Source organism: Nycticebus coucang, chromosome 4 (genome assembly GCF_027406575.1).
Source record: "Nycticebus coucang isolate mNycCou1 chromosome 4, mNycCou1.pri, whole genome shotgun sequence".
Classification (NCBI taxonomy): Eukaryota; Metazoa; Chordata; class Mammalia; order Primates; family Lorisidae; genus Nycticebus; species Nycticebus coucang.
The window spans coordinates 117,298,529-117,868,323 of NC_069783.1; the positions used below are offsets into that span (position 1 = coordinate 117,298,529).

Here is a 569,795-nt window from a genome sequence, read left to right on the forward strand (position 1 = left end):
GGTACAATGGAATTTAGGACTCAAATCCCAGCTCTGCCACTTACTTTCTGTAGGAACTTGGGCGAGTCACTCAACCTCTCTAAGCTTCAGAGGTATTTTTTTCCATGTGTAAAATGAGGACAATATTACCTACCAGGTGAGGCAATTTGTGAAGAGTAGTATTATGTAAGTGCTTGGCACGTAATAGACACTCAATAAGCGACATCATATGTAATGAGTATCAGCCGCACCACACCAAGATAAACACAACCTAAGTCGCTGATCTCACGGGCGTCTCCCTCTAGCAGAGACAGGTTTCATTTAAGACGCTAATTGTGGTACAAGGTGTCATAGGCAAAGGAACACAGGAAGACTGAGTGAATTCTGGAGAGGCTTCCTGGAGGAGATGAAATTTAGACAGACTTCAAATAGCATTAGACAGGAAGTCCAGAGATTTAGATTCTTCTTTCCAATTTGCTGCTAAATGCCCAGGTGGCTTTATGCTAATCTCTTTCCCACTCTGGGGTCCCCAGATTCCTTTCTGTAACATTAAGTTGTTGAGCATTGGCTCTGAATCTTTGGGGTCATAACCTCCTTTGAAAAGAATCTGCTAAAATCCAGAGCCCTTCTTCCCAGAAAAATGGAGACATGCAAGTTTGCCTGTACTGGGGAAGAGGGCCTTTCATGGATCCCCACCCCAGAAAGCCACTGGTGAACCCTAAGCTAAAATCCCAGAGCTCAGTCATCTGTTGGAATATTATCACTGAAGACCCAGCCCTACCCTCACATAGAGTCTCTCTCTTTTTAGTCTTAAGGCAGCTGAAAATGAGCAGAATCATTGGCCAATCTGGGAAAGTTCAACCAGCACTGAGCTGAAGGATAGAGCAGGGGCCTGGGAGAGGAGGTCACTCCAGCTGACCAGAAAGCCAAAGTTCAGTTCTGGGACAGCACCCCCAAGTAGTCTGTCCCTGACCTCATCTGGCTTATCACCTCTGCCCTGAGAAGGAGTGTGGGGTGCTCTGGGCAGGCTCCCAAACAGGCCACTGATGCCCATGCTAGAGTTCCCTGACACATCCTTCATTGTCCCTAATCTGAACACCAGCAAGCCCCAGGTGGTCTACCCGTCAGCTGATCTGTGTCCTTAAGTAGTCAGAGAAGGGAAACACTTCAACTCCAATGGCAGCCCCTCCCATCCACTTATTGAGCACTTATTGAGCACCTATACCTTGCAGGTGGCTGTAAATAAGATAGTCATCTGCCCTTCCCTTACTCTAGGGTCTCTGCCTCCTGGCCCAGGTCCCCTCCCCGCAGGATACTGTTTCCATTTCTCTCACCTGGAGCAGGTGAGTGCTTTGGGGGATGTGGGGCCAGTATTGGCTAACTCAGTACTGGCAGGAGAATCAGATCTGGATTGGTGTCTGAGCCTGCAGGGATCCTGGGCCTGTTCCTTACTCTCTCTGGGCCTCAGTCTTCTCAGCTGTACACTTTAGATTCCAGAGTCTGATTCAGAATCGGCCTGTTAGCCCCTTCCCACCTGCACGAATACTGAGAGGGGGAAAAGGAGGCTAGCCCAGAATGCGTAAGATCTTTGGATCTTAGTCACTTAGCACTTATTGAGCACCTATTGGGTGCCAGGCCTTGGATTGGGGAAGGAATGCAGAGATGACATAAATTCGAGCAGGTGACCCCCAAACACCCTACTTCCTGCCTCACGCTCTGCTTGGGGTCAGGAGGCCTCTTGGGGTACCAGACGGGCCTAGCAAAGGGTTTGAGGCGCCCGGGGACTCGCGTGTCAGCTCCAGCGGCGCTCAGAGCCACGATCTGTCTCCTCCCCTTCCTCCTCCTCCTCCGCCCCCTCCCCTCTCCCTCCCCGAGCGCGCCGCAGCCGCCTCCCACCCGCGGGATCCCGGCGTCCGCCGGCTCCTGCGTCGTCCGTCCGCCGGGTAGTCTGTCGCGCGTGGAAAGCCCGGCGTGGTGGCCGAGGGGTCTGGGAGGGAAAGGGCGCGGAGGCGGGACCGCGGCTCCCTCCCACTCCGGGGGGAGCCCGGGAGGCGGCAGTGCTGGATAGCGAGCGGGAGAAGGAGCCACAGCAGAAGAGAGGCGGTGAGCGCGCAGGGTGCTTAGGGACCCCACCCACGGCTCCCGCCGGGGCTCGCGCGCGGCTCGGGAAGGTCTGGGCTGGAGAGGAGTGGCTGTTACCCCCAGGGTGGGAGGCGGTGACGATCGAGCTCCTGGCTTTGCCCCCATAGGTGGCGCGACCCCCTAGGGGCCCTGGGCCGCGCCCGCAGCGCCCGCAGCGCCCGCATCCCCGCATTTCTCCCGCACCCCGCATCCCGGGGCAGGGTGCGGGCCTGGGGGGAGAGGACGCTGGGGAGCTGAGGAGGGAGTCCTGCTGGCAGGGAGAGACGAAAACCGCGCTCCCAGCCCCAGTCCTCTCTTCGGGCCTGCCCCAAGGGAACACGGGCGGGGCGACCCCTGATGCCCCTTGCTGCCCCCATCGGGTTCCCCATTGTTCTCAACCAAGCTCTCCTGGGAAGGGGGGAGGGGGTGCTCCGCTCTCCTCTTAAAGGGCCCTCTCCCCTTCTTGTCTCCCGGCAGGTCGCAAGCACGAGTGGGGTGGGGCGTGCCCACGGGCCCCCGCCCCCCTCGTCCCCCTGGTCCCCGGGGCCCCAACCCAGGAGTACTGACTGGGTGTCCGTGCCGCACACCTCCCCCGTGCGTTCTGCGGCCACCCGGGCCTCTCAGGACAAGGTGGAGAGGGAGCAAGGGGGAACAAGGACGCCCCCTTCAGCAGGAGCTGCGGTGGGGTGGGGAGACCTGAACCCGCAGCAAGGCGAGCACCCCCAAACCCCCTCCACTGAAGCCCGGCGCAGGGTCTGGGACGCAGCTGGGAGCACAGAGCGCTGCAGGAGCAGCAGGCTGGGGACACGGGCCTCCTGGGTGACAGGCCCTGCCTGGCTGGGAAGAAGGACTAGAGACCAGCAGAGAAGAGGCTGAACCTAGAACAGGGGCAGCTGCTTCACTGGCTTATCTGAGCCTGCTGAGGGGGCCAAGAAATTTACACCTCTGTTTCCTCCATCATAAAAAAGACACCTGCTTCCCAGAGCACCACCCTTTTTCTCGGAGACAGCTTTCTGGGGAAGGGGTCCTTGGAGCTTGGAACCCCACCCCACATCCCTTTAACTGAGGCCTTTAGGCCTCAGAGAGGCCTCGGAGTTAGAAAAGAGGCCAGACAGTCCTCTCCTGGGGAGAGAGGAAGTTGTTGCCTGCTCCTGGGCCCAGGAGGAGCTGGGCCCTCAGTAGCAAAGGACCTGGCCCCCGAGGCAGTGGCGGCCATGTCACGGCCAGGCCAGGGTGGGATGGTGCCCATGAACGGTCTGGGCTTCCCACCACAGAACGTGGCCCGGGTGGTGGTGTGGGAGTGGCTGAATGAGCACAGCCGCTGGCGGCCCTACACAGCCACTGTGTGCCACCACATTGAGAATGTGCTCAAGGAGGACGCCCGAGGTTCCGTAGTCCTGGGACAGGTGGATGCACAGCTGGTGCCCTACATCATCGACCTGCAGTCCATGCACCAGTTTCGTCAGGACACAGGTGAGCACACTGCTCCCCTCCCCATCCTATCCACTGGGACCAGGCTGCAGCCGCTGCTGCTGCCACCACCTTTCATGGCAGGAGGCTGAAATCCCACCCTGAATCCGTAAGGAGGGAGCTGGGACATTTGGAAGGCCAAATCTTCTGGTCCAACACCCCTTTCCCACCCTCATACACCTTCCCCAAGAAAAAATGACAGTCTTTGCCAAGTCCGGTTTAAGACTTGGATTCCAACGTAGCCTCTTACGTTAGTTGTTGGACCTTGGGCAAGTTGAATCATCTGAGCCTCGCTTTCCTTATCTGCAAAATGGATCAATCTCTCACAGCAGTGTGAGGACTAAAATTGTGCTTGCTGAGCACAGAACCTAGAAGAGAATTAGCACTCAATGAATGTAGAATAAGGGTTTTCCATGCACATCTTCATTTGATTTTTTTCCAACGATCACAGGCAGTTAAGTCTTATTATTGTGTTATTATTATTATTAGTAGTCCCATTTTGCAGATGAAGCAACTGAATCTCACAGAAGCTGAATGATTTAAACTCAGAGCTGGGACTTGAATTGAGGCAACTGAATTCCAGAGCCTGAGCTTTTAACTGGTATCCTATACTTACCCCAAGTGTTGATGGTCTTGGGGTGAAAAAATAGCAGCGGTGATTATTAGGGGAAGGGGGTGTTGGTGGTTTTGATGGTGGGCGAAGGGTAATGATGGAGGAAATGATGGTGGTGGTTGTGCTGGTGGTAATGTCAGTGGTGGCATTGGTGGTGGGGTCATGGTAACTGTGGAGAGGATGACGGTGGCATGCCAGTGTTGGTGGTGGCGGTGGTATTGACCGTGGAATTCATTGGCGGTGGTGAGGTTGATGATTGTATTGGTGATGGTACTGGAAGTGGTGTGATGGGGGTGGTGATGATGGAGAGAATGATGTTGGTGGCAGTCGTGGTGGCCATATGGTGTGGGTAGGTAGTCCTGTGGCGGGGGAGGGGGGTGTTGCTTGGTGGTACTGGTGATTGTATCAGGGTACTATGATGCTGCTGTCGATGGCTGTGTTGGTGGCAGTGTAATAGGTGGCAATGGTGATAAAAATGTTAAGGTCCTACTCTCAGGCCCACTATTTTTTTTCTGGAGATTTGCCATTATTGTGGTGCTATCTGCCTGAGTCATTGCCCAATGGTCTCTGTGACAAGCCTGGTGGGCTCTGGGGAGTAGTGAGGTCCTGCCTCATGGAAGCTGCCAAGTTTGACCCCCCCCCCACAAACCAGCTGGTTGAGTTTGGGGAAGTTCCAGTGAATCTCTGGATGACAGAACTGCATGTAACAACCCTGGGGACAGTAGGATGCTTTCCTTCTCTCTAGAGCTGTGTCGTCCGGTAGAGTAGCCACTAACTGCGGGTGACTATTCAAATTTACGTCAATTCAGATTAAGCAAAATGTAAAATCCAGTTCTTCAGTCACACCAGCCACACTTCAAGTGCTCAATAGCTACATGTATCTTGTGGTTACCATGCGGGACAGCATAGATCCAGAATATTGCATCATGGCAACAAATTTCTATAGACTGTTCTAGAACATTGCTTGGTACCTACAGAGTGTTCACCAAATCTTGACACACGTAAGCAGGTTCATAATGAATGCCTTATTGATGTTACATTTTAGTACATCTGTTTCTATAACTCTAGGCATTGACCTAGAGTTATAGAAAGTCACTCGCCAGTGGTGATAGTCATTCATACATTGAATCCTGTGCTCACCTATTGATCTCCCGCTGTGTGTCAGATTCTGTGCTAAGCCCTAGAGTACAGCAGGGAGTAAGTAGCATCCTCAGGACAGGACTACACTGATGGTCCTGGTGTGGTCAGGGAGCAAGAAAACACACAGTCGTACAGATAATCATTGAAGATCTGAAAGCATGAAACAAGCCTGGTCTAGGAGTTCTCAGGAGGTGGGGCCAGCTGGAAGAAGTGATGTTTGAACAGAGCTAAATGAGTGAAGGGGCCAGTGTCCCAGGCAGAGAGAACAACCAGCAAAGACCCTGGGGTGGGGAGGAGCAGAGTACATTCAAGTCCATTGCATCTGGAGCATGGGGAACAAGGGTACAAGATAACATTGAAGCAAGAACCAGACATTCAAGCCTGGACAGCCATGAAAAAGACTTTGAATTTGATCCTGAGTGCAAGGGAAGACATTATCTTTTCCTTGTTCCTCTTCTTCCAGAGGGGCACTGAGGCCCTCATGGAAAGTGAGAAGTATTGGGCATCACCTGCCCCATTCTCTCTGTTTTATCCTGGAGATGTAGGCAGGGACCTGAGAGCAGTAGGTTTTCTCCTTGCTTAGTGGTTTGGTATTCTGTGGGTTCAGAGCTAATGCTGGGTGTGGGAATTTTTGAGGACACTTGAGAGGGGGCTAGGATGGTCCTTAAGAGCAGGGACAGACCTTCCTGAGGCTGCCAAGTTGACAACTTTGCCTTTGATCCTCCTCCCCTTTGGGAGCAGCCCTGCTTATGTTTCTGAGTCCCTTCCCTCCCCAAATCCCTCCATCCCCTTTTCAGCAGGCCACTTATCCTCATAGCACAATAGCACCACTTTTATGTTTCAGCCTCACTGGATCCCCCAGAAGTTCAGCTCCAGTCACTTCCCTACACCCCTCCCCTGAGCTGTTCACTCCACACCTGCCCCATGTTTGCCGGAAAAGGGAAAAAAAACACTCATTCCTCAATGGGTTCCTGGGACCCTGCCAAGACCCCCCGCCACACCAGCAAGGGAAGAAAGCCAAGGAATTGTTGGGGATGGCAGAGGACCTGGGATGCCCAGAAGTCTGCTAGAGGGAGGGGCAAGAAGCCTCCCTGCCAGATATGTTATAGTTTGCACTCTGACTTTACCCAGGAGCAAAACACTACCAAGAAAGTACATCTTGGGCAGCGCCTGTGGCTCAGTGAGTAAGGCGCCAGCCCCATACACCAAGGGTGGCAGGTTTGAACCCGGCCCCAGCCAAACTACAAAAAAAAAAGGGCAGCGCCTGTGGCTACGTCGGTAATACCGAGGGTGGCGGGTTCAAACCCAGCCCCGGCTGAACTGCAAACCAAAAAATAGCTGGGCGTTGTGGCAGGCGCCTGTAGTCCCAGCTACTCGGGAGGCTGAGGCAAGAGAATCGCTTCAGCTCAGGAGTTGGAGGTTGCTGTGAGCTGTGTGATGCCATGGCACTCTACCAAGGGCGATAAAATGAGACTCTGTCTCTACAAAAAAAAAAAGAAAGAAAGTACATCTTGTCCTCATTCTTAATGGTCTGGGGAAAAGCCTGGACCGGCAAGGAGCAGACCTGAGTGCCAGCTGTGTGTCTGCAGGCAGGTGTCTTCACCTTTGCAGGGCTCGGTTTCCACATCCATGAAATGGGTGAGAGCATCAAATCTCTAACAGCGTTATTAGATTAATAAAGAGAATTGAGCCAATTTTATCACCACAAATGTCAACTAATTAATCACCCCCTAGCATGTGCTCACCACTATGTACGCAACAGAGACAAGAGATTCTAAATCGCATAGATTTTCTTTCTCTCTCTCCCCATTCTCTTACCCAAACCAATATAAAATTGTAAAACCCAAAACTTGTATGTATGTGCTAAAATGAACACAATCTTTCACCCAGAATCTCTAGTAGTAAAATTCTTGATATTTTCATTGAAGCCAAATTTTAATTTGGGTGAAAGTTGCCCTGGCTTTGCTAGTGCCCTAACATAGGAGAAGCTGGCAGACTTTTTCTGACAGGGTTAGATAGTAAATATTTTAAGCTTTGTGGGACCTACAGTCTCTGTTGTAACTAGTCAACTCTTTCATAGTGTGAAAACAGCCACAATTTGTAAATGAATGAGTGTGGCTGTGCTCTAATCAAACTAGTTGTGAACACAGAAATTTGAATTTTATATCATTTTCACGGGTCATGAAATAGTCTTTTTTCAAAAAAAAATGTAAAAGTCATTCTTAGTTTCTGAGCTGCACAAAAGCAGGTGGTGGGTGAATTTGGCCTGTGGGCTGCAGTTCACTGACCCCTGCACACACATATTCTTAACCTGCCCATGGGGTAAGATGGTGCTGATGCCACAAAATGCCCAAAATATATGCTTTGTGCAATTATGTGCACACACACACTCAGCACCAGCCTGTTTGCACACCACTGACCCACAAGTGCCCCATCTACATGCCTCTCATGAAGTTAGTGGAAGAAAGCCCAGGTGTCAGGCTGAGCCACAGGGGAGAGGCCAGGCCCTGGCCCCGTGGGGGCTGCTGTTTGTTCAGCTGTTGAACTCTCGCCTTTTCCCTGCTGGGCTGTTTTCACTGCTCCCCATGGGGGGTGAGGTTCTCTCTCTGAAGCCCTCTAGATCCAAACCCAATAGTCTGGACTGGAAAGTGGAGCCCCCCTGCATGAAAGCTGAATGCTGTGATCCTGGAACAGATGATGTTAGATCATTAGAGCCCTAACAGTGGTGTCCCAGGCAGAGGGCTGGAGGGCAGAGCTAGAGGTAAGAATGGGTGGTTGACTCGATTGGCATGGAGAATATTTGCCCTGTTGGGACATATGCTAAGTTTCTCCCAAAGCTTTCCTCATCATCCCTTGTCTCCAGCTGGCTCTACCACAGATAAACCAAGATCCCACGAATGAAAAAGCCTGGGCTATGAATTTTGACCAGATGGGCCCTGCAGCTGGTGGCTGAGCTGGAGCCTGGGAGCCATCAGGGTCTTGGAGCGAGGGAGTTGGCTACCACCAGCAGTGGGGGAAAGGTTTGTGGATGGCTTTCTTCTCTGGGGATCATTTGCATCCCCCCTCCACCCGCAACTGGGGCAGTGGCTCCCAAGGGCCGCACCCAGACCATGGGCTTTCCACCAGGTCCACACAGCTGGACAGAAGTGTGACACTTCCCTGGCAATTCCCAAATTGCTTGCTGGCCTCATGTAGCTGGGATCAAGGAAGGGGCACTTACCTGACTGATGTCTCCCATGTTCCTCCCCATCTGTTGATGGAGGGATTTATGGTGGCCTTCTTCACACTCTGTAGATGGGACAGGTGAGGCCAAGAAGGCCAGACTTGGGACCATCCACAAATGCTGTGCCCAAGCCTCCAAGCATGGCTGTGTCTGGTGCTCCCAAGCTGTCGGTTTGGAGTGACAGGTGGTAGCTGGTTTCAGAGTTTCCCAGGCCTACATCCTTACTGAGAGAGCTTTGGCTTCACTCAGCCCTGGTCCCTTCCCTTAGGGGACGGTCCCATACAAAGACATTTAGGCTGTGGGAGACAGAGGGCCACCCAGAGTGGAGAAGCAGCCTCTAGAATTTAGGGAAAGCACTTCTGAAATGTGGAATCCAGATGAAGACACTTAAGCCCAGTGAGGGTGAGTGACTTGCCCAAGGTCATACCACCCATCAGTGCCAAGCTAGACCTAGGCCTCCCACACAGGCCTCAAGGATAGAAAACAATGTGACATTCATTGCCAGGGCTGAAAGCATTCCCTCCCCCTTCTCTTTCTCTGTTGTGGCTTGTTGCTAGGGTCTGGACCAACAAAAGGACAGCCTGTGCTACCCAGAAGGCCTCCAGAGCCCATCTCCCTGGTTGCAAAACCTCTTGGGACCCTCTCCCAACCAGTCTGGGGGATGGGGATCCCAGGGGCTGGGCCTGATGCCAGAGGCAAGGAGGACTATGCGTGTGGGGGTGGGGAATGGTCCAGCCAATCCATACATGAGCATCTCTCATGACCACCCATCACTGTGTTCCCACCACTGCAGATCCATGCCTTTGGCCTCAGGCTACTTGTCTAGCTCCAGGAGCCTCTTCTGATACCTTAGTACATCATATTTTTATTTGATGGTCATTGGTGTCTGCTCAGTATCAGACCTTGGGCTGGGTCTTAGGAACTCAGTAGAAGGACAAAATTAATCCAGAGTCTAATCAATCAATTTCAGAGTCTAGTGGAGATAAAGGCAAATAGATTTCATGGGAATATCATTTGAACCCTCTGACTCATGAGGCCAACAGATACAGACTGAATTCCAGTTTGGCCCTTTGCTGGCTGTGTGACTGTGGGCAAGCCCCTTAACCTCTCTGGGCTTCGGTTTCCACCTCTGTAAAATGGGGATAAGAATAGTTCTCACCTGAGAGGGTTGTCGTGAGGATTGAATGAGATAATGTGGGTAAAAGCACAGAGAATACTACTTTGCACATAGCAAGCACTCATGCACAAAGAGGAAAAGATTTAAATGCCTCACTGGAGAGGTGTAGGGTGCTTTTGGCCATGTGTCCTGGGGCCTTTGACAGGAGGACTTCCTGGAGGAGGAGTCCTGCAAGAGGGTCTGGTTTGGGTAAATAGAATGCTGGGAGGAACACTTCCAGCAAGGCCCTGCAGGAGAGCTCAGATGGGTGGCAGAGGGAGGCTGGGACCGAAGGGGGAGGGGCTGAAGGAGGCTTCTTGGGCCCCGAAGTGACCTGGCAGACTGGCCTGCCAGGTGCTGCCCTTTAGCGGCCAGGCCCTGGGGGACTGACAGCCACACTGCAGAACAGTCTCGTTAATCATGGGCCTTCACAGGCCAGAGGCAGAGCAGGTGGGACAGGAGCTGACCTGGTACTTCCTACACTCTAAGCTCCCTTCACCCAGGCAGAGGGTGTCACCCCATTTTACTAAAGCGGGAAGGTGAGAAGCCACCTGCCCCAGCTAGGAAGGGGTGGGCCTGAGATCAGACCCTGGCCTACAGCGGAGTGGGCAGGGCACCTCCCAAGCTTGCCCTGTGCCTCATCCTGGTTGCCCCAGGACCTTGGACAGCTCCACCTGTACCCTGCGCACCTGGACACAGGGGCCTTAGGGGAAACAGCCTCCTCACAACCCTTTCCCTTTCCTCCTGACCCCCTCCCTGTTTTTCCTGCTTTTTCCCATCCCCTAGCCTCAGCTTTCCCAGCAAGCTGTGGAGTCTAGAAATAGGGGACATGGTGGGACTTTGGGGTGGGGTGGTAAGGAGGGATCCCAATGAGAAGATGATAGAGAATGTGATGAGAGGCAGAAGGGGCCAGATGGGTAGGTAATGGGAGTTGAGTGTGGGACGGGACTGGGCACTTGTGCCTCCCTGTGCCATTCAGGTGAAAGGCAATGGGGTCCCTAATTCCCTCCCCAGGCTGCCATTCTTGGGTATATGCATGGTGCTCCAGGCCTCCCCATCCACCTCCGTGTCTCCTTGGGCCTCCCTCCTCTGCCCAGCTCCTGTGTCACACCAGTCCCCAGGACAGACTCTAAGCTACTAGACAATCACCCCACCATGAGCCTACCCAGCCTCCCAATTACACGACATCCCTGCTAGCCTCCAGCTATACCTGCCTGATATCAGCCAACACAGGGGGCCCAAAACCTGGAACTTGCTGCCTCAGGGAACCTTGTTGGTGAGGGCCAGGGTTATTGTCCCAGCAGCTTGCTAAGAATTGTGGAGGGTGGGGATACAGGTAAACCACACGCCTGAGCCTCAGTTTCCTCACCTATAATAAGGAACAACTGTACCTAATTCTTGTGATTGTGGTCAATAGTCATTCACTTGATAGGAATTTCATGAGCACCTACTATGTGCCAGGCATGGTCCCAGGCACAAACAATGCCACAATAAACAGGACAGACACAAATCTCTGTCCCCAAGGCCCGTCTGATATAGAAGGCCAGGCACCAAGGAAGTCCCAGGATATGGGACTATTCTTGACCTTGGGGTTCTAGGAGCTGCCAGGCTGGGGGCTGGGTCTCCCCTGGGTCCTGCACAGTTCTGTCCTTGCTCTCCTACCCTGCCAAGAGCCTTACTCTCTCTCGGCACCTCTGGTCCTCCCTCTGGAGCTATTCCAGGCTGCTACCTCTACCTGCCCAGACAGCAGTGGCAGCTGGTGACGGGGTGCAGGAAGGAGTCTGGCACCATGCCCTGGAGCCGAGCACCCTGAGATGCAGAACAAAGGGCAAGGCAATCAAAGGAGGCGGCCAGGACAGTCCTGACAGCAGCTGCAGCAAAGCCACCTCTTGTCCTGATGACAGGGCAGGCCCGCCGCCACTGAACCTTTGTCTCTTCTCCCTCCAACTGCAAGCAGAACATTGTCAGGGGAAGCACAGGGTTTACCCAAAATGGCACCATCATGGAGCCCCGCCCCTAGCTGGGGTAAGTAAGCATCCCAGCTTCCTCTGCTCTCGGAATGAGGGTTCATTCATGCCACCTGGTACCAGGGAAATGGCAGTCAGGGGGCCTGAGTTTGAGATCTGTCTCTAATTTGCTAGCTCATCTTGCTTGAGTTTCTCTCTCTGTGGCTCAGTTTGCCCAACTATGCAGAGGCTGCAAACTTAGATGCTTACAAATAATAGAAATATGTGCAGTGTCTCAGAAGGCAGAGATTTTTACCTATCTTGTTCTCCAGTGCCTGGTATACAGTAGGTGCTCAGTAAATATCCAAAGGCCTGAATAGGGCAAGCATAACTCAGCTTCTGCTAACTGCTGCCAAGGAGGACAATTTTTGTGGTCACATCCTTGGATAGTGTTGGAGTTTTAAAATCCAGACTTGTGGGAGTCTACTTTAATTTTTAAATGTTGGCCACTTTTTAAAAATGTAAATAGCACATGAACCAGAACTAAACCACATCCACACCAGCTTGCAACCTCCAGCCTAGTCATGTGTAGCATTCAATTAGGTTCATTTGTATGTGTCTGGTTATTCATTCATTCATCTAGCATTTTCTAAGTGCCTACCTTCCTATGTCCCTGGCTACAGCAGGATGGTAAGGAGGTTGAAAACCAGCCCAGCCTTGGATGGGCTGCCAGGCTGGAGGGAACAAGGATGCCTCAGCACCTAGGGAGCTGTGTGATTTAATGGGGGTAATGCAGGTACAAGGTGTTTCACAGGCCTCAAGGAGAAAGTGGTTATCTCCAAGGATGGCCCAGAACATTCCAAGAAGGCAGAGTGCTTGCACTGAGGCAAAAGAATTAAGAAAGAACTCAGCTGGGAGGGCAGTGATGTTGGGCAGGTGGAAGGTATTCTAGACAGAAGGAACAGCATGTGCAAATACACAGAGGCACAGCCACACAAGGCATGTTGAGAGAATGGCTGGAATTTTGGTGTGGTTAGAGTGTGAGGCTGTGCAGACAGCTTGTAATGGGCTTCAGAGGCTGAGCTAAGGTGCTTAGGCTGATTCCTAAGGGCACTAGGGAACTATTGATGGGTGTTAAGCAGAGAAGTGACATGGTCACACTTGAGTTTGTAAAAGCTCATCCGGCTGCCATGTGAGAATGCTCTTGGGCTGCAAAGAGTGGAAGCTGTGACACAGGGTGGAGGCTCCTGTAATGGTCCAGACAAACAGTGATGGTGGTATGGGCACAGCAGTGGTAGTGGGAGTGGGGAGAAGTTCCTGTCCTGGTGGGGTTCAGTCCTGCCTTGGTTGCTGTGTGACTTTGGGTAAGTCACTGCACCTCTCTGTGCTTCAGCAGTTGCATAAGGCAAATGATAACAGTGTTTTTCATTATCATTATTATCTTACATTTGTTAACACTATCATCATAAAAACCTGCCCCATAGAATTGTTTTGTGGATTAAGAGTTGACTTATATGAGCCCGGTGCCTGTGGCTCAAGTGGCTAAGGCGCCAGCCACATACACCTGAGCTGGGGGGTTCGTATCCACCCCGGGCCCACCACACAACAATGACTGCTGCAACCAAAAAATAGCTGGGCATTGTGGCGGGCACCTGTATCTCAGCTACTTGGGAGGTGGAGGCAGGAGAATCACTTGAGCCCAGGAGTTGGAGGTTGCTGTGAGCTGTGATGCGACAGCACTCTACCCAGGGTGACAGCTTGAGGCTCTGTCTCAAACAAACAAACAAACAAAAAGAGTTAATTTATATGAAGCACTCAGAACAGTGCCCAGCGCTCTGTGTTTACTGTTATCATTACTATTACACACATTTCACAGACCCCAAGGGACCAGCTCAGAGGGCTTGAGGTGGTGGAGGACCCTTCTGTTCCCTTCCCCTCCATTTCCTGCTCTCAGCTGGAGCTGACTGTGTGCAAAGCAGGTGACCAGAAAGCCACTCCACTGCGTGCGCACGCGCAGATACACACACACAGAGCCCATGGGGTGCCACAGCCTGCCACCTACTGCCAGCAGCCTCTGAGGTGGGGGCCTGTGTGAAGGCCACACAGCCTCTCAGCCTTCCCAAGGTGAGGCTGGAGACCCCATCTCCACATATCCTTGGAGTATGCGGCCAGCTTCAAACGTGCGGAAACCACTAATGGGCCACAGCTTAGCTTGACGAGTCCCAGAGGAGAGTTTGGAGGAAACAGAATCCTGCGGGGTTATTGATCGATTGCATGTAGGCAGCAGCCAGCAGGCGGCTGGGATCCACAGGCTGCAGCTCTAATCCCAGCCTGGCCAGTAAACACAGAGCGCTGGGCACTGTTCTGAGTGCTTCATATAAATTAACTCTGTTTGTTTGTTTGTTTGTTTGAGACAGAGCCCTCAGCGGAACTTCCGTATCTTCCCAAGGGGCCTCAGTCTCCCAGCTGCCAAATGGGGCTAATAATAATGTATACCCCTAGGGCTCTTGTGAGACTGGGAGATGAAGTGTGCAAGCCCTTAGCACAGTGGATGGACTCAGTAAAGCAGACCTTTTATACTCAACAATGCTGTGTTGTCCTCAGCATTGTTAGAGGGAGTCGACCAGCCATTTAGATAATCAGCAGGGAATTAAAGGACAGGCAGCTATTACAGAAGGTCATGCAGCAGCCTGGGTTGGAACCTCAGCTATGTCACTTATCATGGGGTAAGCTCCTGTGCCTCAGTTTCCTCCTCCAGAACATGGGCTCATGAGAATAGATCAGAGCAGTCAGGCATAGCCAAGTGACCTAGGTATGAGTCTGGCTGGACCGCTTAACTGCAGATCCCCCCGGGGATGTCCCTAACTGTTCCATGCCTGTTTCCTCACCTCTAAAAGGGGGTGATAGTGTCCCTACACCCTAGGGTTGTTAGGATCTAGAAAAATGAGAGTGACTATTATTGTTACTGCTTCTGTGTTGGTGGAGGATTCAGTGAAGTCTCTCACTGGGGCCGGATCCAGGAGTGGGTGCTCAATCATGCTCAACTCACCACCCAACCCCCAGTCACAGGCCTCAGCCCCCCACCTGACAGGATGTCCCATGACTGCCTCCGACGGGCCCCCCCTTCTAGGCCCCCTTTCACAGCAGGATCTGGGTGCCCCCATATGAGATCACTTCCCTCTAGGAAGCCACCCCCAAAGGGAGGGGTTCTCTGCTGGGCCTTGAGGCTGGCCCAGCTCAGGGAGGAACTATTTGGAGTCTGAGGGGCAGGCAAGAGGGCTCTGATCCTTCCCCCCTCCCTGGAGTCAGCTGCCTCTTATGGCTAAGAGGTGGGGGCTGAGACACCCACACACACACCCTCCAGGTAGGGACTTGGGAGGTCAGATCAGGACCATGCTCTCAGGGTACCAACCACACACAGCTAAGCAAGTAAGAGCAAAGCTGAGGTAGTGAGCTCCCTGTCACTGAGAGTATCCTAGACTAGGCTACCACTTGTCTAAGCTGAACCCCTTAGAACCAATCCAACCTGGGCCTTCTTTTACTCCACGAGTGGAGCATCATCCCAAGCCCTCTGCTCTCACCCTCCCAAGAGTTCCCCTCTCCAGGCCTCAGTTACCTCATCTGTAAAATAGAAATAATCCTGGTCCCTCCCTGGAAGAAGTGGTGTGTGGGTAAAATGAATGAGTGGTGGTCAACTGCTAAGCACAGCACCTGGCATGGTAGCAGGTGTCATTAAGTGTTAGTTAACTCTTGTTATTTTGATATTTTCTACCCCATTGCTCTTCACTACTCTCTCTCTTGCCCTGGGCTTCCTGATTGTCTCAGCTGCCAGTTTCGGCTTTCCTTTCTTTTTCTTTTTCTTTTTTTTTTTTTTTTTTTTGAGACAGAGTCTCACTATGTCACCCTCGGTAGAGTGCCGTGGTGTCACAGCTCACAGCAACCTCAAACTCTTGGGCTTAAGCGATTCTCTTGCCTTAGCCTCCCAAGTTACAGGCGCCTGCCACAATGCCCAGCTATGTTCTTGTTGTTGTTGTTACAGTTGTCATTGTTGCTTTAGCTGGCCCAGGCCAGGTTCATACCCACCAGCCTTTGGTGTATGTGGCTGGCGCCATAACCACTGTGCTACAGGCGCCAAGCCAGGCTTTCCTTTCTTTTTGTCTCTTCAGCCCCAGCTGTCCTTGTATCCACCTCAGTATTGTCCATTTTTGTCTTGGCCTGTTTCAGGCATTCTCTTTGGGTGTGTGTGTCTCTCTGTGCCTCTCTGTGCCTCTCTGTCCCTCTCTCTCACCAGGCACTAAGTGGTCACTGGCTGCTATGGATGTGGCCGCCCCCACACTCAATCTCAGGGGACCCAGCTCCTGCAACCCTCCTGCTAACATTGACCAAAGCCCTCTCCCCTTAGTTCAGCTGGAAGAAGATTAAACTTTTTCAGCCAAACATTGCTAAGAAACTGGGGAAGAGAGGGAAGGCGGGGATGCGACAGAAGCAGACACACAGACACCAGCCCAGAAAGGGCACTTGTGCTTGACATAGGTCTCTAACTGCCACAGAGATGCAGACCCTGGGGCAGACACAGCCAGATGCCTGGAGCCCAGGGAGAGGTGAGGTCTGCTCTCACCTCTAGGCCACCAACCTGAAACCCTGCCCATCTCCCAGGCTAAAGAACCTCCAGCCCCTTCTTAGACCCATTGTTCTGGCTAAAAATCTAGGCCAAGGCCACTGAGGAGAAGTAACATTTCCAACACTGCTCCCTTGGAAATCTTGAGATCGACATCCAAGCAGGTTGTCAGGGAACTGGCTGCCCCCCCCTTGGCCTGGTTCATGGCCAGCCTGGGCCCAAGAGGTAGATGGATGGGCAGCCGGGCAGCAGCGGGCACTGCAGGGTGCAGGGCCCAGTGGGAGGACAGCAGCTGCCCTAATTACTCCAGCTCTCCAGGTTCCAATCTCATTTCAAAAGGACTCCAGGGACACAGCCTTTAATAACTACCAGTAAACAGGCAGGAAAATCGATACCTGGTAAATAGAGCCCTGGAGAGAGGGAGGCCTGGGCTGGCTGGCCCTGATGAGCTCCCAGAGTCCTTTGCTGCAGAGCTGGCCAACGTTGACTTTGGAAACCCTCTGCCCCACGTGAGAGACCTCCCCACGGACCTCATGAAGCTTTGCCACTGCCCGCACAGGCTGCTCCTGCTCCAGCCTCCACTTCCACTCTATCAAACCCAACCCTCCCTTTCTCCACTCTCCCTGAGCCCTCACATGTGCCAAATAGGTTGCCCTGTCCAGTTGCAGATGCTTCTTTTGCACCAGGCTTTGTGCCTGGTGCTCTTGAAACAGAGTTGTGGATCTGGCCAGGTCCTTGTCCTCCAAAAAGTCATCAACCAGTGAGGATGATTAAGAACCAAAACAAATAATTTAATGACAGTACAAGGATAGACATACAATTAAAAGCCAACTATAGCACTAGTTGGAAGAAGTGTTGGGCATGTGAAGGGCTTTGTTGGATGAATAAGAGTTCATCAAGTGAACAAGAGCTAGAGGAGGGTGAAAGTGAGTAATATATGCAATAACAGCCATGGCACCTAGCATTCATTGAGTACTTACTATGTGCCAAGTGTTATGTCATGTTATTTTGTCCCCCCAGTAATTCTTTGCAGTAGGTATATCTCCATTTTACAGATAAGTACACTGAGGCTACGTATGGAGCCAGGATTCACAAAAGGCCTGCAAGACTTCTAAGTTTAACCACTTCACTCTGCACCTACCCTGGCTAGCTCAGGACACAGAGTTAGCTACACAGAGTTAGTTAAACAAGGCAAGTTCCCATCTCTGCCCTTCCCATCCAAGGAGTTACACTTCCCAGCACCTTCACCCTTGCCAGGAAGTTCGTAATAATATTTCAGATACATCAGACTTGAAGATTATCCATCACAATCCCTCATCTTGCAAGTGGGGAAACTGAGGCCCTGAGAGGGGAAGACAGCACACAGGAGCAAGTGGGAACAGGATCCAGGGATTTCTCTCTTACCAATCCCCTCCCTCTGAGGCCTGCCCTGGAAGAAGCACCATTGCTAGGGAAGAAATCAATATGTTCACATGTAATTGAAATGATAAATCAGACATTAGAATGAGGCTGACCCGGAGGCCCAAGGGAAGTTTTCAGATGATTGGCTGGGACATCCATCATAGGAGCCCAGGGACCTTATTTCCTGGGGCCGGGCACCTACACAGCCCCTCCACCCTGCCTCACTCATGTCGACAGCTCTGTGCCTCCATTTCCCCAGGTCTGTTCAGTTGGCAGGTGGTGGTCTGTAGCTCATGGGATTCTAATAGAGAAGAGGGCAGAGGACCAGCTCATTAGCCCTGAGTAGGGACACAAGTGAGGAGCAGTCAGTCTGGAGACTCCAGAGACTCACTCATGGCAGGAGAGAGAAGCCTGAGGAAGGGAGAAGGGGATCCTCGGGAGGACCATGGCTGCAGATCCATGGGCCAGGCACCTTGGAGAGATGCCAATTAACAATGGACATACCCTCCATGTAGTGAGGGCCTACTGTGTGCAGGCACTGGAGACACAGCAGTGAGCAAAACAGGCAAGATCCCTGAGCTCACAGCTGACAGCCTAGTAGGAAGAGACAGCATATAAAGAAAGCATGCGATTAAATAGATCATGTGAGCTAGTGCTAAGTGCCAGGAAGGAAAATGAAGCAAGCTAAGAGGGTAGCAATAGGAGGGCAGCCATTTTAGAGGGGTGGTGTGGGAAGGTCTTTCCAAAGAGGTGGTATTTGAACACGTGTCTGTAAGAAAGAAGGGAGGAAATTATGAGGACATCAGGGAATGGTGAGGCCATATGCTGGGCAGAGGGAACAGCGAGTGCAAAGGCCCTGAGGCTAAACAGTGGAAGAGCAAGTAGACTAGGGTGGCTGGTGTAGAGCAAGTGAGGGGAAAGGTAAGGAATAAGTCAGAAAGGAAGATGGGGCCTCACAATGTGGGGATTTCTAGGTCGTGATCAGGACTTTTGGTTTTTATAACAAGTGAATGGAGGCCCTGGAGGATTTTTGAGCAGAGGAAGGATGTGATCTGACTTGTGTTCCCCTGCTGTATGGGAAAAGATTATGAGGGCAAGGGTTGTATTAGAGACCAGTCATCAGTCTACTGCAATAGTCCAAGCAAGGAATACGGTGGCATGGACCAGGTAGTGTGAGTGCACTGGGGAGCCACAGTCAGATGCAGGTGTATTTGAAGGCGGAGATGACTGGACTTACCAACATACTAGATATGGGGTATGAGGTAGGAAATCAAGGATGAGTTGAGTCCAAGGTTTTGGGGTCCAAGGATGAGCAGCCAGAAGGCCAGAGCTGCCAGGAACTGTGATGGGAAGACTCCAGGAGGCGCAGGTTTGGGGCAGGGAGAACAGAGCTCCACTTTGGCCAAGCTGAGTTTGAGGTGCCTGTTAGAGCTCCCCCAGGGAGATGTCAAGCAGGTAGCTGGTTATGTGAACCTGGCTCTCAGGAGAGAAGATGAGGCTGGAGATTGCGGATTTTGCAATCCTCAGAGTAGAGACCATATTTATCTTTGTTGATACTCTTAGCAAATCCACAAGGAAAGTAAGTACTCAGGCCCATTTTCAGGATGAGATAACTAAGGCCTAAATATGTTGAGTCACCTGACCGCAATCACAGAGATAGAAAGTCAAGAAGTCAGGACTGGAAATGAGGTCTGTCGGCCTCCTACCCCTGGGGCCCCACACAGACCCTCTGTGGCTATTCTAACTGAATCCTACCAAAAGGTCTGTGTAACAGGGGAGAAATGGCTCATGATTAACACCATCCCGTTTTCAAGATGGGCCACTGAGGCCTGGGGAGTCCTAAGGGAACTTGCCCACAGTGGAGGAGCAGTCAAGTGTGCAGCCTTTCTGCAGGTGTGCTGAATGAACCCAGCAAAAGTCTTTCATTGCACCAGCCACAAGACACAGAGCACACCAAAGGCTCTGAGAAGTTCTACAGTCTAGAACTTAAGTTATCTCTGGTGAACCCAGAGTTTCTTGTCGAGCCTTGATCACAGGGAGCGCCTAGATCTTTGGTAAACATGGAGCAGTGGTTGGCAGTAAATCCTCAGTGCCCTCATTCTTGACAGGGGTGCATACATACCCACCTGGCTAGATTATCATGGCGTTCCTGAACGAACACTAAGTGTGGAGCCCTCCAAAGAGCAGACAGTCAGCAAATGTTTGAAGGAAGGAACAAATGAACAAACGAATGAAAAAAAGAAGTGGACAAAGGAATGGCCAATGCAGGGGTGAGCACAGTGAATGGAGGAATAAAAGAATCACTGAATGCCAAATGGATCGATTCATTAGCTTACACATTTCATTCATTAATTCAGTAAATATCTCTTGAGCACCTACTGAGTGCAAGTGCTCACAGCGCACTCAGATACAGCGGTAAATAAAACAGAATCCCTACCTCTGTGGCGATGACATTCTAGCAGGAGGCAGAAACCAAGAAAAATGGGTAAAATATAAAGTACATCTCATGGAGAAAATGGAGCAAGGAAGGAGGGAGGGGAAAGTCTGGGGGTGCACTTTTAAATAGGGTGGAGGTAAATGAAGGAGTGAGCTGAGGTTGCAGAATACCTGCAGGTATGAATAAAAAGCAGCATGAATGGCTGCAAACAGGATTGGGAGAACTAAGGAAAGAAGTATTGAATGAATGAAGGGAGAAACACGTGTATGTGTGACTAAGGCATGAATAAATGAATGAACTAATGAAACAATTATTGAATGAGTAAATGAACTAATAAACTATTGAATGATCAGACTGATGAATGAATCAGTGACCTAATGAAGGAAAGAAGCACTGCATGCCGCCCACCTCTCCACATGGCCTTGCTCTCCGTCTGTGCCTGCCCCCACCCTGTCTGAACAGTCCCCACCCCACCCCCGTCTTTCCCCAACCCTCCAGAGCCTGTGAAGCCCCTACCTCAGAGCCTGTCTTGACACCCCTCTCCTCTCTGGCTGTCCTCCCCTCCCCTTTCCGAGCGCAGGCACCATGCGACCGGTGCGACGCAACTTCTACGACCCGTCGTCGGCACCGGGCAAGGGCATCGTGTGGGAATGGGAGAACGACGGCGGTGCATGGACGGCCTACGACATGGACATCTGCATCACCATCCAGAACGCCTACGAGAAGCAGCACCCGTGGCTCGATCTCTCGTCGCTCGGCTTCTGCTACCTCATCTATTTCAACAGTATGTCGCAGATGAACCGCCAGACGCGCCGGCGTCGCCGCCTGCGCCGCCGCTTGGACCTGGCCTACCCGCTCACCGTCGGCTCCATTCCCAAGTCTCAGTCGTGGCCTGTGGGCGCCAGCTCTGGCCAGCCCTGCTCGTGCCAGCAGTGCCTGCTGGTCAACAGCACGCGTGCCGCCTCCAATGCCATCTTGGCCTCGCAGCGCCGCAAGGCGCCCCCTGCGCCGCCGCCGCCGCCGCCTCCACCTGGAGGGCCGCCGGGCGCGCTCGCCGTGCGCCCCAGCGCCACCTTCGCTGGCGCCGCTCTCTGGGCCGCGCCGGCTGCCGGCCCTACGGAGCCCGCACCGACCCCCGCGGCGCCCCCGCGGAGCCCGAGCGCCCCCAGCGGCGCGCCCACCCCGGGGCAGAACAACCTCAACCGGCCGGGACCCCAGCGCGCCACCAGCGTGAGCGGGCGCGCCTCCATCCCTCCGGGGTAAGATGGGACGGGGGTGGGGGGAGGAAGACTCTGTGTCTGTCGCCCGCAGGCAAGGACCAAACCCAGCGGCAGCTGCTCCCTAAGGCCAGAGCACAGAATTAGATCATAGCGATGATGACGAGTAATATAGAGCATCTATTAAGTATTCACTCTGTGCCAAGCATTAACTAAGCATCTTAACATGTTCCCACGCATTTATCTTGATGCTCAAGGACCCCATGAGGTCGGTGCCATTATGTCCAATTTACAGATAAGGACACTGCCAAGGGAGAGAGTAAGTCATTTTCCCAAGATCACACAATTCACAAGTGATGGGTCCATAATAACAACATCCACAACTGTGCCTATCCCATGTTTATTTGCTAAACTCTTATCTGCATCACCTCACTTATTCTCCCAATCAATTCTCTCATGCCCATATTACAGATGGGGAGGCTGAGGCTGGGAGAAGTATGGTACCTTCTCAGGGTCATCCCTGGGAAGAGGAGTAATTAGAGCTGAGACCTGTAGGACTGCAGAGTCTGTGTTGTGTTGTTTTAGGATTTTTAGATGACTTCAGAGTCAATCTGTCCTTGTCCCAGTCTATGCCTATCCCACATGTGGCTTAAGCAAGCATTAGCTGTTTGTCCAAAGTATTTCCCCTATAGGCCCCACCTGAACTATCACCATTACGTGGGTTAATACTCTGGTTTTTAAACTGGGCTCCAGGGACTCCTGGGGCAACCTGGAATAGTGAGGGCTGGAGAGATTGGAAATCAGGCAGGCAGGAGATTGGAAATCAGCCAGTCTCGCAGTTCTTGTTTTAGCCAAAGCAGCCCTCTTTGGAAAAATTTCTATGAACTGGCTTTACCAGCAGGAATTCATTGAAGAAGGGAACCCAGGTCCTACCAAGTTTGGAAATTCCTGGTTAAGGTGTCCTAAGCCTCAGGACACAGTGAGCAGCTATCAGCTGCCCACCCTGGAGCCCAGATTTAGTCAGTGTGAACAGAGGACCAGACCCTGAGGGAATTGAGTGGCCATGAGGGGGAAGAGCAAAGACCTCAAATTTGGGACAGATCAAAAGAGAAAAGACCAGGAGGTTGGGGGCTGTGGTCCCCAAAAGGAGGAAGAGGAGCATGGTGACAAAAGCCAACTCTGTATGAATCACCATGGCATGGCCTGGGGGATTGTTTAACAGGTCAGATATGGATATAACCTTTGGGTCACCCTATCCCCTTTTTATTAAGGAGCAACCAAGGCTTAGGAAAGGGAAGGATTGAGAGCCTAAACTAGACAGCTTTGTTCCCCTTTCCTTCCTTTGAGAGTTTGACTTCCTGAGTGCAAACCCCTCTTGGCCACTTCTGAGTTGTGAGATCTCTGGTGAGTGACTCCCCTTCACTGAGCCTCAGTTTCATCATCTGTCAATGGGTGCAGAATTCACCACTGTGTGGAAACTGTGTGTACCTGCAGCAGTGAAGCTTTGGCAGTTAGGACTACTTTTGATCCAGGAGGAAGGTTGGAATGGGGGCTGGGGGAACTGTAATTTTCCAGAGAAGGGCTGCAGCCACCACCACCTGCCTGCCTCCTCCCCTCTCTTCCCCTCCAGGTCATTCCTCTGTAGGAGAGGGTCATGGGGACAGAGGTGGCCCCCTGTGTGAGCCCAGATGAGGGCAGGCCCACTGTCAATGGAGAGGAGACCTGAGGGGGTCAGGGAAGGTTTCTCAGGGGAGTGTTGCCCAGAGCTGCAAGAGAGACTCACCATCTGATGATCCCTGGGGGGGGGGGGGCTATAGCACCAGTTATGACTCCTTGTAGATAGCAGCCTGGATGTCCCAAAATGACAAAAAGAGTGGGACAACAAGCCTATGTGGGTGTGGGAGGAGTCAAAACCAGGAAAGTTCCAGATACCTCTGTAGCACAAATTTGAGAACTTCTCTCTGGAGTAGTGTTGTGATCCACAAGTGGGTTAAGAAATCAGAAAGTTGTAACCAGAACAGAAAGAATAGGATAAAATAGAGTAGAATAGAATAGAAAATATTGGCAGGTATCATCCATAGTAAGGACAAGAACTGTTCCATGAACCTTGTGCATCATCTCTGCATGTTTACCAGGTTGCCAGGTGAAATGAATTTCATAGTCAATGATGAAATCTTTGAAGGCCATTGGCTCTAGAACAGTCTGAGAATTACTCAGCTTTTATTGCCTGGTGTTACTTCTCCAAATAGGCACTGTGGCTATGTAATTGAACAAGCTGAACAAGACAAACGAGGCCCATGTCCTGATGAGGCATTCAGATGGACAAGCATGTGGGAAGTATAGGAGTAAATGGACATGACCTCTGGAGCAAGAGGGAAGAGCTGTGGAAGCAGTGGATGGGGTAGGTAGTCAGGGAAGACCTCTGGGAGGAGGTAGCCAGTGTGGAGAAAGGCTGTGCAACTTTTTTTTTTATAGTAACATGTACTTTTTCTTATTATTATTAAATCATAGCTGTGTACATTAACGCAATCATGGGGCACCATACACTGGTTTTATAGACCATTTGACATATTTTCATCACACTGGTTAACCTAGCCTTCCCAGCATCTTCTTAGTTATTGTGTTAAGACATTTATATTCTACATTTACTAAGTTTCACATGCAGCATGTGCAACTATAAGGGAGGTGTGAGGTGCCAGTGAGAGGGGGGAGGGCATCCCACACAGGGCACTCCACATGCAAAGCAGTGGAGATAGGTTCTGGAGACGACAAACAGATAGAGGCTGCATTATAGAACAATGGGGCTGAGATTTTCTTTCCAAATGCTAGACTGTGTGGTGCTGCCAGCAATGGGGCAGCATGCTATACAGTGTGCTTGAGCTCAGGAGGGCTCTCAGGAGGAGAAAGGTTTCTTCTTGGAGTTGCCCCCCAATACTTAAACATCTCATCCCCAACAGTTGTCGTCATTTCTTCTGCCCCTCCCCTTGGGGATAGTTTCTGAGCCTCCCTGAGCTCAGACATTAGCCTAGAAAGTGGGAGATGGGGGAAAAAGAACTAGCAAGGGCTCCCTCACCTTCCTGACACACGAAGACCCTGCTCAGTCTCACCCAGCCCCTCTGGCAGACCCTCCCCAACTACACAAGCTGTGTCAAGGCTGCCACCCCTCCATCTCCAAGGAAGTCCAGAGCTAAAGACCCCCCAGCTTAGTGTTGGTTGAGGGGTAGGACCCATGCAAGCCTGATGCCAGGGGAGGGGAGGACAGGAAGGAGGAGGGGGTAGCAGACACTGGCTCCTCCAGGCTGAAGCTTCTCATTGCCAAGGCAACTGAGACCTAGGTGCAGCCTGGGAGGGGCAAGGCAGCCATGCCTCCGCACCCTGCCCTGGCCCCCAGGCCACTTCATGGCCCTGCTCCTCCCAATCTCTCTGTCTGTGTTTTTAAGTCTGTATCAGTTTGCTGGGGCTGCTGTGACAAAGTGGCCCAGACTGGGTGATTGAACAACAGAAACGTATTCTCTCACGGTTCTGGAGGCTCAGGTCTGAGATCAGGGTGTCAGCAGTGCTGGTTCCTTCCGAGGCCTCCCTCTGCAGCTTGTCATCTTCTCCTTGGGTCTTCACCTTGTCTTCCCTCTGCACCTGTCCGTATCCTAATCTCCTCTGCTTATGAGGACACCAGCCCTACTGGATTAGGGCCACTCTGATGGCCTCATTTTAACTTAATTAGTGCTTTGAAGACCTTATCTCTAAACACAGTCACAGCCTGAGGTCCTGAGGGTTAGAGGGGGACTCAATTCAGCCCTTAACAGTGTCTCTGATCTCTCCCTTTGTATCTCTCTGTGTCTCCCTGTCTCTCTGTCTCTGTCTCTTGCTCCTCCTCTCCCACCGTCCTGTCCTCTCAGCCTCTCCTCTTCCCCTCCTTCTCTCCTCCCTCCCTCTTCTCCTGCTGGACTCAAACAAACCCAGAGTCTTTTCCAGGTTGGGCGACTTTGGGCACACTTGGGGCTTCACCTCTCTAGCCGCAGTTTCTCCATCTGCCCAAAAGAGCTAAACCTATCACCTGTCACACGTGCAGGCTTAGCGGGCCTAATGGAGATGCAGAACCCCCTCAAAATCCTCTCTCGGCATCAGTGTGCAAGGGGGAAGTGAGCTCATTAGGGACCTCTGACCTCATTTTCTCACCTGCATCCTCACCTCAGCCTTGGTTGAGACGGGAAGGAAGCCCAGAGAGAGGGATTGATTTGCCTGGGGTCACATGGGGACACAGTATCCACCTGGCTGGGTTCTTTTTTTTTTTTTTTCCACTTGCCCCTGTGACAGGGGCAAAAAGCCAGCTGGCAGCCTCGGGGGGAGGGGGGCAGCCCTGTCTCCTGAGGGGGTCAATGTCCAGTGCAGAGGAACCACACTCAGAGTTTCCACACACGTGGTGGGCGGGGGGAGAGGGACAGCTGTGGGCCTGTTTCCAGTTTTTGAGCACTCACTGTGTCTCAGGCTCCATTTCACGGCTTTTCCGGGCATCATCTCTCTTAATTTTCACAGCAACTCGAAACTTGGTAAACGGTCTGTGAAGCTAGTAAATGATGTTCCATGAATATATCAATGTACACAGCTATGATTTAATAAAAAAAATAAAAAATTTAAAAAAATTTAAAAAAAAAATTTTTTTTCACAGCAACTCAAGGTGGCAGGTCCTTTTATCCCCCTGAAGATACTGAGGCTCTAAAGGCTAAGATGCTTGCTCAAGATCACGAAATTAGGATTTCAATTCAGAATCCCAGGTTGGCCGGGGTTTGAGGGGTGCCCCACCCCCAGCCCGCCCAGGCTGTTTTGGATCATGGTCCAAAAACCTCACTCTGATTCCTGTGTGACTCCAGCTGAGCTCTCTCTGGTCTTCAGTTTTCGTACCTGTGAAATGGAACTGGCAACAGGGCCATGTTAAATCCATCCCCGTCCCCCCGCCCCCGTCTCTATCAGAGTTGCACAGCACTGCCAACCTGATTGTTGCTAAAAATGTGTCATTTAAGTTTTCATGCCTTGAGTTGAGCCTAAACATTTTTCCTGCTTACTAACCATGAGTGTTGTCTTCTTTGGCCAAATTACTTGTTTATTTCCCTGGCTTATCCTTCTCTGTGCTGTTTATTCCTTCCTTATTGATTTGCAAGTGCACTCCCTGCATTAAGGGTGTTAACCCTTTGACCGTCATCATTTCCTTCGTTTGGAGTTTCTTTTTACTTTCTTCATGGCATATGTTTGTCTGGGTTTTAATTAATTAATCCATATTTATTAAGAACTGCTGTGTGCCAGGCCCTGTTGGGCGCTCTGGGGACACAGCAGTGAACTAAAACAGATGATCTCTGCTCTCTTGGAGCTCACATTCCTGGTAGGAGATAAACAATAAGCAAAATAAGACAATTCTAGAATATGGTGGAAAATAGTAACTGCTACAGAGGAAAAATAAAGAAGGGAAGGGTGTAGGAAGTGATATGAAGGATGTCATTTTAAATAAAGAGGTTAAGAAAGGTCTCACTGGGGAAATGACATTTGAGCAGAGAATGAGGGAGGTTAAGAAACAAACCACCCAGAGAACAAAGAAGGGAAGAGCATTCCAGACATCAGGGGCGGCTTGTGCAAAGGTCCTGAGGCAGGGGCAGTCCTGGTGTGTCTGAGAAGGCTATGTACATGGGTGGTGGGAGAGGAAATCAGAGAGGAAAGGGAGTCTGTCACATAGGGCCTGGCAGATTGTGGTAAGGACCTTGGCTTTGACTCTGCATGAGATCCAGGCCTTCAGAGCCTTAAGCTAAAGGGAGACTGGTGTGACTTTAACAAGCTAACTCTGAATGTTGAGAATAGATCACAGTCAGGGCTGAAGCAGGAGACAGAGGGGAGATGGACTTTGTTGTGGTGGGTGTGCTTTGGTGTTTTCCTTCCTTTTTCTTTTTTTTTTTTTTTCATTTCTTGCAGTGATTTCATGTTTTTATTTAAAAGAACCCCCACTTTATTTAAATGTACTGCACAGTACATTTAAATGGTTTGAAAATGTTAAAGAACTGCAAGGTACTCTGTGAAAAGTCATGGACCCCCAGGCCTCTGGCCTGCCACCCTCCCCCCTTTTCCTGCCCTGCTGGTGTGTGGTGGAGGTGGAGGCTGAAACTCTGCCTGCCACAAGGTCAAACCAAACACTCCCCCCACCCCAGCCCCCACCTGAAGCACTTCCTGCCCTGCTCCCTGGGAGGCCAAATCACACACTCCTATGTGCACGTGTCTGCCCCAGGCCGTGGGAACAGCCAGCCCTGCCTTCCCCTCCCCTACCTAGGCCCCCAACAGACAGAGCAACAGGCTGGCTGGGGGACCATGAAGGTGGAAGGGAGTGACCTCAAGCCTCCAGGCCTCTAGATAAATCTGAACCCCAAATGCCAAGCACATCACAATGTCCCTCTAGGGGATGTTTTTACTCTTTAATCCCTAGAAGGTGAATGGGGGCAGGGGTAAGGGGGGGTCTCATCTTACAGAGGGGAAACTGAGGCCCATAAAAGCTCAGACAGCGTGCCTGGGTGATCCCAGGGACACCCAGTCTTCCTGGGCTTGCTTTATCTTTTAAGACCCTGCAGAGGGGTTAGGGTAGGAACTTGGCCCCAGCATGGGTTCTCCAGGACCAGAGGGGACAGAGATTCAGCTACAAGGTAGAAGGAAGGCCATAGGATCAGACCTAGGCCCTGGCAGGGACCTCAGAGTATGAGGGTCCCCAAAGCATTCATCAACTTCCTTCTGTCCGTGACATGACAGTTTCACTTCTGCCCTTTCCTCACCCACTTGGACTCAAATGACTTAGCCGTGAGCCTCCCAGGGCTCCCCAAGGAGCTGCTGGTGAGGGCCTGGTATCCTGAGGGTGTCTGAAGCTCTGGAAACCATCATCAGAGAATGTGACAATTCTGGGCCCTGCTGAAGGCCAGAGGAAAGGAACGTGGACCAGACTTAGGTGGAAGGATGGAAAGTCAGCTGCCCTAGAGGGATATCAGAGTGGCCTCCTTCTTTTCTGGGGCCCTGAACCCCTCTCTGTAATAGCCAGAGAGAGATGACTAGAGCAGGCAAATGGACCTCCTCATAAAACTCTGATCCAGCATGCCCAGGACAGAGGCAGCTCCTGGGTCCAGTTCAAAGGCTTCAGCTCACGCCTAAAGCACAGAGACCAGCCTGCAAGGTAAGCTCTGGCCTCTGACTCAGAAAACCCAGGCCCCAGCTGCACCACTAACCAGCTGGGTGACCTTACTGAAGTCATTTCCCCTCTGGGCTTCAGTCCCATCATCTGCAAAGTAAATGACAAATAGATTTCATCTCTCAAATAGTTGTCATCTCTGCACCAATGGCAGTGACTTCTTGGAGCACTATATTGAGGAGGATTCTGAATTTGCATCTTGGCTTAGTGGTAAGGGGTGCTGTGATTGATTGGTGATGCCTGCCCTGGATGTGAGATCAGCAGTGTGGATATGCATGTCATCTATTTGACATCCCTGCTCTATCCTTGTCTAGGATAGGGGATTGACATTTGAAATTAGAACCACTGTTTCTAAGGACAGTAGGCCTCCCTCTGAAGAGACCACAGAGCTAGTAGACCCGTTTCTTATTTGGTTTAACTCCTCCATTCACTATTTACTGAGAATTCATTTCACACCAATCTTAGAGTTATGGGGCTGGGTCAGACACATTTCCAGAAGCTCACAGGGAAGGAATTACACAACTAGAAAGCAAGGCATAAAATGCTCGTGTTCACATAAAAAGACAAACATAGTCCCTTGGTGATAAAGGAAGGACTGGATGTGAATTCTCTTGCGGTAGATCAGAAAAGGCCTCATGGAGACGGTGCTCTTTGAGCCTCCCATCAAAGGGCAGATGTCACTCAGGGATAAGCAGTATGGGCAGGCAGGGGAAGGCACCCAGACCAAAGAGGGCATGGAACAGTGTCCGGAACAGCAAGCAGGAAAATCTGCCTGCATCATTTCATCCTGCCTGGGCACATTGCCTTGCAGCCAGTGCAGGTGTGATGCCTTTGCTCTTGTTCGGTGAGAAAGAGGGCCAAACAACCCCATCCCTCTTTCCCAGACTAATCCCGGGGAGATTTTTTTTCTAGCAGGGCTTCCTGCCTCTGCCTCTAAGCTATGGTGGCATAGCTTGATTTTCATGTAGCGTTGCCATCACATTCTGAGCACTCATCCTGGTTCCAGCACTAACCAGCAAGTCACTACTCTGTGGAAGACATAGGAAAGGAACTACACAACTAGAAAGCAAGGCAGTGCAAAGACATGTTCCTCTAGGTACTAGGAGCTGCAGAGGAAGTTTCCCTCGGACACCTGCTTCAAGGCTCACTTCAAATGTGTGCAGAGAACGCATGGGGAGAATGTGCCCCCAGCACGTGCCCATGAGTCAGCCACTCAGAACATGCCCACAAAATCCATTCCTTCCTTCTTTCATGCAACAAGTGTTTATTGAACATCTGTTGTGTGCTGGATACTAATGGTGGAGTCAAGTGGTCAGGAAGGTCTCTCTAGTGAGGTGACATTTCAGCAGGATGTGAGTGAGACAGCCATTCAGGATCTGGGGATAAGGCCTTCCAGGTGGGGACACAGCAGGTACAAAGACTGTTAAAGGATCATGCTCATTAGGGCAGCACCTGTGGCTCAAAGGAGTAGGGCGCTGGCCCCATATGCCAGAGGTGGCGGGTTCAATCCCAGTCCTGGCCAAAAACTGCAAAAAAAAAAGGACCATGCTCATGTGTTAGAGAAGCAGCTAGTATATCTGTCTGGAGTGGGGGATGAAGGAATGCGAGGTAAGGTCTCAGAGGCAGGGATGGGCCAGAACACGCAGGGCCTGGTATGCCTAAAGACTTTGTATATAACATCCCGTCATGATTGGTGCTATGAAAATATTAAGGTAAGGACAATGCAGGGGCCTGAAGGAGGGAGCATGAGGATATCAGGGGTCAGCATGTGCAAAAGCCCTGGAGTGGGAATGTGCCTGGCATGCTGAGGAGCCATGGAAAGACCATGGCAAGAGATGAATACATAGAAAGTGAGGCTCAGAAGGCAGGACCAGGTCAGGAGGTCAGATGAGCAAGAGGGGAGCCACAGGGGCATGGAGAGCAGAGGACAGACTTGATCTGATACAAGGCTGGAAAGGGCAGCAGAAACCAGCATGGCATCAGGGCCCAGGCCCACCTCCTGGTCAGAATAGATTTTAGGGGGACTTGAGGGGTTCCTCAGGTTCTCTGCCAGGCTGGGCCTCAAGAAGGTAGAGCAGAGGATGGCCAGTCCTCCCCTCTTCCGGGAGGCCTGCGGGCAGCAGTCACTTGTCCAAGCAGAAGGATGTTCTCACTGACTCGGAGGAAACAGCATGTCCCACATCAAAAGGGGGCTGGGCGGCTCCCACGCTTGGGCGTCATGGGAACTCTGCTACCCGGTGTTCTCGCAGGAGGCCCACAAATTGAGAGAGGCTGGAGGCTACCACAAGGTAAATAAAACAAAGCCTCATCACGACACCACACTCAGAACCTTCTTCCCAAGAGCAAGACTGACTTTGGTAACTCGGGGCTCTGTGGTTTTTAAGGAGTTCCAGAAATTTAGGGCAGCTTAGATCTAAATCAGTTGGATACCCCATGTCTGACTCTCAGACCAAAGGTTCAGCAAGGCCAGGGTCATCAGCTGGACCTTGGGCAATGTATAGATGTGCAGTAACAAACTGCTTTTACTGATTGATAGATACTGCCTGGAGAGCTACTTGGCTTGAGAGAGGGCTGGGATGGATTAGTGATGTTGGCCACAGGTTAGGCAACAAGACGGTGGTGTGCATGTTAAATATTTTTCTTTCCACCCATTTTATAGGTAGCCTTAGAGAGAAGGAGGGATGTTTTCTTCTCATGAGATGGAAAGAAAGGAAGAGGGGTTGGGGAGACCTATACTTAACTTGTGTGCCTGCATTGGAGGTGTTTGAAGGACCAGGCAGGGAAGAAAAGAAGCCTGAGGCAGGAAATGCCTTTATGCTTTCCTGTCAAAGATGGGAGGGATGAAGTTAGAGCGGTGATACTCACTTCCCTCCTAGAAGGTTTTGGAGAAGTGTGGCAGGCCCTTAGAAAACTCAGATAAATATTCAGTGCCTGTATCTCTTGGGTCCCAGCAGATTGCCAAAGCAGCCTCCACTGTCACACTGCACCAGACCATGAGCTTTGCATGTTTTTTTTTTTTTTCTTGAGACAGAGTCTCAAGCTGTCACCCTGGGTAGAGTGCCATGACGTCACAGCTCACAGAAACCACAAACTCTTGGGCTTAAGAGATCCTCTTGCCTCAGCCTCCCAAGTAGCTGGGATAACAGGCACCCGCCACAACACCAGGCTATTTTTTGGTTATAGTTGTCATTGTTGTTTGGCAGGCACAAGCTGGATTCAAACCCACCAGCTCTGGTGTATGTGGCTGGCACCCTAGCCGCTTGCGCTACAGGCACTGAGCCACGTTTGCATGTTTTAACTCATTTAACCCTCATGAGACTCTATTTCCATTACACATGGGTAAACTGAGGCACAGCACTTTCATCCCAACCTCAGCTTTTGGGGTGTTGGGGGACCCAGGGTACCTGTGGGACCTAGGGTACCTGTCCCCCCATTTTGCCTCCCTCAGGAGCTCAGTTCAGTGACCCCAAGTGACCCCAGCACCTCCTAAAAGGGTTTGCCTGCTGTGTCTGCTCCAGACCCCTCCACAGCCCTCTGAGGGGTGTGGGATGAGTGCCCTGCTCACCCAGTGCCAGCCTGTGTAACCGAGCAGCCAAAGAATGAGGGGCATGTGCTGTGCATGTATGTGTGTGTGCATGCTATCATGCAGCTGTGTGTGTGCATACAGAGCGTCTGTGCGTCAGGGAGTGTGGGTCAGAGCCTGTGCGCATGTAACCTTGTGCCCAGTGTGAGTCAGTGCTCTTGTGTTCCCATGTGTGATGAATTGGTGTGTCTGAGTGATTCCCCCTGTGCAATGTGGATTAGCGTGTCTGTGTGTCCCTGCAGGCAATGTGAGTCAGCATGTCCTCCTGGGTTCCCATGTGTGAGGTGAGTCAGTGTGTACAAGTGGTCCCCACGTGCTATGTGGATGAGGACGTCCGTGCTTTCCCGTGTATGGATGGCAGGTCCCTTTGCACACTGAAGAGCGCTAAGCACTAATGAGAGCTGAGCGCACACTCCCCAGTCTTCGCTGTCTGCCTTCCCAGCTCCGTGCGGCTGGGTAGACCCAGTGTGTGCGAGCATGCTTCTCTTGTCCAACTAAGTGTCCTCACAGTGTACCTGTGTGGATCTGTGTGTTCCCCAAATGAGTGTGGGTCTCTGTGTTGGTAGGCATGGGGAAGTGTTCCCTGCAGTATATGTTTTTGTGTGTGTGTGTATCTGAATCTGTATATGTTCAGGGAAAGCATCTTCCCTAGAGTGTGTCTGTGTGTATCTGTGCATATGTGTGCAGGGTATACATCCCCTGGCGTGTGTGGTGTGCTTCCTAAGTACATGTGTGTCTGGGGCTGTATATGTATGAAGGGGGGTGTCCTGGCATGTGTGTGCCCATGTGTGTTCCCTGGGGCTTGTGTATCGTGGGATTCTGCGTATGTACATGTGGATAGTGTGTTCTGGAGATGTATATGTTCGTATGTTCTTCTCCATGTACCTGTGTGTGTCTGTATCTGTGTATTTGTGTATGTGGCTTGTTCCCCATGGTGGCACTGCCCCAACCTGCCTTGGGACCATGTCCTTGAAGATGGTCCCCAGACAGTTCCCCTGAGCCAACTGTGCATGAGGGGCCAGGTGACCAGGCTGCACTGGATATGTCCAGACATGAGTAGCTCCTTCTTCAGCTGTCTCTGCTCCCAACCCTTCCTGCACCCCCTGGACACATTGCCTGAGCCCTTCTGGCTCCCCCCTGGATCTCAGAACATTCCTTCTGTTCCACAAAACTTACCCAGGCAGAATTCCACGCCCATCAACAGCAAGACACCAGATCCTGGGTGTAAACAAATGCTCCAGTCATGAGGACTCAGGCAGGAACACATCACTGCAACACTTTCATGGTTTCCTGTCTAACATGGAAAGAAGTTACACCAGGACTTAGTGGCTAACGTGCAGAGAGGTGAAATTATCCAGCTGGGATTACAAGGCTGATAGTGATGATGGTGATGCCTAATGCTTTTAGCATTTTTGTTAGGCACTTGGCCCTTAATATGTAGAATTCTATGGAACCCTCCAGAAGACAAAAGGAAGGTACTGCATCATGGGCATTTTACAGCCTCTTGCAAGAGGTGAGATGATGTGCTGCATGTTGCTCAGCTGATTAGTGGTTGAACTGTGATAATGAAAGCAGCCCTGGCAGACTCCAAAAGCCAGAGCTCTTTGAGGGGCTGGAGGAAGAGGGGAAGCAGGATACCAGGATACCTTTTCTCAGGGACTCCTCATTCGAAGGGAAGACAATGCTTTAGTCATGGGTACTGACATTACTAACTATTCCAGAAGGAAAAAAAATCGTCATTGTCAAATGTCTTTGGAAAACCTGGATTTGTTATTGGCTAACGTTTTGCAGGACTTATCAGAGCCTTGGATATGCTTAGATATGTCGTGAATCTCTGAGACAGTGAAGTATTTCCTAACTTCCTAACTTCTTTTTTCCCCAAAAATGTTTTATGGGGATTAGTGCTCTGTATAACAAATTTGAGAGATGCTAGAATAGCTAAATCACTAATAATTGGATTTCAGGCACAGAGGTTAATGAAAGGGAGCTGTTACAGCCAAAATGCTCTCACTAAGGAGGAGGCCGATTGTGGGGTAAGCGAGAGTCAGCACTAAGACTAAAGGTGCCCACACTAGACCCAGGCAGAGCTACACCTAGCTACACCTCATCTTCTAAAAGGATGTCAGAATAGGAAAGGAATTTCCTGGTTATCTTTTTTTTTTTTTTTAATTGTTGGGGATTCACTGAGGGTACCAGAAACCAGGTTACCCTGATTGCATTTGTTAGGAAAGTCCCTCTTACAATTGTATCTTGCCCCCAAAAGGTGTGTCACATGCTGCCTGGTTATCATTTTAGATGACAGAGGCGGGCACAAAGAGGTTAGGGTGTGACCAGGAACCAGAGACAGAGGGCAAACCAGAGTCATCTGCTGTGGTGTCAGGGGCTGGAGTCCAGTAGCAGCCTATTCTCTTTACCCCGCAGGGTCCCCGCGCTCCCGGTGAAGAACCTGAATGGTACTGGGCCGGTCCACCCGGCCCTGGCAGGTGAGGTCCAGCTCAGGATGGGAAAGAAGGGCGGGGCCCACCAACAGGCAGCCTCACCTGTAGCTGGTGACCCTGCCCCTTTGATAAGGTTGGTGGGCGGGGCACGGAGGGAACGCCCCTACCATTGGGCCCAGGCCACGGGGTGGGCGGGGCCTACAGCTGGCGCTCTGCTTGGCTTCAACCTGGGTGTGCACCCTACCCAGCCACCGATCTGGGACGCCAGGATGATCAGGTGGTCATAGTTTGGAGATGGCATCCGGCCCTTACATTCCCTTTAACAGATTGGGGGGAAGGGCAGGAGGTGAGGCCTGATGGCACCCCTCCCCTAACTGCCCCCTGCACTCCCCAGGCATGACAGGGATCCTACTGTGCGCGGCTGGGCTGCCCGTGTGCCTGACGCGGGCCCCCAAACCCATCCTGCACCCGCCGCCCGTGAGCAAGAGCGACGTCAAGCCCGTGCCCGGCGTGCCCGGTGTGTGCCGCAAGACTAAGAAGAAGCACCTCAAAAAGAGTACGCCTTCCATGCCCCACCCTGACCCTGGACTGAACGCCACTGAGCTTTGACCACATTGCTCTGACCTCTAGACTCCAGTTTGTTTTTACGACTTGGGACCTCACCGCCATCTCCTGATCTCATCTCCCCTTCCCCTACCCTATCCTTTATTGAACTATGACATTTAACCTCCAGCAACCTCTGACACCTGACTCCAGCCAACCCCAACAACCCTGACCCCAGTGGCCCGACCCCTGACCCTGTCCTAAGCCAAGCCCTCAGGAGTAGGCTGTGGGTGCCTTCAAACCCATCCCACTGTGTCCCTGCAGGTAAGAACCCAGAGGATGTGGTTAGAAGATACATGCAGAAGGTGAAAAACCCACCTGATGAGGTGAGCTCGAGGGGAGAGTGTGGGCCTGAGCAGAGGGCAGGAGCTTCTCCTCCAGAGTGGGAGCCCTCACCCCTCCTCCTGGGTTCAGCACGATCCAGATCTCTTATTTCTTCCAGTTTGTTATTTGCCATTCCACTTTCTTTACAAGGTCTTTTGACGAATAGAAATGCTTAAGTGTATAGAATCATATTTATCAATTTTTTTTGAGATAGCATCTCACTCACCCTGGGTAGAGTACTAATGGTGTCCTAGTTCACAGCAACCTCAAACTCTTGAGCTCAAGCACTCCTCTTGCCTCAGCCTCCCAAGTAGCTGGGCCTACAGGCGCCCACCACAACACCTGGCTTGTTTTTCTATATTTAGTAGAGATGGGGTCTGTCTTTTGCTCAGGCTGATCTCAAACTCCTGAGCTCAGGCAATCCACCCACCTCAGACTCGCAGCGTACTAGGATTACAGCTGTGAGCCACCTTGCCTGGCCTATCAGTCTTTTGATGATTGAGTTACTACGTCATATTTTCACCATCTTTTCCACTCATTGATTTTTAGTTGCCTTTTGATGGTTAAGCCTTTAGTCCATCTGGAGGAGGTGTGGGAGTGAAGGAGGCATCTCTTCCTCTGTGATAGTCCAAATCCAATATATGGGAGGGGGTGTCCTCTCTCCCTTTGCCAAATGGGGGCCAGAGAGGAGGGTGGTCTGCAGCCCATGGTGGCCAAGGGGCAGTGCTGACCCAGGAAGTACCCTGCCTCCCTCAATCCTCGGTCTCCCCTCCGGACCCACCCCCACAGGACTGCACCATTTGCATGGAGCGGCTGGTCACAGCATCCGGCTATGAGGGCGTGCTTCGGCACAAAGGTGTGAGGCCTGAACTTGTCGGCCGCCTGGGCCGCTGTGGCCACATGTACCACCTGCTGTGCCTCGTGGCCATGTACTCCAATGGCAACAAGGTGAGTTGGCCAGGACTACGGGTGGGGAGTGGGCAGGAGGCCAGGTGGGGTCAGGTTGCCTGGGAACTCATAGGCAGCCCCCCTTGCCCCAGGATGGCAGCCTGCAGTGCCCCACCTGCAAGGCCATCTATGGGGAGAAGACAGGGACGCAGCCACCTGGGAAGATGGAGTTTCACCTCATCCCCCACTCTCTGCCCGGCTTCGCCGACACCCAGACCATCCGCATTGTCTATGATATCCCCACAGGCATCCAGGTGAGCCTCCCTGCCGCCCCCTCATCCCTGACCCAAACTCTTCCTCTCTGACTCCTCCAGAATCCCCCCAACTGTTCATGGTTTAAGCTCCCATTGTCCCCCCCTCAACAGGGCCCTGAGCACCCCAACCCAGGGAAGAAGTTCACTGCAAGAGGTTTCCCGCGTCACTGCTATCTGCCCAACAATGAGAAGGGCAGGAAGGTGGGTGCCTGGCCCTGACAGCTTTGGGGATGGACCCAGCCAGAGGCCCCAGCCACTGTCAGCCTGGGCCCCTGGTTCCATTATCCCCATTCCCACACCAGCACCCAAACAGCCATGATGATAACCACCTGCTTCATATACCTCATCGCATCTACCATCCTGCTCAGGTCAAGATCCTGACCCCATTTTACAGATAAAGAAACAAAGCTTCAGAGAGGGCAAGTTACTTGCCCATAGTCACACAGGGACTAACTATGGGTTATCTGATTTTACTTTTTGCTTTTCAAGAAAAGCCAGAAATTCAGATTTTCATGTAAAATCTTCAGGCTTTTGAATCTTGACAACTCATTTGCAAGAGGTTGCTTAATACAATGTGGGGTCCAAACCAAATACAGCGCCAGTTTGAGACACTTTTAACATGGAAAGAACTTTTACTGGTGGAGCTGGGGATAAGGAGAGCCAGTCTGGGAAAAATGAATGGGAAGAAAATAGCCAAGCAGTGCACAGTAACTGTTAAATAGAGTCATAGTGTGACAGGAGAGGGTGGGAAGCCACTGCTGCCTGGCTCCGGGCACAGGAGTGGCGATGGGGTGGGGAAGTGGGGTGTCCCTATAACCTCCATTCCTCAGACTGACCCCGTCCTCCTCTACCCAGGTGCTGCGGCTGCTCATAACAGCCTGGGAGAGAAGACTCATCTTCACCATTGGCACCTCCAACACCACAGGCGAGTCGGACACCGTGGTATGGAATGAAATCCACCACAAGACCGAGTTTGGATCCAACCTCACGGGCCATGGCTACCCAGATGCTAGCTACCTAGACAACGTGCTGGCAGAGCTCACAGCCCAGGGTGTATCTGAGGCTGCTGCCAAGGCCTGAGCCCCGAGGCTACCCACCTTCCCTCCTGCTTTGCCCCTGGTCCGGCATACACCTTCTGCCAGGCATGTCCTGGTGGCCCAAGTTCAGGGCTGGGAAGGAGCCTGAGGAAGGAGCCAGCCAGAGATGTTCAGGGGATTTGTCTGGTGGTAGTTGGGATGATGGAAGATGTCATGTCAGTAAGCCAGCTCCAACCCGCAGCTCCCTAAGAGGGCCACAGAGAGAGTACTGGAAACCACAGCGACCTCCCTACCAAAAAGACAGAGACCCACCCCTGCACACACAAACACATGTGTCCTGTTGAACTCATGCACACACACCCACGTGCCTCTACTTGTCCCCAAGCTCGGGGAGAAGAAACAGAAAGACCCCCATGATACCCCATGTGGACCCGCACCTGTGTCTCTCTCATCTGTACAGGCTTGTCTGCAAACAGGAGGACTCAGGTCTAGCCTTTAGGGTCCTACCAGGGCTCCTGGTGGGGAAGAGGGACATGGGCAGCTCAGTCTACCCCCATGCCTCACCCACCACATGCCATCATCCATCTCTGCCACCCAGTGATTGGGCAAATTGTAGGCCTATGGGGTAGAAGCCTCCAGATTACTGAGTGGTTCTACAAAAGAATGGCCAGGGCACACGGGGGCTAGAAGGGTCTTATTTTGTGCTGTGTCTCTTCATCCTCCTGGAACCCGTCTGACCTCCTTCTCTTCTCTCCCACCTGCAGGCCTTATGTCTGTCCCAGATAAAGGCACTGCTCCCTTTCCTCCTTGCCCCATCCTTGCCACCAAATCGCTCCCAACTTTGAAATCCAAAGGCTGGAGATTCTGGCTTCAGGAATGAGAGGAGGAGGCCTAGTTCTAGGCCAGTATGTTCAAAAGGCAAAGGGGACAACAAAGAGTCAATTTCCCTTTCCTTGGGAGTGGGCAGTGGGGTGGCTAATAGTCTCCGGCCAACCAGGGGCCTGTTGCCCAGGCAACTCACCAGCTCCGCCTCTGTTGATTGGCTGCCATGGTGGAAGTCAGCCAAGATTTAAAGGGATGCCAGCGATTGCTCTTTTGAAAACCTACCAGTCCCACTGTGGGTGGAGAAATAAATGGTCTTTCTCCTCCTGGCCCAGTTGTTTCCTGCCAAGAGGGAGGTGGGGGGCTCTGTTCTTGGGGGCCTTCAGTCTGCCCCATTCCGGAGTGGTGGCTTGCAAGAGAATGGCAACCTCAGGGCCATTTCCTCCGGCAGCAGAAGGAGGAGAGGGTCCCCATAATTCTCTTGTCCTGGGGCAAAAAATTGGGGTGTAGTTGGGGCAGAGGCAGACCCTCCTTATCCTAATCTTCAAGAATGCAGGAGTGGGGCGGCGCCTGTGGCTCAAGGAGTAGGGCGCCAGTCCCATATGCCGGAGGTGGTGGGTTCAAACCCAGCCCCGGCCCAAAAAAAAAAAAAAAAAGAATGCAGGAGTGAAAGTGTCCTTCTCTTTCACAAGAGCACAAGGCAATACACACATTTGCTCTCTGGCACACTTACAAGAAACAAGGCACTTGGGTGGACAGCCAGAAGCCTCCAGGAAAATATGGATGAGCTGGGAGACACTGTGATTGGCTCATCGGGATCTCAAAGTTCCAGCCCCTGCCCTGGGGGAAGAGGAGCAGGTTCTGTCTAGGGGAAGACAGGGACAGACCTCAGGATTCTCTCGCCTCAAATCTGAGCCTCTGCCACACGCCAGGATGCCCCTGCTGCGGCGGTGGATGCTGCGGCTCGGGGCGACCCCTGCTGGCCATTCTCGGGCTAGCGCCATGTCTTTCTGGGTCCACCGGATCCCCTCCCAGGTAGGCTTGTTTTTGTCCCACACTCTAGTCACACAAAACTGGAAACCAGTTCTGCCAGTCGAATGTTTTCAAACATTTAATAATATTCTTGTCATACTCAGACAAAATTTCACCCTAACACTAATATGTAAAATTGCCCACTTTCCAGGTCCAGGGTCCTCAAACCTTATGTTCATCCAAATCAACTAAAGAGCCTATTCAAAACCCTGATTCCTGCCCCCACGTACCTTCAGTCAGATTCTGAGCCAGTGGCTGGATGGAACCCAGAAATATGCATTTCTAGCAGACACCCCCGGGGGGAAGGGGGCTTTGGACTACAGTCTGAGAAACCCCTCCCTGGCTCCTGAATGCCTCAATGGAATCCAATTTGAAAACCACACATCTAGTCTCACTCCTGCCTCATTTGATACAGGGTAAACTGAGGCTCCAAGCACATAGAGCTTGACCCAAGGTCTTTCAGTCTCCAAGAATCTGAGTCTGGCACACGGGGCTTGTAGACTCAGTTCTTCCTGAGAGTACCTAATTCTGGAAGGTTACGGTTGGGACAGTTGGCCAAGGGCAGGATACAGAAGGATCATTGAGGTTACAGGAATTAGCAGACATGAAAACAGAAAAGACTGAGCCCATTTTGTGCCTGTCTGGAGCAATGAGGCCATCAGGAATTCAGGTACAGCTGTATCCAGCAGCTCAGCACAAGTAGAGGCTAGTCTGGTGAAGCAGAAACCCCAAACTCAGCAAATAAGTCAGGTTCCTTATCCTATCCACTTCAGTCTGACTCAACCCTAGTAGTGAGATTCACTCAATACAAGGCTGGCCCCTGCCAAAAGGAATTCCATTCCCTAAGTTCTAGACTCAGGGCACACATGACTATGCATGTCTCAGGAGCCTACAGGACAGCCACACTGAGGAGGGTCCCATGGCTCCTGGCTCCTCCTTCCAAGCTGACTCTGGCATCTCCTCAGGGCCCGAGGTGGGGAGTAGCCTTCCCTTGCTCTCATAGCTGGCATTCTTCATGGGCTTGATCCAGGTCTGCGAGCACCTCCAGCAGATGGGTAGCTGCTGCTCTCTGCCGGGCCAGAGCATCAGGACAGACCACTAGGAGGGAGACAAGGGGACCACAGGGGCTCAGTCAGTTCACGGTGGGCTGCCATAACCTGGACCCAGTAGCTTTCTCAGGCTATAGATATGCCTTGTGCCCTGAGAGTCCTAAAATCTTCCAGAGCCCCCACAGTCCAGTGGTGGAATAGAAACAGAAGGGTGGGCTGGAGGACACAGGGGTATACTTGGCAAGCTGTAAGGGAAAATAAAAGCGACTTCCTTAACCCCTGACCTTCTGTGGCACTGGAGCCCTCCCCTGTGTCTGCCTCCAGAGTTGTATTCACACTGGAATCCTCCAGCAACTGCATCCTGGAAGTTAAGAAGGAGAAAGGCAAGGGTGATTCCTGGTTCCCAATCCTGCTCCCTACCCCAGAGATTCTCTGCAGGTTGCAGAAGAAATGACAGGCTCCCATGAATCATCATCACAGCAAACATTCCTAGAGTATCAGACACTATTTTAAGCCCTATGTTTTAATTCATTTAAGCATTATGACAAATTTACATAATGTAGGTATTACTATTAGCTCCATTATATAGGTGATCACTGAGACACAGAGAGGTAAAGTAAGTAGCCTAAGATCACACAGCATAATGATCATTACCACTTATTAAACGCTAAGGGGCTAAGCACCTACAAAGTGGTCTGCCAATATGCACTCATTTGATCTATAGGCCAACCCCATGAGGTAGGAAATATTATCCCCATTTTCAGATGAAGAAACTAAGGTACAGAGAAAAATCAACTTGCTCAAGATCACATAGATAGTAAGTAGCTAGATCAGGAATTGAACCCAGGCAGGTCAGCTTCAGAACCTACTCTGTAATGGGTTGGGACAATCTCTGTCACCAAGGCCAAGAAGAAGGGAGATATCTAAGGTCATCCAGCAAACTCAGGAGGGTGGGATTCTATGTGAATTGTGCCTGTGTCTCTAAGGCTCGAGGTATTAAAAGATCTGGTTCTGCATTAGGGGCCCCCGGAGTGTGTGTCCCAGGCCCTGACTGTGTCCCAGTTGTCACCCTGGCCCCCAGGAAACCCTGCCAATGGACATGGAAAGAATGAGTAAATGAACGTGGGAGGCCATGCAGGGGGGCGGCCCAGTGGGTCCTAGAGATGAAGTGGGATGGGTGAGGGCACCCACCTGAGCTGGTCCCGCCCCAGAAGCAGCTGCCGATACACCATCTGGGCCTCAGCATCCGGATCCAGTGGGTCACTCCAGTCCCCCAGGGTGACTGCCGAGTGTGTACGGCTGCAACCAGCAGCTGAAGGCACACAGCGTCATCAGTAACTCCTCCCTTGCCCTGGCAGTCTCCCAGCCCTGCTTCTTAAATCTCTCCTCAAACTTACTACTTCCTTCAGTCCCACTTCCTCCAGCCACGCCTGCACTCCAGCTCCATGGACTCCCTGGCCTCACCTCTTCTGACCCTCCTTCCATATTCCAGGTTCCAACCACCCAGGCCTTTCCCACCCATCAGCCCTCGTGGACTCACCTGCAGGCCTTTACTTATGCTGTTTGCTTGCCTGCCACACTCTTCCTCACCCCATCTCTGTCTCCAATTTCCCTGCTTAACTCCTACACTACCCTACACTACCCAGGTCACATGTAAACACCGCCAGGAAGCCCTCCTTGGATCCACCATCCTAGAGCTGGCAGGGATTCCAGATGTGCTCTGGAATCTCAAAAACCTCATCTTTCTACTTATAACATTGTTTTATAATTGTACTCATCTTCCATGACAGCAAGCACATGACGTCTGCGCACTACTAAACACGTAGAGGTACTTAACAATACCTCACATTTAATGAGCACTATGTGCCAGGCAGTGTGCCAAGTGTGCATACATCAACTCGTTGAATCCTCACAACTCCATTTCATAGATGAGAAGATTGAGGCATAGAGAGGTTAATTGCCCAAGGTTGCACAGCCAGCCCAGGCAGAGGTGGGACACATGCTAATTGACAGGTGGGGAGGGCAAGCCTGCAGTCCTCCCCTCCCCCCTCACCCGAGCGGTCAGCCTGGAGACAGCAGGTCCACCTGGCACTGCGGAAAGCACCAGGGTGGCAGGAACTCAGTTTGTCTGGGTTGGGAGCGCTGGCCTTACGCAGGGCTGACAGCCATTGGTTGAGTTCGTTCACATTCTGTAGGGGGTGGGAGGCGATCAGAAGGTGGGGTGGGAACCAAGGGATGCCCCCCGCCCGCATCCCTGCAACGCCTCACCTTGCACTGGAGGTAGGTGGTATGCAGTGCCCCTGTGCCGTCCTGCGTCACCACCTGCATCACGTGTGGCAGTTGGAAGGCGCCCTCGTCCACACGCTCCACAGCGCGGATGTGCGACACTGGGATGGATGAGCGCATCTAGGGTAAAGAATTTTCGCTGTGGAGTGGCCCGAAGGCCCAGGAACCAAGGGACAGCTTCTCTCCGGGTGTGTGTACACATATCAGGTGGGTCCCCAGAGGCAGAGACATTCAACCTTGTGCACCTGTGCTCTGTGCGCCGGTCAATTCGGCTGTTCTGTGAGTCCTGCTGCCTGCCCTATCACTCTCTCGGCCTCAGTTTCCTTCTTAATAATAGCAATAGCTACCATTTACATGGTACTTGTTATCTGTAAAGTTCTAAGCACTTTACAGATAACACTTTTTTTTGTTAATCCCATCTCCAGAATATCAACTTATTTAATCACCACAATAAACTCCGCAGGTTGAACCTAGTATTCTCCCCAATTTATGAATGAAAAAACCAAGACACAAGAAAATAAATGACCCTTCCAAGGTCACTCAGCTGGTGGACCCAGAACTGGAATCCAGGGAGTTAACTTCTAGAATCCACTCTCTGCTGATAAAATAGAAACTTTAAATGTAAGTGTGGGCACCCATCCCAGTGCTAGCTGTTCCTAGCTACAGTGTGCACACAGGAATGATAGATAGCAGTACGCGTCTCAGTTTCTGCTAGTGGTGAATGCAGTGCTGTGAGAACGGGCAATTCATCTGTCTTGTTCACTGCTGTATCCCCACCACCAAGAACATTGCCTGGCACATAGTAGGCACTCAGTAAACACTTGCTGAGTGAATGAGGTAGACCACTGCTGGAAACCCTTTTATCATGAGCTGGAGTCGCACCTGCCACTCAGGACCCTTGGAATAGGAGAGGGTCTCCCCGCTGAGCCAGAAGTAGCGCTTCTTGAAGGCAAAGCGTGTGGCCAGGCTGGCAGGCTCCTCCTTGCGCTTCAGCAGGTAGCCTTCTCGAACAGTCGCTGAGGGTGGGACCAGGCCCCTGGCTGGAGCAGCCTCTAGGAAATGGGAGAAGAGGAGACAGTATTCTGAGCCCTTCCTATCCTGGCTCAACCTATCATGCCACCATGCCCACAGCCTCTGTGCATAAGCATGATCCTCTGCTCCCCTTAGAGGCCAGGGAAGAACACAGTGACATCAGACTCCATTCCCTCAACAGGGAATGGTAGCATCAAGGCAGGGAGGAGCAGAGCAGGCATCACTGCCTGCGGTTTTCTCCAGTTAGAGAGGGATGTTCAACATTTTGACAGGTTCCTCCTATGTGACTTAAACCCAACTATGTCATGACCTGGGCCCCACATCGTGGTATGGACTCAACCCTAACTCCTCTGCTTAAAACCGTCCTGTGGCTGTTTCACTCCAAGTCAAAGCCAAAATTCTCCCCATAGCCTATGAAGCCCCACACGATCTAGGCCCCCACCTCTCCTTTGGCCCTCCACATTTACTATTCTTCACTGGCCTTCTTGTGGTTCCTTTCTGTTCATGCCACAGAGCCTTTGCACATGCTCTTGCCTGCCTGGAACACTCTCCCCCCCTCCACCCCCTGGCACCAGGATCCACCTGGCTGTCTCTCTGTCCCCTTCCAGGTCTTTTTTTTGTTATTATTATTAAATCATAGCTGTGTACATTAATGCGATCATGGGTGTCCCCTTCCAGGTCTTTATTCTAATGTCACCCAAGTGAGGCCACCCTATCTAAAAGTTCAACCTGCCATTCCCACCCTAACATTCCCTTCCCTCCTTTCGTTTTTCTCCTTCACAATTTAGAAGCCTAACACATCGTGTAATTTACTTATTCATCTTGTTAACAGCCTGTGATCCCCACTAGGATAAAACCTCAATGAAAGCAGATTTCCTTCTGTCTTATTCACTTGTGTCCTCAGCACCTTTTACATAATAGGCACTTTATAGATAGTCATCAATTGCACCTAGGTGTCACAAAATGTTAGTTGACTGACTAACTGACTCACAGGTCCACATTCTCAGTGCTGAGAAGCCAGTTGGGGAGGAGGGGGAGACCCTGAGTGCTTTCAGTGGGGTGACAAGCTAGTTGTGTGGCAAGACCACAGGAACTCACCCTCATTCTCATCCACGTCTACCAGCCGGTCCAGGAAATCTCTCACACGTGAGATACTCTGCAGCAGGAAGGGGTGCAGGGGGGCCATCCACAGTTCTTTGCCCTGGCCCAGCTGCTGGCCTAGGTTTCCAATGCTCTGTATAGCCTGGAGCAAAGGAGTAAAGGATGCCAAGGCCAAGGTCACTATAGAGGGAAGGAATTTCTGTGGACTCAGAACACAACCTCAATAGTCCTGGCTCCTAAATCAGTGCTAAATGAAAGAAGACTCATCCCATCCCTGCCTTGGGTAATATCTGTTCCTCCCTCCCCCTTTGAGAATCTACACCCACAGTGCCCTTATTCTCTTCCTTCCCAAGCCCAGACTCTCTCCCATCTAGGACAGCCCAATCCTATCATGTCTATCATCTCAGAGCCCATCAGAATCTCAAGTTGTTGCTGTTTTGCAAAGAATGGTCTAATTCATACTAGGTGTAAATGACTGTTAACCTGCTTTCCACTTTCCTCCTGGAAGGGTTGGGTTTTCATTTCAAAGAGGAAATTGGAGAACAAAAGAATGCTTTCACACTCAGAATAGAATGCTAATGGTGGTATAACTCCATTAACACATGAGTTTCTCTGGATGTCCTTTGGACCTATGTGGTCTGGCCTCCCAGCTCTGTTCCTACCATACTTTTTTTTTCTGGCAAAGAGCACCCAGGATGAGGAGGTCCCACTGCTGGCACCTTGGCAAGCAGCAGCAGTGAACGGCTGGTCTGAGGGTCCGCGTGCTGGTCCCGGAGGTCAAACAACTTCGGGGTGAGGATGGCAGGTGCGAAGAATCTCAAGAAGAGAAAGCCACTTATGGCCAGGTACTTCACGTCCTGCCGGGAGGAGTGCCAAGTGAAAGGGGCCCGCAAAACTTAGCTGGGGATACTGAGGCATCAAGGACTAGAAATTGGTGGTGCAAAAAGTGGAATGAGAGATGGGTCAAGAGGCCATGCTGGCCTGCCAAGGAGGCTTTTCCTCTCTGGGCCTCAGTTTTTCCACCTGGAAAACGGAGTAACAATACTAGTTCTGCAAAATCAGATTTAGCCAAATGTCCTCAGACTCTCTGTGCTAAGAACTGTGCTAAGGGCACAGCCCTATGAGGGAGATACCATCATTATTCCCACTTTATAGGTGAGGAAGCAGAAACTCAGAGACATCAAATGACTTGTCTAAGGTCACACAGCTAGCTGGTGAGTAGAGGAGACAGGATTCAAACCCAGATTTATGACTTACAGTAGTAACAGCAACAGGACAGATAATTCTCTAACCATTCATTTTATTTAATACTCACTCTAGGAGGGATTATATATTTATTTTACAGAGGGGACAACTGAGGCCCACAGGGGGAAGGTCACTTGCCCATGGCCACACACCTATAAGTGGCAGAGCCTGGTTTTGAACTCTGTTCTTCACCATACTCTCCTGCCATTCAACACCATCTGCCATGGAACATTCACTGTATGTCAGGAACTAAGCCTGAACTATCACTTTTCACCCTCAAACAACCTAATGGGGTAAGTACTATTATTCCCATTTTCCAGATGAGGAAAGTAAGGCACAGTAGTGAACCCAATTCAACATGCTCCAGGATCTGTCCAGTGTGTGACCCCTCCCCCAGCCTCTGCCCTCTACAAACTGTGGAATATGGTGCCCCACAGTGTGATTCTGGGACCTGCCCCACCTACAGGTAAGGCTGGCTGCCCCAGCCACAGCAGAGATGACTCAGGGAGAGGGTACACTTCCATTGTGGGTGCATTTTGCTCTCCCCTAACCAGTTCCCACCCACCTCTCACACTTGCCTGGCTATATTTAGACTGAAAATGCAGAATGCACTCTGCGTTTATTTAGGGGTTGTATTCACACATGAAACAATACCCACCCCTGGGTTTATGCCGACTTCCTGGGGGATCTCGGCCTTGACAATGAGCCCTGCAGGAGCTGGGTACCTGAAACTGCCCAGAGAGAGGGTCTCCAACTCCATCTGGATTCTCAAACTGCCTCCAAGGCCACCACACCCCCACTGGCTATAGTCCAGTGTAATTTTAGTCTGCACAGCAGCTCATTAACTTCCTCCTTTCTTGAGTGGGAGGAACAGGTGTCATAGCAGCAGAGAAGGGGGCTTCCCTGGGTTCCCCTGACCCCACCTACCCTTGTGGGCCTTAGAAAGTCCCTGTTCCTTTTTGCCCACATTGGGGGATGAGAGCTAGGAGACACTTGGGTGTCACCAATACTGGCTCCCCATACACGGGCCAGGCTGTCTGGAGAGCCAGCCTCCCCCTTTACTCCCTCCTCCCTGCCACAGCTGTGTCCCACTTAACACCTCTGCCAGCAGCCCAGGTGACAGCCCATCCAAGGGGGGTATAAACCAAGCCACATCCTAGTTTGGAGGCCCAGAGTTCACTCCTCTGCCAGGAAGAATAGGGGAGGGGAAAGACCCCAGCAGGGAGTCTGGAGGCCTAGGTTTTGAGTCCGCAGCCTTGACCAAGGTGTTTTACCTCCCTGGGCTTCAGTTTTCCCATCTGTAAATGGGACTGGAGAGAGAGATGGTACAAATCAAAAGCTCTTAACCCATGCTCTAGGAATTATGCCATTACACTCTAACATTAAGCAGGTCTTAGATATTTCTGCAAAGCAAACCCCAGGTCTGCATTTCTGTTATATCAGCGCTGCATAAGATTAGTCTCACCTGATGTCATTTGTGGGGACGATGACAGCCACCTAAGCAGGGGTGCCAAACAGTAAAACCCTGGTGGCCCACAGGCCAGTCCTACCAGAAAGCTGTAATGATTGGCCCAAATGTTTTTTGTTTAATTTTTAGGTGAATTTATTTATTTATTTATTTTTTAAACGTAGGGTCTTGCTTTGTAACCCAGGCTTGAGTATAACTTCAAAACCATAGCTGACTACAGCCTCCAAATCTTGGGCTCAAGTGATCTTCTTGCCTCAGCCTCCCAAGTAGCTGAGACTACAGGTGCATGTTACCATATCTGGCTAATTTTTTCATTTTTTTTTTTTTTCAGAGATGGGATCCCACTATGTTGCCAGACTTGTTTTGAATTCTTGGCCTTAAGTGATCCTCCTGCCTTGGCCTCTCTAATCACTGGATTATAGGTATGAGCCACTGTGCCTGGCCAGTGCTAACATTTTAAAAATGAGAGACCTGGTCTGGCATGATGGCCCATGCCTATAATCCTAGCACTCTGGGAGGCCAAGGCAGGAGGATCACTTGAGCTTAGGAGTTCGAGACCAGCCTGAACAAGAGCAAGACTCCATCTTTACTAAAAATAGAAAAACTAGCTGGGTGTTATGGCGGGTATCTGCAATCCCAGGAGGCTACTCAGAGCAGGAGGATTGTTTGAACTCAGGAGTATGAAGTTGCTGTGAACTAGCAATCAAGAATGGGCAACATAGTAAGACTCTGTCTCAAAAAATAATAATAATAAAATAAAAATGAGAGACCTAACATAAAATCCAGAATGTTGGCTTTAAAACAATCTGAAGATCTGGCAATACGGGTGACCCCATTCCTGGCAATACTGGTCAATAATCACCGGGAGCTTTCCTTTTAGACACAATGTGGGAGTTCCAATTTGCCACAATCTTCACTACTCCCTATTGCCCTGCACCTTGCCTACTTTGTTCATAAGTCTTAACTGCGTGAAACTCCCAGCATCTGAGTTTGCAACTTTTGCCTCAATGTTGGTAAAAGCGCTAACACATGCAGGGATTTGTTTTTAGACTATTGTGGGTGTTTCCTACTGAGTACCTACTTTGTACCAGATTGTGCTCCTGTGTGTCTCTCGCTCCCCTGTCCCTGACTCTCCCTCTCTGACAGGTGGAATTTAAGAAGCGCTTTCTTTGTGCCAGACACTATTATTTGGTTGTTACGAGCACAGACTCAGGTGCCAGGCTGTCTGGGTGAATTTCAATCCCAGCACGACCCCTTTCTAACTGTGTGACTTTACCTCTCTGGCCCTCAATTTCCTCCTCTGTGCAATGGGAATGATACTGGTATAGGTGTGAAGCTTAGATAAGGTTAAACACATAAATCATTTAAAACAATGTCTGGTCATGGTCAGGCAACATACAACATATAGTATTAGCTGCCATTATTATTATTACTACTATTATTACTACTACTACTACTACTACCCCTGGGTCCCAAACCCTGGTAGGAATGTGGTCCTCACTTCCGCCAGGACACAGAGTGTTTTTATATGGGCAGCTGGGTTCTGGTCCCCCTCTTTTAAGACTTTCCCTGACTCTCCATATGACCCTGGATAAGCTACTCCCTCAGCCTCTGCCACCCCACCTGCCCAGTGGGGGCCCTGCCCACCTCATGCTCCGCCTGGGGGAAGCGCTCCTCCACACACCGGCACAGCCTCTTGAAGGCGAGGCGCATAGCAAGTGGGCAGCGCCCCACGGAGCCCATGATGGCGTCCACGATGGGTCCCAGGTAGCCCGTCAGCAGCCCCACACTGGTCTCCCGCATCTGCTCCTCTGAGGGCGCACCCTTAAAGGAGATCCTCCTGGAGGGGCCAGGACAGTAGCTCAGATGACAGCCAGGACCCTCCACAATGGCACCTGCTGAGCTCAGAGAGGACCCTCCCCACCACCACTGCAGCCTCTTTCCTGACACCCCCACCAAGCTTCTAGCTGCCCTGAGCTCATGCCCAGCTCACAGCCTTTGCACTTGCTGGGCCCTTTGCCTGGGACACTCTTGCCCATTTCCAGCTTAAATGTCGCTGCCTCAAAGTGACTGTCCTCCTCATCCCTCGTATCTCAGGCCCTGGCTCAGTGCCAGACACACACTCCCACCTCGGGGCCTTTGCGCTTGTTGTTCCCCTGCCTGGAACACTCTCCCTCCAAATCTCCCCATGACCGACTCCCTCACCACCTTCAAATCTTTGCTTAAATATACCGTTCTCTAGGAGACAGTCCCTGTCACCACCCTGCGGAATACCACAAGCCCTCTCCTGCACTGTGTCCTGCATTGTGCTGGTCACCTTCGATAACCTTCTTCAGATTACTGTCATCTTCCCCAGCATATGGCTTGTGTGCATTTTTTCCCTGCTATATCCTCATGGGACAGCCTGAGGAGCCAGGGGCTCATGTTTGAGGCCTTGAGCTTCACCACCAGTGCCCTGGCCTGGACCCCAGGCTGGAATGGCAGTCAGCATGGATCCAGCCCAACAGGTTCCAGGTGGCAAGGGGGCCTTTTGGCTAACCTAGCTTTGCTAACCTAGCGCGACTCAGGTCCATCTTGCACGGGTCCAGCTCCATGTACTTCTTCTCCTCGAAGACCCGGCTGATCACAGGCTTTAGGACCTCGTGCAGGTAGGGCATGCCCACGAGCTGGGGGCAGGGGGCACCACACGAGGCAGGGCTGAAGGTGAGGCCGGGTGTGCCCATGAGCTGGGCGCAGGGGGGACCATGCAGGAAGAGGTTTGGAGAGAGGCTGGGGCTAGGGTAGGGGATGTCACCCTGGTGCAACTAAGGGCAAGGCCAGGCACCAGCCACCAGCACTGCAGATCAGCCAAGCACAGCTACCTGAAGCCAGCCGAGCATTGGCATCCAGAGATGTGCCAGGAAGACCCCTGAGGAAGCTGCACTCGGCCTCACCAGGCCTCCCCTACTCACCTTCATAAACTGCTCCATCGACTTGGATGCCAGGGAGTTAGAGCGGAAGAGGGTGTTGTGGTCAGCTGGGAGGACGGGGGAAGTGTTTGCTGGGATTCGAGGGGGCTGGACCCAGCTCCTCCCACTCACTTATGGTGAGGATCATGATTTTTCCAGCCTCAAGAATCAGGAAGACCCAAAATGTCACCCCCATCCACAGTACAGAGGCCCAGAGTGGTTAAGTGAACTGCCTGAGGTCACACAGCTCATGAGTAACAAAACCAGGGCCTGAACCCAAGACTATGTTCCCAGCTGTCTGGGGATACCCAGCACAGGGACCCATACCAAAAAGAAGCCTGTACCCTCTGTGTGAGACTTCGCCATTCCTCCCCCAGGGACCCTCCTGCAGGCCCACCCTTGGGGAGTGACATCAGGGGGCCATACAAGCAACTCACTGGTTCGAGCCACCTCACGCCGGGTGAGATAGTCCAGAAAGGGCCCAGCCAGGCCCCGGCCAAGGAAGAGTTTCACCAGCTTGGTGGCAAGGTCTTGGCGGCAGTCCCCCAAGGTCAACTCCTCCAGCAAAGCGAGGGGGCTAGCAGTGTCCTCCTGGACAGGGACATGAGGCTAAAAAGGTAACTTGGGGACCTGACACTCCAAAGCAGAAGAGCCCAGATGGGGTTCCCTAAGGCAGGAGAGGCGGGGATCCAGACTCACGGCATCCCCTGGCAGAACTGCTCGCCTGATACACCCACCTCTGCTGGCCCCAGCACAGAATTCATGAGTAGCTCCACGAGAGGCTGGTAGTACAGGGAGGGCAGGATGCGGTCTTCGGTCAGGCGCACCTTCAGCCGCAGGGCACCCAGGCTCCCTCTGACCAGGATCGGACCACAGGTGAAAGAGCATAAGTACTTACGGGGAGGTGTGGACATCCAAGAGAGGCAGTTGGGAACACAGGTAAAGAGTATGGATGTTTGCAAAGGAAGACAGGTGTGAACAGGTGTGGGCAGGTGTGAATATAGACAAGTGTGAACAGTTGTGAACAGATATTGACAGGTATAAATAGGAATGTACAAGCACAGACAGTGTAAACAGATGTGGACAGAGTAGAAAGCTGTGGCCAGTGTAAAAAATACGTACAGGACTAGTGGACAATTGTGAGTAGCATGAACAGGCCTGAACAGGTGTGGACAGTATAAATAGGTGTGAACCTATATTGACAGGGAAGGACAGCAGGGACAGGGTAAACAAGAGTGTAAAGAATGGACAGTGTGGATAGATGTGGATGGGTGCGGAAGGGCCCAAAATGCTGAACACACATCGGGTGTAAACTGTCATGTCTGCATGTGAACAGGTGAAAGGGCACAAGGCCAACTCATTCGGACATACGTAAACGCACCTTGGAGATGCTACACACACATTGATTGAAGGGTGCACAAATTCATGAAGTGGCATAGTGGTGGTGTGTGGCAGGCATGGGCACCCACGAAGACCCACCCACAAGCTGAGGATGGTACCCTACATGGCTCCAGCCTAGCCCCCTCCTTCCACACCCCTACTTACCCAGAATCCTCCTCAGCTCTGGGAAAGGGCAGGAGGCGGAACCAACCATTGGGTGGCTTCTGCTGCAGGGTCTTCGGGGAGAACTCCACCTGCAGGTAAAACACACAGACCCTAGCTGGGCCCCAGGGAGGGGGATTGTGGCCTTTTCCCCCACCCTGTCCCAAATTATCAGCTCCTGCCAGGACACTGAGGGCCTCCGGAGGGACTTAATTTATCGAAGAAACTGAGGCTCAGAGAGATGGAGTGACTTGTCCAAGGTCACACAGCTGCTGGAGACAGCATGCCTAGACTAATTGTATTTTCAGCTCTGTTTAGGAACATAAATTGCATCAATCAAAAAGCTTAAAGTCAGTCCAGAAGGGCCCTGAACATCACCCTCTCTTTTTATAAAACTTTATAGAGATCTAATTTATATACATGCAATTCACCTATTCAAAGTGTACAATGTATAGATTTTAGTATATCCACAGAGCTGGCACAATTAGTGGTGCCACTAATTTCAGAGTATTCTCTATCAGCCCCTAAAAAAGCCTATACTTCAACCTGGCATGGAGGCTCAAGCCTGTAATCCTAGCACTCTGGGAGGCTGAGGCGGGTAGATCACTTGAGCTCAGGAGTTCAAGACTAGCCTGAGCAAGAGCGAGATCCTATCTCTAAAAAAACTAGCCAGGCATTGTGTCAGGTACCTGTAGTCCCAGCTACATGGGAGGCTGAAGCAAGAGAATCACTTGAGCCCAAGAGTTTAAAGTTGCTGCATGATATGATGCCACAGCACTCTACCCAGGGCAACTAAGTGAGACTCTGTCTCTAAATAAATAAATAAATAAACAAAACAAACAAACAAATAATGCTTGTACTTACTAGCAGTCACTCCCTGTTCCCCACCCCATGACCAGGCAGCCACTAATCTACTTTCTGTGTCTACAGATTTGCCCATTCTAGACATTTCATACAAATGGAAACTCTTTCTCTAAAAGAGTTTTAGAGATACTGATTTGGTTGACTTAGCATGGCATTTTCCAAAGTTCATTGTAATATATGCCAGTACAGTAAGTCCTTGCTAAATGACCTATAAAGAAACCAATTTTACCATAGGCTAATTGATAGGAACAAACATTAAGTTCCTATGACATACAGTATCAGTACGTCATTTTGTTTAAAGTCACAGTTTCCAAGAACCTACCAATGACATTAAGTGAGGATTTACTGAACTGCATTTCTCTTTATGGGGGAACAATATTCCATTGTATTTTTTTTTAAAAACAGTCTCACTTTGTCACCTTCAGTAGAGTGTGTGGCATCATAGCTCACAGCAACCTCCAACTCTTGGGCTCAAGCGATCCTCTTGCCTCAACCTCCCCAGTAGCTGGGACTATAGGTGCCCACCACAATGCCTGGCCATTTTTAGAGACAGGGTCTGGCTCTTGTTTAGGCTGGTCTCAAACTCCTGAGCTCAAGTAGTTCACCCACTTAAGCCTCCCAGAGTCCTAGGATTACAGGCATTCCTCATTCCATTATATTGATAATTTTGTTAATCTGTTGGTAGATATTTGGGTTGTTTACACTTTGAGCTATTGTGACTAATCCTGCTATGAATACTGATGTCAAAGTTTTTGTGTGAACATAGGTTTTCATTTCTCTTGCATATATACCTAGGAGGAGAATTTCTGGGTCACGTGGAAACTATTTTTAATTATTTGAGGAAATGCCAGACTGTTTCCAAATGGCTGTATATTTTATATCACTGCCAGTAGTACATAACCAAGCCTCCCTCTTATTTACTTTTCTTTTGCCTCCCTTGAAAAACTCTCAGCTCTGAATATACAGCCACTTTCCACTACTACTGAGAGGGAGGAACAATCCTGCCTCTTTCTCCATTTTACAGATGGGGAAACCAAGAGAAAGAGCCCAGTGCTTCCAGAAGTAGGAGTTAAGGGTTTAGGTTCTGAAGTCGGAAAGACTCCAACTGAAATCCTGCCTCTTCCATTTCTTAGTCATATGACCTTGAGAAAGCCACTTAATCTCTCCGAACGTCGCTTTTCCATCCATAAAATGTGGATGGCAACAGTCTCAGCCTCATAGGGCAGCCATGAAGGCTAAGTAAACGGAGCTGTGCTAGAGGAACACTCAGCAAAGGCCAGCACACAGACATCTTGTGGAGTCTCATCCCAGAATGAGAATCTTGGCCCATCTTGTGATCTTGGTTCCCATACCTTTGAGGACCTCAATTTCCTCATCCATACAATGGACAATGGGTCCCCATCCCCAGGTCTGGCCAGGGGAATCCAACACCGCCTGCATGTCTGCCTTCTGAGCCCCAAGGCACTCAGCCCATCTCAGCTTCTTCCCCCTTGGAGGCACTGCGGAGCCACAGAGGTGTTGCAGGGAGTGACCCTCACCATGCCCAGGAAGTCATTCTTGCCCACCATGTCCCAGTCCCAGAGCTCCACCCTCAGTGGGGACGGGTCACCAGGCTTCTCCCGCAGCTCCAGCACCTCATCCCAGTGCGGGAAACGAGTCTTCTTGATGATCTGAGGGCAAGGGGAGTGGGCTGTGAGTGAGAGCCACCCCTGAATGCTTCCCTCCTTCCCAGCTCCCCTGCCCCCCACTCACCGAGGTCTCCAAGCTCTGGCTGCCCCAAAACACACGTGCAAATGGGTCAGATGTGCCAGAAATGTCTCGGGGGGCCAGGTCCCTGGGGAAAGGTGAAGAAAAGAATGAGGGTACACATAACCTTCAAAGACCAAGACCCAAGTTGGGCCTTGGAAAGGGGATTCTGGGGAGATCATTCAAATGCCACTGGTTTCCAAGACAATGAGATATTCCACCATAGGGTCCCAGTAAGGGGCACCCCTCCCCACAACTTTTGCCTCACACTGCCCTATGAGAAGGTACTCATATGCCCCTATTTTCCATATGAAGAAACTGAGGCACAGAAAGATCAAAGTCTCCATCGAAAAGCCCAACAAGTAAAGGCACAGTGGGGACGGGGGGAAGGGTGTCTCAGTTTCCCTGGAGGCCCTAGATGGGAGACTAGATGCAAAGGTTCAAAGCCTATCTCTGCACTCACTGACTGGGTGACACTAGGAAAAGTCACTTCACTTCTCTGAGCCTTAGTTTCCTCATCTGGAAAATGGGAGTAATAACAGACCAACTTCACAAGGCCAAGGGTTAAATGTGTGTAAAGGGCCTAACACAGCACAAGGCAAGTGGTGGGTGCCTCTACTCTGTCTGTGTGGCAATAGAAGGCATGGGGCAGGCACCCCCTGCCTCTGGTTTCCATGACAACCCAAAAGTCCTACCCCAGTCAGTTTCCCCATCCTTTCTTCTTGAGGTCCCCAAATTTAGGGATGCATCCCACCCGCACCTCTCCCTCTTCCTTTCTGCTTCCTCCTCCTGCTCCCTTCCCATCCCTGCCCAGCATCCAAAGCCTTCTTTGGTTTCCTAGGAGCCGACCCAGTTGCTAAGCGACAGCAATCAGTCCCGCTCATGCTTGCAAGGATCCTGCACAGCCTTGTGGCTGGGAAACGGGCCATAGGCACAAAGAAAACAGGGAAGGAGCCCCTGCCCCACGCTGAGTCTTTCAGCCTGTCCCCTGACTTCTTGGTTCTCCCTCATCCAGATCCCAAGGAGCCTCTGCTGACACATCTGGGATCAAAAATCCAGATGGTGAGAGAGGCCCAGAGAGGGCAAGTAAAAGAAAAGGCTTTATGGTCACACAGCAAGGTAGAAATAGGAGATCCTCCCCAGTCTGGGTGAGGATTGGCCTGGAAGTAAGGGTTGAAGGAGTGAAGTATGAAAAAAAGGCAGAAAGACAGGATGGGGGAAAGAAGGGGAAAGGATGGAGGTATTTAACAGAGCAAAATGATAGCAGGCTATGGAAGGAAGGGGATTGCAGTGATAAGTAGGCTAGAGAACTATGAACTGGTGCCCCTGGAGGGGCCACCTGTGGATTGCTCTGGTCTTACAACTGTCTTCCTTCTGATTTTCTTTGGGACAGGACAGAGCCCCAACTCACTCCCAGACCACATGAATGGACCTAGACTCAGGCCTAGACAGTCAGTCAGTGTCATTGATTCAGAGATAGGCATGTGCCCCAGATTGGGCCAATAAGAATTAATTTCAGGACATTGGTTGGAAATAGTGAGAAATATTAGCTCTTTTTCAGTTGAAGTGGCTAAGTTGATGGGATGCCAACCTGGAGTGGCTGCTAGGGGCATCTTTGTCCCCCCCTGAGGAGAGGCTGCCTAAGAATGATGCTAACACAGAGGACAGCAAGCCCAAAGACAGAGACAGATTCCTGACATCACTATTTGAGCATCTGGATCCAGCCACACCTGAAGCTACATGCTAGACATATGAGCCAATGAGCTAACTCTGCTGCTTAGGCCAGTATGATTTTAGTATGTCAGTTATGATTTAATTACTCTACCTCCATACTCATCTGCCTGGCTCTCCTGAGTATCTGGACTGTTGGTGCTGGTTACAAGGACTCCACCAATGATTTTGCCCCCAAGAACTTGCAACCCAGTGAAAATAGACTGTCTACACAAGGAACCTGGCTGTCAGTTTAGAAGTACCCCAGAAGTGAAGAGGTCCCAAAGGCCAGGCAGCAGAGGAGATGCAGGGAATTCCTGCTCATTTTCAGACCATCCTTTCCATACCACCTCGACCTTGCCCTTACCTGGCCTGGAGAACATGGCAGCGAAGGCAACGGCCTCGTCCATCCTCCAGCATCTGCACCGACAGGCAGATCTCACCCTGCACCTCTGCATCTGGGTCCACACGGCTCAGATTGATCCAGCTGTCAATCCCTGGAAGGCACAAGCACTAACATTTACAAAGCATCTACTGGGCATTATGTTAACTTAAAAATTCAATTAACACTAAACACATATTAAGTCACTGACTTCTGATGTAGTTGCTGAAATTATTCTCATTTTCAGATGAAGAAAATGAGGCCCAGGGAAAAAGAGCTCTGTCAGCGATCCCACAGCTAGTAGAGCTAGAGTTAGAGCACAGGCGTATAGTTCTAGGGCCAATGCTCTTAGCCATGTGCATGCATACTTTTCACCTATTATTTAATCCCAACATACCCTCCCTTCAACAAATCTTGTGCTCATGTACATGTGCACAGTCTCTCTCTCTCATTACTTTCAACATTTGAAGATATTGCTTCCTTTCTACCTCTTGGGAAGTCAGCTTTCAGCCTAATAATTACTGTTCTGTAAGTGGTCTACCTTTTCTAATTTTGAGGACTATTATCTTTGATGTTCTGCTGTTTCACAGAACATCATGTGCCTAGCTGGAATTTTTAAATTCTGTTGAGTGAAGATTGTGCTTTTTCTAATTATAAAGTCATGTCCTTTCTTCCAATCTGGAAAATTCTGGGCCATCAATTTTTTTAAATTATTTTCTCTCCCCAATTTTTTTTTAATTATTGTTTCCACTCCCTAATTTTTTCTATTCTTTCCTTTCTGGGACTCCAATTAAATAGATGTTAGACCGTCACAGGTTCCACAGATATGTCTCTGAACTTCTTATGTTTTCTTTCTCTTTTCTGTGAGATGATTCTGAATAATTTCTCTAGATCAGCGGTTCTCAACCTTTGGGTGGCGACCCCTTTTTAACAATGAAAATACGTTGCGGCATTAGGAAGGTTGAGAACCACTGCTCTAGATCTTTTCAAGTCTCACTTTAGTTATGAATGCTCCGATATTTAACTCAGCCACTAAGTCCTGAATTTCAACAATTGTACTTATCTCTAAAAGTTTTATTTGGTTCTTTTAAAAATCTGCCATTTTCAGCTCAATTTACCATTGCCAAAATGTGGAAACAGCCTAAATGCCCACCAACCCAGGAATGGATTAACAAGCTGTGGTATATGTATACCATGGAATACTATTCAGCTATTAAAAAAAATGGAGACTTTACATCCTTCGTATTAACCTGGATGGAAGTGGAAGACATTATTCTTAGTAAAGCATCACAAAAATGGAGAAGCATGAATCCTATGTACTCAATCTTGATATGAGGACAATTAATGACAATTAAGTTTATGGGGGGGGAAGCAGAAAGAGGGATGGAGGGAGGAAGGTGGGGCCTTAGTGTGTGTCACACTTTATGGGGGCAAGACATGATTGCAAGAGGGACTTTACCTAACAATTGCAATCAGTGTAACTGGCTTATTGTACCCTCAATGAATCCCCAACAATAAAAAAGAAAAAAAAAAAATCTGCCATTTTTTAATTTATTGCTGTCATTTCTGGCCTTTCTTGTGACTCCATCTTTAATTTCTTTAAATATTGGATTTTTTTATCCTGTATATCATAATTACAAAATCTAAAGTCATCATGGGTCTAAATCTAATGGCTATTGTTTCTGCTGACTATTCCTCATGGTCTTCCATTTCCTTGTGTGTTTGGTATTCTTTGATTGCGAAGTCATATTTCTTTGATCTTACTATTTAGGAAACCTAAGTAAGAATGCTTAGCCCTGGAAAGGAGTGGTAGTTGCTTATTGTGGGACTCTTTGTTAATGAGGAATTCTCATGTCCAGTAACATCTACCTTGCCCCAATCTAAGTTTTATTCCCTTTGATGAATTGATATGGACATTTGCTTTTGGGGAAATCCTTCATTATCTCCATGCTTACTGCTCACCACGTCCTGTTAGATTTTAGCTCTTGATTTGGCATAGGGAAAATATTGAGGGATTCACCCTTCTTTATAGCAAGTTTAATGATGCATTAGGAATCCTATTTTATTCAGGATATCACTGTTATGTGACAGGAGAGCACTTGTGAAGGTCTAGTCCCCTTATGCTGCTTAAAGTATAAATCCAATCTCACTTCTGTATTCACTGCTACCCCTAGTCCAGAATGACATCAGGTTTCTCTCACTTGATCACTGCAACAAATCCCAAACAGATCTCCTGTGTTGACTCTGGTCCCTCTGTGATCCAGCATCCACAGAGCAGCTATAGGGATCTTCTGAAAACGCATCCAATTTCTCCTATTGCACCACCTTCTGATAACATGGCCCCATTCTCTTCACCATCTTGCTCAAGGATCATCAACGGTTCCCTGTGCCTCTAGAAGAATGTCTAGAGTCTGACTCTGGCCTAGCACGCACAGTCCTTTCCATAACCCCTACCAAGAGTTCCACATGACCTGGCTTATGCCTGCCTGGAAGAGAACACATAGCAATGCACCTTAGCGTCTTTGCCAAATACCTTTAAAAGACCAAACTTGTGCCTATTCCTCCATGAATCTGTCCTTAACCACAATAGCCCTCACTATCCTCTCTTGTCATCCATGTCAATGAGCCAGTGATGTTCCACATACCTCCACCTCCACATTTGTTTTAAAAAGTAAAAAGCACCCACATGCAGACACATGGACACTTTTCTTTTTTCACTCGCTGTTCTGTGCCAATGTGTTTTGTTTTCCTATCTAGTCCATAAGCTCCTGAGAGGCAGACTTCATACTTCATTCAATTCCACCCCCCGTGAGTAGATGTTTGAGGCACAATGGTTACAGCTCCGTGGGCAGATTAAGAACACAGGCATGGTGGCTCACGACTATGATCCTAGCACTCTGAGAGGCCAAGGAGAGCAGATTTCTTGAACTCAGGAACTCAAGACCAGCCTGAGCAAGAGTAAAATCCTGTCTCTACTAAAAATAGAAAAACTAGCCAGGTGTTGTGGTGGGTGTCTGGAGTCCCAGCTGCTTGGGAGGCTGAGACAAGAGGATTGCGTAAGCCCAAGAGTTTGGGGTTGCTATGAGTTATGACACCATGACAGAGTGAGACTCTGCCTCAAAAAAAAAAAAAAGAAAAAGAGGCTTGGTGCCTGTGGCACAAGCGGCTAAGGCGCCAGCCACATACACCTGAACTGGTGGGTTCAAATCCAGCCCAGGCCCGCCAAACAACAATGATGGCTGCAACCAAAAAAAAAAAAAAATAGCTGGGCGTTGTGGCAGGCACCTGTAGTCCCAGCTACTTGGGAGGCAGAGACAGGAGACTCGCTTCAGCCCAGGAGTTTGAGGTTGCTGTGAGCTATGATGCCACAGCACTCTACCCAGGGCAATAGCTTGAGGCTCTGTCTCAAAAAAAAAAAAAAGAACACAGACTTTGGATTTGATTCTTACCTCTGCAACTTTTAGAAGGGGCAACTCACTTCACCTCTCCAAGCCTGTGTAAATGGGAGATCATTCTAGTGCTTAGCATCATGCCCAGCATATAGTAAACCCTCATTAGACAGAAACAATGATCTTAATGATGATTAGAACATAGGAAGTTCTCAACTAATTCCAACTGAGGAATATAATAAATTATCCAACGAATGGTACTGAGACAATTAACTGGACAAAAAGTAATACTTAATATCTGGATAAACTAGACAAAAAGTAATACTTAATATCTGGATAAATTGCAGATAGATTCAAGACGTTAAGTGCTTAAACAAAAAAGTGTCAGATTATTGCTAGGAGGAATTACATGAAAAAAACTTGGTCTTAACCTTATAGTTGAGAAGGTCTTTTTAGGTATAACAGAAAATCCAGAGCCAAAAGAAAAATATGAGGTTGGCTACAGAAAAAGAAACAAATTTTATACATGGAAACATTATAGTCCAAGTTAATATAAGCCACAAAGGGTGGCTCAGCATCCGTAGCTCAGGGAGTGGGGCACCAGTCACATACACCGAAACTGGTGAATTCAAGCCCACCCAGGCCTGCTAAACAAAAATGACAACTGCAACCAAAAAAAAAAAAATATATATATATATATATATATAGCCAGGTGTTGTGGCGGGCACCTGTAGTCCCAGCTACTTGGGAGTCTGAGGCAAGAGAATCGCTTAAGCCCAAGAGTTTGAGGTTGCTGTGAGCTGTGACACCACAGCACTCTACCCAGGGTGACATAGTGAGACTCTGTCTCAAAAAAAAAGACACAAAGCTCAAAAAAATAAGGCTATTCACTGCAGCATTGTTTGAACTAGGGAAAAAATTGTGAATAGCCCAGATGCCATCAAGAGGGATCTAACCAAATAAACAAAATAGTATATCCATACTATGGTGTGCCACAAAGTCATACAAAGAGCAAGGAATGCAGAAACTCTTAGAGTGCTGTTACAGAAAGGTCTCAAAGATATATGGGGAAACAGAAGGCAAAATACTGAACAGACAACATTCGTGTAAGCAGAGAAAAAACACATATAGTACAGTATAAAAAGCACAGACTCTACAACTAGACAACCTTGATTCAAATTCCGACCACTGGTGATCTCAAGCAAGTTATTTAACTCTCTGTGCCTCTGCTTATTCACCCAGAAAGTAGGCATACAAAGACCTACCTCACAGGGCTACCATGATGACTGAGCTGCTCCATGAAAAGCACTTAGAAAGCGTTCAGTACACAGTAAGCACTATTTAAGTGATGGCTGCTATCACTACTGCGACTTGCTTGTGTATGTTTAAAATATCTCAAGAAGGGAATAGAGAGAATTTCTCTGCTTATTATAAAATCTGAATATTGAACTAGCCAAATGAATTAACTGCTCAAAAAGACAAATCAACAACAAAAATAATGTTCCACTGAAGGCTCTGTGCTTCCCTGTGTCCCTTGCTATATGCCATTGCAAATCCCCCCTCCCTCTGCCCAGCTGTAGCTGGTGCCCTAACCCACCTCGAGGGTCAGCTGTTATCGCCTCCCTGCTCAGTGAGATCTTGCCAATGACATCATCGTGCCTGTGGAAAGGCAGGGGAGGGTCCAAGTCAGGGACCCAGCCCCTCCCATAGAGAAGAAGGAACACGTGTCAAGGACTAGGTGAGTGGACACTTTTAGCTGTGGGGTGTGACCCCACATCCCACCTCCCCTCAAGTGCCCAGGCTCAGGTCCCCAGCCACACACCCGACGGTGTCCTCGTCCAGCACATAGAAGGCCAGATGGTGGAAATCCAGGGGCAGGTGCACGGTGTACTCCTCACCCCAGAAGGGGCTCAGGCTTCGCCAGACGGTCGCTGTCCTACAAAAGCGGGTACAGGGGACTGGGATCCCTTAGGCTACACAGGTGGCAGACACCATGCACACACAGGCATCCAAACTCACATACTCAGAGACCTACACGTACGCACAGTGGGGGGTGGGGGGCTGGCACTCCACACACACACACACCTAGAAACTAGATACAGACCTGTCCAGGGACACGAACACTCCTGTGAACTCAGGTATAGTGACCCACATGGACCCTGACACACACCCAGAGACCTGGACACACACAGAGATCTCAACACACACACACAGGCACATACTCTGGTCAAAACATACACATGATCGTACACACATACACACCCCCAGGGGCCCCAGTATACACCTAAGGGCCCAGGTACCCACATAGAGTGACCAAAAGACACACACAGGGACCCATAGAAACAAACGTGCAGGCATACACACACAGACGCACCAAGGAAGCCCGAGACACATCACACATACATGGATACCTAGGTACGCCCTCAGAGATTTCTACAAAGCATACCCACGTTTGTAAATACAGACACATTCACACAGATAGACACACGCCCAGAAAATGGAGACACACAGACACACACATTCAACAAACACGCAGCAAGTGACTCGCAGCAGATACTTATCATCCACTCACAGACAGAGGCACACAACACCTGGTCACTGACACACACACACAATTCCATTCAGTCGGTCAGTCAGTCAGTCCACAAACATCTACCCAGACTATGGGCACAGCCTGTGCTGGCATCTGGGGAATCAAAAGAATGGTGCTAAGGCCATTTTTCCACAAATGACCCTGCAACGGGCAGGTGCTTTCTCCCAAGCTCTCAGGACATGGCAGGAGAAGTCCTATCATTGGGGTTAGTCCTGTGGTGCCTGGTTGGGTCTGGGAGGTGGAGATAGGGGGAGTCAGGGAAGGCTTCCTGAAAGAGCTCGTTAGGCAAAGGGGAGAGAGACAATGAGGGCATGTCTTCCAGAAAGCTGGAAGAGCATGTGCAAAGGCCCTGAGGCAGGAATGTGTTTGGTGAGGGTTTCACCACCCATAGTAAGCCAGGGGAAGCACGGGGGGCACCGGGGTAGAGACCAAGACAAGACCAGAAACATGCGCAGACACAGCATCTCTGCCCTGACACCCCTGCAGATGCACGTGTACCCAGGGAATGAAGAATATCCTTAACCTGGTGAAGACACACCCAAATTTATGGCTGCAAAATTTGGTTCTTGCTCCCTTCTTCATTCCTTTTGCCACATTCTTTCCCAACAGAGTACACACACGTGCACACGTATACACACACGCTCTGGGTCCCCTTCCTCCAGCCCAGGGGCACCATCATCAGAGAGACCCTCAGAGCTTCCTCCCAAACACCCTTCTACCCCTACCCCAGGCTTCTCCCAGCTTAGAGCCCCCCACTCCATGTCCCCCAACTCCTCACAGCCCAGAAAGGGAGAGATCGTGCCTAGGTTCAGACAGAACATCAATCTGTGGGCTTGGGGTGGTATCACAGAATGGAGCAAGGGGCAGGTTGAGAACAGGGAAAATGGAAGGGGTCAGCATGTTGCAGAGGGCCCCTCCCCAGTGCAGAATCCTGCCTCCAGCTCCCAGCCCATCTGGACCAGAATTGGTGCCAGGAGCATCCTGAATCCTGCTGTCTCCATAGGAACTAGCCACCCACCCACCTGCCCTCTCAGACCTGCGGGGGCTGAGAGCTATCCCTCGGCCTGCGGGGGTGAGAGCCAAGCACAGCCCAGCCTGAAGCCCCCTCCAAGACTCACGCACACCTCCTACATGTTCATACCAGTGCCTGTGTGCCCAAATAGACAGGCGTTGGTGCTTCAATGCGTGGACAGGGCAGCCCTATACATGTGCACACACATGCACACACCACACATGTGTGACATGAACACATGGTCACAGGTGTCCATAAAAACACACACACTCACACACTCACAAGCAGGCCCAGCTGGGCAGGCACATGCACACCCCTTGCCCACAGCACCCAGCGAGCCCAGAACCAGCCAAGCGTGAGATGCGAGATGCCCACCCCCAGGGAGGCCACTGTGGGAAGCACAGGCTGGCAGCGCTGAGTCAGCCCCAGGGAGCTGCAGGGACATCATCCAGTCCAGAGGGGGAGGGTGGCCAGCCGGGTGGGGCTGGATGGAGAGAGGAGCTGGCAGCTCCAGCCACCCATCCCCAGAAAGGCCAGGGCACAGAGCATCCATGAATCCTCCCTGGGGTAAGAATTGCCCTGCTCACTATTCCTCTCAGTGTTAATTCTGAACTCCCCTGGTCTACAAAGAGCCCATCCCCTGCTCCCCTGGCCCCAGGCCCGGCATCTCCACTCCTCACCTGGCCACCACCTCGTCATCCACCTTCATGAGGCAGTAGGGGTCACTGCTCCCAGACCTGCAGAAGAAGGAGGATTGGGGAGGAACTGGGTTAAGAGGGCAGTCATGGGGACAGGGTCCCAATGCACCTTTATTATACAGACAGGGGAAATCAAGGTCAAGGGGTGGGGGATGTGCCAAGGATCACACAGCTAAGAGGCAGGACCTCAGGGGAACAGGAGTCATCACAAGTGCCCGAATCCCCACCCAAGGTACCACCTCTGTGCACTCGAGGCTTGCGCACACAGGAATGGAACAGAAAGGTATGAGGCCAGGAAATTCCGAGTCCTGGCCCAGAAAACTCAAAGCTGTGGTTGAGAGCATGTGCTGGGGTGTCTTCAACACCTGCTTCACCAGCCCCTAGATGAGCAACCTGGATGAGCCCCCCCGCACCTCAGTTTCTTTGCTCTATAAATTGGGCTGATATTAACACTTCCTGGGGTTGCAGAAACTAAAGGAGATAGTACCTTGTGGATGCATCCCAGAGCCCTCCCCACATCCCACCTTCTAGGGTGAGCACTACCCTCCCCAGCTTCGCATTTCACTGGTGTGTCCCTGGGAAGGGACTCTCCTCCTCTCATGGGGCCCACAGCTTGGAGAGTTGGCACCTAGCTAAGCCTCATCCTTGACATAGGTGAAGTCTCCTTAACCATATTCCCTGGGAGGGGAACACCCCATTCCTCAGCCCTCAGCTGGGATGGAGCACAGCAGACTCTGCCTGCAGGCACAGACCAGGGGATCCAGACCTCAAAACTGAGCCAGTAAGAGATATGCTCACCACCTTGAGTGGCGGTGAGCCAACCAACCAAAGCCAGCTCCAGCCCCGCTCCATAGTAACAGTTACTAGTATCCCCTAGCATCTAGCAGGGCCCCTCAGTTCCCCCTTTGTCTTTTATCAAGCTCCTACCAGCCCCAGGGCCTTTGCACTTGCTGTTCCTGCTGCCTAAGACTCTATCCCTGATCTTGTCATGGTTGGCTTCCTCCTGTCATTCAAATCTCAGTCCAAATGTCATCTCAAAGACAAAGACTCCTGACTACCACTGTTCTATCTAAATTAAACCCCCCTCAGCACATGGAATCACCTTGCTCCCTTATTTCTCTATGTGCTTAATGTCTGTCTTCCCACCTCCCCACAACTTCTATACTGTGAGCTCCTTGGCAGAAAGTCTGTGTCCTCCTTCTCCCCACCCCAGACTCTCACCTGGCACATGCAGTCGGCCCTCCAGAGATGCTTGTGCTTGAGTGGGTTTCTGGAATGCCTTCTCTGAGGCAGGGAGGAATGGGGGTTTCTGGGCCTCACACACACACTCTCTTAACCAGTGCCTTTCTACCCCATCTAAAAGGCCTTCTCCCCCAGCCACCACCCTCTCTATCTCTGCTACCACGTCTCTGTTCATTTTGTCACAGATCCACAAAAGTCCCAGGGATTCCAGGGTAAAAGGATGTTGGCACTAAGAGTCAGCTCCAACCTTAGCTTTGTCTGGCTGGTGAACACTTCCCCATGCCTAAGTTTCTTTCTCTGCTCCTTCACATAGCCCCTCTGACTGGTGCTCATTTCCCTATCTGGTTTCTATCCCTGAACTTTAGACCAGGCAATGGTCCGTGTCTCCATGCTCCACTCTGGGCTCCACCTCTGAACCCCCTTCTGGGTAGTGCCTCAGGCCTCAGTCTCCCCTTCTGGCTCCATCCCAAACCACTGGACTGGACAATCCCAGGAGCCTCAGTCTCCCTGTATAGGCCCTATCCTTGGACACTTGAGGCTAGGTGATGCCCTCTGTGTATCTCAATTTCTCTCTGTGCTCTCTACCCCAGAGGTTCCTTTAGGAAGGCCCCCATTCCTCAGTCTCCCTCACTGCAGGGGTGGAGTCAGATTGGCTGGGATCCCACTAGCAAAGGACTGGAAGACACACCCCATCCTGTCCACCTAGCCTGGCTCCTATGGGAGCTGAGCTCAGCACTGGTCAGCTCCAGGGCTCTGACGCACAAGGGCCTTATCAGGTGCCCATCAAGTAGGGGTAATGGTGGCGGGAGGGGGTGGCCCCTTCCAGACCCTTGACATCTCCAGACTCTTGGCCTCTCCCACGGCCCCTGCCTCAGCTCAGGCATGTGAAAGCAAGCCCCCCCCCCTCAGCCATCACCTGCCCAGTCTGGTTTGTGCCTGAAAGTAGTCAGTGTTCAAATCCTTACTATGTGACCTTAGACAAGTGACTAAGCCTCTCCCATCCTCACAGTTTTCCCATTTGTAAAATGAAAATGCCAATAGGACCATATGAAGAGTTACGTACAGGCCCTGTCCATACTAAGCCCTCAATGCCTGACAGCTGCCATTATTAATAATAGTAATTTATCTGCTGAGGCCTCCCCCTGGACCAGAATGGACCCCTCTCAAACCTGACAATGCTTCAGGCAGTGTCTGGACCCTTTCCTTTAGGAAAGGGGAGAGAGAACACACCCCACCTAGGAGCATGAAAATCCCTGCATGCTCTGAGAAGAGCCATTTTGAAGAAGGGTGCCAATAACTGGGGAAACTGAGGCAGAATGGCTGGATCCCCAGCTGGGGCTCAGTGATTCCTCTCCACCCTTGCTCTAGAATGTGGCCCACCTCATAGCTCATCTTGGCCTGGGAACGGGGGAGAGAATGCAAAAATGAAGTATGACTCAACTCTCTTCTCAGGAGAAGCAAAAGGAGCCCTGTGAGCCAGTGTCAAGGTGCAGGGGTGATGCCAGCACCCTCTCTAAACCCTCTGCCAGAACTGAGACAGGAACCCAGTTTCTGGAAAGGACTCCTTCGGCCGTCCAGCTACTAAGCCCCCACCCCACCTGGATTTCTGGGACAGATACAGAATCTAATTCTCAGGGGCTACAGGGGGTGGGAGGACATCTCAAGAAGAAGGTGGCAGGGGACTTGTCGCTGTATTCACACAACAAGCTCTCTGCTTTGGTTTCAGGTGCATGTTTATTTGGGGTAGGTAATGAGGATGGCGGTGGCTAAAATTGCTCTAAACAGCTCCCCCTTTGACACAGCTGCAGTGTTGGGAAGGGGTGTTCACAAAACCAGAGGCAGGACTCTCCTCGCAGGGGGGCCACAGCTTGGAGAGTTGGCAGCTAGCTAAGCCTCATCCTTGACATAGGTGACGGCTCCTTGAGCATGTCCCTGCTCACCTTGGCCACAAGTAAATCTGAACAGATCCTCCCATCCTCACAGCTGGATGTGAGACCCCAGGGATTCAAGATGGAGACTCCTGTCTAGAGCTCCACTGCCCAAATGGGAAACCAAGGCTGGGAGAAAAGTAATGTCAAGGTCACACAGCAAATGTTCTCTCAAAGATTCCACACCTGTCTCAAGTGCTTACACCCTCAGAGTCCCTATCTGGGCACCAGGCCAAGCAAGATGGGAATCCACCCTCCATTCTGCTAATTCAGCAACTGTTGACTCAACCCTGGGAGAACCACAGCCATGGGTTGGTTGTGAGGAGAGCCCAAGGGTCCCCTTGTTCCATCACACCTGATTGGTGAGAGGAGAAGCTGGCTCTTCACTCAGCTCAGCATGCTGGAAAGATCCACACTAGGGTAGGAGCTCAGGGCTCTGAGTGAATAGGACCCAGAGGGCCACCTGGGTGACACTCTGCAAACCTAAACACCAGACGCACACAGAATGTTGGAGCCCATCTGGATCCCGGGCTCTCTGGGGCTCCTCCGTTGGAGTTTCCTTCATAGGGCCCCACACAGGCCTAGAGAAGCCTCCCCTTCAACACCTGCGTGGACTAAGGAAGACCCCCTCCTTAATCCCTCCCCAGTTCTGACAGAATCTGGCCCTCCAATCCCCTCTTCAGCCCTATTAAACCCCCCTTTAGTACAACCCGGGAACAAAGACACCTCCCTTCCCCGGGGGCGGGGCGCGGCATCTGCTAAATGTGGGAGCCCCTTCCCACGAGGACAGCAGTGAGCATGGTGCCTGTGGCCCCGTGACAGCGGACCTGCCCCAATACCGGTTTTAGGCAAGACCTCCCACCCTCCAGAGACCCGCACTGGCACGCGGAATGGGTGACTCCTGCCCAACCCCATGGCTGGTGCCCCTCTCCCGCAAGGCACCCCAGGAGTACTCACACGTCCCTGGCGGGCAGCGCCCGGCCTTCCACCACGCGGACATGCAGGGAGCTGCTCTTGGCCATGGCGCCCAGCCCCAAACTTTCCGGGCAGAAGAACGCCGGGTTTGCAAGCAAGACCAGGGCGGGAGGGTGCGTCTACATTTCACCGGCTTCGAGCCTGGAGCCCTTCCCTGGCGTCTTGGCGACACACCTGTCCGAGACGCGGGTAGCTGGACTGGAGGTTTCAGAAGAAAGAAAAAGAATAGGTGGGGGCGCCCGCCTGGACTCTACAGGTAGGAACCGCTCCCTGGCCCAGCAGACGGAGTGCTCAGGAGACACAGCGGGCTTTTGCCTCGGCGTCTGGCGGACAGGTTGGGCGGGCAGGGGCGGGAGGGGGAGGCCTAGGGCCCTCCCCCCAATCCCGCCTCCCGTGGGGTCCCGGCCCGCCCCCGACCCTCCTCGCGCGCCCTCTGCCGGCACCCCAATCTTGCGCACCAGAGCGCACGGGCAGTGGAAACCAGGGTACACCGAGGCGGGCACTGCCGAGTGGAAAGGGGCCCGCGGTCATGGTGGGCGTGGTTGCTGGCTCCTGGTGAGTTGGCACTGGGCTCAAAGACACAGTATGTCCTCCGCCGGTTCCCCCACCCAACACCTTCACACCTCTCCTGCCCCTCCCCTGCCTACCATCTAGGCACCGCCTCCTCGGTGCGACCTCCGCGCCCAATGCAGAAGTAGTATCCGCGGTGGCCGGGAGGCGTCGCTGGAGAAAGAGACGCACATTCCCTAGGGGTCTGTTGAGAATCAAGGGAGGGGCTTCGAACATCCCTTTCCATCTCGTTTTGGTTACCAGTGAAGCCCAGACAGTGCGAACGGTTGCACGAACGTCACGGGCTGGCACTGCGGGGGAGGAAGCCATCCTGGAGGGAGAGGGGAAGGCTTGCAGATAACAACCACTCCAGCAATGATGAAAAGTCATCTATAATTGTTGGAACACTTTCTGTGTCCCAGGCACTGTTCAAGGCGATTTGTGAGGATTAGCTCATTTGTGTCCTCACAATAACCCTCAGCGATGGGCATGCAGAATTAGCCCCATTCTATGGATGAAGAAACAGGTTCAGAGGGGTTCAATAACTTGGCGGAGTCTCACAGTAAGTAGTTTATTTGCCAACCTGGGTTTTAATCCTGGCTCTGCCATTTGGTACCCGTGAGGACTTGGGCATGTCACTAACCTCTCTGTGCCTTGGTTCGGTTTTCTCCTCTGTTCAGTGGGGATGACGTGGTATCTCCCTCTAGTGGTTTTGAAAGAATTAAATGAGATAATGAAGATAAAATTCTCAAAACAGTAACAGGCACCTAGTAAACTTTCAGAAAGTGTTTGATATGACTGTTGTCCTTCAAGGTGTGGCTCAAATGTCACCTCTCCTGGAAAGCCTTCCAGGATATACCCGCCACCCCGGGATTTTTCCTTTTTTTTTTTTTTTTGAGACAGAGTCTCACTATGTCACCCTCGGAGGAGTGCGGTGGCGTCACAGCTCACAGCAACCTCAAATTCCTGGGCTTAAGCAATTCTCTTGCCTCAGCCTCCCAAGTAGCTGGGAATACAGGCGCCTGCCACAATGCCTAGCTATTTTTGTTATTGTTGTTTTTGGGATTTTTTGCTTTTTTTTTGTAGTTTTTTTTTTTGGCCGGGGCTGGGTTTGAACCCGCCACTTCCAGCATATGGGGCCGGCACCTTACTCCTTTGAGCCACAGGTGCCGCCCTGTTTTTGTTATTGTTGTCATTGTTTAGCAGGATCAGGCTGGGTTCTAACCCACCAGCCCCAGTGCATGTGGCCAGCACCCTAACCACTGAGCTACAGGCACCAAGCCCAGAGATTTTTCTTTCTTTTTTTCTCTTGCATCACCAGGTTTATACATTTTTCAAGTTTTAAATGAGATAATGTGACAAGAAGGGCCTGTCCAGGGCAGACATTTATGCACACTTATTTCTCCTTGTGATATTTCTCCCTGTGAGTTTGATATTTACCTGCTTAAAAGCTCTTGGAAGAGCTGGCTCTGAGCCTGACTCACTGTGGCTGGCTCAGGGCACCAATCAGGAGGCCCCTGTAAAATGAGCACAGAGCTGACACCCAGACGGGCGAGACCGGGAGTGCCCTGCCCAGCCCTGCCCCACAGTCTGCTTCCCATTCTCCTTCCTGAACTCCCTACCCAGCACCCCAGCCACACTGATGATGGATTCAAAGCCCTAGAATTCTCTCCTCAGCTGATAGCTGACTAGTGAGACCTCTGACACCCCCCCCAGAGACTGGGCCTCAGTTAACCCCATCTGGGAAATGGGTCTAGCAGAACAGGCCTCAAGTCTTAGGCGTATTGCAACATCCTTAGGGTATGAGGGGCGATCCAGGGTTAGATCTGGAGCAGTGGTACCCCCAAAGCAGTTACACCCCCTCCACTGTGATCTTTATCAGTCACCCTAGCTCTTCCCCAAAGTAAAATGTACAATCTAAGGGGGAAATAGTACTTGCTATGTAACTGCAGCTGCAAGACAGTTTCCTGCACCCTGCACACACACCCCCTACTGAGTGAGGGGAGCTCCTACTTGAAATTTTTTTCTTTTAAAAAGCCTCCAGAGACCTCAGACCAGCCATCGAGACCCCTGGGACTGCTAATGGAACCTGAAGGGCCCAGCCCCGGAACTTTGTGGGATGCCAGCCAAACTGCCAACCAGCCCTCTTGGCCCATCCTCCAGAGCTAAGCAGGAAGTCACAGTCCCAGACACCCCTCCTTTGCCCCCCAGGGGAATTATGGAAACTATAAACTGTGCCAGTCCAGCCTCCAGGGAGCCAGCTCTGTCACCTGTCCAATATCTGATGTCTGACCCCACAATTCCCCTGAGGCAGTGGCCACACTCCTCAAACTTTCCACATGGCTCAGTCACTTCCTGTTGTTATGAGAAGCTTTGACCTGAAACTAGCAGGGGGTTGGAGGTCTCCTATGGTAGGCTCTGCCAAGGGACCAAAAGGGGAATGGCAGCCCAGAGAGGATGTGTGACCTGCTGAAGCCTGCTCATCTGGGAGGGGGCAGGCTCATCCTCCCAGCTTGTTATGAGAATGTATCACAACGGCAGTGTAAGACACCTGGCATCAGCATTGTTCCTGGCACATAGCAGGTGCTCAAGAATGATCAGCTCTCTACCCCTAAGCTCCTTAAAGGCAAGCCCATGATCATCTTCTTACAAACAGATATACTCTACATTTTCCCTGCATACCCCAGTGCCCTGGGATGCACACAGCAGGTGCTTCATTAAAGCCTTAAGTGAGAGGAAATGCTAAGCTCAGGGTGTACAAGCAGAGGTTTCAGAATCAGGCTGATGTGGGATTGAACCCTGGCACCTACACTTACAAGGCAGGTGCTCTTGGGGAAGTGAGTTATCCTCTGATGCCTCAGTTTCCTCTTCTATAACTTGGGGCTAATAATAGCACACATCTCATAGTATTGGTGTGAGGCTGGAAAAAAATAAACTTCAGACCTTTAACACAGCATGGCAAATAGCAAACACTCAGTAAGTGTCACAGCCATTGTGGGATGTCCTGGGCCTACACCTGTGCCTGATACTGAGCCCCATTTGGTGACTTAGCTCTGAGACTGGGTCCTGAGGACATAGCCAGGATGGAGTACCAGGCCCAGCCCCAAATTTCAGGGATCAGTGGTGAGCACACTTCATTGGCCAAGGGCAGTTCCAGATCGCTGAGCTGGGGGAATCCGGGGATTTTCATCCTGGTTGAGAAATCTGATAGAGAGATTCCAAGGCCAGGGCTCCCACTTCCCCAAGGGGCCCTTCTGCCCAATACTGGCTGAATGCCCCATTCATTTGAGATGCCAGACCTGGGGCCTAGGGAGAGCTCACAGACTCAGAGTAGAGAGTCCCTCATTCCGGAGCAGGGACCAGGCCTGACCTTAGGTATCAGCTGGAGCCTGCTTGTGACACCACCCTGCAGGTGCTGTTTAGCAACATCAAGGTTGAGAACTTGAAATTGACTAGGGTAGAATAATTTACACCATGGAAATTGGCAAATCCTACAATTATTGTTTTTGAGATTCAGTTTATTAACACCACTGGGCACAGAAATCCCTGGCCACATGTTTCTCCAGACACTGCTCCTGAATTCAAAACGTTTAAGACTTTTCTCACGTCACCTTCATGCCCCCCCACACACACACTGCCTTTGCTGGATCAGTTACTTCTATCAAGAAACACTTTACACTCTTTTTCTTCCCATTTACTTGTTTATGTCCTCCTGGTACAGTTGATTAAAGATGATGAGAGATTTGGTGCAATATAATACAGTTATCAATGTAACATCAATGTCATGGGATACTATGTGGCTGTTAAAAAGGTTGTTCTTGGAGAGGTAAGGTGGCTCACTCCTGTAATCCTAGCACTCTGGAGGCCAAGGCAAGAGGATTGATTGCTTGAGCTCAGGAGTTCTAGACCAGCATGAAGAAGAGCAAGCCTCTGTCTCTACTAAAAATACATAAATTAGCCGGGCATTGTGGCAGTGCCTGTAGTCCCAACTACTGGGGAGGCTGAGGCGGGAGGATCACTTGTGCCAAGGAGTCCGAGGTTGCTATGAGCTAGGTCGATGCCATGGTGGGCTCTAGCCTGGGTTACAGACTTTGACTCAAAAAAAAAAAGAAGAAAAAGAAAGAAAAAGCTTGTTCTCAAAGAAGATTAATGAAGGAATATATATATATGTAAAATATAAAATAAAAAAATATATATTTTTTAAGTGAGACAGAGTCTCACTTTGTCACATTCTATAGAGTGCCATGGTGTCATAGCTCACAGAAACCTCAAACTCCTGGGCTCGTGCGATTCTCTTGCCTCAGCCTCCCGAGTAGCTGGGACGACAGGTGCCCACCACAATGCTTGGCTATTTTTTTTTGCCATTTTTTTTTCTTTTTTTCAGTTTTTTGCCGGGGCTGGGTTTGAACCCACCACCTCCAGCATATGGGGCCGGTGCCCTACTCCTTTGAGCCACAGGTGCCGCCAGGCTATTTTTTTTTGGTTAGCAGGCCCGGGCCCAATTCAAACCCACCAGCTGTGGTGCATGTGTCTGACACCCTAACCACTCAGATACGGCACCCAGCCATGAGCCATATAAGTGGTAGTAGAGGGAAAACCATACATAACAACATACACAGTATGATCCTATTGCCATAAAGTATGTATGTATATATAATATTATTTTTTTTATTTAACAAATGTGGGTCAATCCTAGTGGCTCACATCTATAATCCCAGGACTTTGAGAGGCTGAGGCAGGAGAACCGCTTGAGGCCAGGAGTTCAACACCAGCCTGGGCACTATAGTGAGACCCAGGCTCCACAAGAAACAGAAAAATTAGCTGGGCATTGTGGTGGGTGCCTATCATCACAGCTACTGAGGAGGCCGAGCTAGGTGGATCACTTGAACCCAGGAAGAAGTTCCAGGCTGCAGTGAGCTGTGATCAGGCCACTCTACTCCAGCCTGGGTGACAGAGTGGGACTGTCTCTACAAAACTAAAAATAATAATATACACTCAGAGAGTAGAAAGTGATGTGAAGATGATAAATCAGGAAGGGGGGCACAGCTGGGGCTGGAAGGCTTTCTAATATGTATGTAACGGCTTGTGCTTCTTTTATAATCAGAACATAATTCTGCCTCCACTTTCTAAAAGCACGGCTGCCCTTCATTCGTAGCTCTGCATGCAACCTCCAGAAGCCCTCACAGAGCAGTAGTGAGGCAGCGGTCCCCCCACCCAGCCACCATGCCCCGTTGGCACCACTCTGTGACCTTGGTCTCATGTTCCCTTGTTTTGTGGTGATTTACATACGCATCTTATCTCCTAAATGTCAGGGACAATGTCTGATTCATGCCGCACCTCCCACACTGCTTGGCGCAAAAGACTCAAAACAACACACTTGTGGGGTTAAATAGAATTCACTTCCCCTTGAGGGCTGGAATCTGGCCTCTCTCATTGTGATAATAGACGTGTTAGTTCTTACCTCCTCTCTCCCCACTGTGCCCAGGATGGCGGCTCATTCAGGGGTAATTTACCACCTGCTCCTATACACCACCACCTCCTAACCAGGAGGCAGACCAGTCTGTCTCCAAACCTGTGTCCTCTCCTGACAAGTGGCACCATCTGAGGCCAAGATCAGGGTGAGGCAGACCAGGGCCCTGGCCCAGGTTGAGGGTGAGGCATGTGTTCTTTGTCAGGGGAACACAAAGCCCCGTTTGTGATTGCTGGGCACGATTCTGGGCAGGGAGCCACGTGGGACAGGAGGCAGCGGTGGGAGGAGTGGGCAGGATTTCCAAAACCCCCTCCTGCAGGCTGGCTGCCGAGGAAGCAGAGCCCAGAAAGTCCTCTCCTTCCAGGGCCTGAAAACAAAGTGTCTGTCTCTCAGCTGACACCCCGCACTTCCTCCTTCCTCAGTCCTGCTCTCTGAAGCGCACCCCACACCTTTCCTTGGAATGGAGAAGTGGGAAGGAGGAGGCCACGGAAGCGAAGCATGAGATGGGGGGAGAAGGGGGTGCGGGTTTCCAGAGCTTGTTGGTTTGTGACCAAAGAAGGGCAAGGTCAGCTGAGAAGTCATGTCCTGCTGTCACTCAGCATTCCCACCCTCCCGGAGGTAGGGAACAGACAGAGCAAGGAGGCTGAACTACTGGGAAACTGGGGCTCCCACCTTGCAGCATGTCAGGGAGCCCCAGGAAGACTTGAGAGCATCACCCCACTTTAACAGAGGGGAATGCCTCGGGGTGGTGGATTGGTTGGCTGCAGAGCTGAAGCCTTAGCCCCAGCCTTCTGAAGACAAGTGTTGTGTCAGAAGTTTCTCCTCCTTCAAGCCATGAGCAGTTCCTGAGCAAGAATTGATTGAGCGATCTCCATATAAAAAAGTCACCAGTCCTCAGAGGAGATGTTTAACTCCCCTGGGCCTTAGTTTCCTGTCTGTCACTTTGTAGCACAGATCTGGCCCTACCCAGCCCTGACTTACCCAACATCTTTGAATTCTACACACCAGCCTACCACCTGACCAACCACCATTCTCTTCTGGGTCTTTGTACATCACTTCCTCAAGACATCTCTGTCCCACCTCCTTCCTCTCCAGACCTTTTCTCCTAACCCTCTTCTCATATTTGCAGGGTTATTTCATTCCTTTGACCTCTCCATTGGCCTCTGCGAGGGCAGGTTTTGTCTTGTCCACCATTTTATCCTTGAATCTAGCACAGTGTCTGGCATATAGTAGATGCTCACTAAATGTAAAAACCACTTCTAAAATGATAGAAATTAAAGGGGGGGGTGATGAATGCCAGCTTCAAATGATGGCGTCTTCTGGGGATGGAAAGAAAGAAATGGGCCTGAGGAGGGAAAGATCCAAGAAGGGCTCAGCTGCATCTGGAATGTCATGGTTAAGAGGATGGACTCTACTCCAGATTGCCTGGCTTCAAATCCCATCTTGTAGTTGATACCAAAAACACAATCCATACAGGGAAAATACAAAAATTAAACATCATCAAAACTAAAAACTTTGTGTTGCAAAAGACCGTCTGCAGAGGATGAAAAGACAAGCCATAGACTGGAAGAAAACAATTGACAGAGAACTACCTAGACTATTTAGATGTATGTGTAGAATATACAAAGAATTCTCAAAACTCAACAGTTAAAATCAACCCAATTAGAACATAGGCAACAGGCATTTTGCTGAACAGAACAGATATTTTACTGAAAGGTTTATACAGATGGTAAATAAGTGCATGAAAAGTTGTTCAACATCATTAGCCATTAGAGAAATGCAAAGTAAAACCACACCGTGGTATCACTACACACCTATCAGAATGACTAAAATAATGGTCATAGCAAGGATGGAGAGAAACAGGATCATTTATATGTTGCTGGTGGGAATGTAAGATGTTAGAGCCTCTCTGCAAAGGAATGTGAAGTTTCTTTAAAAACTAAACAAATGCTGGGCAGCGCCTGTGGCTCAGTCGGTAAGGCGCCAGCCCCATATACCGAGGGTGGTGGGTTCAAACCTGGCTCCGGCCAAACTGCAACCAAAAAATAGCCGGGCGTTGTGGCGGGCGCCTGTAATCCCAGCTACTCGGGAGGCTGAGGCAAGAGAATCGCTTAAGCCCAGGAGATGGAGGTTGCTGTGAGCTGTGTGAGGCCACAGCACTGTACTGAGGGCCATAAAGTGAGACTCTGTCTCTACAAAAAAAAAAAAAAACTAAACAAATGCTTACTATATAACCCAAGAATTGCACTCTTGGCCAAGCATAGTGGCTCACGCCTGTGTTCCTAGTACTCTGGGAGGACAAGATGGGAAGACTGCTTGAGGTCAGGAGTTTGAGACCAGCACTAGCAGAGTGCCAGGATTAAAGGCATGAGCTATTTCCCTAGGCCTGAATGACTTTTTTTTTTGAGTTTCACTCTGTCACCCTGGGTAGAGTGCTGTGGCATCAAGCTCACAGCAACTTCAAACTCTTGGGTTCAAGAGATCCTCTCGCCTCAGCCTCCCTAGTAGCTGGGACTACAGGTGCCTGCCATGATGCCCAGCTAGTTTTTCTATTTTTAGTAGAGACGGGGTTTCGCTCTTGCTCAGACTGGTATCAAACTCCTAGAGCCAAGAAGACTTTTTTTTTTTGCAGTTTTGGCCAGGGCTGGGCTTGAACTCGCCACCCCTGGTATATAGGGTTGGTGCCTTACTCCTTGAGCCACAGGCGCCACCCCGACTATTTTATTTGTTTGTTTGTTTTGTTTGCAGTTTATGGCCAGGGCTGGGTTTGAACCTGCCACCTCCAGCATATGGGGCCGGCGCCCTACTCCTTTGAGCCACAGGCACCGCCCTGGTACCAAACTCCTAAACTCAGGCAATCCACCAGCCTTGGCCTCCCAAAGTGCTAGGATTATAGGCATGAGCCACCATGCCTGGCAGGACTGACTTTTTTTTTAAACCAACAATACCAACTGTTGTTGAGAATATGGAGCCACCAGAACTCTCACACATTGGTAGTGTGAACATAAAAATGATATAACCCACTTTGAAAAACATTTGCTGTTTTTTACACAGTTACACACTCGCCGTAAGTCCCAGCAATCCTATGTCCAGCAAGACATATTTACACAAGTGAAATGAAAACTGAAGGCCAGGTGTGGTGATACAAGCTTTTAATCACACGTTTTGGGAGGCCAAGGCAGGAAGATCGTTTGAGCCCAGGAGTTCAAGGTTGCGGTGGGCTATGATCAAACCACTGCTTGGGTGACAGAGCTGAACCTTACCCCAAAAAAGAAGAGAGGATAGGAGCCAAGGTGGGGGGGGAGAGAGACTGAGAAAGAAAGGAAGGAAGGGGAGGAGGAAGGGAGAGAGAGAACTTAAGTTCACATTAAATCTGTACATGGGCTTAGCGCCTATAGGTTATTGGTTAGGGCGCCAGGCACATAGACTGGGGCTAGGGAGTTTGAATCTGGCCGGACCTGCTAAACAACAATGACAACTACAACAAAAATTTAAAAAAAATAGCCAGTGTTATGGCGGGCACTTGTAGTCCCAGCTACTAGGGAGGCTGAGGCAAGAGGATCTCTTGAGCCCAAGAGTTTGAGGTTGCTGTGAGCTGTGATGCCACTGCATTCTACCAAGGGCGATATAGTGAGACTCTGTCTCAAAACAAAAACAAAAGAAAACAAAAACCTGTACATGAGGCGGTGCCTGTGGCTCAGTGGCTAGGGCGCTGGCCCCATATACCAAGGGTGGCGGGTTCAAACCCGGCCCCGGCCAAACTGCAACAAAAAAATAGCCAGGTGTTGTGGCAGATGTCTATAGTCCCAGCTACTCAGGAGGCTGAGGCAAGAGAGTCACCTAAGCCCAGGAGCTGGAGGCTGCTGTGAGCTGTATGACGCCACAGCACTCTACCGAGGGCGATAAAGTGAGACTCTGTCTCTACAAAAAAAAACAAACAAAACCCTGTACATGAATACAGCCTGTATTTGCAACTGCCCAGAACTAGAAGCAACCCAACTGTCTTTCATCTGGAGAATAACTAAACAAAGGATATAATATACAAAATATAAATACTACTCAACAATGAGTTGATACACATCAACATGAGCAAACCTCAAACAAATATTGCTAAGTGAAAGAAGACACTCAAAAGACTGTGAAGTGGACCGGGCGCCTGTAGCTTAGCTGCTAGGGCACCAGCCACATACACCAAAGATGGCAGGTTCGAATCCAGCCTGGACCTGCCAAACAACAATGACAACTACAACAAAAAAATAGCTGGGCATTGTGGCAGGCATCTGTAGTCCCAGCTACTTGGGAGGCTGAGGCAAGAGAATCGCTTAAGCCCAAGCATTTGAGGTTGCTGTGAACTGTGACGCTACAGCACTCTACCCAGGTGATGTAGTGAGACTCTGTCTCAAAAAAATAAAAAGACTGTGAAGTATATATTGTAATCTCACTGATGATATTCTGCAAAAGGTAAAAGTCTGAGAGAACAGGTCAGTCGTTGCCTGAGGCTGGGGTGGAGGCAAAGCTTGATTACAACAAGGACATGTTTCTGTATCTTGATAGTGGTGGTGGTTACATGACTTTACACATTTACCAAAACCTATAAGAGTGTATGTGAAAAAAGTGAATTTTACTAAGTATAAGTTGTACCTCCATTTTTTAAAAAGTTAAGAAAAACTGAGGCCAAGTGCAGTGGTTCATGTCTATAATCTCAGTAGTTTGGAAGGTTGAGGCAGAAAGACCACTTGAGGCCAGGAGTTCAAGACCAGAAAGGCCAGGAGTTCAAGACCAGAAAGGAAGGAAGGAAAGGGAGGGTAATATAGTGAGACCTCCATCTCCACCAGGCATGGTGGTGGGCGCCTATATATATCCCAGCTACTTGGGAGACAGAAGCAGGAGGATCGCTTGAGCCCCAGAGTTCAAGGAGGCAGTGAGCTATGATGGTGCCATTGCACTCCAGCCTTCTGTCTCTAAAAAGATTTCAATTTTTACAAAAATAGAAAAAAATGAGAACATATATCTGATTGTAATTTCACAATTTATGCAGAAAGTCAGTATGTACATTTAATGCAAAATGCTCAAAAACAAAATGTACATTATTTTAGTTCTATTTTTAAAAATATGTTCTAGCAAAAAATCCTTAGGAGTTGTTTAAAGCAACATAGGCATTACAAGTGACTATAGACTTTTGTTGTAGCATTACTTTACAAGAAGAAAATACATTCCTTTGAACAGAAAAATTAATTACTTTTTTTTTTCTTTGAGACCGAGTCTAAAGCTATTGCTCTGGGTAGAGTGCTATGGTGTCATAGCTCACAGCAACCTCCAAATCAGGCTCAAGGGATCCTCTTGCCTCAGTTTTTCTATTTTTTTAGTACAGACAGGGTCTTACTTTTGTTCAGGCTGGTTTCAAACTCATGAGCTCAAGCAATCCACCTGCCTTGGCCTCTCAGAGTGCTAGGATTACAGGCATGAGCCACTGTGCCCAGCCAAAAAATTAATTACTTAAAATGGAAAATAAAATGATCTGAAGCAAAGACCAAGATGCTAGTTTTTATAACTTCCAGTTGGAGTCCCCCTTGTACTTTTTTTTTTTTTCTTTTTGAGATAGAGATTTTGCTCTGTTGTCCAGGCTGGATTTGAACTCCTAGGCTCAAGTGATTGCTCTCCCTCCTGCCTTGACCTCCTGAGTAGCTGGGATTATAGGTGTGCACCACTACACCTGGTGTCCATAGGCACTTTTTATGTTACTCTGGCTATTTTTTCCTTAGTACCACCACCCACAGGGCTGTTTTAAGGATTAAATAAGGCTCAGCACCCGTAGCTTGGGAGTTGGGGTGCCGATCACATACACCAGGGCTGGCAGGTTCAAACCAGCCTGGGCCTGCTAAACAACAATGACAACTTCAACAACAACAACAACAAAATATAGCCAGGCATTGTGGTGGGTGCCTGTAGTCCCAGCTACTTGGGAGGATGAGGCAAGAGAATCATTTAAGCCCAAGAGTTTGAGGTTGCTGTGAGCTATGACGCCATAGCACTCTACCGAGGGCGACATAATGGGACTCTGTCTCAAAAAACAAAAAATGTTGATAAGAAAATAAAAGGATTAAATAAAATACTATATGTAAAGTGTGTAGCATGGTATCTGACCCACAGTAATTGCGCAAACTATGTCAGCTTCTCCCCTACTCCCAACCCTCAGGTCCAGACTATCAGTCCTTCCCCAGCTGGTCTCCTTGGGATGCTAGTCATGGTCTCTAGTTTCTAAATCTCAGGGTTTCTCTCCCTAACCAGGCTGGTGAGACATGGCAGCCCCATCACCAGCACTAGGAGTGGAGCCTCAAAGAGATGGGACATAGTAGGCCCTCAACACTTTTCACTGGAGTGAATTACTCTGCCCAGTGTTTGTCAAATAAGGGCTGCCAAATAATTATTCTTTTTAGTGTTTGGCTGAGCATACAGCCATATCATGAGGTGGAATCTCACCCAGCCAGTCAGTGGGTTGTCTGGACAAGGGACACCAAGAGAGGCAAATTCTTGGTTGAGGGACCTATGTTCTCTCCACTACACCCCAATTTAGGTCCAAGTTAAAGGCTTCCCTGAGAGAGGCATAGGCTGCTCTCTTCCTCTCCCTTGGAGGCAGGGGTGGATTCCCCAGGCTACAGCCAGGCAACGGAATGTTGTGTCGTTGGTTGCCCAGGCAACCAGGGCCTGCTTGGTGGCTGCCTTCTGCAAGTACTGAACACGCTTCTACACCACCCTCCATCAGAATCCCCAGAGCCTCCTAGTTTTGTGCAAAACTCTAGAAACTGCTGGAGAATGGAGGTGCCTTGGGAGGAATATTTCCGACTGGCCTTGCGAGAGAAACTACCTACGTGAGTGAGACATGATGTGGAGGCAGGGAGGGCTGGAAGGAGGCTGGGAATGGTGGGATGGCCCATCCCTTTTCCCTCACTCCCTGGCTTCCCGCTTCTCTGGGCAGTTCATGGTGGGGTATTATTGCTCCCACTTCACAGAGGAAGAAACTGAGGCTCTGGGAGAAATGGTGACTTCCCCAGGGGCTCAGGGATTATTAACCTGCTCCAATCCCCACCCCCCTGCCGCCAACTAACATCTAGCTGAGACTAAATTGTTGAAACTCTGGTGGGAACAGATTATTCTGGGAAGTCTTGCTCCCACCCCACCCCGCCCCAAACTGCATTTTTTTTTTTTTGAGACAGAAAAAAATCACCCTGGGTAGAGGGCCGTAGCGTCACAGCTCACAGCAACATCAAACTCTTGGGCTCAAGCGATTCTTTTGCGTCAGCCTCCCAAGTAGCTGGAACTATGCACCTGCCACAACTCCCCACTATTTGGTATTTTTAGAGATGGGGGTCTCACTCTAGTTCAGGCTGGTCTCGAACTCATGAGCTCAGGCAATCCACCTGCCTCCTCTTCCCAGAATGCCCAGCTTCCCAAACTACATTTTAAGGACAAGCAGAGGCAGCATGCTCTGTGCCTGCTTTGTGTCTCAGCTCGGCTGTAGCAGGGAGCTGGTCTGCCCGTCCCCTCCTGCTGCCTCCCAGGCTGTGGGGTCCCCTTTGACTCTTTTCTCACCCCCTTACCACTCTCATAGCTGCCCACTGTCAACCCTCCCAGGGCTCCACTCAGAGTGAAGGCCAAAGTCCTCCCTGCCCATGGGAGGGGTCTGTCCCTCTGCACCTCTCTGCCCTTTAACTGCACCTCTCCTCTATGTCCCCCTTCTCCAGCCACACTGGCCTCCTTTAGCACATTGGGGTTCTTGCCTGGGGACCTTGGCATTGCTGTTGTCCTGGCCTAGACTCTGTTCCCTGGAGATACCCATGTGGCTGGTTCCCTCCTCTCTCCCAGGTCTGTACTCAAATGCACCTCTTCAGAGACCCTTTCTGACTCCCTATTGAAAGATTCCTTTAGTCTGCTTACGTTTTCATCTTGGAGCCTGCTATGTCTTAATATTATTATTAGTTATTAGATTGATATGCGGTGGCCCCTTGGCAAATGCCAGCATTCCAGGGGCAGGGATTTTTGTCCCATTCACAGGTGTGCCTCCAGTACAGCACCCTGCTCAGGGTGATGCTCAGGATGATTTATTGAATGAGCAAAGAATTCTGCAGTCAGCAGGTGGTTAATGTGGGCACTCCAGGCCTAGTGGGGAATTCTGGGGACATGACTCTGGCTTCCTTCACTGTCACCTCCTCCTGTGTCTCTTCAGGAAGACACCAGAGCAGAATGTAGACCACTTCCCACCAGTGCTGCGTCTCCTGGAGAAGAGGCAAGAGCTGGCAGATGCAGACCAAGGCCTGAAGGCCCAGAGGGAGGTGAGCCCTGGCCACAGACTTTTCTTCGGGGTCCCAGCAGACAAACAATATGCTGAGCAGAAGGATGGGAAGTGATGGAGCCCACTTACTAGTGAAAAAGTGTGAGACAAGTCATTTCGCCACTGGGAGCCTTGAGTTCCTCATCTGTCAAATGGGTATGAGGTGAGACCAGTTGTTGGTGTAAATAAATTAGGGTACATCGAGGAGCACCTACTATGTTCTGGGAATTGCACTGAGAACAGGAGAGCTCACTATGGTCTCCATCATGTGGGGCACACAGTCTAGACAGGAAAACGGACAAGTGCCCAGGTGGTGGCTTCCATGGAGGAGAAGCCCAGGGACTATAGGAACCTAGAGGAAGCTCCTACATCCACATGGGGGTGGTCAAGAAGGGCTTCCTGGAGGCAGTGATGTCTTGGAGGCTGCTGGATGGCAAATTGGCTTATCCAGCAAAGGAAATGGGGTGAAGAGGCAAAAACAGGCAGATGTAAATACATGCAAAGTCTAGAAGGCAAGGACAAAACAGGTAGTCAAGTAGCTGAAAGACGGCAGGAGGAGAGAGGAAGATGAGGTAGGAAGAAAGGACAGGGACAGTGGCCTTCAGAACCTAAAGGAGGGCTTCTGGGCTTCACCCCTGGGCTATGTGAGCCATGAACGGTTTGAGCAAGGGAGCAGCCCCAGATCCAGCACAACAGACGGGATGTCTTGAACCCCCAAACACAGACAGCCCGCTTCTCATTCCCAGGTGTTCCACACCACGATGGCAGCCCTGAAACAGCGCTGGGAACAGCTGGACCGGAAGGAGCAGGAGCTAAAAGAGTCCTTTGTTCGTTTTGACAAGTTCTTTCAGGTAAGTGGAGACCGCTGGGAAGGCTGGTCGCCAGCTTACGCTCCTATAGGGGACAGAAGGGTCACATAAATAAAAGAAGTAGGTTTAGTAATACAAGAAAGGGTGGTGGGAAGGAAACTTGCCCTGCCTGAAGTACTTGAGTTTTAAAAGGCAGGAGAGGAGTAAGGGATTTTGGCTGAATCTGGCCCGCAGGCCGTCTGTGAACCTGCCGTGGCTCTGCGTGTGAATGTTAGAACGTGACGGTGGGAGGTGGCGAGTTCCGCCAGCTCATTAGCCCTGCGTGTCGTCCCCTCCTGGTCCTCACTCTCCAGGACGCGGAGGCCCGGCGCCGCTGCGCGCTGCAGAGGGCGGCGGAGGAGCGGCACCGGGCGAGCCGCCAAGAGGCGGAGGCTCTGCGGCTACAGGCCCAGCTCGAGGAGCTGCGCCGGGAGCGTGCGCGGCTGCAACGCCACCTGCAGCGTCTGGAGCCCTGCGCGCGCCTGCTGCAGCAAGCCCTGGCGCAGCTGCCCCAAGTGAGTCCCGAGCGGGAGGAAGCTGGGCCTGGGCGCCACCGTGCGGCGCTAGACCGCCTCAGGGACAGCTTGGGATGGGCACACTCCTAGAGCGCTGACTGTGTGCCGAGAACCATCACTTATTGAGTACTCCCTATATGCCCCTCTTTGTTATCGAATAACTCCCACACTTTACAGTGCAGAGAAATGGATCCTGTTATGGTCAGCCCCATTTGACTGGGGAAACGTGGAGAATTCAGAAAGCTAACTCTTACTCAAGATCATGCGCTTAGGCTAGTGTAGGGGAGGAGGGATCCAGACTACAGAGACCACGGGTAGACTGGGTTGGGGGACGAGAGGGCATCAGAATCCATAAGAAGGAGAGGAGTCCAGTCCAGCGATTGGAAAGACTTGATTAGAAGAGAAAAAGAGAAGAGTGGAGTCTGACCAGGAGCTGGCTCACTTTCACACAAGAGGTTTTCATTATCCCTTATCAGTAGGGTCGAATGTGAGAGGGGGTTCCCAGAGAGAGTCTCCCCTACTGCAGAGGGACTAATTTGTGCGCTCAGGGCAAATCCAAGAGTTACTCCTTTAATTGATCGCCAGCCCAGGCCAGAGTAAAAGTTACTGTTCTGTTGTTTTCTGGGAACAATGGCCTTTAAACATTCGGAGGGTTGGGAAGGAGGTTTGCTGTGATCCTACAGTTTAGTTCCTGGCCTGCTTTCCTCACCAGCTGTTTCCCAAAATGGCTGCGCTCTTGTCAGGGTTGTTAGGATTCCTTTCCCACACAGACAATAAATGCTAGCAGAATGATCACGGCATTAATAGAAATCACAGGTAGTGAAGCTAGGCTAGGCTTGGTGGTGGTTGGGTGGGGAGAGGTGAGAATAGAGTTCAGTTCAGGCTCTGTGACTCCATGGGTTCCCACTTCTGGGGCTGGTGAAGCCCCATTTTTCAGTTGGGCAACCTGAGTAGGTGCTGGAGGAGCGTTGGCGGGCCAGGTGGGGTGGGAAGAGGAGGGGACTGCAGGTCCACGCGCGCCTCCTCCCGGCTTCCACCCTAGTTCCAGGAGGTCCCTGAGCTGGTGGAGCGCTTCGACAGCCTGGCGGACACCCGGGCGGCGCTGAGGATAGCAGAGCGCGAGCGGGTGGCCGAGGTGGAAGCGGCGCGGGCTAGGCTGCAGCGGCTGAGGGACGCCTGGCAGGACGAGCTGCTTGCACTAGGTCAGCAGCGAGCGCAGCTGCGGGAGCGCCTGGAGGCAGCGCGGGAGCGCAAGCTGCAGTGGGTGCGGCCCGCGGTGGGGCAGGAGGGCGCCCCGGATGCCAGGCTCCCACTGCCGGGTGGGGAGGAGCGCCCAGGGGTGCAGAGAACAAACGGAGCAACGCTTATTCCAGAGGGGTGGCTGTGCTAATGAGGGGATTTCAGGCATTGGAGAGCGCTTTGGGAAAGAGGTGGCTGCCCTATTAGCCGGATACGGCTTGTGCATGCCTCTTCTTGAGATCGCCTAACTGCTCCAAACTGACAGAAGTGAGTGGGAAGCGGCCTCAGCCCGCTTTGGGCCAGCTCCTGCCTTAATCGGTAGTGGAGTGGGTTTTCTCCAGGAATCCAAGTGGATTCAGATCCAGAACACAGCAGCTGAGAAGACTCTGCTTCTGGGTCGAGCTAGCATGTCAGTGCTCCACCTGTTCCAGTTAGTGAGCCAGCATCAGAAGCAGACACCCGCCCTGGAAATTGAGGACACTGAGGGGCAGCTGGAGCAGGTGAGCTGCCCCCCTTTAATGCTTTTTAGCCCCCAAACCCTTCCTTCTTCAGAAATATGATGCTTAAAATCCCACCATTAGGGACACCTTCTTTGGGTTAAGCATGGGGCCTTTATGGTTAGGGTTAGAGTGTTACCACCTGACTGTTCTAGATGCTGCCACCTGCATATCATTCAATTAGTATTTTCATTGACATTAGGTTTATTTTTCTTTTAATTGAATCAGTCGTATTCATTGGTTTGTAACTTAGTCTCATCTTCTCCATGGGTGGCCCTCCCTTAGTTATATTTAACATATTTGTTAGAACTAGAATGCCAAGGAGGAAGTCTCAGTGGAGGGGTCCCGTTCATCTGGCTGTGCTGGTGATATGCTGTGATATGCCAGAAGAAAGGTTTCAGGGTGCTCTCTTGAGCAGGAAGGCCAATGTTTATGCCAAGAGTCCCTCCTTTCTCCCAATCAACCAGCATAAACAAGTAGCAAGATATATAAGCATCTAGGAGATTACATTAATCCTTGCTCCCTGCAGGCACCTTCCTGGAGGAAGCTGCCAGTGGGCCCAGTGGCTCAACCTGTAATCCTAGTACTCTAGAGGCTGAGGCAGGGAGATTGCTTGAGTTCCAGAGTTTGAAACCAGCCTGAGCAAGAGTGAGACCCCATCTCTACTAAAAATAGAAAAACTAGATGGGCATGGTGGTGTGCACCTATCATCCCAGCTACTCAGGAAGCTGAAGGCAGAAGGATTGCTTGAGCCCAAGAGTTTGAGGTTGCTGTGAACTATCATGATGCAATGCATCCTAGCTCAGGGGACAGACTGTCTCAAAAAAAAAAAAAAAAAAAAAAATGGAGAGGGAGGGGGTTTCAGACACTTTTTTTTTTTTTAAAGTCTCACTTTGTCACCCTGGCATCATACAGCAACCTCCCTCAAACTCTTGGGCTCAAGCAATTCTCTTGCCTCAGCCTCCCAAGTAGCTGGGACTTCCCTGGGAACCATCACCATTGTTGTGCCTTTGAAGAGGGTCTCCAGCCCTCATCTCTGCCTCACAGACTCCCCATACGGTGAAGGTTTGGGGGCTGGGCAATGACTAAGGGCTGGAATGTGACTTGGCTATGGCGGTCCGCTAGGTGAAACTGTTCATCCAGGACCTCTCTGCCATGCTGGTCAGCCTGGGTCAGGCCAAGCCTGAGGCCCCAGCCTCCTAGCTAGCTGTGATCCAGGTAAGCAACGGAAGAGAGGAGGTCCCACATTTCTTATGGGGTGGGGACTGAGTGGCTCTCCCTGAATCTGTTTCCTCATCAGAAAGATAGTGAGGGGGAAAAAAAAAAAAGATGGGAGGGCTGTGCCTGCACACATTACTGTAGGGCTTACATGAGGGGTACACAGCAGGCACTCAATAAATGCAGGGCCCGATGAGGTGATGGTTAGGACCAGTGGCTGAGGGGTCCACCCAGAGAATCTAGCCGCTGGGGGCACCCTTGACCTCAGAACCCCAAACAGAGTGGGGAGCAAGAGGGCATAGGGTGGACAGAGTCCACAACAAAAGACAGGACAGACCCTGACCTCTTGGTGTGTGGGCAGGGATGGGAAGGGTAGTGCTAACCTCTTCACAGCCAGAGAGAAACAGCTGTGCTGTTAAGTCCCAGCCCTGCCTCCTACCTCAAGCAACTGGCTTGTGCTCTGAGCCTCCTTTTCCTCATGTGCTAAATGAAGACACCAGCAGACCCACCCTCAGGGGACCCTGAGTGGCATCATGCAGGGAACACTCACCCACCAACCTAGCTGAGATTTTAGTCCCTATCTCTCCATTCCACTCCCCAAGTAAATTCTATACTTCTGGTCCAGCAGAGGTGCTCAGTAAAGATTTATTACATTAAAAAACTTCATCACTGGACCCTGAGGTACTCAGGGCTCAGGCCTGTGTAGCCACGATCTTTGAACCCAGAATACGTGGAAGCAGCAGCAGCTGAGTTGCCAACTCATGTCTTGGCCTGCCTGGCTTTGTTGGTGAATTCCTACACACCCTTCAAGACCCTGCTCAAATGTCTCTGTCTTAGGCAGAGGCAGCTGCTGCCCTTCTGTGGCCATACAGCACTCCTTTTCACAGATGCTGGCTCCTGCAGGGAGCTCTCCTGGTGCCAGGCACAGGCACGCAGTAGTGTGAGGAAACGTTTACTGATGTCCACACCAGGGCCCAGCAAATTACTGCAGGTCCTGGTCCTTACATCCTCTTCCTCATCTTGCCCTTCTTGGAGTGGGCACCCCGGCCAAAGGCGCCCTGCTGTAGTTCTTGGACACGGCGACGATTGCGTGCAGAGAGCTGCTGAAGGCCCCCACGCTGCAGGAAGCGCTGCTTCTGGGCTCGGCGCCGCTGCTTCAGGATCTGTTGTTTGGTCTTGAGCTCGGAGCGCACGTGGCCTGCAGGGGTGCCTGGGATGCGGGGCTGGGATGAACCTGCCAGAAGAGGGATTCAAGGACCACAGCCTGTGTGTCAACTGATGTTGTCTCCTACCAGATGCTCCCAGACTATTCCCCTGCTCCCATTCAATGCTCAATGCTTTGGCCCCAGCATCTGTACACAGTAGAGACTAATAAAGGTCTAGGAATGTACTGTAGTGGTCAACAGCATAGAAGTTCAGACCAGAAATGCTGGGGTTCAAATCCCAGCTGTGACTTAGATTTTGGGTATGTCACTCAATTGCCCAGGGCCTCAGTTTCCCCATCTGTGAATTATGACTAACGGCCTTAGGGGTCCTTGTAAAGACTTAATGAGTTTACATGTGTGAAGTGCTCAGAACAATGGCTGGCCCATAGTAAACTATTACTATTAAAATTATCCAACACACACTTATTGAGCACCTACTATATGCCAGGCACTGAGGCACCAGCAGTGACCAAGACAGACTTCAGTCTCTGCCTATAGGGACTGCAGGTCCTAGGCTTGACAGATGAAAAGGGCTGCAGCTTAATTCTCCTTTAGGCAGAAGAGAAACAGGCGGCTAGAGAGGGGAAGAGACTTGTCTGAGGACATAGAACAAAGTAGCAGCAGCAGAGGAAAACAGCTCTGCCCCAGCCAGATAACTGGGCAGTCTGTTCTTCTAGTTTTTTGGTAGGGTGAGTACCACCTGCCTCCCACTAAGCCTTGTGTCATCATCATCATCCTCCTCTTTGCCCACAACAGTGGCCTTCCCAGGTGCCCTGGCAGATGATCACTAAGGCAGTCCCAAATATTTCCATTGGTGCCACGGTGTCTAACAAAGGGCCATCAGCTCCAATAAGAACAGAGCACAGGGGAGAATGGACTGCTGCTTCCCCCAGCCCAGCCCAGCCCAGCCCAACCCACCCACTGCATGTCAGTGCCCACAGCAGTGCTGTTTTACCCAGGTAAAAATGGGGGCTGACAAGTGAAGTGTCAGAGGATCCGGGGGCAGGGACACACCCACAGAAAGAGAAGTGAAGTGTCAGAGGATCCGGGGGCAGGGACACACCTACCCTCTGTTCTCTGGGACAGAGATACTAAGAGGGAAACAGAGAGGGACAGGGACCAAGAAAGCAAGAAACGTCAAGGACAGAAAGAGCAAGAGAGGGAGGAACAGAGGAGACAGAGGGAAGGAGTGATGCTGACAGACAAGGAGACGTGTCCACAGATAAAAGAACTAGCTCAGAAAGGCCAAAGGGAAGTCACGGAAAGAGAACAGGCCCCAGGCCAAAGGTCACAAAGACACAGAAGAGGCAGAGCCTCCAGGAAGCGGGGGGCCTACATGCAGGGTCAGTCCAAGACATGCTGGGACATGGTCCCAACCTCCCCTCTCCTCAGGGAAGGCCGCAGGTGGGAGGGAGCAGGCACCTAGGTGACCCAGATTCCGTCACTGCACCTGCCACCTGGGTTTCCCTGCCTGTAAAGCATTTGCAGTCTTCTCGCCTCCCAGGCCACGTATGTCATGTCCAGGACATAAGCCTGTCACCATCCAGCAAGTGGGAGTCCCTCCCCGACAGCAAGCTTACAGTGGAAAGTAGTGGTGGGGATAAAAGGGGGCCTGGCTTCAGTCCCCTCTCTTCAGAGCATGTCAAAGACAGTGAGCTGGGAGGGCCACTGTGGGTGGAGTTGGCCAACCCACATTTTCAGAAAGCTCCTTCTTCAACCTCCCCAGCAATCACCTCCTCCTTGAGCCAGAGCTGCTTTCTGACTGGCACCTTATGCAACATGAACTTCCTATGGCCTTGTTAAAAAGAGCATCACCCTGAGTATGTCCACAGAGAATCTTTCCATGCTCAGTTCTTGTTAGGTTGAACCGCATGCCCCTGCCCATTTTGTAGGTGAGAAATGGCTAGATAGCAGCACTGGCACAAGGAACCCTCATGTGTTCCCTAGGCTTTTGGACAACTGGCTGAATTAGACAAACTGGTCAACTACCAACAGTTATCCCAGTTGCCTCATCTGTGAAGTGGGAAGGGGTCAGGATAATGCACCTGAGGCTTGGCTCTGCCCTGTCAGGTGGTACTAGTGACTATCTGTGCCACTGAGGGACAGGGGAAGGGGGAACATATGTGACATGGGGCCCATGAAGGGACCCAAGGCTTTGGCAGCGTCCAGCCCAAAAGACCCAGGTCTATATCCCTCTGCCTCAGTTGTTCTCTAACCAGACACGAACCCTGTCTACCTGCACACCCATACTGGCTACCCTGGCTCTCACCTTGGCCGCGGCCTCGCTTCCCACCTCTTCGCTCTGGGCCTCTCCGGTCAGATACCCCTTCCTCCTCCGAGTCACGATCATCAATTTTCTGTTTCTGTTTCCACTTCTGGTAGCTGGAAAGCCCGGTTAAGGAAGCTGCGTGTGGCGTCGCGAAGCCCCTGGGGCTGAGCAGGCTCCGCCTCCCCTCCCGCCCAAGCAGCTACAGGTCCCACCTACACAACAGAGGAAGGCGCTCAACCCCGCCCACCCAGCAGACACAGGTGCCTCCTATTAGTATTGCAGCTACTGGAGCAGCTCAGTCCCGCCCCTTCCCGCCCCCTAGCAGACTCGGCCCCGCGCCCTGGCTCCCGCCCCCCAGTAGACTCAAGTCCCATTTATTAGGATGGTTGGTGCTTCTGAAGCCTCTGGGCACCGTCTCTCTCTAACCCCTCCCCGCCCCCGCCCCCTTGCAGACTTAGGGCCCATTCATTGGAGCCACTGCTGAAGCCGCTCGACCCCGCCCCTCCCAGGCCCCGCCCCTCTGGATACAGGTCCCGCTTGTAGGAGCTGCTAATGAAGCTGCCACTCTCAGTCTTGATCTTCTTCTTGTCCTCTTGTCCCGATTGTCCCACAAACCGCTTCTTCTTCCGGTCCCTGCAGAAGAGGGAGTTAGGAGGGCTGTCGTGGAAGGAGATGGCCTGCGGTGCTCCTTGGGGCCTGTTTCCTCACCTGACTTCACTGGGTTGTTTGTGTTTTAAAGTGCAGCCATGTGTGGCATGCAGTTGGCACTCAATAAGGTCTGTTTCCTATCCCTCCTCACCTTTCCCTGGCAATCCAGGACTCAAAATAGAGTGTGGGTCAGGGGTTGGCACCAGCATTGAGACCCTAGCTCAAGGACAAGGGCCTGATGGAGGGTCTCCAATCAATCCCTTGCCACTTCCTGGCTCTGTGACCTTGGGTCCATCCAACTTTGCTAGACTGAGAGTCTTATGAGCAAAAGGGGTCATGAGGTTCAGTCATACAGTTGGGGGCACTGCCTCAGTTGTTCTACCTAGAAAGACCAACCAGCAAAAAGGACAGGCAGGATCAAGATCCCTGTGCTGTAAGATCAAATGAAGAGGCCAGGACAGGCAAGGTCATCACAATGGGAGTGGTAACATGGGAGTGAGAATATCAAGTGGTAACTCTGCCCACTGGGTGGGGCAGGAAGCAGGTGGTGGAAGGGGCCCAGACAAGGCTCACATGCTCACTCACCACTTGAGCTGCTGCCGACCCCTGGTCAGGTTCTGTGCTTCGTCCCCCATCAGGTCCAGGACAGCACCAGTCACCTGCTGCTCAAAGGTCCCCCCATCGCCACCGACACTCAGGCTGTTGGGAGGGATTTGATTGGGTTAATGGGGGACCCGGTTGGCCCTACCTGCCCCACCCAGAACCCAGCTAGCCACTCACCCCCGCTCACTGTCGAAGTCCTTGGGCCGGTAGGGGATATAGAATTCCTGGTCTCGCTGGCGAGCCTCCTCCCTCCGCCTCTTGGCTACTCTGTTGGGTCCTGGTTGCTGCCGCTTCCGGCCCAAGATCTCTGTGAAGACGTTCTGGTAGACCAAGCCCCAGCGTCATGCCTCCAGTCCCTGGGGTACCACCTGGCCTCCTTGCCCACGAGCCCAGCCACAGGACGCTGCCAGAGCTTCCCACACACACACAGCACAGCCCCTGCCTCAAGGGCCAGGAAAGGCAGGACAGGTGGCTGGAGGTGAGGTACTAACCACGGAGAGACCCATGTTCCAGTTCCAGCTCAGTGCCCCCAGCTGTATGACTGAGGCAAGGCCCTGCCCCTCTCTGGGCCTGGCCTACTCTATAAAACACAGACCAGTCTAAAGGGTCTTCAACTAGGCTTTTAGCTACTGAATCCTCTGTCCAAATGAAACACATACTGGGACATACGGGTGGACATGCAGGCCCAGGAATTACCTACCAGGTGGACAGGACACTTCATGGACCTCCAGCCCTGACTCCTGGCACAAAGGCCCAAGGTTTGACACTGCCCATTGCCAAAAGTCCCTCCTCTGCTCCTTTCTGCCCGGCCCAGTCTCAGGCTGGGACTGACATTGACACGCTGAAACTGCCAGGCACCTGTGGGCTCCTGCATGCACTGGGCACTGAATCTGCACAGCAGGCCCCAGAGGTAGGCTCCATAGCCTCTTGGCTGCAGTGCCCCAGTCCACAGCACCCGAGAAATGAATTTTCCTGAAATTCACTTGGTGGCAATAGCGGACCTCAGCCAACCAGAGGTTACCTAATTTGTGTGAGGGCCCTTGGTGTGGAGACTCACATGTCTTGCTGCAGAACCTTTGATGTGTCTGACAGCTCATGATGCCCCAGACTCTAATGATGGTATATCATAGTGTCTGTATGCTAAAGATCCCGAATGCCAAACTTATCGGCCTCAGGATTTTAGATGAGGGACAGTGGGTGTGTACCTACCACCCCCTGATTCTGCTGATGGAGAAACTGGGACTAAGTCACTGCATCCATCCCCACCCATTACTCAAAGCCCTGAGGACACCCATGGGCCACTAGGACTTAAACCACCTCCTTCTCTCTACCCTAGGTCCACGCTCCAGGGTCCCCAGGGTGGGGCCTGTACCTCAACACTCTCTCCTGGGTCCTCCTCTTCCTCCTTCTCAGGTTGCTCCTCCTGCAGTACAGAATGGCTCAGGACTGGGCCCACCAGACCCTTCTGCCGCACCTGCTGGAACCTGGCAATGGCCTTGCAGTCCTTCTGCCGCTTGGCACGCATCACCTGGCTGCTCAGGTCCCGGCTAGAGGTGTTGATCTCAAAGATGGTCTGTGGAGGAGACACCACAGTCCTCTGCTCACCGGTCTCCCACCTCACCCACCCTCCCCGTGTGGTACGCTCTCTATGGGCACTCTTCTTCATTATCTGCACTTCAGATAGAGAGATCCAGAGAAGGCGAATAATCTGCCTAAAGTCACACAGCTAGGATAAGCAAAGCTTATCAACCCTGGTCTATGTGACTCTGAAACTGCTGCTTTTAACCATGACACTCTCCCTCTCCTTTTTCTTGATCTTAGCTGCCTATACCTAATTAGGTCTTTCCTTCCTTTTATAAACCCCCTCCCACATGCACAAGATGGGGTGCTTAGTGTGAGCCAAAAGGTGGGACAGAGTAAAGAAAGCTCTGGAAAGCCAGCTCTTGAGGCCTCTAATAGGCCATGAGTATGTCACTTCCCTTGGTGAGCCATCTGTAAGTGGTAGGGAATAGCTGCCCCATAGAACCTGCCAGGGACCAGCAGGGATGGTTCCAGAAAAAGGGCATCTCTAGAGATGCTGTCAAAGCCAAGGCTGAGGTTAAGAAGCTATAAATTCCCTGTTATCCTAGGGCTGGGAACGGTGGCTCACGCCTGTAATCCTAGCACCCTGGGAGGCTGAGGCGGGTGAATTGCCTGAGCTCACAGGTTCAAGACCAGCCTGAGCAAGAGCAAGACCCCATCTCTAAAAACAGTTGGGTATGGCAGGCACCTGTATTCCCAGCTACTTGGGAGGCTGAGGCGAGAGAATCTCTTGAGCCCAAGAGTTTGAGGTTGCTGTGCGCTGTGATGCCACCGCGCTCTACCAAGGGTGACAAAGTGAGACTTTGTCTCAAAAAAAAAAAAAAAAAGGAGCTATATGCTCAGATGAAAATCTCTACCAGGGTCAGGAGGGCAATCCACATCTGGCACCACGACTGCCCCTATGTGACCCCTGACCTGCCACCTGCCAGCTCTAGGCTTTTACTGTCCCAAGCTCAGAGCACAGCTCCAGCCCGGCTCCCACTCACCGCCCGGGAGCGATAGTTCTTGATGCTGTCCACCAGCCTCAACCGCTGCAGCTCCTCCTCCTCGAAGCATGAGCCTGGAAGCATGGGAGGTGTAAGACTGGGGGATGGCTCTACACCAGGGGTGCTCAAACTGTGGCCCGTGGGTCACATGAGGAGGTGTGATTGTCTTTGTTCCCGTTTTGTTTTTTTACTTCAAAATAAGATATGTGCAGTGTGCATAGGAATTTGTTCATAGTTTTTTTTAAACTATAGTCCAGCCCTCCAATGGTCTGAGAGACAGTGAACTGGCCCCCTGTTTAAAAAGTTTGAGGACCCCTGCTCTACATAGTCTGCCTGCCACCCCAACAACCCCTTGCCCCGCATAGGGACTCACTGAAGAGAGGGTGCAGGCTCAGCCCCGCCAGGTCCAGCTCCTTGGCCCTCTTGATGGACTCGGGTGAGGGCGCTGGCCGGGATCGCACGTACTGCTGCTGCGCATTGTCAGCCACACGCCCCAGGCCCCGCAGCTCCAGCGACTTCTCAAGGGCACTCTGAAGGCCGCTGTCCTCCTCGTCCACCAAGCTCTGTGGCACCCGGCCCAGTACACCATCCACACCAACCAAACCTGTACCCCACACAGGGCCTGGTCAAGGGCCTCCCTGCCTGGCCCACCTGCCCACAACCTGACCCTGCCTGACCCCAGGTCCCAATCTGGCCTCCAAGCCATAGGATAACAGCTACAGAACAATCACTGCAAAAGCAACTGTCAGGGAGGATATGGTATTTGCCGGGACCTCACCTAATTTGCATGATGCAATGGTTCATTTCAAAACTATTAAGAATTGAGTATAATTGTGATGGATGTGTTACTAAGTTCAATGTAAACATTTCACATTGTATATTGAAGCAGTACCCTGAACCCCATAAATGCATCAATATACAAAGTTATGATTTAATAAAAAATAATTAAAAAAAAAGAAAAAAAGAAAGCAACTGTCACTTCCTAGGCAGATACTACACCCAGACACCTGAATGCATCAATCAGTCCCTGGGGTCGACAAACTACAGCCCAGGGCCTGGCCACCTGGTCTGTAAATAAAGCCCCACAGCCACATTATCTGTTTACGCTGCAGGGTCACATGCTCAGGGCAGAGTGCTGGTCCACTTCCTCCTGCTTCCTGCCTATCACCTGCCCCTGGGGCTGAAACAGGGCCCTCCTAGCAACCCCTGACTGGAGTTTGACACCAGCACTCTTCTTCATTCCCAGGGGAGCTCCTCCGACTTGCTCTTCAAGCCCCTACTTCCAGACTACCCGTGGAGCAGTTTGACTGAGGCTCCACTCCAGTGACCCCACAAGAGCCCCTCCTCACCACCCTCAGCCCCTTCCTGTGCCCTCGTTTCTGATCCAAAATAGTTCCTGCTGCAGCATGTGCTTTCAAAGTCCCTCCAGGCGTAGGGGTTCCCGGGCTGGGATACTATGGGGCCAAGTGGGCACCTTAGGGAGCTGTGGCCTGGACAGTGAATGCTGCTGGTAGCCAAGGTGGAGGGGAACCAGGTCTCTGAGGTGGGAAGGCTGGCCATGTTCTCTCTGAGCATGGATGTCAGGGCTCTGGACAGACCTGAATCTCAGTTCCCCCACCTCCTTCCTATATGGCACATGGCGGGGGCCTCTCTGAGCCTATTCCCTCATCTATAAAGCAGAGGGACGACAGCCCTCCCTCCATCACAAATGGACTGATGACAGGAGATGTTTTGGGTGCCTACTACCTAGCAGGCCCATGGGTGTGGCCCACAGTGGAGGTTCACGGACAGAGACAATCAGGACTGCTGTCACCTGTCCCAAGCATTCTCATTCTGGAGTTTGCGCATAGAGGAATCATCTGTGAGCTTGCTATGGATGAAACTCGAGTCTCTCCTTCCTCTGGCTCCCCTAAAAACTTAATCAAGTGCAAGGTCTCAAATCAGGTGCCTGTAGGGGCTGGGCAGGCCACACAGACAAGAGGAGTTGGCAGATGGTGTCTCCACATTTGAGGGATGTCATAGCTGAGCACTGCCTTTAAGAATAATCCCTGGAGGCGGCGCCTGTGGCTCAAGGAGTAGGGCGCCGGTCCCATATGCTGGAGGTGGCGGGTTCAAACCCAGCCCCGGCCAAAAAAACCAAAAAAAAAAGAATAATCCCTGGAAAAGGCAGACTTGGCCTGGCCAAATTAAACCATTTCCCAGTAGACACCACAATTCTGGATTGCTATATGAAATCCTAAGTTTAAAGTACAGGGATTTTCCCCTGGGATCAAAGCTGCCCTACCTCCTCCCAAACCCAGGATAGGGCTGAACCCCAGCTGGAGCAGATCCCTCAGCCCCAGCCCAGCCTCCACTCACCTGAGGGCTCCTTGTGGGGGCGGGCAAGAATGAGAGCACGGCCCAAGAACAGGTGCAGGTCTAGCAAGTAGGGGACTTCGTCCGGGGCCACCAAGGAGTAGGCAGTGCCACTTCGGCCAGCTCGGGCCACACGGCCTACAAGAAGTAGATGGTCAAGCTTAAGAAAAGGAAAAAACATTCACAATATATGGTAAAGTTAAAAAAAAAAAAAGCAGGCTATGAAAATAACAGCCAATGTGGTCCCAATTTTCTGAGTTTTTGTTTTTAGACAGAGTCTCACTCTGTTGCCCTTGGTAGAGCACTGTGGTGTCATAGCTCACAGCAACCTCAAACCCTTGGGCTTAAGTGATTCTCTTGCCTTAGCCTCCAAGCAGCTGGGACTACAGGCACCCACCATGATACCCGACTAGTTTTTCTATTTTTTTAGTAGAGCCAGGGTCTCGCTCTTGCTCAGGCTGGTCTCAAACTCCTGAGCTGAAGAAAGAAATCTATCTGCCTCAGCCTCCCAAAGTGCTAGGAATACAGGCATGAGTCACCACACCCTGGCTCTCTGATTTTCTGTTATGTAAATTCATACATATCGTTACATTTTGGTTTGTAACTGTATCTTGGGAAACAAAGTATTGCAACATTTGGAAATTTCACTTGAGGTTGTCTGATTCGCCCTGTTGGTCATGTGGCACATGAGAAATTCCCCTTGGGGGGCTCCTGAGGACCTCTCTGGGGACATGCAGAACTAGCCCTCCACAGAGTAACAAAGTAGGAGACAACGGATGGTACCCACAGGGAAATGTACTCCCCAAGGTCCGAGGCTGGAGACTCAGATGGAGACCACCATGAGCCCTGCCCAGAGGGTGGCAGGACAGAGAACTCTACTCTCCGCATGTTCTTCCACCTTGCCCTGGGCAGCCAGAATATTCGTATTCAATGATGCTCAATCATAGGCAGAGCAACTCAAAGAAACCTTGTCCACCAGTTTTTTCTCTCACACACCTACCCCATTTACCTATATTTATACATGTGATATACATACTTATGAGTTAGAAGTCAAAAAAAGTAGAACAGTGGTTATGGGCAGCTGAGGGAGATACTGTTTAATGAGGAGAGTTTGGATTAGGAATGATGAAAAAGTTCTGGGAAGGGATGGTGGTGACAGTTACACAGCAAAGTAAATATACTTAATGCCACTTAACTGTACACTTGAAAATGGCTAAAAATGGCAAACTGTATGTTATGTATGTTTTACCACAATGAAAAGAAAAAAGAAAAATTAGAAGGTGGAAAAGGACATACACCAAAATAAGGGTCATGTCATCAGAGAGCAATGGGAGACAGTGGTCTCCGAAATGAGATTATAGATGCTCCTCGACTTCCGATGGGCCTCACAGACTTACTATGAGACTATGTCTCAATAAACCCACCATAAGTACAAAACCCACTTAACGCACCTAAGCCTACTGCACACCATAGGTTAGCCATGCCTACCTTAAATGTGCTCAGCACACTTACACTAGCGTACAGCTGGGTAAAATCATCCACCACAACGCTTGTATTTATAATAAAGTACTGAATATCTTACGAAGCTTAATGAATGCTGTACTGAAAGTAAAAAACAGAGTGGTTGTGTGAGCACCATCATAAGTCAAAGTATCACAAATTGGACCATTAAGTCAGAGACCATCCGTGTTCAGGTTCCAATCCTGGCCTCCCCACTCAGCAACCTATATGTGACACCTGTCTAGTTAGTCAACCTCTCTGGCCTCAGTTTTCTCATCTGAAAAATGGAGCTGATGCTTGACAGTGCCCACTGCGCAGAGTGCTACAAGTAAACGCTTGGACCAGAGCCTGACACCAGAACCTGAGCTGTCCCAATCATCAGCGAAGGCTGGGTGACTCACTGTCCTCTGGGTGCTTCACTTGTCTTTCCTGTTTTCCTACAATGAATATGTTATGAGTTGATCTGTATCCCCCAAAGTTCATGTTAAAATCCTATTACCTTTGTAATAAAAAGAAAGTTAAAAGGCCAGGTGCAGTGGCTCACATCTGTAATCCCAGAACTCTGGGAGGCTGAGGTGGGAAAATCACTTCAAGTCAGGAGTTCAAGACTAATCTGACTGACACTGTGAGATCCCATCTCTAAAAAAAAAAAAAAAAAAAAAAAATTAGCCAGATAGGATGGTACACACCTCTAGTCCTAGCTACTTGGGAGGCTGAGGCAGGAGGATCACTTGAGCCCAGGAGTTCGGGGCCTCAGTGAACTATAATTGTACCAGCCTGGGCAACAAAGCAAGACTATGTCTCTAGAAATATAAAAAACTAAGCCTGTAGGGCGGCGCCTGTGGTTCAAAGGAGTAGGGCGCTGGCCCCATATATCGGAAGTAATGGGTTCAAACCCAGACCCGGCCAAAAACTGCAAAAAAAAAAATTAAGTCTGTAATCCTAGCATTCTGGGAGGCTGAGGGAAGTGGACTGCCTGAGCTCAGCGGTTCAAGACCAGCCTGAGCCACAGCAAGACACCATCTCTAAAAATAGCCAGGTGTTGTACCTATAGTTCCAGCTACTTGGGAGGCTGATACTCAAAGGAGCAGGGCACTGGCCCCATATACTGGAGGTGGTGGGTTCAAACCCGGCCCCAGCCAAAAACTATATATATATAAAAAAGAGAGAATCACTTAAGCCCAGGAGTTTGAGGTTGCCGTGAGCTATGATGCCACAGTACTCTACTAAGGGTGACAAAGCGAGACTCTGTCTCAAAAAATAAATTAAATAAATGGAGTATGTTGGCCTGTGAGTGCTGAGGGAAAGGCAGGGGCTCAACATCCTGATGTGACAAAGCAGGAAAGGCAGAGGGTGCCATCTGGAGCTGATGGAACAAGAGGCAGGAGGCAGGTACTTACAAGCTGCAAAGGTATCCAGGAGAAAAGCTAAAGAGAATTTCAGGGAGAGGACAGCAGGAAGGAGGAGGCTGAAGGCCCACTTTGTCAAGTATCACAGTGAGAAAGCGACAGATGAAACCCAGGACTGGGGAACACAGAAAGAGAGGGAAGATCACCTATGCAGCGCTGTAGGGCCACCATTAGGATCAAGCCCAGGGCACATCTCCCATGGATTTTAATTTATCAGTGCTTCCCTGGACCTTAGATTCCCCACGTATAGTAGCAAGAGTCAAGCCCTGTGCCCTTGGCTCCCACTGAGACCTGGAGCCCCAGCCCACATCCTGTCCAGCTCCAGGTCCTTACCCACACGGTGCAAGAAGAGCTTGCCCTTGGCAGGGAAGCTGTAGTTGATGACGTTATCCAGCAGTGGGATGTCCAGCCCCCGGGCAGCCAGGTCAGTCACAATGAGGGTGGAGCACTTGCCGTGTGTGAACTTGGCAAGGTTGATTTTGCGGGCTGTCTGGTCCAGGGCACTGTAGATGTGACTGCAGCTCACATGCTGGGCCATCAGCAGCTGCTCAGAGTAAAGATTGGAGGAAAAGGATGTGAGAAGACTCAGAGGAGGAAGAGAAGAGGCCAGGCCATGGCGGGGGGTGTGGGATGACATGATGCAGAGATGAGACAATTGGTTCTGGAGTCTGGCACTGGAATCCCAATCCCATTTTAGTATCTTCATTGATATAAGTGGGGCTTATATCACCTCCCACCTCTCTGTAGGGTTGTCTGAGTATCAAAGGAGGTGATAGGTGCTCAAGTGTCACCCCAGGATACAAACCTCATCCTGACTCTGTCACTAACAAGCTGTGTGACCTTGGGCAGGTTACCAAACCTCTCTGTGTACCTTGATTTCCTCATGTGTAGAATGAAGAGAATAACTGCTCCTTCTATGTAACTTTATTATGCAGATTAAATGAGTTAATATACTGGGAACACAGCCTGGAATATAGGAAGGGCTGTGAAAGGGTTAACTCTTCTTTAAAATTTACTATTTAAAAATTACTGTTTTGGTTTAATTCACCAGTGACCCCACCAGGTGTACAGAGGAAGCACTGTTAAGTATGTGTTCACTTAACAGTACATGATCCCAGTGAGTCACATCCTCAGGAGTGGCTCCTAGGACTCAGGGTTGCCAAGGCACTGGGCCCCATGCTTTGATCCAGCCAGGGGTCATGTTGCTCACATATAACAAGGGCATTTTATATAGCTTTTACTGAATGTAAGTTATGTCTCAATTTTAAAAATTCAAATACACTAGGCCGGATTCAGTGGCTCATACCTGTAATCCCGGCATCTCTGGGAGGCCAAGATGGGTGGATCCCCTGAGCTCAAGGAGTTTGAGATCAGATTGAGCAAGTGGTCTGATATACTAAAATAGAAAATGTAGCTAGGCATTGTGGCAGGCAGCTGTAGTCTCAGCTACTCAGGAGGCTGAGGCAAGAAGATTGATCCAGCCTAGTAGTTTGAGGTTGCTATGTGCTCTGATGCCAGGGCACTCTACTTAGGGCAACAGAGTGAGACTCTGTCTCAAAAAAAAAAAAAAAAATTCAAACACATTGAATACTGAGAATTTACAGGAAAATGATAGTGTGGCTAGGAAAGGTCTTCAGAAGACCTGGATAGAAGGGAAAATAATAGGTAATCAAGACTGGTCATAAGTTGGTAACAGTTACATGTAGATAACAAGTACTCAGGGGTTCATTATAACTATTCTCTAATGTTAATATGTGTCTTAAGTTTTTCCTAATAAAAAGTTGAAGGACTTGAGCCCTGCAGTTCCATGTTCTGCTCTAGTGCTGCGCTCTGGTGGCGGCAGACGGAACCACTTGGTCCCCACAGGAGAGGCCCCAGCCCTATGGACGTAGGGCCCTGCTCACCTCTGTGAGATACTCGGCGTGATGCTTTGTGGCCACAAACACCACGGTCTGGTCCTGGGGCCGCACCACATGGCGCAGCAGATAGAGCAGCACAGCACCCTTGGTGTCCTCGCGCACCAGGAAGAAGGAGGTCTATGGGGAGAGGGACACATGGGTTGGCTCACAGGGTCCCTGGCCAAGGGCCTGGAGGGCCCATCTGGACATATAGGCTAGGACAGAGTGACAGATGAAGCCTCACCTTGAGCTGCTCATTGAGCTTGGCATCCACGTCTAGCCGGATGAGCACGGGTTCCGTGAGGCCTGCGGAAGGTTGGGCGGGGTTACCGAGACGGGGACTGGGGAAGACACCACTGGGCCTCTCCTATGGGAACCAGCACTACCCACAGCGGATCTTGGAGCTGCAATTCCGTGTGCAGCCACCAGAGAGCAGCTCCACCCCACTAGGCCCTCCCCCACCCCCACTCACCAGCCCGGGCGAACTCCACCAGTAGTTTGGGCAGTGTGGCAGAGAACAGCACGGTCTGGTGGCCCTCTGGGAGGCGGGCGATAATTTCTTGCAGCTGCTCTGCAAACCCCATTTCAAAGAGTCTAGGAGGGCAGAAGGCAGGGGGCAGGATCTAATAAGAATGGGGGATCCACCCCAAGGAGCTCCAACCTCAGTTGTCCCTGATCACAAGATGCCTGCCACGTGCCTCATGTACTTCTTTCACTCCACTCGCTCACAACTTCATGAGTGACAATGATCTTGAAGTCAGGAATCTGTCCTCTCAGTTGTTTCTTACCAACTCATGTTGAAATAAAACCGTTACAGGCCTCACTCTGTGCTAAGCATGTTAAGTACTTCATAGGTCTTTGGTCCTCACAGATCCCATGTGGTTCATGCTATTTTATTCCTACTTTGTGGCCACGGCAACCAGTGCTCAACTACAGAGGAGCCCAGAGCACCTTGGTGGTTTGCCCAAGTTCATGGAGCTGAAGTAGCAGGGATAGAATTTGAGCCTACGCCTATCTGGCTGCTGAGTCCATGCTCTCAACTTCATGGTTTAAAAAAAAAAAACAAAAACAAATTAAGAAACCTCTTTGAAAAAAAAAATGAAAATTTTGGCTTGGCGCCCACAGCTCAGTGGTTGGGGCACTAGCCACATGCACCGGCGCTGGTGGGTTCCAACAGACCCAGCCTGCTAAACAACCAGAACTACAAGAAAAAAATAGCCGGGCTTGTGGCAGGCACCTGTAGTCCCAGCTACTTGGAAGGTTGGGGCAAGAGAATCGCTTAAGCCCAAGAGTTGGAGGTTGCTGTGAACTGTGATGCCACGGCATTCTACCAAGAGTAACATAGCGAGACTGTTTCAAAAACAAAGAAAAATTAAAAAAAAAAAATTTTTAATGAAAATTTAAAAAAAAACGTTGAAATCACATGCTAGTTGTTTTATTGCTGTTTGCAATACCCACGGGCAGTACCTGTGGCTCAGCAGGTAGGGTGCCCGCCCCATATACCGAGGGTGGCAGGTTCAAACCTGGCCCTGGTCAAACTGCAACAACGACAAGAAAAATAGCCGGGCGTTGTGGTGGGCGCCTGTAGTCCCAGCTGCTCAGGAGGCTGAGGCAAGAGAATCGCCTAAGCCCAGGAGTTGGAGGTTGCTGTGAGCTGTAACGCCATGGCATTCTACCAAGGGCAATAAAGTGAGACTCTGTCTCTAAAAAAAAATAAAAAATAAAAAAATACCCAGGTGAAGTCTCACACCTCATCCCCAAGAATAGAGACTATAACTGAGGAAAGGCTATTACAGAGATTGGAGGCAAAGGCATTGCCTTGACAAGAGCCTTAAGTTGAAACATACAAAAAAATTGTTACAACAAAGAATTCCCCAACCAGACAGGTTCAAACCACAGCACCTACCTTATTCCCTCTGTTGCTCCAGGTAACAGCAAAGCTGCCTTCCACCAACAGTGGAAATTAAAAATAGTAGTCAGGGAGCCTAAGAGAAGAGCTGCAGCATTGCTTGCGGTCTACAGTCCACACTTGGAACCTTCCCCTTGCTGGCTTTCCCTCCCTCAGCCCTCCCAGTCTTAGAGACACTGACATAAGTACTCAGAGCTGACTGCAGCCTTACCGGTCTGCTTCGTCGAATACCACGTATTCTACACTCTGCAGCTTCAGGTTCATCTCCACAGCAACATGCACCAACCGCCCAGGTGTGGCAATGATTCTGGAAGGGCATGCATAGGCTAGGTCACCTCAGGGCCAAGGCCACCACCATAGCCCCACAGCCTTCTCACCCTTCACCAGACAATAGGAAGGGACGCCAAAGCATCACCCCCAATGCACAAACTCACATGTCAGGATTTTCATGCAGGGCTGCAAACTGGTCTTCCATTCTAGGTAAGGAAGAAATAATTAGTTTAAACAGGTCTCTTTAGTTCTCTCCCTTCCCATAATCAAATGCCCAGATAAGGTCCCACACTTCATCTTCAAAAATACAGACCGTAACTGAGGAAAGGCTATTACTGAGATAGAAGGCAAAGGCATTGCTTTGACAAAACACTTAAATTGAAACATACAAAAAAATTGCTACAACAAAGAATTCCCCAAGCAGATAGGCTCAAACCACAAAAACCACCTTGTTTCCTTTGTTGTTCCAGGTAGCAATAAAGCTGCCTTCCACCAACAGTGCCAGCTAGCAATTAACCCTGGATCTGCCAGCTCCAAATAGAACCCAAGTTCCCTTGATCTCTGTGTTCTTGTCTTTAAAACTTTTGGGCATCCTCCCTAACTTTAGTCCTCTGAAACATACTTTGGACACCTGTAGGACCCAGAAGCATGGGCCAGGACTCCCTAGGGGGCTCTAACAATCCCAAACTATTGAGTTAATAAATTACAATGTAGATAAAAGCACTGAAAAGCAAACTCTGAGAATCAAGAGTGATTTTTGTTTGCTTTTGTTTTTGTTTACTTTGTTACCCTTGGTGCCATGGCGTCATAGCTCACAGCAACCTCAAACTCCTGGGCTCAAGCGATTCTCTTGTCTCAGTCTCCCAAGTAGTTGGGACTACAGATGTCTGCCACAAAGCCCAGCTATTTTCAGAGATGGAGTCTTGGTCTGGCACCAGCGGGTCTCGAACCTGTGAGCTCAGGCAATCCAACCATCTCGGCCTCCCAAGTGCTAATATTATAGATGTAAGCCACTGTGCCTGGGCTGGTGGGGTTTTTTTTTTTTGAGACAGAGTCTCAAGCTGTCACCCTGGATAGAATGCTGTGGGGTCACAGCTCACAGTAACCTCAAACTCTTGGGCTTAAGCGATTCTCTTGCCTCAACCTCCCAAGTAGCTGGGACTACAGGCAACCGCCACAACACCTGGCTATTTTTTGGTTGTTGCAGTTGTCATTGTTGTTTTAGCTGGTCCAGGCCAGGTTCGAACCTGCCAGCCTCAGTGTATGTGGCTGGTGCCCTACCCCCTGACCTATGGGCATCACCAGGGCTAGTTTTTTGTTTGTTTGGTTTTTGTTTTTTTGAGTCAGAGTCTCACTTTCTTGCTCCTGGTAGAGTGCTATGGTATCATACCTCACAGCAACCACAATCTCTTGGGCCCAGGTGATTCTCTTGCCTCAGCCTCACAAGTAGCTGGGACTTCAGGCGCTCACCACAATGCCCCGTTAGTTTTTTTTTTTTTTTTAAGAAATGGGGGTCTCACTTTTGCTTCGGCTGGTCTCGAACTCATGAGCTCAAGCAATCCCCAGCCATCTCAGCTTCCCAGAGTACTGGGATTATAGGCATGAGCTACCTTGCCCAGACTTAACGGTGGCACTGGGGCTTCCCTGTGACAGAAACTTTGAGATAGGGAATGGGGTCAGCCAGGAGACTAGATTCAATCCCAACTTGAATATGGAATCACTGCCTGGCTCTAAGCCTATCACTTCCTCAGTTTGCTCATCTGCAAAACAGATATGGCAAATGCTACCTGGGAGGATGGTGCGAACGTTTCAGGAAATAATACATCTTACAAATTTGAACTGAATACAAACTTTCCTTGATTTTTGCACATTCTACTTTTTTTTTTTTTGTAGAGACAGAGTCTCACTTTATGGCCCTTGGTAGAGTGCCGTGGCCTCACACAGCTCACAGCAACCTCCAACTCCTGGGCTTAAGCGATTCTCTTGCCTCAGCCTCCCGAGTAGCTGGGACTACAGGCGCCCGGCACAACGCCTGGCTATTTTTTGGGTGCAGTTTGGCTGGGGCGGGGTTTGAACCCGCCACCCTCGGTATATGGGGCCGGCACCTTACTGACTGAGCCACAGGTGCCGCCCTGCACATTCTACTTTTAAACAACCTGCAGTTAGGTATATTAAAACATATTCATCTATGCTACCCATTTAATTGACCCTATGAGACAACAGTTTTATTTCAGGAGTACAAGAATTTCTGTCTGAGGGACAATGCTTCTGTAGGCAATTTATTTCAATATTTTATTGCATGTTTCCACGTACTAGGTTTTTTTTTTTTTAATGTGCAAAGAAGTCACTTTGATTAATAATCAACCAGTCTAATATTTCTGGGACATGGAGGTATGGTAGTGACCATGGCATGAGGTAAGGGAGCCCTTACTTGTCCCCGCCCAGGATCAGGGCAGTCTTGAGGCCAGTGAACTTGCCCAGCTGTGGAGAGACAGAGAAACTGATTGAGACAGGGTGAGGGTGAAATGACTCAGCCCACTCACATCCTCCCTTCCTGGTACTGAAGCAGCCCCAGTGCCTGCCACCCCGGCCCAGACACACCTCTTTGGTGAACTTCATGGTCTGCAGGGCTAGTTCTCGGGTAGGTGAGAGGATGAGGGCACGGGCTCCAGTCTGGGCACTACGGGTCTTGAGCCGCTCAAACATGGGGAGGAGGAAGCAGGCTGTCTTGCCACTGCCCGTCCGGGCCATAGCTACCACGTCCTTGCCATCCAGGATCACTGGGATGGTCTGGAGAGGCACAAGCAGAGAGGCTGGGACTCAGCTCCAGCACCCAAACACCACGTGAGCCAGAGCTTCAAGGCCCTGGGAAGTGGGAATGCTAGGGGATCTCAGTGAATGTGCAGGGGCCTATCACCCAGCCCTGATCCCATTCTTGCCTATTCTCATAAGAGCCTGTTTGCATGCCTCTGGGGATGTACAGCTCACTACCCCCAACTCTGCAATATTGAAACATCTTTCTTCAGGGTGAACCAGATGCTACCTCCCTGTCTAATCCTTCTCCTTAGGACCTCAGAGACACACTGCCTCCCACTTGGCTAAACATCTGAGGACAATAACCAGGAGCCCCAAATGACAGGGTACCTGTGAGCTGCCTATGTGGAAACCCAGCAGTGGGCCCAACTCTTTCCACCTGTGAAATGGCACATGGCAGAAGACTTCAGCTAGTGTAAAAGGGGTGATGGGCAGGACAGCTGGGACAAGGGGGTTCCGTTCAGAACCAGACAGGAGGGCCAAGTCACCTCTCTTCCCCTCACCGCCCCCACCTTCCTCTGTTTTTTTTTTTTTTCGTGTGTGTGTGTTCATTTTTCTCTCACCTTCCTCTGGATGGGCGTGGGTATCTTGTAGCCCTTCTTCATGATGCCTTTGAACACTGGGTAGCTCAAGCCTGGGGGAGACATGGGAAGGGTCAGAGGCTGGGGACCCCTATAACACCACACCACAAAAAACTTCACAAGACAAATGACTGCTTTGTCAACAAATACATGGCGAGGAGAAAAAAGAAAATTGATAAAGCAGAAACTGAAAGTTCAAATGAGACTTAAGAGACAAGTGTATCAACTGCGTGAGTCCTATTTGGCTGCTGTTTTGTGCCCACTCATTTGTTTTTTGTTTGTTTTTTTTTTGAGACAGAGCCTCAAGCTGTCACCCTGGGTAGAGTGCCGTGGCATCATAGCTCACAGCAACCTCTAACTCCTGGGCTCAAGAGATTCTCCTGCCTCCGCCTCCTAAGTAACTGGGACTACAGGCACCTGCCACAGTGCCCGGTTATTTTTTGGTTGCAGCCGTCATTGTTGTTTGGCGGGCCTGGGCTGGATTTGAACCCACCAGCTCAGGTGTATGTGGCTGGCACCTTAGCTGCTTGAGCCACAGGCGCTGAGCCTGTGTCCATTCTTAATGTCATGAGACAATAGGGGACCGTTGAACACTGATGGGGCCTTCAATGACACTGAGAAGTTGTGTGTTAGTTTTAGGTGTGGTAGGGTTCTGCACCCCTTACAGGTATGTGAAGTATTTACAGACACAACAGGATGTCTGGGGTACTTCAGGATCAATCAGGACAGGAGTATGGCTAAATCAAGACTATTAAAGTCTGTTGGAGATAGGGGTTAGGTACGTGGAGACTCACTGTATTCTTTTCTGTATGTTCAAAATTCTCAATAATTTAAAAAAAAGAAGAAAAGGATGTTAAGTGACAAGGGCCTGTGACAGGTGCAGGTGTGGGTGTTGAAAAGTGACACACATGATTCTAAAAGGTGGGGGAGTGGCCTTTCAGGACTGAATATGATTTGGACGCCTAGAGATATAAGGGTAAGTAGAAGGCCTGGAGATAGAAAAGCACCAAGTTTCAGTTGCTTTTTGGTCAATCGTTTATCTTCCTGGTTCAGAAAGGCAAAAAATATTCACACAGAGACGTAGAGATGTTGTTACTTATTTTTCTTTGATGACTGATTAAGTTTCACACCTTGTTGATATTCTGCTTGTGAAAAGACTATTCATTTTCTTCCCCCAATTCTGTATCAAGGTGTCTGTCTTTTTCTTATAGATTTGGAAGAGCTCTTTGTATATTAGAAGTATTAATCCTTTATCTATCCCATAGGTTGCAAATATATTCCCAGCATTTACATTAGATTAACTTATATTGCTTTTGGGCATACACATGTCTAATTTTTTTTTGAGACAGAGTCTCACTATGTTGCCCTTGGTAGAATGCCATGGCATCACAGCTCACAGCAACCTCCGATTCTTGGACTTAAGCAATTCTCTTGCCTCAGCCTCCCAAGTAGCTGGGACTACAGGCGCTCACCACAATGCCTGGCTATTTTTTTGTGGCAGTTGTCATTGTTGTTTAGCTGGCCCAGGCCGGGTTTGAACCCACCAGCCTGGGTGTATGTGGCCAGCGCCCTATCCACTGAGCTACGGGTGCTGCCCCATGCACATGTCTAATAAAAAAAAATTTAAGGGCGGCACCTGTGGCTCAGTGAATAGGGCACCAGCCCCATATACTGAGGGTGGCGGTTTCGAACCCAGCCCTGGCCAAACTGCAATAAAAAAAAATAGCTGGGCATTGTGGCAAGCACCTATAGTCCCAGCTATTCGGGAGGCTGAGGCAAGAGAATGGCTAAGCCCAAGAGCTGGAGGACACCACGGCACTCTGCCGAGGGCAACGAAGTAAGACTCTGTCTCTAAAAAAAAAAAAATATTCAAATGAGGCCAAGCGTGGTGGCTCATATCTGTAATCCTAGCACTCTGAGAGGCCAGGCGGGTGGACTGCCTGAGCTCACAAGTTCAAGACCAGCCTGAGCAAGAGGGAAACTCCATCTCTAAAAACATCCAGGTGTTGCGGTGGGCGCCTATAGCCTTAGCTACTTGGGAGGTTTAGGCAAATGAATTGCTTAAGCCCGAGAGTTTGAGGTTGCTGTGAGCTGTGATGCCACAGCACTTTACCTAGGGCAACAAAGTAAGACTCTGCCTCAAAAAAAAAAAATTCAAATGGTGCTTAGGCCACACTTAAAAATGTCTTCTTTTCCTTTCTAAGATTATACAAATACTCATATAGATATTTACACTAAATCCTTGCTCCACCTGCTACCAATTTGTAAAGAGCAAGAGAGTTCAGCATTATTTCCGGCTAGCCAGGTGTCCCAATACCATTCACCATCCTATCTTTTCCCTCCCCTTGAAAAGTGAGCAGTAAATCCCTGACTGTCTTAGTCTATTCCTGCACCACCACTATCTTTCCCCAGGCTTGCACTAACTGTTCTCTCCTATGTCAAGCCTGGTGACCCCATGAGAAGGCCCTGAATACCCTAGAGACCCTGTCTGCTCCTCCTATCTACCTGATACCTGCCACAGTGCTGGGCCTAGAGGGGACATCTGTAACTGAGATCAGAGGGTGTGGTGATCCCCCGCTGCTCCCCAAAGTCTCTACATGCCCAGCTCGCTCACCCACCCATGGACTGGAAGCCTCCAGACTTCTTCTTCTTCTTATTCTGGGCTCGAACCATTTCCCGGGTGTCTGGCTCTATATCTGAGGTGCATTCTGAGGTGGGGAAGGTGGGCAGGGGTCTGCCAGGTCCCAGCTGCAAGGGGAGAAACACAGAGGCAACATCACTTCAGGCACAATCAAGACCACTATGCATAGGGAGGGGTCTATCCCGTTGCCTGCCCCACCTCCATTCAAGCCTATAATGCTCCTACCAGATCACACAACTTCTTTGCTAACAGGTTCTCTTTTTCCAGGGCTAGGACAGGAAGAAGTTTAGAGTGGGCTCCGCAGACAGACTGCCTTGGCTGGAATCTCGGCTCTGTCACTTACCAGCTGTGAGACCTCAGACAAGGGATTATCTCCCTAAGCCTGTGCTTCCACATCTGGAAGATAAGATGGCAACAGCACAGGCCTTAATTCCACAGGTTGTTGTGGAATTAAATGGGTAAGCCTAAAGCTTAGAAAGGTGCCTAGCACATAACTGGTGACATCATCACCACCACCATCACCATCATCATCATCCTGGCTTGTCATTAGAAACCCTTAAAAAGCTAATCAAAACACCTACTAAGTGTAAGGTACTAGACTTTTCCAAGCTGTCCTGCCACCCCCTCTCCCAGCCAATCTCCTTCCTGATCCATCACCCCAATTCCAGTCTCTCTCTCATGCCTGGCCTCCTTTTCTTTGCTCATCTGGGACCCAGATGTCCTAGCACAGCTAAACCAAACCTGGATCCATCCTGTGGGGAGTCTTCTCAGTCTACAGCTGTCCCTTTCCTCTCAGAAACAGCATTTGTGGACTATTAATTCATGAGAATGGCTAAAACTTACATGGCACAAAGCCAGGTGCTGCTCTGCACATTCATATAAATTAATCCACTTAATTCTCATAACAACCTTATGATGTGGGTATTATCATCATGTCTATTTTTTTTTTTTTTTTTTTTTTGTAGAGACAGAGTTTCACTTTATTGCCCTCGGTAGAGTGCCATGGCGTCACACAGCTCACAGCAACCTCCAACTCCTGGGCTTAGGCGATTCTCCTGCCTCAGCCTCCCGAGTAGCTGGGACTACAGGCGCCCACCACAACGCCCGGCTATTTTTTTGTTGCAGTTTGGCCGGGGCTGGGTTTGAACCCACCAACCTCAGCATACGGGGCCGGCGCCCTGCTCACTGAGCCACAGGCACTGCCCCATCATGTCTATTTTAACAGAAAAGGAAACCAAGGCACAGAGAAGTAAAGTGACCTGCCCAAGGTCACACAGTCAGCAAGGTGCTGACCAGAGATCTGAACACTGGCTTCAAAGTCTATGTTCTTCCCAGTCTGACCCTCTAGGCTTGACAATAAACCTCTAGGTCAAAGCCATAGCCTGTCTTATACAGTCTGTGGGCTAAAAGTGGTTTTTACATGTTAAAGGATTGTGTAAGAAACAAGGAAATAAACTGCCAAAGAAAACAGTGACCTTACATAGCCCCACAAAGCCTAAAAGATTTACCATCTGGGCTCAGTGCCTGTAGCTCAAGCAGCTAAGGCGTCAGCCACATACACCAGAGCTGGCGGGTTCGAATCCAGCCGGGGCCTGCCAAACAACGACAACTACAATCAAAAAATAGCCGTGCATTGTGGCGGGTGCCTGTAGTCCCAGCTACTTGGGAGGCTGAGGCAAGAGATTCGCTTAAGCCCAGGAGTTGGAGGTTGCTGCGAGCTGTGATGCCACAGTGCTCTACCCAGGGTGACAGCTTGAGGCTCTGTCTCAAAAAGAAAAAAAAAAATCACCATCTGGCTCTTTACAGGAAAAGTGCACCAACTCCTGCTCTAGGTACACAAAATCAAAATGCCTGAGACATACAGATGCCCCAGTGATTTGCTGAATAAGTAAGATGTATTAAATGTATGGCACTTAATCTTTCAACAATCTTTGAGACACATACAATCATTTGCCTTCCCCAGATAAGGAAACTAGGGCAAGAGAGGTTAAGCAATCTCTCCTTGGTCTGAACCACACATAAAGCCAAAGAGGAATCTGTAGAAGCCTAATCTGTGTCAGGCCCCACATGGGCCCAAGACTGTGGGGACCTGTGGGAAGTGATGGACTACAGCTCTTCTGCCCACTTGGTGCTCACACTGATCCCCTCCCCATGTGCCTTCATATGACACTCAGTAGTGGAAATGGCACAAGCCCTGGAACCAGACAGTCCCAGAACCCTGGCTCTCTAACTCACAAGCTGTGAGGTCTTGTTCAAGTTTCTTCACCCTCTAGGCCTCAGTTGCCTCCTCTGTAAAAACAGAGACGGCAGCACTTAGGTCCGGGTGAAGATTAAATGATAACGGTTGTAATCATTATCATGGAGCCTGACACATAGTAAACAATCAATAAATACAAGTTTAATTTACTATCATGTAGTTTCCAGAGGTTTGCCGTCACCGTCTCAAACCACCAGCTCAGATCTCCCGTTAACTCTACCTTCCAAGAATGTCCTAAACTCTCAAAGTCAGATCTTCTGCACCCGCACTTTTCATTGGACCAATGGAAACTAGGACCCGCCCCTTGGGCAGGAGGTAGCCAATGAGGGGCGCTCCACCAAAAGCCGGTAGGAAGGCCCGAAGACCCCAGGCCGCGGAATCGGAAGGCTCAGGCCGCGGAACCCTGGGGGCAAATGGCCCCGAGACTCATGCTCAGACTGGCGGTGCTGACCCCTGGCCTGCAGACTTCTTTCCTACCGTCTGCAGTACCCCTTCCTCAGCTGAGGAAACAGGCCGCGGGGCTGCCGAGAGCCGAGTCTTCGGCCCCGGAGTGTGTCCCGCGCTCGTACCTTCTGGACCCGGGCGTCATCTTCCGCCTGGATTTCAAACTCGCCATCCTCCGAGTCGCTGCTGCGGGTCTGTGAGGCCGCGCCCCGGCGCTTTCGGAGCCCCTTCTTCTTCTTCCACTGGGCCATAGCGTCTCGCGACCGAAGGCCGGCCGCCAGGCGCGTGCCGGCCGCCATGCGGGCTCTGGCGCTGGGAACCCAGGAGGGGCGGAGTCTGCGGGGACGCACCAACTGCGCGGCGGGGGCGGAGGGAGCGCCGAGTCTCCGCAGCCTTGGCTGCGCCCGGCTAATGCCCGCACCAGCAGGGGGCTTAATTGTCACTCCCGCGGCTGGTGCGAGAGGTCCCTCGCGGTGGCTTCGGGGAACTCGCGGGCGTCAGGAACGGAGCGCTCTCCCCCTACTTCCAGACACAAATGGACCGGGCCGCACTGCAGCGTACTGGTTGCTGTTTGCTAGATGCGCGCGCCGAGCACACGTCGCTAGGGCCTGGCTTCCGCGCTGAGCACGCCTTGCTCTGCACCCGGGGGGCGGCCTGGACTGCTGCGGGTCCTGGGTCCCCGGGATTCCAGACTGCAAGGTAACAGGAATCTCTGATGCACGCCTCCGCACAAACCGTGTGGAAGAGAGGCGCAGGGAGGCGTCGCCGAGGGTTGTATCTGACACCCATGAGCCAAGATGCGCAGGTAGGGGAATAGCTCAAGAATGCGGGGGCCGTGCGCGTTAACCAGGCCATTGATCTGGAAGTTACAGAATGTGGGGTGGTGGCGGGGAGGTTTGCAGACTAAAGTGCACAAGCTCTGGATTCCTACCCTAGCAGGTTCCAATTTCACTGTTTTAGCTTTGCAGGTGTGACCTATACGTGTGACTTCAGCCTTTGAAGCCTCGGTTTTATGATCCGTAAAATGGACAAAATCAAATTTACTTCGCAGCACTGTTAAAAGGATTAAATGAGACAATGCTTATAAAGCTCTTTGCACGAGGTAGGCATGAGATCAATTCTGGCTGTTAATGTCCCCACCCCCTATAAATCCCACATAATACACAAGATACAGGGAAATGTTTTGTCTTTCCCTTGCACCATAGTTTGTTTCTGGTTGGTGCCAAATGGGTACCGTCTCTCCTTCACCCCCATAGTCTATTCAATAAATATTTGTTCAGTACACTCTGGATGCTGGAAGTGCATTTTTATTTATTTATTTATTTATTGCCAGTAGCACACCTTTCCCCATCCTTAGACAACTTTAAAAAAAGGATCAAATTTCCTAAATGTCCACTGAGGTTGACAGCTCCCCTTTGAGGGGGATTGGTTGAGAGAGAACAAGACCCTTTTGCCCTTGGGATGCAGACTTCAGAGCCACTGCTGTTGGCTTAGGGGTGCCCCCTGACCCTCTTTCACAGGCAGCCTTGGAAGCAGGGCCTGGCAGGCAGAGCACACCTGCTGTCACCTGGAACCACAGGCAACATGAAGACGCCCATGGAGCTGGCCATCAACGGGATGCAGACCCTTCACCTTCAACACCGCTGCCGGGGTGGCTGCCGAGTCAAGGCCAGGGCATCGTACGTGGATGAGACTCTGTTTGGCAGCCCTGCGGGAACTCGGGCTGCCCCACCAGATTTTGACCCACCTTGGGTAGAGAAAGCTAATAGAACCAGAGGAGCAGGCACAGGGACATCGAAAGCCTTGGGGGCCAAGGAGAATGGTGAGACCTCTGTCTCCAGGGGCAGCACCCCAACCCTCACACCAAGGAAGAAGAACAAATACAGGTAACAGGGTGGGGAGATTCACTCCTGGGCTTGGTGTAGCCACATGGGTTCCTGTTACTGCCTCATTGTTTACCTTTGCTGTAATCCAGGGGAAGCACCCCCACCTCTCTGAGCTGCAGTTTTCATGTGGAAAACAAGACCAGTGATCCCTACCTAGTGGGACTGAGGCTGATATCCTTGGCTTGCAGATGGCCAATTTCTCACTATGACCTTGCGTGTGACTTTTTCTTTTTTTTGTAGAGACAAAGTGTCACTTTATCACCCTCAGTAGAGTGCTATGGCATCACAGCTCACAGCATCCTCCAACTCCTGGGTTTAGGCAGTTATTTTGCCTCAGTCTCCCGAGTAGCTGGGACTACAGGCGCCTGCCACAACGCCCAGCTATTTTTTTGTTGCAGTTTGGCCAAGGCTGGATGCGAACCCACCACCCTCGGTTATGGGGCCAGCACCCTACTCACTGAGCCACAGGCGCCGCCCATATGTGACCTTTTCTCTATGCATGCATATAGGCCTGGTGTCTCTTATTATTATTATAAGGACACTAGTTCTATTGGATTAGGGCTCTACCCTTATGATCTATTCAGCCTTAATTACCTAAAATTAATGTAAGTAATTAAGGCCAAATATAATCACATTTAGGGTTAGGCTCCATTATATGCATTTGGTGAAGGGGATTCAATTCAGTCCATAACAACTGGCCAACTAAATTTAGGGTCTATTGTGAACCAGGAGGGGACATATATCAGATGAGAGAAAAAGAATGGAAATAGTACCTATTAAAAGATAAAATTTGGGGCAGCACCTGTGGCTCAAAGGAGTAGGGCAACAGCCCCATATGTCAGAGGTGGCGGATTCAAACCCATCCCTAGCCAAAAACTGCAAAAAAATAAAAAAATAAAATTCGGCTGAAGCACAGTGGCTCACGCCTGTAATCCTAGCACTCTGGGAGGCCCAGGCAAGTGGACTGCCTTGAACTCATGACTTGGAGACCAGCCTGAGCAAAACCGAGACCCCATCTCTACTAAAAAGAAGAAAAGAAAAACTAAGGCAAGAGGAGGCAACTGTGCCCAAGTTGGAGCTTGCTGTGAGCTGTGATGCCATGGCACTCTACCCAGGGCAACAGCTTGAGACTCTGTCTCAAAAAATAAACAAACAAATAAATAAATAATAAAAAAAAAAGATAAAATTCAACAGAAGTAAAATCAAGAATCAGTTATTATATCAGGTTAAGGGCAATGTACTTGGATGATTTTGTAGACCACAAGGCAGGGTCAGGTTGAGACTAGCAACACTGACCACTTAACTCCCATGACATGCTGAAAACATTGATAGAAATGTAGGCCACAGAGGTGGTCAACTCCATGGTCACCAAGAGGACAGAATGTTCTTCTAGATCAGCAATTCTCAACCTGTGGGTCGCAACCTCTTTGTAACAATGAAAACACCTCACGGCATTAGGAAGGTTGAGAAACACTGTTCTAGATGCTGAGAAGTTGAGGGATGCACAAGAGATAGGGAAGTTCCTGAGGAAAAACCTTAACTCCAGACTTGGGGATGGAAACACAGTTCTGGCCCAGTACCACTGATGTGGCACCTTGTATGTAAGCCGTGAATGTTTGTTGAATTCATTTTAAAAAAAGTAGTTGGTGAATGAATCTAATTAAATGTAAGAGGCCTACGCAGCGCCTGTAGCTCAGTGGGTAAGGGCGCCGGCCACATAGACCAAGCCTGCGGGTTCAAACCCAGCTCTGGGCCAGCTAAAACAGCAATGACAACTGCAACAACAACAACAACAAAATAGCCAGGTGTTGTGGGTGCCTGTAGTCCCAGCTACTTGGGAGGCTGAGGCAAGAGAATTGCTTAAGCCCAGGAGTTGGAGGTTGCTGTGAGCTGTGATGCCATGGCACTCTACCCAGGGCAATAGCTTGAGACTCTGTCTCAAAAAAAAAAAAAAAAAGCTAAGAGGCCTAGAAAAGACTCACATCTATTTTACCAATTGACAGTTTAGATCCTTGAATCTTCTCTATACCACTTTCTTGCTGTGAGGCCTTACCCTACCTATCTTAGTTTCCTTATCTGTAAAATAAGGTTAATTTTGATATGTACCTGATGTGCATGTTGTAAGAAAATATGAGATAATGCATGTGACATGTTGAGCCTTTGGCCTGCAAATGAAAAGCCCTCAGTAAACATTTAGAACGTTAAAAAGCTGCTTTGGTGGTGAGGCCAGTTTGGCTTTATACCAGAAGATTAAGCTGCTCACCCTGTACGTGCCAGGCACTGTGTTCAGCCATTTATTTCATCTATAGTAGGTGGGGGGTCATAGGACTGCAGAGAATTCAGCTGACAAGGCCTTTAGGGAAAAGAAAAAGTGGTGGGTAAAAAAAAAATAAGTGAAGGCTGTGAAGAGTAAGGTTAGATTAATTAGAACTCTTGGTTGCAAGTGACAGAAAAGTTACTCAATCTGACTTTTCCAGAAAAAGGACATTTGGGGCTCATGCAGTGGGCTCAAACTGTCATTGGGATTGTCTCCATCTTAGTGCTGCTTTCCCTACATGTCCTTTACTCTAACAAGAGTGAGGTGGCTTTCAAGCTGCTTTGGGCTTACATCCTTAGCAAGGAGCAAGGCCAGTTGGCAGAAAAACATCTCTTTCCTAGTAGTTTCTGCTGAAGTCCTAAGGCAGACTCTGATTGGACAACCTTGGGCCATCTGACCATTCCTGAACCAGTCACTGTGGCCAAGAGAATAGTATAGGCAAATTGGCCAAGCCCTGGTTACATGCCAGGGAGTTGGGTCATGTACAGGGGAAAAACAACAAGGATGGGGCAGTGGTACATGAGAGGCAATCTCACCCTGGGTGCCCGTCCCAGAGGACAAGAACTCTTAGGATCTACAATAACCTATCTCTGCTGCTGTAGGTATCTGGTTGGGGGAGGGGTGAAGTTATTTAGGCCTTGCTCATCACCCAGCTCACTGTGTTTTCTTCTGTATGCCAGACTGATCAGCCACACTCCATCTTACTGTGATGAGTCATTGTTTGGCTTCCGATCTGAGGGTGCCAGCCGGAAGGCCCCGTGGATGACCAAGGGGGATGCTGCGAAACTCCATGCCCTCTTCTGGACGCCACCTGCGACCCCCAGGGGTAACCATTCACCCCGCTCCAGGGAGACCTCACTGCAAGCTGTTCACCCTGCTGGTCCCTCGAAGGCAGAACCCAGGGTATTGGTGGATTCCAGGAAGTTGTCTGTGGATGGTTTAGACTCTGCACATCCTCTGAGGCAGGGACGTTCCCCTTCTCTCACCCACCTGAATGTCCCCAGCACTGGTCACCCAGCCACCACTGCCCCCCATACAAATGGACCTCAGGATCCCAGGCCTTCCATGTCAGGAGTGACCTTACAGAGCCCTCTGCTAACTCCTAGGGCTCGCTCAGTCAGTGTTTCAGTGTCATCTACCCACCGGCAGGGTGCGGCTACCCAGAAACCAAAGCCACCTTGGAAATGAGGTTCTTTCATCAGGGTTGCCCATTGGGTCACACTGAGGGTGTAGCCCCTGGCTGGTGTCTTCTGGGGAGACCAGTTATCACCTGGGTAACCCCCAGGCAATGAAGAAGCTCCCATTAGGGCAGACAGCAGAGGTGGGCAGTGCTTCCTTCTATCCTGACAATCTCTGGTTGCTCCCTGCCTTTCCCCCCAGGATGTGGTTTGGGGACCTCCCTCTCTCCAGCTCTCAGTGCCAACCTATGGGCCCTCCACCTCCACCTCATATTGTCTTGCTACCAAGTATGGGAAATGGTGAGATTGCCAACCTGGAGGGGCCCTTCCCTCTCTTCAAGACAAGCTTTGAGCTCAGGATTAGTCTCCAGCTGAGTCTGGAGGCCTCAGAGAAGTTTTCCCAGGCTATGTGTGGCCCCTGGGGGGAATACAAGAGCATCTGGGTGAAGTATGGGTGAACATTTTTTCATTTTAATTGTCATGTATTTATTTTCATGTATTAAATATATCAGTAGCTCATCAAAGCCACAAGTGTTCCTAATTCCTTTTTCCTTAGGGTAAAGGCCATTGTTAGGCCCAAGTTGATTTAAATAATAAAGTTAAATAATACAACAGATAGTACAAGGGTGTGGCAGAGATCATGGCAGTGGCAACTGGGAGTTTGGGAACATGGGCCTAGAGCAATGCTGGGCTCCTCTTTCCTTTCCCATCAGTTTTCAGCTAATGTCCCAACTGATGGGTTGGGTGGCTCTTCCTGAACTCAGAATATGGACTGGACTGTAGCTTTTTTGTTTTCTTTTTAAGTTTTTACCCTTCTGAGAAGGCAAGACAGTGACAAGTGTATCTGGAGAGCACTTAGGATGGATCCCTGGGCTTATAAAAAATAGATTTGCCCAAGTGGCATTGTACCCAGAACACTGGCATCCTGCCCTGGTTTATATGGAGCGGGGTGGAAGCTGGGTTTCAGACTTCTTGCCCCATCTTCTCCTTGGGTACCTCAAGGGAGTACCGGGATTCCAGAAAGCCCAGTTGGAAGCCACATCCCTGGTTTGGTACCTCTGCCTTGGAGAAGGGTAGAGTGGACACTGTTGGGGAAGGAACCATGGTGGCAGGACCAGTGACACACATGCAAACACTTGCAGGGTCCCAATATGCGGTGAGGGAGGCAGCCCAGCTGCGCACTCATGCACAGACATGCTTTGTGTTTTAAACAGAATGTTTAAACTCCTAAAACACGGGAGTTGGTACCACCTGCCAACACACACACACTTGGTTTTTCTTCAAATAGCCACCTGTCATTGGCCTTCCCTCCCTTCCCCTGTGTTTTAATAGACATGGGCAAGCCAGCAGTAACTCACTTTCCTCTCAGCTATAGTAAAAGCTAGCAATAGCCTGCGTGTGATATGGGCTAACTGACACTAGGCTGTGTGTGGTGTCTGGGAGGTAGGTGGGAGCGGTGGGGACTGTGGCAACCTGCTGTCTCTGAACCACCTGCTGGGTATGCAGCTGCTGATCTTTGGAAGACATGTAGATGATGAGATTTTTCCAGAAAAGACAGAAAGCTGGATATGTGATAGCACCTGATTTTTTAAATATCAGTAACTAATTAAAATCCCTGGGCAACAAGTAAAGCCAGTGTGAGGCTGCTGACCCCCGTGACCTGGGAATGATTCCTGAGCGCTCACCATGCTGGAGGCGGGAAGAGCTCCTGGCAAGTTGATAATCCCAGAGCAGGGCAGTGGGCAGCCTCCTCCTCAGCTGTGACCCATACCTGCCACCCAGGTGGGTAGTGTGTCCGTCACAGCCATGGCTGATTCTGGGCTGGGATGGAGAGGGCTGCATCTGGGGTCTGGTTACCCCACAGAGGTGGAAGTAAGAAATGGTTATCTTGGGCTGACATCCTGGCCTGCACACTCTTTGTGGAAACAGGATCTACCCGAGTGGACACACACAGTCAACAGCCTTGGGTAAAGTGAGGTTTACTTGTAGGCTATTCCCTTTAATGTGATTTAAAATGTTTTCAAATTTAAAAAGATAGTTAAAGCCATGAATGGCAGGGCCATCCATTCTGGCCTGATCCCTGGGAGGATGAAGGCACAGTGAGTGCTGGGGTGAAGAGCAGGGCTCCAGGTGGAGGCTCATTTCTTGCCCTTCCCCTTCCCCTTCTCTTTGTCTTTCCCCTTCTCCTTGCCCTTGCCCTTGCCCTTCTCCTTGTCCTTCCCCTTCTCCTTGCCCTTGCCCTTCTCCTTGCCCTTGCCCTTCTCCTTGTCCTTCCCCTTCTCCTTGTCCTTCCCCTTGCCCTTGCCCCTCTTCTTCTTCTTGGATCTGAGCAGGGAGCGCACCAGGTAGCCCTTCCACACAGCCTGGATGAGAGTGGCAGCACGCACCATGCGCACCATCTCCTGCTCGGCCTCCATCCGTTTCTTGGAGTTGATCTCCCGCTCTTCCTGGATCTGCGCAAACTCTTCCACCAGCACATCGTGCCTCTGCTTCAGCTCCTCCAGCTGCACCTTCTCCTCCTTGTGGATGAGGTCCAGCTCCTCATACTCCTCCTGGGGGAGGGGTGGGGCTGGATTGCCAGGCACAGAGTGCACCCCCACCCATCCCAAATGCCCCAGCAATGCCCCGGAGCTAAACCTTTCCACAGTGTAACACCCTGACGAGATCGGAGAGGGGACAGGGTCCATCCTGGCTCTGGGTAGCATCCCAATGAAATAACTCCATGGACATGAAAAGAACATGGGCTTGTGAGTTGGGCAGTTTTAAATCCCATTTCCACCACACCTCAAGTGACATCAGCTTTCGGATCTTCTTTTCCCACATCTTAAATAGGAGAATTCCAAGCCTAAGGGCTATTTCCAGGATTGAATGACTTCATGGACACAATGTCCTGGACTTGGCGCCAGGCACCCAGTGGGGTCACAAGAAATGGAAGCTTCTGCCATGGAAACAGTTTCACAAAGATACCAAGAGTAGAAAGAATTTTCTCAGGTCCCACACCAAGTCCCAGAATTCTTCCTTATGCCTAACTGCTGTCTCTCCTGCTCTAATTTATACCTATTTTCTCTCCCTCCTCTAACATTTACCAAGCATCTACCATAAGCAGAGCACTTCCAGAGGACACAGAATGGTATGGACAGAGTCTCTGCCAGCAAGGAACCCACTGCTCTTTACAAGGGCCAGAGAATCAAGAGTGCCAGCCTGCAAATCTCCCCTTCCTGGGCCATTCAGGTCACACAGAGTAAGGCCCTGACTTGCTTCTATCTGAAAAGCACACCAGGCTTTGGATCACTCAGGCTGAGGTCACCTCTAGTACTTCCTGGGCCTCCCTAGCACCCAGGTCAGGGCCACAGGCCACCGATGTTATCCCAGAGGTGAATGACATGTTTGGGGGTACCGCTGTCACTCCCTGAGCACCTTTTTTTCCAGGTTAGACCCTGTACTGGACATAGACACTAGCAATAAGAGCACCTCACTGAATCCCCACCACGGTTGTAAGATGGATATTCCTGTTTGTGTTGATAGATGCAGAAACGGTCTCAGAAAGGTCAAGGTCCTTGCTGAAGGTCATGAAGCTGGTAAGTGACTAGAGTGGAAACTTCAAATGATAAGGGGGACTGTCCTTTCTTCACTGCTGTATCCCAGCCCCTTGTGTGTCCCAGGAACTCAGTAAAAACTGGCTGAGTGACCTGAGTGCAGGAGTGGCAACAGGTACGTGATGACAGGCCTGTAGGGTACAGGCAGGAGTTGAGTGTGGGATGTGGACACCGCATGTTAGGCTGAATGTCAGGCACTTGTTTTGGTGACTCACAGCTGTGGCACCTTCCTTCCCCATCTCTTGCCCTCTGCTCCTGGCTGGACAAATCCTGGATACCAAGGGAAGGGGCGGAAGGACCCTGCCACAGGCAGCTCTGGGGCCTCTCTGGGGAGGCTCAGAAGTTGGCCCAATCCGCTGGACCATCCTTGGGCTTCTCCCATTCCTCCCACTCCCTAGGATCTTGGGAAAATCACTTGAGACAGACTTACTCAGTGATACGTACCTGCTTTTCACCCATCTCCATATCATATTTCTGGATCCAGTTCTCGATCTCTGTCTCTACTTTGTATTTCTTCTAAAAAGATCCAATTAGGCATTGTTGGATGGAATGATATTAACAATCAATAGCACTGAGCATTTTACATCAGCTGGCCCAGGGGGTGGTGCTTTTTATGCTTTGCTATTGAAGCTACACAAGGAGACTCTTTTCCCCATTTCACAGGGAAACTGAGGCTCAGACATGCTAATTCACTTTCCCAAAGTGACAAGAGGTAATGGGTGGGTTCCAGCACATTCCAGGCAGGGTGAGCAGAAGATGCAAAGGTAGGAGTAAGCTTGTGGTGTTTGAAGGACAGAAATTGAACTAGTGTGGCTGGTACGGAGTGGCCAGAGAGGGGTGGTTTCTGACAAAGTCACAGTGGGAGGCTGTGTCACAGAGGGAGTGTCAGCAGGAGAAAGCTTTGGATTCTTTTTGTGTGTGTGTGGTTTTTGGCCAGGGCTGGGTTTGAACCCGCCACCTCTGGCATATGGGACCGGCACCCTACCCCTTTGAGCCACAGGCGCTGCCCAGAACGCTTTGGATTCTTATGAATCCAAAGGGAGACAACCCATGATCTAATTTAGCTTTTTTTTTTTTTTGAAACAGAGTCTCAGGCTGTTGCCCTGGGTAGAGTGCCACCTTGTCACAGCTCACAGCAACCTCTAACTCTTGGGCTTAAGTGATTCTCTTGCCTCAGCATCCCAAGAAACTGGGACTACAGGTGCCCACCACAACACCTAGCTTTTTTTTTTTTTTGTAGAGACAGAGTCTCACTTTATGGCCCTCGGTAGAGTGCCATGGCATCACACAGCTCACAGCAACCTCCAACTCCTGGGCTTAAGCGATTCTCTTGCCTCAGCCTCCCAAGTAGCTGGGACTACAGGCACCCGCCACAACGCCCAGCTATTTTTTGGTTGCAGTTCAGCCGGGGCCAGGTTTGAACCTGCCACCCTCGGTATATGGGGCCGGCGCCTTACCGACTGAGCCACAGGCACCGCCCAACACCTAGCTTTTTTTTTTTTTTTGGTTGTAGTTGTCGTTGTTTGGCAGGCCCAGGCTGGATTTGAACCTGCCAGCTCTGGTGTATGTGGCTGGCACCCTACTCACTGAGCTACAGTCGCCGGGCCTAATTTAGTTTTTAAAAGATCAGTTCTATTTGGGTGCAATGGTTCACACCTATAATCCTAGCACTTTGGGAGGGCAAAGAGGGAGGATCTCTTGAGCCCAGGAGTTCAATACCAGCCTGACCAAGATAGTGAGACTCGGTCTCTACAAAAATATATAATAATAATAATAATAAATTAGCTGGGTGTGGTGGCACAAGCCTGTAGTCCCAGCTACTTGGGAGTTTGAGGAGGGAAGATGGCTTGAGTCCACAAGTTCGAGGCTATCGTGATCTATGATTGCATCACTGAACTCCAGCCCGGGTGACAGAATGAGACACTACCTCCAAAAGAAAAAGCAGCTCCAATACATACAATAGAGGGGTTTTTGTGTGGTGTGCATTTTTTTTTTTTTTTTTGAGACAAAGTCTCAAGCTGTTGCCCTGGGTAGAGTGCCATGGCGTCATAGCTCACAGCAACCTCAAACTCTTGGGCTTAAGCGATTCTCTTGGCCTCAGCCTGCCAAGTAGCTGGGACTACAGGCACCTGCCACAACACCCAGCTATTTTTTGTTGTCATTGTTGCAGTTGTCACGTTGTTATAGCTGGCCTGGGGCCAGGTTCCAACCTGCCATCCTCGGTGTATGTGGCTGGCGCCCTACCCACTGAGATACGGGTGCTGCCATACAATAGAGTTTTATTCAGGCATAAAAAGTAATAAAGCGCATGTAGCTCAGCGGTTAGGGCACCAGCTACATACACGGGTTCTGGCGGGTTCGAACCCAGCCTGGGCCTGCCAAACGACAGTGACAACTATAACAAAAAAATAGCCGGGTATTGTGGTGGGCACCTGTAGTCCCAGCTTCTTGGGAGGCTGAGGCAAGAGAATCACTTAAGCCCAAGAATTTGAAGTTGCTGTGAGCTGTCACGCCACAGCACTCTACCAAGGGCGACATAAAAAGATTCTGTCTCAAAAAAAAAAAAGTAATAAAGCACTGATACATGCTATAAGATGCCATGTGAAAGAGTCAGACCACGAAAGGTCACACATAATTGTATGATTTCATTTATATGCAATGGCTGAAATAGGTAACTCCACAGAAACAGAAGGCAGATCAGTGATTGCTGGAAGCTGGAGGATGAAGGGAATGAGGAGTAACTTCTTAATGGGTACAGAGTTTGATTTTGAGAAGGTAATGATTTGGAAGTAGAAGGAAGTAGTGGTTGTACAACATTATGAATGTACCAAATGCCACTGAATTGTTCATTTTAAAATGGTTAATTTCATATTATGTAGATTTTAGATTTCACCTTACTTAAAAATAAATAAATCAGCTCCTTAATCCTATAGGAGAGTTCTTAACTTGGGCACCATGGGTGGGATGGCTTCAGGGGGGCTGTGATACCCCAAGAATTGTCTGCCAATGTATGTTCATCTGCACCTTTTTCTAGGGAGGGGGTCCAGTGGGTTTTTATCAGATGCTCAAGAGTTGCGACATTAAAAGAGATTGCAGAAAAGTATGAAAAACAGTGCTCTTTGTGAAGAAAGCAATTTGGTAGCTGGGTGCATGCTGGGCCAGCGTCTTGCTGACATGATGAAGGAGAAGAGAGAAGGTGAATAAAGAAAGGAGGTTATACATACATATATATGTGTATATATATAATTATATATATGTATATATCTTTTTTTTTTTTTTTTCTTTTTTTTTTTGTAGAGACAGAGTCTCACTTTATGGCCCTCGGTAGAGTGCTGTGGCCTCACACAGCTCACAGCAACCTCCAACTCCTGGGCTTAAGCGATTCTCTTGCCTCAGCCTCCCGAGTAGCTGGGACTACAGGCACCCGCCACAACGCCCGGCTATTTTTTGGTTTGCAGTTTGGCCGGGGCTGGGTTTGAACCCGCCACCCTCGGTATATGGGGCCGGCGCCTTACCGACTGAGCCACAGGCGCCGCCCTATATATCTTTTTTTTTTTTGAGACAGAATCTCACTCTATTGCCCCAGGCTAGAGTGCTGTGGCATCAGCGAAGCTCACAGTACCCTTGAACTCTTGCATTCAAGTGATCTTCCTGCCTCAGCCTCCCTAGTACCAGAGACTACAGGTGCCCTCCACAATGCCTGGCTATTTTCTATTTTTAGTAGAGATGGGGTCTTGCTCTTGCTCAGTCTGGTCTTGAACTTCAGAGCTCAAGCAATCTTCCCACCTCGGCCTCCTAGAGTGCTAAGATTATAGACGCAAGCCACCGCACCTGGCCAGGATATTTGGATATTTATAGAGCACCTATATGCACCAGCTTTCTACCTGTCAAACTTATGTAATTCTCTTAACAACCCATTAAGACCAATTTTATCATTTTCATTTTTGAGATGCAAAAAACAGAGGCTTACAGGGAGTTGAGCAATTTGCCTGAGGTTCATGAGCTACTTCATTTCCTTTGCACAACCTCTGTGGAGTCAGAGAAGTTGAGGAACTTGCCCAAGGTCACAAAGCTGGCATGCAGCAATGCTGGGACAGAGACCTAGTCTCTCCTTACCAGCTCCCAAGTCTGTGTGCTGCCCCCTCCTCCCTCCCAGGGGACATAGGCCTGGGTTCGGGCTTCCCCTGCTCCCTTCCCTGCCAACACCACTGGACATCCAGGAGTGATGGAACCGCCCCACCCCTTTCCTGGTTGGGGGTGCCTGGGGCCCTCCTGTCCCATCCTCCAGGCTCCCCAGGGCACCTTCCTCAGAGCCTGCTCCGCCTCCCGATTCTCTGTGACCAGGTTGTGGAACTGTGACCTCAACATCAGGATCTCCTTCTGGATCTTGGCAATCCTGGCTTGTGAGGCCCGGAAGTCTGCCTTCTGCTGCTTCTCAGCCTCCTGTTTGGTTCGGAGGACGCTGTTCTCTGAGAACTTGAGCACCTGATGCAGGTGGTTTTTCAGCTCTTGGATCACAAAATTCTCCTTCTTCAGCTGGGCCAGGAAGAGAAAAGGTTCCATTAACACCTAGGCTGATCATCCCAGGAGCAGCCAGCCCACTCCTGCATCCTTCCCATGGTTGGGCATACCACTTGTATTATATTTGCTGACTCCACCCCTAACCCCAGGACAAGCCCCAGGGACAGCGAAATTACAGATTAGGAAAAAGGCTCAGGAGTTGGAGTCAATTGTCTAGGACTACAGAGCTAAAACAAAATTTGAAGCCAGGTCTGTCTGCTTCAGAGCCTGTGTTCTTGGCTACAACCTTTTTTTTTGAGACAGTCTCACTCTTTTGCCCGGGTAGAGTGCCATGGCATCATCATAGCTCACAGCAACCTCAAACTCTTGGGTTTAAGTGATTCTCTTGCCTCAGCCTCCCAAATAGCTGGGACTACAGGCATGTACCACCATACCCGGCTAATGTTTTTTTTTATTTTTTAGTAGAGATAAGATCTCACTCTTGCTCAAGTTGGTTTGGAACTCCTGAGCTCAAGCAATTTGTCTGTCTTGGCCTCTCAGAGTGCTAGGATTACAGGTGTGAGCCACCGTGCCCAGTCACAACCTTCTCTCTCTTTTTTTTTTTTTTTTGGAGACAGAATAGAGTGTCTGTGGAGTTTGTCACCTTAATAGAGTGCTGTGGAGTTTGTGACTCGCCTGAGCGACAGTGAGACCCCGACTCATGAAAAAAATGGAAAAACCCAGCCGGGCACTGCGGCGAGCACCCGTAATCCCAGCGGCTTCCAGCTTCCGGAGGCTGAGGCAGCGGGGTGCCCGCAGCCCGAGTCTGAGGTTGTGGTGAGCTACCACGCCCACTGCACTCTGCTCAGGGGTATAGGGTGGGACCCTGTCTCAACAACAACAACAAAAAAAGTAAAGAAATAGAGTGCCGTGGTGTCAGAGCTCATAGCAACCTCAAACTCTTGGGCTCAAGTGATCCTCTTGCCTCAGCCTCCTAAGTAGATGGAACTACAGGTGCCTGCCCTAACACCCGGCTACTTTTAGAGATGAGGTCTTGCTCTGGCTCAGGCTGGTCTTGAACCTGTGAAGTCAGGCACCTGCCTCGACCTCCCTTAGTGCTAGGATTACAGGCGTGAGCCACCACATCCACCTCATAACCTTCTCATAATATTTCCCTACATAAGTGACAGGCACAAGCCACCAGGGCAAGGCCACACATGAGATCTGGAACAGTGATGCTCCCACAGGGGACTCAGCAAGGGAGGGCCCTTTTAGCAGAGATGAGACAGGAAGCACTCACATGCACCACTGCTGGAATTGTCACTGGCCCTCCATTAAGCTCCCATCCCTGGCTTGGCCTTTACTATGGGTCAATTCTAGAATAGGAATAGGGGTGGATAGTGGGACTGTTTTGTAAATAAGCTGTATTCTAAAGTCTTCCCACAAATACTAGGGTCTCCATCTGAATACAACAATGCCTAGACTGTTCTTGCCACAGCCCTGGGCTAGGGTCAGCTGGGGTTAGCTAGTGGCAGGACCACAGGGTATCTGCACTCACTTCCAGCACACAGCAAGCAGGAAGGGAGTTGTGCCTTTGGGGTAAACCTATCCCGCAGGCAAGGCTTCCTGCACTAGGGGTTAGGTTTTAGATCAGGTAGTGTCACTGGCAGTCAGAGCTTTCCTTGTAAAATCCTCACAACATGCCTGATTAGTGTCTCACTGTCATTTTATACTGAGGTTCAATGACATGAAAAAATTTGCCCATCTGGAAAAGATGGAACTTGACCCCAAAGCAGTCCAACTTGAAAGCTCCAAGCTGGTTCCACCACCCAAATGGGACCAGCAATGCCACTTGAGGCTCTCTAGCTATCCCTAGATGACTAAATGGTGTCCCCTTGCCTAAGCACATAGCAGCCTGTCACCTGTCCACTCAGCAAGCATACTGTGTGAGCCTCTTTGAGGCCAGGCTCACTGGGGACACAGAGGCAGACCAAAATAGACAAGGTCCCTGTTTTCTTGCAGGAGAGCCAGACTCCTATGAGATCACCCAAATCACACACAAACATTTATCAACAAAATCTGATGAATGCCTTAAAGGAAAAATTTTGTGAGAACTACCTGACCAAGTGCATGGGGGAGAGTGGGCAGCAGATAGCCTCATAGGGCCTTGGCTCTCCCATCAGTAATGATAGATAAAAATGGAAAAGCCTACAACAGCTCTGTGTCCCCATATCTGCTCTGTCCAGAGAGGCTATGGAATAGAATGTTAAGCCGGGAACTTGACCCCAATAATAGACTACTTTCCATAGCATCTCTAGTTGCTGGGCATAGCTAAGAGATGTGCATGGAAGCACCATGTGCTACTTCCAAGTGTATCCTTAAAGGGTAGGACCAAGCCCACTGCTCCCCTTCTGACATGTGGAGAAAGCTGGAGAGCCATCTTAGCCCACAGTTAGAAGTCCCATGTAGGCGACAGCAGAGAAGTCACATGGAAGAACCCAGGCCCCTGACAGTTTGGGTATCTCTGTTACAGCAGCTAAATCTATACTCACATACCACCACACAGGGATTCATAAAGCTTTGGAGGGAAAAATGCATGTAAACGCATAACGCATAGTATATGTCTATAATGGTGGTTTGGGATCATGCTATCATTTCCTTTCTTAAAAATTGCCCTGGGGCAGTGCCTATGGCTCAGTGGGTAGGGCGCCAGCCTCATATACCGAGGGTGGCGGGGTCGAGCCCAGCCCCGGCCAAACTACAGCAAAAAAATAGCAGGTGTTATGGTGGGCACCTGCAGTCCCAGCTACTTAGGAGGCTAAGGCAAGAGAATCGCCTTAGCGATTGGAGGTTGTTGGAGGTTGGAGGTTGTTGTAAGCTGTGATGCCACAGCACTCTACCAAGGGCAATAAAGAGTCTGTCTCTAAAAAAAAAAAAAAAAATTCTCCTAAGCCAGGCATGATGGTGCATGCCTATAGTCCTAGCTGGTGGAGGGGTTAAGGCAAGAGGATCCCTTAACACCCCAGGTGCTCAAGGCTGAAGTGAGCTATGATGATGTATTCTATCCTGGGTGATAGAGTAAGATCTGTCTCAAAACACACACAAACACACACAGCACCTTCTTTTAGAGCTTACTTGTACTTGCCTCTGCCCCTTGCTCTCAGGACAATGACCAAATTCCTAGATTAGGGCTCAAAGGCCCTCTGAGATCTGTCTCTGTTTCTAGTCCCCTCATTCCAGGGCTTTCTTTGTCCCTTCCCTCTAGCTCAGTGGCATTCTTTGGGTTTCTGAACTAGCCAAGCTTATTGCCATCTCAAGACCTGGGTGCACACTTCTCTCCACCCAGAACAGGGGTTAGCAAACTAAGGCCCACAGGCCAAATCTAGAAAGCCACCTGTGTTTGTAAATAAAGTTTTATTGAAACAAAGTCCATTTACATACTATTTATGGCTGCTTTCACTCTATGATAGCAGAATTGAGAAAAGTAATTGCAACATCTGGCCCACAAAGTCTAATGTATTTACTATCTGGCCCTTTGTAGAAAAAGTTTGCTGACCCCTGTCTTGGAAGGTTCTTCCTCACTTCCACTGCTTGGCTCACTCCCTCACATTTTTCATGTCTTGGCTTCAATATCCCTGACCCTTTTGTTCTAAGTTCAGTTCTCCTGTAACACTCTCTTACAGCACCTTGTATTATTATACTTCTCAAAACCATGACAAAATGAATTCTTTTTTTTTATTATTTTTTGAGACAGAGTCTCACTATGTCACCCTTGGTAGGGTGCCACGGAGTCACTGCTCACAGCAACCTCAAGCTCTTGGGCTTAAGTGATTCTCTTTTCTCAGCCTCCCAAGTAGCTAAGACAACAGGCACCCACCATAATGCCTGGCTATTCTTTGGTTGTAGTTGTCATTGTTGTTTGGCAGGCCCGGGCTGGATTCAAACCTGCCAGCTCTGGTGTATGTGGCCAGCACCCTAGCTGCTGAGCCACAGGCACAAGCCGACAAAATGAGTTCTTTAATACTGACTTTCCTTAGGGTGCCAGCCCCATATACCAGAGGTGGCGGGTTCAAACCAGGCCCTGGCAAACAACAAAAAAAAAATACTGACCTTCCTTACTGTGAACTCCCTGAGTCTGGGACCACATGGACTTGGCACCTAGTAAAGTGCCCAAATGAATTTTTAAAAGCTATTTAAATCACTGAGGAAAAACCCAACCACAAGAAGATTTGGGTTACTTGGTGTGGCTCCTTCCATAACTTGACTGGTACCATGGAACAATACCTCTGCATCCCTGTTCTTCATTCTTGCTGCCAATTCATTTTCAAGAGCACTGATGATTTCTTGGTTCCTCTGGTTTCGTCTGTTGATATCCTGTATGAACTGGGCCCTCTCCCGAGCTTCCATGGGGCTAGTGAGTAACTTCTCAAACAGGAAACACTGGAGTTCCATCAGGCTATCGATAAACTTCTTGGCTTCTGCGCTTCTGCCCAGTGCCTGCATCTGCAGGAATCTGGCAGCCTGGGGGTTACCGAGAAGGAGTCGCAGGATGTTCTTGGTGGAGTCCTTGATATTTTGTATAAGTGGCAGGAGGTTGGATTTCTGCAGCTCTATGGAGAGAAGACGGCTTCTGATCCATGCTTCCTCCTCCATATCTTCCTCCTCCTGCACCTTTCTTTCTTTCTCCTTTAGGCCCCTGACGTTTTCCAAAAGGTCCTGGCAGAGGTCCTCATGCTCTCTCACTGCCCTCAGGATGTCCTCCCCCAGAACTTTCTCCACATCCTCTGGGTTGGAGGCAACATATGACAGCATTGTCACCAACTCCACCTTGTAGATGGCCTCCTCCAGGACGGACATGATCCTCTTGGCCTCAATGGTGGTGAGTTTGGTCTTAGAGGGGACCAAGGGTTTTAGCAGGTCTTCTGGCTTTTTGAACAGGCCTGTCTTTAACCCCATTTTGTTTATGGCGGGGCTCTGGTAGAAAGGGGCCACAGCAAGAATGTCCAAAGCCATTTTGTGGCAGCCTTCTTTGCCTCTGTAGGCCCTTGAGATTGGGACTTTGATAGACTATCTGGGGATTGTCTTTTATTGTCTCAGCAACCCTGAAAAAGGAATGAGTAGGTGTTAGTAGAGCTATAGTGACATAGGTGTAGGTGTGGTTAGTGGCCACAGCAGCCACAACTGTGGACATGGAGAGTTCATCTTAGATGGCCCACTGCTTGCACACAGAAACTTTAAAGGAGAAGTTTTGGGGCTTGGCGCCTGTGGCTCAAGTGGCTAAGGCACCAGCCACATACACCTGAGCTAGCAAGTTCGAATCCAGCCCAGGCCCGCCAAATGACAATGATGGCTGCAACCAAAAAATAGCCTGGTGTTATGGCAGGCACCTGTAGTCCTAGCTACATGGGAGGCGGAGGCAGGAGAATCACTTGAGCCCAGGAGTTGGAGGTCACTGTGAGCTGTGATGCCACAGCACTCTACCCAGGATGACAGCTTGAGGCTCTGTCTCCAAAAAAGGGAAAAAAAAGAAAAAGAAAAGTTTTTGGTGTTGGGAGGGTGTTAGGACCACGACGGTAGGAGAACCACATATAGAGGCAATTCTCAAGCACTGTGGCCTGAGAAAACAGACACCATTCTAAGGGTTTAAATAAAGGAAACCCGTTGCACCAGTAATGGAGAGTTGAGAGGCCAACCAGGGGGAGGTAAAGCCATCAGCAGTTCTAAATAGCACTAAGCCATTACATATGGAGGAGGTGGTGAGCTTGGGGCCCGGGGTCACCCAGGCCAAACTAGAACTATAGTCATTACATCCCACATGAGCTAGAGCCACTGCCAGAAATGCAGCCCAACGAGAGGGCAGGGAAGGGAAGTGTGGATAGAGAAATACCTGGTTTCTCCCTTCCTCTCACTCCCTATCCCCACATCTGTAACCCCCATTGGCCAAAACCAACAAGAAACCAACTGATAAGGGAGGCTACATTGCTCAAGGCCCAGCAGCCCGAATCCCAGAGCAAGACAGGAACAGAATAAACTATGGAGCTAAAAGCAAACAGGATTCGGCTTAGCCTGTTTTCACTGATTTTTAAGCATTTGTTTTGTTTTGTATTGTATTGTATTATTTTATTGAGATAGAATTTCATTCTGTCACCCAGGCTAGCATACAATGGCACAATCATAGCTCACAGCAACCTCCAACTCCTGGGTTTAAGTGATAGTATACCTGGGACCACTACACCTGAGTAATTTTTTTATTTTTTGAGACAGTCTCATTCTGTTGCCAAGGCTAGAGTGCCCTGGCATCAGCCTAGCTCACAGCAACCTTAAGCTTCTGGATTCAAGCGATCTCTTTCCTCAGCCTCCTAAGTAGCTATGACCACAGGCACCTGCCACAACATCTGGCTAATTTTTCCCGTTTTAGTACAGACTGGTCTCAAACTCCTGACTGCAAGTGATCCTCCCAATTCACCCTCCTGGAGTGCTGGGATTATAGGCATGAGCACCCAGTCCCCCAGTAATTTTTTCATTTTTTGTGGAGATGGAGTCTTGCTGTGTTGCCCAGGCTGACCTTCAACAATTCACCTCAAGTGATTCTCTCACTTCAACCTCCCAAATTTAAGAATTGGTTTAAGAAATGGGGGGAGGGGTGTGGGGAGTAAACAATGACTTTGAAATATGAAATATAATTTAAAAAACTGTTCCACTAAATGCAATGTTGTATCCTGGATTCGACCTGGAATGAAAAAAAGGACATTATTGGAAGAACCCAGAGAGATTTAAATAAAGTCCAAATGCATGCAACATCTTTAACTTCTTAGTATTTTTTTTTTAAGACACATTTTGCAGTTGTGTAAATTTCTTAGTTTTGACAAACATGTCAATGTTATATAAGATGTGAACATTAGGGGGAGCTGAATGAAGGGGATATGGGAACTCCCTATTATCTTTGCAACTTTTCTGTAAATCTATAATTATTACAAAATAAAAGGCTTATTTAAAAGACTGCTTCAGTCAGATCAGAGTCTAGACTGGAGAAAAGGAAAATAAAAAGAATAAAAGACTGTGTCAGAAAAATCTACAGCAGCAATCAGAAATCAATCCTTCGTGTTTCCTTCCATTGCACAATGGCTAAAAGTACAAGGTTTGCACAGCCCCCTTGGATTCTTGGGCTTCTTTAGCTGTAAAACAGGAATCGTCAACATTAAAGGGAAGCTTCTAGCAGGGGGCCTGGATTCTGTACACGTTCAATAAATACTAATAGTATTAACCCAGGGAACCTGAAATCTCAGGTCCAGGACTTCAGTGATTTCTGATGGCTGGGCCACTCAACACAGCATCCCTACCCTCACCTCATCCTTCTTCCCCCATCCCCTTTATCCTGTTAACTTATTCTCCAGGTTAAGTGTTACCACCTGACATCTCTATATGGACTTATTTGTTGATTTTGTTTTTCCTATCCTGAGAAGGAAGCTCCAATAAAAGTAGAGGCTTTAACTACTTTGATCACTATTGTATACCCAGTACTGAGAAAAAAAAAAAAAAAAAGGACACCGACCATCATCTTGGGAAAAGATCTGTTGTTAGCACTTAAAGGTTACCTGTACTATTTTTGTTTCCATATTCTGTCTGTAGATGTGAGTCTGTAGATGTGAGTCATGCTTTGAAGAAAGGATCAGTAGGACTTGATGAGTGAAAGATAATTTGAGTTTGGGTGTCTGAGAAGGAATGGTGTGGCCTTTAGGAAACTAGGGAAACCAAGAGAAGTTCACAGGGGAGGACAAAGAGCCTCTGTTTTCCACTCATTGAGTTCCAGCTGCCACCCTGGAGTGGGCAGTAGACAATGATGTCTCAGCTTTCCCATGATACACTTTCTTTGTTGGTTTTTCTTCCAAGATGTGCACTCTTGGTGGGAATGTCAATTAAAAAGCCCTGCCCTCTCTCTCCTTGGAGTGTGAATCCAGAAAAGAGGGAGACATGGATGAGGAATGATGGGAGGTGATTCATGCTCCAAGCGCATTCTTGAAGGTCCCACTACTAAGATCCTCAGAACTTCCTTAGCTATTGTTCTTTCTGAGGCCTTGTTCATTTTGCTTAGCCAGGGTCAGTTTCTGTTGCTTGCCATCAAGGAACCCTAGCTGATAAAACACTGTAGGCAACAGACTAGATCAGAAGGCCTCCAGAGAGACGTTGGGGATAGAGATACAAATGCGATGTAGAAGGAAGTGATATTTGAAGTTACAAAAGATACTTTTTGTTCACTAAACCAAAGAGTAAATGAACAGAGGGGAGGGGATCAAAGGAATGCCTAAAACAACTCAGAACAAGGATGGCCAGATCAGGTGCTAAGCAGTCAGAATGGATCCAAAATCAGAAGCCTCTTTGGGGCTGAGAACTGAGGCTTAGAACAGCAGTATCTTATATCACTTTGATTCACACCCATGTCCTGCTCCCCAATCAATGTCATATGCTCCTTTGAGGCTTTTCCTGAAGATAAAGTTTTAGGGAGAGCCATGGAGCATCTTTAGCCTCTCTGAGGATGAAGGATCTTTGCCCCATGGCCACAGGATGAATGCGGACAAAATGGTTAATGAACATACCTCCCCCCATTGTCCCCCAAAGCTCTCAGGCATAAATCAAAATGCCTGAATTCTTCTGAGATTGCGACAGGAAATGCAATGTTACATGAAATGTTTCCAATTTGCTTTCAGCCAAATTACCTCTTTTGCTTTAAAGGGCAAACTTGTTTTCTTTGATTATGATGGCGCCCATCAGTTCTTGGCAGCTCATTTGGGTGAACAAGAAAAAGCCAGTGGAACTAGGATTGAGGGGAAATGCATCTGACTCTGATGACAAAAATCACTGGAGAATCTTTTTTCCTTGAATTCTAATATGATCATTTCATGTCCTTTTTAATGCCACCAACCTTAATGTTTAAATCATTTCCAACTTGAGCCTCTTTTTTTAAAATTCCTGCCCTGAGAGTGAAACAAGATTGTTAATGGATGGGGAACTTTAATCGGATCTTCCCTTTATTTGTCATTAATTCTGCTGATGAACTTTATAAATGGAAATATATCTTTATCATGCAAATTATACCTCATCTTCATTCAAATGGGCTTGTTGGATAGTTTATTCCGTTCACTCTCGGGACATTTTGAGAAAAAAAGGAAGATTTGAGCTAAATTATATCTTTCTTTCCCCTCGAGAGAAAAAGGAGAACACCCTACACCTACAACTATCCTACAAATCCAAAATGGTATCTGGCAGTGGTTCTCAGCCTTCCTAATGTTGCGGCCCTTTAATACAGTTCCTGTGGGTTGTGGACCCACAGGTTGAGAATCACTGGTGTATGGAGAAGTCAGAGGGTGTTAAAAAAAAATAAAACTGGAGACTGAGCTGGGTGTGGGGGCTCACACTTGTAACCTATCACTTTGGGAGGGGAGGCCAAGGTAGGAGGATAGCTTGAGGCCAAGAGTTTGAGAACAGCCTAGGCAACATAGAAGGACCTCATCTCTACAAGAAAACTTTAAAAATTTCCAGGCATAGGGGTAGGGCGCCAGCCCCATATGCCGGAGGTGGTGGGTTCAAACCCAGCCCTGGCCAAAAAACTGCAAAAAAAAAAGAAAAGTTTCCAGGCATGATGGTGCACATCTGTAGCCTTAGCTACTTGGGAGGCTGAGGCAGGAGGATAACTTGAGCCCAGGAGTTCAAGGCTGCGGTGAGCTATGACGAGGCCACTGCACTCCAGCCTGGGTGACAGAGCAAGATCCAGACTCCAAAGAAAAAGAAAAAAAAAAAAAAAGTGGCGCCTATAGGTCAAGCGGTTAAGGCGCCAGCCACATACACCAAAGCTGACGGGTTCAAATCCGGTCTGGGCCTGCCAAACAATGACAACTACAATCAAAAAATAGCCGGGTGTTGTGGCGGGCGCCTGTAGTCATAGCTACTCAGGAGGCTAAGGCAAGAAAATCGCTTAAGTCCAGGAGTTTGAGGTTGCTGTGAGTTGTGAGGCCATGGCACTCTACCCAGGGCGATAGCTTGAAGCTTTGTCCAAAAAAAAAGAAAAGAAAAAGAAAAAAAGTTGGGGGTCAGGTGTGGTGGTTCACACCTATAATCCTAGCACTCTGGGAGGCTGAGGTGGGTGGATTGCTTGAGCTTAGCGGTTCGAGACCAGCCTAAGCAAGAGTGAGACCCTGTCTCTACTAAAAATAGAAAAAAACTAGCAGGGTGCTATGTGCTATGGTAGGCACCTGTAGTCCCAGCTACTTGGGAGGCAAAAGGATCACTTGAGCCCAAGACTTTGAGGTTTCTGGGAGCTATGATACCATGACACTCTCCCCAGGGCAGCAGGGTGAGACTGTCTAAAAATAAAATTGTCTATTTTTTTTTTTTTAAGTTTGCAAAGAATTGTATCGTTAATTGTCCGATCAATGGCAAAGAGCAGGAGACAGCAGGTGACCTTCATATTCCATTTTCCCCAACTGGAGAAGTGATGGACTTGATATTTTCATAAAAGAATAAAATGAGGGAGGAGGGCTAGGTAGTGTAAAAGCGGCCGCTCTCCTTTTACATCTCAGTCCTGACCACGTCCTATTTTTCTCCTTTAAGCCCTTTTCCATACTTCTGAAAGAGGTTATTTCTCATTTTCATTAAGGGGCCTTTCCTGTTGCAACTCAGAGCAGAAGCTCCCATGTTCACCATACTCCATGACAAGCCACCAGTGACCCAGAGCCTCTATGTGGCTCCCGGGGAGGGAGGATCATCCTGCTGCTTTTGACCCCTACCTCTGACTGGGCAGAATAGGCAGCGTGCAGGGAGGTCACCGGCCCATGGAGACGCAAGTGGTGGGGGCTTCTGTGGCTTTCCCCCCAACTGGGGAATCCAGGAGCATCTGTGTTAATCACCCCTCTTCAATCAGGTGGGAAAGGAGGATTCCCACCTCAGGGGTAAGGGGATGGACAAACCCAGGACTCCAGCACTGGGTGCAGAAAATAGACAGAGTTCATTTGTCCTATTGTCTTCTATGGTAGACATAGTACGTTGATTCTTTCCTGGTCTGGTTCCAGTGAAGCCTGACAAGTAGAGACTTGGAGAACAGACCGGTACTAGATTCAGTTCCTAACATTCTGTCAACTTAACAACTACAAGTATGAATATATATTCATATTCATATATAGTCATAAGTATATATGTATATAACTAACAATAACAATAGATAGATGTATTTCACAACTGTGGTATATTTTACACACATACACCCATATACATATACAATGGCCTGAGCAGGAACACTGGGAGAGAATGAGGAAGTTAGTCACATTTCGGGCACTTCGATGGGGCAAGGGTCATCACCAGCCTTGGTGTCCCAGGAAATTACAGCATGGACAAAGTTCATGGGAAGGAGAGCAATTACTAGAATTTTGTAAGGAGCATACATAGAAATGGTAGAAACTAGCTACATTCTAATTTTATAACAACAGAAAAAAATAATAGAGAGGCCATTCTGGCTATGATAGCTTCCATATATTATTCCATTGTTCTTTACTATTAACATTTTAGCTTTTGTCCTGCTAGAGGGCGTTATGTCTTTTAATGCTCAAGATACCTTGTGTATTATTTTTTTCTTACATCTTTTTCTTTATTCTCAAAAAATTATGGTGTTAAATGAAGTCCGAGAGGCATGGGGCTAGTCCTTGATTGGTGTCTAGGGCTTTAGGCAAGGCAGACCTGAGCCCCAAGAACGTGAAAATATTATCTGCAAACCCTCAGCAGCAGCTACTGTGCAGAGTCTGAAGGCCCAAGTCAGATCCTGGGCATGTGTACGGATGTGTGGCAGGTCATGAGCTCCAAATAGAGGAGAAGAAAATGTGTGGAAACTACTTTTAAAAGGCAAATGAGCAAAAGACCTGGCACCAGAAGGGTCTAGTGGGAAAAAGTAGGAGAGGTGGAGGACAGGAATCACCTGTTCCTTTCTGTGACTACCTAAGGGCAGAGGCGCATAACCCCAGCAAGGGCCCAAAGTAGGCAGCAGCTTCTTGGACATCATATAGGAGATGCCCGAAGATGCCAGGGCTGGTCCACAGGCACCGTCAGGGAGTGCGGTGCTGGTCACAGGAATGGGGACAACCTGGTCCTATTTCTGGGCAGTTTGCTTCCCAGCCCACGATGGCCCTTCTAGTGACGAGGGAAAAGCCAAGGACTCAGTGTCCACAGTGCCATGCAACTACCACTTCTGCTTCTGTGCTGCTCCCGGCAGCATTGCCCCAGCTTCTGCACCCCATGAGACTCTGCCAGTCTCCAAGCTGGGGCCCACCATCATCACCTTCCTGTAGTCTTCCCTGCTCCCCCATTGGCTTCTAGGCACTGAGGCCCTTCTGGCTCCCAGTCTGGTCACAGGCATCAGACATGGCAGGGAAACCAGCCCTGAACCGTCCGTCACTTGGCTCTTTGAGAGGGTTCTGAGCACAAAAACCAGGCAGGTTGATGTGATCATGGATTAGAATGACATCTCCGACCTCAAACCTGGGGTTGAGCCCAGCTGCTGCTCTGGTGAACACCAGCATAACCACGCCCATAAATTTAAAAACCTCGCTGGGAATGTCACCTTCCAGGGAGGGTCCCCTTCATGCCTGTGGAACCTGCCCTGTATCATCACCCAGGCTCTGCCATTCAGGAACTCAAACACCAACTGAGCAGCATGACCTGCCCCTGTACTTAGGGGAAAATCTGATAACTCGCTGTATTCAAAGATCTGGGCCAGACCTCCTCATCCTAATCCAGAACCACAGATTACTGCCACTTGAGGTCAGTGGTGCAACACAGAAGCCATCGTGCAGTGGTCTGATAATCCTTGCATGGATATCTATTCTTAACAACTATCCATGCAGAGTCAATTTCTCAAACATGTGTCACACTTTAGAAATTCAGTTTCCTATGTCTGACAATATAGGACGCATGTCCCTGATGGTCCCGCCACCTCCCCAAGTCAGCATTCCCCTCCGGTACTACCCTCTGCTGTATCACCTTTCCTTTTTCCATGAACACACAGCAGGTGTCTGAAGGACTGGTTGATGCTCCGGTTATGAGGCACCCATGTCCTTCAGTTTGCAGGTCCACAGAAGAAAGCCTTTGATGTATCCATTCCACCAGGCTGGAGGTCAATGCCAGCACCCACTGGGATCTAGACCACAGGATCATCTTCAGTGCTGGACATAGTAAAGGCTGGAGTAGGACTGAACACAATCTTCCTGGGCTGCCTTATGCCCCTCAGTGTCTCCGTCAGCTCAACCTGAAACTGGACATACTTCCTGGAAATCGAAAACACCCTTGGCATCATAACTCTCCAGAGGGGCAGGGTAGACCTCCAGGCTTAACTTGCTCAGCCTGGTGGTGTGGCACAGCAGGTGCTTCAGGGTGGCCAGGGAGAGGAAGTTCCCATGGAAACTAAGGGTTGTGAGCTGGCAGCAGCGACTCAGGGCAGGCACAATGACATTGAACTGGGAGTCCCAATCCCATAGTTCTCTAGAACCAAGGACTGGACTGGACCAAGGACTGGACTGTGCCTGCAATTTTCTCTAGCAAAAGTTTAAGGGGCTCAGGACTGAAATGGGTCAGTTCGATGTCTTCCAGATGCAACTCCTTTAGCTGACTCATGCTTGGCCAAGAGGACAGGTTATCCCAGTCTGATGCGGATAGGTTACAGAAATAAAGTAAGAGGGTTTCCAAGGGGGCTTTAAAGCACCTCAGCACCTGCTGAAGACCTCGTCTGAGGAATCAAACATACACATGAAGCTTCCGGAGGTTGTTTAACTTGAGGAACTGAGAGGTGAACTGGGTGACAATCTCCTCATTCTGACTGGGGAATTGTTGCCATCTTCATAGACGTTTAAGAGATCTAGTTTGCTGATATCACTCATCTGGCCCAGATACAGGGCAAAGCCCGCAGTGGTGGACAGGTCTGAGCCACAGTTCAGTTGCACCTCCTGGATGCAGTCCAGCTCCACCATTTCCAGGACCTTCCTAATATTCTGGCACATCATCTCCTCTATCACCAGCTTCCTACAGCACAGGTGGAGGACATCTTTTCTCTTCCTGACCCACTGAATAAGGTAGGTGAGACAATGATCCAGAGAGCTTTCTGTCAAGGCCAAGTCTCCAGACACCATCATGGGTGTAGCCTTCCCATCCCTGCACAGGCCTTTGCTGTTGGTCTCTTCTTCGTGGCTTCTGAGGAGGACGCTGGGTCTCCACTCCATACTGTCCAAAAGTTTCCATTGACATCCCGCAATTCCAGCACTTGCAGGTTTCCCCTCCTGGGCCAATCCTTCTGGGTAAGCAGCACATCCAGCCCATCCAGCACAGCTTTTCCCGTCTTCAGGTCACGTCTCTTCATCAGGAACCCCAGATGGAGGCGGGTGAAGGGCCAAGCCTGGCTTCATATGAAATGAAATTCATATGAAATGGCCAAGGCTTCATTTCTCACCAGGGTCTGCACAGCCAGGTCCAGGAGTCTGGGTGGGGCCTTGAAGCTCATCCTGGGGAAAACCTTGCAGGAAGCAATCGGCCTTCCATTTCCAAGTAGCTGTTGATCTCTCCTGCCCTCTGTTCAACATTTGTCATCTGTACCTGCTGTCAGCATGGTCCACCCATACTCAAAAGTCTCCACAGCCTGCTGGCTCTCCCTGGCAAGGTGGCTCACACCTGTAATCCTAGCATTCTGGGAAGTCAAGGCATGTGGATTGGTTGAAGTCAAGAGTTGGAGACCAGCCTGAGCAAGATCAAGACCCCATCTCTACTAAAAATAGAAAAATCAGGCTGGTGTTGTGTATCCCAGCTACTTGGGAGGGTGAAGCAAGAGGATAGCTTGAGCCCAGGAGTTTGAGGATGCTGTGAGCTATGATGACCTCACTCTACCCAGGATGACAGAATGAGGCTCTGTCTCAAAAACAAACAAACAAACAAACAAAAAAAAAACAAAACAAGACTACCATAGGTTCCGGGTCTGTAGCTCAGTGTCTAGGGCACTAGCCATATGCACCTGGGCTGGTGGGTTCGAACCCAGCCCAGGCCTTGCAAACAACAGTGACAACCGCAACCAAAAACAAAACAAAACAAAAAAAACAATAACCGGGCACTGTGGCAGGCACCCACAGCCCTAGCCACCTGGGTGGCTGAGGCAAGAGAATCACCCAAGCCCAAGAGTTTGAGGCTACTGTAAGCCATGACATCACGGTACTCCACTGAGGGCAACATAATGAGATTCCGTCTCAAAAAAAAAAAAAAAAAAGGGCTGGGCACCTGTAGCTCAGTGGCTAGGGCACCAGCCACATACACCAGAGCTGGCAGGTTCAAACCCAGCCCAGGCCTGCCAAACAACAATGTCAACTGGCACCTTATGTATTATCATCCCCATTTTACAGATGGGGAAACTGAAGTTCTGAAAGGTTTTAAATGAAATGGAAGAATAATTTCTGAAGATAGCTATAACAATCTCATCCATGCCATATACTCTTTTGCAATGTGACTATGCCACTCCTCCATCAAGGTAGAATCTGACTTCCCCTTGAATGACCCCACAACCTGTTTTGACCTACAGAATGCAGAAGTGATATTGTGAAATTGTAAAGGCTTTCTCTTAAGACCTCTGTAGCTTCCTTCCATCTTCACTGCTTAGAATACTCCTGTCGAAAGGCAGATACCATGGAAGAAGTCCAACTGCCTTGAGACCACCATGCAGTGAAGAATCTCAAACTAGCCATCCAGAGAGAAAAGGCCATTTGGAGGAGGGATGAGGCATCAGACAGTGAGTAAAGCCTTCTTGGACCTTATATGCCAGACGCATTGCCAGATGAATATAGCTGAGTGACTGACTCCAGCCAACAACATATGGACCAGAAGAACTGCCTGGCCAAGCCCTTCCCAAATTCCTGACCCACAGAACCCTAAGCAATAAAATGGTTATTGTATTAAACTGCTATGTTTTGGAGTTGTTTGCTGCGTAGCAGTAGACACGTAAACCATATGCCTATAGAGTAGCAAGGATCGGAACTAAGCCAGATCTCTTTGAATGTGAGGCCGGGGTTTTTTTCACCCCCTTGGAACTAATCTACCTTTCTTTCTTTCTACACTGACCATCCACGATACTGGTGTCATGCTTCTGTAGGCACACCTAGGATGCTTATAAATTATTTTAGGAAAAGCCTTGAGTCATCTCTCATTGATTTTTATGCAGTTTTTTTGAGTCAATCATTTACATACTTTGGAACTTCTTTTTTTTTTTTTTTTTTGTAGAGACAGAGTTTCACTTTATTGCCCTCGGTAGAGTGCTGTGGCATCACACAGCTCACAACAACCTCCAACTCCTGGGCTTAGGCAATTCTCTTGCCTCAGCCTCCCGAGTAGCTGGGACTACAGGCGCCAGCCACAACGCCCGGCTATTTTTTTTTTTTTTTTTTGTTGCAGTTTGGCCGGGGCTGGGTTTGAACCCACCACCCTCGGCATATGGGGCCGGCGCCCTGCTCACTGAGCCACAGGCGCCACCCCATACTTTGGAACTTCTTATTAGCCAATTATAAAGACACACCTCATAACTCATAATCATAATCCTCATGATTACAACATGGGAATCCCTGGGCAGCGTGCACCTCCCTGAATGAAGAAGAACTGGTAGATCAGGGAAGAGGACTTCCTGTTTGTTTTAATTCAGTATTGCCCAGATTTCTCTCATTAGCATACTACATAGTGATTTTTGCCAAATCTATAGGCCAAGCTTATATCATTATTGACTCAATTTTTCCTTAAGTATACTTTCTTTCATTTTTTTTTTTTTTTTTTTTTTTAAACAGAGTCTTACTCTTTCATCCTGGGAAGAGTGCCATGGCATCATAGCTCACAGCAACCTCAAACTCTTGGACTCAGTGATCCTCTTGACTCAGCCTCCCAAGTAGCTGGGACTATAGGCATCCCACCATGATGCCCTGCTAGTTTTTTCTTTCCTTTTTTTTTATTTAGGAGGGGCTCACTTTTGCTCAGCCTGGTCTCAAACTCCCGAGATCAAGCAATCTACCTGCCTTGGCCTCCTAGAGTGCTAGGGGCAGAAGAATCACCTAAACCCCAGAGTTTGAGGTTGCTGTGAGTTAGGCCAACACTACAGTACTCTAGCCTGGGCAACACAGTGAGACTCTGTCTTAAAAAGAGAAAATAAACAAATAAATGGGATCTTGTTATGCTGCCTAGGCTCAAGTGATCTTCCCACTTCAGCCTCCAGAGTAGCTTGGACCACAAGCATGCACCACTGTGCCCAGTCTCAGCTCAGAAGTTGTCATTAGTAAGGGATTATCAGCCACTTAGTTCCAGTTCTACTACCTACTGGCTAGGTTAATAGGCCGAGATTTCGCCTTTGAAGCAGCAGGAATTTTCTTTTTAGCCACTGGAAGATTCCTTTAGTCTGCAAAGCATGTATCTAGCTTTGTTCAGAACTCTGTCTTCTTTATTTGAGTCTTTCAAGAAAGTCAGAGCTTGGAAAGGGGCAGCATATTCATGACAAAAGCTGCTATCCCAAGCAACTTTTGCATAGTAGGCACTCAATAAATAAATCGCTGTTGAAGGAAGAGATGGCAAATCCCAGATTTGCCAAGAGGCCTGTTTCCTCATGTGGGTAGGATAATATTATTTCACAAAATATGTTATGTCCCGAAGTAGAACCAGAAAATAGTGTCATATTTTAATTGTAAAAACTGTGGGCCAAGATCTAGCCTCTGGATTCTCATCCCTATACTCAGGGCTTGGAATTTTTTAATAAAAAATTTAAATCTAGACTCAGCGCCCCATAGCACAGTGGTTATGGCACCTGCTACATATACCAAGGCTGGTGAGTTTGAACCCAGCCAAGGCCAGCTAAGCAACAATGACAACAGCAACAAAAAAATAGCCAGGCATTGTGGCAGGCACCTGTAGTCCCAGCTACTAGGGAGGCTGAAGCAAGAGAATCGCTTAAGGCCTAGAGTTTGAGGTTGCTGTGAGCTGTGATGCCACAGCACTATACCAAGGGCGACATAGTGAGACTCTATCTCAAAAAAAAATAAATAAATAAACAAAATATAATTTTTTTTTCTTTTTCATAGTTTACTGGGTTTTTTTCCCCCCTTATCACCACTTTTGAACAATGCTCTTTTGTCCTTTTTTTTATTTTTAGAAACAGGGTTTCAAGTTCAGGGTTGCGATTTTAGTTCACTGTATCCTCAATCTTCTGGGTTCAAGTGATCCTCCTACCTGGCCTCCTTAGTAGCCAGCAGTGTAAGCATGACCCACTGCACCCAGCAAACTTCTGTCCCTTTTGAGAACTTATGTCTTGTGAATTATGCTGGGGTGCCAAAAAAATGTATATACATTTTAAGAGATTTGCTTTTAAAAAAGAGATCTTGTTGGAAGCAAAATGGATCATTCCCCAAACGTGTACAAATTACAGGCAAAATGGATGTTCCTAGCATGTCTAGGCACACTTGACCAGTAACAGTCAAGTTACCTTCCATCCAACTTTAAAAAGTAATATATGGATAACATTGCTTAAAATGTGTATACATTGTTTTGGTGCCTTCTGGAGGTTTGGTTTGCAAATGATTTCCAGGTGGTATCAACAGATGTGATCTTGTCTGTGGTGAGGCTCAGTGGCCTTGGCTCCAGTGTTAGCCAGTGCTTTGGAGATAGATGACACAGAATAGTGACTGAGGCTGGGAGGAAATGTGCTCCCAGGGATAGATTTCTGCATTGCTGGTTATGGTGAACAACTCTGCACTGGCCACTTGGCACTGTCTGCAGTTACAGCCCTGGGCACGTTCACCTGACATCTTTTGGGCCTTCATTTCCTCATCTCTGAAGCACAAAAGAAAAACAAGAAACTATTGTACAGAGATTAAGTTTAATTTGGATTTAATCCCAGTGTCTCACCACTACCAGCCATGTGGCTTTGGGTAAGTCACTTAAACTCTCTAAGCTTTGGTTTCCTCTTCTGTAAAATGGGGACATTAATGGAATCCCACTTCTTTTTTTATTTTTTAATATATATATTTTTGAGACAGAGTCTCAAGCTGTCACCCTCCGTGGAGTGCCGTGGCATCATAGCTCACAGCAACCTCAAACTCTTGGGCTTAAGTGATTCTCCTGCCTCAACCTCCCAAGTAGCTGAGACTATAGGCGCCCGCCACAACGCCTGGTTATTTTTTGTTTGTAGTTGTCATTGTTGCTTAGCAGACGTGAGCCAGGTTCAAATCTGCCACCCTAGGTGTATGTGGCCTGTGCTCTGCCGACTGAGCTAAGGGCGCCATCTGGAACCCCACTTTAATCCTGGCTCAAAAGTGTTAAGCTTTTATAACTTTTATTAGTGTTTAAAAAATAAGTTAATATTAACACTTGAATACTTCTTAAAATAGATGCACTTTTCCTCAAAAAGTGTTGAAGGGTTTATAAAGAGCCAAAACGGAACCAGGTTTTATTTCTTTTTACTATTTTTATGTTTAATTTTGCATTATTCATGTTTTTCTGTTAGTGACAGAGGAGAGCTGAGTTCCCTTAAATCACTCATCACTGTCCAGTCTCTCTTTACAAATTAGTTCATCAGCTATTATGATTTTAAATTCCTTTTAAATTCCTTTTTCAGTTACAAGGTAGCTTTAGAAAGTTTTATTTCTGATTATACCAACTGTATAGATAGTATCACTCTGCTAGTTTTAGACAGAAGGAAGAATTTCTTGGTAGTAAATTTAGATTCTTCTAAAATCAACTTGAAAAATAACCTAACCACTATGCCCCTATTAGAATGGCCAAAATCCAGAACAACGAATACTCCAAAAGTTGGTGATGATGTGGAGCAAAAGGAATTCTCATTCATTGCTAGTGGGAACAAGAAATGCCATGGCCACTTTGAAAGATAATTTGGAAGTTTCTTACAAAACTAAATACCCTCTTACCTGAAATTCAGCAATCATGATCCTTGGTATTTACCCAAAGTAGTTGAATACTCCTGGTCCTAGCTAGGTGCCATGGTTCACACCTGTAACCCTAGCACTTTGGGAGGCCAAGGAGGGATTGCTGGAGGTCAGGAGTTTGAGATCAGCCTTAGCCAAAGTGAGCCCCTGTCTGTACAAAAAAATAGAAAAGTTAGCCAGGGCTCAGCGCCCATAGCTGAGTGGTTAGGGCGCCAGCCACATACACTGGGGCTGGTGTATTTGAACCCAACCCGGGCCAGCTAAAACAATAATGGCAACTGCAACAAAAAAATAGCCGGGCGTTCTGGCAGGCGCCTGTAGTCCCAGCTACTTGGGAGGCTGAAGCAAGAGAATCGCTTAAGCCCAAGAGTTTGAGGTTGCTGTGAGCTGTGACAGCACAGCACAGCACTCTACTGAGGGTGACAAAGTGAGACTCTGTCTCAGAACAACAAAAAAAAAGAAAGTCCTCATGGTAAAGGCATTTAATTGGATTCGATTGGCCTTAGGATATAACCTGTTGCTATAATTTAAAAGCTAGGGTCAAAGAGATACTTTCCTCTGATGCTCTGTATTTCAAACATTCTTGATTTTTAATCACTTTTACTTTCAGTTCCACTAACTAGGGCCTGAAGGAAAAAGAAGTGGGGGTGGGGGGTGCGAGGAGAGAGTAGCATTTGCCTTGTATGAAAATCTCTCTAACCTCTGCACTATTGACATTTGGGGCTGGATAACTCTCTGTTGTAGGGGTTGTCCTCAGCATCGTAGGGCGTTTAGAAGCATCCCTGGCCAGTAGCATAATTCAGTTGTGACCAGTTGGAGACAACATGTCTCCTGACATTGCCAAATGTCCTGAGGTGTGGGAGAGGGGTGAATGGGAATTGTCCCATGTTGAGAACCACTGTTCTATAAACAATCGCCTTGCTCATTTATGAAACTCCCAGCTTCCCTACCCCCAAATCCGGTGCTACAACCTGGTTCAAAGGAAGCATACCCAGCCCTGCCAGGGAAGCTGATGTCTATGCCATCTAAAGTCACTATCATAGCTGGGTGTTGTGGCAGGAGCCTGTAGTCCCAGCTACTTGGGAGGTGGAGGCAGGAGACTCGCTTGAGCCCAGGAGTTGGAGGTTGTTATGAGCTGTGATGCCACAGCACTGTACCGAGGCCAACAGCTTGAAGCTCTGTCTCAAAACAAAAACAAAAACAAAATAAAATAAAGTAACTATCAGGTACAGAATCAAGAAGAGATTCACCAGGTAGGTGTCCAGAGACCTGGGTGCTGACTCTGTCCTGCTTGGCCCTCCCTCTTGGAGTAACTCTGGGCAGGTCCTTTATCTCTCTCTAGGAACTGTGGAGATGACATCTGTCCTAGCCACATTAAAAGGGAGCTGGGTGGAGGTGAATAGATAGGAAAGCCTTTTGAAGAGTTCAAAGCCCACTTCAAAGGTGAATGATTATTAACATATGTAGAGACACAACCCAGGTAGTGCTCCAGCCTCCTTGCACTGAGGGGAATGCATGGGAAATTAGCAACTAAGCAAGCAGGGAAGAATTGCCCATTTAATTTAATTTTCACTGTGACTGAGTATAAACCCCAAGCTAAAGCCATGGCATTTACAAAAACCTTGCATACCTGGAATGTGTTCTCAGGGGAATAACCCACCCAGAGGCAGGGCAGAGCTCTCCTAGGGTGCTCTGGGCAGTCTGGCTAGGGGGTTGTATGCTATGACCCTGCAACCTCTGTTACTGCTGTTTTCAATCAAAAGGCTGTTTTTCTGCTTTCTGGGTGGCAGGTGAAGTCTGGGAAAGGGGACAGTGGATTTCATTCTTGCCTCCTACTACTTTCTTTTTCATTTCAGACAAGACATACTAGAACAGTGACCTCAGAACACACCCACTCTCACTCTTGACTTCACCACCATTTTCACTACTTAGCCTTTTGGCCTGGCTTGGTTCTTCAGGTTATGATTCTCACTTCCTCCTGGTTATAATACAGGTGGCTCAGGTAATAGGGAGGCCCTCTGATTTGATTAAGGAAATTGAGCCGGGCGGCGCCTGTAGCTCAGTGAGTAGGGATCCGGACCCATATACTGAGGGTAGCAGGTTTGAACCCGGCCTGGCCAAACTGCAAACAAACAAACATAGCCGGGCGTTGTGACGGGTGCCTGTAGTCCCAGCTACTCGGGAGGCTGAGGCAAGAGAATCACCTAAGCCCAAGAGCTGGAAGTTGCTGTGAGCTGTGACACTACGGCACTCTACTGAGGGCGACAAGATGAAACTCTGTCTCTCAAAAAAAAAAAAAAAAAAAGCCTGAGCTGTGACAGCTTCCTTCACTGCTCAAAAGAAGGAAGAGAAGGATCCCAGGGGAGCTATAAGCAGGGAATGAATGACATGGCCAGATTTGTAGTTTGGGATTAAGTGTGGTGGAAGAGGAGGCAGGTGCAAGATGGCTGTTACTGTCCCTGGTCCCTGGAAAAGAGAAGGGTGTTCCTCAATAGGAACAAGGCAGTGATCAAGAAGATGTGGATGGGCTCCAGAGAGTGCAAAGGAAAAATCAGTGGGAAGGGGTGGAGGTGGGTAATAAGGGAGAGGACAGAGCTCAGCATGAGGCCCAACTTTTCTGGCTTGGGCTGCTAGTTGGATTATTGTGGTATTTAGCTGGGAGGGCGAAGGCTGGGAAGAAGCAGGAGGTGAGGAGTGATAAAAACAGCCTATCTCAAGGCCCTCCTGCTGGCTGGCTGTTACATATGATGTTCCTTTTGCCAGAAAGCAACCCCCAGCAAGTCCCCAGATTAGCTATTTCTTATCTTTTAGGTCTCAGACTAGGAGAGTGAATTATCAACTGTACACCTACCCTCTACCCTTCCTGAGTAGTACTGATCATAGATGTAACTTTTTTTTATAGCTCTATTGAGATATAATTTCTATTACCATAAAATTCACCCATTGTAAGTGTACAACTCAGTAAGTATTTTTGTAAATGTATATAAAGTTATGTCACATAACCACAATCCAATTTTAGAACATTTCTGTCACTCCCCAAAATTCTCATGAGCTAATTTGCAAACAATTTCTGTTGCCACCCACATTTAAATCCTCTAGGTAGTTCGTATAAATAGAATCATACAGTGTGTAATCTTTTGCACCTGACTTTTTGCTTAGCCCAGTGGTTTTCAACCAGGGGAAACTTTGCCTCTTCTGTTACCCAGGCTGGAGTGCAGTGGCCTGGTTATAGCTCATTGTCATCTTGAACTCTTGGGCTCAAGAGAGCCTCCAAGTAGTTGAGACTTACAGGTGCATACCACCATGCTTGGCTAATTTTTTTATTTTTGGTTTTTGTAAAGATGAGGTCTCACTATGTTTTTTGGGGGGAGTATTCTTTATTTTATACCTATTTATCTCTATCTACCTATCTATCTATATGTATTTATTTATTTATTTTAGTTTTTGGCAGTTTTTGGCCGGGGCTGCATCCGGCATATGGGGCCGGTGCCCTACTCCATTGAGCCACAGGCATCACCCTATTATATATATTTTTAATTTCAGATTAATATGAGGGTACAAATGATTAGGTTAAATGGTTTGGCTTTCTAAGGTAAAGTTCAAGTTGTAGTTGAGTCCTTCATTCAGGGAGTGTGCTGTATACCCTTACATTGGGCCCATTAGGTAAGAGTTTTTTTTTTTTCTATTTTTTTTTTTTTTTTTTGGCCAGGGCTGGGTTTGAACCCGCCACCTCCAGCATATGGGACCGGCGCCCTACTCCTTGAGCCACAGGCGCCGCCCCCATTAGGTAAGAGTTTACGATTCTCCCTTCCTCCTCCCCTTTCCTTTCTCCCCACCTCCCCACTTGAATATGGTTGTGTTTTTCTCTTGTGTGGGCAAGGTCTCACCACATTGCCCAAGATGGTCTGTAACTCCTGACCTCAAGGGATCTTCTGCCTCAGTCTTTCAAAATGATAGGATTACAGGGGTGAGCTACCATGCCTGGCCCCTTTAAGTTGTCTTATATTATATTTTGGCATAAAGTTGTTCATAATATTCTTTCATAATTCTTTTAATTTCTGTAATTGTGATTTGAGTAATTTGTGTTTTCCCTCTTTTTTATTTTTTTGTTTGTTTTGTCAGTCTAGCTATATCTTCTTATTATTATTATTGAGACAGGTCTCACTATGTTGCCCTTGGTAGAGTGGTGTCACAGCTCACAGCAACCTCAAACTCTTGGGCTTAAGCGATTCTCTTGCCTCAGCCTCCCAAGTAGCTGAGACTACAGGCACCCACCACAATGCCCAGCTATCTTTTTTGTTGCAGTTGTCATTGTTGTTCAGCAGACCCTTTCTGGGTTTGAACCCGCCAGACTTGGTGTATGTGGCCGGCGCCCTACCAACTAAACTACAGGCCCCGCCCTTATTTTATTTTATTTTTTTTGAGACAGAGTCTCACTTTGTTGCCGTCTGTAGAGTGCTGGGGCATTATAACTCACAGGAACCTCAAATTCTTGGACTCAAGTGATTCTCTTGCCTCAGCCTCCCGAGTAGTTGAGACCACAGATGCTTGTCACGACACCTGGCTATTTTTTAGAGACAGGGTCTTGCTCTTGCTCAGGCTGGTCTCGAACTCATGAGTTCAAGTGATCCACCCACCTCTGCCTCCAGAGTTCTAGGATTATAGGCACAAGCCGCTCCCAGCTAGCTGTATCTTTTTGATGTATTGCCCTTCCTATCACTTATCAATATGAAATGTTCCTCTTTTCTTGTCTGAAAGTCAATTTAGTCGAATACTAATATACTCACTTGAGCTCTCTTATGTTAGTTTGCATGAATTCCAGTTTTGTTTTTTGAGACAGAGTCTCACTATGTTGCCCTTGGTAGAGTGCAGTGGCGTCATTGGTCACAGCAACCTCAAACTCTTGGGCTTAAGTGATTCTCTTGCCTTAGTCTCCCAAGTAGTTGGGACCACCAGCGCCTGGGCAACAAAAAATGCCCAGCTATTTTTTGTTGCAGTTGGCATTGGCCGAGGCCGGGTTCTAACCCACCAGTCTTGGTATACGTGGCTGGTGCAATAACCACTGGTGCTAGGGGCGCCGAGCCATAAATTCCAATTTTTAACTTTCAATCTATGTATGTCTTTGAATCTAAAGTGTGTCTGTTGTAGACAGCATATTGTTGGATCTCACTTTTTAATCCACTCTGACAATCTCTGCTTTTTTATTAGTGTTTTTCCATTTACATTTATTTACCTATAATTATTCATATAGTTGAATCTACATCTTCTATTTCGTTATTTTTGTCTGATATCTTTTTCTGTGTCCCTGAAACTTTACTACCTTTTATTATGTTCAATACATTGTTTTTGAGATAGATTCTTACTTATTCTGTCACCCAGCCTAGAGGTCTGTGGAGTCAGCCTAGGTCACAGCAACCTCAAACTCATGGGTTCAAGTGATCCTCCCGCTGTAGCCTCCCAAGTTGCTGGGACTACAGGTGCCCAACAGGACACTTGGCTAATTTTTCTATTTTTAGTAGAGACAGAGTCTTGCTCAGGCTAGTTTTCAACTCCTGAGCTCAAGTGATCCTTCCGTTTTGGCCTCCTGGAGTGCCAGGATTACAGGTGTGAGCCACCGTGGCTGGCTTCTTTGAACATATTTATAATAGCTGCTTTGAAATCTTCATTAAGTTTAATATCTAGGAAAACATATAGACTATTTCTATTCACTCCTTTATTTCAATATGTTTACATTTTCTTATTTCTTTGCACATCTCACAATTTTTTGTTTTTTTTTTGAGACAGAGTCTCACCATGTTGCCCTCAGTAAGTGCCATGGTGTCTCAGCTCACAGTAACCTCAAACTTTTGGGCTTAAGTGATTCTCTTGCCCCAGCCTCCCAAGTAGCTGGGACTATAGGCACCTGCCATAATGCCAGGCTATTTTTGTTGTTGTTGTCATTGTTGTCTAGCAGGCCCAGGCTGGGTTCAAACCGGCCACCCCTGGTGTATGTGGCCAGTGCTGTAACCACTGAGCTACAGGCGCCAAGCCCACAATTTTTTGCTGAAAACTAGAAATTTTATTTTTTTAATTATTTATTTATTTAATTTATTATTATTATTACTATTTTATGAGACAGAGTCTTACTTTGTCGCCTTTGGTAGAGTGCCATGGTATCACGGCTCACAGCAACCTCATACTCTTGGGCTCAAGCAATTCTCTTACGTCAGCCTCACAAGTAGCTGGGACTGCAGATGCCTGACAACTAGAAATTTTAGACAAAAACTGTAGCAACTCTGTGGTCTCACTTTTTCTTCTTAATGATTGTTGTCCTCCTTGTTGTTTTGTTTGCATGTTTGTTTAGTGACTTCCTGGACTAAATCTGTCGAGTTGGTCTCCCCCATAATGTACAGCTACTGATGTTTCAGCTCAGTATATATATATTTTTGAGACAGAGTCTCACTTTGTTGCCCTCAGTAGAGTGCTATCACATCATAGCTCACAACAACCTTGAACTACTGGGCTCAAGCAATCCTCTTGCCTCAGGCTCCCAAGTAGCTGGAACTACAGGTGCCCTCCACAACACCCAGCAATTTTTTTTTAGAAACGGCATCTTGCTCTTGCTCAGGCTGGTCTCAAACTCCTGAGCTGAAGCAATCCACTCACCTTCGCCTTCCAGAATACTAGGATTACAGTTGTAATCTGCCATCATTGCTGGGCCCTATTTGCAAATGTTTGTTCATTCATTTAGCCGTCAGAACAACTCTGTGAAGGGGGCTCTGTTATTGTCTAATCTTCACTTGATCTTGGCCAAAAGGCTGAGAAGTGATGTTGTCTAATCTTACAATGAGGAAGCTGAGGCACAAGGAGGGAAAGTGACTTGCCCTATGTCTTGCAGTAAGTGGCAGAGCCAGGACCCAAACCCAGATTGTCTAGATCTATCCAGGGACAATCAACTAATGCTGGGTCTTAACTGGCACCAAAGGGAAGGCATGGATCCCCATTTCACCCCAGCCCCCATAACCCTTTTTAGCTGTTTTAAGCAGGAAGAGTCAAGGCCAAATGTGTTTTAGAAAAAAAGAAAACGTTCCCATTATTTACTGAGCACTTATTATGTTGCTGGGCTCCATGGTGACCTCTTCATAGCTTTGCCTCATTTAATCCTCATGAGAAGAAATCCTTTATCTTAAGTATGTACAATGAAATCCCATCCTATGGATGGAGATGGGAGTTATATTCAAAAGTTAGTACAAAAGGCAAAAATTACTGAATTTAAGCACTCAAATGAGATGCCTTCTAGCACATGCTCACCCAGGAACTTACAGCCATTGGGTGAAATGGTAGGGGACTTATAAACTGCCCTTTCCACCCCAATACCTATTTTTGGCTTGAAATAAGTTAACTATGGGCCCATGCAATGTGGTTCATGCCTGTAATACTAGCACTTAGGGAGACTGAGGCAGGGTGATCACTTGAGCCCATCTCTAAAAGAATGAAAAGCAAGTTAGCTGGGCATGTTGATGCATGCCTGTAGTTTCTGCTACTCGGGAGGCTGAGACAGGACTGCTTGAATTCACGAGTTCAAGGATGCAGGAAGCTACGATTGTGCTATTTGATTGCAGCCTGGGTGACAGAGCGAGACTCTGTCTCCCCCCCTCCCTCAAAAAAAAAGTTGAAAATAAGGTAACTACGATGCGACTCTACTTGACTGGTACCATTCTCGTTTTAGGGATGAGGAAGTGAGGCCATGAAGTGAACGAAAAGGGGCAGAATGGAGGCAGGGACCCTGGGATCCTTGCAGGAGGAGGGTCCTGAGAGTGGCCGGGCCTCTGAGACAGGATCCTGAAGCTGGAACGGGATCGCAGTGAGGATACTGATTCCTCAGGAAGGAGACGGGCTAGATCCCGTTCCACATTTCCTCCCCATGCCCAATCCTTCTCCACCTGGGTACTCACCTGTCCTGAGGGCTCCAGGTTTCTCTACCCGCAGTTACCTCAGCTGTCCCTGGTTGCTAGGTTACCCGCCAATCTCAGAAGGTGGGACTTGGTGTCTGACTGACTTTCTTTGTCACCATTCAATTCCCTATCCAGTCAGTGAGCCCCACCTCCTGAGGTCTGACCAATCAGAAGCACAGTCTCTCTGACTTCCACCAATTGAAGACCCGAGACTCCCTTTGGGTTGGGCTGAACGAGTAAGGTGGGGAGGGTGGGAGGAGAAAGGGGCGGAGCTTTCCCTGTCTTGTTTAAGGAGGCGGGTGGGGTTATTTGCAACAGGAGCGGGCGAGAATTAGAGAAGGACGTGAGGGTTGGCCAACCAGAGCTTATCCTGGCAGCCCAGTTAGCCAACAGACCTCAAGGAAGTGGTAGTGGGGCGGAGCCAGCAGGGTTGCGTGGACGGTAGGCGGCGGATGGGAGACCTGGCGCAGCTGCTGTGGTGCCAGCGGCTGAAGTGGCGGCAGCTGTGGCGGCTACAACAGCTTCGGGCTCCGGGTGTTGGCGGCAACGCCAGCGGGCTAGGCTGCGCGGTGCGGACCCAGGCAAGCGGTCCAGGTTGCTGGGGCGGCGCGTGTAAGAATCTGGGGAGTGCTTGGGCTTGGCCGGAGGGAGAGGGCAGGGATCAGGGGTCAGAGAGCGCGGAGTAAGAGATGGTGTCTGGGCACGCTGATGTGGGAGGTGGGTTGGGCGAACCTAGAGAGGTCACTGGCAACTCACCACTGTGTTTCTCTTCTTCCAGCCTAGGCCAGGGCTTTGCACCCCCTCCCCTCGACCCCGGCTTCCTGGGGCGACCCCCAAGTGGGCTCCCCGACTGGGGCTGAGAGCACATGGATCAGGAGTGGTCCCTTCTGACTCTTCTTTCTTCCTTCTGTCAGCTTGTCTCCCCGGCGCCCTCAGGTGACCCTGCAGGAGATTCTTGCCCGAGTCAGGTTGCCCCAGCAGACAGCGGGTGGCACTGGCCCTTGTTCCCTGGGATCTTTCCCCAGAAGTGACCTTCTAGGTCTTGTATAGAGAGAGAAGCAAAGCCTGCGAAGAAGCAATAGGCTAAAACTCAAGAGTCTGAAGTTTCAGCCCTGCACCTGTGCTGTGTGACCTTGGGCAAATCCCTTCCCCTCTCTGGGCCTCATTTTTCTCTGTAAAATGATGGGTTTGAATTCAAATTGGCGAACTGGTTCTAGGAGTAGTTGTAGGGTAATAGTTAAGCAAGGAGAGTCTTTGAATTCAGACTGCATGGGTTGAAATCTGGGCTGTACCACTTCCCTGCTGTTTACTTATAAGAGGCAAGTTAACCACTCCAAGCCTCAGTTTCTTCACGTGTGAAGTGGAGTTATTAGCTAAGATAGCAACAGCACTATTGACATCTTGAACCACATAATTCTTTGTTGTGGGAGGTTTCTCCTGTGCATTGTAAGATTTTTAGTGGCATCCTGGACTCTACCCACTAACAGTCCCCTCACTTCCAAGTTGTGACAATCAAAAAATCAAGATCACCCCAGTTGAGAGTCACTGAGCAAAGACAATGTGTACAAGCAAGTAGTCATATATTAGAGAGGCTAAGGTGGGCGGATTTCTTGAACTCACAGGTTCGAGACCAGCCTGAGTCAGAGCGAGACCCCATCTCTAAAAAAATAGGCGGGCATTGTGGCAGGCGCCTATAGTCCCAGCTATGTGGGAGGCTGAGGCAAGACAATCCCTTGAGCCCAAGAGTTTGAGGTTGATGTGAGCTATGATGCTATGACACTTTACCCAAGGTGACAAAGTGAGACTCTGTCTCAAAATATATATATATATAAAACAGTTAAATTTTAAAAAACACTAGCCATTATGATAGTAATGATAAGAAACCTTGGTGAATTAATAGATTCTCCTTCCTTTAGAATAAATACAGGAAGTAATTATCAAAGCAGAATAATGGATACAAGGATTCATTTGTATCTTCTCTGTTTTTGAGTGTCTTTGAAAATTTCTATGGGAAAAAGTTAAACCCCCCAAATAATAAAAAACATAATTCTTAAGACTGTCTAACAGTACCATCTCATCTGGGGTTTCCTCTTCTGCCTTCCTACTACTGAGATTTAAAAGGACAATAAATGCCCAAATGAGAAGGAAACTTTAAAAAATCTTCTCATTGGAAGTTTGCTCGGCACAGAGCTACAAGCTTAGGAGCAAATAGAAGTTCTTACTTTTGCTACCTTGTTTAAAAGATGTACTGTCCTTTATAGATGCACAGGCATTCCCTGTTTATGCACTGCAATCTGCTTGGAGTTATTTTGATGATTTGTGAAAAAAGTAAAGTGCTCAGTTGCCATTCATGGACTCAGAGGCAAAGTTGATTGAGCTTAGAGGCCACAGCTTGAAGAAGGAACCTGCTGGTGTTTTTAAGTTCAAAGGTCTGTGGTCAGATCTGCTGAGTTTTTGTTTTTCTTTTGGTCCTTCTGAGCGGAAATGGGAATGTCTATAAATAGGAACTAGTTATGAGTGTTGGAAATTGGGAGTTTAGGATGAGCACTTTTACTGTGTTACTCTGGTCATTATTTTAAAAAATGCTCTTGTTCTTTTTCTTTTCCTCAAATGCCTAAATCTAGGAACACACATAAGAATGATACATATTGTTTGCTAGTAAAGTCCAGAATGATCTTAAGAGTATGTGTCTAACTATTCCTGAGAGGCTGCTTAGTAAAGCTGAAGTGAAAGATGTACATATACAGTATATATAAAAATACATAAATATATATGGCCAAGTATAGATCACCTGGTATACTAACTCTTACTGGTCATTGAAGCTAGGTGCTGCCTAAATACAGGGCTTGGACTTCAAGGAATTGTAGTGTAATGACTAGGAACACAGATTGAGAGTCTTACTGCATATTACCAATTCTGGCTTTCAGGCTGTGGGCTTTTGGACTAGTTATTTAACCTGTATGTGCTTTAAGTTCCCCCTCTGTAACAGGGGGATAATAATCCTACCCATCTCATATGGGTATTCAGTTTCATGGCCTGGCACCTGTAGCTCAGTGGTTAGGGTGCTGGCCACATGCACAGGGACTAGTGGGTTTGAACCTGGCCAGGGCTTGCTAAACAACAATGACAACAATAACAACAACAAAAAAATAGCTGGGTGTTGTGGTAGGCACCGGTAGTCCCATCTTCTGGGAGGCTGAGGCAAGAGAATTACTTAAGCCCAAGAGTTGAAGATTGCTACGAGCTGTGATGCCACAGCATTCTACTGAGGGCGACATAGTGAGACTGTGTCTCAAAAAGAAAAAAAATAAAAGTTTCAATCAACTTTTACTTACAAAGTCCTGGGATGTAGTAAGCACTCATTTAGTATTAACTACTATCATTTTAATGTATTTTTTTGTCTTGAAAATCACAAAGGTAAAGGGAGTGGAGATGAACAATTATCTCTAATTTTATTCTTAATCATAATTACCCTTAATTCAGTATTCTTACAGGGTTTCCCCCCTCTTATTATTATTTTTTTTTTTTGTAGAGACAGAGTCTCACTTTATGGCCCTTGGTAGAGTGCCGTGGCCTCACACAGCTCCTGGGCTTAAGCGATTCTCTTGCCTCAGCCTCCCGAGTAGCTGGGACTACAGGCGCCCGCCACAACGCCCGGCTATTTTTTGGTTGCAGTTTGGCCGGGGCCGGGTTTGAACCCGCCACCCTCGGCATATGGGGCCAGCGCCCTACAGACTGAGCCACAGGCGCCACCCAGCCCCCCTCTTATTTTAAGACTAGTATACTGTAATAACTATTCCTTTTTTTTTTTTTTTTTTTTTTAGAGACAGAGATTCACTTTGTCACCCTTGGTAGAGTGCTGTGGTGTCACAGCTCACAGCAACCTCCAGCTCTTGGGCTTAGGCGATTCTCTTGCCTTAGTCTCCCGAGTAACTGAGAGTACAGGTGCCCACCACAATGCCTAACTAAACTCTTCCTTTTTTTAAAGAAAAAAATTGAGATATAGGCTTGCTGCCTCTAGTTCAGCGGCTAGGGTGCCAGCCACAGACACCAGAGCTAGCAGGTTCGAATCCAGCCCAGGCCTGCCAAACAACAATGACAACTACAATCAAAAAATAGCCACATTGTGGTGGGTGCCTGTAGTTCCACCTCCTTAGGAGGCTGAGGCAAGAGAATTGCTCAAGCTCAAGAGTTGGAAGTTGCTGTGAGCTGTGATGCCAACCCTACTGAGGGATAGATAGACTGTCTCAAAAAAAAGATTGAGATATAATTTGGAGAGTATAATTCATTATAATAAATATATCCACAAGGTGTGTAACCATTACCATTATCTAATTCTAGAACATATTCATCAGTAATGGTTATGTTTTTTTTTTTTTGCACTTTTTGGCCGGGACTGGGTTTGAACCCACCACCTCCGGCATACGGGGCTGGCGCCCTACCCTTTTGAGCCACAGGCACCGCCCAATAATGGTTATGTTTAATAATTGTCTTTCTTTATTTCCCGAACCCTAGAAGATGTCTCTAATGGAAGGATTTCTGAGAAGCACTTCTGGCCCAGTGGTTTTGAAATGGAGCTCAAACCAGAGACTGTTTAAAGCCTTGGACATCACATCCTGAGGGCCGCAGAAGAGGAGAACATGGCTGTGAGTTTGGATGATGATGTGCCCCTCATCTTGACCTTGGACGAAAGTGGCAGTGCCCCACTGGCGCCCTCCAACAGCCTGGGCCAAGAGGAGCTGCCTAGCAAAAGTAAGACAGTGGGGTGGGCTGGCTGATGGGACTCAAACTTTTCTGTTTTAGAGGGCGAGAGATGCTATGGGCTTTATGGTGTGGTAGGAGAGATGTATATCTGTTGCATAACCCCATGTTTGAGCCTTAAGTTCTGACACAGAAACTACTTCTGGGAGACTATGGGGTTCCATCCTCTACCCCCAGCTTTGTCTACTTCCAGCCCTTGCTTCCTCATCCACTTTCCTGCTTTGCACCTGAGTTACCTTTGGCTTGTCTACAGATGCTTGGCAGGGACTTCGGGCAAACCCGCCCTTTGGCTATCTTCCCTGCCCTGTTCCTTGTTAAAAAAAGAAACAGATTTCAACACCAGCCTCTGTCTGTCCCTTCTCCAGACATAATTCTAAACAGTCTAAAACCATTGGCAGGAAAGCAGAGCCAACTGCTTCTCTCTTCTCCAACTCAGGCCCCAGGACTGGGTGGAAAGGGGTGAGCATTTGTCTTGATCTATTGATTTGAGGGTTTGGGGTTTTGCTTTGTCTTCCTCTGTACCAAAGCCTAGCACAAACTGAACCCAAGAGAGCTGGTGAGCTTTACATTTTTAAACATTTTAAATGTGCTTCTGGCAGAATGAGAAGCCTTAAAAACCTTTCTGGTCCTTGTCCCGAAGCCATTTGTTTCATTTGCTCAGCCCTTGGGTTTAGGAGAGGCTTAAAATAACCTATTTTTTTCCAAAGTCTGTAGGGACCAGTGCTTTAGGGTCTCCTTAACAAATGGATGTTCCACCAGTGCTCTGCAGCCGGGGCAGAGGTACTGTTCTCTCGTTCACAAACAAAGACACTCGGGTCCAGGGAGAGATGAGCCAGGCTCTTCCATCTCCTTTGTCCACAGAGAACAGAGTTGGATTGCAGGGAGTTCAGCAGCCTCCCCTGGGAAGTGATGAAGGGGAGCAGTGTTCCTGAGGATGAGTGTGGCAGGGTCCCTGGCTTCCTATAAATGGGGCTCTCTTTGCTATGGCATGTTCCTTCCCATCCAGGTGGCAGAACTGGGTTGCGCAGGATATTTAGAACATAAACCAGATTTTTCTCCTATGTACCACTCAGGGCCAAAAAAGCAGTGACTCTGATTTTAGGCCCTTATCTAACATGCCCTTGCAAGGTAGTTAGTATTATCCCTATTTTACAGAGGAGGAGATTTGGGTCAGAGAGGTTAGGTAGTTTGCCTGAGGTTACACAGCCAGTAACTGGTTGAGCAGAGATTTTGAACCCAGGAATGTCTGACTTCAGATTTCTTTCCCCTCCTTTTCTTTCTCCTTTCTTCCTCCTCCTACTCCACTTTCTTATTCTTCATAAGCCCTTAATCAATGTGAGCTCAGGCCCTTAGCATTTATATTATCTTGTCATGTAACCTCAAGATAGAGTTCCTATTATTATCTATATTTTACAGAGAAAGAGACAGCCTGAGAGGGGTTAAATAACTTGGTGCTTAGGGAGATGTAAGAGAACCTGGCCCCAGTCTTGGCTTCAGAGGAGGTTACTACCTAATGAGGGAGGGTAGTTGGCCTGCTAAGGGTGGCTCATGGATAGAAATAGCCAGGCTCAAGATTCTAAATGGGAAACTTGTCCGTTTTTGTAAGTGCCACTTTTAAGTGCCTCCCAAGCATCTGAGCTGAGAATAGGGGGCCAGCTCTCCTGTGGGATAAAAGTGGCAAGAGCAGCCTAGTACCATGTCAAGATCAGGCTTTGAACTAATGGTGGAGCTTGATGAATAGGAACTAGGCCAAAGAGACAATAAGACTCACTTTGGATAGGCCATCAATGCAGGTATTTTTATCTTGGCGAGTCAGTGGCTTGTTTTGGTTTATTTCTTAAGAAAGCAAGAAACATATAACTAACTGCCAGGGTCCAGGGACATTGTGTTTTCGTAACAGTGCATTATTGCCTCAGTTTCACCCTCTTCATGGGTCATTTGCTAAAATATCAAAGAACCAGTGAGTGTAATCCACAAAGCTTGGCTGGGAGAAATGGTGGGGCCTTTGAGGAAAGAAGAAAGTTTAGAAGAGTCCTGATCTGCCTTAGCAGACCCTTGATACTTCATGCTTTGATTGCTTTGACTGCTTTGATTTCTTTTCCTTTTTTTTTAAGAGACAGTTTCACTTTGTTGCCCTCAATAGAGTGCCATGGCATCGTAGCTCACCTCAAACTCTTGGGCTCAAGTGATCCTCTTGCCTCAGCCTCCCAAGCAGCTGGGACTACAGGCACCTGCCATAACGCCCAGCTATTTTTAGAGACAGGGTCTCACTTTGGCTCAGGCTGGCCTTGAACCTGTGAGCTCAGGCAATCCACCTGCCTCAGACTGTTAGGATTACAGGCGTGAGCCACGACACCCAGCTGCTTTGATTTCTTTGATTGCTTTGGTTTTGACATTGACCTTCTACCTGCTGTCTGAGCATCCATCTAAAACATGCATCCATCTTGGTATTTTCCTTGTCCTCAAATTCCTCAGGACCTTCCCATCGCTACATGGTTCCAGCCAAGTTCTTCAGCTGGTGTGTGAGGCCTGGTGTGTTCTTGTGCATTCTCGTTTGACTGGGTCTCTTCCTTGCCTCAGCCTACAACGTCACATTGCTTTTAGTTCAATGTGTTCCCAGTACGTTCTTTTTTTTTTTTTGGAGACAGAGTCTCACTATGTCCCCTTCGATAGAGTGCCATGGCGTCACATCTCACAGCAACCTCAAACTCCTGGGCTTAAGAGATTCTCTTGCCTCAGCCCCCTGAGTAGCTGGGACTATAGGCATCCACCACAATGCCTGGCTATTTTTTTGTTGCAGTTGTTGTTGTTTAGCTGGCCTGGGCTGGGCTTGAACCCACCACCTTTGGTGTATGTGGCCTGTGCCCTACTCCCTGAGCTACAGGCGCCAAGCCCCTAGTATGTTCTTAAACCACTCCATCTTCCTGGAAAGTCTGTCTAGAAGGGCTTCCTTAGCCTCTTGTTTGCTGTCGAGCTCCAGTTCTGTCTTGAAATTCCTGCTTATGACACCATCTCTTTGAAGACTTCACTGAACTTCCCCTTCTTGACAGAGCTGATTACTCACAGACCTTTTTAGCATTGGTGTCTTGATCAGACAGGTAGATTACTATGGTAATTACTTGTTTAGCCATCTGATTATCTCCTAGGCCTTGAGTTCCATTCATCTTTGTATCAGGTAGCTCAGTGCTACACATGTAGGTACTCAACAAATTGTAGTCAAAGTAAATCTAGTTGGGTTTCTGGGCCTTGCCACTCAGGGCAGGGGCTGTCTTGGGGGGCCTTCATTAGAGGTGGGCAGCATCCCTTTCTGCCTCTTCTCCTAAGCAGTGGTTCAGGTTCCATTTCTCCCAGCATAAATGATTATCCTTGAGGGCACCATCACTAACCAGTGGCTAGTGTAAGCCCTTGAGGTATTAAGGAGTTGGTGGAATGCTGACAGAGGCTGTCAGTAGAACTGGCAGTCACAAGGACATGAGCCATTAGGAACTAAGCAGATTTTCTAAGGGTGTGTGTGAGGCTTGGTCAAGCCTGGGCATTTGTTCTGACCCAGCAGTGACTGTAGCCTTGTAGCTCAGAACCTACATTCTCCTTGTTTGCTTGAATGGCCATAACAAAATACCATGGATTGGTGGCTTGAACGATAGAAACTTAATTTCTTATATTCTGGAGGCTGGAAGTCCAAATCAGTGTGTCAGCAGCTTTGGTTTCTTTTGTAGCCTCTTTCCCTGGCTTGCAAATAGCCATCTTCTTGCTGTGTCCTCACATAATTGTCCCTCAGTCTGTTCATCTTATAAGGACCCTAGCCCTGTTGTATTAGGCCCACTCATATGACCTCATTTTCCCCTGATTATTTTTTTTAAAGGCCCTTGTCTCTAAATATAGTCACATTCTTAGGTAACAGGGGTTAGGGCTTCAACATATGAATTTTGGGGGGACACCGTTTAGCCCATAACCCTCCTTACCCTTTCCTCTGAGGCAGATACCCAGGAATCTTATCCCTGCAGGAAATTGGAGGGTTTGGATTTTTCTCCTTATATAGGCAAGTATGGATTTTATCCAAGACTCAGGAATCTTTGGGCTATAAGAGTGGCTGCTAAAATGCTAATGAGTGACTCACAGGCAGAATGGTGTCAGGTTGATAAAGGAGGCAGGTATGAGCAGAGGTGTTGAAAGCCTGAGAATTAGGAATAACCTTGAAAACAGTCATTGGGGCTGGTGTTTGATGGGGCAGTTTAGAGGTAGCCTATGGCTGACATTGCACATCAGGCAGTGGTCTCGACCACCACATTCAGGGAATCAGAACATCTGGGCTGTGAACATTGTGGGCAGTACAAGGAATTTTCCAGGGTCGTTGTGGTCACACTCAGTTTTTGCCTTCCCATTGCATTTAAACTCTGCTGCTGCTTAAGATGGGTTTGCACCATTTGCCTTTTCTGAGTGAAGAAAGGATTAAGGATAAGGGCGGGGGCTCAGTCTCTGCCTTGGTGGTTGGTTGGTGATGATTTACAGGTGACAAGCCACACAGGGTAAGGCCTGAGGTAACAAAGCAGAGAGCCTCCCCTCTCCCCTGTCAGGAGCTACTAGGACCAGGTGCAGGTGTCAGCAGTGTGGAGAGCATGAGATGCTCTCTCCCAGAGTCTTCATGTAGCCAGAGCCAGGGGGCATCAGGCTCAGTCAAGGCAGGCCAGGGCTGTTGGCCTCAGGGTAGAAAGAACCAGCAGGAGCTGGGAGGAAGCAGTGCAGCTGATACCAAAAGATGATCCATCCTCAGTGGACTCTCCGTTGCAGAAATCTGTGCCAGGGCTTATTCTCTGACATGTCATCCCCAGCGTATTTGTCAAAGAGTGAAGGAGTCCTAAGAGATTTACACAGTTCTGTCACTTGTGATACCCTGGGTAGTAGAGTAGCTGAGCTGCATACAGAGCTTAGCTTCTCCAACCCCTGGTCTCTGCATCTGTAGAATGGGATCACAATGGCATCTGCCAGTAGGGTTGTTGTGGGATACTTAGTTAGATCATGTTGTGGTCACATGGTCAGTGCTCAGCCAGCCACAGATGTTACTATTACGTTGGAGGCTGGGCTGCTTCTTGACACAGTGGGTGTCCCCTGTTGAGCTGGGAAGCTGAGATAGCATGGCAGCTGGAGACCAAGCAGCAATTATATTTTCAAAGCTTCCCATGGAGCTTGGGCATTTGGCACTGCCGGAGTCATTTCCCTGGCTTTTTTAGGGCCTCGCCAAGGCAGAATGCTAGGTGTCACCAGACTGGCAGAGGCACCAATTAAAATGAGCAAGCATCCAGCACGCTGGGCTGGAACCTCGTAACTGAGCCTTGAGGCCATCCCTTCCCCAGCCTTCCACGTCTTCATGGGGGAATCCTGTCTGTTGTCCTGGGGCCCCCTGCCATGAGATGCCATCTCTGTTCTGCACGCAGGAAGCTGCCGCATCTGAATAGCAGTGGTGGCAGCTGGATGCAGGCTGGAGTGCCTGCTGCATTCTCCACTGGTTGCCTTAGGGAGGCCCGAGTTCACATTTGCTCTGAGAGTACTTCATGAGCCAGAACAGTCGCCTTCTCAGCCTCCCAGCCTCCCAGTTGGGGAGGGAACACAGGAGGGCTTGGATGGCTCACAGTGGAGCACCTCTGGGGTATCTGGTTGCATTGCTCTCCCGAGGTTGCCTCAGATTACGATGGCCCAGGAATGGAACCTGTGCTGTTCTGAGGAAGCACTAAGGGACTAAGCCCAGGAGGGACTTTGGTCCTGTCCTGAGACAGCCCCCATCCTGCCTTGTTGCTCAGGGGTCTTAGGGGACAGCTCTCCATTCTTATCTTTTTGCTGGAGTGAATTCTCATTTAGACGTTTCCTGACTCTAACTCTTCTTTCCTTCAGGTCAGCCTGAGTCAGGGTGTGTGCACTAATAACAGTGGCCCCTGGGCACTGAGCCCCTGCGTGTGCCAGGCAGCATCCGAAACGCCTTGTATGTGCTGTATCTCTCATGGGGTCCTCCTAGCAGGGCTCAGAGACCGGTGCTTCCAGTGTCATCTTACAGAAGAGGAAGATCCCAAAGCTGCTTTAGCAGCATTTGAACACATGTCTTCTGACTCCAGACTAGTCTCTGACCTCATGTGTCCCCCGCCATGAAGTCAAGCCCTGTGAACAAGGTAGATTTTAGGCTGAATATCTTCCCAAAAGGAAGTTGGTTTCCATCTTTATCTTTTTTCTTAATTAAATTTTTATTTCCTACAAGGCAATTGTTCTAAATTGGAGTTCTACACCTTGAGCTCCCTTTCTTTTTTTTTTTGGCAGTTTCTGACTGGGGCTGGGTTTGAACCCGCCATCTCCGGCATATGAGGCCGGCTCCCTACCCCTTTGAGCCATAGGCGCTGCCTGGAGCTCCCTTTCTTGTTGTGAAAATTGCAAAGCTGCTGGTGTTTCATTGTAAAAGTTGTGTTGGGTCATCTCAGAGAAGCTCAAAAATACAGGCAAGTGGAAACCAGACCTCAAAGATAGCCAGAATTTCACCATCCATGACAACTACAGCTTTCTTCTCAATGTACACCCTTTCCTGGGTCTTCCTCTACAGAGGCATTTGGCTGCATCTTCCCCCATGGTGGTTGAAAAAGAAAATTTGGGCTAAAAATGAGAATTCTTAGGAGTCAAGATTTGGGCCTGGAAAAGGAGGGACAAAAGAGGAACACCTTGGAGTGGTGCATGATGGAGGGGGGCTTGCTGAGGGGCAGCCCTCTCCCCACCCCCCCGCCCAAGATTATTGGTCCCAGTGGTAGGGGACCCTGCATCGAGACTTGCCTCAAGGAAACCCCCGGACTGGGCTGGGTGACCCATTGAAGCCATGGTGTTTGCATTGCCTTTTGTACCTGGAGCCCCTTTGCCTGGTTTGCTTTTTGTTGGAGGTACTACCCTGTTGTAAAAAGCATAGTTTATCCCCTACCCAAACCACTCCTGAGGCTCTGGTTTAGTTTCAAAGGAAGGGACCTGAGAGCTTGGCTATCTGGGGCATGCTGGGGACAGTGTGTGCTCTCTGAAAGGGCAGCTGCTACGGAGGTCTGGCCAGTCGTCATCACGGAGGCTCACAGGCTGATTGTTAGCACATTTTCCAATATTTCAAAAGAAGTCAGAACCTACACTTTTCATAAAAGTCTTCTAACTTTTAAATACTGGCAACAAATCTGTGCATTTTCAACATAGGCAGCCGAATAAAATCTGGTCAGTGTGCTGCTACATTATGGCCTCTGACATAGGACATTCAGCCTTTGTTTTTGGTTCAGAACAAACTGCTTCAAATTGAGGAAAATAGTACAAAACCGACCGACAAACTCTCTGTGGCCTGGGAAGTTGTCTTCTCCCAACAGCATTTGGTGGGAATCAGAACTGGTCAGGCCACTTCCTCTTGGCCTCTGAGTGCTTTGCCTAAGGAAAGTCCCGATTTCATTTGGCTTTGGAATCCAAGTTAGGGCTGGAAGATGGAGTGCAGAGCAGGCCAGCACATCTGTAGGAACCTCTGCGTCTTTGTTTTCTGTTTACTCTTTCCTTCCTCTGTGTTATAGTTCACATGATTCTTTCTCTCTGGGGTACCTATTTTTCATTCTTCCTTCTTATCTGTATCCTGTACAACTTCAAGATCTTTTTTTTTTTTTTTTTGTAGAGACAGAGTTTCACTTTATTGCCCTCGGTAGAGTGCCGTGGCCTCACACAGCTCACAGCAACCTCCAACTCCTGGGCTTAGGCAATTCTCTTGCCTCAGCCTCCCGAGTAGCTGGGACTACAGGCGCCCGCCACAACGCCCAGCTATTTTTTTGTTGCAGTTTGGCCGGGGCTGGGCTTGAACCCACCACCCTCGGTATATGGGGCCAGCACCCTGCTCACTGAGCCACAGCCGCCGCCCAAGATCTTTTTTTAAGTGATTTGATCCAAGCCAGCCATGACCTTGGGTTTTCTTTTTAGCTTTGACTTTGAAATGTGTAATGAAGATTCAGGTGAACATTACAAGTTAAAAAATAAATGCAATGGTTTAGTAGCTAGTCTTTTTCTTTTTTTAATTTTGTTTTTAAAATTATTTTTATATATTGTATATATTTTTTTTGTGTGCAGTTTTTTTTGGCCGGGGCTGGGTGTATATATTGTATTTTTTTTAGACACAAGGCATTGCTCTGTCACCAAGGCTGGAGTGCAGTGAGTGGCACTATCATAGCTCACTGCAACTTGAATTCCTGAGCTCACGCGATCCTCCTACCTCCACCTCCCAAGTAGCTGGAATTATAGGCATGTGTACCATCATGCACATTTTAAAAATTTTTTATAGAGATGGGGGTCTCGCTCTGTTGCCCAGGCTTCTTTTGAACTCCTTTTTTTTTTTTTTTTTTTGTGGTTTTTGGCTGGGGCTAGGTTTGAAACCGCCACCTCTGGCATATGGGACCGGCGCCCTACTCCTTGAGCCACAGGCGCCGCCCTGAACTCCTATTCTTAAGTGGTCCTCTTGCCTTCACCTCCCAGGTTGCTGGGATTATAGGCATGAGCCACTGTGCCTGAACTTACTTTTTTTTTTGGCTTTTGGCCGGGGCTATGTTTGAACCCGCCACCTCCAGCATATGGGACCAGCGCCCTACTCCTTGAGCCACAGGCGCCGCCCACTTTCTTCTTTTTTTTGAGACAGGGTCTCACTCTGTTGCCCCAGGATAGAGTGCCATGGTGTCACATCTCACAACACCAAACTCCTGGGCTCAAGTAATCCTCTTGCCTTAGCTTCCTGAGTAGCTAGCACTTCAGGTGCCTGCCAATGCCCAGCTAGTTTTTCTATTTTTAGTAGAGACAGTGTCTCACTCTTGGTCAGTCTGGTTTCAAACTCCTAAGCTTAGGTGATCCACCTAACTTGGCCTCTCAGAGTGCTTCGGATTGCAGGTGTGAGCCACTACACCTGGTCCTTTTCTTCTTTTTTTTTTTTTTGTCCCTTGAGACAGAGTCTCAAGCTGTTGCCCTGGGTAGAGTGCTGTGGCATCACAGCTCACAGCAACCTCAAACTCCTGGGATTAAGTGATTCTCTTGTCTCAACCTCCCAAGTAGCTGGGACTACAGGTGCCCGCCACAATACCCAGCTATTTTTTTGGTTGTTTGGCGGCCAGGCTAGCCGCATGAGCTACAGGCACCGAGCCCCTGTTCTTTTTTAAAGTTATCACCAAGTTTTTCCAATGGCTGGTACATATTTCTTTAGGACTTAGCAACTGCTCTGGAAGTTACAAGAAATGTATCAACTGTAGTAACTGTAGCTTGTGAGGGACTTAGGGTCTGGCTGGCAGTGAGACAAATGAATATATAACATGCTGCCTATGTGGTGTATGTTATAACTGTAGAAGGATTTAGAGGTGGGGGAGAGTCAGAATGGGTAGGGGAGGTGGGAACAGCTTCCCAAGCAGATGGAAAGCTGGAGCAGAAGAAGAGGGAGTCAGTCTGCTTGGTTTAAGGATGGGGTAATGTCAGGAAAGGCTTTAGAGAGGAGATAAAGCTTGAGTGTGCTGAGTCTTTAAGGAAAGGTAAATAGGAAGTAAAAGACTGTCCCAGAAGGAAGGAGCAGGGAAGCAAGGGGATAGAAGTGTTGGACTGGTGGGCGGGTGTGCGTATTGCTTGGGTTAGAGGGGGGTGGGGGAGAGTTTGGGTCCAAATCTTGAAGGTTCTCTTGCCTCCAGCCCCAAAGCCATGCTGAGGAGTTGGGCCTTCATCCTGGGTGATGGAGGAGCCCCAAAGGGCTTTAAACAAAGGAGTCACCGTCACACTTCAGGGAAGTGTCTGAAAATTCAGGCCAGCCGAGTTTCAGTTTAGCTCTGCCATCTGCTGGGATCTTAGGCAGGTGACATAACCTCTGTAAGCTTCTTCCTTGGTAAAATGACACTTGAAAAGGTACTGTTCTGTGGCTTAAACAGGATAGATAGCACACCTCAAATAACTAGCCTGGTGCCTGACTGAGAGAGCAGGCTGAGCGCTTACAGTCAGGGTCAAGGCAGGTAGATCCATCTTAGAGAGGGTCTAGAATGCCACGGGCAGGAGTTTGGACTTGGTTGAGTAGGGCATGGAAGCTGCTAAATGTGCTCAGACCAGAAAGTAACAGGTGACAGTGTATCTTCCTATGACCACAGCTACTGTGATAATGGTAGGTTAGAAACCCTGTAGTCAGCCCTGAAAAGGGGTTACTTTTCTCCCTGGAGTTTGGGAGGTGGATGGAAAGGAAACTCCCAGGCTATTCTACAGTGACAGAGGCCAGATTCAGCATTTTTCTGTTTGTGTCTGACTCACTGACCAGTCTCTGAACTTCCCCAGGGCTGGGTCTGGATTAGCCCTTTTTCACCATTGCTGCCTGGAAGCTCCATACGGTTCCTGCCTCTTAGAAGGCACTCAGGAAACATCTGAGCAGGGCCCAACTGTTGATTACTTTCACTGGCTCATCTGGCCTGGGGTGTGGTCCAGGAGGGTTCCTTCTCTGTTAGAAATGTCCCATACCCTGTAGTGTGGGGTGAAGGAGGAAGCTATTAGTGAAAGAGAAACTGGATGGGAGGAAGATGTTCCAACTGTGCCCAGCCCTGCCCCACATCTCTCACTTTGTCCTTTCTGATCCTACTATGCTAAGCTCTTGGGATCAAAAGGAACCTCGGAGTTCCAGGGCCACTTCTCCTGATTTAAAAAGCATCACTTCAGGTTGGCACCTGTGGCTCAGTGAGTAGGGTGCCAGCCCCATATATCAAGGGTGGCTGGTTTGAACCTGGCCCCAGCCAAACTGCAACAAAAAATAGCCAGGTGTTGTGGTGGGCACCTGTAGTCCCAGCTACCCGGGAGGCTGAGGCAAGAGAATCTCCTAAGCCTACGAGTTGGAGGTTGCTGTGAGCTGTGACGCGACGGCCCTCTACGAGGGCGACAAAGTGAAACTCTGTCTCAAAAAAAAAAAAAAAAAGCATCACTTCTAACTGTTTCTGGCAGATAAGTTCCTGCTTTGTTCCAGTGCAGCTATGTAGCGCCCCCTAAACAATCCTCTCTGATCTTGGCTTGATCAGGAAGTTCTCAATCTGAACAGCCAGGCAGCCTACCTCTAACTTTATCTGTCTTCCTTCACAATACAGCCTTTCTGGTCAGTGGAAAACCTATCCTCATAACCCCCTTCCTGTATTGAGGAATTTGCATCTTGGAATACAACTTGGGTATTTGGATTACAAATTACAAAAAAAACCCTGATTTCTGTCCATGTATTTTATATTTTAGCTATAGAAGCAAGCGGAGAGAATAATATCGCTGTAGCATCAATTCCTTTTTATTTATTTTTATTTTATTTATTTATTTTTTTCTTTGAGATGGGGTCTCAAGCTGTCGCGGCAACCTCCAACTCTTGGGCTAAAGCGGTTCTCTTGCCTCAGCCTCCCAAATAGCTGGGACTACAGGCACCCACCACAATGCCTGGCCATTTTCTGTTGCAGTTGTCATTGTTGCTTTAGCTGCCCCAGGCTGGATTCAAACCGGCTCCTCAGTGTATGTGGCTGGCACCCTACTCACTGAGGTATGGGCACGGCCTATTTTTATTTTTTTGTAAAGGCATGGCTTAGGGGTTTTGTTTTTTCATGGAAGGCTCAATTGTATTCAGGAACCTCCTGAGTGAACCTTTCTCTTATTTCATGCATTTGGAACACCTGCAGGTATCTCCCTGAGTGCTCTGTGGGTGCTCTTTGTCAGGCCACCCCTGCTCCTTGGCCTGGCAGTGAATCCAATAGCTGCAACTCAGAGTGTCCTTTATGCTACACACAGGAATTTTGTTGCCCTCCTGTTAGAGGCAGCATGCTCTGACTACGATTGTGAAGAATGAGGCCGGGTGTGGTGGCTCACGCCTGTAATCCCAGCACTCTGGGAGGCCGAGGCAGGTGGATTGCCTGGGCTCAGGAGTTCGAAACCAGCCTGAGCAAGAGCGAGGCCCCATCTCTAAAAATAGCCAGGCATTGTGGCGGGCACCTATAGTCCTAGCTATTTGGGAGACTGAGGCAAGAGAATTGCGTAAGCCCAAGAGTTGGAGGTTGCTGTGAGCTAGGCTGACACCAGGCCACTCTAGCTTGGGCAACAGAGTGAGACAATGTCTCAGAAAAAGAAAAAAAAAAAAGTAAAATCAAGAGTGTGTGTAGTTGTGTTTATAGTTGGTTCGTTATTGTGATAGCCCTTGTGAAGTCAGTGGTATTCACCCCCTGTTTTATACAAGTTGAGGTGTAAGGCAGGCGATGGAGCAGTGGGATTTATTTATTCAAATGTTGCTGGGCTGGCATGTGCCAGGCGGCCACCAGTGAGGCCCAGGAGGAGTTTGTAGCATCTTTTTGCTCTTTGACCCCAGAGTCCTGCTACCTCTGTTCTCAGGCCTTACCTAGAAGGAGCATTTCTCTATCCAGGTTCTAGTAGCCTTGAAAGTTCCATTAACATCAGAGTGGATGTGAGGAAACCATAAACTTAAACCACCTCGCTTGGTGAGGGTTAGGCCAGGTTTTTTAATGGAATGAAAACGAAGCTCTCAAAGACCATGTGCTCTGACTCACCTTCCCTGCCTGGCTGTGGCCCCAGCACTTGACATTGCCAGGCCATGAGGAATTTTGCCTCAATTATACTCCTTCCTAGCTGATCTTCATTCTTTTATTCCAGCCTACAAATCAGGACCCATAATAAAAAGACTTAAAACCTCAGCTGCTCATACAGTCTCATTGATTTAACAACCACATCATCTCACTTTATTTTCTCATCTAAACTACTTTCCCTGCCAAACTACCCCCCGGGCTGCCGTCTCTCCTGCTTCTGATGTTTTTCTGCTTCAGCTTTCTTGAGCTGAAGACCTCTGGAGCCTTCTGCACCCTGTGGGGATGGTGGCTTGTATGTCCACAGCCACTCCTTCTCTGCCTATGCCGTTTATGTCCTCATTCTCTGCTTTCCGCTGCTCAGAGGCCCTCTCATTCTCAATGCCTGGATGTAAGAGATTTGATGTATTGAATCAGGGTTGCTTTGTTCCGTGATAGACTGTAAAAAAATGAAAGTTTGGTGAATTAGATCATTTAAGTTACACCCTGTTTCCCCGAATATAAGACAGTGTCTTATTTTAAGGTGTGCTCCCAAAGATGTGCTAGGTCTTATTTTCAGGGGACGTCTTATCTTTCCTGTAAGTAGGTCTTATTTTAGGAGGATGTCTTATTTTCAGGGAAACAGGGTAGGTAGGAGGTTTGGCATAGAATCCCGTCACAGGACAAGTGATACCTCTTCATTGCCAAGTTAGGGTTTTAAATCCGGTTCCCCTCAATCAGGGCTTAACTGGTTTGTGGGTTTCTTTCTCCTGTGTCCATATGCAGTTGAGACGCTGGGTGGGACAGGGCAGGAAGGTGGAATGTCCCACCCAGTGTAATCATTGGGCCAGTGGCTGATGTTTAATCACAAGTTTTGCAAAGGCAGGAACTATGCTTTTCTGCACATAACCTGGGCTCTTAATAGACATATCATATCTAGGAGCGAGTCATTAGGTTCCCAAAACACCCAGAGTCCCAGGGGCCTCCATCTGTTATAGCTCAGCCAGCCCCTGGGGCCGTTTGGGGTGACAGGGAAACGCATTCACATATGATAAGACCAGAAATAGCCTGGGTGGGGCATGACATGCATCCCCTAGGAGGAACCTATTTTCTGGATGTTTAGGTCTCTGCTGCCAGGTTGGAGCTCTGTAGGAGCGCACCCGTCACCTTGAATTGTCATGTCAACCTGGGGTGTTCACTCGCCACCTTCCCTCACATCCGGGCTTCTCTCCCAAGTGCCCCAGGATTCGTAGACCTCCTGTCTCTCTCCTTAATCTCTCTTTTTACTAGATTGGAATTTTATTTTTTGTCTCTTATTCCTGCAGTTCTTGCTGAAAATCAGCTCGGGCAGAGTGACTATGCTTGGTGCTGGCTAATGACTTGGAGTGGCTCTAAGCTGCTGGACATGTTGACTTTCACTTGTGGGTGGTCTTCGGCAAGCATGATGTCTTCTCTTGTGGCTCTTGAGGGGCCCCTGCTTCTGTGATCTGCCATTCATACTTGGCCAGCCCGTCTGGTTGTTTGGAATTGCAACTTTTACTGTACACCCTGGAGCCAATCTGGTAACCTCAACTGGGCTCAGGTTTTATTAGTATCAAAGTGCACTCAGTTTGCAATCTGGCTGGCCCATTTGGTTTCGTTGCATGCTATTTTTTGCTCTTTCCTTTTGGAGACCAGATAGTGTCCTGTCTAGAGTGTAGGCAGTGTTTTTCAACCTTTTTCATCTCGTGACACACTCGAACCTATAGTTCAACTTCCAAGGCACAGTTAGATTATGTTGATAAAAAAAAAAGAGAGAGAAAGTAAAAAAGAAAATATACTTACTATGCTTTGAACTTCTTTTGAAAATAATTTAATTATCTTTAAAATCTTTGCAGCACACCTAAGATCCTCTCATGTCACTGGTGTTGGGGGCTTAAAAGCCTGGAGTTGGGGGTATGACAAATTTTGTGTGTGTGTGTGTGTAGAGGAGCAGAGATATCTGCTGACTCTCTGCAACAGTTTAACATTTCTTCAAAGTTGCAAAGAATGGGTTGAATTTCTGGCATCATCTCTTGTTAGCTGAGCAACCTTGTATGAAAAACGAAGCTTGTTCCCGAGTTTCAATTTCTTCATCTGTAAAATGGGGATCCAAATATCTACAGAGTGTGAGCCCCTGAGTAGGTAATGAAAGGACTTTCTGCATTGAGTAGTTGAGCTCTTTCTGTTCCTTTGTTTGAAGTTTTTTCCTTTATTTTCTTTTATTTCTTTTATTTATTTATTTTATTGAGATAGAATCTCACTTTTTGGACCTCAGTAGAGTGTTGTGGTGTCATAGCTCACAGCAACCTCCAACTCTTGGGCTTAAGCCTCAGCCTCCCAAGTAGCTGGTACTACAGGGGCCTGCCACAATGCCTGGCTTTTTTTTGTAGAGATGGGGTCTCACTCTGGCTCAGGCTGGTCTCAAACCTCTGAGCTCAAGGCAATCCACCCGCCTTGGCCTCCCAGAGTGCTGGGATTACAGGCGTGAGCCACCACGGGGCTGGCCTTTCTTTCTTTCTTCTTTTTTTTTTTTTTTTTCTGAGACAGAGCCTCAAGCTGTCGCTCTGGGTAGAGCGCTGTGGCATCATAACTCACAGCAACCTCAAACTTCTGGGCTCAAGTGATTCTCCTGCCTCTGCCTCCCAAGTAGCTGGGACTACAGGTGCCCACCACAATGCCCAGCTGTTTTTTTGGTTGCAGCCGTCGTTGTTTGGCAGGCCCAGGCTGGATTCGAACCAAGCAGCTCAGGTGTATGTGGCTGGTGCCTGAGATGCTTGAGCCACAGGCACTGAGCCAAAGCCGGACTTTCTTTTCCTTTGGTTATCATCTCTGACTTCCTCTTAAACGTGAGCTGGTATTTTGCATTTTCTGAAGGATACAGTTGCAGCAGTGGAGGGATAATAGTTAACTTCCTTTACTGCTGTTCCTCTGGAGTTACAGGGAGAATGAAAATCAAGTAGCTCCATCTCCTACCCATTCTTTAGCATGGCTTCTTGGTTCCCTGGTAGTTTTTTTTTTTTTAAGAGACAGAGTCTCACTTTATCGCCCTTGGTAGAGTGCTGTGGTGTCACAGCAACCTCCAACTCCCGGGCTTATGTGATTCTCTTGCCTCAGCCTCCCGAGTAGCTGGGACTACAGGCACCTGCCACAATGCCCGGCTATTTTGTTGTTGCATTTCGGCCGGGGCCAGGTTTGAACTGCCACCCTTGGTATATGGGGCCGGCACCCTACTCACTGAGCCACAGGCACTGTCCATCCCTTGTAGTTTTCTTTGTTCATGATGTGTCTTTTGGACTACAGTTCCCACTTGACAGAAAGGGAAACTGAGGCAAAAGGAAGGGAAGGCTGAGCCCAGTGCCTGGCCACTTACTGTACAGGGTTTCCCGTCCCTGGAGAAGTGGCACGTGTAGGCCATTGGGTTCTCCGTAGGGTGTAGACTTCCTCTCACCTGCCACTCCCCCAAGGTGCCAGTATCTCTTGGCCACCTTGCCCCTTGTTGCTGCAGGTGCTGGGGCATGGCCAGCATTCATGGAAGCTGAACCCCCATCCTGGGACCTCTGATCTGTGCTGAGTGGACACTATCAGCTGACACATCAGTAGCCTTCATGCAGGTTGAGTCTCAAGCCAAACTTGTTCTCCCGAGGACAAGTTATCTTGTCAGCCTCTTTCAGGGGACCAGAGAGCACCAATGCACAGTGAAAAATGCCTTTAGTCTCTATTTGCTCTTCCACGCCCCCCTTTCCTGTCCCTATGCATTTCACAATTAGCATTTGTGATGCTTCCAAGTGAATATGGAACAGATGTTTGCACAGGTGCAGCACTTTTCATTGGGTAAACAGTAGCATTTGCACGCCTGTGTGTATGTGTGTGTGTGAGAGAGAGAGAGAGAAACAGAGAAGTGTAGAGCCTTTACAAATGTTTTTTAAAGTATCTGAAGTACTTTACACATGGTGGGTGCTTAAGAAATACTTTGTTAGTGAGTGATAGGAGGAAAAGCCCTTTGTTTCCTAACAAGCCCAAGGGCGTGGGAGCAGGAAGTACAGTTCCAAGTTGGGTCTTGAAATTCATGGACTAAAGAAGTCATGTCCTGCCACATCAAGAAATCACCCGCAGAGATCTAGCAAACCATGGGGCATGTGGAAGGGACAAGACACAGTTCTGTCTCGGGAAAGGTGGTTAGCAGAATTAGGCAATGAAGATGACAGCTGGTGGCCCTGGAAGATTTAACCTGCCCTATGAATGTGAGCTGCCCACGACTTCCCTGGAAAAGGAGCTTCCCGAATGTTTTCTCATGCCGAATGTTTGTGGACAGGTCATGCAGTTGACCAAGACCAACCATCTTGGCTGTGCAATTCCAAATGGCACACAAAGTCATGTTACTCCACCATTAGGACCCGGGGGCTCAAGTTCAGCGCCCATGCTTGGCAAATTGCCTGGCCCACAGCACCAGCCTAGTGGAAACAGTGGGGGGAGAGCTAAGAGCTCAGCTGTACATCCACTTCCTCACTCTGTGACCTTGGGCAAGTTGTTTTACCCATGGGCCTTAGTTTTCCCCTCAACTGAGGATAATATTTGTAGGGCCTTTTTCCACTTAGAAGAAATAATAAATATAAACTCTCTAAGTATACCTGCTGTTCAGTGTCTGGTGTGAACGGCCATGGTCATTGGGGTTGTCAGTTCCTACCACATCAGCCTTGTCTCTGGTCTCTGGCTCTTTAAGCTTCACAATTACTGAACCCGTTGCAGTTTCCCAGACGTACCCATCTGTTGGCTTTTCTCTGCCTTATGCATGCCCTGCCCTGTTTCTAGAATGTCCCCCTTCCCCATCTCTGTCCATCTTGTGAATACCTCCTTATTTTTCAAAGGCCAACCCCGACATCTCTTCTGAGCCCCTCCCTGCCGCTGCCCACTGGCCCCCATGGAGGGTGGATGTCATCACAGCCTTTTCTAACAAACGATTTCAGTGGACCAGAATCATACTCCTTTCTGTCACTTCCTGATTGGGAGCTCTATGAGGACAAAAGGCATGGTTTTACTTTTTCAAATACAGCACTAGCACAATGTATGTTAAACAGTAGGTGCTGAATAAATGTCTCCTTAAATTAGAACATAATGTATTTGTGTATAGGAGGTCAGCCTTTTCTCAGGATGTCTTCTTGCAAGTTCCTCATGTAGCCATTTTAGGGGTGGTGTCAGGTGGCCAGAAATAGCATTGGAGGCCACACAAAGCGTTATCTTGGTTACTTCCAAACCAGAACTACTCCTTCTAGAACAGTGCTTGACCTGTGGGGTACTGCCCCGTTGAGGCTTTCTTTCTTCCTTTCCTCCTCTGGCTTCAGCCTTGGCAGAACAGATTTGGGGCTTGAGGCCAGCGATTCAGCAGGGAGGGCTCTGTGCCAGTTCTCATCTTTCTGGAAGTCGGCATATTGGCCTAGGATCTGCCTGGGTTCGGAGCCTTTATTGATGCTCATTGGTAATGTGGGTTTACCTTCCATGCCATCTTGCAACCAGTTATCAGTGAGCGAAGGCCTGAGCAGGGGGAATGTGCTTTCCGTTTGTTTGTTTGTTTTTTGGTGTAGAGTCTTACACTAGAGTTTTATCTGGGGACCTTTGAGGAGCCAGCCGGCACAGAAACGCTGTGGTGACACTGCGCCTGGAAAACTCATCAGTGTCACTCTGGTTTATTTTCCTTTCCTCTTTGAGCTTTTTCCCATGGAGTGGGGCTCTCAGTGACAACTGGCAAACGGTTGGGCAATTGCTCGTTGTCATTCTGGTAGGCACTGGTTTCTGGAGGGTTCCAAGTGCTTTGTGGGTATTTGCATTTGTTTTTGTGATGCCCGGAGCACAGTTGGCCCTGGTCCCAGTTTATAGATAAAGAAACTGAGACTCTGGGAATTAAGATTATGAGCTGGGGAGAAGCACAGCTAGAGTGAAGTCCAGGGTTCCCGTTTGTTGCAAAGAATATGTGTGCAAGGGAGTGTGTGAGAGAGAATGCATGAGGTTGTGTGCACTTAAGAGAACAAGAGGGAGGGATGATAGAAATGGGGGTCCGCAGTGTCAACTGAGAACAGTTCCTTTTATAGTTCTTCTGATCAGCAGTACTTTCTAAAAAGGAGCTCACAACACTTTTATCCAAAGCAACCCCTCCCCAGGCAGCAAAGAAGGGCTCCAGTGGTCTACCAAGCTGACCCCACTCTCTGGATGGGGTGTGGGGCACGGGAGCCCTCCTGCTCTCTCTCTCTCTTGCTTCCCTGGTGCAACTTTATGGCAGGCATATGGAAACTGTTTCTATTTATCCAGCACCGCCAGGATGCTGCCCCACGCTGTGCTCCAGCAAACAGAAATCTTGGATTCCCTGCAGGATCATTTCAGAGGCTGCATGCAAAGCAGCCAGCTGTTTTGCAGGGAGCGTCTGGGCCCTGTTACATCAGCGTGGAGGAAGCGTTACCATCTGTGCAAACAGGTCATCCTGGTTTGTCTGCCTGTCCTCTGTATCGGGAGTATCTCTCCTACTTTGAGTCAGAGTTTTTGTTATTTTGTGTTCTAATCCCTGTCACCTTAACTCTTTCTGTTCTTTCCCCTCCTCTGAGTGCTTTTATGTTCCCCCTCCCAACTCCCTGAGCTGATTGCCAGGATTCAGGGAGGGTTGTTAGAGGTAGGTGCTGCATAAATCTTTAGTGGCCAAAGTCTGTAGGCCTGAAAGGCTGTGCCTGTCCTCTCAGTCTGGTTTTCCCAAGGGAGTTGTCTGTCCAGGGCACCAGAAGTGCAGAACAAAATGTGGGACTTTCGCCAGAGGCACAGAACGAGACCTTCCTGGCTGCCAGCAATACTTCTGGTCACTTTCTCCTGCCCCTTTTGAAACCTCCATTGGAGGAGCTTTCCTGCTGTGAGCTGGGGAGACTATCTGCCATCCTCCTGTGCTGCCCCTTGTCTGCTGCCTCCTCCCTCCCAGTTTTCAGCTCTGGTGCCTCCCAGGAAGGGCTGACATGCAGAGGCGAGGGCCTGTCTTCCTCCTGGAGGAGGCAGTGGAGGACCGGCTCCCTGACAGCCCTGTGGTGAGGTCATCCCATCTGCTCTGGTGGGGCCCTTGTGATATGCCTTGGTCCTTGCCTTTCAGCTGGCTGGGAAGGAATGGTGCAAAGTCAGAGGCTGTAGATGTTGATTCTTATGTGGGCTCTAATCACCAGTTTGAGAGGGATGGTCCCAACACAAGGCTGGGGCTGGACCTGGAGTGATGTGTGTGCCCACCTGACCACTTGGTTGGCTGGGACTCTTCCTGTTGCCAGGAGCTCCAAAGATGCAACCTGTAGTCATTTACCTGGAGACTTGGGAGCTAGTATTTCTCCCAGGAAATGCAGATTTCAAACCAGGAGTATGTGGACAGGAGAAGGGCAGGGCAGTGCACCAGCTCATCAGAGCAGGTAAGTGCTAATGGCCAGTGGGCTCTGAGGCTGCCCAGGCATAGGACCCGGAGCAGGCTCAGTGGGCATGACCCATGGGCTTCTGTGGGCACAGACCATGTCCAGGCTTCATGCATAGCAGTGACCAGTCAGGGTTCCCAGGAGTCCCTGCACACCCTCACCTCTCATGTTAAGGGAGTTCATTCTGACAATTCTGGGCCCACTGGGATTAGTTCCCCAGTAAGCGGGGCTCCTTCTCCCAGATACCACCTTATCTGAACTGGAGGCTTATGCTCTGACTCACTGGCCAGCTGTGGCTTTCACCCTGGCCTTCTGACCTTCAACACACCCGCTCTGCCTCTCTGCTGGCTACTTTTTCATGGACCTTCATTGTCCTTTCTCTTTCGGAAGCTTTTGAGTATACCTTATTTTGGAATAATACAGAGCTTGGGAGGTGGAGCTTTCCATTGCTTCTCTGGCCATTTGCCCAGCCTCAGAAGTAGGAAAGAGTGTTAGAGCACATCAGGCAGGGCAATGAATTAGCACCCCATGAGGCAACCGGCCCTGTCCCTGCAGTGCCCTGGAAGTGCTTTTGGACTTGGCTAGCCAGGCTGCCCTGCTTATGAGGGCTGGATATAAAAGGAGTGGGACGGGCTGTGACTTCCTGCCTTCCATTAGCACCCTGTGTGCGGTCCCTAAATAAGCTGCCATCCGCTTGTGCCTGGGTGTGGAGGAGGCTCTTTGAAATCACCTGTGGCTTTCCTGAAAGGTCCCTCAGGCCTGTGTCACCCTCGGCCTTTCAGCCGTCTTCCTGCATGAAATCCACAAATCAGCGACCACACTTTGCCTTTTGGGACTTCATAAGCCTTCCAAGTCCTGTTTCCTGAGAAAGTGTGGGGTTGAAGGGGTAGAAGCACAGAACAAAGTCTGCCCTGAGAAGGGAGAATTCTATATTCTTTCCCCTTAGCTCTTGAATCTTATTTTTCCCTTTCCTTTTTAAAGTTCCACCCTAAATTACTCTTACACAAAATAGCCCCTCTTTAGCAAATCCTTAAAAGAATGATCCTTAAAAATGCAAAGCAGTCATGTTATGCCACTTCCTAACACCCTTGGCACTAACCTGCTGTACCTTTGTGGAGTTAACCCTCTTTCCTGAGGCCCCGCAGGCCCTGGCTGCCCCACTGACCTTAAATGCCCCACAGGTACATGTGGAATTTCAGGACAAGATTTTCTACCTCGCTTCAATTGAGATACTACACATTGTTGCCAGATGCTGTTCTGGGCCCTGGGGATACCACAGTGAACAAAAGTCTCGGCCCACATGGAGCTGACATTCCAGGCAGGGAACCAGGCCCACAGGCACAGGAATGCCCTGTCAGGTGGTAACACAGCCCCTGGAAGGAGCAGTGTGAGGGTGGTGTGACTTCAGCTGGAGGCTGGGGACAGCCTCTGATGAGATAGTGTTTGAGTGGAAAACTGGGAGGTGTGAGAAAGCTGGCCTTCAGAAACCTGCAGAGGCAGAGGGACAGCATGTGCAGAGGCTCTGAGACAGAGCGTGCCAGGAATGTTCCAGAATAATAAGGAGGCCAATGTGGGGGCGAGGGGCATGAGATGGCACAGAGAGGTCATGGGTCAGGTTCCACAGGACCTCTTAATCTGGGAAAGGCTGTGCACATTTGAGGCAGATGGTACCATCTGGCTTAGTTTCCTTGAAGGTGATTGTTATAGCAAGCTAAAAAGTTTACTCAAAAGCATATGCGTACAATAGAGGATTTCTCTGACTGGGATTAAGAATAGATCCCACAGGGGCAGGCCAGGGCACAGGGAGATAGAGAAAGGTAGTGCCAGTCCAGGGGAGAGATGGTTCAGGTGTGGTGTCAGGGGTCAGTGAGTGAGCCAGTGAGAAGCTTGCGGTCCAGGCGCAGCCTATACTGGGAGCCATGCAGCATAATCCCGGGAGGGGCCGGGCCTCCTGGATCCTGAGTTATCAACTGCCCTGAGATTCTCTGCTGATGCAGCTGTTCCATTCAGCATTTGTAGAGCAAGGGAAATAGACACCACAATACCTCCTTCTGCCTGTCTGCCAGTCACTTGTGGCTCCCAGGGGTGCATCCCACGAGCTTTGGCCAATGGGGATGGTATTCTGTGCAAAGAACAGTCACCAGACCTATGACTCCTAGATTTGGGGTCCTAGGCACTGAACCCATTTCACATTTGTGTGCCATCAGTCAGGGCAGAGGGTGTCTAAGGGTTACACTGTGACACACAGTGGGTCAGCAGAGCCATCCTCATGTTGCTGCAGTGAGAGATAAGTGATTGTGTGAAGGAGAGGTCTGGATGGGGATCCTGGAGGCCTGCATGCTGGGCCTGCTCTGTAACTGACTGGGCTAGCCATGTAGGGCGCATCACACTCCCTCCCTGGCCCTCATTTTCCCCATCTCTAAAAGGTGGACGCTGAATTAAGTGGCCTCTGGGATCTGTTCCAGACCTGACAATCATTATTTCTAAGAAGGGCAGCAGGAAAGCTAGAAGTAGTGGTGCCCCTCAAACTAGTACAGAACCTCTCCTTTTGTAAAACACAATGGAAATGAATTACTAGAAAAAAGGAAATGCTGCAGCACACTTGCTATGAACGTCTCTAACCGTTGGCTCTGATTCCTGGATGTCAACACACCATTCCTGGACTGGCTGCCACGTGCAGACCACATGGAGGAACTGTGCTCTGCGGTTTAGCATAAGTGTTCTGAGCATGGACCAAGTTCCTTTTCCAGCTCCATCCCTTTGTAAATGTGTGAGACCCCAGGCAAATTCACCAGGCTCTTTGTGCTTCTCTTATGCAATCTGTAAAAGGGGACACTGATGCTATCTGCCTCATAAGGTGGTTGTGAGAATGGAATTATGAATATATTTATAAAGTGCTTAGAATCATGCCCAGCACACAGAATGTGCTCTGCAAGTGTTTGTCTTGGTTATTTCAGCAAAAGCTGAGTTACTGAGATCTAGGCTAGATTGGTGGGCTGCAACTAATCAGGAGATGGGAGAGGGATGTGTGTGCCAGCAAGGTAGTGTTTGTTGGAAGGCTTTTGGTGCCATCAAGATCCAGGCAGCTGGGCCAGGCACAATGGCTCATGCCTGTAATTCCAGCACTCTGGGAGGCTAAGGTGGGTGGATTGCCTGAGCTCATAGGTTCTATAGACCAGCCTGAGCACATGGGAGACCCCTGTCTGTAAAAATAGCTGGGTGTTGTGGCAGGTGCCTATAGTCCCAGCTACTCAGGAGGCTGAGACAAGAGGATTGTTTGAGCCCGAGACTTTGAGGTTGCTGTGAGCTATGATGCCATGGCACTCTACCAGGGCAAGAAAGTGAGACTCTGTCTCAAAAATAAATAAATAAAAAAGATCCAGGCATCTGAGGCCTGAATGGGATGTGACACTACTAGCCCTAGGGCAGCTCCCTAGCTTGGAGCTGTTTTTAAGACCATCTGTCTTCACCTGCCTGCTCCCCTCAAAGTCCCTACATACCTATAAACATAGCTCCTCACCTCCTCTCTGTTGAAACATCTTTTTGAGACCTCATGGTGGGTATGGGGTACTCACTGCTTCTATGAACAGGGCTCCTGGAGGGCAGGAGCTGTCCAGGAATGTACCAACAGACCCTGCCTGGGGATCAGCACCTGGGAGCTGCCCTCCACCCTACAGAATACCCACCAAGCAAAGAGTAGGTGAACAAGGCAGTTGTTGGATTTAAAGTATTTTCTGTAAGAATTATATCCAACTCACAGATTTGGAATAAAACAACAAATATTTGATATACTCAACTATAACAGAGCTCAGCACTGACTTATTTAAATCAAACCGGACAAAGTTAAAGCCCCGTCTGCACAGTCCATTTTGGGGCCACTGTCATTAGAAAGCCCTTCCTCAGATCTAGCAGAAATACCCTCCCCGAGAAGTTCACTCCTATGTCCTTATGCCACCCTTTGCAGCCACGTGTGATCTGTGACCGTGGGGTGTGTGTATTGTCTCTCCCGTGCTCCCTGTCATGTGGGGGCTCCAGCTGGCTCCCCATGTGCTGCAACTCAGCTCGAGAGGGGACCTCTCGCAAAATGGTGAGAAATTGAGAAATAAAGCCATGAAAGACAGGGTGAGACCACGAAAGATGGGAGACAAGAGAGAGGATGGCGTCTGGAGGACGGACACAGCGGATGGCTGCAGCCAGCACCTGAACTGTGGCAACAGCTTTATTTATACAGTGTCTTAACAAGGTTACATAAATCTAACACATGAGCTAGAGATCAGCCTTAAATAGGAAAAACTGTGCTTGCCGATAACAAGGAATGTATGCATGGGCTCCATGACTGCTGGCAGGTGGAAAGAATGTTGTTAAAGGAAGAGAATGGTTGGGGGTCGCTCCCTGAGCATTTCCCAGGCCATGGGGGCCCTGCTGTGGGCCCTGCCCACAGCCCGCTCCCCATACCCATGTCCTTAGCGCTCTGTGGCCACCAGCTGGACCTGCTGTTAGGAGTTGGAACAGGAATAGGGGAAGTGGGAGCCGTTGAGGAGGACCAGGCGTCCCCTCCCTGCCAGGGGTGAGTTGAGAGAGCTCCTAGGCATGAGGGGAAAGCCCCCTGTGAGAGGAAGGGCTGGGAAGGCTCTGGCAGAGAGAGTGGTGGTGGCTCACATAGATAGTTATGTCTAGCGCAGGCTGGGGAAGTGGCGCTAATGGCTGCTGCCATCTGTGCCAGCTGCCACAGCCTGCCCCATTCCGTCACTGTTATTTTCTTTTACCTAGGACTCTGCTGTGTTGCCAGCACTGGCTCCTGCCAGGGCGTGTGAAGGTTGCAGAGGACGGGCACAGGCACATGAGACTGCAGCACCATCCAGCTGCCCGCCTGTGGCTTGTCCTACTCGGGAGTCATGTTTTGGCTCGTGCTTCCCTGGCCCACGTGAGTGGATTGAGGAAGATGGTTTGACCTTCTCCTGTTTCTGCCTAGAGGGCTTAGTTCTTTCAGAAATGGCCCTGGGCGGGTGGTGCCTGTGGCTCAGTGAGTAGGGCGCCTGCCCCATATCCCAAGGGTGGCAGGTTCGAACCCGGCCCCAGCCAAACTTCAACAAAAAAAAAAAAAAAAAAAAAAAAGAAAAGAAATGGCCTGAGACCTTAGAAGGGAATGCTGCTCTGTAGGCACCAGGTAGAGGAGGGTCAGAATGACCACGTTCAAACCGTGTCCAGATGCCCCATCTCCTACTTGTAACTCCACTCTAGTGATAGAGCCGCTACTGTGGTTTTGGTCCTTTAACACTATCCTGTCACCCTTTTGAGGTTCCAATTCTTGAGAGGCAGATAGCCTGGTGACTAGGCGCTAACCAGCCTAGTTTAGTATCCCAACCCTGCCTCTTACTAGCCACAGGGCCCCAGAAGGTGACTTAGCCTTTCTGTACCTTAATAGTTTCCTCAAGTGTGAATTGGGAATGTTAATATTACCTACGTCATAGGGTGGCTACAGGAATCGAAGGGGTTATTAGATAAGAAGTACTTAGGTACACATCAGGTAGTTATTTATGCTGTGCCCTGCAATAACATTTATTTGGCTCAGAGGTTTGCAGTCTGGGCAGGGCTTGGTAAACGTGGCCTTTTCCTGTTGTGTGTAGCATCAGTTTTGACGGTTTGGGACTGGAAGCTCTGTTTTGGGGATGGTTCGTTTATGTAGCTGAGAAGGTGATGCTGCCTGTCAGCTTGGGTGCTCAGCTGGGCTGTGAACTGTGGACCTGAGTCTTCTCCATGGGCCTCTTTACCAAGTACTTGGGCTTCCTTAAAAAATGGTTGCTAGGTTCCAAGAGTGAGTGCCCCAACAGAATAAGGTACGAGTTTTTTTTCTTAACTTCAGAAGGCATGAACATATGTCCCCTGTTGTCTGTGAGTCACAGCAGTCTCAAAGGCTCACCTGATTTCAAGAAGAGTAGACACAGGCTCTGCCTGCTTAGGGGAAAGTGACAAGGTTCTAGAAGAGCACATAAGGTGAAAGATAATGCTGTGGCTGTTTTTGGAAAATAAAATCTGTGACCAAATAGATTTTGGCACACAGTAAGCTTCAATAAATGTTTGCTGCCACTGGTTTAAAATTATTGTCTGCCATCCTTAGGTATTATAACACATTAGTTAAATGTATCTGCTCTGGAGCCAAGCTGCTTGAGGTCAAATACTGGCTCCATCCCTTATAACTCTGTGATCTTAGACAAGTTGATTAACCTTGTACAGTAGAATTTGTAGTGGTACATCCCTTATAGGGTTCTTGTGTGGAGCACAGAGCCTGCAAGTAGTGTTAACTCACAGTCCCTTCCAGAAAGATTCTCCTAGTTACACATCCTAGTAATAGAGGTGAAGTTCGATCTAGAGTATGTTTGTGAATTCCCTGCATTTCCAGAAGCATAGAGTTTAGGCTGGGAGAAAGGAAAGTATGTTGTTATTGGATTATTAAACTGTGCAAGGCTGGGCCCAGTGGCTCACACCTGTAATCCTGGCATTGTGGGAGGCTGAGGCAGATGGATTGCTTGAGCTTAAGAGTTTGAGACCAGCCTGAGCAAGATCAAGACCCCATCTCTACTAAGAATAGAAAAAAAAAAAAAAAATTAGCCAGGCTTGTGGTGGGTATCTGTAGTCCCAGTTACTTGGGAGGCTGAGGCAAGAGGATTGCTTGAATCCAAGAATTTTTATTTTTTAGAGACAGAGTCTCACTTTGTCGCCCTTGATAGAGTGTTGTGGCATCACAGCTCACAGCAACCTCCAACTCCTGGGCGTAGGCCATTCTCTTGCCTCTGCCTCCCGAGTAGCTGGGACTACAGGCGCCTGCCACAACACCCGGCTATTCTTTTGCCGGGGCCAGGTTCGAACCCAGTGCCCTGCATATTTGGGGCTGCTGACCTACTCACTGAGCCACAGGCACTGCCTGTACCCAAGAATTTGAGGTTGCTGTGAGCTATGATGCCATGGCACTCTACCCAGGGCCACAGAGTGAGATTCTGTCTCAAAAACAGTAAAAGCGAACACAAAAAAACGCTGTGCATTAAGTGGCATAATATTACTTGAATGTAGACTATGGTAAATTGAGAATGTATATTACAAACCCTAAAGCAACTACTAAAATAACAAAAAAAGAATTGTGGCTAATAAGCAAAGGAGAGAAAATAGAATCATAAAAAAAAATTCAGTTAATCAAAAACAAGGCAAAAGACCAGACATGTGGCTCACATCTGTAGTCCCAGCACTTTGGGAAGCTGAGGTGGGAGAATTTCTTAAGGCCAGGAGTTTGAGAGATCAGCTTGGGCAACATTTTTTTCCTAAGGGGAAAAAAAGGCAGAAAAACAGAACCAAAGAATTGATGGGACAGATATAAAATAAATAACAAAATGACAGATTTAAACCTAAACATATCATATTTTCCAGTGCAAATAATTAAATGTGAATGATGCAAATACTCCAGTTATAAGAAAGGCATTAGATTGGGAGAACAATGAGACCCAACTCTGTGCTCCTTAAAAGAAGCACAGTTTATGTGTAAAAACATTAAAAGAATGGAAAAAGATACTATACTTGTCACTAAAGTCATCAAAAGAAAACATCCAAAGAAAATTGGAGGCCTGGTGTCCGTAGCACAGTGGTTATGGCACCAGCCACGTACACTGAGGCTGGCAAGTTCGAACCCAGCCTGGGCCAGCTAAACAATAACAACTGCAACCAAAAAATAGCCGGGCATCGTGGCAGGTGCTGAAGTCCCAGCTACTTGAGAGGCTGAGGCAAGAGAATTGCTAAAGCGCAAGAGTTTGAGGTTGCTTTGAGCTGTGACACTATGGCACTCTACCCAGGGTGACGTAGTGAGACTGTCTCAAAAATAAAGAAAAGAAAAAAAAAAGAAAACTGGAGTAGGATATATTAACAGACAAAATAGATTTCAGAGCAAAAATTTTTCCTAAGGATAAAGTTTATTTCATAATGATAAAGGGGTCAATTCATTAAGAAGGAAGACTAATCTTAAATATTTATTCACTTAATAACAGAATTTCAAAGTACATGAAGCAAAAACTGTTAGAACTACAATGAGAAGTAGACACATCTACAGTTATAGTAAGGGATTTCAGTGCTGCTCTTTGAATGTTTAAAGCAAGTAGACAGAATCAGTAAGGGATGGAAGATTTGATTAACAGTCAACGAACTTGACCTACTTGCCAACATCAGATTATACATTTTTTTTTTTACGTGCATATGGAATATTTACCAAGATAATATTCCAGGATATACATAAATTCAAAAGGAAAGACTAATTTGAAAGAAATTAAGTCACATAATTATGTTCACTTACTACAGTGAAATTAAATTAGAAATCAATAATAGTGTAGTCCCAGCTACTTGGGAAGGTGAGGCAAGAGGATTGCTGAAGCCCAAGAGTTTGAGGCTGCTGTGAGGTACGATGCCACGGCACTCTACCCCGGGCAACAGTGAGACTCTGTCTCACAAAAAAAGAGAAAAAAGGAAAGAGAAAGAAATCAGTAATAGAAAGATCTCTGGAAAAATTTCCAAATATTTGGAAACTAAACAAGATACTTCTAAATAAATCACGAGTCAAAGAAGAAAGAAACTTCAGTTTATTCTGAACTGATTGAAAATGAAAACACATAATTGTGGATAGCTGCTAAAGTAGTACTCCGGGGAAGGGAGAGCACTAAACATCTATGTTAGAAAAGAAGACAGGTCTCAAATCAATCTCAGCTTTCACCCTAAGAAACAAGAAAAAGATGAACAAATTAAACCCAAAGAAAAGTAGAAGAGAAGACATATCTCTTTTCTGCAATGCTTAGGACCAAAAGTATTTTGATTTTTGAATCTTTTTGGATTTAGAATATTTGCATCATACTTATTATTTCTAATCTGAAAATCCAAAATCTAAAATGTTCCAATGAGCATTTCCTTTGAGTGTCATATTAGTGCTCAAAAGCTTTGGAGTTCGGAGCCTTTCACATTTCAGATTTTCTTATTAGCGATATTCAACCTGTAATCATCTAAGAAAGCATATGACAAAGCCCAACACCCATTCCTGATGCAAACGCAGAACAAAGTAGAAATAGAAAGTAATGTCCTCAGCCTGGTAAGAGGTATTCACAAAAATTTACAGCAAGCATCATAGTAAATGGTAAAAATCTAAATGCTTTGGCTCGGCGCCTGTAGCTCAGGGGCTAGGGTGCCAGCCACATACACCAGGGCTGGCAGGTTCAAACCTGGCCTGGGCCTGCCAAACAACAATGACAACTATAAGCACAACGACAAAAAAATAACCGGGTACTGTGGCGGGTGCCTGTAGTCCCAGCTACTTGGGAGGCTGAGACAAGAGAATCACTTAAGCCCAAGAGTTTGAGGTTGCTATGAGCTGTGATGCTACAGCACTCTACCAAGGGTGACATAGTGAGACTCTGTCTCAAAAAAAGAAATGCTTTTCTCCTAAAATCAAGACTAAGACAAGACACCGGGTGCAGTGGCTCATGCCTGTAATCCCAGCCCTTTGGAAAGCTGAGGTGGATGGATTGCCTCAACTCACGCGTTCGAGATCAGACTGAGCTTGAGCAAGACCCCATCTCTAAAAAAAAATAGCCGAGTGTTGTGGCAGGTGCCTGTAGTCCCAGCTACTCAGGAGGCTGAGGCAATGTAATTGCTTGAGCCCAAGAGTTAGAGGTTGCTGTGAGCTATGATGCCACGGCACTGTGGGGGCGACAAAATGAGACTGTCACAAAAAAAAAAAGGAAAAAAGACTAAGACAAGAGTATCCTTTCTCATTTTTATTTAGTATTGGATGGGAGGTTCTAAACGGTATAGTAAGACAAGAAAATGTGAATTAGAAAGGAAGAAATAAAACTATATTTTCAGACAACATGATCATCTATTTAGAAAAGCCAATGTACTCTATAAAAGACGATACTAGACCTAGTAACTTTAGCAGGGTTGCAGGATAGAAGACCAGTATACAAACCAGTTGTATTTTTGTATATTAACAATGAACAATTGGAAATTGAGATTACAAAGCAACTCTGTTTACGAAAGCATCAAAAACTATGAAAGAATCATAAATCTGGGTGGTGTCTGTGGTTCAGTGAGTAGGGCACTGGCCCTATATACTGAGGGCGGTGGGTTCAAACCCAGCCCCGGCCAAACTACAACAACAACAAAAAACAGCCAGCCATTATGGTGGGCACCTATAGTCCCAGCTACTCGGGAGGCTGAGGCAAGAGAATCGGCTAAGCCCAAGAGCTGGAGGTTGTTGTGAGCTATGACGCTATAGCACTCTACTGAGGGTGACAAAGTTGAGACTCTGTCTCTAAAAAAAAAAAAAAGAAAGAATCATAAATCTAACAAAAATTATGTAAGATCTGGACACTAGAAGCTGTAAAACATTGCTAAGAGAAATTAAAGACCTAAATAAATTAAAAGATATACATGTTCTTGGGTTTATAAAGATGTCACCTCTCACCAATAGGTTCAACATAGTCTCAATTAAAATTCCAGCAGGGGCTAGGTGCCCATAGCACAGTGCTTATAGCGTCAGGCACATACAAGGTTGGTGAGTTCAAACCCAGCCCCGGCCAGCTAAACAACAATGACAACTGCAACAAAAAATAGACAGGCATTGTTGTGGGTACCTGTGGTTCCAGCTACTTGGGAGGCTGAGGCAAGAGAATCGGCTAAGCCTAAGAGTTTGAGGTTGCTGTGAGCTGTGATGCCACTGCACTGTACTGAGACTCTGTCTCAAAAAAAAAAAAAAAAATTCCAGCAGGCTTTTTTTTTCTTTTTGCAGTTTTTGACTGGGGCCAGGTTTGAACCCACCACCTCCAGTATATGGGACCAGCGCCTTACTCCTTTGAGCCACAGGCACTGCCTTTTTTTTTTTTTTTTTGTTAAAAACAACGTAGCAGTTGACTATGTCTGAAACTTATCCGGAAATGCAAAAGACCTAGACTAGCCAAAACAACTTTTAAAAAAAGTAAACGAAGTTGGAGGACTAATACTACCTGATTTTAAAGACTTGATAAAGGCACACTAATCAGGATATTGTGGTATTGATATGGAATCTTTTTTCTTTCTTTCTTTTTTTTTTTTTTTGCAGTTTCTGGCCTGTGCTGAGTTCAAACCCACCACCTCCGGCATGTGGGGCTGACACCCTACTCCTTTGAGCCACAGGCACCGCCCAAATTTTTTTTCTTTTCCTATGTAGGTCTTGCTATTTTGCCTAGGCTAGCCTTGAACTCCTGGGCTCAGGCAATCCTCCCACTTCTGTCTCTTGAATAGCTGGGAATACAAGTGCTTGCCACCATGCCTGGATTAGTATGAAATTTTTATGACCTAGGCTTAGGCAAAGATTTCTTTATTTTTTTTCTTTTTCTTTCTTTTTATTTTTTAAGACAAAAACCTATCTTCGAATTTTGTTGTTATTGTTAGGCAAAGAATTATTAGATATAATACCAAAAGTTTTAATCCATAGAAAAATAAATGGATAAGCTGAACTTCATCAAAATTTGTAAAACTTTTGTTTCAAAGTGACCTTCGAGGCCTGATGTGGTGATTAAAAACTATATAATACTGCTACATACCTTTTAGAATGCTTAAAATTAAAAAGATTGAGCATATCAATTTTTGGTGAAGATCTAGAGGAATTAGGACTCTCATACACTGCTAGTGAGAATGTAAAATAGTACAATCATTTTGGAAAACAACTGGGCAGTTTCTTAAAAAATTAAACATACGGTGGTAGCTATTTTACTTGTAAGGTATTTATCCAAAAGAAACAAAATTGTTATGTCCATACAAAGCCCTGTACATGAAGATTCATAGCAGCTTCATTCGCAATAGCCAAAAAATAGAAACAACCGCTCACCAACAGGTGAATGGATAAACTGTACTTCAATCAGTGGAACATTACTCAGTGGTAAAACAGAATGAACTATTGATAACATAATGCAACATGGATGGGTTTTAGAGAATTAAGCTGAGTGAAAGAAGCCAGACAAAAGAACACATTCCATTTATATAAGGTTCTAAGAGATGCAGATTCATCATTTCTGTCAGATTCATCTGACAGAAAGCAGATAAGTGGTTATCTGGGAAAGAATTGGCAGGGACGAACTTGGGGGGGGGGTGATGTATGTTATTTCTATTGTAGTGATGATTTCACAGGTATGTACATGTTTTAGAATCAAATTGTACACTTTAAATATGTGCAGTTTGTTATATGTTGGTTATACCTCAATGAAACTGTTCTTAAAAATGGGAGGGGAAGTGCTTTGCACATGACCAGACCTGGTTGCCCTTGCCTGGCAGTTCCAGAAGGGCCTTTGATGACTCACCAGCCCAGCAAGCCCTGTCAGTTTCCCACCCTGTCCTGCATGGTTGTGAGCCTTCCACATTTGCTTCCTGCCAACAGTGCAAGTTTCAGTATCCATTCTTTATCTTCCTACAGGTGGATTATGGGGAACCAGACTTTCTTTTCTTTCTTTTTTTTTTTTTTTGAGACAGTCATTATGTCACGTTCTGTACAGTGCAGTGCTGTCACAGCTCACAGCAACCTCCAACTCTTGGGCTTAAGCAATTCTCTTGCCTCAGCCTCCCAAGTAGCTGGGACTATAGGTGCCTGCTACAACACTGGCTATTTTTTGCAGTTGTCATTGTTGCTTTAGCAAGCCTAGACTGGGCTCGAACCCACCAGCTTCAGTGTATGTGGCCGACACCCTGCTCACTGAGCGACAGCGCCGAACCTGGGGAACCAGACTTTCATCCTAGAATTACTTCTTCTCAGCAAATCCACAAGTTGAGAGTCATTTCTTGGTGTCACTGTTTACCATGTGCAAAGACACTTCATTATTGTGACTAACCCAACTCAATGGACTCAAATAAGCTCTTTATCAGCTCAGATTTTGGAAGTGAAGGGGTGGATTTCAGGCACAGCTGGATCCCGGTGGTACTACAGTTCGTGTTATCTTTTCCTTATTGTTTTGCTCTGTGTCAACTTCCTTCTCAGGCAGGCTTTCCCACGTGATGGTGGAGGCAGCCAGCAACAACAGAGAAACAGCTCCTCCTTCCTAACTGGTCCAGGAATAGTTCCAAGTTCAGCCCTCACTGGTTGGGCTTGGGTCAGCACCCTTGCCTGATCCAAATCCCTGCACTCAGGGGAGACTAGGGGCTCTTATTGCCAGTCCTGGGTCACCTGTCCAATGAGCTAGGGGTGGAGTTGGCCAGAGCCAAACAATATGGACAGAGAGCAAGGACAGGGTGTTATGTAAGGGCACGTCACGGCAGTGGAGAGGAGGGCGAGGATGTCAGAAGGCAAAAGCAGCAGCTGGCCCTGCCCCACAGGACAAATCCAGTTATTTTTAATTTTTAACCATGTAGAATATTAACATGCTTCCAAAAGTCAAAGTGTACAAAAGGGGTACTCCCTTTGAGTGACACTTCTCCTTATGGGTAACTAGTTTCATTGAATTCTCGTCCTTGTGTGTTTCTTTTTGTAAAGATAAGTAGCTATGTATGTGTTTTCCTGTTTTCTCCATTTTTTTACACAAAAGATAGCAGACTGTATTCTTTTGTATTTCCTTTTTTCACTGAACAAGAGAAAGAAATTTTTAACCGGACATTGCTAGGACACAGGATCAAGTGTTGGCTTGAAAATGATGAGGTGTCTGTATGAGCATATGAAGTGACTGCCAGTCTTTTCTACTGCTGAATGGTGTCTTTATTCTCTTTAGCCTGAGTTGTAACTCACTCTCTTCTTCCAATGCAGATGGGGGCAGCTATGCCATCCACAACTCCCAGACCCCCAGTCTGAGCTCCGGAGGTGAGAGTTCCCCCTCCACACCCAGCAGACCCAACTGGGAGATGAATTACCAAGAGGCAGCAATCTACCTCCAGGTGAGTGCCTCCGTCTTAGTACCTGGCCATGCTCTGGACCTGTCAGCAGTGTGGGGCAGCCAGGGCTCTGTTGGGTGCCAGAAATTCAGTCCTGTTTCTACTTGTGTGTGTGAACTTCTTGTTTGTGAGACAGTCTCCGAGAGGCAACTTGATTGTGCTCTTTGAGGGAGAGTCCTGAGCACCAGGTTATCCGCTAACCTCCCGTTTGGGACTGTGCCTGCCCCTGAGGTTCCCTGAGTCTGCTTGGCTTTCCCCTGCCCCACTCCCTCTTCTCAGGGTACAGTGAGAGGACAAATTTTGGGGAGGGAACTGTCTACTCAATGCAATCTGTAGCAGGGTTGTCAGCATAGTGTGGGGGCAACCTAAAGAAACAGCTAGAGTGTGATAGCTGTTTCTTTCTTGTTTAACTTGCTGCTGCTTTTGTGTTTGCTATTTCATGCTTGTTTTTTCTTTTTTGGAAGAAATTTTTTTCTTCCAAAAAGTAATGCGTGCTCATTACAATAAAATTAGATATGAAGAAGAAATGAGAAAACATTCACCCAAGGTAGTCATTGCCAACATCCGCTCAGATTTAAAAAAGAATGCATGTTTTAAGAATAATAAGTATATTTTCTAAAATATTTTGAAAGTCATCTACAGTTGTATAGTTTGCTTTTTCCTATAGTATGTAGTGTAAGTTTTTTTCTCATGTTCCTATAACCCTTTTGTAAACATAATTTAAATGGTTTTCAATTGCATCAGGTAAATTATCTTAATTTACTTAACTATCCTGATGATCTTGGATATTTTCCCTTATCATGGATAATAATTCAAGGATAATCTGTGCATCCTCTCCCTCTCTTTCTCTCTGACTCCCTTTGATATTTAGGATAATTTTACTTGGAAAGACTCTAGAGTAATAGGTGGAATCAGCATTTTGTAAGGTCCTTGATATTTTGTCTGGAGTCCTCTCCAGAGGAGATACTGCCTTTTTACTGCCAACCCCACTGGCTGGGGCATGTTTACCTTAATCTTGCCACTCTTGTTACCTTAACATAAGATTTTAGTTTCTGGTATGCATTGAGTAAGGGTTTGAGTGAGGTTTTCCTTACATTCATTTGTTTGTTTATTTATTTATTTATTGAGACAGAGTCTCACTATGTGGCCCTTGGTAGAGTGCCATGGTATCACAGCTCACAGCAATCTCAAACTCTTGCCTTAAGTGATTCTCTTACCTCAGCCTCCCAAGATAGCTGGGACTACAGGTGCCCACCACAACACCCAGCTATTTTTTGGTTGTAGTTGTCATTGTTGTTTGGCAGGCCCGGGCGGGGTTCGAACCTGCCAGCTCCAGTGTAAATGGCTGGTGCCCTAGCCGCTGAGCTACAGGTGCCGAGCCCTTTAAATTCATTTGAATGATAATTTTATCTTTTTTTCCCTGAAACAGCTCTCTGCTGGAAGTATTTGTTTGTCATTAAAAAAAAAAAAAAAAAGGGATTTAGTGCCTGTGGCTCAGTGGGTAGGGTGCCAGCCCCATGTACCGAGGGTGGCGGGTTCAAACCCGGCCCCAGCCAAACTGCAACAAAAAAATAGCTGGGCGTTGTGGCGGGCGCCTGTAGTCCCAGCTACTCGGATGCTGAGGCAAGAGAATCGCCTAAGCCCAGGAGTTGGAGGTTGCTGTGAGCTGTGACACTACAGCACTCTACTGAGGGTGATAAAATGAGACTCTATCTCTTAAAAAAAGGGTTTAATAAAATCCAGGCATTCAGGCATTCATGTGATAGCTGTTCAGTGTCTGTGTGTTCCCCATGTGTTCATGTAGTATCACATAGACCGTGCTCCTAAACAAGCACCTTTTATTTGGGTGAAGATAATAGAAACATTTAGGAAAATTTTAGCCAACTCAGGCATACCTGTTAATGATCTAGCAGAGTCATTTCATGCATGTGACTTTCTTCTCAAAGGTTGAATAAGAACATGGGATAGGTCAGAACACAGAAGCAGAATGGTTGAAGGGCCTCAAGAACCTGACAATTCCTTCTTTCCCTAAGCAGGTAAAGACATCGGTAATAAGAACATGAGACTTTAAGGGGCACCTGCTAATGTCTGAGGCCGTTGTGGTTATTTCCCATTTTGTAGATGGGACTCAGGGGCCAAGTGTCGTCCAAAGTCACCCAGCTAGTAAGTTGCAGGGCTTGGTTTAAACAGTCCATCTAGCTTCCAAATCATGTTTTCTTTTGTACATTGTTGGATCATTTCTGTCCCTAACCATATGTGTGTCCTTATCCATGTGAAAGTGAGTCATGTATTTGTGGAAAAAAGTAGTTATGGAGTTAGTTACGGAACAGCAGGTGTGGTATGATCGTTTTCATATAAAATCTGTGTACATTTGGCAGCATGTGTGTGTGTATGGGTATCTATACACATCTGGAAAGTTACTCTTCTAAATATTAAAGGCAATTATCTCTGGTTTATGGAATTTCTACTTCCTTCCGATTCCATGTATTATTTGAATTATTTTACTGAAAACTTATCATTAAAAATAAATGAAAATAAAAGCAAAATCCAGATCCCTGTGAACAGTGGTTCATAGCTGTTTCTAGAAGATGGGTTTAGCTGGTGTCAAGATGTTTTTGTGCTTGTGGCTGAGCTAGTACCTGCAGTGACAGGGCTGGTGGTGTGCTTGGGTAATTGGCCCTTGCTGTTTTGAGGGTAACTGGTGCCTGTGGTTTTCTCTTCTCCCACATTTTACCTGCTAACTCGCTCACCCTCAGGAGCCTTGTGCTCAGCAGTCTTTGAGCATGGGGCCAGTATCCTCATTTCTCTGCGGCCTTTGATCCTAGAGAGCAGAGAGTGAAGGCTTGAAACCCCTGCCACTGGCCTTCCTTGTTGTTCCTAATCCATTTTATAAATAGCAACCAGGAAACAAAGCTGGTTGCTGAGGACACATCAGGAGTGACTGTCCTCCTTTGGGGTTTGGATCAGAATCCAGTGACATGGACAATATGTCCCTCTATCAGACCCCTGTCTCCCTTGGGGCAGCTCTACATCCCAGAGTTAAAATCTGAGCCCCTCCCCACCGAACTAGGTCGGTGGTTTCTTCTAGCCAGGCCTTGATTCCTCGCTATTTGTTGGATGAAATTGCCCAAGAATTGCATTTTTTAGTAATCCAAACCAGAAGTTTTCCAGGCCTCTGTGTGTGACCCTCTCTCTACCCACTATGGCCATGAAGGTGGCAGTGAAAACCAGAGCCTTGCACAAACTTCAGGACTGTGACCAGCTTGCCATCCATTTCACTGCTGAGATGTTTGTTCTCTTTGTTGGGACTGCCCCATTGGGTCTTTTGCCAGGTCTGCAGTTTGCCTTTATTTTTTGCTAATGAGAGTAGCAACATATCCAGCTTCAAGGAAGTGACTTGCTCAAAGTTACTCTGCAAACCTCAGGCAAGGCCTTTCTCAAAATAAGAGTTTGTGAGTATGGTGAGGGTGGTCTCGTCCCAGAATAACTGAAGGTCTTGACTGCATTCTGAGACAGCCAGAATGCTTACGGAAGGGTTCTGGGTGAGAGAATCCTGGTTTAAGTTTTGTAAAGTCCCACTTTCTTCCTGTAGGAAACAGAGCCTTCAGGAACAGACTCTACCCTGAGAGTTAGTGCAGGAGGGAATGAAGCCAGTGAGGCCTCTCAGCCTCAGTATTGTTGACCGTTGGGGCTGGTGGTTGGCCCTGGGGGTTGTCCTGTGCATTGTAGGATGTTAAGCAACATCCCTGGAATCTACACTGGATGATGGTAGCATCACCCACCCTCACTGGGACAACCGGAAACTTCTCCAGACATCGCTAAGGGTCTGGGGCACAGTTAGGTGATGGTTTTGCAAGATCATCCCAGTTGAGAAGCACTGAATCAAAGAGCAGGCATGCAAAGCATTAGCCAAGTGAGTGCGCATGAAGTCACTAAGCACTGGCTGCTGACTAACCTCGGGCAGAGCTGCTGAGGGGGTGGGGAGGCCTTGATTCTCCCTGTGCCTGCCAGCTTCAGGCAGGCAGTGAAGATCTTCCCCCAGAAGGCTGATCCTCACAGGGAGAGTCAGCAATGGCCTTTGTATGTTATCTGCTTGTGTTTTCAAGTGGACCATTCCCAGCTACGTATGCCATTTATTTTTTACATCATTAGCAAAAGTCCAGGACCATCATTTAGAGTAGAGGTGATGAAATCTCCTACTGAACCTCCACCTGCTGAGTTTCTCTCATCCCTATCAAATGGGGATAAGAAAAGCACCACCAGAAAGGGAAGTTGTCAGGAGTAAATGAGTGAGAAGGGCGCGAGGAAGGGCCAGCATAGCATCTGGTATTGGTGAGCAATCAACCAGGGTCAGTTATTGCTGTCTAGTTACTGTAAGGGTGAAGGAGTCGAGGGCAAGGCCCATCATTCCACAGGGCTTAGAGACATCAGAGAGAAATGGCACATAAATGAAGAAGTGGGAATTGGGTATGAGACCTCATGTCATACCTGTTAGATCAGCTGTCATCAACGAGAGGAATGATGGGTGTTGGTGAGGACATGGAGAAGAGGGAAGCTTATATATATGTAAGCTGCTATAGCCGTTGTGGAGAACAGCACAGAGGTTTCCCAAATCATTAAAAGTGGAACCACCATATGAGCCAGCAAGCCTGCTGCTGGGTATATATCCAAAGGACATAAAATCTGTGGAAGAGCTATCTACACTCCCATGTTCATTATTATGTTAGGTACCATGGCCAAGATACAGATCAGCCTAGGTGCCCGTCAGTGGATAAATGAATAAGAAAATTGGTATATAAATACAACGGAATATGTGGTACTATTATTCAGCCTTTAAAAAGAAGGAAACTGTCAGTTGCAGCAATAGAGAGGAACCCAGAGAACATAATGCTAAGGGCAATAAGCCAGACACAGAAGGATAAACACTGCATGATCTCACTCGTATGTGGGACTAAGAAGGTTGAACTCCTGGATGTAGAGTAAAAGGGTGGTTACCAGGACCTGGGGGCAGAGTGGGCGATGGTTAAGGGTATAAAGTTCCACTTGGACAAAGGGAATAAGTTTTTAACATCCATCTCATGCTAACCCAGCCCCAGCCAAAAACCACAAAAAAAAAAAAAAAAAAAAAGAAGGAAGCATCCATCTCATGCTGCTTGGTGACCATAGTTAATCATGTAGATTTCAAAATTGCTAAAAGAAGGCCGGATGTGGTGGCTCCCATCTGTAATCCTTGCACTCCGGGAAGCTGAAGTGGGAGAGTCACTCGAGCTCAGGAGTTTGAGATCAGCCTGAGCAAGAGCAAGACACCATCTCTACCAGAAATAGAAAAATTGGCCAGGTGCTGCGGCAGGTGTCTGTGGTCCCAGCTACTTGGGAGGCTAAGGCAGAAGGATCACTTGAGCCCAGGAGTGTGAGGTTGCTGTGAGTTAGGCTGACACCATGGCACTCTAGCCTGGGCAAGAGGGTGAGACTCTGTCTCAAAAAAAAAAAATACACGCACACACAGAGTGGCCAAAAAGTTTGTGTGCAATTTAAATAGTTATAAACTTTATGGCCACCATGTATATATAAAAATCACAATAGCTGTATCCATGGTGAACTTACTGTGTGTTTAAGAGAAGGGATCTCCTTATGTTGCCCAGGTTGGATTCAACTGCCTGGGCTCAAGCAATCCTCCTTCCTTGGCCTCCTGAGTAGTTGGGACCATAGGCTCCCTCTCTCAGGAGCATTTTATCCTTGGTTGCTCCAAGTGGTTTTTAAGAGGCAGCAAGTCTCTTGAGCCCTGTTAGCAGGCAGGGATGCGACTTGGTCAGCGTACAGTGTCCTGTAAAATACAATGTTGATTTTCTGTCATCTTTCATCTCTGGCCCAGATATTCCCTTATCTGCCCAGGGCCTTCCTGTCGTCCCCAGTTGATGGCACTTCTTTGGTACAGGATGGTCTCCAGGCTCACACATGCACATTGCTCTTGTCTTTTCAGGAAGGCGAGAATAACGACAAGTTCTTCACCCACCCCAAGGATGCCAAAGCGCTGGCGGCCTACCTCTTTGCACACAACCACCTCTTCTACCTGATGGAGCTGTCCACAGCCCTGCTGCTGCTGCTGCTCTCCCTGTGTGAGGCCCCTGCCGTCCCTGCACTGCGGCTCGGCATTTATGTAAGCGCGTTCGGGGATGGGATCCATTAGACCCTGAAAGGGAACATTCTGGAAGGGCAGACATCACAAGTAGACTTAAGACAGAGACACAAGGTAGTCTTGGGGGCCTTGGGAACAGAAATGGCTCAACCATCTTGTCTGGGTGTCTCCACTGGAGTGACTGCCTTTTCCCATTCTCTTTAGTGAATTGCAGAGAAGGGAGAAGGGCATCGTCCCATTGTCCTCACTCGGGATTGGTGCCCACACCTTGGCTACGGTGCGGCAGTAGTGTTGGCAGTCATTTTGCGCTACCCCCAGCCTCCAAGGAGAAGGCAGCTGGTTGTGGTCACCCATGGGAGGTGGGAGGATGTGTCCAGCCCCATAGCTGTCCTCACACCCAGGCTGAGCCATCATTCAGTGTGGGGCTGTAGCACCATGTGGAAGCTTCTTTTCTCCTTCTCAGGGAGCACATGGGAGGCACAGAAGCAGGGAAGGAAGCACTGCTTGTTGAGTTGGGAAAACTCACTTCGCACCCTCCATGGCATGCCTTGCCTTCCTGTTTCTCCCTCTGCATGCCTAAGACTCTCTGCGCCAGCCATTCTGAACTAGCCTGTGTTCCTTTCTCTCCATGCCTCCCTCGTGCTACCTCCCTCCTGGACCCCTCTTCCCAGCCCTTCACCTTGCTGTCCCCTGTGGCTCCACATGTTCACGAGGCCTTCCCCTGCCACAGCCAGAGGCTTCCCGTGGCTGCTTCCTGGTAGCTCTCAACTTCCCTGCTGGGCAGTGACTCCTGGAGGGCAGGGGCATGTGGGTTTGGTACTCACTCAAGATCTTTATCTGGCCTCCCTGTCGGCCACCGCCTGTTTGTCAAGCACCAGGTGAGAAGTGGAGAGGACTGGTTCCTGGAGAAGCTGCCGGAAGCCCTAGTAGGGGAGCCTCACTTGAGGATCTTCATGGGTTCTTCTTGTCCTTTTTTCCAAAATGAGGATAAAAATTTTAGGGGCTGCTATCTGCTTGATACCCTTTTCTCTTAAACTATTGGATTTTCAGTTAAATTCTAGTGTTTTCCTTATCACCCCCTTTATTTGACAGTGTCTTGCTCTGTTACCCAGGCTAGAGTACAGCTATGGCATCATAGCTCATAGTAACCTCAAATGTCTGAGCTCATGCCATCCTCCTGCCTCAGTCTCCCAGAATTCTGGGATTACAGGTGTATACCACCATACCCAGATAATTTTTAAATTTTTTTGCTATGTTGCTCAGGCTGGTCTTAAATTCCTGTTCTCAAGCAATCCTGCCTCTGCCTCTCAGAGTGCTGGGATTACAGGCATGAGCCACAGTACCTGGCCCATTTTTGTTTTTTAAGCCCCTAATTCATGCTTTCTTTTATTATTATTTTTTTTTAGAGAGAGACAGAGTCTCACTTTGTCATCCTCAGTAGAGTGCTGTAGCGTCACAGCTCACAGCAACCTCCAGCTCTTGGGCTTAGGTGACTCTCTCTTTCCTCAGCCTTCTGAGTAGCTGTGACTACAGGCACCTACCACCGTGCCTGGCTATTTTTTGTTGCAGTTTGGCTGGGGCTAGGTTTAAACCTGCCACCCTCAGCATATGGGGCCAGTGCCCTACTCACTGAGCCACAGGTGCTGCCCTAATTCATGCTTTCTTAATGTTTTTTATAGGTCTTTTATAAATTATCTGAAATCCTTCCTAGAACAAGGGCAGATATAAAATATCATCTTACTAAACTTCAGGTTCCTTCCAAATTTTTCATTGCGTGGACTGGTGTGTCCGTTTCATGAATATTGAATTTATGTTTAGTTGTTCTGAGGAAAGCTGCATTACCAAGGCTTTGAGCATTTACAGGCTTTTGTAGCTCTGGTGTGTGTTGGGAGGGAGTCTGGGACAGGGGAGGTGGCTGTGGACTGGGCTGGTGGTGATACTGACCTATATACCCTTTGCTTGCAGGTGCACGCCACCCTGGAGCTGTTCGCCCTGATGGTGGTAGTGTTTGAGCTTTGTATGAAGTTGCGCTGGCTGGGCCTCCACACCTTCATCCGGCACAAACGGACCATGGTCAAGGTGCTGTGTCCTTCCATCTATCTCCTTATAGCATTTCCTCCCACATCACCTTCAAACTTCCATCTTTGGCACAATTCAAAATACCCCATGGGTGGCCGGGCTCAGTGGCTCATGCCTATAATCCTAGCACTTTGGGACTGTGGGTCGCCTGAGCTCATGAGTTCAGCAAGACCAGCCTGAGCCAGAGTGAGGTCCCATCTCTAAAAATAGCCAGGCATTGCAGCCCCTGCGGCTCAAGGAGTAGGGCACTGGCCCCATATGCTGGAGGTGGTGGGTTCAAACCTAGCCCCGGCCAAAAACTCCAAAATAAAATAGCCAGGCATTGGGGAGAGCACCTGTAGTCCCCAGCTACTCGGGAGGCTATGACAAGGGGATCACTTGAGCCCAAGTGTTTGAGGTTGCTATGAGCTATGACGCCACGGTGCTCTACCAAGGGCAACAAAGCAAGATGCTGTCTCAAAAAAACCAAAAAAATCCCCCATGTAACCTTGCCTCTTTGTTCCCACGATGCCTCCAGCCTTGTGTGGTGCCCTGTGTGTCCTGGCAATACCAGCAGTCGCAAACATGGTTCAGTATTTATTTATTTACTTATTTATTATTTGTTTTTGAGATAGAGTCTCACTATGTCGCCCTCAATAGAGCGCTATGGTATCACAGCTCACAGCAACTTCAAACTCTTGGGCTTAAACGATTTTCTTGCCTCAGCCTCCCAAGTAGCTGGGACTATAAGCGCCCATCACAATGTCCGGCTATTTTTTAGTGTTGTTGCAGTTGTCATTGTTTAGCAGGCCTGACCCTGCCAGCCCCAGTGTATGTGGCTGGTGCCCTAACCATTGAGATACGGGCACTGAGCCGATTCAGTATTTAGTATACACAAGGCACTGGGCACGGTCACCTTTGAGGCGGATGTGTTGCTCTTGCTATTGTACATTTAGCCAGACAGAAGAGACTGGAACCCAAATCTCAGAGAGTAGGGTTCACACCCATCTCTACCTGGCCTCCATGCCTGCACTGGCCTGTCACTGGTGCTGTGAGCCTTATCTGTGCTGCAGAGAGTATATGGGTAGGAGCATGTTGGTGGCACTTTGTAGATGAAGAACACACGCAGTGGTTTAGGAGAATGTACCCAAATAAGCAGAGATGAAGAGGAGCTACAGGACTCAGAGCTTCCTGGTGGGGAGAGCGGAGGGGAGGGCAGGCTGGAGAGGTCAGGCAGAATGGCAGGTTTTGCGTCCTCAGTGAGTACTGGCTGCTCATTCTCCTGGGGCCGCGCATCTGTGCCAGCAGCTGGAGCACTCATGAGGTCAGGTGTGAGGGAGAGGTGGAACTCGGGGAAGGGACTCAGAAGGCCAAGAGCAGGCATTCTGTCTGTCCAGCCCTCTGTCCAAGGTGTGCAGGAGGAGGGCCAGGCTGCAGGAGCTGACTGAGTTCTGTGCTGCCACCCCTCAGACTTCAGTGCTGGTGGTGCAGTTCATTGAGGCCATCGTGGTGTTGGTACGGCAAACGTCCCATGTGCGGGTGACCCGGGCACTGCGCTGCATTTTCCTGGTGGACTGTCGGTACTGTGGTGGTGTCCGACGGTAAGGCTTTGGGGGAGAGCTGGTCAGAGAGTTGGTGTCATGGCATGGCCTGACCTCTGGGCAGGTGAAACACGACCCTGGGGGTCAGCATGTGATGGGATCGGTCCTACGTGCTCACTATCCCTCTGCATTTGGCCCACACAGTGGGAAAGGCATCTTCCTGCTGCAGTTTGGAGTTTCTGGCTCCAGATCAGGACGCTTTCCCATCTCACCTTCTGGAGCTGGCTGCTCTCTGAGTATGTTGTCTGCCCAAATGCAGCAGCAGCCACCACCCTAGCTGCCTAAAAGCAGGCAATTCTGCAAGGTCCATGAACCTCGGGCAGGCTCTCCTGACACCTCCACCGAGGCTGCGGGACTGAACACAAACCAGACCAAGCCTAGACTTAGATTTACTTTTGGAGACTCCATCTAGAAAAATTACTTGGCTGGGATGCTATTGCTAAGAATGGGCCATTGATCCTCTGTGCCCATCCTCAAAGGTAGAAATAGGAGTCTTAGCACTGGGTGGCCCTGGAATGTCTTCTTGTGGCCCAGATCTTGCTTGTGGAAGCTGACCTTTGTCCTCAAGGCCAACCCGTGGGCTTCTGCCACTCCTTCCATCCCTGACAGGGCACTCACCTGCTGAGGCTGTCACCAGATGGAGGTGGCCATGCGTGCTGTATCTGCCCCAGTTCTTCTCTTTCACCCCCGCAAGAGGGGTCTCAAGCCACTTTAGAAAAAAATCTAAGGGACTGTCATGCCAGTCATGTCATACACAGTGGGATTTAGTGTTCCAAGTCAGTGCTCCAGGCCCTCCATGTTGAACATGGCCCTGGCGAGGGAGTCCCATACAGCCTGTCCCAGGCTGGGTGCCCCGAACCTGGCCTGTCTGTTTTTGTCCCCAGCAACCTGCGGCAGATCTTCCAGTCGCTGCCGCCTTTTATGGACATCCTCCTGCTGCTGCTCTTCTTCATGGTCATCTTCGCCATCCTTGGTGAGTTCCCTGTTCCCCTGGACCCAGCTGGCCTCTAAAAGAAAGTTCATGGTTGAAGAAAAATTGTTTTGACAGTTGTTGTCCTTTTGGGCAGCTGTCACAAAATACTGTGGACCAGGTGGCTTATGAATAACAGAAATTTATTTCTCACAAACTGGGAGGTCCAAGATCAAGGCAGTTGGTGTCTGATGACAGCCTGTTTCCCGGTCCACAGATTGCAGCTTCCTGCTGCAGCCTCAGGAGGTGGAAGGGGCAAGACAGCTCCTGGGGTCCCTTTTATAAGAATGCTAATCTCACTTCTGTGGGCTCCATCCTCACCACCTAGTTACCTCCCAAAGGCCCCACCTCCTAATACCATTGTCTCAGGGGTTAGGATATTTTATCTTATGAATTTTAGGGTTACAAACATTCAGACTGTAGCAGACAGTTTTAGGTTCAGAAAGGTTTTAGGCCAGGCATGGTGGCTTAGGCCTGTAATCCTACCACTCTGGGAGGCCAAGACAGGTGGGTTGCCTGAGCTAAGGAGCTGGAGACCAGATTGAGCAAGAGCAAGACCCTGTCTCTAAAACTAGTCAGGCATTGTGGCGGGTGCCTGTAGTCCCAGCTACTTGGGAGGATAAGACAAGAGAATCACTTGAGCCCAAGAGTTTGAGGTTGCTGTGAACTATGACACCAAGGCACTCTACTGAGGACGACAAAGTGAGACTCTGTCTCCAAGAAAAAAAGGGAAAGGTTTTAAAAATAATGTAAACATACATAAAAAGAAATAATGTAAACACTCATGGACCTACCATCCAACTTAGGAAATGGAGTATTAGAAATAAAACAGAAGACACCTTTGTATCCTTTCATGATCGCAATTCCTGCCTCCCCCAGAGGCACCCCCTGTCCTAAGCTGATTATTCACATGCATGTCTTTGTATTTTTCCTTCATATTTACATTTCCTTAAGCAGCACATGAATAGTATTTCTTTGTATATTTAAAAAAATTCTACAAATATTTATATAACACATTTTTTCCCTTGTGCAGGTTGCTCTTTTGTTCAACATTATGTTTTTGCAGTTTCTTCACGTTGATAGATGTAGACACAGTTTGTTCATTTTCACTGGAGTGTGGCAAATATGCCAAAGTTATTTATCTATTCTTCTGTTGGACATGTTTCTTATTATAAATCCCACTGCAGTGAGCATTCCTGTGTGATTCCTGGTACACGTGCCTGGGATTTTCTCAAAGACGGTTGCCCAGGCTGTGAGGGTCTGCACACTTCAGCTTCACCAGATACAAAGCACATTTCTTTACTCTGCAATAGTGTCTTGGTTCTTCAGACAAGGCTGATTGTGTGACAGCCACTTCCAGACATAGGGCCTAGACAGTGGAGGACACGGCTAGGAAGATTGAGGTCCTATCTTTAGGACTCCTCAGATGGCAAAGACAGTGAACTAGCAAGCCCTGACTCTCAGGCTAGCACCAGCATGGAACCCGTCTTGACATGAGACTGGTTCCCATGTCCTCCTACCTGCCACCCAAATTTTTGGTAGAATTTCATTTATGCTTCTCCCAGGAAGCTGATTTCCTCTGAGGATAGAATTTTTCCCTTTTCCTAGCCAGGATTTCAAGGCCTCCGGGGAATAGCCCATTCTGGGAAGGAGAAAATGAATAATGTTCCCACCCTTGAACCTTGGCTGCCAGGAACTACAGGACCCCTTTGAAATTTCACTTAGCTGTCATGTTCTCAAACCCAGAGATTGTAAACCAGCAGCCTGGATTCCAGATCTAGCCTACAGATGGGTTTCATTTGGTTTGAAAACTGGAGCCAACATTTTCAAATTAGCTTTTACATGAAAATACAGATTTCCAGCCTTTTTAACCATTTCTAATCCAATTTTTCTGCCACCCACATACTCCTCAGCTCTTATTTCTTTGGGGCTGAAAAGAGGTTGGTGGGTTACTTGTAATTATCTTACAGCTTTAAAAGAGAAAAACATAAATAAAAATGCACCTGATGATTTTATGATCTATTTTTGGTTACAAAGTTTTCTTATCTGTTTTTATTTATAAACAAAAATCGTTATGTTGGATGAGGTCTGACATAGGACTGGAAAGGGTTGAAGACTAAGCCTGCCGGTGCTAAGGTGCCTTCTTCTATGGCAGTTGCAGCAGGTGTCTGGCACCAGCAGCACCTGCTCCCTCAGGACAGAGCCGAGCACTCTGGGTGCTACAGACCCCGCTGCTCCCTTCTGCTTTTCCTGGGCTTGCTGGTACCCAAGTTGGGACCTCTGCTCTAATTCCTTTTTTTGTCTGGTTTTCTACCACTTTCTAGGTTTCTACTTGTTTTCCCCTAATCCTTCAGACCCTGTAAGTAATTGGCATGTTTGTCTTTGTCTGTTTTTTTATATGAGACCTTTTCCCACAGATGGGGTGGCTGGAGCGACACTATAGCCATATGAGGGAAGGATGCTCAGCCTGGTTTCTCATCCTAGCTTATGCAGGGTACCCAAGGGTTCCCTGTCACTCAGACTTGGCTGTTTCCTTCCTTGAGAGCTGAGGGGATCCCCTTTCCTGGCCTTGAGCAGGATGCAGCCAGGATCAGGTTTGGAACATTGGTTTTGGCAGAGGTGCAGAGGAAGGGAGCCAGGCTAATTGCACAAACATGTGACTTCCTGGGAAAAGTCCCCCTGAGTCAATAGTCTGCTTCTGCCAGAAGCATTGGGTACAGTGCGGGCAAGTCTCTGGACTGCACGTTTGCTCATTCCTCTGTATCCCTTGATTCCTTGGGAAGACCAAGGAACGGGGGCATGGGAGGGAGGGCAGGGTGTTCGAGGTAGCAAACTGTGGCCTGTCCCTGGCTCTTGGCCTGGCCCCAGACTGTTTTTCCAACTCTTTCTCCTTTACAGTACTTCAACACCCTGGAGAACAGCATTGTCAGCCTCTTTGTCCTCCTGACCACAGCCAAGTAAGCGCGGGCTCAGTTTAGCCTGTGGCCCTCCGCTGGTGCCTGGGTTGCCTCCTCTTTTCAGCAAAGTATATGCCACATCTCAACACAGACAGCTGCTGGGTGCCATGCGGGGACAGGATGGGCCTGCTGAGCTCCAGAGTAGGGGAAGTGTGTGTGGGGGGCTGGGAAGGCAGGACAGGAGCTGTCCTTTGTATGGCGTGTCCTCTGAGAGGTAGAGGCAGGCCCACCCAGGTGCGGTGGGTAACCCTCTGCAAATGCAGCTTCCCAGATGTGATGATGCCCTCCTACTCCCGGAACCCCTGGTCCTGCGTCTTCTTCATTGTGTACCTCTCCATTGAGCTGTACTTCATCATGAACCTGGTGAGTGACCGTGCCCTGGGCTCTATCAGAGCATCCTGCCCAGCCCATGCAGTGCTGGGCCCTGAGGGTGTGGGAGTGTGGGGACTGCCTTCAGCCTCCCAGGGCAGAACCTTCGGGCAGGAAGTCTCAGATTCGTGGTCAGGTAAGGTGTTTGGAGGATGCCCTGTCAGAACTTAGGGAGTTCAGCTGGTTATGAGTGGTAGCATCCTCACCAGCCTAGGGCTGCTGCTATTTATGGTGCTAGATTCTAAGCCAAGGCCACTCTGGGGCCTTCACACTCTTACAGCAAACACATACGGTCATCCCTTGTCATCTGAAGGCAGTGGTTCCAACCATGAGCCTCCCCTACCCTCCAGCACAGGTACCAAAATTCACAGATGCTCAAGTCCCTGATGTAAAATGGCATGATATTTGCTTATAATCTGCATACATCCTCGTGTATACTTTAAATCAACTCTAGATCACTTAGAATTCCTAATACAGTGTAAATGCTGTGTAAATAGTTGTTAGACTGTATTGCTTAAGGAATAATGACAAGAAAATAGTCTATACATGGGAAATGCAGATGCCACCATCTGTTTTTTTCCCCAAAATATTTTCCATGTTGGTTGGTTGAATTCATGGCTGTGGAACCCATGGATGTAGAGGACCAACTGTATTATAACTGTAAAAGCTGACATTTATTAAGCCTTAGCCAGGCATCCAGCAATGTGCTTTATATATGAGGGTGAAATAATTTAATATCCAAGCCTGTGGATTTTATTATGATTATAATTCTTAGTACACAGATGAAGAAACTGAACATCAGAGTGACTTGCCCACAGCCACACAGCTCATTCCAGACCCCTGACCCTAACCATTCTGTCAGTAGGCTGTTAGGCCAGTGCCAAGACCGCATGTCAATGGAGAGAGGCTTTTGATCAATTCTTATGTTTATTTTCTACTTCTGAAAAGCATTCTCACACCAGTTACAATCATCAGACTCAGTATAGAAATGGAAAATACTTTCTCTGTGGTAGACTTGTAAAATCTCCTAAAAATTTAAAGGCTTAAGAAGGAAGATATTTTCTTTTTTTAGTTCCTCAAAACCAAAAAAGAAATATGTTGGTTACTTCTTTGTATTTGTTTTCATTTGTAATATATTTAGAGCTGTGAAAATCTAGGGTAGGGGTTGGCAAACTATGGTCTTCTGGCCAAATTGGGCCCACAGCTTGTGCTTGTAAATAAAGTTTTATTGGGACACAGCTGTACCCATTTGTGACTGATTTCCTGATGCAACTGCAGAGCTGAGTTGTTAAAACAGACCATCTGGCCTTCAAAGTCTAAAATATTTGTTATCTGGCCCTTTATGGAAAAAGTTTGCTGACTCCTAAAAGCAAGTATTTCTAGAAAGGATTCATTCAGATTCTTCCTCTACCCTCCCATCCCTCTCTGATGATACAAACCATATCATTAATAAGCTGATTTGGTATTGGGCAACCTCTAAATGTTGCTTCCATGCATGCTGTCCTTGTCATTCACCTTATTTCTGGGATCACTGGTGATGTTGTGACTCACATGGGGGAATAACAGGGCAGGAGGAAGTAGCATCAGGCACAGTGATACGAGAAGAGCAGTGGCAGTCAGCACCCCAGCTGCAGGATGAGCTGGGCTGGGCTTAGAGCCCAGGCACGTTCCCCTTCCTGCTTTCTTCTCTCCTGTCTTGTCCCCTGCCCCTCTGGGAAAAGCTGTAGGTGAAAGGAGGGAGAGGAAAGTAGGAAAGTAGACGGAGAATCTGGGAGAAAATCGAATCACAATGTTTTCATGCATCTGAAGAGAGAAGTTGTCAAGTGGCAACAAATAAGAGAGCCTTCCTCTGTTGAAACTTGGAGACAAACTTCCTGCACCACAAGATGCAGGCCCCCTCTGGGGTGGCTGGATAAAAGCCCTACCTGGAGGCAGAGGACAGACACCCCCAGCTGCTCAGGGCTCTGCATGCAGGGGAGTCAGAGCTCTGTGCTTTTCTCTCACAGCTTCTGGCCGTGGTGTTCGACACCTTCAATGACATCGAGAAACGCAAGTTCAAATCCTTACTGCTGCATAAGCGAACCGCCATCCAGCATGCCTACCACTTGCTTGTCAGCCAGCGGGTAGGACCTGGAGGGACCGGGAGGGTTTGGGAGGGGGTTGATCCTTCTTCTCCCTCCAGTGCCCAGAGCAGCCCCTAAGCATGGCAGGGCCAGCGATGTTAGAAACCTAGAGTCCAGCCTCTGGGAGAATGAGTAGGTGCCCTGGATCTGGAGTGGCTGCTCCCAGGGGAGGGCAACAGTCTGGGTTCTGGCTCTTCCTCTTTCCCACACTGCCCTCTTCCCTCTCCCCAGAGGCCAGCTGGCATCTCCTACAGGCATTTCGAAGGCCTGATGCGCTTCTATAAGCCCCGGATGAGTGCGAGGGAGCGCTATCTCACTTTCAAGGCCCTGAATCAGAGCAACACACCCCTGCTCAGGTAGGAGTAGATACCAGGTGGGGGCAGGCACGTGGCCAGGCCAGGGATGACATATCACAAGAGGGAGTAGGATGTGTGAAGGCACCAGTGGGCAGGCACAGAGGCTTGTTAGAGACTTCACTTTTCTTCACAGAGATACTTGTACATGTGGACTTGTGGACTGTATGCATCAGGGTTCTTTTTCCAAGAGCCAGTAGTCTAACACAAACCCTATTAAAGCTGATTTGATAAAAAAGGATTGCATTGGCTTGTAAAGTAGACCAGGCCAGCAGCTCATACCTGCACCCTGAGTGGGGTGGGGTGGACATAGAAGGGCGATTAGGACATCTTGTGCACACACGTGTGAACACCTGGCTCAGCCTCCAAGAACTGACTTTCAGAACTCCCTGGGCAGTACTGTCTTCCAGGCTGTTAATGACCAAAGCCCTGTCAACAGGAGAAGCAGCAGCCTGCTGTGGAGATGAGAATGAGCTAGCCCTGTTGGGTTGGACTCACAGTCCAGGTGTTCCATTAGAGCCTCTGCTAAAAGAGGTGACATTTCTGTCCTAGGAATGGGGAAGAACATTTCTGTTCTGTCTGGGGCTGCCTCGCCAGGGGACAGAAACCGTCTCTAGTGTGTTTGGTGTAGACTAAGTGGGTTATGTATTCATAGTACCTCAAGGGTAGATGAAATCCAAGTGCCTTGGCGCAGGGTCCCTTGGGCACTGATGCACCAGGACTCACAGGTGGTTCCCTCTTCCCCTCCCACCTCACCTGTGAAGGTGGCCATGGACAAGTGAACAAGAGAGCCAATGTGAATGTGTTCTGAGATATATATATATATATTTTTTTCCTTTTCATTTATTTATGCCAGCCTAAAGGAATTTTATGATATCTATGAAGTTGCTGCCTTAAAGTGGAAGGTGAGTGCTCTTATAGGACTAGAGACAGAGTGGGCACAAGGATTCCCAGGTGGGGACATGAAGACTGGAGGCACCTGGGGCCTAGCTCTCCCCCTGCTAGAGCAGCTCAGCTCTCAGATGGGAACCATGCACTTCAGGGATAACAGGGACCCCTGACCCTCAAATCTGCCCTTACACATGGGATATAGTGTCACTGTTAACAGCATGGACTTGCAGACCCCATGAGTCACTATGTGACATCAGGCAGATTAGCAAACCTTCCCAAGGTTCATCTCACCCCTGAAACAAGAAAATGACAGTCTCCAACTGCAGGGTCATTTTCAGGATTATATATGAAAGTAATGCATACACATGGCACGTTGTCAGTGCTCAGCCCACACTGGCTGTCTGTGTTGTCATTTAGATCCCTGAATGTTAACACTGTTCCCCAGTTTGCCGTGTCAAGCAGAGCAGGAAAGGGCTAGGTTCTGGTCACTGGCCCTGACCTCCTGTCCTCTGTGACCCTGTTGCCTTGCCAGACAAAGAGAAACAGAGAGCACTGGTTTGATGAGCTTCCCAGGACGGCATTCCTCATCTTCAAAGGTAAGATTGGTTTGATGTGGTGTCTTGGCAGCTGGGGTTTCCAGAGACTGTAGATGAACATTTGGGGAGCATGTTCAGAGGGGGAGTCTGTGAGTGTGTCTGAATGTCTGTATGTAGAAAGAGAAAGTGTGATTATCCTGGCATGGAAGTAAGTGGTAGGAGGCCAACTAGGAAAGAAACTGCTAACTCAACCACACCAAGACATTTTAGATTTTTCTTTCCTCGTGCAAAAGCAAAGATATTTATTGAAGAAAATTTTGAAAGTCAGATGATTAGAAAAATCACTAGAAAAATCATTAGAAAAATTTACCCACCTAGAGATAACCATTGTTAATTCTCTGATGTGTTTCCCTGTTGAAACACATTCTCTGTTAACTCTCTGATGTCTTATTTTTCTGTGCATTTTTAAAACAACAGGATTATGTTAGGTATTCTGTTCTGTACCCTACCTTTTCATCCAATAATATATTTCCCCTCTTCTGATGGCAAGATATATAGCTAGATTATGTGAGCACTTACATAATACTTCTTGTATTTGTATAAAAGTCAAAAATTTTAATTGAGTGCTCCTATTATTTACCTAACAATTGCCCCTGAGTTTAATGCCAGTTTTGAAGTTGCACATGGGGGTATGGTTAGCTCATAGGCAGTTTCTTTTCTTTTTTTTTTTTTTTTTTTTTAGAGACAGTCTTACTTTATCGCCCATGGTAGAGTGCCATGGCGTCACAGCTCACAGCAACCTCAAACTCCTGGGCTTAGGGGATTCTCTTTTCTCAGCCTCCCGAGTAGCTGGGACGACAGGCGCCTGCCACAGCACCCAGCTATTTTTTTGTTGCAGTTTGGCTGGGGCTGGGTTTGAACCCGCCACCCTTGGTATATGGGGCCGGCGCCCTACTCACTGAGCCACAGGTGCTGCCCTCACAGGGAATTTCTTATGCAAACAGCCCAAAGCCTGGATCTGGACCATTATGAACAAGAATAAAGGTGGTATATTTTATTTTGTGATTTCTCCCACAGCTAGGCTTTTGTGCACAGCTGTTATTTCAGATTCTTTTTTTTTTTTGAGATAGAGTGTCACTATGTCGCCCTCGATAGAGTGCCTGGCATCACAGTTCACAGTAACCTCAAACTCTTGGGCTTAAGTGATTCTCTTGCTCAGCCTCCTAAGTAGCTAGGACTACAGGTGCCCACCACAATGCCTGGCTATTTTTTTGTTGCAGTTGTTTAGCTGGCCCAGGTCGGGTTTGAACCCGCCACCCTCAGTATATGTGGCTGGCACTATAACCACTGTGCTCTGGGCACCGAGCCATATTTCATATTCTTTAGAGGGTTTTTCATTCTGCTGGGATGATAGTTACTCAGGTGGATGAGTGAACAGTCCCATGTTGAGGTGAGCAGCAATTTAAGCTTCAGCAGTGGCCACCAAGGCTTTGCCTGTTCTGTCTCGGCTCACGGTTGCCCTGGCTCTCCCCAGAGCAGCCGTTGCCAGTGCAGTCTGGGGTCTGAGCACAAGTATGAGTATCATCCTTAGAACCCGCCCTTCCTTTTTTCACCCCTGGACATAAATACCCCAGTTGCCTGTGCTCACGTGAAGAATGTGGGGGGAATATGTGTGAAAATTTCCATTTTAACATGTCTTCTCTTCAATAGGCATTAATATCCTTGTGAAGTCCAAGGCCTTCCAGCATTTCATGTGTAAGTATGAAATATCATAGCTGTGTGCCACTTTTCTTCTGAGTCCTTTACTGTTCTAGAAAGTAGGGAGGCAGAGATTAGTCCTGGAGTCATCTTTTTGACCTGTTATAAAGAATTCCCAGTGTGCGTAAAAGTGGGAGAGATTATAATGCGCATCTGTGTACCTGTCACCGTGCTTCTCTGGTTGCCATCTCATGTCCAGTCTGTTTTATTCATCTACCTCCCCCACCGCCACCCCTGACCTCTGCCTTTTCGTCCCCTCTCTACACCCAGATGTTCTGGAAACAAATTCCAGAACCACAGAGTGTGATTGGTTGATGTGTCTTAAATTTGTTTTAATATGTAGATCCTCTTCCCTCCTTTTTCCCCTCTTGGAACATTTAGTTAAACAGGTTTGTTTATCTGGTTTTGTATGTTCCTCTCTGATGCTTATTTCCTGTAATTTGGTAATTATATCTAGAGCCATGTTGTCCAGTTGTGGCATTAGAGTTAAAAATACAGTTGACCACATTTCAAGTGCTCAATAGCCACAAATGCTAATGACTACCAACTGGACAGGACAGATAAGAACATTTTTATTGTTACAGAAAATTCTTGTGTACATAAATCCAGAGGCTTGATCAGGTTCAGTCTTTCCAAGGAACTCTAGCCCCTTTTCGTGGGAAGTGGTGTTAGAGACCACGATTGGAGGTGCTCGGGATGCCCATTGCTTGGGATTGGTTATTGTTTCTAGGACTTTTCTATCAACAGAGTTAGGATTTTTTTTTTTTTTTTTTTTGGATACAGAGTCTTACTATGTCACCCTGGGTAGAGTGCTGTGGCATCACAGCTCACAGCAACCTCAAACTCTTGGGCTTAGGCAAGTCTGTTGCCTCAGCTTCCTGAGTAGCTGGGACTACAGGTCCCCTCCACAACACCCAGCTATTTTTTTGTTGTAGCTGTCATTGTTGTTTAGTAGGCCCTGGCCAGGCTTAAACCCGCCGGCCTCAGTGCATGTGGCTGGTGCCATAACCACTGTGCTATAGGCACTGAGCCAGGATTTTTGGGGTTTTTTTGAAGGTAAATTATATTGTGAGTTCATGCGGATACTTCACGTTCAGGACCACAGGTTTTTACCTTACTTTATTAATCTTACAAATCTATATTCCCCAGTCTGAAAATCCAGCTTCTCAACAACACAAATACAATTACTCATTCACTTTATCCCACAGTCTCAGAATAACAATCTCAACACAATCCCAATGATATAAATGCTAGAAACCTCGCTCCAGCGGATGTACTTTAAGGTTCCTGTGTTTAGGTCACCTGGAACAGTTCCTGTGCATGTGGCTACGTCACCAACTAGATACACATTTGAGCTTCTTTATTTACTTATTTTTGTTGTTGTTGTTGCAACAGAGTCTCACTTTGTCTCCCTGGGCAGAGTGCCATGGCATCATAGCTCACAGCAACTCAAACACTTGGGCTCAAGTGATTCTCTTGCCTCAGCGTCCTGAGTAACTGGGATTACAGGCATGCATTACTATGTCTGGCTAGTTTTTCTATTTTTAGTAGAGATGGGGGTCTCACTTTTGCTCAGGCTGGTCTCCAACTCCTGAGCTCAAGCAATCCACCTGCACCATGCCTAGCCTCTGGGCTTCTTTATTTCAGGTTATTTTTTATTTTTAGGGACTTTGTTTTACATTTAACTTTGTTTTATAATTATGTAAAATATGTATGTAGTTCTAAGTCAGATGTACAAAACAGTATATTCAAGGAAGCTTAGTTTTGGCTTGGCACCCATAGCACAGTGGTTACGGCGCCAGCCACATACACTGACGGTGGCAGGTTCAAACCCGGCCCAGGCCAACTAGACAACAATGACAGCTGCAACAAAGAAAATAGCCAGGCGTTGTGGTGGACATCTGTAGTCCCAGCTACTTGGGAGCTGAGGCAAGAGAATCTCTTAAGCCCAAAGGTTGCTGTGAGCTGTGATGCTATGGCACTCCACCAAGGGCGACATAGTGAGACTCTGTCTCAAAAAAAAAGAAAAGGGGAAGCTAAGTTTTATATCTTTCATTTCCTTTAGAGGGCAACTGTTTATTATGGTTTACCTTTCTATTATTTAAAAACTGTAAGTAGGTGCATATGTATATGTATGAATATCTCTCTGTCCTAAATAAACAATGGCATACTTGATGCACTTTTTTTCTCACCTTTTTTTTCTTAGTTAACATATCTCCTGGAGATCAGAAATGAGGTCTGTTTTATGGTTGAAAGATGCCATTTTAGGTGGAGAAGGTGCTACCACCTCTGTCTCTAAACCATGAAAAAGAAAGGAAGGAAAGAGGGAAGGAGGGAAGGAAAGATAGGGAATGAAAGGAAGGGAAGGAAGGAAAGAAAGCAGGCCATCTTATATCATAGTCTATTCGACCAGGCCCCTGCTGCAGATCATTTAGGTTGTTCCCAGTGTCCTGCTCTCACAAATAGTGCTGCAGGGAACAGCTTTCAGTGTACATCTTTTGGATTTTTTTGCTAGTGTATCATTGGGATTGGTCCTTAGAAGTAGGATTGCTAGGTGAAAGGCTGAATGCATAAGTGGTCTTGCTAAATAGTTCATGCAGTCATTTAATTTAATTTATTTTTTATAGAGACAGTGTCTTGCTATGATGCACAGGCTGGTCTCAAACTCATAAACTCAATTAATTTTCCCACTTTAGCCTCCCAAATGCTGTGATTACAGGCATGAGACATCGCACCCAGCTATGTAGTATTTTTATTTTTATTTTTTTATTTTTTTGAGACAGAGTCTCAAGCTGTCACCCTGGGTAGAATGTCATGGCGTCACAGCTCACAGCAACCTCAAACTCTTGGGCCTAAGCAATTCTCTTCCCTCAGCCTCCCAAGCAGCTGGGCCTACAGGCACACACCACCACACCCTGCTGTTTTTTGGTTGCAGTTGTCATTGTTGTTGGCAGGCCCGGGCTGGATTCAAACCTGCCAGCTCTGGTGTATGTGGCTGGCGCCCTAGCTGCTGAGCTACAGGCGCCGAGCCAGGTATGTAGTTTTTAAATTAGATCTCTCTAAGGGCAAGCAAATTTTTTCAATACTTGAACTCCTGTATATTGTTCATCTTTTATGCTGACTTGGAACTGGTATCCCTACAGTGATGTAGAGTGTTTTTAGAAATTCATAACTATTTCTAAGTGAAACCCCTGGGAAGTTTAGCTCCAATGGTAAAGAGCACCAAGTAGAAAGAAATTCTCTATCGAATGGGTATCTGGAGCAGCCCTATTCTCCCCCCTCTCCCAGAGCTTCCCAGAAGTTAACCAGGGGCCACAGCGACGACCTATAGATTTCTAAGCCCGCCTGTCCTTTTTCTGTCTTTCCTTTTTTTTTTTTAAGACAGAGTTCCAGTATGTTGCCCTCAGTAGAGTGCTGTGGTGTCACAGCTCACAGCAACCTCAAACTCTTGGGCTTAAGCAATTTTCAGTCTCCCAAGTAGCTAGGACTATAGGCGCCTGCCACAGCACCTGGCTTTTTTGTTGTTATCGTTGTTGTCCAGCAGGCATGGGGCAGGTTCAAACCCACCAGCCCTGGTGCATGTGGCTGGCACCTAAACCACTGGGCTACTATGCCTTTTTTTTTTTTTTTTTTCCTTTTTCTGTCTTTCATGGCCCTTTTTCTGTCTTTCTATTTCAGACTTGGTGGTAGCAGTCAATGGGATCTGGATCCTTGTGGAGACGTTTATGCTGAAAGGTGAGCCCCAGCTTGGGGACTGGCTAGGTCCTGTTCAGCACACTTGACTTGCCCTGGACCTGTTCCTGCTCTGTCTTATAGGTGGGAACTTCTTCTCCAAACATGTGCCCTGGAGTTACCTCGTCTTTCTTACTAGTAAGTTTCTGATGTGGCTTGTCTTAAACACTGTCCAGGAGAATGTGCATTTGGCTTAGAAATTCATGGTTTTTCTGTAAAACAGGGAGCTATAAAGAGATGGAGCAGTCTTGGCGCCCATGAGCATGAGCGCCCATGAGCAGCTCAGTGAGTACGGCATTAGCCACATACACTGAAGCTGGCAGGTTTGAGCCCAGCCCGGGCCTGCTAAACAATGACAACTGCAACCAAAAAAATAGCTGGGCATTGTGGCGAGCGCATATAGTCCCAGCTACTCAGGAGGCTGAGGCAAGAGAATCACTTAAGCCCAAGAATTTGAGGTTGCTGTGAACTGTGACACCCCAGCACTGTACTGAGGCCCACATAGTGAGACTCTGTCTCAAAAATAAAGGAAGAGAGAGATGGAGAGAAATTTAGTCTGATTCCAACTCTTCCTTGTTTAAAACTCTTTCACGGTTTTCCAGTGCTCTAGGGATCAAGTCCAGATCCCCCAGGGGTGATCCACACTACCTGCTGGGCATAGACCCTGCAGCCCACCTCTTTAGCCTGTTGCCACCTTCTAGCCTTCTAAAGAGCGACCCTCTTCCTGCTGCTTTAACTCCCTGCCCCCGGGCCTGTGCATGGTACTCTCTGGGATGTCCACCTCTGCCTCACTTTCCTTGTCATCTCGTCAAGTCTGAACACCTTGAACACAGTGTTGCCATCCCCCGTTCACTTGTCTTTCCTGCCTAGAGACGATAAGCTCTGTGTGTGCAGGGCTGCCCTGCCCTATTCACTGCTGCACGCCTGGCACCCAGCGTAATGCTTGACAGGGAAGGGTGCCGGGACATAGCTGTTGGTTGGGCAGGTAGATGGCTGTGGCCTATCTGGGGGGGGTAAGGTGGGGAGGATTTCTGTTCTTAAGCAAGCCCAGGTGGCCGCCATCTGGACCAGGCCCTCTCCTGGAGCAAGTGTTGCTTTCACGGGGAAGGTGTGATTGGGGTACAGCCCAGAGGGCATGTGGCCTGTGGGGAGGCTGCAGGGCAGCCTTGGAGGGGAGCCAGGCCAGCGGGGAAGATGTGGCGTAGCTGCTTCCCACGGCCTCCTCTTCTCTTTCCCTGCAGTCTATGGGGTGGAGCTGTTCCTGAAAGTTGCTGGCTTAGGCCCCGTGGAATACTTGTCCTCCGGGTGGAACCTGTAAGTGGACAGCATGTTTCTGACCCATGGCTGAGCCTCTAGTGACAGCCACCGTGCATCTACTCCCTGTACGCCCCCAGTACCCAGGCCACTCTGGAACTGCAGAGGGAAAGTCTGAGGACAGGCCGAGTCCTCTGTCTTCCTGCAGCAGCTCTGCCCATGGCCCATGCACTCCCTAGGGTCAGGCTGTTCTCCTAAAATCTCTCAGGCCTCTCACACCAGTCCTCCTTGGAATGGTGTCTTGAGGTACTTTAGGTCAGGTGGCTCTTCCTTTCTCCCCTATAAAAACCCACAGCACCCATAGAGAAGAGTGTCCCACCACCTCCCTTGGTGAACTGTGATGAGACTCATGTGGCCCTTCTCCCTGGTCCACAGAACTCAGGAGGTCTTTTACCCACCCCGTTAGAGTTAACTGACACATGAGATCAGGCTGAACTCACAAGGTCTTGGGTTGTGAGGGTATAACACATTAATAAACAGAAGAATTGGGAGGGACAGTACCTGTATGCCCTCCGGCTAGAGGCAGGTGGTAGTTGTGGTGGGGATCTCATCAAAAAGTTTCTGGGGTTGGGCCAGTTCCCACTGTGTAGCCAGGTGTCTCCTGAGCTGAGGATGAGGCCAAGGCTTCTGTCCTCTGTAGCATTAGACCAGCTCAGGGCCCATGGGAGAGAGTCCTGGGTATTGAGAGCGCTGAGTCCTGATCCCCTTGATCTCCTGTGACTAGGCTTGGCCAACTTAGCTCAGAACCCCAGGGCATCAGGAAGTTGCTCTCAAGGCTAGCCGGCTGCTGTTGGCTTTGCTTCGGCTGGTGTCTGGGCTCCTTGGAAGGGGGACTGAGAGCCAGGAGAGGTGTGTAGTCATGGGGGCTTTAGGGCTGCTGAATGGACCTTGATTGCTCCTGTTTCTCAGGTTCGACTTCTCCGTCACAGTGTTTGCCTTCCTGGGACTCCTGGCTCTGGCACTCAACATGGAGCCCTTCTATTTCATAGTGGTCCTGCGTCCCCTCCAGCTGCTAAGGTGACGGGGCAGGTTGGGACTGGGGCAGGGGGCAAAGGGAGGACAGAGCCTTGAGACTTGTTTAGGAAGTGACCTGAAAGGAGCCAGAAGACTCACAGCTTGTGTCACAGATGTCATGCCCCTGAAGAAGCACCACGAGGGTCACTTCTCCCCTGTGAGGGTGTGAGGGCTGCTGGCACCTCCTCCCCTCACTGGCATCAGGTGGCCCAGCCGTAACTCCTGTGTACTCTGCCTGAACTGGCATTGCTATGGCCACAGAAGCCCCTGAGCTCAGCCATAAATTTGAGCTCAGGCTCTGCAGGTCAGAGGGCCTTTCAGGGGGCCTTCATGCTTTCCTGGCTCAGCCTCTTGTCCTGAAAACCCTCACGCAGGTCTCACAGATTTCCCAGGGACACTGTAGCACATCCTGATAGAGCCCTCCCCCACTGACATGCCTCTTCCCACCAAAGGGCCCTAAGGCCTGTGTCCTAAGAGACTGGGCCCCACCCACACCCAAGCCCTGTCCTCTCTGTCCTGGTAGCAGAAGGGAGAGGTGGGGCACCGGTTGGCAGAGTCTCTGGGGAATGAGCCTGCTGCCATGGTGCGCATGGTGGCCTGGGGCCAGCCCAAGTGTCTGTCTTCCTCCCACCCACTGCCACACTTTCTTACTGGTGAGCACCACTCCCTGCCCCTCAGTGGGCATGGGCCCTCCTCTCTCCTTGGGTGTGAGGTTTGGCTTTCTGCCTCCTGCTTCGAGTGTAAACTGGTGGGAAGTTGTTGCCACCTCCTCACCCCCTGATATGCTGTGAGGAGACACAGCGGGCTCCATGCCTCTTCCTAGAAGGATCCTGTCCAGCCCCGATATCCTAGGGCCACACCCGTCTCTTACCAGGTGCATAAGCCACCTGAGCCAAGCGCTGGGCTGGCAGATTTGGGGAAAGTAGACCCTGAGGTGAAGGAGAGGGCCCCGTGGAAGTCAGGCTCCAGCACATTCAGAAGGGGGCTGAGGCCGTGCCCCTACTTCTGTAAGTGATCTGGTGTTCTTCCATTACTCAGGCTGTTTAAATTGAAAAAGCGTTACCGTAACGTGTTGGACACCATGTTTGAGCTGCTGCCGCGAATGGCCAGGTACTGCCCTGCCTCTTGGCCCATAGGTGCAGGCATTGTGAGGCTGTGCCCACAGGGGAGGGGAGCTGAGTGGTAGTTGGGGAAAGAGTCCCGGGAAGGACTGGAATCAAGGGGCCGATGGGCCTTCTGGAAGCCTGAAATTTTGATACCACAGGTCTCCCTGGCACCATTTTCCTCCACTGACCCATCTGAAATATTTAGTGGGGAGGGCAGGGAGCAGTCAACTCACTTACCGCCTGTGTCTACATTCACAGGTAAGGGGTCACCTGTGAGTCTACCTTCACAGGTAAGGGGTGAATCTCTGGTAAAGGGGCATCTGTTAATAGAGTCCTCAATTGAGCCGATTTTACCCCAGACCCATACCACAAGGCCCCTTCCCCACAGGCATTCCTAGTCAGTGACCCCCCCTGCTAGGGGCATGCCTCTGCATCAGCTCAGTGGGTCCGAGGAGGTTGGGGCTGCAGAGGAGCCATCTCCCTGGCAGGCCCCACGTCACCCTGACCTTTCTGACCCCTCCCAGCCTGGGCCTTACCCTGCTCATCTTTTACTACTCCTTTGCCATCGCGGGCATGGAATTCTTCTGTGGGATCCTCTACCCCAACTGCTGCAAGTAAGTAGGCAACGGGATGCCCAGCCCTGCCTCGTTACATTTCTGGGGGCACCAGAGCCAGCACTGGCCCCCTGTCAGCTTCAGGGTCCTCAGGCACCCACTGTTCTAGGCAGCTGCTTTTCATGGCTCAGTTGAGCACAGTGAGCTATGTGAACAGCCTGGACTCAGGGCTGTCTCTGGAGAGAGGGCATCTGAGCCAGTCTTCCCATACCCCCCAGCAGGGTCTAGGAGCCACACCCCAGTTGGGCCTCTGTTGGCTCCTCCTTTGTGCTGAGGGATGCGATGCAGGACGCTGCTTCTGAACAGGCTCCCTGGTGGCCCAGACAGACTTTTAGAAACATTGGCATGGTTTTTCACAGACCAGCCCTAAAGGATGGAAAGGGACATGGTAGATGAGATCTTCAGAGAGAAGCAACCTATTCAAACGTGCTCAAAGTATTTGGGGGCTCGGATAAGAAATTCTCCTTTCTCTGGGGTTGCTGCCTGACATCTGGTATCTAGCCTCCAGAGCACATCCCAGGCTTGGGGCACATGCAGGGAGGCTCTTGCTTCTCCTCCCTTCCCAGCAGGGAGCAGTGAGAGACAAGGCCTGGCCAGCAGCAGAGAACTGCCGAGTACAGGCAGGTGGGGGCAACCGGGGGTTCCCCCAAAGCATAGCAGCTGAGTGCAGCCCATGAAGCTCAGACAGGAGCTGGAGAGGGTCTGGCAGGAAACCTTGCTGGAGGCAGGGCTCGTTGGACCTAAGTTTGCTTAAACTTTTTGTCCTTTGTGGAGGTGGCTGATTGTCTTGTAACCTTCCCTTCCTTCTGCCTCTCCGTCTTCCCCGTCAGCACTAGTACAGTGGCAGACGCCTACCGCTGGCTCAATCATACTGTGGCCAATAGGACTGTTGTGGAGGAAGGTTACTACTATCTCAATAACTTTGACAATATCCTGAACAGCTTCGGTGAGTGGAGAAATCATGGGGGAACATTCCCGGGGCATGCTGCCCCAGTCCCCAGAGTGGGTGCAGCAGAGCTGTCTGAGACTCTGTCTCTCTCCTGAGCTGTAGGCCACACTTTCTGCTGTCTTCTCTGGCCCAGAAGGAGAGTGTGGGTCCCATCTGCCCAGCCTTAAGGGCAGAGTCCAGGCCAAATCCCAGGGTTCACTGAGCCACTAGATTTTACTCTTTTTCCTGATATGTTTTCAGTCTGAGAAAGGAGAAGCTTAGCTGGAAGAGGTATAGTCCACTGTGAGGGTAGCACCCACCTCATTGTGGTAGCACTGGCAGGGTGGGGCCCAGCCTTACCAATGCTGCCACAGTGCTCTCTATGGCCCCTGCTGGCTGGTTCCAGGAAAAGGCCTGGGGTGGGGATGTGGAGGACAGCGTCCCGGCAAACATGGCCTCTTCAGAGGAAGGGGAACCCCCCCCCAATGACATTTCAGATCTGCACCCAGTATGGACCTCTACCCTGGCCCTGGTCTTGCATGAGCTGCTGCAGCTAAGGGCGCACCATGTGCCCTCTTGGGAATAGGCCAGCATGCACTCACGGAGGGCCATGGCTGATCTCTGGAGCTCACAGCCCAAGCCGATGTGTGGTGGTGCCGTTTTCGTACATGATGCCAAAGGATAGGCTACTCCAGGATAGGTGGAGAGGGGCTACTTGAAATTTGACTTCGAATAAGCAGGTCTGATGGAGACATCTCTCTCTCCCTTCCCTTTGGCAGTGACCTTGTTTGAGCTCACAGTTGTCAACAACTGGTACATCATCATGGTAAGATCTCAGCCAACTCCTGGGGTGTTTTCCCACCACTCTCTGAGGGCAGCTCTGGGTCTCTCCACACTCAGCATGGGCTGCGTTGCCCTTCCTATGGCCTGTAGGGTTTGGGTCTTAGGTCACGCTGGGTTGGTGTTCTGTGGGGAGACCTGCAGGCTATGGTTGGACCCCAGAAGCCACCTCTTAGGATCTGGCAGAACTGGGTTTCTCTGCTGGCTCCACACACACACCCCAGCAGCCAGGAAGTCTCTGGGTCTCTGGTCTGCCTCCCACCACTGTGGAGATGACTTTTCAATTAAGAAATAATATGGCAAGCATTTTTGTTTAATTTTTATTTGTTTATTAATTTTTGAGATGAAGTCTCATTCTGTCTCTTGGACTGAAGTGCAGTGGTGTGAACATAGCTCATTGCACCCTGGCTCGAGTGATCCTCCCACCTCAGCCTCCCAAGGAGGTGGGCCTGCCACAGTGCCCAGCTAATATTTAAATTTTTTGTAGAGACAGACTGGTCTCAAGCTCCTGACCTCAAGCAATCCTCCACCTTGCCCTCCCAGAGTACTAGGATTACAGTTGTGAGCCACTGTGCCCAGCCAGGCATTGTTGATTATTTTCTCCCCATATCTTAAACTCTTTCACATTCTGTCACTGCTTGGGATAAAGACTGCACCTGTAGGCCGGGCTCAGTGGCTCAGATCTGTAATCCTAGAACTCTGGGAGGCTGAGGTGGGTGGATTGCTTGGGCTCACAAGTTCAAGACCAGCCTAAGCAAAAGCGCCACCCCATCTCTATTAAAAATAGAAAAACGAAGGCAAGGCTAGGCCCTGTGGCTCAAGCGGCTAAGGCGCCAGCCACATACACCTGAGCTGGTGGGTTTGAATCCAGCCCAGGGCCTGCCAAACAACAATGACGGCTGCAACCAAAAAAAAAAAAAAAAGAAAAGAAAAACGAAGGCAAGAGGATCTCTTGAGCCTGAGCTAGAGGTTGCTGTGAGCTATGACGCCACGGCACTCTACCCAGGGTGACAGCTTAAGACTCTGTCTTAAACAAAACAAACAAAAAGACTGCCCCTGTTGGTCCTGAATCCTGCCTCCTGGGAGAGCATCCTGGGCACACACAGCAGAAAGGAACTGTTAGCCTGGGGGAAGTGGGGTCCTTCTCCTCTGCCTCTCATACCTAGCGGCAAATCAGAAGGGATCTGTAAGGAGCTGGTGATGCCTGGCTCTGGGCAGGGACCACTCCATAGCCTGAGTGGACAGTGCCTGGCCCTGCCTGGCTGCTTGCTCACTGGCTGCTCCCCTCCGTCTTTAGGAAGGTGTCACCTCTCAGACCTCTCACTGGAGCCGCCTGTACTTCATGACATTTTACATTGTGACCATGGTAGGTTGCTGGGGGCAGAATGCTCTTAATCCCCCGTCTTCCCCAACATCAGCTGTTCCTGCTCTCAGGCTCAGCCTGCGGAAGGGGCCTGGTCCTATCCAGCCAGGCCCTATTGGGCATGGGGTGTGCAGCAGCAGCCACCTACATTCCCCTTCCCCGGTCCCTGGCCAGGTGGTGATGACCATCATTGTTGCCTTCATCCTTGAGGCGTTCGTCTTCCGGATGAACTACAGCCGCAAGAACCAGGACTCAGAAGGTCTGTGCGGGGAACTGCATCCTGGGCGTTTGCTGTCTGCTGCCCGCCTGGCTCTGTCTGTCTGCTGGGCGGTGCAGCTGGCTATCTGGCTGTCAGCTTTTTGGCTGGCATAGGGTCTGGCAGTTCAGCTGTCTAGTTGTCCAAGTTTATCTGTCTGGCTTATCTTTCTGGATCTCTTGTTTGCACTGATTTTCAAATATTTAGTGTCAGAAAAATGCTCACTCTTGAATTTTAAAAGTAAAACAATACATCTCATAGATGAAGAAAAATCAAACAGTAGGGAAAGGGTTATTGTGGAAAGAGCAACCCTGTCCCGTGTCTTGCCTGTCCTTACCTCCCCTCCAGGACTGTCACGCATAGCCGTTTCTTCTTTTAGTTATCTCCACATTTCCCAACAATAGGTTCATGCTGTAGGTCTTGGGGGGTGTGTGTGTGTGTGTGTGTGTGTGTGTGTGTGTGTGTGTGTGTGTGTGTGTGTGAGATGGGGTCTTGCTCTGTCACCCAGGTTAAAGTACTGTGGCACAATCATAGCTCACCACAACCCGAAACACCTGGGCTCAAGCGATCCTACTGCCTCAGTCTCTCCCCAGTAGTGGAGACAGCATGCATGCACCACCACACCTGGTTAATTATGTTTTGTAAAGATGGGGTCTTGCTATGTTTCCTAGGCTAGTCTCACTTCTGCCTTGGCCTCCAAAGTGCTGGGAGGACAAGCATGAGTCACTGCTCCCAGCCTGATCATAATGTAAATGGCATAAATACTGTTTACTGCAGAGGCAAATAGTATTTTTTATGGCAACTCAACTGCTGGCTTTTATAATTGCCTCACTCTTCCCAGCCTGCACAGCTTTCTGCATGTTAATCCTTCTTTTCAAATTCTTTGTCAAAAGTGCCCACTGCTATTAATACTGTACTTATTTCCAAATCTGTCTTATCAGGCTCACTGACCATTTTCTTTTTGCTTGGAGATTCCCTCCTGAAACCCCGTGTCCCTGTAAGCTGCTGGCTAGACCAGTACTCTTGAAGAGAGCATAGGAGGGGCACAGGGGGAGTTCCAAATGGCTGAGGTGGGGGCAGGGCACATGGACCTTGAGTTGGTTACAGAGCAAACCTCGGGATCCAAGCAGAAGGGCTGGCAGCAGGGACGATAGTCAGCCAAGACCAAGTTACATTGGCAGCTCCAATCCCCAGGCTCTTTCCCACTCCTACCCTCCCTCCTTGCAGTTGACAGTGGCATCACCCTTGAGAAGGAAATCTCCAAAGAAGAGCTAGTTGCAGTCCTGGAGCTCTACCGGGAGGCACGGGGTGCCTCCTGTGATGTCACCCGGTTGCTGGAGACCCTCTCCCAGATGGAGAAATATCAGGTAAGGAGCTATGGGCCTCATCAGATGGCAGGGGTGGGTTTGAGCATGGCTTAATCCCTCCCCTCAAGTGCTAGTGACGCTTCTGAGTGACACAATTGCCGAAGCCAGAGTAGTAGTGGCGAGGCCAGCTGGGGCATGGCACCAGGGGCTCCCAAGGAGGTCCTGTACTGCCAGTAACTGAGCCCTGCGCCTCTGTTCTTCTTTAGCAAACTTCCATGGTGTTTCTGGGACGGCGATCAAGGACCAAAAGTGACCTGAGCCTGAAGATGTACCAGGAGGAGATACAGGTAGGCACTGCCCACCTCATAGCCACATCCTCGACTTGGCTCCAGTCCTGGTTGGGATCTTTCCCTTCCTGAGCAGGGGCTGCCCTCTGAGTAGAGGTAGAAGGCTGGGCGGGGAGATGTGTAGTCATCCATTGAGACCACTGCCTATAGTGTCTGGGTCCATGGCTGGGGCCCTCTTTTAACCCATTCCCTGGCAGAGGCAGCCGTCCTGTCTGGCCAGCAATATAGGGCACTGTCCCTTGTGAATTGTCCAGAACCTCCTTTCTGTTAATCTGAACTGGGGCTGCAAACTCAAATGTGCACAACGGGAAAAGAGGATGGAGCCATGGCACACTGGCAAGGAGGGTCATATGCAGAGAGGGCTGCCTCTGTCGAGGCCCAGCGGAGGGTTGCTCAGTAGGAATAAGGCCCTGCTGCACTCAGGTTAGGCAGGTTGTTTTGATTGAGTGGGGGTCTTTTTGTTTCAATTTAAAAGAAGCAAAATCAGATTTTTTTGTTTTTCACAATCACCCAATCTTTCCTTATTGACAACTAAGGAAAATACCTTGCAGGCCAGGCACAGTGGCTCACGCCTGTAACCCCAGCAGTCTGGGAAGTCAAGGCGGGTGGATTGCTTGAGCTCACAGGTTCGAGACCGGCTTGAACCAGAGTGAGACCCCGTCTCTTAAAAAAAAAATAGCCAAGCATTGTTTAGTCCCAGCTACTGGGAGGCTGAGACAAGAGAATCGCTTAAGCCCAAGAGTTTGAGGTTGCTGTGACCTATGACGCCATGGCACTCTACCAAGGGTGACAAAGTAAGACTCTGTCAAAAAAAGAAAAAAATAACTTGCAAAGAACTACGTGAGATGGTGCTGGGTCTTCCAGACAAAGCCTACAGACCACAGATTGTCAGTTTATGGCCCCTGCTTTGAGTCTTTCCTTTCTCTTTGGGGTCCCTGGTGCTCTGAGGGAGGGTTTTCTGTGGCCATGCTGTTTTCTGGCTTTCTCACAGCCCTTCGGTTTTGCTGGAGCAGCAATAACCAGTGTCCATTTCCTTGAAGCAGCTTACACATGCTCTGTAGAAACACAAGACATGAGAGCCAGGGTCCTTTGGGCAGATGTATAGTGGCTCACTGAACTTGGTGTCGCAGGAACATGGAAATATGAGCTTCTGTGTCTATCCCGGCTCAGTGACCTGGGACAAGTCACTCAGTTCATTCCCACAAAGCAGCGGGGATGACACAACAGCACACACTCTCGGGTGCTCAGAGAGAGGTGTGCTGCCCTGCCCTGCCTCTGCCTGTCCATCTGCTGCAGTCCGCAGCTGTCCCCTCTGTGAAACTAAAGAGGGGACATAGCTAGGCTCTCTCTAAAATAGTCTTCAAGCTCTAAAGATGTGTAGTTCAGTCTTCCGGGAATGCATTGTGACAGTACCTGTAGTTATAGCTACTCAGGACGCAAGGCAGGAGGCTCACGTGAGCCCAGGAGTTTGAGGCTGCAGTGAGCTGTGATGGTGCCACTGCCCTACAGCCTGAGACACACAGTGAGACCCTCTCTCTAAAAAACATACCGAAATATGGAGAAACATGTGGTGTACTTTTTAATTCCTGAATACTCCAGTCCCTGAAAACACCAGGTAATATAACAACAGTGGTCTTAGGCAGGTAAGCCCTTTAACTTTTCCAAAATGTGTTCACAGTCCTATTGGAGGGTGGCAAAAGCAGCCTGGGAGTTGGAAGAGGCACTCAGCTTTATATAACTCCCCAGCCTCGGTTTTCTGGAGTGTAAAACCTGGATGAAATTCCGCCAGGCTCAGAAGGGAATGTCATAGGAGAATCCCTCTGTGAATGACAAAAGGTCATGTTCACAAACAAAGGAGTATTGTTGCTACCTGAGTCTCACATCAGCCTCTATGTAGTTCAGGAGAGATTTCATTGTGACTTCTGCTGCTAGGGCCATATTGAGAATTCCCAGCACGTCCAGGCAGGTGAGGGGCAGTTCAGTCCTGGCTGGGTGGGGCTGGCAACTGGGTGACTTATTGGGCTGGGGGGAGCATGGGTTTGGCTGGAGGGGTGTGGCCCTCAGCCCCTATCTGCTCTGCTCTAGGAGTGGTACGAGGAGCATGCCAAGGAGCGGGAAGAACAGCAGCAGCTCGACATCCCCATCGCCCAGCAGCCCCCAGGCCTCCGCCAGCGCTCCCAGACCATCACCTAGCCCAGTGCCGGAAACCGTCTCTTCTATGCAATAACACAATAGTATTATTTTACTGCGATGTATCGAACTAATGTGTGTGTGTATACACATGCTCATATTATGCACATATCCACATAGAGGAAGAAAGCAGACAAGATGGGGCTCAGCTTGTGGCCACCTTGCCCTGTTGTCTTTAACTCTAAAAGCCAGTTAGGGGAGAGGGGGTCAGGCCGCCAGGTCTGAGTTCTGCCTACTGTGGGAAGCTCTAGGAGCCCTCTTCACAGGCAGACCAGTTGAACAGATTTCTGCTGAGTTCTGCAGGGCTTGTCCTGAGCCTAGGCCAGGCTTACTTGGCCAGATCCAAAGCCGTCTCCTTGCGCTGCTCTCAGACCCTGGCCTACCTGACAGCTTCCCACTAACTCTCCCCGCAGCCATGTTGTAGGTTTCTGTCTTGTGTTAGGGACAAAACCACTTAGGAAGGAAAGAACCCAAATCCCTCAGGGTGGTATTTCTTTGTATATCATAATGTCCTGGAATGCTTCTTTGGGGGTCAGTGCCCAGGACCTAATAGAAAGGTGGAATCAAGGGGTGTGATTGTACCTGTGTGGTCAGAGCTTAGTTAGCCAGTGCTGGGCAGCAAGAGACCATGCTGACCAGTTTCCCTCCAGGCTCTGTAAGCTTTCCCTTGCGTACTCCTTTGGTTTAACCCTTATTGCTGAAAGTCCTGCTATAGTGGCCCCCTGTGGGGACCAGGCACAGAGGGACGAGGTCAGGCACTGGTTGCAACCCAGACCAATTCCTGGACGGGCTTTCTTGACTAAATCCCCTTTCCTTTGACTTAACTTGTTCAAGCAAAAGGATATTTTGGTTAAATGGATTGTGCTAAAGACAACAGCAAGTCCTTCACACACATGCATGAGGTGTTGCTGTTGGGAATAGGAGCAAATAGCACAGAGAGGCCACGGGATGTGGCTGCAACCCTGTGGCCCAGCCTGGTCTGATTCCCACCTCACCCTGGGCTAGTTGGTTCAGATCAATGCTCATTTAATCAAATTCCCCTGGCACCTCCTTGGAGTTCTAGATTCTGTCTGAGTGCAGTCAAGGAAGGATGGGTGCTCAAGTCTGGAGCAGACCTGTTGGGTTTGCTGGCCATGATGGTGGGGAGTGGTAGCTCCCAAAGCAGGGTCAGGGCAGAGGTAGCCTTGGTTTGGCCGTCCTGAGCCACAGAGCCGAGCACAGCACGGGTCCATGTCAGTGAGATGAAGGGTATGAAGTGGGCAGGGGAACTCACCACCAGAGGACAAACTGGGCCAATCTCAACTTTCTAGGAACTGTTTCTTGTGACTTCTGAAGGTGGGTAGACAGAGGCTCCCTCTGGCCTTGTCCTTTTCCTGGCCACATAGTAGGCAGGGCAGAGCCTGACCCCAAGGGAGCATCATCTGGTTCCATTCCCTGATCACCTCCAAGGCCAAGCTGGATCCACAACCAATTCGGCCCATTTCTCCTCCTCACCAGGGGAGAAACAGTGGGTGTTTCTGTTTTTAAAGCACAGCCCTTTGGGAAAACGACAAATCGTAGAGAACCACTGTGAATCCCCCACAGAATCAGGAGGCTGACATTGTCCTCTTCATCTCTGGAGGGCCAGCAGCCATTGTAGGAGCTCAGCATTGAGCCCTGGGCCAGAATCCCTTCCCCTCCATGGAGAAGGAACTTCATTTGCACAACTCGGTGCCTTTTAGCTTTTGTGTACTAAAATGGGCGGTGGGAAGCAAGGGTCAAGGGACAGTTCTGAAAGGTGGGCGTGAGTCCTCTGGCCCAAGTGTTGGCCTGCTAGTCCCTTTCTCTGCTGCCAAGGGGTTTGCAAGCCAGGAGGGGCCAGCATCCACTGGTATTAGCCAAGGGGAGTTGAGGCCCCGATGGGAGTGTGAGCACCCGTTGCAGAATGGGTAGGATTGTGGCTCTATTCATGGTGACTTGTCTGCGTGTCCAACCCTGCCCTGAGATGGAGCATGGTTTGGGCCAGGACAGGACAAATCCAAGTGGCAATAGTGCCGATGGACCAGGCTCCAGCTAGTGGAGGGGCACCCTTGTCATGGAGGCTAGAGACAGCCATCCCTGTGGGGTTACCTAGGAGCCTGCTAAGTTGACACTCAAACTTGCCCACCAAGTAGGGACAGGGTCACTCCAGGCTGTGAGCTCTGAGGGCATGGGGACATAACCATGCACAAATGCCCCCTTACCCTCAGCATCATAGCTGAGTGGACGTGAGTGACACTGACTGATGGCCAGGGTTATAGCCTGGCAGTGGTGGCAATGCCACTGTGCCCCCATCCCAACATGCAGGCACTTTGGGGATGCTGCCTGGCGCTGTCTTGCTTCCCCTGACCCAGCCCCAGCCTTACTCCACACCACGAGGACAATCATTTTGTACGGAGCATGGGAGCAACGCCGTAGGTTTTGTACATTGGTTATTTGTTACCTAGAAAACCCACTGTATCTACGGATTTCTGGCGTATTAATTAAAGAGCCTCTGCTTTGTAAATGTGGCTGCTTCCTCTTGACTTGTATGGCTTCAGGTGTTGTGGGGAGACGAATGTCCCATCTAAGGCCTTCTGACCCACCTCAGCCCCACCCCCAGCCCTGTCCCCCTGACCTCGGCCGCACCCCTAACCCCGCCTCCCTGGTTCCAGGTAAGGGAGAACTAATAGGAGTGGGGCATGTGTTTTTTACCATGTCCTTGAAACATTTTTATTTTATTTATTTATTTTTTTAGAGACAAAGTCTCACTTTATCACCCTCAGTAGAGTGCTTGGTGTCACAGCTCACAGCAACCTCCAACTCCTGGGTTTAGGTGATTCTCTTGCCTCAGCCTCCCGAGTAGCTGGGACCACAGGTACCCACCATAACACCCAGCTATTTTTTTGTTGCAGTTTGGCCCAGGCTGGGTTTGAACCCACCACCCTCAGTATATGAGGCCAGTGCCCTACTCACTGAGCCACAGGTGCCACTCGAAACAGTATTTTTTATTTGGAATAAAAGATAATCGAATCCTTTTCTTTACCTGCATAAGGCAATCAGGCATACAAGAGTTGCTTATTTCAAAGGTGGGATCATCATGACAGCAGAAAGGCACCAGGGAGCCTCTCTGTCCCCCTGGAGCTTGCAGGCACTGGAGCCCCTGACCCAGGGCTCCCCTGAGGTAGGCACAGGGCACACATGTACTCCTGTGTGCAGCGGGGCAGCCCCAAGGCTCTGGGCACAGAGAAGTCTGCACAGCCAAAGGCAGAGCGGAAGAGTCTAGAGCCAGGCCATGTGGCATGGCAGCCACTGACATGGCAGTGCCACAGGCGGAGAGGGTGTTCTGGAAGCAGTGTGTTCAGTAAAACATATTACTGTTAATTGCACCTGCTTCTTTTGGCTTTGTTGACATGACAACTAGAAATTGGAAATTAGCTCATCTTGAATTCCATTTCTGATAGTTGGTGCAGCTCTACATACAGTTCAGCTCTTGGTGGCCTTGGGGTCCTGTCACCCTGACATTCTGAGTTAGGGTGAGGCAACCGTTCGCATCCTGAGGAGGTGATACTGGGAGGCCTGAGGCCCAGTGAGGGAGAACAGGCAGAGTCTATGTCCTGTGGATGCCTTCACCCCTGATCATACCAGCGTGTCCAACACTGCTTGGAAGGCAGCCAGCATCCCCTTCCCCACACCCCAGATAACTCAAGAAGTCCTGGTACAGCTTCTGTCTGGAGCCCTGTGTCCAGAACAAAGCCCAATCTCCAAAGTCCCAGTTATAAGGCTTGTGGGCTGATGGCAGCTGAGGGACCCGGTAGTTCCTCTGCTCATGGTGGTGACTTCAGACCAGCAGCGAGAGCCGCCCATGGGAGTCCAGGGCCACTCATGGTCACTGCAATCTGCAGAAGATGCTCCAGTCCCCAGTCATCCCCTCATAGGAGGCTGAGGGCATCTGCCTACAGTGACATGCCACCACCAGGTGGCTTCAGTCAAATGCTTTTCAAGTGAATCACTCCGAATTCAGTGAGCAGGGCCACAACAAGGAAGTTCAAGTAGAAAAGGAGCAGGCAGAAGCCGTAGACTTTGCTGAGCTGGAAGCATTGCACTGGGACAGACACCAGGGAAAAGACGAGGCTGAGCCCCAGGGCGCCGGCCAGGACCCACACCAGCAGCCCATCTGGCTCCAGCTGTGGGGGAACAAGAGGAGAGGCTGGGTCAGTGTGGTCACTGTCCCCCACCCTGCCTGAAGCCCAAAGGTTCACATTTGAGGGCCTCCTGTGGATGGCAGTTACCCAGATATGGTCCCAGAAGTTTCCAGACTCAAGCAGCAGGGAAAGAGACACTGCTCTTCCAGCTTCAGCCTATTGCACCTGCCTGAGTGCTCCCCTGCTCAAGTCTCACCTAATGACAACACTAGGTTTTTAACACTGAACTCTAGTTAAAGAGGTATGTCATTAGTAGTCAATGAGGTTAAGGAGGTTAGCTGTAGTTAATGAGAAATAATGCTGATATCCTCCACCTACTATGAAATGCATCAAAAAATAAGATGGGGTTGGGCACAGTGGCTCATGAAGGGGCATTTGGAAGTGCTTAAGGGGAGAGCCATATCTTGATGTGCTTGCACAAATTGCTAGTAAAAGTGATTTTATACGCTTAAAACCAATATTCAAGTATTATAAGTAGGTTAGAAATTGAAAAAAGAAAATGATTGCAGAGAATGGACAAAGGAAAAACAGAAACAGGAGAGTAGTGGATTCAGAAGAATCCTGAGCCCAATACAATGTGCTGCTGAAGGCCTGGGGCACCTTTAAAACTTAAGCCCATAGCTCAGTGGGTAAGGCGCCAGCCACATACGCCAAGGCTGGGGGGTTCGAACCCAGCCCGGGCCAGCTAAAACAACAATGACAACTGCAACAAAAAAATATGCCACCAGGCATTGTGGTGGGTGCCTGTAGTCCCAGCTACTTGGGAGACTGAAGCCAGAGAATTGCTTAAACCCAAGAGTTTGAGGTTGCTGTGAGCTGTGACACCACAGCACTCTACCCAGGGTGACAGCTTGAGACTCTGTCTCAAAAAAAAAAAAAAAAAAAGCGGCTTGCTGGAATTTCACTCCTCCCCAGTGCGACTCTACAGTGGCCATTGGAGGTCTCTGAACAGGCAAGACTCACCCACATGGGCAGGGCTATTTGCTCTGAGAGAGGGAGTCTGTAGATATGCAGAATGTTTAAACTTTGTTAAAGAAGGCAAGATTTGCTCCGGACCTGATATGGAGACAAAATATTTCTTTGTTTCAGTCACCTTGCTATGACCAGAAGTGTCTGTCTGAGCAACAAGCTTCTTGAGTTAATTGTCACTTCTGTGATTTGTGTGCTGGCTTAATTGGGGTCTTCTCTGACATCCTGCTCTTACCGTCCCATACTCTGTGTTACAAAGATCGTAAATAACTTAGAGCAATAAAAGTAAAGTAAATCCATCCAATTAACGTTGTTAAAGAAATAGTTTAGAGAAATGCAAGCATAGCAAGAACCATATCAGAATTGTTTGCTTTTCCCTCATAAGATTTATGATTAAAACAATGGTGTATGAAATGTAAATGGAGCTGGCCTGGGCAAGAGGCTGCATGTATATTGAACCTCACATGGAAAGATATGCAGTCTCCTGGCCCAGCTTAACTCTTACAACTTTCCCTTGTCTCTCATTTTTTCATTTCTTTCGTCCTCTCGTTCAATCAAGCCATTGGGAGGGAACCCAGTGTTGTTGGGGCTGGTATCCAATAGGCTCACGCCTGTAATCCCAGCCCTCTGGGAGGCCAAGGTGGGGAGATCATTGAGCTCAGGAGTTTGAGCAAGAGCAAGACCCCGTCTCTACTAAATACAGAAAAACTAGCTGACATCGTGGTGAGCACTTGTAGTCCCAGTTACTCAGGAGGCTGAGGCAGGAGGATCGTTTGAGCCCAGGAGTGTGAGGTTGCTATGAGGTGTGACACTGTGACACTCTAGCCTGGGGCAACAGAGCAACTGACTGTCTCAAAAAACATTTTTTTTTAAATTTTTTAAATTAAAAAAAATCATAAAAACTAATTTTTTTTTTTTTTTGAGACAGAGTCTTAAGCTGTCACCCTGGTAGAATGCCATGGCGTCAAAGCTCACAGCAACCTCAAACTCTTGGGCTTAAGTGATTCTCTTGCCTCAGCCTCCCAAATACTGGGGACTTACAGGCGCCCACCACAATGTCTGGCCAAAAAAAAAGAAATTTTTTTTAAGAAGATGGATGAACAGATAGATCAGTGGATTAGGAAGGATTAGCAACCTTCCTAATACTGAGACCCTTTAATACAGTTCCTCATGTTGTGGTGACCCCCAGCCATAAAATTAAGAACTGTACTAAAGGGTTGCGGCATTAGGAAGGTTGAGAACCACTGAGATAGATGGACAGACAGGACAGATGATAGAGCAAAATGTAAATAGTAGCGTCTGGGTGGTAGGAATGTGAGTGTTTATTGTATTATTCTTTCAACTGTTCTATGTTTGCATTTTTTCATAATAAAATGGAAAAAATATAAGGCTTTGAAGAAACGGTAGCTGTACATATGTGTCTATTAGTGCTTACTATATGCCAGGCATTGTGCGAAGACCCTCCCAAGCACTGTCTTGTCTGCTCTAACAGTCATAGTGTCCAGGTCCTGCCACGGGCTCCAGTTTACAAATGCGGAAACTAAGATTCTAAGAGACTGACTTTCCAAGGCGCTCAACAGCACTGCACTGGAACTGAGGCCTGACTCCAAAGGCCTTGGGCTGACACCTTCCTCTAGTCAGCGGTTCTCAACCTGCGGGTCGAGACCCACAGGAACTATATTAAAGGGCTGGAGCATTAGGAAGGTTGAGAACCACTGTTCTAGGGGAAGGAAGGAATGAGTGTGTAACAAAATAAAAAGATGCAGTGATGAAGGAATGGCAGCGGAAAGGAATGAACGAGAGCCCAGGTGTCAGACAGAAGATGGGCTCCTCGACCACTTCCAGGACACTGGAACTGGGGAGCTGAGAGGGAGGGTCGGTAGATTACAGGTTCTAGGGCTTTTATATGTAGTGGGGCCAATAGTGTCCCCACCAGTTCACATCCCTCCAGAACCTCAGGAGGTAACCTGACTAGAAATAGTCAGGGTCTTTGCAGACACAAGCTGAGGATCTCAAGATGAGATCATCTTGGACTTAAGTCTGCTCCTAAATTCAATGACTGGTGTCCTTATCAGAAGAAGAGACGCAGAGAAACAGAGCCGTGTGATGACGGAGGCGCAGACTGGAGTGATGCAGCCACAGGCAAAGAATTACAGAGTCACCAGAGGTTTGGTGGGGGGCGAGGGAGGACCCTCCCCCAGAGCCTTGAGAGGGAGCACAGCCCTGCTGACACCTTGATTTCAGACTTTTGGCCTCCAGGACTGTGAGGTAATAGATTTCTGTTTTCAGCCACCCAGTCTGTGGTGATTTGTTATGACAGCCCATGGAAACTAATACAATATGTTATATATATTTGTTATGTACAGTTGAAAAATTTACAAGCACTACAGAAGAGTAGAAGGGAGTGAAATTGTCCCCTTCCCATTTCCCTTCCTTCCAGACTTTACATTGATCCAACACACGCTATGGATTTAACAGCAGGCACTGTGCTGCGGGGCTGTGTGTGCCGTGGCCTCTCATCTTCCCGGCCACCTATAAGGGGAGCACGGTTCTCATCCCCAATCCACAGATGAGGACAATGTGCAGTTGTCACTTATGAGTACAAATCTCTAAGCCCAGGCTCTGAAATAACACCCTATCCTGCCTCCCCTTGTGGTGACATTGCGTGAGGACACACATATATATGGACAAATACATCCATTTTGATAATAGAAATGGGAACGTGACCTGTGTTTTCCACCCAACAGTTCACCATCCTTCCATGTGGCTGTGTCTTGAGTCTTACGCAATTTAATGGCAGGAGCATTTCCTAAACTCAGAACAGAGCCAGTGGCACACATACACAGAGCAAGAGAAAAGAAGAGGCTGCTCTAAAGCCTCATCATTTGGAAATGCCCTGGAATCGATAATGACTAGTATGGAGTAGACCCATGAAGAATGTAAACAAAATTTACAGAGGATATACACCTTTCAGCAAAGCAAACTTTGCAAGTCCCAAGTAGCTGTTTGTTTGTGGAATGGCTAGTACACTTCAGCTATTCAAGAACTAGAGGTCTCTCTAGGAAGAGGTGGGTGACTTTCTCCCCATTAATTACTCCATCTTTCAGCCTCAAAACATAGTGCTTTCACACAGGCCTGAAACCAGCCCCTAAGCACCCCCTCCCCACTTAAGGATTCTTGTTTGGTCTTTGAATTTAAGTCCTTCAGAATAGAGATGTGGGGGTAGGGACTTCCAGCTTGTGGCTGAAGCCCCCAACCTGCCTTGCACGGATTTTGTTTGCCCTGTGGGATATTTTAAAGTATGAAAACTTCACCTAGCAATCTTGACTTCTTTTTCTCTAGGAAACCTGGAAGATCTGGCCACATGAATCCTACCTGAAGCACCCACACGTCTGGTAACTGTCTAGCCCTAGTGTTTTGAGTTTTTAACCCTCTTGTTAAGAATAGTTTCTTGGCCCAGGCACAATGGCTCACCCTGTAATCCTATCACTCTGGGAGGCCAAGGTGGGTAGATCGCCTGCACTCAGAAGTTTGAGACCAGCCTTAGCAAGAGAGACTCTGTGACCCTATCACTAAAAATAGAAAAACTAGTCAGGTGTTGTGGCAGGCGCCTGTAGTCCCAGCTACTTGAAAGGCTGAGGCAAAAGGATCACTTGAGCCCAAAAGTTTAAGGTTGCTGTGAGCTGTGATGATCCCATGGTGTTCTACTCAGGGCAACAGAGTGAGACTTTGCCTCCCAGAAAGAAAAAACAAAACAGAACAGAATAGTCTCTCAAATGGAGCCCTTGTAGGAAGGGGCCCCAGGGAGGGTGTTAAAAATGCAGATTCCTAGACCCCTTCTCCTTGGAGCACATAAGTCAGTCACCAGTACCCAGAAAATTCTTAAGCCTGCCTGAAAACCTCTGCCATTTGAACCTTCTCCAAATCTGCTGGGCTCCCTAACTGTGGGGCTGTCCTCAATACGTGGCATCTGTAATCTCTCTCATCCCAGCCCTCTCTATGGGCAGCATTGGGATACGGTATTCAGCCTGGCCCTGAATGCTCCTCCAGGAAGCTTGGGAGGTGCCATCAGCCCCATTTCACAGGGAGGAAACTGAGGCCCAGACATGTCCTAAGCCAGTTGAAGTCATATAGCAAGACTTAAGGCTTTGAAGAACCCAGGACCCAAACCCAGGGCCTTCCTGCCTCTTCCTCCCAAGCTACATTTTACTCTGTGAACTTAAAAGGAGTATGTATTTTTTCAACTCAGTATGCAAACTATTTCCAAAATAGTCTATAAGTCAGACTTGTCATGAACACAAAGGTCCTCCTCCCCAGGAAGTATAACCTTCTGAGATGTAGATGGTCGCCCCTGCCAGAGGGTTTAGAAGGTTGAGGGGGAGGCACTATGCTGAGGCCCCTTGCAGAAGCGTCTGGCCACTCACCTTCACCTCCATGTGGCTCCGGGTGATCTGCAGCAGGCAGCCCAGCCCCACGCCCACAAGGATATCTGCAGCCCAGCTCAGGAAGCTTTGCTGGAACAGTCTGCCCATAAGCCAACCACACAGCCTGTCCCTCCTAATCGGTGCAACCTGCGGGCTTGGGATGCCACAGTAAACAATGTACTTGGCTTTCTTTATCATCTCTGCCCAACTCCTCCTCCCCCTGATGAAATCCCTACCTGAGAGACCCTATCTGGTTTTGGTGCCTCTGAGAAGATGGGTGCACACTGTAGTCTACAGGGAGGGGGTAAGATGCCAGAACTGTTCAGTACCTGTGAGAACTCAGTAGATGGAGAAACTGAGGCCAGGTAAGGGGAAGTGACTGCCCCCAGTCCCGTGAGTTAACAGGTGGTGCAGCAGGAGTCAAGGCCATCTTGAGAGGTCATTCAGGGCTCCCTCCTTCCTACCTAACCTGAGAGGTCAGGAGAGGCCACAGCCCAAAAGCCAGGAACAGGTCTTGGTGGGCATAAAAAGAACACCAAGGGACCTGCCCAGCTCCAGAGTTAAAGCGGCAGGCATCATGATGGTGTCCATTGATCAGACCGTGTTGCCAACTAGGCACCTGCATGGCAGCTCACCCAAGGCCCTGTCGCCAGGGAGTCTGAAGAGAGCTGTACTTCAGGTGATATCAGTACTTTATTTAGCAGCCAATGATGTCCACTGCTGTTGAGTGTCTTCTGTGTGGGGGGCACTGTCTTGGGTGCTTTACCTCGCCCCACCATTTACCTTTGACTAGAGGGCTGTTGTTTGCTCACCCCTGGTCTATAACAGAAAGGACAGGTATGGCCAGCGAGGGGCTGTGAAGGAAGAGCTTTGTAACCAGATGGGAATAGGTTCCAGCTGTAGTGCCACCACGTGCTGGCTGTGTGGCCTGAGGGTTTTGTGCACATGCCACACTCTGTGGGCCAAGGTCACTGTGTGGGCATTTGCTGATACCACCCCTGCCCTAACAATAATAGCTGCGTCCCCTGAGCACTTACCAAGGGCCAAGAGTTTTATTCACCTCATTGGATCCTTACAACAACCCTATGCAGTTAGTACTCTGAGCATCCCCATTTTACAGATGAGGAGCCTGAGGCTCAAACAGTCACAACACCTGCTCAAAGTGTCACATCGAAAGCCAGTCCCACACGGTGAGGTCAAGGGTGGTCCCACAAAGGATACTGAAGATGATGCCACCAAAACAGGCAGAGAATGCCATGCGTGGGTATCCCTGGCGAGCCAGTGTGAAATCTGAGAAGACATCTGTGTGGAAACCAGAGGGGACCCTAAGTGATGACTCGGCTTCGCCCGGGCCCCTGGCCCTCCTTGTTCTGTCACACCTTCATTCTCACCCACATCCATTCAGGCAACAAGCACTGATGAATGCCCACCTGGCACCAAGCACTGATGAATGCCCACCCAGTACTAGCCGACTGGGTGCTGAGGGAGGCTACAGCAGCCTGTAAGACACAATTCCCTCCTTAATTCCTTTTACCCCACTCTTTCCCACCAAGAGCAAGTTTGTGGGTAAGAGATGCTGCTACCAATTTTTTACCCAAGTCCCATATGCTCCTAGCACACACGGCACTTCCATGTGAATTCGAAAAAAGTACCCAAGAACAGTAGTAGGAGGGCTGGATTTTGGCCCTGCCCTCTTGTCTGGATGCTCTTGTGCAGTGCACAACCTGGCCAACCTTACCTGTATGTATGTATGTATGTGTATGTGTGAATGCCTGCATATGTCACATACTCATGTATACATCAAAGCAGAGTTGACTGCAATGGACTCCATGTCCTGTCTGAACTCTAGGGAGCCACCTCATGTCTCCACATCTACAGAGTTTACTGGTCCATTTGTCGTCCAGGCCGTCTCCCCCCAATGCCCAATGGTGTTCACTCCAAAATGACAGTGGGCACTGAACACATGCTAAGGGCAGGCCGCCTGGGCACCCCAGCTCAGATACAACTCTGGGTGGGGGAATCAAAGAACTATGATATGGCTTCACTCACCCAAGAACCCCACCCAGCCCCGAGTCACCTCCAATGCTGTTCCCCCAGGCCAGCAGCGTGAGCCCCAGGACAGTGTTGCTCAGCCGGAAGACCACACCCAGGGACCGCAAGATATTCACCACCTCTGTGGCAGCTGCATTGATCCACAGGGCGCTGGTCAGGAAGCCCAGGAAAGCAAAGAGCTGAGGGGGGAATGGTATTTTGATGGGACCAAGGCCAGCCCCTAACAGGGATACAGCCTCAGTTCCTCACCTGTAACATGGGATGATGACAGTATCTACCTCGTGAAGTTGTTATGAGCATAAAACAAATTTCTATAATATATGTGGGTCATTACAAAAGTTTTGAGATGCACAAAAATCAAGAAACATAAAATCCATGCAGACAAAAACAAATGAAGCCCCTCCTTGCAATACCAATAAGCCTAGCAAGTGGAAACTTGCATGGATAAATCAGAAAGGATGCTGATGACTGTGTTTCTTGGGAGTGAAATAATGGATCATAACAGTTTGTCTCAAAACTTTTGTAGTGACCTACATATACAACTAGTGCCTACCTATATACTAAGTGCTCAATAAAACATTAGTTCAACATTATCACTTTGTTGAGAAAGGAATAGTTCATCAATGGTTCATCATAACTTTTATCAGATTTCTAATCCATGAATCAAATTACTACCAATAATTCCCAAAAGTGACCTTGTCACTCCCACTTCATCCTCTCCCCCACCAGCCCTGGCAACCTCTCCAGAGATTGGTTCCTCATGGGCATTTCATATAAAGGGAATCATACAATATGTGGTCTTTTGTTACTGTTTTTTTTCAGCACAATGTTTTCAAGGTTCATCCATGTTATAGCATATATTTGTACTAAAAAAAAAATAGTAAAAGTTGGCTAGACATGGTGGTTCATGTCTGTAATCGTAGTGCTCTGAGAGGCTAAGGCCAGAGGACTGCTTGAGACCAACTATTGGAGACCCGCCTGAGCAAGAGCAAGCACCTGTAGTTCCAGCTACTGAGGAGGCTGAGACAGGAGGATGGCTTAAGCCCAGGAGTTTGACGTTGCAGTGAGCTACCATGATGCACTCAAGCCTAGGCAACAGAGTGAGACTCTGTCTCAAAAAAAAAAGCAAAAGTAAACTTTCCCTAAATAGTAAAAGACTACTTCCCTAAATGATCAATGTATTGAAAATCTGACCTCCTTTGGGTTGGCACATTCATTCTGAATTTCTAAAAATTAAAAAAATACATATCAATAAGTATTAAAAAATGAAAAATTTAAATAAACCTTTGAAAGAAGTCTCTGGGAAAACTGTCAAAAATTCCTTAGAGTGCTAGAAAGAATGGAAAAAGGCACCCAGAAAGACCACACTACTCCATCACTGGACTGTGATCATTAGAAACCCAAAGGCTTCACTAGTGTGGTAAAAAAACAGGCTACCAGTTACTCAAAAAGCTTAACACACAGTTACTATTTGACCTAGCAATTCTGCTCCTAGCAAAATACCCAAGAGAAATGAAAGCACATTCCTACACAAAAACTTGTACATGGGGTGGCTGTACATGTACATGCCCATAATCCTAGCACTCTGGGAGGCCAAGGTGTGTAGATTGCCTGAGCTAACAGGTTTGAGACCAGCCTGAGCCAGAGTGAGACCTTGTCTCTAAAAATAGCCATGCATTGTGGTGGGCGCCAGTAGTCCCAGCTGCTTGGGAGGCTGAGGCAAGAGAATTGCTTGAGTCCAATAGTTTGAGGTTGCTGTGAGCTGTGATGCTACAGCACTCTACTGAGGGTGACAAAGTGAGACTCTGTCTCAAAAAAAAATTTTTGTGTACAAATTTTGGCAGCATGATTCACAATAGCCAAAAAGTGGAAATAAACCAAATGTCCATCACCAGACGAATGGCTGAACACAATGTGTTCTATCCACACACGTAATATTATTCAGCCACAAAAAGGAAGTCCTGACCACGCCAGAACCTGGATGAACCTTGAAAACATCATGCTAAGTGAAAGCAACGGTCACAATCAATCAGGTAGTGTATGATTCAATTTATATGAAATCTCCATAATAGGTAAATCCATAGAGCCAGAAGGTAGAGGAGAGGCGGCCAGGGCCTGGGGCCAGGGGGGAGATGGGGAGTGATTACTAATGGGAATGAGGTTTCTTTGTGGGGGTGATGAAATGCTCTAAAATTGACTGTAGTGATGGTTGTACAACTCTGCGAATATAATAAAAAACATTAAATTGTACACTTTAAATGGGCATATTGTATGGTATGTGAATTACATCTAAATAAAATAAATATGTTACCAAAAAAACCCCAAAAGAACCCTGAACAAACAGACACAAAACCCCTCAAAAGTAGCTTCAAAGTTCAGTTAGCCTGTCACCATCGGAAGTAATTACTGGTCAAATTGCCCCGGAGGCGCAGACAGGATGTCTGCCTAGGAGAACTCAGCATCCCCCCACCACGCTTGGAGAGCCTAGGATGCTCACCCAGTGAAACTTGGGTGGCTCGCTGTTGGATGTGGCAAAAAAGGTCACGGAAGCCAAGGCTGTGCCCACGATCACCACCACAGCCCAGACGGGAAGGAGACCACCTATCTCGTAGACACCATCTGCAGTGGGATAAGAAAAGGGAGCTGGTACTCACACAGCTTCATCTTGGCACCTCCTCCTAGAGGCCCCCCAGAATGACTGAGGGAGCCTGGGTGTGGAAACCTGCAAACAAAACTTGCTTATAAATTAACTGGATATAAGGTGAATATCTCCTATGCCCTGTCCTAGAGGCTTCAAGAGGACAAAAAAAATTAAAAATGCAGTCCCTGCCCTCAAGCTAGTTACATTCAAGAAGAAAGACAGACACATAAAAAACTCTCTCCAAACTTTTGTTGTGGAAATAGGATGGGAATGGCTAAGACTTACTCACCACCATTATCCTTTCTCTCTTCCATGGCAGACATCACTAATCAACCACAATGCTTCAGTCTAATTGAGCTCCTAGCCAGCAGCCTGCAGCCAGGCACTACCAATGGATAGGCACTGCTCCCTGAGATGAGCTGTGTGGTGAAACCCAACCTTACATGCTGACAGGTGCCCAACCCCTGCTCTTTTGATCAGTTCACTCCTTCTTCTAATCCATTAACAAATCCATGAAGGTTCCCAGAGGCTTCATGTTAAAATACTAAAGTGGGGAACCCTATAGGCAGAAAGAACACCCTAGAATTCCCTATATGCCACCCTTTTCACCACTAGAGTTGATACTTGTCTTAAAGATGATGACTGTTGAATGCCCAGATGCGTCCATCAAGACTTTCCTTTTGTTCTTCTCAGGGGACAATTTGACAAAAGGCAATTAAAAAAAAAATAACATTGGGCTTGGTGCTGTGGCTCGTGCCTGTAATGTTAGTACTCTGGGAGGCCGAGGCCAATAGATCGCTTGAGCTCATGAGTTCGAGACCAGCCTGAGCAAGAGCGAGACCCTGTCTCTAAAAATAGCCAGGCACTGTGGTGGGCAACTGTAGTCCCAGCTACTTGGGAGGCTAAGGCAAGAGAATCACTTGAGCCCAAAAGTTTGAGGTTGTTGTGAGCTGTGACACCACAGCACTCTACCGAGGGTGACAAACTGAGACTCTGTCTCAAAAAAAGGCAAACAAACATGACTTTTACCTATAGTGCTGGCTTTAGAACTGGATGCCTGGGGGAGTAAGCTCTTTCATATTTGCTAAGCCTGCGCTAAAGTAATTTTACGAGATGGCTGGGGGATGGCAGGGCACTGCTTTTGTTTTAAAGATGGGATTGCACTCTGTCACCCAGGCTAGAGTGCAGTGGCATGATCATTGCTCATTACAGCCTTGAACTTCTGAGCTTGAGTGATCCTCCTATCTCAGCTTCCCCTACTTGGGACTATAGGCACGTACCACTACACCCTGCCATTTATTTTTTATTTTGTAGAGATGGTGGGCAGGGGGTATCACTATGTTTCTCAGGCTCATTTTGAACTCTTGATCTCCAGAGATTCTCCTGCCTCACCCTTCCAAAGTGCTAGGATTATAGGTGTGAGCCACTGCAATTGGCCTCTGAGGGTTAAGTAGCAGAGTTCAAGGGCTCTGTGGGAAAAGAGAAGAGTAGGGTGGGAAGGAACCAGGAAAATCTGTGTCAAGAAAAGCAAAGAGGCTCAGCACCCGTAGCATAGTGGTCACTGCGCCAGCCACATACACAGGGCTCGGCCTGGGCCAACTAAACAACTGCAACAAAAAAATAGCCGGGCGTTGTGGGGGGTGCCTGTAGTCCTAGCTACTTGGGAGGTCGAAGCAAGAGAATCTCTTAAGCCCCAGAGTTTGAGGTTGCTGTGAGCTGTGATGCCACAGTACTCTACTGTGGGCGACATAGCGAGACTCTGTCTCAAAAAAATAAAATAAAAAAGAAAGACAAGCAGAGAAAAGGCTAGGCAAGGCAGTGGGTTCAGAATCTCAGAAGCCTCGAATGACTTTTCCAGAGGCACTGGGGAGCCATGGAGTTCTTTGGGTAGAGAAGTGACCATAACATTGAGAAGTGGCACATTACAAAGATGGCTCTAGGACAGCCTGGAGAGGGTGGAGGCCACAGATGGGCAATGAGTTCTGGAAGGAAGACTCTCCATGACTCATGACATGTCGCGCTTGGGCCAGGAGCTGAGTCTGCAGGTTCTCTCTCTACAGTGCTCAGCCCAGAAGGGAGTCACAAATGCTTTAGCCAGAACTGGTCTTTCTCCAGGGTGCACCTGCTACCACTAGATGGTGTGAGGGCCATGTGGTCAGGACAGTAAATACCACAGGATCATGTCTCAGGAAAGAGATTTCTTCAGTTCTCTCACTGTAACAAGGAGAAAGTTTTCGTTTGGTGCTAAGAGGACTTTGACACCAGCAACACCCACTGACCCTGCCCATTTCACTAGAGAGTACAGGTTTCCGGCTTAGGGCTTGACTCAGGAAGACCCGGTACGATGGCTTACTTTTATTGTATTTACTTTTGCAGTTATCTTGAAATATTGGAAATGATGCAGGTGATACAGGCTTCCTTTTCAATAAACTTGCTTTAAAACAGGAGCAGATTTAAGAAAAATACCAGGCTGGGTACAGTGACTCATGCCTGTAATCTCAGCAGTCTGGGAGGCTGAGGCAGGTGGACTGACTGAGCTCAGGAGTTCGAGACCAGCTTGAGCAAGAGTGAGACCCTGTCTCTACTAAAAATAGAAAGCTACTCAAGAAGCTGTGGCAAAAGGATAGCTTGAGCTCAGGACTTTGAGGTTGCAATGAGCTAGGATGCCAAGCACTCTACCCACCTAAGGCACAGAGTGAGACTCTGTCTTAAAAAAAAAAAAAAAAGAGAAAAGAAAGGAAACATACCAAATGTAATAGTATAGACTAAGGGAACAAATCAAGAAGCTGGTTTGTGAATGGCAGATGTTTGGGAATTCCCTGTATTTTGCTGTGTATATAATGCACTCCTGTATATTACGTGCACCCACATTTTTAGTTCTAACTTGCAGGGAAAAAAATCTTGTGTTTTAATTATTATTATTATTATTTTTTTTTTTGAGACAGTTTCAAGCTACTGTCCTGGGAAGAGTGCTGTGGTGTCATAGCTCACAGCAACCTCCAATTCTTGGGCTCAAGCTATCCTCTTGCCTCAGTTTTTCTATTTTTAGTAGAGACAGGATCTCGCTTTTGCTTGGGCTGGTCTCGAACTTGTGAATTCAAGCAATCCAGCTGCTTTGGCCTCCCAGAGTGCTAGGATTACAGGCATGAGCTACTGCACCTGGACTTTTTTTTTTTTTGAGACAGAGTCTTACTCAGTAGCTGTGGGTGGAGTGCCGTGGCATCATAGTTCACAGCAACTCTAACACTTGGGCTCAAGCGTTTCTCTTGCCTAATAGCTGGGACTACAGGTGCCTCCCACCATGTCTGGCTAGTTTTTTTTTAATTATTTTTTTATTTTTAGTAGAGACAGGTCTCGCTTTGCTCATGCTGGTCTCAAACTCCTGAATTCAATGGATCCAGCTGCGTTGGGTTCCCACAGTGCTAAACTTACAGACATGAGCCACCACGCCTGACCACATTGTAACTTTTTAATTCAAAGTTTTATTGGTTCATATTTAGGTACTTGGTCTAAGTAATATAAAGAAAGTTAAGCATTTATTTTATTTATTTATTTATTTTTTTCGTAGACACAGAGTCTCACTTTGTTGCTCTCAGTAGAGTGCTGTGGTGTCACAGCTCATAGCAACCTCTAACTCCTGGCCTTAGGAGATTCTCTTGCCTCAGCCTCCCAAATAACTGGGACTACAGTTACAGGCGCCCGCCACAACGCCCGGCTAATTTTTTGTTGCAGTTTGGCCAGGGCTGGGTCTGATCCTGCCACTGTCGGTATATGGGACCAGCGCCCTACCCACTGAGCCACAGGCGCCACCCCTAAGCATTTATTTTTTAACATAGAGTTACATTTTTAGTGCATCACCATATTACACTTTTAGTGCATCACCATAAATAAAAGAATTAAAAACATTTATATAGAGACGTAGAATCAGTACTGCCCATGTGTAACGTGTATCCTTATTTTTCCCTTCAAAAATGTGTGCAAAAAAAGGGCACATTATACACAGCAAAATACGGTACTCTCTTAAGAAGCCACAATGATTGCAAAAGCAAGTCTTGCCCTGGCCTGAGAGGCAGGGCTTCCCAGATCCATGGGCAATGGGAGCGCTGTGAGGAACTGGACAGCCCTGGAGGGCAGTTCTTCCCAACTCCAGGTCACTCTCTACCCCCTCTTCTCCTAGTCCCCTTCCCTTGGTGCCAGCATCCTCTCAAGTGGGGATAAAACTCACAGAGAATGTGGCAGGTATTTCATCCTAACACTGTTCTGGCAAATGACATCATACCCAGCCACACATTTGCCACCAGAGTCCCACCACCACCTCCAGTCAATGCCCCTGGGTTGACAGAGAGGAATGGGCAGCATGAGATACTAAAGTTAGACAACATGAAGAAACTTGGGCAGCAGGAGTTAGGAGATGCCAGACAAATCTGGGCATTTCCTCAGCCAGAGCAGACATTCCGGGGCAGATAGGGAATATTCAAATGGGGAATTCAGTGGGGACCAGTCAAGTTACACAAACTCAGCCTGCGTCCCCAACAGGTAACAGAGGGGACTATGATGATCCAGGCCACAGGCACCTCAGGAGGGCTGTCCTTCTCTGCTCCAATCAATACTATCTTCAGGGATGTGGCCCAGATCTTGAAAAGCCAAAATCTGGAGGTTGAAGTAAAATCTCCAAATTTTTTAATGCAGGCAAACAAGCCAAAAGGTTGGACTTGGCCCAAGGGTCACCCATCTGCAGTCTCCATCCAGACTGGACCAACTGACTACGGGGAGGTCTCCTGGATGGACTTCCAGGCTGGTGTCCCTTATGGCACAAGTACATGTTAACTGCCTGCTGTATGTCCAGGATTCTGTTGCTAGCCCAAGACCCCTGGTGTAGTTGAAAAGAAAACCTCAGAATGTAGGGAGGAGGAAGGTAGGCTGATCTGGGTGCAGAGGGGCATACTCACAGGCCCCTGACTGCAGGGTCAGGACCAGGACCAGGGGGCTGATGACCAGATGCAGACAGTTGAGGGGCCGTTTCCAGTTCCGATCGTCCCTGTCCGGGTCCACGACGGGGACAGTGAGGAGCAGCAGGAACTCCACGGGCAACTGTCAGGTGGGCAAAGATGGGAGGGTGTGAGCGGGAAGGCCTGAGTCCCAGCTGCCCACACACAGACCTCAGAGAGTCAAGACAAAGGTTGCTGTCATCAGAGCCCACCTCCAGACTAAGCACCTGTGTGTTTCCCATCATCGCTGGAACAAATGAACATAAACTTATAGATTTCAAATAGAATTCTTTCAGTTCTGGAGGGCAGAAGTCCTAAAGTCAAGGTGTCAAGAGGGTTGTTCCTGGAAGCTCTAGGGCAGAATTAGTTTCCTTGCCTTATCCAGCTTCCAGGGAGCACCTGCATTCCTTGGCTCTTGGCCCCATATCATTGCAACCCACGCTCGTTCCTCACACCTCTTTCTCTGACTCTGACACTCCTGCCTCCTTCTTTGCCTATGAGGAACCCAGTGATGACAATGGGCCCACTAGACAATCCAAGATACTCTCTCTAGCTCCCCTTAGTCACCTGCAAAGTCCCTTTTGCCATGTAAGGTAACAAATTCACAGATGTGGATATCTTTGCTGGGTGGGGGTGCAACCATTCACCCAACCACAGCCCCTCATATGCTAATCCTGAAACCAACCCTATGAATATACAAAAACAGAGGCCCAGAGAGGTTAAGGAATTTGTCCGAAGCCACATAGAAGGGTACATGCTTTGACTCCACATATTGGTTTTTAACCAACATCCATTAAATTGTCACTGTTCCCAACTCTCCAGACACCCACATGCTTTGTCAGATGATGTTTCTCTGTTGAGGTCAGGCTCGGCCAAGGGGCTGTTGTTGAACGTGATGTGAACAGAGGCTTTGAATGTGCTTGTGTAGTAGGCCTTGTCCTCTTCCACCAAGGAAAAACACACCCCAGGTACCCTAATGACCCCGGAATTAGATATGGGGCAGACGTGAATGAATGACCACAGTTTGAAGTAGAGTCACTCCAGACAACCACAGACCCGTGAATACAAAAAGGATATTGTCATTGTAAATCACTGAGATGTGGGGGTTGTTTATTACGCAGCATTATTGCAGCAATAACTAACAGAAGCGCTGCAGACAGAGAAGGACTGTATCATCATCTCCATTTTACAGTAGGGGAAAGTGAGGCTCAGAGAGGTTAAGTGACTTGCCTGAGGTCATGACTCAGCCAGAGCCACTGTGGGGTGCAGATATAGTTCATTATTGAACTGAGATAGCCTAAAATATATACAGATTGGATTGTCTCTAGATGTGAGGCCAGACTCCTAATCTTTTTGGTCTGGGTCATGGAAGGTGGCTATATCTGTCATGGAAACCAGCCCAGGCACTCCCACTCAGATCTAGACTCAGGGAATGCTGAGCCCAGGGAAGTGGCGGGAGATCAGAAAAACTCAATCTTGTTTTTATCTCAGCTCCCTCCCTCCCCCCAGCCCCAGCTGCCTGCCCTCATCTCCATCCGGAGTGGTCCCCTCCTCCTGTCTCTCCATCCCCAGGCAGACACTCTCCCCAGGTCAAGCCAGCAGCCAAGCTCTACAATTCACTTTCCCATCAAGTCCCAAATCATTTATTCTGAGCCAGTGTCAACAGACCACAGGCCCACACTCTTGTGGAGCCACAGAAGGTGGTGTGGCCACAGTCTGGTCACTATCATGAAGCTGTGGGCCTGGCCCAGTCCCACTTCCTACCTTGAATACCTTGAGGACCCTCCAGTACACAGACTTGCTTCTCCACCTCCTGTGATCAAGGGGGTTGAGCCCCTGGGCCAGGATCTGAGCCGTGGTCTCCTGGGAGGACAACAGTGGCCGGTACTCATCACCTGTGCGGAGGGAGTTGTAACATGTGTCAGTGTCTCATTCAGTCTCTAAAAAGCCCTCTCTCCTCTGTCCCACCAGCCCTCCTAACCCTCAGGAAGGCGGAAAACCCAGTACCTGGCAGAGGGTAGACAAACCTGGCCCATACCTCCGCTGAGGTGCAGTGAGAGGTGGGGCTGGTTTGGGGCCTCGTTCCTGCGGTTGAGGCCCTGTGGGAGGTGTGGGCCCATCTCTTCACCCCTGCAGCCCTACCATGGTACCCCCATCCCCGCCACCAGGCTGAGCCTCATTCCTGCGGGGTTGAGGCCCTGTGGGAGGTATGGGCCAATCTTTCCACCCCTGCAGCCCTACCGTGGTACCCCCATCCCTGCCACCAGGCTGCGCACAGGGCACTGGACTCACCATAGTCATAGCTGCTGGTATTAGAAGACACTTGATCCTCCTCAGAATCTGAGAGGATCTCTGCAGGAGAAAGACCCAGCTCTTAGAGGGGCCACACCCTCCCAGAGCTATTCTGGGGGAGGCCACCTTTAGGACAGGAGATAAGGTAGTTTTGGGGGTATAAGTGTCCAGGACCTCTATATTTGGATTTTTCAGTCATCTCCATGGATGTTCAGAAATTCTTACACAGTGAGAAAGTCTAACTCACCAAACATTTCTTTCTTTTTTTTTTTTTGAGACAGAGTCTCAAGCTGTGGCCCTGGGTAGAATGCTGTGGCATCACAGCTCACAGCAACCTCCAACTCTTGGGCTTAAGCGATTCTCTTGCCTCAGCCTCCCAAGTAGCTGGGACTACAGGAACCCACCACAACGCCTGGCTATTTTTTTGTTGTAGTTGTCATTGTTTAGCAGGCCCAGGTGAGTTTGAACCCATCAGCCTCGGTGTATGTGGCCGGCACCCTACCGACTGAGCTACAGACGTCACCTCACCAAACATTTTCAAATGTAAGGATGTAGCTACAATGCTAAATGTAATAATAAGGGCATGTGAGACATAACTTGAGCATATGGCTTTGGGGTACTTGTCATGATTTGGAACATATATTATTGTTCTCTTCCAGTCTGGAATTCTTTTCAGGAGCCTTCAGGAATGCTTGTAGGCCTGGGACCCATAAAGAGTGGCATCGTGGCTCAGACCTGCAATTCTAGCACTGTGGGAGGCAGAGGCAGGAGGATCACTTGAGCTCAGGAATCTGGGACCGGCTTGAGCAAAGTGAGACCACATCTCTACTAAAAATGGAAAAATTAGCCAGGCATGATGCAGGTACCTCTAGTCCTAGCTACTTGAGAGGCTAAGATAGAAGGATTGCTTGAGCCCAGAAGTTTGAGGTTGCAGTGAGCTATGATGACACCACTGTACTCTATCTGGGGCAACAGAATAAGACCCTGTTTTAAAAAAAAGGATAGCCTAGGCTCGGTGCCTGTAGCTCAGCAGCTAGGGAGCCAGCCACATACACCGGAGCTGGTGGGTTCGAACCCAGCCCAGGCCTGCCAAACAATGACAACTACAACCAAAAAATAAAAAGATAGCCAGGCATTGTGGCAGGAGCCTGTGGTCCCAGCTACTTGGGAGGCTGAGGCAAGAGAATCACTTAAGCCCAAGAGTTTGAGATTGCTGTGAGCTGTGACACTATGGCACTCTACTGAGGGTGACATAACTGAGACTCTGTCTCAAAAAAACAACAACAAAAAACAAGGGTAGCCTAAAAGGAAAATGTCTTCCTTGACTGAGGAGTCAGTTCTATCCCTAATTCTGCTTCTGTAGGATCTTGAGCCCTTCTCTAGGCCTCGCTTTTCATGTTTAATTCTAGCCTAATTAGCTGTGATGGGTCTAGAAGATCCCATAGGGAGACATGTGCTAAACTCTGAAAGCTTGGTTGACAAAGAAGAGAGAAAGAGAAAAATCATGCAGACTTCCCAGAGGAGGAGTCACTAGCACCTGCTCTATGTCAGGGCTCTGAGGATGTGAAAGGAAATGAGACACAGTCCTGCCATCCAGAAACTCACAGTCTAATAGACAGACATATAAACAAATTAACAACAGAATGGTTTGTAGCAATTGCGACCTTTGGCACTACAGAGGAGTGGCCTGAGGTCTGGCTCTGCCCCTCCCCAGCTCTCTGGCTTTGGGAGGATTTAATCTCCCTGAATCTGTTCCCTCATCCATAAAAGGGGACAATAATAAACCCTACCTCAAAGAAGTGTTACAGAGAAGAATGGATAAAATGATACATGTGCCGGGCGGCGCCTGTGGCTCAGCGGGTAGGGCTCCGGTCCCATATGCCGGAGATGGCGGGTTCAAACCCAGCCCCGGCCAAATTAAAAAAAAAAATAAAAAATAAAAAAATAAATAAATAAAAAAAAAAAGAGTCAGTTCCTATTGAAGGCCTATTTAAAAAAAAAAAAAAAAAAAAAAAGATACATGTGCCTAGCAGACAGTAAGTACATAATAACGACATCTAAGTGTGTATGTGGGTGGTATCTGTGTATGTAGGTACATGTATTTATATATGTATGTGTGCATATTTGTGTTAAGTTTGTTACAGTTTTGTATATGTGCAAGTATTTGTTTATGTATGTGTTTTGTATGTGTGAGTGCTGTGCATGTGTGGGAATGCACACGTGTGTTGTGTATTTGTTTGTCTATGTGTGTGCGTGCATTTGTGCTTATGAACGTGTCTGGATTTAATGGCTGCAGGAAATATGAGGCACGTGGGCAGTACCAACTCTCAGGAAGATGGACCTGGCAACAGGACAGGGGAAGAACTGTAACCTTGACACACAGCAGACAGGAAGTGCAATAGCACAGCATGGAGGGAGGAGGGACTTTGGCAGAATAAGTGGAAAAGCATGAATGGGAGACGGGTACCGTGGGGCCAGTGGCAACCGCCCCAGGAGCCATAAGGCAGCCTAAAGGGCACAGAGCATACCTCACAGGTACTCTCTCGGGCCTTCGTGCAGACCCTTACCTGGAGTTCTAGGCACGGAGTAGGTCAGGGATTTTCTGCGTTGCCATTGGTAGATCCAGGTGCAGAGAATCACGGTGATCACATAGAACACATACAAGCCCAGGTAACCTGCAGACAGGGCGCAGACTCTCACCACATGGCATCCTGGATGGAGGCCCAGAGACCAAGGCTGGGTAGTTCTATTGGTTTTTGGTGGCGGCTCACTTTTTGGCCCAGCCATCTGGTACCAGCAGGTGAACAGCCACCCCTTCAGCCCTGTGATCCTCCTCCTTCAAGGGCCCATCTTCCTGCCTATCTCTCTTGCAATCAAGAAAGTGAAGCCTTAATAGAAAAATTAGGCAGGGGTGGCGCCTGTGGCTCAAGGAGTACTGGCCCCATATATTGGGGGTGGTCGGTTCAAGCCCAGCCCTGGCCAAAACAAAAAAAGAAAAAGAAAAATTAGCCAGGCATTGTGGCAGGTGCCTGTAGTCCCAGCTACTCAGGAAGCTGAGGCATGAGGATCACCTGAGCCCAAGCGCTTGAGGTTGCTGTGAGCTGTGACGACACTGTGGCACTCTACCCAGAGTGACAGAGCAAGACTGTATCTCAAAAAAAGAAAAAGAAAAGAAAAGAAAAGAAAGTGAAGCCAGGTGCACAGCATGGTCTTTGGGCCCTTATTCAAGGGCTAAGGGTCTGTGTCCCGCTCAGTGCCGAGCTTTGCAAATGGCGGTGTCACCCCAGCTCTGGGTTCAACTGGGTGCAGGTGATGGGAGCCCTGGCAGGAAATCAGAAGCAGCAGGAGAGAGCTGGGGTATCTCTTCCCCACTACCTCCCTGATGTTCTTCCTCTGTGACCACACCTCCTGTCCTCACTGGACTCTGGCACCTCTGCCTCAGCCCCTTCCGCTTTGGGGGATGCGGTGGTGACAGCTCCCATGATTGCAGATCCTTGGGTATCTCAGCATCCTAGTGACCCTCACTGATTTCCTCATCCCTCTGTACAACTGTCCCTTCATTTGTACCCCTAGAGCCACCTGAATGGACTGTGTTTGCTGGTGGCCTGAGTTAACACACAGCTATACTGCTTGTTAAAACTGGAAATCGTGATACTTTTGAAAACCACCCCTTGTTCGCAGCCTATCCCCCCCAACCACATGTTCCTATTTTTTGCTCAAGCTGGCTTGAGTAGGGCTTCTGTCATTTAGAATCAAATTAAACTCCTTATGGGCCACTGTTCACATCTCTCCCATCCATTAGCCCTGGTGCCCCTACTCAAGCACCACGCTACTCACCCAGGGCCCATGGCAGTGTGACCCTGCCACGGAAGAGCATGGTGAAGGTCAGAAACACAGCCACCATGTAGAAAATTATGTCCCTGAGGAAGGGCCTAGAGGCAGCTGTGAAAGGGTGTAGAGCAGCAATGCCTCCGGCCACCACCGTGGTCACTAGCACACCTGCACCTGGGGAGAGGGCGCCAGAGCTCAGTCACCCCTGCACCCCCTCCTGCCACCCACCTCATCCCAGCCAGGGCTGCTCTCACCAAATAGTGCCCCGATGGCCAGGCCAGCTGTGCGTGGGTCTGAGAAAGCCACCAGAGCACTGAAGATATCAGGTGCGCCATTCCCAAAGGCCAGGAAGGTGACACCATGGGGACAATGTGTCAAGGACTTGTCAGTACAGCAGCCACAATACAATGGGGCCTTTCCTGGGCCAGGAGCCACCACCCCGCTTCCAGCCTCCCCCACTGCTTACCCTCCCTATAGGGTGCAGGCGCTAAACAAAAGGATACTGCCACGTTGTGGGACAGCTTGAGGGTAGTGGAAATGGCTGACAAATTGGGGCAAAAACTACAGAGAAAAGCAGATGGTAAGCACCCCCACAGTGACTGGCCCTCTACCCCATCTGTCCCCCCAACCTGGGCTCATGAATGTTAGTCTCCTGGGACTCTGTGTTCCCACATACAAACTGGACCCAAGCCCAAGGCCAAACTCACAACTTTGCTGCGGTGACTCCCAGAATCAGAAACAGGTAAAACAGCCAGAAAACCTGGGTGTGTAGCCAGGGAGAAAAGGAAGAGTTAAATCCAGCCTGGTCTACCAGCCCCTCTCACCAGATCCCCTGGGACATGGCCTCACATAGAGGGTGACAGCCAGAGGGAGGAGGGCAGGAGGGAAGTGACAGAAGATGCCTTGTAGGTAGTCCAGGTAGCCCTCTCCACTATAGCAGTCAGGGTTGGTTCGGATGAAGTCACAGCGGTCAGAGGCATTCAGGCTACATACGTCTCGACACTGCAGGAAGGAGAGGACACATCAGGGTGACTGGGCCAGATCCATCTAAGCAGCTAAACATCACCTCCCTTCAATCTGACCTCCAAGGCCCCCATTCTTCCCAGAGCTAACTGTGTACTTTTATTTTTAACAATAAATTTGTATTTGAACTTGATACAAGTAATTCAAGAATACATGTTTGTTTTAAAAAAATACATATATATATTTCTAAATCTCCCCCCCTTCTCATCTCTGCCTTCCCCAATTCTACCTCTTCCCTGTGGTCCCACCATAATTAGTTTGAAGCACATCCTTACAGACATTTCTCAGTTCAATTACATTTGTATATATACCCTATTATATAGTTTGTTTTGTTTTACAGAAACAGGTCCATCCTAAATCTCTTGTTCCTACAATTTGCTTTTACTACTTAACATATGTACACATATAGATTAATAATACATATTAGTACATAAAATATGCATTAATACATATAATACAAATAGAAACATACTGAGTGATTTCTACATGGCAGACACAGTGCTTGGAGCTTAAAACGTATATCAGTTATGCTGCACATCAATCCTGTGAGGAAGGTGCTATGACTGTGCCTGTTGTATAGATAAGGAAACTGAGAAGATGTCCCAGGGTCCACCTGGTGGGAAAGTCAGAGTTGGAACCCAGGCAGTCCCAGGCTCTAGAGCTCCAGCACCCTCCCCAACCCAATTGCAGGTATTTATTTATTTATTTAGAGACAGAGTCTCAGTATGTCGCCCTAGGGAGAGTGCCATGGCATCACAGCTCATAGCAACCTCAAACTCTTTGGCTTAAGTGATTCTCTTGACTCAGCCTCCTAAGTAGCTGGGACTACAGGCGCCCACCCCAATGCTCAGCTATCACTGCAGGTCCTTAATAGCAGCAGAATATTTCATACTGTGAGTGTTATGTAACTGGTGGGTGGTGGGGTGTGTCTAATTTTTCAAAATAATCAAAAACAAACTTCCTTCCACATGACTCTCTGAAAACACATGAGAACACTTTGCCAGAGAGAATTCTAAGTGAAAAGTGCTATTCAGAAGCTATCCTAGTCTGGCTTTTTAATTTCTTTTTTGTTGTCATTTGTTTGTTTTTGATAGTAGCCATCTAAAGAGGGTAAGTTTATATTCACAAAACTTTTGAACAAAAGTTGGAGAAGGAGGCCAGCTTGGTAGTTCATGCCTGTGGGAGGCTGAGGTAGGAGGATTACTTGAGGCCAGGAATTAAATACCAGCCTGGGCAACATAGCAAGACTCCTGTCTCTATGAAAAGTTTAAAACATCAGCTGGGCACAGTGGCTCACGCCTGTAATCCCAGCACTTTGGGAGGCCAAGGTGGAAAGATCGCCTAAGCTCATGAGTTTCAGACTAGCCTGAGCTAGAGTGAGATCCCATCTCTTAAAAAAAAAAAATAGCTAGGTGTTGTGGCAGGTGCCTATAGTCCCAGCTACTCAGGAGGCTGAGGCAAGAGAATTGCTTGAGCTGAAAAGTTAGAGGTTGCTATGAGCTATGACACCAGGGCACTCTACCGGGGGTGACAAAGTGAAACTCTGTCTCAAAAAGAAAAAACAAACAAACAGAATCTAGCTGGGGATGGGCAGGGGACTAGCATGGCAGGTACCTATAGTCCCAGCCGCTCAAGAGGCTAAGGCAGGATGATCATTTGAGCCCAGGAGTTCAAGGCTGCAGTGACCTATGATCATATTATTGCACTCCAGCCTGAATGACAGCACAAGACTGTCTCTAAAACAAACAAAACTCCCAACAGGCATAAAATAACAAATGTTGATGAGGCTGTGGAGAAACTGGAACCTTTGTATGCTATTGGTGGGAATATAAAATGGTACCACCCTGTGGAAAACAGTATGACAGTTCCCCCCGAAATTAAAAATGGAATTATCACATAATCCAACAATTCTACTCCTGGGTACATACCCCAAAGAACTGAAAGCAGAGTCTCAAAAAGACATCTGAATATCCATCCTCACAGCAGCATTATTTGCAATAGTCAAAAACAGTCCGGAAACAACCCAAGTGCCGTCATGGATGAAAGGGTAAGCAAAATGTGATACACACACGCAAAGCAGTATTATTCAGCCCTAATAAGGAAGGAAATTCTGACACATGCTATAACTCTGATGAACTCCAAAGACTATGCTAAATGAAATAAACCAGTTATAAAAAGACAAGTACTTGTGATTCTACTTATATGAAGTACCAAGAGGCTTCAAATTCACAGATAGATGGTAGAATGGGGGCTGCCGGGGCTGGGGGAAGGAAGGAATGCAGAGTTAGTTTTTAAAGGGGACAGAGTTTCAGTTTTGCAAGATGAAGAGTTCTGGAGATGGATGGATGGTGGTAAAGGTTGCACAACAATGTGAGTGTACATACCATTGTACTGTATCAAAAAGTTTGCACCTGAAGCTGGAGTGTTTGGTGTGTCCATCCTAACTCTATCCTGGGAATCTCCAGCAACTATTCCCACCAAGAAAGTGCAAGTGCACATCCCAGATTTCTGCTCTGAGACTTGCTCATGCCTCCCCAGCTCCACTCCTTCCCCCCTCCCCCCCACCCCCCCCCCCCAGCCAGCTGCCACTCAAACACAGAAGTCAAGCTGGGTTCCTTCCTTACTGGGGTTGGGGGAATTTCAGCCTTGCCCTAAACCCAGACCTGTGGCTTTGCTGGGGCCCAAGAATTTTCTAGGGAGAAACCCCAGGGCTTTCTTATAGAGGAGGGGTCCACTCAGCCATGGAGAGAGGACCCTGGAAGGGGGCCCAGGGAACCAGGCAGGCTGCTTACAAGCACTTCCTCTTCTGGGGAGAACACGATCACAGTAACAGTACTGGGAAGGGGAATGGCCCCTTACACTGAGCTCTGTAATCAAACTGCCTGGTTCAAATCCTAGTTTTAATCCTCCTAGGCAAGTGATCATGGGCAAGTAAATTAACCTCAGTTTTTTCCTCCGAGCAATGGGGACAAAGGATAAGGAAAATAGATACACAGCAGAATTGGCAGCTAGGAGGTGCTCAGGAAATATCAGTGGAAATGTTTTCATTTAAGTTTTAAGTTTTTATCTCTTAAATACTTGAATTCAGCACTTCCTTCCACCTCTACCGGCACAGAGAACCACAGAGCTGCCCATCTGGCCTCCTCACCTCCAAGGGTTCTTTTATAAATGCCCCTCTTCTAGCTGCTGGAGAGACCTCCTTTGCCCCCCTATTGCACCTGCTGTCCTCTCCCCATGTCACTCTCCAGGCAAGCTGGTCTGGTCAGCTCTCAGGTCCAGCATTGCCCAGACCCTCCCAGCCACCATCTGCCTTCTGCATGCACTGTTCCTTCTGATAGCCACTCCTTTCCCTCCAGTTAATCCACATTCATCTTCTCATTCTTAGTTCTCACAATGCTTCCCCCAGGCTGCCCTCCCTGACTACTCCCAGCCTAGGCTGGACTCCCCCTCCCAGTTGTCATAAGTGGTTATCACCCTACATCTTCTTCTAAGCACCGACCATGTTTCGAAATCACCCAGTTGTCAGCAGGATCATAGGACTGTTTAACACCTTCCCACCAGGCTCACACAGTGTCAGGCACATAGTAGGTCCTCCTCACTGTCCTGTCACACACCGTACTGGGCATCATCTCATTCACTTGGTAAGACAACTAGGAGGTTGACCCAACTGTCATTTCCACTCCACAGATGAGAAAACTGAGGCCCAGAGAGGCAAAGTGACTTGACGCAGAGGTCCTTCTTCCTAATCTCCTGCCCAACTGAGCAGAGACCCCCCCCCTTCCCTATCCTATCTCAACTTCCTGTTCTTGGCTGCAGCAGTGACTCAGCAGGGCAGCTCCTCCAAATCTGGCCTCATCTCGGCCCCAGGCAGACATCCCAACCCCCAGGTCTGCTCTCTATCCAAGCATGGCAAAATTAAGGTGGTGCTGCTCTGAGTCTGGGCTGGGTTGACTTTTCACTCTCTTCCCATTTCCCTCCTGGTCACCTAGAGAGGAGCTGAGGCTGGACAGGAAAGAGTTACAAACACCCTACCTGGGGGGCCTGGCAGGTCACATGAATGTTTAAAACCACAGGGGCTGGTAACAATTGTGGGAACTGTCATAAAGCAAAAAACAAGCCCTCCACCCTGCAAAAAAGGAAAAAAACACAGCAGCCAGACAAGTCCATGCACCTGATTTGGCCCCTGGGCCGTCAATTTTCATCCCTGTACCAGCAGGACTGGTGTGGAAGGCAGTGACAGCTGAGAAGTTAGAGTCCTGGGTTTGAGACCCAGGCTTTGTGTCAGGTCTTGGTGAGGCCTTCAGCAAGCCCCCTGATGTCTTTAGGCCTTGGTTTCCCTACTTTTAGCATGGTCTTCATCAAACCTGCTCTGTCACTGTCACCTTAGGTCACATATGTTCAGTCACCTCTCCTGTACTTCAATGCAGACTACTTAAGTCCACCCTGAGTTGGTGAAGAAGCCAAATAATAGAACAACTAGGACATCAATAGAGTACTTAAAACTTTTTCATTTTGTTAGTTAGTACCCAGCAAGAAAGGCTTGGGCTTTTATAATCAAGATGCCCTCCCTGAATGTCATTACTTGCAGCCAAAATCACCTTCCCATGCACACGCAATCAGGACAGGAAAGGCAGTGTGGGGTCATAGCCTAGATCATCCTCACTGGCCATGGTCATCTGAACAGTGGTCCCCTGAAGATGTCCATGTCCTAATCCCCACAGCCTGTGGATGTTACCTGATGTGGCAAAGGGAACTTTGCCAATGTGATTAAAGTGAGGATCCTGAGATGGGAAGGTTATTGTAGATTATCTGGTGGGCCTAATATCATCACAAGGCTCCTTATAAGAGGGGGGAAGGACAATCAGAAAAGGAAGGAGGTATGATGACAAGTGAGAGGAAGAGGGAGAGAGAGGGAGAGGTGATGGAAGATGCTATGCTGCTGGCTTTGAAAACAGAAGAGAAGACCGCAAACCAAGAAAAGCAGGTGACTTCTAGAAGAAAAAAAAAAGGCAAAGAAAGCAATGGATTCTCCCCTGGAGTCTCTAGAAGGAATGCAGCCCTATCAACACCTTGATTTTTAGCCTAGTGTAACGCACTGGGCTTCTGACCTCTAGAATTATAAACAACAAACTAGTGTTGTTTTAAGTCACTGAGTTCGTAGTAATTTGTTACAGCAGCAACAGGAGAATAATACACTGATTTAAGTCAGTTAAATGAAGACATTATAATACCTTCAAAGAATTCTCACCTTCTTAACTTCATTTAATCAGGCCCCAAAGAGAAGCTGCAGATGTGTTCTGGACACCCCCTCATTCTCCCCAGGCCTGCAGCCAGACCCAAACGGCACAGGTTTTTAAAGGTGCAGGTGCTGAATGGGGAGCATGTCTGCAACGAGGATGCCAACACAGGAGCAGAAAACCAGCATTTTCCCACAGACCTCTCAGTAATGTGGCTTCTGCTCAGCAAGGCTGGATGGTGCAGTGGTTACGAGCCCAGGGCTCTGGAAGGACACTAACAGCATTCAAATCCTGGTTCCCCATTTATGGCAGTGTGATCTTGGACAAGTCACTTAACTTCTCTGTGCTCTAGTTTCTTCCTCTATAGAATGAGGCACGGGGTGGCAAAAGCTGTTTTTTTTTTTGAGATAGAGCGTCACTATGTCGCCCTCAGTAGAGTGCTGTAACGTCACAGCTCACAGCAACCTCTAACTCTCGGGCTTAAGTGATTCTCTTGCCTCAGCCTCCTCAGTAGCTGGGACTACAGACGCCCACCACAACACCCAGCTATTTTTGGTTGCAGTTGTCATTGTTGTTTACCAGGCCTGGGCTGGGCTCGAACCCGCCAGCCTTGGTGTATGTGGCCAGCACCCTACTCACTGAGCTATAGGCACAGAGCCTGCAAACTCTTTCTAAAGGGTCAAACATATATTTTCCTCCATGGGCCACTCAACTGCTATTGTACTGTGAAAAGGCAATGGCCCGTGATACAAAAGGGAATGGGCTGTGCTCCACAGAACAGTATTTTTGGACACTGAAAGCTGAATTTCATTTAACTTTTATGTTCATGAAATAGTGTTCATTTTCTTCCCCAACCATTTATTTATTTATTTATTTATTTATTTTGAGACAGTCTCAAGTTGTCACCCTGGAGTGGCATCATAGCTCACAGCAACCTCCCATGCGGGCTCAAGTGATCCTGCCTCAATTTTTCTATTTTTAGTAGAGACAGGGTCTTGCTTTTTGCGCAGGCTGGTTTCAAACTCATGAGCTCTAGTAATCCACTTGCCTTGGCCCAACCATTTAAAAATATAAAAAACCATTCTTAGTTCAAAATGTACAAAAGCCAGCACTGCCCTAAATTTGACCTCTGGGTTGTGACGCTGACCCTGAAATGAGGGATTGAATAAGTTAATTCATGTGCTTAGAAGACTGCCTGGTCCATAGTCAGTGCTCAGGAAAATTAACTTGTAATTACTCTCTTATTTCCGGAAGGGAAAACCAAGCTCCTTGTACCTACTGTTTTGGCCCCTTTCCTCTTAAGGGCTAGCCCCAAAGGTCCAGCCTTTTTTGACCGTATTACACTCTTGCCATATTTGTCTTAAGAAGGAAATTTTTTCTAGACTTCCTCTTTCCCCCCAAATGTCCCCTTGATATCCTGGACCCTGGTGGCCTGATGCTAGAGCTATCTCAAGTCCACTGAGGCCACATTTGGCCCATCTGGCTTAGGGCACTGGGCACTGGGTGGCTCCTATTCCTACTGTTTCACAAAAATCACCAGTCAGACCTCTTCCCAAGGCCACTGTCACCATGTCACTTGGATGGCTGTGCCAGCTTCTTCCTGCTCTCTGCCTCTGCCCCTGCAGCTGGTTCTCCCAAGGCAGCCAGGGGGATTCTTATCAAAACTTAGATCATATCCCTCTTGTGCTCTTACTCCTATCGATAGCCCAACACTGCAGTGGCCCATAGGGCCCCTAGTGATCTGGCCCCTGTTATCTCTCCTGCCTCATCCCCCCCTCCAACCTCCTTGCTCACTGTTCTAGATATTCTACTTGTGGAATCTGCCATTCTGCTCCTGCCCCAGGACCTTTGCATCTGCTATTCCCTCAGCCTGGCTCTTCTCTGCTAGATAGTGATCTTCATAAGTCCTTCGGGTCTCTGTCAAGGACTTCCCAAGCTACCCAAGGCAAAGTGGCTACCCCTTCCTTGTCTCTCCATACTACCCGCCCTGTTCTGCTGTTTTCCTCTCTTCCAAGTGAAATTATACTGTGGGTTTGTTGAGCTTCTTCTCATCCATGTCCCCCACTAGAGTGGCAGCTCCACGAAGGCAGGGACTATCTATCTGTTCCCTGCCATCCCCCGCCACACAGTAGGTGTTCAATAAACACTTGGTGAATGAATGACTCACAAAGGAGCTAAAGTGAGAGGTGGGAACCCTTCCCAGCTTGCAGGCTCCCTGGATGGTGAGAAACTTCTAGAAGGGCAGCTTCCCTCGTGTACCTAGGAGGCAGTGGAGTAGAGGGGAAGAACTTCGGCATGAGGCTGCCATGAGTTCACATTTTAGCTCCACTATTTCCTCCATGGCCACCTTCACTTCCCTGAACCTTGGTGTCCTCATCTATAGCAGAGATAATCACAGCCCCCTCCAGGGTTTGGGGGAGGATTCAGTGAGCCTGGCACAGTGCTGGCCTAAGTGCTCAATGACCTGGAGAGATTATCTGGCACAAGCCACAGATCACCCAGTTTTCCTGCCCCCAAGGAACACCCCCCAAGAGGCAGCACTCAATTTTATAATCGCAGTAACCACAAACCACTTTCCCATCTGCAAAATGGGCTTAATTGCCTGTTTGCCTGCCTCAGAGACTGGACTTGAAGGCACTTTGCAGACTCGTAAAGTCAGTGTGTGTGCTAAACACGCTCAGCCCATCAGGCTGAATTGGAATCCCTGCCAAGCAGAATACACTGCGGTAGTGCAGCTTCGTGCAGCCGCAGAGGCTCCTGCGGGTCATCTTGGGCAGTCTCCTTCCTTCATTCTTCCACTTTGGATCTGCTGTGACCTCTCATCCCCTCACAGACATCTGCTAGAATGGTGCAAGCTCCCTGTCCCCAGGAGGAAGCCCCCTTGCTTCTGACTCCAGTACTCTCATTATTCTGCCCCACTACTTTCCCCTTCAAGTCACAGCACCACCAGACCCTTAGCTGGTCAGGCCAGAACCCTGGGGCCTTCTGTGACTCCCTTCCTCCTCCCACCACTGCACTCCTCCCTCTAAGCCATCAGTTTGTCCTGCTCACTGTGCCTCCAACATTTACTTCAACTCGCACCACTCCTTCCCCATCACCCACACTCACCATCACTCACCTGGGTGCATGTTCTCCACATAGTTCTCCCTGACACCATCCTCTCCCCTCTCAATTCATTCTTCCCAGAGCCGCCAGAGATCAGATGTCCACATTCCTCTGCTTAAAAACCTCCACTGGCTTCCCATAGACAATTCTCACCTCCTACTCTCAGCCTATAAAGCCTTTTTGTTTGTTTGTTTTTGGCTGGGGCTGGGTTTGAACACACCACCTCTGACATATGGGGCCAGTGGCCTACCCCTTTGAGCCACAGGAGCCACCCTATAAAGCCTTTTGTAATCTGGCCACTACTACCTCTCCACCTTCCTCTCTTAACATTCTTCCTCTCACTTCCCCTGTTGCAGCCATTCTGGCTGCGGTGGGCCACACTAAGGGGAAACACGCTAAGTTGCTCCTGCTAGGGGCCTTTGTACTTGCTATTCCTTTGGCCCAGAATGCACCCCTCCCATGTCTATATAGGTGGCTTTCTCTCTCCATTCAGGGCCTTGGCTCAAAGACACTTCCTCACAGAAGCTGTGTGTGTCCACCCCACCTGAAACAGTAAGAAATGTTCACAATCTTCCCCTAAGTTTTACCTACATTTTCGCACTTAGAACACCACCACCTGAGATTCATGTTTATTCTTTATCTGTCTGCCCAGGAGATAAGGGACTCCTTGGGAGCAGTGATTTTTGTCTATATCGTCCCCTGCTAAATCCCAGTGTTTGGTCACTGCCTGGCACACAGTACATGCTCAATAAATATTTGTTGGGTGAAGACATATACCCCCACCCAACCCCAGCTTCCTTCCTAGGTACTCACATCTTTTACGGGGGTCTGGTTTACCCCTACAGCTGGAAACTGGGGGGTAAGGTGGGCCCCTGTAGACAGGCCCCTGGCTCCAGACACTGTCTCCACCATCAGCAGCACACAGAGCAAACTCTGCACCCAGTACAGATGCAGCCATCTGCTGGCCATCAGCCCCCACAAGGCCTGGGACTCACTGTCCACTTCCTCTTCTACAGTAGTTCAGTTCCTAATGGCTGGAGGCTCCAATGTCCTGCAGGGTGGAGATGAGAAGGGAGAATGGTGTCACTGAAGACCTCTGGACCCAGCAAGAGGGGCTAGAAAAAAATTTTCAGCTAAGGAACTGCCCTCCTTCCTCCCCCCAGCATAGGAAAGCTGATGTAGAAATCCACATTCTGCACAGTCACGTGGGAGGAACCCCAGGCTCTGCTCACTCAGCATTACACATAGCTAATATTCTTCTTCTTAAGCGTCCCCCTGATACCAGTATGTCAAGTCTAGAAGGATCTAGGAACTTCAGATGGGATTCAGAAACTCCTGCCTCTGTGGCCAGCTGGGTGAGATTAATATGGGAAGTGGGCAGTGGTAAGGACTGGGCAAGGCCTCTTGAAACAAAGAAAACATACCTCTGGGGTGGACCTGGTTTCTGGGCCACCAGTTTCAGACCCAGGGAGTTCAGCCTGTCACATTTTAAGGAACTTAATAACGCAGTTGATCTCTATGTCTTATATACCATGGAGCCAACCACTTGACATGGATGACCTCATTTAATTCCCACAACACGCTGAGGGGGGAGCTACTATTATTATTTCCGTTTTCCGGATGAGCAAACTGAGGCACAATGAGATGAACCCACACCTGTCTTCTCACTCTCAACTACTGCACTACAACACCCTAATTGAGTCCTCAGAACAATTCTGGAGATTTTATTGTCCCTGCCATACAGAGGAGGGAATGGGGCTCAGAGGAGTTAGGTAACCTGCCTGAGGTAGCAGAGCAAGGAGGTCACAAAGCCAACAGCCATTCCGATGAAGAAATGGAGGCTCAGAGGGAAGAGAATTGCTCCAAGTGGCACAGCCCCTTAGCAGCAGAGCTGGGCTTGTCTCTAGCATCTGTCTCTTCCCTCAACACCAGGCCAAAAATGGCTTCACAATTAAACTGAAGGGGAAAAAAGTTCTTGGCAAACAATTTCTTCTTTTGGCTTTTTTACATATTGCTACGATGAGTATGTTTTATTTTTGCAAGGGGGAAAACGAAAATCCATAGAACAACGTTGTTGTTGTTTTTGTCTTTGTGCAGACGTTTCTCAAGGTCCTGGCAGCCTGTAGGGAGGGGAGGAGTAAGACAGGACAACAGGCGGAGGAGAGGAAGACTGGAAGAGGCAGAAACATTTCCTCACCTGTTCACAGGAAGACACGGCTCTTCTCTTTCCGTGGTTCTCCTTAATGACTCCAAGAGGAGTCCATGTTTCCCTGCTTGGTACCAACTTGAAACCGAACACTCCTAGTTTCCAATCGTTTCAGCCACTTACCTGAACGACCTTGGGGCAGTCACTTCACCTTTCTGAGCCTCTGATTCCTCATCTGTAAAATGGACACAAATGAGAGCTGAGGGGGCATACAGTCAGAGCTCAATAAATGCTCGCGCTCCTGGTGTCCCCAACATATGAGGATCAGCATGTATCCTGTCTCTGTCGGCCGCCAAGTTCTTTCACTTATTCACTAGTGAGCAGTTTTTGAATGCCTCGTGTACGCCTGTGCCCGTGCCAAGCGCTCGGAAGGTCTGCAGATCCGATAAGAAGGGGCAGGCACAGGAAATCAAGGCTGGCTGAGCTTCCTAAGGACCAGATTCCGAGAACATCTCGGTGCTGTTTCCCACTTGGACGGATGCTGGGAGTTGAACTCGGGGGTGTCCGGGTCTTCCGGCAGCGCTCCGACAAGCGAGGAAGCTCCTGCTTACCTCGGGCCGGGCCAGGAACCCGCAAACGCCGAACCTCAACTCAGCCGGGCTTCGCGGCCTTCCCAATCCCAGCCCGCCGGCCTGCGCCGCCCGACCTTCCGCCCCCGCAGCCACTAACCCCAGCACCCCTCCCGCTGCAGCGAACGGGATCTTACCCGGGGTAGTCCTGCACTCTTCGCCGGCTCATCCTGCCCGGCCACGCCCATAACCAGGCCACGCTCTCCTACTACGCCCCCACCTGGCGCACCGCCCCTTTCCTTAAAGGCACAAACTCTTGGGCAGCGCCTCCTCCCCCCATCTACGACTTCTGCTTGGAAACTGAGTGGCAAGCTTCTGGTAATGAATGGTGAGAAGAGGTAGTAGAGAAGACCCAGGTGGAGATGGCCCCTTTCTACCCACGAATATTCTGGCTGTCTTGCCTGAAATGGCTTCTATGTGAGGTTCCCAATTGGGTTCAGCATTCTCCCCTTAGGAGCATTGATTTTAAAAGAATATGGGTCAGGCACAGTGGCCCGTACTTGTAACTATAGCAGTTTGGGAGGCCAAGGTGGAAGGACTGCTTGAGGCCAGGAGTTCGAGACCATCTGGGCAATATAGCAAGACCCCACCTTCCCCTCTCATCACCACCCACCCCCATAAAGATTAGCTGGGCATGGTGGCCTAGCCTACAGTCCTATCTACTCAGGAGGTTGAAGCAACAGGATCCTTTGAACCTCAGGAGTTCTAGCTTGTGCAACAGAGTGAGACTTCGTCTAAAAATATTCAAAGACGAATATGGCAAAACAGGGCAAGAGTGGAGAGTTAGTGATGGGACATATCACCCCTGCTCCCCCATATCCTGGCCCAATCTTCTGCAGGATGTTCTGATCATCCTCACTCTGTCACCCAGGTTAGAGTGTAGTGGGATCATCACAGCTCACTGCAACCTGAAACTCCTGGCCTCAAGTGATCCTCCTGCCTCAGCCTCCCAAGTAGCTAGGTCTATAGGTATGTGTCAACCATGCCCTGCTAATTTTTCTAGATGATGGCAGTGGGGCTGCAGGCAGGGGTGGCCTGGAAGGAGACACCCCCATTCCCATGGCCGTCAGGTCCAGTCCCTGTGCCTGCCTTCCCCACTCCTGGACCTCCAGCAGAAGGAAAGGCCAGATATGGTGGCTCACACCTGTAGCCCCAGCACTTTGTAAGGCTGAGGAGGTACAAGGATGGCTTTAGCCCAGGAGTTTGAGGTTACAGGGAACTATGATTGCACCACTGCACTATCTAGTCTGGGGTCTAAGGCCATGCACTGGGGCATCTAGTGCTGACCGAGTTTGGGGTGTTTATTTTCAGCCTGGCTGTTGGCCTTGGACAATGGGAACCTCAAAAACTGGCTGGAAGGGGGGGTCCTTGGACAGAGCCCAGGAGCCAGGGACACTTTGCCTGCAACCATAAGCAAGCTGAAGACTCAAGGAGGTGGCATTAGAGGGAGTGTGGAGAGGCTCCATTTCTTCCAGGCTCAGAGAGGTAAGGTTGGTTCCTTAAGGTCACACAGCAGGCAAATGATGCAGCTGGAATTTGAAACCAAACCTGTTTGTATCTCCAACTCCATGCTTCTGTCAAAATAAAAATAAAAATGTAGTGATGAATCTAAATTTAACATTTTGTATGGGAGGCAAGAAGGGCAATTTTAGCATACGCACAGACAGGATGGATAGTCTTTGGTATGTCCAGAGAACAAAAAAAGGCAAAATGTTTTGTTTTTACATAAAGTTCAGTGGCACTAGTAAGGTTTAGGGAAGCTGGAAGCTCTCCTAGGTGAATGACAGTGGAGGTAAAACCACTCTTAGAGTTGTAGCAAGGTGTCTCAGTAACTATTAGCTACAACTGGTTTCAGGTTACAGCAGGCATTTTCAGCAGCTGGTCTGTGGAAAATGCAATTCTTAGGGCAGGTGCTATGTTCCCCCAAGTGCTTTTTCCTCCCCACCTTGCTCCTTGACAGTGATACAATTGGGTATAACAAAAATGATCCAATTTTTATCATTAAGTTTCATGCCATTAACCATTGCCCTACCCTGTCTGGCTAATGACAATGCCGATTGCCGTTGCTTCTGGTTGGTGACTTATTAGTCCACAGTGGGCATGTGAACCGAATGCCAATGAGACCTGTCATCCAGAATTTTTTGTGAGCACCTTGGACAAACACAGTATGCTTAGAAGGCATAAGTGTTGGCGAATAACATTGAGTCCCATTGAGTTTCAGGGGCTTTGCCACGGTCTTTTATTGTTGTTGTTGTTTGTTTTGGGGGACAGAATGTCACTCTGTTACCCAGGCTAGAATGTCATGGCCTAAGCCTCACTCACGGCAACCTCAAACTCAAGTTTGAGTTCCAGTAATCCTCCTGCCCCAGCCTCCCAAGTAGCTGGGACTACAGGCGCCCGTCACAATGCCCAATTTTTTCCCCTAGGTTTTAGGTAGGGACAGAGTCTCACTCTTGCTCAGGCTGATCTCGAACTCCTGAGCTCAAGCAATCTTCCTGCCTCCTCCTCCCAGAATTCTAGGATTACAGGCCATAATCCTTCCTGGCAGCTCTGCCACATAAGCCCTTTTGAGGGTGAGTAAACTGAAACATAGAATGTGACATCATCTTGGTCAAGGACCCTCAGGATGGGAGGGTTGGAGTGGGACACAGGAATTTGTGAAGTGCACGCCCCCTGGTGACAATAATGGGCAGCATCCATTGTGCTAACGAACTGGGTTCAAATTTCTGTTCTCATCCTTCCTAATTGCGTGACCTAGACAAGTCATTTTGCCTGCTTGAAACTAAGTTTTCCCATCTATAAAATGGGGATAGTAATAGTGGGAACTTCTTTTTTTTTTTTTTAGAGACAGAGTCTTGCTTTGTCGCCCTCGGTAGAGTGCTGTGGCATCACAGCTCACAGCAACCTCCAGCTCTGGGGCTTAGGTGATTCTCTTGCCTCAGCCTTCTGAGTAGCTGGGACTACAGGAGCCCACCACAATGCCTGGCTATCTTTTTGTTATTGTTGCAGTTTGGCTTGGGCTGGGTTTGAACCCACCACCCTTTGTATATGGGGCCGGTGCCCTACTCACTGAGCCACAGGCGCCGCCTGATAATGGGAACTTCTTGAGTGGCTATTAGGATTCTGTGATAGAAAGTGTTCACAGTTAGTGATTAACAAATGATAGCAAAGACAGTCATTGCTATCATTTGTTAGTCACTTTCTGTGATTTAATAACAATTGTACATAATAGGAGTCTGTAGTTTTGGGTTAATCTCCTGCATTAGTCCCCAACAGACCATCACTAAAAAATCAAAATGGAGTTACCCACGCTGAGGTTTTTCATGTCACCAAACTGAAACTGAGTCCAGGGAAATTAGGAGAGAAACGCAGCCCAATTTCCCAAACAGGCCTGCCACAAAGTTGCAATCTTTGGTGGGCATGATAATGAAGCTCCCTCTGTTTTAATCCTTATGACCTTACAGGGAAAGTAACTTTGAAATGACCCATTGGCTTTTTGTTCCGTCTTCTGCTTTCTTTGGCCTCTTTTCTGTCTATAACGCCAATCTCTCCTCAGCTCATTGGAATATTTGCTTTACAGAATGAAGTGATGCATGAATCTAGAATCACAATAAGGCCAGTTGAGATCTTTAAACAAAATTTGTTGCAATTTCGTCTTTTAATGTACCCACAGAGAGATTCTTTTCCAAAAGGTGGGAAGGGCTGCAATGTTCCTCATACCCAGCTCACCTGGGGTGCAGAGCATGCCTGATGGAACCCTTGAAGTGTTGAAAAGCTGCTTTGTGGGCTGAGCATGGTGGCCCACACCTGTAATCCCAGCACTATGGGACACCCAGGCAGGAGGATCTCTTGAGGTCAGGAGTTCGAGACCAGCCTGAGCAACACAGAAAAACTGTCTCTACTAAAAATAGAAAAATTATCTGGACATGGTGGTGCATGTAGTCCCAGCTACAGGGGAGGCTGACAGGAGGATTGCTTGAGCCCAGGAGTTTGAGGTTACAGTGAGCTGTAGTCGCACCACTACACTCTAGTCTAGATGACAAAGTGAGACTCCACTTCAAAAATAAATAAATAAATAGCTTCAGCACCTGTAGCTCAGCGGCTAGAGCATCAGCCACATACACTGGGGCTGGTGGGTTCGAACCCAGCCTGGGCCTGCCAAACAACAATGACAACTGAAACAAAAAAATAGCTGGACATTGTGGCAGCGCCTGTAGTCCCAGCTACTTGGGAGGCTGAGGCAAGAGAATCACTTAAGCCCAAGAGTTTGAGGTTGCTGTGAGCTCTGACACCACAGCACTCTACCAAGGGCGACATAATGAAACTCTGTCTCTAAATAAATAAATAAATAAAAGGAACTTTGTAGGAAATCAGGGACCACTCCATTATCTCATTCTCCCACACCAACCACTACTTGCTCCTTTGCCATTCTATCCTTTCTGACCTTCTGACAATGTCAATATCTTTCCTACCTCAGGGCCTTTGCATTGACTGTTCTCTCTTCCAGGAATGCTCTTCCCCAAGATTTTCTCAGAGCTGGCTCCTTCTCCTCATCCAGGTTTCCCCGTTCTGTCGTCTTCCAGCATTTATTATTTGCATTTGACATAACTTTTATTATTATTATTATTATTATTTTTGAGACAGAGTCTCACTATGTCACCCTTGGTAAAGTACCATGGCGTCACAGCTCACAGCAAACTCAAACTCTCGGGGTTAAGAGATTCTCTTGCCTCAGCCTCCCAAGTAGCTGGGACTATAGGCACCTGCCATAACGCCCGGCTATTAAAGTGCCATGGTGTCATAGTTCACAGCAACCTCAAACTCTTGGGCTCAAGTGATTCTCTTGCCTCAGCCTCCCAAGTAGCTGGGACTACAGGCATCTGCCACAACGCCCAGCTATTGTTTTTTAGAGATGGCATCTTGCTCTTGCTCAGGCTGGTCTTGAACTCCTGACTTGTTTTGTTATTTAGATGAAGACCTTTTGGAGCACACCTGAGTTTATGCTAATGAGGGGACTTGGGCTGAGGCTCCTAGTTAGCCCCCAAGATAGGGCTGGTCACTAGAAAGAACCATAATGAGAACTTTGGCGTTTTCAGCCCCTCCCATACTCTCTGGTGGGATTGAGGAGCTGGAGAGTGAACTCTAAAAATTCTTTACCAACAAGGTTCAGAGAGCTCCTGGGTTGGTGAACACAGCCAGGTACCGGCAGGTGGTATGCATCGATGGAGGGCATGGGTGTTCTGCACACCCCCCAAGTGCCAGGCTTCATGTGTCTCTTTCATTTGGCTATACCTGAATTGAATCCTTCATAACAAACGGGTGAAAGTAAATATAGTGCCTTCCTGAGTTCTGTGAGCCATTCAAGAAAATTATCCTTTTTTTTTTTTTTAGAGACATTGTCTCTCTTTATTGCCCTTGAGTGCTGTGGTGTCACACAGCTCACAGCAACCTCTAACTCCTGGGCGTAGGCAATTCTCTTGCCTCAGCCTCCCGAGTAGCTGGGACTACAGGCGCCCGCCACAACGCCCAGCTATTTCTTTATTGCAGTTTGGTGGGGGCCGGGTTTGAACCCACCATCCTCGGTATAGGGGGCTGGTGCCCTACTCACTGAGCAACAGGTGCAGCCCATCAAGAAAATTATCGAGGGTGGTGCCTGTGCTCAGTGAATAGGGTGCTGGCCTCATATATGAGGGTGGTGAGTTCCGACCCAACCCTGGCCAAATTGCAACAATAAAAAAAAAAATTAAAAAAATAATTATGGGGGCGGCGCCTGTGGCTCAGTGAGTAGGGCGCCGGCCCCACATGCCGAGGGTGGCGGGTTCAAACCCAGCCCCGGCCAAACTGCAACCAAAAAATAGCCGGGCGTTGTGGCGGGCGCCTGTAGTCCCAGCTGCTCGGGAGGCTGAGGCAAGAGAATCGCGTAAGCCCAAGAGTTAGAGGTTGCTGTGAGCCGTGTGACGCCACGGCACTCTACCGAGGGCGGTACAGTGAGACTCTGTCTCTACAAAAAAAAAAATAAAAAAATAAAAAAAAAATAATTATGGAACCCACAGAGAGGTTATGGCGACTCATTAAATTTACAGCCAGTTTGGTTGTAAGTACAGGTGGCCTGAGACTTGCAACTGGCATCTGAAATAGGGGCAGTTTGCAGGGTCTAGCTCTTTAACTTGTGGGATTAAAGGCTGACTTCAGTTAGACAGTGCCCAGAATTGGATTGTTGGATGCCCAGATAGTATCAGGAAAATCAGAAAATTGGTAGCGGTCAGAGAAAACTCTCTACAGAGTGTGATCCAACAGCAAACTTTCTGGCCATCCCCTGGCCTCCCTCCAGACAGAAAGGGGTGTCAAGAGCAGAAAAAAAAACAGATTGAGCCCCCCAAATAGCCTGTATGTTCAGATCCCTGTGTATCTTCTCTGGATAATGAATTAATAGCACCTACTCTGTGCAAGGCATGTTGCTACTTAGTTTCAGAACAGCAGTGGTCCCCAAACTTTTTGGCACCCGGGACTAGTTTAAGAGAAGAAAGTTTTTTCTATAAAATGGGGTGGGGGATGGTCTTGTGATGATACAAGCACATTACTTTTATCACATTTGCAGTCACCTCAGCCCCCAGCTCAGATCATAAGACATTAGATTCTCATAAGGAGCATGTAACCTGAATCCCTCGAGTGAGTAGTTGATGGCAGGGTTCTCACTCCTGTGAGATCTAATGCTGCTGTTGATCTGACAGGAGGCACACTTCAGGGGAGTGATGGAAAGCAGCTGTAAATACAGATGAAGCTTCCCTCTCCTGCTGTGCAGCCTGGTTCCTAACAGGCTACGGACTGGTACCAGTATGTAGCCCAGGAGGCTGGGGACAGCAGGTTTACAGGACTCCTGCCTTTAACAAATGTTGACAGCCAGGTACTGTTCTGTGCATTACAAAGTGAGCAAAACATGGAGTTCATACTAGAGGGAGTATAATGGTTTCTTATTGGCACCATAAAAAATTAGCACAAGGGCGGCGCCTGTGGCTCAGTGAGTGGGGCGCCAGCCCCATATGCCGAGGGTGGCGGGTTCAAACCCAGCCCCGGCCAAACTGCAACCAAAAAATAGCCGGGCGTTGTGGCGGGCGCCTGTAGTCCCAGCTGCTTGGGAGCCTGAGGCAGGAGAATCGCGTAAGCCCAAGAGTTAGAGGTTGCTGTGAGCCATGTGACGCCACGGCACTCTATCCGAGGGCGGTACAGTGAGACTCTGTCTCTATAAAAAAAAAAAAAAAAAAAAAAAGAGCACAAACTTGGAAGTTTAAAACAACAGACATGTGTTTTCTTATAGTTCTGGAGGCCAGAAGTCCAGAATGAATATTACAAGGTATTTCCAGGGCTGGTTCCTTTTGGAGGCTCCAAAGGAGCATCTGCTCCTTACCCTGCCAGGTGCTAGTCTGAGGGCAGTCCTTGGTTTGTGGCTGCATCACTTCAATCTCTGCCTCCCTGGTGACCCACCCTTCCCTGTAGTTTAATCTTAATTATGTAATCAAAATGCATTAATTAATTTTTGGTTGCATCTGGGTTTGGGGTTGTAGACAGCATTTTACCACACAGCCTTTTACTGCACACAGGTTATGGAGCCATTAACTCATGTTATTTATTTATTTACTTATTTATTTATTCATTTATTTATTTTGAAACAGAGTTTCACTGTTGCCCTTGGTAGAGTGCTCTTGAGTCATAGCTCATAGCAACCTCAAACTCTTGGGCTCCAGAGATTTTCTTGCCTGAGCTTCCTGAGTAGCTGGGACTACAGGCGCCTGCCACAATGCCCAGCTACTTTTAGAAGTGGCAGGGGCCTGGGGGGTCTCATTCTTGCTCAGGCTGGTCTCCAACCTGTGTGCTCAGACAATCCATCCGCTTTGACCTCCCAGAATGCTAGGATTACAAGCTTGAGCCACTGCGCCCCGCCCTCATGTTTTCCGTTAGCACTGCAAAGTTTCATGCTCTACATTGAAATTGTGATCAATTATATACGTTTATTCTTGTGCATGGTGTGAGATATGGATTATAAAAGAAAAAGCCCTTGGGATCAACAGGAAAAACTGGAATAAAAACTCTGCATTAGATAACGCTATTAAATAAATGGTAAAATATAGTACTAGATACATTATCTGAGTGTTCTTATGGTTGTCATTATGCAGGATAATGCCTTTACTGTTAGGAAATGCACGGTGCAGTATTTAGGCTGGACAGGTCACAATGTTTTCAAAAACTCTCAAATAGTTTAGCAAAATTATATGAATAGAGATTATGTAAATGTGACAAAATATTAGCAACTGACGGGGGTATGGGGTATTTATTCTATTATTCTTGAGATCTTTCTCGTGGTTTGAAAATTTGCAAAGTAGGGCGGCGCCTGTGGCTCAGTGAGTTGGGCGCTGGCCCCATACACCGAGGGTGGGGCGTTGGAACCGGCCCCGGCCAAACTACAACAACAACAAAAAAATAGCCAGGCGTTGTGGCGGGCGCCTATAGTCCCAGCTACTCGGGAGGCTGAGACAAGAGAATCGCCTAAGCCCAAGAGCTGGAGGTTGCTGTGAGCTGTGACACTACGGCACTCTACCGAGGGGGACAAAGTGAAACTTTGTCTCAAAAAAAAAAAAAAAAATTGCAATGTAAGTGTGTGCGCGGGGATAGTATGCGTAGGTGGAAGGGCCCCTTAAGGCAGGCCCCGCCCACTCCGGAAAGTGTCGGCACTAGCCCCGCCCTATCTGTCCTCGTCCCGCCCCGCCCCGCCCCGCCCCGGAGTGTAGTCACGTGATCCAACCTGCCGCGCGTAGCTCAGCGTGGTCATGGTGGCCCCAATGTATGGCTCCCCAGGCGGCCGCCTGGCCCGGGCGCTGACGCGGGCGCTGGCGCTGGCCCTGGTGCTGGCCCTGCTGATCGGGCTGTTTCTGAGCTGTCTGGCGGGCGCCATCCCAACGCCGGGGAGCCGCCGAGAGCGCGATGGGCTGGTCAAACCCTCTTCCCGCAGCTGCTCGGTGCTCCTGGACGCCACCACCGGCCAGCTGCGCCTAGTGGACGGCCGCCACCCAGACGCCGTGGCCTGGGCCAACCTCACCAACGCCATCCACGAGACCGGGTAAGGGTTAGTGATTCCGCGCGGGGCTAGCCGGGTGACAGTGTGTGTGTGTGCGGCAGGCGTCATGCCAAGTGAGAGAGCTGCTGTCCCCGTGGGGGTCACTTGCTCTCCTCAGGGGCTGCAGCACCGCTGTTTGGACCAGGTCCCTGACTGGGAGGTGGCTAATGCAGCATCCGTTTCCTCGTGGGGGGCCAGTGCCTTGTCTTTCGCCAGTGGTGATAGATAGTATTTCTGCCTCTGAGAGATTGGTTGCCCACCGCCGAGGCCGCAGTACTTGCATCTGGGTCAGGTCCTTGGCTGGTGGGTAATACAGTAACTTCTGTCTGCGGGGGCACAAGCTCCCTTCCTCAGACCTCAACTCCCTCCACTATGGAGGCCAGCTCCCTGCCTCCAGTCCTGAAATGGCCCTAGCTCCCCAGGAGACTAACTCTCACTTGTTTGGCTGTGGCTTGTGGAGGGTACCGGCTCCCTGCCTCCCTCCTCTAGCATAGGGTCTCTAATTTCACACAGTCCCAGACAGTACCCTTGCTAGGATTCTGCTCTTTCTTTTCCTTCTCCATCCTGGTGCAGGGAGAAGGGCTCTGTGCTTGGCAGTCATGATCGCTATCCTTATTGCTGGGACTCAGGATGTCATTCTGATGTGTGAGTCTCACCCAACTCCTCCGCCTGTCTGGGCTCCCACTTCCCCATCTGTGGCCCAGATTTTGAGGATGTGCTGTAGTTAGAAGGTGGTGTGATGCCCTTCTCAGGCCCATGCAAAGGCTTGTGCCCGTTCAAATGCACCATTATCCTGGTGAGTGGCCGGAGGGACACAGAGCTGAGCAAGGTGGGGGTTCCTACTCAGTGGGAGAGACAAAGAGCAGCAGAAGGGAAATCAGAAGTAGCAGGGCCTGGGTCCAGGGTTTTGGATCCTGGCTGTGCTGGGGAGATCTGAGGGAACCCTTCATGCCCCTCCTTCCTGGGGATACTCCAGCGGCCACTCCAGCAGGCATGGCCACCACTGCTGCTCCCATCCATTTGCTGGCATGCATTTACTTGTGCAGGTGTTGTGGAGAAGTGGGACACTGAGGGCATCCCATTCTGGTGGAAAATGGATATGGTATCAGACAGTTGGGAGATTTGGGGGAGAGATTTGCCTGAGACACAGGAGCTGGCTGTGGCCAATCTGGGAGGGCTTTCAGGGAGCAGAGACCACAAATTGGGCTGGCATCTATGGAAGGAACTGAAGCTTTGCGGCTGGCCACAGGGGCTGCTGGGACTCTGGCATCTGGTGACCCATTCTCTGCTGACTCACACAATTTATTGGCCCCAGTTAGCAGAGCAGGGAGAGCATGGCAAATCACTGGGTGCTATCCAGGGGAGGAGGTACAGGGTGAGCCCCCACATGGGGAAGGGGCTTTATATTGCCCTGAGGAGTCCCCCACGGGCCTGTGTTGCTCTTGGTTATGGTGAACATGGAAGTGGAGAGAGGGCTTCCTTCACTGTGTGGCTTAGAAAGTTCTCCCAGGCTTAGCCTCACTGCTGTGTGATTGTGGACAAATCCCTTCACTTCTTTGAGCCTGTTTCCTCACCTTCAGGTGGGGATGAAAGGGTCATGGAAATTCAGGGGGAACACAGAAAGCACTGCTGTTTATTCGCTGAAGGAAGGAATGAGTGGACGAGAAAGGAGCACGTGTCCTTTGCCCTTATTTTATAGTGGGGGAAACAGGCCTGGGAGGGGAATGCAGGCCTCTTTATACTTCTTGCTCTCCTCTCACTATTTGGGCATGTTTTCTGTCCAGTCTCTCATTTCTTCCTCTCAGGCTAAGATGCCCCTTTTCCTCTGAGTTTGCCAGCACTTGGGGCTACAATGCAGGAAAAACTGTATTAGGAGCCCCCATTTTACAGGTAGGTAAACTGAAGCCCTCAGAGACAGCCTTTTGAGGACTGAGGGGTAAGGTGAACAACATCTGCAGTGTCCTGGCCCCCAATCTCTCTGATCTGTGGGAGACTCTCATACTGTTCAGAGATTTGACTCCTCTATCTACTCAGAATTGGGATTCCTCCTTCTCTCTGGTAAAATCTCCAGATTTTGCCACTGGGGATGCTGGGATTGTCAAGATGAATTCCCCCTCTTCCCAGCATGCTTCCTCTTTCAGTTGTGCTGTGTCTGATTTTGGACCAACACTCTCCACACAGCTGGGAAATAGTTAGGATCTGGTGGATGGAGATCAGAGATGTCCCTAGAGGCAGAGCCTGCTGCAGCCTTGTTCTGGGGAAGCCATACTCTCCAACTTTCCTTTTTCTTTCTTCCATGATCTCATCCACTAGCCAGCACCTTGTCCTTGAAGCTGCTTGAAGTAAATCACCATCTAATTGAGAGAGAAAGTGAACAGAAATAAGAAGGAATTAGCAAATTAGTAACCTAGGAAACATCCCAAATCCACCAACCAAAGGACAAAAACCCAGCTCAGTAAAATGGATAAGTAAGGCCCAGCTGTTTCATTGTAAAGTCATAAGAGAAGAATGAAAAAGGGGTGAAGGCAAAGATGAGGGGCAACCCACAAAATAGGGGGCATCCAGGGCCACACTATATGGCAGGAGAGGTTATGATAAAGAGGTCTGTGACCCCTGACCGTCTCACATTAATGGTCTGTTGGCTTTTTCAAACATGGCCTTTCTCAAGAGGCCCCTTGATTAGACTCTCAAGTCATCTCAGAAGCATTAGTTGCCTCAACATAATGGCACAGTGTGGCCCACAGATTTCCCGGGAAAAAAAGGGAAAGATTGGGGAAACAGATATGGTGCTGCCAACTTTTAATTTTTGTCAAGCAAGTGCAGAAAAACAAAACAGAACAATATGTATCAACCTCTGTCAATGTTTATTTCACAAAAGATCAGCAATTTTAGAACCAAACAAGCAGAAAAGACGTAATCTCTGAATAAAGGGCAGTCTTTAATAAGGACATCTAATTATAGAAAGTGTTTTCTTTTGGCCAGTGACTGAGACGGAGTTTCTATAACTTGTCATTGAGCACAGCAATGAGGGATTCTGGAGTCTGTTTGCTGAAGTCCAAGCCTTCTCATTTTAGAGACGGGGAAGCTGAGGCTGGAAGAGCAAGCCAGGGTGGGAGGAGGCAGAGCTTCAGGTGTAGTAGCGGAGAGAGCTGGGTTCAAATCCCTGCTGGGCACTTACTGCCGGTGATTGTGGGCTGCCTCATTTTAGTGAAGAGGATGGTGCCAAACTCGCAGGGTCATGAACAGAATCATTAGATTAGGCTTGAGGCAACAGAGGGAATTCTCAGAAGCCAGGCTCAGGGCTCCAGAGCTAAAATCCAGTAGCTTAGAGCTAAACTTCTTCTGGGTTCCGAAAAGACTCATGTTGCTGTGCAGTGCCACCTGTTTGGATTTCCTAAGGACTCAGGCAAAATGAATAACACCCATGTGCTTGGAATCACCCCAGTTGCCCTTTAAATAAGGCAGCACATGTAAAGAAAGGCTGGAGTCGCTCCCTTGAATAAAGGCAGTGACCAATTCCTTGTTTGTGGCACTGTGGCCTTGGGTTGGGCGGCAGTGGTGGAGGTGAGCATGGGGAGGGGTGGGTGGAATTTTCACTTTTCACTCATCCTTTTTCTTTCTGACTAGCTTAAAAGAAGCCACATTGCACTTCTTTTTAAAACTCATATAGGTTGGGTGTGGTGGCTCATACCTGTAATCCTAAGCACTCTGGGAGGCTGAGGCAGGTGGATTGCCTGAGCTCAAAAGTTCGAGACCAGCATGAGCAAAATCAAGACCCTGTCTCTAAAAATAGCCGGGTATTGCGGCGGGCACCTGTAGTCCCAGCTACTTGGGAGGCTGAGGCAGGAGGATTGCTTGAGCCCAAGAATTTGAGGCTGCTGTGAGCTATGATGCCATGGCACTCTACCCAAGGTGACAGAGTGAGACTCTGTCTCAAAAATAAATAAATAATAAAATTTGTATAATGATTATAAAAGTTGTTAATTTTTTATGATAAAAATTTTTAGCAGTTAAGAAGGGTGGGATGGGATATAGAAAGTAAAAGCCTTCTATCTCCCCTATTCTATGCATAAATAGGCCTAAACATTCTTGTGCACATATGTATATGTAGAGGTGTATGTGTGTATGTGATACTTTTATACATGGAGTTTTCCTGTGCCCACCATTCGTCCTTCTCTGCTTTATATATATATATATATATTTTTTTTTTTGAGACAGAGTCTCACTATGTTGCCCTCGATAGAATGCCGTGGCGTCACAGCTCACAGCAACCTCAAACTCTTGGGCTTAAGCGATTGTCTTGCCTCAGCTTCCCAAGAAGCTGGGACTACAGATGCCCACCACAATGCCTGGCTATTTTTCTCGTTTCAGTTGTCGTTGTTTTAGCAGGCCTAGGGTCCTCTAACCACTAAGATATGGGTGTCGAGCTGAATATATATATTTTTTGAGATAGAATCATGTCTTGTCACACAGGCTAGACTATAGTGGCACAATCACAGCTCATTGCAATCGCAAATTCCTGGGCTCAAGAGATCCTCCTGCCTCAGCCTCCTGAGTAGCTAGGATTACAGGCATGTGCCCCTATGCTTGGCTAATTCTTTTACTTTATTTGTAGAGATGGGGTTTTGATACGTTGCTCAGGCTAATCCCAAACTTCTGGCCTCAATCGATCCTTCCACTTTGGCCTCTAAAAGTGTTGAGATTACAGGTGTGAGCCACTGCACCCTGCCAGTCTACATTTTTTTTAACCTTTCTTCTTATCAGCACATAGCAGCAGCCCATGGTTCTAGAAGCCCATGGCATGTATGGGTAGATCATCGTTTTAGAGCCCTCCTGATGGATGTTTTAGAAGGGCCCAGTTTTCCTGGGCTTTGGTGGAAAGCAATGCAGTGAAGGACCCTGCCACCCACCTCTGCAGGATTGTGTGAGCACCCATCCCAGGGAGAGCTCTGGCCACTTACTGTCTGCAGCACCTCTGTACCAAGGCCCTGATATTGCCTGCTTACCACATGAAGGAACAGCTTTTCTGCAGGCGTAGTCTGTAGGAAGCCCATTGCATCTACATACTGGGCCCTCTTGCAATCTTCCATCACCAAACCCATGGACTCTCTTCAAACTCCTCTCAGATTTTTTTTTTTTTTGATAGTTTTACTTTGTCACCTTCAGTACAGTGCTGTAGCATCATAGCTCATGGCAACCTCAAACTCTTGAGCTCAAGCAATTGTCTTGTCTTCACCTCGTAAGTAGCTGGTACTACAGGCACCTGCCCCAACACCCGACTATTTTTAGAGACGAGGTCTCGCTCTTACTCAGGCTGGTCTCAGGCAATCCACCCGTCTCGACCTCCCAGATGCTAGGATTACACGTGTGAGCCACCTCCCCCAGCCCTCTCTCAGATTCTTGATGAGACAAATATTTAGTGAGCGTATAACGTATATTATCTCCTGGCACTTATCCTAGCAAACCTCTGAAGTGGGAGTCACTGTGCCCATTACAGAGTAGGAAGCTGAGTCCCAGACAGATTAGGTAATTTATTTACCCAGATGTACACGGCCAACAAAGGCTTATACCTGGGAGTTCAAATCAAGTCTGAGCTACCCACAAGTCCACATTCCCTTTGTCCTGTCCTGTGCTTGAAATTTAGGATCTTCATTCCTTTTGCTTGTGTTTTTCTGTCCTTATCTCTGATCATGTTTGAGTCATTAGTTTGTAGTTCATAGCTCTCGTCTTCATCTCATAAGAACTATGCTCTCTCCCCCTAAAAATACAAAACCGTTAAGTTAGAGGCTGAGAGCGTGTATCTATATTATTAGTCTTAGCTCTGCTACTCCCTTCGTGTGTGACCTCAGGCAAGTGACTTTACTTCTCTGAGCCTCAGTTCCCATATCTGTAAAGGAGGGAGACTAAAACCTATGGCATAGGGTATTTGGAGGAATTCTGAGAGATAAGTAAACACGTGACCTGCTTAGCACAGTGCCTGGGTGCTCGAAGCTTCACTATAGATCCCCACAGCTCCATCCTGCTGGCCCCAATGGTCTTCGCTTTGGGACATTCAGAACTCAGGCTTCCCTCTTTTACTTTCTCTCTTCTGTCCACCTAGAAAACTCTTATGTAAACTTCAAAATCCAGAATCAAAATCAAAATCAATTCTTCTGTGAAGGCTTCATTGATTTTAGTCAGGTAACAGCAGTGGCACACCTACTTAGGACACCCTCGGGGCACTTTATTCCTTTTCTTATCATAGTAGTTACCCTGCTGTGTCATCTGTTTCTCTGCCCTCTTGGCCCTCGTGAGGTTTGTTTGTTTTCCTTATGAGCTTTTTGAATCATTCATCATGTAGAATTTCACCAGCCAATGAGAAAAGATTTGTTTAAAAACTGAAGAGAAAAAAATAGGCAAAGGATATGAACTAGAAATGCCTGATAAAAATAAGAAACAAAAAGTAATTAAAGAATCACAGCTCATTAAAACAACATGATGCATAGTTTTTCAACTGTCACCTTGGCGAAGATGCAACAGTTTTCTAGGTCTCACTGTAAGTGAGGGAGTGGGCAAACAGGCATTTGCTCATTGGGGAGAGGCAGACTGTACCCTGTAAAGTTCTAGGACTGATGACAGTGGCATTACCTGGTGGCTACTTAGAAATGCACTCTCTGACCCCATGGCAGCCCTCCTGATTGGAGTCTACCTCTTGACAAGGTCTTCAAGTGACGTAGATATACATCAGCCCCAAACCCAGTGGATTAAACCAGCAGCATCCATCCTCATGGACCTGTAGGCTGGCTGGGCAGCTCTGCTTCCCGTTGCAACCTGATCTGCCCTGTGTGGCTCTCGTATTTCTGCCACCAGTGGGCTGGTCGGGGCATGTTCCTCGCATGGCGATGGCGGAGACACAAAAGGGCATGGAGAAACACAGGAGGCCTCCCAAAGGCTGATCTTGTAACTGGTTTACTCTCACTTCTGCCCACATCCATTGGCTAGAGCATGACTGAGCCCAAATCATGGGGGAGGGAAGGGAGGATGCTTGGCCGTTGGTGGAAGAATTGCAAAGTCACACAGCACAGGACATGGATGTGGGGGTGGGGGTGGCAGTCCACCACAGGAGGGATGTAACTCTGTGTTTTAATTTCCTCCTCTTTCGTACAACAGGAATAATAACACTGTCTACCTCATAGGATTGTGGGATTATCACGAGGGTTCAATGAGTTACAGACATGAAAGTTGACTACAGCTTCACCTAGCCCTGAGGAGGCCCTTGATTAATGTTAGCTGGTATTCTTGTGGGTGAGAGAGAATGTAGAGGGGTAAGCTTTTTTGGAGAGGCTATTTGTCAATCTCTGTTAAAATTAAAAATGCATGTGTCCTTTGACCCAGTAGTTCCTGTCTAAGGGATTTAGCCCGGGTAGTATACAAAGACAGACAGACAGACAGACAGACAGACATTCACATGAGTAGCTGTTGACTACTGTGTCAACAGTGGAGACAGCTATGTGTCTACTTGGGACCCCTGTCACTCACTGAGTGTCTCCTCTTTCCCCCATCCAGGTGGGCCTTTCTGGAGCTGGGCACCAGTGGCAGCTACAATGACAGCCTGCAGGCCTACGCAGCCGGCGTGGTGGAGGCTGCCGTGTCTGAGGAGGTAAGGGCCAAGGTGGGGTCCTAGGGCTTCCAGCCTGCCCCACCCCCAGGTGTCCCCAGGGTGCTTTTGGGGTTTTGAGTTATCTGCAGAGTAGGTTCTACCACCCGTGCCCTCTATCCTTCATCTAGCTGGAGAGAAAAAAAGCTCACATGCATTCTTTTTTTTTTTTTTTTTTGGTTTTTGGCCGGGGCTGGGTTTGAACCCGCCACCTCCGGCATATGGGACCGGCGCCCTACCCCTTGAGCCACAGGCGCCGCCCGCTCACATGCATTCTTTAAAAAAATTATACTAGGTACTACTTGAATACTTAGAATATAATACCACATAGCATATTCTAAGTTATGAAGCATAATAATAAAGTGAGCATCCTAACTAAAACCTAGAATGTTACCAATACCATTTAACTCCCCCACCCCCCTGGTTCCTCTGTCCCCCAGAGGCACCCACCACCCTAAATGTGATAGCTATCATCTCCTTTCATTCATTCATTTATATTGAGATATGTAAGTCACATTCAATAAAATTAAAAATGTATAACTCAGCGGTTTTTAGTATATTCATAAAGTTGTGCAACCATCGCCTTTGTCTAATTCCAAAACATTTTAGTCACCCCTGAAAGAAACCCCAGACTTATTAGCAGTCCCTCCCTGTTCCCCTTCTGCCAGCCCGTGTCTCTCTGGATTGGCCTATTCTGGATGTTTCACGTAAATGCAATTGTACGAGATTTATGACTCGCTTTTTCCTCTAGCATGTTTTCTCAATTTATCCATGTCATGGCATGTGTCAGCACCTCATTCCTTTTCGTTGCTGGATAATATTCTGTTGTACGGACATAGCACATTCTGTTTTTCCAGTCTTCAGTGGATGGACACCAGAGTTGTATGCACTCCCTTACTTTTGTTAAACTAGTTTTGCTACATGCAGTGAATCTCTGAACAACATGTAATTTTGCTTTACTTAATTTCGAGCTTTATTAAAGTGATAATTATCCGTTTAAGAAGTCAGACAGTATCAGAAGGGAGGCTGTGGATGATGGCCATCTCCTATGCTGTGGAAGGAGGTGGCTTTAACTTGTGGAGTTGAACTTGCATGTGCCCTAGGACTCAGGGCCCCACTCCTTGGGTGTGTACCCTGGACGTGACCCAGGGACATGCACAAGGTGTTCACAGCAGCCCCTAAGTAGGAGTATATACAATGCCCCCAGCAGATGGATGGGTAACTAGGTCAAGGTGCACAGTGGAGGGCGATAGAGCACCAAAAACAAACAAACAAACAAACAAACAAAAACCCAGAAGAATGTCATGGAGGACAGCATCCAGCGGGATACCCTGTTATAAAACTCACACTGCCCCTCTGATAGCCAGTTGTGGTTTTGGATGGGCTCCTGGGACCCTTAGTGTCTAGGGAAGTGTTTAGGTGCTCGGCCAGGGCTATTTGGGTGCTTAGTAGGGAATGAGACTCAACTGATCTCCCCAGGGGCTCACTGGCTACTGGGGGACACTGAGGCAAGGCCAGGAGCAGCTGCTATGTAAGGAGTCCCAAGCCCCCATGCCTGGCCCACGTTGTCTCCTTGAGCCCCAACAGCAGCCCCCTCTGCTGACTTCACTTCTCTGGGCCTGAGTCTGCTCATCTGTCCAGGAGAGGTGGTTATGATTCCCTTCACTTCTCTGGGCCTGAGTCTGCTCATCTGTCCAGGAGAGGTGGTTATTGGGTGGTTATGAGGGAATCATAACCACCTCTCCTGGACAGATGAGCAGACTCAGGCCCAGAGAAGTGAAGTCACCTACCCAAGGTCAAACAGCTTCTCAGCAGAGGAGGCTTTGTCTGACCCAAGTTTCTGCTCCTAATTGGTTTGCTCTGGCACCTCCCCTGTGGGCTTCTTGTGGATAGTGATGGTGTCTTATCCCCAGCTGTGTCCCATGAGCCCATCCAGAGACTGGGATATGACAGGCACTGGGCAAACACTGTGGAGGTCACAGAAGGCTGCATGGAGGAGGAGCTTGAGGGACAGGTAGAATTTGCATGAGTTTTGGCAAGATGGTAGTAGAGCAGGGTCACTGAGCTATCGATCCCGGGTAACCCATGCAGCTTGGGAATAACTACAGTGGGGTAGGGGATGTGGCCAGAAGTTACCCCCAGTTTTTGCCAGTGAGGTCCGTGCTTTGGGTAATTATATCCAGATCTTTATGTGGACTCTTGGCTCTTTCATTTACTACCTGGGTGACCCAGGAAAATTATCCACGGATCTCTGCCTTGCTTTCCTCAACTCCATGGTATGAGGTAGGGATGGTAATTATTGTCCCTTCCTTACAGAGTCATAGTAAGGTTTGAACATGTCAGTTCATAAAAGGGTGCTCAGTAACACCAGCTATGGGCCTCTGGCTGCTCTTCCATGGAGTGATGGGATCAACCAGCTTTTCTCCCACTGGAGTGTCAGCCGGTGGTTTTCTGTTCTGGGCCAGGCAGGCTGATCTTGGCTGGACTCACTGGTGTTTCTGCAGTGCACAGGCAGATCAGCTGGAGTGGGCCAGCTCGCCTAGGACAGCCAAGTTCATGTGTCTGGGGCTGGCTTCCTGGGGACATATGGCCCACTGCTCTTTCATCCCCAGCAGGTGAGCCCAGACTTATTCACATGACATCTGGGCCAGAAGTGCTGAAGGCCTCTTGGGATCTGGGTGGAACTGTCCTCAGTTCTCAGAACAGAAAATAATAGATGCTTTGGCTAGACGTAGTGGCTCATGCCTGTGATCCCAGCGCTCTGGGAGGCCTAGGCAGGTGGATCACCTGAGCTCACAGATTCGAGACCAGCCTGAGCCAGAGTGAGATGTCATCTCTAAAAATAGCCGGGCGTGGTGGTGGGCGCCTATAGTCCCAGCTACTTAGGAGGCTGATGCAAGAGAATAGCTTGAGACTCCCCCAGGAATCTGAGGTTTCTGGGAGCTGTGATGCCATGGTACTCTACCCAGGGCAACATAGTAGGACTCTGTCTCCAAAAAAAAAAAAAAAAAATTGACTTGGCGCTCATAGCACGGTTACAGTGCCAGCCATATACACCAAGGCTGGCAGGTTCAAAACCCGCTCGTGACAGCTAAACAACAATGACAACTGCAACAAAAAATGGTCGGGAGTTGTGGTGGGCACCTGTAGTCTCAGCTACTTGGGAGGCTGAAGCAGGAGAATCACTTAAGCCCAAGAGTTTGAGGTTGCTGTGAGCCGTGACGTCACAGCACTCTACCGAGGGCAACATAGTAAGATTCTGTCTCACAAAAAAAACAAAGAAAAGAACTTTGTTGATTGACTGACTGACAGCACAGATTGGAGTCCCTAGAGACAGATAGCCGCAGTCTAGGATATCCAGGCTTTGTGTGATGGAAGTTTTCAGAGGAAGGAGACTTAGGCATGGGGTTCTGGTGGGGAGAGAGGGGCCCTCCACTCTTTCAAGGCCTAGGTGGGGGTCCTTGGGGCAGAGGGCAGCAGCCCCTTCCCCCGCCCTGCCCACCTGCCCTCCCCACAGCTCATCTACATGCACTGGATGAACACGGTGGTGAACTACTGCGGCCCCTTTGAGTATGAGGTCGGCTACTGTGAGAAGCTCAAGAGCTTCCTGGAGGCCAACCTGGCATGGATGGAGGAAGAGATGGAGCGGAACGCGGACTCTACCTACTGGCACCAGGTGGGTCTGGCTGCTATGCTCGACAGGGCTAGTGGGGAGGTCAGGTTACCACCACGGTGGCTGGGCCTCCAGTGAGCCAGGAGTCCTATCTCCTGTGCTCCCGGCCAGCCCTGCAGCCTGTCCAGCTGCACAGCTAGTCCTGGATCCATTAATATCTCTGTCCCTCCTAGCTAACCTGCCACTTCCTTCTTTCCAGTCTCCACTTGTCTGTCCATTCATCTGCCCATACAGCTGTCTGCCTGCCCCATTGTCTTCATTCCCCAGTTCCTCCTGGTTGTCTGGGCACCTCATGTCTGTTTGTTGCTCCATCACATCTGCTCTGTCTCTCCCTGTCTTAAATCTTCTCAGGGCTGCTTAGTGCTCCTGGGATGAAGCCCATGCTCCTCCCTGTGGCCTTAGCACCTCCCTCCACCTCTCCCTCCCTGGCTTCGTCTCCCTCTTACCCACTCATTCTCTCTTCTCCTGCCTCCCTGACCTTCCCGTGCCTTGTGTGAGATGACTCACCTCCTGCCTCAGCAGGGCCTTTGCACACCTGCTCCTGCTGCCAAGGACACTCCTCTTCCCCCATTCCCTGGCTGACTCTCCACATCCCTCACCTCAGCGTCCTATCCCTGCATTTCTTGGTAGCATTGAAAGGAGAAACTCTAGGGAGGAATTCAGGGTCTTATCTTTTCAACTCAACTCTGAGCCCCATGAGGAAAGGCAAGGACCATGTCTGCTTCGTTCACTGTGATGTCTTCATGTCTGGTACATAGTAGGTGCTTTAAAAATAAAACCTGTTCAGTATTTATAGATAAAGGAATGAATCCATCTAGTCCTGTTTATCCATCCCATGCCCGCGGCTGGACACCTGTTCCTCTCTCCCATTCATGTAGGCGATAGCTTCTCTCTCTATCCTTCCTTCTCCTACGTATTTAACCTAACAACTACCCATCCATCTGTCTGTCCTGTCTGCTGTCTGCCCATCCACCCACCTGTTTATCTTCTTGCAGATATTTACTAAGTGCCCAGTGTGTGCCCAGCACAGGCCAAGGCCTTGTGAAGGACCCCTTGCTCTGTGGGTACAAGGTGTTGAGACAAAGCAGTGACAATGGGGAGAAGGCAGATGCCTGAGGCAGGTTCCTGAGGCTGCTGCTCAGCCAGGAACTAAAGTCAGAATAAGAAGCAGTTGGTCAGAGGTCAGGCCAAGCTGGGAGGCTTTCTGGAGGAGATGGCCTTCGAACTAGGCTCCCAAGTGGGGGCGATTTGGGGTCAATGTAGGGTGAGGATATAGAATTAACTTACTGAAAGCAGGAAAGTGCTCAGGACAGAGAGGTGAGTGGTGGTTGGAGGCATCGGGTCTGGCTGGAGCCTGTGGGGTGCCCCTGCGGGTCTCTTGCTCTGTCCGAGCCCCTAGACCAGAGCCCGTCTCTTTGAAGGAGAAGCCTGGAGCCTGGCATAGAGGCCTCACCCTCCCTCTACCCCTGCTCCCTCCCCTAGGTGCGGCTGACTCTCCTGCAGCTGAAAGGCCTGGAAGATAGCTATGAAGGCCGTGTGAACTTCCCACCTGGGAAATTTACCATCAAACCCTTGGGGTTCCTGTAAGTGCCATCCCGAGTGGACAGGGTGGGGGAAAGGGTCACACACCTCATAGCAGGCAGACCTGGGTTCCAGTACCAGCTTTGCCACTTCCTGGTCACACGGGCTTGGACCAGTCAGCTAGCCTCTGAGCCTCAGCCTTCTCCTGTATGAAATGGGTATGTAATGGCACCATTAGCAGGTGCAGTAACCCTTCGCTGCCCCGGCCCTCCTCAGCCTGCTACAGATCTCTGGGGACCTGGAAGACCTGGAGCCAGCCCTGAATAAGACAAAGACCAAGAATTCCCTGGGATCAGGCTCCTGCTCTGCCCTCATCAAGTTGCTGCCTGGCCAGAGGGACCTCCTGGTCGCCCACAACACCTGGAACAACTACCAGCAAATGCTACGCATCATCAAGAAGTACTGGTTCCAGTTCCGGGAAGGTCCCCATGGTAGGCAGGTGTGGGGGACACATAGGTGGAGATGGAGTCCTGAGGGGGGCCTTGGGAGCTGCATCCCTCACCCCTTACATACAGAGGTCCCTATAGGGCCCTTCCAAGGGTTCATTTGTTTTTAGCATATTTATTTCCTTTCAAGTTTTTATTTTACAAGGCGTATCAGTTAGCTATTGCTACATAACCAATCGTGCCAACCTCTAAAACAACAAAAGCTTAGAACAGCGAGCATTTATTTTTTGCTCCTGGGTTCATGGGTCAGCTGGGTGGTTTGCTGTTTTAGGGCCAGGTCAAGCTGATCTTGGCTGGGCTCCCTGATGCATCTGTAGTGTGCCGGCAGGTCCGCTGGGGCCCAGGATGGCCTCATTCACATGCCTGGTCTTTCATCTCTAGCAGGCCAGCCCAGTCTTGTTCATGTGGCGTCTGTGCAGGGGGGTGCAGAAGGCCTCTTGAGACCTGATTGAAACTGGCCCAGCATTCTGTTACCCAAAGCAAGTCAAGTGGCCTGCCCAGATTCAAGAGGTAGGGGAGCAGACCCCACCATGTGATGGGAGGAACTGCCAAGTCACATGCACAAGGCATGGGTGGATACAGGCACAGGAAGAATTATAGCCATTTTTGCAATCAACCAGCTGCTCTAGGAAGGCACAAATGCATTCTTCTGTCATATGTGAAACCTTTGCCAAGCCCCTCAGGGAGCTGCACCCCCATTCCGGGCCCCAGCATCTACCCGAGGGGTACCTCTGCCAGATGACTGAGTGCCTCCTTCTTGGCCAGATGTAAGCACTGATGATGCCAGGAGGTGGTGAGAAGCTATAGACGCATATACCCTTATTCACTACTCCTGGAGGGCAAGTTGGCATGGCCACTTTTAAGAGGAGCCCAGCCAGTATCTACAAAAATTCAAAATCTGTCACTCCACTGATCCAGCAATTCTTGGACTCAAATCTGTCCCTAGAGCAATGTTTCAGTTTCTGCACAGGGAACGTGTACATGGAACCACTGCCACAGTGGTTTGGTAACAGCTTAGTGGCCATTTATTTATGTATTTATTATTTTTTCATTCTTTTTTTTAAATTTCAGATTAATACAAGGGTACAAACTATAAGGTTATATAATTTATACACGATAGGTAAGGTCCATTCAAGTTGTACATGTATGAGGTGTATGCTTTCCCAGATAAACGTCCATTTTGAATTTACTTAAATGAATGGACACTTACATGTTAAATGACCTCATTTGCTAAATGACAGGATCCAGTCGGGGCTTCCCCCCGAGGCCTGCCTGCTCCCCATCTGGAGACCCACGTCTTGCTGGGTGGGGCTTAGGGGCCTCACAGAACCTGTCTGATCCACACCCTGGGCTCACTCTCCTCCCACAGAAGACAACCCCTTGGTTCCTGGCAACAAGGTGGTCTTCTCATCCTACCCGGGCACCATCTTCTCTTGCGATGACTTCTACATCCTGGGCAGCGGGCTGGTGAGTCCCCTCTCCTGTCTCCTCTGTCCCTGGGAGATGTTTCTCTCCCAGCACTGCTGGACCAGCAGCGACTGGGCTGTGGTCTGGTGCTGGGTGCTGGGCAAGAAATGGGGGCACGGTGGAGGAAAAAGGTGGATGCAGTTTTCACCTGCCATCCTGGGCCCATGCTCAGCCTTCCCCTGTTCTGAGACTTGGACCATCACAAAGGTCTGCTGAAATGCAGATTCCCAGTTCCCACATGGGGCCTCTAAAACCTACAGCTGTCCTGGGGCTTTGCATTGTATCACTGATCTGGGGACCTTTGGGGACATCCTTGACCTCAGTGGCCTCATTTTGTTTTTATGTATTCAGGATAAATCTCCCTTCTCTCTCCCTGCCTTCCATCCTGCTTTCCCCAGAATCCGCTGACCTGGCCAGGTTTTCTGAATAGAAGTTGTTTACAATATGTTGTCTTTATCGTTTTTCCTGGCTGGGGTCCAAGCTCCTTTAGAAATCTGTTCCTGGCCCCCCTGGCCAAGGCAGCGAGCCCTGTGATCTCCAGGGCAACGCTGCAAGGGAGAAAAACAGCACTTTAAAAAATACCCTTGGGAGACAGAGCCAGCTCCCTGTGGGTCTCGGAGGGAAGGGACTCTTCTTGTCTATACTATTACTTTTTCCTTTCTTTCTTTAAGATAAGTTCTCACTCTGTCGCCCAGGCTGGAGTGCGGTGGGGTGATCATAGCTCACTGCAATCTCAAATTCTGGGGCTCAAGCAATCCTTCTGCTTCAGCTTCCCAGGATGCTAGGACTGTAGTAGGTATGTGCCACCATACCCAGCTGATTTTTATTGTTTTTGTAGAAACGGGGTACATGCTATGTTGCCCAAGCTGGTCTTGAACTGGCTTCAAGTGTTCTGCCCACCTGGGCCTCCCAAAGTGCTGGAACGAGACATGAGAGGGTCAGGCAGTGGGTGAAGGACCCCCACACTGTGGCCCAAGTTGGGAAAGGGAGTGAGGCAGTTGGAGTTTCATCCAGTTACCTGGAAAGGGTCAGGGCAGGAAACTTCTCTTCCCTCCAGGTCCCTAACTGTTTTGTGCCACGGACCCATTTGGCAGTCTGGGACACGAGGAACCCCCTTCTCAGAAGAGTTTGTAAATGCATAAGCTGAAATATGTAGGATTATACAAGAAACCAGTTACATTGAAATGTGATTATCGTCATAATATGATATAAGTAAACTTTAAATGTATATGTGCTGCTTTATTAACACATTGTATAGTAGCAGCAAAGGCGGTAACTACCATCATTTGGAAGTAGAAAGAAGCATAAATGATATTCTGAAATACACACAGCCCTGCAGTCTGGTGGGAAAATACCTGTGGTTTCTATTAGTGACCGTCTCTGGTGCTGCTAATGCCGTGTGGTATGCTGCCCATGTTGGCAGTGGGAGGAAATACTCTATTTCAGTTTGATGTTAGTGCAAATAAAGATGTGACTGTTTTTCCATCCAAGTTTATAGACTCCTTGAGTCCTGCCCCAGGTTAAAGATGTGAGTCCCTGGAGGCTTTTGAGGCTGTGCTGGTCTGATCCTGCCAATGGCTTTCGATGTGAGAGAAGCTGATTTAGATACAAGGTACAGGAAGTAGAAGAAACGGTTGGAACCTGGGCATGATTATTGAAAGGCTTGCAAAGTGTCCTCCTTAAAAAAAAAATCACACTTATGCATGCTGCTCTCTCTTAGCTGTTTTCAGCTTCTTTGTATAAAAAAGGAGGAAACAGGATAATAAATACCCTGCCACAGAGCAGGGAACAAACGCTGATTTAAGAGTTGAAAGTTTGGGATCGAATCTTGCCCCTTTCCACGTAGCAGCTGTGAATTCTGGCAAGTTTTTTGACTTCTTCCATCTCAGTTTACCTGTCAGTCGGAAGGGACCTCAGTATTTGTGCTGTGTTTTTCCCAGGAGGGTTATAGAAGCTAATTGAGATTGTGTTTGTGCAAACTCTTCCTACACTAGGAAAACCTAACTGGTTACGTGTGTAAGGATGGCTGGCATTGTTATTTGAAGCTAATTGTAGCCAGGACTACAGATGCCTACCACAAGGCCTGGTTATTTTTTCTATGCTTAGTAGAGATGGCGTCTCTCTCTTGTTCAGGCTGGTCTTGAACTTCTGAGCTCAAGGGATCCTCCCACCTTGGCCTCCCAGAGTGCTGGGATTACAGGTATGAGCCACTGTGCCCAGCCCTGGTGCACATCTTTTTAAATCAGACCAGTGATTCTCCCCCAGGTGTAGGGATCAGTGTACATTCACGGAAAAGCATGTTAGCATTTCTGAAGGCACGGAGATTCAGAATATTGGACAATTTTATATTTAGAACCTCTATATTCCTAATACATACTAGAGAAAACAAAGTTCCACAAAGTTGTCTGGCTGTTAACATGAGTTTTGTTGTTTTTAACAAACCAGTTTTTATTTATAAAGTATGCTGAAGATGGACAAGGGGCGCAGGAGGAGACGGAGAAGGGGGAAGAGGAATTGTAGGCAACAGTGGGGGTCTCAATTGCTCCAAGACTAGAGGAGACCGGACGGAGCCTCTTCCTCCTGTCGCAGAGTCTCTCAGGCCCCTGGCCGCAGGGTCTGCCAGGCGGACAGCATGAAGCCACCTGACTCCCTGCAGAAACACAGGGAGGGGCTGGCGTGGGATACTGTCTTTTAGGGAAACTGTTGGCCAACTTGTACCACTTACGGCTGCCTCAGGGGCTGTTCCCTGGACAGAGCTGGGTGGAGACTCGATCCTGAATTCCTCAGTGCTGATCCAAGGAACCAGTGAAGCTCATGGACCTAAACTGGGATACTGTTCACTAATCAACTTAGAAGCCATGACTGATGCAGTGCGGCCACTTGGTGACAGTGTGCCCAGGTTGTGCAGTACCCTCTTGATTCCCACAGGTAACTCTGGAAACCACCATTGGCAACAAGAACCCGGTCCTATGGAAGTATGTGCAGCCCAGGGGCTGTGTGTTAGAGTGGGTGCGCAATGTCGTGGCCAACCATCTGGCCTTAGATGGGGCCACCTGGGCAGATGTCTTCAAGAGGTTCAACAGTGGCACGTGAGTGGGCTCCCGGCCCCGTGCAATAGACCAACCTTCCCCTTAACACTCAGGTCCTAGGAGACCCAATGTGGCACCAGGACCACAGCCCCCACACCTGTGCAGAGACGTCTCATGGATCTTCACCAGATTTGAAAGGTCAAGATCCCCTCCCTCATTTTATACATGAGGAAACTGGAGCTCTGGGAGCAAAAAGATTTGTGCCTCTAGTGCATGCTGCTCAGCCCAGGAAGGGGGCTCCTTGGAAGTGGAACAGGAAGAGAAGTTGGAACTCCAGGGCTCTACACATACTGGGGTGGGGCTGTGGGTGGGTGGGTGGCAGTGCCTGTGAGCCAGAGACATTTGGGTTGTGCAGGGTCTTGGAATCTCTGTCAGAGGAACTGACCTTTGTCCTGATAAGCACTAGGGTTCCATAGCATATTCTGGAATAGGCCAGCAGCATTATGAGAGAAGGGTTTGCAGGTACCTGGCCAAGCTACAGTATCAGGGTGACAGTTGAATGACCCTGTGGGGCTGTGTGGGGCCTTGGGGACCGGGTGAGGCTGGGACAGTGGTTCCAGGCTCTGCTCAGTCCTGGTTCCTTGGGCATGGCAGGTACAACAACCAGTGGATGATTGTGGACTACAAAGCATTTATTCCCGGCGGGCCTAGCCCTGGGAGCAAGGTGCTCACCATCCTGGAGCAGATCCCGTGAGTACCCTGGGAAGGAGTGGGAGGGTGCTCTGGGCAGAAGGAACCATTTAGGCCAAGACCTGGGGCCAGGCTGGGACCTTGTGGGAATGAAAGAAGGAATCTAAGGAAAGAGTCTAGGAGAGAAAGCCATGCCTGGCTGGAGCTGAAGGTTCAGTACATAATCAATACCTCAGGCAAGGGGAGCCATCAGGGGTTCTTGCACAGGGCAGTGCTCATGGTAGCCCCTTTTCTGACCACCTCTGCCCCATTTCTTCTGATGCCAGGGGTCTGGTGGTGGTGGCAGACAAGACCTTGGAACTCTACCAGAAGACCTACTGGGCCAGCTACAACATACCGTATGTACCCTCTCTCTTCCGTCCCTGTCAGCCTCACCCCTTGCTCAACTCTGTGTGGGTGAAGATTCCTTCCCAGGTGATACTGGGTTTTTTTTTGAGGCAGAGTCTCACTATGTTGCCCTCGGTAGAGTGCCGTGGAGTCACAGCTCACAGCAACCCCAAATTCTTGGGCTTAAGCAATTTTCTTGCCTCAGCCTCCCAAGTAGCTGGGACTACAGGTGTCTGCCACAACGCCCAGCTATTTTTTTGTTGCAGTTGTTTAGCTGGCCTGGGCTGGATATGAACCCACCACCCTTGGTGTATGTGGCTGGCACTGTGACCACTGTGCTATAGGCGCCGAGCCCCCAGGTGATATTGTTAAACCCACAGAGCACAGAAACCCCAACCTGCTTCCTCCTCTGGCTTGGAAAACCCTGAGAGTTTTGTGGTATAGTTGTGTGGCTTAGGTTAGCATTTGTGTGACTTCCCAGGTCCTGCACTCACAACAGGGTGGTGGCTACACTAAGGGACTGACCCCTGTGGAGGTCTCCAGCTGGATCTTGGGGCTCCACTGGCTTTACCTAGGTTATCTCATTTGAGCCTTATGACTACTACACATGGTAACTGTTACATCCTGTTCCCATTTCACAGATGATAAAACCGAGGCCCTCAGAAGAGTGCCTAACTTTTCCAAGGTTCCCCCCCTGGTAAATGGTGAAGCCAGGGTTTGAACCCATGTCTTGGGACCCCAGAGCCCAAACACAGCCACCCCACCAAGCCACCCCCAGCACAAACAAAAGATGTTATTCCTGTTCTCCTGACTTAGTTGTTAGTGACAATGTGGCAGCAGCAGGGTGAGGCCGTTGTGGGTGATGGTTCTTGTCCCTGGCAGGTCCTTTGAGACTGTGTTCAATGCCAGTGGACTGCAGGCCCTGGTGGCCCAGTATGGGGACTGGTTTTCTTATGACGGGAGCCCCCGGGCCCAGATCTTCCGGCGGAACCAGTCGCTGGTGCACGACGTGGACTCCATGATCCAGCTGATGAGGTAGGTGATGGCTGGGTGGCAGGTGATGGAGGGTGAGCCCCGAGTCATGCAGAACTGTGTCTGTGCACTTTACTGTACCATTCTGCTCAGACCTCACAGCCAGCCCCGGGGGGTTAGCAGGGAGGGGTCAAGTGTTTGACGTCAGTGCAGCAGCAGCCGCCGCCCTCGTGTCACAGGGAGGGCCCTGAACATCTGTCGCACAACCACCTGTGCTGGGCTCTGTGCTTGGTGCTGGGGCGACAGGCACAAAACCTGTTCTACACTGTCCTGGGGAGCATCCTGCCTCTGGGAGGTACAGAAACCTACCACGAGTGCACACTAGTATAGATCCTCAGGAAACACAAGCAAGGGACACGCCGGTGCCTCACCTGGTTTGGGTGAGGGGCGTAGAAGCTTCCCTGAGGAAGGAAGGGGTACTGGAGCAGAGAGTTGAGTGATAAGTGAGTAACTAGGCTAGGGGTGATGACCCCAGGCAAAGGAGCTGGCACAATTGACAGCTGGTGGCGAGAGGGGCTGGGCAAGTAGAAGGCCAGCGGCTGTGACTTGGGGCTGCCACCAGGAGGCATCGGCCCCATCCTTGGCCTCCCCTTTCCAGTGTGGCAATTGTTTCCTCGTCTCCCCCATCCAGGTACAATGATTTCCTCCACGACCCCCTGTCACTGTGCCAGGCCTGCGACCCTCAGCCCAATGGGGAGAATGCCATCTCAGCCCGCTCCGACCTCAACCCAGCCAATGGCTCGTACCCTTTCTCAGCCCTGAGCCAGCGCTCCCACGGAGGCATCGATGTGAAGGTGCTCCCCCACCCCGGGGAGGAGGATGGGGTGCAGGGGCTGGGAAGGCTGAGTCAGAGCCAGGCTATGATTGGGGTCAAAGTCGAGGTGATGGTCTAGTTTGGGACCAGGTTCAGAACTGGGCTCTGGGGTGAAGGCTGGTGGGGGCCCAGGCTCAGCCTTCTGATCTGCTCCGACCCGCAGGTGACCAGCATGTCGTTGGCCAAGGCTCTGAGCCTGCTGGCGGTTAGCGGCCCCACGTGGGACCAGGTTCCCCCCTTCCAGTGGAGCACTTCGCCCTTCAGCAGCCAGCTGCACATGGGCCAGCCCGACCTCTGGAAGTTCTTGCCCATAGAAGTCTGGTGGGACTGAGGCTCCAGCCCACTCTGCTGCCTTCACCCCTGCTGACCCGCAGGGCCCCCACCTGCTGCCAGTCCTGACCTCTGCGCCACCCCTGAGAAGGGGGTTTGGCCTCTGTGTGCACTGAGCTGGGATAGGGTCTGCCAGGATCGTTCTCTGGGTTGTCTCCTCCAGGACAGGGCAGGGGGCCTGACAGGCTCTTAACTGGCTCTCCCCGTCTCTTGAAGTGGGCAAGTGACACCTGGCTCCTTTGCCTCCCTGGGTTTCTGTCTCTCTGCTGCTTCTATCTGTAGCTTGCTCCCTTTAGGGCTTGGGAGGAGCCTGGCATTAGGCTCTGGGACCCTTCCAGGTGCTACCTCCCAGCCTGGTTCTCGTTGGTGGTAGTGGTACTGGTGAGGTTTCAGCCCCAGGTCCTGGGCGTCATCTCTGGTCAGTGTTGCTCTTCCCAGCCCTCACCCCCACCCCTCTGCTCCCCCAGGAAGCAGCCCCTTTGTCTCCCTCTCTGGGCAGCTTCCTTGAGGACAGAAACTTGAAAACAAACCAAAACCAAAGTCTCTGGCCACGTGTGGCTGGAGAGTCCTGAAAGTCCTCTCTCTAGGGCAGGTGAGAACGTCAGCCCCTATATTCCTGCCTTGTGCCCCCATCCCACCCCAGCCTGGGCCTGCCCCAAGCCTCAGCTCCCCTGCGCGGGGACACAAACCATAGGCCACCATTAAACAAGAGAGGCTGTGGCCCCTGTGCTGTGCTTCTTGGGGCAGTGGGGAAGGTGGGGATGGCACCTTTTCTTCTCTCAGGTTTGGGTTCTGCACCATTTACAGCTTCTGTCTGTCCTTCTGTCCATTCACTCATCTCCATCCCACTTCTCCATGTCCATCTGTACAGCCTCCCACCCATCTATATCCATCTGTCCATCCATCTTCCATGCTGCTACCTATCCAACATCCATCCATCCACCTATTCATCCATTTATCACTCATCCAACCATCCACCCGCCTAACTTCTGTCCATCCACCTATTTGTCCACCCACCCACTCATCCATCTATGCACCCAATCCTCCATCTACACACCTCTACTCATCCATCCATTGACAGCCCACATCCACCTGTCTATTCATTTTTCATCCATCCATCCATATCCATCTATCCAGCTCTCCATCCATCCAGGCGTTCTGGGTCCTCCTGGGGCCCTGTTAACCATCCCCACCATCCTGTATGTTCCCGCTAGGTGTGGACCCACACAAACGGCGCCCTCCCTGTCTGCTCTTATGCATAGCTCCCAGTCCTGTGTGCTTTTGGGGAGTGGAAAGCACTGGGTTTGAATCGTGTCTCCACATCTTACTAGCTGTGGGCTCAATGTCTCTGAGCCTTGATTACTTCATCTGTAAAATGGGGTAATGATGAACAGCATTTCCCTGGGTAGTGTGATGCAGCCCACATGGGGCCTCACACACTAATATTCATTCATTGACAAATACTTACTAAGCCCCTAGTTCACACCAGGTGCTGTTAGGTCCCAGGGTACCTTGTAAGAAAAGGTAAAGAGACTCCCTTCTCCCCAGAAGTTCGCCTTGGGGAGACAACAAACAAAATAAATAAACGTGCAGCTATAATGTGCTGATAAGTGCTGTGGAGAAAATTAAGCACAGTTGGAGGCCAGGGTTGGATTTGCTTTTTCTCCTCACTGTATCTTCACAGCCCCTGCCATCTGGGAACTGATAACTTGTGGTTTTAAAAACTTAACTTCCTGCCAGTGCATTTCCCAACTCCCTAGAAGAGCATTTTCATGCTCCAAGTCTCAGTGTTCTGGTGACGGCCCTGTTAGGAGGGTGAGCCTGGGATCTTCACTTGTGTTTTGCAGATGAGGAAGGTGATGTGGGGAGGGAAAAGTGATGTGCCCAAAGTCTCCAGACCTGGGCCCGTCGGAGCCAGGATTGGGGCCCAGCCCTCTTTCCCCATCTCCTTGTGACAGTACAGGCGGAACAGGGATCAACATCTGCCGTGTGCCACTCCTGTCGATTTGACAGAAGAGCAAGCAGAGGCTCAGGGTGGTGGAACTTGCCTAGGGTCACTCTAGTTATTCCCTAGAATGATTCTGGCCTCTCTTTCAGTGTCTTGGGAGGTGGGATTGGTCATGAAGCCAGGCTGACACAGCAGAGTGTGGGGAGTTCGTGCCGTTTTCCCCACACTGGGACTTCAGCTGACCTACATTATGGGGGCAGCTGCACTTGGCCTCTGGATGCTGGGAGTTTCCCACAATCATCAGCTTTGGGGTGGCAGCTACAGGTCCATCTGTGGGTCTGCACTCCCCTAAAGGCCAAAGCTCTAGCCACTAGTCTGCCCCAGCCTGCATTGCTGCGGCGCCTCCTCTAGCAGGCAGAGGTCTCTGGGTGCCTTGCCCCTTTTGGGGTTTCATGCTTGGCTCAGGTGGGGACAGTGGAAACAGAAGCAATCCTATTCCCAACAGATTTTGGGAATCTGGGGCCCTGTGGGTGACTTGATTCCCCGTCTCTACCAGCCCTCCCTCATGTCACTGGCCCCAGGTTCTTAAGGTGCATGTGCTGCCCCTCCTGAGTGGCATGCAGGTCAGCCTGCCTCCAAGTGGCTTTGGGATGGGTTTCCCACTCCGTCCTTGAAACTTTGCAGCCCTAGCATTTATAGGGGGGTGGGGGCCTACAAGCCCAAGCAGATCAGAATGGTTCTTAAACTTCACTTTGAACTTGGGGTCCCCCCAAAGCACCCTAGAGGCTGCTATAGGAGGTGAGGGGACATTCCTGAGTGGTGGTTGGTATGTGTGTGTGGCATCCCTCCGTGCCCTTGAGTCCGCCCCTGCCATTCCTCTTTGTCTCTTATACTGGGCCTTCAGCTGCTGCTTTAGTTGGAAGAGAAGATTCCATTTTTTAAGGTTTGTGTGACATTGACCTCAAGTCTACCCACCCCTTCCCTGTCCCAGAGGTGGGTGTCCAATGCCAGTTTGCACCTTCCCCTCTCCGTGGGTCTGTGGTGAAATCATTCTGACTCATAGGAAGGCTTTCTCATCAGAGCGAGATCAGCCTCACCTGCCTGCCACTGGTTCTTCCTGCAACAGAGGCAGCTTCTGTCCCACCCAGAGTCCCTCTTGTTTAGCCATCTGCTCCCTGTGGTTCGAGGATGTCTCCTCCCAGCACACAAGCCCAGCTGGAGTCCGGGCCCTGGCTTTGCTGTGGGGTGTGGTGAGTGGGGTGAGTGAGGTATGCCCACAGTTGAGAGCCGGGCTGAGAGCAGACTTGGTCGGGTGGGAGGTGGGGAGGGCAGAGGGCAGCTGGTAATGGAAAAACTCAGAGAAAAAGACTCTTGGTTGGTTTCATAAATACATAATTTTCAATGAAAAAGCTTACATTTTAGAAAAACAAGTAAATGTGGGGATTGGGCTTCTTGGAAGGAAGGATAAGACAGTTCTTCAACTCTGGATTGAGGCCCTGTCCACCTTGCCAGGGGGAAAGGCTCAGGCAGGGCTACCGCACCCACCCAGCTCTGGGGACCTGGCATATTTGTGGACAGTTGTCATTCCAGCAGAGTGGCCAAGGACGGGCACAGAGCAGTCACAGAGATGCCAAAGAGCCCCATCTCAGCCTCACTGGCCACTGACCTTCCAGCCTCTGCACAGTGGGCTTATGACAACAAGAAGCTAACCTGCCAGCCCAGGGGCCTCAGGCTCACAACCAAACAAAAATATTTACAATGAGCTGCTGGATAAAACTCCAGCCCCTCTGGGGGTCTCCTGGGCTAGGAGAGGACATGTAGGTAAGGGTCCTCACTTGGGCAGCCCATTCTTCATGCCCAGCTGTTCCTTGAGGGCCCGCAGCTGGGCCAGGCTGATGTTGCTGCCCCCACAGACGATGACCACTAGTGACCGCAGGGGGACTCGGAGCTTCCCCTCCCCTTGCAGCTTCTGCACCACGCGGCTGTAGACGGCGGCCAGGGCCGCCCCACAGGCGGGCTCCACCAGGATCTTCTCATCATCTGCCAGAGAAGGGACCAGGCAAGGGTGTGGCCTATGTCCCCAGAGTGTGGGGGTACTGTCAGGCCACTGGCAGGGCTGGGGAATGCTCTCAGCTCTGGTCACAGGCTCAGGTTCTAGACCAAACCTCCCATCGTCACCCTAGGTGGGACCTTCTAAGCCTGAGCCGGGGCCTGGGGCATATGAGTGCTAACACTGGTAAAATGATCATGATTGCCTGAGTGCTGTTTTGATTCTGAGTTATCATCTGAGCAAGAATGCTGTTGGTTAATTAACTGAGTTAGCTGCAGATACAGGAGAATTAAATGGCAGAATACATGCTACTTTTTTTTTTTTTTTTAAATTTAGTGACAGGGTCTCTGTAAGCCCAGGCTGAGTTGCAGTGGGGCAATCATAGTGCATTATAACCTCAAACTCCTGGGCTCAAGAGATCCTCCTGTCTCAGCCTCCCAAGAAGCTGGGACTACAGGCATGTACCACCACACCTGGATAATTAAAATAATTTTTTTTTTTTAAAGACAGAGTTTTGCTATGTTGCCCAGGCTGGTCTTGAACTCCTGGCCTCAAACAATCCTCTCTTCTCGGCCTCCCAAAGTGTTGGGATTATAGGCATGAGCCGCTCTGCCAGGATTTTTTTTTCTTCTGTCATCCCTGTCCTCTAGGCTGAACCTAGGAAGAGTCCAACTTAGTTACAGACCCACCTCTGAGTCCAACTTTTGAGTCCTGTGCTTTTTTTACCCTGGTTACCAGGAATCTCAGAATCAACGTTTTAAATATTCCATTATTGTTCCCCACTGCCATGGTTATCAGGCTTCTTCATTTGTGGCTTTCACTTTTCTATTTTTACATTGTATTGTATAATAGTGTCTTCCATTAATGGGGTGTTCTAGGCAGGAATGGAAGACAGAATTGTGAAGAAAAGCTGGGGTGAGTGGGATCCCTTGACACACCAAGTGGACAGCCAGCATCTAGCTCTTGAGAGGATTTGGTACCTACCCACAAACTTCTCAATGGCGGCCACAGCCTCCTGGTCTGAGATAACTTCGGGGAAAATGGGGTGTTCCTGGAACAGCTTCAGGGCCTGAGCTCCCACAGTCTTCACACCCAGTGCCTTGGCAACACTAAGAGAGATGGGGACAGAGAAGGACTTGGACATGGAGGAAACAGCAGAGAGAAGCGGAGGCAGAGACCGAGTAGGCGTAACCTCTGAGCTGCACAGTGCTGAAAAGCCCCAGGGCCTCTTCAAGCTGGTGTGTGTGTGGGTGGGGTGGGGGGGGTGTCTTCTAATAAGGCACAGATTGAATTGGGAGTAAATAGCATCCTATTCTGTTCAACAGTGAGTCAGGAGTGAATGTCTAAAAGGACCTTTTGTCTGCTAGGACTTCCCAGCTCCAGTCTTTGCTCCAGGTAGTGACCCCCCACCTGGCTAACTCTCACTGTTCTGCCTGTCCACATCGTGCCCTGTCCCTGAAGGCTCAGGAATAAGGCCACTTCCTCCAAGGAGTCCTCCAGGGAGACTACTCAGCTCCATGGCTCTGTGTGGAATTCTCAAACTTAGGACATCTTGAGAAAGTGTTAGGTGCCAAACACTTCACAAACACGATTTAATTGTCACAACAACTTTGCTGTTACCAATTGGTTCCATTTTATAGAAGGGGAAACAGAGGCAGAGAATGTACTTGCCCAAAGTCACATGCCTAGGGAGTGGTGGCCCTGGCTCTGGGAATAGGATCTGCATAAGTCTAGCACCTGCACTGGTAAGCAACATCTGATGCTGTCCCAAACTTCCCTGAGTGACCTCTGGTTCTATTCCTGGCTCAGCTCCCTCTCATTTCCCCTCCTCATCCATAAGCATCTTGAGGGCGTGGGCCCCCTCAGCCCTTAGGCAGCACATGGCTCCCAGTAGGCACTCAGCCAGGGCTTCTTTGGTCCCTAGAGTGGGAGCAGAAGCCAACACAGCAGCTCTGCTACCGGGCTCAGGAATCTAGAAGTTCTTACGTGGACTCAGTCTTCTCCCTGTCTACATCAGAGTCTATTATCTGCCAGAACATCCCTTCTAGCTGCACACATGAACTTTTGGTATAAAGATATATTCTAGCCTCACTTACAGCTAGGTGTGGCCATGGAACTAAGTTCTGGCCAGTAAGAGGTAAGTGGAAGTGTGTCTGTGTCTGTCTTTAAAGGGTGGAGCATAGCCTCTCCTTGCTTTCTTCTTGTGAGATTGGATGTGGGTGTGATAGTTGGCACTCAGGCAGCCCTTTTGGACCATAAGGCCACATGCTAAGGATGGTAGGGCAACAAACTCAAGGGCCCTGGGACCCTGCCTTCATGGAGTTGCTCCTGGACTGTCCATCTCTAGATTTTGTTGTTATATGACAGAAATAAAGTTCAATCCTGCTTAAGCCATTGTTATTTTGAGCTTTGTGTAATTAAACACCATCTGTCAGCAGTTTAGGACTGTGATATGAACTCCTTGGGAACAAGAGCTGTGTTTAACAAATGATCAATATTAGACTTTTGTGCAAATAAGTGTGACATGGTACAGCGTCACCAGAGTCAATAGATTGGGTTTGGGTGCCCGTTGTACCACTCACTGTGTGACTCTGGGCAAATGACCAAAGTCTCAGTTTCCTCACCTGCAAAATGAGTGTCTACCTTGAAGCCAGAACTGAGGGGTGCATGTATCCCCCATTCTTGCTGGACACCTGGAGGAGGCGCCCCAGCTGCTCACCTGGTAATCTTAGGCAGAGAAACGAGCTTGCCCGCTGCAGTCGCGGCGTGGAAGCTGTGGGCGCCGAAGGTCTCCATGGCGATGATGGGCACGTCCCCCCAGCCCACCTCCTGCAGCCCCTGGACCACTCCACACAGCAGACCCCCACCACCCACTGACAGCACGATGGCCCCTGGCTTTGCACTCAGGGTCTCCTTCAGCTCCTTCACAATGGAAGTGTGGCCTTCCCTAGAGGGGATGAGAGTGGGTGGCAGGTCAGGGATGGGCTTCCTGGAGACACCAGGCAGGGGCCCAGGACACACCAGCTCAGGTTTGCACTTGACTTCATCCCAGACAGCTGATGGGCTCAAGCGATCCTCCTGCCTCAGCCTCCTGGTATCTGGGACTACAGGTGCCCGTCATGACGCTCAACTAATTTTTCTATTCTTAGTAGAGATGGGGTCTCACTCTTGCTCTGAGCTCAAAAAATCCTCCCACCTCGGCCTCCCAGAGTGCTGAGATTACAGGTGTGAGCCACCGCTCCAGGCCCATGTGTTTGCTCTTGGATGTGTTTTGTGTGCAGAGCTATAGAAAACAGGCATTTGGTGCACATGTGTCTACCTGTGTGGTGTCTCTGTGTGTGTGCACACTCACACTTGTACTTGATGGTGTTCACCCCAGTGGGAGGGTCTGTGCACACACATGGCAGCTGCGGGGCATGATGACGGGGCCCAGTGATGAAGGGGTAGCTGCCACCTACACCAGGTGATCCTGAACTCCACGTACCAGATGAGGGGGTCATCGAAGGGGGGAATGTAGACCCAGCCTGGGTTGTTCTTCGCCAGGGCCTTGGCCAGCTCAAAGGCTTCATCCAACATCTGTAAGCACACCAGGGAGACAGGAGGGGTGAGGCACTGGGGAGACTCTGTCCAGCCACCAAGTACCCTCTGTGGCCCCTGTCCTGGGTCAACACTCACCTCACCCACCACCTTGACCGTGGAGCCTTCATTCTTGAGTCGCTCAATAGTGAGTGCAGGTGTGGTGCTGGGCACGACGATGGTGGCAGGGATGCCCAGTCTCCTGGCAGCATATGCAGCCGCCATGCCTGCGTTGCCCGCTGCCAGGGGTAGGAGTGGAGAGTGTGTGTATGAGGAAGGGTCTGGGAGCAACGTGGGGCTCTGGATTCTCCTCTAACCCTAGGGTGACCACTGGCCTCCCCCTAGAATTCCAGACTGGGACTTCCACAAATGTTTGCAATGGCTCATCGCTGGGGCCCAGAGAGTTGGAGGGCCTGTCCCAGGACACGCAGCAGAGGGTGGGAGTGGGGAGCCGAGCACTTACCCGAGGAGCAGACAAAGTGTTCACAGCCTTGCTCAGCCCACTGCAGAGACAAGAGGAGCAGATCAGGCCCCCTCCCAGTCCCTGCCTGGCTCCTTCCTTCCCACCTGGAATATCTTCCAGTGATTTCGACCCTGACCTCTTCCTCCTTCATTTAGAATTTGGTCTGTCCTAGACTCAGACTGCCTCTTCCCTCTCCAAAATGATTGGCTCAGGGAAGGGTGGAGGAAGAAGCATCTGATGGCTCTGGGGTTGGCCCATTGATCCCAGATGGGTGCCCCTTAACAAGAGAGGCCCTAATGGTGGACACTTAGTAGCCTACCCTGGAATTCCTGGAAGGAGGACTTGTTACCACCACCCGCTGCCTGGATGATGTAGACCCTGTCTTGTACCGTTTTGCAGAGGTGCCCGATGCCCCGGATCTTGAAGGAGCCAGAGGGCTGGGCACTGTCCATCTTGAGGTAGACACTGGTGCCTGCCACTTTTGATAGGGCCATGCTGTCACGGATGGGCGTCTTCACATGCAGGGGTTCTCCTGATGTCATTTCTGGGAGAAAAGAAAGAAACCCAGAGGGTCAGGAGAGCTGGCCCTGGTGCCAGCAGCTGCCTTCCAGTGGACAGTGTGACCTCTTCCTTCACCTCCCAGACAGCGTCTTGGAGACCTGGGTTCAAATCTCAAGTTGGCCACCTACTCACCATGTGACATCAGACAGGTAATCCCCCCCACAGCCTCAGCTCTCTCGTCTGTAAAATTGGGAGAAGAATTTCCCCCTGCCCTGACTCCTGCACATCTTACACACCATGCTGAAATCATATTCAGACCTTAAAGCTTTCAAAAATCAGGAGACAGAGGTGGATTTGCGTGAGCTGATCCAGAGTGAACTAAAGATGGTTAAGCAAAGGCAGGACATTGGGAATAGTCTACTTACGTAAAAAATGCAGGGACACACATATGCATCCACGGATGTTCACGTGCACAGAACATCTCAGGAAACACATACAAAACTGGTCAGGGCAGAGGCCTCTGGGAAGAGCTGTACCTGGATCTGTAGCACACCTTTTGTGCTGTTTGAATGTTTTACCATGTGCTTATGTTACTTATTTAAAATACTCTTTAAAAAATAACCTAGGATGGTGGGCACCTGCAGTCCTAGCTACTCGGAAGGCTGAGGCAGGATGATTACTTGAGCCCCGGAGTGTGATGTTACTGTGAACTGGGCTGATGCCATGGCACTCTAGCCTGGGCAACACAAGGAGACTCCGTCTCAAAAAAAAAAAAATTTTTTTTTTTTAAAAAATGAATAAAAGGAGAGAGAAAAAAAACTAACTTAGGAAAGCCCAGCATCCAGTTAGGACAAGTTCCACTATGTGACATTTTACGGCTGTTAATTCATTTACTCCTCCTCACAATCCTACGATGTGGCTGATGGGGAAACAGGCTCAGGCTGCACTTTCCAGGGTGGCCACCTTGAGCTCTTCTGGTGTCACACACACTTCTCACAATGCAGTGTTGCTTTTTTTTTGAGACACAGTTCCACTGTGTTGCCCTCGATTGAGTGCTGTGGCATCACAGCTCACAGCAACCTCCAACTCCTGGGCTTAAGCGATTCTCTTGCCTCACCCTCCCAAGTAGCTGGGACCACAGGCACCTGCCACAATGCCTGGCTATTTTTTTGGTTGCAGTCGTCATTGTTGTTTGGCAGGCCCGGGCTGGATTCGAATCCGCCAGCTCAGGTGTATGTGGCTGGTGCCTTAGCCACTTCAGCCACAAGCACCAAGCCTTTAATTGATTCTCTTGCCTTAGCCTCTCAAGTAGCTGGGACGACAGGCGCCCACCACAATGCCCAGCTATTTCTTTGTTGTAGTTGTCATTGTTGTTTAGCAGGCCAAGGCCAGGTTCAAACCTGCCAGCTCCAGTATGTGGCCAGCGCCCTAACCGCTGAGCTACAGGTGCCAAGCCCAGTGTTGCTTTTCTCAATGAGAGGTGGAGCCTAGGTTTTCTCCCCTTGAACCCTGAGCTTCTGTGACTGCAGTGGAAGTGGCACTATGTGACTTCCAAGCAGTGGTGTGCTGGTAAATGTTTAGCAATCAACTCTCCAAAGGAAAGGAAAGCCCTGATTCATAGCATGTGCCAGTTTCCACGATGTGCATGTACCTACTAGGGTCAGTGCCAGACTACCAGAGAGCAGTTGGGAAGAGATGGGCATGACCTGCTCCTTGGAGCCTGCATGGGCCTGTTCTATCACACCACTGCTCTCAAGGCTGAGTCAGAAAAGGTGACATGGCCTCCACCTGGTCTCCTTTGGGCAGCCCCTGCCATGTTGGGAGGAAGCACAGGCCACATGTGGGGGCTACATGGATGTGTCCTGACAGCTTTGCTGAGGTCCCAGTTGGCAGCCAGCATCAAGTGCCACACACCAGAAGGAGGAAGGCTTCCTGAGAGGACCTGAGTTTGGCCACTGTCACTGTACAGCCGTATGAGAGACTCCGAGTGAGAACTGCCTCCCTGAGCCCAGTTGAGCCCCCAAATAACGGCTGCTGTTCTAAGTTAACAGAACTATGTTTTTGGATTGTTTACTACACAGCAATAGGAACTAGAATATTAATGTGACTTGTACAAAGTAACACCGTGGCAAGTAGGGGAGGCAGGATTTGAGCTCAGGCAGTCGGCTCCAGGGCCCAGGTTCTCTTCAGGGCCGATGGGTGTGGCTTGGGCTCCCCCTTATGGACAGGCTGTGGATGATGAAGCAGTTGAAGTGGCTCAAGAGTCTTGCTACAGACATGTCTGCCCACCCAGCTTTTCCTTTTTTTTTTTTAATTAAATCATAGCTGTGTACATCAATGCATTTATGGGGTACAATGTGATGGTTTTATATTCAATTTGAAATACTTACAACAAACTGGTCAACATAGCCCACCGCACTTTTTCTTTTCTTTCTTATTTTTTTTTTTAGAGATAGCGTTTCACTTTGTCACCCCCAGTAGAGTGATATGGTGTCACAGCTCACAGCAACCTCCAGCTCTTGGGCTTAGGAGATTCTCCTGCCTTAGACTCCTGAGTAGCTGGGACTACAGGTGTCCGCCACAACATCCAGCTATTTTTTGTTGCAGTTTGGTGGGGGCCGGGTTCGAACTCGCTACTCTCAGTATATGGGGCCGACACCTTACTCACTGAACCACAGGTGCCACCAGTGCACTTTCTTAATTATTGTGTCAAGACATTTATACTCTACACTTAGTAGATCCTCTGAAGAAGACAGAGTCCTAGGGGAGATTTCAATAGCCAGGAGAGACTATTTCGTTCCTCCTTCCTCTGCAATCTGAGAAGACCACAAGAGAGTTGCCAGCCAGTGTCCCCATCTCCAACGACACCGCCTGGTCCAGTCCCCCTGACCTGGGCATGGGTGGCTCAGACACCCCTTCTAGACTGGCCCAGATACTCCTTGGTCAGAAGAAAAGTGAGGGGTGGAAACCCCTACCACTGCACCAGCCTTAGCACCTCCCAAACAGGGGCAGCCCATGTCTATCGGAGTTAGCTAACAGCTGGGGGGGCATTTAAACACCCACGTCACTTAGATCTCTTAAAAGTCAGAGACAGGGACACTCCAAATCAGGGGCATCCCCAAATCTGTTTCAATTAACTTTCATCTCCTGGAGGTTAGCCAACCCCCAACAATGCCATTCCTGACTGACATTAAAGCCCTGACCTCAGGAAGCCCTCCTGGTTGGGGACCCTTTAGGTGGATTTGAGAAGCACCTCCCACAACCCTTCTCAGTCTGTGCCATCGGATGCTTTGGTAAGGGCTCCCCTTGAAGGTCCCCCACCCTCTGCTGGGACTGCATGTAGAGGGCATCAGTAAACCCCTCTCGGCCTGCCAGACCCACCCTACCCTGCTGGAACTCACCACTTCGGAAGAGGTTGGGAGGGAGGGGGAGCATCTGCCTGAGCAGTGCCCCTGGATGGAAGTCACCACTTCCCTCAACTTGGTATAGTAAGTGCTCAGTAAATACGAACCATCTGGACTGGGCACTTCAAGTGCATATCTCATTTCACCCTCACAATCACCATAGGAAGAAGGTTCTACTGTTATTCCCATTTTAAAGATGAGGAAACTGAGGCACAGAACTGGACGCGAACTTAGGCAGTCTGGCTCCAAAGTATGGGTTTTTATGACTCTTTCTGTCTCTCCTTCTACCCCTGGAAAACCACGGCGCTGGCCTAAGACACTCCAGTCTCTGGGCGAGACAGAGGATGAGGCCACTTACTGGGCTAGGCGATCGAGCGGGGCGGCCCGGCAGAGTGAGCGAGGGAGGGCGGGATCCCACGGAGAGGCTGAGGGACACAGTGGACTGGTACTGGGGACCACCGAGCCCGGAGCTTTATTCCCCCGGCCACTCTGGGCAGCCAATGGGGCCCCAGGGCCGGCCACGCCTCCTCCGGGACCCGCCCCCTGACCCTGGGCTTCCAAAGGGGAGGGGAAAGCTGGCCGAGCTTTTTCCTCTCTGGCAGCTTTCTGTCTTTCCCACGACCCTCTCCTCTCCCTTCTTTCCGCATTCCCTTTCCTATCCTCAGTTTCTTCATTTGCAGATGGGGACAATACCTATTTCCATAGGACCAGTAGGAAGAGTGCATGAAGATCACCGTGAAAATGCACTAAAAGTTGCTAGCATGTGCTTGGATGTGGTAGGTTCCCAGGGAACAATAATATAGCCAGAATGGCTAACAGCCACTGAGCCCTGAGCAAGTGCCAAACCTCACAGGAGGTGAATACTATTATCATTCCTATCTTGCAGAAAGGGAAGCTGAGACACACAAGGTTGTCACTTGCCCAAGACTACTCAGGCAGTAAGAGAGAGGAGCTGGTCTTGGAATCCAGGCAGTCTGACTCCCAAACCTACAATCCAAACCTAGTTCTGTATTACCTTCCTTTATTACTTTCCCCTGTCATCCATTTATGACCTTTTGGCATAGAGTGTCAGGTAGTTAAGACCCAGGGGGCCAAGATTTAAATCTTGGTTGTGTTGTTTATTAGCTGTGTAGCAATCAGCAAGTGGCTTTGCCTCCTGGAGCCTCAGTTTGCTCATCTGTAAAATGGGTTGATAATGGTACCTCTCTCCTAGGCTTAGATGACGTGGTAATGATGTATGTGTATGAGGGGCCTGGTACTGAGTGAGTGTTCAGTAAGTGTTAGTAGCTACGTCATCACCACAATCATCACCATCATCATCACGCAGAACTGGAAGGTCTTTCAGCTGAAAAATGTTTATTGTCCCCTCCTTGTCCTCAGCTGTGTGGTGATCTGTCTGTTCACAAGGATGATTCTCTCTCTCTCTCTCTCTCACACACACACACACACACACACACACACACACACACACACACACACACACACACACACACACCTAGCAGCTTTCTTCCTGGCCCCTTCAACAAAGGTCTCTTGTCAGGTTGGCCTGGACAAGAATATCAATGAGACAGAAGACAGCCAGGGCACAAACAGCCTGCATGGCAATCTCTCTCTGTAGGACAAGCAGTCCTCCCTGACCTTCCACAGTGCTCACAAGACTCCTCCCCAGTGGACTCAACATATGTGCATTGGAGTGGCATGCATACTCCGTGACATGGAATGGCAAAGCCAGGGAGATGTGGGCATTGTGAATCTCAGATGTGGATGAAGCGTCCCTTGTGTGTATCCGAGTGTATACAGTTGGCAGGCACACTGCCAGAGCACCTGCTGGTAACTGATCTCATGCCGTGTGTCTCCTGGGTGGGTGGGCTCATTTAAGCCCCAGATAACTGGGGAATGGGCATATGGGATCCCATATTACGGGTGAGGAAACAGGCTCAGAGGTTGAGTGGAGTTACTGGGGAGCACCAGGCGGCAAGTGGAAGTGACAAAAAACGAACTTAGGCATTCTGAATTCTTGTGGACACAGGCAATGGAGAGGGTTGAGAGGGGGTGGGGCCAATCTTGCCAGCCTGGCCACATTCACAGGTCCTAGATTTAGCCTTTGGATGGTATCCCATGCAAGGGCATCCACGCAGTCAGGGAGTCTTATCGTGTTGAGTTGATTTATAATCTAATGCCACGATTGGATACAGGGTAGTGGGTAGGTTTACAAGTGCTAGGGACAAGACCACTAACTCTTTAGAGCTCTATATAGAGATGGTGCCAAAAAAAATGTATACATAACTTGAGCAAGGAAAAAAACTGTATTAAATTTGTAACACTCAAGGCACATTTGACTTCTGCAATTACAAGAGGCACTCAATGCGACTCGTATTAATCTTTTGTTATCAATATATACATTGTTAGAATTTTAACACAGTTTTTTCCTTTCTTAAAATATGTACACATTTTTTGGGCACCTTCTGCATTGTTCCATTTGTGTCAACAAAAATGTATCAATGTTGTGACTTGAAAAACACCAAATTAAGAAAGCTGACCACTTAAAGACCAGAAAGGGGGGAAAGAAAAAATATAAATCACTGTCTTTGATATTCTGCCTGGGCGTATCCTTGTTTTAATAATAACTCCATCGAAATACAATTTACGTAGCGTACAATTCACCTGTATACAGAATATTGATTTTAGAATTTCTTTATCATCCCAGAGGAAGCCCATCCTCCCCACTCCCCAGCTCCTGCAACCACCTGTCTATGTTCTCTCTATGGCTTTGCCCTGTGCTTTTGCCATTTCATATAAATGGAATCAAACAATGTGAGGTCTTTTGTGTCTGGCTTCTTTTATGTGGTGTAATGTTTTCAAGGTTCACCCGTGCCATAGCATGTGACAGTGCTCCATCCCTCTTTATGCTGAATGATGCTCCATCCTATGATAGACATTTTGTTTATCCATTCATCAATTCATGGACATTTGCTGTCCGAATACCTCTTCATTTTTAAACATGTAAAAAATTGCTGGGCAAGGTGGTACATACCTGTAATCCCAGCTACTTGGGAGGCTGAGGCAGAAGGATCGCTTGAGCCCAGAAGTTTTAAGCCAGCCTGGGCAAAATAGCGAGACCCCAGTGTAGACTGCCTAGTCAGACAGGCCAAGTACATATCCAACTTTTGCTATCAACTTGCGTGTGATGTTGAACAAGTCACTTAACCTCTCTGTGCTTCTGTGTCTTCAACTAATTGCAACCACCTTTAAGACTTGTTATGAGGCTTTAATAATTGATGTAAAGCTAGGAGGGCAGTTGCTGGCATATAGTGGACACTTAAGCAATGATGGTCATTTTTATTTTCTAGTGCTTAAGAGGGCATCAGTGTCCCTAGCTCCGGGTGATGGGACACAAGTGTTCTCTTCTCCCACCTAGTTCTCCTTTAAAAGGTCTTGGGAAGCAGGAAAGGAAAGTTCAAGTTGTTTTCTTCCATGAACAGCTGGGCAAACCAAGGCCCAGCTCTATCTAAAACAAGAAGGTGAGGGCAGAGCCCAAAGTCCTGGGAGGAGGGGAGTGGAGTCTGGCTGGGGAACCTGGAGCAAGTGCCTCCCTCATCTCCACCTCCTGGCTCTGTTATGTCATGCACTCCTGGGGATGTGTCCCTGAGGATGGCCCAATCAGTGTGTCCTTGGCTCTGGGACGTGGGGCTTCTGACGGTTGTTTTCCTGGCTGGGAAGGAACAGGCAGCTCTCATCTCTGTTTGCCCTCCCTGGCCTGCACAGCCAACTCCCGAGTCTCCTGATTAGTTAAGATCTCTGGCTCCTGAGCCCATCAGATTCTGGTTGCAATTGCCTCCCTGCTATGTGACCTTGGGGCAGTCACCCAACTTCTCTTAGCCTCTGTTTCCTGCCCTGAGAGATGAGGACAGTGATCCTTCCAGGGTGTTTGCAAGTCTCCACACCCATCTCCTCCTTGTGTTTCAAGTCTGGGTTGGAGCCCCTTTGGGATCTGTAGTCTGGAAGCCTTTGGTCTCTCCCCAGGTAGGCCCCTGTGAGCAGCTTGAGGCCAGACTTGCACCTGACCCCATCCCTCTGCTTCCCCCAATCCTGTGCCTAGACCCTTGCAGGTGCCTGCTTGTTGGGCTCCCTGGCTGCCTGTCCCCCATATAGTAGCTGGAGGGATTCTCTGCAACCCAAGTTAGGTCACGTTGCTACTCTGCTCAAGATCCTCCCATGGCTTCCACCTCCCTTGGAATAAAAGCTGAGGTCCTGACAGCTTGACCTGGCTGCATCACTTCTCTGCCCTCCTCCCCTCTCTCCTCCATCTACTCTTTGCTGTCCATGCTGGCCTCCCTGGTGCTCCTCCTACACACCAGCCTCCCTCCTGCCTCAGGGCCTTTGCATACACCCTTTCCTGTGTGGCTTGTTCTTCCTTTAGATATCCATGTTGCTCACACCTTCACCTACTTAGAATATGTGCTTATGTTGTCACCATCACAGAGAGGACGTCCCTGGTCCATCTATCTAAAATTGTACAATCTGCTTTTGTTTTTTTCTGTACTTTTGTCATATTATCCCTACTTCCCCTGTTATTGCCTGTACCCTACCCCCACCCCTACCCTACTAGCTGGGAGCTCCAGGAGGGCAGGGGATTGGCCTGTTTTCTTCACTGGTGAGTTCCTAGGGCCTGACACATTGCCTGGCATCCAGTAAGTGCTCAATAACCATTGGCCAATTTATTGCCAAATAAAATGAACAAAGTATCTGAGAAGTATCACAATAAGAAGAAGAAAAAATACTGAGTGATCGTCACAGTGCTGTGGGTGTCACAGCAGCCCTTGGAGGGGGCTTCTGTGATGATCTCCACAAATGAGCCCCGGGGTGGGGAGCTTATTCCTTTTCCAGAGGAAAGGTCGCCCAAGACCCTGCTGGCAGCCCCTCATGCCCTACTGTAAGCCAGGGTCTGTGTTCAAAGCCTGCCCGGCCTTCTTACAACCTGGTTTTCACAATTCACCACCCTCAAAGCAAAAGCACCTTGTAAACGTCCTAAGGCCCCTGGGATGGTTTCTATCTCTCGAGATAGTCCTTTCCTTTGCAGAACCTGTGCCTTGTGTACACTCCACTTTTTTCCAGCCCCTATTCAAATAAGGCCCCACACCAAACCCCTCATTCAAGGGCAGTCATTCTCCAAGTGGGGAGTTTTGCACCCCAGGGGACACTGGGTAATGTCTGGAGACATTTTTGGTTGTCATGCCTGAGATGAAGGTTGCTAATAGCATTTAGTGGACGGAGGCCAGGGACCCTGCTCAACACCACACAGTGCACAGGACAGCCCCTCACACCCAGGGATGATCTGGCCCCAAATATCAGTGATGCTGAAGTTTAGAAACTCTACTCAAGGGCTATATGACATGAGACTAGTACCTCCCTTATTCTGCCTTTTCTACTTCTATTAATATGACCAGGACTTAATCCCACATGGGCAAAATGTATTTTATCTAAAAAACTATTGTTCCTTATCCAACTGTTACTCAACCAAATCCCCTAGAGAAGCTAAAAGATATTTTTCTTAGTGCAACTAATTCAGTCCAATTCCATCAGGCCTCTCTTGTTTTGGACTTAATATGTTTAATCTCGGTGGCTCTCAGTATAAGACTTGGCATTTAGCCCTCTTTATTTTCATTCACCTGGCTTCAACCATCATTGGAGTTGATGAAGACTTTGTAGGACCCTGTCTGGATCATTTGGTGGCTATGTCTGTGACAGCTTTTCTCCTATCATCCCTGATAGGAGAAATAGCCTCTTGGTGGGCCCTTATATCTCACACTGGCCACCATGGCCAAGGTCAGGACCCCATGGCCATGCCAGGCTTCTCTCTTTTTTGGGCCTATCGTTATCCATTCATCACTATGTGATGGACAGTGGAGCTGCTCCACACACCACAGGAGGAATTTTGTCCAAAGCTCATGGAAACCTCAAGATATTCGCAGCAGGATTAAATCTCAGGCCACAAACTCTGTTTCTTTCTTTCTTTCTATATACACATTGAAAATTAATTTTAATTGATCAATCAATCAATTAATTGCTGGAGAGCGGATTTAGCAGAATGCCACTGAAACTGAGAGAGGAGGAAGAGAGGAAATGCAGGCAGTGTGTTCAGTGGGAGGGAGGGGAGTGGGTGATAATTAATATTCTCAAAATATTCTTCCACCACAAATGCCTCATCTTGGCGTTTCAGCTCGATCATGAAACCATACAACTATGGCAAAAGGAAAAACTTGTTTCTGGTGATTTTGAGAACTGCTGCTCACTGCCCCTTCTTTAGCAAATAGTTGCAGGCAATTCTCTTTCCAGCGTTTTCTCTGTCCTCTGTTCACTTCTCCTTGTCTACATCCAGGATGTGGAACTATTTCTCTCTGTCGTTTTTTGTTTGTTTGTTTGTTTGTTTGTTTTTGAGACAGTCTCACTATGTCACTCTTGGTAGAGTGCTGTGGCGTCACAGCTCACAGCAACCTCAAACTCTTGGGCTTAAGAGATTCTCTTGCCTTAGCCTCCCAAGTAGCTAGGACTACAGGCACCCACCTCAACATCCGGCTATTTTTTTGTTGCAGTTGTCGTTGTTTAGCAGGCCTGGTCCGGGTTCAAATCCGCCACCCTTGGTGTATGTGGCTGGCGCCGTAACCATTGGGCTACGGGCACTGAGCCTCTCTCTGTGTTTTAAAATAGAGAACTTGGCTGGGTGCAGGGGCTCATGCCTGTGATCCTAGCACTCTGGGAGGCCAGAGTGGTGGGAGGTGGGAGGATCCCTTGAGCTCAGGAGTTCAAGATCAGCCTGAGTGAGACCCATCTCTACTGAAAAAAGAAAAATTAGCCATGGTGGTGTGCACCTGTAGTCCCAGCTACTCAGGAGGCTGAAGCAGGAGGATCATTAAGCCCAGAAAGCTGACGTTGCTGTGAGCTATGACAGCACAGGACTCTACCCTGCAGAGGGCAATGAAGTGAGACTCTGTCTCAAAAAATAAATAAAAATAAAATGGAGAACTTTTGTAAATTAAACTCTATTTTCATAAGAATGTAAAAAAAAAAAAGCCTCCTTATTTAAACACTCTGACAAGAATCCTTCTGCAAAGCAAAAAAACCCTCTTGTAAGAGGTATGCTGTTTGCCCTATTTTCAAGTTTGAGGGTGGAAACTTCTTTTTTTCTTTTCTTTCTTTTTTTATTGTTGGGGATTCATTGAGGGTACAATAAACCAGATTACACTGATTGCATTTGTTAGATGCACTGATTGCAATCGTGTCTTGCCCCCAAAAGGTGTGGCACACACCAAGGCCCCACCCCCCTCCCTCCTTCCCTCTCTCTGCTCTTCCTTTCTCTACCCCTTCCTCCTTCTCTCTCTCTCTCTTTTTTTTTAGAGACAGAGTCATACTTTTTCACCCTAGTTGAGTGCTGTGGTGTCACAGCTCACAGCAACCTCCAGCTCTTGGGCTTAGGCGATTCTCTTGCTTCAGCCTCCCTAGTAGCTCAGACTACAGGTGCCCGCCACAACGCTGGGCTATTTTTTTGTTGCAGTTTGGCCGGGGCTGGGTTTGAACCCACCACCCTTGTTATATAGGGCCAGCGCCCTACTCACTGAGCCACTGGCGCCACCAGAGGGTGGAAACTTTTTAAAAAATTTATTTTCAAGTAGTTTTAGATTCACAGAAAATTGTACTAAAACTGCAGAGATAGTCTAGAGTGTTCCCACAAACCCCACACTGGACTCCCTCTATTGTTACGTCTTATGTTAATGTGGTTATTTGTCCCATTATTGAACCAATATTGGTATAGTATTATTCAATAAAGCCCACACTTTATTCAGCTTTCCTTAGCTTTTCTTCTGTTCCTGAGGTCCCATCCAAGATAACACATTGCATTTAGGTGTGGGGTCTCCTCTGGCTCCTCTCGGTTGTGACAGTGTCTCCAACTTCTTTTGTTTTCGATGACTTTGACAGTGGTGAGGAATAATGGTCAGACATTTTGTAGAAGGTACCTCAGTTGGGGTTTGATTTTTTTTCTCCTGGATTTATGAGATTTAGAAGGAAGACCACAGAGGTGGGATGCCATTCTTATCCGCACTCTTTGAAAGGGCTTATTAGCTACCGTTGTGACTTGTCACTGTTCATCTCAACCCTGACCACCTGGCCGAGGTGATATTTGTCAGGTCTCTTCACTGTGAAGTCACTTTTTTTTTGGTCTGGATGTGGGATTTTTAAAAGTTGCACCCATCTATTCTCCACCCGGATCCACTGTTTATTTTGGGTATTTGCTCTCCCTGTTTGGTAATTGTCTTTCTGTCTGCGTATTACTTGGGCCTGTATCAGATTGGGGAAGTCATTACGTAAAACCAAAGGATTTACTAACATTTGTCCCTCCTCTGATGGCAATGACGCCTTTCACTTTGGGTCCACACTGTCCCCTAGATAGATCTTCTAGCCCTGTGCTGTCTGCTATGTCAGCCACTGGTCACTTGTGGCTGTTGACATCTCAATTAGACAAAATTAAACTTCAGTTCCATGGCCCAGTGTGGTGGCTTATGCCTGTAATCCCAGCACTCTGGGAGGCCAAGGTGGGTGGATTGCTTGAGCTCAAGAGTTTGAGACCAGCCTGCGCAAGAGTGAGACCCCATCTCTACTAAAAATAGAAAAACTAGCTGGGAATAGTGGCACATGCCTGTAGACCCAGCTACTCAGGAGAGTGAGGCAAGAGGATTGCTGTGAACTATGATGCCATGGCACTCTACCCAGAGCAACAGAGTGAGACTCTGTCTATGAAATGAAATGACATGAAATGAAATGAAATAAAATAAAATAAAATTCAGTTCCTTAGTTGCACTAACAACATTTTAAAGGTTCATTAGCCAGTACCAGACAGGGCAGATTATAGAACATTGAAAAATTTTCATTATGGGGCCCAGCCTTCTTTTTCCCTTCCTTCCCTACCTCACCTCCCCCATCACACTGGGATAACCATTGTTATTACAGCATTGATCTCCATGAGACTCCTGGCGTAACACACAACTACAGACTGGTATACTGAGCATTTGTGGTTATTGTTCTTTATTTAAAAATAAAAGATTATTATATGCTGTATATATTCATTTTCCATTTATTTAATTTATTATTTTTTTTAGAGACAGAGTCTCACTATGTCGCCCTCAGTAGAGTGCTGTGACATCACAGCTCACAGCAACCTCCAGCTCTTGGGCTTAGGTGATTCTCTTGCCTCAGCCTCCCGAGCAGCTGGGACCACAAGCACCAGTCACAACGCCCAGCTATTTTTTGTTGCAGTTTGGCCGGAGCTGGGTTTGAACCCACCACCCTTGGTATATGGGGCCAGCGCTCTACTCACTGAGCCACAGGCGCTACCCTCCTTTTGCATTTATAATGCATCCTGAACATCTCTTTGGGTCAATACATTTAGATCTAATTTATTCTTTGTGATGGATGCATAAAATTCCATGGTGGGGGTGTGTTATGATTTATTTTGACTTAATCATTTCCCAATTCAAAGGCATCCAGATTTCCATGTTTTTTATTATTATTATTACTTTTTGCTATTCTGAATAGGACTCTAATACAACACTCTCATACTAATACAACACTGGTACTGTTTTTTTTTTCTTAGGGTAATAAATCCTCCAAATTAAAATTTCCTGGTTAAAGGTATGTGTAAGTATTGGATTGCAATAGATATTGATGTAACTGTTTCCCAAAAGGCTGTAGCAATTCCTCATCACACAAGCAACACATGAGGGTGCTTATTCCTACATATTCACCAGCCCTGCTTTTAACTGCCTTTTTGCTTAAAAAAAAAAAAAAAAGTGTTTTGCTAACCTGATAGTTTTGAAAATGAGAGAAAAACATAAAAAGAACCCCGGAGTTCAAGGCTGCAGTGAGCTATGATCATGTCACTGCACCTCAGCCTGGGCAACAGACAGAAACCTTGTCTCTTAACAAAAATTATAAAATAATTAAATAATTACATTTCGGGCTGGACATAATGACTCATGTCTGTAATCCTAGTCCTCTGGGAGGCCAAGGCAGGATGATTGCTTGAACTCAGGAGTTAGAGACCAGCCTGAGCAAGATGGAGACCCTGTCTCTCATAAAAATATAGAAAGTAGTTGGGTGTTGTAGTGGGTGCCTGTAGTTCCCGCTACTCAAGAGGCTGAGGCAAGAGGATCGCTTGAGCCCAGGAGTTTGAGGCTGCAGTGAGTTAGACTAATGCCATGGCACCCTAGCCTGGGGCAACAGAGAGAGACTCCATCTCAAAAAAAAAATTGCATTTCATTGCTACCTTTCTTGCTGAGTCTGTAATGTTTTATTGCATCTATTTACTTTAAGGGCCAAGCAAGTATTTGTTCTTCTCCAGCTCTCTCTAGAATCCAGGGCTTGGATTTTGGAAATTTGGGGTAATGTTTGCTGAATGCATAAATGAGTGGCTTAATTTGAAAAGTCTGGTTCATAAGGATTAGGATTTTCTTTGGCCCTGAGGACAGATGTTAAGCCGTCGCCCTGTTTTCCTCTGAGCAGCGGTTTGTCCATCCACAAAAAGGACCCTGGGAAAGGACAGCTCCTATGGATTCTTCAGTTCAGACATTGTGGCTATGAATTTCCATGTCTCTTGGGAGAAAAGCATCCAGTTCAGATGTGGGGTCCCTCAAAGAGGGTCCTATGGCCTATTTGCTGGGCAACCTGAAACAAGTTACTTAATCTTTCTGTGCCCCAGCTTCTCCCTTGATAACTGATTCCTTTCCTTGTTAGAGGCAAGGGAAAAGAGGGAGTGTTCCTCTCTGCACAGGGATCTCAAACTCAAATACTTACAAGGGGCCATGCAAGGGGCTTTGAGTGGTTGGGAGTACAACGAGGAGAGATAAGGATAATGCCTTACCTCTACAGAAGGTAGTGTGTCTCAGCGCCAGCTACTGAGAATGTGGCCCCAGTTTGAGGTCATCTCTAGTCTAGAACGATTTCTCATCTTGGCAAGGGCTGAAAACTCAGCTAAGATTTTATATTAGATTTGGTTTCAGAAGACGTGGGCCCAAATTCCAGCTCCCTTATTACTCACCGGTTAGGTTAGTTGCTGGACTGCCTGAACCCCAGTTTTTTCCCCATTTAGTAAAACTGAACCTCTATGGCTTGGAAAGTGTATGACGCACAGTCCTGGGCTGAACCTGCAAACCAGGGTGGGCTAGTCACAGGTGGCAGAGGCTCCTTGTCAATTCCCTTGTCCTGGGAGCAGGAAGGCCAGCTGGGGGTCAGGATGGTGTAATGAAGCTTAATGAATAACCCAGGGGACTGGCCAGGGTGAGTGTTTGGCAGCCTGAGGTGTCAGGGACAGGGTCTGGCTGACGAACGTGGCTCTGGGGTCACAGGTCAGGTCAGTGACCTGGCACACCTCTCCAGCCACATCTGCTCCCTGGTGTTGGTGCAGCCACTGTGGCTTCCCCGCCCAGCTTCTTCCTCACCCAAGCCAGAAATTCTGCAGCCCAGCCCCTCTGGGTCTGGGTCTAAGCCCTGACTCTGCTGCTGCTGTGTGGCCCCAGAAAAGAGACTTGGCCTCCCTGAACCTATTTCCACAATGTAGGGTTGATTACCGCATCCGTTTTTCCAGGAGCTTGTAAGCGTATTGTGATAAAATGATGTCGTGTTACTTTGAACATTCATGTGCCACCTTTGTAGTTTTTGCTACATTGTTCTGCCACCTCTTTTATAGTCAATAATAATAATAACAACACAATAGTGGCAACAGCAGCAAACATAGAACAGTGACTACTGTCTCAGTGTTTTACACACATTAAATCATTTGATCCTGACACCAGCTCTACTAGGAAAGTACTGTTTTGTCCTTATCTTACAGTGGAGGAAACAAGGCACAGAGAGGTTAACCTCACACAGTCAAAAAGTGGCAGAGCTAGCGTTTATATCCAAGCCAGCCGCTGTGGTCTGTTTTAACTGCTAGGCATGCCGTTTCTCCAGGCTAGAAACTACTAATACTTTTGCTACTGCTCCTTAATATTTTTCTTTAAAGAGAGTCCATTTAAGACTTTAATACCTGCCTCAGCTTTTTCCTAAACCGTAATATCCATGAAATGATGGATTTGATATTTGGGATATATACACATAGATACACACACAAATATGCGTGCCTACACGTATATATACATATACATGTATTTCCTAACGCGCTCAGTAATACATACCCAACTGTTAATAAACTTTTGGGTATAAATGGGCTGCTATACAGTAGGCATGCATTAAATGCAGCTGTTGTGGTTCTTGTCTAAGTCTGAGCTGTGTACTAAGCCCCACCTCCTCTGGGAAGCCCTCCCTGATCCCACCCTGTCCCCAGCTGCCCTGTGGGGACCTTCTGCCTCTGTCCTCCTAGAGGTGTTACACTTGACACTGAAGTGGGTGTGTTCTTCTCCCCTTCAAGCTGGAGGCCACCTCAGAGCATGAACTGGGTTTTACCACCTCCGCATCCCCAGCACCTGGTCTGGGACAGAGTCCCTGATGAAGATGGGTGTGTATTTAATGTGAGGATGGGGATAAACTCACTAGAGTCCTCATCAGATCATGGTCAAGCAGCTTGACTCAACCCCAAATGTCTAGTAGTTAAATCCTCAAACCTAGGGAGGTCACACATGGTCCAAGAAGGACATAGAATGTCTGGACTGCCAAGTCTTCTGGGACCTCACTTCCCATTTTACAGATAGAGAAACTGAGGCCCAGGGATAGGAATGACTGGCTCAGGTTCACCCAGTGAGCTGGTGACAGAAATAAGATGTGACTCTGATCACATCATTCACCTGCCTAAAGCCTTCTATGGCCCCCTAGTGCCCCTGGGTAAGACATGAAGTCTGGACTGGTACAGGCATCCCTGTCTACTCTGGCTCCTGCCCATTTCTCCAACCCCAAACCTGTGTGGTGCCCCACCCCTGCCTTCTCTCTCCCAGTCCCACTGAAACACACTTTCAATTCCAGACCTTTGTACTACCTGTGCTTAATTCCTGGCTCTGCTCAGACTGCCCCTCCTCCAGGCAGCCTTCCTAGCCCCGCCCCACTTCTCAGCTGCCAATTTTTGATGGCACTGATCATGATTAATGACCCCTGGCGGCCTCATTAGGGCAGTGGACACGCTGTCTGGTTTGAGATTAAAGGTTCCAGGGAGAGAGTGGCACATAGTAGGTGTCCAATAAATATTTATTGATCTGATCGCAAGGGCAGAAGTTAAATTAAAAAAATATTTATTGAATGAATAAATAATCAGTCATTCATTTGAACAGTAAATAATCATTGGGCATAAAATATCAGAGATGGAGAGGTGCTTCAGTTTCCTCGGTCTTGTTTTCCCATCTCAGACTTAAGCTGACCCTAACAGTGGTTTGAGGGAAGCAACTTGGCATCTGGGACAAGCAGACGAAGATCCAGGATTGAGGGGCCTGCACGATAGAAGAGGCAGAGGTCATCTCTGCTGCCTGCTGGGTGGGTGGACTTGGCTCAGTGAGTTCCCCTATCTGAGCCTCAGTTTCCTCATCTGTCAAATGGGAGGTGATGCATGAGTCATGGGGAAACAGTGAGGGTTGATCTCCTTCCCTTTCCACTTCTTTCTTCATCCTGAGACTGGGGAGAGGTCCCTTTAACTCGAGAGGCGTGGCTGAGGTCACAGGAAGCTGCGGAGGCTGGAAGCTGGGCAGCGGGCTGGAGACAGTCAGCAGGTGGGTGAGGGGTCTGGGGCCCAGCCTAAGATCCTGGGGCTCCTGGTATGTGAATATGGGAATGCATATGTCTGCCGGAGGCACTGGGGCAAAGTGATCCTGGGGCTCGGTGGTATGCGAATGTGGGAATGCATATGTCTGCCCAAGGCACTGGGGCAAAGTCCAGAGTGCATGGATGGAAGTGAGAGGGGAGAGAGTGCGCTAAGTCTTCCTGGGAGCATCCATTTGGGGTGCCTTGCAGAAGAAGGCTAGGGGAAAAAAGCAGGTCCTGTCGGTCAGAGGGGCAGGGCTGGGCCTTCTGCCAGCCAGGGGCCAGTCCTGGCACCACAGATTCTGCTGTGGAGTGCCACCCAGGTGACCTCTGGGGAAAGGCCTCAGGGATAAGGGAGGCAAAGAGGGTAGGTGGTCCTTACTCCAACTCACAGATGTGACAGGTAAGGCCTAGTGAGGACAGGTGCACTGTTGGGATTGGAGCCTAAGCCCTGTGCTCACACTGCACTGTTGCCCGACAGAGGTGTCCCTGGTTTCCCATCTTAGCCCCAGTGGCTGCCATACTGGGCAAGAGGTGTGTGTCCCTGGACCAAGGCCTCAGCTTGGCCCCAGACCTCAGTCTGGAAGGCCTGTATGCCTGATGAGGTCTGGGCTTGATAAAGCTGTTGGCAACTTGGGGCTTGTTCTTTTTTTTGGCCGGACTGGGTTTGAACCCGCCACCTCCAGCATATGGGGCCGGCGCTCTACTCCTTTGAGCCACAGGTGCCAACCGGGGCTTGTTCTTTTAACTGATGCCTGATGTCAGTATAATCAAGAGGGCTGGGAAATCTTGGAGACTGAGCTCAGAGAATTTGCCTAAGGACAAGTGGCAACTAAGTATTAGATGCCTACATGTTTCGTAACAGTGAGAGTAATGCTACTGTATTAGAGAAAGTAAAGCATAATAATGATTAGGAGTCCAGATGCCGAAGCACACTGCCCTGGTGAGTTCTGGCTGTGCCATTTCTAGCTGTGTAACTGTGGGTAGTTACTTAATTTCTCAGAACCTCTGTTTCATTGTGTATAAATTGGAGTTGATAACAGATCTGTCTCAGATTGTCTCAGATTATGTGACGTAATACGCACAGTGCTTGGCACAGTGCCTGGCTCCCGGTAAGTCCCCCGCAACTGTTAGCTATTTCTGTACTATGCAATCCCACCATACACAAGCTCTTCCAGTCTTTTTGTGTGGTTAGTTTGTTCTCATTTTTCAAGTCTTAGTTTTAGTGGTCACTTCTTCTTCTCCTTTTTTTTTTTTGAGACAGAGCCTCAAGCTATCGCCCTGGGTAGAGTGCTATGGCATCACAGCTCACAGCAACCTCCAACTCCTGGGCTCAAGTGATTCTCCTGCCTCCACCTCCCAAGTAGCTGGGACTACAGGCGCCCACCACAAGCCCTGGCTATTTTTTTTTTGGTTGTAGCTGTCATTGTTGTTTGGCGGGCCCAGGCCGAATTCGAACCTGCCAGCTCAGGTGTATGTGGCTGGCACCTTAGCCGCTTGAGCCACAGGCGCCAAGCCAGTGGTCACTTCTAAGAGGCCTTACCTGATTGACCCAAAGGACATCTTCATGTTTATCTCTTTAAGACTCCCTGTATGTGTATTTCTCTCTTAGCAGTATTTACTATTCCTGATTATTTTGTTTATCTAATACTGATCTCCTCAACAGAGGAAGTAAATCAGCTCCAAGGTAAATGTCTGTCTTGTTCATGGTAGTATTCCTTGTTCTTAGGTTAGGGCCTGCACCTGTAGGTGCCCTGTAAACATGCTAGAGGAAAGGTGAGCATGTCAGTATTATTAGAAGGTCCCAATGAGATGACATCTCCAGAGAACTCAGCTGATATCTTGCACATAGTAGGTATTCAACAAATGGTAGCTGTTATTATTAAACCACACCATAACCCATGAATCAGGGACTGTAATTATCCTCATTTTACAGGAGGGGAAACAGGTATAGAGAGGTCGAGACACTTGCTTGGGTCACACAGCCAGGAAGTCTACACTCGTTTCTAACTTGGTTTGATTGACCTTCCTCAAGCCCTTGCTCTTGGAAGCTAGGGCTGAAGTGAGGCCCAAGCTGGGGTTTGCTGTTTTTGGTGACCAGGGTGACTCACTGAACTCTTTCCCATAATACCCAGCCCAAGAGGGACTCTTGATGGGACTGGGTGGAGGTAGCTCAGGCTTTGCCATACCTAGGGAGTCCCAGGGCTCTCCTGACAAGAGAGGAGGGTCAAACCTAGGGCCAGGAAACTTGGGCCTCTCTTATCTGGGAACCCCAGCCCCTACTTAAGGGTGGACAAAAAGTTTAGGGTCGTGGGTGGAGCTGTGTGTGTGGAGGCTGCAGACCTCCTCCTAGTGGCCAACAGAAGAACTGCGGGCCAGCCCGGAGCTTTTCTGTCCCAAAGCAAAAAAAGGCCTGTAGGTGTATTTATTTTTTTCTTTTCCCCTATTATTTTTGCTCCCTTTCATTTTCTTCTTCTCTTCTTCTCATCCTAAACTCCCTCATTCACCCACTACTTCTTGGTTTAAAACCTCCCAGTGGCTCCTATTGGAAGGTGAATTAAAGTAACAACTAGACTCCTCGCCGTGGGACTTCCTGCCCACCTTTCTGTCCTCAGCTCCTACCCCTGATCCTTTCTCTCTGCACAGGCAGCACCCTGCGTGCATTTCTCCCTGAAGGTGGTTCTGCCTGCTGTTCTGTACAGGAATGCTTTCCCCCTTGCTTTCTGGTCATTCATCCCCAAACAACCCTGCTGGAGAACTTAGAGGTCAAAAGAGAGTTAAAAGACCTCTCAAGCAATCAGAATGCCTGGATCTCATTTGCATGCTGATTCAAACTATTGAAAATCCCCAAACCACCAACAACCACAAAGCTAAACATTTATCACATCTAATAAGATGGCTGGACATTTAAAAAAAAATTATTTATTTATTTTTGTAGAAAGGGGGTCTCCTTATGTTGTCCAGGCTGGTCTCAAACTCGTGGCCTCAAGAGATTCTCCCACCTTGGCCTCCCAAAGTGCTGGTATAGGTGTGAGCCACTGTGATTAGAAATTTGAAAAATTACCAGATATTTGATGATATTAAAAAATTATTAAGATTTTAGGTATAATAATGGTATTATAATAATGTTTTTAAACACATAGGATCAATGAGGTATAATTTACAGGAAATAAAATTAGCCCACCTTAAGTATAGAATTCAATGAGTTTGAACAAATGTATACAGTCATGAAACTCTGTGTCTACATTAAAAAATAATTCTTTGCCTTTAGAGATACATGCTGAAATATTTATGAATGAAACAATATAGAAGGAAAATTAATGAGGGGAAATAATGATACAGGAAGGGGCAGCGGGCATTGATGTGGGTGAAGCAAGGTAGGCTGTGAGTTGATTGCCAAGGCCTAATGATGACTGTGTGAGAGGTTGCTCATCACACAGCTTTCCACGTTTCTGCTATATTTACATAAAAGCTTTTAAAATTTCCTCTCCTGAGAAATTTCTTTCCTGATGGCTCTTGCTAAAATAGCACCTTCCCACACAAGTCACTCCTATCTGAAATTCTGTGGTTGGTCTCCCCAGCTGCAGTGTGGGCTCTGGCCGAGGGGGAACCTCTTCTATCTTGTCCACTCCTCAGTGCCCAAACCTAGATCCATCTGGCACATAGAAGGTGCCCAATAACTGTTTTTTCAATGAGTCAATGAATGATGAATGAATAAATTTTCCCACTCTTTCATTCATGGGAGAATGAATGTGTTGGTCATGGTTCACACTCGCAGCACTGTGGCGAGTCATAGTTACAGAATGAAAGGGCCCCTAGTCCAAACCTCTTTGTCCGTATGGGAAGCTGAGGCACAGAGAGGAGAAGGAACTTGTCAGGAGTCTTTTCAGCTCAGCAGCTGGAGGGCTAAGAATACCTAAGCCAAGGAGCTTCTCTGCCTTACCCTCCCTGGTCCTGGTTAAGGGGACTCTTGACCAGCTGCCTAGGCTGTGAACTTTGTATCTTCCTGTAGGCTATTTGTGTGGTTGCTGGAATGGAGAGCTCTCTGGTGGAGTGTGCCAAGGCTGAACACTTCCACAGGGTCACCCCTGTGCTGGAGAGCTGGGCACTGTCCCAGTTGGCAGGCATGACTGTCTTCCTCAAGTGTGAGAACATGCAGCCAACTGGCTCCTTCAAGATCCGGGGCATTGGGCATTACTGCCAGGAGGTGAGAGTGTGAGGGCAAGAGGGAGAAGTAAAGTTGTACAGGAAAGAGGGCTGTTTGGGGAGGAGGTGAGACATGAACTTGAACAGAAGGGAGGGGAGAGCTGAGGTAGGGCTGTGGGCAGGCTGAGGGGTGAGGACTGTTGGGAGTGGGTTGGGGGATTCTAATTTCAGTCTACGCAGGTTTCCCTGACACCTGTTTACTTTTCTTCCCAGATGGCCAAGAAGGGGTGCAGACACCTGGTGTGCCCCTCAGGTGACCTGCCATTTTCTGTTTCATGGGGGCTTTGGGGAAGGGGCTGGGGGAGGAGCCACAGCAGTAGATGTCCAGGGCTTGGCCTTCTCTGAAAGATTCAGCCTCACCAAGGTCATAGATGAGATGCTCACTGCATATGTCCTCTCTTAGCCCCTTTTTCTATAATTCAGAACTCATGGTAGGAGCAAGTGACAGAAACTAAATTCACATAGATTTAGGCTACAGGCTCTATGGACAGAAAAATTTTGGGATAAGTGACTTTCGGGAACAGCTGGATGCAGGAACTCTGCTCTCTATCGTTCCTTCTCCTGGCCTTTCTTTCCTTTATGTTAGCTTTGTATTTACGTATGATGTGCCTATGGTAGCAAGACCGCCACCAGGAATTTCAGGTTTGCAACCTCCCATTCATCTAGTCCTGGTGAAGAAAGGGAGCTCCTTTCCTGATGGCTCCCCTCAGTCCTGGAATTGGTCTTTTTTTTGGCCCAGCTTGGGTCATGTACACATCCCTGAACCAATCATGGATCAGGGGCTCGAGTCTTCTGATAGGCTCAATTTAAATCATTTGTTCACTTTTGGAGTTAGAAAAAGGAGTCGGTGGTGGGGCATATGAGTGTGGGGGTAGAGTGACTCCCAAAGGGAAATGGAGAGGGAGGGGAAGGATGTGTTATCAGGCAAACACATATCTGCCCACTGCACCCACTTCTCCTGCTTCCACAGGGGGGAATGCTGGTATGGCTGCTGCTTATGCTGCTCGGAAGCTGGGCATCCCTGCTACCATCGTGCTCCCCAAGAGTGCCTCCCTGCAGGTGGTGAGAAGGCTGCAAGGGGAGGGGGCTGAGGTTCAGCTGGTTGGAAAGGTAAGGACCCCCTGAAGGAGGGAAACCAGCTGGAATGGGCTGTTCCCCCGTCACCTCACCCTACCCCTAAGAGATTCTTTTTTTCTCCCTGTGCTTTTTTTTTTTTTAATTATTAAATCATAGCTGTGTACATTAATGCGATCATGGGGCACCATACACTGGTTTTATAGACCGTTTGACACATTTTCATCACACTGGTTCACATAGCCTTCCTGGCATTTTCTTAGTTATTGCGTTAAGACATTTATATTCTACATTTACTAAGTTTCACATGTACCCTTGTAAGATGCACCGCAGGTGTAATCCCACCAATCACCCTCTCTCCGCCCATCCTCCTTCACCCCTAAGAGATTCTGTCTCCTTTTTCTTTTGATAAACTATGACTGGAGCCCAGTCTTCTCTGGATGGTTGAGCTGAGGATTGGGAGTGAGGTGTGATTTACATCAAGCGCTGGGGCCTTCCAACTTGCCTCTGCCCACCCTGAGAAGACCCCGCTGTGTGTGACCCAAGAGAAATAGGAAGCTGGCAACTGGCAGGAGACTGTCTGTTTCTTACATCCTCGCTAGCACTTGGTATCACCCACTTTTAACATTTTCCCCATTTGATAAGACAAAAAGTTTAAAGATAACAGCAACATCATTTCCCATTCCGATGACCACCCTGACATCCACTGAAGAGGTATCACTGGTTCACTTTGTTACCAAAGAAATGGAGGCGCAGACACAGAATCTTTCAACCTTTCTGGGAAGAAGGGAACAGAAAAACATTCAAAGAATGGAAAACAGATTTTTAAAAACCTCTTAAACTAAGACTAGCAGCCACACCATGGTCCCTAAAAGCTGGTCTCCAAATAGTGAATTGGTTCTTAACCTGTAGGTCACGACCCTTTCACAGGGGTTGCCTAAGACCATCCTGCATATCAGATATTTCTATTATGATTTATAACAGTAGCAAAATTACAGTTATGAAGTAGCAATGAAAATAATTTTATGGTTGGGGGTCAGCACAACATGAGGAACTGTACTAAAGGGCCGCAATATTAGGAAGGTTGAGAACCACTGAAATAGTGTATACAGTTTCTCTCTTCCCTTCCTTCCCTCCCTTACTCACCCAACCACCTTCCATTATCACCCTTCTCCCTCTCCCCTCCTTTCCTTCTTTTCATCCATCTACCAAATTCAGCACATAGTCTTTTCTTGTACGAGATAGACAATTTAGAAATACGGAGATGATATTAATAATACATGGCCTTTACTTTCATGAAGTTCAGAGGATTATGGAGGAGATACACAGGTAACCAGATGATGGTAACAAAGTGTGATAACTGTTATGATAGGAAAGGCACAGGGCATCAGGCAAGACAGGGAAGGCATATTGTTTCAATCTGCTATTGCTGCTCGATAATGCCGCGTAACAAATAGCTCCTGAAAATCAGTGACCCATGAGAAACATTCTTCTTCATGCTCATGGCTCCGTAGGTAGATTAGGGTGGGTCTGCTTCAGACCGTGGGCAGGATTGAGGTTGCAGATGTGTCCTTTCCCAGGCCAATGGCCACCTGGAGTGTTCTCAAGGGCAGTGGCACAAGGGGTGAGAGGAAACACGTGATGATACTGAAGATGTTGGCCGAGAACTGCTACACTGTCCATACACATGCTACTGGCCAAAGCAAGTCACACGACTGAGAACGCCAGTGAAGCAGGAAGTACCCTCCCCTGATTCTATGGGAAGAACAGCAAAGCCACCTGTCAAAGGCATGGATGTGTGATTCCAATAGGGGGAGAGAGTGAGGAATTGGGGAATGCTCCAAACCAGTGGACTGTGTCTCGGACTTGGGGAAGGATCCAGGAAAGGCTCCCAAGAAGGGTCCCCAGAGTTAGCTGTTGAAGAAGAAACATGAGTCTTCTCAGTGGAGAAAAGGGAGGTAGGGATGGTGAACAGAGGGAAGGATGGTGACCAGGGAGCAGGCTCTGCACAGAGCCTCCATGGCAGAGGCTTGGCCACAGAGTGAGCCTGGTGCCCTCTGGCTGATGCCAACATCCAAGGGAAGAATGGGGAAGGGCGAGGCTGTAGAGTGGGACAGTCACTTGATCAGGGAGGATGGCTCGTGGGTGAGGCCTGAAGGGCAATGGAAAGATTGTATTTCCACCTGAAGGGCAATGGAAAGATTTTTTTTTTCTTTTTTTTTTTTTATGCAATGGAAAGATTTTGAGCAGGGGTGGGATGTGGTAGGATTTTTTTTTGTAAAACGTGGGCATTTTTAAATACGTAAAGAAAAAGCTGGTCTCGTGCTTCACACCTATTATCCCAGCTCTTTGGGAGGCTGAGGCAGGAAGATCGATTGAGGCCAAGAGTTTGAGACCAGCCAGGACAACATAGGGAGCTATGATCTCTAACAAACAAACAAATGTACAAACCAACCACCCAGGTGCAGTGGCCTGCACCTGTAGTCCCAGCTACTCAGGAGGCTGAGGCAGGAGGATCACTTGAACTTAAGAGTCTGAGGTTACAGTAAGCTGTGATTGTGTCACTGCATTCCAACCTGGGTGACAGACTGAGACCCTGTCTCTTAAAAAAAGGAAGAAAGAAAAAGAAAGAAGGAAATAGGTATCATAACTAACTAAAATGTAGATTCGTATGTTTTTTGCAGCTTTTTAAAAAAATGTATTTGTATGATTTTAAAGAGTACAAGAATAGCTTGCTTACATGGAAATGTTGTGCAGTGGTGACGTCTGGGCTAGTAGTGTAACCACCACCCGTGGAGAGGACCTTGTGCCCACCAAGTAGTTTCTCCCCTCTCTCTCTGCTCCCCCCTTGCCTCTGAGTCTCCGATGTCTATTACTGCACTCCCTGTGTCCGTGTGCACACTGGTTAGCTCCCCCTTACAACAGAGAGTATGTGGTATTGGACTTTATGTTTCTGAATTGTTTCACTTAAGATAATGGCCTCCGGTTCCATCCAAGTTGCTGCAAAAGACATGATTTCATTCTTTTTTTCATAGCTGCAATAAGTATTCCATTGTGTATAGATAACACGGTTGGATTTTCACTCTGCCTGCTTTGGGGCAGTGCCTTTGGCTGAGGGTGGGGGATGGAGGGGAAGCAGCCAGGGGACCTCCAGGTGACAGATGTTAAGGGCTGCACAGTTAAAAATCTGATATTTGTTTCAATAACGCAGGAGAATGAGGCTCATCTCTTCAGCTAGATGGAAAATTCCTTGTAGGCAGAGACCATTACTCTGGCTTCTGTCCTGCCCAAGAGTCCCCCTGCATAGGACTGGGCCTGGGTGGACTCTGCAGGGTCCCTAGGATGAGCAGAGGCTGTTTCTGGCTCTCTTGGGAATTTCCTTCTCACTCAGGAGAGGAGGCTTTTATCTGCCATTTAGTTTCTGCATCTGGCTTCCACTGAGATCAGCTGGTGTGGGGTCCCTCTGAAATGCTGTTATAGTTTGGATTCCCCTGGAAACGGGCCCTGAGGCAAAGACTAAGGTACACATGGTTTATTTGGGAGGCGACTGCAGGAAGCATCAGTAGGAGCGTGGACAGGAGGCAGGGAAGAAAGCTATAGACAGGGTGTGAATGGTCAGGTCACCTCTGTGGGCAGCTGGGTGCAATCCCCACTGCGGGGACCCCTGGGAGAACACACCAAGGGGTGGGAGGCTGGCGTGTTCACCACCCACTCCCATCCTTCTGGGTGGAGGGTTGCTGTCCAGGCATCAGCTCCTTGGCATCTGAAGTCTACCTGTCCACTGCCTGGTGCAGTCCTTGACCAGGGAGTGACCTCCGTGTGGGCTGCAGGGACACAGACCTTTGCCACAGCTGCCAAGCTAGTGAGAAAAGAAAACCCACCCCTGCTATGATCAGCTTGGGCCCCTCGTGCTCAGGGCCGGCCTTCCTGGCTGCTTACACTCACCTGGCGGGGCGGCAGCCGGTGTTTGCTGGTTTTCACAGACACAGTCCATACTGGTTAGTTAGTAGTGGACATCACATGACTGGCCTCAGAGACCGCCTGCTCCTGGCTTCCCTGGCCTGCTGGCTTCCTTCTCACATGGCGTAGTGGCAGGAGGGATCTTGTCCCTTCAGGGTTGTGGGAAACACGTGGCATTTGCTACCTGGATGCCTCTGTCCTTGTCTCAGGGTGCTGCAGGGCCCACACCAGGTCTGTTCTCACCCTTGGGGTCTCCTCACCCCGCTGGATCCCAGGGCTGACACAGAGACCCCAGCCTCTGCTCAGCCTCCTTAGCACTCCTGGGTCTTCTGAGGGCCTTGGTTTCTTTTTAGGTCTGGGACGAGGCCAACCTGAAGGCACAAGAGTTGGCCAAGAGGGACGGCTGGGTGAATGTCTCCCCGTACGACCACCCCCTGATATGGTAAGGCAGGTGTCCCCCCTCCCCAGGAGTCCAGAGCTGGGAGACCCTTACTGGGTCATGGTCCTCTTGAGGGCAGAAAGGAAAACTGGCCCAGAGGGAGAACAGGCTTCATAGCCACACAGATGTGGGTTCAGACCCTGCTTCTGGCACTTGTGAATTATGGAACTTTGTGCAAAGCACCTCGTGCCCTGTCTTAGTTTTTGTACATATAAATGGCAATGATTTGTGGAACGTGGACTTTGGGGCCAGGCACCAGGCTAAAGGCTCTCCCTATGCTATTCTGCGTACCCTCCCCACAGCCCTGGAGGTGAGTATTATCACTCCCATTCTGTAGGTGAGGAAACTGAGGCACAGAGGGGCCAAGCAACTTGCCCAAGATCACACAACTAAGAAAGTGGCAAAGACATAGGGTTCCAGTCCCTGAACTTGAATCGGGCTGGTTCCAAGGGATGTGCTGGTGCCCTCCTAGCCATGCAAAGCTAATGTTGCCTGTTCCTAAAGTTGGGGGGGATAAAAGGGGGGTAGTAGCCACGAAAGTGCCTGGGAGGTTGATGGAGAGGGGACAGAAGGAATGAGGGAAGAAGTGAAGTACAGAGCAAGGACGGCAGGTGGGGGAGCTAATCGTTACAGGGTTTCCTCTCCCTTTTTACGGTTGAGGAGGTTTATATATATGTGGGAGGTTTATGGGAGGTTTATACATATGTGTGGCAGGGCCTACCCCCACCATGATCTCCCCCAACCCCAGGAGCCTTTGCGGCTGGGGCCTCCCTCACTCTGCTTCCCCCTCCTGCCCCTCCCCAGGGAAGGCCACGCCAGCCTGGTACAGGAGCTGAAGGCAGTCCTGGGGACCCCACCAGGTGCCCTGGTGCTGGCAGTGGGGGGTGGGGGGCTCCTGGCTGGGGTGGTGGCCGGCCTGGTGGAGGTGGGCTGGCAGCATGTGCCCGTCGTCGCCATGGAGACCCGCGGGGCGCACTGTTTCAACGAAGCCATCAAGGCGGGCAGGCTGGTCACGTTGCCGGACATCACCAGGTGGGTGTGGACTGGGGACATTTGAGGGGGTGGAGGTGTCTCCGCTCTAGGGCATCCCGGTCCCAGCCAGTGGGGGCAGGGGTACCTGAGAAGCTCTCCTTGGCCCTGGGGGCCCAACCCCAAGAATGTGGATGTAAGTTAGAAGGCAACACTGAGAAAGCAGATGAAGAGTAGGATTCATTTAAACCGTATCAATGAATAAAATGAGCTTTCCTTGTCTCTGACATTATAAAAGCAATTTAGGTGTGTTGCAGATCAGTTAGAAAATGTGAACAAGCAATGAGCAACAGAAAACAAAATGTCACCGTTCATTCCACCATGCCAAGATGAACATTGCTCAGACTGAGTAGCATTGTTCTCAGCTTTTCTTTCTTTTTTTTTTTCCTTTTGAGATGGAGTCTCACTCCCAGTTAGAGAGCAGTGGCATCACCACAGCTCACTGCAACCTCAAACTTCTGGGCTCCAGTGATCCTCCTGCCTCAGTCTCCCAGCTAATTTTTCCATTTTTTTTTTAGAGACAAGATCTTGCTCTTGCTCAGGTGGATTTTGAACTCCTGAGCTGAAGTGATCCTCCTGCCTCTGCCCTCCCAGGCATGAGCCCCCATACCCAGCTAGGAAAGCCTTTTAAGTCAGCTTTCTTAAACTTGTTTGTACAAGGTTCTAGGGGGCCAAGTTAGAAAAACAAAACTCCGTTGTTGGCTCAGGAGAATTTTACCCACAGGAGTCTCCTGCATGTCTTTCTGGGACTGTCTCCCCTCTTTCCTGGCCCACATCCACCCTCTAATGTTGCTGTGCTGCTTTTGCCTGATCTGACCTGTGCCTAACCTCTTAGCCCATTCTGTCCTCGCCACCTGGAATGCCAGTCCCACTTGCCTTAAGGAAGTCCTCTGAGGCCTGAGTGGTCAGTGGCATTCCTCCTGGGAGACCCTCGGGACGCCCTGTGTGTGTCTGAGTGGGCAGTGGCGTTCCTCCTGGGAGACCCTCGGGACGCCCTGTGTGTGTCTGAGTGGTCAGTGGCGTTCCTCCTGGGAGACCCTCGGGATGCCCTGTGTGTGTCTGAGTGGGCAGTGGCGTTCCTCCTGGGAGACCCTCGGGACGCCCTGTGTGTGTCTGAGTGGTCAGTGGCGTTCCTCCTGGGAGACCCTCGGGACGCCCTGTGTGTGTCTGGTCAGTGGCGTTCCTCCTGGGAGACCCTCGGGACGCCCTGTGTGTGTCTGAGTGGTCAGTGGCGTTCCTCCTGGGAGACCCTCGGGACGCCCTGTGTGTGTCTGGTCAGTGGCGTTCCTCCTGGGAGACCCTCGGGACGCCCTGTGTGTGTCTGAGTGGTCAGTGGCATTCCTCCTGGGAGACCCTCGGGACGCCCTGTGTGTGTCTGAGTGGTCAGTGGCGTTCCTCCTGGGAGACCCTCGGGACGCCCTGTGTGTGGCTGGTCAGTGGCGTTCCTCCTGGGAGACCCTCGGGACGCCCTGTGTGTGTCTGAGTGGTCAGTGGCGTTCCTCCTGGGAGACCCTGGGGACGCCCTGTGTGTGTCTGAGTGGTCAGTGGCGTTCCTCCTGGGAGACCCTCGGGACGCCCTGTGTGTGTCTGAGTGGTCAGTGGCGTTCCTCCTGGGAGACTCTCGGGACGCCCTGTGTGTGTCTGAGTGGTCAGTGGCGTTCCTCCTGGGAGACCCTCGGGATGCCCTGTGTGTGTCTGGTCAGTGGTGTTCCTCCTGGGAGACCCTCGGGATGCCCTGTGTGTGTCTGAGTGGTCAGTGGCGTTCCTCTTGGGAGACCCTCGGGACGCCCTGTGTGTGTCTGAGTGGTCAGTGGCGTTCCTCCTGGGAGACCCTGGGGACGCCCTGTGTGTGTCTGAGTGGTCAGTGGTGTTCCTCCTGGGAGACCCTCGGGATGCCCTGTGTGTGTCTGGTCAGTGGTGTTCCTCCTGGGAGACCCTCGGGACGCCCTGTGTGTGTCTGAGTGGTCAGTGGCGTTCCTCCTGGGAGACCCTCGGGACGCCCTGTGTGTGTCTGGTCAGTGGCGTTCCTCCTGGGAGACCCTCGGGACGCCCTGTGTGTGTCTGAGTGGTCAGTGGCATTCCTCCTGGGAGACCCTCAGGATGCCCTGTGTGTGTCTGAGTGGTCAGTGGCGTTCCTCCTGGGAGACCCTCGGGACGCCCTGTGTGTGTCTGAGTGGTCAGTGGCGTTCCTCCTGGGAGACCCTCGGGACGCCCTGTGTGTGTCTGGTCAGTGGCGTTCCTCCTGGGAGACCCTGGGGACGCCCTGTGTGTGTCTGAGTGGTCAGTGGCGTTCCTCCTGGGAGACCCTCGGGACGCCCTGTGTGTGTCTGGTCAGTGGCGTTCCTCCTGGGAGACCCTCGGGACGCCCTGTGTGTGTCTGAGTGGTCAGTGGCATTCCTCCTGGGAGACCCTCGGGACGCCCTGTGTGTGTCTGAGTGGTCAGTGGCGTTCCTCCTGGGAGACCCTCGGGACGCCCTGTGTGTGGCTGGTCAGTGGCGTTCCTCCTGGGAGACCCTCGGGACGCCCTGTGTGTGTCTGAGTGGTCAGTGGCGTTCCTCCTGGGAGACCCTGGGGACGCCCTGTGTGTGTCTGAGTGGTCAGTGGCGTTCCTCCTGGGAGACCCTCGGGACGCCCTGTGTGTGTCTGAGTGGTCAGTGGCGTTCCTCCTGGGAGACCCTCGGGACGCCCTGTGTGTGTCTGAGTGGTCAGTGGCGTTCCTCCTGGGAGACCCTCGGGATGCCCTGTGTGTGTCTGGTCAGTGGTGTTCCTCCTGGGAGACCCTCGGGATGCCCTGTGTGTGTCTGAGTGGTCAGTGGCGTTCCTCTTGGGAGACCCTCGGGACGCCCTGTGTGTGTCTGAGTGGTCAGTGGCGTTCCTCCTGGGAGACCCTGGGGACGCCCTGTGTGTGTCTGAGTGGTCAGTGGCGTTCCTCCTGGGAGACCCTCGGGATGCCCTGTGTGTGTCTGGTCAGTGGTGTTCCTCCTGGGAGACCCTCGGGATGCCCTGTGTGTGTCTGAGTGGTCAGTGGCGTTCCTCTTGGGAGACCCTCGGGACGCCCTGTGTGTGTCTGAGTGGTCAGTGGCGTTCCTCCTGGGAGACCCTCGGGACGCCCTGTGTGTGTCTGGTCAGTGGCGTTCCTCCTGGGAGACCCTCGGGACGCCCTGTGTGTGTCTGAGTGGTCAGTGGCGTTCCTCCTGGGAGACCCTCGGGATGCCCTGTGTGTGTCTGAGTGGTCAGTGGCGTTTCTCCTGGGAGACCCTCGGGACGCCCTGTGTGTGTCTGAGTGGTCAGTGGCGTTCCTCCTGGGAGACCCTCGGGACGCCCTGTGTGTGTCTGGTCAGTGGCGTTCCTCCTGGGAGACCCTCAGGACGCCCTGTGTGTGTCTATATTGCTCTTCAATCACAGAGGAGACGCTGGGTGTCCGTTTACAGCTATGGGCTGGGGTGGAGGAGCTAGAGGAGGGGAGTAACTTGTTTAGCTTCAAGTGCATGCTACCCATCCCAGAGCCTGGCATGGCCGAGGCACTTAGTGGGATGTTGATGGACTTGCCTTTTCTGTGAATGATACCACCATCACCCAGGGGCTTGGGCTGGATATCTGGGGGGTACGTGGGTTCCCTCCTCACTTTGAATCCGGCTTCCCCTCAGCCCCTCTCCCACGCCCATGAGCATCATCCTTCCCAGGGTGTGTGTAACAGTTCCCCCAAACCTGTGCCAGCCTCGTTGTCTTGTTTGGGGTGGGGGATAACATCTTTATTGAGATAGAGTTCCTATATGATACAATTTACCCATTTTAAGCACACAGTGTTTTTAGTACATCACTACAATTAATTTTAGAACATTTTCATCACCCCCCAAGAGAAACCACATAGACTTTGGCCATCATCCCCAGGTCTCTTATCCACTCCCCCTTCCCACCCCCAGCCCTGGGCAATTACTACTCTCGCTCTGTCTCCCTGGACTTGCCTCTTCTGGACGTTCCCTGTGGATGGAGTCAGCGGTATGTGGCTGTCTGCGTCTGGCGCCTTTCACACTCGCAGCGCGTTTTCAGGGTTTCTACGTGTTGCAGCAGGTGCCAGAGCTCCGTTCTGTTTTATGGGCAGATACTACTCCAGCGTGTGGCTGGCCCACATTTGTCCACTCATCAGCTGATGGACATTTAGATTCTTTCCACTTTTTGGCTATTCCGAACAGTGCTGTTTGTTATGAGTGTTCGGGTACAAGGTTTGGCATGGATGTAGGTGCTGGGTACCTTTTGTGACCTTTACTCTCTCCCTGGCCTGTCATTTGTCCCTCACTATTCGACCGGAGTCTTTGCTTTCTGCACTTAAGCCCTTCAGTGCTGCCCCCAAGCTCTCAGGCTAAAATCCAGGTGGCCCCCACTCGAGCCCAGCATCACCTGTTTTGCAGCTTCTTGGATTTTGGGAATGTTCTTTCCGACCCATGAGCCTTGGCATAGGGTGTTTCTCTGCTTAAAATGCTCCCGACCCCCACTTGGCTATGGGCTGGTTTCTCCTCATCACTCACATCTCAGCTTAAAAATCACCAAGGGGAAAACCTCCCCACCACCTTCCCTTTGGGGAGACCCCTCCTAACGTTCTCCTTCACACTAACTTACCCCAATGCGCATCTATTTACTTGTTCTTGAGTTTGCTTATTTATCACTGTCTCCCTACCAGTCTGTACTCAACAATCACAGCAACAATCATAATAACCACAACTAACACGTCTATAAAACTTACTAAGTGTCAGGCTTTGTCCTAAGCACTTTGAATGTGTTAACTCACTTAATCCCTATGATAACCTCATGGGCCCCATTTTTCAGATGAGGAAACTGAGCCTCAGAGCAGTGAACTTGACTTCCCCAAGCATACAGAGCTAGTATGGAGCCAAATTTCAAAACCAGGCAGCCTGGCTCCCATGTTTGTGCTCTGGACCTCTGTGGGGTCAGAGGCTCTCCCAAAGGCTCTCCTGGGCCTGAAATGCACTGCCCAGCTCACAACACGTACCAACAGCTGACACCAAGCGCACAGGTACGGATCATGCACTTTGGAGTCAGACTGCCTGGATTTGAATCCACCTGCTGCTGCCGACTAGCTGTGTGTCCTTGAACTTGTTACTTAACCTCTCGGAGCTTCAGTTGCTTCTACTGTAACATGGAGCCAATTTGTTTCAAACTCAAAGGATGGTTGAGAGGATTAAAACAGAAAATCCACATAGTCAGCACACTGTACACATTTAATAATTATTAGCTGTAATATAGCTATAATAAAATGTTATTAATGAATAGAATGGGAAAGATATCTTTTGGCTTGGCTTCCTGGCTCTATACAAGGAATGGCTCGACCCAGGTTGTAGAATAAAGGGGACTGATACACATTTCATCACTCATCAGACACGTGATTTCTGAGGACCTTCTCTGTGGTGACAATGCTGAGCACCAGGCTGTTGTGGGATGGGAGGGGTGGCCTGGGGCTGGAGAGGAGACCTGATTCACCCCTGCATGCCCATCCTGCAGTGTGGCCAAGAGCCTGGGTGCCAAGACAGTGGCCGCAAGAGCCCTGGCATGCACACAGGAATGCAAGATCCTCTCCGAGGTGGTGGAGGACGCTGAGGCTGTGAGTGCTGTGCAGCGGTTCCTGGGTGAGTGAGCTCTGTCCCCTACCTGGGCTGGGAGACCCACAGAGGTCCTGGAGCCCCTAGCAAGAACATATTCTTTCTTTTCCATACCCTCAGCACCTAGCACAGGGCTAAATATGAAATCATTGTGCAACAAGTGCCTGTCGAGTAGATAGAAGGGGTAGGGTGAGGAAGGAGAATGCTCTGCTATCTCCAGCTCCCAATCTTTTGTCCATGCTGCTCCCCTCTCTGGCTGCCCATCCCTGGCCCTGTTCTCTGTAGGTTTCATGAGACTGAGGGCTACACAGCCATCATGGCACCTCCTCCAGGAAGTCTCCCCTGATCACTTTCCATTACCCTACCTGGGCTGGGGCCTTTCTATGTGTCAGTCCCTCTGTCCATGCCCACCTGGTTCTTACTCATTCATATCGCTAGATTGTGAGCTCTGTGAGGGTGTGGACTGGTGTGTCTTTTACACTGTTGTGCCCCCAGGGCCTTTCTGGCACAGGGCCTGGTAGGGAGTGGGCACTCAACAGATATTTGTTGAATGAATGGATGAATGTATGAGTGAGCAGAAAGGCGGATAATGAATAGATGGGTAATGGATGGATGGACAGATGGATTGATGAATGACATAGAAATGCATGGATGGATGGATGGATACATTGATTAATGGACATATTGATGGATGGACAGACAGTCGAATGATGGATAGGGCATGGATGGATGGCCTATGGGTGGATGGATGGATGGATGGATGGATGGATGGATATGTTGATTGATGGATACACTGATGGGTGGACAGACAGACAGCCTCATGATGGATAGAGGAATGGATGGATGGATGGATAGATAAAAGGTGGATGGGTGGAAGGATAGATGGTTAGGTTGATTGATGTGAGAGAGTCAGAGAAATGATGGATGGTGAGAGGGCAGGTGAATGGCTGGCTGGCTGGCTGGAGAGATGGCTGCATGGGCCTGCAGTGTGCAGGGCCTGCAAGCATTGACAGCTTCTGTCTCCCTTCCCACCCTTTCCCCATCCCCTGATCTGGGCAGATGATGAGCGCATGCTGGTGGAGCCTGCTTGCGGAGCGGCCTTGGCAGCCATTTACTCAGGCCTCCTGGGGAGGCTCCAGGCTGAGGGTCGCCTGGGCCCTGCCCTGACTTCAGTTGTGGTCATTGTGTGCGGAGGAACCGGCATTGACAGCCAAGAGCTGCGGACCCTGAAGACCCAGCTGGGCCAGAACTGAGGGGTCTCAGCCTAGGAGGGCCGGCCAGGCCCCAAAGACCCCAAAGAGGCCCATGGACAGACACCTTGTGGCTGGCAGAAGGGGCCTCTGTGCTGGTGGGCAGCTGTGGAAGCTGCCCTGTCCCTCTGTGCTGGCTGCTTCCTGCAGGAAGCCCTTCTGAACACTTACAATAAATGCTTTCTAAGTTGAGTTTGTAACTCCCACACTTCTTGTCTTTCTGCTTCTATGAGCTCAAAGGAGGCACAGAACTATCCCAAAGCCAGTTATGTGATTAAGTGACCCAAGTGGCACAGCGTGGAAACTCAGGAATCCAGTCATGCTGAGTGCCTATAAAGGCTGCCCTTACCTGGAGGGCCAGCTCAGGCTGACCAGGTCAGGAAGGAGAAGGGGACACTCTGGCACCTCTCAGGCCTGGGCTGGAGAGGTGACCGTCTTTATCAAGTGCTGATTATGTATCAAAGACTCCGACTTTTCTAAGAACTTTCTATTCACTGTCTTCTTTAATTTTTTTTTTTTTTTTTTTTTTTTAGAGACAAGGTCTCATTCTGCTACTGAGGTTGGAGTGCAGTGGTATTATAGCTCATGGCAGCCTAGAACTCCTGGGCTCAAGAGATCCTCCCACCCCAGCCTCCTAAGCAGCTGGGACTACAGGCACATATACCATCACACCTGGCTAATTTTTTTTTTTTTTTATTGTTGGGGATTCATTGAGGGTACAATAAGCCAGGTTACACTGATAACACCTGGCTAATTTTTAAATCGTCTGTGGAGATGGGAAACTCAATATGTTGCCCAGGCTGGTCTGAAACTCCCGGCCTCAAGCCATCCCCCAGCCTTGGCTTCCCAAAGTGCTGGGATTACAGGCACAAGCCATTGTGCCCAGCCCTGTATTCTTTAATGTTTACAAAGGTAATAGAAAGTAGAAATCCTTATTATCATCCATGTTTTACAAACGGGGAAACTGAGGCACAGGACGGTTACATAATTCATCCAAGGTCACAGAGCTGGCATGTGGCCCACCCAGGTTCAGACTGGTTTTTCACTATCATTCTATTTTGGATGGATCTGAACTCTCTGTGTGGGGGTAGGTGGTGGGGAAGGGCTTAGGACTCCCCCAGGTTGGCCTGGACGCCCCTGCGGGTCTCAGGGAAAAACAGGTACTGGATGTGGAATCGGAGCCTCAGGAAATGGGATGGGAAACTAGACTCCTCTGGCGCCACAAGGGGGCAGCAAAGTGTCTCCTACAGGGAAGGGTGGCGGGGGCGGGAAGCTCTCCCCTTGGGTCCTGTGCACTGTACCCCTGTGGGGTCAAGCCCTGCAGGGGAGGAGGGGTGCTCAGGTCCACATGGCCTTGGCATGGAGGAGCCTTTTCCAAACCATCACAGCCCTGCCAGGAAACAAAGCTCATAGAGCGCATGGTTCAGCCTGCATCCTGCCCCTCTGAGGCCCTCTCTCTTGTCTCAGGTGGGCTGTGTGACCTTGGGCCAGTGGCCTCCCCTCTCTGGGCCTCAGGCTGCACCACAGTGTCTAGGCAATCCACATACCACTTCCTATGTCCTTCCCTTTGCCCAGGTTATTCCCTCCACCAGGAGCCCCGTCCTTTTCTTAAGAGCAGGTTTTGAGAATGGCAGTGGCCTCCCTCGGCCAGCCCGCTGCCTGCTTCAGCCTCATTCCGTCTCTCTTTAACCCCAGGCATAAGCCTTGATTGCACGGGACCCTCCCTGCAGGATCCAGCCCTATTTTCTTGGAGTCACACTTGGTGAATTCTCCAGAATAGAGGAGACATTACAAACCCCAGAACTGGACTCAGCCAGACCTGGACACTGCTCCTAATTACCAACTTGGTGTCCTCAAGCAAAGGATGTTCCCTCTCAGCACCTCAGTGTTCTCGTCTGTGAAATGGATTGTTTGATGGTTATTACTATGTACCCCACTGAGAATCCCTCCACCAATAATGAGGGCTGAAGAGGCACTAGGATGTTTTGTTTGTTTGTTTTTAGAGGCAGGGTCTTTCTCTGTTGCCCAGGCTGGAGTGCACTGGTATCATAATAGCTCAATGCAGCCTCAAACTCCTGGGCTCAAGAGATCCTCTCATCTCAGCTTCCTAAGTATCTGGGACTACACGCCTGCATCACCATGCCTTGCTGATTTTTAAAGTTTTTGTAGAGCTGGGGGTTTCACTGTGTTGCTCAGGCTGGTCTTGAACTCCTGGCCTCTAGCAATCCTTCTGCCTCAGCCTCCCAAAGTGTTGAGATTACATGCATAAGCCACTCTGCCTCGGTGGAACTAGAATTTGTGTTTTGAGCACCTACGGTGTGTTACGGGCTTTAGCAATCATCTCTTTAATGCCACAACATGATAGATATTATTCTCCCCATTTGCAAATGAGGAAACTGAGGCACAGAACAGTTGAGCCACTTAGTCCAGGGCACACAGCTGTACAAATCTGAGGTTCATGCATACGTCTGCTACTGTTCTCACTCCTCCTTTCCTTCACTTAAGCTCTGCCTGCCATGCCTGCTGTTTCCAAATCACACACAGCTTAGTGATTTGCTTAGGGTGCAGCCTCCTCCTGGAAGCCTCCTTGGACTGCAGCAGGCAGTGACAGTCTTCCCCCACCCTGGGCTCCTCTGTTGCGCGGCAGAGCCCACCTCGGTTCCAGGTGTTTTGTCTCCCAGCCTGGCCTCCGCCTGTGGCACCACTCCGTTGGTCGCCCTCTGGGAGACTCGTCAGCTGCTGTTTGCTCCTCTCTGGGTTTCAGCAAGCTGGAGATAAGGAGCCGAGGGGACTGTTGACCCTGTCCAGATAACACACACCAATTAACTCAGTTTAGCCCTTCCTGGTTGACACCCAAGGAATGCTGATAGTAGACAGGAAGCATGAGGAGAGAGAGCCCGAAGGAAGACGAACGACTGAGGCCAGCCCATAGCTGTTAAGACTTCACGTAGCAGTGATGGCCCCTGTGGGCAGAGTCTCCTATGATTCTGCCTCTGCCTGCTTGGGCTGCTCAGCTGGGGAAATGGGGAGCCTCTGAAGAGGGTCCGGGGAGCAGGGGCCTCTCCGTGCTTGTCCATAGAAAACACTGTAACCTGGGCCACCAGATGTATGTACCTGCCTGAGACACACCCAGCCTCTTACCCCTGGCTGCAGGCTGTCTCCTGGGCCAGTGGTCCCTTGGTTCCCTGTGGTTTCTAGTACCTGAGACTCCTGTCCCTTCCCCAGGTTGATCCTAATACCTCCAAGGCCTCTGGGCCTTATTTTCAGCCTTAGATCCAGGTGACAGGCTTGGAATCCAGCATTTTTTACTGGCAAAGGAGGTGCTCTCACCCCAGAGTTGGCCCTAGGCCAGGCAGGGGAGGGGGATCCAGGTTCAAGCCACTACTGCCGCCCCCTCCCCTATCCAGGGCAGAAAACCTAGGGGGTGTGGTAGCTGAGGCTGACTTTGTGACTCAGCCTGTCTGGGCTGCTGTAACAAAATATCATAAACTGAGTGGCTTACCAACCACAGAAATTCATTGCTCACAGTTCTGGAGGCTGGGAAGTCCAAGACCAAGGTGCCAGCATATTCCGTGTCAGGTGAGGAGCTGCTTCCTTACAGACACTCATCTTTTCACTTTAACATCACATGGTGGAAGGGTCTCTTTCCAAGGGCACTAATGCCTTCTGGAGGGCTCTCTCCCCATAACCTAGTCACTTCCCAAAGGCTCCACCTCCTATGCCATCATATTGGGGGTTAGGATTTTAACATATGAATTTTGGGGGGACACAAACATGTAGACCAAACATTTAACATAATTTTTAAATTGTCTGTGGAAATGGGAAACTCACTATGTTGCCCAGGGTGGTCTGAAACTCCAGCTGACTGTGTGTAGTTGTGTGTACACCTATGTGCTTGTGAATTTTGTGCATGTGTCCACATGAAAGCACAAGCTTATGTGTTTATGAGAAAATACTTACAGTAATTGAGGGCTGTTTGATTTCCCTCTCAGTGTATATTGTTTCATATTGTTGAATTTGGGACTTACAATCTAGTCAGTAGCCAGAAATCAAACTTAGATGTCTTAGGCTGGGGACAGACCTTAAGGAATGGTGGGGAGTGAAGCAAGCTGGAGAACTCACGCTCTGTCCAAAGAAAGTAGTCACTACTCACCTCCAGGCAATGGCAGGCCCAATGCAACAGATCTCCTGATGTCATAGTGTTCACTCAAATTCAAAGCCATCAGGGAAAGGCTGTATGCTTTGTGTGCCCACATTCATATGAAAGCTCTGACAGGTCCAGCAGGAAAGTAACTTCCCTGAATCCAGAGGAGGAGCATGTGACCCCAGCCTGAGCCAATCTGAGCCTTGCATTTCCCCAGAGCATGGTGATTGGTTCAGTGGAGCCAAGCTGCCCAATCAGAGTGCCTCTCAGGACTTGAGCTGAGAATGGAGAAGCACCCTTGGATGGCTCTTTCTGCAAGCCAAAACATTTATCTTTAGGTGTATGCCTGGGTTTCCTGGCACTTGAGATTGGAAGGATCCTGATGGTGTACACACTTAATATATGTCTCTTGAATTGAATTGATTTGTTTGAGCTGCTTAGATTTGAGCCTTATCTCAGGTAGGCTCTTAGCAAAATAAGGGCAATCCTTTCTTTAAATCCACTTTTAATTTTTGCTCCCAGGAACCTGGGAGTTCACTCTGCCCTTACAAGAAGAGCAAAGTAAAACTCAGTGTGATATGGTTGACAAGTTAGGTGGTAGTATTTTTACAAAAATAGGAGGATATTTTAAATCATATTTGGTGGAAGTTCTTTTTTTGGAAGTGACTGGTATTAATAATGGTTAGGGCTAGGGGAATGCAGAGAAACCAGCATTTAAATTTAAGTCTTTCAGGAAGACAGTTTCCTAATTTTCTTTTGATTTATTTATTTTTATTGTTTGGGATTCATTGAGGGTACAATGAATGAGGCTACACTGATTGCATTTGTTAGATAAAGTCCCTCTTATAATTGTGTCAGTTTCCCAATTTTCTATCCATCTTAGGGGCTTAGAAAATTACTCTGACTTAGAGCTTCTAGCACAAGCTTCCTGGAGGCTTGGAAGAGCTGTTTGCTGATGGTGAAGGGCCTGGTGAAGTCCACAGAGGGGCAATTCCTCACTCCAGGACACCCATTGTGGGGGGCCAAGGATCTTCTTACTGGCCTGATAGGGTGCTTTGTTTCCAATGGGGATGTAGAACCCATTTATTGGGGACATCAATGTCCAATTCCTCCAGGGCTTTCAGGGTCAGACTAGGGTCTAGTGTCCCAAGCAGGGAGATTTGGGACCTATGTCTCAGACCTGTATGTCTAGTTCCATAATTGTGCTCCTTGTTCACTTCAGAATGAGTAAATAAATGAGCATATCAGTTAGGATTGGGTTACGTTTTGCAGTTCAGGAAATACAAAATAAACAAAAGTTTTTTCTCTTTCACTTAAAAGTTTGGAGTTAGGCCAATCAGGGCAATCAGGGGTGGTGTTATGTCCCAGTGGTGCCATGGGCCTAGGCTTTTACTTGGCTGTGAATGGCTTCCATTCCCATAGTCACCTCCTGGTCCCAAATGAATGTTGGGAAGGCAGCCATCATATCTTCATTCTAGACAGCAGGAAGGAAGAGGGGATGAAGAAAGGTACAAATCTTTTCTTTAAGGACACTTCCTGTAATTGACACATACTACGTCTGCTCATAGCTCATTGGTCAGAACTTAGTCACAAGCCATAGCCAGCATCAAGGGAGGCTAGGAAATGTAGTCTTAATGAAAGTTAGCCATGTCTGCAGCTACAACCAGAGGTTCTGTTAGAATGGAAGAAGAATAGAAAGGTAATTGAGGATGATCAGAAGTCTCTGTCATATAAGTAATGTGTATAGGTTAAACTGCTATAAAAAAAAAAAGATCTAAAACTACAGTGTTATTTTAGGGCAAGTAGGAAGCTCTGCTGCTCTACCAGGTCATACAAGGACCCAGGTTCCTTCTGTTTTATTCTTCCTCATCCCTTAAAATATTGCCTTCATCCACATGGTCAAAACTGGCTGATAAGCACCAAGTCTGCAGCAAGGGGAAAGAGAAAGTAGAGGGTGAGAATTTTTCCTTTAAGGGTATAACCTGGAAGGGGCACACTTCCCTTTTGCTCATGGCCCATTGGCTGAGACATCATCACATGACATACCTAGCTGCAAAGGCATATGGGAAATGTAGTCTCCAGCTGGACTGGCACCACATACTCAGCCAAAGCCCAGGGTTCCATTTCTACAGAGAAGACTTGGGACTGGAGGATAATAAGAAGTCACTACTACAATGTCCATACTACCCAAAGCAATATACAATTTTAATGCAATCCCTATTAAAGCTCCACTGTCATAGTTTAAAGATCTCGAAAAAATAATACTTCGTTTTATATGGAATCAGAAAAAACCTCAAATAGCCAAGACATTACTCAGAAATAAAAACAAAGCAGGAGGAATCATGCTACCAGACCTCAGACTATAAGTCTATAGTGATCAAAACAGCATGGTACTGGCACAAAAACAGAGAGGTAGATGTATGGAACAGAATAGCGAACCAAGAGATGAACCCAGCTACTTACCGTTATTTGATCTTTGACAAGCCAATTAAAAACTTTCAGTGGGGAAAACATTCCCTATTTAACAAATGGTGCTGGGTGAACTGGCTGGTGACCTATAGAAGACTGAAACTGGACCCACACCTTTCATCATTAACTAAGATAGACTCTCACTGGATTAAAGATTTAAACTTAAGACATGAAACTATAAAAATACTAGAAGAAAGTGCAGGGAAACTCTTGAAGAAATCAGCCTGGGCGAATATTTTATAAGGAGGACCCCTCGGGCAAATGAAGCAGCATCAAAAATATACTACTGGGACCTGATCAAACTGAAAAGCTTCTGCACAGCCAAGAACACAGTAAGTAAAGCAAGCAAACAGCCCTCAGAATGGGAGAAGATATTTACAGGTTATGTCTCTGACAAAGGTTTAATAACCAGAATCCACAGAGAACTCAAACACATTAGCAAGAAAAGAACAAGTGATCCCATCTCAGGGTGGGCAAGGGACTTGAAGAGAAACTTCTCTGAAGAATACAGGCGCATGGCCTACAGACATATGAAAAAATGCTCATCATCATTAATCATCAGAGAAATGCAAATCAAAACTACTTTGAGATACCATCTAACTCCAGTAAGATTAGCCCATATCACAAATTCCCAAGACCAGAGATGTTGGCGTGGATGTGGAGAAAAGGGAACACTTCTACACTGCTGGTGGGAATGCAAATTAATACGTTCCTTTTGGAAAGATGTTTGGAGAACACTTAGAGATCTAAAAACAGACCTGCCATTTGATCCTACAATTCCTCTACTAGTTATATACCCAGAAGACCAAAATCACATTATAACAAAGATATTTGCACCAGAATGTTTATTGCAGCCCAATTCATAATTGCTAAGTCATGGAAAAAGCCCAAGTTGCCCATGGATCCACGAATGGATTAATAAATTGTGGTATATCTACACCATGGAATATTATGCAGCCTTAAAGAAAGATGGAGACTTTACCTCTTTCATGTTTACATGGATGGAGCTGGAACATATTCTTCTTAGTAAAGTATCTCAAGAATGGAAGAAAAAGTATCCAATGTAACTCAGCCCTACTATGAAACTAATTGATAGCTTTTATATAAAAGCTATAACCCAACTATAACCTAAGAATATGGGGAAAGGGGAAAGGGAGGGGAGGGGAGGGGGAGGATGGGCAGAGGGAGGGTAATTGGTGGGACCACATCTATGGTGCATCTTGCAAGGGTACATGTGAAACTTACTAAATGTGGAATGTGGATGTCTTAACACAATAACTAGGAAAGAGCCAGGAAGGCTATGTCAACCAGTGTGATGAAAATTTGTCGAATGGTATATAAAACCAGTGTATGGTGAAAAAAAAAGAAGTCATTACTACAGTGAAGATTGAAGGGGTGGGTGAGTGAGCAGCTGTAGGCAGAGGGTGGAAGAACTTCAGCTGGGCTGAAGTCTGTCTGCTCTGGGGTAAGATGTTCAGAGGCCCAGGTCTAGACTGACCTCTGCTTGATTGGGTGACCCTGGGTAGTGCCCTGGAGGCTCAGACTAAGTCATGTGGTTTGTACGGAGAGGCAACAAGTTGGGAGAAATATTGAGAAGGTGGATCCAACACAACTCAGTGATTGACTTGGCTGGGGGAGGTGGTGAGGGTGGCCACTCAATTTCTGGCTTGGATCAGCATCTGCATAGATGTCTGAGACACGGGACCCAAAAGGAGGGAGTATTTTGGAGAGAGATAGGAAGAGCCCAGAGATTTAGGCAGTTGTTCATTCAGCAAATGTTTATTAAGCATCTACTGTCTGTTAGGCACTTTTCTAGGTGCTGAGGACACAGCAAAGCCTCATGGAGCTTATGTTCTAACAGACAATAGCAACCCCCCTTCCACTCCATCAAGAACAATAAGTCAGGCACTGATAGGCGCTTTGAGGAAAGATGAGGCAGGATGAAGGAGAGAGAGAGTAACCAGAAGGAGCGAGGGGTATTTTATAGTACTGGAGTATTTTTAAGCAATCCTGAGCACCATACTGTTTTACTCACAAAATATGTCACTATGGGTCTCTGATAGATAAGAAAAATAATTTTAGATGTACCACTATCACACCCATTGCAATGAACAAATAATTACTTAATATTGTCTAGTACCTAGTCTGTGTTTGTTTTTTTCTTGATAGTCCTGAAAATGTCTTGTTGGAACTAGTTTGTTGGAATCAGGATCCAGTCTTCATGCTGCGTTTGGTTGATCTGTTCCTTTTGAAAAGTCTCTTAATCTGTTAAAGTTAGCTGAAAGAAAGTGGTTAAAGAAGGCAAAGGTAAAATCTGAGCTAAAGCCTGAAGAGCATCAAGAAGCATGTAGGACATGCAAGGAATAGCAGTGGAAACAGCATGTGCAAAGGTCCTGAGGTAGGAATATGCAAGGAGGACAGTGTGGCTGTAGGAGCGAGAGGGAGTGGGAGGATAGTAGCAGAGGGATGACAGACAGCAGACAGCAAGGTAGAGGGTGGGTGTGGATGGGGAGAGGCGGCCGCAGGTCATGGGAGGCCTTGCAGGCTGTGGTCCGGACATTGATTTTTCCTCTGAGCATGAGGGAGAGCCCTGGGAAGGCTCCACATAAGACCACATGCCTCCTGCCTGCCTCCCTCCACCCTGTCTCCAGCCCTGGTCTCCATCTCCTGTCCCGAGTAACCTCTGCCTCTGCAGTGGACACTATTTGTGCCCTCCCACCCCGAGTCTCTTAACCAGGTTGGGGTGGCCATTTCCCCTACCCCCCACAATAGGCAGTGTTGGCTGCTAATGGCTCACAGCTGTACCTGTCCCAAGACTTGCCAATAGAAGCCACCTTGTCTAGAGGTGCATAGGGGTTGGGCCTTTCTGGGGGTGGCCCACAACCAGCGACTGGCTGATAGAGAAATATAAACAGCAGACCCCTTTGTCTCAAGGTGGGGCAACCCCATGGAGCCATTCCAGGTCCAGATTTCACCTAAACCTGCATCAGGGCCTGGCTTCCTCTCTGTCCTCTATCCTGCTCCCCTCATTCCCTTCCTTGGGGACCTTCCCTTCCTAAATCACATGCCAACGATCTCCATCTCAGGCTCTCCCAACAGGAAACGCAACCTAAATGGACTCTTCCCCACTACCCTGTTCCATTGGCCTCTCCCTTCCCCAGTGTTTGTGCTTTTTAAACTCCACCAAAAATGTCACAGGCAAGTTTCTTGCTTTGCTTCCAAACTCCCCGATAAATTCCACTGGCTGGGCAACCCCAGGAGAGGTTTTCTGGAGCAAGGAACCCCATAAATCACCCCGCTGCCACTCCAGCATGGGTAATATCTTATGTAAAAAGGTGTTTCCTGGGAGCGCCACAGGCAGGAGAATCCTATTACAAGCTGCCCCATTAATTATAAAGAGTCAAGTCGACCCTTTCCTGCGATTTTTTATCTGAAGTCCGAAAACTGATCACCTCTATCAATCCTTTCCTTTCCAAAAAGATCTGAAAAATAAAATAAATGTTTGAAGAATAAATACTAAACTTTCTCCTTTTAGGGGAGAAACTTCAGAGAAAGAGAGAGGAGTGAGGGGGGAGGGAGAAGAAAGAGAGAGAGGGGAAAAATATGTTGTGTATTTTTTTGACTCCTCAGCTCTTGAAGATGGGTCTTGTAATTCATCCCATATGACAGACGAGGGTCATTGGGACTCACCTGAAGTTACAATGTTTGGCCCATTCTTCTCTACCATTGGGGAGAACATGGGTCAGGCCAAGTATTTAAAGACCTGGGTTCAAATCCCACCTCTGCTTCTTACTAGCTAAGACCCTAAGCAGGTGATGGATGATGCTCTTTACTCAGCCTTCCGAATCCTGCCACAAATGTCTTACTTTTTAAAATTTATTTTTATTTTTTAGTGTACACAGGGTCCTGCTCTTGCTCATGCTGGTCTTGAACCCCTGAGTGCAAGCACTCCACCTGCCTCAGCCTCCCAGAGTGTTCCTTCCTTCCGTCCTTCCTCCCTCCCTCCCTCCCTCCCTTCCTTCCTCCCCTCCTTTCTTTTTCTTTCCTCCCTCTCTCTCTCCTTCCTTCCTTTCTTCCTTCTCTCTCTCTTTCTTTTTCCTTCAGATACAGTCTCACTCTGTCCCTCTGACTAGAGTGCAGTTGGTATCATCACAGCTCACAGCAACCTCCAACTCCTGGGCTTAAGCGATCCTCTTGCCTCAAGCTCCTGAGTAGCTGGGACTACAGGCACCTGTCACAACTCCTGCATAACGTCTCTATTTTTTTTTTTCTGAAGATGCCATTGTACTTCTATATTTTTTTTGTTTGTTTTTTAGACAGATTCTCACTATGTCACCCTCAGTAGAGTACCGTGGCATCACAGCTCACAGCAACCTCAAACTCCTGAGCTTAAGTGATTCTCTTGCCTTGGCCTCCCAGGTAGCTGGGACTATAGGTGCCCGCCACAGTGCCTGGCTATTTTTTCTTGTTGTTGCAGTTGTTTAGTTGGCCCGGGCTGGGTTCGAACCTGCCACCCTTGGTGTATGTGTCTGGCGCCGTAACCACTCTGTTATGGGTGCTGACCCTTCTATAGTTTTTATTTTTATTTTATTTTGAGACAGAGTCCCATTTTGTCTCCCTCAGTAGAGTACCATGGCATCACAGCCTCAAACTCTTGGGCTCAAGCTGTTCTCTTGCCTCAGCCTCCCCAGTAACTGGGACTATAGGCACCAGCCACAATGCCCGGCTATTTTTAGAGATGGTGGTTTCATTCTGGCTCAGGCTGGTCTCGAACTCCTGAGCTCAGGCAATCCACCCACCTCAGCCTCCCAGAGTGCTAGGATTACAGGTGTGAGCCACCACACCGGGTCCACTTTTCTATTTTTAATAGAGATGGGTCTCACTCCTGCTCAGGCTGGTCTTGAACTCCTGACCCCAAGTGATCCTCCTGCTTCAGACTCCCAGAATGCTAGTATTACAGGTATGAGCCACCAGGCCTGGCCCTATTTCTTTGATTACTGAGTTTTTAAGAATCTCCTCCTTACATTTTTCACCCAAGGTGAGTACCTTACTTGCCTTATCCCAGTCCAGCCTGGCTGAGTGCCCCTCTTAATACTTCCCAGTGTCACCAATTTCATAACCCTTTTTCCAACCACAATTTGAAGTTATTGCTCATTTTCTTCCTTGGCTACTGTCTGTTTCCTCAGCAGAGTACCAGTTTTGTGAGGGCTGAGAGCAAAATCTATACTATTTGCATTGTTAACCTACAGCCCAGAGAATGCCTTTTTCTTTTCCTTTCCTTTCCTTTCCTTTTTTCTTTCTTTTTTTGAGACAGAATTTCACTTTGTCACCCTGGATAGAGTGCTATGGTATCATCATAGCTCATAGCAACCTCAAACTCTTGGGCTTGTAACTCTTACCTCAGTTTTTCTATTTTTAGGAGAGATGGAGTCTCACTCTTGCTCAGGATGGTCTCAAATTCATGAGTTCAAGCAATCCACCTGCCTCCACCTCCCAGAGTGCTAGGATTACAGGTGTGAGCCTCCTAGCCTGGCCTGAACCAAGCCTTTAGCAGATATTTGCTGAATAACTGAATGAATAAAGAAATGAAGAGAAGGTTCAGGAAGTCCGGTAGAGATCTGGATAACTTAGCTCCAGGGTCTTTGCTCCACTTCCCACCCTATTTTTCAGATGAGAAGGAGGCTGAGGCCCAGAGAGGGTGATTAACTTACTCATAGTGACACAGCACAACCATGGCAAAGCCAGTACCGAACTGAAAATTCCATGGTAGTAGGGGGTCACCAAAGACAGGGCTCTGGTGTAGGGACCAGCTCTGTCTGAGGAGACACATTCCATCATCCCCAAACCCAAACAAACTATGGTCACCTGAGGTTTCTCCAGGTCTATGCCTTATCTGTACTGTTCCCTCATTCACATTTTTCTTGAAGCTTACAATGCCGTTTAGAAAGACAATGTTATCACCACTCTAAGTGGAGAAACAGTATCACCTCCTGGAATTAGGTACTATGTGTGGAAATAGGTAGAATGAAAAAACCCAAAACAATGTCATTACATTGTAACTAGCTTTCGCCTGCCAAGTTTCCAAGCCCGAGCCATGGTCTGTTTGATAAGCAAGTGTTAGGGGGTGCTTAAGACATGCTAACCCCAGAGACATTCCTTAAAACAATCAGAATGGATGAAAAAGAGCCAAAAAGAGCACACCCTCCTTACAGGATATCAGGCACCTCTGAAAATGCCTAGTTCCTCCAGGGGTTCCTGTCCCACAATTCAGGAAACCCAACGCTGGTGAAGCAAAGACCTGGGAGCGTGCGTGATGACGCTGATTTTTTTTTTTTTTTTTAAACAGAGTCTTGTTCTTTCATCCTGGGTAGAGTGCAGTGGTATCATAGCTCACACTAACCTCAAACTCTTTGTGCTCAAGTGATCATCTTGCCTCAGCCTCCCAAGTAGCTGGGACTGTAGGCACCCACCACAACACTTGACTGACTTTTCTATTTTTAGTAGAGACAGGGTCCTGCTCTTACTCAGGTTGGTCTAGAACTCCTGAGCTGAAGCAAGCCACTTGCCTTGGCCTCCCAGAGTGCTAGGATTATAGGTGTGAGCCCCCTCTCCTGGCCCTGATGCTGATTTTGATTTCAGGGACCTCAAAAAAGGGTGCAAAACAAACTTTCTCAGCAATATCTGGTCGGGAAGAAGCCAGACAGCTTGGAACCAGCATAGAATTCCCAAGACTTTCTGTTAGGCATGGGGTGTGTGTGTTATTTTTTTAGCTGGGTTTGCGTGTTCCTTAGGTCCCTGACTATAATAATAAAACTGCATTTTTTCTTTTTCCCCTTTGTTTTTAAGGATGTGAAACGTAACAGAAAATTAACCATTTTAAGACAATGAATTCAGAGGCATTTAGTACGTTCACAATGTTGCCCAGCCGCCCCCTCTACCCAGTTGCAGAACATTTTCATCATGTCCACAGGGAATCTTGTACCTATTACATTTGGCACCCATTGTGTCTGTTTCTAGTAAGCAGTCCCCATCCTCCCCCCCCCCCGGGCAAGCACCGATCTGCTCTCTGCTTCTGTGGATTTATCTCTTCTAGACAATTCATGGGAATCACCCACTATGTCATTTCCCTGTGACCGACTTCTCTCACTTAGCGCATTGTGTTGAGGTTCATCCGTGTTGTAGCATCAGCTCTTCATTCTTTTTGCTGGCTGACTCACATTCTCCTGTATGAATGGATCACATCTTATCTATCTGTTCCCAACTATCGATGGTGTATTTCCTTTTAAACAGATACTCAAACTATTCTCCACTAGACCCTGACCTCCTACTATGTGCCAGACCCAGTTTTGTCTTTATAGGCCCTATAATTTTCTGCTAGGTGGCACGGATAATCATGAAGTCTTTTCTGGAAAGTAATAATCGCATGTTTGTCCAAATAAACTGTGAAGTGAGTCCTTGTTTTAAAAAAATGTTGTAATGCCGGGCATGGTGGTTTACTTCAGTAATCCCAATTCTCTGGAAGGCCAAGGCAGGAGGATTGCTTGAGTTCAGGAGTTTGAGATCAGCCTGAGCAAGAGTTAGACCCCTGTCTCTACTAAAAACAGAAAAACTAGCTAGGTGTTGTGGCAGGTGCCTGAAGTCCCAGCTACTTGGGAGGCTGAGGCAGGCGGATTGCTCAAGCCCAGGAGTTTGAAGTTGCTGTGAGCTATGATGCCACTGCACTGTAGACTGGGCAATACAGCGAGACTCTTGTCTCAAAAAAAACAAAACAAAAATATCCCCTCAAACCAAAAAACAAACCAAAAAAAAAAAAAAAAAGAGAGAGAGAGAGAAAATAGAATAGATAATGATATAGCATCCAATAAATGGTTGTGATCATTACCATATTATTAATTCATTCAGTGTTTATTACTCAGTGGTTTGCTCCATACCACACACTCTGTTTAGAATATGGCATATGGTTCACGCCAATACAATGACACTTGAAGTTATATACTTTTGTGCCCTATTTAAAGCTTTTTGCGAAGCGGAGGCTCAGAGAGCCTAAGTGCCCAAATTTACATCACAGTCCTTGCTCTCAGGTTGCTCACAGCCTGAGCCTGAGCATGGGGACGCAGACACAGTGGGTCAAGGTGTTACTATGGAAGAGGACATGGACACTCTGCCACAGGTGCCCAGGATGGCGCCACTGGCTCAGCTAGCTAATTTATCTTCACTTACTGAGGGTGACCACAGAGTTGGGGGCCTAGCTATTTCTGAACAAAGAGCATTTTCACCATATGGTTTTCCTCTAGTGAGAAAGGGATTGTTGAGAATCCGAGTGTGGTTTCTAAGCCAACACTTCAATAATTGAAGGTGCACACGGGTGCCCTGGGCATTGTGTAAATTGTGGTCTGAAGTTTCTCCCATCCCCTCTCCTCCCTCCATCCCTTCCTCTCTCTTTCTCTCTTTCTTTTTCTTTTGAGACAGAGTCTCACTCTGTCACCCTGGGCAGAGTATTATAGTGTCAGAGCTCACAGCATCCTCAAACTCTTGGGCTCAAGAGATCTTCTTGCCTCAGCCTCCTGAGTAGCTGGGACAATAGGCACCCACCACAACTGGTCCCCTAGTTTTTCCAATTTTATTGGAGATGGGTCTCATTTTTCTCAGGCTGGTCTCAAACTCCTGAGCTCAAGTGATCCACCCACTTTGGCCTCCCAGAGTGCTGGGATGAGCCATTGTGCCCAGCCAAAATGCCATGTGTCCAGCCAACTTCCACATGCTGCTGCTGCTGGTCCATGGACCACACTTTGAGTAACGAGGGGCTAGCAGCTCTGAATTCCGATCCTAACTGCACTGTAAACTCCCTATGAAACTTGGGACCCATATCTTGCTCTCTCTGGTCCTCAGATTTTTCCCCTGGTCAATTTTCTGAAGACTATCAGAGCAGTGGTGTCACTTTCTATGTGCTGCGTTTGCTGGGGTGCGGGATTTCCTTCCAAAGACCCTAGAAACCCATCACCAGGTGCTGGGTAGGGGGAGCAGAGGCAGGTGGGGATGGTCCTGCACTACGGCACAAAATTCAGAAACAGGAGGCCAGAGGTGTCACAGCCCCTGAGAAGTGGCAGGAGACATTTCCGTTCATCACAGAAATGGCCCATTTGCAATGATCGCTTGCCCAGGTGTTAATAATGCTAATGGCATAGGAAGGGTAAACTTGGTCACTTGGCTGAACAGAAGAAATATGCAGAGAAGTGCTCGAGTTTCCATAAATCAGCCGTGTGCAGCGCTACGAAGGAAGCAGGACTTAAAATTCTGGTCAGGAGATGGGTATTCTCATAATCCGAGCTGGAGAGGTAATTTATTCTGTTTATATCTTTTTACTGCACGACAAAGCTTGGGAGCAGGCACCCTCCACAGCCATTCTGCATTTTAAATATTAGTCCTAAGCACAGTGGGTCAGCCCTTGTGCTCCATGGGGTGTATATTTTGGGGCAGGAGGCGAGCATGTGTGATGGGGTTGGAATACATGTGGTTTAACTGTCTGGTGTTGGCCAGAATTACAGTCCAGGAGCAGTGGGGGACAGGAGATGTCCCTTTTTTACAATACTAGAGGGCATGGCCAGAACCTGGCTAAACTTCTTACTTGCATGCCTTGGAATATATTTCCCTCTTGGAAATCTTTTATTTTTAAATGATAATAAATACAGGCAATAAAGTGATAGAGGAGATGAACAGATACATTAATGGAGGAGAAAAGGGATGAGGGTGGCAGGAAGGGAGAGAAACACACAGGACCAGTGCACCGGAAGTAGAAGTCCTTGTGTCTTTTGACCTTGGCAAATTTCATTATGCCCTTTGCTCTTCTGGCTGGCTTTGTTTAACTGAGGAGTGGGTTTTAAACCAAATGCAGCCAGGTTGCAGTCAGTAAGCACGAATTAGCATTCATTAGACTTTTTCTTAAAGAATCCTTTTTTTTTTTTTAAACAGCAGCTGAATTTCATTCATTTATTTACTCATTCATTCATTCACTCATGTAGTTGCTACCTGTGTAGGGCTCTGTCCTGGGTGCAAGGGCAACCTGGGCTCTAGAAATAAAAGTTCTTTTTTTTTTTGTTTTTTGAGGTGGAGTCTTACTCAGTCACCCTGGGGCAGAGTGCCATGGCATCGTAGCTCACAGCAGCCTCAAACTCTTGGGCTCAAGTGATTCTCTTGCTTCAGCCTCCTGAGTAGCTGGGATTACAGGTGCCCACCACAATGCCTGGCTATTTTTTTTTAGAGATGGGGTCTTGCTCTTGCTCAGGCTGGTCTCAAACTCCCGAGCTTGGGCAATCCACCTGCCTCGGCCTCCCAGAGTGCTAGGATTACAGGCATGACTGGCGAAATAAAAGTTCTTAATTCAAAACCTGGCTCCTCCAGTCCCCTGCTATGTGACCCAAGACAGCTCACTTTATCTCTTGGGCCTGAGTCACCTCAGCTGCAAAGTGGCAATAACAATGCTTCTTTGGAAGGGAAGTTCTGAGTACTGAATGAGATGCTGGTCAAGGGGCCCAGAGACAGGTGGCAGTGGCTTTGCAGATTGGGAGGCATCAGAATCTTTTTGGGGTGTCTGATAAATGTGTAGCATCCTGGGCCAAGCCCCAGAGAGCAATTCCAACTATATGTGGTGGGCCTGTGGATATGCGTCTTTAGCCAGCATTCTCCTCCAGTCATACTTGGAGAAAATTCTTGTGGATTCTGAGGGACCAACGTCCCTTCCTGACTTCCTCTCCCTACCCAGCGTTTCTCAGGAACTACCTTCTTAACTAAGTGCACCCCATACCAGGTACATGATGGCTGCAGGTGCCAGGTGGGGCTGAGGATGAAATTTCTCCTTCCAGAGCCCCAGGCCTAGTAAGAATGTGGGGAGCCAAACTGAGTTCATAGGAGTGGGGGTGAATTGGGGCTGAGTCAGGCCTGCTCTTTTCCACTGTGGCTCTTCAAGGAAGCTGGTATGTGCATGAGTGTGTTTATGTGTGTGCATAAGATTGGAATGAGAGATGGGTATTCCAATAATCCTCAGGACCTAGATCTCCTCCTGCACCTTGACCACAGGCTGAGTTACTTCTTTTCAATCCTCACCACATCCTGTGGATGAAACGACATCGCAAGCCCATTTTACAGTGGCCCAAACTTTGAGAGTGACCAGGCTCCAGTTCCACAGCCAGAAATCCTGCGCTGGTCCTCCTCCTTCCCCTTCCAGGTGACCTTTTCTCTCAAACTTCTTCAGTCCTGAACACTCAGAGGAAAGGCCCACTGGGAGTTAATCATGCAGCAATCAGCACCCACCGGTATGTGTACATGTGATAACATGTATGTGTGCATGTACGTGGACGTGTGTGCCCACCACCATGTCTATATGTGTGTCTCTGTGTGCGTGTGTACCTGTGTGCCTGTTAACATGTGTCTGTACATGCCTGTGTTTCTGTTTGTGTTTATGTATCTGCAGAGGTGAGTGTGCATACGTGTGGGCCCGTACACATCTGTCTGGTGCATCTGTGTGTGCATGTGTGTGAATCTGTACCCACAAGGGAGGACAGAGGGTGGTTCTACTGTGAACTCTCATTTTTCAGCTCATTCTGCTGGCCTCCTTGATGGAGCTCTTTGACACCTCTGGATTCAAGTGCCTCATCTAAGTGGTGGCTGGGGATCCCCAAACAGCATAGGGCCTGAGTGGTGCACCATGTGGGGTCCTCCTCCCCTTCCCTTACTCCTGCCTCCTTCTCCGCCTCTGCCTCTCTTTCTCCCCTCCTCCCTCACTTCCTCCTTCCTCCTTTACCCTTTCCCTGCCTCTGTCGCTCTGTCACAAGCCCATTTGCCTTGCTGGGGATTGTGGGGTGAGTCTTCCCCTTACCACTTTATTTCCCACATCTCACTCTGGTATAATTTCTGAGTGAGCCCTTCTGCCAAATTCACACATGCCCAGAAAGCATTCAGGGAGCTGGCAGAGATGGAGCCCACCTTGCAAATTCTCCCTTGGTCTCTAGAACCATCACGATCAGGGCACCACGGAGGAGCAGAAACACAAACCAATACATGGACTGGAACCCCAGCTCTGTCACACCCCAGCTGTGTGACCTTGGCCAAGTCCCTTAACTTCTGTCAGCATCTTGGTAAAGCAATTAATAGCTATCCTGATACAATTCCAAAGATTTAGCAGCAAGAATTTTATTTCAGTATGGCTTAAAGTGCTGAAAAATTGCAAATGAACCCAAATGTCCAGCAATACATAGAATTTGTTAAAAAAGAAAACAAAAACCAAAAAAGGATGGCTCAGTCCTTCAAGGAGACACTAGGCAATGACAGTACAGGGTGATGTAACTGGCAGCGAAGATCGGTTATGAGTCTAGAAGGTATTTTGGGGTGACCCAGAGCAGGTGACCACATGGTGTGTCAGGGGATGATCTCTGGTTTCAAAGTGAAAGAAAAAGAGAACTGCATGACCATTGTTCTCTCCATCCTGGAGGATGACATTTTTTTCCTTTTGTTTATCTGAAATTTCTAAATTTTCCTTAGTGAGCAAGTAGCATTTGTCTGATAAAGACAAATGTGCTGTAGGAAAATAAAGGAAAAGCCACACGCCACCTTGCATTGTTCTTGTGAGGTCCACGTAAAGAAGGGTTAATGAGCAAGGCTCCAGCACGTGGCCGTTCTGACCTCCCTACCCTCACCTCTCCCAGTTGCTCCTAAAAGAAGTCAGCTCCTCCCACCCCAGGCTTGGGTAGAAAAGAGTGAGTCTCAATGCAGTACACTCTTTCATTTATTTTTCTCTTTCTCTTATCTGCTTTTCTAATCCTGCAGTGCCTGGGATGAAAGGGAATGTAGGAAGAACTCCCTCCAACCCCCACTTTTGCAAGTAGAGAAACTGAGGCAAAGACGGACACTTTAGGTAGTGGCCTCAAGCCTCCTAAATCTCAACCAACACTCCGGCCATCAAGCCTTTACCTAATGACACAAGCACTTAATTGCATAAGAATTGGGGAGCCCAACAGCCTGAGGTAAGGGTGGGGACACCGCATTCCTAATATAGCCTTGGAGATAACCAGCATTTTCTTTTCTTTTCTTTTCTTTCTTTCTTTCTTTTTTTTTTCAGCCTGGAATTACATGGGGGCATAGTTAGGAGTGCAGCTATAATTCTTTTGATGTCCTGGAGACAAACAAATCACATATCCATTCATTCATCAAACATTCTGAAGACCTACTGTAGTATGCACTAGCTTGTCTTAGGGCATCACACGAAGCATGAGCGATTCTGAGCCCAGCATACAGTAGCTGCCAAAATATGGTGCCACGTTCATGAACCTGGTAGTCACCAAAGGAGCTCTCCCTTTTTGGGTGAAGAGAGGCCTTTGCATTTATCAAGTCTGTTTAATGTCAGAGCCTAAGAGAAAAGAGAAAAGGATAGTTCCATTCACTCTGCTTGACTGTCAAAGTAGGGACAAAGCAGAAAACCACACAGCACTGAGGGAAAAAAGATTTTTTTTATTAATCTTTCTTTTTAAAAAAGTTGATTTTTTTGGGATTTTTTTTTTTTTAGGTAAACCTCTTTCTGCCTTCCCTCCCTCACTCTGCCCACCCTCCTCTTAAAAATATAAAAATGTCCAACCCCAGATAACTAGAGTACAATAAATAAACAGTAAACACAAAAACATACTTTATTTGTTTCTTCTTTATACAAAATAAGGAAACTAGAAGCGTTCAACTTCCAAAAAAGTATAATCCTGACAGCCCAACCTCCAGGCCCCGGGCAGGGAGGGTGGTCTGTGGGTCAGATCCCAGCAGCCTTGGCGCCTCGCCCCGGGAGGGAACGGGATGTGCGGGTGTTGAGTCCAGCCTGCACCGTCGAGCTCAAAATAACCGACAAAGTAAGGAAGAGGGGAGCCAGCCAGGGCTGCGAAGTCCGACCGCCCGGCTTCCTAGAAAAGCTGACCGTAAGCCTTGACATCGGCCACCAGGGGGCGCCAGCTCGCAGGTGGATTTGTCTTCCCGGTGACGCCCCGGTTCCAGCGCGTTTCTCGCTCCATCATCTCTCTCTGGCTGATGCTTTCCCCATCTCTCTCTCTTTCTCATCTTGCTCTCTTTCTTCTCTCTCCCTTTCCATCTCTCTTATCTTTTTTTTTTTAAGATGGGTAAAGCAGAGCGAGAAATAAGATTACAAAATGCAACTCGGATTGTAGAGACGGAGAAAAAACACCGTCGCTGCCCGTGGCCTCACCTCTCCTAGTCCAAAGAGGCGGTGGGTGGGGGGCAGGGAGGAGCGCACTTGCCATCTCTCTACCCTCCGGAGTATGAAGTATTGACTTTGGTCCCAAGAAATTGCGCTTGGCTGCCTAGAGAGCGCTGGCGGAGGGCTGGGGCTCCGGGAGAGCTGGGGGTGGAGGCAGGGGAAGAGGCCCCCAGACGAGAAGCAGCTGCCTGGTTGAGTGCGGACCCAAGAGAGAACCCCCGAGGGAGACCCATGTCTCCCACTGTGCCGCGTAGCTTCGGGGAGGGGAGTTTTGGTTTCGGGAGGCTTGATCCCTGCGGCGCCCCGGTGGGAGGGCCCAGCGTGGGGGTCCGGGCGGCCTGGTGGCCTTACCACACTGCCGCCTCGTTGAGCTCCGGGTTGGGATGCGACAGGGGTCCGCTGTAGCCGCTGGTGCTGCTCAAGGGGAAAGGCGGGCTGGGCCCGCCGCTGAACACCTCTCCAGGCATGGGGTGCAGCGCGCCAGGCAGGCCCGGCTCGGGGCTCGGCGTGTCCGGGTGCGAGATCATGTCGGTGAACCTGGGGTTGTCGGCCGCGTGCGGGCCTGCGAGCGGCGGCTCCAGCGCACCCAGCGGCGTTGAGCCGGCCCCGGAGGCAGCAAGGAAGCTGGAGTCAGCTGGCGACTGCGCCTGCGACGGCGGGCCGTGCGCGAAGAAGTCGTAGTTGCCTCCTGGAGCGTAGTAGTCGCCTTGGTAGTCTGCGGGAGGGAAGAGGAAGGAGACACGGAGCGATGAGAGAAGAAGTAGGCGAGGAATCCGGGAGTCTGGTAGGGGACGGGAGAGACGAAAGCCAGAGACTCGAGGACACGGGAGGGAGAGACCCCAGCAGGAAAGATAAAGGAAGAGCGTGACACTGACCCAAGGTTAGAGAGAGGGACCCACAGAGGTCGCAGACTCACGGGTAGGATTGGAGAAAAAGACAATGAGAGATTCCAAAAAGGAAAAAGACGAGATGGGAGAGGCTCAGAGACTGTGACAGTGAGGGGCAGAGGCATGGAAGGACAAGACTTCAAAGTCGTAGTTCCCTTAAAGATGGAGAAAGAAAGACTGCTGCGGCCAGAGGTACAGATTCCAGACAGTGTCTCAGAGTTAGAGAGAGATGTGTGGAGAGACACGGAGACCCCGAGAGACAGAGGCCTTGAGAGATTGTCAGAGGTGAAGAGGCGGATAGCGGGGAGCTCCCAGACTCTGGAAAAGAGGCACAGAATCCTCAGCCAGGATAGGAGAGCCCAGGAGATCAGAGGTCGGGTAATAGAGTGGAAAAGATGCAGAGTTGAGAAGCCGCGGTTAGAGACGCGCGAACCCGGGGCAGACGGCGAGAGAGGAAGGAGGGAAAGAGCTGATAGAGACCCAAGTGCCCAGAGATTTCAAGACAGTGGATCCACCGGCGAGATGGATCCCAGACTCCAGCAATGCAGAGGCTGAGAGGCTGGGGGACAGAAGCCAGGCGAGCACGAGCGGTGAGATAGAGAGCAGAGCGCAAGGTGGTTGAGACATAGGCGCCGACCGGCCGAGGAGAAGCTGGGACTTGGCCAGCAGCCGAGCGCAAAAGGGCTGGCAGGCTGGGCCGGGGGCGTGGAATCGCCACAGACCTCCCCAGGAGCCCTCAGTGCCCTTTCCTGTCTCCGTGCGCCCTGAGACTTGGCGCAAGTCCTTTGCCCGGCTAAGTACAGACACTCCCGCACGTTTATCGGGTGAATACTGGGGTCTGACCATTTGTCCGGAGCTCGCCTGGCTGGGAACGGAGAAAGCCTCAGAGATGTGGGGGAGGAGGAGGAAGACTCGGTCATTCGCTGGGTCATACCCAGAGCTCAGCGGGCGCCTCAGGGGTAAAGGCTGGATCCTTCAGCCTCATCCCGGTGGGTTTGCCAGGACATTCAGGTTCTGAAGCATTTGGGCACATGCAGCCCTTCACGAACCTGGTGATAGCTGTGAGCTCTCTCACGGGAAAAACGCACATGTGCACATTTTGCCCACAAATTCAGGGGGTGCAGGGACACCAGGTTACATTTTCCTCTTGCCTCAGCAAATTGCTTTTGCCTCACCCTTTAACTTCCTCCCACAGCCCCTCCTCCAGGTCCTTCGGGACACCTTGCTTCTCCTATCCAGGTGGGTCCCTGAAGACTTCAGGTGGAGAATCCCAGGGAAGGAACACCTTGTAGCAGGCACCTGTGACAATAACCCGCTTTGTACGCCGCGAAAACTAGCGCATCCAGAAGCCAAAGTCTCTTCTGCACGCCTGTATCCCGCTCTATTCAGGGGTCCCAGCACAGGGCGAATTCCAAATGCCCCCTCCTGCCTGCGCCCCGCCCCTCCAAACCCTGAAATCTGTCCAAATGGGGGGGCCTGGAAGCGTGGCTTGGGGACAGTTTAGGAAACAGCTAAACGGTGGCAAATTACTTTTTAAAAACGACTAATTCCATTCTCCCCAAAAGTAAAGGTTGAGAGCAGTGAAATTGGGGCCCCAAAGGGACGAAGGTGGGGGGCGGCCGGGGCCCGCAGCGAGCCGGCAAAGCAGCGAAGGCCGCGGCCCGGCGCGGTGCGCGCCGCCTCCGCCCATATGGCGGCCGGGCCGGAGGTAATTGGAACAAACGCCGTCTGAAAAGGGCACAAAAGCCGCAGCTGGGGCTTTGTCCGCGCTCCCACGGGGAGCCGCCGGCCCCGCCGCCCGGCCCCTTTCTCGCCCGCTGCCGGCCGCCACCGCCGCGATCTCCCAGCGCGGATTAGGCGCGGCTGCCTCGCTGGGACTGGGGAGTCCTGCCCCCCATTCCGGGGAATAAGGCCTCCCAGTCCAGCTCCCCACCCCATCCAACAGGCGCGCAGGGAGAGAAGGTGGCGGGATTGGGGGGTGAATATAATGGTCCTGGGGGGAAACCTTGCTTAATGACCCGAGCGGGGAAAAATTTCGGGCCAGTGCCGCCCCCACCGCCTCGTTGCTCTGGGGCCGAGATTTTGTGCTAGAGGGAGGCAAACTGGGTGGAGAGAGTCGGCGACTGGAAACCCGGGAGGACACGCCCACCACCCAGGCTGCCGGGGGCTGGGCAGTAGCGACTCCCCAACCTGATCTCCGCAACCGCAGTTTGTCTCCCCGGAAAAAGTGCAGCCTGGAATTTTGCTCACAATTTCTAGGGTCCCTGATCAGGTCTCAAAGTCTGACCTCCCAGGCCTCGCCTCTGGATGGGCCCAGGTCAATTGTGGGGTTCTCTTACCTTCCCTCCTGGGTCTGCCTAGGAGCCTAGCTGCTCCCTCCCACTGCCATTGAACCCACTTTTCAAAGAGAAGTTGCCTCTCCCCAACTTGGGCTAGTAGCTTCCGAGCAGGTCTATGCCCCAGAGTAAATCAGAAGCACAGATGCCTCCCTGGCATAGGCAGCCCCGGGTGGTCCCCAAACTCAGAAGCTGGGGGTGGGGGACGGGGGGGAGGAGGTGCTTCAGTGCACAGCTTTGGGAAGGGGAGGACCCAGAGTCAGCCCAAGCATGGCCTTGGAGCTAGGAGCCTCAGAAAACTGGGATGGCAGGAGTCATGGGTCACCAATTCAGTGTAAGAGAAACGGGAAGGGAGAGAAGGAAGGGAGAAGAAGGGGAGAGGAGGTGTCCAAGCAAGAGAGCTCACCCCAGCCCTGAGCCTCCCAGCGCCTTCTCCCTCCTTTATAAACGCACTCGCTACAACCCCAGAGTGGATGTCTGGGGGTTGGCCCAGTCGTTGCACCCCAGTCCGGATGAATCCCAGGGTGCTTGGGGCTGGAGTACAGCCAGAGTCCTGCCCGGAGCCACTGCTGGCATTTGGGCTAACTGTGCCAGACACTGTGCGCACAGTCCCCGCCACCGTGGAACAGGAGCTGCTGCCTTCAAAGCCAGCCAGCAGGCGACTGGAGTGAATCCAGATCCTCCTCCTCCCCACTGGCCCTTCCCTCCAGTGCTTGGAATCCGTCTCACGCCCAGTGCTTGAGCCAGGGCAGCAGGAAGGCTGTGTGTCCATCGGGGCGACGGGGTGGTGTGGATTTAGTGTGTGAAGTGCGGGACTGTGTGCCTGTGGGTTTGTGTGTCTCAGTGAGTGTACCTGGGGTGGTGGGAATATATTTGTTCGTGATCGTGTGTCTAGATGTCCTGGAGGTCTCTGAATGCAAGTGCGTGTGAGGGTGCACTCACGTGTCCTGCGTGGGTGAGGGAAGGTTGAGTGTGTCACTGCGTATCTTGTATGTGTCACTGTATGGGTGAGTCCATGGCTCTGACTCCATGTCCAGGTGTCGGGCAGTGTGCATGTGTCCCTAACTGCATGTCCTGGGAGGGTAAGAGGGAGCGAGAGGGGGTGGGGATCCCTGGGCGGCTGTAAGCTCTCTGGCCCAGGCGCTGCGCCTTCATTAACCATAACAGCGCAGGCGGAGGTACTGAACAGCGCGTTCGGGGCGCTCCTTACCTCCGTAGTAGGTGTACGGGGTAGACCCCAACATCTCAGACTCGTCCAAGCGGCCGCCCAGCGGACGCATGCGCCGCGGACTCCGGAAGAAGGCGTGTCTTCGGGCGCCCAGAGCGCTCAGCTGCTTCATCCGGCGTTCTTTGGACCTTCGGTTCTGAAACCACACCTGGGACGCAGGAGGGGGCTGTCAGCTCGGGGTCAGGCGAGCCCTCCGCAGTTCTCCCCTACCCTCCTAGGTCGACCCCGCTGGGTCCTAGCGCCTCTTCCGCACCCGGGCTCCCGGGAGGAGGAGGCTGGGCTGGATTAAACCGGGAGGGGTGGAGAGGGGCCTCGGCGAACCAGCCAAGGGTGAAGGATTTCGCGGACCCGTGGGGCGACTCATAAAGACTTGGGCTTTCCAGTCCTGGGCTTGCCGGCGGCCTGACGGCTTTATAAAGGCTTCCTGCCCGGCATGGCTCTCCCCCTGGCCCCCTGGCTCCAGAGCCCGGCCCTGGTGCAGGGAGAGGGCGTGTGACGAGCATCGCCTCTTTCTCTGCTCCGAAGGTGGGAGGAAAGGAGGGGTCCTGGACCCTAGAGAGGCTTAAAACCTTCCTGACCAACGCGAGGGAACAGAATTCAGAGAGGTGAAGTGACTCGCCCCAAATCGAACCACCAGGAGGACAGCAGGGTTGGGTTAAATCTTTTTGACTCAGAGTCCCGGACCTCGGGAGCACCTTCTGCTCCTAGAACAGAAGCCAGCGCACTCCGTGCCAAGGAGGCTGCCGGCTTCCCGACAAGGCAGGGCCAGGGAGGAGTGACCAAGCCCAGGCCGCACCTGGATGACTCGCATGTTGAGGCCGGTCTCCTGCGCCAGTTGCTCTCGGATGTGGCGCGTGGGCTTGGGCGTAGCGGCAAAGGCGGCCTTGAGAGTCTCTAGCTGCTTGGCTTTGATGGTGGTGCGCGGGCCGCGCCGCTTGGTGCCCGAGTTTTGCTCCTCGTTCTCGTTGTTTGCTGTCTCCTTGTCCGACGAGGTCGAGTTGTCAGTCTCCTTGGGGTCGTCCTGCAGTGGGTCCTGGAGGTCCGGGGACAAACTGCGGTCCGTACAGGATGACACTGCGGAGCGGACGGATCGGGAAGGGGACAGCGGCGTCAACTGCGGCGGGGCGCCTCTCCACTCCGGGGGCTGGTTCCCGCAGGCCCAGGGCACCGCGGGCTGCACTGGATTCCCTCCCAAACCTGCGACAGCCCCTCCCCCAGGGACCTGGCGCCCGCCCACTCTCTCCAGGCGGGGCTGGGCCTTCGGAAGGGCTTCTTAAGCCCTCTCCGCACATCCAGCGATTGCCTGAGAAAGGGGGGAGCAGGCCTTCTGGGTCTTCCTCTCTCTCTCTTTCCTCTACACCACAATGTCCTCCCAGTGCACCTAGAAATTACCTGAGTGACACAGAGGGTGAATTGCAGGGTTTCAAATTAGGGAAGGAGGGCCATTTGGAAAGGCCTCCTGAACTTCCTGTCCAGAAAGGCAGGAAATAACTGGTGGCTCCACATCCCCCTTAAAACCGGCTCCAACTTTGTCTCTCTTCCCCAACCTTTACCCCCCTTGCCTTGCCCTGGAACTGCTTGATGGGTGAGGCAGAGCCATGAGCTGTGAGCTGGGCACAGACGACTCACTGGAGGTAAAGTAGGGCAGAGCAGGAGGGCTCGAGAGCTCAGGCTAGGGAGAGGGGGAGCTTCATACCTGAATTGAGGCTGCCCTCCTTGAGACTGGACGAGCTCAGGTAGTCGTCTTTGCACACAAACTTGTTCTCATCGATGACATAGAGCTCCTCGCCTGTGGATAGCTGTTTGTTGCACACCATGCAGGTGAAACAGTTGAGGTGAAAGACTTTGCTGCGGGCCTTGCGCACCAGGTCGCTGGGTGAGATGCCTTGCGCACAGCCAGCGCACTTGGTGCCGAACCGCCTGCAGACACAAGGTGCCCATCACTGTGGAGTGGGTCTGTCCAGTCCTCTTCAGCCCTTGATCTCTTCCCACCCACCCTGACTTCTGAGAAACCTCCATTTTCACATCTGTCAAACAGACTCCCAATCCTGCGTTTCCTGGCCAGAGCAGGAGAAGCAGCACAGATGTCCTGGGCTGGTCTTGGGACTAAGGCAGCATGCCCCCATAGAGTTTAGTCAGACTCTATTGAGCTATGAAGGGGCAGGCAGTGGGCACAGCCTTGAACCAAACAGAGGACTGAGAGTATCCCAAGCTGCCCCCCCCTCCCCAGCCAGACATGTCTAGGCTGCTGTAGGCAAACTCAGAGTCCATGAAGGATTTGAAGGGTGGGGGGGAGCAGGGTTTGGACCACTTCTTGGCTTTGCCTCCTGGAGGCTTTCTAGTCTCCTGGTGCCCAGGTGGGGCCAATCTGCCTAGCTGGACGGTCCTAGCAGTGAGGTGGGGAGCCCCTCTCCTAGACCAGACTTAAGCAGGAAGGGGAACCTTCCACTGATTCCCAGCACCAACTGAGAGGCTGTCTAGTTCCGAACCATGGAAATAGGCAGGAGCAGGATCTTACAGGGGGTAGACTCAAGGAAGCAAGGGCTGAGTTCCCGCTACCACCTGCCCTCCCCCACCCCCCAATCTCAGGCAGCAGGGGCATGTGAACAGAAGGTAACCATAAACCTTGCATGGCCAGGACAGGGATCTCTCCAGTCCCCACTTTCTCACATTCCTGATCTAATTCCTTTTCTTTCATCCTTGAGCCCAGGCAGAAAGGTGGTTTCCCCTGAAATAGGTGGTGCAGGGGTGAGGTGCAGATTGGAGGGAAAGAGGTGGGCCCGGGACTCTGGGGATCCTACATCTACTTACACCTACCTCTCTAAACAGGGCGAATTTGGGTGACATTGATGTAGTGAGGGCATTAGAAGCCATAAGTCACTTTTGGTCTTATCCGGCGGCGTAATTGGCCATATGCACCTTATCAAAAATCATTAGGCGCTTTGCAAGCACCCCACATTAGGGGCGTTGGGCCTCCGGGGCCGGTGAGTTTACACGTGTAAAGGCGCGGCTGACATTTTCTTCTATTCAAATTCCCTAGTGCGGAGCCGCTGGGGCCAGCGCGAGGCCGTGGCGTTAATCACGCCCCCCTTCCTTGGCGCCCGGAATTCGCGTTCACAAAGCCGGCCTTGGACGACCGGTGGAAGCAGGCAGGGCTAAGCTGCCCCAGACCCCACAGGCATCCAGGCTGTCCCCCCACATTTCCCAGCTGAGAAACTGAGGCCCAGAGAGGCGATCTGCCCTGGCCCACTTGGGGGCCTGCACGGGCTGCGGGGGAATGAGGGGAGATAGGACATAGGCTAGAGCCCCCAGGTCCTAATTCTTATCCTCCATTTCCGTTGTGCTTTTCAACATGGAAGAAAAATGTTTAAGGGGCTATGAGGCGAGGAGGGGGAGGCTCTTTCCTCCCATCACCAGGGGACACTTTTATCTATGGGCTCCCTCTGGAGCTGAGAAGTTTCAGCTTGTCTAGGAGGGCGGCCTGTGGGTACACTCGTTATGCCCCAGGGAGAAGCCTCCAGCTGTCCCTAACTCCAGCAAAAATCGTTCTTTTCTAGGGATGGGGCTTAAAGCTTCAGTCGTGGGGTGGCAGCCGGGAAGGGGCCGGGATGGGTGGAGAGCAAGTTTGTCTGGGCTTCCTGTCCCTGACTCACCACCGCTGGGAGCCGGCCTGGAGGAGCGACCGCAAGGCAGCCACGCAGCTCCTTCCTCCGCCAGGTTCAGGCTCTTTCCCGGACCGAGGACGGGAGGAGAGCAAAGTGCTCCGCATGGAACCTTGTGAGCCCGGGAGGCTGGGATGGATATCGAGATCTACCCTTCCCCAGCGCCCCAGTGGAGCGCTCAGGGTAGCGCACAGGCAGCAGCGCGGCGCGGCCTCTTACCTGAAGAAGTCATTTTTGCAGTAGAGCTTGCCCTCGCGTGAGAAGCACTTCTCTGAGAGGTTGGTTTTGCACTCGCAGCACTGAACACATTTGATGTGCCACGCGCGGTCCAGCACGTTCAGCAGAAAGCGGTCGAGAATGGGCCGCTCGCAACCTGCACAGTGCACCATCATAGCCCCGCGCCTCGGCGGCTCCGGCCGCCTTGCCCTCCCTGTGGGCCCCCGGCCCTCGGGCCTTCCGGGCTGGCCGCTGGGCTTTGCCTCTGGTCTCAGCAGCAGCTGGGCGAGTCTGGTCCGGACCAAGACTCAGCCGGTTAAGTCCTTGGGCGATCGCTGGCCTGGCGCCGGGCTGCCCAGAGCGGGATAGGGGGTAGTGGCATTCACCGCCTCATGCTACAGGCCGCGCGCCCCGGCGCTTGTTCCGGGCTCTCCCAGGTGTCTCGGATGGCTGCTGGTCTCCGCGCTGCGGAGCTGCTTTTCCCGGTGGCTGAGGCGCCGGCACTTTCCCCCACTTTCAAGCGGTCCCGATCCTCATCTTTGTCTGGCCGCCGCCTAATTCGCGCATCCTTATTCAGATTTGGTGACGTGGCGCGGCACGTAGGGGGCCCAGCGGCCAATGGGCGCACCGTGGCCATGGCAACCTCTTAAATTTATAGCATATCTAAATTGGCCACAGCTTTGCGGTCCGGACAGAGCAAAAAAAACAAGGCATCAGTATTGTTGAGTATTAGCTTGTACCTGGTTCGGAGGCTAAGTAAGTATTTACTTTCTAGTTTGGGGCTGGGGGGCGGGGGCCGCGGGATCCGAAAACTGCATCTCTCTTCCTCTCTCTCTGCTCACAAATACTTGGGGGTCAGGGTTCCAAGGCCTAGCCTAGAAGGCACTTCGTCTCCCTTCGCTGTCCCCGGAACTTGCGGAAGTTGCCCGTGGCCGGGAGCGCGCTCTACGTCTGCCTCCCCTTCCCCAGCCCAGCCCTCCCAGATTGGACTCACCCACTCCCGAGCCTCTGGGGTCTGCGCCCTAGAGCTGCGTCAGCGTGGTTCTCCAGGCTCCGGGAGCTGGCCTCGGCTTCTTTTGTCATACACGGGGCTGGGGCCAGCCGCGCCTTTCTCATGGAGAGAGCTAGTGGACGCCAACAGACGACTTGGGGCTGCAGAGCCCAGCCCCAGGCCCAGTGTGGGGCGGTTATGGTGAGGTGGTGCCATTTGGCCTGGTCCCGGACTCCGGAGTTTCAGCTCAGAGCGCTCCACTTACTGAGCTCTGAGGGCAACGTGGAGGGGGGAGATTCAGGGTGGACGGGTCTTCTCGCACGCCGATAGCTCAGAGGTGGCACTCACCACGTCTCTCCTTCTCTTGCCGTACTGTCCGGATCCCTGGTCAGGCAGTGGGCACTGTGATGAGTGGGTGGCACTTGGAGAAACAGGGACGCCAGCGACTGCGTGGGCGTTGTTTGCACTCACAGCGCGTGCAATCTGAGTATGCAAGCTCAGTCTCCCGCTGAGCACAGGGAGGGAGGCATACATGTGCTCGTGTGTTCTAGGGCATGGCAGGGCACCGGGGATATGGGGGAGTGTGCGTGTGCGAGTGATCTCAGTTGTGTCTAGGGAGAGGGTGGTAGGGCTGAGGGGGAGGCCTCCTTTTCCTTGGAGCTAATGGGCTCTCCAAGTTGGAGAGGTGGAAAGCACCATGGAGAAATTTCTTTGCTGACAAGCTAGGGAAAGGGGAAAGAGGGCTGAGGAGGTAGGGCCTGGGCCCCAGGGCTGGAACTAAAGGGCTTTGTGCCCAGACTTGGCGATGAACGTTCGCTGAGGTGTATTTCCTGAATTTCTTCATGCACACTCACTGTTTGACAATTGCATTTTTGCATCTGTTTTTAGTGTGTTAAGGATCACTCCTGTGACTGCGTTTGGTATGTGTAATTTTTGTGTTTATAATTGTGTGTAGTATTTGTATGCACTAATGTGTGCACTTTTACTTTTGCTGGGCTGTGTATATGTGTGTGTGTTACTTGAGACCCTGTGCTTATGAGGGTGTTTGCATGTGTATGGATTTGTGTGTGTGAACACTGATATGAAGGTGTACTTAAAAATATGAATGTGTTGGTGTGTAGGTGAACATGTGCATGGTTGAGACCTGGAGCTGGGTTGGGTGTATGTGTGAGTACAGAATTTTGAAGATCTATGTTTGTGTGCCATCACTCTGTGTGTGTATGTGTGTGTGTTTGTGTGTGTGTTTGTGTGTGTATTTGTACAAACAGTAGTATTTTTAATGCAACTCCCATAGGTTTTTTTTGGGGGGTATGTTTGTTTTTATTTGATTCCTAACAGTGTTTACTTTCATGGATTGGAGGTGGGGGAACAGAATCTGTAGTTGCCTGTGGTGGGGCACAGAGATGCTCATTTGTCCCCCCGATTCTTTCCAGATCTAGTGCTGTCCCCACAGTGTGTAGGGGAGGTGATCTTGCTGGGGTCAGGCAAGGGAATTGATAGTTGCCTGTCATGGGATGGGGTGTAGACCCACCAGCCAGGCCTCCAGCAAAGAAGTCCCCACCCTGGGCAGCTTGTGCCTTGTTGATGTTGTTACCTGATCCTCCAGCTTGTCAGGGGACAGGTGTCTACACTGTATAGTAGTGAGGACAGTTAGACCCTTGGTCTGCAGGATCTCAATTGGCCTGCCAGGCCCAGCCAAGAGAGGCTTCAAAGGAAACTGCAGTTTCTGGTAGCCCCTGGCCCTTCCCAGCTGGGACATGAACAATCCTTGAGCTCTGGCAGGGTAGAGATGGAAAGAAATAAAACCTCAGAGAGGAGAGAGGCACCCAGGCTCCCAAAGGAGGTGAATTGTTCTGCCTTCTCAGTCTTTGTCTCACTGTTTTTTTTTTTCTGTCTCTCCTGAATTCATCATGTCTTTTTTCCTTTCTATTTCTGTTGCTCTTTTATGCTCAACAATTGTCTGTCCTCTTTCTGTTTACCTTTCCCTCTGTTTCTCTTTCCCCTTTCCTCCCTTCTTTCTTTCTTTTTTCTCTCTCTTTCATTCTTTCTTTTTTTTGTTTTCCTTCCTTGGCCTCTCTGCTGGGGCTTCCAAATCCAGCATCCAGCTCAATGCTGCGATTAGCATTTTTCATTGTGCACTGTACAGATTTTGGGGTGTGGGGAGCAGACTTTCATGCCCCACCCACCCACCTACTCTACAGTCATCAGAAACATCCATCTGGCTACCTGCTTCTGGGCTCCAGAGTAGGTACACAGAGATACTCTCTCCCAAACTGCACAGAAAATATCTGAAGAGCCAAGTCTGGTGTGGGTTCCCAGCCTGGGCATTACTCACCTGCCAGCTGCGGGGGACTGTGTCCCAGCTCCCTCTGACTCTCCTATAAACCCACATGCCTTCCTCTCCTGGATGGCTTAAATGCCAGTGCACAGCCAGGCCCCAACCACCATGTTGTCAGGCCAGGGAGGTTGCAGGAATAGGGGAAAATATCAGACAGCAGCCCTGGATGGGGATTTGGTGGGTCACCTGGGGCTGAATCCCTGCTTGTGGGAGATGAGGAATTTGCTTCCACAAGCTCAGCTCTGACCTTCCCCACGGGCTGAGTTGCAGCCCCTGGAGTTGCCCTGGGGGCCTCACCCTCAGTACAGCCCCTGTTCCTCCCTAGTTCCCATACCCTGATCCCAGCTGGGCTGCCCTGAAGCCAGCTCAGCCTTCTCCAGCCCACCATCTTCCTGGGTGCACAGCCTCGCAAAATGCCAGCAGACCAACTATTAGACAGATCCTACCCGAACAGCGCTAACAGATGGCGACAAGGCAGCGAAATCCCCTCCTGTATGTAACTAATAAACCGCTTGTGTCTTAACAGGGAAATGCATGGAGAGGCAATGTCACTTATACGAGATGTTGATGGAATTTACTATATAAAAATCTTCCTCCTAGAGTAAAGAGTATCAACATTACAACTCGACAGACAGCGGTGGGATAAGTAAAACAGACAAAAGACAAACAAGATAATAATCTGCTTCCAATCACTTAAGCCCCGCAGTTAGTAATATGCGGTTTGCATATTCCCCCTTGAGTTCGGTAATTAATTACCGGCGAGGAGGCTCACACCCGCCTGGGGTGGGGAGTTTTGAGGCACCCACTGAGCTGGGGCGTGTGTGGGGGGCTCCTTTCTTGACTTCTTTAGTCGGGGACACGGGGCCGGCTGGAGTGAGGGCTCTGCTGGACGTTTGGAGCTGACCTTCCCCGCAGGTCGAAGAGGATATTTCAGTCGCACCTCACTACTTCTCACCAAAAGTCTCCTGCCCGCCAGGTTCTGCAGTCAAGCAGGAATGAGGGGCTTCTCTGGCGGCCAAAGTCTCTCCTCGCTCCTCACTAGGGGATCACCTCTCTTTGAATGGCTGGGAGTGACCTGGTTTCTTGGGGAAAGCGCTCGCTGGGGGCCGCGGTGTCCAGGGGAACCCGGGAGGTCCCCGCGCTCCTTGCCCTCTTTTCGGGCTAGTATCTTGGGCGACACGGCCGGTCCTCTCCCTACTTCGACCCCTCCCCCCCACTTCTCATACTCCCCCCACCCCCAAGAGCCAGCTCCGCTTTAACATTAAACAAACGCAGCGAGCGCCTCGGAGCTGCGCTCTCGGCCGGGTCTGCGCCGCGGCGGCGGCGGCGTTACAAATTGTAAATTTAAATTGCTCGCCGGATTCATTACCTCCCCTCTTTGATTTCAGCCAGCCGTGAAAAATTATACTGGTGTACCACTGAGAAACTGTTTTGCCGCAAAGAGCCTACGCCTAATCACTGGCTTTCTCCCTCCGACAAAAGTGTAATTATTTTGTTTGGGGTGTAAATATAGACCGCGCCGCGCACACACACTCAGCGTCCCGCCGCGCCGCAGCGCACCGCCCGCTGCCGAAAGGAGTCGGGCTCCCGAGTAGGATCGGGCGTGAAGGCTGGGCCGCGCGGCCCGGAGGCCGGTGGAGGGCGGCTGGTTTGGTGCTCTGGTGAGACCCAGCGACCCGAACCGGCAGGTCAGGTCCTCAGCTTCTGCCCTCTGGAGTTTGTATTTGCCCAAGACCCTGTGCGCCCTAGCTAGCCTGAGTGGACGCTGGTGGTGTGTGATGGATGCGTCAGGGCACCAGCTCTGGCCTAGGCATCTGCGCAGGGATGCGGGAGGGTGGCGAGAGTTGGGTAAAGTGGGGGTGGCTGAATTTTCTGAGTCCCCCCACCCCCGTTCCAGTCCCCAGCCAGGTGGGGGCGCCGGCTGGGGATTGGAACCTTAGGAGTCAGAGGCAGCGCCTCTGGCCTCCCACACTCGCTGGAGGTTGACTGCTTGGTTTCCAGACCATCTCTGTGGGGCGTAGGGCCTTTCTGTCAGTTGAATCCTGCGCCGCTTAATTAACAGTCTAGTTAACTGGGACATTTAATCAAAAAGCGGGGGAATCCTCCATCCCTTCCCTCTTCTCCCTATCTCCCCTCCTCTCTCCCTCCTTTCCTTCCCTCCCTCTCTCCCTCCCTTCCTTCCTTCCTTCCTTTCTTCCCAGGGAGAGCTGCAGAGGATGGAAATTAAATCAACCCCTCTCGAAGTTTATCCCTTTTCCAATCTTCCCGTCTTTCCCAGCTCCTGGAAGGAAAGCTTCAGTCTGAATTCAACTCCAGTCCAATATTGGGAGTAGAACTTTAAGGGTGCTGCAGGCTCAGGTAACACATCTGAGTCAGCTGTATGTGGCCCTAGCATCCATCTGTGTAGTATGTGTCTGCTAAGCTCACTACTGTCTGGGCAGGCCTGGCACCTCCACACTGGAGCAGGAGGGGAGGCCAGTGGCTGTGCAGCCATTTAGCCCTGAACTAAGTGAGTGTTCTGGCTTGTGGGCATTGGTCAGATTTAGCCCTGAACTAAGTGAGTGTTCTGGCTTGTGGGCAATGATTTCTCTGAGGGTCCCCTCCTCTCTTACTGCAACCCCTCTTCATGGAATGCCCCCCACCAGGGCTCCCACTCCTTGGGCTATCTGGCCAGCTCAAGTAGGTTACAATCCCCTGTTTTGAGAACTCATTCCCTGGAGGGAACTCAGGCTCTAGTTGTTGGGAGAGCACAGTAGGGGTGCTCTCAGACCGTGCAGACCCGGCCGAGAGTGCAGCTCCAAAGCGCTCACTGCGTTTGTTTAGTGTTAAACGCAAGACAGAAGGAAAGGTACAAGATGGACTTCCAACTTGTGAGGGAAACATTAATGTTTTTGTTCAGAGAGGAGAAGCCCCATACTTGGTGCAGAGTGGTCCAGCTACTGAGCCAAATGCTGGACAAGGTGCAGACTCCAGGCGTCCTGCTTCCCTGGGCCAGCTGGGTCCGGCTGAGCACTGAGCACTGCCGGATTCTCCTCATCTTTGCACTGGGATCTGAGAGGCCAAGCTCTGCGCTGGACTGCGGTTTTGGCCCCTCTACCACCACTGAGACTATATGACAGTCGAGGCCATTCACCAGGCTCTGGCAGCTTGCAGCTCTACTCTGGCTCTGGAGCTCAAAGAGGGGACCCTTTCTGCAGATCCCTAACCTCCAAAAGGGTCCCCCTTACTTTCTAGTCGACCTGCTAGTCCATGTTTGAATTCATAGCTTGCTTTACTCGTCGTGTTTGGTAGCTCCAGCTCTTCTCTCTCTCTCTCTCCTCTCCCACCCTCCTCCCCGCCCCTCCATATCCCACCTCCTTTTTGTTAGCCTAATGTGGGTTCCTTTAGAATTCCTTGGACTTTGGCAGCCCTAGCGCTGTGTGTGTGTGTGTGTGTGTGTGTGTGTGTGTGTGTGTGTGTGTGTGTGAGTGAGAGAGAGAGCCGGTGCGCATGTATTTCTCGGTTGCTAATGATTGTGTGTTGATAGAGTAATGCAGTGGCCTCATTAGCCTTTGTTTAGAAGGTGTTAAAAGGGAAATCTGCATCGGAAAGCAGCGGTTTACACAGCAGCAAGGCTGAACGCCGCGCGAAGCAGCAGAGGGGGGAACGCTCCACCTCCCCAGGCACTCACCACCCGCGGAACCCGGGAGGGGGGAGGGGACCAGGGAAGGCGACCCCCAGCTCCTTCCTCCCAAGGCCAGTATGTTTACCCCGCTGGGCGCCCTTCTGCTCTGCGGGGACCGCAGCGGGGATCGCGCTTTCTCTAGAGCCCTCAGAGCTGCTCAACAGTGCGCGGTGGCCTTTCTCCCCCAGGTTTCTGGGATAGGATGAAGGAGAGGGCAGAAGGCTGATTTGAAAAAAATTCCAAGGATTTCTTTTTTAGGGGGGTGAGTGAGGCATCTTCTTTTAGAGGCGAATACAGATGGGTCTGCAGAGGTTGGCTGGTGGGCTGGGGGCGATTTGGGCACCCATGTCGGGGCCCCAAGCTTCAGTGGGCCTGTAGAAAGTCCTCTTTCTTTCTTCCTAACACATTCACAGACCTCCACAGAAGAGCCTTTCTTGAGTCAGAGGTTCATTCTTAAACTTACTTTCCTAGACTACCACTACCCCAGGACTCCACGTAGAAACGAATTCCGCGAATTCGTGGCTAGTCTGGCCTACTTCCCTTAAAGCTTGGAGGAAGCGCCTAACTTTAATGAGCCTGGGCTACGGAGTGTGTGTATGCGCGTGTGTGCACACGCGGGCACGTGTGTGCACACGTGGGCACGTGTGTTTGTGTATGTGTGTGTAGCGTTTGGACAGCGATCTTAGCGCTTGGCATTTTTTACCTTCTAGGGGAAGCAAGGTTTGAGGAAGAGCAGAACGTGAGAAGAAATTATTTTTATCCTTGGTCCTACGAAAGAACCCACGGAAAAAAATTATTTTCACTAGAGGGTGAAGCATATTGAACTTGGAGACAGACGCTTTTCTTGGGGAAAGAAAGGAAAAGCGCTGCCAAATTCGTGTGGGCGCCTCTGGAGGAATAGATAGGTTCTATTTGTAACACAATTCAAGGCTGGTTTTAGTTGTTATTATTTTCTTTTTCCCCGGACGCGATTGCATGAGAAGAAACAATTTCTCATCTTTCTAGCTTCCCCCTCTAAGTGTGGGTTTTCCCTCCCCTAGATTTGAGTTTGGGGTCTTGGGACGAAGCTCAGCTGGTGTGTAGCGTCACTGGGCGTTCATAGCTTTCAACAAGCATTGGGAAGCGTTCGACGTCGCTGCTTTTTTGTTTGTCTTTTTTTTTTTTTTTGTCGAAGGCAAGGCGTTGTCAGGGGACAGATCGTGGGGGAATGGGGCCTCAGGCAGTGACAGTGCAATGAATTCTGAACCCAGACAGAACTCGCCATGGAGAACTGCCTGGCTCCCTCCACCGCAAGGTTCCGCGGGAAAGCAAGTTAAAATCGGCTGCTGACACGCGGTGCGATTGGATTAGGGTCGAGTTCGGAGGATGCGGGGAGAGGAAGGACAATCTCTACCGCTCTCCTCTGCTTTCTCTCTGTTTCTTCCCCAAGCAGGTTTGTCGGAGAAGGCAGGGGTGAGCCCCCGGTGGCTGCCCGGCTGTACTCCAGCGCCGGTGTTTGGACCAAGACAAAGGCGGGAGCTGTCCGCGGTGCTGAACCTGCTGCTCGCCGCGGGGGCCAAATGGCTCCGGAGCCAGCCTTCCCCTCATTTATCCGCTTCCTTCTCTCTCCCCTTCACTCTGGGACTCTTGCCTTCCTCTGCGTTTATTTTGCTTTTTTTTTTTTTTTGGTGATGAAGGGGGTGCGGGGAGCTCTCCTCAGAACATGCATCTTGTACACAGGTATACATATACATGTATATCAAAGAACAAAACCATTGATTAAAACGACGGTGTCTTCTCAAATAATTTTTGGAAGGTTTGTTTTTAACTACATCCTAAAACAGATGAAAAGAGCTCATTTTCACCTCTAAAGAAATGGAAATTACAAAACAATAGAATTAAAAAGCATAACGAATGCCATGGCTCTGCCCTTTGATTTATTCTGAAGTGGCAAGGGGTTTAGAAATTTTAGTTTTAGGAATATCAAATCCTGGCATCCTAACTTCTTGGACATAGAATATAAGAGTTTAGGGGGATTGGTAGTGTCACACGAAGGTGCACAGACGAGGCACCTGCCTATGTGAGGAAAGATAGATGGCTTGTGAGGTTCAAAGTGATGGACATTAAATTAACTTAACCCTTTGAGGCAGAGATGAGATTTGCAAGGATAACAATCTTCTGAACTATTAAGAGGGAGATGATTCCTTTTGAGAGTTTTGGTACAAAACTGGTTAATCTGGTTAAATCATTTTCTAAATGTTCCTGGCATTACCCAGGTGCCTAGCATGGTATATAACCAAGGCTATTCCTCTGCTCAAATTGGTATGCAGCACTTGTCTAAATAAGTTTGTGCAGAGGAGGGGAAAAAATCACATACTCCCTGCCCCTGAGGGGCACCCATTTTAGTGCTCACAGATCTGTATACATTTCCTCCAGCATCTCTTAGACATACCGCCTCCCAGAAAGCTCAGATGCCCCGGGTCTGTGTCTTCATTTGATCTTCTCAGCGCCCTCCAAGCCTCCCTCTGCAGGAGTGTCAGTTAAGCCCAGTTGTTAGCATTGCCCATACATATGGAGAGGGGCCCCTGTGAATTCAAGGGAATACAATCACTCTGGCTCCCTACATGGACATTGCAGAGCTAATTTGCCCATAAAGGCAGAGGAACCAGAATTCTCCAACTGGAGGAATTTGTAATAAAGGGTTATATCGTAGGGTTGGGGTTAAAGACACTCCAGTTCCTCCAGACACTGACTGTTGTCTTCTTACTCAACTGCCTTTAAATCTTTCATGGAGACCAATGTGGGTTGTGCCTTTGGACCATGCACCTTTCAACCTCTCAGAATGCAGAAACTCATGGTGCCGGGAGAGAAGCCCTGACCTTGGGTGGGGAAGGAGAAATTTTTTAAAAGTCATTCCTTGAGTGACCATTATGTGCATTTGATTTCTTGGTCTTCATTACACCTTTGAAAAGTAGTAGATATTTATCATGGCCCCATTTTACAAATGAGGATACTGAGGCCCAGAAATGTTTATTAAGTTATTTATAGTTATGTATTGAAGGCCTGTGATTCTAACTCAGATTTCATTGCCTTTAGGGACTCTGCTTGCCATAATATCCTATGCTTTTCTGGGGCCACACTGATGGATACATTGTGGTTACAATGCTAATCATTATTTTTTTAGCACAATTCTGGGTTCCCTGGCCATTATGATCTGCAGTTTGGACTTGAAGTTGGTTTAAATCCTAACTTTGAGAGCAAGCAATAAAAATGCAGAGGACAAAAGACTCTCCTTTCATGTGGGTTGGGTGGGTATTACATAGAATGGGACCAGCTTCATGCGAAAACCTCTTAGACTCACACTTAGGAGTCATCCTTGATTTCCCCTTTCTCTCCTGCCTTGCATCCAATCCATCAGAAAGTTCACTTGGCTCTACCTCCAAAATATATTCCAACCCATCTACTTCTCATCTGCCCCTCCATTATCACCTCAGTCCAAGCCACCACCATCTCATCTGTTTTATAGAAGTAGTCCCTGACTAGCGTCCCTGTTTCTTCCACCCTTGCCCTCCTCTGCAATCTATTCTCCACACTATAACTAAAGTTGTATTTTCAAATCATAAATCAGGTCTTGTCATTTTGCCTTTGACCCTCCAACAACTCCCCATCACACTTAGAATAAAATCCACACTCCTCACTCTGGTCTGCAGGGTTCTTTGCGATTGACTCCTGCTCACCTCTCCTAACAGGCCCCACCCCCAGGGGGTCCCACACAGACCTAGTTGTTCTCACCTCAAGTCCTCTGCACTTGGCTTGCTCCTCTGCCCTTAGATCCTCACATGTCTGACTTCCCTTTTTTTTCATTTATATCTCAGCTGAAATGTTAACTTCTCAAAGAAGTCTTTCTTAACCACTTTATCAAGAAGCATCCCATCTCCAGTCACTCTTCAGCTCATCTTTCTATTTTCTTTGTAGCCCTCATCAATATCTAGAATTATCCTATTTATATGTTTTGGTGCATATCTGTCTGTCTTAATAAAATATCAGTTCCATGAAGGCAGAGAGACTGTGTTTGTCTTGTTCACTGCTGAATCCCCAATGCCTAGCTCAGTAACCAGAACATAGTTGTTCAATACATATTTGTTGACTGAATGAATAATGAACGAATACATAGAGCTACAGAAGTGAATGGAGATGAATGGACAGAGCTGGGGAGAGAATGAGCTTTATTTGCCCATCTTCTGAGTTCTGCAAATGGCTGGCTGTGTGGGTTCCCAGCTGGGAATGAGGAAGGAGAGGAAAGCTTGCCCAAGGACCCCAAGAGGGTGGAATCATTGGATTCTGCAGACTAGGTTTGGGATTAAATTGGGGTAGAGAAACAGGTCTATGGCATTAGAGAGTGATTCTTATTCTTGTTGGGTCTGAAACACTTGCTTGGTTACAAACAAAAAAGTGATAATGGAAAACACAGCAAATCAGAAAGACATCTAAATTACATTTGTATTTGTGGGGGGAGCTTAGCCAACCCCATTTGTAGGGGAGTTAGTACAGTGTTGGGCTCACAGTTCAGACTTTGGAGCCCGGTTCCCCTAGGTTGGAATCTGGCTCAATCACTTACCAGCTGCGTGATATAGAGAAAAATCACTCAGATACTTTGTGTCTTAGTTTCTGCATCTGTAGAATGGTGATAAAAGTGTATGCCTGACTTGTACAGTGGCCATGAGGGATTATTTTGGTCTGTTTTGTTTGTGTTAGAGCCCTGTATAGGAGAGGAAAAAGGGAGCAGAGTATGATAGTGGTGGGTGCAGGCAATGGAACAAAAAGGCTGAGATGCCAAGGGGAAGAGATGGGACTCATCTTTGAAGATCTCATCTTCTCCTTGAAGGGCTCTTCTATCTGTCAAAGTGGACAAGGGCTCTGAAGTTGGACGACCTGGCTTTGAGTCATACTAGCTCTCGTGAAGATCAGTTCAGGCAAGGCAGGTGGGCACGCTCACCCTCCCTGAGTCTCAGTATCCTCAACTATCAATGGAGCATCAATGGTGCCAGCCTCACAGCTGAAAACTATCCTATCTGTTCGCTGGTGTTACTGGTCCTTGTTTGGGAGCAACTCTTTACCTAGAAAAGTATATCTCTGAGAAGGTGAAAGTGAATGAATCCATTTGGTTAAACCCTGGAATAGACCGAGAAGGAAGGTGAGGGCTAGCTTCTTGGAGGTAGGGTAGAGAGCTATGTGCTTCCAAGACCTTCCAGTATCCAGTCTCAGGATACAGAGCTGGCCCACCTTTACCCAGAGCTCATTCAGAGAAATTTTATCTGAGACACTGTCACCCTGCAGGGGAACTTTTCTTTACATGTTAGAAGCATTCTGCAAAGATGGGTCTCTATTACACATCTCTGACACTTTACTCCTTGGACAAAGCACAGTAATACTGAGATCCCACAATGGGACAGGGCTGGTGCCAGGTCTAGAGGGGTGGTATTTATAAAGGCAAATTAGAAACGTGCAACCTCCTACATTTGCTCATTTGGGAAACATGAACTGGACACCTACTATGTGCCAGGGCCTGTACCAAAAGCTGCAGATGCCACTGTGAATGAGTACCCACCCCCAACTAAACTAATAGCCTAGCAGGGGAGGTCCAGACATCAACACCAATTTCTGTACGGCAACTGTATGTTATTATACGTTGATATCAGAGGAGGAAGAGCTATTCATTCATTTATTTGTTCATTCATTCACCAAAAAGTGTATCAAGCTGGGTGCTTAATCTCTCTGAGGCTCATTCTACTCATTTGCACACTAGAAAAAATGAAAAAGGTAAAAGAAATTAGTAATCACAAGGAGGTGTCAGGAGGATTAAATGAGATGATGACTAATATAAAAGGAGCTTAGCACAGTGCATGGCACAAGGTCAATGCCCAATTAATGATAGCTGCTTTTAATTATTAGCGATGAAATATTAAGTAATAATGATAGCATGACAGACTTGTTGAATAACTGCAATGGATGCATGAAAGTGCCTTGTCTACAAAAAGCAATCAATAAATATTTACAGAATGGAATCATGCCCTTATTAAGAAAAATAGGAAGGGGTAGTCCCTCAGCATGAGGGAGGAGGGTGGAAGAGACTTCTGGACTAGATCTTCAGGGTTACTAATGTGGTCTGTTAGGGCTAAAAAGAAAAATCCTCCCCACCTTGTCAAAGCCAGCACGGATATCTGTCCTCCCTCCTTCCTCCTTTTCCACTTCTACCCAACTCTGTTAACTTGGGCGTCTGTTTTCCCCTCCTATGTCCCCCTTTTCTGGAAAGCTACTTTTATAGAAGCAGTTCTCAACGGTGTGTGTGTGGGTGTTACGATTTTGCTTTTCAGGGGACATTTGGCTATGTCTACAGACATGTTCGGTGATGTTACTGGAGTCTAGTAGCATCCTACAATGCGCAGAAGACTGTGCATCCCACCCCGACCTGCACTGTTTCAACTTACCATGTCAATAGTGTGGAGGTGAAGAACTCCGACTTATATCCTGTGGTTGGTAGGATGCCCCCATTCCACTGCCCAAGCCCATGCACTGAAAGCCCCACTGGGAAGGGGCGGTGTCACACCCAGTCAGGCCCCGCCCACTTTCCCCCGAGCCAATGGGGAACCTGGCTGGTCAGGGCTCCAGGACCAGTTGCTGTATAGGATTTTCCCAGAGAGTTCTGTTGGTGGGCAAATCTTGTCAAAACTTCTCAGAGCCTCTTTGCTTTTCTCCGTCCCTCCCCCAAAGCTTTGGCATTTTTGAGGTTCCAAGGAAACCAGACCTGAGACAGTTTTGCTTTTAAGGGTGCTGTTGGGTCCCTCTCAGAAGGAAGTTCCTCTAGATTTTGCACAGAGCTCTCAGTCTGGCCAAGTCTTCCCCTTGGAGTCTGCAGGTGCTGTGGGGGCAGAAGTGAGTGAATGGTGGTGAGGTTTGAGGGTCATCAGAAGTCCTTCTGGTTTAAAGATGTCCTAGTCCCGTCTGTTTCAGTGCATGGCATGTCTACCATTAGGATCACCTCTCAGGGGCTTTTTGGAGATTAAACAGCAGCAATAACAGCTTATCTGGAGCTGGCATGTGCAGGGCTTTGTGCAAAGCACTTCATATGCACCATTGAGGTAGGTTCTATTATTCCACCCACTTCACAGACAAGGAAACTGAGGGGCAGAGAGGTTGAGCAACTTTTCAGCGATTTCACCTCCAATTGTAAAGCTAAGACTGAATCCAGAGCTGTCAGTTGGTAACTCAACAACACCCTCTTCCAACAGGGCTGCCTTTATTTGATTAACCTTAAGTTGCCTAACTCTTCCATTCCTCTGTTGTGTGAACTTGTGGGAATCACTCTACCTCTCTGGGCACGAGTCTGTGAAGTGGAGATCAGTAACCCCCACTCTGTATGTACTTGACTCAGGTGTGTTTATTTGAACTGATCATTCACCACTGAGGAGAGAGGTTAAGAAGCACATGCCCCAGCCCTCATCTCCAGTTCCCTTTAAGATGAGAGGGGGTGATTCCTTTAATCCTTTAATGTGAATCCTTGATTGTCTAAATCTCAAGCCCTTCCCTCCATTATTACTTTCACCTTACAGACCTCTGAGGCCTGGAGCAGAGGGCTGCCTTAGTATTTCCCACATGTTGGCAAAGAGGGCAGGGATAGAAGCCCAGGGTCCCAAGAGCAATCTGGGGCCATCGGTATTACTCGGTCAATGGCTTATCTCTCCCCTCCTTCGAAGATTTCTCCTTTCCACCTCATCAAATAATCAAAATGAATCAGCTGATATTTATTGAGCCTCAAGGCACTTTGTGAGGGGTTGGGGTAGCAGGAAGATGAATCAGGCCCACTTCTTGCCCTAGGAGTTCAATGAGAAAGATTGAATATGAAACTAGGAAAAGATACAAAATGACTCAAGGAAGGAAGGGCTCAAAGATACTAGGCTCAGCGCTGTACATAAGTAGGGTGACCTCTGGTTGTATGTATTCCTTGGAGACAGTGAAGAGTGGGAGGAGAGGAAGGATTCTAGTCTCTGCTCCTGTAATAAAAGCACAGACCTGCCTCTTCCTAGCTGTGAGACTCTAGGCAAACACTTTACTTCTACATATTTCATGGCTTTTCTAATCTGAGACCCTCATTGTCCTTGGAGGCACTTTGGAGAGGGTACATAGGAAGATCAGCCAGTACTGGGGACAAGCCACCCTATGCATTAGGAGACCTGGTTCTGCCTTTGGGCTTACTGTGTGACCTTGGGAAAATTGCTGAACCTCTCTGTTCCACCCCTTAATCTATGAATTGGAAGTTGTGTGTGCCCCTAACCCAACTTACACTGGCCAGAGCTTAGAGAAGTATTTTAGAGCTATCCCTGGTGTAATGTTTCATATTTGGTAGCTGTAGAGTTATATTTTCTTCTGAGGACACATTGATCTTAATGAGAAGCCACCCAGAGGCCAGCTCTTCTTCAGGACTGGGAGGTCATAGGGAGGGAGCTTGGCCCATGGGAACTGAAGGTTGTTCTCTGTCACTCTCCTCACCTGGCACGTGAACCCAGGTGATATGAAAGCCACACCAATAAATAAAAAAGATGTCCCCTGAAACTGGGCATATGTGTACAAACCTGAAGAGAAAACTTAGTAATGGGTCAACCAACATACATGTATTTAGGAGAAAAATACATGTCAGGCCTTGGGTGCAGCTTGCTGTGGATGTCAAGATGATGGGGATCCTTGTCTGCAAGGATCTCATAGCTTAAAGGGAGACAATCCAAGACCTGCCTCCTGAATGTTGGCTCTGTCTACCTGAGTCCACTGACCAGATTCCCGGGGGGCCTGCAGACTCCTCAAATTTGCCATGATCATTATTGAGCCATCACTTTCTGCCTCCCTACACCTGCCGCCTCATGCATCCACCTGTCTAAGCCAGAAACCCTATCGGGTCTGCCTCGAATTCAGGCCACATCTCTCTCCTTCCTGTCTCTCACCTACTGGTGGCCACATCTTCACCCAAGCCAAAGCCATCTCTCCCCAGGACATGCTGTTCCTGTCCCTCCTCTTCTAATCCATCCTCCAATGCCCTGCCAGAGTGACTGTGCTGAAGAACCAAACTGGCGAGGTTACCCCCATGCTTACCACCCTGCAGGGCCCACCCCATCCTTGGTTTCTGAGCCCCTCACTTCATCTCTTGCCTCCTTCCTGCCTCTGGTCCAATTGTCTCTAGACTCGATGTGCTCTTACCCTCTGAGCCTATAGTTCCCTTTATCTTATCTATTCCTTCCCTCCCCACTTCCACTCGCTCAGCTGGCCCTTTTTGTCTCTCCGAGACACCTTCTGTTCTCTTCCACACTCCTGGAATGGCCCCCCATCTAGTTTTCCACAGGGTGCTGAGCTCCTGGGGGGCTAGGACCGGTCTCTGTCCACCCCTACCTCTGCCAGCATTGAGTTCAGTGTTTGGCTCATAGTAGGTGCTCAATAAAACAATTAAGGGACGAATGAATGCAAGAGTCCAAAAACCAGTGATTTAGGCATTTGTAAGAGGTGGAGAGATCTGTGATGTTTTTGTGGGAAATTTGGTCTTTGGGGGACCCAGGTTTATCCCCTTTATTTGTATAATTGATACAGAATAAATTACACATATTTAAAGTGTATAATTTGATAAGTTTGGACATATGCACAGTGTCCAGACTGTATCCAGCTGTTGTTAATAACATCATATTAACAATGGATGGATAATTCACAATGATTGGATACTTTCGATCATCCTTTGTAGATAAACACCCAAGAAACCATCACCACAGTCAAGATAGCAAACACCCCCCAAATTCACCTCATGTCCCCTTTGTAATCCTTCTTCCTTCTCCTTCCCACTGCCACCCTTAGGGAACCACCGAAGTGCTTTCTGTCACTAGAGATGAGTTTGCATTTGCATCTGCAGCTTTACACGGTGGAGTCCTACAGCCTGTATTCTTTCGTGTCTGGCTTCTTCCGTTCACCATTTCTGGCTGTGCTGTGAAGGAGGGGGTATGACTTAGAGAGGCAGTGGAGCGCATTCTGGGGAGAAGAGACCAGTGTGAACAGAATTTGAAGGCAGGAAAATGTGAGGCAACTATGGCAAAGCTGGGTCAAGGGTTGTTTGTTTATTCAACAAGTATCTGGTGAGCTCTGACTGCATGCTGGGGACTGAGTGGGGCAGGGCTGGAGTGGTGTGCCGGGGTCTTCTGTTTGCCCCCTCCCCACACCCCTACCTTTCTCTGCCTACTCTGTGCCCTGGAAGGCTGGTTTATTTGGGCAGCAATGTTTTGCCCTCTGACTTCTTGTTGAGTTTGGCCAATAGGCAGTCCTGGTTGGGGGTCAGAGGGAGGTTGGCAGCTATTCCCCTGGCCGCAGCTCCTGTGGAGGGGCCTTCCTACTGGCTGACATGCCACCATTCCAGTTGCTGTCCTGGGAACATGGACCAACATGAGCCTCACTTCTAGAAGGCTTGGTTAAGGGCACCAGAAAATGGCCGGGAGTGGAGACATTGTTTTCTGGAGCCCTGTCCCTTTGGCATCCCAGGGTGGCAACTGTGTATGTGCCTGGGAGTCTTTTGGGATGACATGTGCAGACGTGTACCCTCCCAGGAAGATATCTTCATGACCTCGACACTTGAGCCATCCCAAGACCTTCTCACATAGGAAAGGTACCTTCGGAGCTTCTGGGAACCAAGGTCCCAGCCACACCTCCACAGGAATAATTACCAAATGGTCAGGAAGAGATTTTTCAGCTCTACTTATAATCCATACACTTCTCTCTACAACATGGCTAGAATGTGAGGCTGAAAATCTTGAACGGGAAGTGACATATTGTCACCCTGTCTTTTGCAAAGCCATGTAATTGGTTGGGCTGGTCTGATGTTTGTCCTAAAGGTAGTCCCATAGGGCTTGTGACCCTCCAGGTGGACCTCGTGAATTGAGGGTGGGCCCAGATTAGCTTTACTTCTCTGGAACCAGACTGTAAGCATTCTGAAGACACGTCCTTCCCCTCCACACTGCTTCACTCCTCATTGCTTAGCATCTTTCCGGACCATAAAGAAGCTTGTTTTTATTTTGATTTTTTTCAGGGGGTGGAGTAGTGTGAGAAGTAGAGCCTCTCCCATGAATGACCCTCACCTTGTGTAAGGTTGCTTCTTCAACACTTTTCTCCACAAGGGTGGAAGATACGCAAGATTACGGAGGAACATTTTGAAGATAAAAACAGATGTTAAAGAATAATTGGGAGGTGTCCAATCCAGAACGGGGGTACTTTCATTCAATCCTGCCTCTTCTTTGGTTAGATGTGTAGCTTAGAAAAGGGAATTGACCAAGAGCTGCTGTTTGATGGAGAAATTAGTTCTGTCTAGAGGGGCCCGGGAGAGGGCCTTGGGATGGAAGGTTTGGGGAGGCCGATTTAGCAACTAGAGAAAGTCAATCTTGCCAAATGTTAGGGCTATTGAAAAAGGGGGTGAGCTGCTCATCCCTAGGGGAAAGAAAGACATGGTCGCGGCTACAGAGGGCCTCCCAACAGCGACTGGACCTGACTGCCGGTCCCCAAATGCCTGCAGACTAGATGCATGAGAATCGTGAGGCACTTGCTGAAAACCCAGATTATTCATTCATTCACAGATGCAGCTGACATCTGCTGGTCTACTGAGCACCTCCTGTGTGTCAGGCACTGAATTAGGCAGCAAGGCCACACTCTAGCTGTGAGACAGACAGGAGGACCCTGGCGCTCACATAGCTCACGTTCTAGTCCAGGGGATGGAAAACTAACGAGACACAAATGAGGTCACTTTCATAGGTCAATCAGCCCAGGTGATGCAGTGGAGGTGACAGGAGCTGGGAGAACTGCTTGGATCTAGGTCCCAGAAGGTGATGTTTAAGCTGGAGACCAAATGACACCAATGTGCCAGCCATGGGAAGAGCTTGGAGGGTGTTCCTGATAGACGAAACGCTTTCTGGGTGACAGGGGCGTATGTTGGGGGCCTGGGTTCAGATCATAAGGGGCACTGTAGGGAATAATCGTGGGGCTGTCTAGATTTTCTCTACCTGCAGTGGAATCATCAGAATCCCCAGGAGGTGGTCAAGCCAGAGAATTCACTTTTGAAATCCATTTTCCTGGAGATTCTGGTGTGTAGCCAGCTTCGAGACTCTCCAAACAAGAGCATCGTTGAGCCCTCTCTTATGCCAGCTGTCTCTCCCTCTCTTCCGCACTACCCCTTCCCCAGGGCAGCCTATGGTTTCTGGAAAGAGGAGAGGACAAAGTCTGGAGTGGTGTCTCTGTTGTTCTCCCAGCCTCCACTCCCTGCCTTTTTCTAGGGGAGACTTATAAAGTGGGGAAGTTAAAGCTTGTGGGGACTGCTCCTTCTGGCTGGAGGTTCTAGAAATACTTTCCTACAAACCAAAGGGGCAAAGTGGTTCTCTTTGTGGGTAAGATAAGGGGGTGGCAGGACCTACTGGTACAAAATTAAAATGCAGGGAGTTTGCTGGACAATGGTTCAGGGTTTCAGGTTGGCAGCAGCAGAGTGTCAGGGGGCTTTCTGAGCACAGGGACCCCACACAGGTTGCACATCTTTGAAGCTAGGAGGATAGAAAAGGAGGAAGGCCATGGGAAAAGAAGAGAAGAGGTGAGGGAGAAAGGAGCACAGAGCAGTAAAAGGGAGAAGAAAAAGAGGGAAGCTGGGACTGGAAGTCCATGGCTTCACACAGTGACCTTGGGTAACTATGGTTCATGGAGGGCTTTCTGTTGCCAGGCGTGGGGACAAGCCCTTGATGTTCCTTATACTGATGACTCATCCCAACAACCGCCGAGGTAGGCACTAGTGTTATCCCTACTGCACAGAGGAGGAAACTGAGGCCCAGAGAGGCAAGACCACAATCCCAAGGTCACAGAGCAATCAGAATGCTGTCAGCTACTGTTCTATTCCTAAAGTCCCCAAAGCCAGACTGGCTCAGGGAAGGCGTAGAGGCCAGTGGCATCCTGGACTTTTACTCTGGTCCTAATGGTGTTACTGGGACACCTTGGGCGCGTTATGTTCTGGCTGCTGTGCTGTGGGGCCCAGACAGTGGCTTCACCTAAGCGTTCGTACTGCTGTCTTTTTTCCTTCTGGGCTATTCTCTACTCAGCATTGATTGTTTTTATTGTGGTAAAATAAATATATCACAGGGTGTGGTGGCACACACCTGTGGTCCCAGCTACTCAGAAGGCTGAGGAAGGAGGGTCCCTTAAGCCCAGGAGTTTGGGGCTGCAGTGAGCTGCCATTGAGTCTATGAACAGCCACTGCACTTTAGCCTGGGCAACATAGTAAGACCACATCTCTAAAAAAATAATAAAATAAATATAAAATTTTCCATTTTAGCCATTCTTTTTTCTTTTTTTTTTGTAGAGACAGAGTCTCACTTTATGGCCCTCGGTAGAGTGCCCTGGCCTCACACAACTGACAGCAACCTCACAGCAACCTCCAACTCCTGGGCTTAAGCCATTCTCTTGCCTCAGCCTCCCCAGTAGCTGGGACTACAGGTGCCCGCCACAACGCCCGGCTACATTTTAGCCATTTTTAAGTGTACAGTTTGGTGGCACTAAGTACATGTACGCTGACAATGTTATGCAACCACCATCACCCCAAAACGAAACTGTACCCTTCAAGCAATAACCTCTCTTAACCAGCCCCGACCCCTGCCCCTAGTAACTTCTAGCCCACATTCGTCTCTATGGATTTGCCTATTCTGGGCATTTCATTTAAGTGGAATTATATGTCTGTCCTTTTGGGACTGGCTTATGTCACCTAGCGTAGTGTTTTTGAGGTTCTTCCATGTTGTAGCATGTGTCAGACACGGGTCCTTTTAGTGGCTGGATCATATTCCGTGACACGGACAGACCACATCTGTTCATCTGCTCATTGATAGACACTAGTTTGTTTGCACCTTTTGGCTATTGTGAATTGTGTCACCGTGAACACTTACATTCTGCATAAATGCGTGTGAGTCCCTGTTCTCAATTCCTGCAGGCATATGTGGAGGAAGCGGTGATATTTGCAACATAAGTCAGGTCATGTCACTTTCCTGTGGTGGTTTTGTCACTGTTGAATAAAATCTAAGCTGTCCCCAAGCCTGAGCTTCCTACTGCCTGCCTGTTATCACTCCCCAGGCCTCCCCTGCTGCTTCTTTGCTCGAGGTCCCGCCTTCCTCTTTCCCCATAGCCATGCAGGTGCCTACCCCTGGGCCTTTGCACAGATGTCACCTTCCCAGAGAAGGTCTCCCCAACATCTTTGTCTAAAATAATTGGGGCCCTGCCCCCATGATGCCACATCCCCTTGCTCAGAGCTCTTTTCTTTGAAGCAGTTCCTACCATCTGAATGTCTATTATTTACATATTTGTGTTAGTCATTTCACCTGCTAGAAGGTCAGTGTTGGAGGGAACCCTGTATCTCCAGAACTAGACCAGTGCCTGGCACAAGGGACCCACTCATTAAACATTATGATGAACCATTTGAATTTGTTGATATCTGACTGGTTTTGACCTTTAAAAAAACGGCAATTTCAAATAGTTTGACCTTTGAATGAATGAATGAATGAATGAACATGTGTATTTCTCTTCTCTTCACGAGCCTTCGATTTTTTGTTTACAGGGTGGGGCCAGTGATTGCTGGGTGGAAGCCTGGGGACACCGGAAGGCCAGGCCTGGGGACAGGGTTGGAGGCCGGCCCCCCAGTGTAGCTCCTACTGCCCCTCTGCTGGTGGGGGGCGGCGGGCACCTGAGAGGCCCTGCGGCTGGAGATACGGGCATGATGAGTGGATCGGGGAATAGGTCCTAGGAGGAGAGGGGATGGATGGGAATGACACTATTTAGCTGAGGAATGACCTCCTGACACTCTTCAAATAAATGCAGGCTTGTTATAGAGACGGGGTGGCTGCTGCCGCTGCCGCCTCCTCCGAGTCTGGTGCAAGAGAACAAAATGACTGGCAGTGAGCATGTGCGTGTGTGTGTGTGTGTTAGTGTGAGCACACGTGTGTCCATCTGTGTATGCCTGCATCTACGTGTGTCTCCGTCTCCTTTGTGTGTCTGTGTGTCTTGTTTGTGTTCTCTGTGTGTATGTGGGGGATGCTGAGTGTGTATCTGATTGTGTCTGTCTTTACGTATCTGGTGTGTCTGTCTGTATTTGTGCATGCCTGAGTGTGTCTGTGTATGCCTGTCTATCTCTGTATGTGTGTCTCTGCCTGTACGTGCCTCTTTGTGTGTGTCTCTCGCGTGCCTGAGTGTAAGAACTGCCTGGATCCATGAACGAAGCTCCTTTGCACCCCAATGCTGTTCATTTTCTTTTCTTTTTCTTTTTTTAGAGACAGAGTCTCACTTTGTCATCCTGGGTAGAGTGCCGTGGCGTCATAGCAACCTCAAACTTGTGGGCTCAAGTCATTCTCTTTCCTCAAGCAGCTGAGACTACAGGCACCCGCCACAATCCCTGGCTGTTTTTTAGGGATGGGGTCTCACTGTTGCTCAGGCTGGTCTTGAACTCCTGAGCTCAGGTGATCCACCTGCTTCGGCCTCCCAGAGTGCTAGGATTATAGGTTTGAGCCAGGCTGTTCATTTTCCATTTAAATTCCAATCAATCAAACCTTTGCTGATGGAGCACCTGCTAGGCACCAGGCACAGCATTCAGAGAGTAAACCAGAATAGAGCTCACAGTGCCCCATGGAGTCAGGTGAACAGGAAAAGGATGTGTTGGTGACAATGGCAGATGGCAACTGACCACTAACTAGGTGTCTCAAGTATGTTCTATGAATGTTTAAAAAATCTCATTTCCACTCCTATGAAGAAGTACTATCATTCTTCCCACCCCTCACAAGGGGAAGCTGAGGCACAGAGAGGGGAAGGCACTTGCCCAAGGTCACACAGCAAGTTGGTGGTGAGATGGGAAGTTGGCTAAACCCAGGCAGTTGGACTCTAGAACTCACCTTCTTTTTCATTTACTCTGAAGATCATTATTGACTGATGGAGCAACCATTTGAGAGAATCCATATTTTTCTGAATTACCAAACATTTTCCCGTTTTGAAGGACAGTTTAAAAATACCCAAACCCATCCCTAAGTCAGCCCGTAAAGTCATACATGACTGCCCTGAGGGCTGCACCGGCACCCACTGCTCACAGACAGAAGGGGTGAAGGGCCAGAGGGGTGGGAAGGCAGGGGAAGGGGGTCTTGGGTTACCACCGCCCGGGGGACACTCAGAAGGAGTGCCAGGTGGGGCATGTCAAAGTGGCCCTTTGAGAAGGGGACTAGTCTGGACCAAGGGCTTAGGCCAGGTGCATTTAACCAGGGAGAGGCAGCTGCCAGGAGGGCAAGAGGCCTTGTCCCTCTGTGATCTAAGGATGACCTGCAATCAGAGTTGCCTGGGATATGGGTTAACAACATGTTAACCTGTAGATTCCTGGGCCCACTCTAGACCCACAGAAGCAGAATCTCTGTAGGCAGGGCCCAGGAATCTGCATCTTTAGCAATAGTTCCAGGTGATTCTTATACTTACTTGTATTTCAAAACCATAGATACGTTTGTGTTGCAAGGAGAACCTGAGAGACATTAGGTAGCACCAGATCACACATGGCCTCCGATATTACACTACACTTGGACTTTGTTCTAAGGGCCATAGGGAGCCATCAAAGGTGTTTGAGCAGGGGAGGAACTAGTTTATCTCTCTTGTGGCTCAGTGAAGGCTGGTTGCAAGGAAATAAGACAGCGGTAAAGGAGAACTGATATAGGACATGTGTGCAATAAGTCACATGAGAAATAGCAGGGCCTGAACTTGGATAGGGATCTGGGGAGGATCCCTTAGTAGAAAGTCACAAAGCAGCTCATTTGTGGCCCTGGAGAAGTTGTAGAATGTCCTTCCGTGGGTGGAGGCCAGGACTGAGGGACAAATGTCTTGACTTTCCAATATAGGGCTCTTTTCCAGATTTAGATCTATGTGTTGAATTTCACCAAACCAGAGAAGGCTTCCTGGAGGAGGTGATGTCATCCCTGACCTCAGTGAGGGGTGAAGCCAGGGAGAAAAGAAAAGAAATTTGAGGAGAAAAGGCCCAGTGTTCAAAGCCGCTCCCCTTTAGGGGCTCCTTGCATCCAGGGAATTGCTAACTTCTCCACTGAGAGTTTCAGGGACCCCTCCTGGGTGTGTATCTTCCATCAAGAAGTGGAGGAAGTTGATTAGTGTGGGCGGCAGCCAGGACTGGCGTTTCTAATTAACACACAGGCAGGGAGAATGCCTTTTCTTCCAGAGTCTGTATTCAGCTGATTGAATATCAAGGCTGGGGCTAAACTATGAATCGTGTGTCAAAAAATAAAGCCTGGCTTCCCTCTCGTTAAAGGAGCAGCACTCCATTTCCAGTGCTCGTCTTCCTCCACAGGCTGCCTGTGCAATGGGGGAGGATCATCACCAGAGAGACCCCAGAGCTGGGTATGGGGCCTAAGGGCTCCAGGCAGGGATGAGAGGACAGAGGCATGGGGCTGTGGGTGCTGGGGAGAGACAAGCCTGGAATGGAGAAATGACAGAGGAGGATGGAAGAGAACCCCAGATGGGTTTCCGGGAGCTACCAGGTTCGGAAGGAGAAGGAAGAGAAACGGGCCATAAAAAGGAAAAGGCGGCTGGCTATGGCAGGGGAGAGAGAGAGGGGCGAGCAAACACAGGTTCATTAATCTGTAGTTCGTCTGCCTTTTCTGTTAGGAGGATGAACTTGATGAGTTAATTAAGTCGCAGTCTGTAAAACCAGTTTATTTGCATAGCAAACTCCTGGGCCAGTGTGCTGTGAGTTGAGTGTGTACCAGCAGACAATTCGGGGGAAATTACAGCCTCATTAATATGCTAATCTGGTTGCAGGCCTGGAACGGAGTTTTGGGTTGGTGGTGCTTGGGGGTGGTGGGTGTTCGGTTGCTTAGCAACCTTTTCTCCAGGTAACCCTTCTCTGGCTTGCCCTTGATATTCCCAAAGGATTGCAATGTGGAAGAGGAGGTAAGCGGGGAAAGCATTCTGTTGTCACAGAACAGTGAGCAAAATAAAAGGCAAACACACACGCACATTCACACACACCGCCGCGTTCTGCTGGGTGTCTCTGCAAACAGGCTCGCGGAGGGGGCCTGGGAGGCTCCGTGGGGGCAATAGGCAGACACCAGCATGCAAAAGCACAGTGTGTGGTGTCTGTGGAAATAGACACAGGGGTGGTAACACCCTCCCCTCCCACACGCACACACACGTGTGTGCACACAAACACAATTGGAGCATGGGTTTTGTTTAACAAATAAACCCACATAATGAGTTACTCAGTCTATGTAATAATACATATTCTATGTAATATTCTCTCTCCCCTCTCTCACACACACACACCTCCAGACCCTGCATGCAAAGTCTTTATCAATAACACAATGGATACAAATGCACTAAACACAGTGTGATGTGCAGATTGTGCAAATGATAATATCAACTCTAAAATGCACACACGCACTGCACAGAGCTTGCACAGATAGACCCTGGAGAAAACTACAGGTAGGTATGTGTGGATATAGATGCATGCACCACACATGTCGTGGATGTGAACAGACACTGGGTAAAGTGTCCGTGGGCGTTGACACAGAGTCCCTAGCCCCAGTCACTGCACAGGCACACAGCAGAGAGCACGTACTTCCAGAGGCTACTCCTTTGCTCTCTTGCCTATTTCCTGAACTAAGACTGTTTTCCATACTGCTCAGCCCCGCTGCCAGCAAATGCTCCCAGCCATGCTTTGCCCAATTCCTCACCTTGCCTTTTCCTTGCCTACCTGGTTACAGTGGTACCTTCTCTGGTTCATGTATATCCAACAGACAGTATCAAAGACAGCCAGAAAGCTTCCCCAGAAAGAGTAAAGGATGGGACTCAAGGGCGTTTCATGCTTTGCCTTGCCTTAAATAAAAAAGGACCATGCACAGATAGTCTTACAGGTGAGGTGTATAAATGGGAAGAAGCAGATAACAAATTTTTCCCACAAGGATAAAAAACAAAAAAGAAAAACGGAAAGCTGCCCAACTCACAACTTTGACAGCAAGTGGCTGTGCATAGTGGATTGAATACTACACAGCAACAAAAAGGAACACGCTGCTGGTTGAGGCACCAACATGGATGACTCTCAGAGTTCTCAGGCCAAGTGAAACACACCAGAGTACACACGGCAGGCTTCCACGTACACACACGGGAGTTGAGAACAGGCACAACTGATCTAAGGGGACAGACAGCACATCAGTGTCTGCCTGCACCTGGGGGCGGGAGTGGTGGAGTTGATATCAAAGTTATGCAGGGACACTTTTTCTGGGGTGTGGGAAATTTTCAGTATCTTAAAAAAATTTAAAAAATTTTTAGAGATGGGGACAGTCTCCCTATGTTATCTAGGCTGGTCTCAAATTCTTGGCCTCGAGTGATCCTCCCATTTTAGCCTCCCAAACCCCTGGCTTTATAGGGATGTGTTACTGTGCATAGTTGAAATTTTGATTGTGGAGGTTGCATGAATGTCTACATTAATTAAAATTTATCAAAATATACACTTAGAACAAGTGCATAATTTTATAATATAAATTACTTCAATGAAGTTATTTAAAATACTATTTTATTATAAATAATAAAATAAAAATCCCTCAAAATTTTAACTATGTATTTTTATCATCTATAGTCTATCAACCATCTATAATCTCTCTATAATCCCATCTATAATCTATCATCCATAGCCTATCTATAATCTACATATCATTTATAATCTATCATCCAATAATTTATCATCTATAATCTTTCTATAATCTATATTCTATCATCTGTAATCTATCATCTATAATCTATATTTGTAATTGAGTATCTATAATTTATCATTTATTCATTTAAAATCTATCATCAATAATCTATTTATAATCTATCATCCATATCTATCTATCTATCTATCAATCAATCATTCTCTCAACTGTCTATCTGATACACGTAAGAGTAGGTGCCTGGTAGGGGAGGGAAGACAGAACTGTGGTTGTAGATTGCAGTAGACTTCATCCTTGATGGCTATTCCCAATCCCTCACTCCCTCCTGGCTTTAGAACCATGCTTCTTGACTTTTTCCATGTACTTAATGTGGGTGTAGAGGGTAGTTCCCTGTCCCTTGACTTTAGACTTCGCAAACTGCCTTTTGGCCAATGGAATGTTAAAGAAAGTGATGTAAGTGGAGTCTTTACATGTGCATGTGAGGTTTGTCTTGCTTTTGTGCACTTTTATGATCCTCCATGACAAGCTCACTCTTCAGGCAGCTGCTGCCTCTTTTGGCTGAGACCAGTGGAGCCGACTCTTGTGCTTCAGGAAGTCTGGAGCCAGCTGACCCGCTGGGCCTGGCCTGGGTCAGCCATTCCACAGCCAACCTTCAGACTCACATGAGTGAAAAAATATTCTTGGTGTCATATGCTTCTGAGATTTTGAGCTTGTTTTGTTATGCAGCATTATTGCAGTAGCAACTGACAAATACAGGAATAAAGGGGAAAATAATAATAAAATAAAAAGGCAAAAGGAGAGTCTCATCAGAATAAACAATGATGGCATGCCCTATGAATTGAGGAGAAGAATCACCTTAATTCCAGCACCTAGTGTTAAAAAAGAGCCAATTCATACAAACCTACTTACAAACTCCCTACTATTTGCAGAGCACTTTCATTTCCTGGCAGAGCTACAAGGCTCAGAACCTTTGAAACTGGGGACATCCTGCCTTACTTCCTAGATCTGGGGATGCCTGATCTTTGAGTCTCCAGAGGTTGGGGGAGAAATTTGCCTACATCTGTTCGGTGTCCCAACATGATTCTGAAGTTCCTCAAACATCATGCTTCTTTTCACACTCTCAGGCTGCTCCTCATGACTGATTTACCCATCTCATGGCTGAGCTTTCTTTATTCTTGAAGGCTCAGAGCAGATCTGCATCCAGAAAATGATTTTTTATAGTAACTTTCCACAAGTACCGTGCAGGCACTCCGCCAAAGAACCTCAGGAGGTAGGAATTATCTCTGTTTACATCTTACAAATGGGAAACTGAGGCTCAGAGAGGTTAAGTTACTTTCCTTTGGTCACATAGCTAGCAATTCATCAAAATCTATGAGTCTGATGCTAAAATCTAGGTCCCAAATCCAAGAACTCTGCTGCTAGATGTCTTTTAGAATTTCTCTTCTGGTGGTGTCTGTGCTCTGCCAAGATGGCAGGAGTCAGGGAGATCGTTGTATGTCGGAAACCTTAATATGCTTGAACCTGAAAGCATCACCTTGGGGAATGGCTTCATCCCTTAAGAAATTATAAATATTTCATTTTCCCTCTTCTTTCCCGCCTTGTCAATCCCGAGATGGTGTTATCGACAGGGCCAGGGTGATGGACAGATTGGCGGGATTCTGTATTGATGAGTTAATAGATTGTTGGCTTTTTTTTTCCATTTTCTGGAAAAAAAAAAAAAGTCTGACAGCTGTTTTCACTGTTGTGGGGGGGAGGCTGCTGTGGAAGGTGGCACCATCACACAACCCCGTCAGCTTGACCTTGAACAATGATCTGAAATCCAACCACCTCTCAGCTTCTCCACAGTCAACCCCAGTTGAAGGCCCCCTACTCTCTCACCTGATCATGGCAGGGGCTCCTTGCTGGCCTCCCTGCTCCTCCCCTTGCCTGTCAATCCATCCAGCAGCCAGAGGCACCCTTTCAAAGTGCAAGCAGATCCTGCTATAGCTCTGCTGCAAGCCCTCAGATCTTCCCTTCACAGCTGAAGCCCAAAGCCCTTACTGTGTTCAGCACTCTCTATCCTCTCTTTACTTTGTTCTGGCCACGGTCTATGGTACCTTTGCTGTACCTCAAATTCTCTAAGCACTGTCCCGTTATTGGGTGTTCACGCATGCTGTTCCCTCTGCTGGAATGTTGTTCCTGCTGTTACCCCTCTAACTCACGTCCTCATATCCTTCCCATCTCTGCTCAAAAAGAAGCCTTCCCTGACTTCCTTGCATAAATACCTTGTTTGTCTCCAGCCCCTCTTCCGGTTCTGTTTTTCATCTCTTGATGGTACCGCAGGCAGTTATTAATTTGTTGATTGTTTATTTACTTAGAGTGGAAGTTCTAAGAAATCCTTGAGGCCAGGGGCTTTGGTTGACTTGTTCAGGGCCAGCAAATTACATCCCTGAGAGAAAGCCAGTTCACGGCATGTTTTTACAAATAAAGTTTTATTGGAACACAGCTGTGCCCATCCATTGATGTATCATCTATGGCTGTTTTTGCTCCACAACTACAGAGTTGGGTCATTTTGAGGCAGAAACTTGCAAAGCCAAAAATATCCATGAACTGGCCCTTTACAGGAAAAGTTTGCTGGCTTTGGCTCAGAACGATGCCTGACACAAAGAAAGTGGTCAACGTTTATTTGTGGAACAAATAATTGAGATTTAGTCTATTTTAAAGATCAGACTCTGACCAGCAGTTTAAATGACTGGGAATTGCAGCCAGGTTCGGTTAAAAGTGTACATGACTGCCCTTTGAAGAGATGGATCTCTGTTTCCCCCCTGTCCAGGCACGTAATAAACCCTCGATGAGCTTCCACCACTATTGGTTAGATGTTACGATGTCCCCTCACCTGTGCCAGGAGGCTCCTCTTGGGTCAGCCCAGCTGTCTCAGCCGGAGCCCTCAGTTCCTGAAACCGTGTGACGCCCTCAGGCAGGTGCCAGGATGAGTGCTGGCTTCCTAGGAGACATCTCTGGGATCCACAGCTGACCCAAATCTAAAAGCCACCTCCTGGTGCCCTGGCTAGCAGGCTTTCCTGCATGGAGCATCTCTGTCACTCCCTCCCTCCCTCCCATGTACCATTCCCTTTAATCCCCTCCCTGCTAAGCTGTTTTTATTTATTTATTTATTTTTTTGTAGAGACAGAGTCTCACTGTACCGCCCTCAGGTAGAGTGCCATGACGTCACACAGCTCACAGCAACCTCAAACTCTTGGGCTTCCGTGATTCTCTTGCCTCAGCCTCCCGAGCAGCTGGGACTACAGGCGCCCGCCACAACGCCCGGCTATTTTTTTGTTGCAGTTTGGCTGGGGCTGGGTTTGAACCCACCACCCTCGGTATATGGAGCCGGCGCCCTACTCACTGAGCCACAGGCGCCGCCCTGCTAAGCTGTTTTTAAACCACCCCTGTCCTGTTCACTGGTGATCATCAAACTGTTACTCCCCCAAAGCACTTTGTGGCAGGGGGCCAGTAAATTCATCAGGTCTTTTGTCACCATCTGTCCTTTGTTCATTGAGGTCAGCAGCAGGATCCTAGGCAGGTGAAAGTATAATCTTCAGTTCCTCCAAGCAAAAGCTTTCAGGGGCTCTACTTGCCCATGGTAGAATGTTCTCTCACATCAGCATGCAGGGGCCATCCGGCCATCCTTATGGCTGAAGGCCAGTCCCCAGAAATAGTGTATGGAGTCCTGTGTCCTTGTGCTGTGAAGGCTACGCCTTCCCTTTCAGGGGCTGCCCCCAAAGGATGCTGTTTACATAGAAGTTTAGTTTATTTATTTCACACTCACTCATAGGGCATTTACTTTGTACTAGTCTGTTTTAAGTGCTGCCCATGTGTTCACTTGTCTTTATTTTTATAGTTGACAAATAAAAATTATACAACTTATCACATGCAACATGCTCTTTTGAAATATGTATACAATGTAGAATGACCTGATCAAACTAATGAACTTTTCTAATTTTCAAAGCAATTCTGTGAGGTCTGTGTGAGTATTCTCTCAAGTTTTAGATGGGGAAATAGATGCACAGAGAGGTTAAGTAATTGGCCTCAGGTCACACAGCCGATTGGGGTGGAGCTGGGATTTGAGTCTTGGCAGGCTATGTGTTTAGCCACTGCACCACACACCTCTCAATATGTAGTGAACAAAGTTCTTCTTATTTCTGTTTATTCTCCTGCCATCCTCCCTTACCCCCTCATCCATCCTGGAGGTTTTCTGTGAGTCTGGGGCCAGCTGCCCGGGACTTGAGTGCTGCTTCCTAATCTTGTCCCTAACACAAGTGACCTGCCATTGATCTTTCCAATAACCTCTGGAGGGAGGTGCTGTTCTCATCACCCTCGAATGATAGGATCACAAAACAGAAGAGGAAATCAAATCGAGGCTCAGAGAGGTGAGGCTGCTGCTTGCCCAGGGCCATCCACTTAGGAAGTGGCCAAAGTCCTTGGCCTCCCAGCTCTGAAGCCTGGATCTAGCTGCGGTGTCACCACAGTCAGGGAAGACTCGGTGTTAGTTTTCTGGGGCTGCTGTAATGAAGTACTACAAACTGGGTGGCTTGGAACAACCAGCATTTACTGCTTCACAATTCTGGAGGCCAGAAGCCCCAAATGAAGGTGTGGGCAGGGCCATGCTTCCCTGGAAGGCTCTGGGGCGGGGGGATGTTTCTTTGCCTCTTCCGCAGAGTCCTGGTGGTTGCCGGAGTCTTCGGCATCCTTTGGCTTGTGGCTACATCACTTTCATTCTCCATTCTAATGGTGCCTCTTCATATTATCCTCTTTCTGTGTGCATGTGTCCCTGTGTCCACATTTCTCCTTTTTAAAAGGACAATAGTCATATTGAATGAGGGCATATCCTGTGGACCTCATTTAACTCTGTAAAAAGATCCTATTTCCAAATCATTCTGAGTTCCTTTGGACTTCAACATATGTTTTTTGGGGGAGACACACTTCAGTTTATAACAGCGACATTTTCATGAGATGCTTGGGGAGGGGAGGAGGTGTGCCAAGCGCTCCTCAATCCCAGGATCTTTCCTTTCCGGAAAAAGGATCCATGGAATTCTAACCACTGGAACTCTGGGTCACTTCCTCCAAGAGCTTGTTTCCCACTGTGCTTCCCCCAAGAGAACATCAACTCTGGGATGTGAGGGCAGGGACTGTCTCTCCAGGGCCAGCACAGTGCCTGGCATTCAGCAGGGGCTCAATAAATGTTTGAATGAGTGAAAGAATAAACGAATGAAGTGACGCCTCCCAGGCCTTCAGTCTTTCCAGGCCCCAAAGGTGAATTGGTTGGTTTTTCAGGGGTCTTGAACCCATGGCTGAGCTGTTTCAGCATCACAGAAACCCCACTCCCACCCAGCTGCTAGCCAGCAATGTAAAATTATTAGATCCCATTATGAATTGGATTTTAATCTCCTGTAAATAGTCCTGCCATTATAGTGTCATAAGAGGCAATTAGGACCCCCTTCCTTCCTTCTACCAGCTACAGAGATGTTCTCATCTCCCCATCTGATCTCCTGAACTGCAGGAAGGGGAGGGGGCTGATGCTGGGGGAATTTACCAGTGTGTGTGTGGGGATAGAGCACACCCCCACCTGCTCATCAAGTCACAGGGATGAGCTTCAGGGCAGGCTTACAGGGTCTTGTGAGGGTGGGGCTCCCCTCTGGTTTGAAGATGAAGCTCCTAAGTCAGCGTTTCCCAGGGATGGGATCCACTGTGCTGTCTGCCATCTCGCAGGTGGATGTGCTGTGTGCAGCCTTGATGGCCCCAGACCAAGCCACTATCCTCTCCTACCTTTGAATTGACCTCACCTGTCCCTCCTCCCGTCTAATTTCCTCTCCACGTGGCAGCGAAGGAGACCTCCTTCCCACAGAAGCCAAAGGTTGGTAGAGGGGGAAACTGAGGCAGAAAGTCTTTTTTTTTTTTTTGTTCCTTTGCTTAGAGTCCTGAACACTCAGGAAAGCCAGGAAAAGAGGCATTGTCCTCCCTCTTTTAGTTCTATTTTATCCAAGCTACTCTTCCCAAAGTCTCCTTCTCTCTCTGCTGAGAAATAAAGGGAGAGGGCCCTGCAGGGCTGAGGGTGGGGCTGGGAGTAGCGGAGAATTGAGGCCTGGCAGCGAGGGGCTCTGCCATTGGGGAGGAGGCAAGACCCTTGGCTATGAACTCAGGAGTTTGAATCTCAGTTCTCCCTCTGACTTCCTGGAACCTCAGGTTTTCCTTTCTCTGGGTCTCGGTTTCCCTATCTGCAAATAGGGAGGCTGTTTAAATGCCTGTAAGGTGGAAGAGGATGGAGTTTCTCTTCCTGAACCCTTCTTGCAAGAATAACGCAGAGCTACCTTTTATTTCCTGCAGTGTGTTATGTGCCCAGAGGGACATCCAGGATGGGACAGCCCTACCCACAAGGAGACTGCATAGAGCCATCCCAAGCCACAGAAAGAAGGAACATTCCTCCCACCTTGATTTGCATCCTAAAGGACAGCCCTCCCAGGATGGGCCTGGGCAGGGGTGAAGGGGTTAATAAACCAGACTGGCCACTTCTCCCCAAAAACCCCCATTTCCAGGTGGGGCTGCCCTGACAAGGTGGATGACTTTAGAGGGCTCCATCTGGTTTCCAGTGGGTCTCGCCTGCAGGACATAGAGTGACTGACAGGTCACAGCAGGCCTGGCCCAGAGACTCTGCATCCAGGAAGCTCTGGCCAGGGCATGGGGCCGGGGGACAATGCGGGGGAGTTCTGACAAGTCCAGGGCTGGCTGGGGTTACTGTGCAGAAAAGGACTGACCTAGGAACTCTGAAAGTAGATTTATAGAACCAAATCTTGGACCACACTTGTCAAGGACCCTTGCTTATTCATTCAACAAACCTGTATTGAGCACCTATTGTGTACATGTCAAGGGCTGTGCGAGGCACTGGGAATATATCAGGGGACCAGAGAGACGAAAATCCTTTCTTGTGGCCTCCTATGTGTTATATACTACATATGCTGTGGCTTCTTTCTGTCACCATTATATTCCTGAGATTTGATCATGTTTCCCATGGCCGTATGACATGCCATTATAGGGACAAGCCATGTCTAATTTATCTATTCTGTCAATGAGTGTTGGGCTGTTTGTCCATCCCAAAGATTTTGTCTTCTTGCTCACATCTTCCTCTTCCAACCCCCCACCCCAGTCTTGCTCAAAGCTCCCCAAGGCAGAGACTGGCCAATCAACAGTTTCCTGTCCACCCCTTTCAGCTGGGCTGTAGGCAGTCGCCTGATTTCTGCTGCCCCACACTCTCCAAACTAGCTCCTCTGCCTTTCCTCCCTGGCACCTGAGGTTGAGGGGGGGGTGCTCTAATCCCAGGTGGGGAGGGAGACAGCCAGTGGGTGGGAGGCTCCAGAGTGAGGGCTGCCCCACACGGTGCTGGGCTCAGAGTCGGCAGGAAAATCCTGACATTGGCTCTCACGGAGCAACCTGGACAAATGCCTCCGAGTGTGGGTGCCCGAATGTGGGTGCCTGGAGGAGAAAGAGACAAGGGAAATCTGAACAACAGAAAGGGGGGAAGCAGAGCTCCATAATTATAGGGAAAGAGGCAGTGATAAAATGATAATGGGCGGGTTTTGACCCTGGCTAACCAGTTCTGGAGCTGTGAAGTTACTCTAAGATGCGTGATGGAGGGCAAGGGGCCACCGCCAGGGCTGCAGCTGAAACAGCGCTTTCACAAACAAGACGTAAATTGGATGCAAACATCTAATTAACCTTCTCCCTCAGTTCCCTCCAGGGAGGGGGAGGTGGCCCTCCCAGGGCTCCCAGCGCCAGTCTTCCCTTGGGGGATGGATTTGGGGGAAGGGGTAGGGGAAGCCAGGCGTTTTCTTTCTTTTTTCTTTTCTTTGCTTTCTTTCTTTCTTTTCTTTTTTTTTTTTTAAACCAGTTCCCCTCTGGGGAGGGGCTGAGCTAAATCTCCAGTGGGGCTGGTTTTCTGAGGCCTCAGGCTTTATCTGAGATCTGCATTCCTGTTTAATAGGCCCCAAACATGATTGGCAAACCCACTTCATTCACCAGGGTCAGGTATGTGGCTCTGGAATAAGGCAAAGTGGGGAGTTTTGGAGGGTGTTTTGTTCTTTTCTTCTTGGTGGGGATTCACGGCTGTAAAGCCCCCTTCCTGTGGAAAGTCTCCAGACCTCGGAGTTTTCTGGGATGGGCCATCAGGTGAAGCAGATACAAGAGCATGCATTCTGAGCTTCATTCATTCAACAAATACGTACTGAGCACTTACTGTGTACCAGGCTCTGTTTCAAGTGCTGTAAATATAGTAGCAGACAAAATGGGTCTCCCCCAAACCGAGGCAAACACTGCCCCCCCAAACAAAACACTGTCTTGCTGGGTCTTTGGAGTGTGCGTGTAGGCAGTGAGCAGGGAGGCAGAGAATAAAGGAGGAAGATGGCCTAGTGTCTGAGAGCTTGAATGCTGGGGTTTGAACCCTGGCTCGACTTACAAGCTTCGCACTACTACACAAGTGCTCCAGTTTCTCTGTTCTCAATGTATCTTTTTCTTTAATTTTTTAATATTGACATAATAGAAAACTCAAATAGTACAAAAATCCAGTATAACCTTAAATATTAACATCTGTGCACACTTTCTTGCTCTGTCCTCTATACATTAATATATAATTTTTTTTTCTGAGCCTTTCTTAGGATAATTTGCAGCCATGGTGTCCCTTTACCCCTAAGTCCTTCGGCATCTGTTTCCTAAAAATGAAGACATCCCCTTTTATACCGTACAGTATAGTGATCAAAACCAGGAGATTAACACTGATATAATACTATGGTCTCATCTACAGACCGCATTCGGATCTCTCCCTATGTCCTGATAATAATGTCCTTCATAGCAAAATTAATTCCTGGATCACATGTTGCATTCAGTCATCATGTCCTTTTAGACTCTAATCTGGACCCAGTTCCTCAGGCTTTAGGTTTCACAACATTGCTGTTTTGGAAGCATGTAGGCCAGTTCAGTAAGATGGCCTTCAGTCTGTCCTAATGACTTGATTGGGATGGTGCATTTGGGCAGGACTCCTATGTAGGTGATGCCATGTTCTTCTTGGTGCATTGTTTTGGGAGGTACCTGTCCCAGAGTGATGTTAACCTGGATCACTTGCTCAGGGTAGTCTCCGCTGGATTTTCCTCCTGCAATTAATAAAAACACATGGAGGGAGATGCTTTGAGATGATGTAAATGTCTGATTGACTCACAAGGTTTGGCATAGCTTGACGTTTCTTGCCTGAATCGATGATGATGATGGTATTTCCTAAATGAGGATTTTCTAACTCCAATCTTCCTTCTATTTTTATTTGTTGGCTTTCTACTGTAAAGTTTAGAATTCCTCATTCATTCATTCATTTACTTATGTCAGCATAGGCTCATAAAATCTTGTTCCATGGTTAATACTATTTATTTTGATCCTCCAGTTTTCCCAGGTTTGTCCAATGGGAGCCTCGCAGGCTGGCTCCTTCTGTCGTGTCCCCATTCTTCTTGAGCATATCCTTACTGTTTTGCACAGGCAGGATGTTTCAGGGTCTTCTGACACTGTCCCCACCCCAGCGCTGTAGTTAGTCATTTCTGCAAGGAACCCGATTTCTTTTAGTGGGGAATGGTATGTAGGAGCCATGATCTGGGTTCCAGGTGTGCTGACCGCTACTGGGTGCCACTCAGTTTCTTCATTTGTTACGTGGGAAACGATTATCCCTACCTCCTAGATTGTATGAAGATTAAATGAACCAGTATCTGAACTGTGCTTGGAACGCTGCCTGACACATGGATAATGCTATAAAAGTGTTTGTTAGGTAAATAAAAAGCACATATATTAGATCATGATAAGCACTCCAGAGAAAAATAAACTGTGGGGATGTTGCAGGATTATGTTGGACGGCCAAGGAAGGCTCACTCAGAAGATGACATTTGAGCAGTTCTGGGATGGTAAAGGAGTAAGCTAGGCCCATATCTGGGGGAAGCAGACAGGAGGGACAGCCAGTGAAAAGGCCCTGAGGCAGGAACATACCTTGCATGGAAGCAGATGTCAGCTCCCCAGATCCCAGAGAAACCAAATTTCTACGTGGAGACATCACTTACATATTTATTTTTGGAGGCAGAATAACATAGGGAAAGATTGAAATCCAAAGCCTGCCCAAGAATCTTCGGGGACCACATAGCTATCATGGATCAAGTGCTCACTCCATGCCTGGGGCTTTTCTGAGCATACCCCACAGATTATCTTAGTCCCTATGATTCCCTTAGGAGACAGGCTTTCTTATTAGCCCCATTTTACAGATGAGAGATTCCAGGCTTGGGCTGAATGCTTTCATTTGGCCGCAATGCAGCTAGTAAGTGAGAGATGGGAAAGAATTGGGCTTCAAAGACTTTGCCAGACTCGAAGTTGCAAAGAGGCATGGGCTGCTTTCTCATCTCTGCTGTCAGGAGCTCATCATCAGATCCTTAGCTACAGGGCCTCGGTTTCCCCATTTGTTATAAGAGCAGCACCTCCTTCCCTGGGTGGTGGTGGTTCCACTCCCGATCAAACTCGAAGGAGAGGTGTGCAGGGCTATGGGGAGCCTCTCCCTGTGAAAGATGGGGGTGGGGGTGATAGTGGGCACCCTGCTCTGCTTCCCTGTGGCCGCCCCTCCCCCATGGCCCTTCCTAACGGTGCCCCCATCCGCTTTTCACCCCATCTTCCCCAGGGGCAGCCAGCCAGCAAAAAGAGTCCCTCAGCAGCAATGATGAAGATGGATGTGTGATTGATTCAGCCCCCCTTCCCTCTGCCCTTCTGGTAGAAAATTAAAAGACCATTTGTTAAGGGGCGAAAGTCCTCAGGTGCACCCTGAGGCTGGACAATTTGTCTCTGTGAAAAGGATGCTATTATGAGAGAGGCTGGATGCAGGCGGAGGGTGGGCCGAAGGGGCGGCTGGGGAGGGGGAGGCCCTGAGGAGTGAAGGGGCTCAGGCAGGGGTGGGGGAGGCCCAGACAATGGGGGGAAAACTAATAAATACATCGGAGTGTGCCAGCCGCCGGGCTCCCGGCTAGAGAGGCACAAGGGGCAGGCGGGCTGCTCCAGGCTGGGCGAGCTCATGTGCTGGGGCCTCTGAAGCCAATTCCTTTTTCATGACCCTTGTCTGGGACCAGAAGGGTGTCACTGGGAGCTCTGCTGCCCTCCATTAAGAAGGGTTTGTAAATGACCCTCTTTAAGGAGCACAGTTTCTCTTTATAGACCTATAGTGCAGGGAGGGGAGGGAGGAGGAGGCTTGGAGCGAGCCCCCTCCGCCCTCTTGGGGGTCATTAAGTGATTAGAAAGAAGGGGCCAGTTCTCCAGCCGCCATTCAGATGAGGGGATGCATTTGTCACCGGAGCTATTATTTATTGTTTTTTAAAAGGTTGCATTAGGCCCCTCCTGCCAGCTCTTGGCTCCCTTTGTGTGCTCTAACTTCCTTCTGGGCTGCCTTCTCTAGCCTCCTGAAGGCAAGGTGCGCCATCCCCTCTCACCCTTCCTCCCTCAACCAACGACGTGCCTGCCCTGTGCCCTCGCTCTGGCCCTGTTTGGTGGCCTGTGGCTCTTCTGGGGACTCCAGGCTCTTGCTGCCCCGCCTGAGCTCCACATGCAGGGTAAGGAGGTGAACATCCCCGTGAAGATCCTGCCCCTCAGCACAGACCCGAAACCCAGACCTGGCATCTGCTCTCACTGTAGGGCACTTGTCAACTTCTCCACTAGCATTTGCATTTCTTGAGAGTGGCTGTGGCTCCCAGCCCAGTGCCTGGCTGCAGAGCAGGCTCCCAGTGACAGTGTGCTTGCTGACACCCCTCAGGAGATTTCATTTGCTTTCTCTGGGAATCAGGAAACATTGTCCCCATTGGCTGGATGGGAAAATTGAGGCTGAGAGACGTCTCAGAGTTGCATAGATTGTTGGGGCATTGTTGGGATTGGAGGCGGTGTCTTGACACTCACAAGGGAGAAAGACATTTGAAAAAGAAAAAAGGTCCATACAGTCCTATGCTGTTAGAAAGCGCTTTGCTTTTGGGAAGAGAAATCTGCAGCTAACCAAGGGCCAGAGGAACTACTCTATATTTTCATCCAAGGGGAATAAAATAAAGTGACTTTTAAAAAATACTAACTTGAAAAGGTCTCTTCCCTGCTTAAAACCCAACTTCCTGCCATGGCCCACAGGACCAGGGCTAGCGCACTTTGGCCCCACCTCCTCCACCTTTCCTTCCTTTCCTCCTGTTTGTGGCTGCCTGGCCTGGAAGCGCTTCTCCCTCTCTTTATCCAGCCCCGTGTTTCCTAACTTTGCCTGAAATTAGACTCACCTGGGCAAGTTTAGCATGCTCAAACTTTGAGTCTCAGCCCAGACCAGCCGAAGGAATTTCTCTGGGGCTGCCCCTGTGATTCTGAAGCCTCAAGTGGGTTAAGATGCTCTGGCCCAGTCAATTCCTACCCCCACTTCAGACCTGAGCCCAAAGACTGGGGCTTGGGTGCCCTTGATGAGATGCCTGAATACATCCTGACTTTCTAAGTCCTTCTCGGTGGCCCTTGGGACCTCTCCTCACTCCTCCCCCCTGCACCTCCACATCAGCACACCCCTAGGTCTTTGCCCCATGTGTCCTCCCCCCACAGTGCCGTGGTAGGGGCCACCCCCAGTGCCCATTCCTGCTGAATGAATAAAGAGGAATTGGAAGAGGGATCTCGGAGGAAAGTGTGCAGTTTAAAAAAGTATATTCAACATTATAATGTCATTTTATATTTGAAAAGTGAAGGAAAAAAACCTAAGCAGCCAAGTGAAAAAAATTAACATCATTGGTCAGACCACATAGGTTTGAATCCTGGCTCTACCACATGATATGCTGTGTTACCATAGGCGAGTACTTAACCTCTCTGTGAGGCAGGTTTCCCATCACAGAACTGAGGCTCCTGCTTTATAGTGTTCTTCTTAGTATATAACACTACGCATATTATATATAATATGTAGTCATAGTATCTGTGTGTTATATATAATGCATTGCAATTATTTTGTCACCATTAAATAAACCGACATATATAAAGCTCTTGGAACAGTGCCTGGAACATAGGAGTGCTCAATAAATATTTTCTGTAATTTTTACTATTTTTAATAGAAACAAAGTCTCCCAAGGAGCCTTTTATGATTCAGGGATTCTCAGGCTGAGGGAAGGCATCCTGGGGTGGGGGAAACTGATGACCTACTCTGATTCCTCCCTATGGACAGTTTTAGGTTTATCAAAAGGACTGTGGGTGAAAACAGGGCTTTGTCACAGCCCTTGCTTGAGGACCAGGCTTCATTCCACTCTGGCTCCTCCTCTGGTCTCCTGGACAGCGCTGGGGGTGGCAGGGTAAACCAGGGCCTGATGAAGCAGCCACCTGTCCTCAGGGAAAATGAGAAAGTCAGTGTAAAAGAGGAAGCTTTGCACTAAGCTAAATGTATTTCATACAGATCACTATCCCCTATTCTGAGATTTTGTCCTTCCTGTTTTTTTTTTTTTTTTTTTTTTTGGTGCTAAGATTGTCTATTCTATTATCAAATTATGGGAGCCAGTGGTTCTTTCTTTTCTTTATTCCTTTTTTTTTTTTTTTTAAACATTTTCAATCTTGGTGAGTTAAAGGGTTGACAACCTTATAAGGGTTCCCCATGGGGTGGGGGGCAGGGAGAATTTACTAGTCTGTATAAAATCCAAGTGAACCAATGACAATGTGCCTTATTTATTCAGCTAAGTCTGAATCTCCACACACAGGCAGAGTGATCTTATAAACACAGGAATCAAATCATGTTGCTCCCCACCCCAAAGCCCTTCCATCTCTCTTAAACTAGAGCCCAGTTTGTGGCCCTGGACAATAAGACTCTACGTAATCTTGGCCTCGGGCTCCAATAACTCCAGCTTCTGTTGTTCTCCCAACATATCAAGTGTGCTCCTACCTCAGGCCCTTTGCACTTGCTGTTCCTTTTGCCTGGCACACCCTTCCCCATGAAAGCTGCGTGAGTCCTCCCTCTGCCTCTCTAGGTCTCAGCTTAAGTATCAGTTGGGAGAAGCTTTCACTGACTCCTCTGCAGGAAACAATCTCCACCCCATCTTCCTGATTGCTTTGGATCCCAGCACTGTTTCCTCCTCCCAGCACTTAGAGTAATCTGAGCTTATTGAATGCATTTGTTTACTTCTATCTCCCACTGAAATGGCAGCTCCCTAAGGGCAGAGACCTTGTTTGTCTTGTTTGTCACCTTATATTTGACTTCTGCACACCCAAAGCCGGCAGCACTGGGTTGGGTTGGGAGGATAGCAGGTGCTCAGGGCATCGCAGCCACAAGACATCCTTGTAATATCCTGATGTTGGCTTCCAAGTATTCCCCCTCTGGAACTCCTTCAGAATAGAGGCAGCAAGGAGCAGGGGTATGTGTCCCACCTTGACGTGGCCCTCTCATATGTTGTCAGATGAAGATGGAGCCCCACCTCAGTGCTATCCCTTGCTAGGCACCAGCTGTATGTACCATTGTGGGGCAGACAGACAAGTGGCCAGTGAGAGCCCAGCATGAGACTTCTGGGGGACATGATGTAGGACTCAGTGGGCTGCTCAGAAGGTGCTTTGTCATCAGAGCTATTCCCTGCCATTCACCTGCCTAGGGCTGTGCCACTGTGAGGGGCTGAGGCTTCAGCCTCCTGGGTCAGCCTAGTGGGAGGCACTGTCAGGGGCTGAGGCTGGAGGAAGGGAGAAGCCGGGGCATTTCCCCCCATCTTTGTCTACCACGGGTGCTTTCTCTGGTCATGGCTGCATCTCCCCTGCCATGGAAATCTGCCAACTATGGTTCTAGTTTCTTTTGAGGCTCTGGTGACACCAACCTCTTCCTTTGCCCCTTAGACAGGGTGGAATCAGCTTTCGACTCTTGCTAATCTCTGGACATCTCTCTGTTCCCTGTTGGGCTGTAGCCTCCTTGTCACCAGAGTAACCAGTTCCTGCATTCCTTTCCTCTGTGGCTGATACCTGGAGTGGCTTCTGGGGTCCTCAGTGGTCCCTGGCTGATATACTTTGGTGCTGTAGGAGACCAGCACCTGGGGACACCTGGAGAGGCTCCACAGGGGAGTCTGCACTTCAGCTGAGACCTGCTGAAACTTTGGCATCAGAATTTCTTGTTTAGATCTTTACCTGACTTAGCCCCATCACCCTGCGTAACAATTCCTCCCATGCAGTTTCTCAGCCCAGCACCAGTGGTCTCTGTCCTGTGTGTGGGGGGTGGGGTGGGGTGGTTGCCCTGTGCAGAGGAGGGTGTTCTATGCAGAGGAAATTGTATTGCTGCATCCCTGGCCACTGGCCACTGGCCACTAGACGATGCCAGCAATATGCTGCCCCTCCCCCCAGCTGCAACAGCCCAAATATCTCCGTATAGTGTATCTTCGTACAAGCATCCCCTGTGGGCCACACTGCCCCCGTTGAGAGCCACTTCCTGAAATCTATGTAGAACATTGGGTAGTTCTTGATCCTGGTGACACATGAGAATCAGCTGGGCAACTTCTACACATACAGATGACCAAGCCCCGTCCTCCTGTCCTGGATGGATTACTGCATAATCTCTGGGCACGAGACCTGGGCATTGGTGCCTGCTGCTTGGACAGGGTTGGGAGGCACTAGGCTAACCCATGAGATGCCACTTCTATCTCGATTAGGTCTCACTCAACTCACAGAGAAGGCACCAAGGCTCAGATAGCCCAAGTGATGCAATCGAAGTCTCACACCAAGTGACAGGAGCAGCACAAAGACCCAGGTGTTGCTGAATGCCTTTGTTAAACCAGCTAACAAATTTAAAGAAAAAGAAACACCAAGCCCTGCCCCAAACAAACACATGCACAAAGTCACATCAAAATGGAAACAGCAACTACTGCTTTGCAAGTATTGCCAACCCTCCTTAATACAGAGGAACAGGGACCCTCAAGGGGTACTTTCTCTCCCCGGGCTCTGTGTCCATTTTTCCAACCCATTTTAGGCTCTGGAATAGCATCTGTGTCCTGCTTTCTCTCCTGGGACCCTTGCAGAGTGCCAATGGTCTGGAGGAGTTGCCAGCCTGCACATCTGTGATGCTAATGGCGCTGGGAGGGTGATAGATTCCCCCCCCTCCTCAGATCCTCTCTCAGCCAGATACCTCTTGGCAAGGACATCTTCTCAGTCCTTGCCCCCAGTGACTTTAAGTCAGGGCTTGCTAGTGGAGCAGGAAGTTTCCACCTTAAGTCAAATGCCTGAGTTACTGTTTCTTTGCAGTGGGCATTTTGATATTCTCAGGGCACAGTTCTGTCCCATTAACCTAAATCTGTTAATAAGGTTATTTTTGCTTTTTAAAATGATTCCTCATTACTTCTTCTGAAAGTCTACTTGGGTCATTTTAGATCAAGAGCTAGCAAACCCCTGCCCCTGGGTTAGCCAGTCACCTGTTCTTGTAAATAAAGTTTTATTGGCACACAGCCATGCCCATTTGTTGACGTGTCATGTACCGCAACTTTTGAGCTATAACAGCAGAGTTGAGTGGTTGCTACAGAAACTATACAGCCTGCAGAGCCTAAAATATTTCCTCTCTGTTCCTTCCCAGAAAATCTTTAGGGCCTCCTGTTTTTGTTTTGTTTTGTTTTCTGAGGCCTGAGTGCAGTGGCATCATCATAGCTCACAGCAACTTCAAACTCCTAGACTCAAGTGATCTCCAGCCTCACTCACTCGAGTAGCTGGGACTCCAGGCACTGTGAGGCTGCCCAGTTAATTTTTCTATTTTTAGTGGAGACAAGGGCCTCACTCTTGCTCAGGCTGATGTTGAACTCCTGACCACAAGTGATCCTTCTGCCTGGGCCTCTCAGAGTGCTAGAATTACAGGTATGGGTCATCACACCTGGCATCTAAAGCCTCCTGTTTTCAGATGGTGACTTGGGGAGAAGAGAAGAAGGCTTTCATTGGGGAATTCTGGGTATTGGTTCCAGTTCTATTGACTCACTGCGAAGCTTTCAGGAAGGCCCAAGACCTGCTTGCTCTCTGAGCCTCCCTTTGCTCATGTGTGAGTGAAGAGTGTTCATTCTTGTTAGCTCTACTTCCAGATTGTATCTCAAGCCAAATATTTCTCTTCCTCCCTGCTGCCATCCCCTGGTCCAAGGTTGCATCTTCTCTTACCTTCCTCACTGGGCTCCTGGCTTCAGTCCTTCCCCTGCCCCTCCCCATCACACTGCCAGAGGTATCTTCATAAGGTCTCTGTCAGATGATGTTACCCTGCTCAATCCCTCCACCACCGACCTTCTTCCCACAGCTGCAAGGCCCAGCCTTGTTAACTCTCTGCTCCTACCCTCTACTGCACCTCAATGCTCTCTGTGTGCCAGCCATGTGGTCCTTTGGCCACCACCCAAAGCCCCCAGCTCCTTCCCACCTCAGGGCCTTTGCACTGACTGTTCCTTCTGCCTAGATTGCTCTTCCCCCATGCACTTGACTTGCACACCGCACTTCATGCAGGTCTCTGCTCTAACGTTGCTTGCCTCCTTACAGAGGTGCCCCCAAATGCTGTTTAAAACACTTAGGTTATTTAGTTAACTTGTTTACTTATGGATTGCCTATCCTCTCCCACTAGATTATAAACTCCATGGGAGTCGGGGATGGTGAGTGCTTAGAAAGATCCCCAGCAAATATTCAGGAGAGAGAACAGTCCTTGGTGTGTATGTGTTCAAGACATACTTGTAGGAATGAATGAATGAATGAATGCTTATTTTGTAAAGGTTGCCAGCTTGTAAAATACTTAGCACCCACTTGGCACATCATAGGTATGTACTGAAAGTAATGCTTACTGGTAAGAGATCTCAGAGAGGCAGGGACAGGAAAGTACAGAAGTTCTGGAGGATTTGTGGGGCCTCCTCTGCTTCCTCTCTAGTCTCTGCTTCCTGGAGGTGTAGCCCCTGGCTCTCCCACCCTGCCCCTCTTCCTGACTCTCCTCTTCCTGTCAGGTGTTTTGCTCATCTTGGGTCCTAATAGAGATGGCAAATTCCAGGGACAGGGCTTGCAGCCAACTCCGCCAGCCTCCCCTGCCAGGAGCAGGAGGAAAAAAACAAAACCCCAGTAACATGGTGTGCCAGCCCCTCTCTGTCCAGCAGGAAAGGAGCCTTGAGTCTGGCCCGCTTAGTTCACCCCACGGTGAGCGCCCTGACTGGCCAAAGGCACAAGTCCCAGCTCCTCTGTTCCTAGCCAAGAAGCACCTGATGTCCCTTTGCCGCCCCGCTGCCACCACGCCAAGCTAAGGGGGCAGTTTTCTGCTAAATGGAGACCAGGTGGTTCCTAAGGCAATTAGAACCCCCTGAGCTGGCGCTGGGCACTGGTGTGGGGGAGTGCTGGCTTCCATCTTCTCTCTTCCCCAGCTTTATTTGTTTGCTTTGGATTAGAAAGTCCTGTGCAAAACCAAGCCTTGTTTCCGTCCTGTCTCCACTCCCCACCCTCCCCCGACACCCCTGCTGGGAAAGATGTGACATCTGCAGTTCCCCTGTGAACTTAAGGCTGCCTGTGTATTCAAGCACCTCATTTCTAAAATGGGACTAAGCCCTATTTTATGGGGTCAGTCATTGTGAATACATTTCGTAAAGTTACTTTCTGTACAGATACATTTGCGTCACTTATGCAGCAATGATCTGGGGGTAAAACGTTCTGGGTGGAGGAAACTGTAGATGCAAAGATCTTAGAGTGGGAAAGAGCACAGCGTTTTCCAGTTTAGGGGATGGAGCTCATGTCCATGGATTTTATTTTATTTATTTATTTATTTTCATACTCATGGATTTTAGGGTGGGATATCATGAATATGCATTTAGGAGAAATGAAGGGTTAGAGAGGATGTGACTTATCTTAAGTTTCCAGGGCAACTTGCTTCTCTTCTTTTTTCTTTTCTTTGTTATTCATGAGGGGGGTGTCACTGTGTTACCCAGGCTGCAGGAGAGTGGCACCATCATAGCTCACTGCAGCCTTAAACTCCATGGCTTAAGTGATCCTCCTGCCTTGCCTTCTGAAGTAGCTGGGACTACAGGCACATGCTACCACTTCTTACTAATTTTCTAATTTTCTTTTTAATTTTTTTTTTTGCAGTTTTTGTCCAGGGCTGGTTTTGAACCCTCCATCTCTGGCATATGGGGCCAGTACCCCACTCCCTTGAGCCACAGGTGCCGCCCTACTAATTTTCTAATTTTCTTCTGGCTAATTTTTTAAAAAACTTTTTGTAGAGACACGGTCTCACCAAGTTGCCCACACTGGTCTTACACTCCTGTCCTCAAGGATCCTCCAGCCTCTTCCTCCCAAGGTGCCAGGATTACAGATGTGAGCCACCGTGCCCTGCCTAGGGCAATTTGTTTTGATGGCTCACTTAGTGGGTTGTGGGTCTGGGTACCGGACTTACAGAGAGTTTGACACCCACTTCTCTCATAGTCTAGTTGGAGGAAGCTAATAAGACACAGACACATTACAGTGAATTAGCTACTCAAGTAATCAACCATATAAGGGCCAATGCAACACTTGAACCTGGATTCTAGTCTCAGCTCTGTCACATGGTAGCTGTGGACCCTCAGGCAAGTTACTTAACCTCTCTGAGCTCTCTGCTGTCATCTATAGGCTGGGGATTGGACAGCTATTGTGAGGTTTCAATCATGTACAGCATTTAGAGGCGCTCAAGACAGCGTCTAGAATATCCACGGTGACAATGACATCACTCATCTCTTGTGCCAGCCCTTCCTGGCCTGCTGTTTCCAGATTGCAAAGTGCTTTTCAAGTACACGCTCCCACTTAGAACACAGACAAGCTCATGCTAAGCTCCCTGGAGGCAGCCAGCACTACGAGGTAGCTTGGTGTCACTTGGCCTGGAACCCCACCTGGAGGATGAGTAGGACATAGACCCATAGAGGGGCAGGGAGGGGATTCCAGATGAGGGAACCACTTGAGCAAGGGCATAGCGGCAGGAGAGCAAGGGGACAGTGGGGAGGTAGGTCATTGCCAGGCCAGCCTGACATACAGGGTGTGCCATACTCTGTCCTTGTGGGTCCCTTCCAGACTGTCCCTCAGCTCTCAGCATCTCCTTCAATATATTTGAAACTTCCAGTAGTTATTTTACTGTTCTGGACCTTCCCTGTACCTATCCTTCTGTCTGTCCTCTTCTAGTCTTTTTATTATTAATCATCCATGCATATTTCTATCCATCTATTCAATAATTCATTCATCCATTCATCCTCTTTCCTCCCTCCTTCTCTTCCTTCCTATCTTCCTTCTTTGCTTTCTTCCTATTCATCCGTAAGTTCTCTAGCAGCCTTTTGTAATCTCCCTTTCTTTCCTTCTATCTCTCACCTTTAGCATCCATCCATCCATCCATCATTCATCTTTTTTTTTTTTTTCAGATAGATTTTTTTCCATGTTATTGTGAGGGTACAAATAACCAGGTCACAATTTTTGAATTGAGGTAGAGTCCCTCTTGTAGTTGTGTCCCACACTCAAACGGTGTGCCACACACCCCTACCTTGTGCCCTTTAAGCGGGAGCACTCTAAACGCCCTCCACTCCTCCTCCCCTTCTCCCTCCCCCCAACTTGAATAGAATTAAGTTTTTCTCCTATGTGGGTGTGTGTTAGATCATCTACTGGCTTCGTAATAAAATTGAGTACATTGGATACTTGCTCGTGATACTTTACTAAGAAGGTGTTTCAACTCCAACATTCATCTGTGTGTCCATCTGTCAGTCCATCCATTCATCTGTCCATTGGTTCATCCATTCATCCATACAGCCACCCACTAATTAACATGCAAATTAATTCATTTACTTCTCTTTGGAGGAATTTCCTTCCAGTGAATTTTAGTGGGAGACATGTGGAGGCCAGAGGGGCCAGATGTCCTCCTCTCTACCGTTGGCACTTGGGACCCAGCCATACTCTTACCTGGGACTTTGAATCTGGAGGGTGGGAGTTAAAGAAACAGGAAGGTGTCAGAGTTCCTTTTTATGGTTGAGGTGTCTAGTGTCCAGTGGCAAAGGTGTCCAGCAATGACATCACTGTGGGTCCATTGGCAGTAATCCAGAGTGTCCAGAAGAGGGGCAGACCATGTAGACAGCTCCTGTAATGCCTCCCTGGGTTTCGTCTGGTGGTGCCAGCCTCCTTTGCTTTTGCCTGCTTCCCAAGCTTGGTCCTTCTACCTCCTGATGATTTCTGGAAGCTTCTCAGTAGCTGTCCAGTAATCCGCTTTCTGATTAAGCTAGAGCTAGTCAGAATGAGTTTCTGATGTTTTTGACAACCCCCCTGACATATCTACCAGTTATTTCATTATTCAATTATAATATTTAAATCATCCATCTATCCATCTGATCAATTCATATCATTCATTCATTCATTTATTCCCTCAACAAACATTTGCTTATCTACACGCTCTTGTAGGTACAGAGAGTTCAACAAGGCACACAGTAGGTGCTCAATATATGTTTGTTAATGGATTTCAAATGAGAACCCCAAAGCTCCTGTGGGACATAATTGGTCTCGCATATGTTTCTTGAGGCAATCCAATGGGTGACAGCATGGGTACCCTCCCACACACTTGCTTGGAGGGGTGGGTATGTGGCAGAGGGTGGAAAGGGCAGCGTATGACTCAGAGTGCCATCTTCTCTCCAAACATGAGCTTGCTCTAGAGGATGTGCCGGGCCCCTGATTTTAGTGGCCACAGGATCATCTTGTTTGATGGATAGGAAAGGCAGCAGGAAACACCACATCTGTGGTTTTTGTTTCATTCTTTGGGAAACCAAGATGGAACTGGGGAGACCCCTAACTCAAACCCTTGCTAGTCCTCAGTTGAATATTGAAACTCCACCTACCTGTTTGGGAAAACCCTTGCAGCTTCTCAACCACAGCAGCAAGACCCAAAGATACGCCTAACCCAAAGTCAGGGCTGGACCGTCCTCAGGGTGAGATGTGACCCTGGTCTCTGTGAGAAGATTTTCACTGCTATGTGCACAGGGTGGTACCCGACCTGGAATCTCATGGTGAGAAAATCATTCCCTTCTCCTTCCTCTCTCAATCCTCTGTATTCCATGTAGGACAAAGCCTTTCACATGGTTCCAACATGACCTAGAGAGAGCAGGCCCAGGCCTCTGGGTCCTTCAGCAGATAACAGGGACTAGCAAGAATTTAATAATATACTGTCTTCTTTTTGTGATATTTATTTTTCTGGTTACCTTCATATTATGACATTGAATTAATTTCCCTTTAAGGTCAGGATGAAAAGTTGCCTTCTAAAATAAATCCAAGTCAAAGCTAGAATCCATTTAAATACACATACTAGGCCAGGTGCAGTGGCTCACACCTGTAATCCTAGCACTCTGGGAGGCCAAGGAGGGTGAATTACCTGAGCTTATGAGTTTGAGACCAGCCTGAGCAAGAGTGAGACCTCATCTCTAAAAATAACCAGGCGTTGTGGCCAGTGCCTGTAGTCCCAGCTATGTGGGAGGCTGAGGCAAGAGGATCACTTGTACCCATAAGTTTGAGGTTGCTGTGAGCTACGACACTACAGCAGTTTACCAAGAACAACAAAGTGAGATTTTGTCTTAAAATAAATAAATAGGCTCAGTGCCTGTAGCTCAAGTGGCTAAGGTGCCAGCCACATACACCAGAGCTGGTGGGTTTGAATCCAGCCCAGGCCTGCCAAACAACAATGACAACTACAACCAAAAAATAACTGGGCATTGTGGGGGGTGCCTGTGGTCCCAGCTACTTGGGAGGTTGAGGCAAGAAAATTGCTTAAGCCCAGGAGTTAGAGGTTGCTGTGAGCTGTGATGCCTCAGCACTCTACCCAGGGCGACAGCTTGAGGCTCTGTCTCAAGCAAATAAAAAAAATAAAAAATAAATAAAACAAATAAATAAATAAAGACACATATTAAGTAGATTATTGTTCAAAGTGCTCTTCCAGTCTGGCAAGAATCATGCCTGGGGACATTGGAAAATGATACCAGTTGAAGAGATAGCTCACTTTGCCCAGACTCATAAATGTAAAGAGTCTATAGCATTCACTATGCTCTGGGCACATTTATAAGGCTAAAGATATCTAAAATTGAGGACTTCCCAATTCACGAGGTAAGTGAAATTACTAGCCCCATTTAAAAGATGAGGAAACTGAGGTCCAGAGAAGTTAAGCAATTTGCCCCAAATCTCAGAGCTAGAAAGTGGCCAACAGAAGACTTGAACCCAGGAGTCTGGCTCTAAGTGCTACCTGTTTATACATGACTATAGCTTGCAACTACTTGGCCTTAGCTCCAGGGCAGAAAGAAGTGAGACCCGGAGAGAACATATGTTCTACATAGCTCCTGCCCCATGACCACACTTGGACTATTTTCTAATTGGTTTGATCCAGAAGCTAAGTAATTTAGGAAGTAAAATAGCCCATTAGGCTGTTAAAACCTGGCCTGAACTCAGTCCACCAAAAATTCCATTTCCTTCCCCAGTGGGACTTTGACATCCACTGATTCACTGTCTTGGGTCTTTCTGCCTTTGCTATTCCCTTTTGCTAAACCCTAGGCTGGGGAAACTCTCCCCCAGGACCCCTTAACCCCATAAACCCCTGCTCCCCTGCTGGGATGTCCAGGAAGGTGGGCCAGGCCTATGACAGCTATGCTTCAGCCCTGCCTCTTTGTCTCTCTACCCTTGGGACAAATGTCTCATTCCCCAGGGTGTCAAGGGGAAAATTAATCACCCGGGGGAGATCAGTCAGCCTGCTGACTTGGCAGGGGAAAGACAAAGAGAAATAGGGTGTTTCGCGGATTGGTTGGGTCCCCCATTAAGGGATGGAAAAATGCTTGCTTTGCGATTACAAATGGCTAACATTTGTGCCAGCAACTCCCGTCCCCCTTCACCTCGGGAAATCGCTGCTAATGCGGTTCTGGGGAAGGTGGCTGTCTCCTTTCCTGGTCGCTTGGGCCCTGTCCTCCTTCAGGTCAGATCCCCACTCCTCCACCCGCCTTCGGGTTGCTGCCTGCTTTTCCCTGCAGCTGGGCCTCCCACCCTCTTGGCCTCTCGACCCAGAAGATGGGCTTTGGCATCGTGCTACCGGCATCTGTAAAAAATGACACTTAAGCCACATCCAGGTGGCACATCCGGGTGGCATAGCAGTCATGAGCATAGACTCACCAGTTGGGTTATGAGGAGCCCGTGTGACCTCAGCAAGTTGCTGAATTTCTTGTGTGTGTGTTTCTGTGTCCCTTTTTGTGTGATGGGCTAATGGTAGTCCCTCTGGTGCTGATCGTGGGGCCACCACCCTCAGTTCTGCTCGCTGCTCTGTTCCTTGTCCCCAGGGCCTGACCCATGGGCTGTAGCCTGGTTCCCCTGGTGTCAGCCAGCCGTGTCCCGCCCGTGGGAGGCACTGTCCGGTGGAGGAGGAGAAGCCAGGCATTTCTCCCCGCCTCCAGCAGCCTCTTGGATAGCAGCTGCCTTTCCCCCTCGACGGCCCGTGCTGTGGTTCTGGCTTCTGCTGGGAGACCTGCTGCACGGCTGGGCTCTGGGAACATTGCTTCCTCTGCTGTCCCTCCAGCCTAGGGGTGGAAATGCTGCCTGGGGCTACTTTCTAGCTTTGGTTTCTCTCTGTTTTCACACTGAAAGTGGTGCGTGTTTTCCTGGTCCCTGATGGATTTACTGTCTTCACAGGGCTATTACAGGGTGAGGGAGCTGGTGTACTTAGAATGAGCAGAGCACCATGAAAAGTACCCGGCACAGAGTGGGTGCCATACAAGTGCTTGTTAAGTAAAACAAGAATGACTCACGTTTCCTGAGCACTTACACCATGGCGTGTATTTATTTGCCTGTGTTACATTGCCTCGTTTAGTCACCCTGAGGCAGACATTTTCATTATCCCCAATTTACAGGTAAGCAAACTAAGGCTCAGAGAGACTCAGGGATTGCCAGCTTGTAGGTGGCCAAACCTGAACTGAACTCCGGTCTGTCCACCTGTCTGTTTTCCTAAACTCACCACCGGGTTGTGATGCAACTTGCAAAAGCCTTTCCCGTCCATGATTTCTACATAACATTATTGCAGAGTAGATGTAATGGTTAGTTCCAGGTTATAGATGAGGAAACTGAGAGTGGGGGATGCTTATTGGTGATTGCACAACAATATGTGCTGGAACTGGGACTTGAACATGGGTTCTTTGACTTGGGATTACTCTGCTGAAGGGGGCATCTTCCTTTTTTCAAGATCTATTTTGAGCTTCCTCCTCCAGGAAGCCTTCCCTGGTTCATAGTGGTCAGCCGCTTGTCTCCCTTCACAGCCTGAGTAACACAGCTGGTTGTGACCTTTTTTTTAAGACTCTCTCATTTCCCAGGAGCTCATGTCTTTGGTTTCCATGGGGGAGAGTTCTGGGAAGGTTGTAATTTCTCCCAGGCAGAGTCAATCCTTCCCTGGATCTTTTCTATTGAATTTCTCACCCTCTAATCTCAGTTTCAACATCCAAATTGCTGTTTCCACTCTGAGCAAAACCTCAGCAAGTCCCTTCTGAGTCTGGCCTGCCTCAGACCCCTCTGATCACCTCCTAACCTCCAGAGTCTCACAGTGTGGGAACTACTAGAGCCAGACGCCTGGGCAGAAGTGAGGGGTAGGAGGTAGGAGTGTCCAAGCTCATCACTGACAAGGGTGTGAACATGAACAAATACTAAGCCTTTCTATATCTCAGCTACCTCTTTGGTGATAAGAGCACCTCCCTCCCAGGCGGTTGCACTAAGGGAGTGAGCACATGTGAAGTGCTCAGGCCGTGGTAGCTATTATTCTGGGGCTGGTGTGAAATGGTCGATCTCCTGCCTGTCCTCTGCCCTGTATCTGACCTTCACCATGACCCCATTAGGCCTGAGAATGCCAAGTTGCATGCTGGAGGCATAAACCCTACCTAGAGTGTGAGTCCCAACATTGTCCTTGCTCTGCCCCTGGGCTGTGTGACCTTGGACAAACCACTCCACATCGAGGTAGCCTCAGCTTCAATAGGGTTGTCTAGTTTTTGCCTCTGCTCTGCCTCAGCAGGTTGTGGTGATAATGAAGATGAGATGATGAAATCTAGGCACTATTATTGTTAGCTCTTACAGGACAACCCATACACCACAAAACAGCCATGTGTTAAGTACAGTTACACCATTTCACAGATTGGCAAACTGAGGCTCAGAGTAGCAAAGAACTTTGGCAAGGTCAGACATCTCATCACTGTCGTGTGCTTGTTGGTTAATGTCACTGCCTTGGTTAGTACCTTCTTCCTTGGGTCTCTATCTCTGTCTTTGCCTCTCTTTCTTCAGGTGTGAAAAATCAAATTGGATGCTATCAGGGCTGTCAGGAAGCTCAAGTTCTGCTTTCTACTTTTTTCTTTACTCCTCAATCCAGATCTTTAAGACCATCTTTAAGAATAGGAAGGATTATTGTACCCCTTGATTGCACTAATGTACACAGCTATGATTTAACAATAAAAAAAAAGAATAGGAAGGATTGACCCATTTTTAAAATGGCCTAAAGCTGCTCTTTCCCATTAGGTAGCCATGCGTTGCAGGTGGCTATTTAACTTTAAATGAATTAAAATGTACTACTAAGAAAAGTTCAGTGCCTTGGCTGCGCTAGCCACATTTCAAGTGCTCTAGGCCACATGTGGCCCAGGGCTACCATATTGGATGGCACATATCTAGAACATTTCCACCATTGCAGAGAGCTCATTGGCAGTGTGATCCAGAGCAGAGTTTCTCAACTTCTGTACTGTTGGCATTTTAGGCTGGATAATTACCTGTCATGAGATCAGTATCCCCATCCGCTACCCAGTAGGTGTCTCCAGACATTGCCAAATGTTCCTTGATGGGGGCAAAATTGCCCCTGGTTGGGAACTGTTGGGTCAAGGGGTGTGGTACACCTTTTGGGGCCGGGACACAACTACAGAAGGGTCCTTATCTAACAAAAGCAATCAATGTAACCTGGTTATTTGTACCCTCAATGAATCCCCAACAATAAAAAAAACAAATTTCTTTTCTTAGAACTAAAGGAAAAAAGATTGGTGTTTTAACAGCAATACTTTCCTTGTTGAGATGGTGGTGAGAAAATGGATTTGGAGTTGTCTATGCCCTTATTCAAAGCCCTACTCTGCCACCCTCTTGTTGGGTTACTCTGGGCAAGTCACTGTACTTCTCTGAGCCTCAGTTTTCTCAGCTATAAAATGGGAGTAATTGTAACAGCTCCTGCTCCACAAGGTTGTGAAGCACGAAATCAGATAATGCATTTAAGATGCCCGTAACACAGTGGGCACTCAGGAAATGGGGCTTCCTTCTTCTTTACCGGGAAGGGGAGCAAAGGCTTTGGATTTTCTGCAGATAGGAATCCAGGCCTGCTCCTAGGAGGCAGGGGATGGGTCTCCTGAGCCTGGAGCCAGGCATATTCCTGTCCTGAACTCCATGGGGATGTTCTGGGGACCCTGCCCTCAGGTTGGGTTCAGCTGGGGGGGGGGTGTGGGGATTGGGGGCTCTGGTGTAGGGATGCAAAGAAGGTAGGCTGCCAGGACCGTCCATCCAGAAACATCCATCAGAACAGAGGAAGGGGCCAGGCAGCTCGAGACAGGAGGGGTCCGCCAGCCAGGAGTGAGGAAAATTGATGCCTGCAGGAGACAAAGGCAAGCAGAGAGAGTGGCCCCCCAGGCCCACTCCTTCCACAGGTGATAAGATTGATGGGCAGATGAAGGAGGCAGGCTGAGTGATAGATAATTTTAAATCGGTGGTAAACACGGCTGTGGGGACTTGGAGCTTTTCTAACAAGTGTGACACAGGTGTGGAGGGGAGATGAGGTGACTGATTAGGAAACATGACAGTTGGAGACCCTTCTGAGTGGCAGCTGGCCTTGGTGGTGCTGCCTTGAGTGGGAAACACATGGACAGAAGGCCCAGACAGACGGGGTCTTGTGCTAGGGGCCCTGCAGCTCAGGCGCCTCAGCTTTTGTTTGTGATTTCATTCATTTGGTCAAAAAATATTTATTGAGCACTTATTATGTGCCATGGGCTGGGCTAGGGGCTGTGGATATGTTGGGAGAGAGACAGACCCGGCCCCCATTCCAGGGAGGATCTAGGAGCTTCTGTTCTTGTGGGAGAGACACTCAGTAAACAGCTAAATGAAGGAATGAACGATTTGATTTTTAGGTTGTTTGGGCTTTTCTGAAGAACATGAAGCAGAATGGGAGGGAGTGACGGAGGGGCTACTTTAGTGGCAGTAGGGGACTTAGGGACAGCTTCTCTGAGGAGTTGATGTGGGGTGGAGGACTGAATGATGAAAAGGAGCCAGTCATTCAAAGAGCTGGGGAGGAGAGAGGAAAGTCGTGGAGGGAGGGATCAGCTCCTGCAAAGGGTCTGTGGTGGAAAATAGCTTAGTGTGTGTTGTGGGTTACACTGTGTCCTTCAAAAATGTATATTGAAGTCTCAACTGCTGTGAATGGGGCCATACTTGGAGATAAGGCTTGTGCAGATGGCACCAAGTTCAAATGAGGTCATGAGGGTGGGTCCCATACAATATAACTGGAGTCCTTATGAGAAGAGGAGAGAGACAAAGGAAACAGACACACAAAGAGAAAATGATGTCAGGACACACAGGGGAAGGCCCTGGACTGCAGAGGCAGAGATCAGAGCGATGGGTCTACAAGCCAAGGACCGCTGGCAACACCTGAAACTAAGAGAGAGAGGTGGAGCGGAGACCCCCTTAGAGCCTTTGGAGGGAGCATGGCCCTGTTGATGCCTCAACTGTGGACTTCTAGTCCCCAGAACTGGGAGGATAAATTTCTGTCTAAGCCACTTAGCTTTGGTGCTTCATTATGGCAGCCCCAAGAAAGCAATGCAACACCTCTGAGGAGAAAAAAGAAGTCCAAGGTATCTGTAGAAGAGAGGGGAAGGTCGGTTCTCTATGGGGCCAGGTGAGTGGGGGTCATTTTCCTACTTTTCGGATGAGGAAACTGAGGTCTGGAGAAGGGACGTGGCTTGCTTCAGGTCTGGGGCAGCACCCTACAGTCTTGGGCAGTCTCCTGCCATGTTGAGTCAGAGCTGCCCTGTGTCACTGGGAGAATGCCACTGATGTGATGGGTGGCTTTCAAAGCTAGGTCACAAAGGGCATTGCAGCTTCTGCCTCTGTTTCTGGAGTTGCTGTCCTGGGGAGAAGCCAGCGCCATGTTGTGAGGACATGTGAGGCCCATGTGAGGCCCATGTGGTGAGAACCTAAGGCCCTCCAGCTAACAGTCAGCCAGGACTCAGGAGTTTAGTCTTGGAAGTAGATCCTCTAGCCCTAGGGGAGCCTTCAACTGACCACTGCCCGCAATTTCTTAAGTGAGCTGGAGCCTCCTCTTTGTTTCTATTCGACGGATGGGAAAACAGAGGTCATGTGACCTACCCAAGGTAGGAGCTCAGGGTTGCACCTGATATTTGAGCCTGTGCTTTTCTGTTCTCGTCACTGCTATACACTGCCACTCCTATGATCAATTCCTTGAGGACAGATGTTTATATTGGTGGTTCTCAGAGGGTGATCCTAGCTCAGCAGCATCACCTGGGCTTGTTAAAATGCAAATTCTCAGGTCCCTGCATAAGACATGCTGAAGCAGGTGCTCTAGGGGTGGGACCCAGCATTCTGTGTTTTAACATGTCCTCCAGAAGATCTTTTTTTTTTTGCAGTTTCTGGCCCGGGCTGGGTTTGAACCCACCACCTCCCGCATATAGGGCCGGCGCCCTACTCCTTTGAGCCACAGGCGCCACCCTCCTCCAGAAGATCTTGGTGGAGGCTCAAGTTCAAGAACCCTTGTTCTGGAGAGTGACTCTCCTTATGTGCACCCCACTCTGCTTCAAGGGTGTTCTGCTGCGTCAATGGAACAGTGTCTGTCTCCAACCCATGCAGGGACAGCTTCGGGCACTGGGTGGCATTTGTTCATCTTTAAGCTTTTCTCCCCCAAGTCCCTCCTTTGCAAACCTTGACCCTGGCTCCAACTTGCCAGGCAGACAGCTCTCACAACCACAAAACAAATGACCGAGTGGCAGCCACTATTGACAGGGATCTCAGCGGCCCTCTATCATACTTAGTTTGGCAGTTTGTTTGGGCGGTTGTGGTTGGATTACCTGTGTGCCTGTGGCTGAAGTTTTATATTACAGGCGTGCCATATCCTCCTGTTCCCTGTTAGGAAAACTCTTCCTGGTTTGCATAGTGGGATTAAGTGTCATAATATCACATGGAGCGCTGAGACGGGATTGTCAATTCCACCTGTGCACATTTGAGACCTCAGAACTAGAACAGTGGAATTTTTCCTCCCTGCCTTTCTTCCTCTCCTCCCCCACTTCCTTCCTCCCTTTCTATGCCCCCTGTCTTTATTAAGCATGCTTTTTATGTTAGGCACATTAAATTAAACCCTTACAAAAAAGCCTTGCAAGATTCATTTTATACTCCTCATTTTACAGAGAGCAACACTGAGGTTTGGAAGTGTTAAAATGGTTTGCTTGATGAGTACAGGATGCTCAAGGGGGTTAAAGCAAGGAGTGTGACTCCAGCGCCCAGTGCGGTGAGAAGCCAGTCCCCCAAAACTGGGCTGGGAGTTATCTAAAAGGCTTCAGCTTTGAAGACTGTTGCTGCTATAATGGGGAGAGGGGAAGGTCTAACCTTCCATGAGCATGAACCATCTGGTAGACACTGGGTCCAACAGTCTGTGTTAATTATAGGGTTGTCAAGGGGACACTGGTGGGACCCCGTTAGTCCCATCACTCTCATTTCACAGGTGGAGAAGTTGTGGCTTTTAGCAGTTAAGTCTCTGGATCCCACGGCAGTAATATGGCAGGGCTTGGATTTGAATCTAGATTTCTATCTTGATCCAATTGCCTTTCCATGCTGTCTTAGATCCTAAAATGGGGTCAACTTTCGTGAACTGAGTATTTACAGAGTATAGAGAAGCAAAATTCCTGTTGTCCAGGGAGAAGAGAGTATCTCATCCTATCCTAAGGACTCTGATGATGGTATTAATAGCCAACATCCAGTGGATGCCTGACTGGACCTAAGAGCTTTACTTTCCAGGTGGTTTTCACAATAACCCCATGAGGTATGTACCCCCCCCACACACACACAATTACAGATGGGGACATGAGGCCAAGAGAGGTGAAATAATTTGCCCAAGTTCTTGCAGTGAGTCCATAGCAGAGTGTTGTTTGAATGTGGTGCTGACTCTAAAGCCTGTACTCTTTCTAGGACTACTGTATCAGCCAGCTGATGCTGGGTAACAAACTGCCCCAAGATGAAGTAGCTTAACACAACATTCACTTGTTATATTTCACTTATCTGTGGGTTAGTTGGATTGGTTGGCTTAGAGGCTCTATGCTAGGTGCCAGCCTTGTCCACATATTTCTCACCTTCTTCCTTGGATCAGCGGGCATGTCCTTCTCATGGCAAATGGAGAAGTATGAGAGAACAGGTGGAAACATGCAAGTCCTTTTAAGGACTGTGCTTACAACTGGACATGCCATCATTTCTGCTGCATTCAAGTAGCCACAACAAACTGCGTGGCTGAACCCAGGTTCAAGGGACAAGGAAACAGACTACTTCTTTGAGAAACTGTAAATGACAAATGACATGGATATACAGAAGTGTAAAGGATTGTGGCCAATGAAGTCATTGGCCATATTTACTCAGTAGTTTGCAATATGGATAGGGAAAGAACATTGATCTATCGTAGAGAAGAGACCTCCAGGAGGTGAACATTGTCCTGTTTGATTCTAAAGGGTGAGGGAGTTTAGAGGAGGCAGTCTCAGAGGGATTTTTGGAAGAGATCAGTTTTGAACAGTTCCTAAGGGATGGTGAGGAAGAAAAGAAAGGAAATGCATTATTTAATTCAAGGCAGGCAAGGAATTGAAACTGGCTTGCAAGCTTTCAGGGGACAGGGATCATTTTACTTGTCATGTAACTTTCTGACATAGGGCCATATCTGGTGCATAAGGCGATTGAACAGGAAGAATGAATACATGGGGAGAGGGCGAATGAGGAGATCAGGCTGGGGGTGGGTTTCCTCCTCTCTGGGAACTTAGCAGACTCTCTGGGCTGGCTTAGGGACAGTCTGAGCCACAGATAGAGGGAAGACCATGTGACGTGGCTCTGTGTGTGTGTGTCCCAGCCCTGTCTTTTATAGTGGTAACAGCACAAGTTCCCACTCTTATTGTCTGTCTTCTTTTACTGGCTTGTAAGCTCCAGAAGGGCAAAGATTTCTGAAAAAATTTTTTTTTGTCACTCTACCCACCATACCCAGAACAGTGCCTGGCACATAATAGATGCTCAATAAATATTTGTTGACTGAGTGAATGAGTGAGCTGCGTGCTCACGCACCCATGAGTTAGGAATTATTATTATCCCCATTTTGCAGGTGAGGAAACTGAGAGTTCTGTATCTTGTAAATATGGGCAGGCTGACCATTAAACCCTGAGGTTTTCCCTTTACTTCAAATTGCCTCTGATTTGAAAAACAGGCTGTTAGCTGGAATAGCAGGCAAAAGGCAAGGAAAAACATCCTCTCACATCCCACTCTGCAATTATATTCCAAGGTTTCAGGACAGGCCTTAGCCACGTGCAGACTCCTGTGCATGCTTATCTGTTGTTCAGAGGTCACCAGCCACTTATTCCAGGAAGGCGGTTAGGAGTTTGGGGCTCAGGTGTTGGGAGATGCCCTTAGATTGCCCCAAGAAGCCTCTGAGTTGTATCCATCCAGATCCCTCTGTGGAAGCATCAGACAGGGAATAGCTCAAGTTCTTTATACAATATTAATTCCTTCATTAGGTGCTGTGCAGCTTGGCTGTGTCACGAGACAGAGACGCCCAGGAAAGTGGAACAGGCAGCGTCCATGCACGACACACACAGGCACCTATCTTGGGCACAACTTTGGCGTATAGGTTGATGCCAGAGGCTGTCTGGTGAACAACATGGTCACATCCCACCCCTTGCAATATCCCTGAGGTGGAACAGTCTCATTAGTTCATAACAATACATGGAGTAGCTGTTCCAGACCTCAGTTTCTTTCTCTGTGTAATGGGAATAAGAGTAATCATTTCATGAGGTCATTGAGGGATTGCACAGATTAATGCTCAGAGGGTGCGTATGAGCACCTGGATGTGTTAGTGCCTCTTATTGCCACACTGTCGTGGGCACCGAGCTGTGCTTTTCTCATTTCATCTGCCCCAGTCCTCCCCCCCCCCGGCAGCTTTATGAGCTGTGTGCTGTCATTTTGCACACGACCCCATTCAGTAATATCCTGTCATCATAATGTTAACTCACACTCAGGGATGCTTAGCCCTCTTAGGTGCAACCTGCTAAGTGGTGAATGTGGATTGACTCAGTTAATCTTTCAGACGACCACATTATCCCTGTTCTACAAAGGAGGAAACTGAGGCACAGAGAGTTTTGACTACTTCCCTAAGGCCACACACTGAGTGTGTGGCTGGGCCCGGAGCATGGACCCCTTACTTCCCCATGGAACTGACAGGGCCCTTCACCCATGGCCGGCCCCCCCGAAGGAGAAAGCCCAGCCTGCACCAGCCCAGGCCTTCCTCCCCAGACCCCAGACTTCTGCCCTTGCAGTGTCCTTGACCTTGTACCGTGAGGGGTCACCATCTCATCTGTATGGCTTCCACAGAAAGCCAGCGACAGCTCCCAATGTATCATGGAGTGGCAGTCACGCCAGAGCCAGGGTGTCATTTCCATCCATCTTTCTCCAACCGCTCCCTGTCGGGAAGCAAAGAAGGCTGGGGTGGTGGGGGGGAAGAGGGGAAGATGGATGGGGTGGGGGCTAAGAGACAGGCTTGGAGCAGGGAGGGAGGTTGGTGGGGAAGGCGAAGGGAGAAAAGGGAAAGAAGGAAGGGGGAGGTAAGGCCCCCCAGGGAAGAGAGATTGCCAGGAAGGAAGGTGAGAAAAGAAATAAGAAAGAAGAGGAGGGTATGAGCAAGAAGGAAGTGGTGGCTGAGGGAGAGGACAGGGAGAGGGAGGCTGGGCATGGGGACAGGAGCCGGCAGGGCTGGGGAGCGAGGCAAGGAGGAGAAGAGGCTTGGGAGGCCGCCAGCCTCTTTGTTTATTTGTTTTCTCAATCCCAGTCACCAAATGCAAAGTTGCGATCACCAAGGAGGTAGGAGGGATGCTCCCAGGATGTGGGACTCCAGGGCTTGGCCCTGAGCTGTCCCCAGACTCCAGCGAGGGGCGCTGGCAAATGGAGAAGGGAGGGACTCCTCAGTCCTGTGGTCTCAGGCCGAGCTGGTTTGGACACTCATAAGGGCACCGAGCTTGGGCTGGGGGGCTTCTTCTGGAGTGTCTGCTGCTCTCCTCCTCCTTGCGTAAATCCTATCTGTTCCCCAGCTTCTGCTCATGTAGGAGGTCTCTTCTCACTCCCTCTGCTCAGGTAGGGTTCTCTCGTTGCCTCAGGATTTAGCTCTCACCTCGCAGTTGTGGGAAAGAGGGGTGTCTCAAGGGGAAATGAACCAGGCAGGTAACATACACTAAGATGGCTGGTCAGGTTCACCTTGGGGCAGTAGAGAATGGTGGGGACTGTGGCAAACCAGAGAAAGAGCATAGCTCCCAGTTGAGTCCTAAGAGGAAACAGGTAGCAGCTTCAAATTAGGATGATCCAAGAGGGTTTATTTACAAAGGACAGTGTGGGAGGTTGAAGGGGATCCACAGGTACTCAGGGGTGGACCCCCCTGGGGGGGAGAGTAGCCAAGGAGCCATTGCCTCCTTAGGCCAAAAGGATGAAAAGTGAGTCTGTAGGGAAGAAGGCAGGGCACTGAATACCCAATAGTATGCTCCTCCCACCTGCCAGTCTCCTGCTGGTGCCTCCCATTGGCTGAATCCAACCATAAGTTGGAGAGAAGGGGGCCCATTGGTGAGTCCACGAAATTCTAGGACAAGGATAGGGCAGAAAAAAAGTGGAGACTAGATTTGGGAGGACAAACAGAATATATGTTACACCTGACGGTGTTAAAATATATTATGTTTTAAATACCATGCCATCTAAGCATAACATAAAATTTATCCCCTAACCCATTAGCCCATTTTTTTTCTAGGGCTTTCCACTATTCCGAACTCCCTGCCCAACATACACTCCATTAATTAGTCATGGCTTCCTTGCTGTTTTCTAAACTCCTCAAAGGCAAGGATTCAGTGTTGCTTGCTTTCTCTGACTCCCATATGCCTTACATAATGATAGGGACAATGCAAGGGCTTAAATCAGTGGGTAATTGGGATTTACATGTTTAACATTAGTAGATTAGAGTCTTTGCATGACACAAGTAGTCATTTATTATTTTATCAAGGTGAGAATTTAAATCTCACATGTGTAGGTCAATGTCACTCAGTTACAGAGTGAGCCTAGAGACCATCCAGAACTTATGTTTCATTTCCTTTTTTTTCTGATCAGTAAATCTGGTCAATAAATTCAAACTTTTTTTTGGTGAAAAATCACTGCTTGTTGAGGTGAGTGTATCAGTTAGTTTTTGCTGTGTAATAAGCTTCCTCAAAATGTGATGGCTTAAAACTATACCAATTTTATTTAGCTCTTGATTCTGGGGGTTGGCTGAGATGGCTGAAATGGTTTTTCTGGTCTTGGCTAGCTTAACTGGAGCTGTATGGGCTAGGGTGGCCTCACTCCCATGCCTATCAGGTGGCAGAATGTTTGATCCAGGGGACCTCAGCTAGGACCGTTTGCTGGTCACTACTCCACATGGTCTTTTATCCTCCAGCAGGCTTGCCCAAGCTTCTCTGCATGGTGATCTCAGGAAGATTCTAAAAAGCAGCAAGACTGGGCCACACTCTAATGCCCAAGTGCAATTCACACCTCTGCTACATCATATTTACTGACGCCCCATTGGCCAAAGCAAGTCACACAGCCAAGTATAGCTTCAGGGAGGTCAGGGGGAAGCAGACTCTGCCTTTTGATGGGATGGGCACAAAAACTTTTGTGACCATTTCTGCAACTGGCCGCAAAGAATGAGCACAAGAGAAGGGGCCTAAGTTCTGTGTGCCATCGTTAAGCTGGTTTTTTGCCTCAGATCCTTTGCCCTTACGGGTTTGTGTCTTGGAATGCTCCTCCCATAACTGTTGAAAAAGCTGATTTCTTTTTTTAGCTGAAATGTTAGCTTCTCAGAGAGTTCTTTCTGATTACTCTCTCTAAATAAACTTTTATCATTATTCGTCGAAGTATCTTTCCCTTCCCCTCCCCCAGTGGCATGTACCCTGTATTTTGCCACATACAATGCACACGTTTTTGCACAAATTTTTAAGGGAAAGATAAAGCATGTGTATTATATATGGGTAGTACTATTCCATATCTATATTAATGTTTTTAATGTTATTATTTATGTGCATTAAAAGTAAGTCTAGGCTCGGCGCCTGTAGCTCAGTGAGTAGGGCGCCAGCCACATACACCAAAGCCGGTGGGGTTGAGCCTGGCCCGGGCCTGCTAAACAACAATGACAACTGCAACCAGAAAGTAGCTGGGCGTTGTGGCAGGTGCCTCTAGTCCCAGCTACGTGGGAGGCTGAGGCGAGAGACTCGCTTAAGCCCAAGAGTTTGAGGTTGCTGTGAGCTGTGACGCCACAGCACTACCAAGGGTGACATAGTGAGACTCTGTCTCAAACAAATAAAAAAAAAAAGTGTAACTCTAGAAAGCTATAATGTAATCTGCACGCAAAGTAATACCCTGGAATATAGTAATTGGTTTTGTCGAACTTAACAACAAGCTTACAACAGAAGTATTTTCACCCAGCAAAGAGTGATGAGTTTCTCTTTGTATACTTTAGGTGGGAGCCAGCAATGTAGCTGATATTTTTACAAAAACTATTAGAAAATCCCTAAGAAAATGTCAAAACAGTTTTCATACACTACAAGCTTGAAGCTTTGAATGTGAATTAAAAAATTAAAACAAAAGATTTTTCCCTGAAAGTTCGGGCCAAAACGTGGATGCGCATTATATATGGCAAAATGCGGTAGGTCATAAGGATTTACTTATGGTCCATAACTCTGCTCCTCCAACTTAGAGCTTCATAAGGTTAGGAACTCTGTTTCCATAGTGCCTTGCACATAGTAGGTGCTCAATAAATATTTGCTGATGGAAAGGAATAGCTTGTAGAAAGAAAAATAGCTTTGTAAATGATATTGCTATTACAGAATCATTCAGGATACGAAAGGGAACATTAACATTTTTGGTTGTTCTTAGCTGCATTTTACGGAAGAGACAGACTACGGTGTGAGCTTCACGTGTAATCCTAATTTGTAATTGTAATTACAAATTACAGTCCTAGTTTGTAATCCTTCCCCATCCACCATTGCATGATACAATATGATATGATATGATATGATACATATTTTTTGTTTTTTCTTTGGATCTTCCTTGCACACTTCTGAGGAATAGGTAGTGTTCATCTCTGGTTGTTGGGGAGGGATTGAGGTTTTGAAAGTGTATCCATTAGCATATGATATATAATAAATTACCCTAGAATTTAAGGTTTTTAAACAATGACTGATTAACCAATTATTATTGCTCACTATTCTATGGGTCATCTGGGAAATTTCTTCTGGCTACATGTGATTCTGGACAGCTGTGGTTCAGTTGTGTTGATCTGGCCTGGTTCTTTGACGTCCCTGGGCCTTCACTGCGACAATGAGATTGACTCAGGGCTGGTCTACATTGCCTCTCATGCTCCAGAAGGCCAGCTAGGGGTTCTTCATGTGATGATGGCAGGATTCTGAGAGGCAGAGCAGGGGCTACAAGGCCTCTTGAGACTTCAGCTTGGAACTGGCTGAACTTCACTCCTTCCACATTGTACTGGTCACAGCAGGTCACAACACAGCCCAGAGAGGGTGAATAGGCTCCATTTTTGAGCAGAAGACCAAGTTATATTGAGAAGGGAATGGATACAGGAAGCGGGGAAGAAATGAAGGCATTTTTGCAAATAGTTGGCAGTAAGCAGGGGCTGTTCCCTGTTGAAGAGCTGGCGCTGTCCAAAACTCCTTTTGGGCAGTACTCAGCCCCTGTCCCAGCACACTGTCTGTCTCTCACATGGGCTGTGAGTTCTGCCAAACCCAACAGAGATCCCACCTTATCATCAGCACTCCACCGTCATAATCTTTCAATGGTTCCATGTGGCACTTGAATTAAATTCAGACTCCTGGACTCAGCCCTCAGCGTCCTCCTTTGGCCTAGCCGCTGCTCACCTCTCCTCCATTCTGTGCCCAGCTACTATCTCACCCTACTTCCTCACCTCTTCCTGGCTCCTATCTCAGGGCCTCTGCTTCTGCGCTTCCCTCTGCCGGGTCACATTTCCCTGGCTCCTGGCAGGAAGAGGTCTATGTCCTCCTAAATGTAGGTCTCAGCTCAAATGTACCTTCAGCGAGGACCCCCCTGTCTATCCTGAGCCCCTTCGTTATTTGAAATCCTAAGTTGACATTTTATTCATCTGTGCGTTGATTTGTGCCCTTGCTGGCTCCCTTATTGACTGTCAGCTCCATGATGGCCTGGACTTTGTCTGTCTTCTTCCCTGACGATATCCTTGGTGCCAAGAAGAGCATCTAGCACATTGTAGGTGCTCAATAAACATGGCTTAGCTGAAGGGATGGATGGATGTGCGGATGATTTCTACATGTTTTCAGGATGCAAGTATTTTGGTGGCTAAAACGTCTGCTTCTGGAGTCCAACAGATCAAAGATTGAATCCTGGCTTCACCACTCCTCACTGTGTGGCTTTAAGCAAATTTCTTTCTTTCTTTTTTTTTTTTTTTGTATAGACAGAGTCTCACTGTACCGCCCTCGGGTAGAGTGCCGTGGCGTCACACGGCTCACAGCAACCTCTAACTCTTGGGCTTACGCGATTCTCTTGCCTCAGCCTCCCGAGCAGCTGGGACTACAGGTGCCCGCCACAACACCTGGCTATTTTTCTGTTGCAGTTTGGCCGGGGCTGGGTTTGAACCCGCCACCCTCGGCATATGGGGCCGGCGCCCTACTCATTGAGCCACAGGCACCGCCCTTTGGATCTCCATTTCTTTATGTGTCAAATAAAAGAATAATAGTACATCCCTCCTAGGACGTGGGGGAGAATAAAATGGGATAATTCACACGGAGCACTTAGCATAGGACCAAGCACTCCAATATTAGTAATTACATCATCTAACAAGGTGTTTACACTCACTCCGTTGTGAAGTAGGAGGTATCATGCCTTCATTTCACAGATGTGGTTTGGGAGGTAAGGGGCCCTGTGGTTACAGGTTTGGGGGTTGATTACAGCATTTGCCAGAGCTGGGTGTGCTAAGTAGTCGTTCTCTTCTCTGCCAGCTCATGCCTGGGTGGGTGACAGTGCTAGTGGAGCAGGGCAGGGGAAGTGGAGGAGGGACTCAGGGGAGGCTGGTGATCTGAGAGCTTAGGAGCACCCAGCCTGCAGCTGGAGCCCCAGCTCTGCCACTTCCTAGCTGTGCATCCTTGGGCAGTGACTTATCCTCTCCCAGGCTCATTCCCTCATCCACAGGCAGGTGTAAAAACAAACCTCTTAAGGCCGGGGTGAGGCTTAAAGAGACAGCTCATGTGATGAGGGCATAGGGATCAGCTCAGTAACTGCTGGGGGATGGCATTGCAGCCAAGACGTGCAGCACCCTTAAGGAGGAAGGGAGGCATCACCCACTTGTGGCCTGGGCTTCTGCATCCCAGAGCTAAGCCATTTTGGCAATGTGGAGCTCAGCTCCAGCAGTTTGCCTGCTATGTGTCTGCTTAATGGATGTCCTAGAGAGAATGGAGGGAGCCAGGGATGCTGGCTTTTGTTTCCTTCTCCACTTTGCCTAGTGCTGGCAACTGTACAACAGGGATCACTTCTCTGAAAATGAGTTTCCCAGGCCTCCCAAAGCAAATATGGCCTCGGTCTCCATGCAGGAGTTTTGGGGGAGCATCTAGGGACAAAGCCCTGGAGTAGAAATTAAATGAATCTCCACTCTCCTCCACAGTCTCAAGCATCCCAGGGGCCTGCAGGGCAAGTGGCAGAGTCTCTTTCTGGAGCAGGGATACCCCAGGGGTTGTCAGTTGGTAGAAAGAGCACTGGGTTAGGAGCCATTTGTTTCCCATGTGGATTTTGGGAATTATAGCTAACACTGCGTGGACATCTTTGTGCATCTGACTTTGGGCTTTGGAGGAATATTTTCCTTAGAATAAATTTGCAAGGGAGGGTTTCATTCATTGCATGGGGTCTGTTATTCCCTGTTGTCCCATTCATTCTCCACCGCTCTTTGCCCCGTCCTATGCCTCGGAGGCTGACCCCTATGTTTCCTGGGCTCCCTTTGCTTTCTGGTCTGCATTGGCTTTGGCCAGTGGGAGGCTCTCACAGGAGACTGGAGGGCAGGAGGGAGAGGTTGGGTATTTCCTTCTGTTTCCTCCCCGATGGTTGTCCTTTCAGACTCACAACATGGTGGTCTCGGGGCAGTTAGACTTTGCACGCAGAACCTCACTTGGTTTTATCAGTACTGTTTATGGCCCCGTTAGCACTGGGGGGTGGCATGGGGTTGAAATAACAGCTCTCATCGTCTCTAGTCTTTGGGTCCCTCAACCTTTCCGGGTGGTTCTCTTCACCTTCTCACATCTCCACAAGCAGTCCTGTCATTAAATTCTTTTCATGTGAACCATTTAGAGACAAATTCTGTTTCTTTCTAAGACCCTAACTGATACATGGGCTTGCTGCATTGATGGACAAAAACATTTCCATGATCATTTCCAGAAGTGGATTTCCACCAGCTTACACCTCCTGACCCTACTGTTAAGGAAGTTTGCTTCACCATCGACCAGAAACATTGCAAGAACTGGCTGTTATGGTTTAAAAATATACATTTCAAAGCAACTAAGAGTATATTATAAATGTCTTACCACAAAAATAAGTAAGTGAGGTGATGGTCGTGTTAATTAGTTTGACTGAAGCATTCCACATGGTATATCTAATCATCACATTCTACCCCATAAATGTATACAGTGATGATTTAATAAAAATTAAGGTAAAAAATTTAATTTATGTTTTAAAATATAATTATTTGAAACTGAAAAAAATACAAGTAGAAATTATAAAAAGCACCTGAAAATGTTAATTCACCCTTTTTTGATGATTAGTAAGGGTGCACCAGTGGTTCTCAATTGGTGATAATTTTAGCCCCAGGGGACATTTGGTAATGCCTGGAGATACTCTTGGTTGTCTCTAAAATAGGGAAGGGGTGGTGCTGCTGGCATCTAGAGGCCAAGGATGCTGCTACAATTGGGTGTAGTGATGTTCTGCGAATTGTCCATCACCACACAGCAAAAAACTACCTGGCCCCAAATGTGCCAAGGTCAAGAAAGCCTGGGCTATGCATTGCCCATGTCTCAGTAGACATCAGTGCATATTTGCCCTATGAATAGACCATAGGGGGGTCTATTGGGAGTGGATAACTGCATTTGCCAGAGCTGAGTGTGCTAAGTAGTCATTCTCTTCTCTCTGACAGCCCACGCCTGAGTGGTGACAGTGCCTGTGGAATGCAGGGCAGGGGAAGTGGAGGTGGGACTTGGTCATTTGTCTTTACTTTGCAGGGATCATTCGGTCACATCCTTTGGCCAGTGGCCCAGGATTTGGCAAATTCAGGCTCCAGGTGTAGTTTGGTCACTCACTAAAAACAATAATTTGCTATTTCTCACAATCTGTAGGTTGACCAGGCTCAGCCAGGTGGCTCTTTTTGTCAATATGGCATCTGTTGGGGTCACTTATGCAGCCGCACTTCTGTGGCAGCAGGACGGCATAGGGAGGTGCAAAAAGGTTTTGCTTACGTAAAACCTCATTCATGTGACCTCTCACTCCTTGAGGTTGGCTGGGCTTCCTCATAACATGATAGGGTCCCAGACTTCTTATGTGGAACCTGGCTTCAAAGAAAAAGAAATGGAACCTGGGCTTCAAAATCTTAGAATAACCTTTCCGCTACATTCTATGAGTCAAAGCAAGCCACAAGGCAAAGCTATATTTGAGATGTGGGGAAATAGACTGTCTTTCTTGATGGGAGACATAGAATGTAAATGTAGAGAGGGAAGGAGCTCGTGGCCTTCTTTGGAAATAATTTATCACACTACCCATTTCACAGGATTGCTGTTAGGATCGAATAATGTGAAATACAGGGTGCACTTGGTTAATGATATAAAAATATAAGTAAAGGATGGTCGAAGGGCGTATCAAGAAATGTGGTACAGAGAGTAAGTTTGTTCCATATTCTCAAAGCTGCTAGTTTGAGTGGAAGCTTCCCTAGGTCATTTAGCTTTTTCCTCTGTCACCATATGTCACCTGAACTATCTCAGACTTAAGCTTTCAGAGGTAAGAATATTAGTAATGCTAGTTCCTATAGAATGCTTTCTATGTATCAAATGCTTTACCTATGTTAGCACATTTAATTTCATAAAACTCCCTTTGGAGTAAGTCCTATTTCTTTCCACACTTTACAGACGAGGAAACTGAGTCATCAAGAGATTAACTGATTTGTCTAAGGTTACACAGCTAGGAAATGGCAGAGTCGGGATTTGAACCCAGGCACACTTGTTTTATGGCCTATGCCCAATCGTTGTATTAGTTACCTAGGTAGTATATCCGTATAACAGATTACCATAAATTTAATGCGTTTCAATAATACATATTTATTAACTCACAGTTTCTGTGGATCAGAAATCCGGAATATCTTAGCTGGGGCCTCTGGCCTGGGGATTCTCACGGGATGCAATCAAGGTGTCTCTGGGGCAACAGTCATTCCAAGAATAAAATGAGAGAGGTTCCCTTTCTGAACTTGGTCATGTTGTTGTTGCCAGGTTTTAGATTCTCACTGACTTTTTGCTTGAGACTTTAGTTCCTTGCCACACGGACCTTCTCGTAGGACTCCTTACAATACGGCAGTTTGCTGCCCCCAACATGAGAGACCTGAGAGAGAGCAAACACGAGTCACAGTCTTTTTCCAACTAAATCTGAGAAGTTACATCCCATCTCTTCTGCCATATTCCATTCATTAGAAGTGAGTCACTAGGTTTGGCCCGTTTTCAAGAGGTGGGAACTCCCCAAGGGCATAATTACTGGGAGATAGGGAACACTGAGGCCATCTTAGTGGTGGCCATCCTAGAAGTGGCCATCTTGGAGGCAGCCATCTCCAAGACTGCCACTTTGGAGGTTGCCTACCATGACTACCATGCTCTATTCTTGCAATACCACTGTCTCAATACTAATCACCAGTTGCTTAAATATTCTGGCTTTCTTTAGTACAACATCTTCGAAAGCCAGGCCAGAAGCCTTGAGTGTCCCACAGAGTCCTAGTCTCAATCTTTGTCTTCCAAAAGACACAAAGCAAATACAGAGATTGTTGATTCAGGGTATGAATGGATTGTTTGCTAGTGAGAGTTTCCCAGGGCATGGATGGATTGGGCGCTGTTTGAAAAATTAGTAGCTTTTGGAAAAAGAGCTGAGCCTGTTGTTTTCCTCACATAAACTACAGAATAGAAAGATGAACAGAATCTCTTTGGTTTATGGGATGCTTGGATGGCAGGGCAGACATTTTCAACTGTTTATGGGCAGTTTCCTTAGACTCCTGGGAGGGGAGGAAGGATATTTTTATATTATCAGAAAGCTGAGAAACACACACATCTAATCCCAATTCTTCAAAATGCTACAGTGGATCCTCCTTCAAGGTGATTTTTCCTAGTTCACAGAGAGGTGACCATTGCTCAATGCAGTTATGACCTCTTCCTGAGCTCCTGAGTTCCTGTATCCTTAGAGCTGTAGCCTCCTCTCTGGGGTTGGCTGGATGATGGTGGAGGGAAGGATATGGTTGTGCTGGGGGGATGTGCTGGGGTGATTGTGGGCAGCTCTCCAGACGGGAGGTTGCTGGGTGCTGCTTATGTATTTACTTGTAGAAAGGCTCTTCAATCCAGAACTTCCCTTATAGATAGAAGAGTGATCTTGAAATGGTCTCTTCCCCACTGGCTAGGTTGCAGGAGGAATGTTTATGGGATAAGCTCCTTAATCCAGCACTAACTCTTGGAATTTCTCTAGCCTGGGAGGGGAGAGGGTGAAGTGGGAACGACAACATCAATAGCGGGTCCTGTAGGTAATAAAAACAACAACAACAACAACAACAACAACAGCAATTGCTGACTCTCAGGAGCACCTAGCATGCAGGGCATGAAATCCTCACTACATGCCACGGGAAATCACTGTCCCAGTGCCATCTGAGGAAATTGCACCATAGAAAAGAGAAATGACTTGCTCAAGGTCACCTAACTTGGAAGTACCCGAGGAAGGATGCAAACAGTGGCATCTGAATTCAGGACCAATGCTGCTAACCGCTGAACTTTACTTCCTATGTCCTGTTCCCTTCTGGAGAATATTTTGGTGGGATTGCCAAATTTGTCCACAAAGCTCTGTCCTTTTGCAAAAATACAAACTCAGTCTTTGTCGTGTCTGCTAATGTTAGTCCCCACTTTTCCCACCACTCGACATGTTGTATTTGAGGTCTCAGGGTGCCAGGGTCTCTTCTCCATGTCAGTGTGCTCAGCCTGGACTAGGCCAGGTGATATGTCATGGGGGTGCAACTGTCTTATGCATAGATGCATGCAAGGTGTGTGCCAGAGAAATATTTGTTCCAGGGAATAAATGAAATGAATGGAAGGCATCTGCTTCTATCTTCAGATGGGCATCATTTTTCGTTGTGTTTGGACATAGAGTTGATTGACATGATGGTGTCATCTCACACTATAAAGGAGGACATTCTACATTGGTCCCCAGTTTTGGTCCAAGCTCCTTGCACCTTGCACCCCCCTCTCTCCTTCCTAGCCCCATCCTGGATGAGGCTGCCCCTCATCACCTGCCATGCTGCTTCTCGTCTTGACCTCCTAGATGAGTGGTGCAGATGCCAGTGATGTAAAGAGAAGAGAAAAGAATGGAGGATTTTGGTCTTTCCTGGTGGCTCGGAGGGGCTATAAGGAGAGATTTCACCTGCCACCCCAGCTCCTGCTGGGAAGCTCTGAGAATAGACCTGGGAGAGAAGTAAACTAAGGTGATGAGAACATAACAGAGGCCAGGTCCACATGGTCTTAGTCCAATGTTTTCGTGAAATATTTGAAGATTTGCTGAGAAACACAGAGAGTGAGAGGCAGGTGGAGTGGACCCCAATTCACTGTGGGTCTCTGTCTCTAGTAGAGAAGGGTATGAAGACCCTGAAAACACACATACACACCCCTCATCTGTCCTGGATCGTAAGCTCCAGATATTCTATAAAGACAACAGATCTTAGGTCTCTTATAGGGACAGCAAGATAAAATATTTGAAACCAAAATAACTCCAGGGATTATTGAATGTGTGGTTGCTTTCCAGACAGAGCACAGACATATTTCCAGAAGAATTTTGCCCTATAGACAGTATTTCCTTCTGTGCTCCTCACCTGTAAGCACCAGCTCTGCCCTCTCCATCCCCACCTATTCATGGGGAGGAAAGGAGGTATCCACACAGTATCCACATCATACATACACGGGCCCTTATCCAAACAAAATACACATGGGGACACAGACTCATACACAGCTCACCTGGACACGTATGTCCCCACACTTGCAAACACAGAGTGAGCATACACAAAGACACCAGCCACACACACAGGGACACGTTTGTGCATAAGCTGTGCACACAATAGCCTCACTCAACACATGAACACACACACACACTTGCTGCAAGTAATCCTCATGTGAGTGTGTGTGCGTGTGCGTGTGTGTGTCCCCGCGCCTCCCCTGGCAGGCACACGCCGGCCAGCCACCACTTGAATTAGCACCAAAGGATTATGGGACCCTGGGCCATTAATCTAGGTGACAAACAGGACTCAGAAGGCATATTTGCACCCCGAAATTGAAAAGATTAGGCCATATTTGTCAAGGATTGGTAGGGCTTTATCGCCTCCACGGCAGATGCTGTTAAATATTCATGAGCTACATAAGTGGGAGAAACCCTAGCTAGACCTGACGACTTTCAGCTGTAGAGGGAGAGAAGGGGGAGATTTATCTGAACTCTGCAAGGGATGAAAGGTATGGGATCATGTACCCTCCATCGCTGGGCACAACGTGCCACCATGGGGGAGGGGCCCCGGGCAGGGCCTCCTGGGCTTCTTTGTGCAGAAGAGGGGGCTCCCAGGCTGAGCCAGACGGGGCAGGGATGATGGGGGAGGGTTCTTCTCTGGGCTCTTATCTCACTGTGTGGTGGGTAATTGTTTACTTGCCCGCTGTCCCCTGAAAGATGGGGTGCTCCCTAAGGGGTGCACCGGTGGCTTCTGCAGCTTCCCATTCTGCTGCATCCCAGGCCCACACTCAGCACATGGCCAGCAGTCTCCTGGGCATGCCCCATCCAAGGAGAAATGTAAGGGTCTCATCTCTGGATCCCGGGACTGGGTCTAAGATTGTCCCAGAAGCCAGTCTGGGCATATGCATATGCCACTGGGATTAAAAGAGAGAGTCTGGGTCAGGCTGCCCAGCCATGAATGAATTCAGCCAGTGATGAATCTTGGATCCATCACTTCTGTTTTGGGAGCTTGAAAAAGCCACTGAACGGTCTCCATGCCTCCAAAGACAGACTCCATATCAATAGCACTGACCTCCCTGGGTTGCTGGAGGGTTAAATCAAACCATTGGTGCCTACCATAAGGTAAATGCTCAATAAATTTTAGCCGTTATTGTAGGAAGACTGATTTATAAGGACTCCTTCTGTGCCAATCTACATACTCAGCTAGTCCAAGCTCAACAAGGAACCCGGGCATTGGGCAAAAATTAGGTGGTGCGTCTATGCTGTTCAATGAGGTACCTACTAGCTTTTAATTTAAAGTTCAATTAATTAAAATAAAGAGATTCATCCCCTCAGTCACACTAGCCACATCTCAAGCAGTCTAGAGCCGTGGTGGTTACCATATTGGACAGCACAGGTATGGAGGTTTCCCGTCGCTGTAGAAGGTTTTCATGAACCATGCAGCGTGTGATCTTCTCCAGCTCCAGAGAGTGAAGGTTCTAGGGAGGTCACTGGGCCCAGTTTTGCTAGATTCAATTTGAACCTTAGAGGAGAAATACAACATACATTTTTGGCAAATCCTGGGTTAAACAAAGTGAAATTGGTTTCTTTCCTGGGGGACTCGTTAGAGCCTTTAATATGTCCCGAGTGTCATGATCAGGGTAGATAGAATTTGCTGCGTGGTGGTGATGTGACCACAGAGCACTCTTCCCTGCCCCTGCCCTTTGGAGTCATGAGACCAGAGTTCCCTGGAAAGCACTTTGGGAAATGCAGTGATAACACTAATCCCCCAAAAGGTGTTCTTGGCTGATTACGACTAAAAATGGTGAATATCTCCTGGAGGAATTTGTACTTGCATATTTCATTGTAATTAGGAGTGTGTGTGTGTGTGTGTGTGTGTGTGTGTGAGTCTTCCCCATTGGCATCATCTCTAAGTTATCTCCAAGCCTCACACAGTGTCAGGCACACAGAACGTCATCCGTTCATTCAATGAGCATTCACGGAGCACCATAGCAGACACGGTCATGGCCTTCACCTCTATCTGGGGAAGACAGTTTACTCCCCGCCTGAGGGCTTCTTTCCTGGCTGTGGGAGAAGACTGACTGGACAAGTGTCCTCAACCCATGGCAGACCAATATTCAGCCCTTTTCTTATCCCATGGGCAGGGAGTAACCCTGAGCTGCATGGTGTTCCTTGTCTCTGAGTCCCCTGCGGGGTTAAGTTCCAGTTGGCCACAGTAGGAACTGGTTCCATAATATCCACTGTCTTGCTTCCTTTCTTCCTTCTCACCTCTCCACTCCCATCAAGCTGGGACCACCTCCCAAATAAACTACTAGCTTTTGAATTCCCCACCTGGGGGACACCAACCAAGACAGGTACATACCATGAATTTCCATTATCCTAAAGCAGAGCCCTGACTTGTCTGCTCAGACCCCAAAAGTCAAGACACTTTACCAAGTGTCCAAGCATCTGTCTCATGACATCGTCACATACTTGTGCTCTGGGCCAAATGGAGTGTTCAGTCTCTGCGGGATTTCCTTCAGCCTAGAGTGCCATCACCGAAACATCTCTGCCTGCCAGACTGCTCTCCAAGGCTGAAGCCAACCTCAAAAGTGGCTTGTGGTTCTGACCATGTTCCTCCTTGTATAGTAGATATTGACGAACACCCAAACACACGTGCATGTGTTTGAACCCCAAAGACTGGGGCTGGGGCTTCATTTCCCAGCACTTTCGTAGTTCCTTAAGGAATGATTGTTCAATGAGGGACTTCTGCGAAATGGCGGATCAGGGTTTGAGAAGGGTGCAGAGTAGAGAACATGGAGGCCTGTTGCTGGGCTGATGAGGGGCTATGGTCTTACCCAGAGAAGGGATTGCTGAAGTTTAAGAATGAATCTATTTCAGGGCGGCGCCTGTGGCTCAAAGGAGTAGGGCGCCGGCCGCATATGCCGGAGGTGGCAGGTTCAAACCCAGCTCCAGCCAAAAACTGCAAAAAAAAAAAAAAAAGAATGAATCTATTTCACTGTGGGTCTGGTGAAGGAAACAAAGGCAGCAAAGCTTTCTGCTGAGAGCCTCAGGAAGTAGATGAAGATCAGAGCTGGGGAGGTTTGGGTTAGACCCAGGGACTTTGTCCAAGGCAAACGTTTTGAATGGAGCCTGTTCCCTCAGATGCTTTTAATGACGGAATAGGCTACATGTAACCCCAATCCATGATGTTTCAGGATCATTGTTCTCACAGGCATTCAATGGGTATCCTGAGGGCAAAAATGAAGATTCCAGACACATATGAATGGCCAGCAATGACTGCATTGGTGAAATAGGAAGAAAACAACCTCAGTCGAGCCTCTGGGTGTTGGTCAACACAATGCCAGACCTCTGGGTCTTGGAAACATCTGGATTTAAGACTGGGGTTTGGTAAGGTCTCTAGTAATCAACAGCTGTGTATTCTTCCAGCTGTGTGAACCAAGCAAGTTATTGCACCTCACTGTGCCTCAGTTTCCCCATCTGTAAAAAGTAGATAAAGTAATATTCTCCTCATTGGGGTCTTGTACATATTAAATGAAAGAATCCACATAAAAACAGAACAATTCCTGGCACATTTCAGTACATTTTTAACTGTTATTTGCTGGGTTTTTAATAGATGTGATTATGATCATTCTCATTTAATCCTCCACTTTAACCCTCTGATTGGCTGGGCATGGTAGCTCATGCCTGTAATCCTAGTACTCTGGGAGGCTGAGGCGGGTGGATTGCCTCAGCTCATGAGTTCAAGACCAGCCTGAGCAAAGGTGAGACCTTGTCTCTACTAAAAATAGAAAAAGTGAGCCAAGAGTTGGAGGCTGCTGTTAGCTATGGTGCAATGGCATGGTACTCTACTCAAGGTAATAGCTTGAGACTCTGTCTCTGAGAAAAAAAAAAAGAGACAAAATAGTTTAACCCTCTGGGAGTAGACGAGATGACTCAATTTTACAGATGATAAAACTGAGGTTCACAGAGGTTTAGGGAACTTGCACAGGATCGCACAACGAGCAAGTTGGCATGCTGGCATTCAAAACCTGTGCAAAGCCCTTGTCCTTTCCACTTCCTGGCTTGTGGCTTGGGGCTAGGAGGGAGAGGTGGTGGTGAGAATATCACCAGAGACCAGATCTGTCTCGTCTCAGCCCAGGCTACAGTGATGCATGGGTTTACTGAGAGACAGCAAGAGGCAAAGCAGATGATCTACTGTAGGTTTGTCTAGACTAGGGCAGAAACTTTGCCCCCATTGCATCCCTTCCACTAGACTTGGAGCTCCAGATATACCATGATCTGATGTCTCTTATGAGGGTGGCAATATAGGACTTTCAAAACCAAAATGGCCCAGAGAATGTGGGACTCATGGTTGCTTTTCAGGCAGACCACAAAGATATTCCAGAGGGATTTTCCCCTGGAGACAATAGTCTTTGTCCTCCCCGCTGGTGACTACCATTTCTTCCCTCTCCATCACCTCTATACAAGGGGGAAAATCAGATTAAATATTAAAGTGGTTCACATCCCCCCTCCCTCTCCAGATACTCATTAGAAGGTAGGGAATGGGTGTGCAGAAATGGGGAAAGGATGAACAATGCTAACAACTGTCCCCTTCCTCCAACTAGGACCTCAGCGGCTTTTTCCTCTGTCTGGGGCCCCAGCTCCTGGCCCCCCGGAGCCCCGTTGGGCCCCCACCCTGAGGTTTGTTGGAGCAGAAAGGAGCACCCAGACAGCAAGGCAGTGCAGTGTGGCAGAGATGTGTATTCTTCCCGGTGACACAGCAAGCTCTCTCTCCGGCAAAATGTCCCTTGATCTATTTCCCCTGGTAGTGATTTCAACAACAACAATAACAGAAATCCATCATTTCCTTAGCAGGGAATGGAGGGCGGTGGGGGTTTGTTTTTCTTCTGGTGTGGACAGAAAGCTCTTTATTCTATCCTTGTTTGGGAAGACTTCCTGCCAGAGGAGCCCAGCCTGGCTCCGGCTCTAGGAGTGGAGGCTGAGCAAAGGACTAGGGTGAAGTGACAGTGGGAGCAATGGAGCCTGGGCTGTGCCTTTGACCGTGGACAGGGCCATTCCTCAGTCTGCTCCTCCCCAAAATGGGGATAACCACCCAGCAAAGAGAGAGGGAGGCAGACAGAATAGGCAGCCTTGGGAGTTGAAGAAACTGTTACCAGTAATGGAAATGATAATGACCATAAAGCACGTTTGTGCCTATCATTTAGGCATCACAGTCACAGATTTCATGTCCTGGGTACTTGTCTTTTGCAAGGTAGTTTTACATTCATGGTCTTTGAGATCTTCCAGTTAATCCTGCAGAGTAGGTCCTCTCCTTCACACCGATTTCCCACATAATGAAATGATGGTTCAGAGAGGGTAGGTAACTTGCCCAAGATCACACAGCATGCTAATAGGGTTTAAATGCAGCTGTCTTTAAGTCTGAATTTTGTGCCCTTATCTGCTCAGCTAATGGTTCTCAAAGTGTGGTCCCTGGGCTAGCAGTATTGGCATCACCTGAAAACCTATTAGAAATGCAAATTCTCTGGTCTCACCCCAGACCTGCTGAATGCAGCCCTTCTCCCTTTATATGATCCAGATGCACTGCCATGCTTGGACGGCGTGCCTCTGTTCCAGTCATTGTTATTATTATTTGCCTATGTTGATTTTCCATCCAGCTAAGAAACTCACAGCCAACAAGGAAAGTGTGACTAGCCGTCATTGCTTTCTGATAGCACACATTTCTACTCTCTCCAAATGAAAGGAAGACGCTCTTACGAAGAATGGGGGATGTGGTGAGAGCCCTGGAGTGGGAGGCAGGAAGGGCCTGGGTTTGGTCCAGGCTTCGTACTAACTACCTTGTAGTAACTAGGTATCTTAGGGCGGGTGAAACAGATCCTGAGACGGAGATGTGCATGCAGGTGGTTGGGAGTGCTCTCAGGACAACATCTGCCAGGAAGTGAGGACGGCAGGATAGGGCAGAGGAAGGAGTTAGGCTGGGATGAAGCTGCTGCAGGGGCAATGGAGCTGTGGTGATCTTTTGGAGATGCCTCAAATTGAGGCAAAGGAAGGTGGGCCTTTATAGCCCTGTATCCACTAGTCTTTGGATATGTGCTGTTCTGGGAGGAGCCTAATCCTAGGCCTTCCTTTAGCCCAGGGCAGTTTCTGGGAAGGGCTGATAGCTGTGAACCATCAGAAGTCACCATGGCAGCATCTGGGGAATGAGGGCCTCGGTCTGGGGGCCTGGGTGGCATGCCACCACATCCATGGTGCCAGGTACATGCCTGCCCCTCAGTCTTTTCATCTATGAGATGGGGGGATGACAGTACATTTCTTCTCAGTCTAGCATCTGTTCTAGAGGATCATGTCATGATCAAATGGTGTTGAAAATGACACGATAACAGTGGCGATGGTTTGTTGACTGTCCTAAGGATTTTCCATGCAATCAGACCTCAGCCTCATTCCAGCCCTGGGAGGTGGGGGCTCTGGTGATTCCTGTCCTACAGAGGGAAGATCCAAAAGTGGAAATAATTTGTCTGAGGTCTCTCAGCTACGTAAGGGGTAAAGCTGGTCTCAGAGCTCCTCCTTAACTACTGCACCGTCCTGCCCCACTCCAGTGCAGGGAGTCTGCGTTCTATGCAGGTGTAAGAGGAGAGCTTTCCCACCTCCTGTGCGAGTTAGTGTGTTGCCCCGGGGATGGTAGGTGCACGTGTGCACATATGCATGATCATGCTTTCTGATGAACCTGGCTCCCACTCTTGAGGAAGGCCAGAAACCCCTAGGATTAGCAATATGGAAACTGAGGCACCCATTCTAACAGCATCAGGCAGGAAAAGAAGCTAGACCTTGGATTCCCTGCCCAAGGCCATTTCCATAGGCCTTGGCATTGCAGGAGCTGGCAAAGTGGTGCTGGACAAGCCCAGCCTAGAGCTGGGAGACCTGTGCTGCAGGTGGCAGTCTGAACGAGTGCCTAAAGCCAGGATCCACTTGCAGACTCAGTCTGGGGACCCCTGGGCTGGCCACCATGACCAAGCATGCTCACTCTCTAGGTCAAATCACCTACTTGCCCTTCAGGACGCTGGTCTTCCGGTCAACCTTTGCCCTTGCCATCCTTTGAGTGGTGAACATGAAGGGGGAAATTTTTTTTTGTCCTCTAAATATAATCCCATATGATTAAACAAAAGGAAATCACTGGGGCTGCTGGTCTGGAAAACCTAAGAGTTAAGAAACCCCTAGATCAGGGGTCGGCAAATCAACGTCCCAGGGCCCAATTCAGCTGACAGCCTATCTTTGTGTATTGGGTTTTGTTGGAACACAGCAAAGCCCACTCGTTTACATATTCTCTGTCAGCTTGTAATGGAAGGAGTCAAATGGTTGCAATAGAGACCATGTGGCTTGCATGACCCAAAATATTTACCGGCTGGCTTTTTGTAGGAAAAGCTTTTCAGTTCCTGGTCTGGACAGGGAGGGTAGTAGAGACTGTGCCTGAGGCTTGAGTTGGGCTGAAAGAGGAGCACGGGGTGCTGGAACAGGCTGGGGGCCTGGGAGCATGGGAGGCAAGCCATGCCCTTTCCCATGGTAGGTCTTTGCACAATCCAGACCCTCGGGCTCAGCGCCTTCTCCCTGCCTTCTTCCTCAGTGGCTGACTTGCTCCGTGCTGTGTCCCCAGAGTGTAGTGCAGTGTCCGACCCTATGCAGAGGACCCCATAGTACTTAGTGAATGAATGAATGCATGGACGATCCTCCCACTCAGTTAAGTCTCACCCCTTCTGGGCCTTGGTTTTCATATCTGGGGAATGACCATGAACAAGGTCTCTCTTTGAAGTCTTGTGTCTACGAACCCTCTGAGGGGTTTTTCATCTTTTAGGGGAGGTCAAGGAGGAGCTCAGGAGGAGAGAGGAGCCAGAGGCACCGTGCCGGCTGCCAGGAGAGCCAAGGAGAGAAGAAAGAGAAGGTACCAAGAGGACACGGAGTCGGGAGGGCAGCGGGAGGCAGCAGCAGTGCAAGGAGAAGACAAAAGGGAAGGATTCCGAGCAGGAGCCAGATGGGAAGGAGTGGCCCCCGGTGGGACGGAGGAGGCCGGCCACAATCACAGGCCCAGCAGTGGAGCGTGAGGCCACAAGCTTTCCGTGGAGAATGAGACAGGGGAGCTAATGAGCTCAGGAGGCGAAGAGGACGCCTTCGTGCTAATTCCTGCTCCCTGGGAGCGCCAGAGAAGGCAGAGAGGGCCAAGGCCCAGGCTGGGCAGCTGGGTCCCCACTCAGGGGCTCGGCCAGCTGGTCAGCCGCCGGCTGGGGCTTCACGCCAGGCCCGCGAATGCCCTGGCCAGCCTGCTCGCCCACCTCGTGCCCTGCTGCCTCTGGCCTTGGGCAGGGAAAGGAGGGGTCATCCTGTGGCTTGGTCCCTGGAGCAAATGTGGTGACAGCCGTGTGCTCACCTGGACGGTGAATTAGCCCAGTGGCTTCCATGAGCTCAGGCTCAGACAACTGACCAAATCTCAAGGTTTCAAAAATATTCAGCTCGTCAACATTCTTGATGATTACAGCCACCACCACAATGACAAAAATAACAGTGAAGGTGATAACCAGAGCTTCCTGTTAGCCAGCGCCTCCTAGAATCTCAGTAGCCCTGGGAAGTGTGCAGGGGACATCGTAGCAGGAGTTTTCCACCCCTGACAGTTGGATATCTTGGACCATGAAATTCTCTGTTATGGGGACTGTCCTGTGCCTTGCAGGGTGTTCAGCAGCATCTCTTGGCCCCTACTCACTACTTGCCGGTAGCACCCAGTTTTATCAACCACAATTGTTTTTAGAGAATGCCCAGTGTTTCCTTGGGGATGGGGGGTGGGGGCTACTGCTTATATGCTATTTTGCAGATGGGAAAACTGAGGCCCAGAAAGGCGAACACAGTGGATCTTAAAGGACAGAGTCTCAAACTTCAGCCTCTGGCCTTCCCCTTCCCTATCTCCACCAGCTACTAGGATTTGTTATTTATTTCTCAGCTATGGAGTCCGGGATCTTTTTCTATGCATATGTTTACAAAATTGGGATCATCCTGAATATGCCATCTTGTAACTTGCTTTTTCTCCTTTAATAACTTAGCACATACGTGGTTGGGTGAGAAAAGTCGCCTATTGGTATATACAGCATGATACCCTTGGTGTCAACACACACATGCGCATACACGGACACTCTTCTGTACCTGTATATGCATAGAAACTGTTGGGAAAGGTACATACAAAATTGTATGGTCAGCAGCTTCTTCTGAGGAGCTGGCCTAGAGCAATAGGGACACTTCTGACCTGTTTGACTTTTTATATAAATCATATACTTCTTTTTAATCCTACAACATGAGTTTTTAAATATTGCAAGGTACTCCATCATATGATGTACTATCACTGAATTTAGCCATTGTTAAACCATTGCTAGTCATTATTCAACCATAAACAACCAAATGCACGCACAAGGAGCATAACTAACAGTAAAAAAGCAAAACGTGAAACTGGTGACATCTGAATAGAGCGAGTGGATCGTATGGATGTCAACTTTCCTATTGTGATTTGTACTAGAGTTTGGCAAGACGTGACTGTTGTGGGAACCTGGGTGAAAGGTATTCCAGTTCCTTCTGTATTATTTCTTGCAACATATTGTGAATTGACAGTGATCTCAGAATAAAAACATACCCTCAAAACCAGAGTAGGTTCTTATTTAGGAGGCCTACGGTAGAGTCTAGAACTCCATTTTTCTGGGGGAAAAAATAAAAAAGGATGCTGTTGACCAGTGACTAACCAGTATCTGGAACTATGGCTACTAGTTATAGGTGACTATTAAGCACTCGAATTGACTCATGCTGTCAAACACACACCTTGAGTTTTAAAGACTTAGTATGAAAAAGATAATGTAAAATATCTCATTAGTAATTTTAAATATTATTACAGGCTCAAAATAGTATTTTAGATACATTAGGTTAAATAAAATAGATGATTAAATTTCACCTGCTCCATTTTCTTAAAATGAGGCCATTAGAAATTAAAAATTAGATTTGTGGCGTGCATTATATTTTATTGGGCAGCTCTGGGCTAGAGCGTTGGAAGAAGTTGGCAGCCAGGGAATAAACATGGCAATCAGAGAGGTAGGAGGGGGGGTCGTCCATTAGTCAGTCAATAAACAGCTCCCAAACATACATAAGGTGCTCTGGCTGAGCCAAGTAACCAAAGACCATGACCTCATGGAGCTTGCAGTTTAGAGCAGAATAATCCCGGGATGGTGGGAGATCCCCAGAGCAGGGAGAGGGGCTTTCAAGGAAGAAGCAGAGGGCAATGGCAGAGTTGGATGGTATGGCAATATGGCAGCTGCCTTCACAGGTTCCAGCTGAGGTGGGCAGACGGTGAAGCTCCTGGTTTTCTCTGGCTCAAGCACCAGGCTAAATGATGTCTGCACAACCCACTATGTAGGCACTGACATTAGCCCCATCTTAGAGTGCAAAAGAAAGCTCAGAGAGGTGAAGTCACCTGTCCCAGCTTGCACAGCCAGAGAGCAGCTGAACAGGGATTTGAACCCAGCTCTGCCTGACTCCTGATCTTGTGTGTTTAACCATAATTAGGGCTGTGGGGTGGTGGCTCAAGCCTGTGATCCTAGCACTCTGGGAGGCCATAGTAGGAAGATCCCTTGAGCTCAGGAGACTGGCCTGAGCAAGAGTAGGACACCATCTGTACCAAAAATAGAAAAGCCAGCCAAGCATCATGGCTCCTGTAGTCCCAGCTACTTAGGAGGCTGAGGCAGGAGGATCACTTGAGCCCAGGAGTTTGAGGTTGCTGTGAGCTTGTGACCAGGAGTTTGAGGTTGCTGTGAGCTTGTGAGATCAGCTGGGGTCATGGCACTCTAACCTGGGCAACAGAGTGGGACTCTGTCTCAAAAACCAAACCAAACCACGGTGAGATGCCACTTTTCCTTGCTAGAGAAACACAACAGTGCATTGCTTCATGCAAACCCACGTTGCAGGGCACTCTCTCCCATGCCAGCTCCCCAAAGTGGGGAAGAGGGCGCCCCCTCTTCATGACATTGGCTGGCACCCTCCCCAGCTGATGCCATGGGAAAACTTGACCCTTCCCCACCTCCTGCCCAAATTCACATCCCCCCATGGCTTTAGGCTATCTTTTGGGGTGGGGCTGCCAGTAGGGGACTCATCCCTGTGGCCAGAGCAAAGTTGGACCCTGTCACCTCCACCTCCTCCTCCCCTTCATCCCCATCACCCTCCCAGTCGCCTGTCATGGTCCCCAGGCCCTCCTCAGCTTCAGCACAATTTAATGTCTCACCGAGCTGTCCCTATTTGACAAACAGGTGATTTTGCTAACGAGGAATAAATGAGATCCACAGGATGAGAGAGGGTGTGTGGCAGCTGGCGTGAGGGCAAGATGCGCTGGGTTTATTAAAATAATATCTGGCCACATGCTCAGTGCTCAGGGTTCAGGCTGGGGGAGTACATCACTTCTCCCTCTGCCACCTTCTGCTCCTCCCCACCTGCCGTCTCGTCCCTGTCCCCTGCCAGCTACTGGAAGGGTCCTCACCCCACCCCAGGCTGGACAGTTGGTGCTGATGCCTGGCCATCTCCGGGGAGGCTGGGAGATGGAGACATGGGAAGAAAAGTGTGTGTAGGTGTGAGTGTGAGTGCCCGTGTGTGTGATCGCGTGCACATGCATGTGTAGTCTGCATGGGGGAAGCATGTCTAATAGAAAGAGGGCAGAAGGGAGCTGGGAACGAGCAGGGACATGAGGAGGGTGGGCAGGGGGAGGATGAGGAGGGGAGCGGAGAGAAAGCAGAAACTGGATAGAAAGCTGGAGTGAGAGACACGCACAGAGAGATGTGGTGGGGGGACACTGACAACCACAAAGATGGACACACACAAAGTTAGAAAGACAGGGACTGAGAATTTGAGCAAGTCTGCCCAGGTGGGGAGGAGGGGGGAGGGAGAATCTGGAAACGGGGCCAGAGGGCAAGGAGGGCAAGGGGGAGGGCAGAGGGGGAGGAAGGACACCGCAGGTGGCCAAGGAGGGGCACCGGTGAGGGGCCAGGAGTGCAGGAGTGCAGGAGCCCTCAGTGTGTGTGTGTGGGGGGTGGCGCTGAGATTCCCACTGCGTGACCGGGGTCAGCGTCCTCCCTCTCTGGGCCTCAGCATCCCCCCCTGCACCCTAAGCTGGGTGCCCTCTTCCTTCCACTGCCGGCCCATGAGGGAGGGAGAGCGCGGGGTTAGGATGGGGGAGGAGGGAGACATTTCCTATGCTGGGGCTGAGGGCCTGGGTGGAAGTGACCCCTAACTCCTCACTGGACGCCTGGCCATACTGCCCCCACACCCTGCTGGTGGCTGTCTACAGGCAGTGAAGGCCAGTCTGGAACAAAGGAAATGGAGGGGAAGAGAGAAGCCTCCTGGGGACAGAGCGGGCAGCGGCAGTTGGCTCTGGTCTGGTGTCCAGGAAGCCGGGAGGTGTACCTTGTCCTTTCCAACTCCTTCCCTGCTTTGCTCTGCAGGGACACCCCCTCTCCGAAGCTGTCTACATCTTCCATTCCCTCCTCTGAGCCCAGGGAGCAAGAGTGGGGATCCCTGGAGAGCCCCACTGCAGAGGCTGAAAGAGAGGTTCTCAGGAGGCCCCCTGGCTTCACACATTCAAGCGCCCCCTTTGGCTCCATGTCCACCCGCCCGTGACTTACGCTTACTTAACGCTGTTCTCAAAATCAACCAACCCTGTGTACTTAAACAAATGGATTTAGAAAGGCAGTGTGTACATTCCAGTGACGAATGGAAACCCTGTGTCACTCGATGGGCCTGTTAACATGTTTTCTAACAGAAATCTATTTCAGTGACTCATGGCATTATAACACATTGGTCTGGGCATTGCCGGCAATTGTCTTGGCACAGGGGAAGGAGGGACAGGGGCCCCGGGGCTGAGGCAGGGCAGTGGGCCAGGATGGGGCCAGGGCAGGCAGGTCTGCGAGGCCTGGTGCCAGAGCAGCAGGGTGAGCTGTGCTCTGGGGCAGGTTTGGGGTTCATTGGAGGGATCCCTGTGTTCTACCCTGCAGGGCCAGGTCCCTCAGTCACCAGGAGGCACACGGTGGGGTCTTCTGGGGGCCATGTCGCAGCCCCCAGCCAGCCCTCTGTGCCCACTGACCACTGTCACTGTTCTCTCTATTCCTGTCACTCCCCTGAGCCTCCTTCTCTTTGAAGTGCCAATCTGTCTATCTATTTTCAACTTGTCATTTTCCCTCTGGGTTCCTGCCACATACACAGCCTCTCTCCTATGAGGCATTTGTTCCTTTCACCCTGTCCCCTCTGTCACGGGCCAGTGTCCCCCTTTCTCTGTGTTTCTCTGACTCTCAGTCTCTCCCCACTTTCCTTTGTCTCTGTTCTCTTTACGTCTCCTTTCTTCCTCTCCTCCTAGCCGTAAAACAAGGCTGGGATCCTCCAGCCACTGCCGCTCCAACCCTGGCTCTGAGCCCAGGGCATGGCACACAGTGGGTCTTTAGGAAGGGCGTGAGGAGGGCCTGGTTTCTGCTCCTGTGTGGATTCGCCCTCCCCGGCGTGGAAGAAGGAGAAGTGAACACCACCCCGCTACCCACCCCGCTCCTCCCTCCCTTCCTGGACAGTTCTCCTGTCTCAGGCTGCTTTCCTTCCCATCCATCATTGCCTCTTTTCTGTCCCCTCCTCCAGTTGCACACCCCCATCACTCTTCCTGACTCAGTGCCCTCCTCCGACCTCCATCTCCACTGGCCCCAAAGCAAACAGTCTCTCCTTACAGTGAGGCAGGTGATGGGGAGGGCGGTGTCTTGAGGACAGAGACGAGAGATGACTCGGAAACACGCACAGAGCTCTGTTGCTTGATAGTCCAGATGCCTCCCTCTCCCCCAACCTCTAGCCACCCGTACCAGGGTGCGGGGTAGCAGGGGCAGAATTTCCACCTGCAATTTCTCAGGAATCCTCACTGTAAGTGAGCCAATATGAGCTTTTCATACTGATGCTCAGTGTTATACCGTGATACTGCAAGCATGTAGCCACGTTCACATCTTTACAAATTAACTTCTAAAATTCAAACGCAAAGTGATCCAAACTGCAATTATAAATTTAATGTGGGTTTTCTTTGAGAGGTGGCAAAGAAAATAAAAAACATATATACTTCTTCTCTCTTCTTCTGTATTTTCCAAATGTTTCTTAGTAGTAAAGTTAACTCGAAGTTTTCAAGTTCATCCGCTGTATGTCTGCTTCACGTACTAGACACCCAGTTAATAGTGCTATTATTTCTTTACACCCTCCCTCCACAATCTTTGGCCTCAAGGTGCCCACAGCTTACTCCACTTTATTTTCATGTCTGCATTTTATTTATTTTTGGAGTGTGTAATACATTCGTGTGGTGTATAATCCAAAAGGTACCAAAAAAGTATACAAAGAAACTGCTAACTCTTCCCCTCCCTGGACACCTGGCTCCCCTTCCTGGGGGGAAACAAGAGCACCTGGTCCTTATGTGTGCTTCCAGTGACAGCATCTCGTTAGGAATTCAGAAAAATACACACACCTTTAAGAAAAGGGATGACTCAAGGATGCTGGAGCACCACTGAGTTTTTCTTTCTGCTTTAGGACGAAGGTTGGAATTTCCCCAGCCTGGGCAGGTGGTCTCTCCGGTCCATGTTCTGCCCTAGAACTCTTCCTGCCAGTCCCCTGGCCTCCCACACTGGCCAAAATCCAAAGTATCACTTTTCCTTTTTCAAACACTCTATTGTTCTGGACTATAAAAAGCAATGGCTAAATGAATATATTCTGAAAACATCTAATATAGAACAGTCACTATAATCAGACCCTCAGACATAACCAATATTTTTTACTTAATATTTTGTTATAGTTTGAATGTGTAGCCCCAAATTAATGTGCTGGAAACTTAATCCCCAATGCAATAGTGTCGAGAGGTAAGACCTTTAAGAGATGATTAGGTCGCTGGGGCTTTGCCCTTGTAAGTGGATTCTTGTTATCCTGAGACTGGGTTTGTTCTAAAAGCGAGTTCAGCCCCTCTTGCTCTCTCGGTATCTCTCACCAAGTGATGCCCTCATTCGTGTTATAACACACCAAGAAGACCTTGCCATATGTGGCCCCTCAGTCTTGGATTTTCCAACCTCCAGATGTGTAAGCCAAGTGAATTTCTGTTCATTGTAATCACCCAGTCTATAGTATTCTGTTACAGCAGCACATCCAGACTAACATGTGTTTCTTCAGCTTTTTCTTTCCAAGTGTGTACTTTGAGAAACTGGAGGTGGATGGAGCAGCGTGGGTGGCACTTGCCAGGTTTTCACTTAATGTATCTGTCATGTCAGTACAGAGAGATCTATTAAGAAGACCCATTTCTGAGATGGTTTGGGAAAACCCTTTGTGCTCTCATGCCCTTGGTTGGTTGGTTTGTTTTGTGTTTGTTTTCAGCAGGGGCTGGGACTGGTCAAGTCTAGGTTGGTGATGTTTATAGCCAAGCTGGGGTACCTAAGGCACTCACCCATAAAGAAGGAGGCCCAGAGCTACCCCAACTGGAGCAGTGCCCTCTTGCTCATTGGGGACCACTTGCTCTGCTAGAAATGATGAAGGGCTGCGTTGGTCCAATCTAGCAACTGTTGTCCAAGTTCATTCCGGCCCAGTACTAGCTCAGAAGCCTTGAAAAGACCATGAGGCTCACTTTTCCAAACCTTTCATAAGGGCTCAGGCTTCCAGAGCTGGCTGGGACCTGGGAAATCTCCAGGTGAAGATGGCCTTGGACCCAGGAGACCTGATCTAGTCACAGCTTAGTGTGACTCATGACACATCCTGCTCCTTCCTGGGCCCAGTTTACCACGTTCAGAAAGAGAGAATAGAGTAGATGTCAGCACTGCATGAGGGCACAGTAGATGCCAGGTGCTACGCCCAGACTTTACATTTGATGATCTCATTTCACTCCCACAACAGCTCCACGAGGTAGGTACTGTTATTACTCCTTCTCCCCAGAAGAGGATCCAGTACTCGAAGAGATGAGATAATTTCCCCAAATACATTCAAATGATACTTGCAGGAGCCAGGATCCGGGCCTGGGATTGTCTCTCTAGAACCCAAGCTCTTGACTTTCAATGTCCTAAGATTCCACTCCTTAAGTTAACTTTCCACGAAGACAATCACCAAGGAGACTGAGAATGTGGATGTGACTTCCGTGGGCATTATGTTCCTTATTTATTCACATTCTTCTGACACTCTTGGAGACCAGGGTTTGGATCTTATTCATTCTTGCATCTCTAGCATGTTGAGCATTGCCTTAGGCACTGAAGTACTCCAGAAATGTTTGCAAACCATTTCATCGGGCATCTTTTGAATTCCTAGTGTATGTTGGGCACTGTCCTAGGTGCTAGGGATAGACAGATGAATAATAATAGTGAGCACTGATGACAGTATCTTTTGTTCTGTGCTGAGTAGTTTACAAAATGTACATATAAATGTACGAATGTGCATAATGTTAACCTGTTTAGTGTAAACCTACAAACAACCTTAATATGTTCTCAATTTTTATAGGAGGGAAATGTTCAGAGAGGTCAGGAACTTCATTAAGGTCGCAAAGCTTATACTACAAATAGTAGTTCTGGGGTTTGAAGATGGGACTTTAAAGCTCCAAAGTGCTGTATGTCACTAAATCATATTCTTTACACCCTCCCTCCACAATCTCTGGCCTCAAGGTGCCCACAGCTTACTCCACTAGATAGGGTAGGTGCACAGAAGTATGTGAGGAAACCATAGAAAATGAATGAATGACACGGGTTATGTGAGTTTAGAAGATAGAGCGCCTACTTGTGGTTGGGGACACAGAAGAGAGGGTTTATAAAAACATGGTGTCGCATGGTGCCTGTGGCTCAGTGAGTAGGGTGCCGGCCCCATAGACCGAGGGTGGCGGGTTCAAACCCAGCCCAGGCTGAACTGCAACCAAAAACTAGCCTGGCGTTGTGGTGGGCGCCTGTAGTCCCAGCTGCTCGGGAGGCTGAGGAAAGAGAACCACAGAAGCCCAAGAGCGAGAGGTTGCTGTGAGTCCTGTGACATTATGGCACTCTACCGAGGGTGGTAAAGTGAGACTCTGTCTCTACAAAAAAAAACAAAAACCAAAAAACAACATGGTGTCATCTGCATTGGGCATTGGGAAATATGGAGGCTTTGCACCTTCAGAAACTACAAGGAAGGAAATCAAGGTGGCATAAAGGTCCAGAGGTGGGAAAATGAAGAGTAGGTGCAAGGAAAATAGGAAGAGAGTTTTCTTAGCAGGAAAGAGGGCCAGAGAAGGAAGCAACAATGATTTGGACATGATAGCTTGTCAGTTGCTTCATTTGCATTTTGTGGGTAGATAATCATATCACACACACATAATGATAAATTCGTCTCTACCTTTCCAAACATCATACTTCTATCTTTTTTCTTATCTTATTGCATTGGTTAATGCCTGCATTACAATGTTGAATAGCTGTGGGGATCTTGGGTAACTTTATTCCAGTCCTGAATTTGAATGAGATTGTTGGAAATATTTCACCAATCAGTCTGTCACCTGATGAGTTTTCATCAGGAATGGGAGTTGGAATAAATTGCATCTGACACTTTATGAGCCTCATCAGGTGCTCTCACCTCACTTGCTTCCCAGACTGCAGCTGTGCTCATCCTCACCCACCAATAGCCGCCAACTAACTGCAGGCAAGCTCATGCAATTCTGCTATCTGAGGCTGATCAATTGCAAGCCCAATGTTTCTGGCTTCTCCTGCTGCTTTTGGACTTAAGAGAAATAACCACTACACAGGATATGGCTTCCCAAGCAGCTGCCAATGAGGCTATATGATGCAACCTAGAGACTGTGGGGGAGTTTACCAGGGGAGAATCTTGGACCAGTGGGAATAGAAGTCTGGGAGGGAGCTGGGCCAACAAGTTCCTTTTTTCTTCCTCTAATACAGGCGTCCTCAAACCGCGGCCCGCGGGCCACATGAAGTGGCGTGAATTGTATTTGTTCCCGTTTTGTTTTTTACTTCAAAATAAGATATGTGCAGTGTGCATAGGAATTTGTTCATAGTTTTTTGTTTTAAACTATAGTCCAGCCCTCCAACGGTCTGAGGGACAGTTAATTGGCCCCCTGTTTAAAAAGTTTGATGACACCTGCTCTAATAGAAGGCTCAGGGTCACACCCACACAAAGGTGGCCCTACAGGTCTGGGTAGCCACACTGGCCAGACAATCTACTACGTTTTTTGAAGGAGCAGTGAGCAGCACAGCTGTAAATCACCTTGCCTTGTTTCCATCCTCTTCTGCCTCAATTCTCTCTTCCCTTGCTCCCACTGCCTTGGGTTTGCACCTTCTAATGAGCTTCTGTTTTCCAGAACCAAGGCTAGGACCTTTTCCATATGCCCTTTCAGCATTTATTAAGGGAACCGTGTCATTTTCCTTTAATCTGATAGTGTAGTGAATTACATTGGTACTTTGTTCCAGAACATCCTTGTATTCCTGGGATAAACCCTGCTTGCTGACAGGTCTTTCTGCAGGAGTGGAAGAGTCCGTTTTCCATGCTGTTGTGTACCGTGTAAGCATGGCTGCCTGTGCACTCCTGGGCACACAGCCTCCCTCAGGTTCTAGCTGTGTTTCTCCCCTGCAGATGGAGCTGGGAAGACTGGCAGCTGGAGATGATGGAGGTGGTGGTGGCTATAGCTCTGAGGAGCGTGGGGAGGGCAGGGAGCACAGAGAGGGAGGTAATTAGGAGCCAGGCGGTATCACAAATCTCCCAGTCGCACTGACACCTGGGGAGAATGATCACACATTTGGAGTCAGCCCAGACAAGTGTGAAAGCCCTTCACTCCATCTCTAGGCAGGAGGAGGCAGGGGAAGACAGGGCTTGGGTAACCACGTGACAGCCCCACCCCCAGTGCTCAAACCCAGAGAGCCATGAGGTCATCCTCACACTAACGGTCTTCCTCCCCTGCCAGCTGTGACCTAGGTCAGGGAGCTGTGACTCAGAGGTGTGGAGGAGCAGCCGAGAACCCTGCAAAGACAAGGTGAAAGTCCTGGGATGGTGTGCCCTGGAGAAGGAAAGGTGAGGAAAGACTTCATCATGGCATCCAATCAAGGCTAGGAAGATTGTAACAAGCCCTCAGCAAACTCAAACCGGCCCTCATCAGAAGTGGTGAAGCATGCTTCCCGAGGTTGAAAAATGAGTCCCCAAGGAAATGGTAAATTAACATGGGTTGAAAGACTCTTGTGTACCAGAAGTGAGAGGTATGTTGTTTCTCAACGATCCTGCCATTTGCTGGATGAAGTGGCGGCTCAGAGAGGCTGCATCCTTAGTCTGAGGGCACACAGCTCTGAAGTGGCAGAGGTGAGAAATGCCCCTTTTGGATGCCCTGAAACAGAAAAGGAAGTGTTCTCTCTGTGGGATATTGGTGCCGGGAGGTGCCAGATGCTTTCAGAGGCAGAGATTGGCAGGTGGCCCTCTGATTCCAAAAAGATGAACAGGAATGCCCATTCAGGCTCTTTTTGGGGCAAGTGGCTTTGGTTCCTAGGAATTAAGAGAACCAGGGATTCTTCCTCTTTTTCTAGTTGTAGCAATTCCCCAGCGGGCAGGGTAGCCCACGGGAACAACATTTACTGGCCATAGCACGTGGCCCTGTGGGTGATTCGGGTGTTCACTTCCCTTCCCCTCTCAGGCCTGCCTCCTCCCTAGACTGGAGAACTGGGGAAATGGGAGCAGGCTCTGGAAGGACCCCAGAGTCAGGCTCAGAATCTGTACTGAGACCCCAGCTCCTCTCCAAACTTCCCACCCACATTCTTCCTCTTGCTTGCTCTTTTCCTGGAACATACCAGAACAGCCTGTGACTTGGGGCCTCTTTTCCTGCTACTCCCTCTGCCTGAAACACTCTTACCTTTTAGATCTTTGCTTGGCTGCTTTCAGAGAGGACTTCCCTAGCCAGAGGACCTGCTCTCTACCTTTTCTCCCCCTATATCACTTATTGCTGCCCATGAACAGATTAACAAATACAGTGACACAATAATTGTTGTCTCTTCCCCATATCATCCCCTGCTTTTAGGACATAGATTTCAGAAAAGCTGTGATCTTGGCTGTCTCAGTCACTACCAAGGCCTTGCACACAGGAAGTGCTCAGCAAAACAGTTGTTGAATAAATGACTAAGTCAATTAATGAATAGATAAGCACATGGGCTTTGGAGCCAGGCAATCTGGGTTCAAATCCATCTGCGTACTGGCTGCATGACCTTGGGCAAGTTACTCAGTTCCCCAATTCATAAAATGGAGCCAATAACAGGACCCTCCTTCCTGCCACTTGCTGTTTTCCATGAGGCAATGCAGGCGAGGTCTCACTTTTCAGTTTCCATTGATGAACTATTTCACAAAGCAGAGAAGAGTGGCTTGTCCTGCCTTCCAAACAGCATCAGCTACAAGCATCCCAACTCCTGGCGTTCCTTCCTTGAGAAGTTGGGACTCGATTCAATAGTCCATAGCATGCCATTTTAGGGGTTTATGCAAGTACCGGCAGATCCCTACTTTCATTTTTAAAATTAAAGTAGACTTTTAGAAAAAAGGATCTGGCAGATGGATGGATGCGTCCCTAGAGAAATTTGCACGTAGGTTCCAGGTAAGGATGTTTGCAGCAACTTTATTTATAAGGAACAAAACCAAGAAATGATCTGAATGGCCACACAGAGGAGATTATTTCCTTTGTCCTTCTGGCTTTCCCAAACCCCACGCCTCCATCATCCCTGAGTCTCCTGGCTCTCAGTCACTGGGAAGATTAACCGCTGAATCTTCAGTGGAGACTAAGCAGTTGCATGGATGCTATGTACATGTGAATGGATTTTCAAAACTGTTAGGAAGTTTTAGAAATTTTGAACAAATGGCAGCCAGCATCAGGGGAGGGGATGTGGATTGGAGGCAGGCAGGGCTGTGCATATGTGTAAAAATTATGAGGACATGCACGTGTGTACACGTGGCTGTGAATGACTACACGCGTGACCCTTGGTCTAGGTGTATGAGTATGCACGGGACGTGTGTGGTCTGTGAGCACTTATGTGTCTGTGTGGACATCTGATGATGTGAGTACGAGTGTGTGGATGTACGGTGTGTGCATCTTTGCATATGTGATTGTGTATATGTGTGTGGTTCAGAGCATGGAAGTATAAATGAATTCATGAGAGAGATGCCCACAGGCACATGCACGCATAAATCCTCCTTTATATATACAAGCATCTGAATGTGTGTGCTAGTGTATATGTATTTGTGATTATGTGCGTGCAAGTGTCTGTACTCTATTAAAGATGTATATCTGAGTGTCTCTCTCATGCCCTCCCTCCCCCTCCCCCACTTTTCTTCCTGTTCCTTGTCCTTTTACCCAGATGTGATGGCCTAAGAATGACCACCTCAGGTAAGCCTCCTTCATCCCTGGATTTGGGCATTCCCAGCAGGTGGGAGGCAGCTCAGGACCACGTCTTAGCAGGTGAAAATCCAGCTTTAGCCCCTGCTGAGCCCCAGGAGAAAGGAATTGCCTACAGGTCTTCCCTAATCCCCCGAGCTACCCTCCCCCACTTACCTCTCTGTGTGAAAACAAAGGACCCTTCTGCACTGGTGGTCACATTCCTGACAGCTTGGTTCAGAATAGGGGGAGGGACAGAAGAATTTGGGGGGACAACTGGGCAATTTTTATTGGCCTCATTTTTCCCCTCTGAGAAACTGACACACTGCAGGTGGAAGACACAGAAGGATCTACAGGCAAAACTGTACTGCTAACGTGATTAAGTATGGTGAGCCCCTCACTTAACCATTTCAGACCTAGACATGCGTGGCTTGTGTTTACTGAGAACCTGCTGTGTGCCAGGCTCTCGATTAGGGGCTAAAACCCTACAGATGAACAAAAGACATTTCTCTCTATTGGGGAGGCTGCAATAGAAGTGGAGGTGGAGAGGGAACCACAGAGGCACAGATCACTAGGGCCCTGATCCAACATGCTGGGACAAGAGGTGAGTAGGGATTTAAAGTCTTTCTGCTGTCTGATTTCACCTGCCTAATTAAAGTTTCTATTCTTTTGTGTGGCATTCAATGCCCTCTATGATGGGGGTGGAGGTAACTGGGAGAGGTTTCCAGAAGGTGCAGGTGTAGGAAGAGAACTGGTTGCTCCAGAACAGGTAAAATTTAGGTAGTAAAGATGTGGGAGAGGGGACTTTGGACGAGAGGTCATGGCTTGAGAAAGAGCTTGGCAACTGGGCCTCAAGTCTGGCTGCAACACCTAGCGAGACTGGGGTGGTGGTGGTGAGGCTGTCCTGGATTCCACATGGTGACACTGGTTTTCTGGTGGAGAGTGTTCCAGTTGGCAAAGTGCTTTCATTCCTGTCACTTCACCCTTTCCTTCCAACCCAAGGAGGAGGATGCAGTTATGCCCATTTGGCATTTGAAGAAATAAAACAAATAGGAAACGGTAGTGACTCATCCCAGGTCTGCATGGGGCCTATAAGCCAGTATTCCTTTCTCTACACACAGCTGCCTGCATTGCTCCCCTGTGAGGGAAGGTCCTTGAGACTCCAGTGCTGGGAGATATCCTGGGGAGGATATATTCTCATTTGCTTTTTTAAATACCTGCGTATGTCTTTACTTTGCTGTCAAACAGCTGTTCTCTAATGTCACCACTAGGATCATGTTTCTGTTCCCATGAGTTCATTTACCCAGCCACCCATTCATTTATCCCTCTGTCCATCTACCTGCTGCCCTTCCTACACATTCACTCACCCATACATCTACCCTCTCCTCCACCTACTGATCCACCCACCCACCCACACACATCTCCTTTACATATTCATCTACAGGTAGTCCCAGGTTATGAATGAGATAGGTTCTATAGGCTTGTTCTTAAATTTGAATGTAAGTTGGAACAGTTACATTTCCCTATTGCCTCTAATAGCCTCCATTCATAAGTGTGAGTCATACATAAGTTGGATGTTTATAACTTGGGGGCTGCCGATACCTACCCACTATTCACTTATTCAGTTATTCATCAATCCATCTAGCCTTACACCCAACTATCACCTTCCATCTGCCCATTAATCCATATGCTCATCTATCAATGCTGTCCTGCCCACTTACCCACTCACATAGTCATACTTTATCCATCCATTTCTCCTAATATCCACCCATCCATTCACTTCCTACCCACTATCCACTCTCTTACTTACCCATCCAACCATTTATATATCCATTTATCCATCCACACATTGACCCATCTACATACTCACTCATCTATCCAGCCATCTACCTGCAAATTTAACCACCTCACACTCATCTCTGCATCCATTTATCCACCATTCTCTTATATCAACCACTCCTTTGTTTATCCACCACCATCCATCTACCTATCCATTAACCTACCTATTTATCCACTCATCCACCAATTTCCCATCAACCCTAGACTATCCATCTACCCATTTCTTTGACCATCTGGTCAACTATACATCCAAATACTCAACTGACCTTCCCACTTTGCATTCACCCACCTACCTGTCCCCCCCCCCCATCATTCCTGGGTGCAGACTCATCAGAGAGTCCAGGTGTGTTTAAGGCGGCCAGGGCAGCCCCCCTGCAGGGCTCTGATGACTCACCCCGCACGTGGGAGGCCTGTAGGAAGCATGGGGCGATGGTGGAGGTGGCCGCGACTGAAATGCAATCTTCCCAGGGGTTAAAGGCCATCCACATGTTCTTTTACGTCCAGACTCAGCAGCAAGAATTTTGGGCACTGAAATAAAAAGGGAAACAGAAACCTAGGGGGAAGGGGTGGAGAAATGAGAGGATGAGATAAAGACGGCCAGTGAGCTAAAGAAGAGGACAGAAGAACAGAAATGTGCGCAGAGAGAAACCGGAAGCGGACGGGAGAAGAAATGGAGAGAGACCAACAGAGGGGCAGGCAGGACTCCTGCTGACGGGGGCGACAGCGGAGGCGAGGGGGTCGCTGGCGTCACGCCCCGTCGCGCTCCCCGGAAGCCCACGCGACCGCAGCCAAGTTTCCCGCCTCCCGGGAGGGCCGTAAAGACCCGGAGTCGCCGGGTGGGCGCTGCGCTTCCGGCGCACCGGCAGCCCCTTCATCAATTAGGCGACCGCGGGGCCAGGCGAGCGGCAGCGTCGGTGGAAATTACCTTTTATATTTCTTAATTACATTGTCCTCACCTGCAGCTTAACCCGCCTCGGAGAGGCGCGCGCTGAGCTCGTTTCTCCTGAACGTCTCTCCGGGTGCCATAAATTAGGACGCCGATCGCTGGCGAGCGCTGGAGGCTTCCAGCACCTCCCCGCGCTGCCCGCAGGCTATTTTTATCTCCCTCAGCACCTTAGAGGAGCTTCTGCTAATTCGCCCCACACACACACACTCCATCTCCCCCACAGCCAGCCCCAGGACTGTTCCCAGGCGCAGGGGAACTGGGGTCCACCATTCTGGGTTTCAAACTCAGCCTCTGCCGGGCTCTGGCTGTGTGACCCCTCGCCAGCCCCTCCACCTCTCAGAACCTCGGTTTCCCATGTAGCAGAATAAAACAATAGCTTCCGTCTGTCTGCACTGTTAGGCTGACAGGAGCTGAGCCTTGGGAAGCGCCGAGTCCCGGAGCTCTGGGCTCTGCGAAGGTTGGCTGCTGTTCATTCAGTCTACTGAGCGCCCACTGTGGATCCAGCCTTGTTCCGGGCCCTGCAGATAAGGAAGTGCACCCAGCAGTGTTTGCCCTCTTGGAGAGAGCGATGGCTGCCGTTCTTCTTCTTCCTCCCTCCTTTTTTCCTTCCTCCCTTCTGTCTTCTCTTCCTCCTCTTCTTCCCCTCCTTCTTTTCTTCTTCTTTATTCGATGCTGAAAGGGTTGCAGGATTTTTGAGACCCTCTGTGGAAGCTGTAGCTAAGCAGATGTGTGCATGGAGACACCGAGGCGATGTGGGGATGTGGAGTGACCAGATGAGGTTTTGGGGTGGAGGAATTGTCAAATTGGAGTAGAGCTGGGCCACAATACAGACATAAAGGCATCCTGGAAATCGTCTCCCTGGGTTTGGCAGATGGGTTTTCCCCTCCCTCGGCAGCCAGCCGGGGCCCTGGGGGAGCTGGCTTGCCTCCTTTCCGTGCTTTCCTTCCCATCGCTCGGTGCTGTGCTGTGCCCAGTGTGGTTCTCAGACCAGCAAGAACAGCCTCACCAGGAACCTGCTAGAAGTGCAAATTCTTAGGCTCTTCCCTGAGACCTACTGGGGATGGTACCAACCAAGGAATCTGTGTTGTAACACCATCCCCAGGGAATTTTTATGCCCAGTAAAGTTGAGAAGTGCTCAGATGAAGGGTTTCTGTTGTGAACCTCCTTTATCTGAGAAGACGGGTCAGGAGAGCTCCTTTTATAAGACTTCGAGTTGCACCCAGGCTGAGACATTCCATGTGCTGTAAGCATATCCGTCTGGGATTCCCAGACCTGCTGATGCCCAGGTTAGAGGCTGTGTCATAGCCCAGGCAACCACTGGGACAAGCCGGAGAACCTGAGAAAACCCAAATGCCAGGTCCCACCTCAGGCCAATTCAATCTGAATTTCTGGAAGACGGTCCTGAGTGTCAACCTTCCAAAGCTGCCAGGTGGTCCTGATGTTCAGAGAGGGCTGACGGCAACTGCTGACATGGAAGCCGAGCAGGGTGGGAAGTCAGGAGTCTTTGTTTCCAAGCCTGCTCCTACCACCAACACACCATGTGGGGCCAAATGTGTGATCCCCCTTCAGCAGCCACAGAGGCCAAGTTCCATCAGTTTATCATGTGTCAGAAGCAAGTGGAGGAAGGTGGAGAAAAGGCAGATCCTACATGGGGCCCCACTCTCCAAGTCTGATCCCCAGGAAGGTTTGAGGAAGGGCCAAAGAATGTGCATTTTAAAAGAGCTGCCTGGTGACCTTTGCTGCAAAGTGTAAGCTTTGAGAAATCCCAGTGAGGGGTGTCAGAGTGGGCAGGCTAATACCCACTTGGATCCTAAACGTATCCCACATCCTAATCCTGGTTATCTAGCTCCTTTCCACCATTTTCTCTCACCTAATATAGAGTTATGTTTTCTTTCTCTTTTGAGTATATTTATTTGAACTCCTTGAAATTCATGTTCCATGATAACTTTAAAATATTAGCTGAGGAAGATACTTTGGGGGCTGGCAGAGGGGAACATTTTCCCCCACTCACTGTATATTATTATGATGATTATTATCCTCCAAAATTTTGGAAATGCTCACACTAAGCTTCTGCTTCCAGACTAGGCTGCGTGAAAGACACCAGATTTAATGTCCTACTTTAAACAACTAGAAAACCAGATAAAATATTTAAGAGCAGCTGTTTCGGATACAGGACAACAGGCGGTCCAGATCTACAATCTTGAGAGAAAACAGAAGCAAACAAGAGGATTCCTGCGAGAGTTTCCGGGTCATAACGCGGGGAATGCAAACCCAGAGAACTTGAGAGTATCCTGGGTGAACTCAAGGCAGAAAGCAGCGTCCAGGGAGTCCAAGATGGATAGAACTTATAGGACAGTACCATAGAGAAGAGATCTTCATGAGGAGAAGATTCAAGAGTTATCAACAGAGCAGTGTGTTCACGTTTTTGGCTCTGGGCTCTGCGCCTTTGTCAGTGGTAACTTCCCAAGGCCAAGGAAAGAACCATGGAAAGAGGAAGTAGGTAGGACAACAGCTAGATCTGCCCAGGGCTGGGAAAAGCTGTGTGACCATGGAAAGACCTCATCATAGTAGACAAGGCATGGGGCAGGATCCTCTGAAGAATATTAGTAAAGCTACATTATGCTCGGATTAAAGGCTGCTTTGAAATTACCCCAAGAAAGCTTGAAAACAAGACTTGAAAAGGTACAACTGATTCTAAGTAACTTAACTGTATGCTAGAACAAAACCCAACACTACCTAACGGGCTATCACAAAGCCGAGGAACCCACTGATGCATTGCTTCTCTTATGAGGTAAAAGACAGACTTCTTTTATCTGATCTAGCAGTCCCAGTCTTAGGTAGTTACCCAAGAAAAATGAAGATGATGTTTAAACAAAGACTTGTACTTGACTTCTTACAGTGGTCTTATTCAGCACATCTCCAAACTGGAAAGAACTCAATTATCTGTCAGTTAATGAATGGGGTATCAAGGTGATAGGTCCACATACAGCAGAATGATGCTCAGCAATGACAAAGGATTTACTACAGAGGTAACAACAGTATGGGTGAACCTCAGAAGCATAATGCTGAGTGAAAGAAGTTAGAAACAAGAGGTTACCTACCATATGATTGCATTGATACGAAATTATAGAAAAGGCAAACCTATGGTGACAGAGAAAGAACTTGGTTGTCTGAGGGACAAAATAGAGTTGGCTGTGGGCATGAGGGAGGGAATGATTCCAAACAAGCACTTTTTCAAGAGACGGAAATCTTCTGTATTATGATTATAGTGGTGGTATACAGTTTGTCAAAACTCGTTGACCTGCATGGCTTAGAACTGGTTAATTTTATGGTGTGTAAATTATACCTCCATAAAATAGATTATTGAAAATGCTCATACTCTCTGGCTCTGTAGCCCTACTTCTCTGATGGTATCCTAAAGAAATACTCCGAATGTGGACAAGGATTTATGAGCAAGGATGGCCTTCAAATAATTGGTTATTAGGGTGAAAAATTATGTACAAACAAAATGTCCAATTGTAGAGGTGGGATGAAATAAATAATGGTATGTGCATAGGATGAATTATTGCAGAAATTATAAAGATAATTGAATGACCTGGGAAAATACCCAGGATAAAATGCCTACTGTGAGACGCAGGGTGACCTGTGGTCTTGGAGGCCAGATACCTGTGCTGAATCCTGACTCTGCCACACACCAGCTAATGATGTTGGGAAAGCCTCCTTAAGCCTTAAATTTCTCATCTGTAAATTTCTTATTTGGTAGTATTCATGTCATTAGGAACAGGAAATGCCAATACCATCTATTGCCCAGGTTGTAGTCAGGACTAAAGAAAATAACACCAATAAAATTATTAACATCTGGCACATGACACTCATACGGTAAATGTTAGCTGAGATGATTTGCCATTCTGAAGTCTATATGCAGTGAGACAGTTCTGTTTAAAATTCTAGATGAAAGATAAGGCAGAAATAACAAGCATATTTATAGTGGTCATCTTTAGGCGATAGGAATTCAGGTCATGTGAATTTTCTTCCTTAAACTTATCTTTATTTTTCAATTATTCTGTTTCTGTAAGTAATGAGGATGCATGTTCTGATTCTACAAGTAATAATGATGCATTATGTGCAGAATCAGAAATCAACTGAGAAATATTGTAAATGAGATGATCCTTTGCATTCCTGAAATTCAACAAATGTACCTGGAGCATCATTCTAGATGCAGAGTATTGTATTAGGGGGAGGGGAGGAATACAAAGATGGGGGAAATATTCTTGCTGTCAAAGTGTTTACAACTTACTTGAGAATATGTAATTGTAAAACATGGAAACAAAGTATTCTAACACAAAATGGAAAGGAGATTGGATCCACAGAGTCATGAACATTATGGCAAAGGTGCTGTGGAAATTCCACAGAAGGAAATGTCAGCATTGCCTGGGGCGGTGGGAAGGCTTCCTGGAGGATGAGCCATCAAGCTTGTCTGGGAGGTGAACGGCACTCCTTGTGGAAGGTGCCATGTGAGCAAAGATGTGGAGCTGAAAATGTGCAGACCATCTTTAGAGAAGGAAGAGTTGACTGTAGAGGCTTGATAGGGGTGTGTGTGTGTGATGATGGAGATGGTGGTGGGGGGAAATTCTGAAAATGTAGATGGAGGCAAACTCAGGAAAACTCTTAGTTATAGTTTTGGAGCAGTTACCAAGTGCCAGCACTGTTCTAAGCACTTTGCACATATCAACACATTTAGATTTATGAAACCCTGGTGTGAGGACTATTCAAGTCCATTTTATAGTGAGAAAACCAAAGCATAGAAAAATGTACGTATCTGGTCAGAGTCCCTGCAGCTAGGAGGTGATGGAACTGAACTTCAACTCTGCCACAGCCCTATACTGTGAAGGTCAGACTAAAACACTTGACTAATTTCTCTTTGGAATAGGAAACCATGGATAGATTCTTGGAACAACTAAGGAGTGTTGTCAACCGAGACACAATCCTGTCTCTACATGTAATTGGTTTCCCTTCCTTCCTACCCCAAAAGAAAGTCAAGAAGCAACCAAAGGCGATCTACTGGCCAGGGGATAGGAGACTTGGGTTTAACCCCTCAACTCTGACCTTCCAGGAGAAGGAAGACATTTCCATTCTGTGCTGTGGATTTCTTGTCTTAATAAAGATGGAGTTGGGAGGGGGAGAGGGAAGGGAAGAGAAGAGAAGAGAGTACTTGTAATTGGGGACAAAAAAAAAAACCCTGAAATTTTATCTCAGCCTCAAGTGGAGATTAGCCAGGCTGAAATACCCGTATTATTGATAACAATAACAATGACGATTATTATATTTTATTTTTCAATCCTGGTAATTATTGTACATTAAATCATTAGCATTCATTATTCCTACAATGTGTAATTAGGACAATGGTGGATAGATTGCTCTTGACTGTAATGAAGTTTTTATAATTGTAATTTATTGGCATCAAATTACCTTTCTTAAAACCAATCTGAACATCACACTCTTAATTCTGGGGAGGGGAGCGGCAATTATTTTTAATTAATGTTTCTTGTTTGTGCCACACAGGGAGAGCTGTCTGACCAATCCAGTTCTCTGTGTCTGTGAGGAAGTTAACCAAGAATATCAAAGGCATTTTTGAATCAGTCATCTATCACAAAACATTTTCCTTCTTCCCATCTCCCACCCTGCTTCCATCTCCCCTCCTCCGAGGCAGTGGCCACAGGGAAAAATATCCCCAACCATTTACCAACATGATTAGCTGAGCAGCCAAGAGACAATGGCGCAGATTATTTAAGCCAATTTGTTGTTAATTCTGAGAAGAATATTTTTTCTTCTCCTCGAAAATGGCTGAATTGCCAGCCTCTGTCATGGAGAACACGGGTGTTCGGGGTAGGTAGGGTACTCTTGTTTTTTTTCTGTCTACAAATGATTGGCTAAGCTGGCCTTTCCAAAAATATAAATCTACCTCTTTTCCTAGAAAGCCTGAGTAAGAAGTCTCAGGGCATTTGTTGCTTTTGTTACAATAAGAAATTGCTTGTATTTGGCTGGGTTTGACTTACAAAAATGGCAGTTTAATGGTTCAGATGAATCTATCCTCCAAGATGGTAATGCGATTAGGAGGGACAGAGATGGCATTAGTTTACAGGTGACTGAGTGAGCAAGAAGAGCGTTTGTAAGAGAGAAGCATAAGAGAGGTCAGATCAAGGGATATACAGAGAGGGGAATTGGGCTGGGGGAGAGGTACTAACTTACTCCTCACCCATCACATACTAAGCATAGATCAGGCCCTTTCTGTGCACCTGCTCAAGGTGGCAGGTGGTCCCACGCTGGATCTCTCTGACTTCTCAACACTTGCATTTCCTAGTGTTTCACCCTGCCCGGAAATGAATTGCTGTCAGTCACTCACACCTTAGACTAGACATCGGACCAGCTTGATCTTTTGCCTCCTGAACTTGATGTTGGTTTCCTGGTAGGGAACGTTAAGCTTTGTTGATCTGGGAAAGAAGTAATTTTAGGAAGTCCTGAGACTCTACCCTCTATAACCAAAGCAATGAGGCAGATGTCTGCTTCATCTATGCATGGAGTCTTTTTCACCCTAGTTTGAACAAGTTTGACAAGTCTTTTGCCTTGTCCAGATGGGATCTGGTGTCATATCTATGTTGAGTTTCCAGGAGAACACACAACTTTTGATACTCTCTCCACAAGGGATTGTGAAGTGACCAGCTGCCTGGTGAACATTTTGTTAAGGGAGACTGAATTCAGGATGGATACTTCTGTGGTCGGTGGAGGCTTGGGTAGGCTTGGATCTATAGTCAGGACTCAAGAGATCTTGGAAGCCTCCTAAAATAAGCATTTTGGGTCCAAAACGATTAGTTGTCAGGACTCATGGGTAAAGTCATTGCATTCTAAGAGATGCCGAGAGCCCTCTGGCCTCATTGAGGTCTGGTCCTGAGGGTCTGAAATGGGCTCTGGATTTTTCAGCACCAAGGACAGCGGCCAACTGACCCCAGAACAGGGGACTTTTTTTAATGCAATCTTAGGGTTTTCAGGGGCCATTTTGTTTAACCCTCCTGCCTCTTTGGGGGACATGCCCATTTCTTATCTCCTAGGACAAGCATCTTGATTCTTCTACGCTGTCTGGGATCTCATTCTAGCCCTACCACAGTGATATTGGAAAATATGCAAAATGGGTTAATAATATAGCAACCTCCATTTCTTGAGTCTTTTTATATGTGCTAGGCTCTGTCTTAAATGCTACAAATGTATTATCCCACTCATTATCTACAAGAATTCTCTTACATATGAGCAATTGAGCACAGAAAGGTAAAGAAATTGGCCAAGATCACACAACTGGTAAGCGATAGAACTAGGGCTTGAACCCAGGTGGGTGCAGGGCTTACGTTTACACTATTATGCCATTGGCCTTGATAGCTTAGTTATGAGCATTTAACAACCAGAAATAATAATAGTAATTGACATTATCATCCCCATCACCAGTACCAACATCATTTATTTATCACTATTATTGATTAGTTCACTTCCTTTTCCCACCTCTTTCAAGAAAAGAGCTTGATTGAGAAATAGGTGGGCTAAGGAGGAAAGTGTCATGAGGGAAGGAAAGGGCCCAGAGGGAAAAGCATGAAACATCGTGCTGAGCACCCTTAGAGGAGCAAGGTCCTGGATGGGGGGTTGCTCCATGGCTGGTATGGGAGGTAGACAGGTACATACATGACCACAGCACCAGGTGCAAACTACCATAGGTAAGGTACCAAGGGCTGTGGGAATTCAGGGAAGAGAGCTGTTTTCCATTAGGGCATAACTCCATGTAGATATTCATGGAGGAGGAATTCTCTGAACCAGGCGTGCTAAGATAGGCCTGACCGGGACATCCTGCCAATGAAGAGACGTTGGAAGCCGATCGGCACGAACAGGACCTCTCCCTCCTCTCTGTCCTTGTTTTCTCCTTCTTTCTCCTCCCTGTTCTTACTATTCTCTTCTTTCTCCCTTTCTCCTTTTTTGCTCCCTCTTCTGTGTCTCCCTCCTCCTCTCCCTCTTCCTTCTCTTCCTCCACGTCCTCCTTCTCTTCCTCCTCCATCTGCCCTTCTCCCACCCAATACTTTCACAACCATCAATTCACTCACTGTGTTAAGGAATCAGCCGAAGGCTCAGAACAGGAGCCTTCCTCCCACCGCATTGTTTCAAATCCCAAGCTTGGAGTTGAAATGCAAGATGAATGGAAAATGGGGCAATTTCTGTTGTGGGCGAGGCAGCACCTTTGTCGAGGAGGACAAAAATCATTACCTGCCCCCCACCCCCAGAAAGACAACTTGAGGAATAAATCTGGCCAACCACACCTTGGCTTAGGCCCAGCCCTGTCCACACTGGCTGTGGCACCTTCAGCAAGAAGCTGTGCCTCTCTTTCCACCTCCTTAACACAAGGGCAAACTGAGATTCTATTCTCATAGGGCTGTCGTGAGGGTTAAATGAAATAATCGATGTGAATGTATTTAGCATCGTGCCCGGCACAAAGTAGATGCTAAAAAAAAGTTCACTTCCCATCTCCTTTAATTAATGAATCTCTATATTTAAAACGGGGTCTGTGGCTTTGGAGCGGGAGCAAGTCGTGATGGGGTTGCGCGGGCAGAAGAGACGGAAGGCTGGAGAGATCGCATTCCTGATGGGGTGAAGGTGGGCAGTGTAAATCTAATTTCTCAGCAAAAGCTGCCAATTTGCCAGCCCTTTTAATTATTATTTTTTTTATGATGGATACAAATTAAAAATAAACTGTGTGTCTCAATCACAGCGGGGATTAAAATTGTTCCCTAATTGTCATCTTTGAATCAATCTAGCTCCCATTAGCTCTGCTTCTCAAGGTATAATTGAGGTGCGTGTGCACACATGTGAGTTCATCTCCTTGGTTGGTGGGGAAGGCACCTACCTCCATCAATTGTACAGAGTTGTCTCTTTCAAACTCCTGTTTCCTTTTTTCTTCCTCTTTGCAAAATATCTTGAATGGTGGGAGAGTTTAGGGGGCTTGAGCAATAGATCCCTGTCCCCATCCCACTATTCCTAATATTTTTATTTTAAAAACCAGCATACTGTGTACTATAATAAGGTGGACTTTTTGATTGGGCTGGGGGTGGGAGTAGAGACCTAAAATCAATACATCGGTAATTGCTAATTGCTAATTGCTAATTGCTCAAGTTCTTCCTAGAAATGGAGATCCAGACTGTGAAATCCACACAGGTAGGGATTCTGGTTTCTCTTGCTTGTTGCTGTCTGTCCAGTACCTAGAACAATGCCTGTCACATGGTTGGTTCTCATGAAATATTGACTGATTTAACTCAAGCAGTTGTCACTAGGAGAATGCACGTAAAGTGCATAGTACACAAATGTACAGTGCTAGTGGTATGTAGACAGTGATGCTGCTCAATAAAATACAGCTCCTATCATTTTTATTACTGATATCCAGCTCAAATGGGCTATTCTGAGACTATTTTTCTTCCCTTAGGTTATATTTTGACACTCAAGAGTATTACTAGTTGCCATTTATCAAGCCCTTGCTATGTTTACTTGATGTTCACATATATTACTGCTAATTCTCAGGCACTCTTATTATGACCATTTGACAAATAAAGAAACCGAGGCTCAGAGAGATGAAATCACTTGTCCAAGGTCACACAGTTGGTAAGCGATAGGGCTGGGATTTGAACACAGGTCCCCAAGACCTCTAATGTCTGTGATCTCCTTGGTCACCATACTTCCCTACTTTGTGATCTCCAGCTCATTTATTTATACCAAATAAGCAAGCTAAGTGTTGTTGGCCTTATCCTCCAGATGAAGAAAATGAGGCCCAGAGAGACGTCTTAAGACTTGCCTGGGAGTGGGGGGATGTCACACGTTACGTGCATGGGGACCTCATGCTAACGGGCAGTAACCAGGTATATGTCCCCCTGCCTTCCTATGCTGGGCATCTAATCAGACGGATATTTAAAAAATGGGGACTTTGGGAAGGGGGAAGAGGACTTTAAATCTAATATATGAAGTTCAGATATAGAGGCCAGAATGGCTGCACTGTGCCCTTGGTGAGAAGCTTAGCTGAGGTCATGTAACCAGGAAGGGGGTGCTTTTCCAAGTGCCAACCTTTTCCTTTTATGTTTTGCACCACTATTTTTTAAGCACCTGTGATGTGTCATGTTTGCAAGAAGATCTGGGGATACAGGGGATACAGGAAACAAAAAAGCCAGCCTCTGCCCTCAGGAGTCTATGAGCAAACTGGGGGTAGGGGTGGGGCACATATATGTATAACAAAGTATTCCTGTAAGTATATAATTACGAACTATGGTAAAACACAGGAAAAGTACAAGGAGTTACTAGAGATTGTAACATGGGGATACCATCTTCCAGCAAGAGGTGGGAGTGTTCGGGAAGGTCAGGATGTGATTGAGCTTTGATCTGGAGGAAGAGTTAACTGGGTAACTAGTCTTCTAGGCAGAGGGCATTGCTCACACAAGTACCAGAAACCCTCCTAGAAACAAGAGCTAGCATGAGTGGAACTTAGAGGACTGGGGATGAGTGTGCGACTGAGTCTAGATAGACAGGCAGGGGCCAGACCCACAGGGCCCTGGGGCCAGGCAGTGGGGAGCTTGATATGATTGGATCAAGTCATAGCTTGATTGGATTTGCATTTTAAAGGACGGATCTGACTGCAGCATGGATAACAGAGTGGAGTGGGGAGACCGAGGAGGAGGCTACTGCAATGGTCTAGGCTGAAAGTAATGGTGGCCCGCTGCAGGATGGGACAGTGGAGGTGGAAAGAAGGTGAAAGCGCTAGTTAGGAGGTAAATCTTGGATGTTGGTTTGAAGAAGGAGAGGTTAAAATTAGATGGCCAGGCACGGTGGCTCATGTCGGTAAACCTAGCATTCTGGGAGGCTGAGGTAGAACGATCCCTTGAGCTCAGGAATTAGAGACCAGCCCAAGCAAGAACAAGATAGAGGCATAGTGTAGAAGATGCCTGTAGTCCCAGCTACTCAGGAGGCTGAGGCAGGAGGATCGCTTGAGCCCAGGAGTTTGAGGTTGCAGTGACTTAGGTTGATGCACAGCACTCTAGCCTGGGGCAACAAAGTGAGACTTTGTCTTACAAAAAAAAAAAAAAAAAGGTCAGAGGAGAGTAACTACATTAAATACACAGATGGATAACTAAAAGAATTGCATAGACATCATTTTGAGAAAAAGGGGATAGACTGAAATGAGATCATACAATATTTACATGAAGTTCAAGCATAGGCAAAACAACTCCATGGCAACAGAAGTCAGAATGGAGACTGTATTGACTGGGGTACCTTGGTGGGTGGGGAGTCCCGATGGGGAAGAGGCACAAGGGGCTTTTGGGAGCTGGGCGGTTCTATCTCTTGATCTGGGTGATGGTTACAGAAGTGTCTATGTTGGCCAGAACTCATTGAGGGGGACACTTAAAAATGAGTGTGCTCAACTGTCGGTTATATCATAAACATAAAATAGTGACAAGTGAGTCAAATCATAGAAAATACAAAGGAGTTTCATTATCTCTAGTAGAAAAGCAGAAACAGGAAGCAATCATTTCAAAAGGTAAAAAGAGCATTTAAAGAAAACATGGCTTTAATAGTTGAAAATATAGAAACGTGGAAGAAACAAAAAGATGTGTAAAGATTAAGCCAATAGAAGGACACACCGAGGGCAGTTCTTTTGGTGTTTTGATATCTCAAAAATCGGCCTGGAGATAAGAAATAAGTATCCATTCCACAGGGGTGATGAAATAGATCACAGCAGGTGAGGAGGAGGTTTGCCTGGAGTACCTTCACCGTCCCCCGTGGACTGGGCAGCTTTCGTTGATGACATTTCAATGCAGACAGATTTCTGTGGATGCTCTACTCTAGGTTTGGGAGTAATCTCTGAAGGTTACTGGGCTGTGCCCAAATATTTGGTTCTCTGGCTTCCAGGCATGTGGCAGGAATTTGCTTCTATCAGCTCTTGAAGGCAACTGTGGCTTTGTGACTTGCTTGGACCAACACCACATTCAACACTCTCCCTTTGATTATTTCTGGTCGAAAAGATCACACTGTTCCATCTAGGCCAAATCTTTATGAGCACTTACGCTTGCAATCATACAATGTGGGGCTGGGACTTCCAGTGATCCCCAAGGGTCAAAGCCTCCCCGCTGACCCACAGAGACTGGGCCAGAAACATACTGCTGGGACTGTTACTGTGGGGTAACCTAGCCCTCTCTGACACAGACAGTATGGGCCCTCCCATTATAATGCACTTAGCTACCAGGTAGACTCTTGGTGTGGGTTGCTTTGTTATTGTTTAGGAATCTACTCCCAGGGAAGAATTTGAAATGCAAACGATACTGTATACAGAAAGATTTCATTTTATTATTCATGGCATTGAAACACCAGGAATAATCTAACTCATTTTCAATAGAGGACTCATTAGGATGGAATACTATGTAGCCATTAAAAGTAAAATAAAAGATTCGGGACTTCACATATGGGCACAGAATTGTACAAAAATTATACATATGTATGCACTGACAAAAGATAGGCATGCCATACGCTAAAACATCCCTAATGATGTCCTCTAGTAAACGGGATCGCAAATAACGTTTATTTTCTCTCCTGTGCTTTTTCATACCTTCTAAATTTTCTGCAATGAGTGTATATTTTTTCAGAATCAGTACAAAATGTCAGTACAAATTTTAAATGCTTGAAAAGAGCTTTAAAATAAAATGTTTTACATAAAGTTTTTTTATCCTGAGGGAAGAAAAGCAAGGTATGAGATTATATATAGAACAATGTAAAACTTACATATACGTCTGCATGTAAAAAAGACTGGAAGGAAATATACTAAAATTTCCATAGCTGTGTTCTCTGTGTAGTGTGATTTAGAAATGTCCTTTCCCTCCATGAATGTCCTCATTTTTTACAATGAGCATGTATTAGTTTTATAAGAAATACAGTCTTTTAAAAACTGATACCAGGGTCAGGGGTAATGGCTCCTGCCTGTAATCCCAGCACTTGGCAGGCTGAGGTGGGTGGATTGCCTGAGCTCACAGGTTGGAGACCAGCCTGAGCCAGAGTGAGACCCTGTCTCTAAAAAATAGCTGGGCATTGTGGCAGTCACCTGTAGTCCTAGCTATTTGGGAGGCTGAGGCAAGAGGATCACTTGAACCCAAGAATTTGAGGTTGCTGTGAGCTAAGACGCCATGGCACTCTACCAAGGGTGACCAAATGAGACTCTGTCTCAAACAAACAAACAAATAAACAAACAAAAAAAACTGGTACCAGTACCAATATCTTGATAAATTGTAAGCTGCCTCTTCCATCTCCCCTCTATTGGAGCCCTCTTTCTTCTTGTCTATTCTATCACCATATAAACTTGTCATTTTCCTAAACTGAATGGGTCAAAAAATGGTACCATCTTCCCTGAAAAAAGTTTTAAATAGGAACCCTATTGTTTTTAACATAAAAGGATAGAATAGTAGCAACACAGGAACACATACCCCTTTTAACAAAACAACTGTCAATAACCATGACAACAACACACACAGTCCAGGAACTTCTAAAACCAAGAAGTTTCTTTCAAAGTTGCCAACTTTTTGCCAAACATGTAATCATGCAGTTGACCTTCCTAGCTCAGGAGAGACTGTCTAAGAGCTTGGGTAACACGTGTGCTAAAGATGACTGGGCCCAACTTCCTCAGCCTTTCTGTCAGGCTTCAGACCCATCTTGGCACCATATTCCTTCTGATCCCAAAGACTTTGTACATGGGGTTTCCTCTACTTGGAAAAACCTTGTTTCTTTTTAAAATTTTTATTTATTTATTTATTTTTATTTCAGATTAATGTGAGGTTACAAAGGATTAGGTTACATTGTTTGCATTTGTTATGTAAAGTCCATTTGTTATGTAGTTGAGCCCTTCAGCCGGGAGATATGCTATATACCCTTACATTGTGCCCATTAGGTGAGAGCTATCAAACCCTCTCCTTCCTTTCTTCTCTTTCCTTTTCCTCCTCTTTCCTCCTCCCACTTGAGTTTAATTCGGTTTTTCTCTCTTGGGGACATGCAGTTGTTCATCTACTAGCTTCATATTAGTATTGAGTACATTGGATACTTGATTTTTCTATTCTTGTGATAATTTACTAAGGATAATGTTCTCCAACTCCATCTAGGTAAATACAAAAGATGTAAAGTCTCCATCTTTTTCTGGCTGACTAGTATTCCATGGTATACGCATACCACAGAGTATTAATCCATTCATGGGTTGATGGACACTTGGGCTGATTTCACATCTTGGTGATTGAATTGAGCTGTGATAAACAATCTAGTGCAAATGTCCTTATGGTAAAATGATTTTTTTACTTCTCGGTAGATACCTAGTAATAGGATTGCAGGATCAAATGCAAGGTCTACTTTTAGCTCTTTGAGGATTCTCCATACTTCTTTCCATAGGCCCTATTAGTTTGCAATCCTACCAAGAGTGTAAAAGTGTTCCCTTCTCTCTACTTTCTTCTTGCTCTTTGGCAGATTTCTGAACCTCCTTTGGGTCTCAGTTTTGCATCTCATCTCCCTGTTAGAGTCTTCAGAGGACAAGGGAACTTCAGAGCACTTACCCCAGTTTGTGATCACTTGATCTATGTCTTTGTCCAGTGTCTCCTCATCTGACCACCAGCTCTAGGAGGACAGGGATTGGGTCAGTTTCATTCCCTGCCATGTCCTCAGGGCCTAGGAAAGTGGCTGTACATGCTACACACCCACCTAAAGTTGGGGGTGGTGGTGTTGATGAATGAATAAATGAATGAAAGAAATCCACAGGATCTTGGCTCGCTCACTCCCACCATGGCAAAAAGAGAACCTGGGACTTGCCTTCTGCCTGATTTTGGACAAGTCAACTTTCTAGACCAGAATCATGTTATGACTTTCAAGGCCCTCTTCTTTCATAAAAAGAAAAAAAAAACTAAAACTTGTACTTTATGACTCTGTTGGCATAAACTTGAGTATAATCTAGGCTAGACTGATTAGTTTATACACATTATCATTGTATTCATGTTTCCTTTTGATTTTAAGAGGAACTAACACTAAAATATTTTCATGTGCCCCTTGAAGTATTGTGGTCCCTAAATAGTGTGCTTACTGTGCCTAATGCATAAGTCAGCCCTTTCTGACCCAGTTCCCTGTTCATTCATTCATTCATTCAGCAAGAATTCATAGAGCAGCATCTGCATGCCAAGACCAGATCCTTGGGTATTCCATGATGCCCAGAAGTAACCCGTGCCTCCTGCCTCGTGTCTTTGATATGCCAGTGAGGAAGATCAGCTCCTAACAAGAGCAACCAGAAATAAATGTGTAATTTATTCACACATAATGTGTTTACACATTTATTTATACATGTATTTATACCTTATGAATTATAAATTATAATGTTTCACACATTTATTATAAGTTATGGCGTTTCAAGGTCTTTGGAGAACCAAAAACAAAGAAGTATGAGGTGGTCTAGGGGAGAAGGAGGGTCAGATAGAGAAGCCTTCCCCCATCTGAGAGCTGCTCATTCATTCTGTCAGGAGGTTAGAGCTAAGGTCCTGAGGCAGGACATAGCAGGGCATTCTCAAGGAACCCAGACTCTGGGAAGCCTGTTTCATGGAGCAGAAGGGATGGGCTGGAACATTAATGAGCTTCTTGAGTATCATTAGGAAACCACAACTGTCCCTTCGCATTCCCCATCCTCTGTCCAAACCTCATCCCAAACGCTTGGCAGCCCAGGCCACCCTGCTCTGGGCACAGAGACAGTCCAGGAGGGTTGGTTTGATTAGATCACTGTCAGCCAGGGACAGAAGGTTAATTGCTATTCTCTTGGAGAGTCTGGCTTGGCTCAGCAGCTCTGCTCACCACTGTGCACAAGCGTGTGTGCATTGTGTGTGTGTGCATGTGTGTGGAAATGTGTGTGTGTGTGTGTGTGCAGGGCAGTCTGGCCTCCGGCTGGGGGAAGGCTGAAGGGGCAGGAGGGTGGGTTGCACAAGATTTCTCTGGGAGTTCTGAGCCTTGTCTTGTCTGGTGTGCAGCAAAGAGGAGTGCTTAACAAGCATTAAGGGACACAAATAATTCCCCTTTTCTCCTCTCCGCCTATTCTTCCCTCTCTCTTTTCTTGTAAATCCTGCTTCTTGCATGTGAATAGCGGAATGGCTTCATCTGGGACCTTTAATCAGATCCCTGGTAGGCTCTAGGAGGGCAAAGTGCCGCAGGGATTACCTTTTATTTTAGGTTTTTCTCCCCTAGTTCGGCCATTCCCCTCTGCCCCTCCCCCGGCCGTGTTTCCCCCCTGGCATTTGTTCTCGGCAGCAGTAAGGAAGGCTTAGAGCGCGGGGGAGGGGGGCTTACAAACTTAAGGGGATCGGGCCCTATTCAGCGGGGCTTGTCCACAGACTTTCTGCTTTTGTTCTTGGGCCATTCTTCAGATGATTCCTTCACTTCAGTAAAAGCACTTTAATTCCCTTTTAGATACGGAGAATCCGTCCTCTTCCCCTCGCTGCCCCCCTCCCTCTCCCCACCCCCCACACCCCATTTCACTTTCCCAGAGCTTTTATGCCGCGTCCTCGGCCGCCCCAACAAAGACCTAACATCCTCGCAAAGTATTTCTTTCACCGTTTGGGGGAGGTTGCGGAGAATCCGGGGGAGGGGGGAGAGGGAGGGCAGGGGAGGGAGGAGGAGAGGGGGCTTCTTCGGGACCACACCCCTTCCCAGCAGCACCCTCAACCCAGGTTCGGTGGGGGGACCCGCGGCTTTAGACTGCACCCCCCCAGGTCCCCGCCGCACTTTGCTCAGAGGGGAGAGGCGCAGGTGCCCACCCGAGCGTGGGGCAGGACCAAGTGTGTGCGAAGGTGAGTCTGTGGTGGTGACAGGAGCGATAGAGACGTCGGAGACTCTGTGCAGGCTTTGTCAGCCTTCCCAAAGGAGCGGAGGGGGTCCGGGAGAAAAGGGCACGCCCCAGAGGAGGATACGGGGCCTAGTGGCCTCCGTCCGAATCCCGGAGACCTCTGGGCGCGTCCAAGCGGAGCATCCCGGCTGGACCATCCGGCTGGACCGCAGGCGCTGCTCCTGGGGCCCTCGCCAGGGCTGGTCAGCGACCAGGACCATGTTTGAGACCTGGAAGAAAATGTTTGGCTGCAAACTACAAAAAGAAACCCCCCAACTCAAAATTAACAAATACTGGATTTTAAGTCTACACATTTAAAAAAATTTCAAGTCTACCCAACATGTTTTATGTCAACTGCACTAATCATTCAATTGGACATTCCTAAAAATTTCATTGCACATAAAAACAAATCGTGGGGCAGGTTTTCTTTTTCTTCCTTTGGTGACATGCTTCCCTTCCTCCCTGGCTCCCTGCTTGCTTCCGTTCTTCCCAATAATTTAATAGATACCTGTGAACCAGCTACCCATCCCAACGCTAGAACAGGGCTAGTAACTTCCACTCACTCTGAACACTCCTCTTGTTCTAATGCCCTCCCTCTTTGCCAGAAGTAACCATTTTCCTAAATTTTGTCTTGTCTTTCTCTTTCAAAAGTAGTTTTTAATCACATTTAGATTGCTAAACAAACCCCCTTTTAGTTTGAGTTCAGCTTTTCTTACTTTGCCAGAGATTCCCAAGCATGCCTGGGGATGACTGAGCCACCCCAGTATATCATCGATTTGATGAATTTCTTATAACCAAATTGCAAAAGGAAAAATAGGAAAAGTCCTTTCGAGAATTTTTGTAGCAAAAACCACCTCTAGCTGTGTTGTGCTGTGAGTAGGTTTGTTAAGGAGGTGAGAAAGAGCTTCCAAGGTAAGAATGTCTGAGTGTCCACTAATGTCTGAAGATGGTTCTCCCTCAAGTTCACTTTCATTACAGCATTAGTCAATTGCCAGCCTTGGTTTCCCCATCTATGAAATGGGAACAACAGATTAGCTGGGCTTTTCATTGAAAAAAAATAGAAAGTGAGAGAACAAGAGAGAAGTGCTCTCACTGCCTCCCGTCCCGGAAAGACAAAGCAAGCATTCCTGTCTTCTTTCTGTCTGAGACTGAGAAAGAATGATGAGGTTCTCTCCTTCAAAATGTCGACAAATCGACGCAGGGCCATTTAAGAGAAAGTGGGCCTGGGCGGTAATAGCCCAATTGGGAGTATGAACGGCAGAAGGGCTGGCTCTCTCTTCATGCCAGAGGATAGGCAATTACGGCTAGGCATTTTTCGGGCAAAATAGAAGGCAGAGAAATAGCAAGTAGAGCCCCAATTATCGGGAGTCATTCTCCGGATGGAAAAACGCTGTCTCATTCTCCGGCTGCAAACTGTCGGGAGATGTGGAGCAGTTATAGAGTGGTTAGGAGAAGACAGTGGAAATTCAGCAGGGATAATGTCTGGCCTTTTGTCGCCCTAAGGTGCGGCTGGGGGAGGAGGATGAATGGATGGTTTGGAAGCTAGGGTGGATTCCTCTTCCTGGTTGATAGGGGACCCACAAGCAAGGCATGTCATTCTCTGCATTCTCAAGCAAGGGATCTTTGCCCCTTCCTGCCCTCAGTTATGCAGACAAAAAAGACAGTGTGCCTGAGCCACCAGGAGGGTTTTAGTTCAGCTTTACTTAGGCAGTGGTGTGTTGGTAAATGTTTAACAACCGGCTCTTAAAAAAAAAGTCCCTGATTTGTAGAGTTTGTCAGTTTCCTTTGTGTAAATACTCCCACCTGATATCACCAAATAGCCCTGGGGAAAGATTTGGTAGCATATTACATTGTAGTCCCACCACACAGATAGAATATATGTAAAAACATCAAAACTGTAGATGATAATAGTAAAATATAGTCAAATAATCAGGAGGTGGTGATTTTTACCTTTGCTGTAATATGATTTATTTAATTATAAGTTTATTTAAGTTAATTTTTTAGCGGGTGGTTGAACACCCGGCTTGCTGAATTCCTGTAAATTGGCTATCCTGCCCCTGGGAACAGTCTGGGCAGCTGCAGCACACCGCCGCTTGTAGAATACTCTCCGTTTGCTCGGAGCCCACCCACTCGTGTGCGTCTCATTGCTGCGTGACGTCGAGCGGCAAATTTATCACTTTGTGATAAAGGCAAATCGATAGGCAGTTTCTGCCCCATTCCCTGAAAAACAGCCTTCCAGGGAACCCTGAGAGATGGTTGTTTTCAGGTCAGGAAAGTGAACTTCTCTGCATCTCCCTGCCTGGAGCTTGAATTTTAGATTACAAGATGGTGGCCTCATTCCGTGCCCATGTGTTCATCTAATAGCAAACCATGAATGCCTAATATGTGCCAGCCTCTTGGGAGAGGGAGATGGGTCGAGCCCAATTATAGGCATTTGTCCCTCGGCAGAGAATCACCAACCCAGGAGCAGATGGGGACAAGAGGCAGCTTCAGCTTGGGTGGGTCCCTGCACTTCTGTACTGATAAGGGTTCTCTGAAAAACCTCCCATTTAAGGGGCTGGGCTCCCCTCTTGCATCTTCCACTTTCTAACAACATTTCTTCCCTTTGATCCTTAGATTCTTCCTAAATTAGTTGACGGAGTTAAGTATCATAAAAGGCTCCTATACCCTAATAGCCAATCTACTGTTTACTACCTATGGGATTGGCACAAATTAGAAAGCTGAGAAATACAAAGTATTGCCGAGGATGTGGGGATGGGGGAACCCATCTGCATTGCACAATCTGGCATGACGTAGTCAAATTATGTGTCAGACACTCCATGACCCAATAATTCCACAGCTGGCCTAGAAGCCAGATGAGTCCTCACAAAGGTCCATAAGGGGGTGTATCTAAGGATGTTCAAGGTCGGGCGAGTTGAGGGCAACCTGGTGTCCTTCCTAGAAGAGTGCCCAGGTAAAATCTGGCGGACAGATGTGGTAGCAGATGCCTCTGGTGGCTCATGCCACATCCTCCTTGCCCCACCTTGCCCTGCCACCACTATGGCTGGCAGCTCAGACTCTCCCACACTGAGAGTCCCCCACCTCCAGATGTGTCATGTACCTTTCCATGGCCTTCTCTGACGTGGACACAATCTATATATGGAAGGGAGGTTTCATGTCCTCACAACCATCCCAAGAAGTCGGGTATGTTGTTCCTTCCAATTGAAAGACAAGGAAGCTGAGGCTCAAAGACCTATCATTGCTGGCCTAGTCATACAACTGGTAAATGCTGGAGTCTGCTAGGACTCCAGCTCTGTCTGGGAACCCATGGGGCACAGCTTTCCACCTGAGTTCTCAAATTTACTTACAATTCTCTGCTTATGGATTCTTGAGGGTACGTTTTGGGTATGTTAGCTGCCTAAGCACAATGTCTGGCACACCGTAGGTACTCAATAAATGTTTGTGAAGTCAGTGAAGAATTGAAAGAGAAAGTTTTTCCTTATCACTTTACTGGGAGGATTAAAGGAGAGAATATAAGGAAAATGCTTAACACAGATGCTCAGCACATTTTTAAAAAATTAGTACATGGGGCGGTGCCTGTGGCTCAGTGAGTAGGGTGCTGGCCCCATATACCAGAGGTGCTGGGTTCAAACCTGATCCTGGCCAAAAACTGCAGGAAAAAAAAAAAAAAAGAAAGAAAGAAAAGAAAAAAATTAGTACATGAGGCTCGGTGCCCATAGCACAGTGGTTACGGCGCCAGCCACATACACTGAAGGTGGTGGGTTTGAACCCAGCCTGGGCCAGCTAAACAAGAACAAAAAATAGCTGAGCATTGTGGCGGGCTCCTGTAGTCCCAGCTATTGGGAGGCTGAGGCAAGAGAATTGCTTAAGCCCAAGGGTTTGAGGTTGCTGTGAGCTGTGACACCACGGCCCTCTACCAAGGGTGACTTAGTGAGACTCTGTCTCAAAAAAAAAAAAAAAATTAGTACGTGTGATGGCCTTCTTCCTGCAAGCTCATAAGTAACCAGGCTATCAGGGAAAGTCCCATGGGGAGTGAGGGAGAGATTCTGGGAGCAAAGAGTATGTGCAAGGAAATCTCCAGCATTGGGTTGTTGAGGCCTGGAGCAAGCATAAGTCATGAACCCGGAGAATGTCAGGCCTGGAGTGATCCAGGCCCCGTACCACATTGACGTCTGTGGAAACTGAGGCTCAGAAAGTAGGATTAATACCCAGATGTCTGACTCTTAGGCCATTTTTTGTGGCCACCTGGATGTTCAATGAGCCTCACTCCTCTCCAGAATTGGAGCATTACACACCTGCCCTATGAGATTTTTCTCTCCTTTTCTCCTTTCTTCTCAAGAGCCAGGGACTTGCACATCTGTCAGCAAAGCCACCTTGCCTGGAAAGAACCGGGTCCAGACGTCTGGAACTGACGTCTCTGCATGCAGGTGGAACTGGTAGACAAGTCAGACTCCTGCTGGTGATGGACGATGTGAACCACAGTAGCAGCTTGTCACGGATATCCAGGGCCTGCACAGCTGCTGGGGGTGGCCCCTGGGGAGAAGGCTGAGTGTGAAGTTGGTCCCCTACGCCTGTCAGCACTGGGCAGGGAGGGCTGGGGCTGGGGTGGACAATGGGGATGAAGGAAGCTGCCTTCAGCTGCTGGGAGCATCTCCCTCCTGTCTGTACCTCTCTGCCATGTCCCCTCACTGGCCTTCCTCTTGTTCTATGAATGCCCCAAGCTTGCTCCTGCCTGTGCCACTTTTGCCCTGAACTTCTCTCTGCCTCCACAGTTCTTCCATATCATGGCTGCTTCCTTCATATCCTCTGAGAATCTGCTCAAATGTTAGTCCCTCACCTTCTGGGATCAGAGGATCTAAAATCGTCTCCCAGCCAGCCTAGCTTCCTTGAGCATCATCCTCTCCTTTTCTCTTCTACCTGTCAGCACTATCTATGAGGCCCCCATTCATTTGCTGTGTGATCTTGGGTGGTTTCTTAACCTCTCTGTGCCAAATTTTTCTCATCTGTAAAATGGGCACGATAAACCCCTTCTCATAAGGTTGTAGTGATAATTCAAAATGGTAACATGTGTAAAGTAGTCAGAACATTGCCTGGAACAGAGTAAGCAGTGTAGAGGTGTTAGTTATTATTATTATTATAATTGACCTGCCCCCCACACTAAAAATTCATGAGGATAGGTACTTTGCCTGTCTTGTATTTTAATGCTTAGTCCATCGTAGATGTTCAATAAACGTTTTTTAAAGTGAACGGATGAATGAATGAAAGTTCTAGAAAAAACTGAGTCATAGTTTTAATGAAACCAGGCAATGGGTATGAAAAAAATTGGGGTTTAGTCAAGTTCCTCCTTTGGAGCTGGGCATATACAACAAGGTGGGCATGGTGATGGCAAGGAGTGGGGACCGTTCCAGGCACCTGCTGCTGACCCTTCTTTCAGGCAAAGGGGCAGGAGGAGGAGGAGCCCCAGGAACAGAGGTCAGGGAAGTCTGGTTTAGTGGGGGTTCTGGGTTCCTATTTGTTCTGGGAACATTTTCTGTCTTGGGCATGTAGTGTATCTCTGAGCTGGAAGGGAGCCCAGAAGGAGATGGACTGAAGTTAGGGATTTCAGTTCATCCTCTGCCTCCCGCCATTTTCAGAAGAGGAGGCTGAAGACCAGCACTGTATCTTGGAATGAGTCAGTCCAGCCCAGAACCCTGGTGTGTGCCTGGTCCCTGCCCAGCGCTGCTGCCTTCCCAGAAAGCTCCTCCCTTTTCACTTTGGTGATGGGTGGTCTTAGACTCCATTCGGAAGATGGGGTAAACTGAGGCTCTGAATAAGAAGCCCTGTGGTCTCCCAAAAGCCAAACCTTGGACTTCTGGAAGTCTTTCTCCTGGTCTTGGAGCCCATCTGGGGGCCCAGTGGGGGATCCTGCCCTCTGCCCCCTGGGCCATCACTGTGACAGGACCTCAGGACAGGAAAAGGGGCAGGGCCTGGATAGGGAGGAACCTGTGGGCAGCCCAGGTCACAGAAGGGGGTGGCAATGACCCCCTATTCCAAGTGACAGCAATGACAACAGTGTTGATCAACGTAACAGTACCAATTTAAAAGTCAATAATATGAATTACTGAGTGCTGACTCTGTGTCTGGCATTGTTCTAAGGACTTTAAAATATTAAGTCGTTTATGTCTCATAGAATGTATTAAGAGTATCCGGGCGGCGCCTGTGGCTCAAGGAGTAGGGCGCCGGTCCCATATGCCGGAGGTGGCGGGTTCAAACCTAGCCCTGGCCAAAAACCACACACACACAAAAAAAGAGTATTTAAATAACAGAATTGTGGCAATATCAAAGCTCCTGAGTTGGATAACTACATGCTGGCTATGTTGTGGTTCCTGCATTTAGGAACTGCTCCTTGAAGCACTAAGTGGGATACACGAGGCTACAACTTGTTTGCAAACAGTTCAACAAAACTAAGAAAGGAGATAGATTACAGATGTGTCGAATATTAGCAATTGGAGAATTTAGGAAAAGGGTATACAAGTGTTCATGGACTTATTATTCTTGCAACTTTTCAAGAGTTTTGAAAAAAATTAAATAAAAAGGGAAACTAAAAATATGAGGGTGGTACTATTATTGTCTCCATTTTACAGGTGGGAAAACTGAGGCACAGAGAAATTAGCACCTGTAGTACATGCTCTGGAAATATTAGCTGTTTTATGATTTACCTATGATAAGGCCAATGCTCAGAGGTATCTTGTAACCTGCCCACCATCACATAGCAAGAAAATAGAATTTGGCTTTGAAGGGCCCTGTCTCTCTGACCCTCAAAGGCTATGTAGACCTCAGGCTGATGTGGCTGAGGCAGTGGCAAGAGAGCAAATTCTCTGCTGCCTACAAATCAAGCCCGCGGTGTCCTCCCAGTCTTGTCAGCTGCTTAAGACTGGGCGAATCTTTGTGAAGCCTGCCTCTTCCCTCTTTCTTCTGGAAGCCTCTTCAACTCTCCCTGAGATGCCCCATTCTCTGTACACCAGCAGTGCCATTGAAGGGGCTGGGGATATTTGCCAGCAAATATGCGATGTGTGTTAAACACTCCGCTGGCAGCTTCTCCCCACCCGGCAATGTTTGCTCAACAAACATCACTAATTCCCCAGTTTCTTGGGCTGTGCTGGGGCCCCCAGAGCAAAGCTTGTTGTTCATCAGCTCTGCCCACAGCTCTCTGTCCTCACGGCCACCAATGAGGCCCCAGGGAGCAGAGCTGGGACCTCCTCCCAACATCAAGTCCTAGGTGGATCTGGGATAGGGCAGAAAGCTTCTCTGGTTTTCTGGGACAGTGTCTTTAACCAGAAATCCTTGAGCACAGGGATTCTGGGATGTAGGGGAGGGGCTTCAATCCTATTTTTTGACCTAGAATGAGTCTGGGGAGTTCTCCTCTCTTTTGGACTTCCATCCATCCTCTAAGATCCAAGAAGCCAGTTTGTTCCAGCTCTCATTCATTTTCCCCTCCATTCAGCTGTTCTGGGTGCATCCACTGTGTGCCAGGCAGGGCTGGGTGCTGGGGACACAGCAGGGCACATGACCAGCCTGATGGACAAGACTTCTTGCCCTCCTGAAGCTGACATAATAAAGTAGTTAGCAGATGAATGGCTAAGGGCATTTCAGACAGCGAAGAGACCAGAACAGGGTGATGGAGGGGGTGCTGCTAGCACTAGTGGCCAGGAAAGACACCGATCTGTGAGCTCAGACTCGAAGAGGACGGATTGGACACAGACTACAGCGGTTCTCAACCTGTGGGTCGCGACCCACAGCAACTGTATTAAAGGGCCGTGGCATTAGGAAGGTTGAGAACCACTGGACTAGTAGAACTGATTTTTCTTTTCTTTCTTTCTCTCTGTCTCTTTTTTTTGCTTCAGGCTCCAGATGGCTCAGCATGGCACTATTTACACATCCTGTCTTTATTTAAAATGTTGATATCTCGTTCATCATAGATTTTTAACATGTAAATAAAATTCACATAACATAAAATTCCTTCTGACCATTTCAGCGGCACTGAGCACACTCACAAGGTTGTACTACCGTCACCGCTAATTCCAGAACATCTAACATCCAAAACGAAACCTTCCCATGAGGCAGTCACTCCCCAGCCCTGCCCTACCCCACCTGTGAATCTGCTTTCTGTCTTTGGGCTTTGCATGTTCCATATAGATTCAGTCTGTGGTCTTTCTGGGTCTGGCTCCTTCCCCTCAGCATCGGCTTCCCGGTTCATCCGTGTCGCAGGGCACGTCAGCACTTCATCCCTTTTCGAGGCTGAGTAGTTTCCCTTGGTGTGGACAGACCATATTTTGTTTAGCCATTCATCTGTTGATGGACACTTGGGTCATCATAATATTTTCGTATCAATTCTGATTTTTAAAAAATATCAATCAAGGGCGGTGCCTGTGGCTCAAAGGGTAGGGCGCCAGCCCCATATGCCGGAGGTTGCAGGTTCAAACCCAGCCCTGGCCAAAAAAAAAAAATATATCAATCACAAAATGCATTGATTGGAAGTGGGTTTCAGAGAGAAGGGGGGCCTGTCAGGGCCGGGAGGTAGAAATGAGCTTGGAGTGACAGGTCCCTGGGAGGGAGCAGGCAAGGGAACAGCCTGCCAAACACCCCGAGGCAGGAGTGTGCTTGGGAGGGGTGGTTTGAGGAGCAGCAAGAAGCCCAGATTGGCAAGAGCAGAGTGCGCCAGAAGGGACATTGACAACAGGAGGGGTGCGGTGCAGGGTGGGAAGAGGCCAGACTAGGTAGGGCCTCGCAGGCTAGAGTGAGGAGTGTGCATTTTATTCAGAGTGTGATGGAAGCCACTGCTTGGTTTTCGGTTGATGAATTTGCACAGTGTAGTTTCAGTTTTCAAAGCTTACTGGCTGCTGGGTGTAGGTGTGGACACACAGGGGTCAGGTGCTTTGGGAAGGCCGTCCCGGGCGTCCAGGTGAGATGTGATGCAGGAGGGCTCCACCAGGGTGCTGGCGAAGGCACTGGACATGAAGAGAATTGTCAACCACCAGAGAGATTCTGAATGCCCAGGGAGATGACACATTCATCTACCCCTACAGCAAACAAGCATTGAGCACCACTGTGTGTATACCAGCGGGTGCTAGATGCTGGGGATATAGTAGGAGCAAAGCCAGCGAAGGTCCCAGCCTTCATGGAGTTCACAGACATCAGAGGAGAAACGACAGACATGCTCAGGTATGTCAAGGGGCAGACGTCCTGGCTGCTATTAACCTGCGCGGTTTCCAGAAATGGAATCAATTGGTCAGAAGAAGACCCTCTACATAAAAGGGAGATAAGCCAAAGAAAAATCTGCTCTCTGCTCACGCCATCAATGGAGGAATTGTCCTCAATGTCTTCCAGTATGGCAGCACCCTTAGGATAAAACACCTAAGGGTGGCCTCCCCTAGGTGACTGCCTTGGAGCAGGAAACACCCCTCTGCACGGTTGAGTTTTGAACTGTGTTAAAAAAAGCCAGGAGCTCCCAGTCTGTCAGCCCCCCTCTCTCTTCTCTGGTCTGTAGAGGAAATTTCAGGGCCGCAGGGAAGCTGGAAGAGGTCCATTAGTTCTCACCAGCCCCCCTTCCCTCAGCTCTCTCAGGCGGCGGCCGGCTCCCCCATGACTGGTGATGAGTCATGGCAGGGGGCTGATTTGGAAGAAACGAGGCCAGGAGACCCCTCTGCTCTTGCACTGGAGACACCCCATTAATCTTTAACAAACATGAAGTTCCATGCGGCCGGGCTCTCAGCTAATGAGGCCTAGTTTCCCAGAGACTCCCCCAGAGAAGAGGAATTAACCAGCAGAGGTACCCGGGAGCAGGGACTTGAGCTGAGTGAGGGAGAGATGGTCCCTAGCCTCCTGCATCTGGGGCCACCTTGACTGTTCACCACAAATATTATCATTCCATTAACATATCTCTTTACACGCACTCAACTTTTAAAAACAGCCCATGGAGATATACTTGATATACAGTAAATTGCACATCTTTAAAATGTGCAGCTTAATAAGTTTTGATCTATTATACAATTGTGAAACCATTGTCACAATTAAGATAATGAACATATCCATCACCCGCAAAAGTTTCCTCTTTGTAATTCCTTCCACCCATCCCCGGGCCGCCACCCATCTGCCTTCTGTCACTACAGATGAGTGTGCATTTTCTAAAGTTTTATGTAAATGGAATCATACTATTTTTTTTTTTCTTCATTCATTGTTTCTTCATCCATCTTTCACTCACCATCATGTTTTGGAGATTCACTAATGTGTATCATTGTTCATTCCAACAATAGTTCACCAGTAGTTCCTTTCTATTGAGAACAGTATTCTGTTGTATGGATATACCACAGTTTATTTATTGATTCCTCTGGTGATGGACATTTGTAAATCCATTCTCTCTTTTTTTTAAATAAGCTTTTAATTTTAGAATAGCTTTAGACTTATAGGAAAATTGTGAAGACAGTACAGAGAGGTTCTATATACCCAGTGCCCAAGTTCCTCTAGCATTAACATCCCACATTAGCACAGTACATTTGTTACAATTAATGGAACAATATTGACACGTCAGTATTATTAACTTACTATTAAGTCTATACTTGATTCGTACTGCTTGGTTTTTACCCAGTGTTCTTTTTCTGTCCCAAGATCCCATTGAGGATCCCACCTTACATTGAGTCCTCATGTCTCCCTAAGCTGGTTTCCTTTGGCTGTGGAAACCTCAGACGCCACTTGTTTTATTTTGTTTTTGAGATAGAATCTTACTGTGTCACCCAGAGTTAGAGTACAGTGTTGTCATCATAGCTCACAGCAACTTCCACAGCCTCACCAGCAATTGGTGTTGACAGTTGGGCTGATTGATTTTGTTGCTCATATTATTTCAAGGCTGGCCACTGGAAGATCTTTCAGTTGGATCCTGTGTTCCTGTGACATGCTCCCATTATTTTGTGTGTGTTTTCTAAGCACTTTATTATTTATTGGTATGACAAAATGCCCCGAGCTCATCTTGTATATTCTCTTCCCCAACTCTAGAATGAACCATTCCTCCAAGGAATTCTGGTTCCTTTTATTGGAATGATATTAGACCAATATCTGGGCACTAAAGTGTGCTCATTTGGGTTTAGGGCCTATTAGTTCACTGAGCAAGGGCAAATAGTGTGTACACATATCTCCATATATTTGTATACGAACTTGTCTGTACCCATATTGAATGGAACAGGAGTTCATGCTGAGGTCTCCAACCCTAATGCACTGATGCATGGATCATTTTACTGATATGAAACCTTTTACTCCAAACATGAGAAACCTGGCTCCCATGATCTTCCAATACACTGTTCAATTTCAGCGTACAGCGGCTTCAGAATTGTTAATCCGTGCTCTTGTGGGAAACAAGCTTATCAACTACAGTACTGTTCTTGTGCATGGTTCCTTTTGCCTTTAATCTTGCAGACACCATTTATTTCCAGAGTTGCTTAGGTCATTTCTACCCTCCTCTCCCCATCCTTTTCAGTGAGGTTGTTTCATACATTTATAATACAGTTAAATTAATTTGTCACATTTTGCATTCCATCTTGGGATCCTGATCTAAAGGATTTAAAAAAAATTTTTTTTACACATTAAAGTTTACTCTTTTTGCTGTGGGTTTTGACAATTGCATGGTGTCATGTTTCTGCCACTGTGGTATCACAGAGAATAATTTTACTCCTCTAAACAATTCCCTGTGCTATCCCATTTAACCCTGCCCTGAGCTGCGAACCCTGAGCTACTCACACCCACTGATCTGTTTACTGTTTCTGTAGTTTTGCCTCCTATACAACATCATATAGATGGACTCCTACAGTGTGTAGCCTTATCAGATTTATTTCTCTTTCACTAAGTGATGCACATATAAGGTTCAAAATTTCTTTTTGTAATTCGATAGCTTATTTCTTTTGTTGCTGAATAATATTCCATTGTATAGATGTACCACCATTTGTTTATCCTCTCAACTATTGAAGGACCTTGTGGTTGTTTCTAATTTTTGGCAGTTATGAATACAGCGGCTATAAACATTTCACATGCAGGTTTGGGTAGGCATAAGACTGTGCTTGCTTTGTAGAAAATGCTAAACTCTCTGTGAAAGGGGCTATAGCATTTTGCATTCCTGCCAGCAGTAAATGAGAGGCCCTGTTGCTCCACATCCTCACCAGCAATTGGTATTGGCAGTTGGGTTTTAACCATTCAAATAATAATAGTATCTCTTTAAATTGCATTTCTCTAATGACATCTAATTTGGGGCATCTGTACATATATTTACTTGCCATCGCATGTATTCTTGGATGAGGTATCTGTTTAGATCTTTTGTTCATTCCTTGTTGGGTTATTTCTTGTCTTATGGTTGAGTTTTAAGAGTTCTTCATATGTTTTAGATACAGGTCCTTTATCAGATATGTGTACTATGAATATATTTTTTGTTTGTGACTTGTCTTTACATTCTCTTAGGCATATCCTTCACAGAGCAGAGTTTGAAGATTTTGAATAAAGCCCAACTTACCAATTTTTTCCATGGATTTTGCTTTTGGCATTATATCTAAAAACTAGTCACAGAACCCAAGTAACATAGATTTTCTTCTATGTTTTATTCTAGAATTTTATACTTTTACATTTTATGTTTAGATCTGTGATCCACTCTGAGCTAATTTTTGTAAATTCTGTAAGGTCTGTGTCTGGCTGCTGTTTCCTTTCTTTTTTGGCATATGGATGTTCTATTGTTCCAAAACTCTTTGACGAAAGAATTCTCTTTCTCCATTGAATTGCCTTTGAGCCATTGTCAAAAATAAGTTAGCTATATTTGTGTACTTTCCTTTAAAACTTAAATTTACTTTCCAAGAAAACTTTATGTTTTTACCAGCATTTCTTGCCACAAGTAGAAGGTGATTTCAAAAATAAAATAGAAATTGATATTATAGTTAAATACTCTGTTATCTGCCCATGACTTTAGGGCTGGGGCTGGCAACATTGTCATTAAGAAGGGTGGTTAGTGTGTTAATGTAGGCCTGCTCTCTGGTCCAACAACCCAGCTCCTGGGTAGATACTCAAGAGAAACGAATGATTATTTGTTTAAAACGTGTATAGGAATAATCGTAGGAGTCCAAATTCAGTCAACATGGGGATGAATCAACAAATTGTTGATGGAATATGATGTAGTTATACTATAATGTTATATAATATAGTTATGCTATATATTCCATAATGTGTTATGTATTATGCTATTATATTTTGTAGCGTAACATATTATACTATATATTCTTTATATCATATATTGTGCATATGTCTGTATATATTATATACTTAATATAAAATATATAAGCCAGGTGCAGTGGCGCAGACCTGTAGTTCCCGCTACTTGGGAGGCTGAGATGGGAGGACTGCTTGAGGAAAGTTCTGGGCTGTACTATGCTATGCCCCCTGGTATCCATGCTAAGTTTAGCAACAATATTATGACATTGGAACAGTGGACCACCAGGTTGCCTAAGAAGGGATCACTGCCTCAGGGCAGCAATGGAGCACATCAAAACTTTCATGCTGATCATCAGGGAGACTGTGCCTTTGAACAGCCACTGCATTCCAGCCTGGGCAACATAGCAAGATCCTGTCTCTTAAAAAAAGATCAAACTATTGATACATACGATATAGATGAATCTCAAAAACACAGTGCTGAGCTAAAGGAGCCAGAGATGAGAGTCCATACTGTATGATTCAATTTCTATGAAGTTTTAGAATAGAATAGCCAAACCGGCATGAATTGTCACCAGGACCACACCTGGGAAGGTAGAACTTGAGACAGGAATGTGGTGGGCTGCCGGGCAGAGGGGGCACACAGAGTGATGTGGACACACAGAGAGGACATTTTCTGAGTGTGAATGATGAGCCAGCTTCTGTTTTAAAATTTTGTTTGTATCAGTTCATTTAATCTTCCCAAAACCCCCCCTCAACCCCACCCGAGGGTACAGTGACTGCACCCAGAGGAAGAAGCTGAGACTGGGAGGTCAAGTGACTTTCCTAAGGTCTCATGCCTAAGTCAAGCAGAAACAGGATTCACATTTGGTCTGTCTGGTTCCTTTATTTATCCAGCTATCCATTACTCTGTGCTGCCTCTTCAAGAAGTAGAGAATATTGGGGTTTAGGTGACAGAGAAGGATGGGGCTTCCGAGTCAGCAGGCTCAGTGGAGTCCTGGCTTGGCTACGTATTACCGCATGATCTTGGGCAACACTCTTAATTCCTCCTCGACACAATGGTGCCACCACTCACTCCCACCATGATGGCCTTGTGGCTGATGCTCACAGCTCAAAGAATGGTAGCCAGAAGACAAATCATCTCCATGTCCATGGGTGTGCTGGGGCTGCCTTTGGAATCATCATTAGTTTAACTACTGCTCATTTTGTAGATGTGGAAACAGAGGCTCTGAGATACTGAGACAGCTGGAATCCATGACTCCTAACTCCTGGTGATTCTAGCTCATTATCGCGCAACTCCAAGGGAAGCAGAGGAAATAATGAGAAAATTGTGATTGTAGAAGTGAGGTCCCCGTTTCATTGCTGGCTTCCCCCTGGGGGTTCATCTTTGCTCCTAGAGATTGCCCATATTTCTTCTCATCTTTTCCATGTTTCTTTTCCCCAACCCCCCCGGCAAAGGCAGGTGGAGAACTTGTCACATTTCATCCTGCTCAGGCCGGTGGAGTCAAGCCTGACTTCTGTTTCTGCCACATCTCACTGATTCCAACTGGAAAAAATTCTCTGTTTTTAATTTGTCATGTGATTAGCTTGAATCCACCACTTGGAGAAACCCAAATCATCTGTCTTAGGGATGCAACTTTAATTACATCTGCAAAGTCCTTTTGCCATGTAACATAGTAGGAATTTCAAGTTCCAGGGAATAGGATAGAAGCATCTTTGGGGGAGGGGTGAGGACATTATTCAGTTTCCCACAGCAACGCAATGGGCTGCCTCCAGTTGGTACTGAGTTGCTACCCCTGGATGGCAACAAGCATCCATTGGGTTTAATGTCCCCCCTCCCCTTCAGTTCTATGGTGTATGTTATTATTATGGCTACACCAGCTTTTTTTTTTTTTTTTTTGAGACAGAGTCTCATTTTGTCACCCTCAGTAGAGTGCCATGGTGTCACAGCTCACAGCAACCTCAAACTCTTTTTGGGCTTAAGCTATTTTCTAGCCTCAGCCTCAAGTAGCTGGGATTACGAAGTATTTGCCTTTTACCTCATTTTCACCCCTACAATTTTTAGTTTTTAATTTCAGAATATTATGGGGGTATACATGCTTTTCTATATTCTTAAAGTCAAAGTTGTAAGTGTAGTGTGCCCTTCATCCAGAAGGTGTGCATTGTACCCATTAAGTGTGAATTTACATATCCCCTCCTCCAGTGAGTTTCGCTTCCATATGTGCACTGAAGTGTTGATCAACTAGTTCCGATTTAGCTTTGAGTACATGCAGTGTTGGTTTTTCCATTCTTGCCATACTTTACTTAAGAGAATGGCCTCCAGTTCTACCCTGGTGATTACAAAAAATACCAGACCAGCATTTTTTATGGCTCAGTAGTATTCCTTGGTATACATCGCTCACATTTTATTGATCCATTCACATGTTGGTGGGCACTTGGGCTGTTTCCACATCTTTGAGATTATGAACTGTGGTGTTATACGTACTTGAAGGCAAATAATTACTTTACTTTGGAACTTTCTGTGTCATTTCTTATAAATGACAGATAGCCAATTTTGTACTTTATCTGATTCAAGAATTTTGATCTTTTAATACAGAAATTTAAACTGTGTCATGTTTAAATTTCTACTTACAATTTCTTCCCCATCTACTTACATTGATACAGCTGTAATAATTTGTCACTTATTTCTTATTTTGTGATTACTATGCTTTATTATAGTGTGTGTTTGATTACTCTGCCTTTTCTTTTCCTCTCTATCTTTCCCCTGCCTGTTTTCATTGCATTAACTGAGATCATTGGTTTTCCTTCATTGTTTTGGAAGTTATAGATTGTATTTTTTTCCTTTTAGGATTCTACTCTAAACATACTTTATTTACTTATATCTCTTTGATGCCTCTTCCCTGCCAGCCTCATTGTAGTGATGTAGTAAGTTGGTGATTCCCTTTTGGGATGGTTGAAGAAGTAGCTGCTACCTTCGCCAGAAGGTTAGACAGGGTGAGCTGTAAAGTACCTTGACTTTTTGAAATGTCTTCAGAATTTAAAGTCTGTAATTCTAAGATTTAAGAATTTGGTAATTCTCGCACTATTTTATCCTAAGATTCTATTAATTTAATATTCTAAAATTCTGTGGTTTGTTGGTTTAATACAATTCTAAAAATTCAAGACTTAGCTGGGCATGGTGGCAGGTACCTGTATTCCTAGCTACTCCGGAGGCAGAGGCAAAAAGATCACGTGAGCCCAGGAATTTGAAATTGCTGTGAGCTATGACACCACAGCACTCTATCCAGGGTGACAGAGTGAGACTGTCTCAAAAAAATTAAAATAAATAAATAAATAAAACATCAAGACCATGACACACCCTGTATCTGGTATTTATAAAATTAATTGGTTTAATATTCCAGAATTTTTAAATTCTGTGGTTTTACTCATTAAATTATATATCGTTTTGATTCTTAGAGTCTCTAAATTGAGGGCTATTAAATAAACTTCAGGGGGTTGAGTTTTAAAGATTTCTCCCATTCTAAGAGTCTACGGTTCTAAGGCTCCCCTAAGCTAGAATTTTAGAATCTCTTGGTCTAATATTATAGAATTCTCTAATTTTAGGATGTTATTCTTACATCTTCTAAAATAATATGGTTCTAAATGTCTTTTGAGCTAGTTTCTCACATTCCCTTGCTCTAATAGTCTAAGACTCAAACTTCTTTAAGAATCTTGCAGGATCTCTGAGGAGGCTGAAGCCTACTAGTCTACCCTCCCAGCCCTTGATCCCAGCACTACCTCTGTTCCAGATTCTCCCAGGACTGGCTAATCTAGTTCTGGATTCACAACAGGCTCCAGCACCTGGATCTGGAACAGTATTTACTACTTGAAGATGGGTATCCTCACTCGGCTCCTTCTCAGGCCTACTTTTCTATCATGTTTATGCCAGAACATCAGAGTCTCCTCGAATGCACTGAGGCCTGGCATGCCTGGACCCACGAGCCCCGACTAGCGGAGGCACTGACCAATTTAATGAAGTGGCCAACATCTTGTAGATGGCAGGCTCTTGAGAGACTAGGACGTCAGACCCATAAGTTGTGCTGAGGGTTGCTTAGTTGGCAAACACTTGTCCTGGTGTAAATGGAGCTCTGACATGTTTCTTCTACACCTTTTCCATTGTTCCAATTTTGAAATATTGCCTGGAGCCAGTGCTTGCTAAAGGCCAGTTTTCTTCCCCATCTACTTACAATTTATGGTCCTTCCAGATTGCTATCTTTTGCTAGGTAATAGAGATGAGGAAACAGGATGGGCGATCATCTCAGAGGAAATAGAGAAGTCAAAGCCATTCCTCCCAGTCCTGCCGGGTTCTTCTTATACTTCCTACATCTGTTGGAGAAGGTGTATTAGGCAGGTGTCTTCATTGCAAATACAGGAACCCCACTCTGGCAATTAGGATTGTGTATGACTGTGTGTAGCAGAGATGCAAGTACAAAGCTGAAATCAGCAAGGGGTTTATTTTTCACAGGTAGTAACAAAATCCAACTATAAGCATTGCATTTGTAATGCTGTCAGGAAAAAGGTAGAAGGGCAGAGGGCAAAGAGCTTTCTCATAGGATCTTATTGTTTTCTTTGGGAATGATGTTTTTCCTAAGGACTTACTGCTCAGAACTGGGTTACAAGGCCACTTAGAGCTACAAGAAAGCCTGGCCAAGTGTAGTATTTCAGCTAGCTGCATTACTATAGCAAACGAAATCAGGATCCTGTTGATAAGGAAGAAAGGGACAATGGATAGGTGGCCGGCAGCATTTACCATACTAATTACAACTTCAGTAATTAAAAAAAAAAAAAAAAGGTCTGAGTGTATACAGGCTTCAGGGATGGCTGGATCCAGGGGCTCAATGTTGCCAGGTATTGGTAGGTACTCTGTGTGGCTCCACTCCTGGTAGCAAAAAAGGAAAAAAAAAAAAGGTCTCAGGAACTGTAAGCTGACATTATATTAGTTTAGCAATCTCAGGAATAGAGAACACTCCTTTCCTGATAGTTCTGGCCAAAAGCCTCAACTTGAGTCTCTTGTCTTGCCTTGGATCACATATGTCCCTTCCTGGCTAATCCATCTATTATGCCTGGAGACAGTCTGTGGTGGAAGATATACTCTGGCCTGGGATGGGTAGTGTCCTTGCTTTGGTGCTTCAGTGAAGCCATATGAACTGGGAGTAGGTGATGGTCAGGCAGCAAAGGAGACGGGACACTGGGTAGGTAAAAGCCACAAGTTCCTACTCTAGGATGTGCATGTGTTTTCCTCACTACGTCCGGTCAGCATCAATAGAGGATCAGCCAAATTATTGGCTCTTGAGTCACAAATTACAAGGTTTGGGTTCAATTCATCATTTATTCATTCATCAAATCTTCCTTAATTGCCCTGTGTGATTTGCAGCTGGCTATGCCCCTTTTTAATAGCCTCAGTGTCCCTTCTGGGAAAGGGGCAGACCCCCATAAAAATCCCATAATTGTTAAGAGAGTGGGCTCTAGTGTCATACACCTTTATTTCATTCCGGGTTCTGCCATTTAGCAGTTCTGTGACTGTGAGCGAGTCATGTCCCCATTTGGAACTGAGTCCTCAACTTCCATGACCCCACCTACTCTCTTGTGAGGAGGGTGAAGGAGATCATGAACGTCTGGGTGCCCAGCTCACATTAGCATTTCATACATAGTGGCAATTATCATCATTGTCATCATCATCATCACCATCATCAGTATTATGGCCTGTCTCAGGACCCTAGGCAGGAAGGCTTCCAGGGAACTGCAGAACATCATCATGATCAAAACAAACCAGCAAACGCCAAAGCTCAGTAGCCCCTGCCTATCCCTCATCCTGCTCCCAGTAACCACTCCCCTTTTCCAGTTTTTTCCTGGGCTGAGAGAAGGGTCTCCCCTCGCAGGAACTTTGGGATGGCACACTGACCCCTTCTTTAAAGTTATCTCCCTCAGTGTTCTAGGGCCAACCCCATTGGAAAAAAAAAATGACTTTCACAAAAGATCCCTCGGCAGCAATTACCTAAATGGGAGGCTGGGACAGGGAGAATCATTTAGAATCCACTTCATTGCGGGATTAGCTAATTAATTAACGGTTTCACTGACAACTCGTCAGAGAAGTGTGTGTTAAACAGGAGCACAGTGGGGCGTGATTTATAGACTCTGACACCCCCCAGCCCGGCCTCTCCACCCAGCCTGCGGCCCTCACCCCTCCGCTCGGCCCCAGAGCAGGGAGACCTGCTGGGGACCCTCTCTCCAGCTCCCTTCAGAGTTCTGGGGCTGGGCTGCTGACCGAGGGGGACCGCACGGAGATGGCAGAAGGGTGGCTGTGGAGGGGGTGGGCTGTGGGGACAGGGGACAAAGCAGAGATAACAAAGCAGCTGAGGCTCCAGGGGTGGTTGCATCTGCCCCTCACCCCCCAGCCCAGAGCTGCTCCATCTGTGCCCGTCCCCAACACACGGGGCCCTTCAGGCACCTGCTGGTGTCGCCTGCTCCCTTGCTCCCGGAGTCCCATCCCTCTGCATGGAAAGGAGAACACTGTTTGGGGGTCTGGAGACTTTGGCTTTGCCTTTCTTTTGGGAAGGGGGTTTTCAGAGGACTTAAACTAGATGAGGGATGAAAGAGTGTTAAAACAGGGAGAGAAACAGAGGAGCATGGACACTAAGCCATCATCCAAGGTTTCTCAAAACATGCCCCACAGACCACCTGCCTCAATGTTACATGTAGTGCCACACTAAACATACAAATGTTTGACCGACGCAGAGTTCGTAGCAACCCCATATCAAATTCTGGTGTGGGGGTCCGAGTTGTGACTTCTTTTCTTTTTATTTATTTATTTATTTATTTTTGCAGTTTTTGGTCGGGACTGGGTTTGAACCTGCCACCTCCAGGATATGGGGCCGGTGCCCTACTCCTTTGAGCCACAGGTGCTGCCCCCGAGTTGTGACTTTTAATACCCTGATTCACGAATGCCATGGAAGAATCAAAGCCTGACTTACAAACTTGCCAAACAGGAACCACGACTTTGGTCCAGGCCGTGAGCTCACAGCAGTGCCAAGCCCACATGCCGGCTTTGGATTTTTTCTGCCACTCATCAGACTCTAACTTGGGCTGCTGGCTACTGAGGGCTGTGATAGCCCTGAGGCGGCAAGTAAAGTGTAGAGTGTGCAGACAAATGAGTATTTTTCTGGAGAGAGGGTCTGGAGCTTCCATAGAATCTGAAAGGAGTGCACAACCACAGAAGAGGTTAAGCATCTTCAAACTAGCTTCTCTGAGCTTCAATTTCCTAGAAATTTTTCTAGAAGATTCTGCTTTTTTTTTTTTTTTGAGACAGAGTTTCACTTTGTTGCCCTAGGTAGAGTGCTGTGGCATCATAGCTCACGACAACATCAAACTCCTGAGCTTAAGTGATTCACTTGCCTCAGCCTCCTGAGTACCTGGGACTTCAGGTGACCACCACAATGTCTGGTTATTTTTTTAGAGACAAGGTCTCATTCTTGCTTAGGCTGGTCTTGAACTTGTGAGCTCAAGCAATCTACTTGCTTGAGTGCTAGGGTTACAGGCATGAGCCACCGCGCCTGGCCCTATCCTACAAGATTCTGGAAGAATCACCTCAGTCCTTCACAACATGGGCAAATGTGTACAATGTCTATACGCTCTATAGTGCAAGGCACCACATTCCCCAAAGGGGTCCTTTCAGTCTTTCCTCATTTTCCTCCTCTTCCCCCCAGCAACTCCATACTGAGGGGAGGGCCCCAGTTCTCAGCCATTCGAGGTTTGGTCTGCAGGAGCTGAGGGAGGAGGAGAAAGGAACCTGGGATGGGCCTTGTCACCTGCAGAGGTTCTTTCTCCAAGGAAATGGAAAATACCACTGGGCCTTAATGGAAACCACCTAGACTCCCCAAGGATAAAGGTGGATGGAAGGAGACAAAAGGGGCCCACACCTGCCAGAGCATGGAGGCTTCTAGAAGGAAAGGAAGGGAATTCATGATACCTTGTGGGTGAGGAACCACTGTCCCCACTTTACAGATATGCAAACAGAAACATTAGGAGAGTGATAAAGCTAGTAAATCATGGAGTTCAGCAGACATTTGAGAGATCATAAACATTCAGTAAATGTTTAAATATCATAAAATATATATCATAAGACCAGAGTAGTCCCAGCACATTAGAAAGGGCTGGGCAAATATTATGCATTATGAATGCACATATACCTCAGCCCCTCCGAGAGTCTGACAGAAGTCCCCTCAGTTTGGGCTCACCTTGGCTTGTAAGGCTGGTAGTCTCATGCTCCCCACCACACAGGCGGGAAACCCATAGGGAAGGTGACTCCTCTAAGGTCACATGGCTATTTATTATTGGTGGAACTGACTGAAGTTTCTCTCCATGTGAAATAATAGGTTGTGGTCCCAGAAGTCTGGACTCCGGAGTGCTGACACTGTGGGACCTTGAGGACGGTCATCCCTGAGACTCCTTCTAAGTCTTGAGTTCAGCCTCCTGCAACGGGTCAGGTAGTCCACCCTCAGGTTTGCAGGTGCGGAGGTGAGGCTCAGAGAAGGCCAGAGGGTTGCCCCAGGTCACACAGCACAGTCGGGGGGGGGGCAGGCCAGGGGAGCAGAGTGCGGGGGCTGGGGATGTGCCGTGATGGTGGAGAGAGAATCTTGACCTCCCCCCGTCCAGATACTCCCCCTTTCCCCAGCTCGGAGTTCAAGGCCGCAGGGAGGACGGGAGGGGGTTAAACCCGACGCAAACCCGCAGCCGCCCCCTCCCCACGGTCCCCAGCCCCCGCCGGCCGCCCGCATCTGGGCGCAGGGAACAGATTTCGCGTTTCACACAGCGCACAATGGCCGCGCTCAAAGGCGCGCCGCGGGCATTGTTCGGCCGGGCGCCCGCGCGTCCTACCTCCGCGCGCGAATTAACCCCCGTCACCCTGCCATTGTCGCCGCGCACTTCGGGGCCGGCCACAAAGGCGCCAGAAAACCCTGCCGTGTTCGGAGGTGGGGGTAGTCCGGGGGGTGGGGAAGGGAAGGGAAGGGAAGCGACAGGGACAGGAGGTGGGGAGGGGGCTGAGGACGTGGGGAGGGGCGGGCGCAGGCTGGGTGGGGGCTGGGGCGAGGCTGGGGGGCGTGGGCAGGCCGGCCGGGGTGCAGGGAGCCGGGCCGGGGGCGCTGCTGGCTGGCAGCCGAGAGGGGCGGGGTGGGGGTGGGGCTCGGGGCGGTCTGGCTTCCTGTGCTCTCTTCCGCCTTCGGGTTTCTGATTAGCCTCCTCCTTCCTCTGTTCTCCCTCCTCTACCTCTGTGACTTGCCTCTCTGCCTGGCTCTTCCTCTTCTATTGTCTCTCCCTTGGGCTCCCTCCTCTGTCTCTATCTCTGTTTTCTCTTTGCTTCCGGGTTATGCCGGTCTTTCTTTCTCTCTCTGCCTCTGATTCTTTGTCTCTGTTGCTCTGTCTCTGGCCCTATCTCCCTCTTTGTTACTGTCTCCCTCTGCCCCTCAGATTCTCTGTCTCCTTGTTTCACTCTTTCCCTGTCTCTTTCCCTGTTTTTCACTCTCTGTCTCTCTCCAGGACAAAGAGTGTTGCTGACCTTGGTGGAGACCCACAGTTCCTGCACTTGGACTAACCCGCTTCTTGCTGCCTCCTTTCAGAAACAGTTTGGATGGTGCCTTGAGGACTAAAGAAGTGCTTTGTGGGGCCTGAGACCTCCTCCTCATTTCCTGGTGTGGCCCAGATGACTGTGACTCTCTCAGGGACTGGAACTGGGTTGCTCCTGATCCCCTCCCGTGTTAGAGCACTTGGGATATGCCCACATGCACATAGACACAACATACCCCAGAGAGAGGGCAGAAATTGGGTCCATGGTATAGATGGGGAGCTGAGGCTTAAAAGGTACAGCCACCCACCCAGGGTCACAGGGTGTTTAGAGGCCCCCTGACTCTTAGGCCTTTTCTGTCAACTATGGGAGAAGCATGGCCAGCCCTCCTTGGTGAAGTTGAAGACATCCCAGCCCCACTCATGACCGTGTCTTCTAAGGAACAAGGGCCCAGGATTAGGAAGGACCCAGCAGGACTCTACAGATGACCTCAGCCAGGGCCTAATCTCCAAGACAATCCAAAGCCAAGGTACCTAGAATACCTCCTGGAAGACTGGGGGCCACAGACGCACTTGACTCCTCTTCAATACCAGCAATTGACCTACTGGATTTGGCTTCTCCAGACCCTAGACTCCAGCTCTTGGCACTCTGTAATAACAACACACACACCTGGTAGTACTTACTGTGGACTGGAAGTGTTCTAGGGAGTCCTTAACTCCTTTTCCTCATAACGACTCTAAGAGGTTTCCACCGTTATCCCCACTTTTCATTTGGGGAAACTGAGGCACAAAGTGTTTTAAGTAGCTTGACAAGGTTACAGAGCTGGTGGTATAAATCGGATAAATTGAGTTCTAATGGGTATGTATAATTTGTTTGAAAAATGGGCTGATTCTTGTAGGCATTTCTGTTCCTCAAAGACTTTGTGTTTTGTTCCCCTACAGAGGAGAAAGGAGGCTGGGTACATGTAAGGATTTGTATTTTCCACCTCTTACTCTGACAAACAAAGGTCATTCTCTCTACTTCTTCAGCCGTGGTGGCCCAAGTGCTCTTTAATCCAGGCTCCTGAAGAAGAAAATCAAACCCAAAAAATTGAAGGTCATTGAAGTTGTGTCCCTACTTCCTGAAAACTCCCTTGTGGGAGGGGTAGAGGGAAGGTGACCCCTTTGGGTGGGAGAAATTTTCACACCAACTAAATTTGTGTGGCCCTTGATAATAAACACAAGTTGTTCCCATCACCTCATGTAATCCTTATGATGACATCATAAGACAGGTACTATTTATGATTCCTGCAGTTTGACAGGTGGTGAGGAGGGGGTGAAGTCTGAGCAGGGAAGGACTTGCCAAAATGATCCAGCTGGGGGGTGATGTGTGATTTCAAACCCAGGTCCACTCCAAGCCCCTGGCTTGTGAGGGACACCATGGGGAGTCTCTGTTCTCTGTTGTCCCCTCATGTGAATGTCAGTGTCATAATGGGAAGTTGCCCATTAAGTCCTAATGAGTCAATTTACCAGTCTGTAAAATGGGGATGTGTTGCCAAGTAACCCCGAAGAGGCATGCACTTCCGGAAAGTACTTGTACTCAGTTCTCGCTTGCTTTGCGGTCATTCCCTGTCCTGTTCTTCATTTGCTTGTTCCTTCCTAATAGCGTGCCATGCCCTTCCTGACTTCCCTCTCACCCATCTCCTTGAGTCAATGTTCATGAAAATAACCAAGTTGTCCAGGTGTGACCTCCAGCAGCCTGGGGCATTCATTCTCTCTTTCACCCTGGTGCCCTGCGTTTTCCCAGCAGGCAGATACCCAGATCTTCCAGCCCCCAGTCCTGGGGACAGCTCTGTTGGACCCCAACTTACTGCTCCCCTGCTCTGCTATGAATGCCCCCTGGCTGTCTTCTGTGCTCTCTTGGGTCTGGTTCCCCTGCCCCCACCCCGTCCTTGTTGGAGCCTCCTGCTACACAGGGGTGGGTGACTGGGAGTGGGCACAGCCCGCAAAAGAAGCCACACCGTCTCCTCCCCCTGGAGGGAGAAAGCCCCCAGCCAGGCCTGCTGCGGGTCAGATAAGGAACGCAAGCCACGTGGCTGGTCCTCTTTTTTGTAATCTCCTCTTCCACCACCACCCTGCCCCGCACCAACTCCCACTTTTTTTTATATCGTCTTTATGGCTTTGGAATTATCTGGGCTGACACTGCATTCACTTAGCCAAGGGCAGGTGGGGTCGCAGGAGACAACTTACCCATACGTGTATATATTCATGGGGCTGATAAGGGAGCGCCCCCTCCACCCCCACCCAACAGGGAAGAGAGAATAAGGAAGCTGGCTGGAGGAAATGTTGGGACACAGTGACAACCAGTTCAAAGCAGAGGACAGATTTTGAGTGCCAGAACCCCTTTAAGGCAGAGGCCAGTTCTGAGGTAGCCCTGGTTGAATCTCTTTGGACAGAATTATTTATAAGGTCTAAAGAGACGCTGAACAGGAAAGAAACTGAATTAAAACATTTTTTTCTTTTCCTTTTTTTTAAAAGATGGGGGGTCGTGCTATGTTACCCAGGCTGGACTCAAATTCCTGGGCTCAAGTGATCCTCCCACCTCAGCCTTCCAAGTAGCTGCCACCGCCATCACATGTGTCTTGAGGAACGGTTTTATTTCCAAATATTCCTCCTTCCCCATCTTCTTTCTTCTTCACACAATACACCTTGAGTTTCAGAATGGATGTTTACTTGTCACTTGGGTTGAGTCATGGCTATTTTTTCTTTTCTTTTTTTTTTTTTGAGATAGAGTCTCACTATGTTGCCCAAGCTAGCGTACCATGGCATCAGCCTAGCTCATAGCAAGCTCAAACTCCTGGGTTCAAGAAATCCTCTTGTCTCAACCTCCTGAGTACCTGGGAACACAGGTTCCCACCACAACACCTAATGTTTCCTATTTTTAGTAGAGATGGGGTCTCACTCTTGCCTAGGGCTAAGGCTGGTCTCCAACTCCTGAGCTCAAGGGATTCTCCTGCCTCAGCCTCCCTGAGTGCTAGGATTATAGGCGTGAGCCACCACACCGAACTATGTCCCGTCTTTGGTAAGCTGTGTGACACTGGGCAAGTGGCTTCACTTGTCCAAGCCTCAGTTTTTCTTTCTGTAAAATGGGGACATTAATAAATACCACTTCATTCTGAATTATGAGAATTAAATGGAGAAATTAATGAAGGTGACTGGCACATTTCTTGGCTCATAGTAAAGATAGAATCATTGCTACCTGTTACTGCTTTTATTGCTTTTTGCATGCGTCTTGTGTACCAGTGGGACATGGAGACGACTCACATAGCCTCTGCCCTTACAGGTGCTCACTGACGTGAAAGAGTGGCCCTCACAAGCAACCTCAAGTTATGTTTTTGAAATAGTATCTTATTTCTAGGCAAGAATACAGACATGTTCACAGCGCTTAAAAGAAAAATGATGCTAAACTTATGAAGCAGATAAATTAGGGAGTGATTATTCTCATCACAAAAGGATACACTACAGGGATTCTATAAGTGGTAAGTCCTGTAATGCTGGAAGCGTGGAAACGTTAGCTGGAGCTCTCTCTGCCCTGGCTCCCCCATGGAGCAGTTAATGGTGGTGAAACAGAGACTGGTCTGAGACAGTAACACACCTCATCACTGACTGGCCTGGCAACGCAGGGCAGGCAGTGTCCCCTCTCTGAGCCTCAGTTTCCCCGCCTGATAAATCAACTGGATCACATCTCTACAGTGCCCCGTCCCCTCCCTAGGGCACATCCTCATCAGTGCTCCTGGACTCCAGCTTCCCCATCTCCCTCTGTGCTTCCTCTCCTCCCCCCACACCCACCTTCTCCGTATCACAGCCGCAGGGATCTTCTAAAAACCTAAATCATTTTCCTCTACTTAAAACCCTTCAATGGCTTCCCCTTGCCCTTGGAAACTTACCCCCGCCTCTGAGGCTGTGCATGACCTGAGCTAGCTCAACTCATCTGCTCCCCCTCTTAAGTTGGCTCCCCTCCAGCCACTCTGGTGCATTCCTACCCCAGGGCCTTTGCATTTGCTGGTCCTTCCTGGAACACTTTGTCCCAGATCCACCCTGGGTCTTGCCATTGAGTTTCTAGTTGAAATGTCACCATGTCAGTATCACCCTATCTACTAGACATCTAGTATTCACTGCATCATCTTTGTTTTATCTTTATATCTTAATTGTACTCAGCACCATCTGATATTAGCAATATCTTTTGCCTCTGCTTATTTCATACCCTCCTCCTAGAATGGCAACCAAGGGCAGGGACCACATTTACCTTGTCTGGTGGCTTCCCAGCACCTTATACAGGGCCTGCTGCACAGCAGGGGCTTGGTAAGTTAAGGGGTAGGGAACCTGTGGCCTTGGGGACACATGTGGTCTTCTGGGTCCTTGACTATAGCCTTTTGATTGAATCCAAATTTTACACAACAAATCCTTTTATTAAAAGAGATGCAGCAGAGAAATGTGAAGCTTTTCTTTCCTCCTTTGGTGCTAGAAAAGAACAATCTTGGAATCAGAAGGCTGCAGGTTCCTCACCCCTTAATATAAGACAGTCTCCTGGCCCCACCTGCTAGCAGGCTGGTGTGCTGTCATTATGTAGAAGGTGAAAGAGTGGACTCCCAGCCAGGCTGAGGTGACATGTCACCTTCAGGTGCAAATAGCGCCAGGATCCAGGCCTGCTCGCAATGAATACCATGATGGGAAAATGGTTACCAGCAACTAGCCTGCTAGGTTCTCACAAGCTGTCTTGGCCAGATGGTTTGCCTCTCTAAGAAAGCAGAGAGGCCAAATGAAATAAAGATGCTCAGAGAGGTGCATGGGGAATCCAAGGGGACGTGGAGGAAGGGGAGAACTGTTCTGAGGGAGAAGATCTGGAAGGATGAGGCTGGAGTGAGTTGAGGTGGTAGAGTGGCAGGCATAGGAATGGGCCTTACTGGCACTGTGCTTGGGGAGGCACTGCTGGGCCTTTGCTTTCTGATTCCTCTCACTTGGAATTGACTCTGAGACTGAAAAGATGGTTTGCCTGATCCCACTGAAAAGATCATATTTCTAGGTGTCAGAGGGGATCAGTATTTACTGAGAGTCTTACTATGTGCTGGACCCACGTCAAATATTTCACCTGTGTCATTTTATCTAAACTTCACAACAGCTAATGCCAGCCAAGTGGTGGTGTCCTCATTTCCAGGATAAGGAAATAGAGGCTCAGAAAGGTTGTGACTTTTCTAAGGACACACAACTCATAAGTACCAAAGCTGGGATTTAAAACTGGGATTTGAACCTGGGTCTGTCTGATTTCAGAGCCAGTGCTTGCCAGACACATGGAAATGCCTGTTCAATTCAGGGATGGAGAAGTTGGGAGGGAGGAAGGGCGATGCTGAGTTCTGTGAGAGCAGGGGTGAGATTTAGGAGCAGAAGGTACATGAGGTGGGATGGATAAAGTAGGGGGTTAGAGCTGAGAAAAAAGAACATTCTAGGAGGAGGGTCCTGCATCCATGCTCCCCAGCCCACTCTACCCAGCCCTCTCTGCCCAGGCCCGGAGCTCTGGGTGGAGGACGTGAGGAGGAGAACTAAATATCATAGAATTGCCCTGGCTCTTCTGTGAAATTTGTTTCGGGACACATTAGTTCCAGTGAATTTAGCTGAACAGCGGGGAGCCCTGAGAAATGATTTGCAATTAGCCGAAGCCCCGAGGCCCCCCATTGGGACGTAAGTCTCCGGCTCTGAGTGGGGAATGGCCAGGGAGGTGGAGCCACCGCCCAGTGCCTGTGTGCAAAATGCCAGCCAGCAGGCAGGGTGGCTAAGTGCAAGCATTTCAGATCTGACTTTTCTCTGAGCCTGGCAGAGCCCAGGGGGAGCTGAAGTAGGGGTACTTGGTTCCCAAACTGTCAAGACCAAGACTTAGCCAGGCTAGAGGGATATTAGAACCCCAGTCCCTCCTTTGCGGAGGGGATACTGGATCTGATCCCCGGGTTCAGTGCGCTGACCATTGCACACCTCCACCTCTGTGGGACAGCGTCTGGAGCATCTCCTTGCAGTCACTATATCCCTCTGTGTCCCCAGCACTGTGCTAGGTATTGCTTCTCTGATCATACCTCCTCCCAAGCCTTGCATTTCGCAGGGAAGGAAATGGATGCTCAGAGAAATGAAGGGATGCTTGCCAGGGATACGGCAGGAGCAGGTCCTGAACCCAGGCCATCATGATAGCTCCATCATATGGTGGCCTCTAAGGGACGGGATGGTCATTAGGTCCCTGGAGCCAGCACAAGTCCTGGCTCTGCCACTTTCTGGCTGTGTCACCTTGTTCTGTCACTCTACTCTCAGAGACTCAGTCTTTTCATCTGAAAAATGAGAACAACACTACTCATGTCACGGTGTTGTTTCTAGGATTAAATAAAGACATAAAGTATTATGACAGCAGGAAGTGCTCGTTAAACGATAGCTGTTATTATTATTGGATCCCAATCAAGATTAATTGGAGAGCAGAGAAGAAAGTGGAGAAGGATCCTGTGCTCCAGGGGGTGGGCTGTTAGCCTGAAAACATAGCCTCTGCCCTAGACTGGGCATTGGGTGAGGGTGGAAATTACCTAGACACAGTCCTCGTCTCACACAGATGCGCTCTAATGCTTCTGGCATGAGCTGGGCAGTTGGGCATGAGGGCTTTCAGAGTTCTCTGTAGCCAGACACTACAGAGAGGTAGTCAGAGAGGGCTCCTGAAAGGAGATGACCTTGTCCCAGTTTTGTCCCTGTCATGGTTGGTGGACCTGCATTACACAACCCTAGAAGGTGCCTTTCACATTGTGCTTGATGTCATGCAACACAACAGCTCTGATTTTGATAAAGATGGTAAACACTTGTCACTTGCCAGACGCTGTTCTAAGCACCTTACAAATTATTACCTCATTTACTCCTCACAATAATCTTTCAAGGGAGGCCCTATTATGAACCCTAATTTTCAATAAAGAGAAAAATAATGCCAAGATGGCTTTTGTTCCTTCCTTCTCCCTAGTCCCAAAGCAAAAGATACTGCTGAGACTCAACCCATGGTTAGCTGTTCCGAGAACCATACCGACCACTACACTACCTTGCCTTCTTCTTCCTGTTGGTCACTTGCTGTACTCTGTCTCCCTGCAAATAAAGTAGGCAGGGTGAGAATGTCAACCTGGCTTTCTAAGGGAAAACCTGAGAAGTCCCACGTACCATGAAAATCTCAGGTAGTGACTCAGGAGTGGCAGTGATCCCATAATGGATTTTCAATTGAAAGCCATCCTGCTTCCTTTATGGGGCTCGGGTGTGGCCAGGCATTTAGATAAGAGGACCCCAAGTCCCAAGACTGCTCAGGGATTCTTCAGGGAACAAGAGGAAGTGGGGGAGGAAGAGGTGGGTATTGCCTGTCAGCTGTCACCCTACTGGCTGCTGGCACAGTGCCTGACACATAAAAGGTCTTCAGTAAAGTGAACTTGGGAATCTTTCCCTGGTATCTCAGATACTTGCCCAGACCTCGCTGGTAGCAGGGATAGGAAGTTCCTGATTTTAAAGCAAGAGTGAAAGACAGAAACTAGCATTTCTTAACCTTGTTTACTGGGTTCTAGAAGAAAGAGCCAAGCAGCCAGAGCTATGCGTCTGCCCTTCATGGCATGCGGAGGACTCTAGGGGCTGGGGTAGTCAGGGAGGGCTTCTAGTAGGAAGTGGCCTTAATTCAGGATTGTCCCTTTTATGGCTGAAGGCTCCACATTGCACAGCTCTAGGGGGTTTTGACTTCCTTTTTTTGAGGCCAGGGGTAAGTCTCATCTTCCAAAGTTTTACAGATGAGGAAATACCCACCTCTTCCTCCTTAAGGACCAGTTGCCCAAAGTCATTCAACTAAAATGTAAGGTAACCACCTTCTTGGCTCACCTGGGACTATCTGGTGTTAGCACTGAAGTTCCCATATCTTAGGCAGCCCTTCAGTCCCTGGTAAACCAGGAGGGTTGGACACCCTATTTTTAGGGACAGGGCTGAGATTTGAGCCCGGAGGCTCAGGCTGATCCCCAGGGCTCTCTCAGCACCATCCTGCTCATTTGAATCTGCTTTTCCTTCCTCTTCTGAATTTATCAGCTCCAGTTCCCTTGGTCCCTGGAGAACTGCCCTGTCCCATGCCTTACGTGGATATCCCCACTGCCCAGGGCTGGTTTTCTCTCCCTCTGCCTCCTTATCTTCCCTTGTCTTCTTGTGGAAGAAGAGATAAAAGTAATTCTTATGGTCGCTTCTCCAACAGCGACGGCCAGCCCCTCCCCCTCCTGCTTCATTTCCCTGGTCCGGCCAGATAAAGGGTTAGGCCTAAGCACATGTCATTTTCTTTGTGTGAAATCAATATTCAGCAAAGTTTATCTGCCCGACATAGCAGGAAGTGCTAATTTCATCCGCGTCAATTATTTTGATGAATGTTCATAATGCCCAGGGTGTGAGCAGAAGATAAAAGAATTACTGGAATAACGCATATGTACGCCTTGCACACACACACACATGCTCACCAAGGAGTTCACACTGGGGCACACGCAGGCTTGGCCAGGGGAAGGCGTTGACTGACGGCTTCTCCATCCTCCCCAGCCTCTGACGGTTCAAAACACCTTGGGAAGAGGGAACGGGGTGTCTTTGTATGAAGGGATGTCAGTTCTTGATTTTTAGGATAGAACAGTGGTCCTCAACCAGAGTTGATTTTAAAGCCCCAAGGGACATTTGACACTATCTGGAGCCATTTCTGTTGGGGTAGGGGAGAGGCTACTGGCATCTAGCGCGTAGAGGTCAAGGATGTAGGACAACCCTTGGCAAAAAATTATTCAGCCTCCATGTCAAAAGTGTTGAGGTTGAGCTATATTGGAATAGAACTGTTTTTAAAAGTGTTTTTCAGTAAACATATGTTTCTAATTTCTAGTAGTCATGGTAAGGAAATATTTGTGGGTTTGTACATACATATTTAGAAAGATAGGACTAAGAAACAAGAAATCAGATGCTAAATATAAGAGCAGAAATGTCTATTTACTTAGTTAGCTCCACTTCTCTTGATTCCCTGCGATATTTTAAAAAAATCTACTAGAATAAAGACAAATCTGAGCTTTTAAAGTGCTGGCTTGGTTGAAATTCTTTTGGCCAAGTAATAGCCAACTGAGTAGAAATGAACTGTATTGCTGGGAATGAGTATGTGTGTGGCTGCGCTCCTGGTCCCCTGATGCATGTGGATGGAGCCAAGCATCACCCACATGTTTGCCATTGTCCAGCATGTGCTCAGACTGGAGGACCCCCACCTTCTACTTAAAGGCAGTTAAATTTGAAGGTCTTGTTGGACAGCACTTCTTAAACTGAAATGTCCTCACCGATCACCTGGAAATCTTACCAAAATGCAGTCTGGCTCTTTCTGCCATCTTTCCATGCTGCCATGATGGAGTGCATGATTGTCCTGGCTGATGCTCTTCAGAGAATTAACAATGATGAAAACTGAGGCAAACTCCAGGTTCTTATAAGGCCATGTTCCAAAGTCATAGTCAGTTTTTAACTAGAATGAAGCACAGTTACATTGGCGAATTTGAAATCACCGATGATCACAGAGCTAGGAAAATGGCTGTGAACCTCACAAGCAGGTTAAACAAATGTGGGTGATTAGCCCCAGCTTTGATGTGCAACTCAAAGATCTAGAAAAATGGCAGAATAATCTGCTCCCATCCTGCCAGTTTGGTTTCATTGTACCAACAACTTCAGCTGGCATCATGGATCATGACGAAGCAAAAAGAAAACACTCAGGAAGGAAAATCCTGGGATTCTTTTTCTTAAGTACATAATACATACTTAAAAATAAAATGCTTCGGGCGGCGCCTGTGGCTCAAGGAGTAGGGCCCCGGTCCCATATGCCGGAGGTGGTGGATTCAAACCCAGCCCTGGCCAAAAACAAAACAAAACAAAACAAAACAAAATAAAATAAAATGCCTCAATGGGAAAAAAAATGCAAAGTCTGATTCAGCAGGGCAGGGGTGGGGATGGACATTCTGCATTTCCAACCAGTTCAGTGCCTAAAACCCAGCGCTTTTACTATTTGTCTGGCCTAAACAGGCCTCCTGGATGAGGAGCTGCAGGCCATGTTGTCTTGGCATCTTTCTACTTTCCTTCAAAGCAGCCTTGAGCACCCTCGAGAAACTCCTCACCTTCTAACTAAAGTCAGCTGCACATATATATATTTTTTAAACAAATATATCTGATGATGCTCCTTTTAGGAGGAAATGCTGAGTGTCGATCACATAATATATGATGTTGTGAGCAGATGTCATGATATTATACGATAAAATATTATGAGCAGATGATATGCTATTTATTATGAGCAGGTGATATATGACGCCATATTACGATTATGGATGGTGATGTATTGTGCGTCCTGGCGCACTCCGGGGATTATGCATTCACATGCTCTGGCACGAAGAGTCTGATTTAAGAACTTCCTTCAACTCGCCTACCTCTGGCTCTGCCAATCAAAGTCTTGTCTGCTGAGTGGGACAGAGGATCAAAACTCTTCAATCCTTGGGACTAAGCTGTGTGTGGATTTGAGATTTCTGGGGATTTTAGGCCCAAGGGCTGGAAATTCTGAATATCCTGCAACCTGCCCAGGGCTTGTAGCTTGAGTAATATTGAGAATGAAATATCTGTAGGCTCATGGCTGGTCCAAGATACATAAAGAAAAAAGCTGGATAGACTCATGATCTTCAAACTAAATTATAAGGAGCAAAAATTAAATCAAGAGGGAGTATCTGGAAGGAATAACAAGAACCCTTCAGAGTTCATTTCATCAGAGCAACTGTCAGGTGAATACCAATGCAAATACTTTGCAGATAAACAATCACTTTTTGCCAATTTGGAAGGAAGGAGAGAGCAAAGAGGAGTTTGACTGAATAGCAGGTCTGAAAACTAAATATCCTCCAATCAATAAAAATCCATTTCCTTCATATAAAATCCTAAGGTCTTACATTTTTAAATGCAGAGATAAAATTCACGGGTAATTAGCAATTGCAGAGGCAATAATATGCAGCACCTTAATATGGTGCAGACTCTGCAGGCAGCCAGCGTAGGTTCAAATCCAGGCTCCACCACTTCCTGCCTGGGTGACCTGGAAGGTACAGAACCCTCTGTGAGAGTGTGCTCAGAGCACCGCTTTCATCACTGGCAAGGAGGCAACCTCCTTTTATGGGAAGTGGCATTATTTTTGATGGTAGACTGAGTGAGATTTTGGAGACTTCAGTGCCAATAAAACACTTAAAACGTGTGGACGTTAATTACTTTCCTCATTAATGAAGCCTCTATTAATATCTATTTATCTATCTATCTATAGTTTTTTTTTTGAGATAGAGTTTCACTTTGTCACCCTCTGTAGAGTACCATGAAGTCATAGCTCATAGCAACCTCAAACTCTTAGGCTCAATTGATCCTCTTGCCTTAGCCTCCTGAGTAGCTGGGACTACAGGCACCTGCCACAACGCCTGGCTATTTTTAGAGATGGAGATCTCACTCCAGCTCAGGTTGGTCTCAAAATCCTGAGCTCAGGCAATACAACTGCCTTGGCCTCCCAGAGTGCTAGGATTACAGGCGTGAGCCACAACGTCTAGCAATATATATATTTATATTTTAACCTATGAGCTAGACTCCTGAACTTAGGAGAAAGAGGTCTCTTACTGATTCTAACTAAAGTAGACATGACTGCCTTTGGTGATGCAGAGCAAGGATTCAAAAGAGTGGTCTCTTGTTATCCCTAAGTTCTCTCTCCGCTCTACACCCCATTCACCAATGCTTAGTCCTGTAGAAGCTTGTTCTTCATCTACAACAGGATTGCTCAACCTTGGCACCACTAGCATTTTGGGTCAGATGATTCTTTGGCATAGGAGTCTGTCCTGTGCGTGGTAGAATGCTTAGCAGCATCCCGAACTTACCCACAAGATGCCTGTAGCACCATCCCTCTAGTTGCAACATCCAAAAATGTCACTATCCATTGTCAAATGATCTGTGGGGAGACAAAATCATTTACAGTTGAGAACCTGGGATCTGAAGATCCTCAAGGTCCTCAGGGTCCCCACCTGCCATCTGTCTTTGCAGACTAAGGCAGCTTTCTCAAGGGCTATTCAAAAGAGGGGCAGATTCACAGGCTAGATTATCACCGGAGCGATTGGAATGGGAGGCTTTTAACATAGTGCTCTCAACCTTTGATGGATCAATTAAAGGGCAAAGAAAACAAAGGGTGTGAATAAGGTAAATGAAGAGAAGCCGAAAGAGAAAGTAGGAGGGAGAGAGGGTGGATTTTGGAGAGAGGCTTTCTGGCCTCCAATCCTGGCTGTGGTAGTTACCAGCTGTGTAAACCTTGTTGTTTTACCTGTAAGGCCTGTGTTTTCCTATCCATAAAATGAGGATACAGATGGCAATGACTTCTTGGAAATTTAGTGAGATGATGTCTATAAATCTTATACAGCAGTGCCTGGTCCTTCTCAAGTCTTTGGTACCAAAAAGCCATTGTTAATAGCTTTATCAATGCATACATATACCTGTGTATCCTACAGACTTGTAATTATATAGTCATTTATATAATTTTCATTTTATGTCCGTCTCCTCACTAGACCATAAGGTTCCCAAGGGCAGGAACCATAATGAACTTATCTACTGCACTATCCCTAGTCTTAGCACGGAGCATGGCACATAGGCACAGTTACGTGTTTGCTGAATGACTAGATGAACTTTCCCACGTACCCCATACCCTGAGGGAACTTTGATCCTACAAGCGATTTGATTTCCACTCCTGCGTCAGGGCAGTTAGGTGGAGATGTCCACAGTGGGAATGCTATCAGTTATCCTTTGTGAGCACTCCCCCACTGCCAGCTTCTAAACTTAGTACTGTGTGACAAATCACTGTGAACTTAGTGGCTTACATCAACACATATGTATTATCTCAGGAGTCTGAGCTTAGCTGGGTCAGAGTCTACCACAGTTTATAATGAAGGTGCCAGTTGTTGCTGAGGTCTCGTCTGGAGACCTCACCAGGGAAAGAGCTGCTTCCAAGATCCAATTGTTGGCAAGGATCCAATTCCGTGTGGGCTGCTGAGCTGAGGGCCTTCATCCCTGTGGTAGTTACCAGCTGTGTAAACCTTGTTATTTTCCCTCTCCACAGGGAAGCTTGCAAAGGCAAAGAGTCTGCTACAAGGACAGAAGTTATAACCTTTTGTGATACAATCAAGGAAGTGATAACCTATCACCTTTGTCATATTCTTTGGGTTAGAATCAGATCCCAGATCTTGCCCATGTTCAAGGGGAGGTTATTCCACATGGGTGTGGACACCACAAGGCAAGGGGGATGCCTTAGAGTCTGGCTGCCACGATTCCTCCTGAGCATTATCTTACTAAACCATTACTGCAAGACATGTCTTGTTACTATCCTCATCTTACAGATACAGAAAGGAGGCAATTCATGGGCTCTACAATGACACTATGACTTAGTCAACAATGATCAAGAGTGACAGTGTTTTCACTGTGGTCCCTGTGGCATTGGGTAGAGTCCCTCCAGAATGTCATAGGCTCCAGGGACCAATAGTTTGAAGGATATAGCTGGTTCAGGCATGGTGCTACTAAGGTCAAAGTTAGGAGTTCACATCTTCTTTGGGAGGACCTTTATTCCATAGGCTGTGTGTCAGCCCGGAACATCTAAGATGGCATCATCAATCACATGTCTGGCACCTCACCTAGGATAGTTCTAATGGCAGCGTTGGCTATAGCAATTTGACAAGGGTCACATGTCTGATGCCTTGGTTCTCATTCTTGCGTGGGGTTCTTGGTCTTCCTCTATGAACTCTGGTCCTCTTTGTTCCCACATAACCTTTCCATGGTGTCTCTCTTAGCAATGTGGCCAGACTCCTTATAAAGCAGCTCCAGGAAGGAACATTGCAAATAGCAGAGAAAGAAGCTGCAGCACTATTAAGACTCAACACTGGATGTCACATAGCATCACTTGCAGCACATTTTGTTGGTCACGTGTGTCATGAAGCCAGCTCACCTTCCATGGAGGAGCTGTGTGCACAAGCGCACAGCTGCCAGGAGGCATGTCTCATGGGAGACTGTGTGGGAAAGAGTTAACACAGCAGATCGGACAATAGGACTGGTCCTTGGCTGCCATCTGGGAACTTGGCTGTTAGAATGTTATTTTGCCCGACACTGATGCCATCTTTCTTTCTGAGGATCTGAAATTTTGATAATTTTGTCTGCATGATGAGCCCCAATAGAAACCTGAGATTTGAGTCTCAAGTGGATGTCTGTGGGCAGAAACAGTGCACATGCACTGCTGCACCTTGCCGCTGAAGAAAGAAACCCTGCAATGTGTCTCCTCCTGGGCTGGGAGGGAAGAGACCACTGAAGCCTGAGCACGGAGTCCTCCAGATGCTGCCTGAGGTGACTTTCTCCCTTGCTAGTCCTGCTATGTATCTTGTCATTGTAATGAGCCACAGTTGTGTGTACAGCAGCCTCTGTGAGTTCTAGCAAATCACTGAATGTGGCCTCTGAGACCCTTGAAGCAGGATCTATCTTTAGGAGACGAGCCACCACAAATAGGTGCTGCAGGTGCCATAACGGGAGTTGGGATGCCCTTTGAAGGCTGGGTACTAATACCAGGTACTGTCTTATACCTCTGACCCACTCCTTCCAGCTTCCCGAAAATGGGTGTCTATGAGGGTAGATGGAAAAATGCTGCCTACCCTTAGTCCAAGGCAGCATCTTTGCAAAGGTTGTACCAAAACTCAAGTTCCCTCCAACCCCTACAATCTAATCACAACGCAGTTAGTTATGGCAGCATTGTTGACATAAGCAGAAAATAGAAAACAACCTAATATCCAATAGGAGGGGATTGGCTAAGTAAACTATGACACATCCATCAGAAGCAGCCATTAAAGTGAGGTTCTTGGAACGTTAATGAGAGGGATGTGCCTATGATATATTAAGTTAAAAAACAATTAAGTAATTGTATGATTATCACCATGGATCTCTGTTGATGTCCTTCCAATTAATTAATTATAACTGCCTTTCTTTTCTACCAGGCTGTGAACTCTTTAAGGTGGAGATTTTGAATTGCATGTTAATAGCAAACATTTATTGAACACTCATTATGTGGGTCCCAGGCACTAAGCATTTTACATGGTTTAGAGAGACTGCATCAGTGGCCCCATTCCCAATATCCACATACTTTGCAATGTGACTCTATGGCTCCTCCCCTTAAGGTATAAGGCTGATTTCTTATCCCTTGAGGCTGAGCTCGCCTTGAGATTTGTTTTGACTTATAAAATGCAGCAGAAATGTGATATGCTAGTTCTGAGCCTAGACCTCAAGCAACGATTTGCATTTCTGCTGTCTCTTGAAGCCATGCCTCTGCCATGAGGACAAACCCTCAGCTAGCCTTCTGGAAGATGAGTAATCACATGGAATGGAAGAGCCATTCCAGCGGAGTCAGCACCCAGCCAAGCCATGAGTTGACTGCGGAACTTCCCAACTGACCATAGACTTGTTAAGCATCATAAATAGTTATTGTTTCAAGCCATTGAGTTTTTTTGGTAGGAGATAGTTTGTTACACAGCAATAGCTAACCGATACAACAGTCCTAGGCTATAGATACTAGGATCACCATACCAACTTTATGGATGAGGAAAGGTTCAGAAATATTAAGTAACTTTCCTAAGAACATGGAACTAATTTATGGTGTAGTGAGGATTTAAACTCATGCAGCCCAACTCCAAAGTCCTGGCTCTAACCCTTTACATGTACTGCCTTTGCATTCCCACGACAGTTCAGGACTTGGAATGTAGTAGGTGCTTAGTTAATGTTACTTGAATGACTGTTTTATTATTCATTCTAAATTTTAAGTAGATTCTAAACAAAGCATTAAAAATGGCAAGTGCCGTGTGGAGGGATTGTGGATTAAAAAAAATTAACCTCTTTGTGTATTTGCTTTAAAAGGAAAACCCACAGAAGTATTATTCATAAAAAACAATACACAGAGGTCAGAAGAGTAGAAGATAAGACAGGTCTTGGGTAGGTCCATAGCTGATAATTCCTTCCATAATGAGGTGAAGAGCAAGTGGCCAGGCTTACCTTTCGGGGTCTTCCCAGTGCTCTGTTGGTCTCACTTAAAGGCCAGATTCTCATCCCAGACTCTCAGATTCTCTTTCCCAGGGAGCCAGAAAAACCAGCAGTAAATTTCCCCATAGATCTAAGAGCCCTCTAGGAAATCCAAAGACCAGGACATTTTCCTGTTAGTTTTTGTTGTTATTATTGTTCTTTTTTCAAATAAGGGAACAACGAATGTCATATAAATTACACAATTAGTACAAAATATCATTTTATCTCCCAAACAACCGCTGACAGAACAAAAAGAAACTCAACAGTCTACAAAGAACAATTTCATTTAGCAGATAATTTAGAATTGCATAATTATTTTCTTAGTTTTCTTTAAATCAAGAAATGCCAACAATATTTCAAGGATCTTCTTGCTGTTACTGAGAAAGTCTTCACATAATTAACAATGTGGCTTTTTGTAAGAGCAACACATCCCTTTTACTTGAAAGGAGGGGAGTGAATTTTCTGTGGTGTCTTGTGTGTGTTGATGTGGATTTTTAAAAAGCATCTCCACTGGTATGTTTTTGGGCTTGAGCCAGATTATGTAATGTTTGGCAGACATTTGGTGCAGACAGGGAGGAGGTATTTTAGTGAATGGCAGGAATTATTTCTGTTATTCTTGATAATGACCCAGGAAGTTTGAGTCTTAGTTTCCCAACTGTAGCCTGTGTCAGAATAATGTGATGAATCACAATCTGTGTATGAATTGAAGTCCTAGGGGCAGAGGAAGATTAATGGCCTTGGTAGGTCCAGAGATGATCATTTAATAGAAGTATGAGGTGCAGGCATCAATTTAGAAGCAAGTCTAAATTTTTCTTCTAATATGCAGCCTTTGGGAAAGGACTAAGCAGACTGACTGTATTAGTCAGTATAGGCTAGGTCATGCTGCATAACAAACAATCCAAAGATTTCATGGCTTAAAACAAAGGCTAACTTCTCACTTATTTTGCTTGCTCAGTGCAAATCAGCCAGTGCACTTTTGTTCATTTAAGTCCCTCAGAGGATCCTATAAAGTCCCTTTTATAGGACATTGCCATGTCAATATATGTTTTCATGATCCATGCAACAGGGGAAGAGAGGGCTGGATAGTTGAGCACCATCAATTAAATGTTCCTCCAGGGAGCACTGCAATCACTTTTGCTCGTGTTTAATTAGTTCAAATCAGTCACATCACTACACCTAATTTCAAGGGAAAGAGGACTTGTAAGTCCCTTTAACTTGGAAGTAGAGACTTGGATGTTGGTGGATTATAATGATGCTTTTACAAGTACTAAGAGATTTTGGGGGTCTGGGAAATTGGGTGCCCAGGAGTGACCATCCCTCAGATAAGAAATTTTATCAGTTATAAGCAGAAGTAGCATTCTCATCACCGTTCTTACTGCTTTTGTATCTCTTTGTGTTCTGCAAAGAGATACCCACAAACATCTTGCTTAGTCTTTTCAGTAATAAGAACTGATATTTATTTTTAACCATTAACTATGTACCAAGCACTTTATATATATCATCTCACCTAATCCTATGAGCACTGTATTACTATGAATCCCCATTGTACAAACAGAGAAACTGAAGCTCAGAGAGGTTAAGTGACTTGCCCAAAGTTACACAGCAATAAACAGATATTCTTCCAACTCTGGTCATGCTTTCTTCTTAAGGGGGGGGGGGATGAAAAGTGACTAGGATATGGATGATTATGTGAAATTAGTCACTTAAGTTATCAGGAAGGCCTCTATTTGGATGATGAAGTAGATTGGTGATCACTTTGGGCAAAATCTGTAATTTCTAAGTCATCTACCTTTTTCCCTTTCCCCCCCGATGTATCTTGATCTGTCTTTAAGAAGACATCAATGAGCCGAATAAGGATGCAGTGTGGAGAGGAGGGAAAGGAGGCCCAAAATAGTGCTGAGCAGCACCAGCCACAGGGGCACAGCAGCAAAGGGCCAGGGGTGGGAGGAGACTCCTTAGTGAGCTTTACAAGGAGGAGGTGATATCACATCTGCCTCACTGGAGCCTCTGGCCATCTGTCTTCCCGCTGCCTCCAGAGGCTGCCGACCTGACCCCTTTCAGTAGCACTTAGAAGTTTTGAGACATGCTTAGGTCATAAGACCCCAAAATGCTGGATCAGAAAGAAACATTTTAGAGCAGCGTTGTTCAATATAACTTTCTACAAAAGTGGGAAATGTTCTTTTGTGCTGCTCAATGTCATAGCCACTAGCCAAGTGTGACTAGTGAGTGCTTGGAATGCGGCTAGTGAGATTGAAGAACTGAATAATATTGTCATATTATTCAATTTAAATGAATCTAAATGTAAATAAACCACATGTGGCTATAGCTACCCTATTGGATAACGCAGCTTTAAGAAGCATTTCCTAAAGAATAGGATGCATCCTTAAGTTCATAGACAACAGTTTAAAATAACCTTGAATCACATACTGATAAATTATTTCCTTTTTCTGTTATCTTCCTCCAACCTTGGGACTGCAGCTGGGAGAAAGTCTCCATTGCTGCTGGTAGGTCTTTAATACCTTTTTAACGATTATTTCCCTGCTTTTTTACAAAGAGAGCAAGAAGTGGGTCTAGAGCAGTGGTTCCCAACTTTCCTAATGCCACGATATATTTTCATTGTTACAAAGGGGTTGTGACCCACAGGTTGAGAACCGCTGGTCCAGAGGCTTCCATAGGTAAATGCATTTGGCTTAAATTTAGTAGCATTGTCTTGTTGTTTTTAATTATATTTTTTGCACGGTTATCACCAATTTGTGGCAAGGGACGCTGATTTCTCACTGAAAGTAGTGATAGAGAATTTCATCTTAAAATGAAATTTTAAAAGAAGAAAAATGAATTCACTTCATAAAAAATATTAAGTCAGTGGGAAAGCAAGTATATGGTACGTATATATGAAATGGATTATGATGGTGGTACTCTCACAGCCAAATTTCTTCCTAAGCCAATCAAGACCTTCCATAATGTTAACATCTTATGGCGTATGTACTGAAACTTAAGAAATTGACATCAGTGCCACACTATTAACTAAACTTTAGATTTCTTTCAGATTTCACCAGTTTTTCCACTAATGTCCTTCTTCTGTTCCAGGGCGCAACCCAGGACACCACAATTGCATGTAGCTAAGCCAGTTTCTTCCCACCTTTTGACCACCAGGATGCCAGGTTTGTCTGGGAAGAAGGTGTGGAAACGAGAACGAAAACTTGCCAAAACTGTCTTACAGTCCAGCCTTATCATTGTAATAGAGGACTTCATGGTTCATGACACTCACGCACAAGGGTAAAACTCTTGGCCTTTGTTTTTTCCCATGTGCTGCCCCTTGCCATCCTGTCTGTTCCATTTGGACCTGGGCCAGTTGGTTTGGCTCTGTTTTCTTCATTTTTTTTCTTTGGGAGACATTGGTTCATGGGCATTCTTCTTTTTACCTTTTACTTTAGTAGATTCAGCTTGAAGACTTTGAGGAAAACCCCAGGAACTTTTTGTTCTTAGTGAGAAACAGATCTATGTACGAAGTAGTTAAGCAGCTTCTTGGGAAGAAAATAGAGCCTTGAATGTTAGGTTCTGGGTTAGAAGAGAGAAGCTGAGAACATTTTCCATGGGGCTGAGGGAGGGTCTTATGACAAAATCTTCATATTATACAGTATTCCATCCCCACCTGCTGGTCACTGTCAAACCTCTGCTTGCATGCCACCAGTGTTGGGGAGATCACTCCCTGTCAAGGCAACTCTTCTCATCTTTGGACAGCTCTGAATTGGACTTCTAAGTTTTCCCTGTTTGTGTCACTCACTTCTTGGTTCTCTTTTCTCTCTTTCAAGTCCATAAGACATTTTCCAAGATCCTTCTCATTTCTTTCTCACATATTATTATTATTATTTGAGACAGTCTTTTTTACCTTGGCTTGAGTGCAGCGGTGTCATCATAGCTCACAGCAACCTCAAATTCCTGACCTCAAGCGATCCTCCTGCCTCAGTCTCCCAGAGTGCTAGGTTTACAAGTGTGAACCACCTCACCTGGCCCAAGATCCTTCTCATTTTTGAGATTATTCTTCCTAGAACAATCTCTACCCATTGTCTAGTCCTTTTCAAGTTTATAGTCTGGAATAAAACAGAATATTTTGGGTGTGGAGCTGATCAGGTTTGAGTCGAACAGTGGTTTTCAACCTAGGGCAATTTTGCTTCCAGGGGACATTTGGTGGTGTCTGGAGACATTTTTGGTTGTCACCATGGGTGACATGTGTGTGCATGCTGCTGGTATATGATGTTTAACATCCTAAAATTCCCTGGTATGGCTCTCTACAACAAAGACTCTTCCCTGCCCAACATCCTAGTAGGGCCAAGGTTGGGAATTTCCAGAGTAGAGGATTCTGGTCTCTCTTTTTATGCCTGCATTAAAGCAGCCAGGGATGCAATTATCTCACAGTCAAACACAGAAATCTTTTGGTCTTTTTCTCCCATAGACAAGGACTATAAATATCTCTGCTCCCAAACCTGAGCAATCCCAGGGAGAAGAGAGTCTTGCTCAAGGTCCAAAATATTCCCCAATGAGTCTGTACATGGTGTCCTGTCTACATTAGCACCCACTCTAACATAAGCCCCCATCGTCGTCTCTGGCTGGGTCACTAGAACAATGCCAGAGGCGAATGACTACATAGTCCTGGACCCTGGTTTCTGTATTGTCCTTGTGGTTTCTATGCATGAATTACTTTAAGCTTCATAACAACCACCTGCCAGTGTGACGTCTGGACTCCCAATCTGATGACGCCCACCTTGCTCTTCTGCTGACCTCCCAGGGCTTCCCTGAGCACCCTTGCCCCTTCCTACTCCTCACACAAACCCAGTGCCCTTCCCGCTTTGGGTCCTCTGCCTGGAGGGCCTTTGGGTCTCATGTAAGGGACACCTCCTCAGGGATGTGCACTCTGACTGCTCCATCCCCACAGACCCCCCTCTGCCCTCTTCATCCCTCAGTAGCCTGGCCACTGTGCCCTATTTATGTTCCTTATTGCAGTGTTGTAGTCACTTTGTTTAGTGATAGATTTTCCTGCTTTCCAAGAGGGCAGGGAGTTTGCTCACTGCTGTATCTAACACCTCACATCCAGCACATGCCCTGGTGCAAGAAAAAAAGAAAAAGTAGCCATTGCTATTTTTCATTCCCATTTTACAGATTAGAAAATTGAGGTTCGGGCCAAGCATGGTGGCTCATGCCTGTAATTCTGGCACTTTGGAAGGCTGAGGTGGAAGGATTGCTTGAGGCCAGGAGTTGGAAGTTGCAGTGAGCTACGGTAATGCCACTGCGCTCCAGCCTGGGTGACAGAGCAAGACTGTCTCTAGGAAAAGAAAAAAAAAAGAAAAGAAAGTAAAATTGAGGTTCAGAGAGGTTGAGTAACTCCCCTAATCACAAGTTCCTAGTGTGTGTGTGTCTGTGTGTGTGTGCGTCGCGGGGGACAGGGCCCAAAGCTCAATCCTTATGCCTGCCTTATGCCTACCTTGGCTAGAACATTCTGCATTTACCTGTCTCCCTTACACATCAGGAAAAAAAAAAAAGTGGTTAGGAAGAGATTAGGGGCAGAGCAGAAAGATAGAAAGGAACAAGAGAGAGTTAAGCAGGGACATGAGAATAAAGAGGCCGAGTTTGGAGCGTGGAGAGGCGGTGGTGGGAGGGGATTCGTAGGGGAGAGATTTTTCCCATCAATTAACACAGGCTTCATAGAAACGGAAAGTATTCCTGGCAGTCTTGCCCTCTTAATACATCATATCTCTAATCCCCGGCGCCCTCTGACCTTACCCATAATCCCTCCTCTTTTGTACTCCTGCCTAAAACCTTCCTACCCTGAACCGAGTCTCACATCCCTGGTGAGGTCTGAGCAGAAGAAAGAAGGTGCCAGGGAGCAGGCCCGGGGAGGGGGGGACGGGGAAGAATACATCCTCCTAAGTGTTTGACCAACAAAATCGAGCTAAATTCCCTAGCCTGAGCAGTAAACTGTTCTTCTGAAAGGCCCAGGAGCCTCACCCCGTCTCTTTGGAGCCTCCCCGGCCCCCCTCCCCTTCCCTCCTGGCTCCCCTGCGGTAGCCTGAGACACAAAGCTGGGCCCTGGATTATCTTAATTTCCATATGGAGAGCTGTGTAAGCCAGTTGAATGCATGGCCAGTCATTTTGTTCACAACTTTGCAGCAAGCAGGAGCAAAAGCCGCTGGGAAATTAGCCATTCATCCTATCTCACCTTGTGTGTGCATGCATAGATCAGTAAATACAGCGGCACGGGGAAACCGAGGCTCCTTTGTTAATTACCGCACCGGCCGCGGCTGGCAGGGGCCTCTTCCCCTGAAATTTGCTGTGCAACTCTTGATTTTAGAGGAAAAAATACATATTTTAAATGTATATATAATGTATATATTTTGTATTTACTTTTAAGCAGCACTGAGGCAATAAGGCTTATGCATTTGTGTTTTTTGAAATAGGGCAGCAGGGTTGGGGCTGGCCTAGGGTCATCCTGTGTCTGTCTCCTTTACGCACATAATCCACTTCATCCCCCCGCCCCCCCATACACAGTGTGTCCCTCCTCTCAACCTCTGGGTAATGTCATTGGACAATGCCTCTGGGCTCTCTCCTGACTCCATAGGGTCGCTGTCTTCCCTGCCCCTGCCCACCCCAGCGTTCTCTCCAAGTCCAGGTGGGCTCCTCCTGCCGACTAGCACCCCCTGCCTTCAGGCTGGGCCTTGCAGCAGCCCCCTCCTGTAGCCAACGTTCCCTGCACCTCTGAAGCCCCTCCCGCCACTGGAAAAAGCTTCCAGGAAGCTTCAGAGAGGCCCAGACAGAGAGAGAGAACTTGAACAAGAGAGGATGGGAGAGCTTCGGGTGGCCTCTTAACCATTTGGTATTGGCCCATTGCCATAGATGAAGCTCCTGCTTCTTCCGACTGGAGGCCTCCCCTAGACACCCACTGGACCCACTGGACTCACCCCCCAAACAGAGCTCTGACCTCCTAGTGAGCCCAGGCCCTGGGAGGCCGCAGGTGCCCCCAGCCCTGCCTTCCCCAGGATCTCTCTGTCCAGGATTGTGTCTTACCCTCCCCCATCCCCACCAAACTCAGAAGCCAGGAGGGGTGCATGCCCAGGCAGGGGGAGAGAAGAGAGAGCCGCGGGGGATGGAAGCCATCTTTGGGGAGAACGGGAGAGAAAAGGGAAGATGGCTAAAAAAATAAATAGCCCAGACAAAACACCACTGGAAAAAGCTTCCAGGAAGTTAGGAGAGGCCCAGACAGAGAGAAAGAAGCCAGAACAAGAGAAGATGGGGGAGCTTGGGGTGGCCTCCTAAGTATCTGGGGTTGGCCCATCACCGTAGATGAAGCTCCTGCTTCATTGTTCTCCATTTATTTCATGGCAGGTGTGCAGTTTGTGAGCATCGGAACACTCGGAATTTGGATCCAGAGGCTACAGTGTGGGTCGGGCCTCTCCCTCTTCCCTCTTCCTAGGCCAGCCCTTGCACTCACCTGAGAAATGGGCCAAGGAACAGTCCCCACACACACAACCAGAAGTTTGCTGTCAGGATCTAGTGAACAATTAAGCAGGACAAGTGGCTGGTACATGGGTACTGGGTACGCTGGCTAGGGAAGTCGAGGTGATGTTGCTGTTGTCACAGCAAAAGCTGGTATACAGTCAGTGCTCAATAACTAGTAACCACAAAGTCATGGCTACCACATTGCCTTGCTTCCAGCAAGTGCTTCAAGATTAGGGCAATGGTTATGGGACTGTTAGTGTTATAGTTACTGTTCTCAGACTTCTCTTCCTGGTACTATTACAAAACCTGGAATATAATAGGTATTTACCAAGTGGTAGCTAATACCATTACTCATCAAGATACCCAGGAAAGGGACCCCAGTACAGGATGCCGTAAGGCAGGGAGAAATGATTTAAGATGGGGAGTGGTTTGTCTGGGAAAGCTTCTTGGGAGTGGGCACATTTCAGATGGACCCTGCAGAATGAGGAGGAGTTGGTGGACAAAAGGAAGTAGCTGGGAGGACAGAATAGATTGAGGCCAACTGAAGGGCTGGGGGAACTTCCACTCTGACTGGGACGTAAGACTGTGCCCCAGGCTTCTAGGCAAGGAGCCCTCAGTTTTGGGCAGTGGTTAAGAGCTTAGGCTCTAAAGTCAGGCACTTGGCTAATGACTTCACCTTTCTGAACCCCAGTTTCCTCATCTGTGAAATGGGGTGATAACAGCACCTTTCTCATAAGGCTGATGGGAAGAGACTGATAGAGATACCACATGTAAAGCGTGAAGCACAGTGTATGTGCCTAGCAAGTGCTCCGAGAATGGCGAGTATCATAAATTTGATCTTGAGAAACTGTCCCTTCCTGGGCCCTCACCAACCCCCTGTGAATAATCCATTTGGGCATTTCTGTACTGATTTTTCTCTCCTAGGCACAAACCCTGCTGTCGGGCTGATCTGCAGCCCCTAATCACCGTAGGGACCTTATGTCTTTCCTCTCCCCAGCTGGCACCCTCAACATCTCCTCGCCCCATTCCCAGCCTTTGCGCATTCTGGTCCCCTCTTCTCTCTCTGGTTTCTATGCCTCATCCTCTGACTCCTGGCTGCCATGCCAGCTCCCAAACCCCTTCCCTGGAAGGCTTCCCTGGCTTCACTCACAGAAGTGAGCTGGGTCTAGGACCCCTCTTGGGAGCCCCTACAGCTCCCTGTGCTTTCTCATCAAGCATGTGTCACTCTGTGTCAGAACTGTCCTCTGCTTGAATGTGAGCAGTAAAAGAGCAAGGTGTACCTAGCAGGTGTCCAGCACACAGTAGCTGTTCAACTAAAGCATATCTCCAGGACCAGCAGACCCCTGGAGAGCATCTCAAGATCTCCGAACCATCTCCTACAAAAGCCCTTGTCATGAGCTCAAATGAATGGCCAGAAGGTCTTGGTTCTCTCTTCCCCAAGTCCTGTCCAGCCAAACGAGGTGGTACAGAGTCCCCTGCCTGACTTAGACATCATCTCCAGGGGTCCCCCTTCAGCTCCTTCCCCCAAGAAGTCTTCCCTGATACTTGTGATGGCAAGAGACTGAGTTCTCCTCTGCTCTGTCCATGTGGCTGGTCTACTTCTTCTCTATACCCTAGTTAGGGGCCTGCACAGCTGAACTGCCCTTGCTGGACAGCAAATTCAGGGTGAGCAAGGTGCTCTCGGGCAAGGCACTTTGAGTCTTTCTGTTTCTGGAGCTACACTGCCAGGACACTGTCCTGGATGACCTATTTCTAGACCCTGACTTTCAGCCAATTGCTTAACCTGTGGGGTCTCCACGTTGTCATCTGTAAAGTGGGAATAATGGCACCTGCCTCTGAGGGTTGCAGGGGGATTAACTCCACTCATGGATTCAAATGCTAAGCAGCAAGGGGGCTCCCAACAAAGCTCTTTGCTGTTACAAAGCCATCCTTACAGCCCTTAGGACAAAACCCAGCACACAGTAGGTGCTCAATTAATGCTTAAAGAACATGTGAGGAAGAATACATTATTTATTAGCTGGTTCATCTTGGACAAGGTTCTGAGCCTTAATTTTTCTTCATCTGTAAAACAGGAATAACAATTTTACCTACCTCCCTTACATTTGTCATGGGGGATAAATGATATAATGTAAGTAAAATACCAGCCCTGAGTAGGACTAGAATGAATAAAATATCTAATATTTTTACAATGAGTTTCTAAATGCCAATCCCTTCTATTATGCATTGAATCCTCCTAGCAATCCCACAAGGGGAGGACCTGCCATTATCACAGATGAGGAAACTGAGGCACAGAGAGGTGAAGCCACTTGATGAAAGTCACACAGCTGGAGTGGCAGAACATTGGGGGAACTTGTCATTGGTTCCAGAGCCCCTGCTCTTATCCACTTTTCAGGAAACTCTCTTGCCTTCCATTAGGCAAACTATAATAATGCTCCCTGCTCAGTGTCTAGAACATGGTTCCGCTAATATTGTTCTACCATCCTGTGTCCTGAATGTGCAAAGCACTTTAGCACCCTGGAAAAGTAGGTACCAGGGAGCAGCACTGGTGGTGTTTCAAGACCACAGGATAAACTTGGGTTCCAAGTCCCAGTTATGCTCGGGGACACTCTGCTGTGTGACCTTGGGCAGGTGACATCCCCTCTCTGGGCCTCAGCTCCACCTCGGTACCAGGGGGTAGAATAAACTACCCTCCCTAACTTGAGTGTAGGTTAAATGAGCAAGAGCTGTGAGACCCTTAGCACATGGGACAAGCAAAATAAGCCCAAGTCGCAGCCTGGGATCCCCCACCCTGTCCTATTTGCTCACAAGGGGGACAGTGGAGATTCCAAGAGTGGCCTGGCAGCCTTTGCGGCTGCCGCCAGCACAGTGTCAGGCGGTCGGTGATGGATCGGCTCGGACACACGCCACAATAGCTCGCAGACACTCTATTACTAGGTGATTGTCTGCCCGGGAGCCCGCTTGGGCCGCGCTGCCACAGATAATGGCCCAGAACAAAGATGGCAGCTGCTTTGTAGGGGAACAGATTTGTGGCAAGTTGAGATAAAATAAAGAGGAAGGAGAAAGGGTGAAGAGACAGCGGCAGGGGGCAGGGAACATAAAAGGGAGAAAGAGAGTGAGGGCGAGAGAATGGAGGGACAGAAGCCAAAATGTGGTGAGGAGATAGAATGGGGCTCAGGGCTGCGAAGGATGGAAGTGGCTTTGTCCAATAATAATGATGATAATGATGGTGATAATAATAATGATGATAATATGCTGCAAGCTCTTGGTGTTGTCAGTGGAAAATGCTCCAATCGTTTAGGCTGAGCTGATAATCTTTGTTCTTGCCCTTACTCACACGTGCCAATGCCTCTGGCCACTGGGAGTGGGTGGGCGTCTGGGCTGAGACCCAGACATCCCCTCTCTTGGGATGGGAGCTTCCCGCTCCCATCTTTGTCACAAGCTCACAGCAGGCAGAGGGCAAGGGCCCTCCTCCAGTTGGGGTAGCTCCTTTTGAGGGGTTTCCTAAGATGCCTGCTCTGTGACTTCAGTTTCCTCACTGGCCATCTAGCTGCAAAGAAAGCTGGAGGTGTGTTTTTCCACCTGGGCCCAGTGCTGCCCAGAATAAAATGCAGGTTCTTTAGTGAGAAAAGCAGGGAAATGAAGACTGGACAGGCAGCTAGTGGTCTCCCCCTCAAGTACTTACTAATGAGCATTCATTGTACGTTTATTATGCCCCTTGACCCATGGTGTCCTATGTAATGCCTCACCCACCTTGAAAACAACCGAGGCTCAGAGAGCCAAAATGACTCTCTGGAGAGTGCCAGCCCCGTGTGTGCCTGGGTGAAAGGGATTGTGTCTCATGTCCCTGTGCCCAGCCCAGCCTGCACAGCAGTGGGTTTGGAGGGCTGGAACAGAGCCCCTGCTCTATTGAAACCTAGGGGCATTTTGTGGCTTCCCTTCCCAACTGCAGCAAACCTCTCTGGCAGCCTGACTTCAGGAAAATCACTTCACCCTGTCAAGCCTCACTTTCCTCATCTGCCAGCTGGGGGTGGTAATTGTGCCTGGCTCAATGGTGAAGTTGCCGTGAGGACAAGGGAGGAGAGCAGTACAGAGCTGGCCCATAGAAGATGCTTGGTAAAGTCACCTCTCTAAGCCTTCCTCATTTCCGCTGCAACATGGGGACAAAACCAACCCTATCTCTCAGGGCACTGAGTGGCTAAACAAGGCCACCTAATAATATGCTCAGAGCAGACCTGGGACATAGTAGGTGCTCTGAGGCCTGGGCTGCAGCAGGTAGATCTGCATCAAAGAGATCCAGGCTTTCCTGTGTTGGCACTTTGCCAACCTTTTGGCTAATTTACCACGTAAAGCCAGAACAAATTCTACTAATTTGCTCCTCTCCTAACCAAAGAACTGGATTCCATGACTAGATAAGCATCTATTGTGTACAAGACCCATAGTCTAAAGCTGGGGCATCCAGTAGAACTACTGATATAATGAGAGTCACATAAAGCACTTAAAATGTGTTCATGTCCATGTTTTCAAAAAGTAAAAAGAGGCCGGGGCATGGTAGATCACACCTATAATCCTAGCATTCTGGGAGGCTGAGGCAGGAGGATTGCCTGAGCTCACAAGTTAGAGACCAGCCTGAGGAAAGAGAGACCTGGTATTTACTAAAAACAGAAGGATTAGCCAGGTGTTGTGGTGGTCACCTGTAGTCCCAGCTACTCAGGAGGCTGAGGCAGGAGGATTGCTAGAGCTCTAGAGTTTGAGGTTGCAGCAAACTATAATGATGCCATGACACTCTAGCTGGGGTGACAGAGCAAGACCCTGTCTCCAAAAAAAAGGGGGGGGGTAAAAAGAAACAGAGAAATTAATTTAATAATGCACCTTATTTAACCCAGTATAACCAAAATATTTTTCTTCTCCATCTGTCATCAATATAGAAATATCTGCAATGGGATATTTTACATTAAAAAATTTCTACTCAATCTTCCAAATCCAGTGGTTTTTTTTTTGTGTTTACAGCACATCTCAATTCAGACCTGCAACATTTCAAGCACTCTGCAGCCACGTGGGCTACCATATTGGGCAGTACGGTTCTACACAAACATGGTTTTTCACTGGACTTTATACCAACTAGTTTTTTTTTTTTTTTTTGCAGTTTTTGGCCAGGGCTGGGTTTGAACCCGCCACCTCCGGCATATGGGGCCAGCACCCTACTCCTTTGAGCCACAGGCACTGCCCTATACCAAGTAGTTTTTTTAATTTAAATTTTATTTTTAAAGAAAGCAAGTGCTATATTCCCTTCTATAGCTAACCCATCTCTATGTATGTGTGTATATAAGTGTGTGTATATATATACATACATACATATATATTTTTTAAGCTGTTGATCCAGGTCATTCTTTGAACTGACCCTGAATTACTGGGTGATTTCCTTGTCCAGAGGACCAAGCCAGGGGCCACATTCAAGAGAAACTGGGGCATCCTTGTCACCCCAGAGCCCACGTGCCATGCCTGCCTCCTCTCTGGAGGAAAAGATATATAACGCTGAACGCTGTGAAATTTGCCGCTGTGAGAACAGCTAATTTTTCACACCCAGACGAACTGGCTGGGTTTGTTAAAGCCCAAGATAATCAAATAATCATTATAACTCATCTTCGCCTCTCCTGTCTTTCGCTCTTTGTACCATTAATGTCCCAGTGGGGAGCAACTCTGGGTTAGTTCAGACCTAGCCTATTTAGATAACCTTCCGGTTGGTCTTCTGAGAGCAAAATATCCCTCCTAGAGTATCTTACAACAAATGAACCAATCCTCTCTAATCTTCTTATCGTTGTAGCCTCTGCTTCGGGCCTGGTTATCTCTTGGGCTTGCAAAAGAGAAAAAGAGAGAGATTTATACATATATATTTATGTTTTGGAGACATTTGTATAAATATGTGTGTATGCAGGAAATAAGGATAAGGAGACAGCCGGGCTGCAGCTGGCCAGCCCCTCTGCCTGCCCGGGGAGGGATGGGGAAGCTTCTCCTCCCTGTGGGGAGCTTGTGGGGCCTGGCCTGGTCTGTGGGGGCCAAGGCGCAGCACCCAAGTGATGATCCGCCCCCCTCCCTGCACACACCCCAGGGACCCGCCTCCATCTGGCCGGAGCTTCCCCACATTTGGGTCTCTGTCTCCCTGTTTTTCTGGTTTTCTTCCCTCCTTCCTTTTCTTTTTTTAAAGCTCCAACTTCTCTCCCTTTTCCCCCTCTATCCTCTCTCTGTCTGCCCCCCTGTCTGTCTGGCCCTCTCCTGTGTTTCTGTCCTAGTCTCTGCCTCTGTGTCAGCCTGTCTCTCTCCTCTTTCTGTCTCTCCATCTTTCTCTCTGCCTGGATCCCAGTCTCTCTCTCTCTCTCATTTTCCTTCTTCCCCTCCCCACCTTCCCGAGCACCCCGGCCCCTCCCACGCCCTCTGCCACCTGTCCTCACACTCCCGGCCTCTCCTCACCTCCCTCCTCACCCGCTTCTCTCACTCTCTCACCTCCATGCCTCCCTCAGCCTTAATTTCTGATTAATATGTTCTCAACCAAGGGATGGGAGAGAGAGAGGGAGAGAAGAGAGAAAGAGGGAGGGAGACCTTCTAAATAAATCACTTCGTCATGTGAGGAGCTAATCTGCAAATGATGGTCGCTGTTTATCGAGTTTTTAGCAGTGCATGTTAAATAGTGATATGGAGGCTACATTTAGAAAAACCCCATCCGAGCGCTGGGAAGGGATTTTTAACTTCATTGCCCAGAAAGAAAAATGGTAAAGACAAAGATAAGACTGCTTGGACGCTTTGGCCCTGAACCGCTAGCTAGCAAGAGCAATTAAGCAGACAGGGGCGAGAGGCCGAGGGGCCGCCGGGCTGGCTGGCTGGCTGGCTGGCTGGGACCCAGGCCCCCACCTGCCCTCCCTCCAGTCGGATGCAGTCCCCTCTGCCACCTCCACCCAATTTTTACCTTGGTCACTACCCACTCTATTTCACCCCCGAGAGGTTAGATAGGTCTCTGTTGGATGGATGGGGTTGGAACACAGCTGATACTGCTAAGCATGTCTCACAGGACAAGAAACTTTTGAGTCCTGTGCCTGAGTTTCCCCATCTGGCTTGCTTAGCATCCAAAGGGGAGAAAATGATTAGCTCTAATATATAAAAAGGAACTTCAGGAATCAAAATTGAGAGTACTGTCCAGAGCAAAATTATAAAATTCCCTCTGAATTTTTACAGAAATTGTCTTTAATGCAGGGTATGGGTGCATTTCAGTGTATTGGCAATGCTGGGGGCAGGGGGTTTCAAATGTGAGTGTGCTTAGGGTCCCTGGAAGCTTAGTACAGACCAGCTGCTACTATTGCTGCTGCTGCTTATAATAATAATAATCCTAATGGTAATAATAACTACTTCTCCTCTTTAGAGTGTGTGTCCTGCACTGGGCACTAGGATCTGTACTTTGCATATGCTATTTTATGTGATTTCAGCTTATTTTCTCATCTTTCTGCCTGTCCACTGAAAGATTAGGTTGAGATTTTATTGTCTCAGAGGACACACCAAGACTGAGGTGCGGAATTACAAGGGCAGAGACTGTGGCTCAAAATGACCTCATCCATGAGTGCTAGCCTGGGGGGTGGGAGTGGGGGACTGTGCTCTGAGATTCTAAGCTGAGCAGGACCCAGGCCTGCAGCTTGGAGCACTCATATGGGAGCCCAGAGAACACAGCGAGGGCTGCCCGGCAGTACAGTGCAAGCTTTGCAAGGTGGGGAGCCCCCCGTTGACTGGAGGCAATCAAGCTTAGATATCCTAAGAAGAACTCCTGCCTTGAGGGTGAAGATACATGAGATTCTGCATTCAGACTGACCTGAATTTGAATCCTGGCTCTGCCACTTGCACGAGGAAGAAACTCAAGTCTGCTTACCTCAGTCTCCTTGGCTATAAAGTGGGTACAGTTAACCTTCATGGGGAAAGTGTATCCAAGGTGGGAGGTATTTTCTGCAAAAGGCTCTGGCAAATAGCTCAATAAATGGCAGTGATTGTTATTTATTTCTTCTGTTTTCTGGCCACCAAAGAGCTAATGGAGGGGTATCTCTAGCCCAGCTTCTGGCTTCCATGTGCTCTAGGATCATGCACCCACTGGGCTTCAATTTTCTCACCTGTAAATTGGGAATGTTTATAAAGAGAGCTATACTTATACACAGGCAGGATAATTGGCAGGAATAAAATTAACAGCTACCATTAATGGCATAGGGGCCAGGGATTTGCAGATGAGGGGGTTAGGGTGTAGGCTCTGGGTTCAAGTCCCCCCACTGCCACTTGCTATGTGACCTTAGGTAAATCACCTCACCTCTCTGTGTCTCTGCATCTCATTTGTTAAATGTACCTGCTTCATTGGGCTGTTCAGGGGTTTTACCTTGGGCTCCTCCTTACCTAGACTTTTTGCTGCAGGAGGGCAGAGCTGAGGTCTTGGGTTTTTCTGCATCCCTCAGAATTCAGAGCTGGAGACGTGGGCAGAGTTAGTGAACACTATTTACTGATCGACTGTTTTATAAGTATGCAAATGGCAACTACATCAAGAAGCCATAGCAGATGCTATTGGCTGTCACGTATATCCCTGGACCCACCCTGGACAATTCTCAAAGATTTTGATGGCATCCTGCTTCCAACATGTGCCTCTCTCTGCCTGAGGGCTTCTGATGGGTACAAGTGTAAGCTTGGTCCTCACGCAGAGCAGGTCAGGAAGTTAAGGCCCTAAGATCAACTTTCAGTCAATGGTGATGAGAGTTCATGGACAAATGTCCCATCTTCCTTGTCCTCAAAGCTGTGTTCTTCACAGTCTCCCAGGTGTCCCCAGCTGCCCACAGCAGTCACCTGCTAACAAATGTGCCCTGCGTTGGTTTCCTTTTCTTCCTGTCTCACTGTGGGAGAACCTAGCCTTCCCAAAGTGGCTTATATTTTCATGCTACAGAGGCTCCTACATTCGCCCAGAGGCAAAAAGTAACTTATCACATTTTAATTTGACAATTGTGATCAGCACAAGTATGCTAAGAACTTCTAAAAGGCAGATACACCTTAGTCTCAGCAAGGAGAAGGGTTCTGAAAGGAGATGATGTTGAAAGAGATCTGAAAAATGAGAATTTACAAGGAGGCAGGGCATCCCAGGCAGGGAACAGCCTGTGCAAAGGCCCTGTGGCAGAATATGCATGGTACATTACTGGCAGGGAGTGAGGGCAGCATGTGCCCCCCAATTTACTATGTAAACCAGGAAGTTGCATCACATCTCTGAGCCCCAATTTCTCTGCCTCTTCCCACCCATCACTTCTGCAGAACAGGTTGTGGAAACTTTGAAATTCAAAATGGTGAAAGTGACCTATAGATGGACCCAATAATACCATATTCATGTATTCCTTCAACAGCCACTGATCAAATTCCTCCCATCAAGACCTCAAGCAAGACTTTGTTCTGTTCATTTGTTTTTTCTTCAAAGCCATTGCCCTCATGGGGTGACATTCTAGCAGGAGAGAGTGTCAAAAGAAAAAAAATGTGTACAAATAGCTGCAAAGTAAGATATATGCAGTGATGAATTTTGTGAAGAAATATAAAGCAGAAAGAACACACGGCAGGGAAGAGGGCACATGTTTTAGATAAGAGAGCAGAGTTTTGACGCAGGTAGAGAAGCCCACATAAAAATACCAGGATGAGAGCAAGCCAGGCAGTGCTAATAGAATGTGCAAAGGTCCTGAGGCAGGAGCTACTTGCTGCAGATATAGCAAAGAGGCTGGTGTGGCTGAGCCCCAGTCAGCAAAGCAAGGCAGTTGGGGGGCATAGGGGAAGAGATCAGAGAATTTGTGGGGATTCAGATCCCACAGAGCTTTGTGGGCTCAGGTGGGATGCTTGGTTTTTAACATGAGTGAAGAGGGATCCAGGGGAGGGGTAAGAGCTGGCACGAATAACATCACGTGGTTTATATTTAAAGATCATCGTGGCTGCTCAATGTAGATTACCCGGCAGAAGGCAAGCCTGGAAGAAAGGAAGCAATTAACGCGCCCCCTTCCTAACCCACTCCCAACTTGTACATTGAACTCTGCTCCCTACAAACATGCCCCTCCAATGCCCAATCCCCAGGCCTTGATAGCCAGGGAGCGATGGGCAGCATGCAAGTGGCCAGGCAAGCGCCTCTAATTTCCACAAGTGCTGTGGGTAAAGGCTGTGGCGATGTGCAATTAGGCTCTGAGCTTTAAAAACATGGTAATAAGGGAATAGGGGCCGAGGAGGCAGCCTGGCAATTTAAATGATATCCAGCTCGAATATGGAGTGTCTGAATGTTCTCTTCCAGAGATTTATATCAGCATAGACCTGCCTCATTCATTTATTTAGTTAACTAGCTACTTATTGGCACATCCTCCCAGCTGCTCTCTGGTGAAGATACAGAGACCTGAGTGGCCGTCGGGCGTGACTCGGTGGAAGGCTGGCCAAGAGAGGAATAATGACTGCAGTTATCACCGGCCTGAAGGCCTACTATGTGCCCCGCACGCTGAGGATCTACTGTGAGGACTAGAGGTGATGCTTGCATGAGTTCACACGATGAACCTCATCGTGCGCATGAGGAATCAGAGGCTCAGGGAGGAGAAATGACTTGTTCAAGTTCACACAGCGAATGACATGCCTGCGATTGAACTCAGGTCTTTTGTATCAAGCCTGGGGTTTTGTCCATGACCCAACATTAATTTTAAGTTCCTTGATGTTGGTCCTAGCAGGCATAGCTGTTTCCTCTCTCACAGTTGTGCAGCCATCAGAATTTATCCTGAGTGTCCTGCACACAAGCCCGTCACCCCATTCAGACTCTCCAACATGGGATGGGACTTTATAACTCACATAGGCCAGGACTCTCACACTGAGATGCAGGAAGGTGACACAAAGAGTCTAAGAGGACCACTGCGAAGAAAATCAGCCAGGCTCTTATCCTGGTATTTTTTTGTTTCTTGCTTTTGTGAGAGGCATGGATATAAGAAATACGTCACTCTCATCTTTACAAAAAGAAAAACAAGTGTGATGGTGAATGGAACTAAGAGCTGAAGAGGTGGAAGGGAGCAGTGGGGACTGTGGCATTCTGGAGCAGCTGCAAGTCAGCTCTGGCTAATTGTTGTCCCCTGAAATGTGTATCCACTACTGCCAGAACTTTGGTTTTTGGAAGATGCTGGAAGTCTGAAGTAGCACCACAAAAGAAATTCCTATTCTTAATTACAGGATCAATTTGTTTAAAGATACTCCAAAGGAAAATATGCAGGTTGGGTTCTGCTCATCTACCCTGCCAGGTCCGGGTCACATTCCTCTTCAGCCAGGAGGCCTGCCTGGCCACCCCAGCTTGCACCTCTCTGCAAACTCAGTGCTCACCAAACTTTGAACTTCATTTGGGTATCTCCTATTTGAGTTTTGCTCTGCCTGAGCACTACCTGTACTAATATTTATTGAAAATTTCTTTTAAACGAATTCCTTTTTTAAAAAAACCCTAAACATTATTTCAAAAGAAAACTTGGAATCAGTATTATAGAATATCTCTTTGCCATAAAGAGAAAGTAACAGACACACTAACTACAGTAAAAACAAGTCAATGTTATTGCATTCCAACAAGATGCGCTTTGGCAAAAGTTCCGCACCTGAGGCTTGCTCTTTCTTCGTTCAAAAGGGAGCCAAGCACAGGCATACCTACCCAATGCCTCATCAAACGACAGGCATGAGAGCATTCAGGGCAGCTTTATTCATAGTAGCACCAAAGTGGAAACTACCCACATGTCCCGCAACAGGACAATGAGTATCTAACAAGGGTGAGCATGTTTGATGGAATATTATACAGCAATGAAAAAGCATGAACTGTGAACACATTACAGCAGCCATGAATTTTACAGACTTAATAGTGAGGAAAAAACAAGATACCAAAGGTACTACTTGTCTATCCACAGATGAACTGGTAAATAAAACATCTATGCAATGGAATACCAATCAGCCACAGAAAGGAATGAACTTCTGATACATGTTCTGACATGGATGAACCTTGAGAACTTTATGTGAAGTGACAGAAGCCAGACCCAAAGGGTCACATGAGTATAATTCCATTTATATGAAACATTTAGAATAGGGAAGTCCACAGAGACAGATAGCAAATGAGTGATTTGAGGGCAGAATGGGAGAGATTAAGGGGTAGTTGGAGGATTCTTTTTGAGGTGACAAAATATTCTAAAATTGATTGTGGTGATGGTTTTACAATGTTGCAAATATATTAAAAGCTATTGTATTGTATATTTTAACTGGGCAAATTGTGTGGAATGTGAATTAAATCTCAATAAAGCTGTTTAAGAAAAGGGCACACGCTCAATGATTCCATTTGATGGAAAGTTCAAGGCAAAACTCATCTTTGGGGAACAGAATTCGAGACAATGGGTATGCTTGCTGTGGGTGTTGACTTGGAGGGGGTTCTGGAGATGTTCTCGGGGCCAGCAAGATTCTGGGTGGTGGGCATGTAGAAAGTTTTTGAGCTATACATTTAAGATTGTGCACTTTAGTGTATTTGAATTATACCTCAATTTTTAAATAGAAGAAGAAAATGAGAAGGCGTTAAAGACGGAATAGCACCAAACTGAGGCCTTCTCGGTGACAGTGCCGGTAGCATCAAGGAGAATTGAAAAGAAATAACTTTCTCACTCTACTGCTCAACATTGGTTAATGTTTATTCTCTGTATTACCTAAAATGACCTGGAGTGTAGGGAAGCTCCTGTTCATACAGGAATAAGCCTGGGTTGAGTGTTCTCTGTACCTCATCTCATTTGATTGGGAACACACACCTTCAATCATGCCTGTTTTACAGATGAAGAAACTGAGGTTCAGAGAGGTTAGAGAACTTGGCCAAATCTACCAGTTAGTGAGCGGCAGAGCTGGGATTTGAATTGCCTGGAGCCCTGAATGCCTTTGTCCCTCTTTTCCTCCTCTGGAGCTTGAGCACCTCTCAAGAGCCCTCCCTGCCAAGGTGTCATCCAGGCTCTTTGAATACCCCTCTGGGCAAGGAGGCTCACTACCATTGCAGGAGATTAGTTCCACAATTGAGCACTGAATGTTTGCCTGTCAAGCCTTGGTCCTGGTACCTTCTGTGGTCACTCTTAATAATGCGACCGGCCTGGTGGCCCTGAGGTCACCAACCCTAATAGGTTGTGGAGGGAAATCCCTACATCCCCGCCCCTCCGTCTTACCCATTCTCTCCTTTTGCTCCAAGGATGTTGCTGTCCTGAGGGTGTGGGGACCTGAGCAGGGACTTAAGCTGCAAAACTGCATTGGAAATGACTTCCTTGTGGCCTCTACCTGAGGTCTTCAATCTCAAGGACACCCAGAGGAAGCAGAGTCTTGTCCTGTCCCTGAAAACCCCCTATGCGTCAGACAATCCCTTTGTTTTGTAGATAATCACCTCCTCTTTTTGAGCCTCAGTTTCCTGATATGGAAAAAAAGTGAGAATTACAATGGCATCTTTCTCAGTGGCTGATTGTGAAGGTCAAAGGTACCTGTACCAGGAGAAAGTCAGAAAGGCCCTGAGATTCAGCGTTAGTTTAGGACAGACCTGGCTCAGTACTCAGCCTAGAATCCAGTGTGCAGAGGCTGATCAGAGAGGATTTGTGGGGAAAAGGCACAAGTCAGGGCAGTAGCCCTGTGACCTTGGGAATGTCCCTCACTTGCCTGAGCCTTTGGCCCCCTTCTGTTTGGTGGAGAAGATGGTACCTCTCCTGTCACCTTGCCTGACACTTAAATGTGATAATGCCTTAAATTTGCACTTCTCAAACTTCAATTCATATGAATCACTTCTCTTTTTAAATGCAGCTTCTGATTCCATTGATCTTGGGTAGGTCCAAGAGCCTGCAATTCCAACCAACTCCCCTTTAACTGCCCTGCTACTGACAATGTGGCCACACTGTGAGTAGCAAGGCCTCGAGGGGCTTAGTGCATTGCAAGTGCTCAGTAAGTACAAGTGATTTTCTGTAAAGACTGAGTCTGTCTACAGCCTTAAATTTTTGTTTTTCAGCCGGGTGGGCGCGGTGACTCAGGCCTGTAATCCTAGCACCCTGGGAAGCCCAGGTGGGAGGATTGCTTGAACCCAGGGCTTTGAGGTTGCAGTGAGCTAGGATGATGCCATTGCACACTATTGGGGTGACAGTGAGACTGCTTTTAAAAAGTTCCTTTTCAGAGTCTCCTTCTCTTGCCCAGCACCCTGGCCCCTACCCGCTGGTCCCTAATTCTCTTCTTCTTCCTGGCAGGCAAGGGCATCTGGGTCTCCCTCCCTCCGGAGAGTCCCTCAGCCTCGTGCCATCCCCCCACACTGCAGGGCCTGTTTCACCCCTCCAGCCACCGGGGCAGTTTCCTTCTGCCCCAAGCTGCCTGGGGTAGGTTTTCCGGAACAGCTGCCAGCAGCTGAGCTGTAATGACTGCCCGGAGAGTCGTTAGGAGATAATTAATATTTGCAGCACAGAGCTGTGACTGCTAAGCTGCTCCCACCCACGGAACTAGGGCCTCTAGCCCTTCTAGTCCTGCAGGGCCCCAGACCCTAAGGGCAGCACATCCGTGGGGCAGCAGGAGGAGCCTGGATGCAGGGGCTGTGGCTGAACTACTGGTCTGTTTGGAGAAACTCTGCCTCCACCCAGCTGTTAGGGTTGGTGACTTCTGGAAGCTGCCAGGCTGGACACACCATTAAGAGTGGTCATCGAGGGCACCAGGCCAGAGATCAAGGTGGCCATGGCCCCTCCTTGCACCTGAGGCCAGCTGGCCTTTGGCGGTTACCATGGAGATGGTTGTCCCCAGCAGTTGGTCAAGGACGTTCCAGCAGCAGCAGCAGCTGTGTGCGAGTGTGTGAGAGAAAGTGTCCGTATCACTCCCAACTCCCCTCGGGGCTCCATCTGTGAGGGGTGGACATCTCAGCCACCCAAAGTCACACCCCTGGATGCTTCTCTCAGAGGCTGTCCTATTGGAGTTCTGGGGTCTGGTCTACCACTGCACATTTGGTTTAGTTTGCATCATGACTTACCAGAGCCTGACCACTCTCCCAGCTCAAATGCTTAGCAGCTGCAAGTCCCATGGCAAACCATCACCCTCTCCAGAGCCTCAGTTTTCAGTTCTATAGAATGGGGCTAATCACATCCAGAGGCTGGTGGTAAGGATTAATTGAGACATTGTATGTAAATGCTTAGTATCTTTGGGAACAAGACTTTGTTGCTTGCAGGTGGTGGGTCCCAGAGGTTCAAGAGGGAAGGGAATATTCCTTCCATGGTATGAATTTACGTCATTTATTGAGTACCTACTATATGCCAGTTCTCTGCTTGCTCCATTTGTGAATGCCAGCTATCTCATCTCACTTATTCTTTTAATTTTTATTTATTTTTGAGACAGAGACTCAAGCTGTCACCCTGGGTAGAGTGCTATCTCATCACAGGTCACAACAACCTCAAACTCTTGGGCTTAAGTGATTCTCTTGCTTCAGCCTCCCAAGTGGCTGAGACTACAGGCACCTGCCATAACGCCTGGCTATTCTTTCTGTTGCGGTTGTCATTACTGTTTTAGCTGGCCTGGGCCTTATAGGCTTGTGTACAGATTAAATTAGATGTGTAAGTACATAGTATATACAAGAATAGCAACTATTATTTTCATTGTTGTTATCATTTTTATTTCTTTACCTACAGAGAGTTTGACCTATGGGGTGGGGGGGGAGTAGGACCTTAAATCTCAGCTTCCCACCTCAGGCCCACATGTTGATGCAGTGTCCTTCTTCTTTAAAATTTTGGGGTTTGGGCTGGTCCATGTGCCCAGAGACTGAGCCTTTTGAGAAGGATGAAAGCGGGAAGATCTGACATTTCAGGATTCCTTCAGCCTGCTTGCTAATCATCGGCCTGTTCCTGCCATGCAGCATTAGGCCTGGTGTGTGAGCATAGAGGGGTACCGGGAGGGAGGGGGGCGACTTTCCCTGGGAAGCTGCCTTCTGTCGCTAGACAAACAAACATGCAGCACCCATGCTTGCTTGGAAATGGAGTAAGTACAAGCCAATGGCAAAGGCTGAGGTAGAAGGCCAGCTTCCTCGGGCTTCCTGGGACCTAGCTGGCCACAGCCACAGCCACAGCCGCTACTCAACAAGCAGCTCACGTTCCCTGGTGCCTGCCGCATGCAGCCTGGGCCGACCCAGCCCTGCTTCAGAGAGCAACTGGAGGTTCATGTAGGCTGCAGTGTTTGCCTGGCATCTGCCACTGCCCAGCCAGAGGACCAGGAGGGACCTCCAGAGGTCAGCATGGTGACCCCCACCTCCTAGGGGCCTTTCCAGGCTGAAAAGTATCCACTATCTGCCTCAAGATAGCATAGACCCTCCAGCATGGCTGTGGCCCTGCCACTACATTATGGTATGGCCTTTGGAAAGACCCTAGCTGGGGAGACAACAGTCTGGGTGCCACACCCCTACTCTGCATTTGGATGCTGTGTGACTGTGGACTAGTCACTTCACTTCTCTGAGCCTCCCATACCTCCTTATTTGTAAAATGGCGAGTGTAATAGTATCTTCTCATTGGGTGGTTAAGGAGATTAAAAGACAAGCACGTCCCTCCTGGCACACAGGTGGGCTTGATCAACAATGTCTGTTAGGATGGCTATTACTTTTACTATGTGATCTTGCATAAGTGACCCAAACCTTGCTTTCCAAATCTCACCAACGAAGGTAATTACACACCTGCCCCAGAGGTTGCTAAAAAGAGAATGATGTACCCATGTTGCCGAATACATTTCCATTTTATTCTCTCCCTTTCCTTGGACAAGCAGCAGGGTAATAATAATGATAACAATAATGGCTACCATTCCGGAGCACTTACATTGATTTAGGCCCGTGCTATCCAAGAGGTAGTCATTGTGGCTATTTAAATTAAAATGAAATAAAATGAAAAATTCAGTGCCTCAGTCACATGAGCCACATTTCAAGTGTTCAATAGCCACTTACAGCCAGAGGCTACCAGATTGGACAGCGCTGGGTTAGGCCAGCGCGTCTCAGACTTAATGTGCATAGGAATCGCTTAGACATTGGGTTAAATACAGATTCAGGTTTGGGAGATCTGGCCTGCAGCCCAAAACGCTGCATTTCTGAGGCTCTTACAAAGGTCTGTAGACCACACTTCGAGTAGCACCAACGTGGAGATGGGCTGCCTGTTATGATGGCCACAAACCTCACATAGCAATTGAGAACTTGAAATGAAGTGTGCGCAAGTTCAGATGTACAGGAAGTATAAAACACACATTGGATTTCAAAGACTTGGTACCAAAAAAAAAAAAAAAGTAAAAAATCTCTTTAATACCTTTTCAAAATTGATTACATGTGGAAACACTATTTTTAGATAGAATGATTGAAGGAAAATATATTTTAAAAATTAATTTCACCTCTTTCTTTTTACTTTTATCTTTTTAATATGGCCAGTACAATGTTTAAAATTACATAGGGGGCTCAAATTTTTCTATTGGACAGCATTAACCTCAGCCTATAAATCATGCTATTTATGAACTGGTGGCAGATGCATGGTCTTAACCAAAGCATCTTCACCCTTGCCCTGCTTTTTTGTTTGTTTGTTTGTTTTTGTTTTTTTTTCCCCTGCCCCTGTACTTTTTCCCCAGGCTTTTCTGACTCTAACTGGAAAATAAATTCTTTGGCAGGGAGGCCTATTCCAGCCCACTCTTTCTGCCCACCATAGCACAAAACAGTGGTTACCTCCCCTTACTTGAATGGGGCCAGCATGGTATTAAATGTTCTTCCGTGGAACTTTCCCCTCCCCCACACTCAAGCTACGTGTCTTGGATGGGGCTCACCCTCCTGAGCTCTGTGATTGTTTATCCAAGTCTGGCCAATCAGAGCATGCCACCCCATGATCAGTGATTGGTTGGGGTTCAACCACATGCCCTGAGCCAGGCCAATGAGAGGTGGCCCCTGAGTTTAGTTGGAATTGCTAGGAGCTTTGGACTAAACTTGAGGGATATAAGAGAATGTAAACCAGGAGGTACCCAGTGGAGTGTGTGTGCCTGAGGATGGAGCCTACTGGGGAGAAGAGAGCTGAGAACAGGTGGAAAGAAACACATCTGGCCTTCTTCTGGATTATCTTCATCCTGGCTTCTTTGGCTTCATCTTTTTCAGTGTGCTCTTCACTAACATCTCTTCCCTCTTTGTTTTATGTTTTTGTTGTTGTTGGTTGTGGTGGTGGTTTTACTCTTTTACAATTTAAGAGAGTTCGAGTTGTGTTTCTGTGATTTGTAACACGAAGTCTCAGAACTAGGGATGTTCATGAAGGATTTAGGGATTGACACGTTGGCAAGAAGGGTGTGGAGACAGATGATGTCTGAAATCTTAAACTGGAACTGCTATGAAGACAAGACCCTCCGCTAATCTTACAATATGACAGCATCAGGCCCTGGGAAGTATCTCTGGGCACGGGGAACACCAGGAATTCTATAGGGGCAGAGTCTTTAGACAACCAGCATCTCTTCCCATCCTGCTAAAAGAATGTGTACCTATTCCTTTTCCTTGTGGACAGAAAACAGGACAGAAGAGAACTGAGTGGAGCTGAACTTGGCTTGTTGTTTGGAGTCAGAGAATCCTGCCCTCCCCAATGTAGACAAGGACGGTTTGCCACTTTCCTCTATGTCACAGAGCATCCCAGAAAGGAATAGAGGGGAAATTAGTGAGGAGGACCCCTTCCCCCAGCTCTGGCCCCTAGACCTAAAACCGTCCGCCTTAACCACTTCTTGGACCCTTCTCTGGCAGGTGCTGTGACACATGGCAATTTGTGTCTCTTGCAGTATGTGCCATTTTCCAAAGATGGCCACAGCCTTATTTCCAACCCCTAGTGTTTTTCCGTAACCTCACCACTCCCCCAAGAAAGGGTGGGAGTCTATTTTCCTTCCCCTTAAACCCATGTGATTTTGTGCTGTTCTCAGTGACTAGAATAAGGCAGAAATAACACTGGATGATTTTCAAGGCTAGGTCATAAGTTAATAGGGCTTCCATCTGGCTCTCTCTCTTTTAGGACACTTGCCCTTGGAACCCAGCTGCCATGTTGTGAGGAAGCCCAGATTGTGTGGAGAAGCCATGTGTAGGTGTGTGACTGACAACCCCAGCTGGGTCCCAGGCCGTAGCCCACATTGACCACGTGACAGGTGAGTGAGGGGAGTGTGCCGCCTGCCCTTCAGGTGACTCTGGCTTGGCTTTTGAATCATCTAGCTAATGCTGAGTGGAAAAGAGACAAGTTATCCTCACCAACCTCTGCCCAAATTGTATATTCATGAGTAAAATAAATGTTGCAATTGTTTCAAGCACTTGACCAATAGATGTTTGTTATGAAGCAACAGATTACCCAAACAGGCACTCCCCTACTGTGATTGCAACTAGGTGTTTGCTATTTTGTTGTCTTTTCTGAGGGAAGAAGGGCAGAGGATCCCTGGCATAGGATTTGTTTTTACCACCTTCTCTGCACAACACTTCTTGTGTTTTAGCTTATTCCATCAGGGTCCTTTACATCTCAACCACCAAATGATCCTGTGAGTTGGGGAGGGTGGGACTAATTGTCTCCATTTGGCAGGTAAGAAAATGGAAGCTCAGAAACTGACAGAGTCTTGCCTGGGTCACTCAATTGGTGAGGGTGATGGACGCTCAGCTCCAGGAGGGCAGGGAAGGCTTCTCTTGGAGGTGAGCCCTGAAGGGTGAGATGGAGCCAGTTGTGAAGGCAGACCAGATGGAATAAGCACAGAGGCCTGAGATCAAGAGTACTTGGCTTTCCTTGGTAGGTTCAAGTTCTAGCTCCGTTCTCCTGGGACAGTCTCACTTTCCCCATCTAGAAAATGGGCATACAAAATACAGAATCCATGTGTGGATTGAATCAATCCAGAGGATGAATGGATCAACAAAATCTGGTATATGTACACAATGGGATATATAAAATAGAATAACTATGTATCAATAAAAAAGAGAGAATGAGCATAATCGTCAAAATATTATCCCTGGGCTATTGTGAGGATGGTGAAAACGTGCAGATGGGAATGTTGAAAATTAGCCCAGTCACACCAGTTGTGTTGCATGAGACGTGGTGGGGGCTGGTACGGCTGTGAGCTTGGAGAATGGCCTCTGGGGTGCTGCTTGTTATGAAGGGACACTGTATTCCTCCTTCTGGGGACACTGGTTTACCTGCTATCCAAGTGGGGAGATGGAGATGCGAGGATTGCCAGTTAGCAAGCCCAGGGCAGAGCCAAGTTCTCTTGGTTTTAAGTCAAAGTGCTGGCACAGAGCTGCCCAGTTCTTAGCAGGGCCTTGGTGCTGTTCTGAGTGTTGCCCACATCTTACACCAAGTTAATTCTACTAATTGGAGGTGCCATTATTGTCCCCACTTTCCAGAGGAGAGATGACAGAGGTCCAGAGGAGTGAAGACATTTTCCTCAAGTCACAGCATAGTGAGAGCAGGGGCGTGCCTGCCAGGCCGAGTGCTACCTCCATGGATCTCCCCCAACCCAAACAGGCAGACATGCTCAGGAAACTACAGAGAAAATGAGCCCAGAAACAGACAGGGAAATCCCTGCTGCTGCCAGGCCCGCTACAGAGTTACAGACGCAGGATTCTTCTCTCTCGCTCGCTTTGTGCCTGATTCTCTGAGAAATAGTCTTTACCAAGAGACATGTTGGAGAATGCGGGAAATGCACTCAAGTGTGTTGTCATGCCGCTAGGGCGAAGACGTTACGGGAGGTCTGTGAGTGTGTGCGTGTGTGTGTGAATGGCACGTGTGAGTTCAAGGCATGTTAATGGCTGTGTGTGAACAAGTTGTGTGTGTGTGAGTGAAGTGTGTCTTAGTGTGTCTATTTTGTGTGTGGGGGGTGAGAGGATGCGAAGGTGTGGTGCTTGGGGAGCGGTGTATGTCAGTGAGCATATGTTCCGGCATGAACGGCCATGAACGTGTGTGAGTGGTGTGTGCATGTGTGCTGGGCAAGGCAGGGACCAAGACCTGGCACGTGGTGGGGTAAAGACTCCATGGGCTCTTTGCTGTGACAGAAGGACACTGATTCCCAGCCTGACCCTTGCACAGTGGGGGAACAAAACCGCTGTCTCTCTTTCCCGGGCCTCTCAATATTATTCACTCTTCCTTTTTCTGTGTGGGTCCCAGTTTCTCTGAGAGGAGTTCATCCAGTCTACTGATAGACTGAGTGGACACAGAAATAATAACAGTACCAACATCATGCACTTAGGAATCTCTTAAGTGTGAGGCCCTGTCCTAAGCACTTTGTACCACTAGCTTGTTTAATTTTCCCAGCAACCCTAAGAGGTAGGCACTATTACTATTCATATCCTCATCTTATAACAAGGAAGCTGAGTGTATTTCTGGGCAGTCCTTTGGTTTCTTAACACTGGGGCAGGCATGCTTTTTTCTGAAGGAATACATAGTAAATATTTTTGGCTTTGTGGCCATAGGATGGGTCTTTGTCAGAAATACTGTGCTCTGCAGTCACGGCAACTGCGTATAAATAAATGAATGGTGTCTGTTTAAAGGTTATAGTTTGATGACTTTTGTCTTAACCTACATGAGTTGTTAATGGTGGGGTTTTAGGCACCAGAGTAGTTTAGTGTGAGATACGTTCATTGCCTGCCACGTGCCTGGCCCTGTGCTGGTAAGAATGATAAACCTGTCGATAAGACAGACCTTGCTTTTACCCCCGGCGTTTGTCAACAAATAGATGGGGAGTAACTGGGTGGCTATAATCACAGAGAACAAACACAGGGCATTCTATCCTATGTTGTTAGCAGGGAGGGCTCCATGGAGGAGGGGATGTCAAAGCTGGTAGTACACTGTCAAAGCTGGTGAGGAAGATGGAGGGAGGTGGCAGGGTTACAGAAAGCATTCCCCTACAGTAGGAACAAGAGGACAGGCTACAGGTCAGATAGGGGTTGTGGAAAGCACATCTGACTAGAGATTCTCAATGTAGGTGGGGCCTTATACTCTCCAGTACAGATTTATTGGGAGGGCATTGGGGAGCCATGGATAGATTAACTAGGTAGGTGGCCACTTCTCTTGGTAACTCACTTGTCTTGCAAGACAGTCTGCTCTGGCTTCTAGCTCCAGACCCTGATCTCACCCAGTATCATTTTGCTGGCCAAGGGCAGGCACCCTCCCTGTTTTATGTCCTGTACTCCTAACGTTTCCTGGCACAGACTACGCTTTTATGTGTATTGGCATAACATGCACCTGTGTGTGTGCCTGTGTGGCATTTGTTCATCTCCCCCCAAAAAAGTATCAGCTCCAGGAGGGCAGGGATTTTGTCTGTTACCCACATCCATATCCCTAGTGTCTAGCACAGCCCTTGGCACATACTAAGTGCTCAGTCAATATTTACTGAACAAGATTTACATCCTTGGCGGAGTCCTGACTGATCATGGGTGAGATCCTTTGCCCTGTCCCTTTAAGAACCTCACCTTCCTTCCCCAGCTCTTGTCCCAGAAGTTAATTAAGTGCTCTGCCTCCACAAGGCTAATCCCTTTATTAGCTGCCGGACACACATCAGCTGTGTGCTTATCTGTTTATGGTCCATCACCCTCCACCCTCAATTAAACTCTGAGACCAGTTGTCTTATGCATTGCTGTATTCCATGGGGTTGACACATAGTAGGTGGTCAATTTGTGTATGTCCAGTGAATAACTTGACATCCCCCTTAATACGCATCCATACAGTGAGGAGAAGAAACAGTTACCGGATGTTTCCAGACTGGGAAACTGTGTGACGAGAGGGAGTGAACTGGATTTTTGTCCCGGATGTGGGAGGCTGATGGGAGAATGTAAGGAATTCCCCTCCGCTGCCGCCCGCTGTCTGTGCAGGGTTCCTAGATGCAGAGTCAGGAGTGTGGATACTGTGGCCTTTGGCTTCTCTTCTTCAAGTCCAGAGCACCCATGTTTGAGAGATGAGGTGAGGCGAGCCTTGCTCTCTGGATGAGACCTTTAAAGCCACCGCCTCTGAGCACATCTGGGGCGTTCTTCCATGTTTGCAGACGTCCTTGGCTCAGCCAAGCTGTCTCAGTGGCAGCTGCCCTGAGCGGGAGGAGAACAGGTCTCAATGTCCCCTATTATTGCCAGAATGCCGAGTACCCCTGAAGTGGAGGGTGAGGCTGGCCCCAGCTGACCACAGCGGGGCTCAGTGGCTCAGCCACCTGAGACCCTGGCAGATCGGCTGTGATGCTGACGTCTTCAGCCTCCCTCCTGACAGGCACAGCTTCCTGCCCCTCCCTGGCCATCTCATTTCTCTGCTTCCTCGATGGCCTTATCCCAAAGGGCAGGTCACATGTCCTTGCTGGTAAAGGGCTTTGTAACCCATGCTCCATCCAGTCCTGGGGCCTCCCACGCGTCCCATCTCTTGTCCGCAATGATTTTCCACAGAGGCCAGCTGAGCCTGGGCATTTTCTGAGATAGACCTGGTTCCAACCTATGCCATGGGTGACTGGGCAAGTGCGACCTAACCTTTCCTCTCCTCTGTAACAGGGGCTTGTTACAGTACCAACGTTGTAGAGTCATTTTGAAGATTGTCCTAGTTCAGTCCCTCCCAAGGTAGAGCCTAGGACAGGGCTGTGAGGCTGTGATCTTTTGAGAAGTGATCTTTTGAGAAGTGAAAAATCTCAGAGGCGGGGTGGGGGCACATGATAGGGCAGAGGAGGAGCTGAGGATGAGGCCTCCAGTCTAGGCCTGATCCCACAGGGGGCTGGGGTCACTCTGCAAATCAATTGAGCAGTATTGTCTCACATTAGCAAGGGGCTAGGCATGAGTGGGCTGTTGGTGGCCCCCAGGGAGAAGTGGAGTCCCCAGAGCTCAGATCGCATCAGCGGAGGACAAGTCTCCAAGAAGGAGGCAGTGCTGGCAACAGCTGGGGCCAGGAAACCCCAAGAGGGCCTACTATAAAGACAAAATGAGGTAATCTACAATACTAGAAAGCACCCTTGTCACCTAGGGGCACCATGGTGGGGTTATCCCCACTGTTATCCCCCTCATGTTCTCATGAAGCAAGACTTGCTTTCTGCCCAGAAAGACAGCAGAGCCTGGCCAGTGGATCCTTGCCTGTTCCCATCCCCCCAATCCCGCAGGTTGTCCAGGCTATCTGCTAAGGTCTAGGAGTGAGGCAGATGGCCCAGTCCTCACAGAGTCACAAGCCAATGCTTGGTATTCTAGCCAATAGGGTGGGGCAGGGACTCCCTATATCCCTCCACACACAGCCCTGGGCTTCTATGTAATTGTCCCTTTGTCTTAGCCTGTGTCATTGTTCCTCATGGCCCCCTGGACAGAACATCACTCCCCACGGCCACCCTGGACTCTTCATCTCCTGGCTGTGGTCTGGGACAAATGTCCAAGTTAAGGCTGCCTTTATCTGATCATTGATCCATCAGGAAATCTGTGGGAAGTAACCTGGCTGTGAGTTAAGGGACTAAAGTATGTGTGGGAAAAGAAAATCCTTGGATTCCCCCATCCCTTTTTCTGGGCTTCCTCATGCCTTCAGGTGGGACTGCAGGTGTATAGGCACATCGAGTCCTTTTCTCCTAAAGGCAAATCCTTCGGAGGCTCAATTTTCCCCATCCATAAAATGGACACACCAGCCTGCTGCCCTGCACAGTTTGCAGCTGGCTGCGGCCAAAGAGAGGTTGCAATGGCCAGAGCAAAACCTCCCTGGCAAGATGCTACTGGGGTTTCAAGGCATCCTAAGAAATATTCAAAGTGGAAGGAAATATGGAGAGCATCTAGTCTGCCCCTGTGATTTCTGGATGACCAGAGAGCACAATGACGGGGAGGGAGGGACTCACCTGCTCTCAGGGAAGAACTAGGTCTGGGAATTTGGATATCCAAGTTCTTGTCTTAACTCTGACGTGGGCTGCAGAACCTCAAAGAAGTCGTTTAACTTCTCTGGGCCTCAGTTTACTCATCTGCCAAATGGCCCCAAATGGCAGGGTGGAGGGATGAGGTCATTACCAAGGGCTCTGCCAACTAAAATTTGATTATTTCAGCTGCATTTGCACCCTCCCAAAGTACTAGAAAAATAGGCAGGAGAGCAGTCAGCCCATTTTCTGAATGAAAAAACTAAGGTCCAGAGATATTTCGGGAGTTTCCCCCAAGGACTTATGTGTTATTATTAAGTGCTGAGATCCAAGGACTCCTGGTTCCAAACTCCTGTCTGCCCTTGCCCGTAACTTTTAAGTGTTCAAAAGGTATCAGGCCAAACATGTGAATCTCCATAACAGCCCTCTGAGATGGGTCTTATCTCATTTTTGAGAAGAAATTGAAGCTCAGAGAGGCTGTGTGACTTTCCTGGCATCACACAGTAGTCGAACAGCATTAGGAACTGGGTTTATTTGATACCAAGTATATGCTTTGAGCAAGCCCAGTGACAGCCATCAATTATAATGTGATAGCCTGGGATTGGGTGAAGAGGAAATGCCAGGGACAGGGGCTGAGGGCGTCATTGTTGGTTCTGTGCTCATGTCTGTGGGGTCTCTGATAAAGTTCAGAGTGTGCCTGTCCCCAGCTGCTGAAATGAAACATCACTTCTGCAGCTTTTCTTGGAAGGCTGACCTCAGATGCTTGGAACTGCCTTCTTGAAGAGCCAGTGACTACACCCCGCCTCCCCAAACACCCTGGGTGCCTTATAGCCATAGACTTATGTCGGGCTACTGAAGCCCCTTCCCTTGCCTCCAAGTGGGACAGGCTTGGCTGTGCAATTTAAGCTACAGAGTGCCCTGCAGCATAAGGCTGAGGCTAGACCCCACCTGTAATGCCATCCTTGCTGGGCTTCTCCACCTGCCCTTCCTCATCCCTCTGTCCTTTATAGATGTCACCTGAGAGCCTCCTCCCAATAAATCACTTGCCTAAGAATCTACTTCCCAGGCTCTGCTTCTGGGGAATTTGCCTCAGGCTCACTAACACCAGGACTTGAGACAAACTCCTGGAAGCAAACTGACCTGATCATTTAACCATAAATTGGGTCTCATTACCCTGAGTTTTGACCAGGCACTTCAATGTCTTCTTAAGATGCCTTGAAAATGTCTTGGAGATTGAGCAGCATCTGTCAGATGTCACTGACAATGGCTATTGTCAGGTCTAGGACAGGGCCTGGCATATAGTAAGGTGTTCAATAAATATTTGTTGAGGGAAAGACCTGAATGAGCAAACATTTCTGGGACTGGGGAGATGGGGGGTTCTGGAAAGGGAGAGAGAGTGTGAAACAGCTTTCAGGGGCAGATCTGGAAACACCGGGGCTCAGGGCTCAGGGCTCAGCCTGGGCACATTGAAATGCGGGGTCAGGTGCTCAGATATTCATGGCTCTGTCAGAGGCTTAGTCTAAGAGGCTGCAAGCCCCAGAGGAGAGCACAGACCCAGGAGGGAGTCGTGATCACAGCAAAGATTACAAGAGCTTGTTAAATAGAAATCCCTTCTGGCAGATGGTCAGCTGGCTCCCAGGGCCCAGACGTGGGAAGGAAAGCCTTTTCCTATTTGGAATCCCAGTAGCCTGGAGACCTGTGGGGGGAAATTTTACCTTTGCGACTTAACGACAATAATGAAAATGACAAAGCATTTATTTAGCAGTTGCCATACCTGGGTACTCGGAATGCAGTGATGTTATTTAAGCCTTCCGATAACCCCTGCCAGGTACACACTGTCTTTCCCACCAAACAGATGGGGAAGCTGAGGCTAGTGAATGGAAAGAACGAGCCAAGGTCACACTGCTGGGCAGGCAGGCAGTACATGAGTCCAGCAGGAGGACACCAACATCTCCACAGCATCGGCTGGCACAGCATTTAAGAGGATAGCATGAGTCCCATGGGTACAACTGAGGCATAAAACTTACAAAAGAGATGGAAAATCATAGCATATCTCTGGGTGGAACAGAAGAGAGCAAGAACAGTGCCTCCAGGAGTTAGGGAGGGAAGGGAAATTTTTTATCATAAACCTTTTACGTTCTTTGAGTGCTGAACCGGCCCCCATTGCGTACCTGTCCCCACATTCATACCCTCTGCTGGGGATTTGTTGTCCTCACATGCTCTGATGCTGGGTTTGGTGACAGGTCTGGCCTTGACAGATGGGATGTTAGTAAACGTAACATGAGCAGAGGCCTGAAGATGGCTGGCACGTTGGTGTTGCTCTGACGTTGCCCTCCCACATGCCCTGCTAACCTGCTGGAGGACTTGTGGAGCAGAGAGGAGCCACTCTCGCCATCCCAGGAGAGGGTGTCCCAGCTCAGCCAACGGCCTGCTGACCCAGACAGTCAAGGTCAGCAGAGCCACCTCCACCATGAGGTGTCACGGTTGTCATACAGCGTAGATGGTACACAGGGCGATGCTTTACCCCTTCCAAGACGCGAGTCATTCACTGCAAGTTTAAGTTTGTAAGGGAGTTTCTCCTCCAGAGGAGACACTGAAATCTAGAGGCTTTCCTGTTCCCCACAAGTATCTTTTCTGTTCTGACTTTGGTGCTTCCATCGAAGCCATTTCTTCAAAAGCAAATCCACGCACTGATTTCTCCAGACCCCACTAATTTCTCCAGCAATCCCTCTGACCTCCCCAGTATCCATACTGTTGCTAGGCAGAAGTCATTAAAATGTAATATTATTATTACAAAGAGCAGCTCCTGTTCAGTTAGTGGCGGCTGCGCGCCATGCTCTGTTCTTGGCACTTTGTAAGCCCCGTCTGATTCAGCTGTCACCAGGCCCTGTGAGGTGGGCGCTCACAGTGTGAGCCTCAAGTTGCAGATTGGAGATGGAGACCCAGAGAGTGAGTCAGTCGTTCAAGGTCTCACAGCAAGAAAATTCCAGAATGAAGATTCAACCTCGAGGCTGCCCAGCTGTGGCTCCTGCACTCCAGCCTGGAGGAAACTGTCTTTTTATTCTCTCTGATGTGACAACAGGGATGGCCTGGGTTGAATAGTGCATTTTCCCCTCTCAGAACTGCCCCATGAGGCAGGGAAATGGGGAAAACTGAAGACCACCTTTAAGAAAGAAACAGACTGGCCTAACGTCACTTGGCAGGTCACAGAGTGGCGGCCAGAACTCGCGAGTCTCTATTCTCCCTCTCGGTGTGGGGACTCAGCAGTCACACACGACCTGCATCATACTCCCAGCCTCTGGGCCTCGCTCAAAATCTTCCCTCCCTCCACTGTACCTTTTTTCCTTTTTGAGACGGAGTCTCACTCTGTGCCTTGGGTAGAGTGCGTGGCACCGTCATCGCAGCTGACAGCAACCTCAAACTCTTGGACTCAAGCTGTCCTCGATCCTCTTGCTTCAGCCTCCCGAGTAGCTGGGACTACAGGTGCCCACCACAACGCCCTCCTCAAGTGCTAAGGTTACGGGCATGAGCCACTGTGTACAGCCTTTATCGTGCACCTTTAACTCCACAGGAGACAAGCAGAAATTTCAGGGCAAGTGTTCTGGGGGACGCTGGGTTCTAGGCCTTCCCTCCCTCCCTCCCTTTCTTCCTCTCTCATCTTTCCTTTCCTTCCTTCCTTCCTCCTCCCTGCCTTCCCCTTTCTCCCTTCTTTCTTTCTTTCCTTCCTTCTTCTCCCTTCTTTCCAGTCTTCCTTCCTCTCATTTAATTTCCTTCCTTCCAAAATTTATTCTACAAATAGGCATCGTGCACCCACTCTGTGGTAGGGACTCTGTTTGACTCTGGAGAGATATAAAAGGAATGAGACAGACATGGACCTTGGCCTTGATCTCATGAACACCCAAGGAAGACAGGGACTTAACTAATAGTGTAAATAATTAACTCATTACAGGTGGGGAACTGGCTAGTGACCAGCAAGAAATGTGTCAGATCTGGGCTGGGATGAAGTTTAGCCTTTTAATGAGCTGGGCTGCCCCCACTTACTACCTAATCTCTCTGGGTCTTGGTTTCCTCATTTGGGGATGAATGTTCATGTTTCAGGCTTGTTGTGAGAGTTTAAAATTAGAGGTTGATCTGCAGCATTTAGTGCGGAGTCTGCACGCAGTGGGCACTGGTGACAGTGGGTGTCTTCATTATTGCTGTCGTTTCTGCTGCCAGATCTATGCTGCCTTTGACTGAGGAGTCCCCACTGGCACGACCATCTTATCTGTGAGGTGAGATGGCTTCACTCGCTCTGCTCTAACTCTCTGAGTTATAATCCACCTTTAATGCCTCTAGAGGAAGGAGCTTTGAACAGGAACCAGCTCCGACCTCTCGGGGCCGTCCAGCCTTTCAGAGGCATAACGGGGCTCCCGATCAGCCCCGGGGACCTAATGCGATTGTCTTGCTTCTGTGACTCTGCTGGGAAGCTGAGCCTGGGTTTCTGGCGGCTCCCGGGGCCAGGGGAGGCACAAGAAGGAGCCTACAGGAGACCATGGGCAGGATCCTCTTCTGGGAGGAGCATAGCTGGGGTGGAGGAGCTCGTGTCCAACTGAGCACCTGCCCTGCATTTGGCCAGATCCTCTCTTCTGCTCGGCCCTTGAAGAGACCCTTCCTCAGTGTTGATGGGGGTCAGCTGGACAGAGTCACCTGTGGTGACAAGAACACAGTATAAAAGGAGCTGTGATGTCTGAGTTCAATCTTGCGCTGACTTAGTGCCCTGAGCCCTTAGAACTAAAACACTCTTAAGTCTCACTTTTTCACAACTGTAAAAAGTGTAGCCTTTTTACAAGGTGGTATACTTTGGCGTTTGAAAGCTGAAGCTCTGGATCCAGACTGCCTGAGTTTCAATCCATTTAACAGCTGTGTGACCTTGGGCCAGTTGCTTCACCTCTCTGTGTTTCTGAAACTCTGAGATTATAAAACACAGAGAGTAATAAAACCTGGCTTTGCTGCCTACTGGCCGGATGACCTCAGGCAGGTTGCTCCACCTCTCTGAGTCTCGCTTTCCTCCTTTTGAATCAGGGTCGGTGGGAACGCCTGCTTCCTAGGGCTACGGTGAGGAGTCAATGAGATGGCCACTTGGCATAGAATAGTCACGTCAGTGCTGATTGAAAACCTGCTATTTTCTTCTCGTCCTTTCCTTCCTCCTTTTCTTCCCCATTTCTCTCCTGCCCTTGCCTCCTTCCCTTGCTCCACAATCAGACATCGGACACCTGTCATGAGCCAGGCACTCTCTAGGTGCTGCCCACCTCCAGAATTATTTTAAGAATCAAATGTACCTAATGGGGAAGGGCTTTGGCAAGATCAAGGCTAATCTGTCACGGAAGAGAAGAGGTGATAAATTCACACTGGGGCTTGTAACGACTTCTTTTTATGCTCTCTCTCATCTAGGGTCATTAATTTGGAAGCCTTGACCAGGATTTCTAGCCTATGTGGCCTGCAGTGACATTAATTTGATATTCACCAGCCTCAGTTACTGGTGTATCACCATCATAATGACTGGTATTTGCCCTAACCCCATACAACTATGCTTTATTTAATATTTTGTTTTGAATCACTTTATTAAAAAAAACACTTAAATTCCACCTAAACAATACTATCCATAAAACCAAAAGTCTTGATGAGCTGGCACCCATCACCTAGCTATTGAATGCAACTTTTAAAGTTCATGGGTGACCCAGAGCACCTCCCTTTGTGCCATATTCTAACAGGGAGCTGCCTCAGGAGGCAACGCCCTCTTATCGTCCAACTAACTGGAACCCCCTTTGATTCATTGCTTCATATTTATCAAGTGCTGGTTCCTGTTTCCAAGCCTAGGAGTTTCTGTCATCTGTGGCTATAATGACATGAGTTGGAAAGTCACCAACCCCGGTTACTTACATAGGCCCATCCTAAACTAATCATTATTATTCTTTTTGCCATAGCCACGTGCCAAATACAAATCTGCTCGACTCGACCTTTCGTTAAGGATCACTTTTTCTTTTCTCACTTAAATTTAGCTTCAACCACAGCCATTGTATCTATGAAATCATGAGTTTGAGGAGCTGCTTATATTATATTTCTTTCTAGCACACGATGAAGGAAACACTTGGCTATTACAGAAAATAAAATGTGTGTCCTCCAAACCCATCTCCGAGTGTGTCATATTTCTTAGGGTGGGCTGCCGCTCCAAGCATTATCCTGTTATCATTCAGCTAGTTGGGAAACTCTTCGATTTGTTGTTCTGTATTTACCAAATGTTATACCTTTTACCAAGTCTTAAGGTCCCATAAAGTCATCAAGAGGTCAGAGCCCCTGTTCTGAGTAAACCCTAGAACCCAGGAGTCCTGATCCCCGAATCTAACTTGAGGCTATGGGATGCCTTATTCCGACCCATCTCCTGACTCATTAAAGGTGCTGGGACTTACATCAGCTCCTGTTTTTTCATCTTTATCTCTGTCCTCTTTAGCACTTGAAGACGCAAAAAGGGTTAACATCCATCTCCCACTCTTCCTGACACATCCCACCCTGGGTTCCTGTGGATAATCACCAGCTTCCCTTGAGGAATGACCTTGCCCCCACCATGGGGGCTATCAGGAGACAGATATAAACACCTCAAAGTTCCCAGCTAGCTCCCTTAATTGGCACCTTTCTGTTCTGCTTTAAATTAATCAAAGCCAGTCCGATATTAATACTGTAGGGGGAATTAAAATCATGCAACGCATTAAAGATGTAATTTAAAATTAATAACTCATAATTATTTATCATGGCGTATCAGTGGAGCTATGAATTTTCCCTTCTAACCCAGTGCACATTCCCCTGCCTTTGCTTTTAACAGCATCTGGACCATTACTGCGCCCAACCTTGGTTCCTGCAGACACCCAACCTAAGAGCTGTAATTCATTTAATTTAATTTTGGGGGGCTTAATTGTGGTAAATCACTACTTAAGAAAAGACATCTATTTGAAAGAACAAATTGAGATAATTTAATAAAAGCCAGAGTGAGGAAGCCCAAAGACTTAATGATGCGCTCTGGGTTTTGACCAGAGAAGCCCTATTCCACTCATTCATTGTACGTAGCCACGTTTGGTTTCCAAGTCTTTAAAACTATGGCAGCATTCGAAAGGTTTGCCGAACAGTGGGAATGACCCAGATGTCCATTAATTTGGGATGAACAAATAAAGTATGGTCTGTCCACTCAATGGAATACTACACAGGCATATAAAAGAAAAAGGGCAGATCTTATGTACAGATAGGAAGAATCGGCAGATATGATAAATGAAAAAAGGTTGAAAGACTGTATACCTTGTTGCTATGACAAATATATCTATGCACGCACACAATTATTTATATAGTATAGCTATCCCTGGTAAGAAAGAAACCTAGGAAACTGGTACCCGCAGTTACCCGTGGGGGTGGGATTAGGTAACTGAGAAACAGAGAAGGGGAGGAAGCCTTTTGTTCTTTATACACTTTGAATCTTTTGAATTTTTTTACCACATTCAAATATTACCAATTGAAAAAGATAAAATAGTAACAGTAGGAGAGATTTGCAACCTGGGTCTTGTCCTACCTCATACACCCTCACTCCCATGTCCATGTACCGTCTCTGCTTATCATCATAATCGTCACCGTGGGTGGAGAGTCCTCTCTGGACTGGTCACTGTGCTGACTTCATCCCACCTGGTACTTGCATTGACTTTGTGAGACAGGACTAACATTCCGTGATGACGTTTCAAACCTAAAGGCAAAAGAATTTTCTCAGTGCATATTTTCTCTGCTTAAATTCTGCCGTGTAGCATTTTCTGAGTCTGGCCTTTTCCCAGACTGGTTCATTCATCTGTCCCTCTAGCCATCTATCAGGCCATCTCATTTCTGTGCAATTCAAGGAAGTTACATACGTCTATACGTTTCCCCCTAAATACTTGAGCATATCTCTCATTATTGGAATGCAATATTTGCTTATGGTGCCTTTTTATTTTTTAAGTAAAATTTACAAACAGCAAAGAGCACACATCGTTAAGCGTACCATTTGCTGAGTTTTTAACAAATGCCTACACTTGAGCATCATAACCCCCTATGCTGATGATAGAATTAATTTATGTCTCCCCAGAAATGTCCTCATTCCCCTTCGCCATCAATTCCCCATCCCCCAGAGTCGATGACTCTTCCTATTTTTTTCCACCACAGATTAGTTTGGTTATTATAAAACTTCATATTCATGGAATTGTAAAAACTTGCCCTTTGGGGTGAGAGTTTCACCCAAAAGAGGAAGCATAAATCTTGGAGATTAATCCATATATTATCAGTAGTTTGTTCCTTTTCGCTCCAACAACTCAACAGTAGAAAACCAAATAACCTCACTAAAAAGTACGTAAAGGGCACGAATAGACATTTCTCAAAAGAAGACATACAAATGGCCCAACGGGTATAATGACATAATGCCCAACATCACTAATCATCAGGGAATGCAAATCAAAGCCACAGGGAGATATTATTTTACCCCTGTTAGAATGGCCATGCTTAAAAGACAAATAATGACAGATGCTGATGAGGAGGTGGAGAAAAGGGAACTCTTACACGCTGTTGGTGGGAATGGAAGCTACTACGGTCACTATGGAAGACAGTATGAGATTCCTCAGAAAACTAAAAACAGCACTACCACGTGGTCCAGCAATCCCAGTACTGGCTTTTTATCTAAAGGGGTGGGGGAGTCAGTGTACCAAAGAGATACCAGCACCCCCATGTTTATTGCAGAACTACTTACTATAGCCGGGATATGGACTCAATGTAAGTGTTCATTGATGGATAGATAGATAAAGAAAATACGGTATATATACACAATGCAATACCATTAAGTTTTTTTAAAGAAGGAAATTCTGTTATTTGAAGCAACATGGATGGAACTGGAAGTCATTAAGTGAAATAAGAAAGACACAGAAAAACAAATATTGCATGTTCCTTCTTTTGAGTGGGAGCTAAAAACTTGACCTAATGGAGGCAGAGAGTAGAATGATAGATTTCAGAGGCTGGGAAGCATGCGTGGGTGGGGTGAGGACGTAGAGAGGTTGGTTAAATGGATACAAACAATAGTTAAATAGAAGAAATAAGTTCTAATATTCGATAGCAGAGTAGGGTGACTATAGTTAACAACAATGTATTGTATATTTCCAAAGAGCTAGAAAAGAGGATTTGAAATGTTCTTCGCAAACAGAAATGATAAATAGCTGAGGTGATAGACACCCCAAATACCCTGACTTGATGATTACACTATGCATGCAACAGAATATCACGTACCCCATAAATATGTACAAATATGTGTATCCCTAAAAAATAAAAAAAGACATTTGTTCCTGCTGAGAAGTATCCCATTGTCTAGACACACTGCAATTTGCTTATTCATTCACCTGTTGGTGGACATTTGAGCTGTTTCCAGTTTGGGGCTATACACATATTTTTGCTGATGAATGTTTTTATTTACCTTGAATAAATAAAACCTGCAAGTGGAATTGTTGGGTCACAGAGTAAGTGTGGGATTTGTTTATAAGAAATTGCTACACCTATTTCCTAAGTGATAGCATCACTTGACACCTCCATGTTCTAGATCACAGAGAAATTACAAATCAGTGTGTATCAAAGGCTCAACAAGTGCTGAGCCAGTGGGTATCAAAGGCTCCTTTAGTGAATTGGTATTCCCTAAATGGGAAACTGTTCAGGTTGCTGCACGTCTGACCACCACTGGGTGTTGGCAGTCTCTGATTTTAGTCATCGGAGTAGGCTTGTAACTGCACACATCTCATTGCAGTTTTAGTGTGCATTTTCCCTGATGACTAACAATATTGAGTAGCTCCATTGTAAAGACCAGAAAATGGAGGCTCAGAGAGGTTAAGAAATTTGCTCAAGGCTTCACATATTAAAGAGGTAGTGTTCAAATTCACTGCTGTGGTCTGAATGTTTGTGTCCCCTCAAATTCATACGTTGAAACCTAACTACCAGTGTGATGGTAATAGGTGGTGGGGCCTTTGGGAGGTGATTAGGCCATGGGAGTGGAGTGCTCATGAATGAAGGAGGCCCCAGACAGGTCTTTCCATAATGTGAGAACACAACTAGAATTGGGCTCCTGGATTCAGCTATGCCTGAAGCTTGAACTTTTCGATTTTGTTATCCAATCAATTCCCCTTATGTGTTTAAACAAATCTGATGTGGGTTCCTGTAACTTGCAAATATGTATATACAGATAGATAGAGATATAGATATTCTAACCTATTGATGAGCCAGAAAGCAAGCCCTAACCAGACAATCTGCCTGTGCCTTGATCTTGGACTTCACAGCCTCCGGAAGTATAAGAAATAAATTTTTGTTGTTTATAAGCCATCCCAGTTTATAGTATTTTGTCACAGCAGCCCCAACAGACTGAGACACCCACTTCTCTTGACTTTAAAACTATAGCTGGAAATTACAAAGCTGTCTTCATCTTTCAATGAATCCCCACAATCTCTGGTCCTGGGGCACCTTTCCTGTGCAGTCCTAAGGCTCTGAGCTGCCTGGCAGCCAGAACATCAACCACCAAAAGAAATGTGTTATTGAAAAAGAGGAAGGAATTCTGCAAGGAGCAGAAAGCTTGCATTTTAGAAAGCCACTAATTATTCTCTATGGCACTTTTATAATGAAAAAAATGGGTTTCGTTTTCAAAACCCCCAATTTGTTGAAAACAATTCTACATGATCTTTCTGAGTTACAATCCTCCATGATTAATTCTTGTCATTTAGGGGATTGATTTTCAGCCTTCCTGGGAGGCAGGGGGACAGGTCCAATGGCCTCTTAAGGCCCTCTTGGCGGGGCAGGTATGGTGTTTTTTCAGATATCGTTGGCTTTCCAGCTTGTGGGCTGCAGAGCATCTTCCCCTGCTAAGCAACCCCTTGCTATTGTTTTTATGTTGTTTCCATCGAGTTCAGACTTGGCAGGGGTCCAGATGGCCTTGGGGCTGATGGCTGAGCACAGACTTTCAAAAGCTTTGTGTTTATGGTCCAGACTTCGTTTGCAAACAACCAAAACTGTGCTGCCCAAGTATTTTTGCATTTGACCAGGTTTTGTGACCTCCTCGGTTCTGACTCAAAAAAATTAGTGATTGCAAAAGCCATGTGGAGTGATTCCGACTGTCACATAGTAGGTGGCCTGGTCCCCTGCCCATCTTTTTTTTTTTTTTTTTTTTTAAGGAATCTCCTTCCTCTTCATGGCTTAGGCTGGGCTGCCCCTTCGCCTTCAGTGCAAGAGAAATAATAATCAAAGCACTTCATACCTCTGCCTCTAATTTGACTGGTTAAAGAATGTGTGCACAACCCAATTGGGCTGATGGGATTCCATGCTGGCACTTTTGCTAGTAAATAAATAGTTGATCTCTTTCTCTTGGTTGGTAAACTGGAAAGATGTCAGCCTGCAGCAGTTGGTGGCTATTCTTGCCACAGTGTGAAAAGAGCCTTTGAGGCTAACACTGAAGAAAGCAGAACCAAACAGTGGTGAAAAACAGATTGTAAGTGACAGCCATTGGGCTCCTGGATCCAGCCGTGCCTGAAGCCCGAACTTTCCAATTTTTCAATCCAGTCAATTTCCCTTGTTTGCTTAAACCAATCTGATGTGGGTTTTTGTCACTTGCAACTAAAAATATTCTGAGCTATCAATCTAGGTGGTGGCAGGGTGGGGTGTAAGAGGGGAGGATAAGAAAGGCAGAAAATCTAAGCTCTATCTTTAAAATCTCACGGTAGAGAAGGAGTCCAGAGGTCACTTTAGGGTCATTTGGTTCCCCTGCTTGCTCATCACAGACTGTCTTCCACTTCTCCTTTTGTATGCCTCCTGTTGCAGTAAACTCCAGGCAGCCATGTCTTCACAAGGCAGCTCTGATGTCTGGAAATTAAGGTAGACTGTCTGCTAATAAGGGAGGGGTGTGAACAAAATGTAGCCTTGCCTCCTTTTCTTTCTTCAGTCTATTCTCTGCACAGCAACCAGAGTGTTCCTGTTACAATTTGTCAGATCAAGTTGCTTCCTACTGAGAAAAATCCAGTGGCTTCGTTCTTAGTGCAGAGTAACAGCCAACGTCCTCACCAGGGCATGGATCTTACCTTTAACCTCTGTGACCTTGGCACCCACTCTCTCTGGTCCCTTCCTCCCTCCACCCCGGGAAAACTAGTCCCCTCATTTTTCCTAGAACTCAGGCTTAGCACCTACCACTTCCTAGCCTAGACTATCTTTTTCCAGATTGTCAATGGCTAGCTCCCTCACCTTCTCCAGGCCTTTGCTCAAAGGCTACCTTTGCTTCAGATGTTATCCCAACACTCCACTTAAAATTGTAGCCGCCCCCACATTAGTTTTCCCCTTAGCATCTACCCTTACATGACTCATCACTGTATACAGTTTACTGATCTCCTCCACCCCATCTCCTATTTACAAGGGACAGGAATTTTTATCTCTGTTGTTGTTGCAGTTTGGCCGGGGCTGGGTTTGAACCCGCCACCCTCGGCATATGGGGCCAGCGCCCTACTCACTGAGCTACAGGCGCCGCCCAGGAATTTTTATCTCTGTTGTCCACAGCTGAATCCTACCTAAAGTAGTACTTGTCACATAGTAGGTGCTCATTAAACATTAGTTGAATGAGTCACCCAGTGATTCAACTTCTAATAATGGGGCTTAGAATACACCATGGACCCACACAATGCTAAGGGCATGAATGACTGACTCCGCCTGCCCAGTCAGGGTGCTAGAAGGTTGGGGTGGGCTGGAGCCAGACAGCCAGGTCCCTGCAGCCTGATGTGCAGCAGCTGGTGACTGTGCCAGCCCCTCTGAGACTCGGGGGCTCTTAAGCAAAACTGACACACACCATCTCTCTCGATGCCCCTTGACTGCAGCTGGAGGTGGAGGTGGAGAAATCAATATAAAGATTGGCTTTGGAGCAAAGGAAAAGAAGAAAAGGCCTTCTTCACTTCATTGAGGAGGCAGCCGCAGAAAGAACAGGTGGGGGCTGGCTGGCTGCGGTGCACGGCAGCCTTTGCCTCCCTGCTCCTTGTTTTGCTCCCTGAGCCACTGGTATGGATTCCTATTGCTTGCCTCAGCATAGACATGCTCAGCCCCTGGTGCCTGGAAACTTCCTCCCAGACCATGTTTTCCCTGCTCAGAGTTTAGGTATTTATCATAGGCAGGAAGGCGTCAAGTTACTCAGCAGCTCCTCCCCACTCAAGTGTCTGGCTCCGCTGTCCGGGTGCTGGTGACACAGGGATAGACAAGCCAGACAAAAATCTTTCATGGGACTGACATTCTAGGGAGGGAGACAACGTGAACAAGTGAAATGTGTAGAGCATTTGATGGTTGTAAACGCCAAGGAGAAAAACAGCTCGGGAAAGGGGTAAGAGACCTTGGGTGTGGAACTGCGTTATTATGTACTGACCTTTGGTGAAGGAGCAAGTCGTGTGGTTATCCCAATCCTTCCACGTGTCAGGAAGAAGGAACAGCCAGTGCATGCCCTCTGGGGGAGGGACCCACTCGGAGAATTGAAGACTAGCAAAGAAGACTAGCGTCTTTGGAGCAGTGCCATTTATGCCAGCGTCGGAGAGGTAACAGGTGTTATGAGCTTCGAGACTGAGATCAGGAGGCCAATGGGAGACCTTGAGTAGATGAATCACATGGTGACTTTCATGCCCTTTGGGGAAGAGCCACCTCTCCAAGAGAAAAAGCAGGGAGGCGGGTTAGGAAGCAGCTGTGATGGGTGTTAGCAGAGGGTGGTGCAGACACTCACTCATTAATTCATCCCAAAACTCTTTTGTTCAGAAATCACTTATTGAGCACCTATAATCTGCAATGATGGGGAGACATAAAGTCAAGGAAATAATTATACTTTGCAGGTAAGACTATGAATTGGTAGAACTACTTTAGATAATAATTTGGCAATATTAGGTAGATCGAGCATGCACATACCCTATGACACAGTAACTGCTCCCCTGGATTGTGAGAAAATCTAGGTCACATTCCCTCCCTGGCCGCCTCTCTCAGGACACTGCCCATCCCACCCCACCTCTCAAAACATGCCTGATGCCCACTGCAAGGCTTGGCTCAGAGCTGGTGTTCAACAACAACAAAAAATTTTAAATGAAGTCAGCCTTGCAAGGTCCCTAGATCCTCATGTACTCATTTCTCAACCAACCACTATTGCCTGGGCAGCTACTGTGCAGCAGACAGTGTTTTAGGCACTGAGCATCCAGCAATGAGCAAACCAAAGACTCTATCCTCACTGAGCTCACTTTCTCCTGGGGAGAAGGTCAAGAGCAAACAAACAATCAATCAATGATATGGTATGTCAGGAGGTAACTGCTATGGGTGGGGGTGGGGGTTATAGCAGGACGAGGGGTATGGCTGGGTACCAGGAGAAGGCTGGGTGCATTTTAATGCAAGGTGGTCAGGGCAGCCTCACAGAGAGAACAGGATTTCACTAAAGACTTGGAAGGGGCAAGAGTGTTTGCTATGAGGACATCCCAGGAAGGAATGCTGCTGGGAAAGGGAGGGAGCCAGGCACTGGACTGCAAGGAGGGAAGAGTGGGAAATAGGAGTAGGGTGCCCAGAGGGGCCACAGCTGATCACTCAGGGCCTCGTAGGACACAGGGAGGACTTTGGCTATTTATCTGAGTGAGAAGGGAGCCATGTAAGGATTCTGAGTACAGGAGTGCTGATTATTTGTTGATCAGGATCCTTCTGGGGGCCGTGAGGAGATGGACTATAGTCCATCCTTGTAAGGGGCTGGGGTGGACACAGAGAGAGGCTACTGCAAAAGTCCAAGCTGGAGGTGATGCTGGGTTGGACCATGGTGGAGAGGAGTGGGTGGGATTGAATCTCTTCTGGGTTTTTCCCTCCCTCCTTCCTTCATTCATCCCATTAGCCGTCCAGCCTATAGATATTTATTGAGCCCCTCTTCTGTGGCAGACACGGGAGTACTAGACACTAAGCAAAATTCTGTTAGAGGCTTAGCATCTAGACTACCATAAGCACCAAACAAACGTATCATTGCACCTTTGGAGGATACCAGAACCAGAGGACAAGGGCTGTGAGAAGACTGTCCCAGCCACATGACTCAGCCTGGGAATTGGCTCAAATCCCACCATCGCACACCTGGGGAAACCGAGGCACACAGGGGTAGCATGACAGTTTCAAGGTTGTACAACAAGTCCCGGGCAGAGCTAGGAAAAGAGGTCAGCCCATGTCTCCCCTCCCCAGGTCTCCCAGAAGGTGGCTGTCAGCACATCCATGGTCGCTTCCAGAGCCTGGGCCTCCCCTGCTGCAGCCAGCCGTGGTTTATGACCTCCAGGAGCCCCTCTGAAGTGTCTCGTCAGCGAGGCCCGGGGCCCCAGGAGATGGCCTCGCCCGCCTGGCCTAGGCGTCCGCGGATCGATTGTGCGTGTGCCGCCCTGATACTCCGTCTCATTAGGCCTCGTTTTCATCTCCCGGCTTCCTGGCAGCCTTCAAATTATCCCATAAAATTTATTTACTATTTCATGAATACATAAGCAGCAGGCAGGCACAAGCTTTTTATATATTTACACTGTATATATTTCACGGGAGACTTATAGCTGTCTCTAAGGCAGAGAGGGGGAGAGGGAGAGAGAGTGAGCAGACGGAGCCAGCAGCTGGTGGCGGAGGAGGGAGAAGGGAAGAGGCTGGCGGAGGGCAGGCGGGGACTGGCGCCCACCGTGCCCCCGGCGCCCACAGCCACCTGGGGCTGACCTGAGGCTGCCAGGCTAGGACGGAGGGGAGGCTCCACTTTGGGGCACTTACCCTGGACATGGTGAGCAGGGCAGGGGGCCTGGGCGTCAGCATGGTGCTCCAGATCGTGGTTCTGGGGTGTGAGGCTCCCCCCTTGGGATGCTCTGGTAAGTGGGCACTGAAGGGTCACAGGGGAGTTCTGACCCTGGTCCAGGGCTAGACCTTCATCCTGGCCACACAGTAAACCCTGACTCTCCTGCTTCAGATTGAGTCATGACTCTGGTCATAGCCTGAGCCCTAATCCCAGCCGCAGACTGAGCCCTGAACACAGTCACAAATTATTCCAGTGACTCTGACTCCTAGTCACAAACTGAGCCTTGATCCTAGTCCCAGCCTGGGTACCTTCTGGCCCAACCCCCTTATCACACACTGAGCCCTGATACTAGTCCCAGAGTAACTCCAGACCTTAATCTCAGACTAAGCTCCGATTCTGGTCAGAGATAGAGTCCTCACCCCAGCCACACACTGAACCTTGACCCTGGTCCCAGACTGAATCCTGATCCCCACCCTAGGCTGAGCCCTAACCCCAGTCCCGCCTTCCCAGGGGTGCTCACCCTGGCCTGACATCTCGTTTCCCTTTTGTGCACAGCAACCCCTCCTCCTCTCCGTGGGTCTGTGTGGTGACTGTGTGGTGATCTCACGGTAGTCTTGTTCTCCCCACCTGTTAGGCACGGCTGTGAGACTTGTCTTGCCCCATGAAACGTGAGCACTGCGTGGTGGGAGTCCTCACGTGGTGGCACATGATTCTCCACCTTCCTGCCACCTGTACTGTCACATAGCTGGTGATATCTTATTAGGTTGAGCACCCTGAGGGAGGATCATGTGGGGCACAGCCCTCGCCAGCCCATGCTGGGCATGCAGCACAGACGACACATCAGCCATTCCTGGGTTGTTTTAGGGGACTGAGATTTGAGGCCAAGGCATGGTGGCTCACACCTGTCTGTAATCCCAGCACTTTGGAAGGCAGAGGCAGGAGGATGGCTTGAGGCCAGGAGTTGGAAGCTAAGTGAGCTATGATCATGCCACTGCACTCCAGGGTGGAAGACAGAACAAGAGCTTGTCTTTAAAATACCCTGTTTCCCCGAAAATAAGACCTACTCACAGGAAAGATAAGACGTCCCCTGAAAATAAGACCTAGCGCATCTTTGGGAGCACGCCTTAAAATAAGACACTGTCTTATTTTGGGGGAAACAGGGTAATAACAATAATTTTTAAAAAGGGACCAAATTTGGAGTGCAGTCTGTTATGTAGCACAGCCTGACTAGCCAGAAACTGCTTTTCCTCTGAAGGCAGCTGCTGAT

The 569,795-nt window shown here is 48.6% G+C and overlaps 12 protein-coding genes and 1 long non-coding RNA gene across 28 annotated transcripts; 7 read left to right on the plus strand and 6 right to left on the minus strand.

The window, feature by feature from the left end:
• The first annotated feature begins 1,866 nt into the window (after window positions 1–1,866).
• Window positions 1,867–38,863, plus strand: DTX1 (deltex E3 ubiquitin ligase 1). The gene is made up of 10 exons (XM_053589044.1): window positions 1,867–2,082; window positions 2,578–3,573; window positions 20,685–21,363; window positions 34,533–34,594; window positions 34,944–35,105; window positions 35,417–35,478; window positions 36,266–36,424; window positions 36,517–36,678; window positions 36,790–36,879; window positions 37,534–38,863. The coding sequence occupies exons 2-10, from the start codon at window positions 3,315–3,317 to the stop codon at window positions 37,756–37,758; spliced, it is 1,860 nt and encodes a 619-aa protein (XP_053445019.1). The 5' UTR covers window positions 1,867–2,082; window positions 2,578–3,314; the 3' UTR covers window positions 37,759–38,863.
• A 1,667-nt stretch (window positions 38,864–40,530) lies between these two features.
• RASAL1 (RAS protein activator like 1) lies at window positions 40,531–68,892 on the minus strand. Its single transcript, XM_053589373.1, is given in 21 exon segments — window positions 40,531–40,667; window positions 40,903–40,979; window positions 41,810–41,930; window positions 42,672–42,807; window positions 42,887–43,024; window positions 43,787–43,956; window positions 45,035–45,179; window positions 45,757–45,894; window positions 49,398–49,590; window positions 50,304–50,416; window positions 50,702–50,766; window positions 51,136–51,289; window positions 51,436–51,553; window positions 52,244–52,332; window positions 54,643–54,774; window positions 54,857–54,938; window positions 56,928–57,057; window positions 61,929–61,990; window positions 62,154–62,267; window positions 64,617–64,673; window positions 68,762–68,892. Coding segments are annotated over 21 exon segments (2,436 nt in total). The 5' UTR covers window positions 68,827–68,892.
• A 714-nt stretch (window positions 68,893–69,606) lies between these two features.
• CFAP73 (cilia and flagella associated protein 73) lies at window positions 69,607–87,931 on the plus strand. Its single transcript, XM_053587896.1, has 8 exons — window positions 69,607–69,890; window positions 81,493–81,667; window positions 83,023–83,128; window positions 83,874–83,978; window positions 84,290–84,490; window positions 85,533–85,754; window positions 86,071–86,229; window positions 87,352–87,931. The coding sequence occupies exons 1-8, from the start codon at window positions 69,839–69,841 to the stop codon at window positions 87,427–87,429; spliced, it is 1,098 nt and encodes a 365-aa protein (XP_053443871.1). The 5' UTR covers window positions 69,607–69,838; the 3' UTR covers window positions 87,430–87,931.
• A 133-nt stretch (window positions 87,932–88,064) lies between these two features.
• Window positions 88,065–113,155, minus strand: DDX54 (DEAD-box helicase 54). Of its 2 annotated transcripts, XM_053587893.1 has the most exons (20): window positions 112,940–113,155; window positions 110,091–110,220; window positions 107,455–107,525; window positions 106,679–106,867; window positions 106,509–106,558; window positions 104,242–104,283; window positions 104,019–104,114; window positions 102,371–102,492; window positions 102,143–102,204; window positions 101,905–102,036; window positions 100,334–100,544; window positions 97,095–97,229; window positions 95,110–95,340; window positions 94,737–94,810; window positions 93,542–93,742; window positions 92,347–92,489; window positions 92,152–92,265; window positions 91,447–91,551; window positions 90,919–91,031; window positions 88,065–88,678 (listed from the first exon to the last, which is right to left on the minus strand). In XM_053587893.1, exons 1-20 carry the CDS (start codon window positions 113,111–113,113, stop codon window positions 88,446–88,448), a joined length of 2,628 nt encoding a protein of 875 aa, XP_053443868.1. In that variant the 5' UTR covers window positions 113,114–113,155; the 3' UTR covers window positions 88,065–88,445. The 2 variants fall into 2 exon arrangements, with proteins under 2 accessions (XP_053443868.1, XP_053443869.1); XM_053587894.1 differs by lacking the exon at window positions 106,679–106,867.
• A 43-nt stretch (window positions 113,156–113,198) lies between these two features.
• RITA1 (RBPJ interacting and tubulin associated 1) lies at window positions 113,199–118,741 on the plus strand. Of its 2 annotated transcripts, none has more exons than XM_053587898.1 (4): window positions 113,199–113,619; window positions 113,775–113,916; window positions 114,309–114,700; window positions 117,698–118,741. In XM_053587898.1, the coding sequence occupies exons 3-4, from the start codon at window positions 114,399–114,401 to the stop codon at window positions 118,203–118,205; spliced, it is 810 nt and encodes a 269-aa protein (XP_053443873.1). In that variant the 5' UTR covers window positions 113,199–113,619; window positions 113,775–113,916; window positions 114,309–114,398; the 3' UTR covers window positions 118,206–118,741. The 2 variants fall into 2 exon arrangements, with proteins under 2 accessions (XP_053443873.1, XP_053443872.1); XM_053587897.1 differs by having other exon boundaries at window positions 114,335–114,700; window positions 117,698–118,740.
• A 978-nt stretch (window positions 118,742–119,719) lies between these two features.
• On the minus strand, window positions 119,720–154,322 carry IQCD (IQ motif containing D). The gene is made up of 5 exons (XM_053587231.1): window positions 154,205–154,322; window positions 130,576–131,393; window positions 126,094–126,327; window positions 122,236–122,307; window positions 119,720–120,747 (listed from the first exon to the last, which is right to left on the minus strand). The coding sequence occupies exons 2-5, from the start codon at window positions 131,302–131,304 to the stop codon at window positions 120,334–120,336; spliced, it is 1,449 nt and encodes a 482-aa protein (XP_053443206.1). The 5' UTR covers window positions 131,305–131,393; window positions 154,205–154,322; the 3' UTR covers window positions 119,720–120,333.
• A 318-nt stretch (window positions 154,323–154,640) lies between these two features.
• Window positions 154,641–227,709, plus strand: TPCN1 (two pore segment channel 1). 6 transcript variants are annotated; one of them, XM_053587232.1, is made up of 28 exons: window positions 154,641–154,816; window positions 158,720–158,956; window positions 192,772–192,899; window positions 198,877–199,053; window positions 200,998–201,111; window positions 202,561–202,691; window positions 203,576–203,664; window positions 205,986–206,020; window positions 206,560–206,618; window positions 206,882–206,981; window positions 208,994–209,110; window positions 209,342–209,466; window positions 210,320–210,368; window positions 210,887–210,950; window positions 212,601–212,645; window positions 216,327–216,383; window positions 216,465–216,518; window positions 217,622–217,694; window positions 218,604–218,711; window positions 219,747–219,818; window positions 220,339–220,428; window positions 221,259–221,374; window positions 222,136–222,182; window positions 223,494–223,562; window positions 223,734–223,818; window positions 225,043–225,182; window positions 225,389–225,469; window positions 227,555–227,709. In XM_053587232.1, exons 2-28 carry the CDS (start codon window positions 158,845–158,847, stop codon window positions 227,660–227,662), a joined length of 2,445 nt encoding a protein of 814 aa, XP_053443207.1. In that variant the 5' UTR covers window positions 154,641–154,816; window positions 158,720–158,844; the 3' UTR covers window positions 227,663–227,709. The 6 variants fall into 6 exon arrangements, with proteins under 6 accessions (XP_053443207.1, XP_053443209.1, XP_053443208.1 ...); XM_053587234.1 differs by having other exon boundaries at window positions 154,648–154,816; window positions 158,723–158,956; XM_053587233.1 differs by having other exon boundaries at window positions 154,650–154,785.
• Window positions 227,710–227,854: 145 nt separating this feature from the next.
• Window positions 227,855–265,373, minus strand: SLC8B1 (solute carrier family 8 member B1). Of its 8 annotated transcripts, none has more exons than XM_053587241.1 (17): window positions 265,336–265,373; window positions 264,621–264,804; window positions 263,237–264,543; window positions 253,908–254,060; window positions 253,766–253,818; window positions 253,561–253,619; window positions 253,313–253,417; window positions 253,065–253,232; window positions 251,795–251,902; window positions 249,228–249,287; window positions 248,700–248,830; window positions 246,897–247,038; window positions 241,804–241,925; window positions 239,332–239,485; window positions 238,476–238,556; window positions 237,255–237,319; window positions 227,855–231,843 (listed from the first exon to the last, which is right to left on the minus strand). In XM_053587241.1, the coding sequence occupies exons 3-17, from the start codon at window positions 263,390–263,392 to the stop codon at window positions 231,646–231,648; spliced, it is 1,755 nt and encodes a 584-aa protein (XP_053443216.1). In that variant the 5' UTR covers window positions 263,393–264,543; window positions 264,621–264,804; window positions 265,336–265,373; the 3' UTR covers window positions 227,855–231,645. The 8 variants fall into 8 exon arrangements, with proteins under 8 accessions (XP_053443216.1, XP_053443217.1, XP_053443218.1 ...); XM_053587242.1 differs by lacking the exon at window positions 265,336–265,373 and adding an exon at window positions 265,181–265,316 and having other exon boundaries at window positions 263,237–263,474; window positions 264,753–264,804; XM_053587243.1 differs by lacking the exon at window positions 265,336–265,373 and adding an exon at window positions 265,181–265,316 and having other exon boundaries at window positions 263,237–264,379; window positions 264,753–264,804.
• An 8,624-nt stretch (window positions 265,374–273,997) lies between these two features.
• PLBD2 (phospholipase B domain containing 2) lies at window positions 273,998–296,112 on the plus strand. The gene is made up of 12 exons (XM_053587399.1): window positions 273,998–274,310; window positions 281,853–281,946; window positions 285,461–285,619; window positions 287,099–287,199; window positions 287,414–287,628; window positions 289,013–289,110; window positions 292,039–292,199; window positions 292,794–292,889; window positions 293,156–293,227; window positions 294,099–294,251; window positions 294,880–295,042; window positions 295,226–296,112. The coding sequence occupies exons 1-12, from the start codon at window positions 274,021–274,023 to the stop codon at window positions 295,391–295,393; spliced, it is 1,770 nt and encodes a 589-aa protein (XP_053443374.1). The 5' UTR covers window positions 273,998–274,020; the 3' UTR covers window positions 295,394–296,112.
• A 129-nt stretch (window positions 296,113–296,241) lies between these two features.
• On the minus strand, window positions 296,242–307,812 carry SDS (serine dehydratase). Its single transcript, XM_053587400.1, has 8 exons — window positions 307,693–307,812; window positions 303,819–303,973; window positions 303,430–303,469; window positions 303,066–303,205; window positions 302,875–302,966; window positions 302,110–302,337; window positions 300,375–300,499; window positions 296,242–299,380 (listed from the first exon to the last, which is right to left on the minus strand). The coding sequence occupies exons 2-8, from the start codon at window positions 303,969–303,971 to the stop codon at window positions 299,172–299,174; spliced, it is 987 nt and encodes a 328-aa protein (XP_053443375.1). The 5' UTR covers window positions 303,972–303,973; window positions 307,693–307,812; the 3' UTR covers window positions 296,242–299,171.
• Window positions 307,813–321,013: 13,201 nt separating this feature from the next.
• Window positions 321,014–338,869, plus strand: SDSL (serine dehydratase like). Of its 2 annotated transcripts, none has more exons than XM_053587401.1 (8): window positions 321,014–321,073; window positions 325,117–325,311; window positions 325,524–325,563; window positions 326,281–326,420; window positions 330,698–330,786; window positions 331,588–331,815; window positions 337,330–337,454; window positions 338,487–338,869. In XM_053587401.1, the coding sequence occupies exons 2-8, from the start codon at window positions 325,138–325,140 to the stop codon at window positions 338,678–338,680; spliced, it is 990 nt and encodes a 329-aa protein (XP_053443376.1). In that variant the 5' UTR covers window positions 321,014–321,073; window positions 325,117–325,137; the 3' UTR covers window positions 338,681–338,869. The 2 variants fall into 2 exon arrangements, with proteins under 2 accessions (XP_053443376.1, XP_053443377.1); XM_053587402.1 differs by lacking the exon at window positions 321,014–321,073 and adding an exon at window positions 321,230–321,507.
• Window positions 338,870–358,450: 19,581 nt separating this feature from the next.
• On the minus strand, window positions 358,451–368,610 carry LHX5 (LIM homeobox 5). Its single transcript, XM_053587403.1, has 5 exons — window positions 367,868–368,610; window positions 365,683–365,906; window positions 364,783–365,060; window positions 363,969–364,134; window positions 358,451–360,250 (listed from the first exon to the last, which is right to left on the minus strand). The coding sequence occupies exons 1-5, from the start codon at window positions 368,038–368,040 to the stop codon at window positions 359,883–359,885; spliced, it is 1,209 nt and encodes a 402-aa protein (XP_053443378.1). The 5' UTR covers window positions 368,041–368,610; the 3' UTR covers window positions 358,451–359,882.
• Window positions 368,545–376,752, plus strand: LOC128583275 (uncharacterized). The gene is made up of 2 exons (XR_008379436.1): window positions 368,545–368,620; window positions 376,290–376,752. It is a non-coding gene; the product is annotated as an uncharacterized LOC128583275 (long non-coding RNA).
• The last annotated feature ends 193,043 nt before the right edge of the window (window positions 376,753–569,795 follow it).

What these genes read in the sequence shown, in the direction of transcription:
- LHX5 (XM_053587403.1), bottom strand. Translation starts at nt 368,040, where the DNA reads ATGATGGTGCACTGTGCAGGTTGCGAGCGGCCCATTCTCGACCGCTTT. An exon ending in GGAGGGCAGCCTCAATTCAG is followed by an intron (nt 365,061 to 365,682) that starts GTATGAAGCTCC and finishes TCCGCTCCGCAG; the next exon opens with TGTCATCCTGTACGGACCGC. An exon ending in TCAACATGCGAGTCATCCAG is followed by an intron (nt 364,135 to 364,782) that starts GTGCGGCCTGGG and finishes CCTGCGTCCCAG; the next exon opens with GTGTGGTTTCAGAACCGAAG.
- RITA1 (XM_053587898.1), top strand. Translation starts at nt 114,399, where the DNA reads ATGAAGACGCCCATGGAGCTGGCCATCAACGGGATGCAGACCCTTCAC. An exon ending in AGGAAGAAGAACAAATACAG is followed by an intron (nt 114,701 to 117,697) that starts GTAACAGGGTGG and finishes TCTGTATGCCAG; the next exon opens with ACTGATCAGCCACACTCCAT.
- DTX1 (XM_053589044.1), top strand. Translation starts at nt 3,315, where the DNA reads ATGTCACGGCCAGGCCAGGGTGGGATGGTGCCCATGAACGGTCTGGGC. An exon ending in CCAGTTTCGTCAGGACACAG is followed by an intron (nt 3,574 to 20,684) that starts GTGAGCACACTG and finishes TTCCGAGCGCAG; the next exon opens with GCACCATGCGACCGGTGCGA. An exon ending in ACAATGAGAAGGGCAGGAAG is followed by an intron (nt 36,880 to 37,533) that starts GTGGGTGCCTGG and finishes TCCTCTACCCAG; the next exon opens with GTGCTGCGGCTGCTCATAAC.
- CFAP73 (XM_053587896.1), top strand. Translation starts at nt 69,839, where the DNA reads ATGGATGAAGAAACAGGTTCAGAGGGGTTCAATAACTTGGCGGAGTCT. An exon ending in TTGCGAGAGAAACTACCTAC is followed by an intron (nt 81,668 to 83,022) that starts GTGAGTGAGACA and finishes GTGTCTCTTCAG; the next exon opens with GAAGACACCAGAGCAGAATG. An exon ending in GCCTGAAGGCCCAGAGGGAG is followed by an intron (nt 83,129 to 83,873) that starts GTGAGCCCTGGC and finishes TCTCATTCCCAG; the next exon opens with GTGTTCCACACCACGATGGC.
- IQCD (XM_053587231.1), bottom strand. Translation starts at nt 131,304, where the DNA reads ATGGCTTTGGACATTCTTGCTGTGGCCCCTTTCTACCAGAGCCCCGCC. An exon ending in TGAAGAACAGGGATGCAGAG is followed by an intron (nt 126,328 to 130,575) that starts GTATTGTTCCAT and finishes TTCCTGGCCCAG; the next exon opens with CTGAAGAAGGAGAATTTTGT. An exon ending in CGGAGCAGGCTCTGAGGAAG is followed by an intron (nt 122,308 to 126,093) that starts GTGCCCTGGGGA and finishes GGATCTTTTTAG; the next exon opens with AAGAAATACAAAGTAGAGAC.
- SDS (XM_053587400.1), bottom strand. Translation starts at nt 303,971, where the DNA reads ATGACATCAGGAGAACCCCTGCATGTGAAGACGCCCATCCGTGACAGC. An exon ending in CGGTCAAGGTGGTGGGTGAG is followed by an intron (nt 302,967 to 303,065) that starts GTGAGTGTTGAC and finishes GTGTGCTTACAG; the next exon opens with ATGTTGGATGAAGCCTTTGA. An exon ending in TTCGATGACCCCCTCATCTG is followed by an intron (nt 302,338 to 302,874) that starts GTACGTGGAGTT and finishes CATCCCCTCTAG; the next exon opens with GGAAGGCCACACTTCCATTG.
- DDX54 (XM_053587893.1), bottom strand. Translation starts at nt 113,113, where the DNA reads ATGGCGGCCGGCACGCGCCTGGCGGCCGGCCTTCGGTCGCGAGACGCT. An exon ending in GGTGGAGTTCGCCCGGGCTG is followed by an intron (nt 102,205 to 102,370) that starts GTGAGTGGGGGT and finishes AACCTTCCGCAG; the next exon opens with GCCTCACGGAACCCGTGCTC. An exon ending in ACGCCGAGTATCTCACAGAG is followed by an intron (nt 100,545 to 101,904) that starts GTGAGCAGGGCC and finishes TACTCTGAGCAG; the next exon opens with CTGCTGATGGCCCAGCATGT.
- PLBD2 (XM_053587399.1), top strand. Translation starts at nt 274,021, where the DNA reads ATGGTGGCCCCAATGTATGGCTCCCCAGGCGGCCGCCTGGCCCGGGCG. An exon ending in AGGCTGCCGTGTCTGAGGAG is followed by an intron (nt 281,947 to 285,460) that starts GTAAGGGCCAAG and finishes CCCTCCCCACAG; the next exon opens with CTCATCTACATGCACTGGAT. An exon ending in TGGGCCAGCTACAACATACC is followed by an intron (nt 293,228 to 294,098) that starts GTATGTACCCTC and finishes TGTCCCTGGCAG; the next exon opens with GTCCTTTGAGACTGTGTTCA.
- TPCN1 (XM_053587232.1), top strand. Translation starts at nt 158,845, where the DNA reads ATGGCTGTGAGTTTGGATGATGATGTGCCCCTCATCTTGACCTTGGAC. An exon ending in GGCATTCCTCATCTTCAAAG is followed by an intron (nt 210,951 to 212,600) that starts GTAAGATTGGTT and finishes TCTCTTCAATAG; the next exon opens with GCATTAATATCCTTGTGAAG. An exon ending in CCCAGATGGAGAAATATCAG is followed by an intron (nt 225,183 to 225,388) that starts GTAAGGAGCTAT and finishes GTTCTTCTTTAG; the next exon opens with CAAACTTCCATGGTGTTTCT.
- SLC8B1 (XM_053587241.1), bottom strand. Translation starts at nt 263,392, where the DNA reads ATGGCCAGCAGATGGCTGCATCTGTACTGGGTGCAGAGTTTGCTCTGT. An exon ending in CTCTGGCTGTCACCCTCTAT is followed by an intron (nt 253,819 to 253,907) that starts GTGAGGCCATGT and finishes CTACACACCCAG; the next exon opens with GTTTTCTGGCTGTTTTACCT. An exon ending in CTGGGGGAACAGCATTGGAG is followed by an intron (nt 238,557 to 239,331) that starts GTGACTCGGGGC and finishes GTTTCCACACAG; the next exon opens with ATGTCTTCTCAGATTTCACA.
- SDSL (XM_053587401.1), top strand. Translation starts at nt 325,138, where the DNA reads ATGGAGAGCTCTCTGGTGGAGTGTGCCAAGGCTGAACACTTCCACAGG. An exon ending in ACGTTGCCGGACATCACCAG is followed by an intron (nt 331,816 to 337,329) that starts GTGGGTGTGGAC and finishes CCCATCCTGCAG; the next exon opens with TGTGGCCAAGAGCCTGGGTG. An exon ending in TGCTGTGCAGCGGTTCCTGG is followed by an intron (nt 337,455 to 338,486) that starts GTGAGTGAGCTC and finishes TGATCTGGGCAG; the next exon opens with ATGATGAGCGCATGCTGGTG.